We start from the raw sequence: 576,716 nt of genomic DNA, 5'->3' as shown, positions 1-576,716 counted from the left end.
GATTGGTCAGATGGAGAGATCAATACCAGATGTAATTTAGCCTTCAGAAATGCGAAGTGATTCAGTTTGGAAGAAGGAAAAAGACAAGGGAGCACTCAATGATTGGCAAGACACTAGGAATCTCAGAGGAACAGAGAGATTTTGGGGTGTTTGTCCAAGATCCCTGAACTTGGCAGGACAGGTTAATAGGGGAGTTGAGAAGACATACAGCACATTTGCCTTTATCAATTGAGGCATTGATCACTACAGCAGGAATGTTATGTTGGAGCTTTACAGAAATTTGGTTAAACTTCTCCTGGAGCACTGTGTGCAGTCTGGTCAGCACACTATGGAAAGGATGCACTGGAGGGGGTGCAGTGGAGCTTCACCAGGATGTTGCCTGCGGTAGTGCAATTTAGTTTTTTTTAAATAAAAGAAATATTCATTCACAGGATAATGGCATTGCTGGTGAGGCCAGTATTTAATGCCCATCCCTTATTGCCCAGAGGGCATTTAAGTGTCAGCCACATCGCTGTGGGTCTGGAGTCACATGTGGCCAGACCAGGTAAGGATGGCAGTTTCCTTCCCTAAAGGACATTAGTGAACCAGAGGGGTTTTTCCTTTGACAATTGACAACAGATCCATCTTCATCATTAAACTCTTAATTCCAGATTTTTAGCTGAATACAAATTCTACCATCTGCCATGGCAGGATTCAAACTCAAGTCCCCAGAACATTCCCTGGGTCTTTGGATTAACAGCCTGGTGATGATACCACTAGGCCATTGCCTCCCCATGAAGAGTGATTGGATAAGATCAGGTCATTTTTTTTGCAACAGAGAGGGTTGCAGGGAACCTGATAGAGGTATGTAAGATTATGAGGTGCACAGACAGGATAAATAAAAACTGTAATTCCCTTAGTTGAAGAGTCAATAGCAAGGGGCCATAAATTTAATATGAGAGTCAAGGGGTTGAGAGGAAATTGAGGCACAACATTTTCAGCCAGAGGATGGTGGGATCTGGAATGCACTACCTGGGAAGGTAGTTGAGCCAGGTAACCTCACAACCTTTAAAAAGCACTTAGATGAACACTTGAAATGACAGATAAGAAGTGAAAGAACTCCGACTTTCTCCCTATTTCTTTCAAAACCCCCTTCCCCTCTCCCATTTCTGCATAAGCGTCTAGACCCAAAACGCCAGCCTTCCTACTCCTCTGATGCCACTTGGCCTGCTGAGTTCATCCAGCTCTGCATCTGTTGTCTGCAGATGCTGTAAATCTGGAACAAAAACAAAGTTGCTGGAAAAGCTCAGCAGATATGGCAGCATCTATGAAGGAGAAAGCAGAATTAACGTTTTGGGTCCAGTGACCCTTACTCAGAACTGCTGACCTTTTCCAGCAACTTTGTCTTTGTACTTGAAATGACAGACCTGAAATGTCAGCTTTCCTGCTCCCCTGATGCTTCCTGGCCTGCTGTGTTCCTCCAGTTCCACACGGTGTTATCTCAGACTCCAGCATCGGCAGCTCGTACTATCTCTGAGAATAATATTCAAGGCTATGGATCTAGTGCAGGAAAGTGGATCTAGTGTAAATAGGAGGTTATTTTGGTGGTAAAGACTTGATAGGCTGAAGGGCGTCTTCTGTACTGTACAGTTCTATGATTATATGAATACATATTTGTGTTTTAACAACACATACTACAAAATGTACTGCTTCTCCTTGTAGTGTGTGATTTCTTTAAGTCCTTAAATTATTGTGTCATGTTGGAAAACTAATGTTAGGAAAAGTGCATGAATACCTGCTGCACTCATTGCTTTGGAGAGTAAATGCATTACATCTGTCACTTCAGACACACAGCCATTAGGATCTGACTTGTTTACACTGTATTTATGAACTTTGGCTTGGCGAATCATTGAGCCATTTGTCTTCTTAACAATAATGACAGTACTTCAAAGGTAAGGTATTAATTGTAAAGCACTTTGAACATCACCAAGATGTGTGATGTCAGTCTGTTTATTTTATTCTTCATGAAAGGTCACAGATCTGAAGTTAACTCTTCCTGTCTCTCCTGATGCTGCAAGAACTGTTGAATGTTTTCAGCATTTTCCAGCATCTGGAATATCTTAATGGTTTCTCAAGATATATTTGTGGGATGTGGGCATTTATTGACTATGTACAAGATACACTGCAGAAATTCACCTGGGCACCTTGGTCAGCACGTTCTGAACCCATGACTATCTAGGGTAGCAGATATGTGCCACCACCACTTACAATTTGTTTTAAGGCACAGAAGGAAACCATTCAGCCCATTGTGCCTGCACTCACTTGCAAAATGAACATCGTCATCTAGTGCCTTTCTCCTGTCTCTTCCCCATGGCCCTGCACGCCATTTCCATCTAAAAAAAAACAATTCTCTCTTCAATGCCTCAATTGAACTTGTGTCCAATGCATTCCATACCCAAATGACTGACTAAGTGAAAATGCTTTTTTCCTCACTTCAGCCTTCCTCCTTTTGCAGATCACTTTAAATCTAAGCCCTCTTGTCCTTGTTGCTTTCATGAGTAGGAATACGTCACTTTATCTGTTCTATGCAACTCTCTCATGATTTTGGAATCTTCTAACCCCTCTGTGGGTAGCACAGAGGCTCACAGCGCCAGGGACCTGGATTCATTTCCAGCCTCGGGCAACTGTCTGTGTGGTGTTTGCACATTCTCCCCGTGTCATAGAGCTGTGCAGCATGGAAACACACCCATCGGTCCAAGTTGTCTACATCAACCAGTTTTCCTAAATTAATCTAGTCCCTTTTGGCCCATATCCTCATTAATCCTTCCTATTCATATACCCATCCAGATGCCTTTTAAACGTTCTATGTTTACCAGCTTTCACAATTTCCTCTGGCAGCTCATTCCATACATGCACCACCTTCTGTGTGAGAAAATTGCCCCTCAGGTCCCTTTTAAATCTTTCCTCTCTCACCTTAAACCTGTGCCCTCTAGTTCCCCCATCCTGAGGAAAAGACCATGGCTGTTTACTCTATCCATGCCTCATGTGATTTTATAAACCTCTACAAGGTCATCCTCCAGCCCCAGCCTATTCAGCCTCTCCCCAGAGCTCAAACTCTCCAATCCTGGCAACATCCTTACATAAATCTTTTCTGAACCCATTCAAGTTTCACAACATCCTTCCTTTAGCAGGGAGACCAGAACTGAGCATAGTGTTCCAAAAGTGGCCTAACCAATGTCCTATTCAGTTGCAACATGACCTCCCAACTCTAATAGTCAATGTACTGATCAATAAAAACAAGCATACCAAAGCCCTTCTTCACTATCCTGTCTACCAGGGAGTCAACTTTCAATGAACTATGAACCTGTACTCCAAGGTCTGTTTGTTCAGCAACACTCCCCAGGATCTTATCATTAAATGTTTCAGTCCTGCACTGAATTGCCTTTTCAAAATACAACACCTCACATTTAGAACATAGAACATAGAACATAGAACAGTACAGCACAGAACAGGCCCTTCAGCCCACAATGTTGTGCCGACCATTGATCCTCATGTATGCACCCTCAAATTTCTGTGACCATATACATGTCCAGCAGTCTCTTAAATGACCCCAATGACCTTGCTTCCACAACTGCTGCTGGCAACGCATTCCATGCTCTCACAACTCTCTGCGTAAAGAACCTGCCTCTGACATCCCCTCTATACTTTCCACCAACCAGCTTAAAACTATGACCCCTCGTGCTAGCCATTTCTGCCCTGGGAAATAGTCTCTGGCTATCAACTCTATCTATGCCTCTCATTATCTTGTATACCTCAATTAGGTCCCCTCTCCTCCTCCTTTTCTCCAATGAAAAGAGACCGAGCTCAGTCAACCTCTCTTCATAAGATAAGCCCTCCAGTCCAGGCAGCATCCTGGTAAACCTCCTCTGAACCCTCTCCAAAGCATCCACATCTTTCCTATAATAGGGCGTCCAGAACTGGACGCAGTATTCCAAGTGCGGTCTAACCAAAGTTTTATAAAGCTGCAACAAGATCTCACGACTCTTAAACTCAATGGCCCTGTTAATGAAAGCCAAAACACCATATGCTTTCTTAACAACCCTGTCCACTTGGGTGGCCATTTTAAGGGATCTATGTATCTGCACACCAAGATCCCTCTGTTCCTCCACGCTGCCAAGAATCCTATCCTTAATCCTGTACTCAGCTTTCAAATTCGACCTTCCAAAATGCATCACCTCGCATTTATCCAGGTTGAACTCCATCTGCCACCTCTCAGCCCATCTCTGCATCCTGTCAATAAATTTACTCAACTAAACACCATCTGCCGCTCCTCGGCCCACCTGCCTGTCTGATTAAGGTCCTGTTGTACTCTGAAGTAACCATCCTCACTGGCCAATGCACTTGCAATTTTGCTGTCATCGGCAAACTTACTAATCATCCCTCCCATGTTCACATCCAAATCAGTGACATAAATGGCAAAAAGCTGTCGGGATCCTGTGGCACACATTGACAGTCACAGGCCTCCAGTTTGAAAAGTAACCCTCCACCACCATCCTCTGTCTCCTACCTACAAGCCAGTTCTGCTTGTTCTCCCTGTATTCTATGTGATCCAACCTTGCTAACCAGCCTACCATGTAGAACCTTGCCCAATGCCTTACCGAAGTCCACACAGATCACATCCACCGTTCTGCCTTCATCAATCCTCTATTACTTCTTCAAAAATTCAATCATGTTAGTGAGTCATGATTTCCCATGCACAAAGCCATGTTTACTGTCCTTAATCAGTCCTTGCCTTTCCAAATACATGTAAATCCTGTCCCTCAAGATCCCCTCCAACAACTTGGTAACGACCGATGTCAGGCTCACCAGTCTATAGTTCCCTGACTTTTCCTTACCACCTTTCTTTAATACTGGCACCTCATTAGCCAACTTCCAGTCTTCCAACACTGTACCTGTAGCTATCGATGATACAAATATCTCTGTAAGGGGCCTAGCAATCACTCCCCTAGCTTTCCACAGAGACCTAGGGTCTGGTGCCTGTGTGGGTTTCCTCCAAGCACACTGGTTTCCTCCAAAGATGTGCAGGTTAGGTGGTTTGGCCATGAGAAATGGAAAGGTTACAGAAGTGGGGACTGAGTAGAATGCTCTTTGGAGGGTAAGTGCAGATTCAGTGGGCTGAATAGCTTCTTTTCACACTGTAGGGATTCCATAATTCTACCAAATCTCCTCACAGCCTTCTCTTCAAAGAGATCAGTTCCAACTTCTTCAATCTATCCTCATCATTGGAGTTTTTTACTCTGGGAAAATTTCTTGAAAATCACTTCTGTATTGTCTCTCTAATATATTCATATCTCCCCCATAATGTGGCACCCACAACTGCACACAATATTCCAGCTGAGGTCTTATAATTTCAACATCACCCTCTTGTACTCTATGTCTCTATTAATAAAACTGAGAATACTGTTTGCAAATTATGTAGTTCCTTTAGTGTCGCTGGGTCAAGACCCTGGAATTTCTTCCCTAAAGCATGTAAGTGTCCCTACAGCAAGTAGACAGCAGTGGGCCAAGAAAAAAGCTCACAACCACCTTCTCCAGGACAATCAGCCATAGACAATAAATACTGGTTTAGCCAGCAGCACCCACTTCTCATTAAGAGAAAAGAAGTCTTCACATGACTAGAGTGTGGAAAGATGCCATGTTTCCAATTTTTGATAGATTGGTTCACTGGTATGATAGATTTGTGATCCTAAGGGTCTTGCAAAGAAGAATTAAAAGTATTGTTTTTCCAGTACTGCCAATTCTGTGGCAATACAGTGCAGCTTCATTCTTGGCTAGAAATTTGCAAGACAAGATCTGAACATGAGGTTCTAGATATTGTACCACTTCTTGGCTGAGGTAGAAACTTAGTTTCAGTGCTGGAACCGGAACAGAGGAACTTTTTTGGGAATCCACTTTCCTGCCCCTTCCCCATAACCCCTTGATTTCCTTGCTGATTAAAATTGTGTCTATCTCAAGCTTGAATATATTCAAAGACCCAACCTTGACAGCCCTCTGTGGGAAAGATTTACCACCCTTGAAGAGAAAAGGAGTCCTCCTCATTTATCTTAAATGTGTGATCCATTCTTCTCAGATGATATTCTCTGATCCCACACTCCCCCACAAGGAGAAACTCCCTTTCTGCACCTACCCTCTCAAGTCCTCTAAGTTCAGTAGGGGCTTTCCTTGCTTGACTGCACAGCACAAGGAAGGAAGAATAGACTCCTACCAAGACGCTCAGGACTGACGAGGCTCTGTCAGTGGTGAGGGGTTAGGGACATGGAGAATTTGAACAGGGATTGAATGGAAGACAGAAAGTGAGGCTGGGAGCATGGAGGAGTGAAGTGGGAAGGGGTTTGCAGTTTGGATATGTGCGGAGAGGTTATTGTGTGGACAATCCCTTAAGAAAATTTGGATTGAAAAGAGTGACATTGATAGTGTTCACATTACCCCTAAAGTGTGGAAACAGGCCCTTTGGCCCAAGAAGCCTGCACTGACACACAGAGCACCCCACCCAGACTACACATCCCAGAAAACTTTGGGCAATTTAGCATGGCTAGTCCACCTGGCCTGCACACCTTTGAACTGTGGGAGGGAACCAGAGTATCCAAAGGAAACCCATGCAGACACAGGGAGAATGTGCAAAGTCCACACAGACAGGCACCTGAGGGTGGAAATGAACCCAGGTCACTGGCGCTGTGAGGCAGCAGTGCTAACCGCTGAGCCATTGTGCCGCTCAGGGTGGTGGCTGACAGAGCCCTCACAGGGCTGTAAGTTCAACTACAATATTTCAATGATCCCCAATGTGTCTCTCAGGCAATGCCCTTTCCAACACAGAGAGTGGAGGGACAGCTGAGGTTGCAAGGAAAACCACATGGCAGATCAGGTTCAATACAGAAGTGTGTGAGGTGATGCACTTTGGAAGGACATTGAGAGACAACATAAAATAGGGGTACAATCCTAAAAGGAATGCAGGGACAGTGGGACCTCGGAATAAATGCACACAGATTATTAAAAGTGGCAGGACAGGTAGAGAGCAGCTAATAAACCATACAGCTTTATTCATTGGTGCGTGGAGTACAAGAGCAAGAAGGTGATGGTGAAATTGTTCAAGACACTTGTTAGACCTCAGCTGGAGTACTGTGTACAGTTGTGGGTGCCACATTATCAGAAAGAATTCGGTTGATTGGTGAGAATGTAGAAGCAATTCCTAAGAATGGGTCCAGGAATAAGAAACTTCAGTGATGAAGATAGATTGAAGAAGTCGGGGCTGTCTCCATGGAAAGAAGGGAGCTGAAAGGAGAATTGATAAAAGTTTCCAAAATCTTGAGCAGGCAGGATGTAGATAGGGAAATGCTGCTCCTGTTCATAAAATAAGCAAGAACAAGAGGGCATAGACTTTAGTGATGCATAAACAAAGCAAAGGTGAGATGAGAAAACAACTAGAAATCACTTTCTAGAAGTATTGTAGAGGCAGTTCAATTGAGGCGTTCAGGGGGGTTTTGCATGATTATTTGGATGGAAAGAGTGTGCAGGAATATGGGGCAAAGGCAGGAGATTGGCCTTAGGTCAGAGAGCAGAATGGAGCACAGTCCCAGCTTCAATGTGGGGAATGAGACACTCTTAATGAAGCCTTGGTTACGGTGACATTCTGCCAAATCGACTGCACTCCCTCCAACACTAACTCTGTAGGTTACCCTGGAGTTTACACAGTCACTACTGCTCCAAGGCCTGATTTAAGTTCTTCGCTAAAGGCACAATTTCAATTCCACTTTTCCACAAAATCATAAAATTGTTATTGGCTCAGAACGAGGCCATTTGGCCCATCTTGCCTACACCATCTCCTTGAAGAAGCATCGTTAGTGTGAACAAATCTCCTACATTTTCCCTATTTTGTTTCATCTCCAACAGAAAAATGTAAGACAGCATTTAGGAATATGATGCCCAGTGATTTGATTTGATTTATTTATTGACATGTGTATTTGTGACAAATACAGGGAAAAATATTGTTTAGTGTCGCCACACTCCAGTGCCATCTTAAAACAGAGGAAAATAAACCAAAACACAATGCCACTTCTACTGAGGCTTTAAAAATTTTCAGGAAAATAGAAAACAACTACAAAAGTGAAAAAGAGGAAAATAAAAGTGAAATGAAAAACGGATGAAAGTGTACCACTTCAGGTTCTGTATTCTGAATGCTTTTACTCCACCATCTTGAATGCCAGAGGGTGAGTGTAGGAAGGGCTAATAAATTCTGCTGTATTTGGTGAAACCCATTGATCAGTGAGTGAAAGCATGACTGCAATATCACATGCTACCATCCTTGCCAGTCAAATCTCCAGAAATTGAAGACAGTATTCATTCCAGAATGGTAAAGTGAAGTCACCATAATCCCACTCTCTCGTTTGAGAGAGATGACTGGTGGTGGTTTAACTTGAGTGCGGCCACACCTCAGGCAGGGTTGAGAAAGAAAGTCCTTCATGGCAACCTTGCCAGTACAGAAGATCGAACCCGTGCTGTTGGTTTCATTCTGCATCACAAGCCAAATACCCAGCCAACTGAGCAGATCAAACTGCACATGCAAAGGTAGAATTCCTTCCCCAAGGGCACTGTTGTTCAAAAAGGCAGCTCACCACCACCTTCTCAAGGGCAACTAGGGGCCAGGCAATGAAGCGACATCCATGTCACATGAAGGGATTTTAAAAAAGTACACTGAACACAATTTGAGTCTTTCCTGCCAATCGATGATATCATGGCTTGATTTGATTTGAGTGTTGATTCTAACTCCAGCCACCTGCGTTCATTCTGTGGCCTTTTCATGGACAAAAATGTTGAATATTTTCACGATGTGAAAATGGATAGTTATTAGATTTTCTCATCTTCAACTGCACAGTAAGTGAATCCTAATGGATGTTGAGATTGTTATGTTAATATTTCGGTGAAGGGATTTTGAGTACTTTTGCGTAAATTGTGAAAGTCAGTCTTGGTTTTTACTGTTCATTTTAATGCCACTTAACTCTACCTTTCTGATCTGAAGACTGAGCTCATCATGATTGTCAATGACTTGTTAATAATTTTACATTGAGTTATTGAGAGTCTGTTGCACAGAAACAGATTATTTAGCCCAACTGCTCAGTACTGGAGGTTATATGTTATATGTGTTTTCTCTCATCCCATTAGTATAACTTTTTTCATTCTTTCTTTATCCAGCTCCAACTGAAATATTTGAGGGAAAAGCCAGTAACACTTGGTAATGAATGTAGTGGAGCTCTGTTTTGAAGTTTATGAGATGGATAGTGCCAGTTTGTCTCAATTACTAGTTTTACTGGGTTTCCTTAAGCAACTCGATGGGAGCAATTTCCAATTTCTCACCGTTCCTCGGCCAAATACATTTCTCCTGAGCTCCCAAATCGATTATCCAATCATTTTCTTATATTTGGACTCTCTCTCAAGTGGAAACAACTTCTCTGTGCTCTCCTCTCAAATGTCTTTATATTTCATAAGAATTATTTTCTGTGGATTGCAACTTTGCTATGGTGGAGAGGCTGGAATGTTCTGTTGATCCCGACAGTGGTACCATCAGGAATTCTCAACTCTTGCCGGGATCACCCATGATGGTGAGATAAAAGCAAGAGGGACCAGACAAAGCACAATCCAAAAAAGCCCTCAGCGGAAAAGTCCAGGCGGAAGATCCATGAGAGATATCAATGTCTGTGAAAGTGGGTGAAGGCTGTAGCAGTAGGGAGGTTCCCAGGCTTCGAGATTTCCTTGCCACTGGAACAGGACCTAACTTCTGTCAAGCTCCATGTGTCTGCTGATGTGCAACAGCATTCCCATGTTAATGATGTCCTGGACAAGGCATTGACCTAAAGGAATTCAGGCCCCCACACACTGTATGGAAAAGGAACCAGAGAGAGAAATGCCAGCGATCTCAAGATCAAAGACCCAACCCACCTCCCGGACACACCTGCCAAATGGATTGGGGGAGATGTGGCTCTAGGATTGGGCTCATCACCCACACAAGGACCAGCAGAATTCATGGCCAGTGACGTGGAATTTCCTAAGTGGACAATCATATTCATTAGTGAGTGATTGCTGAAGATGATTTTTAAAAATCTCTTCAGGTCTTCACGTTCAGAGAGAAAAGAACTCCAGCCTGTTCAGCCTTATCCAAAAGTTATTATATTCTCAAGACAGTGATTAATTTCTTAAATCTTTTATTGCATCTTCTTCATTACCTTTGCATCTTTCTTATGATTGGAAACTATTATATTGGCTTGCCAGCTCACTGCACTGTATGAGCTGCTGTGATCGGGTTAGTGTTAGGGTTAGGGTTCCTGATGAAGATTGCAGCCATCATTCTCTTCATGTGAGGAGTCAGAACTTACACAACTCCACGTTATAATCCACTAGATTTTTACTTGAAATCACAAGTTTTCAAGGCACTGCTCCTTGATCAGGTGGAATCAACCCTTCATGAGACGAAGGAGCAGCGCTCTGAAAGCTTGTGATTTCAAATAAACCTGTTGGACTATAACCTGGTGTCATGTGATTTCTGACCTAGCCCACCCCAGTCCAACACCGGCACCTCCACATCATGTGAGGAGTGATCAGCCACGATCCTTTTGAATTACGGAGCAGTCTCAAGTGACTGAATGGTTTACCCCTATTCCAGTTTGTTATCAGGTTAAAGAAATGATAGGATCTGCTTGCTCTCATTTAGTCGAGGAAACCCATTTCCTGATCTAACTAAAAGAATCCTTGCCATAAACAAAATAATTAGCTCATTGCATGTTAGCAACAATTGATAATAGATATTGATACAGAGCCTATTGATCAATAGATATTGATATAGATATTGAGAACTACGAGATTTTAGCATTCAGTTTGAGGGTGAAAAACTTAGATTACAAACAATTGAGCTAAATATAAACCAAGTTAATAACATGGGGTGAGGCTGATTTGTCGGAGTGGACTGGGAATGGAGTTTAGCAGAAAAGATGGTTGAGCAACAAAGGCACACATTTAAGTAAATAGTTCATTACTCACAACAATAGTGAGGAAGAAGGATTTTAAGAAGGGGATAAACTGACCATGATTAGCCAGGGAGTTAGGGATAGAATCACATATAAAGGAAAATAACATACAATGTGGCAAAGATCAGTGGTAAAGCAGAAGATTGGGAAATTTTTGAAAAAAAAGACTGATGACCTAGCCAAAGGAGAAAAAGATGATGATGGCAAATTAACAAGTAATATAAAAATGGGCAATAAGATCTTCTTTAAATATATAAAATTGGAATGAGAGGCCAAAGTGAAAATAGGCCATTTAGAGAATGATGCTGGGGGAATACTGGAGAAATGGTAAATTGCAGAGGAGCTAAATAAATACTTTGCATCAGTCTTCACGGAAAAGACATTAGTAGCATTCCAAAATTAATGACTAATTGAGGGATGCAAGGAGTAGATAAATACAGAGAAATAACTGTTGGGAAATATAATGGCACTAAAGTCTGATAAATCCCCTGGACCTGATGGGATGTATTAAGAACAAAGAAAATTACAGCACAGGAATGGGCCCTTCGACAAAGAACAAAGAACAAAGAACAAAGAAACCTACAGCACAGGAACAGGCCCTTCGGCCCTCCAAGCCTGCGCCGATCAAGATCCACTGTCTAACCTGTCATCTATTTTCTAACGGTCTGTGTCCACTTGCTCCCTGCCCATCCATGTACCTGTCCAAATATATCTTAAAAGACGCTAAAGTGCCTGCGTCTACCACCTCCACTGGCAACGCATTCCAGGTGCCCATCACCTTCTGTGTAAAGAACTTTCCATGTATATCTTCCTTAAACTTTTCCCCTCATCTTGAACTGATGACCCCGAGTAATTGAGTCCCCACTCTGGGAAAAAGCTTCTTGCTATCCACCAGGTCTATACCCCTCATCATTTTGTAGACCTCAATCAGGTCCCCCCTCAATCTCCATCTTTCTAATGTAAATAATTCTAATCTACTCAGCCTTTCTTCATAGCTAGCACCCTCCATACCAGGCAACATCCTGGTGAACCTCCTCTGCACCCTCTCCAAAGCACCCACCTCCTTTTGGTAATGTGGCGACCAGAACTGTACTCTATCCATCCAGCTAGTACACCCTGGACCCCCTGTGACTTCGCTTTCTCCATCAGTCTACCATGGGGAACCTTATCAAATGCCTTACTGAACTGGAACTTTATCAAACACCTTTCTGAAGTGAAAAGTGAATACTAGCTGCAGAGATAATGGATGCACTGGTAATAATCATCTAGGAATCCTTAGATTCTGGAAAATCACAGAATATTGGAAAACTGTCACACCTTTATTTAGAAAAGAAAGAAGACAAAAAAGATAACTCTAGGTCAGTTAACTTAACATCTATCATTGGGCGAAGGCTAGCGTCTATTCTGCAAGATGTAATAGCAGAGCCTTTAGAAGTAATAACATATATGATCAAGCGTAGTTCGGATGGTTTAACGGAGGGGAAATCACGAAGCCTGAAGATGGATAATACCACTTGGCCATCACCTCCCCTCTAGCTTTCTGCTCAATGGTATATCTGACCTCATCATAGTTCTTTGAGGAAGTAACAAGCAGAATAGATAAAGAGGAACCTACAGGTTTCCACAAGGTGATTGATAAGATGCCACATAACTACCATTTAAAAAGGTAAGAGCCCATGATGTTCGAGGTAGTATATTAGCACAGATAGAGGATTGGTTATCTTGTAGTAGGTGGAGAGTTGACATAAGGAGGCAGTTTCATTATGGCAATCTTTCATTAGTGGAGTGCCACAGGGATCAGTGCTGGGGCCATATTATATACAGTACATCAATGATTTGGATGAGGAATATTAATGCACCATAGGCAAGTTTATGGATGACTGAAAAATAGGCGGTAAGGCAAGTGATTAGGATGACAAAAAGAGTTTACAGAGGGATTTGGATAGGTTGAGTGAGTGGACAAAATCTTGGCAGATGGAATATAATGTGGGAAAATGCAAAGTTGTGCATTTTGGCAGGAATAGAGGTGCTGGATGCAGAAAGCGACAGCACATACGAATTTGGGAGTCATTGTGCATAATTCACAAAAATAAATAGCATCTGAGTTCAGAGAATAATATTGAAGACAAATGGAAAGTTGCCCTTTATTTCAAAGGAAGTGAAGCAAAAAAATAGTGAGTTTTGTTAAAACTAAACAAGGCCCTCGTTAGACCACAGCTGGAATAACATGAACAGTTTTGGTGCCTGTAGTGGGAATTAAATAAGACTAAAATAAAAAGGGATTCCAACAGGAGTTAGACAAGCTAACAGCATAAGGCATATTTTTGCAGGCATGAACCTTGATCACCTTAAGGTTTTACTTCAGCAAAACTGACTGAAGAGGATCCTTGTGCACCCCAAGGCCTTGAGAGCAGACAAGAGATTATAAACAGATTCCAGTAGACAGGATAACAGAGACACATAAGATGGAATATTTCCATTTATTATAGAAGAATGAAATGTAAACAATGTATGTATATAAAAGTCAATGATTTTCTGTATGCGTTTGACATATGTGGGACAGAGCCAGGGCAAAATATCAAACAAAATCCTGTTTAGTCAGTCTAAGACTGAGGTTGTTGGAATAAACACAAAGTTAACCTACAAATCTGTGTCACCTTGAGGCTTGTGAAAAGAGAATTAACCATAATATCCCTTCTCGAAGGAAAGTTACTGGCATTAGAGGAGTTTTGAAAAGGTTGACTCAACTGATATTAGATATGGAGAAACTGTCTTATGAGGAGAGGTTGAGTATGTCAGGTAAAAACCAAAAGAACTGCTGATACTGTGAATCAGGAACAAACACAGAAGTTGCTGGAAACGTTCAGCAGGTCTGTCAGCATCTGTGAAGAGAAAATCAGAGTTAATGGTTTGGGTCCTACGTCTCTTCCTCAGAACATTCAGAGAAAGGGCCAATGGGCCTGAAATGTTGAGTATGTTGGGCCTGTACTCATTGAGGTTTTGAAAAATGAGAGGCGACCTTATTGAAACAAACTAGAATCCTGGGGGACATGACAGATTGGGTGCTGAAAGAAAAATAGGAATTACTGGAAAACCTCCTTCCACAGGTCTGGCAGCATGTGTGGGTAGAAATCAGAGATAACATTTCAGGTCCAGTGACGCTTTTGCAACATCTGCAGTTCTTTCGGTTTTTTGTTAAGATGCTAAATGTTGCTTCCCCTGTGGGAGTGTCTAGGACCCAGAGGACTTAATCTCAGAGTAAGGGGTTGCCTATTTAAGACAACGATAAGGAGGAATTTCTTCTCTCAAAGAATAGGGAATCTGTGGAATTCCTTACTGCAGAGGACTGTTAAATACATTGAAGACTGAGATAGACAGATTTTTAATCATTTGAGGAATCCAGACTAATGGGAAGTAGTCAGGAAAGTGAAGTTGAGGTTGATCAGATTAGTCATGATGTCATTGAGTGGTGGAGCAGATTCAATGGGCTGAATGGCCGAATTTGGCTCCTATATGTTATGGTTTCGCTCCTTCGACATTTTTAAAAATTCGTTCATGAGATGAGGGCAGCGCTGGCTGGGCCAGAGGGCACCAGCAAGATTCAAACCCAAGTCACGAGAACATCAATTCTGAGGACGGGTCACTGTACCTGAAACATTAACTGTTTCACAGATGCTGCCAGACCTGCTGAGCTTTACCAGCAACTGCTGCCTTTGTCTGCAGGACATTTTCTAGGTCTCTGGATAATACCACTAGGCTGTCACCTCCCCTTAAGCTGTTCTGCTCATAGTTCCATTTGATATCATCATAGTGCATGATGCTTATGGTTCGCCTTATTATTAATGCTATTGGGACCATTTACAACAGGAAGCAGAACTATTCACAACATTTTGATTTAATTATTTTGATCTGAGAGGCTATCATTAAGTTGGAGATTGCAGAGTACTTGCAAGTGCATGGTAAAATAGGGCAGATTCAGCATGGCTTTGTCATGCCTCACAAAATCTGTTAGAATTCTTTGAGAAAATAATGAGTGGGTTAGGCTAAGGAGAGCCAGTGGGAGTGATCTATCTGGATTTCTCGAAGGCCTTTGACAAGATATTACATAGCAGGCTGCTCAATAAGATGTGCCCATGAAGTTAGGGGCAAGGTGCTGGCATGGACAGAGGATTGGCTGACCAGCAGAAGGCAGAGAGTAGAGATAAACAGGCTAAGTTAATAAAGTGTGAAGCTGGATGAACACAGCAGGCCAAGCATCATCTCAGGAGCACAAAAGCTGACGTTTCGGGCCTAGACCCTTCATCAGAGCTATCATTTGTGCTCCTGAGATGCTGCTGGGCCTGCTGTGTTCATCCAGCTTCACACTTTATTATCTTGGATTCTCCAGCATCTGCAGTTCCCATTATCAGGGATAAAGAGGCTTTCAGGATGCAGCCAGTGACTAGGGACGTTCAGCAGGGTCCTGTGCTAGGACTACGACAGTTCATGTTATACATTAACGATCTGGACAAAGGAATTGAGATTCATGTTGCTAAGTTTGCACATGACACAAAGATAGGTGGAGGGCCAGGTAGTGTTGACGGGGAAGGGACGTTGCAGAGGTGTGCATATAGAATAAGTTGCCAGAGAAAGTGGTTGAGGCAGGTACAAAGCGACATTTAAGAAACATTTAAAAACATAAAAGAACTGTTCTGAGGAAGGGTCACTGGACCTGAAACATTAACTCTGATATTTTCTTCACAGATGCTGCTAGATCTGCTGAGCTTTTGCAGCAACTTCCAAAGAATGATGTGCTGGCCTTGGAAAGCTTCCAGAAGAGGTTTACAAAATGATCCCAGGGAGGAAGGGCTTGTCATAAGAGGAGAGGCTGAGGACTCTGGGTCTGGACTCGATCAAGTTTGGAAGGCTTGAGAAGGAATCTGATTAAAATTTACAGAATATTGAGAAGCCTGGAGAGTGTGGACATGGAAAAGATGTTTCCACTAGTAGGAGAGACTAGGACTTGGTGGGGCTGCGGGTGTATTGGTGTTGGGTGGTGGCAAAACCTCACAGCGAAGGGACAACCCTTTAGAATTAAACCCTTTAGAAATGACAAGGAATTTCTTCAGCTGACGGTGGTAAAGCTGTGCAACTCATTGCCTCAGAGAGCTGTGGAGGAGAAATCATTCAGCGCTTTTAAGTGGATCGAGGACTACAGGGAGAAGTCAGGGGAATGGGGTTGAAAAACAGTTCAGCCCTGTTTGAAAGGTGAAACAGACTCAATGGGTCTAATTGTCTAATTCTGCTCCTGAAACAAATAAAGTATTACAAATGTCCTTCAAATTCCTGCCTCTTAAAGATTTGCACAGAAGACCTGGGTAAGGGCCACTGGACCCGAAACGTTAACTGCTTTTTCTCCTCCACAGATGCTGCCAGACCTGCTGAACTTCTCCAGCAACTTTGTTTTTGTTCCTGACTCAGGTCCACAGTAGGTGGGAATGGAACCTATTTTCCTGGTCTAGAGGTTTAGCCACTACCACTGTACCACAATAGTCCCTTTGACCCTTTCTGTAACGTTAATAGAATTGAACATGGAAAGATTAGATGTTAAATAAGGAAGGGAGTGAGTTAAGGCTAAGAAGAATCCAAATTAAATAAGAAACTCAACTGCACAGCATGAAGTATGAAGAAGAAAGCCAGTCCAGGTCAGGTGGTGCAAACACTGAGGGATATTAAAGATTTACAGAGACAAACAAACTCAGGAACTGGTAGTAAGGTGAGAAAATTATATTAAGATACTCAAATTCCTAACTTTGATGAGGAATTTCCGTTGAAAGTGACAGGAAGGAAGAAAAAGGCTTTTCTTTTAGTCATGGCCTCAGAACGCACCCCAAAGTGAATGAAATATTGACATATTGTCACTGTGTAAGTCCAGAACAGGCATAACGAATCCTGGTTTTAAAGACTGTGAAAACTGAAAAGACTCATTGCTGGCAGCTGAATCCTCTGACAAGCTGAATGACAAAATCACGTGTTCTTCCCTACTATGTCCGGATGTGACAATGTTTAGACAGTAACAGAAATTCCATAGGATTTAGTGGAGAATTCCAGGGCCTCTGTGTCTAAACATTCATGTATTTTATATTTTATGGTTAATCCTTATACTTTTTATGTTTTACTTATGCTTTAAAGGTCATTGCATCAGATTCAAAAGATCCAAAGTACTGTGAAGAATTAGTTTTATGCTGTGCATTGTTGTGAACAGGAACATGGTTCCTGAAAGGGCACCAGAAACAGATTCACTAATAACTTCCAAAAAGAAATTAGAGAAATTCTGCAAAAGAAATTATTTGTAAAATTCTGAAAATTTCTGAAAAAAAAAGCAGAGGGTGCAGGATTAATTCACACAATGGTCTCCCTTTGTATTATTCTGTGATCACAGGTAATAATTAAATCATGGGACCACACTATTCAGAAGGAGACTGTTCAGCCCATCATGCCTATGCTAGCCTTTTAAAAGTGCTGTCCCATTAGAGCCATGGCCACACCCCGCTTTCTTGCCAGAATCCTACATGTCTTTCTCCTCTCATTCACCGTCTAATTAAAAACAAAACTTACCCAGAGAATGTAATGCTGCTGTAATCAGTGTTATTAAAACAATATACCCCACTCTTCCACATAGATTACAGCAGTTTACGAAGGCAACTTGCCACCAACTTCTCCAGGGCATTAAGGAACAGGCAATAAATGCTGGCGCAGCTAGCCCATGCCCCAAACAAATACGACAAAATCACATTTGAATGTTATATTACCTTTCAACATTACGTTGAATACAGGGGGCAACAAAAGTAAACCTTGTTTTGAAGCAATCTACATCTCTGTTCATTTTTTGATGTTAAGTCAGAAGACAATCCAAGGTTATAGTCCAACAGGTTTATTTGAAATGAAAAGCTTTTGGTACATTGCTCCTGCATCAGGTAGAGTGATTTCAAATAAACCTGTTGGACTATAACCTGGTAACATGTGACTTCTGACCTGGTCAACCCCAGTCCAACACCAGCACCTCCGCATCATTTATAATGTACTTCAGTTTCCTTAAGAAAGGTTATGCCACTGGTAAAATCAACAGGAACATCATTAATCTACTATTCTTTCTTTGAGATATAAACATTATTAAGTATTTTTTAAAAAGAATTGGGACATTGGAAGCAGAACATAACCTTAACTGAAAGGATTAAATCAATTTCTGCACTGAATCTTTTGCCAGGGATAATTTATAAGTCACTAGGTGGCAGTCTAAGCTGATGGCTCAAACAGTGAAGATGGTTTTCTCTATCTGAGTTTAGCTTATGCCTCCCTTGGTGATTTGTACTTTTGAATTCAATTTGTATGTTGATGGGATTTTTGTTGATTTTGCTCTCTTTCTCTGCTATCTGAAATATGCTTTGACAGAAAACACCTGAGCATTAAAGTAACATCAAAAAACCTGCTGTTGTTGGAAATCCAAAATAAAGCTAGAGGGTTTGGGAAGCATTCCCGAGGATCCCTCATCTGCACTGTTGCTAACTTCAGGTTCCACCATTCCAACTTTCCTCCTGGATGGACTCCCCATTTCACAGTCCTCCACATGTTTCATCTGGTCCAAAACTCTGCTGCTGTCGCTCATTAGCTCTCATCCATTCCCTGCTCCTGTGCTGTTGTGATCTGGAACATTCTGCCTGAAATGGCGCTGAAAGCATATTCATGAATAGCTTCCAAAAGGGAGCTTAAGAAATCCTGCAACAAATCATTCATATAATTCTGGAACAAGAGCAGAGTGGTGCAGGATTAATTCATACAAAGTCACCCTCTGCGCTGTATCATTTTGGGATCTCAGGAGATCTTTAAATCTGCTGGAACAAGGTTGATACTCTGAAATATTATGGAATTGCACTATCACAAGGTGCATAGACTTCCAGGTTGACTGAAATCCTCATACCCTTAATTCAAATCCCACCAGTTTCTGAGTTTCTCCAGCAATTTCTGTTTTCATTTCTGATCTCCAGCATCCACAGTTCTTGCTTTTATCTATTTTTCCTCATGTAGTTCAGTGTAAGATTTAAATTCACAATCACGCTTTGTGATGCTTTATCACTTAAAGACCATATAAGGTTAGCTTTATTCAGTCTTCGGGGGCTTGACAGGTTAAATGTTGAGGCGATAGTTCCCCTCATGGGAGAATCTAGGATCACAGGGAAGACTGAGATGAGGAGGAACTTCTTCTTTAGGTGTTAGGAGGAAGGTATAGAGGAGACATCAGAGGGAGGTTCTTCACCCAGAGAGTTGTGAGCGCATGGAATAGTCTACCAGTGGTAGTCGTGGAAGGGGTGTCATTAGTGACATTTAAGCGACTGCTGGACATGCACATGGACAGCAGTGAATTGAGGGGAATGTAGGTTAGGTTATTTTATTTTTGGATTAGGATTATTCCACGGCACAACATCGTGGGCCGAAGGGCCTGTGCTGTGCTGTACTTTTCTATGTTCTATGTTCTAAAGAGATAGCACAGATACAATGGGTTGAATGGCCTCTTTCAGAGCTGTATAGTTCTCTGGGCAAATTATTCCAACTGAATAAATTGAGAAACATGAAGAGAGGGTTACTCTCAAATGAGATTAGGGCTGATCTATGTGAGACTTTATGGAATGTATCTTTCTCCTATGAATAGTGAACAGGCTGTTGGCAGATTTACAGGACGATGATTTGATGAATTTCTCCAGGTGAGAGCTGGCCCTTGTCTTTTTCAGAGGCAGCAATCACTTCTTACAAAACACAGGAACTGTGCAGAATTACGAGCTCAGGCACTATCTCCCGAACAAAATTCAATCGACTGGGGGTAAGGAAATGTCCAGATTTTATATTTACTGCTTGCTCTGTTCTTTTCTATCTCTTTTTTAAGTCCGTAAGATCATAGTAAAAAAGGAACAGGAATAGACCATTTGGCCCACCAAGCCTGCACCACCATTCAATGGGATCGTGGCTGATCTGACATTCCTTATGTTCATTTTCCTGCATTTGACCTGCACCTTTGATTCCAAAACTGATCAAGAATGTATTTCAGTCTTAAATATACACAAGGACTCTGCCCCCACAAGTCTCTGTAGCAAGGAGTTCCAGAGATTCACAGCCACATGAGAGAACATAGAACATAGAACATAGAAAAGTACAGCACAGTACAGGCCCTTCGGCCCACGATGTTGTGCCGTGGAATAATCCTAATCCAAAAATAAAATAACCTAACCCACATTCCCCTCAATTCACTATGACCCCTCATGGCAGTCAATCCTGCCCTGGGGAAAAGTCTCTGGCTATCGACTCTATCCATGCCTCTCATTACCTTGTACACCTCGATCAGGTCATCTCTCTTCCTCCTACTCTCCAGAGAGAAAAGTCCGAGCTCAGTCAACCTCTCCTCGTAAGACAAGCCCTCCAGTCCAGGCAGCATCTTGGTAAACCTCCTTTGCACCCTCTCCAAAGCCTCCACATCTTTCCTATAATAGGGTGACCAGAACTGGACACAATATTCCAAGTGTGGTCTCACCAGGATTTTGTAGAGCTGCAGCATAACCTCACGGCTCTTAAACTCGATCCCCCTGTTAATGAAAGCCAAAACACCATATGCTTTCTTAACTACCTTATCCACCTGGGTGGCAACTCTGAGGGAGCTATGCACTTGAACACCAAGATCCCGCTGTTCTTCCACGCTGCCAAGAATCCTGCCTTTAATCCTATATTCAGCATTTAAGCTCGACCTTCCAAAATGCATCACTTCGCATTTATCCAGGTTGAACTCCATCTGCCATTTCTCAGCCCAGCTCTGCATTCTGTCAATGTCTCGCTGAAGCCTGCAATAGCCCTCGATACTATCAACGGCACCTCCAACCTTTGTGTCATCAGCGAACATACTAACCCACCCCTCAACCTCCTCATCCAAGTCATTTATAAAAACTACAAAGAGCAGAGGCCCAAGAACAGAGCCCTGTGGGACACCACTCAGCACTGACCTCCAGGCAGAATACTTACCATCTACAACCACTCTCTGCCTCCTGTCAGCCAACCAATTCTGAATCCAGGCAGCCAAATCACCCTGTATCCCATACCTCCTGACTTTATGAATGAGCCTGCCATGGGGAACCTTATCAAATGCCTTGCTGAAATCCGAGCCTTTGAAAGAGCTCTCCAATTAACTCTACAATCTCCATTTCCTTTCTCCATGGCCCCTGAAAAATTTTTTTCCATTCAAATATTTATCTAATTCCCTTGTGGAAATTATGTTTGAATCTGTTTCCACTGCCCACAACTCATTGTGTTAAAGAGTTTCTCTTCACCTCCACCCTATCTCTTTGCCTTATATCTGTGTCCTCTGGTGGCTAATCTTTCCGCTAGTAATTTGTCAATCACAAGCCCTCATATGTTTGAACACTGGGTGAAAACATTCTAGTTCCTTTCATTTGTTTTGATCAAATGCCCAAACCACGTGCCTCAGATTTTAGACTCTGCTTTCTAATCCAGTGTGAGTAATTAATTGTAAAGCTGAAAGGGCTGACTTCTTAAATAAAACCAGGACGAAGGAATCCTAAGAACATGATAAATTGCTGTGAGTTCTAAAATTGCAGCACTTCTTGCTGTTATGATATGTCAAGACAAAACCCCTTAATAATTTACATTAAACACACCTGCAACTTTGTGCTTTCTATTGAGGTTCATAGATACAGTATCATTCATTTGAGAGATTTATTTCTGTATGTGGAGGCAGGCTGAGTGAATGCAAATTGATAGATAGTCACCAGCCTGAGTAAACACAACTGATGTTGATGCAAGATAATAAAATGTGAGGCTGGATGAACACAGCAGGCCCAGCAGCATCTCAGGAGCACAAAAGCTGACGTTTCGGGCCTAGACCCTTCATCAGAGAGGGGGATGGGGGGAGGGAACTGGAATAAATAGGGAGAGAGGGGGAGGCGGACCGAAGATGGAGAGTAAAGAAGATAGGTGGAGAGAGTATAGGTGGGGAGGTAGGGAGGGGATAGGTCAGTCCAGGGAAGACGGACAGGTCAAGGAGGTGGGATGAGGTTAGTAGGTAGATGGGTCTGAATGTTCTGGGTGTAGAGGTGGTCACGGTTGGGGCCAAATTGGGAAGGCTGAAATGTGGACTGTCCACCTATCTTCTTTACTCTCCATCTTCGGTCCGCCTCCCCCTCTCTCCCTATTTATTCCAGTTCCCTCTCCCCATCCCCCTCTCTGATGAAGGGTCTAGGCCCGAAACGTCAGCTTTTGTGCTCCTGAGATGCTGCTGGGCCTGCTGTGTTCATCCAGCCTCACATTTTATTATCTTGGAATTCTCCAGCATCTGCAGTTCCCATTATCTCTGATGTTGATGCAGATGACAATGTAACATAGATTGGCCCCTGTGCTGGAAATTCAGTTAACTGCTTCATCTAAGATGCTAAGGCTTTCTTTGTAACTGTAAAAAGCAAGGGAATTGGATTCATGAAGTAATACTGTTCTTAACCAGGAGTCTTTTTTGTGTCGCATGGTGAAGTAACTGATTTCAGATGTGTTTGATCGACAGCTGAGAGTTCGTGTTAATGGAAGACACTTGACCTCTGAGATATTCTGTGTTAATATTTGATGGGTTGGATCTAGTATGAAAGACACATTCTGGAGATTTCCTCGTGTGACAAAAAGAAAAGGTTTTGTCAAAAGCATTCAAATAGGAAGATAATGAGTGAAATTACGAAACAGATGAAAGAGGAGATTTATTGAGGTTTCAGGCGTGAGTAGATTTTAAACGTAAGTCAGGAATGAGATTAAAGACACATTTGAGGGGAAAATGAAGGTTTGGCTGAACAGGCAGACCATAGGGTACAGAGATAATGGGAACTGCGGATGCTGGAGAATCGAAGATGATAAAATGTGAGGCTGGATGAACACAGCAGGCCCAGCAGCATCTCAGGAGCACAAAAGCTGACGTTTCGGGCCTAGACCCTTCATCAGAGAGGGGGATGGGGTGAGGTTTCTGGAATAAATAGGGAGAGAGGGGGAGGCGGACCGAAGATGGAGAGAAAAGAAGATAGGTGGAGAGAGTATAGGTGGGGAGGTAGGGAGGGGATAGGTCAGTCCAGGGAAGACGGACAGGTCAAGGAGGTGGGATGAGGTCAGTAGGTAGATGGCGGTGTGGCTTGGGGTAGGAGGAAGGGATGGGTGAGAGGAAGAACAGGTTAGGGAGGCAGAGACGGGTTGGACTGGTTTTGGGATGCAGTGGGTGGAGGGGAAGAGCTGGGCTGGTCGTGTGGTGCAGTGGGGGGAGGGGACGAACTGGGCTGGTTTAGGGATGCAGTTGGGGAAGGGGAGATTTTGAAACTGGTGAAGTCCACATTGATACCATTAGGCTGCAGGGTTCCCAGGCGGAATATGAGTTGCTGTTCCTGCAATCTACGGGTGGCATCATTGTGGCACTGCAGGAGGCCCATGATGGACATGTCATCTAAAGAATGGGAGGGGGAGTGGAAATGGTTTGCGACTGGGAGGTGCAGTTGTTTGTTGCGAACTGAGCGGAGGTGTTCTGCAAAGTGGTCTCCAAGCCTCCGCTTGGTTTCCCCAATGTAGAGGAAGCCACACCGGGTACAGTGGATGCAGTATACCACATTGGCAGATGTGCAGGTGAACTTCTGCTTAATGTGGAATGTCATCTTGGGGCCTGGGATAGGGGTGAGGGAGGAGGTGTGGGGGCAAGTGTAGCATTTCCTGCGGTTGCAGGGGAAGGTGCCGGGTGTGGTGGGGTTGGAGGGCAGTGTGGAGCGAACAAGGGAGTCACGGAGAGAGTGGTCTCTCCGGAAAGCAGACTGGGGTGGGGATGGAAAAATGTCTTGGGTGGTGGGGTCAGATTGTAGATGGCAGAAGTGTCGGAGGATGATGTGTTGTATCCGGAGGTTGGTGGGGTGGTGTGTGAGAACGAGGGGGATCCTCTTTGGGCGGTTGTGGCGGGGGTGGGGTGTGAGGGATGTGTTGCGGGAAATGCGGGAGACGCGGTCAAGGGCGTTCTCGGTCACTGTGGGTGGAAAGTTGCGGTCCTTGAAGAACTTGGACATCTGGGATGTGCAGGAGTGGAATGCCTCATCGTGGGAGCCTATGCGGTGGAGGCGGAGGAATTGGGAATAGGGGATGGAATTTTTGCAGGAGGGTGGGTGGGAGGAGGTGTATTCTAGGTAGCTGTGGGAGTCGGTGGGCTTGAAATGGACATCAGTTACAAGCTGGTTGCCTGAGATGGAGACTGAGAGATCCAGGAAGGTGAGGGATGTGCTGGAGATGGCCCAGGTGAACTGAAGGTTGGGGTGGAAGGTGTTGGTGAAGTGGATGAACTGTTCGAGCTCCTCTGCGGAGCAAGAGGCGGCGCCGATACAGTCATCAATGTACCGGAGGAAGTGGTGGGGTTTGGGGCCTGTGTAGGTGCGGAAGAGGGACTGTTCCACGTAACCTACAAAGAGGCAGGCATAGCTGGGGCCCATGCGGGTGCCCATGGCCACCCCCTTAGTCTGTAGAAAGTGGGAGGAGTCAAAAGAGAAGTTGTTGAGGGTGAGGACGAGTTCGGCTCGGCGGATGAGGGTCTCGGTGGAGGGGGACTGGTCGGGCCTGCGGGACAGGAAGAAGCAGAGGGCCTTGAGGCCATCTGCATGCGGAATGCAGGTGTATAGGGACTGGACGTCCATGGTGAAGATGAGGTGTTGGGGGCCAGGTAATTGGAAGTCCTGGAGGAGGTGGGGGGCGTGGGTGGTGTCACGGACGTAGGTGGGGATTTCCTGGACCAAAGGGGAGAAAATGGAGTCCAGATAGGTGGAGATGAGTTCGGTGGGGCAGGAGCAGGCTGAGACGATGGGTTGACCAGGGCGGGAAGGTTTGTGGATTTTGGGAAGGAGATAGAAACGGGCCGTGCGGGGTTGGGGAACAATGAGGTTGGAGGCTGTGGGTGGGAGGTCCCCTGAGGTGATGAGGTCATGAATGGTGTTGGAGATGATGGTTTGGTGCTCGGGGGTGGGGTCATGATCGAGGGGGCGGTAGGAGGTGGTGTCGGAGAGTTGGCGTCTGGCCTCGGCGATGTAGAGGTCAGTGCGCCATACTACCACTGTGCCACCCTTGTCTGCGGGTTTGATGGTGAGGTTGGGGTTGGAGCGGAGGGATGCCCGTTCTGCGGGGGAGAGGTTGGAGTGGGCGAGGGGTGCAGAGGTTGAGGCGGTTAATGTCTCGACGACAGTTGGAGATGAAGAGGTCGAGGGAGGGTAGGAGGCCTGGGGGTGGTGTCCAGGAGGAGGACTTGTGTTGGAAGCGGGCGAAGGGGTAAGTGGAGGGAGTGTTAGGTTCCCAGGCTCCAACCCCAACCTCACCATCAAACCCGCAGACAAGGGTGGCGCAGTGGTAGTATGGCACACTGACCTCTACATCGCCGAGGCCAGACGCCAACTCTCCGACACCACCTCCTACCGCCCCCTCGATCATGACCCCACCCCCGAGCACCAAACCATCATCTCCAACACCATTCATGAACTCATCACCTCAGGGGACCTCCCACCCACCGCCTCCAACCTCATTGTTCCCCAACCCCGCACAGCCCGTTTCTATCTCCTTCCCAAAATCCACAAACCTTCCCGCCCTGGTCAACCCATCGTCTCAGACTGCTCCTGCCCCACCGAACTCATCTCCACCTATCTGGACCCCATTTTCTCCCCTTTGGTCCAAGAAATCCCCACCTACGTCCGTGACACCACCCACGCCCTCCACCTCCTCTAGGACTTCCAATTCCCTGGCCCCCAACACCTTACTTCACCATGGACGTCCAGTCCCTATACACCTGCATTCCGCATGCAGATGGCCTCAAGGCCCTCCGCTTCTTCCTGTCCCGCAGGCCCGACCAGTCCTCCTCCACCGACACCCTCATCCGCCGAGCTGAACTCGTCCTCACCCTCAACAACTTCTCTTTTGACTCCTCCCACTTCCTACAGACTAAGGGGGTGGCCATGGGCACCCGCATGGGCCCCAGCTATGCCTGCCTCTTTGTAGGTTACGTGGAACAGTCCCTCTTCCGCACCTACACAGGCCCCAAACCCCACCTCTTCCTCCGGTACATTGATGACTGTATCGGCGCCGCCTCTTGCTCCCCAGAGGAGCTCGAACAGTTCATCCACTTCACCAACACCTTCCACCCCAACCTTCAGTTCACCTGGGCCATCTCCAGCACATCCCTCACCTTCCTGGATCTCTCAGTCTCCATCTCAGGCAACCAGCTTGTAACTGATGTCCATTTCAAGCCCACCGACTCCCACAGCTACCTAGAATACACCTCCTCCCACCCACCCTCCTGCAAAAATTCCATCCCCTATTCCCAATTCCTCCGCCTCCACCGCATCTGCTCCCACGATGAGGCATTCCACTCCCGCACATCCCAGATGTCCAAGTTCTTCAAGGACCGCAACTTTCCACCCACAGTGACCGAGAACGCCCTTGACCGTGTCTCCCGTATTTCCCGCAACACATCCCTCACACCCCGCCCCCGCCACAACCGCCCAAAGAGGATCCCCCTCGTTCTCACACACCACCCCACCAACCTCCGGATACAACACATCATCCTCCGACACTTCTGCCATCTACAATCCGACCCCACCACCCAAGACATTTTTCCATCCCCACCCCTGTCAGCTTCCCGGAGAGACCACTCTCTCCGTGACTCCCTTGTTCGCTCCACACTGCACTCCAACCCCACCACACCCGGCACCTTCCCCTGCAACCACAAGAAATGCTACACTTGCCCCCACACCTCCTCCCTCACCCCTATCCCAGGCCCCAAGATGACATTCCACATTAAGCAGAGGTTCACCTGCACATCTGCCAATGTGGTATACTGCATCCACTGTACCCGGTGTGGCTTCCTCTACATTGGGGAAACCAAGTGGAGGTTTGGAGACCGCTTTGCAGAACACCTCCGCTCAGTTCGCAACAAACAACTGCATCTCCCAGTCGCAAACCATTTCCACTCCCCCTCCCATTCTTTAGATGACATGTCCATTATGGGCCTCCTGCAGTGCCACAATGATGCCACCCGTAGGTTGCAGGAACAGCAACTAATATTCCGCCTGGGAACCCTGCAGCCTAATGGTATCAATGTGGACTTCACCAGTTTCAAAATCTCCCCTTCCCCCACCGCATCCCAAAACCAGCCCAGTTCATCCCCTCCCCCCACTGCACCACACAACCAGCCCAGCTCTTCCCCTCCACCCACTGCATCCCAAAACCAGTCCAACCCGTCTCTGCCTCCCTAACCTGTTCTTCCTCTCACCCACCCCTTCCTCCCACCCCAAGCCACACCCCCATCTACCTACTAACCTCATCCCACCTCCTTGATCTGTCCGTCTTCCCTGGACTGACCTATCCCCTCCCTACCTCCCCACCTATACTCTCTCCACCTATCTTCTTTTCTCTCCATCTTCGGTCCGCCTCCCCCTCTCTCCCTATTTATTCCAGAACCCTCACCCCATCCTTCTCTCTGATGAAGGGTCTAGGCCCGAAACGTCAGCTTTTGTGCTCCTGAGATGCTGCTTGGCCTGCCGTGTTCATCCAGCCTCACATTTTATGACCATAGAGTACAATTATTTAAGAAGGAAAAATGGACATCTATCGTGTTTTTAGCAATCAAAACATTTTAGATTCAAGTCAATATTCCAAAACATAGTCCCTGCTGTTGTGCAGCAAACATGTCAGCTAAGTTCCACACAGCAAGCTCCCACAAACAGGAATGTAATAATGACGAGATCATCTACTCATTGAAGGACAAGTGTTGGCTCACCACCGGAGAAAGGTCTCCTGCTCAATTTTGTAAATATTGTCGTGGGATTTTTGAATTCAGCCCAGAGCACTTCACTTTAACATTGGGCCCTTAACCTAGAAGGACAATGGCAATAACAAGGAGATGAGAACACCACCACCTCCAAGTCCCCTTGCAAGCCACTCACTATCCTGACTTGGAAATATACAACCATTTCTTCAGTGTCACTGCGTCAAAATCCTGGAATTCCCTCCGTAAGGGCATTGTGAGTCAACCTGTGTTGAATATAGAACATAGAACATTACAGCACAGTACAGGCCCTTCAGCCTTCGATGTTGTGCCGACCTGTCATACCGATCTCAAGCCCATCTAACCTACACTATTCCATGTACGTTCATATGCTTGTCCAATGAAGACTTAAATGTACCTAACGTTGGCAAATCTACTACCGTTGCAGGCAAAGCGTTCCATTCCCTTACCACTCTCTGATTAAAGAAACTACCTCTGACATCTGTGCAATAACTTTCACCCCTCAATTTAAAGCTATGACCCCTCGTGCTCGCCGTCACCATCCTAGGAAAACGGCTCTCCCTATCCACCCTATCTAACCCTCTGATTATTTTATGTTCCAATTAAGTCACCTCTCAACCTTCTTCTCTCTAATGAAAACAGCCTCAAGTCCCTTGGCCTTTCCTCATCAGACCTTCCCTCCATACAAGGTAACATCCCAGTAAATCTCCTCTGCACCCTTTCCAAAGCTTCCACATCCTTCTTATAATGCGGTGACCAGAACTGTACGCAATACTCCAAGTGCGGCTGCACCAGAGTTTTGTACAGCTTCACCATAACCTCTTGGTTCCAGAACTCGATCCCTCTATGAGAAAAGCTAAAACACTGTATGCCTTCTTAACAGCCCTGTCAACCTGGGTGGCAACTTTCAAGGAACTGCGTATATGGACACCGAGATCTCTCTGCTCATCTACACTACTAAGAATCTTACCATTAGCCCAGTACTTTGCCTTCTGGTTACTAATCTTACCATTAGCCCACAGTGCTGACTTACACAACGCAGACTCAAACCTGAAACTGGGAGCTGCCTTAGCGAAATATTTTACCTTTAACATGTTACCTACCAGACATATTGATCTCATTACCCGCCAACACAAGGACACAAGTTTCTGTTTGTCCATAAATAGGGTCACAGTTGGCATTGTAAAATCTTGTAACTGCAAAATTAGAACTGCAAAACAATTTAAAATATTTTCTTTAATGATTTTGACACTTTCAACAAATAAATTTTCTCAAACAATGCATTTGTAACTAATGCTCTTTAGGGAAAGAAATCTTCCGTCCTTAATTGATCTGATCTGCACGTGATGCGGTGCCGGTGTTATATCGGGTGGACAAATTCAGAAGTCACACAACACCATGTTAGAGTCCAACAGGTTTATTTGAAATCACAAGGTTTTGTAACATTGTTCCTTTTTCAGGTGATGAAGAAACAACACTCTGAAACCTTGTGATTTCAAATAAATGTGTTGGATTGTAACCTGGTGTTGTGTGACTTCTGACTTTGGTCTACATGTGACTCCAGACCCACAGCAATGTGGTTGACTCTTAACTACCCTCTAAAATGGCTGAGCAAGCTCCTCAGCTGAAGGGGCAGTTAGGGATGGACAAGATAGGCTGGCCAACCAGAAAAACACCCACATGCTGTGAGTGAAGTTTAAAAATCTACCATCAGCTGTTTCATATTAAGATGATTCATTTTGCTTTTGTCTCTTGAATTCTGATCCAGATGCACCTCACTCTTTACATCGTCCAGTTTTTTGGCTGGCTACAAGATGTCAACCTGTAATTTTATAATCAGTATCATCTTCAGTATCAGTCTTACAGACCAGTAGGTCTCACGTCTGTCGTCTGCAAGGTGTTAGAAAGGATTCTGAGGGATAGGATTTATGACCATCTGGAAGAGCATGGCTTGATCAAATGCAGTCAACACGGCTTTGTGAGGGGCAGGTCATGCCTCACAAACCTTATCGAGTTCTTTGAGGATGTGACTAGAAAAGTTGATGAGGGTCGAGCTGTGGATGTGGTGTATATGGACTTCAGTAAGGCATTTGATAAGGTTCCCCATGGTAGGCTCAATCAGAAGGTCAGGAGGAATGGGATACAGGGGAACTTAGCTGCCTGGATACAGAATTGGCTGGCCAACAGAAGACAGCGAGTGGTAGTAGAAGGAAAATATTCTGCCTGGAAGTCAGTGGTGAGTGGTGTTCCACAGGGCTCTGTCCTTGGGCCTCTCCTGTTTGTAATTTTTATTAATGACTTGGATGAGGGGATTGAAGGATGGGTCAGCAAGTTTGCAGACGACACAAAGGTTGGAGGTGTCGTTGACAGTATAGAGGGCTGTTGTAGGCTGCAGTGGGACATTGACAGGATGCAGAGATGGGCTGAGAGGTGGCAGATGGAGTTCAACCTGGATAAATGCGAGGTGATGCATTTTGGAAGGTCGAATTTGAAAGCTGAGTACAGGATTAAGGATAGGATTCTTGGCAGTGTGGAGGAACAGAGGGATCTTGGTGTGCAGATACATAGATCCCTTAAAATGGCCACCCAAGTGGACAGGGTTGTTAAGAAAGCATATGGTGTTTTGGCTTTCATTAACAGGGGGATTGAGTTTAAGAGTCGTGAGATCTTGTTGCAGCTCTATAAAACTTTGGTTAGACTGCACTTGGAATACTGCGTCCAGTTCTGGTCGCCCTATTATAGGAAAGATGTGGATGCTTTGGAGAGGGTTCAGAGGAGGTTTACCAGGATGCTGCCTGGACTGGAGGGCTTATCTTATGAAGAGAGGTTGACTGAGCTCGGACTTTTTTCATTGGAGAAAAGGAGGAGGAGAGGGAACCTAATTGAGGTATACAAGATAATGAGAGGCATGGATAGAGTTGATAGCCAGAGACTATTTCCCAGGGCAGAAATGGCTAGCACGAGGGGTCATAGTTTTAAGCTGGTTGGAGGAAAGTATAGAGGGGATGTCTGAGGCGGGTTCTTTACACAGAGAGTTGTGAGAGCATGGAATGCGTTGCCAGCAGCAGTTGTGGAAGCAAGGTCATTGGGGACATTTAAGAGACTGCTGGACATGCATATGGTCACAGAAATTTGAGGGTGCATACATGAGGATCAATGGTCGGCACAACATCGTGGGCTGAAGGGCCTGTTCTGTGCTGTACTGTTCTATGTTCTATGTTCTATGTTCAGTGAGTACACCCATGTCATGTAGCAAAGTTACTCCTTTTATTTATTTTTCTGTGGGTAATTATTGGAGAGAAAAGATCCGATTCAGATTATTTCAGGCACATTAAAATCAAGTATTACTAACCATGGTTCTCACTTGGTTTGTCCCACCCACTGACTAGCACACCCCCACCCCATTCTGAATCGAAGGCCTCCAGGTTTCTGATTCACAAGCCAAGAGGAAGCTCACTCTCAGCAACGATCAAGCCAAAGTCCCAGATGCTACCTGTTTCAGTGGGATCCCTTCACATTCTTCTAAGCTCCAAGGTCCAGTTTACATAATCTCTCTTCAAGGGAAAATCCACTCATTACAGGATTGAGTCTAGTGATCCTTCATTATTTGCCATTTCAGAAGAGCTTGTGTGTCTTTTGGGCAAAAGGCTGAAAATTTGACAATGTTTGGTGTTTCCTGCTCTGTCTTAGTGGCAGAAAGAGTGGCATTAATTGTTCAGAATCACAGTATTATAGCATTGTTATGGCGCTGATTCATCTCTCTATGCCTATGGAGCCTCATTAAATGAGCATCATTATCTAGTGCCAGTTTTCTGCTTTTCCCACATTTCCTTAAACATTATTTTTTATTCGGTAACCATCCAATTCCGTCTTAAATGCCTCACTTGAACCTGCCTCCACCATTTTTTCAGGCAGTGCATTCTCGACCCTAACTGAGCGAAGTGTTTTTTATTATCATATCCTTCTTGCTTAATTTGCTCATCACTTTAAACCAATGCTCTCTCATTCTTGTTCCTTTTACAAGTGGGGAAAGTTCTTCCTTACCTGATGCATCCAGGCTGTTCATGATTTTGAAAACCTTTATCAAATCTCATCTTGGCTTTCTTCTCTCCGAGGAGAACAGTCCCAATTAATTCAAACTATCATTACTGAAATAACACGGTGTAGAGCTGGACAAACACAGCAGGTCAAGCAGCATCAGAGGAGCAGGAAGGCTGACGTTTTGGGCCTAGACCCTTCTTCAGAAAATGGCCTTCAATACTATTATTGAAGTTCCTCATCCCTGGAACCATTCTTGTGAACTGTTTTTGCACAGTGTCCAATGTGTGTCGCATCCTGTGTACAATGTGGTGCCCATTACTGTAGACAATAATCCAGCTGAGATCTAACAAGTGACTTGTATAAATTCTATCAGAGACACAAGTCAGGTGGGTAGGATAATAAAATGTGAGGCTGGATGAACACAGCAGGCCAAGCAGCATCTCAGGAGCACAAAAGCTGACGTTTCGGGCCTAGACCCTTCATCAGAGAGGGGGATGGGGGGAGGGAACTGGAATAAATAGGGAGAGAGGGGGAGGCGGACCGAAGATGGAGAGTAAAGAAGATAGGTGGAGAGGGTGTAGGTGGGGAGGTAGGGAGGGGATAGGTCAGTCCAGGGAAGACGGACAGGTCAAGGAGGTGGGATGAGGTTAGTAGGTAGCTGGGGGTGCGGCTTGGGGTGGGAGGAAGGGATGGGTGAGAGGAAGAACCGGTTAGGGAGGCAGAGACAGGTTGGACTGGTTTTGGGATGCAGTGGGTGGGGGGGAAGAGCTGGGCTGGTTGTGTGGGTAGGATAACCTCATTCTAGACTGCACCATTTTACATTCTGGATCTTGCAATGCTTATGTTCAAATACGCATTTGTAAAGGCACAAACATCATATGGCATCTCATCCTCTGAATTTCATCGTTGAAAATATGAAGCAGATTTATGACACCAAACATTGAACAAGTAAATCACTGAACAATGACAGCTTATATTAAATTATGTCTTTAATGTGGGAAGAAAAGTTCCAGAGTTCTCTCTGTAATTGTGCATCAAAAATATATAATTTAATTTAATTATAGAATATAATGATGAATTATTACAAAGCATGGCTTTTACTTTAACAACTTGTGTAGACAAAATAATGAAATGATTGCAACTTTGAGAGTGAATCTAATTTTTCATAAATGACTTAAATACATAGTAAGGTGGAGTTTTGTCTTTCCAGCTGCGATAGGTTTAGGGTTAGGCCAATAATGTGGTGGAGGGAATTTCAGGAGCAAGATAATCCAGTAGATTCTACCACAGAGGGGTAATTTGTTCTGGCAGATTCCAGGTCAGATACTGAAAGTGAAAATCTGTTGTGAGTTTGAGCTTTATTCCTGAGATTTTCAGACAACTTGCTTTGAGACTTTTGCTTCCAGCTTGACTGATTCAAGTTGATTTCAGAAAGGACCAGAGATGACGAAGCCGCATAGATTTTAGGAGCAGGAGTAGGCCATTCGGCCCTTCAAGCCTGTTCTACCATTCAGTAAGATCGCGGCTGATCTGATTTTAACCTCAACTCTACATGCCTGCAGATCCCCAATAATCTTTCATTCCCTCACTCATCTAGAATCTATCCAAGTCGGCCCTAAAAATATTTAAAGATTCTACAATGTTCCTGAGATTTTCAGACAACTTGCTTTGAGGCTTTTGCTTCCAGCTTGACTGATTCAAGTTGATTTCAGAAAGGACCAGAGATGACGAAGCAGCATAGATTTTAGGAGCAGGAGTAGGCCATTCGGCCCTTCAAGCCTGTTCTACCATTCAGTAAGATCGCGGCTGATCTGATTTTAACCTCAACTCTACATTCCTGCAGATCCCCAATAATCTTTCATTCCCTTACTCATCTAGAATCTATCCAACTCGGCCTTTTGAGTAAGGAAACATCCTCTCCACATTCACTGGATCAGGCCCCCTCAGGATTTCATACCTCTGACTTTTCTAAGCTCCAGAGGATACAAGCCCAGCCTGTCTAACCTTTCTTCATAAGGCAATTTGCTCATTTCAGATATTAGTCTAGTAAACCTTCTCTGAATTGCTTTCAATGCGTTGACATTCTTCTGTAAGTATAGAGACCAGTACGATGCACAGTACTCTAGATACAGCCCCACCAATGCCCTTGTAGAATTGAAACACAACCTCCCTACTCTTGCATTCAATTCCCCTCACAATAAACCATAACATTTTATTAGCTTTCTTGATTATTTGTAGCTGCGTACTGACCTTCTATGATTCACGCACAAGAGCACTCAGATCTCTCTGCATCTTAGAGCTCTGAAACTTCTCCGCATTTGGATAATATGCTTCATTTACATTCCTTCTGTCAAAATAGATAATTTGCACTTTTCCACATTGTACTCCATTTGCCAGATCTTAACTTACACATTTAAGCTACCCCTTTGTAGCTTCTTCTTCCTCTTCACAATTCACATTCCTTTCTTTATGTCATCAGGAAATTTAGCTATTATATCTTTGATGCCTTTATCCAAACCATTTTCATAAATTGTGAAGAGTTGAGGCCCTCTATCCATTCAGTACCTCCTACACCATGAGCTTTTCTTTTCCATAATAACCCGTGCTGTGATACCTTATGAAATGCCTTATGGAAATCTAAGTATGCTACATCCACTGGTTCCTCTTCATCCTCAGCAGAAGTCACTTCTTCAGAAAACGCCAGTAAATTCATTGAACAGGATTTCCCTTTGACAAAACCATGTTGCATTTGCCTGTTATAACATCTTTAATTACAGATTCTAATATTTTACCTATGGCATATGTTAAGCAATCTGCCCTGTAGTTTCCTGCTTTCCCCATCACTCCCTGCATCCCCCACACTTTTTCAATAGAAGAGCTACATTGGCTATTTTCCAATCTCAAGGAATTTTTCCTGAATTTAATAAGTTTTGGGTAAAAAAAGAAAAGCAAGTGCATTTTAAGACCCTGAAATGAAATCCATCAGGACCCAGGAACTCGTTAACTTGAAGTTACAATAATTTACTCAATGCAACTTCCCTGACAATTGTAGTTTTCTTGAAATCCATGTTTGCTTCCAATTCCTGATTTACAGCAATTTCTAGGATACTGCTAATACCTTTTCTAGTGAAGACTGAGGCAAAATATCTGTTCAATTCATCTGCCATTTTTTTATCATCCATTACTAATTGTCCAGATTTGCAAAGGATGAACATTACTTTGTTAGCTCTTCTCTTTTTTTAAATATTTGAAGAAACATTTCCTGTGTTTTTAGATATTTTCAGCTAACTTTCTCTCATACTCCAATTTTTCCCTCCTTGTTAATATTTTTGCAATTCTTGGCTTTTTTGAACATTTTGACCAGTCTTCTGACCTGACACCAATCTTTTATCTCTTTTCTTTGAGTTTGATACTATCTTTGACTTTTTTAGTTAAACGCAGATGGCAGGTACATCCCCTTAAATACTTCTTATTTGTTGTAATGTATCTATTCTATCCCTCAAATATTTGCCATTGTATCTCCATTGACCTATCCGTTAACCTAAATTGTAAGCTCACTTTTGCTACCTATGCTTTCACATTCTTGCAATTGTCCTTGTTTAAGTTCAAGATATAAATCTTGGACTCTACTTTTCTCCCGTAAACTGTGTATAAAATTCAGTCATTTTATAGTTATTGGTATTCAGGGTGCTTTTACTCTGAAGTCAGAATTAACTTTCTCTCATTGGTCAACACTAGTCTGGTATAGCCTCCTCTCTAGTTCACCACCACAACATGCAGATCAAAGAAATTGTCCTGAAAACATTCAATGAATTCCCCATCTAAACTGATTTTTCCAGTCAAACTGTAGGTCAAAATCCCCAGTAATAATTGCTTTACCCTTTAGACAAACTCCCATTATTTCTTCCTTGATACTCTGTCCTACCATATGGTTACAGTGAGGGGGGCCTGAACACATTTCTGACAATGATCAAAGTGTGGAGCTGGATGAAAACAGCAGGCCAAGCAGCATCTTAGGAGCACCAAAGCTGACGTTTCGGGCCCTTCATCAGAAAAGAGGGATGGGGAGAGGATTCTGAAATAAATAGGGAGGGAGGGGGAGGTGGACCGAAGATGGATAGAGGAGGAGATTGGTGGAGAGGAGAGTATAGGTGGGGAGGTAGGGAGGCGATAGGTCAGTCCAGGGAGGACGGAGAGGTCAAGGGGGCGGGATGAGGTTAGTAGGTAGGACAAGAGGGTTGCAGTGGAAGAGAGATCCTCTGAGGTTGGTCCTGAGAGAGGAGGGTAACTTCTTCAGGTTAGGCATCCCTGGAAGAGGCTTCGCAGTGAGGTTAAAATAGTATCAGTGATAATGGGAACTGCAGATGCTGGAGAATCTGAGACAACAAAGTGTGGAGCTGGATGAATAGAACAGGCCAAGCAGCATCTTAGGAGCACAAAACTGATGTTTAGGGCCGAGACTCTTCTTCAGAAAAGGGGGATGGGGAGAGGGTTCTGAAATAAATAGGGAGAGAGGAGGAGGCAGATCAAAGATGGATAGAGGAGAAGACAGGTGGAGAGGAGAGTATGGGGGGGAGGTAGGGAGGGGATAGGTCAGTGTGGGGAGGACGGACAGGTCAAGGGGATGGGATGAGGTTAGTAGGTAGGACAAGAGAGTTGCAGTGGGAATGGGATCCCCTGAGGATGACCTGGAGGGAGGAGGGTAACTTCTTCAAGATTCTCCATCATCTGCAGTTCCCATTATCTCTGATCACAATTGTAACCTCCTTCATCTGTTAATTATTGTTTGAATAATATCAATTTTTGTTGATTTGATGCATTAAAAGTTTTATAATGTTTGATGTTGTCCAGCAGTTTTGTTCTCATTTGTATTGTGGAGATCTCTATTGTTGAAAAGTTAACTGTTTCTGTGGGCATTGTAACAGTGTTAGGAACGTTATTCAACAGTCAGAACCTCCAACGATGCAATGCTTAATGATGAGTCCTATTAGATTTTCAAGTTAATAGAGTGGAGTTATAACCAAGTCTTCAAGGCTGACAGATGGCACATATGACTTTTGAGCTTGTGGGAATTAGGGTTGGTAATCACAATTTGATCAATTCCTGGAGGTTTCAACACATGACCTGCCCCTTTTTCTGATCTGACAGATGTCCTTATGACGCATTGTCTCCCAGCCCATTGAAAAGCAAAAAATTCAATAGATAACGTTTGTTTTTATGTAAGAATCCATTGCCAGCCAAAAAAGCCTTTTCTCTCCAACATTATCAATATGTTTATATTTGCAAACTAAAAACCAAAATAACTGAGGATTCTGGAAATCAGAAATTTCTGGAGAAGTTCAGCAAGTCTGGCAGGATCTGTGGAGAGAAATCAGAGTTAACGTTTCAGGTCCAGTGACTCTGATTTCTCTCCACAGATGTTGCTAGACCTGCTGAACTTCTCCAGAAATTTCTGATTTTGTTTTTATTTTTACGAAAGAGTTAAAAAAAAGCCAGTAAAAGAGAACCTCTTTTCACGTCCTTGTGATGTTTTATTTTGCCAAAGTTGCATTCACTAAGATCAGTCTTCAATTTCTGGAGGCTCCAGGAGAACGGGACTTATAGTAATTATTTTCATGAATGGAGATTTGTTTAAAGGACAGAAAGTGGAGGATGGGAATGGACAAATCATCATTGGCAATGTAAACTGTGACAAATGGGGTGCTGTTTCAGAAATTGATTAGATTCCCTACAGTGTGGAAACAGGCCCTTCGGCCCAACAAGTCCACGCTACCCCTTGGAACATTCCACCCAGACCCATCCCCCTATAACCCACACATCCCTGAACACTACGGGCAATTTAGCATAGCCAACCCACCTAGCCTGCACATCTTTGGACTGTGGGAGGAAACCAGAGCACCAGGAGGAAACCCACGCAGTCACGGGGAGAATGTGCAAATTCCGCACAGACAGTCGCCCGAGGCTGGAATCGAACCTGGGTCCCTGGTGCTGTGAGGCTGCAGTGCTAATCACTGAACCACCGTGCCGCCCCACATAGCGGGAACTGCAGATGCTGGGGAATCTGATATAACAAGGTGTAGAGCTGGATGAACACAACAGGCCAAGCAGCATCAAAGGAGCTGGAAAGGTGAAGTTTCGGGCCTAGACCCTTCTTCAAAAATGGGGGAGGGGAAGGGGGCATGTCATATTTCACTTGGGAACCCTGTAGCCCAATGGTATCAATGAGGACTTCACAAGCTTCAAAATCTCTCCTCCCCCACCACATCTCAAAACCAGCCCAGCTCGTCCCCGCTTCCCTAACCAGTCCTTCCTCCCACCTATCCCCACCTCCTACCTCAGGACCCACCCCCATCTCCTATCCATTAGCCTCATCCCGCCCCCTTGACCTGTCTGTCCTTCCAGGACTGGTCTATATCCTCCCTAACTCCCCACCTACACTTACCTTTACTGGCTCCACCCCCGCCTCTTTGACCTGTCTGTCTCCTCTCCACCTATCTATCTATCCACTGCTACCCATCTTCTATCCGCCTCCCCCCTCTCCATATTTATTTCAGAGCCCCCTTTCTCTCCCCCATTTCTGAAGAAGGGTCTAAAGCCGAAACATCAGCCTTCCTGCTCCTCTGCTGCTGCTTGGCCTGCTGTGTTCATCCAGCTCCACACCTTGTTATCTCAAGTCGGGTGCTTCAATGTTTGAGCCTCAGCTTTTACTAATTTTTATTAATGACTTGGATGAAGACAAGGAGCATAACTAGCATCCTGAGCTAGTTAGACTGAATGAATAGATAGATAAATAGGTAGGTAGGTAGTTAAAGTGATAGTAGGTGGACAGGTTGGTAGGTGGGCAGGTTGATAGCTAGCTGAGTATGTTGGTAAGTACATGGACAGGTATACAGTTAGATAGGTGTACAGGTAGCTAGGTGACTGACACACACCTTCTCTAGCCATTAACTAAAGTATGCTCCTATTTAAATGTATGTTAATGACAGTTTTGTGAATCTCTGGCATTTGAGACATAATCTCTCATTCCTTTAGCATTTTAATTACACCCCAACAAAGTCATTGCCTTTTAATAATCTCACTGCACCAATTCTAGGGAGAGTCTCCACTATCCAAAACATTCATTTCTTTTAAAAGATTTTCACTTCAAACAGACACCACATTGTGGTTTCCACCCTTTAGCTTGCTGGAGGGAGATTTTCTAATTGATAACACAAGTTTGGGGCTAACAGAGGGAGGCTCCAGTAGTTACAATGGGGGAGGGACTACTCCATACTGGTTTTTGTTCTGTAAACATCTGACTGACAAGCAATAAGGAGGATGGTGTATCATCCTTCCTATTTCCTGCCTATACCTTTTATTGATTAGTTCTTGAGAAAAATGATTCCTCAACATGCTCTTCAATATTGCACATCTCAACTCCCACATCAAATTTGTTCCTAACTCCTTGTCAGAAGACAGATGCCCTCTACCTTTTTACAACCTGATTAATATACAACAACTAGAACTGCCCTGCAAAGTGAAATTACCCTACTGTGTGGTGCCGATGACAGTTTAACTATCTTTTATCTTATTCATTTATAGGACGGGGGCGTTGCTATCTGGTCTGTACCTAGTTGCCCTCGAGAAGGTGGTAGTTAGCTGCCTTGAACCTCTAGAGCCCATGTGCTGTAGGCAGACCCAAAATGTCCTTAGTGAGGGAGTTCAAGGATTTTGACCCAGTGACACTATAGGAATGGCAATATATTTCCAAGTCAGAATGGTGAGTGGCATGGTGGGAAACTTGTAGTTAGTTCTGCTCAGCAGCCCAGGTCCTTCTGGATGTTAGGGGTCATGGGTTTAGAAGGTGCGGTTGAAAGATTATTGACTTTCTTCAGTGCATCTTGTAGATGGCACACACTGCTGTTACTGAGCACGGGTGGTGGAAGGAGTCAATGCTTGTGGATGTGGTTCCAGTCAAGTGGCCTGCTTTGTTCTGGATGGTGTCAAGCTTCTTGAGTGTTGCAGAAGCCGTGCCCATCCAGGCAAGTGGGGAGTAATCCATCACAATCCTGACTTGTGCCTTGTAGATGATGGACAGGCTTTGGGGAGTCAGGAGGGGAGTTACTTGCCGCAGTATTCTTAACTTCAGGCCTGCTCTTGTAGCCATTGCATTTATGTGGTGAGCCCAGTTGAGTTTCTGGTCAATGATAACTCCCAGAATGTTGGTAGCCATGAATTCAATGATGATAATATAATTGAGTGTCAAGGGTTGATTGTTCAATTTCCTTTGTGGTGAGGTCATTGCCTGGTACTTGTGTGACCCACCAATATTACTTAATGTTTATTATCCAAAGACTGCATGTTATCCATCCAAAAAAAAGTCCCAAAAGAACTATGGATGCTGTCTGATGAAGGGTCTAGGCCCGAAACGTCAGCTTATGTGCTCCTGAGATGCTGCTTGGCCTGCTGTGTTCATCCAGCTTCACACTTTGTTATCTTGGATGCTGTAAGTCAGGAACAAAAACAAAGTTGCTGGAAAAGCTCAGCAGGTCTGGCAGCATCTGTGAAGGAGAAAACAGGGTTAACGTTTCGGGTCTGGTGTCCCTTCCTCAGAACTGATGGTGGCTGGGAAAATGTCAGTTTATATGCAGAAGATAGGGAGGTGGGTGGGGTATGGAGTAAACGGTAGGATAGAGCCCGAAGAGAGAGAAAGACAGCAGACAGACAGACATGGTAATAAAGTGTGAAGCTGGATGATGAAGTGTCTAGGCCCGAAACGTCAGCTTTTGTGCCCCTGAGATGCTGCTTGGCCTGCTGTGTTCATCCAGCTTTACACTTTATTATCTCTGATTCTCCAGCATCTGCAGTTCCCATTATTTCTAGACAGACAGACATCACTGGCAAGATCAGAATTGACAATCTCCAATGTTTCTTCATTAGCAACTCCTTTGTCTGTCCAACTGTCTTTCTCTCTCTTTGGGCTCTATCTTATCATTTACTCCCTACCCCACCACCTCCCTATTTTCTGCATATAAACTGACGTTTTCCCAGCCACCATCAGTTCTGAGGAAGGGTCACCGGACGTGAAGCGTTAACTCTGTTTTCTCCTCCACAGGTGCTGCCAGACCTGCTGAGCTTTTCCAGCAACTTTGTTTTTGTGCTTGTTATCCAGGTCCTGCTAACTATGCATGTGAACTGTTTCAGTATCTCAGGAGTAATGAATGGTGCTGAACATTGTGTAGTCATCAGTGAACATTCTCACTTCTGACCTTATGATGGAGAGAGGGTCAGTGATGAAGCAACTGAAGATATTTGGGCTGAGGACACTACTCTGAGGAACTCCTGCATTGATGTCCTGGAGCTGAAATGGCTGACTTCCAACAATGACAAACAAATTCTCCTGTGCTTGATATGACTTCAACAAAGGGAGGGATTTCCTCCTGATTCCCAATGGAAATGGACAAGATCAAGGCATGTGAGAATCACTAGCTTTTATGACAAATCCTTAACTTTCTATAGGACAGTTAAAAGTCAACCACTTCGCTGCTAGTCTGGAGTCACATGTAGGCCACACCAGGCAAGAATGACAGACAACCTTCCCTAAATGAGACTAATGAACCAGATAGGTTTCATGATTTTAAAAAACATGTTTCATGGCCACATTAGGTTCACCCTTAATTCCAGGTTTTTTGATTTGAGCTCAAATTTTATCATCTGCCCTGATGAGATTTGAACCCATGTCCCTCAGGACATTTCCCTGAGCTAGTTAATTGGCATTGCAGCTATGTCACCATTTCCCAATGTTTCTAGTGATGTAAATTTTGACATCCTCAACATCGTGCTCAAACTCCCCCATGACCTCACCCCTAGCTAACTTGCTGATATCTCCCTGAATCTCAACCACTTGTGATCACTTGACGTTTCTAACTCTGGTCTCTTCAGTGTACCCCAGTTCCCATCGTCCTCTATTTGTAGCCATACTTGGGCCTGAAGTTATGGAATTGTCTCCTTAAACTCTCTGTCTGCTCCCTCAGCTTTTGTATTTGTCCAAGCTTTTGTCACTTACGTAACTAAGTGCCAAATCTTTTTCCTGTGAAGCACTTGGATCTTAGTTTTATTTTTTAAGGTACTATGTAAATGCAAATTGTTGTTTGATATAAAATGTATTGGCACACCATCAGAGTTAGTAGGAACTGCAGATGCTGGAGAATCGAGACAACAAGGTGCAGAGCTGGATGAATACTGCAGGCCAAGCAGCAACTTAGGAGCAGCAAAGCTGATGTTTTGGGCCCTGACCCTGATGAAGGGTCGAGGCCCAAAACAGCAGTTTTCCTGCTCCTAAGATGCTGCTTGGCCTGCAGTGTTGATCCAGCTCCACTCCTTGTTATCTTGGCACACCATCAGAGCCTTCTCAATCCCATCCACAGACTCTCTTAAATTCGTGTCAGTTATCCACAGGACACAGAATAAACCAATTTATGGAAGATAACTGTAAATACGAGACACACTGTGCAATGACTGGAGATAGTTAATATGATGCCTAGATATTTATGACATCTTCACGTTAATCTACACACAGAGTTAAATAAAAATCTATGCAAGATCTCAATATTATCCAGATGGTGGGCTCTGTTTAACTGGTAGAAAATGATAGGCAGGAACATTCATACCAGAAAAAGCCATTCAAACCCTCAAGCTTGTTTGTTCTTTTATGAATACCATGACTGATCTGTATCCCAATTCCATCCACCTTCATTCCAGATCCTTTAATATCCTCGTCTCTCAAATAAGCTATCCCTCACAGGCAGAAAATGATGAATTGAGCTAAAATGAGGGCGGCCCTGTTTAATGTCCCTACCTTTGGGTCAGACAATCCATATGTATGATAACAAAGTGTGGAGCTGGATGAACACAGCAGGCCAAGCAGCAACTTAGGAGCACAAAAGCTGCCGTTTCGGGCCTGGACCCTTCATCAGAAAAGAAACACTCAGTAATAATCATGGTTGACTTTAAACTAAATATACACTGGAAAAATCAGATTAGCGGTTGTAGCCTGGACATGATAGTTTCTTAGAGCACCACATTGTGTAACTGTCCAGAATACAGTACCAGACTTGGTATCGTGAAATGTGACAGCATTCATTACTGACCTCAGAGTCAAGGCACCCCTCGGTTGCAGTGATCACAAAATGATTGATTTTTACATTCTGTTTGAAAGGGAGACAATTGGGTCTAAGACTAGTCATTTCCCAATCTAAATTAGTCCCACACACCTCCATTTGGCCCTTATGCCTCTAAACCGTAACTATACCTGCATCTACACACAGACACAGGGATAACATGCTGCTCCACCATTCTTCATGATCATGCTGATCATCCAACTCATTAGCCTAATCCTGCTTTCTCCCCACAACCATTCCATTTTTGGGTGAAAAAATGTCTCCTCATCTCCATCCTACATCATCTACCCTGAACCGTCATACTGCGTCCCTGGTTCTGGACACACCCACCCTACTTGGGAACATCCTCCCTCCATCTACCCTGTCCAGTCCTGTTAGAATTTTATAACACTCTATGAGAACGCTACATTCATTTGAACTCCAGTGAAAACAATCCCAACCTAGTCAACATAGTGCGAAGCTGGAGGAACACAGTAGGCCCGGCTGCATCGGAGGAGCAAGAAAGCTGATCCTCTTGTGCCTGACCCAAAACATCAACATTCCTGCTCCTGTGATACTGCCTGGCCTGCTGTGTTCCTCCAGCTCCACACAGTGTTATCTGTGACTCCATCAACTGCAGTTCTTGTTATCACTAATCTAGTCAAGCTCTCCTTATATGTCAGGCCCGCCATCCCCAGAATCAGCCTGGTAAACCCTCGCTGCACTCCCTCAAGAGCAAGAGCAGTTTTCCTCAGAAAAGGAGACCAAAATTGCACACAATATTCCAAGTGTGGTCTCACCAAAGGCCTATACAACTGTAACAATACATCCCTGCTCCTGTGCTCCAAATCTCTCACAATGAAGGCCAACATACCATTTGCCTTCTTTACTGTCTGCTGCACCTGCATGCTTACCTTGTCTCACATGCGATGTTAGTCCAGTCCATGGAGAAAGACTGTCAAGAGAAAATTCTGGCAGAGAGAGAACTCAGGTATTTTGCTGTAGTCAAGTGAGGCGCATGATAGGTTCAAAACCCCAACAACTACGGAAAGCTTGCCTAATGCTCTGGCTCTGTGGGAGCCTGACTCCACCCTTTCATGTTGCGTCTATTGTTCCAACTTTAAGAATAAAAGCCAAGGCTTCACAAGCTGTTTTCTTTATTAGCATGGAGGAGACAGCTCTTCACAAATAGCTCAAACAGTCTTCAGATAAAACCAGGACAAAATATGCCTTTTAAAGCCATAATATTGTCACAAGGTGTATAAAATTATGAGAGGTATGGATAGGCTGGATAGTTGGAGTCTTTTTGCTTAGGGTGGAAATATCAAATACTATACAGAAAAGAGTAAGTTTAAAGTGAGAGGAGAAAACTTATAGGAAGTGTATGAGGAAACATTTTTACACAGTGTGGTAGGTGCCAGGGGAGCTGGTCGGAGCAGTGTTACGATTGCAATACTTAAGAGACATTTAGACGGACACATAAATAGATGAGGACTAGAGGGATATGAAACATGTACAGGCAGGTGGGATTAGTTCAGGATGGCATCATGAATGGCACAGGCATAATGCGAAGGGTCTGTTCCTGTGCTGCCCTGTTCTATATTCTATAGCAAGTGCTTGGTCAGCTCTGTTGGCCTGGACAAAAATGTGGGTGAAGTTCAAATGTTCACATTCCCCTCTGCAAACAGAAGTGGGATGTCCAGCCACTGATGCTCCACCATTTTTCCCAGACATCTGACTCTAATCTGGGACAAACCAGGTCACAAAAACTTGCCCTGGGAATCCCAGTAATATTCTTGTGAATGTGCACTGTATTCTTGCCAAGGATACCCTTTCGGATGTCTGGTGACCAAAGCTGTACACAACATTCCAGTTGTGGTCTAACCAGGAATTTCTATTAATGACTAGTTAAAGCTCAACCTGAATATCAAGTTCAGTACTGGGACCCACAAATTGGGAAGGGTGTCAAGGACTTGAAGAGGGAATGGAGGAGATTTACTGGAATGGGAGCAGGGATGAGGGACATCAGTGAATATGGAGAGACTGAAGAAGTTGGAATTGTTCTCTTTGGAGCAGAAAGGTTGAAAGGGGATTTAATCCTGGTGCTCAAAATCATGGAGAGAGTTTGATTGAGTAAATTGGGAGAAAGTGTTTCCAGGAAGAGAAGGCTCAGTGACCACAGGGAGACAGATTGAAGGGAATCAGGAAAATCCCTAGAGGGAGAGGTGGATGGAATTGTTTTACCCAGTGAGTTGTTGGGATCTGGAATGTAGTGCTTGGAAGTGCAGAAGTAGAAGATTCAACAATGTCTTTTCAAAGGGAATTGGAGAAATATTTCAAGGTAGGATTTGCAAGACTATGGAGAAAGAGTGAGTTAGAGTGGGGGCATATTTGGATAGATCTTTAAAATATTTGATATGGGTGCAATGGGGCTAAATGGCCTCCTCATTTTCTGATTCTATGGTCTTTTACAATGTGTTATTCATGATTAATTTTTCTTTTATGCAAGGATTAAAGCTTCATTTGGCAACAAATTGAGCCACAATCATAACCCAATCTTGTACAATAGCCAAGTAAAACACTGAAAATATACAAACTTGCACTGAACAATAAAGCAAAACCTGCAAATAACATCACTCAAACGTTTTGGATTCTTTCCATAAAATCCACTCATCTGTGACATACTGTACCCTGTTTTGATTTTTTTGGGAAGACATTTTATAGAATTATGTTTGAAATAATATCATGTTCTTTCTGTCAAAACAGTAATTAAAACAGCCCAACCTGGCAGGCAGGATCACCACATGTGCTGCAGGAAAATACAAAGTCAGTGGGAGTGAGGTTTAAAGACCAAAACTAAAAATAAGTTCTTGTTGAAAAGATTCCTGCCCCATTATCTGCAAACATTTCAGCTGGCTTCTGCAGTCAGCTGTGAAACAATGGTGCTCATTTTAAGCCTGGTTCAGAGAAAGCTGATCACAAAGATTGAGCAATCTCTATGGTATATATGCCCCTTCCCCTGAAGCTAATTTCAATCTGGAACCCAAACCTGGGAGATTCTCCAGGCATAAAGCAACAGTGATGCCAGCAAGCTACAGAGCAGCCAATCATACTGATTTGATTTGACATATTTATTGTCGTATGTATTTTGTTAGAAAATATTGTGAAAAGTGTTGCATAGCACCACCATTCTCCAGCGCCATTATAAAACACAGAAAATTAAAGCAAAACTTAGAATATAAAGGCAGAAAAATAAAAAAGTCTTTCGACTTTACTTTCCTTCTTGTTCAGTGCTCAACCTTGGGCCTGGAATTGCTAGCTGTGAGTGTCCCCACTGCACAGCAGGAACAAAACTCACCTCCACCAATGCTACCACCACCACATAAGTCAAGAACAGTACAACACAGTGCAGGCCCTTCGGTCCACAATGTTGTGCTGATCTACTATTCTACTAAGACCAATCTACCCTACATTTTACTATCCTCCGTGTCCCTGTCCAAGAGTCGCTTAAAAGTCTCTAAAGTATCTGACTCCACTACCACTGCCGGCAGCACATTCCACACACCCACCACTCTCTGTGTGAAGAACCCATCTCTGACACCTCCCCTATAACTTCCTCCAATCACCATAAAATTACGCCCCCTCACTATAGCCATTTCTGTCTGGGAAAAAGTCTCTGGCTATACACTCTATCAATGCCTCTCATCATCTTGTAAACCTCCATCAAGTCACCTCTCATCCTTCTTCGCTCCAATGAAAAAAGCCCTAGCTCCCTCAAACTTTCCTGCCCTCCAGTCCAGGCAGCATCCTGGTAAATCTCCTCTGCACCTTCTCTAAAGCTTCCACATCCTCCCTGTAATGAGGTGACCAGCACTGAACACAATATTCCAAGTGTGAGTCCTCACTGGGCCTTGACAACATAGCCACCACCAATAACTCTGGGCCCCTGGCTGGCCCAAACTTGACTCTGACACCACCTTCAGGAGTATGCTCTGGTCCCAGCTCATCGATGCTGCTGGGTCTGGTACTGGGCCCAACCTCCCCTCCGATGTCTCCACCACGATGCCGCGCTGGACTCACCTTCCTCCCACTGATGTTGGCTCCGCAACCATGTTCTTCACAAGACGTAAGTGAAAAGAAGGAAAGAAAATGAGAGAAGAAAACAAAAAGAAATGAAAGAAGAGAAAAGCAGACAGACCAAATAAGCCTCGAGTTGAGGAGCCCTACTCCACCGCCATCTTGAAGTGTTCTAACAGAATTAAAGTATTCTCACAGATAGCAAAACACCAGGTAAAAGGTATGGAATCACTTTACTTTGATTTGCATTTTCAGATACTAAAATCAGAGAATTGCTACAACACTCAATGAACCCATTCAGCCCATCATGCCTGCACTGATTCTATCACCTAATGCTCAGGGTTTTTGAATCACTCCTGGGATGTGGACAATATTGGCTAGGCCAGCATTTATTGACTGTACCTTGTTTCCCTTCATAAAGTTGCGTTGAACTGCCTTCGTGAACGACTGCAGTCTGTGTGCTGTGGGTTGACCCACAATGCCCTAAGGGAGGAAATTCCAGGATTTGACTCCGTGATAGTGAAGGAATGGTGATATATTTTCAAGACAGGATAGTGAGTGGCTTGGAGGGGAACTTACAGGGGGTGGTGTTCCCATTTATCTGCTGTCCTTGTTCTTCTAGATAGAAGTGGTCGTGGGTTTGGAAGGTGCTGTCTGATGATCTTTGGTGAATTTCTGCAGTGCATCTTGTGGATAGAACACACTGCTAATGCAGAGCTTCGGTGGTGGAGGGAGTGGATGTGGCGTGAATCAAATGGGCTGCTTTGTCCTGAATGGTATCAAGCTTCTTGAGTGTTGTTGAAGCTGCACCCATCCAGAGAAGTGGGGAGTGTTCCACAAGCTTCAAAATCTCCCCTCCCCTGACCGCATCCCAAAACCAGCCTAGCTCATCCCCGTCTCCCTGACCTGTCCGTCCTTCCTCCCAGCTATCCATTTCTCCCACCTCAACCCCCGCTCCTCTCTCCTACCTATCCCGCCTCCTTGACCTGACCGTCTTCCCTTGACTGACCAACCCCGACCCTAACTCCCCACTTACACTCACCTTTACTGGGTCCATCTCCACCTCCTTGACCTGTCTGTCTCCTCTCCACCTATCTGCTCCTTTATCCACCTTTCATCCGCCTTCCCTTCTCTCTCTATCTATTTCAGAAACCCCTTCCCCTTCCCATTTTTGAAGAAGGCTCCAGACCAGAAACATCAGCTTTCCTGCCCCTATGATGCTGCTTGGCCTGTTGTGTTCATCCAGCTCTACACCTTGTTCTCTCAGTATTCCATCACACTCTTGACTTGTGTCTTGTAGGTGGTGGACAGGCTTTGGGGAGTCAGGAGGTGCGTTACTCGCTGCAGTATTCCCAGCTTCTGGCCTACTCTTGTAGCCACTCTGTTAATGTGCTAAATCCAGTTGAGTTTCTGGTCAATGGTAACCCCAAGGATATTGATAGTGGGGGATTCAGTGATGGTAACACCATTGAGCGTCAATAGACAAGACGATAAACCTAATTCTGGGTGTAATTCTAGATTTTCTATCGTTGGAGATGATCAGTACCTGGCATTTGTTTAATGCAAATGTTACTTGCCATTTGGCAGCACAACCCTGGATATTGCCCAGATTCTGTTGCAAATGGACATGAACTGCTTCAGTATCTGAGGTGTTACAAACGAATTGTATTGAATTGAATTAGCTTCATCGTCACATAGACTCAAATGAGTACAGTGAAAACTTCATGCATCCTCTCGTACTGTGCCATTTTAGGTACAAAGATACCTACATACAGCTTCTTCAGTTACAAGATCTTAGAAAATAGAAAAGTAAAAAAATCCAGAAATAAAAGTTCAGAACAATATTCTTCCAACCCAGACTACACCAGGCTCCAGTCTGCAGTAGGCCATAGCTCTAGACTGTGCCAGAGTTCACCTCGAAGGTCAGGCAGCTGGGAGATGGCTCTGGAATCACAGGGAGACCACGCTGAGGCCATGCCAAGCTGAGAGGCTTCTTTATTCTTTATTCATTCATGGGATGAGGGTGTTCTTGGCCAGGCAGCATTTTTTTCTATTTTTAATTACTCAGAGGGCAGTTAAGAGTCAACCATATTGCTCTAGTCTGAAGACAAATGTAGGCCAGACCAGCTAAGGAAGGCAGTTTCCTTCCCTAAAGAACATTAGTGAACCAGATAGGTTTTTCAACAACAGATTCATGGTCATCATTTGACTCTTAATTCCAGATATTTATTGAACTCACATTCCATTAACTGCCTTAGTGGGATTTGAACCCGGGTCCCCATAAGATTATCTGGGTCTCTGGATTAACAGTCCAGCAATAATCTCACTGGGCCATTGCCTCCCCCTCACCAGTACTGCCATGGGAGACCACTGTGCTAGATCCCCACATCATGTCTGCACCGAGGTCAGGAGTCATTAGAGACCAGGAGTCTTCGGAGGCCGGGGAAAAACAAGAAAAAAAATATGCACAGATGAAATAAAAACAGAAGAAAATGAAACAAATGGGCAAAGGGAATGAGCTCTGGCTGAAGCATCCTACTCTGCTACCATCTTGGATCGGAAATGGTGCTGAACATTGTCCAATCATTGACAAACATCTCTACTTCTGACCTTATGATGGAGGGAAGGTCATTACCCTAAGGAACTCCTGCAGAGATGTCCTGGAGCTGAGATGACTGACTTACAAAAACTGCAGTCATCTTTCTATGTGTGAGTGATAATGGGAACTGCAGATGCTGGAGAATCCAAGATAATGAAATGTGAGGCTGGATGAACACAGCAGGCCCAGCAGCATCTCAGGAGCTTTTGTGCTCCTGAGATGCTGCTGGGCCTGCTGTGTTGATCCAGCCTCACATTTCGTCATCTTTCTATGTGTCAGGAAGGACTCCAAGTACATGAGAGTCTGCCTCCAGTACTCATTGACTCCAGTTTTGCCAGGGCTCCTTGACACCACATTTGGTCAAATGCAATCTTTGATATCAAGCGCTGTCACTCTCACCTCACCTCTGGAATTCATCCCTTTTGTCCATGTTTGAATGAAGGCTGTAATGAGCTCAGGAGCTGAGTGGTCCTGGCAGAACCCAAACTGGACGTCACTGAGCAGGTTATTGCTGAGCAGGTGCTGCTTGGTAGCACTGTTACTGACACCTTCCATCACTTTACTGATGATTGAGAGGAGACTGATGGGGCGGTAATTGGCCGGGCTGGGTTTGTCCTGTATTTTATGCACAGGGCATACCACAGCAATTTTCCACATTTTTGGGTAGATACCAGTGTTTAACTGTACTGGAACAGCTTGGCTAGAGGAGCAGCATGTTCTGGAGCACAAGTCTTCAGTACTATTGCCGGAATGTTGTCAGGGCCCGCAACCATTTCTTGATATCACATGTGGTGCTGGGGGCCACTGAAGGAGGCCGAGATGGATCATCCACTTAGCATTTCTGGCTGAAGATTCCTGCAAAAGCTTTCGCTTTATCATTTAGCTCTGTCTGTCACTTGCTGCTTTCGCTGTTTGGTGTGCCAGCAGTCCTGTTTGGTGGCTTCACCAGGTTGACACCTCATCTTCAGGCATGCCTGGTGCTGCTCCTGGCATACCCTCCTGCACTCTCCATTGAACCACAGTTGATCCCCTGCCTTGATGGTAATGGTTGAGTGGGAAATAAAGTTACAGATTGTGCTGGAGTACAATTCTTATGCTGTTGGTGGCCCACAGAGCCTCATGGAGTTGAGATCTTTTCAAAGTCTGTCCCCTTTAGCACAGTGATAGTGCCACACAACAAGACTGAAGATACTCTCAATGTAAGGACAGGACTTTGTCTCCATGAGGACTGTGTGGTGGTCATTCTTATCAACACTGTCAAGGACAGATGTATCTGTTGCTGGCAGATTGATGAGGATGAGGTCAAGTCTGTTTGCCCCTCTTGTTGGTTCCCCTAACCCCTGCCGCTGACCTAGCAGAGCAGCTATGGCTTTTAAGACACGACCAGCTCAATCAGTAGTACTATCGCTGAGCCACTCTTTGTGGTGGATATTAAAATCCCCCACCCAGAATACATTTTGTGCCCTTACCACCCTCAGTGCTTCCTCCAAGCATTGTTCAGCACGGAGGCGTACTGATTCATCAGCTGAGGGAGGCCAGTACATGGTAATCAGCAGGAGGTTTCCTTGTCCATGTTTAACCTGAAGCCATGAGACTTCATGGAGTCTGGGCTCAATGTTGAGGACTCCCAGAGCAACACCCTCCCACCTACTGCCCACAGTGCCATCCCCTATACTGGGTCACTCCTGCGGGTGAGACAGGACATATCCAGGGATGGTGGTGGTGGCATTTTGGACAATGTCTGTAACGTATAATTCCGTGAGAATGAATATGTCAGGTTCTTGCTCAACTAGTCTGTGAGACAGCTGTCCCAGCTTTGGTACTAACCCCCAGACGTTAGTGAGGAGGGCTGGGCTGACAGGGCTGTTTCTGCCGTCCTCTTTTTCAGTGCCTAAATCGATGCCAGGTGATCTGTCTTTGAGACTTTGTAGCAATTGATACAACTTGCTGGGACATTCCAGAGAGTCAACCACATTACAGTAGGTCTGGAGTCACATGTAGGCAAGGTAAGGATGGCAGTTTAGTTTAGATTAGAGTCCCTACAGTGTGTAAACAGGCCCTTTGGCCAAACAAGTCCATACTGCTCCTTGATATATCCCACCCAGACCCATCCCCCTATAACCCACATACCTCTGAACACTACGGGCAATTAGCACAGCCAGTCCATGAACCTGCACATCTTTGGACTGTGGGAGGAAACCGGAGCACCCGGATGAAACCCACGCAGACTCGGGGAGAATGTGCAAACTCCGCACATACAGTTACCCAAGGCTAGAATTGAACCTGGGTCCCTGGTGCTGTGAGGCTGCAGTGCTAACCACCGAGCCACCGTTTCTTCCCTGAAGGACATTAGTGAACCAGATGAGTTTTCCAAGGCTCCCAAACCTATGACCTCTACAAGGAACAAGGGCAGATAAATGGGAACACCTCCAACTGCAAGTTCCCTTTGAAGCCACTCGCAATCCTGACCAAGGACGAGATGACCATTATTTCACTGTGATTTTATCACTGACTGGTTTATTCTCCTGTTAGCCTCACAACAGTGATGTCTTACATTGAACCAGCCTGTGAATTCCACAAAGTCACTTCATTTGCTCATTAATTAACCAATAAATGTGCTGAAGGGCGTTGGAGACTTTACTTAACAACTTAAGGAACTTCTAGAGATTTATCTTCCACAGATATCAGTAAATCTTTGCAGCCCAGAAATTGAGCAATTTATGAATATACAGAGAAGGAGTGTGATTAGGCCATTCAGCCCAATGAATATGTTCTGCCCTTCAATGAAACCATGGGTGATCTGATTGTAACCTCAAATCCACATTCCCACCAACTCTGATAACTATTCACCCTCTTGCAAACCAATAACCTATCCCCCATCTTAAAAATATTCAAATATACTCTACTTCCCCTGCCTTTTGAGGGAAAGAGTCATGAATAGTGCTAGATATTGAACAATCATATTGAACATCCCCGCTTCTGACCTTACGATGGAGGGAAGATCATTGATGAAGCAGGTCATTGTGACATTCTGATGGATAAGCAACCACTCTCCCCTCACTGCTCCCCCCTCCACCCCAAGGCACTTTTACTCCTCCATAGACTTTAGTTTGTCCAGAATTCTGCTCACCTCACCAACCTTTGCACCATCCTTTTCACCTAACACATCCTCACTGACCTGTATTGGCCCCCAAACTTCAGAATAAAAATCCTCATGCTTGTTTTCAATCCCCTCCCCAGTTTTGCACCTCTCCATCTGCGTAATCTGTTCCACTCACACACTCGTCCAATTATGGTCTTTTACACAGCTCCGATCTTCATCATTGGTAGCTGAGTCCGCAGCTGCTTGGACACTGAGCTCTGGAATTCTCTCCCTAACCTCACTACTTCTCTTCTTTGAAGATGCTCCTGGAAAATTAAATCTTCAAACAAGCTTTGGTCTCCTGCCCTAAGATCTCATTGGCCAGAATGCTATCATATTTTTTTTCTAACTCCTTTGCATACAGTGATGTTTTGCGCTATTTGATGTTACTAAAACGGATATTAAAATAAAGCAAAAGGACTTTGAAATGTATTTGCCAATTAAGTAGATGAAGGAAGTGATGGTGAGAAGCTGTAACACAGGGTGTTTTGAGGTTGGGAATCAATGCATGCTAATTTTATCATAATCATTGTTTGAAACTATCAGCTGCCCTTTCCCTTGAAACAATTCCGTAAGAATGGAAAAACCAAACTTAAATATTTACGTATAATCCATCTGGCTGTTGCTGCCTTTGAAGTTGTGCTTTGTTAAGCCTCTGCCCATTAAAGCTAAGGAAACCATTAATTAATACACAACGATCCTGAGAACTCCTTTCCAAGTAAGGGAGGTTCCAAAATGTTGGAAGAAAAATCTTAAATGTGGATGTTTGTGAATATTGGTTTGATCATATTCTTTATGTGATCATTAATATACCACAATGCATAGCATTGCTACAATAAACTGTTTCTTTTTAAACTGTTGTCCAAGTGAGAGACATCAGGATGCAAGTACATTATCCTTGAAAGTGGTGCCACAGGTAGTCAGAGTGGTGAAGAAGGCATTTGGCATGCTTGTCTTCTATGGTCAGAGCATTGACGGAGTTGGGACATCATTTTACTGCTGTGCAAGATGCTGGTAAGGCCACATTTGCATATAATTCTGGTCACGCCATGAGAGGAAGGATGTTATTAAACTGGAAAGGGTGCAAAAAAGATTTACAAGAATGTTACCAAGACTGGAATGTTTGAGTTATAAGAATAGGTTGGAATGTTTTCCTGGAGTGTAGAAGGTGGAGGAGCGACCTTACAGAGATTTATATAAAATCATGAGGGGCCTAGGTAAGATGAATAGCCAAGGTCTTTACCCCAGAGTAAGGGAGTCCAAAACTAGAGGGCATAGGTTTAAGATGAGAGTGGAAAAATTTAAAAGGGATCTAAGGGGTAACTTTTTCACAAAGTGTGGCGTATGTATGTATGTAATTAACTGCCAGAAGAAGTTGTCAAGGCAATTACAACATTTGAAAGACTGTTATACAGGTATATACATAGGATGTGGAAGCATTGGAAAAGGTGCAGAGGAGATTTACCAGGATGTTGCCTGGCCTGGAGCGCAGGCCGTATGAAGAAAGGCTGAGGGACTTGGTCCTGTTCTCATTGGAGAGAAGGAGGCTAAGAGGGGATTTAGTAGAGACGTACAAGATGATCTGAGGATTAGATAGGGTGGACGGTGAGAGTCTTTTTCCGAGGATGATGACTTCAGCTTGTACAAGGGGGCACAGCGACAAATTGAGGGGTGATAGATTTAAGACAGATGTCAGAGGCGGGTTCTTTACTCAGAGAGAGGTAAGTGCGTGGAACGCCCTGCCTGCCAATGTAGTTAACTCAGCCACATTAGGGGCATTTACACAGTCCTTGAATAAGCATATGGGTAATGATGGGATAGTATAGGGGAAGGGGCTTAGATTAGTTCACAGGTTGGTGCAACATTGAGGGCTGAAGGACCTGTTCTGCACTGTATTGTTCTATGTTCTATGTTCTATAAGATTTGCAGGGATATGGGCCAAAACAGACAAATGGGACAAATTTAGTTTCGGAAACCTGGTTGGCATGAATGAGTTGGGCTGAAGGGTCTATTTCTGTGCTGTATTACTCTATGATTCTAACTTCATGTTCACCTCAAACATTCCAAAGAATGAACTCAGCATCTTCAGGAAGTCACAGCTATTGTTTCTGCCAAGAATTTCTCGTGAAGTCGGTTCAGATTGATGATTGCAGAAACCAACCCGTATACAGAATTCTAAAATTGAGACATTGCCAAGCTAGAAGCAACACAGGCCACTGAGCACAAAACCATGAGAAAAACACATTTTACTTTGTGCGTTCAAAGAGAGTAAGAACTGCAGATGCTGGAGTCAGAGATAACACAGTCTGGAGCTGGAGGAACACAACAGGTCAGGCAGCATCAGAGGAGCAGGAAAGTTGATGTTTCAGGTTGGGACCCTTCCTTAGAAAATTTACTTAGTGTGTTGTTGTCATGATCTGGAATAACCAGTGCAAAAATGTGGAAATCAATTAAAACCATATTGGTTTTTTAAATGACATTAACTGGGATTGCAGATTGGAGAATCAAGTATTAGCTTCTTAGCTCAAATGTCCTTTCAGTAACTATATTCAAAAACAGTATCATCTCCCAGAATTATATAAAATGTACAACACTGGGACTAAGCATTTGGCCCAATTGCTCTATGGTATCCACGAAAGCTTCCTCTCACCTCTGTTCAGCTCACACCATCACCATGCCCTTCTACTGCCTTCTTACTAGCAGGGATATTCTATCAGAATTTGCTGCACATAGTTATCACCAATAAAGCTTATGTCTACTCACCTTCTCTCACTCAGATTACAACTTTCATAAATTATAACTGGGTGGCACGTTGGCTCAGTGGTTAGCACTGCAGCCTCACAGCGCCAGGGACCCGGGTTCGATTCCAGCCTCGGGCGACTGTCTGTGTGGAGTTTGCACATTCTCCCCGTGTCTGCGTGGGTTTCCTCCGGGTGCTCCGTTTCCCTCCCACAGTCCAAAGATGTGCAGGCTAGATGGATTGGCCATGCTAAATTGCCCGTAGTGTTCAGGGGTGCGTGGGTTATAGCAGGATAGGTCTGGGTGGGATGCTTCAAGTGATAGTGTGGACTTGTTGGGCTGAAGGGCCTGTTTCCACACTGTAGGGAATCTAATCTAATAACTTTCACATCCCCAGAGACTCCATTCTCAACCCCTGTACATGGTCTGGCATGAATGAAATGGCAGCAGTGAGGGGTATTGTTCAATCCATATTCCCTTGTTCTTCCTGTTATCAATGTTCCCTCCTTTCCAACTGCACAACACACAAAGTAACACAGTCTCTGTTCTATTCCATGAGACCCACTTCAAGAACAGAATTTGTTTTAAAGATTGCCAAACAGGAAACTGGAGGGGGCCTTGCCTGCGTTCTCCGAGAATGAATTCCCTAATTTCTCAGATGCCAAACACAAAGCTGAAGTCCAATTGTGTGTGATTGTCTGTTTATTCACCCATTACTTTTTATCTGTTCATCCTCAATGCCACCCCAAGTCATGTGGGCATTTTTTAGAACCTAACGATCTCATAAATAGGAAACCAGTTCTTCTTACTTTCAGTCCTATTCCGTTAGAAGTCTCTGAACTTCTTTGGTCAAGTCCCTTTAGGCAAGTCCCTTTGGGAAACATGGCATTAGGGTAAGATGCTGCTTGCCAGGTTATTTTCCTTTTAATTTAATTTTTTCCTTTCTTTTCTTTTTGCCCTCCCCTCTGTGTGACGAGTTGCGACCAGAGGCTGGTGGGAGCCGAGCGTGCAGGCTGTGTCCCACAGCGGCAGCAGCAGCATGAGCAGGGGCCAGAACAATGGTAGCAGATTGAGGATAGGCCAGGCTGAGTCCTGGAGCGACTGAGGGGTCACACCCTCAGAGCGACAGAGAAGCCGCGACCCTGTAATGAAGGAGAGGCAAAATTTCTGGAGCAGTGGTGGGGTCGATGTATGAATCCCGGTACAACGTGACTCACCTGGCTGCTGCTGAGTGCTGGTGAGGAGCGGATTGAAGGCTGGAGCGATACTGGACAATTGCTGGACTTGAGCCTGATGTTACATGCTAAGCTGCTCTTATCGGGCTGTAATTTAAATACTTTTTAAGACGTTATAACTATCTTTAATCCTCTTTGTGTAACAACACTTCCTTTTTTACTGTGTAATATTTGTACCTAGGTACTTGTATCTAAGACGGTGCCATTAAAAGGCTGCCAGAGTTAATGTTTCGGGTCCAGTGACCCTTCCTCAGAACTGATGGTGGCTGGGAAAACGTCAGTTTATATGCAGAAAGTAGCGAGGGTGGGATAGGGAGTAAACAATGCGATAGAGCCCAAAGAATGAGAAAGGCAGTTGGACAGACAGAGGAGTTGTTAATGAAGAAACATTGGAAGTTGTCAAATCTGATCTTTCTAGTGATGTCTGTCTGTCCAACTGTCTTTCTCTCTCTTTGGGCTCTATCCTACAGTTTACTCCCTACCCCACCCACCTCCCTATTTTCTGCATATAAACTGACGTTTTCCCAGCCATCATCAGTTCCGAGGAAGGGTCACCGGATCCAAAACGTTAACTCTGTTTTCTGCTCCACAGATGCTGCCAGACCTGCTGAGCTTTTCCGATAACTTCTGTTTTTGTTCTAAGACCTAGGACTTGTCTCCCCCTCTGCATCTGTGTTCTGCAGGTCAGGAAGTCAAGCAACCAATTAGTAAATGTAGGTAACAACATCTTCTTCACAACAGCCCTCCACACCGACACCCCACAAGGCTGCATACTCCGGCTCTTACTAAACTCCTTAAGCACTTACAACTGAGTGGCCACATTCAGCTCTAACTCCATTTGTTAATTTGCTGACGACACCACCATCATGGGTTGTATCTCAAACAACAATGAGACAGCGTAACAGGGAGGAGACCTACAGCTTAATGGCATGGTGCAAAGATAACAATCTCTCCCTCAATGTCAGCAAAACGAAGAAGCTGGTCATCAACTTTGGGAAGTGTAATGGAGGACACCTCCCTGTCTGTATTAGTGATGCTGAAATGGAAGAGGTCAGGAGTTTCAAGTTCCCAGGAGCAAATGTCACCAACAATGAACAACTTTGTCACCGAACATTAAATATTATCAGTGAAATAACTTAGCTCAAACTGAAAGTCAAATAATATAGTTAAAGCCCAAAATTGCAGAGTGGTGACACAAAATGAAAACGTTTTAACTAAATAAATACGAATTTGAAATACAAAACATAAAACCACTTCCCAAGAGATTATGCGCAAATTGATATGAGTTAATTCATAAGATGTGACAGCGTCCGATAACTTTCTGTGTGTGAAGTTTGTACATTCTCTCCGTGAATGCATGGATTTCCTCCTTGCGCTCTGGTTTCCTCCCATAGCTCAAACATGTGCAGGTTGGGTGGATTGGCCATGCTAAATTGCCCATAGCATTCAAGAGAAATACAGGGTTACAGGGATAAGGGACGGGGAGGTCAGTCTGTTTGGGATGTTCTTCAGAGAGTCGGTGTGGACTTGTTGGGCCAAATGGCCTGTTTCTGCACTGTGGGGGGTTCTACGACTCTGTGGCACATCACAGGCAAGATCAGAATTGACAATCTCCAATGTCTCTTGAGAAGTTGGCAATGAGCCAGCTTTTTTGAATATGACTGAATTTCTTGCTTGGCCATTTCTATTTAATCATTCATAGGAGGTGCAAGTCACTTTCATCCCTAGTTGCCCTTGAGAAGGTGGTGGTGAGCTGCCTTCTTGAACCACAGCAGTCAACGTGTTATTGGTTGACCTGCAATGTCAAACTGCTTACTTGATCATTATCGTATTCCTGTTCATGAGAGTTTGCTGCGCAAAAATTGGCCAAAAGTGCTTGGGACTTCCTGAGTATGTTAAAACGTCTTTGTAACTGCATGGTTCATTTTTTTCAAAGTTGGCACAATGATTATATACCTGTCTCTGAGTCAAGAGGTCTGGGTTCAAGTCCTACTTGTTCCAGAAGTGTGTAATAATGTCTCTGATCAGGTTAATTAAAAGAAAAGTCCAGATATTTTTGATCACAGTTGCCATTTGATTATCCAACTTTTGGTCAAAACCTCTTTCTCCTAATTTTGCGCATTTCACGGTTTATTTTTAGTATGTCTATTTTTCCTAGCCTAAGGGAGTGACCTCTTTGGGTCACAGTAGTATTTGTCAAGTTTATGGCTCTAACTTTAGTCAATTCTATTGAAGAGGATGTTTCTTAATTATGGCTTTCTCTATTAGAAGCCAGTTAATTGTGTGGGTGCATGAAACTGGCAATTTTAACAATCATTTGGAGTTTTGTGGTTTGTACTTTCAAACCTAGTTTTAAAATAGAGCTTTGCAATGTGTATTTTTTTTTAAAAAAATCAACACCAGAGATCAGCTAATTTAGTTTTGAAGCAATTTGCCAAAACATAAATCTTCCCAAAATTAAGAACTTCACATTAAATAGAAAATGGTTGAAAAGTATAAACATCTTGAAATTAGTACAATAAGTTTTCTTTTGGAAAAGAACCAAATGCTACATTTCTGCACTTCTGGATCATCCTACTGAATGGTGTAGCAGGCCTGAGGGCTGAATGGCCAACTCCCATTTGTATTTCTTCAGATCTTACATATTTATTAATGCTGGATAGAGCTCTAGTCATGATATACTTCCTTCATGTTCCTCATTGTCTACGTTTGCTGTTTTTCGATCAAGTGCCTGAGAGAAAACTAAAGTATTGATCCTATTTTTGGATAAAAAAATTTCCATCAAACATTAGCCCTCGGAATAAAGATAATCAGAAGATTGCTGATACCAGTTAGCTGTCGTTAAGCCTTCAGTTTACATAAAATGTCTTCTCTAGATTGTCAAAAAAACTAGTGGATAGTATAACAAATGAATAAGGCCTCTTATGACACAGTGGTCATGTCTGAGTCAGGACGCCCAGGTTCAAGTCTGATGAAGGGTCCAGGCCCGAAACGTCAGCTTTTGTGCTCCTGAGATGCTGCTTGGCCTGCCATGTTCACCCAGCCTCACATTTTATTATCTTGGATTCTCCAGCATCTGCAGTTCCCATGATCACAGGTTCAAGTCCTACCTGCTCTACACGTGTGCCATAATATTTCTGAACAGGTTGAAAGGAAAATGTCTGGAATAAATGAGTAACTGGTCATAATTTCTAAGTCATTAAATGCAACCCAGTGGGCAACTCAAATAGTTTCTACGAGACGATTAAAGGATAAACAAATGAGGATCATCTTCTACTAAGCTCTTGCCTGCACAAAGATAGCCATCTGGTCAAAATGAAAAATTAATAGCTTGAGATTATTAACTGTGTCTGTTGCAGGTTCATGGATAATACTGCAGACTGCCATTGTATCAGACTACCTATTGAATGTGGCTGAGCAGTCAATAACAAATACAGTGTTGTTGACCTTATTAATATGGATATAGAGTACAAGGTGATGTTGAACCTGCAGAAGACACTGTTATAACTCAGCTGGAGAATTGTGTGCAGTTGTGGCTGCCAAATTATAGGAAAGATATGAATGCATTGCAAAGAGGTGCAGAAGCAATTTACAAGAATTGTTCCAGGAATGAGAAATTTTGGTGACAAAGATAGATTGAAGAAGTTGGGGCTGTTCTCCCTGGAGAGGAGAAGGCTGAGAGGAGATTTAATAGAGGTTTTTAAAATCATGAGTTGGCTGGACAGAGTACATATGGTGTAACTGTTTCCTCTTGTAAAAGAAACAAGCCCGAGAGGGCATAGATTTAAAGTGATTTGCAACTGATGAAAGAGTGATGTGAAAAGAAACAATCTTTTTACACAGCAAGTAATTAGTGGAATAACTCACCTCAGACTGGTATCCCATCATGAGGTCACTCTTTATTCACACATGCATTGTATTTGACACTGGTCCAACTTCTTCAGAGCCAGCTTTCAGTGAGAATGGGACCTCTGATACTCCTGTTTATTTCTGTCAGCTAGGACTCCCTGATTGGGGCTGCTAATCTGATCCAATCAAGGCTCTCATACACTATGAGGTCCACCTGACTGACCTCAGTACAACCTCCACACCCCACCCCCCAAGTCCAGAGATGTAGGTCTGTTCTTTTTCTTGTAGACTCTCATGGGACGTTTTTTCCCTGGATCCAGTCCCTCCAATGCTGCCTTGGATATGGGCAGCCTCCTGCACCCAGAGCACCGTGGAATAAAGTCATCCTTTTCTTCAGGCAATAAAGGCATTGAGGCTGTGACAACGGCCATGTCCATCTCAGACTCCAAAGATTCTTCGATGCTAGACGGAGCGAGAGAACTCATGGGTTCTGACACCCTTTCCAGCAGTTCCAAGGGACCAGGTATGTTTTATTGCTGCCTCATTTATGAGTTTGCAGTTTTAACGTGGTCCACGGCTTGTTCAGGACTGCTTCACGAATCTGAACTGTGTACATCACGGGTCCTGACCTCATGCTGACCACACCTTTTACCCATGCAGGAATTCTCATGGTTTCAACACGAAACTTCGTCCCCTGAGGTAAACTGTCTCTCTTGTGTCTGGTTTCGGCGGACCTGATAATGCTCCACCTCCGTGCCTCCTCAGCCCAAATCCCCCTCACAATCCCCTGCTCCCAGTGCATCCCCATGCCCCAGGCTGATATGGAGTCTTCTCCCTATTAGCAACTCTGATGGAGCTATCCCTGAAGCTACATGAGGAGTATTACAACAATCAGACAGGAACCAGGACAGTTTGGTATCAAGTGAAGCTGTGGGCTGTTTCTTTAAGCCTGCCTTCAAACTTTGGGTAGCTCTTTCTGCCAGGCCATTGGATGATGGAATTGGCCTTATATGCCAAATAAAATTTGACTTTAGGAAATATTTGAATTCTCTGCTCATGAATTATGGCCCATTGTCTGTGACCAACACTTCCGGGACCCCACGCATTGCAAAAGGTGCTTGCAGGTTCCCACAAATATGGGGAAGTTACTGGCGATAATTTTTATCCTTGTTGACTCTAAGGCCAGCATTACCAACATTTTGTGAATAAATAAACAAAGTGTGTCTCGGCGTCATGCTTTGTCTGCTAAAGCTCCTGTGAAGCATGTAGGAATATTATACAACATTCTAGGCAACTCTACAAATGCAGGACATTGTTGTTGCATGGAAAGCCATTTTTCCAAATAGGAGTGAGCTCAGAGTTTTCAGGTCCACAATTTATTTTTTCCACTAATTTCAAAAATTTCTGAGTGGAAAAGAACAAAATTCATTACAAATAAAATTAAACCATCAAAATATGTTCTAATGGTCAGTTTTGGAGCATGACACGAGACCGCCATTTCTCTCTTATTGAAATAATGACCATTTTTAAACTCACATGTGGCAAAGGTTTAATCTTAAGGCAAATTGTTACAAACAGAGTTTTAAAAAATAGTAGATAATCTATTTGGCTTTCCACGTTTTAGGGGATTTATTCTGGACCCCTCAGTTTGAAGCTGTAAGTTTCTTCATTGGAGACTGATACTTCATTTATTTTTAGCCCACTCCAATATCGCTTTTACCTCCAGCTTCACTGCTAAATTATCATCTTTAGTGAAGACAGCTGCAAAGTGTTCATTTAGTATTGCAGTCATGTTCACTGCTTCCACAAGCAGATCTCATTTTTAGTCTTTAATTGACCCCACCTTTGCTTACACCACCCTTTTCCTATTTATATGCTCATAAAAGACTTCTGGATTCCCTTTCATGTTAGTTGCTAATCCATTCCCATGCATTCCCACTCACCATCTCACTTTTCCTACTAGATATCTGTATTTCATATATAGCTCTTTATGTGATAAAGCAGGAAACGGTCATTGTTGAAGTATTTTGACCTAGATGAAAGATTGAATCTGCTAAGCATGTGTCCCATTTGTAAGAACATTGAAACATGTGCTATATGAGTTTAGCTAGGCTAGTCAATCCATCAAACACAGGAACAAAAACAGAAGTCGCTGGAAAAGTTCAGCAGGTCTGGCAGCGTCTGTGAAGAGAAAATCAGAGTTAACATTTCTGAGGGAGGGTCAGCGGGCCCAAAACGTTATCTCTGATTTTCTCTTCACAGATGCTGCCGGACCTGCTGAACTTTTCCAGAAACTTCTGTTTTCACTCCTGATTTACAGCATCTACCGTTCTTTTGGTTTTATCCATTAAATCCACTCTGCTACCCAGTAAAACCAGAAAAAAATCTTCTACCACAGTGCTGCTCCTCCTAAACTCCACATCAGTGCAGTCCAAAGTTGATTCTGATCTTGTTAGTACTCAATGACTAAACAACTTTAGTTCCTGGTATTGAGATTAACAGTAACAGTCACTCCGGGTGTTGAGATTAACATCAACATTTGGTCCCGGTGTTAAGGCTAACAGCAATAGTCCCTTCCAGTGTCGCTCCAGGGGTTGAGTTTAAGTGTGATCGATTGTAACTTCATAAATATTCCTTCTGAGTTGGCTCTATGAACTTTTGCAAAGTAGAATGTTGGCTAGTTACAAATCATTTACAGAAGTCAACAGTGTTAGGAGAACTTCACTTGCAAAATTGAATCTGTACTCATTCAGGCATTTTTGTGAACACATTCTTTTGAATATTCCAGAGTGGTTGAGAGCGGTATTAGGTAATTGGCTAGTCTCGGTTCAGTAAGAATTTAAACATCAGTGACAGATTATTTTATTCCAGTCATATGTTGATGTTTATGTCTGTGTGAGATCAGTATCCTCAACAAAATGTATCAGCTGGAGCTGGAGCTGTAATTTGTTAGAATTGGTAAAATATACACATAATACTTTAACCATAGAGTTTCCCCTAAACACTGTGAACTGCCTCAGGGATTTAAAAAATATAATGTTCATAGTTACTTTACTTTAAATCTTTATCATATACCTAAATAACTTCGATGTTATAATTTATAACAAGGCACATTTCTTAGAATTTGTCAGCACAGAAAGAGGCCATTCAGCCAGTCGGCCCATGGCAGATCTTTGAAAGAACCAGTCACTAACCCACATATCCCTGCTCTTTCCAACAATTCGGAAAATTTCTCCTTTTCCACGTTTTTAATCAAAATCCCTTTTGAAAACTATTATTGAATCCCCTTTCAGTCAGCACATTCCTGATCACTGGCTTATTCATGAACTGATTTTCTGGGCTAGGGACAGTTTTGTCTCAGTTTAGTGAAAACCTTTATGGTTTTGAATTTCTTGCAAATGCAGTTCATTAATAACCTCAGGTATATTTTAAAATAACCATCCAAGGTCAGCAATAGAGAGCTTGGAAAGCAGGAGAAAGCCTTACAAAGATTAAAAAAAAGCATGCACTTAGGCAGCATCTTTCAGGAGATATCAAAGCACTTAACCACCATTGAATACTTTGTTGTGTGTTTACTGTTATAATACAGTGACTGATTTGTGCGCAGCAAAATCCCACAAACAGTGAGGAGACACATCTTACAAGCATTGTTAGAGATATGCTCGATCAATCACTGATGCCCTGCCATTTTGGCAGGAATTGCATAAATTTTCAGGAGCTGTCTCTCTGTTCTCTGCAGTAAAAACCACCTTAAACCTGAAGAAAACCAGTTGATCTTTCCTTCAGCAGTGTTGTAAATCACTTTTAATTGCACTTAAGAATGGCTACACCGAAAGAAACCATCTCAAACAGATCTTATGAACTAGGAACTGCAAATTCAATATTCTCAGATAGCAAGAATGTGTCTCCTTTTCTGAGGAAGGATGGTCTTGTTCTTGAGGGAGTACAGTGAAAGCTTACCAAGCTGATTCTAGGGATGGCGGGTCTGACATATGCGGAGAGATTGACTGGATTGAGGATAGCATGAACTGCAGATACTAGAGTCAGAGATTACACAGTGTGGAGCTGGAGGAGCGCAGCAGGCCAGGCAGCAATGGAGGGGCAACAAATTTAATATTTCAGGTCTAGACCCTTCTTCAGAAATGGGGAGGGGGACGGGAGCTCTGAAATCAATAAAGAGAGGAAGGGTGGGGCTGGGGAATGTGGGTGGGATAGTGATAGGTGAGTGCAGGTAGGGACTGGTGAGTATTGCTCAGTGAGATGGGAGGGACAGATAGGTGGGAGAGAAGATGGGCAGGTTGTGTCATGGGATGAGGCTGGGGATGGGGATATTGTAAAGCTGCTGAATTCCATGCTTAGGGCTTTGGGTTACAGGCTCCTGAGGAGGAATATGAGTTCCTGCTCCTCCAGTTTGTGGGTGGCATCATTATGACACTGGAGGAGGCCCAGGATAGACATGTCACCCAGGGAGTGGGAGTGGGAGGGGGACTTAAAATGGTTTGCAACTGGGAAGTGTTATGAACAGGGTGCAGATGGTCTACAAAATGGTCTCTGAGCCTTTGCTTGGTCTCACCAATGTAGAGGAGGCCACATTGGGAACAGGGGATGCAGTAGACCAGGTTGACAGATTTGCAGGTGAATCTCCCTCTAATGTGAAAGGTTGTTTGGTGCCTTGAATGGGGGGGAATGACGGAGAATTATAAGTTGGATGCAGAGGTTGGTGGTGTGATAAAGACAGGATTATCCTTGTCCTCACACATCTTCCCACCAACCTCTGCATCCAACATATCACTGTCTGCCACTTCCACCACCTACAATCCAATCCCACAACCAAAGATATATTTCCCTCTCCAACCTTTTCTGCCTTTTGTAGGGGCCACTCACCTCACGACTCCCTCGTCTGCTCCACACTCCCCACTAGCCCTACCATCCCCAGCACCTTCCCCTGCAACCGCAGGAAGTGCTACACCTGCCCCCACACCTCCCCCCTCACCTCCGTTCAAGACACAAAACAGACCTTCCACATCAGACAGAGGTTCACCTGCACCTCTGTCAATGTGGCCTACTGCATCCCCTGCTCCCGATGTGGCCTCCTCTACATTGGTGAGGCCAAGCGGAGGCTCAGAGGCCATTTTGTAGAGCATCTGCGCTCTGTTAATGACAAACAACAACACCTCTGGTTGCGAACCATTTAACCCCTCCTTCCACAGCCTAGACGTCATGTCCATCCTGGGCCACCTCCATGATGCCACCCACAAACTGGAGGAGCAACACCTCATATTCCACCTTGGGAGATGACAGCCCAATGGCCTAAACGTGGAATTCACCAGTTTTAATATCTCCCCACCCCGGCCTCATCCCATGACCAACCCGCCCTCTCATCCCCACCTCCTTGACTTGACACAACCTGCCCAACTTCTCTCCCACCTATCTGCTCATCCCACCTCGCTGACAAATCCCCACCACTCCCAACCTGCACTCAGCTATCACCATCCCTCCCACATTCCCCAGCCCAACCCTTCCTCTTTTTATTTATTTCTGAGCTCTCTTCCCCCTCCCCATTTCTGAAGAAGAGTCCCGACCCAAAACGTCAACTTTTCTGCTGCCTGGCCTGTTGTCTTCTTCCAGCTTCACACTTCATCCAGCATTCTCTCTGTCTATTTATTTTTACACTGCCTACCTCCTTCTGTCTCTGTGTGAAAGTGGGGTTGAGAAGTTGTTTAAAGTTTTAATTAGTAGCGTTTATGGACTGCAACATTCCCCTCTCAGTGGTTGAGAACGCCCTTGACTGTGTCTCCCGCATTTCCTGCAACTCATGCCTCACAACCCCTCCCCGCAATAACAACCAAAACAGAATCCCCCTGCTCCTCACATACCACCCTGCCAACCCCAGATCCAACGCATCATTGTCCGACACTTCCGCCATCTGCAATCCGACCCCACCACCCAAGCCATTTTTCCATGCCCATCCTTGTCTGCCTTCCGGAGAGACCACTCTCTCCATGACTCCCTTGTCTGCTCCACACTCCCCTCCAGACCCACCTCACCCGGCACTTTTTCCTGCAACTGCTAAAAGTGCAACACCTGCCCCTACACCTCCCCTCACCCCCATCGTAAGCCCCAAGAAGACTTACCATATGAAACAGATGTTCACCTGCACATCTGCTAATGCGCTATCCTGCATTCAATGTTCTCGATGAAGGCTCCTCTACATCAAGGAAACCAAGCGGAGGCTTGAGGGCTGCTTTGCAGAACACCTCCGCTCAGTTCGCAACAAACAACTGCACCTCCCAGTCCAACCTGTCTCTGCCTCCCTAACCTGTTCTTCCTCTCACCCATCCCTTCCTCCCACCCCAAGCCGCACCCCCATCTACCTACTAACCTCATCCCACCTCCTTGACCTGTCCGTCTTCCCTGGACTGACCTATCCCCTCCCTACCTCCCCACCTATACTCTCTCCACCTATCTTCTTTTCTCTCCATATTCGGTCCACCTCCCCCTCTCTCCCTATTTATTCCAGAACCCTCACCCCATCCCCCTCTCTGATGAAGGGTCTAGGCCCGAAACGTCAGCTTTTGTGCTCCTGGGATGCTGCTTGGCCTGCTGTGTTCATCCAGCCTCACATTTTGTTGTCTTGGATTCTCCAGCATCTGCAGTTCCCATTATCTCTTTGCAAAGACCTATGCTTGGTTCGCAACAAACAACTGCATCTCCCAGTTGCAAACCATTTCAACTCCCCCTCCCATTCCTTAGACGACATGTTCATCTTGGGCTTCCTGCAGTGCCATAACAATGCTGCCCGAAGGTTGCAGGAACAGCAACTCATATTCTGTTTGGGAACCCTGCAGCCCAATGGTTTCAATGTGAATTTCACAAGCTTCAAAATCTCTCCTCCCTTACCACATCTGAAAACCAGCTCAGCTCGTCCCCACCTTCTTAACCTGTCCTTCCTCCCACCTATCCCCTCCTGCCACCTCAAGCGCCCCCCCCCCCCCCCCCCCATCTCCTACATACTAGTCTCATCCTGCCCTCTTGACCTGTCCGTCCTCCCTGGACTGACGTATCCGCTCCCTAACTCCCCACCTACACACACCTTCACTGGCTCCAACCCCATCTCTTTGAACTGTCTGTCTCCTCTCCACCTATCTTCTCCTTTATCCATCTTCTATGAGCCTTCCCCTCTCTCCCTGTTTATTTCAGAATCCCCTTCCCCTCCCCATTTCTGGGCCCAAAACGTCAGCTTCCCTGCTCCTCTGATGCTGCTTGGCCTGCTGCGTTCATCCAGCTCCACACCTTGTTATCTCAGCTTCTCTAGCATCTGCAGTTCCTACTGTGCCTGTAACTATAGTCCAATTACCTACAATAAATAGTAATTCTAGTTAATACAGAAACATGGGTCTGAAAATCAGGTAAGCCCTGGGGAATCATTTTGCACTTTATAAAAATCTTTAACTATTGGGTAAATATTGGTTAAGATCCCAGGGAGAACTCCTCAGCCCTTCTTCAATGTAATGTACTAGGATTATTTCCCTTCACCTGAGAGAGCAGTGACCTTATTTTAACTTTACTAATGATAGAGAGTACCTCTAATACTTCCCTAAGTTTTAGCCAAGATATTGCCCTCAAATCTTTGGTAAGAATCTTGAACCCATAACCTTCAGACTCAGAAAGGAACACAGTAACCTTTTGAGTCACTGCTGAAAGCAAACTAAGCAAACAAACTACTTGCTTCTGTCTTTCCACGCAGATGATACAGAAATTGGTGGAGTTGTGGATGGTGTAGAAGGTTGTCAAAGGATATATTGGGATACAGATCAGTTGCAAATATTGCCAGAGAAATGGCAGATGGAGTTGAATCGAGGTAACTGTGAGGTGTTGCACTTTAGGAGATGAAATGTTAGGGAAAAATATATAGTTAATGGCAGGACCCTGAACATCATTGATGTATAGAAGGATCTTGGGGTTCAAGTCCGTAGCTCCCTGAAAGTAGCCATACAAGTAGATAGGGTGGTAAAGAAGGTGTATGGCATGTTTGACTTCACTGGTCAGGGAGTTGAGTACAAATGTCAAGATGTCTTGTTGCAGCTTTATAAGCCTTTGGATAGGCCACATTTAGAGATTGCATTCAGTTCTGCTTGCCACATTACAGGAAGGATGTGGAGGTTTACAGAAGAGGTTTACCAGGATGCTGCCTGGATTGAGGGTATGAACTATAAGGAAAGGCTGAAAAAGCTTGGGCTGTTTTCTCTGGAGTGGAGGAGGCTGAGGGGAGACTTGACAAAAGTCTATACATTTATGAGATGCGTATGTAGGGTTCTTGGTCAGAATCTTTTTCACGGAGTTGAAATGTCTCAAACTAGGGGGCATGCATTTAAGGTGAGAGGGGGTAAGTTCAAAAGCAATGTGAGGGGCACAGTTTTCACATGGAGAGAATGGTAGATGTGTGGAATGCGCTGCTGGGGTGGTTGTGGAGGCAGATACATTAAGGATGTTCAAGAGACTTCTAGATAAGCACACGAATATGTTAGGGATGGAGGGATGTGGACCAAGGGCAGGCAGAAGGGGTTAGTTTAATTTGGCGTCATGTTCACTACAACATTGTGGGGCAAAGGGCCCTTCCCTGGGCTGTACTGTTCTATGTTCTATGTTCTAACGTAAATGATGACAGCTTTGCTTATCTCTAGTATTAATAACTATTTTCCGATTTTGTTTGCAACAAGAGTGCATACACTGGGTTTGGTCTGAAGGGCAAACTAAATGGTGAACATAGCCAAAGGACACACCCAGGGCAATCTGCTTTGCTGCAGTGCTACATATTGAGAAGCATGTTCAATAGACTAGCCAAGCTTGCATTTGCATGTTGTGTGTCATCACTTGTAGGTTTGTTGATCAAGTTCTGGATGGCTTGTTTGCGCAAACATGATGGGCCTGTTCTATGATTCTTTTGTACAATTATCTTCAATACTGGCTGCTTTTGAATCCTTTGCCAACTCACACACTAAATGATTTTCTGCTTCTTTATCCAATTTAATGTTGCTGGTGAAATGATTGATCTTCACGTGTTAACATTGTAATTCCTCAATCTGAAATCAAAGCCACAAAACAAATGTGTTGCTACTGCCACGTTGCAACTGGTAAAGTTCTCAGCCTCATAATAATTCATAATCAAAAAATAAACTATTTCAGGACAATGTGGTCAATACTATATAATTTTAACTTCATTTTTCTTCAGCCTGGTTTACTTTAAATGCACTTCTGTGAGGATTAAAAAAATTAATTCTTGCTCAATTTGTGCATTGTAAAAATAGACACTTTTAAAAAAAAATCTTTCTTTCTTTTAAATTAATTTGGGAATTGCAGAGCTGGCAACATTTTTTGCTCATCCCTTAATGCCATGGAGAAGGTGAAGGTGGAAGTAGTGAACCACTTTCATAGAATCCCTGTAGTATGGAAGCAGACCATTCAGCCCATCGAATCCACACTGATCTTCTGAAGAGTGTTCCACCCAGAACCACCCCCTACTCTATCCCTGTAACCCTAATTCACCTATTCTGCACATTCCTGGACATTATGTGTAATTTAGCTTGGCCAAGCCACCGAACCTGCACTTGTTTGGGCTATGGGAGAAAACTGGAGCACCCATTGGAAACATGTGCAGAATGTGCAAACTCCACACAGTTAGCTGTCTAAGGCTAGAATTGGAATCCATGTCTCTGGTGCTGTGAAGCAGCTGTTCTAACTACAGAGCCATACAACTCAAGGACTTGCAAGGCCAATTCAATGGTGCTGTTAAGAGTCTACCACTTTGCTGAGGGTCTGGAGTCACATATGTCTAACCCTTTGTACAAACTTGCTGTGCAGAAATACACTGTGACTTGATTCCTACATTGTACAAACAACACAAACTACAAAACAAAATGTGGTTTTTCTGGTTATAAGGTACATGCCGGCCTTCTGAAAAGGCATTTAGAAATATAAATCATTCTTTTTCATAGTTGTTTGGCCACACAACTTTTGAATACTGCTGAAAAAAAAGACATTTTGTCAAAGCGTTTCATCTTGCTCTCATCAGGACCCCTCTCAAGAATACCAATTCAAGGTGAAAAGCCAAGATTCAAACTGCGTGAGAGAAAGGATTGGCATGTGGACTCTGAATGGTTGAGATATTGTCATAGAGAATGCACCTATTAATGCTGATTGACAGTTCATTGGACACATTTTATTAAATTTGAATCCAAGCACATGGACTCTGATTGGTCAGAGCAATAGTTTGTGAAATGAACTAGTGAATGACTGTCACCTCTTTTAATAAAGGCTGACAGTTAACTGTCAACCAACATTATTACAAGGAAATTGTAGAAAACAGAGTGAGACATTAGAACAAATGGCAGGAGACTGGGAGCTCTGAGAAGGGGATTTCGAAACAGCTTGCGGTAACTCTAGTCTATACATTAGGATGGTGTAGGTCCAACAAGAGCATGGGAATTTCCAAAGAATGAGCTCTGGAGGAACTTGAAGGACCGGGGTGGGACACTTGGTGCATCACAGGCGGATGTTGCAAGTCACTTCCACTGAAACGAGTTTGGAATCTTGCGGGATTGAATTCAAAGTCCCAAAATAGCTGATATTACTTGCAGAGTGGACAGTTTCTTTTAATTTGGGGGCAGGGTGAAAATTTTGGAACTTGAGCTGCAGTAGCCCTGAATTGGAAATATGTTGCCATTATTTCTGTCACTGGGTCGGAATCCTAGAATTCCCTCCCTAGCAACATTGTGGGTCTACCAAAGTACCATCGCATAACACCTTCTGGAATGAATCTCTGCAAGGAAGGTGTGGATTGAGAAGGAGTGGTTTCTGTTGGGGTTCATCTTGAGCAGCTCCATGATGGAGGCCCCTGTGCTCAATGGGCTATTCCTCAGGCAGAAACTGAGGCAAACATTGACACTCTCTGGAAGACCATCAACAATGAAAGCCTTTGTTTGGTCTGCCTGAATATTGTTTGTCTTCCAGTATAAAGGGTTGATCTCGACTTAGTGTTGCAGACTGGCACATTCCAAGGTCCAGGACTATGTGCTGAGAGATGCATTAAAGCTTGAGGCAGCCACAGCTAAGACAGGAGTGGGAAATGTCCACTCTGTAGGATCTTTCTGCCAAAGTAAAATGAGGGTCTGACAGATATTGCCTAAAAATGAATATTTATAATTTTCTGTGTAAGTAGAAAATACCTTTGTTTTTGGAACTGCAGAATAGTACTGAGAAATGTCAAAATTCCAATGTTTTATTTGCTTTATTCCCTGCAATGAGGTACAGAATTGAGCTAGAATCTTTGCACCACTTATAGCTCTTTTTATAAGTAATTTTTATTTTTGGAAGAAAAAGAAATATGGGCTGCAGTGGTTCAAGAAGGCCCCTCACCATCACCGTCTTAAGGGCAACTTGGGATGGGGCAGTAAATGCTGGAACAGCCAGCAATGCCCACATCCCAGGAGTGAATTAGAAGGTACATACCTCCACTAATTCAGCGATGACTCCCATTGACTTTAATGTGAACGTCATTAGCAGACAGTTTATTATCAATGAATACACATTAAAATGATAGCCTCAAAAAATCATGATCATTACATTATGCACACTAATTATCTCCCTGTCATATTGCCAAAGCAAATGGAATGAAAACAAAGTACTTGGAAGAAGCACCTGAACCTCCATTTCATGAACACATTTTATAGTTAACAACAGAAGGCAATCCTCTACGGCTACCATCTTCATTAGACTTCTTCCTGCATTGCTGAGTGCCTTGCTTCAACTGGGACACACCACTGACCTAGAGTCCAATCTGTGCCCAGACTGGCCATATCTGGTGGTGTAAGAGAAATAACAAAATATAGAGCTGGATGAACACAGCAGGCCAAGCAGCATCTTAGGAGCACAAAAGCTGAGGTTTCGGGCTGAGACCTAGGAAGGGTCTAGGGCCGAAACGTCAGCTTTTGTGCTCCTCTGATGCTGCTTGGCCTGCTGTATTCATCCAGCTCCACACTTTGTTATCTCGGATTCTCCAGTATCTGCAGTTCCTATTATATCTGGTGGTGTAATCTGCTATGGTGGTTGGCTGGTATGAGGATAGATCTCTTCACTGCCACTCCATCCATAACCAGCTTCAGATCCTTGTCCATGAAGCAGGGGAGGGAGGAGTTTCCTCTGGGCCAAGTCCTCCTGTTAATGGTCAAGCATCACAGAGGAAGATGTCATTCCTGGCTAGCAACATCTGAGGTGGTGAACAGCAGGTAGCAACAAGGTGAAAGCCAGAAGGTCCCAAAGGGTAAGGCAGGGTGAGGCAGTTCTCAGGTCACTCGATCCCTGGGAAAGGTACCTCATGGCCCAACTACATAAGCATTGAACTGAAGAGCAGAATATTGGAGGAAAATATGTGTGTCAGATGGCATTCCATAAATAACAAGGTGTGGAGCTGGATGAACACAGCAGGCCAAACAGCCTTCCTGCTCCTCTGATGCTGCTTGGCCTGCTGTGCTCATTCAGCTCCACAGCTTGTTATCTCGAATTCTCCAGCATCTGCAGTTCCTACTATCTCTGGCCTTCCATAACGCCCACTTGATAAAACACTTTAAGTGAAAACGAGAAAAATTCAGCCCCATTTGGATTTGACCTTATAGAGTTTTAAAAGACACTTAGTTGTTGGCCTATTTTAATCTTGTGATTTTAATTCAGATCACTAACTGTATGAGGAGTGGACATTGCTAATAAAACTACTTCTTCTTGATAAGTTGATGTTTCTGGTCAGAACTTGAAATGTCAACGTTCTTGCTCCTCTGATACTGCCTGTTCTGCTGTGTTCCTCCAGTCTCACACTGTGTTATCTCTGACACCAGCATCTGCAGCTCTTGCTGTCTCCAATTTCTCCTTGTTGATGAATTTTCAGCAATACTAATCTATAACATGGATAAAATCTACCTTGTAGGTAAAGAAAAATGCACAGCATGCATTTAACCCCCATCTCCACTATGCCTGAGAATGCTTCAGCAACATTCACAGCTCCTGAGAAACTTAAATAGTCCATGTTCAAATGCAACTAGACCTGGGCAGTATCCAGGCTTGGGCTGACAAGTGACAAGCAATATTTATGCCATGCAACTGCCAAGCAATGACTATCTTCAACAAAGAACAATCTAAACACCACCCCCTGACGTGCAATGGTGTTACCATTGAATGTTGTGAAATGGTCTAATATTGAGACCAGAAGGCTGCAATATACGCTGCAGAAATTCACCAAAGATCCTCAGACAGCACCTTCCAAACCCACGATCACACCCATCTGGAAAGATGAGGGTGACAGATACATGAGAACGCCATTCCCTGAAAATCTCCCTCCAAAACACTCCCCATCCTGACTTGGAAATATATTACCATTCCTTCAGTGTAACTGGTTCAAAATTCCAGAATTCCCTCCTTGAGGGCACTGCGGGTCAATCGACAGCACATGGACTGCAGTGGTTCAAGAAGGCAGCTCAAGGCAATGAGGGATGGGCAGTAAATGTGGCCAGACAGTGATGCCCACATCCCAGGAATGAATAAAAATAACTCCTGCTGTATGAATGAAAATGCACCACATTCGAGACATTGAGCAATGTGTTTTAATGCAAATGGAAGAAAAGGGGAACATTTTATTACTGAGAGCTTTACAGCTAGGGACACACAGTCTTCAGGACTGGATATTGAGCTTACAATTTTCAAAGCATTAACCTCTTTATCTGTTACCCCCCCCCCCCATTACCTCAGGCCCTGTCAAGAAAGGGATTGCTCAACCACTCATAATCTCTATTATCACTGATCCACCTATTCCTCGCTTCTGCCTTACTGTCAATAATCCCTTTGCCTTCCTACTATTTCTTCTTTATGTCTATGGGCTGCGTCTCTACCTATCCACTCGCTCTTCCCACTCCTATCATGGTCATAAATATCATCTTTTCCCTGCTGTCATCAGTTCTGAAGACTTCGCTGGACTTGGGAGTCTGTTTTCTGATCCATAAATGCAGTCGAACCTGTGGAGTTTAACCACCAATTTCTGTTCTTGTCAAATTTCACTAGTTCATGAAAGATTTTATGTTTGTGAAGATGTAAACAGCTATGAGTGGAAACTTGATTCAGGATTTGCTTTGGATTTGGAGCCTGGTTGCACTCTCAGCCGAGACCCTACCACTTTACATGTTACCTTGGAGGATATGGGTAAAACTCTATTTTCAACTCTACAGGTTTTTCAGATCTTTGTCAGGCAGGGAAATCAAAAGTAGATTGAAATATCTGGAATCCAGAATACAAACAGAATCACCATAACATGTCAGAGCAGAAGTAGGCTACTCAGCCCATCAAATGTGCTTCGTCATTCAATGTGATTATAATAATCCTTTGTTTCGCTGCCCTTTTCCCCAAAACCCTTGATTCCCAGACTGATTAAAAACTTGCCTGTTTCTGCCTTTAAAATAATAAATGACCCAACCTCAAAGGCTCAGTCGCCACATGCCATGAATTTAAAACAGTTAAGAGCAACATGAGAATTTTGTTTTCATAGTAAGTTGTGACCGGCAAGATGCTGCCTGAGAGGGCAACGGACGCAGATTCAACAATAATTTCTAAGGGAATTGGAGAAATAATTAACGTGAATAAAAGAAATTGAACGAATGTGAAGAAAGAGCTGGGTGATGTAGTATTTATTCATTCAAAGGATACATGTGTGAATGATAGTCCAGCATTTATTACCTATCCCTAACGGTGCTGGACAAGTTGGTGAGCTGCCCTCTGGAACCGCTGCAGTGTGTGGCATATAGGGACAATTTCAAGGCTTTAGGGAAGGGAGTTCCAGGATTTTGACTCAGTGGCACTGAAGGAATGTTGATATATTTCTCAGTCAAGACAGTGTGTGGCTTGGAGTGTGAACATGCAGTTTATGGTGTTCCCATGTATTTGCCACTCCTTGCCCTTCAATATTGCTGAGCAATGGGCTAACGTGAAAGAGGTGCTGGTTCAAGCAGAGTAGACATACATTCCTTCAAAAAGAAAAGATTGGGCCATCAAATTCAGCACTTTCTGAATGACAAAGCAAAGATAATAGAAATTAAAATAAAGAAAAATACAAGAGGGAGCAGTAAGGTTTGGTCAGTGAGGTGGAAGGGAGGGATAAACGGTCTATCTTCTCTCCCACCTCACTGAACAATCCCTACCACATCCCACCTGCACTCACCTATCACCATCTCACCTACCTTCCCCAGCCCAGCCCCACTCCTCCTCTCTGTATTTATTCCTGAGCTCCCTTCCCCCTCCCCATTTCTGAAGAAGGGTCCCAACCTGAAACATCAACTTTCTTGCTCCTCTGATGCTGCCTGGCCTGCTGTGTTCCTCCAGCTACGCACTGTATTATTTTGAGATCAGATGACACAGTTTCTAAAGTATTTGCAAAAGAAGGAAATGTGAGATTTGAAGAAATCTTTTCACACAGTGAATGGTTTGTGCCTGGAAGTGTGCTGGAGACAGTTTTCCATTGAGACATTCCAGTGGGCATTGGATTTATATTAAATAGAAATAAAGTACAATGTTGCAGGGTGAAATAAATGCACAGAAAACAGTATCTCATCACTCTTTATTTACACATGTACAGGACACTGGCTATCGCCAGCCAGTTCAGAGCCAGTCCTTGAACTAAGGTCATTCTGAATCCCCTACTTATATTGGTCAGCCAGGGTTTCTTGATAAGTTGAACTGGTCAACTCCAGCCAAGAACCTCTTGGCAGCGAGATCCACCTGGTTGCAATCACTATGTGGGGAAATGTCAGAGGTTTGGCACTAAACAAAATTGCTCAGTAAGCTGGTGCAGATATAATGGGCCAAATGGCCTCATCCTGCACCATAACAATGCTGGAATTTTATGAGATAATACAGTTCGCCAGTTTGGACAGTGCCGCCAATGAGCCTCAATGAGTTCCTGTAGTGAATTTTATAACTTTTTAAGAACCAGCATTAGCACGATGAGCCAAATGGATGCTCCCTGTGCTGTACCCTTTCTGTGTTTCTACAAATAACACAAGGTTAGGAATGGGAGTCAATACCAGACCAGACCAGAACAAACTGGCTGTATTTCCATCAACTGAAGGTGCATTTGGGCATTTCAGAGGTCAGTAGAGAGATTGGGATTTACGTTGACAGTGGTAGTTCAATGATACATGTTCTTTTCTGCATTCCAACGTACAATTATAATGATAACAGCTGACTGATGGGGAAAGCAGGCCTTTCTTTCCTTGGGGTGAAAGATTTCCTGTGATGGGAGGTTGTAGCTGGAAATATACACATCTGTTAGTAAGATCTGAGTCATTCAGCTTTCTGCTGAAATGCTCAAGTTTCCGAGCCATTTGTATCTGTGATGACAAGTTATTTACATCCGTTCTTCAATCACCTTTCCCTTCAGGGAATATTTATCATGGCATAATAAACTCCTCAAGAATAAAACCCCTCTACCTGAGTTTGAAGAGGTTTTCATTTTACTGCTGAGGGTCCTGTAGGCCTTAGGCAGTTTTTTGTTATCCTTATACAGGGTGTGGACGTTGCTGGCAAGACTTGAATTGCTGGCAAGACTTGAATTTGCTGCCCACACATCATTGCACATCAAGGCCATTTCAGGGGGCAGTTAAGAGTCAATCCCATTGCTGTGGGTCTGGAGTCACATGTAGGCCAGACCAGATAACGACGGCAGATTTCCCTTCCCAAAGGACATTAGTGAGTCAGATTTTTTTTTAATGAGAATGGTTACACAGTTGTAACTGAGCCAACTGACCCCTTCCATGGATCCTGAGTTGTTGTGGCAACATACACTTTCACAAACATTTTGTACCCCAGAGCTACAGATAATGGTGGAGGCTGTATCGTTCATACCATTTGAAGGTGTGTGTTCAAGAACTGACCGACCTAATGAAAGAATTAAGGTGCTAATTAAATCAATAAAAATAATTAAAAATAAAATGTTTCATTTCAAGCACTTGAATACATGCCAGGTAGCACTACACTGAAAACTTTTCAGGATTGTTGGGGGCCTTAGAGGGCAGGCAATTGCCTGTAACAGAAGCCAGATGTAAAACTGTGAGATCTGTAAAAATCCATAGAAAAAGACTAATATACTGTGGATGCTGGAAATCTGAAACAAACACAGAATGCTGGAGGCCCTCAACAGGTCTGGCAATGCCTGTGGAGAGAAAACAGAGTTAATGCTGTGGGTCCAGTGACCCTACTTCAGGAGTGATTGTAGTTGGGCAAACATGGTATGTAAGCTGAAGCCCAGGCGATGGGGAGGGAGGGGAAGGGGAAGGGAGTGGATGATCAGTGGAGATGGAACCCAGGGAGAAAGAAAAGCAATTGGGCACAGAAAGGAATGGATAATGGTGAATCAGGGAGGAAGAAATGGCATAACAAGGTGATAAGACTTGTTTTTGACAAACATAAACGTGAATAGTCTGTCATGAGATGAGCTACATGCCAACTTTGATAAAGCACAAATACACACAGGCAGAGCTGCAGCTATCTTAGGGCACAAAGATAGGTTTAGTTCTAAAAGACATTTTGTAAAATATTGAGACAAAGCAACATGAAGAAATTGTGCTTGACTGTGAGTACAATTTTCTGCCATCTAATTTGACTGAATATCCAGTTGTTTTGATGTGAGTTTGCTCGCTGAGTTGGAAGGTTAGTTTTCAGATGTTTCGTCACTGTTCTAGGTAACATCATCAGTGAGCCTCTGTTGAAGCGCTGGTGTTATGTCCCGCTTCAGCGTTTCGTCGGAGGCTCACTGATGATGTTACCTAGAATGGTGATGAAACGTCTGAAAACTAACCTCCCAGCTCAGCGAGCAAACTCACATCCAGAACCTCAACCTGAGCTACAAATCTTCTCAAAACTCGCTATCCAATTGTTTTGCTAAAGATTGTGCATAAGTTGAAAGTAGAATAGTTATGTTATAATGACATATGAGAATCTATAATCCAGTATCGTTCACCATAATATAATTTAGAATTGATTCTTGCAACACATATTCATTAACAATTCTAAAAATGTTGCCATCTCAAAATTAAATCTTCACAAACCTACATCTGGACAACAATATTCTCAATTTCATATATCTGGATTTATGTTCTGATATTGGTAAACTTTTATAAAACATTGTTTCTTTTATAATGCTCCTGTTGATGTATTCTGTAGTGAGATAATTTTGCTGGTTTGAAAGTCCCTGAGTGTGGGATATTATATTAGAGGACCTGATGAAGCTGATTAATACCCTTAAAAGATCTCAAATTTTTCATGGTTGAGGGTTTAATCTGACCAAAGCATCCACGTAAGTTTCTCTTGCCAGTGGATAAAGATCAATATTCTTGAATAGATTTGTAGCTCGGGTTGTGGATGTTGAGGTTGGTCAACTCATTGAGCTGGTTTGTTAGTTCCCAAATGTTTCAGTACTCTGCTGGGAAACATCATCAGTGCAGCCACCGATGGAGTGCTGTTGTGTTTCCCTACCTGGTATTTAAACCCTGGGTCCGTTGGAATTGATTACCTTATTTCAGGTTTTCCTTTGCAGTGCTCTATATCTAGGGTCTAATTCTACGTGTTTGTCAACAGCCTTCTTGGTGGAAAAACAGGTCTCTAGGAATTCCCGTGCTTGTCCCTGTTTGGCTTGCACTAGGATCCTGATGTTATCCCAATCAAACTGGTGGTCCTCCTTGTCTGTGTGTGTGGAGATGAGTAAGTATTGGTCATCTCTTTTTGTTGCTCATTGGAGTTCATGGTGTTGGAAAAGGTGATAAGGGATAGGATTATAATCATCTAGAAAAGAATAAATTGATTAGGGATAGTCAGCACGGTTTTGTGAAGGGAAGGTCGTGCCTCACAAACCTTATTGAGTTCTTTGAGAAGGTGACCAAACAGGTAGATGAGAGTAAACCGGTTGATGTGGTGTATATGGATTTCAGCAAGGTATTCGATAAGGTTCCCCACAGTAGGCTATTGTACAAAATGCAGAGGAATGTGATTGTGGGAGATATAGCAGTTTGGATCGGAAATTGGCTTGCTGAAAGAAGACAGGGGGTGGTAGTTGATGGGAAATGTTTATCCTGGAGACCAGTTACGAGTGGTGTACCGCAAGGGTCGGTGTTGGGTCCACTGCTGTTTGTCATTTTTACAAATGACCTGGAGGAGGGCGTAGAACATAGAACATAGAACATAACAGCACAGTACAGGCTCTTCGGCCCTCAATGTTGTGCCGACCTGTCATACCGATCTCAAGCCCATCTAACCTACACTATTCCATCTACGTCCATATGCTTATCCAATGGCGACTTAAATGTACCTAAAGTTGGCGAATCTACTACCATTGCAGGCAAAGCGTTCCATTCCCTTTCTACTCTCTGAGTAAAGAAACTACCTCTGACATCTGTCCTATATCTTTCACCCCTCAATTTAAAGGTATGCCCCCTCATGCTCGCCGTCACCATCCCAGGAAAAAGGCTTTCCCTATCCACCCTATCTAACCCCCTGATTATTTTATACGTTTCAGTTAAGTCACCTCTCAACCTTCTTCTCTCTAATGAAAACAGCCTCAAGTCCCTCAGCCTTTCCTTGTAAGACCTTCCCTCCATACCAGGCAACATCCTAGTAAATGTCCTCTGCACCCTTTCCAAAGCTTCTACATCCTTCTTATAATGCGGTGACCAGAACTGTACACAATACTCCAAGTGCAGCCGCACCAGAGTTTTGTACAGCTTCACCATAACCTCTTGGTTCCGGAACTCGATCCCTCTATTAATAAAAGCTAAAACACTGTATGGCTTCTTAACAACCCTGTCAACCTGGGTGGCAACTTTCAAGGATCTGTGTACATGGACACCGAGATCTCTCTGCTCATCTACACTACTAAGAATTTTACCATTAGCCCTGTACTTTGCCTTCCTGTTACTCTTACCAAAGTGCATCACCTCACACTTGTCTGCATTAAACTCCATTTGCCACGTCTCAGCCCAGCTCTGCAGCTTAGCTATGTCTCTCTGCAACCTACAGCATCCTTCGTCACTATCCACAACTCCACCGACCTTAGTGTCGTCTGCAAATTTACTAACCCATCCTTCTACGCCCTCATCCAGGCCATTTATAAAAATGACAAACAGCAGTGGACCCAACACCCACCCTTGCGGTACACCACTAATAACTGGTCTCCAGGATGAACATTGCCCATCAACTACCACCCCCTGTCTTCTTTCAGCAAGCCAATTTCCGATCCAAACTGCTATATCTCCCACAATTCCAATCCTCCACATTTTGCACAATAGCCTACTGTGGGGAACCTTATCGAATGCCTTGTTGAAATCCATATACACCACATCAACCGGTTTACTCACATCCACCTGTTTGGTCACCTTCTGAAAGAACTCAATAAGATTTGTGAGGCACGACCTTCCCTTCACAAAACCGTGCTGACTATCCCTAATCAATTTATTCTTTTCTAGATGATTATAAATCCTATCCCTTATAACCTTTTCCAACAGTTTACCAACACTAGAAGGATGGGTTAGTAAATTTGCAGATGACACTAAGGTCAGTAGAGTTGTGGATAGCGACAAAGGATGCTGTAGGTTGCAGAGAGACATAGATAAGCTGCAGAGCTGGACTGAGAGGTGGCAAATGGAGTTTAATGCAGACAAGTGTGAGGTGATGCACTTTGGTAGGAGTAATCAGAAGGCAAAGTACAGGGCTAATGGTAAGATTCTTAGTAGTGTAGATGAGCAGAGAGATCTCGGTGTCCATGTACACAGATCCTTGAAAGTTGCCACCCAGGTTGACAGGGCTGTTAAGAAGGCATACAGAGTTTTAGCTTTTATTAAGAGAGGAATCGAGTTCGGAACCAAGAGGTTATGGTGAAGCTGTACAAAACTCTGGTGCGGCCGCACTTGGAGTATTGTGTACAGTTCTGGTCACCGCATTATAGGAAGGATGTGGATGCTTTGGAAAGGGTGCAGAGGACATTTACTAGGATGTTGCCTGGTATGGAGGGAAGGTCTTACAAGGAAAGGCTGAGGGACTTGAGGCTGTTTTCATTAGAGAGAAGAAGGTTGAGAGGTGACTTAATTGAAACATATAAAATAATCAGAGGGTTAGATAGGGTGGATAGGGAGAGCCTTTTTTCTGGGATGTTGACGGCAAGCACGAGGGGGCGTAGCTTTAAATTGAGGGGTGAAAGATATAGGACAGATGACAGAGGTAGTTTCTTTACTCAGAGAATAGTAAGGGAATGGAACGTTTTGCCTGCAACGGTAGTAGATTCGTCAACTTTAGGTACATTTAAGTCGTCATTGGACAAGCATATGGACGTAGATGGAATAGTGTAGGTTAGATGGGCTTGAGATCTGTATGACAGGTCGGCACAACATCGAGGGCCAAAGAGCCTGTACTGTGCTGTAATGTTCTATGTTCTATATTCTTGTAGCCAGTTTTCTTCCTGTCTGCCTAATGTGATGTTTGTCACAGTCCTTGAATAGAACTCTGTATATTATGTTGGTTCTGCCCATGGTTGGTAAGGGGTCTTTGATTCTTGTGAGCAGTTGGCGTAGGATTGATGTAGGCTTGAGAGCCACTCTGATGCCCAGTAGGCATAGGAGTCCTGTTGTCAGTTCAGATATGTTCTTGATGTATGGTGACAGAACAAGTACGCCAGGGTGAATTGTATCTTCCTGTTGTTGATTGTGTGACAGGCATCGTTGGACTCAGCTGTTCAGGTATCTGATGTCTCTAAGTACGTGGTCGAGGTGTTCTTCTTCATTTTGGTGCAGTTCTGGGATGCTGTAGTGTGCTGTGGCTTATTGGAATAGTGTTTTCATGCAACTCCATTTGTGGGTGTTGGGGTGATTACTGTTGAAATTTAGATTAGATTCCCTACAGTGTGGAAACAGGCCCTTTGGCCCAACAAGTCCACACTGCCCCTTGAAGCATCCCACCCAGACTCATCCTCCTATAACCCACACACCCCTGAACACTACGGGCAATTTCCCACGGCCAATCCACCTAACCTGCACATCTTTGGATTTAATTTGTGTGTGTGGCCTTTCTGCATACTTTGGTCAGAAATTACCTGTTGGCCCAGCAATCTACCATCAATTTTAGACCAAAGTAAACAGAAAGGCCACACATATGGATCAAGAACAATGAGTAGGAGTAGGCAATTCAGCCCTTCGAGCATGACCTGCCATTTGATACAATCAGTGCTGATCTCATCTTGGCCTCAACTCCACTTTCCTGCTCCTCTCCATAACCCTTCATTCGATTACTGATTAAAAGCCTATATATCTCCTTAAATTTGCTCAATGTCCCAACACCCACTGCATTCAGGGTTGGTGAATTTCACAGATTCATGACTCTTTGAAAGAAGTATTTTCTCCTTATCTCTATTTTAAATCTGCTGCCCTGTATCCTAAAACTATGACCCCTCATTTTAGATTGCCCCACATTAGAAACATCCCTTCTACATCTACTTTCTCAATCCCCTTTATCACTTTACACACCTCGTTTCAATCTCCTCTCATTCTTCTAAACCCAGAAAGCAGAGCCTAAACTGCTCAATCCCTCTTCAGGAGGCAAGCCCTCTTATCCCTGGAATCAATTTAGCGATATTGAATGTTTGTCTTGGGAAAGAAGCCTGCTGTCCTTAGCCATGCTGAGCTGCATGTAACTCCAGTCACAACATGTTTGACCCTTAGCTGCTCCCTGAATCCTCCGAGCGAGACATCAAATTGCTACATGTGGTTCAGCAACATTCTCCACCACCCGTCTCCCAGGAATGATAATGAATGTTGGTCTTGCCAGCAAATGCCCACATCTTGTGAATGCAACAATCAAAAACGCCAGTTACAGAATACCAGGAGGAAGTAGAGAAATTGGATCAGACAAAAATAGATTGAGAGGACATGCTTCAAAGGTTGGCAGCACTCAGTACTGGAAAGTTACCCAATTCGACGAGATGCATCCCAAGGAAGTAAGGCCAGGAACTGTAGAGGTTCTGAACACAATCTTCTGATCCTCTTTAGATATGGAGATGCTGCAAATGTTACAGCCCCATTCAAAAATAAAACTGAGAGCAATAAACTACCAAATACAGGCCAAACAGATCTCAAACAATTGAGCATATATGTCGGAAAGCATTTGGTTGAAAGGAAACATTCTAACAGCTGACTCTATCCAGTCTATTTTCCCCTGTTTATTCTTTCATGGGATGTGGGCATTGCTGATAACATCAGTATGTATTGCCCATCCCTACTCACACTGGAGCTGAGCAGCATGTTCAGACTATTTCAAAGTCAGCCACATTGCTGTGGGCTGAGTCACATGTTGGCCCTGAAGGGAATTAGGGAAACAGCAATTGATAGATGTTGCCAAAGTGATAGCTTCGAACTAGTTAAGATTTCATCACCTGTCATGGTGAGATTTGAACCCATGTCCCAGAAGATTAATTCAGACCCCTGTATTATTAGTCCTCTGATATTATCACTATGCCACTAAGATTCACAAGTATTAGAAGGTTTAAGCTATAGCAAAAGGCTGAATAGGCTGGGGCTATTTTCACCAGAGCATCTGAGGCTGAAATTACAGAAGTTTATAAAATCATGAGGGGCATGGATTGGGTGAATAGCAAAAGTCTTTTTCTCAGGGTAAGAGAGTCCACAACCAGAGGGCATAGGTTTAAGGTGAGAGGGGAAAGATTTAAAAGAGACCTTTGGGGCACCTTTTGACTCAGAGGGTGGTGTGTGTATGGAATGAGCTGCCAGAGGAAGTGGTGGAGGCTGGTACAATGACAACACTTAAGTGGCATCTGGATAGGTTTATAAATAGAAAGGGTTTAGAGGGATATGGGCCAAATGCTGAAAAACAGAACTAGATTAAATTAGGATATCTTGTCAGCATAAATGAATTTGACTGAATGGTCTATTTCCATGCTGTACGTCTCTATGACTCTATAACATGCTGATGTCTAATAGTGCAATTGATCAATAATATCATCTTGCATTAAGAGGATGAAATTTTTTCCAGTCCTCAATGTCACATTTTCTGAGTGTTTCAATAATATACATTTATGCAGCATCTCTGACACAATAAAATATCCCAAGTGCTGCATAGGAGTGACTTTCAAACAAAGGCAGGCAATGGGCCCCATGAGGAAATATCTGGACAGAAGACCAAAGGCTATGTCAAATAGGGGCGGTGTCAGGAGTGTCGTGAAGGTGGAAACTGAAGCAGAGATGGAGAGAAGAGATAATGGGAACTGCAAATGCTGGAGAATCAGAGATAACAATGTGTACAGCTGGATGAACACATGCTGCTTGGCCTGCTGTGTTCATCCAGCTCTATACTTTGTTATCGCTTATTGTCAGAGATGGAGGGAAATTTAGGAAGGCAGTTCCAGAGTTTAGGCCCTAGGCAGCTGAAGGCATGACTGCCAACAGTGAAACAAATAAATTCAGGAACCAGGTTGGTGGAATGCAAAGTGGTGGAGGGTTATGAGTTATGAGGATGGAGAAGATTATAGGTTACAAAAGAGTTTGAAAACATAATGAGAAGTTTAAAATTGAGACTGTACCCATTTTGGAGCCAATGCAGATCCGTGAGCACAGGAGGGACTGGGTTTCCTGACTTGGACAATGTCCAATAAAAGTTTCATTTTCTGAAGTGTGCTTCTGTCTTGGTAAGTTAACTGACAGAATTAACAAAAGCATTGACAGCTGATAAGCAACTGAGCTAACTAATTTATGGTTCTGAAACAGAAATTGCTAGAGAAACTCAACAGGCCTGGCACCATTCATGGAGAGACAGTCACGTTAACAAAGAACAAAGAAACCTGCAGCACAGGAACAGGCCCTTCAGCCCTCCAAGCCTGTGCCGATCGAGATCCTCTGTCTAACCTGTCATCTATTTTCTAACGGTCTGTGTCCATTTGCTCACTGCCCATCCATGTACCTGTCCAAATATATCTTAAAAGACGCTAACGTGTCTGCGTCTACCACCTCTGCTGGCAACGCGTTCCAGGCACCCATCACCCTCTGCAGAAAGAACTTTCCATGCATATCTCCCTTAAACTTACCTCCTCACACTTTGAACTCATGACCCCTAGTAATTGAGTCCCCCACTCTGGGAAAACACTTCTTGCTATCCACCCTGTCTATACCCCTCACGATTTTGTAGACCTCAATCAGGTCCCCCCTCAATCTCCATCTCTCTAATGTAAATAATCCTAATCTATTCAACCTCTCTTCATAGCTAGCACCCTCCAGACCACGCAACATCCTGGTAAACCTTCTCTGCACCCTCTCCAAAGTATCCACATCCTTTTGGTAATGTGGTGACCAGAACTGCACACAGTACTCTAAATGTGGCCGAACCAAAGTCCTACACAACTGCAACATGACCTGCCAACTCTTGTACTCAATGCCCCACCCAATGAAGGAAAGCATGCCATATGCCTTCTTGACCACCCTATTGACCTGTGTTGTCACCTTCAGGGAATAATGGACCTGAACACCCAGATCTCTCTGTTCATCAATTTTCCCTAGGACTTTTCCATTCACTGTATAGTTCACCCTTGAATTTGATCTTCCAAAATGCATCACCTCGCATTTGCCTGAATTGAACTCCATCTGCCATTTATCTGCCCAACTCTCCAGTCTATCTACATTCTGCTGTAATCTCTGACAGTCCCCTTCACTTTCAGCTACTCCATCAATCTTAGTGTCATCAGCAAACTTGCTGATCAGACCACCTACACCTTCCTCCAAATCATTCACATATATCACAAACAACAGTGGTCCCAGCACAGATCCCTGTGGAACACCACTAGTCACAGGTCTCCAATTTGAGAAACTCCCTTCTACTACTACCCTCTGTCTCCTGTTGCCCAGCCAGTTTTTTTATCCATCTAGCTAGCACACTCTGGACCCCATGTGGCTTCACTTTCTCCATCAGCCTGCCATGGGGAACCTTATCAAACGCCTTACTGAAGTCCATGTATATGACATCTACCGCCTTTCCCTCATCAATCAACTTTGCCACGTCCTCAAAGAATTCTATTAAGTTGGTAAGACATGACCTTCACTGCACAAAACCATGTTGCCTATCACTGATAAGCCCATTTTTTTCCAAATGGGAATAGATCCTATCCCTCAGTATCTTCTCCAGTAGCTTCCCTACCACTGACGTCAGGCTCACCGGTCGATAATTACCTGGATTATCCTTGCTGCCCTTCTTAAACAAGGGGACAACATTAGCAAATCTCCAGTCCTCCGGGACCTCACCCGTGTCTAAGGACGCTGCAAAGATATCTGTTAGGGTCCCGGCTATTTCCTCTTGCTTCCCTCAGTAACCTGGGATAGATCCCATCCGGATCTGGGGACTTGTCCACCTTAATGTCTTTTAGGATACCTAACACTTCCTCCTTCCTTGTGTCAACTTGACCTAGACTAAGCAAACATCTATCCCCAACCTCAGCATCCATCATGTCCCTCTCCTTGGTGAATACCGATGCAAAGTACTCATTAAGAATGTCACCCATTTTCTCTGAATCAGCGCATAGGTCCAGTGACCATTCTTCAGAGTTGTAGTTCTGATGAACCTGAGTGCTGAGAAAGAGTCACTCAAGCTGAAATATTATCTTTGGTTCACCTTCATCAACTCAAGTTAACTGGAGCTCATCAGAACTAATATTCTGAAGAAGGGCCACTGGATTATGCTTTCTCTCCACAGATGCTGCCAGACCTGCTGAGCTTTTCCAGCAATTGCTTTTTTTGTTTGAGACCAGATCAAGACTTTTTTAGTGATGTTTGAGGGACAAATATTGACTAATTGGCTGTATGAGAGTAACTGTGATCGCCATACAGGGTGTCCTGGGAGCCACATATTAAAGTCATCTTCAAAGGATTAACTTCTGGCTGGCCATATTTTCCAGGTTTCAGAAAACTCGGTGGCTTATTGGAAGTAACGGCAGGTCTGTGGAGAGGAGAACTACCTTTGCAGCACTGCTTGTGGGTCAAGAGGAGCAGGAATGCTGCACCCAAGTTTCTGCAATATCCCTTCATGCTACCAGGTTCTTTACTATCAGATGGCTCCCATTGAAATCCTACCACCCACACCACCATCGGATCATTTCCCCAACTGATGAGGACCCCCTAGTACTGGAGTACTCATTCAGCCAAAAACCTTACTATTGAGCAGGCATCTCCACTAGATCCTCCATACCATTGGAGACTGCACTATTCGACCCTCCACTTCATTGGATAATCCCTTTCATCAAAGATTCTCAGCCAAAGTGAATAGTTCCCTGGCACATCAACGATGGAGACACAGGAGGAGACTATACCTGTGCCAGCTCTTTGGAAAAGCAATCCCAGTAGTTGTACTCACCTTACTCTTTCTTTCATAGCTACACATTGTTCCTCCTTCAATTAATTATCTAAATCTCTTTTGCACGTTATTCTAGCATCCTTTCCGGCAGTGTGTTCCAGATCACAACTCACTGCGTAAAAATATTTCTTCTGTCACTTTTCATTCCCTTCCCAAGCATTTTCAGTCTGTGTAGAGCTGTTCAGACATGGGACAAGAAGTAGGCCATTCAGTTCATCAAGGGGTGGCATGGTGGCTCAGTGGTTAGCACTGCTGCTTCACAGCACCAGGGACCCAGGTTCGATTCCACCCTCGGGCAACTGTCTGTGCACAGTTTGCACGTTTTTGGCATGGGTTTTCTCTGGGTGCTCTGGTTTCCTCCCAAAGCCCAAAGATGTGCGTGCCACATGGATTGGCCAAAGCGTTCAGGGATGTGTAGATTAGGTGGGTTATAGTGGAGTGGGATGCTTTGAGGTTCAGTGTGGACTGTTTGAGCCAAAGGGCCTGTTTCCTCACTGTAGGTATTCCATGAAGCCAATGGGATCATCACTGATCTGATAATCCTCAAATCCACTTTCCTGCCTTTTCCTCATATTCCTTCACTGATGTAAAATCTGTCTCTCAGTCTTGAATGTACTCAGCAAATGCGAGGTGATCCAGCCTGAACAGCCCTCTATGATAAAGAATTCCACAGATTCACCACCCTGTGAGAAAGGATTTTCCTCCCCATTTCTATCTTAAATGTGTGACCTCTCACTCTAAGATGATGCCCTCCAGTCCTAGGCTCTCCCATGAGGGGAAACAATTTTTCCACATGTCAAATCCGATAAGAATTGATATGTTTCAATAAGGTCACCTCTCATTCGTCTCTATTTCAACGAGTCCACACCTGATGCACTCACTCTCTCCTGATAAGACAGTCTGTCCATACCATCACCCTGGTGAACCTTCCCTGGACTGCCTCTGTTGCCAGAGTATCTTTTCTTAGATGAGGAACCCAAAGCTGTTCACAGCATTCCAGCTGCGACCTGACTCGGGCTTTGCATACTCTTATATACTCTGCTCCCTTTGAAATAAAAGCCAACATTCCAGTTTACCGTCCCTATTGCACAGTGATTTTGGATGCTAACATTTTATGATTCATGTGTGAAGGTTTCCAAATCCTCTGTTCTGTAGCTTTCTGCAGTCTTTCTCTATTCAATTAATATTCTGCTCCTCAATTCTTCCTGGCGGGTACATCAAAAATTTGCCAAAGTTCCTTAGATGGTTCCAACAGTGCTCGAAAAGCTTGACACCATCTAGGAGAAAGTAATCTACACATTTAGCTCCTCAGCCACCAACTTAAACATTCCTGCCTTCCACAACACACTCACAGTGGCTGTAGTGGGTACCCTCCTCACAATAACTTACCAAGGCTCTTCAACAGCACTTTTCAAAATCATTACCTCTACAATCCAGAAGGACAAGGGCAGCAGATCTATGCAAGCTCTCCCCCAGGCCACTCACCATCCTGACTTGGAAATATATAGTTGTTACTTCAGGGTAACTGGATTGTTTTTAAAATATTTATTTGGACGTGGCATCTCCCCCAATTTTGGCACTAGTCTCTCGATGTTGGTAAGGAAGATTGTGCAGGATTGACAGGGCAATGTTTACCAATGCCTTGGGCGATACCAGATGGCCTGTCTTTACCAGTCTGACCCTTTTTTCTTTATTCATTCATGGAATGAGGGTGTTGCTGGCTGGGCAGTATTTATTGTCCATCCCTTGTTACCCAACAGGGCAGTTCAGATTCAATCACATTGTGGTGGGTCTAGAGTCACATGTAGACCAGACCAGATAACAATGGCAATTTCCTTCCCTAAAGACATTAGTGAACCAGATGGGTTTTCCAACAATCAACAGTGGATTCATGGTTATCATTCGATTCTCAATTCCAGATATTTTTTATTGAATTCAACTTCCACCTTTTGCCATGGCAGGATTTGAATGTTATCTGGGTCTCTGGTTTAACAGTCCAGTGATAATACCACTAGGCCATCACCTTCCCGTAACACCAGAGCCACAAAGAGAACACCCAGTTCAAGTTCAGTAAGGGATGGGCAATAACGGTGGCACGGTGGCTCGGTGGTTGGCACTGTTGCCTCACAGTGCCACGGCCTGGGTTCAATTCCACCCTCAGGCGACTGTCTGTGTGGAGTTTGCACATTCTCCCCGTGTTTGTGTGGTTTTTCACCGGGTGTTCCAGTTTCCTCCCACAGTCCAAAGATGTGCAGGTTAGGTTGTTTGGCCATGCTAAATTTCCCGTGGCAGTCAGGGATGTGTAGTTCAGGCGCGTTAGTCATGGGAAATGTAGAATTACAGAGAAAGGGTAGCGGGGATGGGTCTGAGCAGCATGCTTTTCAATGTGTTGATGTGGACTTGTTGGGTGGAATGGCATGTTTCCACACTGTAGAGATTCTATTCTGTAAAATGCTGGCCTTGCCAGTCACATCCTCTGAGGTGTTAAAAACGCGTATTTCTAGCATTCCCGCTATTTTTGTTTTTCTGTGTGGACTTCTGAGATCCATGCACAGCAACAAGTCCGGAACCAGAAGTCAATGCAGCGAACCGTGTTGGCTCAGAGAGGACTTTGTTGTCAAATCTTGGTTAATCATCACATGGTGGCACTCAGCAGCCCCACCTGACCTGGCACAGAGGGAGACGTTGGGCTGAGACGGTACAGGGTGTACTGGCTTCTGTTTTCACTGGGCTCTCTTCTTGGCCAGCTAAGCTTCTTGTTCCTGTGTGCCTTGTCCAATGATCTTCCAAACAGTCAGTCTTCTGAGGTCACAGCTGTTAGTGACTGTCTCCTAAGTGTCAGTGTCCACCATCTACATATCTCACACCCAGGTGTCATTGTAGTGAGGGTAGACACACAGGACGTTATGACCCAGTGGCCAGTTTGTTATGCAGACGATCTTTGGATAAATGACCATTATTCACCCAATGATTGTGGCTGAGCCAGTGCAGTTTGTATCTCTTTGCCAGACAGAAATGTTTGCTCAGAAGTCCTGGATCCTGCTAATTCCACCAGGAATAAAATGGGAAAACTGGCCTGGCTATGACTAACAAGGGAAATTCGGGATGGTAATAAACCCTGAAGATTGTGGTCAATTTAGATTTCAACAAAGGAGGACACCCCTAGATTGATTTAGAGGAGGGGAAATAGAGTATGATGAACATGTAAACTACTTGTCAAATCTTCTTTAGGGATGTGAAGGGGAAAAGATTCATGAAGACCAATGTAGATCCCTTACAGACAGAAACATAGCATCTTTAATGAGGAACAAAGAAATGGCAAGTCAATTAAATACATTTTTAGGTTCCCTCTTTCTTAAACGAGGACAGAAATAATATCCCAAAAATGTTGGGGAACACTTTGTAGGGTGAGGGAGGAACTGAAGGAAATCGGCTTGAGTGGGGAAATGGTTCAGGAGATTGATGGGAATAAAGCCTGGCAAATCCCCAGGCCCTGATAATCTGCATCCTGGAATAGGTAAGGAAGTGGCCCTAAAAACAGTGGATGCAGTGGAGGGGATCTTTTAAGATTGTAGAGACTCTGAATTAGTTCCTATTAATTGGAGGGTAGCTAATGTAACTCCATTATTTAAAACAGGAGGTAGAGAGAAAACCGGGAATTTTAGGCTGGTCAGCCTGAAACCAGTAGCGGGGAAAATGCTAAAACCTATCATGAAAAATTAATGGTGGAGTGCTTACAGTGACAGGATTGGATAGAGTCAGCATAGATTTACAAAAGGGAACTCACAATTGACAAATCTACTGGAATTTCTGAGGTAGTAACTAGTAGGGTTGGTGAGGAGGTGCCAGTGGCTGTAGTTGGTTTGGACTATCAGAAGGCGTCTGTTAAAGTCTCCCATAAGAGATTAATGTGTAAAACTAAAGCACGTAGGATTGGGGATGATGTGTTGAGATGGATAGGAAATTGGTTAACAGACTGGAAACAAAGACTAGAAATAAGTAGGTCATTTCCCCCGGCTATGCTAATGATGTCATTAAGGGAACGAAATGTAATATCTCCAAGTCTGCAGATGGAACAAAGCTAGGTGAGAGCATGAATATGAGCTGTAAGGAGGATGCAGAGATGTTGCAGCATGATTTGGACAAGCTGAATGAGTGGACAAATGCATGGCAGATGCAGTATAATATGGATAAATGTGGGGTCATCCACTTTAGTAGCAAAAGTAAGTAGACAGGCAGGTTATCGGAATAATGATAATTTAGGAAAGGGGGAGGTGCACGAGATCTGGGTGTCCTTACACACTAATTACTGTAAGTAAGCACACAGGTACAGCAGCTGGTGAGGAAGATAATTGGTATTCTGGCCTTCAGAATGAAAGGATTTGAGTACAGGTATAGGGATGTCTTGCTGCAGCTGTACTAAGCCTTGGAGAGACTACACCTGGAATATTGTGCGCAGTTTTGGTCTCCTTATCTGAGAAAGGATGTTCTGGAGATGGAGGGAGCACAGCGAAGGTATACTGGACTGATTCCTGGGATGGCACGACTAATGTATGGAGTGAGGCTGGATTGATTAGAACTATATCCACTGGCGCTCAGAAGATTAAGGGGGATCTCGTTCAAGTCTATTATTTTCTAAAATAATGAGACCCTGTAAATGCAAGGAGGATGATGGTGTTGACTGGGGAGTCCAGAACCAGCAGACACAGGTTAAGGATAGGGGTAGGCCATTTAGGACGGAGATGAGGAGAAATGTCTTCACCCAGAGACTGGTGAACCTGTGGAATTCTCTGCTCCAGAAAGTGTTTGAGGTCAAAATATTGAATGTTTTCACAAAGGAGGAGTTAAAATTTGGTTCTTAGGGCCAAAGGGATCAAAGGGTATGGGGACAAAATGGGAGCAGGTTACTGAGGTGGATGAGCAGCCATGATTATTTTGAATGGCAAAGTAAGCTTGAAGGGCCAAATGGCCAACTTCTGCTTCTATTTTCTAGGTTTCTGTATTTTTGCCAGTTGAGACTGTTGGAGGTGTGCTGTTGACACCTTCACAGGCATTTCTCTTCCATTTCAAGATGTCTTGGGATGAGATTCACGTGATGCGGGAGTCATGTTACATATTTTCAGGGAGGCTTGAAGAAAACTTACAGCGTTTCCTATACTACCCCTCATCATCTCTTACTGTGGTGAGTTTCAGAATATCATTTTGTTAATGCTTCTTAGAACCTGGCTGATTTGGGAAATTCAATAGCAGTCTAGTTTTTTTTATGGGACTTACTTTTATTGGACCATCAGGAAAGCAATGTGAAAGGCACTATTAACTCACTGCATAATGAATTTGAACTTTCTCGTCTACTTTTAAGAGCAGAAGCTGAGAAATCCATCAAACAGATGTTAAGAGACAGGAGTGGGTTGCAAAGGAAATGATATGGAATATTCATTTTCTGTGTTTTTCTTTCAAGTCAAACATTGCTTCCTTGTTTGGAGCTGTGTGTTCTGATTCATATCTATTTAGTTTGAAACATTTCATCTTGCTGGTTTCAATGAAAATCTATGCCAAAGAGGCCCGAGCTAGTCACAGTCTCAATTCTGAGTTGCAAGTTGATCTTGTCATTGTCATATTACCGTTTATGGGATCTTGCAATGCATTCATTGACTGTTGTATAACCTACAGAATCTAAATCCAGATATACATTGCAGTGACACACTAAGATTACAACTAAGATTCTGTACTTAGGTACCTTTGTGCCTAAGATGGTGCCATAAGTGGTGACTTGTAAAATTTTCATTGTACACGTGAGTACATATGACAATTTCACTACTTCAATTCAATTCACTAAGCTACCTGAGATATCATCATTCAGATGGGACATTGTCCAGATCCACTCCCTGCTCTCTTGGGTGGTTTCAGAACATCCCCCAGCACAGTTTCAAAGAAAACTAGAGGCATTTTCCCCACTGTCCCAATACCAACACTACCAGGGCAGCTGATCTGTTATTATCATAGAACTGCTTGTGGGATCTTGCTGTGCACAAAGTGCCCATTTCACATCAACGACTGCACTTCAAAAGTGCTCTTTGACTGCAATACATTATGAGATGTTACTGAGTTCTTTAAAAAACTGTATAAATGACAGTCTATTCTTTCTATTGTATGCCAAAATATTGATGTCAAATTTTGTATTTAAATGTCTACTTTATGTCTCCTCAATGATTGGAAAGTGCACTTTCTTCATTTCCAATACTCACATTGAAAACTAAAATAAAAATGTTTGAATGATAAATTTATGCACCAAGGTATGCAGGGCTGGAAAGGGCAGAATGTTTTGGGTTTTGAAAATAACATAGAAACAAATAAAATAGCAACAGGAGTAGGCCATTCAGCCCTTCAAGCCTGCTCTGCTATTCAATATGAACATAACTGATCATCCAACTCGGTCCTCTGTTCCCACTGCCTCCCCCATATCCTTTGATCGCTTTAGCCCTCAGAACTACAACTAACTCCCTCCTGAAAACATTCAACAGGGAATGCTGCAGCCTCACCATTCTCTGGGTGAAGAAACTTCACCTCATCTTAGTCCTGAATGTATCCTTGAATTGTGACCCCTGGTTTGGGACTACCTAGTCATTGGAACATCCTTCCTGTATTTACTGTGTGTAGTCCTGTTTGAATTTCTTAGGTTTCTCTGAAACCCTCTCCCCGCCTCATTTGTCTATACTCCCTGTGAATAGGGCCCTAAGTGATCCAATATTCTTCAGACGTCAGTCTTCCTATCCCAGGATTCAGTCTGGTAAACCTTCAGTCCACTCCCTCCACAGCCAGAATACCCTTCCTCAGATAAGGAGAAGGAATACCACATAGAACGATATCTAACTCCTTCTTGGAAGTATTCGAACTTAGTTCTGAGTAGAAGTCACTGGATCCAAAACATTAACTCTGATTTCTCTCCACAGATGCTGCCAGACATGCTGAGCTTTTCCAACAACTTCTGCTTGTGTTTCTCCAGAAGGTTACTGATTTTCTGACATAGTTTTTTTGACAAAGAAACACATTTTTCCTATGTAAGAATTTACAAACCAGCTTCACTCACAGGATTGGAGAAAACATCTCTCAGTTTATGGCAAGACAGCAGTGTAACAGGTGGGTGTTTACTTCTTAGCAAAATGCCTTAGGAAAAAGAAAATGTTACTCCTTTCAAATTTAAGCTCCTTGCGGATTAGTTGAACTATATCTCTTCCTCTGTTAGCAGACAGCTACGTACCTCTGTTTGTTCCCAGTCATTTTGTGGGGATTAATTCTCAGACTGTCTTGCTCAAATTTCAGGGTCTGTCTGAAGTCTCTGGAGGGAGACAGCCTGACCACAGAACTTCCCAAAAAAAGACTGAATGCGTAGGAATGTCATGTGGCACAATGTTTAGTGCGATAACACTGTCTATTTGTTATTCTTTGCTTACTCAATGCGGTTGCACAGCTTAAAACATACTTTAAAATGTAGTGTATCCCTGTTACTGCTCACTTATTCTTTCAGTGTTTAATAAGCTTATTTAGCATTCAAACCTAAAGTCACAGCCTGGTGTCGTATCTTCTGAAGTCAGGACAAAAAAGGCATGTGCAATAATCAACTTTACGGAAGAAAATGCAGACGTGCAGCTGTTCTCAGTTTAAAAGGAAACATAAAGCTGTAGAAACAAAGAGAATTTACAATCCAGAAGGCTGTTTGGCCCTTCACTTCTGTGCTAGTCAGTAAGGAGCTATCCAGTCTCAGTAGCAACAGTGTGTACTATCTACAAGCTGCACTGCAGCAATTCACCAAAGATCCTTAGGCAGCACTTATGAAGTCCACACATCTTCCATCTAGAAGGAAAAGGGCAGCAGATACACCATCATCTGCAACCTGCCCTCCAACCCACTGTGTTCACCCTGAAATTTAGAATAAGTGGTCCCCCATTTTAGACAGAGGTGTGGAGGAATTTCTTCACTCAGTGGGTTGCGAATCTGAGGAATTCATTATCACAGAAGGCTGTTGAGGCTGAGTGATTAAGTGCATTCAAGTCTGAGAGAATGAAATGTGAGGCTGGATGAACACAGCAGGCCCAGCAGCATCTCAGGAGCACAAAAGCTGACGTTTCGGGCCTAGACCCTTCATCTTGTGCTCCTGAGATGCTGCTGGGCCTGCTGTGTTCATCCAGCCTCACATTTCATTATCTTGGATTCTCCAGCATCTGCAGTTCCCATTGTCAAGTCTGAGCGAGACTGATTTTTAATCAGTAAGGAAATCAAGGGTTATGGGGAAAAGGCAGGGTCAGAGAATGACTGAACCAAGACCATCATCAGAGTTGCACAGTAATACCACAAGCAGATTTTAAAGTCGCTGAAACTTTGTTTAAGAAGGAGGGTAGTTCAAAAGAGGGGCTTGGTATATTATTGCTAATTAAAACTCAGGAAGTAGTTCCAGAGTTAAGTAAGTTAGCACAAATAGCTCACACTGAAACTGAGGCTGAAGGGGTTTCTATTCAAAACAGAGTTCTAATGGGGAGATGGAAACATTCCTGTCGAGCTGCAACCAGAGAATGGACTATTGCTTATCATATCTTGGTAATTAGTAAAATTGGATCAAACGGGGTTCAGGATGACTTGCCAATTGGATATGACGGATGGTTGTTTCCTTGGAGCGGAGGCCTGTGACCAGTGGTGTTCCAAAGGGATCAGCACTGGGTCCACCTTTATTTATCATTTTTATAAATGATTTGGATGAGAATATAGGAGGGATGGTTAATGGGTTTATAGAATATAGAACATTACAGCACAGTACAGGCTCTTTGGCCCTCAATGTTGTGCCGACCTGTCATACCGATCTCAAGCCCATCTAACCTACACTATTCCATCTACGTCCATATGCTTGTCCAATGGCGACTTAAATGTACCTAAAGTTGGCGAATCTACTACTGTTGCAGGCAAAACATTCCATTCCCTTACTATTCTCTGAGTAAAGAAACTACCTCTGACATCTGTCCTATATCTTTCACCCCTCAATTTAAAGCTATGCCCCCTTGTGCTCGCCGTCACCATCCTAGGAAAAAGGCTCTCCTTATCCACCCTATCTAACCCTCTGATTATTTTATATGTTTCAATTAAGTCACCTCTCAACCTTCTTCTCTCTAATGAAAACAGCCTCAAGTCCCTCAGCCTTTCCTTGTAAGACCTTCCCTCCATACCAGGCAACATCCTAGTAAATCTCCTCTGCACCCTTTCCAAAGCTTCCACATCCTTCCTATAATGCGGTGACCAGAACTGTACACAATACTCCAAGTGCGGCCGCACCAGAGTTTTGTACAGCTTCACCATAACCTCTTGGTTCCGGAACTCGATTCCTCTCTTAATAAAAGCTAAAACACTGTATGCCTTCTTAACAGCCCTGTCAACCTGGGTGGCAACTTTCAAGGATCTGTGTACATGGACACCGAGATCTCGCTGCTCATCTACACTACTAAGAATCTTACCATTAGCCCAGTAATTTGCCTTCCAGTTACTTCTACCAAAGTGCATCACCTCACACTTGTCTGCATTAAACTCCATTTGCCACGTCTCAGCCCAGCTCTGCAGCTTATCTATGTCTCTCTGCAACCTACAGCATCCTTCGTCGCTATCCACAACTCCACCGACCTTAGTATCGTCTGCAAATTTACTAACCCATCCTTCTACGCCCTCATCCAGGCCATTTATAAAAATGACAAACAGCAGTGGACCCAACACCGACCCTTGCAGTACACCACTAGTAACTGGTCTCCAGGATGAACATTTCCCATCAACTACCACCCTCTGTCTTCTTTCAGCAAGCCAATTTCCGATCCAAACTGCTATATCTCCCACAATCCCATTCCTCCGCATTTTGTACAATTGTTTTTTTTTATTAGAGTGAGTCACGCACTCAGCCTATTAATCTGGGTGACCACCCCTCCCAAATTTTTATGTTTCATTCTGCCTTGCCCTCTCTATCAACCCCATCAATTTTTACCTTCCCCACATTCTGCCCAGCTCACTTATTTACCTGTTCATCTCACTTTGTCCCGAGCCCCAGGCTTAGTTATGCCAAATATAGTTAGGCACTGATGGTGATGACCATCACGGCTGCCATCCCCTGCAATATCCCCTGTTCTCAGGTTTGCTGATGACACCAGAATTGGTGGTACAGTGGACAGTGAAGAACGTTATCTAAGATCACATAGAGATCTTGGTCAGTTGGATCAATGGGCTAAGGTATAGTCGGTAGGGTTTATCTCGGATAAATGCAAGGCATTGCATTTTGGTAAAACAAACAGGGGCAGGCCTTATACAATTAATGGTAGAACCGTAGGTCAGTTGCAGAATACAGAGGCTGAGGGGCTCAGATACATAATTCTTTGAAATTTGCATTGCAGGTAGATAGGGTAGTTAAGCCAATTAGCATGCTTGCCTACATTGCTCAGACATTTGACAATAGGTTAAAGTTGATGAGAGAGATGTTCTCAAATAAGAAAGACAAATCCTCGCTGTTGGATTACCTGTCCATGTTTCCCTTCCATAAGGACATGCTCCATCACCTGGGCTGCAGTAGTTCAAGAAGAAAGCCCACCACTACTTCTTGAGTTTTAATTAGCAATAATATACCAAACTCCTCTTTTGAATGATCCTCCTTCTTAAACAAAGTTTCAGCGACTCTAAAATCTGCTTGTGGTATTACAGTGAATCTTCTCAATTGCAACTAGGGATGGGCAACAAATGCTAGCCAGCCAGCAATGCCACAGGTGAATAAAAAGTTTTGAAAAATATCAGAGCATTTCAAAGTCTCACAAGTGAAAAAATGAAAAATTAGGCAAATTAACATTCAGCAGGTAGAACATTTCAAATGGGAGACAATTTTTGGTATTGTTGCCTTTACATCATTAAGCTCTGAAAGCAAAATTCATGCAAGGACTAGCCAAGTTCATGTAAATCCATGCAAGGTAGCTCAGAGAGTTAGTAATAAATCTAATAAATTTATCTAATAAATAATCCTGGATGAAGAATCAGTTCTGTCACATCAGTGAGGCACCATGGCTCAGTGATGAGCACTGCTACCCCGCAATGCCAGGGACCTGCATTTAATACCACCCTTGGCTGACTGCCCATGTGGCATTTGCACATTCTCCCCACGTGTGTGTGGGTTTCCTCCAGGTGCTTTCCTCCCACAGTCCAAAAATGTGCAGGCTTGGTGGGTTGGCTATATTGAATTGCCCCTAGTGTCCAGGGATATACAGGCTTGGTGGATTAGCCATAGGAAATGCAGGGATTGGGTAGCGGGTGTGGGTCTGGATTGGGTGCTCTTTGGACGATCAGTGTGGGTTTGATGGGCCAAATGGCCCTCCACACTGTAGGGATTCTATAAACCTGCTGGAAAGGTATCATCACAGAGAATGGGATGAGAAGGAGCAAATATATCAGCTGGTAAGAGTAGTGGAAGATGATTGAGATAATGAGAGTGTGGTGGAAGGAGAGTTGGACAGTTCATAAAGTGAATCTCCTACAATTTGACTAACACAGAAATATTGGGACAGTTCAACACTGTGTTCTCATATTTAGAGAACGGATAGCAGGAGATTCTGAGGAAGTGTGGAATAATCTGTAGAGATAGACTTGGATGTACTACATAATGGAGAATCAGGGCCAAAAAATCTTTATCAGCTGGGCCCGGATAAACAAACTCAGGTAGAAACAGAGATTCAGGACACATTGGAAAACTATTCAACCTAGTCCACAGTGACCTTTCACCGAACTCTTTTAAAGAATCCACTCCAGGTATTAACACAAAACTTGAAATAACTCAATTTTTCAACAATTCTTGGAAACCTAAGCCCTCCATGAAATATTAAATATGTAGCATCTTCTGGACAATGCGCTGAACAATTCCACCTCAACTTTCTGACAAGTCTACTTGAGCTCTGTAACATATGTACTGTACTGCACTGCATGCCTGACATTGTGAAAACTAATCATGGGGTTTTCCCTTAATTATTGGAAGACAACTTCTTTCTGCCAATAGGACATTCAATCACACAAGTGGAAACAAATGCGCTGCATTCTGTTTGTGTTTTGCCAGAGGTCCTGAAGATTAGTTGCAAAGGTACATCAATCACAGTTTCAGACAATAACAACTGTCTCTTGGAAATGTAGACTCCCACATGAAAAATAATTACAGTCACATTCTGATAAACACAAAACAGTTTCCCAAGAGACAGTTTCATATTTTGAAATGTACTTTTGCAAATTTCATGTTAAGAATAACAATTTACAGCATTTAAATCTTTTACTCTTAACTTGCAATTTAAGTTAAAAACAATCCTGGTGAAGCAATGACTATACATAATGTTGACCAGATAATATTACAGTCTTCCCAAGTCCAGATTCCAGACTCTGGTGGATTGATTTCAGAGTGAACTCTTCATGAAAAGTATGTATAATTTGGTGGACTACAAGGGCCATTTCTTTTAGAGCTTAGAACAAAGAGAAAGATCTCATTCAGATGTATCAGGCTTTGAAGGAGCTTGAGACGGTAGACACAGCGAATGTTTCTGTTGATCAGAGAATATAAACTGGAGGTGTAGAGGGGAAGACCACAGTCTCAGGGTAAGGGGCAGATCTGTTAAAAGTAAACCAAGTAGAAATTATCTTATTCAAAGGTTTAGGAGTCTTTACAATTCTCTGTGCCAGAGGCTGGCACCAATATTAAATACATCGAAGCCTGCCATAGGCAGAGTTTGATCACTCAACAAATTGAGGGATATGGGGAGTGAGCATGAAAGTGAAGTTGAAACCCAAGATCAGCTGCATCATATTGAATAATGGAGCTAATCCAATGGGCTGAATGGCCTACTCCTATATCTTTTAAATGGAGATAGCAAAAAAAATGAGTCCTTTGCTGAGGACTGACCAATCCTAATGAAGGGAATTAACTTGAAATGTCAACTTTCCTGCTCGTCTGATGCTACCTGGCCTGCTGCATTCCTCCAGCTCCACACTGTATTGACTCCTATATCTTACAGTCTTGTCGTTCATAGTTCAGCTTACTCTGCCTGAATTGAGCAAAGATAAATCAAAGTTGAAAATTGAAAATTCAATAATTGAAATTAACTTGTGGATTTGCTGTAAGAAATAGCTGTCATCTTAAGAAACAAATAAAAATAATGGAAGTTTGTTTTGATTAGGTTCATGAAGAGTTATTTTGTGATGACAAGTTCCACAGACTGGATTACCTGCAGTTTAGACAATGAACAGAAATTGATTAAAAATAGTTGATCAATTAAATAATGACAAATTGTTTCCTCCTGTGGGAGAGATAAGAGCAAGGAGAAGAATCCTAAAATTACAGCAAGACTGATTGAGAGTATTAACATCAGCATTACATCACACAAGGGACAGTGAATTCCAGAATTCTCCAGTGGAGTATGAACGCCAACCTAGATCAGTTGGGCTGAATGGCCTTTTTTTGATTAACATTCTACACAGTTCTGTACATGATAACACAAAACAGGCCATTCAGCACAAAATTCCCATGAGGCCAAAACTCTCCGTGCAAACAAGCCTTAATCACCCACATTTCTGAGGAAGGGTCACTGGACCCGAAACATTAACTCCATCTTTTCCTTCACAGGTGCTGCCAGACCTGCTGAGTTTTTCCTGCAATTTCTTTTTTGTTCCTGATTCACAGCATCTGCAGTTCTTTTGGTTTTTCTTAATCACCCACGCTGTTCCCATTAACTTTTAAATCTTGAATTTAGTTTAATTTTGTGAAATGATGGAGATGATTTTCATTGCCTCAATACTCTTCTACATGTTTCATCAATAATCTCTTGTATTTGACCTCCCAGTTATGCTCAATCCTGTTTCTATCCCTCCTAGGAATGCTGAACAGAGGCTGTGATCCTTCACCTATTCGAAAACCTGGTTTAGGCAGACCCTGAGTCACTGTGAACATCTCTGGGCACAGTATGTCAGGAAGGATCTGAGGACATTGGCAGGAGAGCAGTACATATTTATTAGAAAGAAACCTGGACTCCATGGTTAAAGCACATGAAGAGACTACACGCACCAGTGTTGTATTCCCTTTTGAGCTAGGCTTCCCGAAGTAGAGTCATGACCCCACCTAGGTTCACGAGGTGAAGGTTTTGGGGTTTCCTGCTCTGAGGGAGCCATGATCAAAATAGCAAGCATTGCCCATCTGCACTCCCTCCCTCCCCGTGACCAGCTGTCACAGTTCCATCCCACCTTCACTTTCTCAGTTCTCACTGAGGCAATGCAACAATTTTCAAACTTCAAAATGGGGTCACAGTTAGAAATGTTTGGGAAGACCTGAATTAGAAGGTTAAGGGATAAGATAATTGAAGTGAACTTTTCAACAAAGTTATCTCCTACATGTTAGCAATGACTTCACTTCCAGTGCACTTCTTTAAGTGTAAAGTACTTTAAGAAATCTTACAGGAATTAAAGGTTTTACTCTGCTTCGTAAAGCCTTTGTCCTTGACCAAACCTTTGGTCTCACATACAAAATCTCCTCCTGTGGCTCAGTGTTAAAACCTGGTTCATCATATTCCTGTGAACTGTCTTTGGATGGTTCATAGTGGCTATATAAATGATGTAATTCTCATTATTGTTGTTGATTGAGGGCACATTTAACTGGCAAGTGTGGAAGAATGTTGGCAGATGTTTTCTGCAGGGATGTGTCTGGCAAGTGGCTCTTTGACTGGTATGGGTGTATCTATTCTCCTGATGCAAGCAATTGCCAGTCAGCAGGTCACATCCAACACCAGCAGCCCTTGGGGAAAGTATGACCTTCCGAGGCAGTAATGACCAGAAGGGGCTGAGTAATGAGACAGAAAACAGAAGGAAAGATGTTGCATTTTCATGGATTTTCATCCATTTCTGAGGAAGGGTCACCGGACCCGAAACGTTAACTCTGTTTTCTCCTTCACAGATGCTGCCAGACCTGCTGAGCTTTTCCAGCAACTTTGTTTTTGTTGCATTTTCATAACCATTTTCATCACCAGGGAAGGTCCCAAAGCCCTTCACAACCTATAAAGTCTTTATAGGAATAGAGGCGAAAGGGACATTCCATTTGCACACAGCAAGGTCAGCCAGAAACAACTTCTAGCAAAGGTAATAAAATGTGAGGCTGGATGAACACAGCAGGCCCAGCAGCATCTCAGGAGCACAAAAGCTGACGTTTCGGGCAAAGGTAATTCACTTTCTTCAAATAGTGTCCATTGGGTCTTTGACATCTGAAAGGATGTTGGACCTTTTTGGCTCCTAGATTCTGTTGAGCGGCTATGGCTGTGCATGCAGCACCTTGCCTCAAGGTTAGAAGGCTGTTGGTTCAGGCCCTACTTCAGGCTTAGCAGTTTACGAGGTAGTGTTCTGCATGGTTAAGCTGTTGCTAATATCCTACAGATCTTTCATTTTATTCAGTAATGGGATGAGGGCGTCATTTATTGTCCACCCCTAATTGCCCAGAGGGCAGCCAAGAGTCACTCACATTGCTGTGGGCCTGGAGTCACATGTAGGCCAGACCAGGTAAGGATGGCAGTTTCCTTCTCTAAAGGACATTAGTGAACCAGATGGGATTTTCAAACAATTGACAATGGATTTGTGGTCATTGTTAGGTTCTTAATTACAGATAGTTATTGAATTCAAATTCCACCATTTGCTGTGGCAGGATCCAAAACCAGAATTGTTATGTGGGTCTCTGGATCAACAGTCTAGCAATAATACCACTAGGCCATCACCTCCCTAACATGAAAGCCCAGCTTTGAGCTCCCAGATCTGTCCTGAAGCTATCCCATTTGCACGATGTTAGTGTCAGTCGATATGGCAGAAGGTTCTGAAAGGGTTAATGTCCATGTTACTTTAACTCCACCCATTCTGCTGATGCCACACACAGTCTTTGGGTGGAGATGGAGAGCCCTCCTTCAGCATTTGGATAGATCTGGACAAGCTCCATAAGGCCCTGGTCATTCTATCTGAGCAGTGTTCCTTTCTAACTGCTGTCATCCTCCACTAGTAATCATGAGATAGGTCCAAGATAAGGGAGGACTGGGGCAATGAGCTATCTCAAATACCCCTTATCCAGGTGGAGTAAGGGGGTGGAGGTGACAGAGATCAACATGGTGATCTGAAAAAATACCACAAAGCGTTCTTGTCTCAAGAGCTTTGCAGTGGTCACTCCTATGAGTACTGCCATGGACAGGGTGTCCAAGGTATGATTGGTGAGTATAAAGGTAAGTATTTTCCATTTTTTGGTTCCCTCCCCACCTGCTGCAGGCCCAGGCTATAGCAGCCAAGTCCTTTTTGTCCTGCCCCCCCACCCCAGCTGAATCAGTGTAACTGCTGCCAAGAGTCTCTTTGTGGTGGAGATTGAAATGCCTCATCAGAATTCTACCCTCAGTACTTCCTGTTCAACATGGGGGAGACTGATTCCTCAGCTGAGGCAGATCGGCAGGTGGTAACCAGTAGGGCACTCTTTTCTTGGGTTTGGCCTGATGCCATGAGATTTCATGGACTCCGGAGTCAATCCCAATACAACCCACTTGCACAAAGGGGCTTTGAATGTTTCATGAGGCAGATTGTGTGTTTTTTTGTTTCCTGCGCCTCGTACAGGGCCAGGTGGTCTGGACACTTTCAATCTTGTGCAACTTTTCCATGTGGCCCGATATGAAAGAACAACTCAGACACTAGAGAATCAATCACATCGTCGCAATTCCTATGTCAGCCAGACCAGGTAATAACATCAGTGAACCAGCTGGCCTTTTTTATGATAATGATTCTCACTACTAAGACTGGCCTTTTTTTAAAATTCCAGATGTGTGTATATATAAAGTGAATTTAAATTCCCCAGCTGTCAGGTGGGATTTGAATGAATATCTCTATAGTTTTCAATCATGTGCCTGGATTACCAGTCCAGGAACAATAGCATGGTGCTGTGTTCCATGGTAACAGTCCTGAGGTTAGTGCAAATCTAAAACAAATCAGTAACCCTTGAATCTGAGGAATGTTGTTGAACTAAACCTATTCCTCCATCCAAGTAGACCAACTAAGCATCCGTGGTAACTACTCTTTGCCTTGACTAGTTTGTGAGCCTAATCAAACTGGTGTTTGTACCTTTAATTTACATTCAGGAAGGAAGAATACTTACCAAAGAGGAGTGCAATAAAGGTTCTCTAATTAATCCTTGGGGTGAGGGGATTATGAGATGAGAGCAGATTGAATAGGTGATTGAGCAAACAGGGCTAAGTGAACTCACAATTGACAGATCAGGTCAAAATTCTTCAGTCCTTCTCTGTTGTGAGAATTTGGACTATTAAACAAATAACTCGAAGATGAGGGCCCACAAATATTCACACCTCATCAATAGGACACACCAACAGGTCAGTGCCATACCCTCAATCATCAGTAAAGTGATGGAAGGTATCAGTAACAGAGCTATCAAGCAGCATCTGCTCAGCAATAACCTGCTCAGTGACGCCCAGTTTGGGTTCTGCTCCAAATCCAGTTCAAACACAGACAAGGGAGCAGAATTCCAGAAGTGAGGTGAGAGTGACAGCCCTCGACATCAAGGCTGCGTTTGACTGAGTGGGGCATGAAGGAGGCTGAGAGAAGAACTGGAAGCAATGGGAATTGAGGGAACACTCTCTGCTGATTGGAGTCAGACCTGGCAATATTGGATGATGGCTGTGATTGTTGGAGGTCAGTAATATCAGCTCCAGGACATCTCTGCAGGAGCTCCTCAGGGAATATACCCGAGGCCCAACCATCATTGGCTGTTTCGTCAATGACCTCCCCTTTATCATAAGGTCAGATGTGGGCATGCTCACCAATCATTGCACAATGTTCAGCACCATTCGTGATACTGAAAAGGCCCATGTTCAAATTCAACAAAATCTGGATAATATCCAGGCTTGGCCTGACAAATAACATTCGCACTACAGAACTGATAAGGAATGTCATCTCCAACAAGAGAGAATCTAAACTTTCCCCTTTGACCATTCAATGGCATCACCATCATTGAATACCCCACATTTTGACATCTCACCTGAGAGCAGGAAGTTACATTGACCAGAAACTGAATTTTGACTCACCACATAAACACAGTGGCTACAAGGGCAGACCAAAGGTTAGGAATCCTGCTGTGAGTGACTCACTTCCCTACGCGCCCCCCCCCCCCCAAAGCCTTTTCACCATCTACAAGGCACAAGGCAGGATGTGAGAGATGCTCCACTTGTCTGGTAGGTGCAGCTCCATAAAACACTCACACAGACAATGGTGCATATATAGAATGAACTGCCGCCAGAGGTGATGGATGCAGGTACAGTCAGAGCACTTAAGAGATATTTGGACAAGTAACATGAATAGGAAAGGTTTAGAGGAATATGGGCGAAAGTTGGGCAAATGGGAATGGTTTAGTTTGGGAAACCTGGTAGGCCTAGATGGGTTGGACTAAAGGGCCTGTTTCCATGCTCTACAACTCTATGACTAACATCCAGGATAATGCAGCCCACTTGACTGGCACCACATCCATAAGCATTCACTCCCTCCACCACCAACGCTGCAGCATGTACTACCTACATGACCACTTCCATCTGGAAGGACAAGGGCAGTAGATACATGGGAACACCAACCCCTGCAAATTCCCCTCCAAGCCACTCACTATCCTGGATTGGAAATATATCGCTGTTCCCTCAGTGTTGTTGGATCAAAATCCAGGAACTCCCAGGGTAATCTTGCATAGAATTTCGAAGAATGAGAGGTCATCTAATTGAAATGTATAAAATCGTAAGAGAACTTAGAGTCTACAAAGAACAAAGAAGAATAAAGAAAATTACAGCACAGGAACAGGCCCTTTAGCCCTCCAAGCCTGCGCTGATCGAGATCCTCTGTCTATACCTATACCATCTATTTTCTAAGGGTCTGTATCCCTTTGCTCCCTGCCCATCCATGTACCCGTCCAGATACATCTTAAAAGTCACTATTATGTCTGCGTCTACCACTTCCGCTGGCAACGCGTTCCAGGTGCCCACCACTCTCTATGTAAAGAAACTTTGCAGCTTATATCTCCATAAATTTTCCTCCTCTCACTTTGAACTCATGGCCCCTAGTAATTGAGTCCCCCACTCTGGGAAAAAGCTTCTTGCTATCCAGCCTGTCTATACCCTTAATGATTTTGTAGACCTCAGTCAGGTTCCCCCCCTCAATCTCCGTCTTTCTAATGTAAATAATCCTAATCTACTCAACCTTTCTTCATAGCTAGCACCCTCCATACCAGGCAACATCCTGGTGAACCTCCTCTGCACCCTCTCCAAAGCATCCACATCCATTTGGTAATGTGGTGACCAGAACTGTACGCAGTACTCCAAATGTGGCCGAAACAAAGTCCTATACAGACCACTCTCTCCGTGACTCCCTTGTTCGCTCCACACTGCCCTCCAACCCCACCACACCCGGCACCTTCCCCTGCAACCGCAGGAAATGCTACACTTGTCCCCACACCTCCTCCCTCACCCCCATCCCAGGCCCCAAGATGACATTCCACATTAAGCAGAGGTTCACCTGCACATCTGCCAATGTGGTATACTGCATCCACTGTACCCGGTGCGGCTTTCTCTACATTGGGGAAACCAAGCGGAGGCTTGGGGACCGCTTTGCAGAACACCTCCGCTCAGTTCGCAACAAACAACTGCACCTCCCAGTCGCCAACCATTTCCACTCCCCCTCCCATTCTCTTGATGACATGTCCATCATGGGCCTCCTGCACTGCCACAATGATGCCACCCGAAGGTTGCAGGAACAGCAACTCATATTCCGCCTGGGAACCCTGCAGCCATATGGTATCAATGTGGACTTCACCAGTTTCAAAATCTCCCCTTCCCCCACTGCATCCCTCAACCAGCCCAGTTCATCCCCTCCCCCCACTGCACCACACAACCAGCCCAGCTCTTCCCCCCCACCCACTGCATCCCAAAACCAGTCCAACCTGTCTCTGCCTCCCTAACCGGTTCTTCCTCTCACCCATCCCTTCCTCCCACCCCAAGCCGCACCCCCAGCTACCTACTAACCTCATCCCACCTCCTTGACCTGTCCGTCTTCCCTGGACTGACCTATCCCCTCCCTACCTCCCCACCTACACCCTCTCCACCTATCTTCTTTACTCTCCATCTTCGGTCCGCCTCCCCCTCTCTCCCTATTTATTCCAGTTCCCTCCCCCCATCCCCCTCTCTGATGAAGGGTCTAGGCCCGAAACGTCAGCTTTTGTGCTCCTGAGATGCTGCTTGGCCTGCTGTGTTCATCCAGCCTCACATTTTATTATCTTGGAATCTCCAGCATCTGCAGTTCCCATTATCTCTCTCCTATACAACTGCAACATGACCTGCCAACTCTTGTACTCAATACCCCGTCCGATGAAGGAAAGCATGCCATATGCCTTCTTGACCACCCTATTGACCTGCGTTGCAATCATACAAAGTGGAAACAGAGCCTTTGGTCCAACTAGTCCATGCAAACCGTCATCCCAAACTAAATTAGTCCCACCTTCCTGCACTTGGCCCATATACCCCCAAACCTTTCCTATTTATGAATTTATTCAATTGACTTAATAGTGTGGATGCTGAGAGAGTGTTTCCCAGGAGAATTTAGTTTCAGATTGGGGGGGTCAAACTTTTCAGACTGATGTAAGGGCAAGGTTCTGTTCTCAGTGAAATGTGAACCATTAAAATGGTATGTCGCAGACAGTACAGATGCTCAGCCCCTGAGTGTATTCAATACTGAGGTTGACAGTCCTTTGAGCATGACGGGAATTGAGGGACATGGGGATGGTGTGAGAAGATGAAGTTACTGATGAATTTCAGTTATGGCCTTAGAGGAATTAAAACGAGAATGCTGGAGAAACTCATCAGGCCTGGCTGCATCTGTGGACAGAGAAATAATTAACATTTTGAGTCCAGTACAACTCTTCCTCAAAGCTGAGAACAGATGGAAAAGTCATTGCTTCTATGCTATTAAGAATGGAGGAGGGACAAGTGCAGCAGAAGTGGGTCAAGGAAAGGGTAAGGGAGATTGGAGATTAAAAGTGTCATAAGACAACAGGCAAAAGGAATGGCAATTGATAATAGAACAGGGCAGGACCTCATGACAAAGTTATAATAGTCTCTGAAAGCAACACCAAAACAAGATGCAGAAACTGGGGTTGACGGTGGGGGAATGGGCTTAGGAACAGGGAGAGGGTGGAGGGTGGGGACTGGGGCTGACGGATGTGGAGAGGATTGTGGTGAGGGAGATGGAGAGAGGGCTGAGGAATGGGAAGGGTTAGAGTGGAGGGTGGGGGATGGGGCTGAGGGATGGAGAGAGGGGTGGGGGCAGGAGAAAGGGGTGGGGGTGGGAGAGGGGGTTGAGGGAGGGGAGCAGAGTTGGGGAGAGGTGAGAAGATCAAGATGGAGGATAGTGCTCTTCGGGAGCTCCAGCTGGAATGAGGGTTTCTCGTTTTCCATTACAGCATTTTACAGCCTTAACATTGGATTCAGACGGTGAACTCTCTCTTTTATTTTGATGTTCTACCTCTTCGCCCTGCCCCCACTGTCTGTATCCTGTTTTTCATGGTTTGGTTTTCAGTCAGAACTCTTCTCTATTTGGGATTTATGCCTTGTGCCTTCTTTATGTCCATTGCCACTCCTTTTGCCTTTTGTCCTGCGTCGCCTTTGATCTCCAATCTCCCTTAACCTTTCTCTGACCTGCTTTTCAGTTCCACTTGCCCCTTCCTCCATTCCCAACAGTATAAAGCCCAGGACATTTCCATTGCACGCTCCCTAAGTTCCGAACAAGAAAATGTTTGACTTAAAACATTAACTTGGGGTGGAATATAATGGTCATGCTCCTGCCCAATGCAGGTCAAAACTACTTATTTTTATTCACTTGTAGGATACAGCAAAGTCAGTATTTATTGCCCAGAGGGCAATTAAGGGTCAACCACGTTTCTGTGGGCCTGGAGTCACATGTCGGCCAGACCAGGTAAGACTGGTAAAGACTAAAAGGCATTAGTGAACCACATGGGATTTTGCATTATTAACATGGTTGTCATAAGACTAGTCTCCTCATTGATAATGAATTTAACTTTCACCGCAGCCATGTTGGGATTTAAATCCATGTATTTAGAACCTTTAGGATGACTAGCTCAGTGATATAATCACCACACCACTGCCTTCCACATTGAGCAGGTCATTGTGCAGGAGAAATGCATGCAAGGACAAATGAATGAGGCATAAATCCTGGTCATAAGCAATATTGAGCACATCATTGATAAACATTTTAATTTGACTTTATTATCACATGTAGTCAAGTACAAACGTACAGGAGTACAGTGAAAAGGTGTGTAATGTTGCCACACAAGGCACCATCTAAGGTACAGTACCTAGGTACAGAATCTTAAGAGCACGGTAGAAAGGAAGAACAAAGTTTGAAGTTAAACATTGCAGTAATTATAGCATAGCGTAAAACATATGAAATAAGGTTAAAAGCTAAATATTGCAGGCCTTAGTTTTAAGTAGAAAATAAAGACACAATGCTGGAAGTTCAAACGTTACAGTCTTTCTTAAGTACTTAGCCATGGTGGGACCGCACTTCGAGGAATCACCTCAAGACAGGAATGTCTGTATAAAGCTGGAGTCATCACAGATAAAAATGACACCTTGGGACAACAATGCATGCAGCTAATGCAAGATTTCCTCTCAGTCTGAACTGTAAACATAATGCAAGACTCTTACAGAGTGTCATGGTAGCTTAGTAATTAGCACTGCTGCCTCACAGCATCAGGGGCCTGCGTTTGATTCCAACCTTGGGTGACCGCCTGTGTGGTGTTTGCATGTTCTCCCACAGTCCAATGATGTACAAGTTATGTGAATTGGCTATGCTAATTTGCCTAAAGTGTTCAGGGATGGATTTGGGTGGGATCCTCTTTGGAGGGTTGGTGTGGATGTGTTGGGCTGAATGGCCTGTTTCCACACTGTGGGATTCTATGCCTTTTATGGATGAGATAATGCAGGGAGAAGAATGCAGTATCTCTCACTCAATAGGGGAGCATGTTTAGCCATTATTTGCAAGGAATGCAGCTGTTGGACTATTTGTTGTTCAGAACCTGCCCTGTTTGTTAGGTTCACTGGCAGTGTGACTGATGGGCCTAGACATGGCAGGCTTACTTAAAATGAAATGGCAGGGAGATGGAGGGGACACAGTAGAAACCCCAGGGCCAGCAGCAAGCTGTTGTGTGGAAGAGAAAGCTATATAGCCTCCAACAGATGGACAGATCAGAGTTGAAGCGTCCCTCAGGATATGTCACAGATGGAGGAGAGCCAGAATTTATTGTACTCAGTGCCAGTTCCGCTGAATGAGAAAGGTGCAGTGACTGCTCAGACTGGGGATGTTGCAGAAACAGTCACCGAACGGTGCCAGAGATAGGAAGAACTGTCGATGCTGGAGTATGAGATAACATAATGTGAAACCAGAAGAACACAGCAGGCCAGACAGCATCAGAGGAGCAGGAAAGCTGATGTTTTGACCCAAAATGTCAATTTTCCTGCTCCTCTGATGCTGCCTGGCCTGCTGTGTTCCTCCAGCTCCACACTGTGTTGTCTCTGAACTGTGCCAACTGACCAAGTGGTTGCTAAAGGAGCACAAGGCTATTCTATCCCAGTAGCTAACTTGTACGGCTGTACAACAGCCTTTTAAAGTACCAGCAGTGCCAGGGATGATGGCGTACTCCAGGATATACTGCCAATGGTGAGTTCTTCTTGCTACAGTGGGTGGGAGAATCGAGCTACTATTGGTCAAAGAGGAAATTTTGGGTAGTTAATGAGGTGCGCTTGGGATGTCTGCACGAGTAAACTCACTGGATCTCGTGGAAAGAAACCCATGATAAATCTCAGCAAAAAATGATACTTAACCAAAATATCATAAGATTCAACACTTTATTTCTCTCTCCACAGATGCTGCCAGAAACACAAAATGTTTATCCAGCACACTCTGTTATTACTGCCAGCATCAGCAGATCTTTGCTTTTATTATGTCTTCCTGTTCCTATTTCTTGTATCCTTAAAACGAAAGCTCTTATTATTTTGGAATATGATAGCACATTCAAAATTGTGCATAGGATGGATTCAAAACTGTGAATGAGCTGGAAAGAGTAAAATGGAAGAAACTTTCCCACTTTGAAAGGGAACAAGAATGAGTGGGCAAAGATTCAAAGTGATGTACAAACGACACAAAGCTGGTGAGGAAAAGTTTTTTTTTACACAGCCAGTAGTCAGGGTGTGGAATGCAGTGCCTGGAAATGTGGTGGAGGCAGGTTGAACTGAGGCATTCAAAAGGGAATTGGAAGATTATTCAGATCGAAATTGTATGCAGGGATATGTGGAAAAGGCAGGAGATTGGTTCTGTGTAATGAAGCTCATTTGAACAGCTGGTGCAGGCATGATGGACAGAATGGCCTCTCTTTGTACCATAACGATTCTGTAATGATGAATTTCACAAAGCTGGTTCATGGGTCAAGGCATGTTTAATCAGGAACAGGTAGGCTAACTGAAGTGAACTTCCTTTTTCCTGTTAGTGATACACAATCAAAAACGTGAACAATTTTCAGTATGCCTCTCTGAAGGGGATACTTTCTCATTTCTCGGAACAGGCAGCTTCCACAGATCTTGTGATGTTGAATGTTAGTCAAGATGTACTGACATCAAATGCAAGTTAAAAGCAGCTATTTAGTAATGGCTAGTGCGGTATATGGGCAGTTATTCGTGGTTATCATTATAAATGTCATCATTATTAGTAACTGTGTATATTCCGTGTACTTACTGATAATCATAGTTATTACGTTTTGCTTAATTTCGATGTGTGCCAAAAAATGCAGCTGCATGCTATTGTCATGTGGAATAACTAAACATTTGGAAAATGCATTCACATTTCTTATTTAGTTCTTTTGCTAAGGGCAAGCCCTTGGCGATTATTCACAGAACCACAGCCAAATGTTGGTGTATTTAATTACAGATTGTGCTAGGTGTCAGGACCTAAGCCTGAAGAGCCACTGGACCCCAAACATTAACTCTGATTTCTCTCCACAGGTGCTGTCAGACCTGCTGAGATTTTCTTGCATTTTCTGTTTTACTCCTGAGTCCACGTCAGCTGTACCGCCACATACTCAACCTGTATGTCATTATACAACGAAACAACAAAAACTCAGAATGAAAGATCCACCTGTAACTTCACCAAAAGATCCTTGGACAGCACCTTCCGAACCTACAGCCACTTTCATCCAGAAGGATGAGGGCAACAGATGCACGGGGTTACCAACCCCAGCAAATTCCCTTCCAAGCCACTCACCACCCTGAATTGGAAATATTTTGCCATTCCTTCACTGCTGCTGGGTCAAAATCCTGGAATTCCCTCCATAGTAGCATTATGGGTCAATCCACAGCACATGAACTGTATCAGTTCAAGAAGGCAGCTCACCACCACCTTCTCAAGGGAAACTGGGGACAGGCAATAAATGTTAATTCAGGTGCACGGTTTCTTAAAAGTGGGGTTGCAGGTAGACAGCATGGTGAAGGTGTTTGATATGCTTGCCTTTATTGGTCATGACACTGAGAAGAGTAGTTGGGATGTAATGTTGCAGTTGTATAGGACATTGGTTAGGCTACATTTAGAATGTTGCATGCAATTCTGTCCTCCCTGCTATGGGAAAGATATTGTTATTTGTGAAAGGGTTCAGAAAAAAATTAGCAAGGATGTTACTGGGATCGGAGGGTTTGTGCTATAGGGAGAGACTGAATAACCTGGGGATTTTTATCCTGGAGCATCAGAAGCTCAGGGGTGACATTACAGAGGCTCGTAAAATCATGAGGGGCATGGATAGGGTGAATTGCCAGGGTCATTTTTGTAGGGTAGATGAGTCCAAAACTAGAGGATATAGGTCTAAGGTAAAAGAGGAAAGATTTAAAAGGGAACTGAAGGACATCTTTTTCACACGTAGGGTGGTGGATGAATGGAACAAGCTGTCAGAGGAGATGTTGGAGGTGGGTATAATTTCAACATTTAAAGAGCATCTGGATGAGTACATGAGTAGGAATGGTTTAGAGAGAGATGGGCCAAATGCTGGCAAATGAGACTAGATTAATTTAGGAGAACTGAATGAAGTGAACAAAAGGGACTGTTTCCTTGCTGTTTATGACCCTTACTGTAAGTTGGAGAAATAGGAATGTTTTAGAAATGCAAAATCTGCACCATTTTATTTTCTGTAGATTGTTCGCAGACTAAAATGGGAAAAAAGTGATTGTTTTAAAACCAAGTGGAAGGAATTGCTGCAGTTTTTAAACAAGTTACTGAACCTCATTTTGTGTGGTATTTACACCGCTGCTTTGTTCAAGCAGTGGGAAAAATGCTTGTCAGTGGTACTGCGCTGGGTATGCATACAGAGAGATCTGGCCAGCAATAAATAATTTATCGGTTTGTGAATGCCAGTTATGAATGCCAAAGGTCATTAACCTCATCACAACTCTTTGTCTCCAGGGCAGCCGAACAGCTTATGAGAGTGAACAATACAGGGAGATGCACTTGGACTATTGGAAAGACAGGTGGTCTCTCTCTGTCTCTTTACAGTTAAAATATCTGAAACCAGAAGAAAACTAGTAAATTCTCCCACCAGTTACATAAGCAATTGCCTTCAACCAATAACTAAGAATTTTTGTAGTTTGTGTATGCATCACTCTGCGCCTCCTATAGAGAAGTGAAAGAAACTGGAGAAAGAAGATTGAAGTACAGCAAGACCTGGCAAGCCAAAAGGAATATCTCAATGAGCCCAGTGGATTTGTGCAATTGAACTGTGTTTGTCTGTTTTTCTCTCCATCCATTGCACCATTTTTTTGTTTATCTGTGTCTGCCTATATTCTGGTTTCAGGTTTTAAAAGGGAGTTAGAGTTGTAACCAGTATAGCGATACGTTGATAGTTCATAGCTGTTTACTTGTGATTAGAATGTACTCATTTGTAATAAATAGTTGAGCATAAAAATTGGTCTTTTTCTGTTAACTTGATTCCAACATACAGGTAAATCATTAACTGATTAAATCATTAACTCTTGTGGTGAACCTGGGAGTAGCGAGGCCTGAGAATCTGAGCACTTTTGCAAGTGAGTCAAAACAGAAACCAGTTAGGTCCACCGGAAAGTTAAAATGTATTATTACCTGTACTCAAGTATAGGGATACAGGATTACAATGAAAAGCGTACATTGTCGCCATTCGCATAGCCATCTTAGGTACGAAGGTATCTAGGTACAAAGCCAGAGGTACAAAGTAGAAAAACAAGAAAATGTGGCTAGAAGTTTAACATTGAAGTCCTCTATATTGTATATATAAATATATATATACCCTTAAATAAGAAAATAAAATTAAAGTTTCAACAGTGCAGTCCTTCTTAAGTGTTTGGCTGTGCTGGGCTCTCACTCCCCACAAGGATTCAATCTCCTCTGTATTGGGCTTGATCTCCCTGCACTCAATGCTGTTGCAGACGTTGGGAAACCATAGGCTGTTCAGCACCCCCTGCTCACTCACTGTCCCCCCTAATGGCCTGATTTCCCTTCAGAAGGTAAGTAGATTAAAGTAAGAAAAAAAAATCTGAGAGGGAAGAAAGCAAAGTAAAAGCGGGCGGAACAGCTGAGCTCCAGGCAACAGGCTGCAAGCTGTGCTGTTACTCTGCTGTCATCAATGTGAGTTAACTAGCTGGGAATATAAATGTAAATGTACAAGAGCTTTTACAAGCATATTAAACAGAAGAGAGAAACTGAAGAAACATTATCGCTTGGAGATGGAGAAAAGGAGACACAGTTATATGGAATAAGGCAATAGTGAAGACATTGAGCAAATGCTTTATGTCTGTCTTCAGGGTGGAAGATTTAGAGGGTAACTTAAGGACTGATAGGAAGAAAATGAAGTTAGTTAATATCTGCTGAGACATAATACTGGACAAAGTCCAATGCCTAAATTTGAACAAATCCTTGGGTTTTAATGGCCATATATTTGAGCTCTGAAAGGGGTAACTATGCAGGAAGTAGTACACTAATCATGATTTTACGAAACTCTTTAGATTCTGGAATGGTCCCAAGAGATGGGAAATTAAAAAATGCAACACCAATATTTTAAAAAGCAGGAAGAAGGAAAACATGGAATTACAGGCAAGTTAACTAAATATCAGTCATTGGAAAGTGCTCGGATCTATTATTACGGATGACTTACCAAGTTACTTAGAAAAGCACAATATGATTAAAACTGGTGAAATCCTGTTTGACAAAGTTAACAGAGTAATTTTTTGAGGATGTAACTAGTTGGGTAGGTAAACAGGGACTAGTAGGTGCATGATGTTTGCATGTACAGAAGATTAACACCCAGATAAAGGTACGTGAATTTGGGGGTGATCTGTTAGTATGGATAAAAGAGTAAACTGCCGAAAGTCCTATCAGACAACAGGCTGCTCTCTCAGTAGAGAGAGAAAAGTGCTGGTGGTGGTTTAACTTCAGGGTCTTTACACCTCAGGAGAGGTTGAAAGTAGCGATAAATGGAGCATGTCAAGTTGACAGGCTGTGACAAGAGGAGTACTGTCTCTTTAGCTATTTGTCATCTATACTTAAGACCCAGCTGGTGAGACAGAGAGTAAAATATTAAACTCGATGGGACTATAAGCTGTAACGAGGATACAAAGAGGCTAAGAGCCACCAAGTGATATGGATAGAATGATTAAGTAGACAACAAGGTGGTATAATGATTATAATGTAGAGGAGAGTAAAGTTATTTATTCTGGCTATCAGAATAGAAAGGTAAAATACTTTTTTAGTTGTAATAATTGTACAGGGTTTTAGTGAGACCATGCCTGCAAGATTGTGTGCAGTTTGATCTCCAAATTTCAGGGAACTTGCATCAAGGTAGTAAGTGAACGTTCAGAGCTAGATCTCTGACACAAGAGTTCATCCTAGAAGAACATGAGAGCTAGGAGCAGGAGTAGGCCATTCAGCACCTTGAGCCTGGTCCGCCATTTAACATGATCATGGCTGAATTCATCTTGACCCCAACTCCACTTTCCCGCCTGCTCTCCATAATCCTTCAAACTGGTCTTCATGAAAAACAACTATCTCCTCCTTAAATGCATTCAGTGTCTAATCAGCGATGAACATTGAGTAACTCGTGTCTATTTCTTGTGGAGTTCAGAAGAATAAGAAATTATTTCACTGAAACATTCAAGACTATTGAGGAATTTGACATGGTATATACTAAAACAATGTTTCCCCTGTGGCTGAGGAATCTAGGCCACAGAAACACAGTCTCAGGATAAGGGACCAATCATGTGAGACTGGAATGACGATAGATTTCTTCAGTCAAAGGCTAATGAATCTTCCAAACTCTTCCTGACGAAGGGCTGTGGATTTGCCAACATATTCCAAGCTGAGAGAGATGGATTTTTGGTCTCAGGGAGTTTAGGAATGTGTAGTGACATGGGAGAGTAGAGTTGAGGCCTTAGATTATCCAGATTATACTGAATAGTGGAAAAGGCTCGAAGGGCTGAATGGTCTACTTTAACCTTACCAACGTCCTTACATTATGCCTATACTAAAAAACTTTCAATCCCAGTTTTAAAATTTACAATTAATCAAAAATCAGTTGCCATTTGCAGAATAGAGTTCCAGATATCTATTACTTTTTTATAAGAAGAGGTGTTTCCTAATTTCACTCTGAGAAATCTTGCACTAATGTTTTGATTATGTTCCTAAGTCCTTCAGTCGCTACTCAGCAGAAATGACTTGTCCCAAACTACCTTATGTGTTCCTTAATGTCTTGAAAGTTTCAATGAACACATCCTTTAGATCTTAGAAGCAAATATTGGAATTTACTAATTAATCTCTCCTCTCCTCCAGATTGGAGCTGAGGCAAATTATTACAACTCACTGTTAGTTTCTTTGCAATGCCAACAAAAAAAGGCATTCAATTTGAACAATTTACGCTTTATGAAATATTTTCTAAAATGGTGAGTAATAGGCATAGGAAGGAATGACATAATTATGTAAGTGTAGGTGAAATGGTTTGAAATTACTGGTTCAAGGACTTTTTTCATTTTCCCTCAGCTTCTAAAGGCATTACGAATGAAAATGGATACATATTTGTTAAATATACGTTTCAATATAATTTGCAGATTTTGCTTTGTTCTTAATTATTTCAACCTTAAAGACATGTTTTAATATAACAGCTGGAATTCTCTATTTAGTAGCCAAAATGTTACATCTGCTGTTAATACCAGTTATTCCTTTGTATTAAAAATTGCACATTTTGGCACCAACTACATAACATACATCTGTGCCTGTCTTCTAAATTATATGAAGTCCAATTCACCCATTACCTTTATGTTCACTGACCTCCTGGTCTTATCCATAGTGATTTATAAACAGTACCCAAAACGTAAACCATGCTATAAAACTAACTTTCAATTCACTGATTACACTGAGTACAAGTAATAGTTCTCTGGAACAAAAACAAAGTTGCTGGAAAAGCTCAGCAGGTCTGGCAGCATCTGTGGAGAAGAAAACAGAGTTAATGTTTCAGGTCCGGTGACCCTTCCTCAGTTCTAGGGCCACTGGACCCGAAGCGTTAACTCTGTTTTCTCCTCCACAGATGCTGCCAGACCTGCTGAGCTTTTCCAGCAACTTTGTTTTTGTTCCTGATTTACAGCATCCACAGCTCTTTTGGATTTTATTTAATAGTTCTCTGATGCTGTCATGCTGTCTATTACACAGTCCAGTCTGGCAGCATCATGATTTTCAACAAAATCAAAATCCTGCAGATGCTGGAAGTCTGAAATAAAAAAACAGAAAATGCTGGAGAAATTCAGCAGGTTCCAATGAGGAGTCAGATTTGACCCAGAACAGCAGCTCCCTGTCTCTCTCCATTGACTGCTGCTAGACCTGCTGAGTGATCCCAGTACTTACGACAACACTCAATTTGTTTCTGTTCAGACATGATGTAGTGATGTTTTCATTGGTCAAGCAATCAAGAATTCCAGGCCAAGGCTCTAGGGATGTGGTCTCAAGATGGTGAAATTTGAATTCAATACAATCTGCAATTAGAAATGCTAACCATCTAAAGCTGTGTAACTGTTCGGAATTGTTGGACAAATCCCATCTGCTTCACTAATGCCCTTTAGGGAAGGTATCTGCCCCCTTACCCAGTCTGTTCTCACTGTGACTCCAGATCCACAGCAAGGTAGGTGACTCTTAGCAACCCTCTGGGCAATTAGAGATAGGCAATAAATGTTGGATTGGCCAGGGATGCCTGCATTGCACGAGTAAATACAAAAGCAAGTTTTGGAGGCCTTGTGGCTATTCTTAATGTTGGTTGAGAAGTGACTTTGTTTCCTTAGTGATGTTTTTTATTCACTTGTGGGATGTGGGTGTCACCAACTGGGCCAACACTGATTGGGGTCTAGACTCTTCCGTCAGCTTTCCTGCTCCTCTGCTGCAGCCTGGCCTGCTGTGTTCTTCCAACTCTACACCTTGTTATCTCTTTATTTCCATGTCCTTGGTTTAAAAAAAATCATTCTAGATTTTCAATGTCAGCAGATATAATTTGTAAAATGTAAATAAAAATGTTGTCATACTGTATTTTGCTTTCTTGTTTGATGCTTTCACCGGGTTCTTCTATAAAGAGCAGGCTTTCTATTGTCTTCAGAGAATTTCCTTACCAATTCAGTTTGTGGAGCACCCCTTTCAGATCTCTTCTCTTCTGATCTTCTTCCCCTTTTATGCCTGTATATTCTTTAATTTCCAGGTAAAGGAGTGTTGCAATCAAACACACATCCATGTTGCCTTTTCCATGTTTAAATACAGGATTCCAATTATCCTTTGAAGTTTCAGTTTGTTTTCCAAAATTTAATACACCCTCATAGTCCTGAAATAACAGCATTCACTAGATTGAAATCATTTACAGTTTACTGCACTGTCTCTCTCATTTCCCTGTTAACCTGGAACTCTGCTGCTGTTTTCTGTTTTGACTTCATTAAGTTAGAATTTGCAGACAAGTTCAAAGCAGACGGACTCAGTTTGTTTGCTTTTGACGTTAACCTCTTGTCGTCAAAATGTTACTGTCTCTTTCATGTTAGAAGTTTGAACATTTGTGTCTCTGGACACATTCTTAGTTGAAATAATTATTCTACAGCATGTCATTCATTGTCAATTTCAGTAACTTTCCCTTCCATCTCAGGCCATGGCAACACAACATTTCATCATCCCATGTGAGGTAATTTTTTTAGCATGAAATTGACAGAAGTAATAGGCATTACAGGCAGTATTCTGAAGGTGCAGAATTTGGCTTTAAAGTGTTAGTTGGGACCAGCAGCTAGATTGCTGAAACATCACACACAACCACAACCTTACAAGAAGAGCTTGAATTGTGCAATGAGCTCAGCTACAACAGATATAAACTTACACATGGGCAGCCGTTCAAAGTAACCTGTTATATCCTATATTCTAAACAAATAGAAAAAGAGGATGTGGATAAGGTGGGGAGGGGGCAGGAGGGTTTAATCATAGGCAATTCAACAGCACAAACATTGACACAAGATAACCTTAGTAAGAAATGGAGAAAGCCATTGTCAGATGGCTCAAAACAACACCCATTCACCTCCTTAAACCTCTTATGCAAAATAAACACAGACCCTTTGAGACTTACAAATTTTTGCAATGCAATTACCAGAATGTATTGTACAATAACACAATTATCAGGCCATTGGAGGCTATTTTAGTGTGGTCTTGCTCCACCTGACGCTCTTAATTATCATCGGTAATGAAACAGACATAAACTTTGCTCATTTTAAAGCTTGATGGAAAAATATCCCTGGATTTCTCAGTACTGGCTCCTCATATGCACGTGGACTAAATCTACTTGAACATTACATCTGGACTCCCAGTGTCAGTTTTATATCTGAGTTTGCACTTGGACCTTTCAACTCCACTAATAATTGAACATTAACCGAAACACAGTTTAAATATAGCCTATATAATGGAATAGGAAGATAATTTCCAGTAATGCCCTGTATCAATCCTCCTTTATTCAGGAGATTTTCCAGAACCCTCACCCCATCCCCCTCTCTGATGAAGGGTCCAGGCCCGAAACGTCAGTTTTTGTGCTCCTGAGATGCTGCTGGGCCTGCTGTGTTCATTCAGCCTCACATTTTATTATCTTGGATTCTCTGGAGAGATGTCCATCTCTTTTGCTGACTTCAGGCTTTGAAACAATGCAGTGTCTCTAAGAATAACAATTCAAAGTTGCATAACAATAAGACAGGGTGGTAAAGGCAGCGTTTAGCATGCTGCCTTCATTGCTCAGATCTTTGAGAATAGGAGTTGGGACATCATGTTGAGGCTGTACAGTACATTAGAAACCAAAGGAACCATGGATGCTGAAAATCAGAAGCAAAAACAGAAGTTGCTGGAAAAGCTCGGCAGGTCTGGCAGCCCTGTGAAGAAAAAAAATCAAAGTTAACTTTTTGGATCCAGTGACCCTCCCACTTCTGAGAAAGGGTCACCGGACTCAAAATGTTAACTGTGACTTTTTCTTCACAGATGCTGCCAGACCTGCTGAACTTTTCCAGCAACTTCTGTTATTGTGCAGGACATTGGTGAGGCCACTTTTGGCATATGAGGTCAGTCCTGGTTGCCCTGTTTTTGGAAGGATATTATTAAATTGGAGAAGTCTCAGAAAAGATTTACCAGGATGTTGCCAGGACTGGAAGGTTTGAGTTTTAAGGAGAGGCTGGAAAGATGAGAACATTTTTCACTGAAGCGTACGAGGTGTGGGGTGACCTCATAAAGGTTTATAAAATCATGAGGGACTTAGATGAGGTGAATAGCAAAGGTTTTTCTTCCCTAGGGTAGGGGAGTTCAAAAATATGGGGCATATTTTTAAGGTGAGAGGAGGGAGATTTAAAAGGGCCCCAAGGGGCAACATTTTCACACAGAGGGTCATTTGTTTCTGGAATGTGCTTCAAAGGAATTAGTGCAGGCAGGTGCAGTTACAACATTTAAAAGACATTTGGACAGGTACATGAATACCAAAGGTTTAGAGGGATATGGGCTAAATGCAGACAGTGGGATGAATTTAGTTTGGGAAATTTGGTCAGCATAGGTGAGTTGGACCGAAGAGTCTGTCTCCATCCTGTATGACTCTATGGCTCTTTTTGGGTCCTTTATGAGATAAAAGTGATGTTGTTTCTCTCAAATGCAAAGCCCTCATAATATTTAATCTCTGTTCCACTCCAATGGTAAATAGATTAGTTGGAATGGGTTGGTCATCAGTTCCTCATACTGGTCCAACATTTTTCAGAGGAAGATGAGACACACTTTCAACAGTGACTGCTTTAAGTCTTAACATCCAGTAAATTGCCTTTAAATGGTCTGTTTCATAACAATAAAACAACGTTGGAGTCTTTGAATCACCTCTACTCCCCCGTTGAGTCTTTCACTATTGTGAATAGCAGCTGTCTTTTGCATATCTATCATCACCCTTATGGTCACTGGCATCCTGTTCACTGTTACTTTGCTTCTCTCTCTAGCTTGTAAGGGCTGTACCTTTCGACTTATGCACTTTAAACAAAAACTGATGACTCAAATAAGAAGCAGCTAGTTTAACAACAGTGTTTGAAAGGGAAGTTGCAGTTTTGAAAAAATGTGTAACCTGACACGCATAGGAATAATCATAAACAAATACTTAAACTAACAGTAATTGAAGTGTAAGTTGCAGACTGTTTGGAGCCAAGGCGGGTGTACAGATGCCACTTCTTGTGATGAGAAGTTCATTGGTCTAAGGACGAGTGACCAGTTATCAATGACAGATGTCTTTTTGCCTGCCAGTAAATGTTCAATTGGTTGTCAGGTAATTGATCAGCTCAGAGCTGGGAACAAGTGACAGAGGAAAAGAAAGAAAGAAGGACAGCTTCTGTTCTTCCCAGCTCAGGAGCAGTCTCTTTATTCTCTGCCATCAAAGCTCACTTGAAACTCAAGAAAATCAGATTACTCTTCCTAAAACAGTTGTTGCAAACAGTGACTCTTAACTAGTAAGTGATAACTGATAAGGGAACCAGCCAGTGCAATCATCTGGAGAAAGATGACGGCTGGTCAGCAGAAGAGTTGCAAATATCATCTCAACAAAAAAACCTGGGATCAAACATTAAAATATTTTTTAACCTCTCTCCACAACCTATTTTATCCTGTCTGTGTGCATGTGTGTTGAGAGGGGAATTAGAGATTAAATGATAGTGTTTTATAATTCTATTTTATAATTCATTTTTATAATTATTTACCTGTAGCTAGACTTTATTTACTTGCAATAAATAGTCATTCCAGTATAGAAACCCAGTCTGTACTTTCTGTCCAACCTGGTAAATCAAGTAAAATGGGAACTTATGTAGACTTTATATATCTTTAATTTTTGTGATGACTGGGTTTGATTTCCAGTGCACTACCCCATGAGATGTAACAAGGCCTTTTTTGAGTTCATAAATAATTGTTGCAAAATCCCCACCAAGTGATTAGAAATGATGTACTATCAGTTGGAACAACAGCTTCCCTTATTTTAGAAACTTTGCTGGAGTTAAATCTTACCTTTCACTAGACCAGCCTCTAACTTCCTGTTCATATAATTAAAACCTTTATTTTCTACTTTTCAAAACAGTCAGGTTTTCCTTTCTTTTTGTGATTCTCTTCCTTCCCTTTGAAATTTCAGTTTGAGTTTTCACATTTCCAATAGTCAAGATTTAATATCCTACAACTCTTAGTCAAGTGACTAAAATCATTAGTTTCTTGGGAAGGCAACTTCCAAATTGTAAAAATGAACAGCTCCGTTTCAGTTAACACACCTTCTATAGGATTGCAGTCCTAAAATGGGATTTAAACTCACAACGCTCAAAGTCAGAGGTCAGAGTGCTGTGCAGTGAACCACAGTCCATATTCCTTACAATCTCATCATTAACCCGACTCCCCACTTTTAATGATTTGTGCATTTTGTATGGTCTAATGCATTTGTTCCAGTGATCAAGCAAATTGGGACCTGTTTAAGTGTGTGGGTTATCACACCTGAATTGATTTATCACTTCACTTCTGTCAACTATCAGGATTTTCTTTTCTCCTGGCAATTTGTACTTGGAATTTAAACAAAATGCAGTCCTTCGCACCTGATAACAACTATGGTTAATCCAAGTGTAAAACCAAATGTTGAGGATTTCAACAGAACAAGTTCTAATCCTCCCAGTGAGGTAAATCTGGGTTTTATTGGGGAAACTGGTGATAGAGTTGGCTTGTTCTGCAGTGTAAAATCATTCCCACAGTCTGAGGCAGGGAATTGTTTGTGCAGGAATTCCAAAGGGCATTGCTTAGCTTTTTCTGCAAGTGGCTGTGTGTGACAGAGTTCCCTGAATGTCAGCTAAGCCTCCATTAGTCCTGGTAGGCAGTAGCCTCCAGGTATTATTGAGAGTCTAGATATGTGTCATAACTTGCCTGAACAGTTAATTTAAATAACTGGTGTATAACCAGAGAATGAGACAGTACTGGAAGAGGCCACTCAGCCTACCATACCTGTACTGGCTCCTTGACCAGCTATCCATTTTTGCCAGTGCTGTACATATTTTTGCTTATACATATTACATATTTTTTGCTTCTCTGTTGAAGGGACTAGGCCCAAAACGTCAGCTTTTGTGCTCCTGAGATGCTGCTGGGCCTGTTGTGTTCATCCAGCTCCACACTTTGTTATCTTGGATTCTCCAGCATCTGCAGTTCCCATTATTTCTGTATATATTTTTCACAAATTTATCCATTTACTGTAGAACCTGCTTCCACTACCCCTTTGGCAGCATATTCCAGATCACAATAACCTGCTGTGTTTAGAAAATAAAACAAAATCTCCTCATCTTCCCTTTACACTCCCCTTCAATCTGAATCCCTCTGGAGATGTGCTGGAGGCAGATTCAAGAGGGGCGGTAGATGGTTACTTACGTGGAAATGATGGGCCGGGATATGGGGAAAAGGCAGGAGATTGTCCTTGCAGCAATGGGCTGAATGGTCTCCTGCACACAGCAATTTGAAATTGACTGGCTTGTGGTGGAATCCCTAACCCTGGACCGGGAGGCCCGGGTTCCAGTCCTGCCTGCTTCAAAAGTGTGTACTACCATCTCTGAACAGGTTAATTAGAAAAGCAGGTTAAGAAGACAATAATTCTGTGCCACTGGAAACCCATTCTCCTGATTTACCCTCGCAAAAGAAATCCGAAAGAACTGAGGATGCTGGAAATCAGACACAAAAACCGAGATTGCTGGAAAAGCTCAGCAGGTCCGATAGCATCTTTCTCAGGAAAGGTCACTACACCCGAACCGATTATTCTGGTTTCTCTCCACAGATGCTATCGGACCTGCCGAGCTTTTCCAGCAATTTCTTGATTTAGTTCCTTCAGCAAAGTTCTTCCTGAATTTTTAAAATCCCGATTAAACCCTCTCTGCAGTTATTGTCCCCGGCCCGGTGGGAACTTCTTGTGTTAGTTCCTGTTGATAATCATTTTCTCCCATTGCTAGCCCAGGACCCTGGTTAGTGTGTGTGTGTTCATTGACTGCAAGCTCAATCTTCCGTTCTGCAGATAAGCGCTGGGGCTGTGATGTCAGTCGGTGGTTGATGAAATTTAACACCGTCCCCGCTGACATTCTTTCTTCCCCCCCCCCCACCGAAGTGCACTCCCTATTACAGAGGCGGCAGATGCCTTGAAGCAGGTTAATGCTGCGCTAGGGAGCAGAAACAGGCTCGGAGAGGGCTCCTGACACCCACCTCAGCAATGATCCAGCGACCCGGCTGTGGAGGAGACAACTCACGGCGGGTCTGACAGGACAGTGGGAGATTTGCCTGTGTCAGGGAGAGAGATTCCTGGCTGGGGGAATGCTCTCCCCCCGGGTGGACACTGTCAAAAGCAACATGCAGACGCTGTAGCAGGTCTGAGAGAACTCGGGGCTCGCTCCGGTCGACTTTGCAAACCTGCAGATGAATCAGCGCCGTAGTCGAGTTCTGTTTTCGCTTCGGATTACGCTGCCGGGACAAATGCATACAAATGCATTTAGGAGCCCAAAGGACAAGCCGTGGATCTATCTGTACCACCGTCAAACCGTGAGTAAAGTCTAAACAAACGGGAATAGCCAAGTGGGAACCGGAGAGGTATGAGTGAGACCTGGTACTGAAGCATATTCCTGCACAGTCTCTCCGCCAAAACTTTAGTTTGCTTTCCAGGTTTTCTTACTGGAGGATAGGTAGTAAGGTGCTTTAGGGCCGAATTCCAGCTACTGGAAGGGGAACTGAACCATGGCAAACTGCAGACGGGACGGTGTGGGGCTCAGCGTTTAGAACAGGCTCCTGGCGAGGGAGAGGGAGGAAGAACAGGAGACTGGCGTGAGCAGCTTATACAAGGCAGAGGGGATAGCCTGGCCGAACAGCTTGCCCTGTGAAAAACTGGGGCGGTGTGGGGGACAGACACTGTCTGGACATCGCCCGGGGGGTTTGAGTGAGTGGGACCTGGCAGTTTGAAAGTAGCTTGAGAGACTGGTCCCCGGGAGTCCCGGTTAACCCAGCGAGAGGCGGCTGTGGGACTTTAAACTTGTATCAAGCCCCGAGCAGCGAGGGCGAGTTTTCACAACATGGTCTTGTTTAGAATGCAGACCGGGGTTTTATGTAATGGTTGCACACATTAACAGCACAAGCCTGGTCTGTATACTCGGGCAGCGTCTGTACATATGACCCCCCCCCCCCCCAAGGGGTGTAGAAAAGGGCCAGCCCCGGATTGTGATTTTATTTTTACCAGCTTTCCCTATCCCCAGCGCCCGGCTTCGTTGCCGACCGCTGCCCCTGAAGGTGCAGCATGAGATCTGCCCCCCCCGGGAGCTGGCGTGCTTTTCGTGACTTGCCTTTCCTTTGAGAGGGGCTTGTTGTTGGTGAACATCGAAAGGCGGCCGGCGGGATCTTGCTGTTGTCGTCTCCGGGCAGATGTTCCAGCTGCTGAGCCACTGGCCCTGGTGATGTCGCCGCTTCCAGTGTGCTCAGACTGAGGAAGTGGGGGGGGGGGGTCAGTTCGTCTGCTGCGGGCAGTGTTCACTGAGAGACTAGGTCTACACACATGCAGTCAGAGATCTGTAAGAACATGGGAACAGCCGGTTCAACGCGTCCATGCCGGCCAGGTATTCTAAACTGATCTAGTCCCATTTGGCCCATATCCCTCCAGACCATCCACTCGGGCTTTAGATGGGCCGAATTGCCGCCTCCTACTCTAATATGATTCTGAGATAATGGGAACTGCAGATGCTGGAGATTCCAAGCTAATAAAATGTGAGGCTGGACGAACACAGCAGGCCAAGCAGCATCTCAGGAGCACAAATATGATTCTGACAGTTTGTGTACGTACCTTAGTGAATGTGTTTGTGTGAGACACTGATAGTGTGTAAGTCTGAGACTGTACGTCAGGATGAATCAGTGAGTGGGGGTCTGAGAGAGTGGTGTTCTGCGTGTGTGTGGCTTACAGAGAGTGTACGTGCGTGCAGTGTGTGAGAGATTTACAGTGAGTGTGTGTGCGTGAGAGAGAGATTAGAGTGTGGGAGTGTGTGTTTTGAATGTGTGTGTGTGTGTGTTTGAGGGGTGTTCCTGTGATTGTGAGTGGATTAGAGTGCGGGTGTGTGTGTGAATAAATGTGTGCGTGCACTTATTCGTGAAATCACACTGCACAGAAAGAGGCCACTCGGACCACTGTGTCTGTACTGGTATCTGAAAAAAGCCTCTCTTCTGCCCGTCACTAGGGCTGTGCAATTTTCCTTTTGGAGCATTTGGAAATGAAATGTGCTCCCACAGGCAATGCATTCCTCTTCACGCCTTTCAGTCACACCTTTGTGCGTGTGTTTATTAAATATTGAGATGCCTCTTATTGTTTATCGATTATGGATTGCAGTTGTCAGTCTGAAACCTGGAAGTTACACTCTCATCGGTAATTTTTTTTTAACTCTTTAAAGTCCTCCCACCTTCATCTTGCTGGTTTGAGATTTTATTCCCAAACTGCATGTCTCGTTGAATTGACACATGGTTAGAATCAGGACGATTTTCTGGACATGCTGCTGCAGTTCCTGAAGGTCTAAGGAACTAAGCTTCACTGCTGATATTCACCAGCAATGATTCCGAACATAAATCAAAATACACCGACAGTTCAGGGAACCTATGAATGAAAGTGAGACAGCCCTGACTCTCTCTCCTCTCTCTCTCTCTCTCTCTGACTCGCCTACTAATGCCATTGGAGTGAGGGGACAGGGGTCCTTCGATTCGCTATCCCGAGTCACCAATGGGGACAGATTCAGGGGCCCGATGGCCATTTCCAGTTAAAGAAAGGCTGTGCGTGTATGTGTGCGCGCAGGTAGGGGTTGGTGATGTGTAATTGGCGAAGAGTCGGGGTCTGCTGGTGTTCACAACGCTTGGGGTGAATTAGGCCCAAGCTCCAGATCTGTGTTTCTCTCTGGTTAAATAGGATCCTGAGGGTAACGCGGGTGCATTCTGCCTCCAAACTGACAACAATACAGTGTTAATGAAAGTTTAGAACTGCTGGTGTATTCTCTCCAGTGTAGCGTAAACGCCAGGCTGTGCACTCGGTCCTCATTACAGGATGTTGGGGTTTTCTTCCGCTATCTTAATCACCAGCTCTCTCCACTCTTACTGAAACTGGAATGTTCGCGCTCTCGTTGTTGGTAAATATAGTCATGTCATTACTACACAACCACGGAAAATCGGATTTTCCAATGTCAGAGTTTCGATATTGCCAATGTTAAAATCATGGTGATTTCATTGACTTGCTAATGTAACTATTTTCGGGGGATATCAATCAGCAGCAGTGCATTTGGAAGCCAGAAAAACCTAATCTCCTGCAACTGACAACATGCCAACAATGACTCTCTTTTGTAAAAACTGAAATTCTCAGATGTTTGGAAAACTGAATTAGATAGGGTGGACGGTGAGAGTCTTTATCGGAGGATGATGATGTCAGCTTGTACAAGGGGGCATTGCTACAAATTGAGGGGTGATAGATTTAAGACAGATGGCAGGGGCAGGTTCTTTACTCGGAGAGTGGTAAGGATGAGGAACGCCCTGCCTGTCAATGTAGTTTAACTCAGCCACATTAGGGGCATTTAACCAGTCCTTGGATAAGCATATGGATTAAGATGGGATAGTGTAGGGCGAGGGGCTTAGATTAGGTCACAGGTCAGCACAACATTGAGGGCCAAAGCGCCTGTTCTGCACTGTATTGTTCGATGTTAAATTTTAAAAAAAGAGCAAACTGGAGAAGCTCAGCAGGTCTGGCAGCATCTGTGGAGAGAAGTGGATGTTTTTCTGGTGATGCATTTGTCCCAAAGGAGTGGAAAACCACCAATATAATACCTTCACTTAAAGGCAAGGAGACAAAAATACCAGAAGCTGTAGGCCAGTCAGTTTTGCACCTGTTATTGGGAAATGTGAGGGTCTGTTATGAAGGATGTAATAGCAGAACATTTAGAAATACATAATAAGATAATATCCTGAAGGGGATATCAAGCTTAACAAATTTAGTGAAATTCTTTAAGATGTACCGCAAGCGTCGGTGTTGGGTCCACTGCTGTTTGTCATTTTTATAAATGACCTGGATGAGGGCGTAGAAGGATGGCTTAGTAAATTTGCAGACGACACTAAGGTCGGTGGAGTTGTGGATAGTGATGAAGGATGCTGTAGGTTGCAGAGAGACATAGATAAGCTGCAGAGCTGGGCTGAGAGGTGGCAAATGGAGTTTAATGCAGACAATTGTGAGGTGATGCACTTTGGTAGGAGTAACCAGAAGGCAAAGTACAGGGCTAATGGTAAGATTCTTAGTAGTGTAGATGAGCGGAGAGATCTCGGTGTCCATGTACACAGATCCTTGAAAGTTGCCACCCAGGTTGACAAGGCTGTTAAGAAGGCATACAGTGTTTTAGCTTTTATTAAGAGAGGAATCGAGTTCCGGAACCAAGAGGTTATGGTGAAGCTGTACAAAACTCTGGTGCGACCGCACTTGGAGAATTGTGTACAGTTCTGGTCATCGCATTATAAGAAAGATGTGGAAGCTTTGGAAAGGGTGCAGAGGAGTTTTACTAGGATGTTGCCTGGTATGGAGGGAAGGTCTTACGAGGAAAGGCTGAGGGACTTGAGGCTGTTTTCATCAGAGAGAAGAAGGTTGGGAGGTGACTTAATTGAAATATATAAAATAATCAGAGGGTTAGATAGGGTGGATAGGGAGAGCCTTTTTCCTAGGATGGTGACGGCGAGCATGAGGGGGCATAGCTTTAAATTGAGGGGTGAAAGATATAGGACAGATGTCAGAGGTAGTTTCTTTACTCAGAGTAATAAGCGAATGGAACGTTTTGCCTGCAACGGTAGTAGATTCGCCAACCTTAGGTACATTTAAGTTGTCATTGGATAAGCATATGAACGTAGATGGAATAGTGTAGGTTAGATGGGCTTGAGATCGGTATGACAGGTGGGCACAACATTGAGGGCCGAAGGGCCTGAACTGTGCTGTTATGTTCCATGTTCTAACAAGCAAGACAGATAAAGGGAAAGCAGCGGATGTAATATATTTAGATTTTCAGTAGCTACCACACGTAAGACTGCAGTAAGAACTTGTGTTGGGAGTAGTATATCAGCATGGACAGAGGTGTAGCTAATTAATAGAAAACAGAGTATATGGATAAAAGGGCACTTTCAGGACAGTAATCCGTAACTAGTGGAGTGCCGAAGGGACTGGGGCCACAATTATTTGCAATATTTACTGATGGCTCAGATGAGGAAAGTGAATATGCTATAATATGAGGAAATGTGAAGTTTTGCTCTTTGGTTGAGAGAATAGAGGAGCTGAATATTGTTGAAATAGAGGAAGACTGCAGAAAGCTGGAACACAGCAGGATTTGGGGTCCTTAAAACACAAGAAGCTGGACCCAAGTTTAGCAGGTAATGGAGAGGGCAAATGGTTTGAAGAAGGGTCACTGGACTTGAAACATTAACTCTGTTTCTCCACAGATGCTGCAAGACCTGTTGAATTTCTCAGGCAAAGATAAGAGTGTGGAGCTGGATGAACACAGCAGGCCAAGCAGCATCTTAGGTGCACAAAAGCTGACATTTCGGGCCTAGACCCTTCATCCAGCTCTACACTTTGTTATCTCGGATTCTCCAGCGTCTGCCAATCCCATTATCTCTGATAGAATTTCTCAGGCAATTTCAATTTTTGTAACTCTACATTTTCCATGGCTAATCCACATGGCTTGCACATCCCTGGATACTGGCATGTAAAACTAGGGAAGTCTTGCTAAAACTACACAAGGCACTAGTCAGGTCACAACTGGAATACTGGGAACAGTTTTGGATTTCTCATCTAAGAAGAAATACAACTGGCATTGGAGTTGGTCCACGGTAGGTTCACTTGTCTAATCTTGGGTACGGAGGGACTATTTTATGACGAGAGGTTGAGTAGATTAGACCTATGCTCATTGGAGTTTAGAAGAATAATTGACAACCTAATTGAAATATACAAGATTCTTAGGTGACTTGACAGGGTAGATGGGGAGATGTTGATTCCCCTGGTGTGAGGGTTTAGGACCATAGGGTATAATCACAGAATAAGGCGTCACACATTTAAGGCAGATAAGGAGGAATTTCTTATCTAAGGGTAATAAATCTATGGAATTCTTTACCACTGAAGGCTGCTGAGGCTGGCCATTAAGTATATTCAAGTCTGAGACAGATTTTTAATCAGTAAGTGAGTCAAGGGTTATGACAAAAAGGCAGGAAAGTGGAATTGAGGATTATCAGATCAGCTATAATCTCATTGAATGACAGCTGTCTCAATAGGCTGAATGGCCTGCTGCTGTTTTGTTTTATGAGAAACAGAATTATGGTTTCCTGTCTGATGTGATGCTTCTTCAGAATTCAATCCTTTTTATATTGTACCCTACTATTATTCCAGGTGGACTCTGAAATCAGGCAGCCTTACTGATCTCGAGCTTTGGTTGATCCTGTGAAGCATGTTTCAAACACAGAGTCATAGAGATGTAGGATTATCCAGCATGGGAACAGCCACTTGGCCCAACTCGCCCATTAAACCAGATATCCGAAATTAATCCAGTCCCATTTGCTAGTATTTGGTCCATATCCCGCCAAACTCTTGCTATTCATATACCCATCCAGACTGCCTGTTCGATGTTGTCATTGTACCAGCTTCACTCATTCCATAGATGCACCACCCTCCGCTTGAAGAAGTTGCTCCTTAGGTCCCTTTTTAAACCTTTCTCCTCTCACCTTAAACCTATGTTCTCTCGTTTTAGACTCCCCCACTCCAGGGAAAAGATCTTGTCTGTTTACCCAATCCATGCCCCTCATGATTTTATAAATGTCTAGTCTCCGACACTCCAGGGAAAATAGCCCAAGCCTATGTAACCTCTCCCTAAAGCTCAATCCCAGAATCTCAGCTAGACTTGCCATATAAATGCAGTGCCTGAAAGAGTACATCAGAGACTAGGAATACTGAGGTGAGTAACTCGCCTCCTGACTCCCTAAAGCCTGTCCACCACAAACAATGTTAGACAAAATCTGATAGACGTTCACAGCTCATAGCTTTAGTTCAGTTGCTAGTTCTTTCACCTTTGCCGAACATTCTGCATATAAACTCCCACTCCAAGAATTTGAACCTCCTAATCATGGGACTATAGAATTCCTACAGTGTGGCATTTGGCTCATCAAGTCACACCAACTTGCCAAAGAGCATCCCACCCAGAATCATGCCCCACCCTATCCCTGTAACCCATTTTCCATGGCTAATCCACCTAGCCTCACAGCCCTGGACACAGTGGACAATTTAGTACGGCCAATCCACCTAAACAGCACATCTTTGAACTGTGGGAGGAAACTGGAGCACCAGGAGGAAACCCCCACAGGCCCAGAGAGAACGTGCAAACTCCACACAGATGGTTGCCTGAAGGTGGAATCAATCCCGGGTCTCTGGCACAGGCTAACCACCTAGCCACCATGCAGGATGACAGTCCCAGTGCGGTTCTGACGAGGTTCCGCTGTGTTAGACTTCACAAGTTTTGGATGAGACATTGATGAAACGCCCCTTTTCCTTTCTCGGTCCCAAAGAATCTCTCTATTTGAGGAAGAACAAGATGAGTTTGTTTGGTTTGCCTGGTCGTTATTGTTGAATCACTAAGACACAGATGTGGAGATGCTGGTGTTGGACTGGGGAGTTGGAGGAGGGAACAAGATGAGAAGTCATGCAGCACTAGGCTGTAGTCCGACAGGTTTATTTGAAATCACAAGCTTTCAGAGTGCTGCTTCTTTAACAGTTGGACTATAACCTGGTGTCATGTGACTTTGACTAAAACACTGATTATTAACACTGTGCAGTTGCAAGGGTCTTGTGTATATCTGTTGTAGGCCACATTACCAAATCTACATTCTCTGTAATGTGTTTTGCAAAGTCCTGAGTTTGCAGAAAAAAAAACAACTTAAATGATATGTATACTTTTTAATTCAATTCTGGGACATGGATGTCACTGGATGGGCTAATGTTTATTGCCTATCCCTAGTTGCCCTTGAAGTTGCTGATGAGCTGCCTCCTTGAACCACTGCAGTCCTTTCGGTGTGGGTAGACCCACAGTGCCATTAGGGAGGGAATTCCAGGATTTTGACCCAGCAACATTGAAGGAACAGTCATATATTCTCAAGTGAGGATGGTGAGCAGCTCGGAGGAAAACTTGCAGGGGGTAGTATTCCCATGCATCTTGTCCCCCTAGATGGAAATGGTTGTGGGTTTGGTAGGTGCTGTCGAAGGAACCTTTGTGAATTTCTGCAGTGCACTTTGCAGATCATACACACTGCTACTGAGCGTCAGTGGTGGATCAATGCTTGTGGATGTGGTGCCAATCACGCGGGCTGCTTTGTCCTGTGTGGTGTCAAGCTTCTAGAGCTGCACCCATCCAGGCAAGTGGAGTACTCCATCACTCTCCAGGCTTGTACCCTGTGTGTGGTGGACAGGCTTTGGGGTGTCAGGAGTTGAGATTCTCACCACAGTATTCTTAGTCTTTGACCTGCTCTTTTAGCGGCAATATTTATACTGCAAGTCTAGTTCAGATTCTGGTCAAAGGTAGCCCCCAAGATGTTGATGTATGCAACTCAATGAAATTTTTTCTTCTACCAAACATTGTGTTCCTGTTTTTAACCAACACTTCCAACTCAACTGTTAGAGTACAGATTTATTTCTCCAAAGGGCCTCAGTCAGCAGAGGGTTTTTTCACAACAATTAATGGTATATTTATCGTCCTACATTTTAAAGATTTGAGACAAGATTTTAATTCCACTTTTAATGCCAAATGTAAATTCCACCATCCGTGCACGTTGTGACTGTACGAGTATTATGTTTGTTAATAGTCCATGACTGCACCACTCACACCATTATCATGAACATTTCAATTCAATTCTTATGCTAGTCCTTTTGTATTATTATCCAAAATAAGAGAGACTTCCACTGAGCTCCTTTAATGAACTAAATATAGTCCTCCTATTGTAAAACAATATTCTCTCCTAAAAAAAAAAGTGCCAAACATGTAAGTTACACTCTGAAATTATCTCTATTTCTCAAAAACAACCACACTCTCACATTACAAAAGATAATCAACTCTGCAGAGGTAATGTTTGAAAAGTGGTCAAATGTGTCAAATAAAAATACCCTTGTTCCCCAAAGAAGGGATAAGCATCGATGAATCCTCGTAGATAATTGGATTTCTAGTCAACAAAATCCGAATTGCCAACAGTCACAGACAGATGGAAGGTCTCCAGTTCAAATTGAAATCAAACTGGGTCTGAGTCTTTGGGAAATGGGCACAGATCAGGTTTTATAGGGTAGTATGAAATAATGACATTGGAAAACTTTATCAGGATTGCAATAACTTATACTCTGAGAAGGAGGGCAATATATAGCCCATAGGGTTTTCTTCCTTATGACTGCCGATTTAAAAGTAGGAATCAAGTCCAGAAAGAGTTGCTAAGCCGTCATTGGTATATACAGGCCTTCATAGTTTTTTTTTCAAGGCAAGGTTTTCCATCAACTAAGGGCCATAGATTGCATCTCATATTTCCCTAGAAGCTTTGATTTTTTTTACTCCAAATTCACTCAATTTTCTGTCACGAGCAAGACAACTATTCAACGCTATTGACTTGATTTCTAAGAAACCACATGGAAAAGCCCCTTTCCAATCCAGAAAGCTATCAAACACATACATGCCTTACACTTACCTCACATCGTCCATAAACACTAGTGGGATTTGATCCCTGTTCATGGGAGCATTAGCCTAGGTCTAGCCCAGCGACATTACTATGATGCCCTCCTCTTCCCTTCTCTTCCTCCCCCCCTCCCCCCACCACCAAAATGTTGATGTTTTTCATTTGGTTAATTTCAGATTCCCTTTAAAATTATGTTGTCAAGACAAGACACTCATGATAAACACCTTGTTCCATCTGTCTCATCCAGATTTTCGCTATAAATCACCCCAACTCCTGTTCATCTACTCTCGGTTTTGGTCAGACAATGTCTCAATTTTCAAATTCTTATCATGTTTACAAATCCCTCTCAAGTTCTGTAACCTCCTCCTGCACCACCCTGAGTTCACTACATTCCTCCAATTCTGGCCTCTTGCAAATTCTAATTGTTCCATAATTGGAGTTTGCCCCATTAGTTGCTTGATCTCCTAACTTCTGGAACTCCCTCCTAAATCCTCTCCTTCCCTCGACCTCTCTCTCCTCACTTAAGTGCAAGGTCTTGCACTTTTGAAAAAAGAATATAGTCATGGACTATTTTCTAAACAGTGAGAAAATTCATAAAGCAGAAGTACAAAGGGATCTGGGAGTGTTGGTCCAGGATTCTCTAAAGGTTAACTTGCAGGTAGAGTCTGTGATCAAGAAGGCGAATGTAAAGTTGTCATTTATCTCGAGGGTTGGAATATAAAAGCAGCGATGTGCTTCTGAGACTTTATAAAGCTCTAGTTAGGCTCCATTTAGAATACTGTGTCCAATTTTGGGCCCTACACCTCAGGAAGGACATACTGGCGCTGGACCGTGTCCAGTGGAGATTCACACGGATGATCCCTGGAATGCTACGTTTAACGTACAATGAATGGCTGAGGATCCTGGGATTGTACTCATTAGAATTTAGAAGGTTGAGGGGAGATTTAATAGAAACTTACAAGAAAATGTATGGTTTAGAAGGGGTGGTTGCTGGGAAGTTGTTTCCATTAGGCGAGGACCCATGGGCACAGCCTTAGAATTAGAGGGGGTAAATTTAAAACTGAAATGAGGCGACATTCCTTCAGCCAGAGAGTGGTGGGCTTGTGGAATTCATTGCCATGGAGTGCAGTGGAGGCCGGGACGTTGGATGCCTTCAAGGCAGAGATCGACTAATCCTTGATCTCACAAGGAATCAAGGGCTACGGGAGAGTGCAGGGAAGTGGAGTTGAAATGCCCATCAGCCATGATTAAATGGCGGAGTGGACGCGATGGCCTGAATGGTCTTACTTTCACTCCTTTGTCTTATGGTCCTCAAAACCTGCCACTTTGACCAAGCTTTCTCCTTCTGCTGCTCAATAATTCTCTCGGTGAAGTGCCGCTGGATGTTTTCCTAAAGGTGCAGCAGAGATGCATGTTGCCATTGTATGGTCAATAGTGAAAACAAAGAGAAAGAGACACAGATAAATGAACATAAGTGTTTGTGAATGATTCTAGATGAAGTGTTGGTTCAATATGAGTATAAGGAAAGCTTTGCATTTCTGGAATGTATTTTGCAACCATGGAATGTCCTAACTGTTTCACCCAATGAATATCATTGATAATGGGAACTGCAGATGCCCAGACCCTTCATCAGGAGGGTCTAGACCCGAAAGGTCCGCTTTTGTGCCCCTGAGATGCTGCTTGGCCTGATGTGTTCATCCAGCTCCACACTTTGTTATCATTAGTGTAAACATTACTCTGGATGTTGTCTCGCATGCCCTGAAGCATAACTGCCCTCCCTACTCTTCTGTTCAATTTAGTAATTCAGTTCGATCCCTCAATAAATGTTGAATTAGTTTGAAGCCAATATCGCTAACACAATTTCTCTCATTGCCAGATGCAGCAGAATGGTTCTAAAGTGTGAGGAAAAAGGTAACATTTCCTGTACCTGAAACTTGACCCACTAAGAATTGGACAAATAAGTGAGAGTGGGTTTCTGTTCATGTGGTTCACACTTGCCAGAGTCAATGTGTTGCACAAAAAATAAATTTATTTCATTGGTTGTGCTGACAACTTTTTGACGTTTGTGCTGCCTTAAAGCTGCACTGCGTTGGGCAAGTATCATTTCTTCAGCTGTAACTGCAGTCTGTGCAATGCAAGTGGGATCATTGAAACTTTCAGAATTCGTGGGTTTGAGATTACCATGAAGCTGTGATCAACTGCAACAGAAGCAAACCTACATTTCCCAATGTTACAATATCCCAAGGTGCATTTCACACAATTAACTTTAAAGATTGATGCTGTCAGAACATAAGGAAATGTAGTAGGCAGTAGAATGTAGCAAGTTCCCACGGCATTGTGATTATGATCAATTTTGGGTACTGTTGGTTGTGGAATAATATTGGCAAAGGCAGGACGCAAAAATAGTGCCATAGGGACCTGTAGTTACAATGGACGGGCAGACAGGGTTTGAAACAAAATCTCAGACAAATCTTTGACAATACAGCGCTCCCTCAGCGCTGACCCTCCGACAGTCTGGCGCTCCCTCAGCGCTGACCCTCCAACAGTGCGGTTTCTCACTGCTGTCTGTTGAATTCAGTAATAGTTATCTTGAACAAATGGTGCGTAGTTTGAAATTTCCTTCCAAGTGCCAATAATGTCTCCTCATTGTCTATTTGAAACTCCATAATTATAAAGATACAAATCATGTCACCCCTCAACATGTGCTTTCTTTTAAATAGAGACTCTAAACATCACTTCCCTCCAGCGTTGATGCTCAGTAGCAGAAGTGTGTTTTCAGTACAATGTGTTTCGCTTGGAGGTTGTCTACTTGGTCACAGCCTTTGTGCCCTCCCTGGGCAGCAGCAGGCACACATGGTGACCAGGATGCCCTGGGAGTTCATGATGTCATGCTCATTGTATTGGGCCAGGTGGGAAGCCTTACCTGCAATCACTGGTAAAGATCATTGACAAACAAGTTCATGGTGTTAATGGCAGTAGAGGAAATGCTGGTGTAAGACTGAACCTGCTTTGTCACTTTTGTAGATATGGGTGATATAAGTATTTTTCCTGGGCTTTCTCCTCCTCAGGTTGATCTTCACTGGTGCACTCTTCACAGCTTTTTTTTTAGCACCCTTGGCAACTTGTCCTTTCTTTTCTTCAACTATGGTGACAGCCAACTTCAGAAATGTGTACCATTTACAAGATGCACGACAAAAATTCACCGAAGATCCTTGGGTAACACCTTCTAAACCCATCATCCCTTCAATCTAGAAGGACAAGGGCAGCAGATACATGGGAGCATAATTCCTTGCAAGTTCCCCTCTAGCTGCTCACCATCCTGACTTGGAAATACACTGCCATTCTTTCACTGTCGCTGTGTCAAAATCCTGGAATTCCTTTCCTGAGGGCTTTGTGGATCTACTGGCTGCAGCGAATCAAGAAGGCAGCTCAGCACCACCTTCTCAAGGGTGACTAGATATGGGCAATGAATGCTGGCCCAGACAGCGTTAATTTTTAAACAAAGCTAGTTCATTTTGTTGCAGTTCACCCAATGTCTCAGTATCCTGTTTGTAATGGGGAGCCGTGAACAGCATGCAGTTCTCGAAGAATGGTCTTGCTGTAGTGTGCGATACAAAGTACAGTCAGACAGAAAAGGGATAATTGAGTGAGTATTCTTTAAAGATAAGTTAGTGGAGGAAAACATAGATAAGCTGCAGAGCTGGGCTGAGACGTGGCAAATGGAGTTTAATGCAGACAAGTGTGAGGTGATGCACTTTGGTAAGAGTAACCGGAAGGTAAAGTACTGGGCTAATGGTAAGATTCTTAGTAGTGTAGATGAGCTGAGAGATCTCGGTGTCCATGTACACAGATCCTTGAAAGTTGCCACCCAGGTTGACAGGGCTGTTAAGAAGGCATACAGTGTTTTAGCTTTTATTAAGAGAGGAATCGAGTTCCGGAACCAAGAGGTTATGGTGAAGCTGTACAAAACTCTGGTGCGGCTGCACTTGGAGTATTGTGTACAGTTCTGGTCACTGCATTATAAGAAGGATGTGGAAGCTTTGGAAAGGGTGCAGAGGAGTTTTACTAGGATGTTGCCTGGTATGGAGGGAAGGTCTTATGAGATAAGGCTGAGGGACTTGAGGCTGTTTTCATTAGAGAGAAGAAGGTTGAGAGGTGACTTAGAACATAGAACATAGAACAGTACAGCACAGAACAGGCCCTTCAGCCCACAATGTTGTGCCGACCATTGATCCTCATGGATGCACCCTCAAATTTCTGTGACCATATGCATGTCCAGCAGTCTCTTAAATGACCCCAATGACCTTGCTTCCACAACTGCTGCTGGCAACGCATTCCATGCTCTCACAACTCTCTGCGTAAAGAACCTGCCTCTGACATCCCCTCTATACTTTCCACCAACCAGCTTAAAACTATGACCCCTCGTGCTAGCCATTTCTGCCCTGGGAAATAGTCTCTGGCTATCGACTCTATCTATGCCTCTCATTATCTTGTATACCTCAATTAGGTCCCCTCTCCTCCTCCTTTTCTCCAATGAAAAGAGACCGAGCTCAGTCAACCTCTCTTCATAAGATAAGCCCTCCAGTCCAGGCAGCATCCTGGTAAACCTCCTCTGAACCCTCTCCAAAGCATCCACATCTTTCCTATAATAGGGCGCCCAGAACTGGACGCAGTATTCCAAGTGCGGTCTAACCAAAGTTTTATAGAGCTGCAACAAGATCTCACGACTCTTAAACTCAATCCCCCTGTTAATGAAAGCCAAAACACCATATGCTTTCTTAACAACCCTGTCCACTTGGGTGGCCATTTTAAGGGATCTATGTATCTGCACACCAAGATCCCTCTGTTCCTCCACGCTGCCAAGAATCCTATCCTTAATCCTGTACTCAGCTTTCAAATTCGACCTTCCAAAATGCATCACCTCGCATTTATCCAGGTTGAACTCCATCTGCCACCTCTCAGCCCATCTCTGCATCCTGTCAATGTCCCGCTGCAGCCTACAACAGCCCTCTACACTGTCAACGACACCTCCGACCTTTGTGTCGTCTGCAAACTTGCTGACCCATCCTTCAATTCCCTCGTCCAAGTCATTAATAAAAATTACAAACAGTAGAGGCCCAAGGACAGAGCCCTGTGGAACCCCACTCACCACTGACTTCCAGGCAGAATATTTTCCTTCTACTACCACTCGCTGTCTTCTGTTGGCCAGCCAATTCTGTATCCAGACCAGGGAAGGTCATTGTGGGCTGAAGGGCCTGTTCTGTGCTGTACTGTTCTATGTTCTATGTTCTAAGTCACCTCTCAACCTTCTTCTCTCTAATGAAAACAGCCTCAAGTCCCTCAGACTTAACTGAAACATATAAAATAATCAGAGGGTTAGATAGGGTGGATAGGGAGAGCCTTTTTCCTAGGATGGTGACGGCGAGCACGAGGGGGCATAGCTTTAAATTGAGGGGTGAAAGATATAGGACAGATGTCAGAGGTGGTTTCTTAACTCAGCGAGTAGTAAGGGAGTGGAACGCTTTGCCTGCAACGGTATTCGATTCGCCAACTTTAGGTACATTTAAGTCGTCATTGGACAAGCATATGGACGTAGATGGAATAGTGTAGGTTAGATGGGCTTGAGATCGGTATGACAGGTGGGCACAACATCAAGGGCCGAAGGGCCTGTACTGTGCTGTAATGTTCTATGTTCTGCGAAAAGGTTTCAGTTTTGTGACACTGACAGGTGCTGTAAATAAGGAATGCCTTATCGATTGCTGAACCAATGCTGAGTTGATCAATTTCACTTGCCCTGAGCAGGTGCAAAGATAATTGTGGAATTTGTTTTTTGTTTAAATGGAGATTTATCAGAACATGAATTTGATTGCCACAATAAATATTTAGAGCATAAATTATTGCACTTTTTGTTGAAAGCTGATGGAAGTCCTAATTTGGATAAGCTAAACATACACTTCGAGATTTTTTAAAAAAGTTAATTCTGGACAGTCAACATGGCTTTGTCAAGGGAAAGTCATGTCAGACAAATTTAATTGAGTTCTCTGATGTGTCACAGGCAGTGGATGAGGGTAGCACTGTAAATGTTGCATATTTGGACTTTTAGACAGTATTTGATACAATGCTACGTGGCAGGTTGATTAGCAAGTTAGAAATATTTACAATGATGGGTCCTTGGCAGCATGAATTAGAGGTGGCTAAGAGATAGGAAACAGAGGGTAGGTACAGATGGGGATTTCTCAGATTGGAGACAAGTTGAAAGCGATGTTTCCCAGGGATTGGTGTTGGGATCCTGGCTTTTTATAGTTTATATGGATGAATTGGAGATGAGTGTTGAGCGAAAAGTTTCCTATATTTATAGAGGGTTCTAAGCCAGGGAGAATAATGGATTGTGAGGATGAGGAGGCTTGGAGACCGCTTTGCAGAACAGTTCGCAACAAACAACTGCACCTCCCAGTCGCAAACCATTTCCACTCCCCCTCCCATTCTTTAGATGACATGTCCATCATGGGCCTCCTGCAGTGCCACAATGATGCCACCCGAGAGTTGCTGTTCCTGCAACCTATATTCCGCCTGGGAACCCTGCAGCCTAATGGTGTCAATGTGGACTTCACCAGTTTCAAAATCTCCCCTTCCCCAACCGCATCCCAAAACCAGCCCAGTTCGTCCCCTCCCCCCACTGCACCACACAACCAGCCCAGCCCTTCCCCTCCACCCACTGCATCCCAAAACCAGTCCAACCTGTCCCTGCCTCCCTAACCTGTTCTTCCACCCCCATCCACCTACTAACCTCATCCCACCTCCTTGACCTGTCCGTCTTCCCTGGACTGACCTATCCCCTCCCTACCTCCCCACCTATACTCTCTCCACCTATCTTCTTTTCTCTCCATCTTCGGTCTGCCTCCCCCTCTCTCCCTATTTATTCCAGAACCCTCACCCCATCCCCCTCTCTGATGAAGGGCCTAGGCCCGAAACGTCAGCTTTTGTGCTCCTGAGATGCTGCTTGGCCTGCTGTGTTCATCCAGCCTCACATTTTATTATCTTGTGAGGATGATGCTGAGTGATTTCAGAGGGACATTGACAAGTTGGACAATGGGCAGACACCTGGTAGATGAAATTCAGTGTAGAGAAATGTGAGGTCATGCATCTTGGTAGAAGAAACATTGACCCTATATTGTCTCTCCATGATACAACTTCAAAGGGAGTACAGGAGCAGAAGGACCTCAGGGTTCATGTACATAATTCTCTGAAGATGGCCAGGCAACTTGAAAAAGTTATTAAAGAAATCTTATAGGGTCCTTGGGTTGACAAATAGAGTCATGGAGTACAGATGCAAGGAATTGATGCAGCACCTCCACAAATCATCAACCGGGCCATATTGGAGTATTGTGTTCAGCTGTGGGCACCTTATTTAGGGAAGAACGTTCAATCCCTGGAGAGTGTGCAAAGGAGATTTACTGGAATGATTAGAGGGATTGGAGCAGAGAAGATTAAGAGGTGACCTTGTTGAGGTGTTCAAAACTATGATCAATTTTAAAGAAGGACGCTCTTCCAATAGTTGGTATGTCAGTAACTACGGTCACAATTTTAAGAGTGTCAAGAAGAGAGCTAAGAGTGAGATGAGGAGAAACTTCTTTACTCAGAGTTGTTAGGATTTGGAATACGCTGCCTGGGAGAGTGGAGGAGGTCGATTCCATGGGAGGTTTCAAAAGAGAGCTGGACGTATTTTGAAATTGATGAATTTAGAGGCCGACTGAGAATGGGACTAGCTGAGTCGCTCTTAGGGGAACTGGTACAGACACAATGGGTTGTATGGCCTCCTTTTGTCCCTAATTCTGGTCTTGCCCCGAGGGTCTTGGTCATGGCTGATTGGCAATAAATATCATTGGACCAGTAATTCAGCACCTCAGATTAATGTTATGGGGACATGGGTTGAAATCTCACCATAGCAAATGGTGGAAATGACACAATAGCTGAGTGGTTAGACCTGTTGCCTCTCAGCTCTTGGGACCCAGTTTGATTCCAGCCTGGAGTGACTGTCTGTGTGGAGTTTGCACATTCTCCCCAGGTCTGTGTGACTTTCCTTTGGGTGCTCTGCTTTCCTCCCAAAGTCCAAAGATGTGCAGGTTAGGTGGATTGGCCATGTTCAATTGCCCACAGTGTGCAGGGTAGGTGGGTTAACCATGGAAAAAGCAGGGTTACAGGGATAGGTGAGGGATGTTGATCTGCCCGAGATGCTCTTCAGAGGTTTGGTGTGGGCCCAGGGTGAATGCCTGCTTCCACACTGTAGGTATTCTATGGAAAATTGAATTCAACACAATCTAGAGTCAGAAGTTGGCAATCATGTAATTTACAGCTTTTGTCAGTAAAAACCCATTGGTTTCACTAATACCCTTTAGGGAAGGAAAGCCACCATCCTTACCTACCAGATGTCTGATCGACATGTGACTCCAGACCCATAGCAATGTGGTTTACCATTTACTGATCTCTGGATAATTATAGATGGGTAACAAATGCGGTTGTTTGCCAGCATCACCCACATTCTATGGATCAATAGGGGAAAAATGGATACACCTTCTTTGTGTCAACCCTGTCAAAACCCCTTTTACCATTTGTTTGCCACAGACAAGGTTCCCAGTTGGAGCAAGCGTTCCTGATCAGAATAACCTTTAATTGTTCTGCTTCTGTGCTGGTAAGCCTTGCCCAGTGCCTCGGTATCTTTCTTGCGATGAGGAGTTGAGAGCTGTGCGCATGACTGCAAATGTTCTCTTTAATCCCTCGTGATATGGGGGTTGCTGGTATGGTCAGAAATTTTACCCATCCCTAATTACCCTTGAACTGAGTGATTTCTTGGGCAATTAAGAAAACATAAGAACAGCTCCACTTACGTGCCTGTACACCATAACTACATTGCTGTGGTCACTGTAGGCTAGGCTAGTGGCAAATTTCTGTCATCTGGTTCAAAAATGCCAAATGAGTTTTAACAACAACTATTGATAGTTTCACAGTCACCATTATGAAGACTATTCATGATCATTAATTAAATTACAGGAGCCAATTTTTAAAATTATTCGTTCCATCATGGGATATGGGCATCATTGGCTAGTTCCAGTATTTATTGCCTGTCCTTATTTACCCCTTGAGAAGGTGGAATTGTGCAGCCTTCTTAAATAGCTGCAGTCCACGGACACAAAAGCCGACATTTCGGGCCTAGACCCTTCATCAGAGAGCTGAAGTGTCTAGGCCCGAAACGTCAGCTTTTGTGCTCCTGAGATGCTGCCTGACCTGCTGTGTTCATCCAGCTCCACACTTTGTTATCTTGGATTCTCCAGCATCTGCAGTTCCCATTATCTCCGCAGTCCACGTGCTGTAGGTTGACTGAGGGAAGGAATTCCAGGATTTTGACCCAGCAATACTGAAGGGACAGCAATAAACTTACAAGTCAGGATAGCGATTAGTTTGGAGGGACTTGCAGAGGGTGGTGTTCCCAGGTAACTGCTGCCCTTGTCCTTTTCTTCTCAAAATGGGATTTGAACCCAAGCCCTCCTTTATTTTAGTCTGTATTATTAGTGCAGTGACATCACTGCTACTCCAGCATCACCCCAACAATGTGGTGTGTGTGGTCCTGGTGTCATCCATTGAAGATTTGAAATGTGACTCCTCTTCCCTGCAGTTCAATCCCTCGATAATGAATGCTGTTTGCTTTGATCTTTTTAATGACAGTGTTATCCTGTGTTGCTGATTTTAGCCATTTGTGCAACAGTATCCCTTCATCCTGTGGTCCAGCCCCTTGTTAGGCACATTTTCCAAATTTGCCAACACACACTTATCATTTCTTAGATCTCCTTGAGCAAAGCACAATGGGTCACGTATTCTGTGGAGTTTAGAAAATTGAGAGGTCATTTAATCAAAATTAGATTTTGGAATTCTCTACCACAGAGAGCTGTTGATGTTTGGCCATTGAATATAATCCAGACAGAGATCGAAAGCACTTTTGATCTAAAGGTAATTAAAGGAATAAGGGAGTGTACATGGAGGTGAACCTGGGGCAAGTGAACAGCCATGATCTTGTTAAATATGGGGTGGGGGGGGTCAAATCAGTCTGGGTTGGTTAAATGGCCTGTGCTAGGTCTAATTTCCTCTATACTCATTAACAGCCTTCTTCTGCAATAGGGTTAGGGTTAAGGTCCTGTAAGATCCTGCACTGCTATCTGGGAAGAGTAGGATTAGGGTCCTGTAAGATCCTGCACTGCTATCTGGGTGGCAGAGATTTGGTTACAGTTAGGACCTTGTAAGGTCCTGGACTTCTATCCTGGAGGCAGAGAAGGTCTTGTGTCGGGAAATGCTGCAAAACAGGAAGACAGCCGCTCGAGAGTGTCCTTGATCCTCAACCTGCTCTGAAACTGCAGCTGCCAGTTCATAACATGGGGCCTGCACTGCAACAGGGCAATAAAACAAGTGATTTTCATTGTCTGGAGACAGAGATGACCAAACGAGTCCTGTCAGTGATAAAGAAGAAGAATTTTTCAGTCTGTCCTTTAACAGTCTGGACATATTGGAGCTGTCTTTAGGAAATGATGTGAGACAAGTCGATAATGTGAAGATCGTGGGAGCATCTGGAAAGTTCACTCCGAGAAGATCACAGTCGAGGCATTCAATACAGGAAAACCATTGTCATTGAGGTTAAAAAGGAAACCAGTAACCAATCAATTTAGAAGTAAAACTGACAAATATGTTGATGCACAATCAGGAAACCATTAACTTGTAGACGAGATATATTCCTTAAAGCAGAGCTGTTGGGTTGAATGGGGCAGAAGTGATGCAGCAGTCATGTCACTAGTTTCTAATTCAGTAACCCAGGCTTGTGCCTTTTGGGCCATGAGTTCAAATCCCAGCGCAGTCCATGATGGAATTTCAATCCAATTCATCAATCTGGAATTGGGGGTTGGTTTTGGTAATAAGTACTGGCTATTGTTGATTGTTGCAAAAACCTCTCTGGTTCACTAATTGCCCATTAAGGAGGGAGATCTGCAGCCCTTACTTGACCTGGCCTACATTGTGACTCCAATGCAGTTGACTCTAGACTGCCCTTTGAAATTGCTGAGCAAGCTACTCCAATGAATGGCAATCAGGAATGGCTAACAATTGCTGGCTTTGTCAATGATGCCCGCATCCCAATACAAGAAGAGGAAACAAAAACTCTAATGTATCATGATTTTGAAAGTTTAAGAAAAAAACTTACTAATCTAGGAACAATAATGCCAAAGAGAACCATGTAAGGGTGCAATCAAAGGACTCTACCCAGTGATTGAGTGTAAAAATTACAAAGGTTTATTTATGGCTTAAATTTATGCTCAAACTAGTTTTCACAATCTCCAATCTGCCATGAATCAACGTACAGGTGGGCAGCATAACTGAGTGAATTTGTTGCTTTCAAAATCAATTCAGAATTTTTTTTTTTAAAAGAGTTTCAAGAATAGAATTCCAGCGCAGTTTGATTAATACAGCCGATGCGGACTTACCACCAGGATACATGTTCACAACGATATGCCAAAATGGGGGCCACGGGTCACAAATAAATCCAACTGGGGATTCAGGAGAAACCTCTTCCAGCAGACAATGGGGAGAATGTAGAACTGACTCCCAAATGGAGTGGTTGAGATCGCTTCGCTTAGAGGGGAGCTGGAGAGACAGACAGAGGGAGTAGGGAATAGTAAGTTATGATGACCGGATGAGGTGTACAGGGAATTATAAGAGAAGTTCATAACTGACATGTGATCGGACTGGAATAATCTTTGGTAGATTTTCTGCCATAAACCCCTTCTCTCTCATACCCTATTAAGAGCTTACTGGTGGAGGATTAAATACAAGATAACAAAGTGTGGAGCTGGATGAACACAGCAGGCCAAGCAGCATCAGAGGACCACAAGAGCTGACGTTTTGGGCCTAGACCCTTCATCAGAAAAGCTTTTCTGAAGAAGGATCCAGGCTCGAAACGTCAGCTTTTGTGCTTCTGAGATGCTGCTTGGCCTGCTGTGTTCATCCAGCTCCACACCTTGTTATCTTGAAATCTCCAGCATCTGCAGTTCCCATTATCTCTGATCAAGGATTAAATACAATGAAGTTTTCAGTCGGTGAGGAATGTACCTGAGTAACAAAAGGTAGCTAATCACAGCAGGTTACACGAGCTTTTAGTACTTTGGGGTGCAAGATCGTAGTTGCTTGAAGGTGGAGTCATAGGTAGACAGGGCAGTGAAGAAGGTATTTGGTACACTGGTCTTTATTGGTCAGTGCCTGGAGTACTGAAGTTGGGAGGCCATGTTGTAGCTGTACAAGAGATTGGTTAGGGCACAGTTAGAATACTGTACTCGGTTCTGGTCTCCCTGCTTTAGGAAGGATGTTATGAAACTTGAAAGGGTACTGAAAAGATTTACAAGGATGTTACCAGCGTTGGTGGGTTTGAGCTATCGGCTGAGGCTGAATAGCCGGGGGCTATTTTCCCTAGAGTTTGGGAGGTTTATAAACCTTTATAGAGGTTTATAAAGTCATGAGGGCATGGGTAGGGTGAATAGCTAAGGTATTTTTTCCAGGGTAGAGGAGTCCAAAACTGGAGGGTCATAGGTTTAAGGTGAGAGGGGAAAGATTTAAAAGGAATCTGGGGGGCAACTTTTTCACGCAGAGAATGTACATGAATGAAACTAGCTGCCAGAGGAAGTGTGGAGGCAGGTACAATTACAACATGTAAAAGACATCTGAATGCATATGTGAATAAAAAGGGTTCAGAGAGATGTTGGCCAAATGCTGGTAAATGGGACTAAATTCATTTAGGATATCTGGTCAGCATGGGCATGTTGGACTGAAGGGCATCAGAGATAATGGGAACTGCAGATGCTGGAGAATTCCAAGATAACAAAGTGTGAGGCTGGATGAACACAGCAGGCCAAGCAGCATCTCAGGAGCACAAAAGCTTTTGTGCTCCTGAGATGCTGCTTGGCCGCTGTGTTCATCCAGCCTCACATTTTGTTATCTTGGACTGAAGGGTCTGCTTTTGTGCACACCAGATAAGACATTATTAACAACTAGGTCTCTGCAACATGACTGGAAACTGACTAATGACTAACAACAGACTAAACAACTATTTAAAACCAGAGATAGTAGAAACTGCAGATGCTGGAGAATCTGAGATAACAAGGAGTAGAGCTGGATGAACACAGGCCAAGCAGCACCAGAGGAGCAGGAACGCTGACCTTTCAGTTCTAGACTGTTTCTGAAGAAGGGTCTCAACCCGAAACATCAGCCTTCCTGCTCCTCTGATGCTGCTTGGCATGCTGTGTTCCTCCAGCAACACACTGTTATCTCAACTATTTAGAACCATCTAGCTCCTCCTGGAGGCAGCTGTTTATATTTCAGTGGGTGGAGCTTTCCCAAATGTCCACGATAACCCTTTCAAGCCACCTGGGTTATACTCCACTGGTGGCTGGAGATTAGTGTGCAGCAGAAGCCACAGCAAGTCTTTTTTCCGTCATTTTGGGTGGATGGTCGATTTTTGTCCTTTAAATTCAATGTAATGACACATATTAACGAATGGCATTAATGCATAACATGTCAGTTTGAGAATGTTGTTAATTTGACAGGTAGAATAAAGGATCAGTAACGGTGTAATTGTTTTGAGTATGTCAAAATGAATGATTTGAAGCAGGACTATAAGATTCAAGACCATAATTTGCAGATGTTAAGAACTAGGGAGCAGGATGAAATATGAAGTTGTCTCTAGCCAGTTGCAGGGATGCCTCTTGTTAGATATTATGTACAGTGTTATCTATGTTTGTGTACATTGTGTTCAGTTGTGTATTATGTACAGTTATGAATACCACATTATAGGAAAGATGAAAATACATTGGAGAGACTGCAAATGCAATTTACAAGAATGGTTCCAGGAATGAAAAACTTGAGTGATGAGGATAGATTGAAGAGGTTGAGTCTGCTCTGCTTGGAGGAAGCAAGGCTGAGAGAATATCTGACAGAGGGTTTCAAAACTTAAGTGAGCTAAATAGAGTAGGTAGGGTGAAGCTGTTCCCATTGATAAACGGAAAGAATGAATGAGAGGGCTTGGATATAAAGTGATGTACAAAAGAAGCAGAGGTGATGTGAGAAAAAACTTTCTCATGTAGCAATTTGTTAAGGTCTGGAACACATTGCCTGGAAATGTGTTAGAGAAACAGGTTCCTTTGAGATATTCAAGAGGGCATTGGATGTTTATTTGGATAGAAATGTGGGATATCAGGATAAAGCAGGAAATTGGCACTGGGTAATGAAGCTTGTTTGAAGACCTAGTGCTGGCATGATGAGCCAAATGGCCTCCTCCACACAGTAACAATTCTGTGATTCTGTTGCAAGCCTCCCTCTGACCTCTGGTACATTCCTGATTTGAACTGATGAAGCAAGTTAGCCCATAAGTTCTGTAATTCTCCCCCTAATTATCTTTGCCTTTGTTATTGTCAAAAATGCTTTTATAGCCATATGATTGTTTTCAACATGAACTTCAATTGTGTTGAAGTAAGAGATTAACAATCATACATTGTCATTAAATTAAACATCATTGGAGTTGATGATGATGAGTTTTCTTTTCTCTAAAGGTTATTCATAGCATGGTTTAGGTTGTAGGATGCGGTGTCTCATTGCATAGGTTTGGCATTCTAAGGATATGGAGATGGCACAGACAGAGCTCCATGCCTCTTTCCTGCGCTAAGATCTGATAGATCCGGCTCAATCACTCGATGAGCAGAACGGGCTGCTCTTGATGCTGAGTTCCTCTTGCTGTCATTGGTGAATAGGTGCGCTGCCCAGGTCGTGTTATGCTGATTTCTGTTGGCATTGTATTAGATGTTGCGAATGCTGCATCACTCGCTATGGCTGTGATCTCATTGGTTAGAGCATTGTTTGCCAATGCTATTAGTTGTTCCTCTGATCTGCTTCTTGTGCTTTTGTAGAAATGTTTACTTCAGAGTAGCAGCTTTCTCTCAGTTGTACTGTTTTATAAGATGATAAACCAAGTGGCTTAGTCTTGTTTTCTGTTTGAATGTTCGTAAATAATTCTGCCATGTTGTGTCTGTCAATCGATCAGCCATGTATGCGAACAATCAGCCCTGGATCCTCTCCCTGTCCCGTCTAGGAAGGCCCATACAGAAATTTATGGAACCATGAAGGCTCCAGGAGGTCTTATTGTAAACTGTAAATTATAAGGACCACAGAGAAACACGTGGCAGTTGCCTAAACTGTTCTAGATGCACTAGGTGCCTTATCTCTACTTTCCCGCCTAGTCTCCATAACCCTTCAATCTGTTACTAATTAAAAATCTGCCCATCTCCTCCTCAAATTTGCTCAATGTCCCAGCATTCACCATATTGTGAGGTGGTAAGCTCCACAGATTTGTGACTCTTTTGAGAGGAGTAATTTCTTCTCCTCTCTGTTTTAAATCTGCTATCCCTTATCCTAAAAATATGACCCCTCATTCTAGATTGCCCGCAATGCAGCACACACTTCTAACTGCACATTGTAGCTTGGAATTATTGACAGAAATCATGCTCACTGCCTGTCTTTGGCAAGAGTAGGAACGATTTGAAAATTGGGACTCAGCCTGTTTTGGCCACATTTTGAACACAACTACCTTGACCTTCAACACCTGAAGAGGGGCTCAAACCCAGTGTTTTTACACACGGAAGTATAGAGACTGTTCACTGGCCCATCTGACCTCCTACGACATGTTCAACATGAACCTATAAAAGGGAATGGGCTACATATTGGAAAAGGTAAAAATCCAGGTGAAATAGAAGGAGTGGAGGAGATGGGGAGACAGACTTGAAGCTTTGAATGGCCTTTTTCTGTTCTGAGTAAGACTTGTACAAGAATGATGGTCCGTCAATTGAAATACAAGATTATGTGATTGTGATTTTCTAGGTGTTATTCCATATAAGATAAACCACAAAGACCCAGATTAGCACTGAGTCAGATTTTTAGTTACATTATAGACTGGCTGCTTAACTGCTGCCTGAATAATTCAGAGGATAAAATGGAGAATTTTCATATTTAAGTCTTTCATGTCACGAAGTCCTTCACCAGCCTTAAAGGTGGTATAGTAAAAACTGAAAGAGCTGCAGGCATTGTTCACAAATGCACAGCATGAACTTCACAGATGCTGCCAGGCCTGCTGAGTTTTTGTTCCCTAAAGGTATCATGGCTTTCTGAAATCTGCACAGTATTACAACTCAAAGTGATGTATGAACAGGGAGCTATAGGGGTGGCACGGTGGCTCAGTGCTTTGCACCGCTGCCTCTCAGCGCCAGGGACCCGGGTTCAATTCCAGCCTCTGGAAACTGTCTGTGTAGAGTTTGCATATTCTCCCCATATCTGCGTGGGTTTCCTCTGGGTGTGCCAGTTTCCTCCCACAGTCCAAAGATGTGCAGGGCAGTTGGATTGCCCATAGTCCCCAGGTATGTTTGGATTAGGTGGATTTGACATGGGAAGTATAGAGGAACAGGTCTGGGTGGGATGCTCTCGGAGGGGCCGTGTAAACCTGTTGGGCCAAATGGCTTCCAGGTATTAAATTACTGTGAAATAAATCAGGTACAATTGTTCATTAGCTTCACAGTGGAAGGTGGAAATGTCTTTCAGAATTAAAACTTGGGATGTGGCCATCACTAGATAAGTTAGCATTTACTTTCCAGACACTTAGTGTATGCTTCCTGTAACTATTAATTATCATTCTTCCCAGTAAATGTGACACTCAGATTTCTCATTAAGATAGCCCTGAGAAATTATAAATTGCTTCCAAATGTTAAAAGCCCACTGCCATTGCTTCATAATAAATGCTAATTGCCTTGTGGACTGTTGAAATCCCAGAGGATTTCAGTCAAGCTGAAATATCTGGGAGGTTGTTGGTGAATGTTCTTTCACCGTCACTGGGTCAAACTCCAACTCCTCCTGAACAATGCCATGGGTGTCCCTGAACCCCACAGATTATATAGGAGGGTGGCTGGCCACCACCTTTCCCAGGGCAGTTTGGGATAAACAATGAATACTGGTGCAACCTGTAACACATACATTCCATGAAAGAATTTTCAAAAAAAAGCTGGTGTGTCTAAAATGTCTGATTAAACTTTATTTCTAATGTATATTTGAGTGTGTGTTGTCTGCGTTCAGGCCATTAAAACATTCAGAAAATTGTACTTACCCGTTGGTTATTGGTTTAATTAACTATGGGAACCTTGTATGGATCGAACTGATCAAAAATCAAGCCTGGTGGTATTTACATTGAAAGTAGCCTGAGCCACAAACACTGGCCAATATAAGGCATTTCAAATGAATCATGAGAAATCAGACACCGCAATCAGTAAAGGCAACAGTGCAAAGGTGACACTGAAGGAGTGCTGCCTCTTGGATGAGATGTTAAACTGGTTGCTGTTTGCTTGGGTTTTAATCATGGCTGAGCCTATATCAATGTCCGTCCCTCGTGGCCCTTGAGAAGGAAGGGAGGTGAGCTGCCCTTTTGCACCGCTGTAATCCATGTTCTGTGGGTTGATCCACAATGCCCTTAGAGAGGGAATTTCAGGATTGGGACCCAACACCATGGAATGAAGAGCAAAATATTTCCTAACAAGGATGGTGAGTAGCTCGGAGGGGAACTTGCAGGTGGGGGTATTCTGCCACAGGCTGGAATTCCTGTCTGAAACTTCACTTTGTTGCCGGTTTACACACACCCACAAAGCTCTGTATTCTGTATAAACACCTGATTTTACAAAATTTGAGAGTGCCTGAAGAAGGGCCTAGACCCAAAATGTCAGCTTTCCTGCTTGGCCTGCTGTGTTTATCCAGCTCTACACCTTGTTATCACACAACTGAAGGTATCTGGCCGATGATGTTCTATTTGGAGCAAAGCCAACATGCTTGCCTTAAACAACAACATTCTGCATTCATGTACTACCACCAAGACTGTAAATTGCCCAGAGCACTTCGCTGGAGTGTAAATGAGACAAAATTTGACATGGGACTGTACAAGAGGAAATTGGGTGACGTGAATAAAAGGTCTGGTTGAAGGATTAGATTTTAACAAGTGATGTAAAGTTGCAGAGAGGGGTTAGAGAGAGTAGAAATGTCTTAAGGAGGGTATATCAAGATGGTGTTGAATTTTGAGTGTTTCTGGGTTGCACCTATCTTAGCAAAAAGGTAGCATTCCCTCACAGTCCTGACATGGCCTTGTAGATGGTGGAAAGGCTTTGGGAGACAGGAAATGAGTTAATTGTCATAAGATTCTTGAAATCTGAAGTGTTTCTCTGTCAGATGCTGCCAGACCTACTGTGTTTCTCCCACATTTTCTGTTTCTGGTTCTATTTCACACAAAAGAATGTTGTTTTGATATTATTTGTAGGATCTCTTTGTGCAAAAATTAGTTTTATATTCTAAATCGGGAAAGGCTTTGAATATCTGAAGCTCAAAGGGACTTGGAGTTAACTTTGCATTCATTTTGAGCTAGAATAAAGAGGAGAGACATATAGCCTCAGCAGTACAAGGCTCTGGTCCCATATTTGCAATATTGTGAGAAATTTTGGACCCCCCATTAGGATAATGTGCTGGTGTTGGAGGGGGTGCAGAGAAAATTCACAAAAATAACCCTGGGGATGAAGGGCTTGTCACATGATCAGTTGAGAACTCTGGGTCTGCACTCATGGAGTTTAGAAGAATGAGAGGGGGAATCTGACTGAAACTTACAGAATACAGAGGGATCTGGATGGAGCAAATTTGGAGAAGATGTTTCCATGAGTAGGAGAGACCAGGACCCAAGGGCACCACCTCCAAATGAAGGGATGGCCCTTTAGAACTGAGATAAGGAGGAATTTCTTCAACCAGAGGGTGGTGAATCCGTGGAACTCACTGCTGCAGAGGGCTGTGGAGGCCAAATCATAGAGTGTCTTTAAGACAGAGATAGGTTCTTGATTAGTAAGGAGATCCGGGATTACAAGGAGAAGGCAGGAGAATGAGATTGAGAAACATATCAGCTAAGATTGAATGGTGGAGCATACTTGATGGGCCAAATGGTCTAATTCCGCTCCGATATATTCTGGGCTCAAAGTTCCCACTTCAGTGTCTCATTGTCTGACATCAGTGTGAGATGCCTTGTGTGTGCGAACTGTTGTGTTAGACACTTGGAAGATGATATATGCCATACGCAAAATGTGTTCCTTTCCTGTGTTAGGGAGTCTGTGCCAGAAGCAGTTTTTGAGAAGAGCTGACTGATAGTTAGTGGTGAGTGTACAGAGTTAAAAGATAATAATGTTGATTCCTGGAAAATTTAATAAAACAAACATGCAGTCCAAACAGGAAATCTAATTCTGCCATAACAGTCACGAGGAAGTTCACCCCACTTACTTTATTTAAACTTTTTGACTTCAAAAAGAACGTTATAAAGGGAAGAAGAATAACTTCATGGAGTGCTTTGAAAGATTATATTAAATGGGGAAGTAGCAAAATGGCCAATAAAAGCAAAACTGCAAATGACAATAATTGAAGCTGAATGCCTTTGGCTATCAATTTGCTGCTACAACATTAAATATTGTAACATTTTCAAACTAAGTAAGAAAGACAGACAGATTCAAGAGATGCAAGATTTTAGTGAGAGGGAAGAACTGAAGGAGATCAATATTAGTAGAGAATTGGTGCTAGGAAAATCGGTAGGAGTGAAAATGGATAAATCCCCTGGGCCTAATAATCAACATCCCAAATCACTTAAGAAAGTAGTTCTAGACATATGGATGCTTTGGTGGTCATACTCCAGGATTCTACAGACTCTGGAATAGCCCCTGCAGATTGGAGGGTGGCTAATGTCACTCCAGTATTCAAAAAGGGGAGATAAGGAGAAAACAATGAATTATACACCAGTGAGTCTAATAAACATTTGGATAAGTGCATGGATGGGAAGGGTTTAGAGGGATATAGACCAAAAGTGGTTAATTGGAAAAATCTGAGTGGGCAACCATGGTCTGCCTGGACCAGTTTGGGCCAAAGAGCTGGTTTCCCTGGATTATTATTCCCATGTTGTATTACTCTCTGACTGTAAATGTTGGTGTGGGGATAATTCTTGAATCTCCATTATCAAGGATTTTATTGCAGAACATTTAGGATGTGGTGGCAGTGTCAGACAGAGTCAGCATGGATTTATAGAACATAGAACATAGAACATAGAACAGTACAGCACAGAACAGGCCCTTCAGCCCACAATGTTGTGCCGACCATTGATCCTCATGTATGCACCCTCAAATTTCTGTGACCATATACATGCCCAGCAGTCTCTTAAATGACCCCAATGACCTTGCTTCCACAACTGCTGCTGGCAACGCATTCCATGCTCTCACAACTCTCTGCGTAAAGAACCTGCCTCTGACATCCCCTCTATACTTTCCACCAACCAGCTTAAAACTATGACCCCTCGTGCTAGCCATTTCTGCCCTGGGAAATAGTCTCTGGCTATCAACTCTATCTATGCCTCTCATTATCTTGTATACCTCAATTAGGTCCCCTCTCCTCCTCCTTTTCTCCAATGAAAAGAGACCGAGCTCAGTCAACCTCTCTTCATAAGATAAGCCCTCCAGTCCAGGCAGCATCCTGGTAAACCTCCTCTGAACCCTCTCCAAAGCATCCACATCTTTCCTATAATAGGGCGCCCAGAACTGGACGCAGTATTCCAAGTGCGGTCTAACCAAAGTTTTATAGAGCTGCAACAAGATCTCATGACTCTTAAACTCAATCCCCCTGTTAATGAAAGCCAAAACACCATATGCTTTCTTAACAACCCTGTCCACTTGGGTGGCCATTTTAAGGGATCTATGTATCTGCACACCAAGATCCCTCTGTTCCTCCACACTGTCAAGAATCCTATCCTTAATCCTGTACTCAGCTTTCAAATTCGACCTTCCAAAATGCATCACCTCGCATTTATCCAGGTTGAACTCCATCTGCCACCTCTCAGCCCATCTCTGCATCCTGACAATGTCCTACTGCAGCCTACAACAGCCCTCTACACTGTCAACGACACCTCCGACCTTTGTGTCGTCTGCAAACTTGCTGACCCATCCTTCAATCCCCTCATCCAAGTCATTAATAAAAATTACAAACAGTAGAGGCCCAAGGACAGAGCCCTGTGGAACCCCACTCACCACTGACTTCCAGGCAGAATATTTTCCTTCTACTACCACTCGCTGTCTTCTGTTGGCCAGCCAATTCTGTATCCAAGCAGCTAAGTTCCCCTGTATCCCATTCCTCCTGACCTTCTGAATGAGCCTACCATGGGGAACCTTATCAAATGCCTTACTGAAGTCCATATACACCACATCCACAGCTCGACCCTCATCAACTTTTCTAGTCACATCCTCAAAAAACTCGATAAGGTTTGTAAGGCATGACCTACCCCTCACAAAGCCGTGTTGACTGTATTTGATCAAGCCATGCTCTTCCAGATGGTCATAAATCTTATCCCTCAGAATCTTTTCTAACACCTTGCAGACTACAGACGTGAGACTTACCGGTCTATAATTGCCGGGGATTTCCCTATTTCCTTTCTTGAAGAGAGGAATTACATTTGCCTCTCTCCAGTCCTCAGGTACGACTCCAGTGGAGAGCGAGGATGCAAAGATCTTCGCAAGTGGCGAAGCAATTGCATTTCTCGCTTCCCAAAGCAGCCGAGGACAAATCTGGTCCGGGCCTGGCGACTTGTCAATCTTAATGTTTGACAAAATTTTCAGCACATCCGCTTCCTCTATCTCTATCCATTCCAGCATGCACACCTGCTCTTCAAAGGTTTCATTCACTACAAAGTTCGTTTCTTTCATAAAGACAGAAGCAAAAAACTCATTTAGGGCTTCCCCTACCTCCTCAGGCTCCACACACAAGTTCCCTATGCTATCCCTGATCGGCCCTACTCTTTCTTTGATCATTCTCTTATTCCTCACGTAAGTGTAAAATGCCTTTGTGTTTTCCCGGATTCCTTCTGCCAAGCCTTTCTCGTGCCCCCTCCTGGCTCTCCTCAGACCATTTTTGAGCTCCTTCCTTGCCTGCATGTAATCCTCTCTAACTGAATTTGCCCCTAGCTTCCTCCACCTTATGTAAGCTACCTTCTTCCTTTTCACTAGAAGCTCCACTGCTCTCATCATCCAAGGTTCCTTTATCTTACCCCTTCTTGCCTGTCTCAGAGGGACATATTTACTCATCACTCGCAACAACTGTTCCTTAAACAGTCTCCACATGTCTATAGTTCCCTTACCATGGAACAACTGCTCCCAGTCCATGCTTCCTAACTCATGCCTAATCGCATCATAGTTTCCTCTTCCCCAATTAAATATCCTCCCATTTTGCCTAATCCTCTCCTTCTCCATAGCTATGTAGAATGTGAGGCAGTTATGGTCACTATCACCAAAATGCTCTCCCACCACAAGATCTGATACCTGCCCCGGCTCGTTTCCGAGCACCAAGTCTAGAATGGCCTCTCCCCTCGTCGGCCTGTCAACGTACTGCGTTAGGAAACCCTCCTGAACACACCTTACAAAAACAGCTCCATTCAAATCTTCTGCTCGAAGGAGGTTCCAATCAATATTAGGAAAGTTAAAGTCACCCATTACAACAACCCTACTACGTCCGCACTTTTCCAAACTCTGCCGACCTATGCTTTCTTCAGTCTCCCCGCTGTTATTGGGGGGCCTGTAGTAAACCCCTAACGAGGTGACTACTCCCTTGCTGTTCCTAATTCCCACTCATACTGACTCAGTAGGCAGATCTTCCTCGACAATGGAAGCTTCTGTAGCTGTGATACTCTCTCTGATTAGTAGTGCTACACCCCCTCCTCTTTTTCCCAAAGAGTGGCAAGCCAGTGGAATTCATTACCTTAGGAAGTAGTTGGTGCCAAAACATTGAATCTATTCAAGAGGTGATGAGATGCAGCATTTGGGGTGATTGGGATCAGTGATTATGGGGAGAAAGCAGGATTATGGGGAGAAAGCGGGATTAGGCTGTCAGGTGGATGATGAACCATGATCATGATGAATGGTGGTGCAGGCTCGAAGCGCGGAATGGCAGTGTCCTGCTCCTATCTTCCATGTTTCTATGTTCTGTTTCTATGTTAGGCACGATATGTCAGATATAGACCATGTGTACAATATATAGACTGTATATGCACAATATATACATTAGATGATATATACCACACACAAACCATGTATACAATGCATATTTACCATATGTATACCACATGTTTCATTTGCTCTGAATGTAACACTGTGCCGTCCCTGTCCTGGGAATATTGGATGAGGGGATAGCATAGAGGGAGGTTTACTCTGTATCTAACCCCTTGTTGTTCCCGTCCTGGGTCAGTTTTGATGAAGGCTGGAACAATTGCGACATTTAAGAGGAATTTGGATATCTACATTGACAAGAAGGTGCTGGAGGAGCAGATGTGTAGAGGAATTTGCAGATACCTGTTGAAATAACAGTGTGGTATTGGTTGGAGATTTTAATTTCCCCTGAATTGACTGGGCCACCCAGAGTGTAAAAGACCCAGACAGTGTGGAACTTGTCAAATGTGTCCAAGAAAGTTTCCTAAATCAATATGTAGAGGGCCCTACTTGGGAGGGTCCAACACTGGATCACTTCTTGGGGAAACAAGGTCCATCTAGTGACTGAAGTGTCAGTCGGAGAGCATTTTGGGTCCAGTGACTGTATCTGTCTTAGTTTTAACATAGTTATGGAAAAGGTCCATAGGTTAAGGTGCTGAACTGGAACAGGGCCAATTTTGGGACCATTAGGCAGGATCTAGCAGAGTTCGATTGAAGGAAAGGGAATGCCTGGCAAATGGGAGGCTTTTAAAAGTGTGATATCAATTAAGGTGAAGGGCAAAGCTGGCAGGTTTAGGGATCTCTGGCTACGGGAAATGGAGACTCTGGTCAGGAAAAAGCAGGCATACATTGGGTTTAGACTATTGGGCTCACGTGAATCCCTAGATGACAATAAAAAGTGTCGGAGGGAAATCAAGAGTTAAAAGAGGGTATGAGATGAATCAGACAGATAAGGTTAAAGATAATCTCTAGTTCTATAGCTCTCTTACAAGTAAGGGGGTCTCGAGAGAGAATATGTCCCCTTAAAGAGCAGCATGGCCATCTATGTGTGGAACCACGAGAAATTAGGGAAATTTTTAATGACTATTTCTCCTCTGTTTACTGAGGAGAGAATCGTGGATGCTAAGGAAATTAGGGAAACAAGTGAGGATGTATTGGACTGCATACAAGTTACCATAGAGGAGGTGTTTGCAGCCTTGAAGGATATTAAGGTGGAAAAATTCCCTGGGCCTGATCAAGTTCATCCTCGCATGTTGTGGGAAGGCAAGGGAAGGAATTGCAGAGGCCCCTGCAGAGATTTTTGCTTCATCTTTAGCTACTGATGAAGCTCTGGAAGACTGGAGGGTAGTTAATGTCATTCCATTGTTTGAGAAAAGTAGCAAAGACAAGCCAGGGAACTACAGGCCAGTGAGCCTGACATCAGTGGTAGGCAAGTTATTGGAGAGGGTACTGAGGGTCAGGATTAACCATCATTTGGATAGTCAAGGCCTGAGCAGGAATAGTCAGCATGGATTTGTGCACGGGAAGTCATGTCTGACAAATCTTCAAAAAACTCAAAAAGATTGAACCAAAAGGATGGATGAAGGTAAGACGGTGGATGTTATCTAAGTGGACTTTAGTGAGGTCCTGCATGACAGGCTAGTCATGAATGTTAGGTCGCATGGGATCCAGGGAGAGCCAGCTAATTGGATTCAAACTTGGCTCAATGGTAGAAAGCAGAGGGTAATGGTTGAAGGTTGTTTCTTGGACTGGAGGCCTGTGACCATTGGTGTGCCACAAGGATTGGTGCTGGGACCTTTGTTATTTGTTATTTACAGAAATGACCTGGATGTGAATGTACAAGGCATGATTAGTAAGCTTGTGGATGATACGATATTAGAGGCATTTAAGGATTTGAAGCAGATTTGTAGCTGGGCAACATCATCAATGCAGCCCTGCAACGGAATAACAATGAACCAGCTCAGCGAGCTAACGCTTCTCAACATTGAAGGCATTGTTGATGGTGAGAAAAATTATCAAAATTGCAGCAGGACCTTGATCAGATGGGGAAGCGGGCTGAGGATTGGCAAATACTTTCAACAGAGATATGTGTGAAGTGTTGCACTTTAAAAAGTCAAACCAAGATAGGACTTATACAGTAAATAGGAAGGTTGGGGGGAGTGTTGTGGAATAGAGAGACGCAGGAGTTCAAGTACGTAATTCATTGAAAGCAACATCACAGATGGATAGAGTGGTGGTGAAGGCATTTAGCACGCTGGTCTCCATTGGTCAAGGCATTGAGGATAGGAGTCAGGAATGTAATGTTACAGTTGCATAAGTCATTGGTAAGGCCGCGATTGGAGCATTGTGTATGGTTTAGGTTGCCATATTATCGGAAAGACATAGTTAAACTGGAAGGTGTGCAAAAGTTATTTCTGAGGATGTTACCTGGATGAGTTGGCCTGAGTCATAGGGAGTGGCTGGCCAGGAAAAGGACTTTATTCCTTGGAACATAGGAGAATGAGGGGTGACCTTGTTGAGGTGTATAAAATCATGACGGGCACAGATGGGATGAATGCATATAGTCTTTTTTCCCCAGGGCCAGAGAATTGAAGACTAGAGGGCTTAGGTTTAAGGTGAAAGGGGAAAGATTTAAGAAGGACCTGAGGGGCCACTTCTTCACAGAGAGTGGTGTGTGTATGGAATGAGCTGCCAGAGAATGTGGTTGAGGCAGGTACAATAGCAATATCTTAATAAACATTTGGATAAGTGCATGGATGGGAAGGGTTTAGAGGGGTATAGACCAAAAGTGGTTAATTGGAAAAAGCTGAGAGGGCACCATGGTCTGCCTGGACCAGTTTGGGCCAAAGAGCTGGTTTCCCTGGATTATTATTCCCATGTTGTATTACTCTCTGACTGTAAATGTTTAGAGGGATATGGGCCAAATGCTGGCAAATGGGACTAGCTTAATTTCAGATATCTGGTGAGGAAGAACCAGTTGGACTGAAGGGTCTGTTTGTGTACTGTATGACTCTGTATACATACACTGCATATAACAGCAATCAATCAATAAACGCACAGCAACATCTCAAACAACAAGACAGGTTGTTTGATAAATGTAGGCTCTGTGACACTAGGTAGAACTTTTCAGTTTTCTTAAAAACTAGTGGCATGTGATGAACTACAGCCACCTGAAGAGAGTAGATGGAAGTATATTCAATGTTTTAATGCCAGATCTGCTGAGTTTCTTCTAGAAGGTGAGACTAGGACCTGAGGGCACAGCTTTGAAGCGGAAATGTCAGTGTTACCTCTGGCAGTGAGGTACACCCTCGGCGCTGACCCTCTGATACTTGGCTGTCTGTTGCAGTGTGTGTGCGGAGACTTTCGGTGTGCTGTGGGTCATGCACAACTATTGTGGTCAATTCACTGTCATCATGGAGGCAGCTATGGTTTGGAAGTTTTCCAACTGGATAGTATTTCTTTCAACGACAGTCGAATCTGGCATTTTCACCCCTGCTCCTCTGTCCTAAGGGGCATCGGCAAAACCGATAAGTCTGTATGACGATGATCACAACTATACCACCATTTTTTAATTTCCGGTTTTATGTTTAAATTGAAATGTCACCACGGTGGGATTCAAGCCTATGTCTTCAGATTGTTAGCCTGGGGTCTGGAATACTCATCACTGTGACACCATTTACTTGGCTACAGCCATCAGTCATCCAAATATCCCGGCCTTTTGCTGCTCACTTGACTACAATGTTGCTTTTATATTGGGTAGCATTTTTGAAATTGGATCAGAGCTAGCGCACAATGGCAGCATCATTTTGATAATTGTTTTGTCTTATTCCCTGTAGCTGTCTGTGTGACTGCACTAAACCTGCCCTGAAGGAGAGAGAACTGCTTTATACACTTCTAGTCACAGCCTTTGGTAATTAAATTCTACTTTTCTGAGGAATTTTCTGATAATTTAACCAGCCTCAAACCCTGCACCTGTGTTGAGCAGTAATTTAGTGACTCCCTCCCTTCCTTGTGTTTGAATGTAACATATAATTACATGGTGTTCATTGAGCCTGGCACAACGTTAGCAATTTAGCTGCATCTGTGCTGAAAATAGAACAGCACATTTGACGAAAATATCTTTCACCGTTGCTGGGTGGAGTCCCTGGTCACGATCTTCAAATTAAGTTTCACTTCATTTCAAATTGAGATGTTGGAGTTTTTTTTTAGCTGAGCCACAAGCTGATCAGGCAGTGCAGAGGTCACCTACAAGCCTTACCTTACCCAGGAATCAAGACCCTGGTGGCCAAGTCCTGCTTTTTTGAGAGTTGACAGCCAATCCGTGGATGCATCAAGCGTGATGCTAGGGGTGGGTGTCACAGACGGTGCGGGTGGCTGCAAAGGAGTCAGCAGCAAGGACAGCACTATAGCTCTCAGCTGGACCAGGCCCCATCCTTCCAGAAGTCCTGCGACTCCCAGAGGTGACTCCCAGCTGCTCCTTTGAAGGCAAGTGAGCAGCAAAAGGCCAGGATATGTGGATGACTGATGGCTGTAGCCAAGTAAATGGTGTCACAGTGATGAGTATTCCAAACCCCAGGCTAACAATCTGAAGACATAGGCTTGAATCCCACTGTGGTGATGTTTCAAGTCAAACATGAAGCCCTGAAATATAAAAAAACAGTAGTGGTCTAATTGTAACTCCTAGCAAAGGACTGACGTAGGTTGGATTAATCCCAGCAGCTACATGATCAGGCATCTGATTGGGCATTTATTGCTGTCAACATTTATTGGTGACAGGCAGCAAAATTCAATTATGCAAATGTGATAGAATTGTTACAATGCAGAGGAAGCCATTCAGCCCATCCATGCCTGCACCAGTTCCGTTACCGAGTGTCAATCTCCCGCACCTTCCCTAAATATCATCTGCTTGAATGTCTCCATTGAACCTGCCTCCACGACATTTCCAGTCAGTGCATTCTACACCCTAACTGCTTGCTGTGTGAAAGAGTTTTTCTCACATGACCTTTCCTTCATTTACCCATCACTTTAAATCTATGGCCTCTTGCTCTTGTTTCTTTCATGAGTGGAGGCAATTTCTCTCCGTGCACAATATTCAACCCTCTCATGCTTTTGAAAGCCTCTATCAAATCTCCTTTTGCCCTTCTTTCCAAGGAGAACAGTCCAAAAGTCTTCAACTTATCCCTGTGACTGATGTTTCTTATTCCTGGAACAATTCTTCCAAATCACTTCTACCTCTTTCCAATTCCCGTTTATCTTTTTTATAGTGTAGCATCCACTGGGTTGATCACAAAGTTAAGTTTGTAAATGAAAACAAATAATACTGGAGATCAGTGGGTCAGACAGTATCCATGGAGAGAGAACAAACTAATGTTTTGAGTCTGGACGACTCTTCCTCGGAGCTGCTGTCTGACCCGCTGTGATCCCCAACATTTCTGGTTTTCAGTACAGATTCTAGCATCTGCAGTAATTTGTTTCTGAATTAAGTGTGTAATTGTTTCAAAAAGTGGCTCTTATTTTTCTAAGCATGTATATTGGGGACAATGGTATTGTGGCAGGTGTGGAATGAGCTGTTAGACTGAGTAGTCAACAAACCCTTTCCAGAAAGAAAGGTGTCTTGGTGCCTGTCTCATCAACTGGACTGGATCTAGATTGGCAGGTCATTGGTTTCCTACCTTAAGTGTTACCTCTGAGGTAGACCATTTCTGAGTCTTCTCTAATCTGACAAACACGTTTCCTCTTGAATTATTCACAACTGTTCTTGTGACTAAGTCCTGTTCTAAAGCCCTCTGATATACTTTTATTACTTTGGTAAGGTGCATTGCAGAAATTGATCAAGGAGCCTTCAAAGGCACTATCCTAACCCACAACCATCTTGAAAGACAAAGGCAGCAGACACATGGAAATGGTACCGTCTCCAAGTTCCTGTCCAAGCCAATCGCCAGCCTGATCGGAAATATATTGCTGTTCCTTCAATGTCGCTGGGTCAAAATCTGAGAATTCTCTCCCTAAGGGAATTGTGGGTCCATCATAATGCTGGACTGACATGGATAAAGCTGATGAAAGCCGAGAGGAGAGAAAAAGTTTGAGAGGAGATTTCATAAAGTTTTTCGAAATCCTGATCAGTCTGGAAAGAATGGATAGTGTGTAGCTGTTCCTGCTCGTAAAAGGAAAAGCGAATGAGAGGGAGTAGATTTAGACGAATGTGCAAGTGAAGCAAGAACGATGTTAGAAAAAACTTTCTTCGTACATCAAGTGGTTAGGGTGTGGAATGCAGTGCCTGGAAATGTGGTGGAGGCAGATTCAATTGAGGCACTCTGGAGGGAATTGGATGATTTTTTTGGATAGAAATGGTGTGCAGGGATATGGGGAAAAGTCAGACAATTGACCCTGGGTTATAGAACCAATACAGGCATGATGGGCTGAATAGCCTTCTTCTGCACAATAATAGTTCTGTGTGATTCTGTGATAGTCCAGAACTGCAGTAGGTTAGGAAGATTATCAAACAAATGTCTGCACTGGGAGCCCTTCAGCATCTTGGCTATTGTCTCAGGCTGAAATCTGATTTTTATCAGTTCCCATTTTGAAAATATGGAAAACAAAGTTAGGGAGATGTCTTCAGAATTCTGTCTTAACTATATTAATCTCGGACCTGAAGTAATCAATTAACCCACAGTCTAACAACTTTTCGTTGGGAAGAGAGTTTCAGATTTCCACTCCTTTGTTTCTTGCCATACTTCTGAACAGCCACTCTGATTCAAATAGACAATAGGTGCTGGAGTAGGCCATTCAGCCCTTCGAGCCAGCACCACCATTCATTATGATCATGGCTGATCATCCACAATCAGTATCCTGTTCCTGCCTTATCACCATAACCCTTGATCCCACTATCTTTAAGAGCTCTGTCTATCTCTTGAAAGTATCCAGAGACTTGGCCTCTACTGCCTTCTGGGGCAGAGCATTCCATATATCCACCACTCTCTGGGTGAAGAAGTTTTTCCTCAACTCTGTTCTAAACGGCCTACGCCTTATTTTTAAATACTTTACCTTCATTCAGTGAATGAATAAAAACATCACTGGCCAGAGCAGTGTTTATTGCCTATCCCTAATTGCCCAGAGGGTGGTTAAGATTCAGCCACATTGCTGTGGTTCTGGGGTCACGTGTAGGCCAGACTAGGTAGGGATGGTAGTTTAGTTAAGGACATTAGTGAACTAGATGAGTTCTTCCAACAATTGACAATGGATTCACGGTCATCATTAGACTCTTAATTCCCAATATTTATTGAATTCAAATTCCACCACTTGATGTGCCAGGATTTGAACCCAGCTCCCCAGATTACTTGGGTCTCTGGATTAAGATTGTAGCAATAATACCACCTTTCTATTGCCTGCCCTAAAATACTCTGCTTTATTTTGACCTCCTTCACCAGGACAAATAGGGTCAGTACTGAGAAGCTATTAGCACCTTTGATCACTTTAAACCATTCTACTGTATCCCTCCTTAAGCTTCTAATGAATAGCTTACAAGTGATGGTACTCGTGGTACGGTGGTAGAGTTCCTGCATCCTCCAAAGGTGTGAGATAACATCTCTGATCAGGTTGGTTTGAAAGTATCTACAGTAACTCAGGAGGGGAGAACACAGCTCACCCCTTTATTTGACTAGTCGCTGGCATCTTGCCCGTTTCACTCCTAAAAGCAACAAGTTACAAATAGTATCCACCAGGTGCAAAGAACTCCAGAGATCTTTTTATTAAACTACCTTCAGGTAAAAGCCCAGCTCTTGGGACTGTTGTGGTGCAGTGTTTATGAAATATTTATAAAATCTCACTTTCAACCTGACTTGCAATAAGTTGACATTCTCACTGGAAAAACGTTTAAACAAACATTCAAAAAAACTTTTAACATGTAGCCCTATTATTTACTTTAATTATGGGGCAATGGAGCAAGAGCAGGGCAATGATTTAATTGGGTGACAATTTCAGTGAGTGGGCACCGGTATTTGGGGGGGGTAAATGGCTACTGATCTGTCATTGCAATTCGAGACAGAGAGCACAAGTTCCACTAACGGAACTGTGGCTGAATTACATGGTGTCTCGAAAGACAAGAGCTATTTAACGTGTACAGTCTGTCTAAAAAAGAGCATTTGGGTTCTGAGGAAGGCACTCTGTCTGGACCTGAAACATTAACTCTGACTTTTCTTAACAGATGCTGCCAGACCTGCTGAGTTTTTCCAGTGACTTCTGTTTTTTTGTTCGTGATTTACATCATATGCAGTTCTTTCGGTTTTTATTTAGTACAGCCCAACTAACCTGCTCAACAGTTACAGAATAGCAAAGCCCAATGACCTGTTTCTTAAAAAAAACTACTTAATTATTGTTTACGCACAGAATCCTAAAGTAAGACGAAACCCAGTACTTATGGAAGCTAGTAACTTGCACCCCCATTTTTAAAAAAAAATGCACGCTTAGTAATATAGTTTAACCATGTGTTCGACTGAAAATATTTTCATTAATTCATGGGACATGGGCATTGCTAGTTAGACCAATGGTTATTACCTGTCCCTAGTTGCCCTCGAGAAGGTGGTGTGGAGTTGCCCTCTTGAGCTACTGCAATCTGTGGGCTGTGGGTAGATTCACATTGCCCTTAGGGAGGGAATTCCAAGATTTTGACCCAGTGATGCTGAAGGAACGGTGACACATTTCCAAGTCAGGATGGTGACCGGCTTGGAGGGGAACTGGCAGCTAGTGGTATTCCCATGTATCTGCTGCCTGTGTTCTTCTAAATGGTAGAAGGGTGGATTTGGAAGGTGAATCAAGGATTTGGAAGGCTTGGAAGATAACAAGGCTTAGTGGAAGGGGTAGGGTTTAATCAAGGAAAAGACTTGTATTGATGTGTAGCATCTTTTACAACTGGTGGTGACCAAAAATGGTTCACAGCCTAAGTAATGGGTTTGAAGTGCAATCTTTGTAGCATTGCAAATGCAGCAACCAATTTTCACATAGCAATGTGATTATAACGCCTATTCTGTTTTTGTGATGTTGTTGGAGTGACAGAGACTGGCCTGGGCTGTAGGGAACTCATAAAGGGGCACCAATTTAAGACTGAGATGAGGAGGAATTTCTTCTCCGAGGGCTGTGAGTCCTTAGAACTCCTTGCCACAGAAGGCTGTGGGGGCAGAATCTTTGTGTATATTTAATGTTGAGATAGATTCTTGATCAGTTGGGGGAATCGAAGGTGTTATGGGGAAAGGGTAGAAAAATGTATAATCCTCTAGAATGGCAGAGCAGGCTCAAACCGCCTACGACTGTTCTTACTTATGGTCTTACGGTCTACACTGTCGTTTTCAAAATAGTCCTATGGAATCTGAGAACATGTATAGGATCTCACTTCAGAATGTCGGTTCATCTGACAATACAGGACTGCACTTGGCTGTTGGACAGTGTTCTGGAGGGGTCTCAAACTTACAATCCTGTCACTCTTAAGTGAGCACCCAGTGTGCTGAGAGAGAGAGAGATTGAGAAAAGGGAGTTCCAGAATTTATGGCCTTCATGACTGGAGGTGTGGCCTATAACAATGAGACTGAAGGTAGAAATTTAGAGGAGGCTAGGTTTGGAGGCTGCACGGATATTTCTGAGCAACATTGAGGGAATATGGACTTGATGTGCTGAATACCTGAACCAGACCTGCCAATTCTGGAAATGGTCTGTTTCTGCGCTTGTTACTGAGGTCTGATGAAAGGGCCTATTGTTACCCTGACTTGATTTATTGCCTGGCTTAAAAATAGGTAACTGTACACTTCTGGTTTGTAATTTGGTAAGCCCCTCCCTCATAAAGATAGACAACACTTTGCTCCGAAGGTTACTTAACGCCCCTGAAGTAAAGCGCAGCCATTTGTTACAAAAAAGGTGATTTAGATCCAAAGAAGAAAGAAAGATTAAAAGACAGCTGTAACAACTTTTTAAAAATCCAATATTTATTAAGATGTTGACTCTTGTGATGTAGTGGTAGCTTCCCTACCTCTGAGACAGGAGGCTTGGGTTCAAGTCCCACCTGGCCCAGGGGAGTGCCATGACATCTATAAACAGGTTGATGTGAAAAATATTCATTATCAAAGTACTCAATTATTATCTGAAAAGGAAGAATGTACAGCATGTTATGAGAAGGCGGGCTCTCCTTCAAAGAGCTAGCACATATATGATGGGCAGAATGTCTTCCTGCGCTGCAATAAATCTCAGATTCTGATTCTGTAGAGCAAGAGAGGTCATCAAAAAATTGAAATTCCTTAAACGATTGAAGCAAATGAACAGGGATTTCTCCCCATGATTAAAATATTTCCTTCATGGTCATTTTGCTGAGAGAGTTGGCTGCATGATGTCCACCATGGAACATTGGGTGACTAATTTGATACAGCCAGCCTCACTCCTGTGGGCATCCTGGACACACGCACAGGCTTAATTTCAGCACGTTCTTGAAATGGGCCAGTTTACCTTCGCAGGAAACCATATTGTATCTGCAGGTCAGCAAACTTAACCCCAGCTCAAAATTTTTGTGCCCACAATGTTGCACTAGAGTGCATGTTGGCAGAGGGGGGTAACGGGGAGGTGACAAGCAATCGAATTGAAGGAACATTTGCACTTGATAGCATTGATATTCCCTTACTCCAGTGGCTAATTTTCAGGGTCAGAGAGGTTTATTGGAAGTCATTGCTAATTGTTTTTTAGTGATTCCAACTTGAATCCATAGCAGCAATGTCACAAAATTGAATAGAAGTCAGTGGCAAGGCAAATGGTGAGGTGAAGTTTCTGCAAAGCTAACAACAGAGCACTGCAGTTTGGACCAATGCCGACACTATATTCAAATGTTGCAATGTGTGTATACTGTCCAATGCCTATAATTACTGACCATAGAAACAGCCTTAAGTCCCACTAAGAAAATCAGAATCAGAAGCAGGAGTAGGCCGTACGGCCTGTCGAGCTTGCTCCGCCATTCAACAGAATCATGGCTGATCCTTTTTGGACTGAGCTCCACTTATCCACCTGCACACCATTACCTTGAATTCCTTTACTGTTCAAAGATCTACCTTTACCTTAAAAACATTCAATGCTGTAGTCTCAATTGTTTCACTGGGCAGGGAATTCCACAGATTCACAATCCTTTGGGTGAAGAAGTTCCTCCTCAGCTCAGTCCTAAATTGGCTCCCCCCTATTTTGAGGCTATGACCCCCTAGTTTTAGTTTCACCCACTATTGGAAACACCTCCATGCTTCTATCTTATCTATTCCCTTCATCATTTTATATGACGCGCCTCACCACCACCCCCCCCCCCCAAACCCCCATTGTTCTAAATTCCAATGGGAATTGCCTCAGGATTCCTTTGACACATCTGGGCCACCAGGTTGAAGGCTTGTACAAATGAACAAGAAACAAAAGTAGGCTGTTTAACCCCTTGAGCCTATTCTGCCATTTGATAATATCATAGCTGATCTGATTGTAAACTCAAATCTACATTCTTGCCTAGCTCTGATAACCTTTCACTCCCTTAGCAAGAAACTATCGACATCTGCCTTAAAAAAATATTCAAAGACTCTGCTTGCACTGTCTTTTTAGGGAGAGTACCAAAGACTCATGACCCTCAGTGAGACAGTGTCTCCTCAGCTCTGTTTTTGAATGAGTGACCCCTGATTATTAAATGGTGATCTCTAGTTCTAGATTTCCTCATAAGAGGTAAGAATGGCCTTTATTCAATGCTTGCCCTCAGCGTTCTGCTCATTGGTTTCGTTTGACATTATCTTCTGACCAATCAGCCTGAGGTACACAGTTAAGATTGACAAGCCGCCAGGCCCGGACCAGATTTGTCCTCGGCTGCTTTGGGAAGCGAGAAATGAAATTGCTTCGCCACTTGCGAAGATCTTTGCATCCTCGCTCTCCACTGGAGTCGTACCTGAGGACTGGAGAGAGGCAAATGTAATTCCTCTCTTCAAGAAAGGAAATAGGGAAATCCCCGGCAATTACAGACCAGTAAGCCTCACGTCTGTCGTCTGCAAGGTGTTAGAAAGGATTCTGAGGGATAGGATTTATGGCCATATGGAAGAGCATGGCTTGATCAAATACAGTCAACACGGCTTTGTGAGGGGTAGGTCATGCCTCACAAACCTTATCGAGTTTTTTGAGGATGTGACTAGGAAAGTTGATGAGGGTCGAGCTGTGGATGTGGTGGATATAGACTTCAGTAAGGCATTTGATAAGGTTCCCCATGGTAGGCTCATTCAGAAGGTCAGGAGGAATGGGATACAGGGGAACTTAGCTGCCTGGATACAGAATTGGCTGGCCGACAGAAGGCAGCGAGTGGTAGTAGAAGGAAAATATTCTGCCTGGAAGTCAGTGGTGAGTGGGGTTCCACAGGGCTCTGTCCTTGGGCCTCTACTGTTTGTAATTTTTATTAATGACTTGGATGAGGGGATTGAAGGATGGGTCAGCAAGTTTGCAGACGACACAAAGGTCGGAGGTATTGTTGACAGTATAGAGGGCTGTTGTAGGCTGCAGCGGGACATTGACAGGATGCAGAGATGGGCTGAGAGGTGGCAGATGGAGTTCAACCTGGATAAATGCGAGGTGATGCATTTTGGAAAGTCGAATTTGAAAGCTGAGTACAGGATTAAGGATAGGATTCTTGGCAGTGTGGAGGAACAGAGGGATCTTGGTGTGCAGATACATAGATCCCTTAAAATGGCCACCCAAGTGGACAGGGTTGTTAAGAAAGCATATGGTGTTTTGGCTTTCATTAACAGGGGGATTGAGTTTAAGAGTCGTGAGATCTTGTTGCAGCTCTATAAAACTTTGGTTAGACCGCACTTGGAATACTGTGTCCAGTTCTGGTCGCCATATTATAGGAAAGATGTGGATGCTTTGGAGAGGGCTCAGAGGAGGTTTACCAGGATGCTGCCTGGACTGGAGGGCTTATCTTATGAAGAGAGGTTGACTGAGCTAGGTCTCTTTTCACTGGAGAAAAGGAGGAGGAGAGGGGACCTAATTGAGGTATACAAGATAATGAGAGGCATAGATAGAGTTGATAGCCAGAGACTGTTTCCCAGGGCAGAAATGGCTAGCACGAGGGGTCATAGTTTTAAGCTGGTTGGTGGAAAGCATAGAGGGGATGTCAGAGGCAGGTTCTTTACACCGAGAGTTGTGAGAGCATGGAATGCATTGCCAGCAGCAGTTGTGGAAGCAAGGTCATTTGGGGTCATTTAAGAGACTGCTGGACATGCATATGGTCACAGAAATTTGAGGGTGCATACATGAGGATCAATGGTCGGCACAACATTGTGGGCTGAAGGGCCTGTTCTGTGCTGTACTGTTCTATGTTCTATGTTAGACGTTGGAAGACATGGACATGGGCTACAAAGTGGTTAGGGTGTTTGAGAGCAATTGACAGGAAGAGGGTGAATTAGGAGGTGGTAGAATTTAGGTTTCAATCAGAAACTAGAAAAAGGAGGAGGAGGAAGAGTGGAGGGCAGCACCCTGGCTCAGTGGTTAGCACTGCAGCCTCACAGCGCCAGGGACTGGGGTTCAATCCCACCCTCGGATGACTGTCTGTGTGGAGATTGCACATTCGCCCCATGTCTGTGTGGGTTTCTCCCAGGTGCTCTGATTTCCTCCCACAGTCCAAAGATGTGCAGGCTCGGTGGATTGGCCATGCTAAATTGCCCAAAGTGTCTGGGGATGTGAGAATTAGGAACTGGGTGGCATGCTGTAAGGGTCGGTGTGGACTTGTTGGGCCGAAGGGCCTGTTTCCAAACTGTAGGGATCCTATGAAAAATTCTATGAAAGATGTCTGAACGTGGCGGAGGGATTGTGAAAGGGGAAAGATCTGATGGTGGAGAAGAGATGGCTGAAGATGGGGGAAGGATATCTGAAGATGGAGGAAGAATGACTTTAAATGGAGGGAAGATGGTTGAAGATTAAGAAGAGAAGGATAATGAAGGGGGGAGGATAGTAAATATGGAGGAGGGATAGTGAAGATGAAGACAACCTACAAGTAAAATAAGAAGGATAAGAATTTGGGAAACAACATCCCATTCCTTAACCTGAAAATCAAATTGAAGGCAAGATCCTGAGTCTGTCTAAACTTCTAGCCTTTAGTATTGTGACTTAAAGCAACTGTTTCATTGTAGACAGAGAATGAGACAGCCCTGATTAATCACAAGACCAGAAGCAGACCAGTGAAGAATTTGAGGGATTTTTTTAAACACTGACATAGGACCAAATATGGTTTCACCAAATTCAGATGGCGCAGCAACATTTAAAATGCCTTTCCTTTCCCCTGTATGCTAACAGCTGTCTCCAGCCCCTTCTTGCATGGAGGCCAGGAAAGCAGCTATTTTGGAGTGTGCTTAACTCCATCCCATAATCAATGTGACTCGTGTATATAATCTTGATGGATTATGGAGTAATTTGAGCGATTTTGGAAACATCTGATTTCGGGGGCCTCAGGGGAATGTAGTAAATGGACCATGAAAGTGGTGATCAGTTGCACAAAAGGCAGACAGTTGGCAATGTTAGAACAACATGTGATAACTTACCGTCCCCACCTTCAATGTATGTAAACTATATATTTAAAATAATTAGCAAAGCAAAAATTCAAGGGGAGGAGGAGATGGAGCTTCTATAATTGTGTCTTTTAACAACCTGGAATGTAGTGTCTAAGAGAGAAACCGATTCAATGGAAGTGCGTTACAGATGATCCCAGAGGTTGAATGTTTTTGTAATTCATGCACAGCATGTTGGCCATGTTGGCTAGGGTAGCATTTATTGTCAATCACAAGGGGACCGTTGCTGTGAGTCTGGGAGACACGCGTAGCTCGGTCTGTGAATGGGTAGCAATTACCTCCCCGAAGGGTATTAGTGAATCGTAGTGCTGCGGTGGCTACATACACTTCTACATGCACGCTACTGCCTGGAGTTAGCGATTGAAATGGTGGGAGGCTCCCATTTCGTTCGGTCACATGGCTAACCGGGAATGGCTAACTACCTCACTCCTGTTTCCCTCCAGCCTGGATGGAATTACGGGTTAAAATTGTATCAGAGATAACAGGAACTGCAGATGCTGGAGAATCCGAGATAACAAAGTGTGGAGCTGGATGAACACAGCAGGCCAGGCAGCATCCTAAAATGCTGCTTGGCCTATTGTGTTCATCCAGCTCCACACTTTGTTATCTTGGATTTACAGGTTGATACTCTGTTTCTGGCTAACAGGCTGGGACACTCACCCTGTACAATAAGACCTCCTGCAGCAGGCTGAATAGTGACATCCAAAAGGGAATTGAATAAACCCTTAAAAGGTAAGTGACAGGATTTTACACTGTAGGGATTCCATGATGCCAGAAGAGGACATGGGTTTCATTGGATAGCCTTCTCAATGGTTCAGCACAGACATTTTGGGATGAATGGCCTCTTCCTGAACTGCAGCAACAGTGACCTCGGGATTCAAGTCCCAGCCTGCCACACAGGTGTATTTAAACAGCTCGATTAAAACAATGATAAAGGAAGAGTTTGGGCCTGTGATGCTTGAGGAGGTACAAGCTTGTGCCTAACCCTAACCCTATTGCAGCTTGTGAATGGAAGTGGTTTGAATCAGATTGGAAAACTTTAGGAGGCACAAGCTTACTGACATGTCTGCTCTTTCTGGATATGATTTTAATGGATGTATATTCCAGCAAGTCGACTTAAGATGTACAGAATGAGCACCAATGTTAATGGTAGAGAATATCTCCCACAAAGCAGAATACTCACCTGAAATAGTTTGTGATTTTCCGTAGGACCATCTTGCAGTTAGTAATTTGCTAGCTTTTCATGTAAAGGGTTTGGAGATATATGCCAATTTAATTATATAGGGCTTTGATGAGACCACCGCTCAAGACCCTTACCTTTTTTCGGGCTCATTACCTAAGGAGGAACATACTTGTCCAAGGGGGAAGGTACTGGATCCTGGGATGAAAGGATTGTCCTATGAAGAGAAATTGAATAGACAAGGCCAATCTATATTCAGTGAGTTTTGGGAAATCAGTTATTGCAAGCAAAATGTAACATTCTAAAAGGACTTAACGGTGAGGACACTGTGAGGCTGTATCTCGAGATATCTAAAACCAGGAGTATAGTCTCCGAATATGGGGGCAGCTGTTTAGAATTGAACTGAAGGGAAATGCGTTGATTTGGAAGGTAGCAAATCTTTGGAAACTACACCCCCCCTGCCCCATCTCAGACAGCCATGGATGCTCAGCTGTTGTGTATATTCAAGGCAGTGATCAATAACCAATTGTGTACCAAAGAGAGTTCAGACATATGGGAATAGTGGGGAAAATGGCTCACAGAATCAGTCCTGATCTTATCGAATGGTGGAGAAAGCTTGAGGGGCCGAATGGCCGAAGAGGAAGAATATTTTTTCAGCCGGAGCGTGGTGAATCTGTCGAACCCGTTGCTGCAGAGAACTGTGGAGGTCAAATCATTGAGTGTCTTTAAGACAGACAGATAGGTTCTTGATTAGTAAAGGGATCAAAGGTTTTGGCGAGACACCAGAAGAATGGAGTTGTGAAACCTATTAATGATAATCGTATGTTGTAGCAGACAGAATGGGCCAAATTCTGTTTTTTTTTTAAATTCACTCACAACATGAGGACATCGCTGGCTGAGCCAGCATTTATTATTCATCCATAATTGCTCAGAACAGTTAAGGATCAACCACATCGCTCTGGGCCTGGAGTCACACATAGGCCAGATAGACAAGGATAGCAGTTTCCCTCCCTCATGGACATTATTGAAACAGATGTTGATTGCCAGAACAAAAATGTCATAGATTCTTAATTTCAGGAGATAGCAAAAACTGCAGATGCTGTAAGTCAGAGTCAATGCAGTGTGGAGCTGGAGGAGGCTCGACACTTCCCCCTCATCTCCATGCAAGCCCCAAACAATCATTCCACATCCAACAGGGATTCACCTGTATGTCTTCTAACCTGGTCTGTTGCTCTGATGTGCTGACCCCTACATTAGGGAGACCAAGTGCAGACTCGATGTCAGATTCATAGAGCATCTGCGCTCTTAGCTCCAATCACACCACTTTCCAGTTGCCAGGCATTTCAACTCCTCCCTCCCACTCCCTGGGCAACATGTCCATCCTGGGCTACCTGCAATGTCACAATGAGGCTGCATAAATGTTGCAGGAACAACACCTTACATTCCGCCTCAAGAGCTTACAGCCCAATCAGTTCAACATAGAATTTGCTAGTGTCAAAATCTCCCCACTCTTGGCCTCATCTCATGGCCAGCCCTCCCCTCTTCCCGCTTCCTTGACCTGACATAACCACCTCACCTATCCACCCCACCCTTCCCATTGACCAACTCCCAAGCTGCATCTACATACCTTTGCCCAACCCAACACCCCTCTCCAATTATTTCTGTGCTTCCTTTCCACTCCCCAGTCCTGATCACAGGTCCTGACCAGAAATATCGACTTTCCTGTTCCTCTGATGCTGTCTGACCTCCTGTGTTCCTCTCCCTCCACCCTATATTGACTCTTAATTCCAGATTTGGCTTTTAATGCCATCTGTCATGGCAGGATTCGAACCTGAGTGCCTGGAACGTTATCTAGGTCTCTGGATGAACAGTCTAACAATAATACCACTAGCCATTGCCTTCTTGATCCTCCATGCTCCGACATCTTATGGCCTTATGGACTCCTACCCTTGTGTTTTATGTTCTTCTGAATAATAATCACGTGCTCAGTTCTGGGTTTACAGGATTAATCAAAAACCTGGACTTTGGGTTAGGGATTAATGCTTGTTGTGCATTATATTTCTAGCAGATTTTTTGTGGACTTTTCAACTCCAATATGTAAGAACTGGAGAGCCATTTCAGCCACTACAAGGGGCCTGGGGAAAGATCATGTCTCCTCAAGCAATCAGATTTGAAGAACTCTGACTGAGACAGGCAGAGCATAAACTAGGAAGTATACATTTAAATATTTAATTCAATGAAAAACAGGTTTGAGAAAAAGGGAAAGATAGGACTACAGAAATGAAAGGTTAAAATCAGAACTTTTCAGTTCAGTTTTTCTATACCTTTGGTAAAAGCTTAAAACCTGAAGGAATGAATATCCACACATGTAAAAGTAAAATTTTCAGTGCCAGAAAAGTTGTTAGGCATCAAAGAAGACTTAGCTCACCTATAAAAATTTACTTGGCTTAATGTGCGAGCCCAAACTGCCTTTGCTGTTTATTCGATGAACAAGACTAAAATATTTCAATCATTATTTTATTAAGATTGTCTAAGATCAGACTTGTTAACCTAAAGCCAGTGAAAATATTTACAAATGAAGCCCTAAAGCAATTTTGTGTAAAAATTAATCATTTGGTTGAATGATCTTTTATTTTGAAATGCCGCTGGATGATAGTTTCTGGATTGATTTACTTATCTTTGACGTATCTCACGATGGCTCGAAATCAAATGGAAGTGAGTTTTGAAACCAGTATCATGTTGTGAGGTCCTGCAGCTAACAGCATTTCATACTTCGAGCCCGTTGAGGAATTGAAGTCGTGTGTTCTGGGAAATCCTAAACATACATTGGCAAGATTCAGTCATGACTCATGAATAGCAGATGATCTTGCTTTTGAAATCTTTCAGTGAATTTTCAAAGATAATTAAATGGAGTTGTGTGCACATCACAACATTGAGACAGACTGTGCTGCCCAGTTGCTCTGTGCTAGAGATCCTATACCACACAAGACTCCTCCCACTCCCTCTCCTTTTCAGCCTATCACTAAAGCCTTCTATTCCTTTCTGCTTCATGATTATCCAACTTCCCCTTAAAGGTACGGGTACAATTCATCTTGATCATTCCCTGGGTGAGGACTTCCACATTCTCTCACTCTGTGTAAAGAAAATTGAAACATCGAAAATAGGAATAGAATTAGAACATTTGGTTCTTTGAGCCTGCTCCTACCATTCAGCACGATCATTGTTAACCATTTAATTCAGTCCCTGTTCCCACTTTCTCCCCATACCCTTTGATTTCCTTAGTACTAAGAATTTATCAATAACTCAGTCCTGAAAACGTTCAATGTTTTAACCACAAACATTGTCACTTGCTCCCCTGCTTGTCTGTTGACACAACCACTATGCCACTGTCTCCCCTGGACTCAATCACCTTGCCTCCCCCACTGACTAACTTAATGTGGTTCAACTCCCATCCTCCCACAGCCCTTCAGAAAGCAAGCAGGCCCCTGGTTACCTGATTGGATGTTTCTAGACCATCACTCTATTCACCCCTTTCACATTTCTGATACTTTCATAGATAAGAACATTGTTCATCAATAATCAATGATTTGATTAATTCTTCAGTGATATAGTTTGAAAACAAACTGATATCATGTATGAAGCAGCACAGACATGTGAATCATGTAGGGTGACACGATGTCTCTAAAGAGATTCCATGTTTGATCAAGTTGCTCCCAAACTCATTGCAATGACTGTGTTTTACTGCATGCTGCCTCTTAATTTGTGATCAGCTAACTTATTTGTGTGTCTTATTGACACAAGTTAAGATAGAACATGGCTTTCAAACTCGTAATCAATCATGTATCATGTTCTGAGAAAGGTCATTCAATCCAAAACGCTCAGTCTGAATTCTCTCCACACATACTGCCTGACCTGAGGTTTTTCTAGCAATTTTTGTTTATTTAGCATGTTACTTTGCATTGAATATGACTCCAATTCAATGAAATATGATTAAACCACAAGCTCCAAAGAATGACGAGAATGTACAGATCGTTCCCACAGAGTGCTTACCAGCAGCTGAGATGAATGCAAATGTTTGGATGGATTGGAACATGGAGAAATGATTAAATTGCATTACTATTAGGAGCAAAACAATTAAATGACTGGGGAATGGCGAGGGAGACGCGTTAGGAGTATAAACCCATGCATGCAATTGATGGGCTGAGTGGTTGGTTTTTGTAAAATTCTCTGTCAAAAGCATTGTATGCTGTGGAAGGTTGCAGACTTCAAAGCACCTTTTTAAGGTTGACTAATCTGGAGTTTACTTCTCTTCAGGGAATCCCTCCTTTTCTTGTTGACGATATGTTTGACGGCTGGACTTGCACCAAGCCACATCCAAGGTAAGACTGTATTTCTGTTGACATCTCGCATGCTGCAGGGAAACATTTCTTGCCCCTCATCAGTAGCCTGTCACCTACATCTTGGAGATTTACTGCAATTATTCACATTGTCTGAAAAAAAAGTACTTGAAACAATTTTTCATCTTCGATACGCCAAAGCATCCAATCTATTAAGCCCTTGTCTTTGCAGGCTGCTTTCTGCATCTCTATCAGAAGGCTACAGCATGCTGCTACGCGTGTAGGCATCCTGAAATAAGTGGGCACAAAGCTAGCAAATACAATATAATGAAAATGTGAAGTTCAAAAACTTTTGGAATGTTCCATTTAACTCTGCTCTCCTTGCTATAGGAAAGATATTGTGAAACTTGAAAGGATTTGGAAAAGATTTTTCGAGGACATTGCCAGGATTGGAGAGTTGAGCAAAAGGGAGAGGCTGAATAGACTGGGGCTATTTTCCCTGAAGCATCAGAGGCTGAGGGGTGACCTGATAGAAATTTATAAAATCATGAGAGGTGTGGATAGGGTGAATGGCCAGGATCTTTTCCCCAGGATAGAGGAATCCAAAATGAGAGAGCGTGGGTTTAAGGTGAGAGGGCATAAAGGGACCTAAGGGGCAACTTTTTCACACAGAGGGTGGGTGCGTGTATGGAATGAGCTGCCAGAGGAAGTGGAGGAGTCTGCTTCAACTGCAACATTTATAAGGCATTTGGGTGAGTACATAAATAGGAAGGGTTTAGAGGGATATGGGACAAATGCTGGCAAATGGAGTTGCATTCATGTAGGATATCTGGTCAGCCTGGACAATTTGGACCAAAGGGTCCGTGACACTATAACTATAGAATCATTCAGTATAGACGAGGATCTTTGGCCCATCGATTTGATACTGTCAGTAATTGGAAAGGAAACAAAAGAACAGAGTATTATTTAAATATAGAAAAAAGTGCAGAAAGCTACAAAAATGGAGTTGTAGGGGAGCTTGTGCACAAAGTACCGGAAGCTAGCACATAGGTGCAGCAGGGAATCAGGAAGGCTAATGGAATGTTGGTCCTTATTTCAAGGGTGTTGGAGTATAAGAGTAGGGAAGGCTTATTGCAACTGATGAGACCACCCCTGGAGCACTGTGAGCAGTTTTGGCCCCTTATTTAAGGAAATATATCATTTCATTGGAGGTAGTTGAGCGACGGTTCATGGGATGATCCCTGGTATGGAGGGATTGTCTTGTGAACAAAGTTTAATCAGGTTGGGATTCTAATCACTGGTGTGTGGGGGAATGAGAGTTGATCTGGTTGAAATATATAAGCCTCTTAAGGGGCTTGATAGGTAAATGCTGACAGTATGTCATGGGGGAGTCTAGAAGAGGGCATAGTCTCAGAATAAAGGGGCACCAGTTTAAGATTGAGATCAGGAGGAATTTCTTGTCTTGGGGGGTCTTTGGAACTTCCTGTTTCAGAGACCTGTGGCGGCAGAGTCCTTGTGTATACTTAAGGCTGAGATAGATAGATTCTTGGATATTAGGCGAGTCAAGGTTTACAATGAAAGGACAGGAAAGTAGTCATGAGGAATGTCAGATCTGATATGTTTCAATTGAATGAGGGAACAGGCTTGAGGAGCCAAACAGCTGCCTCCTGTTCCTATTTCTAATGGAAATCCAAGCTGTGCTTCAGTATGAGCTAGATGAAAGATGTGGTAACAGGAAGGCTTGACAGAAAATTTCTTTGCACGTTGTTTGTCCCAGAACTTGCTGGAGCAGTGAACATTAGATATCAGCGAGTGGGACTTTCACCCACAGCACTCAGCTTCTTGTGCTGTGAATGTTGCTGGAGGCAGGAGGTGAGATTTACTGAGAGGAACCAGCAACATCCATGTCAGTGCATGATATAACTGATGGTCTATCTCCTTAGCTAGTGAAACTCGTGGATAAAAACAGACGTACAAGGGAGGAGAAAGTTTGAATTGGAGTCAAATTCATCCTAGAAAGATAAATAATGGCAAGAAAAGAAAGACTCTGAGGAGAAAAGTAAGAAAACAAGTCAAAATTTAGCAGTGTATTGTTGCTGCTGAATATGTTAAGCTCAAACCTGTTTCTTTTTTCATGTCATGCAGTAATAACTCTGCTCCTTTAACTCACTGTTGCATTCCCAGTCTGGAGACTGTTTAACTGGGAAACTAAATGCTTGTTTTCATCAGCACAGGACAGAACACAACAGGGTAATATGTACTAGTCGGAGATAGTAAGAACTGCCGATGCTGGAGTCATGTGCTCCTAAGATGCTGCTTGACCTGCTGTGTTCATCCAGCCCCACACTTTGTTATCTCTGATTCTCCAGCATCTGCAGTTCCCATTATCACTAACACAGCGTGGAGCTGGATGTACGCAGCAGGCCACACAGCGTCTGAAGAAGGATCCCGACTCAAAACATCAGCTTTCCAGCTCCTCTGATTCTGCCTGACATGCTATGTTCCTCCAGCTCTACACTGTGTTATGTCAGGGCAATGTGTACCTTTAGGGTTCCCTGTTAAAGCCACTAATAACAACATAAGAATCTGAGTGAAAACAAAAGTCCAGAATCAAGAGCCGGAAGTGTTTGTGGAGCGTGTTCTTCGGTTCACTTCAGGTTTATTGAAATAAATTTTTTGTACAGCGATGGGGAGGTGTACAAAATGTTCAGGGGTATAGATAGCGTGGGCAGCCAGAGACTTTTTCTGAGGGTTGAGGTTGCTATTACGAGGGGACATAGTTTTAAAGTGAGTGGAGGTAGATATAGGGGAGATGTCAGAGGTAGGTTCTTTACTCAAAGAGTGGTCGGAGCGTGGAATGCATTGCCAGAGAGGGTAGTGGAGTCGGCCTCATTAGGGGCATTTAAGCGACTATTAGATAGGCATATGGATGATAGTATAAGGTAGGGGTGGAGATTAGATAGACCTTAGGTTTAGGGTAAAAGTTCGGCACAACATTGTGGGTTGAAGAGCCTGTACTGTGCTTTACAGTTCTATGTTCTACGTTCTGCACAGTTTGAAAAGGGACAGCTGCTAATCTTGACCATAGGAACTTATGATAATGCAGTCATAGAATGAAAGAGCACAGAAAGATGCCATTCAGCCCATCGTGCCGATATTAACGTAGAAACATAAAAGAAAGGGGCAGGAAGAGGCCATTCAGCCATTCGAGCCTGGTCCACCATTCCTCATCTTTGTCATAAATGGTCCACTCCAATTCCTTACACTGTGACCCCTGGGTCTGGGCATGTCCACCATTGGAAACATCCTCCCTGCATCTATCCTGTCCAGTCATGTTAGAATTTTAAGCCTCTGAGATCCCACCTATCATTAATCTGAATTCCACCAAAAACAAACCCAGCCGAGTCAATTTCTCCTCACACGTTAGACCTGCCATCCCGGAATTAGCCTGGTAAGATCATCCTGCCTTCTGATCTGCAGGAAGGTATAGATGGTCTGATTAGCAAGTTTGCAGACAACACTAAGATTGCTGGAGTAGCAGATAATGAAGGGGACTGTTGGCGAATGCAGCAGAATATAGATAGATTGGTAGGTTGGGCAGAGAAATGGCAGATGGAGTTCAATCCAGGCAAATGCGAGGTAATGCATTTTGGAAGATCCAATTCAAGAATGAACTATACAGCAAATGGAAAAGCCCTGGGGAAAACTGATGCACAGAGAGAGCTGGGTGTTTGGGTCCATTGTAACCTGAAGATGGCAATGCACGTGGATAGTGTGGTCAAGAAGGCATACGGCATGCTTTTATTCATCGGACGGGGTATTGAGCACAAGAGTTGGCAGGTCATGTTAGAGTTATACAGGACTTCAGTTCAGCCACATTTGGAATACTGTGTACAGTTCTAGTCACCACATTATCGAAAGGATGTGGATGCTTTGGAGAGGGTGCAGAGGAGGCTCACCAGGATGTTGCCTGGTATGGAGGGTGCTAGTTATGAAGAGAGTTTGAGTAGATTAGGATTATTTACCTTAGAAAGACGGAGGATGAAGGGGGACCTGATTTGAGGTCTACAAAATCATGAGGGGTATAGTCAGGGTTGATAGCAAGAAGCTTTTTCCCAGAGTGGGGGACTCAATTACTAGGGGTCACGATTTCAGGGTGAGAGAGGAAAAAGTTTAAGGGAGATATGCGTGGAAAGTTCTTTATGCAGAGGGTGGTGGGTGCCTGGAATGTATTGCCAGTGGAGGTGGTAGAGGTGGGCATGATAGCATCATTTAAGATATATCCACTGATATATGAATGGGCACGGAGCAGAGGGATACAGATTCTTGGAAAATAGGTGACCGGTTTCGATAGAGGATCTGGATCAGCACAGGCTTGGAGGGCCGAAGGGCCTGTTCCTGTGCTGTAATTTTCTTTGCTCTTTGTTCCTCAGAAAAGGAGACTGAAGCTGCACACAATATTCTAGGTGTGGCCTCACCAAAGCCCTGTATAACTGCAACAGCATATCCCTGCTCCTGTACTCAACCTCTTGCAATGAAGGCCAACATACCATTTGCCTTCTTTACCACCTGCTGCACCTGCATCCTTACCTTCAGCACACTCCCCTCTCCCAATTTATCAGCTATTCAGATAGTAATCTGCCTTCTTGTTTTTGCTTCCAAAGTGAATAACCTTACGTTTATCCAAATTATACTGCATCTGCCATTGATTTGCCCCTCACCCAACCTGTCCAGCTCATGCTGAAGGACCTCTGCATCCTCGTCACAGTTTACCCTATCATCCAACTTGGTGTTATCTGCAAACTTGGAGATGTTACATTTTACCCCCTCATCCAAACCATTGTTATATACATTGAGTATTTGGGGCCCCATCACTGCTCCCTGTGGCACCCCACTAGTTGCTGCCTGCCAATTTTTAAGGGGCCCATTAATTCCTACTCTCTGTTTCCTCTCTGCCAAACAGTTTCCTATCCATCTCAATACACTTTCTCCAATCCCATGAGCTTTAGTTTTGTACATTAATTTCTTATGTGGGACTTTGTCAAACTCTTTCTGAAAGTCCAAATACATCACATCGACCCTTTTGTCAACTCAACTACTTACATCCTCGTAGAATCCCAACAGATTTGTCAAGTATGATTTCCCTTTCATAAATCCACGCTGACTCTGTCTCATGCTGTCACCACTTTCTAAATGCTTTGCTATAATAATCCTTGACAATAGATTCAAGCATTTTCTCCACAACTGATGTTAGGCTACCTGGTCTATAATCCCCTGTTCATTCTCTACCTCCCTTTTTGAATATTGGAGTGACATTAGCCACCCTCCAATCTGCAGGGACTGTTCTAGCATCTACAGAACCCTGGAAGATGACTACAAATGCATCCACTATTTCTCGAGATACTTCCTCATCAGGCCCAGGGGATTTAGCGGTCTTCAATCCCAGCAATGTTCCCACCACCATTTCTCGACTAATGTTGATCTCCCTTGGTTTTTCCTTCTAACTAAACCTTGCCTCCTCCAACAATTCTGGTATTTTATTTGTGTCCTCTTTTGGGAAGACAGAACCAAAGTATGTATTCAGCTCCTTAGCCACTAATGGCTCACTAATATCCTGTGGGAAAGACACCGGTCACCCTTACCTGTCCATGTGACTTCAGACTCTCTGCAATGTAGTTGATGCTTAACTGCTGTGTGGGCAATAGTGCTGGTGCAGTCAGTGACTCCCACATGCCATCATGAATAATAATTTGGCCTGCTTCAGTGATTTGAATTGTGGAGAAAAGCTATGTTCAGCATGCTTTCCTCACTGAGAAGCCTGTCATCCAATGGTCTATTGAAACAAGTGCACACAAGCACAAATACTGCTTGATTGGCAGCTTCCGCTCTCATGGCTCCAAGGTGGTGGTGGGGTACCAGGACCGCGTGCGGGCTCATCTGCTCTCATGTGCTTTCTTTTTACTTCCACCCTTTCTCTTTGTTGGTTTGTCTTTTTGTGGCTTATTCAGCGGTGTCGGCACGGCAGTGAAAGCAGGCCATGTGTGGAGTAGCAGGGACAGGAGGTCCAATAGCAATGCTGTCCTCATTCAGGGCCTGCATTAAAGTCAAAGTCACACTTTATTTTGTCAATAGGTCAAAGTTCATCTTCCATAGGTGAGGAAGTGCTTGTAGTTTCTGCTATTTACTATGCAACGGCCAGGTTAATTAACACCTCTATAGAAACCGCCGAATTTTTTTAAAAAAAGTTATGAATGGCTGGAGTTTTTAATCTGTTTTACCATTTGTACTATAACGTTCACTGGCTGTGTACAATGTGCATTGCATAAATGGACATGGAATTTATGAGTTAATGTGGAAGATATGAGGGGCTATTGAATGTAAATGGAGAGCATGGGTTGGTATGGGGTGTGACGAGCCATGGGAGTGGGTGGGGGAGCATGCCTTGACGTGCAGTAGTGGGGGAGTGCATGTGTTAGAATGGGAGGATGGAATAGACACAATCTTTTGAAGTTATCTGACACAGTGGATGTCTGATCCTAGTGACAGTTCTTGGTCCCGCTGAGGTGCCTTCAGCCCATGATGTTGTGCTGATCTATTATCCTACTAATATCATACTACCCAGCATACCCTACGTTTTACTATCATCCGTGTGCCAATCCGAGAGTTGCTTAAATGTCCCAAATATATCTGACATAGAGAAATTCCTGGAAAAGCTCAGCAGGTCTGGCAGCATCTGTGAAGAGAAATCAAAGTTAACATTTCCAGTCTGGTGACCCTTCCTTGGAGCAGTTCTGCACCCGCAGTTCTTTTGGTTTTTAGATCCCTGGGATGGGCAAACTGATGTGTGAAGATAGCCTGGATCGGTTAGGACTGTATTTACTACAGTAAGGCGGTGGTGATGGTGGGTGTGGGGGTGGGGGCTTGGGCGGGGTGGTGGTGGTGGTGTGGAGCTCATAGAAACCTAAAAAATTCTAAACAGAATAGTCTGGGTAAAGGCAGGAAGGATATTCCTAATGGAGGGGAAGCCCAGAACCAGGAGCCACAGTCTAAGGATTCAGGGTAGGCCATTTAGGACTGAGATGAGGAGAAATGTCTTCACCAATGGTGAGCCAGTAGAATACTTTGCCACAGAAAATGGTTGGAACCAAAACATTAAATGTTTTCCGGAAGGAAATAGATATAGGGCTCGTAAGGCTAAAGAGATCAAAGGGTATGGGGAGAAAGTGGGAACAGGGACTGAGTCAGAAGGTCAGCTGCGAACAGATAGAATGGTGGAGCAGGCTCAAAGGGCCAAATGACCTACTGCTGTTTCTGTCTTCTGTGTTTCTATGTAACACAGAACAGCTGTGGGTTTGAACCTGACCTGACTGCTGGAGAGCAAAAAGGTCAGTTGAGACACAGTCCACACCAATGTTACATAGAACATAGAACATTACAGCACAGTACAGGCTCGTTGGCCCTCGATGTTGTGCCGACCTGTTATACCAATCTGAAGCCCATCTAACCTACATTATTCCATGTACGTCCATATGCTTATCCAATGACGACTTAAATGTGCCTAAAGTTGGCGAATCTACTACCGTTGCAGGCAAAGCGTTCCATTTCCTTACTACTCTGTGAGTAAAGAAACTAACTCTGACATCTGTCCTATATCTTTCACCCGTCAATTTAAAGCTATGCCCCCTCATGCTCGCCGTCACCATCCTAGGAAAAAGGCTCTCCCTATCCACCCTATCTAACACTCTGATTATTTTATATGTTTCAATTAAGTCACCTCTCAACCTTCTTCTCTCTAATGAAAACAGCCTCAAGTCCCGCAGCCTTTCCTTGTAAGACCTTCCCTCCATACCAGGCAACATCCTAGTAAATCTCCTCTGCACCCTTTCCAAAGCTTCCACATCCTTCTTACAATGCGGTGACCAGAACTGTACGCAATACTCCAAGTGCAGCTGCACCAGAGTTTTGTACAGCTGCAGCATAACCTCTTGGTTCCGGACCTTGATCCCTCTATTAATAAAAGCTAAAACATTGTATGCCTTCTTAACAGCCCTGTCAACCTGGGTGGCAACCTTCAAGGATCTGTTCTCTGCTCTGTTACTGCTGTGTGGAGCTGTGAGCAGTAGGGACCTCTGCAAATGGGAATATTGGTACAGAATCTCTGGCCACACAGCCTAAAAGGAATGTTAGGAACATAGGAGCAGGAGTAGGCTATTCAGCCCCTCAAGCCTGTGGCTGATCTGTGGCCTAAGACCATATACCTGCCTTTGGCCCATATCCTAAGATAAATTTTTCTGAAGCAAAGTTATTAATCTCAGATTTAAAATTAATGATTGATCCAGCATCCAATTTCATTTGTGGAAAAGTGCTCCAAACCTCTACCAACTTTTGAAATTCCTAATATTTCTCCTGAATGGGTCTGGCCCTAATTCTCAGGCTATGCCCCTAGTTCTACTCTGTGTTTTCCAGTTCATAGCTTGAACTTCAAACAGATCACCCTTAACCCTGTACATTCTAAAGAAAACATTTGTGTAATCCCTCCTCCATAATCTAACCCCTGGAGTCCAGGTATCATTCTTGTAAATAAAAACTGGAAGAACTGCAGATTCTGTAAATTAGAAACAAAAACAGAAATTTCTGGAAAAACTCATTGGGTCTGACAGCGTTGCGGTGAGAAATCAAAGTTAATATTTTGGTTTCTGGTGACCCTTTCTCAAAACTCAGTTTCTGCTTTTGTATCATTCTTGTAACCTACAATGTACTCTCTCCAAGGCCATTATATCCTTGTCTACTTGCTCAAGGTGCTTCAAGTAGGGTCCAACCAGGGTTTAGCATGACTAGTCCGTGTTGGTCCACACCCAAATTGATTTGAGTGAACAGCAAGAATTATTTCAAATATTAAAGCACTTTTTCATTAACTTGAAATGGCATCTGAGTGCCAATACATTGGTGAGCTGGTCAGGATTCAGCAATATGCACATGAGGATTCAGAGTAGGGGGGGGGGGGGGGCGCGGGGCGGGGGGGACCGGGTGCGTGGTGGTTGAGGGGAAGGCAGGGCAGGTGGTGTTGTAATGTTGCTGGGCTAATTTTGAGAAGCCCAGGCTGACATTCCAGAGGCATGTCTTCATTGGAAGATAGTGAAATCTGAATTAAAAAACAATCCTGGGGCTGTAAATTGGGAGAGCTGAGTGTGCAGTGGGACCTGGGTGTCCTTGTGTATCAATCGCTGAAGGTAAGCATGCAGGTGTAGCAGGTGGTAAAGAAGGCAAATGGTTTGTTGGCCTTCATCGCGAGAGTTTTTGAGTACAGGAGCAGGGATGTGTTGTTGCAGTTATACACGGCCTTGGTGAGACCACACCTGGAATATTGTGTGCAGTTTTGGCCTCATTTTCTGAGGAAGGATGCTCTAGCTCTCGAAGTGCAGCCAAGGTCTACCAGGCGGATTCCTGGTCTGACATGTGAGGAGAGATTGATTAGGTTGGGATTGTTTTCGCTGGACAAATGAAGGGGGAATCTTTCAAAGTGTTCTAAAAATCTAACTGGACTGGGCAGGGTAGATGCAGGGACAATGTTTCCAATGGTGCGTCTTGAGGAAGAAAGTTTGAAAGACTTATGAAGATCAGTGACCAAAAAAAAAAGAAATTTTTGTAATGTCAGTTTTAACTGGGCAACATCTTGATGCTAAATAGTGACCCCTCATTCTAGATTCACCCACATCCACGTGGTCACATTTCCTTAGGATACTACATATTTCAATCAAATTACTTCTTACTCATCTCATGTCCAGTGGATATAAGCCTATTCTGTTCAGCCTTTCCTCATTCAAAAAGCCACTCATTCTAGCTATTAGCCTGATAAATTTTCTTTGAACAATTGCAAACACATGTATATCCCTCATTAAATGTTGGCAAATACTGTATGCAGTACTCCAGGTGTGGTCTTTCACCAGTGAAAACCTATATAACACACAATATCTTACATGTGTATTAATACAATTCCCCTCGCAATAACATTCTTTTAGCTTTCCCAATTACTTGCTGCATCTGTGTACTAACCCTTGGCGGTTCATGTTCTAAGTGACCCAGATCTCGGCGTACCTCTGAACTGTGTAATCTCTCACTAGTTAGATAACATGCTTTTTTATTGCTTTATCTGTCAAAATAGACAGTCACATCTTCCTCACTTTAGACCCCATTTGTCAGATCTTTTCCCATTCACGTAACCCATCTATATCCTTTTGCAGTTTCTTTATGTTGTCTTCACCTATCTGGAAACGATATGCACACACCTTTTGGGGAAGTTGGGGTTTGAAGCAGGATCTTCTGACCCAGTGACAACACTTCAGTGAACTGAGATTCAAATTTCCTGCCCAAGCAGATAGAAAATTTAATCCTGAGTTAGGAGGTTGTGGGTTCAACTCCCAAGACTGACCAGGAATATCAAAATGTTACTCCAGTGAGTGCAGTGCGGTCTGTCTCCAAGAAATATACAAAGCCAGCAGAACACGAGCTTGCGTCTGTTTTAATCACCAGATGCTGTTGTAACAGGTCACTAGCCTGAAGCTCGAGGATGTAGCTTCAGGGTAATCAACCCATTCGGCCACAGTATGAGCAAAATACCCCAGGCCATCAACTCCTAAAGTGCGATTTATAAGAAGGGTTTAAGGAATGAGAAACTTCAATGCTGAGGATAGATTAAGGAAGTTGTGACTGTTCTCTGTAGAGATGGTTAGGCCGAGAGTGAGATCTGATAGATGTTTTCAAAATCATGATGGGCTGGACAGAATAGATAGGGAGAAGCTGTTTCCACTCATAAAAGCAACTAGAATGAGGGGGCGTAGACTTAAAGCGCAAAAGAGGTAAGGATGTTCTGTGACACAGTAAGCAGTTAGAATCTGGAAGGCACTGCCTGGAAATGTGATGGAGGCCAATTCCAGAGGCACATTAGATGATGACTTGGATAGAAATGGTGTGCAGGGACATGGTGAAAAGACAGGGAGTTAGCACTAGGGAATAAAGCCAGTGCAGACATGATGAGTTGTGTGGTCTCTCTTTCTGTGCTGTAACATTTCAGCAATTTGGTGAAACATTGTAAGCTACAGGGTTTACAATGCCCCCGTAACCCAGAGCTTCAGGGTTATTGGACAGCTCTTCTTAGCTGACACTAATATGGCATTCCCTGCTGCTGTAAATGCATTCTGTGTGTCTGTGAGCTGGGCTTTCATTCATCATCTCAGAACCTCCCAAAATCCAAACACAGCAAATTGGTAATATCCTGGAGTGTTTTGACTTTGAGTTGCTGCTCTCGGGATTATTAATTGGGAATTGGCAGAGCCTCCCTTCCTGTGACTGGGTTAATTTCCCCACTTATAACAGTTTGTGCTGTAAACCATGCCATTATTTTCCCATTGTTCTAGATGGCTAGGATATGGCAGCTATAAACTTTGTTGTAAGTAGGCTGGGAAGCCTTTGAAAGTATTAACATAGTATTTCCAAACTGCTGAGCAGTAAAGCTGGAGAGAAACATGGTATGAATGAATCCTTGAGGCTTTACTGCTATCTGTTCCTATAGTTCAGCCAACATTTCAATTATATATAAGAGATAACAAAGTGTGGAGCTGGATGAACACAGCAGGCCAAGCAGCATCTTAGGAGCACAAAAGCTGACGTTTCGGGCCCAGACCCTTCTTCACAAAAGATGCTGCTTGGCCTGCTGTGTTCATCCAGCTCCGCACTTTGTTATCTCGGATTCTCCAGCATTTGCAGTTCTCATTATCTCTTTCAATTATATGATGAGATTTCATTTCTGGCCTCAAATTGTTTACACACATTTGCCGGAAATGCAGGTGTTACTGGTGAGTGAGACAAAAATCTGCTTGTGCTTTTGGCTTAGGGTGACATATGCCTTTCCAGACATCTGCCTTCTCGTCTTATGCTTTCAATTATAATAATGCAGTCATCAAACCGACACTTCTGCTTGAACTGTATGGAATGTGGTCAATATGATAAAAGGAAACAAATTTAATAACTAAAGACATGTACTCAAGTCAACCAAATATGGGTCTAGGTGTTATCAATTTACGTTATTTCTAAGATCGTGGGGCTATCACTATTTCCAACCCTGAAGAGTATATTTTTGCCCATTGTGCCAGTGTTAGCTGGAAAGCTACTTTCCCACTTTAGGCCAGAATAATTCCAAGTGGATGTTTCCATGGGATCTGACATACAGTGAAGGTCGAGGTGGTGCACTAGGGGAATCCCTGTACTGGTGAGGTGTGCCTTAGCACCATAGGATCATAGAATACTGCAGTATGGGGCGAGGCGATTTGACCCACTGGGTCATGGAATTTCAAAGGTGTTATGATGCAGAACAAAAATCAAAAGAACTGCGGATGCTGTAAATCAGGAACAAAAACAGAAATTGCTGGAAAAGCTCAGCAGGTCTGCTGGTATCTGTGGAAAGAATTCAGAGTTAACTTTTCAGGTCGAGCAACCCTTCCTCAGCCCAATTTCCAACTTCTGCTCCTGTGCCTTATGGCCTTATGCTCGGAGTACAAGAGTAAAATTGTCTTTGTGATTGTATAGCCCCTTGGCTGGACCTCATCTGGAATTTTGTGTTCAGTTCTGGTGATCTTACCTGAGGAAGGATATATTTGCCATGGAGAGAACGTGATCTCATAAGATCAATTCTTGGGATGGTGCCAGTATCCTGCATGAAGAGAATGAAAAAAACTGGACCTGTCATCTTTGGAGTTTAAAAGAATGAAGCTTGATCCTATTGGTAGTTAAAGGAGTCTGTAAAAGCCTTGCTATAGGAGGGGTGTGATTGCGCTGGAGAGGAGATTCACCATGATGATGCCTCAGCTGGAGTGATTATAGCTATGAAGTGTGACTAGATAGGCTGAATTGTTGTCCTTGGAGCAGAGAAAGCTGAGGTCGAATCTAATTGATGTGTACAAAGTACTCACCAATATAAGGGAGAAACTATCCACTTTGTGGACTGGGGGCAAAGATATAAGTTAAGGAGCAGAAGGTTAAGAAGGAATTTAATGAAAAAAATTTCACCAAGAGGGTAGTGAGTATCTGGAGCTCACTGCTGAGAGTGATAGAGGTGGGAACTCTCTCAACTTTTCAGAAGTATTTAGATGATCACTTGTAATAACATTCATGCAAGGCTATGGGCCAAGTGTTGGAAAATAGGAGGAGAGGAGATTGATCGAGTAGATAGATTGAAAATATTTTTGTATTTCAATGAAATCATCTCGCATTATTCTTAACTCTAGTGAGCAGACTCCCAACCTGATTACCTTTTGCTCGTAAAACAATTCCATCATCCAGTGTAACAAGGTGTAGAGCTGGATAAACACAGCAGGCCAAACAGCATACTGCTCCTCTGATGCTGCTTGGCCTGCTGTGTTCATCCAGTTCTACACCTTGTTATCTCGGATTCTCCAGCATCTGCAGTTCCTACTATCTCTGATACAATTTTAACCCCATCATCCAGGGGATCATCCTAATAATTTTGATTTTCTGAAGGAGGGTCCTGACCCAAAACGTCAGCTTTCCTGCTTCCCTGATGCTGCCTTGCCTGCTGTGTTCTTCCAGCTCCACGCTGTGTTATTGCTAATCTTTTATAGCTCCTTCCATAAAAAACATTTTGACTTTATACCTTGTTATACTCCATTTTCTAACTTTTTGCCGACTTACCTAACCTAACATTGTCTCTCTGTCAACTAATAGTGTCTTTCTCACAACTTTCCTTTCCACCTATTTTAGTGACATCTGCAAGTTTGGCTACAGTACATTGGCTTCCTCCCTCCAAGTCATGAATAGATATTGTAAACCATTGCAGTCCTGGTTCTGATCCCTGTGGAGCACCCATTGGTCACTGGTACCCATCTGAAAAAGAACACTTTATCCCCGCTGGCCGTTTCCTGTCCATAAGCCAATTCCCTAACCATGCACATGTACTACCTCGAACTCCATGGGCTCTTACTTAACCTTTTGTGAGGTATACTATGAGATACAGGCTATTAGACTAGGTGGGATTGAGGCTCACAAGGAAGAGGTATCAGAAACCCTTCAGAGGATGACCATAGATAAGTCCCCTGGGCCGGATGGGATTTATCCTCGGATCCTCTGGGAAGCCAGGGAGGAGATTGCCGAGCCTTTGGTATTGATCTTTAACTCGTCATTGTCTACAGGAACAGTGCCAGATGACTGGAGGATAGCAAATGTGGCTCCCGTGTTCAAGAAGGGGAGTAGAGACAACCCTGGTAATTATAGACCAGTGAGCCTTACCTCAGTTGTTGTAAAGTGTTGGAAAAGGTTATAAGGGATAGGATTTATAATCATCTAGAAAAGAATAAATTGATTAGGGATAGTCAGCACGCTTTTGTGAAGGGAAGGTCATGCCTCACAAACCTTATTGAGTTCTTTGAGAAGGTGACCAAACAGGTAGATGAGAGTAAACCAGTTGATGTGGTGTATATGGATTTCAGCAAGGCGTTCGATAAGGTTCCCCACAATAGGCTATTGTACAAAATGCGGAGGAATGGGATTGTGGGAGATATAGCAGTTTGGGTCGGAAATTGGCTTGCTGAAAGAAGACAGAGGGTGGTAGTTGATGGGAAATGTTCATCCTGGAGAGCAGTTACTAGTGGTGTACCGCAAGGGTCGGTGTTGGGTCTACTGCTGTTTGTCATTTTTATAAGTGACCTGGATGAGGGCGTAGAAGGATGGGTTAGTAAATTTGCAGACAACACTAAGGTCGGTGGAGTTGTGGATAGTGACGAAGGATGCTGTAGGTTGCAAAGAGACATAGATAAGCTGCAGAGCTGGGCTGAGAGGTGGCAAATGGAGTTAATGCAGACAAGTGTGAAGTGATACACTTTGGTAGGAGTAATCGGAAGGCAAAGTACAGGGCTAATGGTAAGATTCTTAGCAGTGTAAATGAGCAGAGAGATCTCGGTGTCCATGTACACAGATCCTTGAAAGTTGCCACTCAGGTTGACAGGGCTGTTAAGAAGCCATACAGTGTTTTAGCTTTTATTAATAGAGGGATCGAGTTCCGGAACCAAGAGGTTATGGTGAAGCTGTACAAAGCTCTGGTGCTTGGAGTATTGTGTACAGTTCTGGTCACTGCATTATAAGAAGGATGTGGAAGCTTTGGAAAGAGTGCAGAGGAGATTTACTAGGATGTTGCCGGGTATGGAGGGAAGTTCTTACAAGGAAAGGCTGAGGGACTTGAGGCTGTTTTCATTAGAGAGAAGAAGGTTGAGAGGTGACTTAATTGAAACATATAAAATAATCAGTGGGTTAGATAGGGTGGATAGGGAGAGCTTTTTCCTAGGATAGTGATGGTGAGCATGAGGGGGCATAGCTTTAAATTGAGGGGTGAAAGATATAGGACAGATGTCAGAGGTAGTTTCTTTACTCAGAGAGTAGTAAAGGAATGGAACGCTTTGCCTGTAACGGTAGTAGACTGGCCAACTTTAGGCACATTTAAGTCGTCATTGGATAAGCATGTAGACGTACAAGGAATAGTGTAGGTTAGATGGGCTTGAGATCAGTATGACAGGTCGGCACAACATCGAGGGCCGAAGGGCCTGTACTGTGCTGTAATGTTCTATGTTCTATGTATACTGTCAAGCACTCTCTAGAATTCCAAATACATCACATATATTGTTTCCCCTGTATCCACTCTGGATGAGACTTCTTTGAAAAACTCTAATGAATTAGTCAGGTACAATTTGCCTTTCATGAAGCCATGCTGACTTTGCTTGATTAAATTACGATTTTTCATATGTCCTGGTATTACTTAATAATTAATTCTAATGATGTTTCAACAATAGATGTTAGGCTAATCATGTTTGCCTCCCTCCCTTTTTTCTTTAAGGTGTCACATTAGCAGTTTTCCAATCCTCTGGTACTTCTCCAGAATCCAGTGGTGATTGGAAAAATTACAAGCAGTGCATCCACGATCTCTGCAGCTACTGTTAGGATCCTAGGATGCATGCTAAGCAGGAAGAATTGCATTACTCATCAGGGAGAATGTTACATCTGCACTCAGAAAGGATGTTCTGCAGGGCTCATACATTGAGGCAACATGGGTAGAACTCAAAAATAAGACGAGTGCAGTCACTGATTGGATTATACTATATACTCCCCAGCACTTACTGAGACATTCAGGAACAAATATGTAAGCAGATTGCAGAAAGATGCATTAAATACAGTGTTGTCGTAGTGAGTGACTTTAACTTCCCCAATATTGACTGGGCCTCCCTTAGACCGAGAGGTTTAGGTCAGAATTTAAATGCATCAAAAAGAGTTTCTTGAAGCATTATCTGAACAGTCCAATTGGGCCATACTGGACTTTGTACTAGTTAATATGCCTAGCCAGGTTACTGACCTTTCAGTAGAAGAGCATCTTGGAAACAGTGATGAAAACTCCTGAAGGTTTAAGAGACAACACAGTGTGGAGCTGGAGGAACACATCAGGCCAGGCAGTATCAGAGGAGCAGGAAAGTTGGTATTTCAGGTCTGAACCCTTCTTCAGAAATGGAGGAGGGGAAAGGTGACACTGGAGGATGCCCAGGATGGACATGTCGCCCAGGGAGTGGGAGGGAGAATTGAAGTGGTTCGCGACTGGAAGGTGTTGTTGGTTGTCGCAAACAGAGCACAGATGCTCTATAAAACAGTTCCCGAGCCTCTGCTTGGTCTCACCACTGTAGACGAGGGCACATTGGGAGCAGCGGATGCAGTGGACCATATTGACGGATGTGCAACTGAACCTCTGTCTGATGTGAAAGGCTTGTTTTGTGCCTTGAGCAGAGGTGAGGTGTAGGGGCAGGTGTAGCACTTCCTGCATTGCAGGAAAAGGTGCTGGCGGTCGTGGGGCAAGGAGCCTTACACTTTTCCCATAGCCCTGCAAGCTTCTCTCTTCCAAGTATCTCTGTACTTCCCCTTTCAAATTTCATGCTGAATCTGTTTCCAACACCCTTTTGGGCAGCATGCTTATAATCACAGCAACTCGCTGTGAAATTTCTTCCATCCTGTTCCCCCATCTTTGCTGCTTCTGTCAATCTCGCCTTAAATCTCAGTCCAAGGGTCACTGACCCTCCTGACAATGAAAACAGTTCCTCCTTATTCACTGTACCAAAACAAATGGGCTGCGGAGGTAAACCAGACCCATCTGCTGGAGAGCTGGAAGAACAGTCACAAATTGTTTGTCTTGTTCACAGTAGCCACTAATAATTGAGATAGAAACATTATAAGATTTGCAGCATAAAAGGAGTGTGTTCAGCCAATCACGCCTGTTATAACTGGACAGCCCATATGTATCGGCTCTGAATCTTATTCCTGGTTTGAGAAGGGACAGATAACTTCTAGGTAACCTCTCTTTTTGTCGACTAACACTGAAAGCAAGAATCATGTTAATGTAAACAGTGTCGTCAGAGAACATTAATATTGTAAGAGAAAAGGAAACGTATTGTGAAAGTTTATTTTTGTCTTGCACTTATCACAATGAGTGCAAAATTACCAAATTTTGAATATTCACAACAATTTTTACCGCCAGAGAGTAGGCAGCTGTTTGGTTATAATGTTGACTCTACTTGGTTGAGGTGCTGCTATGGAGAAAGCAATGGGGAACTATAGGCTTCTGCAAAACTCCTGGGTAATTCAGAAATGGCTAAAGGCCTGAGCAGATTCCTTCTGTTTGCAGAGATCAGGCCCCTGCACATGAATTTCTATCGCTACATGTAGATGAACCATGTCACTAGCTGACTGATTTTTTGCAAGCATGAACCGGTTGGGTCACTGCTACACTCTGACACCACTGACCTGCTGACCGTGCAGTGCTGTCTAGTTAGAGTTGGAAGCATCATCTCAAATTATTGTCTTTTGAAAAGCTGCATGTAAATACAAGTTCATTCCTTTGATCACTGCCACACAAATAGTTTGTGTTTAAGAACGTCTTGATTTGATTAAATGCCCATCATCTTCAAGAAATTTTGTCTTTGAACAGTCATCAGTCTAGTATGAATGTGCTAACAGGAGGAAGATCATTTAATGCAACAGGAAAAGAGGGGGTGAAGTATGCAGAGAATCTGATTCTGTGCAATGGAGAAATATATGACTGTTCTTTCATATTCCTTTATCAGTGTGAGAAAATGAATGATTTTGGAGGTTTGTGTTTTTCTGTAACTTAGCACTGCTGGTAGACTGGAGATTTTAAGGTACAGAATGTACTAAGAGTTGACACATTTGGACCCTGCCGAGGAAAAAGGGTGGGACCCTGTTGGGAGATATTAACAGGTCACACATCAGTTCAAGGGGGCAGAGAGAACAGGAACCTACACAGAGTAGATGAAGAGAAGCCAGCTCCCTGCAGCTGAAGCATTTCTATTGGCTCCGTGCTGCTGAGGGGGTTGTGGTTGACAGAAGCCCCAGGAGCCATTGGTAGATGTGTGCTGTTGAGAGCTGAGGTTCCAAGCTATACTGGCTCGGTATGGCATTGGCAGGTTGAAAAACTGAGAGACTGATCCTGCATAGCTGCTAACATTTAGCCCGACCAATAGAACGAGATGAAATCTCAGTCATCGGTCAGCTCATCTGGACCAAGGAAGCTAGATCCGGAGGAAGGCCTCAGTGGGAGTTTTAACGATGTGCATTTTAGACTCAGATTATAGCATGGAACTCAGGGAAGGAAACCTGCTGATCAGATGAACTGCCCAAAACTGCAGAGCTAAAAGATCTTGTGGGTAGGTTTAAAGAGCGAACACAGAATACTGGAGAAACTCAGCGGGTCTGGTTGTTTCTCAAACCACAGACACAGTTCAAGTTTCAAGTCTGGATTGAACTTCCACCTTCAGAACTGAAAGGAGCTGGAACATGATTTGTACACTTTGAATCTAGGCGGAGGAGGAGTGACAGGGACAGATGGGGTAGAGGCCAGGCACAAAAGACAAAGGGTTTGTTAATTGTGGTGGAAAAAAAAACATGAAATGAGTATAAATTAATGTTTGAAAGGGACAGAATGGGTCCTCTCTACAAAAGGCAAAGTAAACCAGACAAAACACAGCTGTGATAGCGAGTGGGGAGGGTGGCAAGAATGTAGGAAAAATGGACAACAGCTTTAGAGACTTTTTTGACACACAATAACTCATGTCAAGATAGGCTACTGAGAATAATTGGGAATCTGACTTCATGTGCCCGCTTTTCAATGTGCAGTTTTAGCATGTTTGACTGGTTTTTCCGTTAATTCATGTTTACATATGTTAACTCTACATATTATATGCTGAGGTAGATAGTGTTATGTTTTTGTTTGACTTTTGTATGGTGATGTTTCTTTGGCTTTCTTAAAACCATTGAATCTTATGCCTTGTATCTCTTAATGACATTTCAAATTCTGTCTACCTTAATAGTACAAAGCCAGGAGTCTCACAACACCAGATTATAGCCCAACAGATTTGTTTGAAAGCGTATGATTTCAAATAAACCTGTTGGGCTGTCACCCAGTGATAATGGGAACTGCAGATGCTGGAGAATCCAAGATAATAAAATGTGAGGCTGGATGAACACAGCAGGCCCAGCAGCATCTCAGGAGCACAAAAGCTGACATTTCGGGCCTAGACCCTTCACCCTCTGATGAAGGGTCTAGGCCCAAAACGTCAGCTTTTGTGCTCCTGAGATGCTGCTTGGCCTGCTGTGTTCATCCAGCCTCACATTTTATTATCTGGGCTATCGCCCAGTGTTGTGTGACTCCTGACTACGTCCACCCCAGTCCAACACCGGCACTTCCACAAACAAGGTACTGGTTCCTGACCAAACTATAACACACTGTGGGGTCTTGTCCTGATCATGTCAAACTCTGCACTTGTGGTTTGGGACTTTAACAACCGCAAAGCAGATAATCAGGCTCTTCTGATGGTACAAAAACAGAAGCTGCCGGAAAAGTTCAGCAGGTCTGGCAGCATCTGTGAAGAGAATTCAAAGTTAACATTTATGGCCCGGTGACCCTTCCTCAGATCCGCCGATGGTACCACCGCAGAAGATTTTTGGAGTAAGTTTAATTGCGCACTCAACATAAATGAGATTTTACAGCTAATGCAGAGGAACCCTGGTAAAAATGTATTTAAATGAATAAAGACATTTAATTGAGGCAGCAAAATTGCTTTTAACATTCGCAATGTGTCCTGTTTTCTGCCAGCCTTCCTCATTCTCTACAAAAGACTTACAGTATATAGCAATAGTAATTGTTTATTGAAAATAAATCATAGGATCATGGAATAGTTAGAGTAGATTAGGAAACCCTTCAGCCCATAACGTCAAAACCAACTTTCTGCTGGAACAGATCATCTGACCCCTGTGCCTGCTGTCCTGTCATTTTTCTCTCTTTCATAATCTCACTCTGTATGATTAAAGTTTTTCCTCATGGTGTCATTAGCCATTTTGCCATTCAGTTAAATTCTGTGTGCTCTGATTTTGAACCTTACCACCACTGGAAACAGTTTCCTCCTGTCTACTCTATCTCTACCATTCATAACTTTGAATTCCTCTACCATTCTTTGCTCTCTCATGACAACGTTCCCAACACCTCCAGTTAGACTGAAATCCCTCATACCTCGGATCATTCCTGTAAGCCTTTTGTCCACTTTCTCTAATGCCTTTGCATTTTTCCAAACAGGTTTCCAGAACTGGATAAGCGCATTTGAGCCTGAAGCAGTGTTTTATAAAGATTCTCCACCACCTCCCCAATAGGGTTAGAAAGCACCTATTTGCAAAATGGGATTCTGGGCTTTACATTTTTAATCACTTTCCCAACCTGCCATGCTACCGTTATTATTTTGTGTGTGGCACCTTGGTTGTGACACTCCCTTCAGAATGTTACGGCTTGGCAATCTCCTGCTTTATTTGTATCAAAATGAATTATTTAAGCTTTGTCTGCATTAAATTTCATCTGCCATGTGTCTGTCAAATCTACTGGTCTGTTCATGTTCTGAAGTCTATCTCCATCCTCCTCAAAGCTCACAATATTTCCAAGTTGGATGACATCATCCTAATTAGCTCAGCCTCCGTTTGGAGATACCATTCAAACAAATTTGTGGCAGATTTAGACTAAACAATTGACCAACCTCCTTGGCCAAATGTAAACAGTTAAGTACAGATTGAATTAGTTTAATACAATTGGGTCTAGAATGATTTATTGCAAAGTTGTTAATGGTGCTCAGATGTAAAGGGGAACAGCTTTGCTCTGTTTTGAATGAAAGAAAGGGAAAGAATTGTATGACTTCACGTCACCTCAAAGCACTTTACAGTCAATGAAACCCTCTGAAGTCTAGTCACAGTTGTTGTGTTACGTAGCAGCCAAGTTGCACACAGAAAGCTCCCACTGATAGCAATGAAATAAACAAACAAATCATCTGTGATAGCTGATACATTGTGGATGAATCTTTCTTGAAATACATCCAAGGATCTTTGACGTTGACTTGAAAGGGCAAATGGGGCATGAGTTTAGTCTCTCCCCTAAAATCTAGCACCAATGTTGCAACGACACCATGATACTGCAGAGGGGGTAGTGTTGGATTAGATTTTGTTTGTAAGGATTTGCACCCACTGAGATTTCTGCCTCAGGAGAAAAGAGTGATGCCACTGAGGCAAAGCTGGAACGAATCTGCACCGGCAACAAGAAACTTTACTGGGGGAGAAAGCCTGCATTTTCTTTTAGGGTCATGTCCCTTTGTGACCAAGGTAGGCTGGGATGCATTCTGCAAGAGAGGTAATTGTCTTCCTGGTTTGGAGAATATTTGGTGCCAAGAAAAGCCCAAGTAACCATTGGGAATTACAGCGAAGAAGCAAGAGATAAATAGAAAGTTAATAACATTGGGGTGAGAAAGAAATAGCCTGCTTTATTTCATAATCCATTTGGCAGTTCAGAATAGAACATAGAACATAGAACATAGAACATAGAATAGTTCAGAATACTGGGAGTTCTTTCAAGGAGGAAACAGGAACTGCTGTTCTGCTTGACAATCTTTGAACAGATCCTCTTAGAGTAGGTCTCTGAGAATAAAACAGAGCCTGTGTTTTTGTCTGTGTCAAGCAGAGAGGATAGGAGGTGGGAAAAGTGTGGAATAGGAGAAGCGTGGGTTCCCTCAGCCTCGGCTCTAAACTCTTTGCTTCTTCTGTTTCAGGTTAGAACATAGAACATAGAACATAGAACAGTACAGCACAGAACAGGCCCTTCAGCCCACAATGTTGTGCCGACCATTGATCCTCATGTATGCACCCTCAAATTTCTGTGACCATATACATGTCCAGCAGTCTCTTAAATGACCCCAATGACCTTGCTTCCACAACTGCTGCTGGCAACGCATTCCATGCTCTCACAACTCTCTGCGTAAAGAACCTGCCTCTGACATCCCCTCTATACTTTCCACCAACCAGCTTAAAACTATGACCCCTCGTGCTAGCCATTTCTGCCCTGGGAAATAGTCTCTGGCTATCAACTCTATCTATGCCTCTCATTATCTTGTATACCTCAATTAGGTCCCCTTTCCTCCTCCTTTTCTCCAATGAAAAGAGACCGAGCTCAGTCAACCTCTCTTCATAAGATAAGCCCTCCAGTCCAGGCAGCATCCTGGTAAACCTCCTCTGAACCCTCTCCAAAGCATCCACATCTTTCCTATAATAGGGCATCCAGAACTGGACGCAGTATTCCAAGTGCGGTCTAACCAAAGTTTTATAGAGCTGCAACAAGATCTCACGACTCTTAAACTCAATCCCCCTGTTAATGAAAGCCAAAACACCATATGCTTTCTTAACAACCCTGTCCACTTGGGTGGCCATTTTAAGGGATCTATGTATCTGCACACCAAGATCCCTCTGTTGCTCCACGCTGCCAAGAATCCTATCCTTAATCCTGTACTCAGCTTTCAAATTCGACCTTCCAAAATGCATCACCTCGCATTTATCCAGGTTGAACTCCATCTGCCACCTCTCAGCCCATCTCTGCATCCTGTCAATGTCCCGCTGCAGCCTACAACAGCCCTCTACACTGTCAACGACACCTCCGACCTTTGTGTCGTCTGCAAACTTGCTGACCCATCCTTCAATCCCCTCATCCAAGTCATTAATAAAAATTACAAACAGTAAAGGCCCAAGGACAGAGCCCTGTGGAACCCCACTCACCACTGACTTCCAGGCAGAATATTTTCCTTCTACTACCACTCGCTGTCTTCTGTTGGCCAGCCAATTCTGTATCCAAGCAGCTAAGTTCCCCTGTATCCCATTCCTCCTGACCTTCTGAATGAGCCTACCATGGGGAACCTTATCAAATGCCTTACTGAAGTCCATATACACCACATCCACAGCTCGACCCTCATCAACATTTCTAGTCAGGTTGGCTGATCCAATCTGAGGCTTATGACTCTCTTTGGGGTTAGGCGATGAGCATTGGGCTTGTGAGCTGTGAGGCAGCAATGGTGGCCACAGAGTGGAAACCCAGTCTGGGATCAGTTCCAACTTTCCAGAACATGTACTCTCTTGATTTTTCTTTTCCTTTATCAGCCAGGTCAGGTCAGCTTTGAAACTTGGCTGCTGCTTCCAACAGAGTCTGGAAAGAGGTGGTGTGCATGATTACTTTTTTTCCCTCTCTCTGTACCCCTGACATTTGAAATCCTTTCCTCGTTCAACAGGTTTCTACCCCATCCTCGTTCTATATCCCTTCGCTCTCTTCCCAGTAAAGCACAATCCCCCTCTACCCTCACTCAACTTGCCACCTTCTGTCCGCCTGATCTGCATAACAGTTTCCCTAGAAAGCCACAAATCTCCCCAACATCTATGTGTACCTTGCCTTTAGGAGAGTTCAGCTTGAAAGACTCCATTTACCATGTATAAACAATGTGGCTGCTCCTGCTGGAAGTTACATGAGTTACTTGAGTTTGGAAGTCACGTGTGCAGGAATCAGTTGGGTTGCCGTAATGTCTCCTTTGTAACTTGTAACGTGTTTTGCCGTTTTAATAAACTAACCCACACGATTAATCTATCCCTAACAAATTATTACACTATATCACAGGAGCGTAGAATGTGGGAACAGGAGGAGGCCATTCGGTCCTTCCAACCTACTCTGCCATTCATCACCGTCATGGCTGATTCTCCAACTCAATGGCCTAATCCTCATGGCTTTCCCCGGAATCAGCCTGGTAAACCCTCGCTGTGCTCCCTTGAGAGCAACAGCATCCTTCCTCAGAAAAGGAGACCAAAACAGCACACAGTATTCCAGGTGTGGTCTCACCAAGGCTCTGTATAATTGCAACAACACATCTCTGCTCTTGTACTCGAAACCTCTCGCAATGAAGGCCAACATACCATTTGCCTTCTTTACCACCTGCATGCTTACCTTCAGCAACTGGTGCACAAGGACACCCAGGTCCCACTGCACACTCCCTCTCCAAATTTACAGCCTTTCAGGTCGGAATCTGCCCTCTTATTCTTGCTTCTAAAGTGAATAACCTCATATTTATCCAAATTATACTGCATCTGCCATTGATTTGCCCCTCGCCCAACCTGCCGAAATCTGCTGAAGGACCTCTGCGTGCTTCTCACAGTTCACCCTCCCACCCAACCTGGTATTATCTGCAAGCTTGGAGATGTTACGTTTTGTTCCCTCATTCAAATTGTTAATATATGTATTGGAGCCCCGTCACTGCTCCCTGTGGCACTATACTAGTTAGTGCCTGCCAATTTGAAAAGGACCCATTAATTCCTACTCTGTTTTCTCCATGACAACCAGTTTTCATCCATCTCATTTCCCCCAATCCCATGTCCATTATGATGATATGGAAGAGATTATTATAACTTTAGGAATTTGGATTTTTAAAGTAATCGCGGGTAAATTTTGATTTCAGTCCTGTGAAGGTAACTGTTTTCTTAAAAGTGTGAATATCATTTGGAGCAGTAACCTAAATACATTGTTCTGAAGAAAATCAGATGTTCAACAGAATACCGTGGTATTAATTCATGGAATATTTATAGATAATAGTCATACAGCACAGAAGCAGACCCTTTGATTCAACCTGTTCATACCAACCAGGTTTCCCAAACTAAACTAGTCCCACTTGCCTGCATTTCATCCATATCCCTCTAAACCTTTCCTATTCATGTACCCGTCACAATGACTTTTGAATGCTGTAGTTTTACCTACATCCACCACTTCCGCTGCTAGTTCGTTCCACACACAAATCACCCTCTGTGTGAAAAAGCCAACCTCTGGTCCTTTTTTAAATCTTTCTCCTCTCACCCTAAAAATATATCCCCCAGTTTTGAAATTCCCCAACCTAGGAAAAAAAACCTTTGCCATTCACCTAATTTTATGCCCCTCATAATTTTATAAACTTCTATAAGGTCTCTCTGCGACCACCTTAGTTCCAGTGAAAGAAGTCCTAGCCCATCTTTATAACTTATAACCTCCAGTCCAGCAACATCGTGGTAAATCTTTTCTGAACCCTCTCCAACTTAATAATATCCATCCATCCGACCAGAACTGGACACAGAACTCCAAAAGTGGCCTCCCCAATGTCTTCTATAACCTCAACATGATGTCCCAACGCCTATACTCATAGGTCTGAGCAATAAAGGCAAGAGTGTCTTTTTAACCAACTTGTCTACCTGTGATGCAACTGTCAAAGTACTATGTATCTGAACCCCAAGGTCTCTGTTTGCCAACACTTCCTAGGGCCTTATCATTACTGTATAAATTCTGCCCTGTTTCTTTTACCAAAATACAATATCTTGCATTTAAACAAATTAAATTCCATTGCCACTCTTGGGCACATTAGCCCAATAGATCAAGTTCCCTTAGATAACTTGGAAACTATATCACGAATTTTGGTGTCATCCCGAAATAACAGACCTGGGCGGGGCAGTGTCATTTCCTGATTCTTCCGAACTGAACTGAAGCTTCAGCTCAGTTTGGAAGAATCAAGAAATTTGTGAAAACTCCAAGCTGTGAGACTTTGTAGAGAAACTTTCAAGTTTTCAGAACTGAAAGAAGGTTCAGACTAACAGAATTGGAAAGACGTTGTACAACTGTTTCAGCAGATCCTGTAGGAAAACTGTGGATAGATTAGTGAGGTGAGAAGTTAGAGTTGAGATAACTGCAATATTTCATTGGGATTGAACATTTGCAAGGGACGTTGTTGGGACTCAATGGAATGTCTTTGCTGCTCATGTTATTTCTGAGTATAGCTGCTTTTGTTTTGTATTTTTTGAAAAACGTTTTCAGTTTTACATGAAGATGTTTGTAACTAACCACCACAGTAATTACTGTTAAAAATTTGAACGTTTGATCCATGAAGCCAGATTTCAATCTGGGATCTGTCCTTCTTTATTCATGCATTTTTATTCATTCACAGAATGAGGGTGTCCCTAGCTGGGCAGCGTTTATTGCTCATCCCTAAATGCCCAGACAGCATTGAAGAGTCGACCACATTGCTGAACCTGAAACATTAACTCTGTTCTTTTGCTCCCAGAGCTGCTGAGTTTCTCCAGCAATTTCTGTTTTTATTCCAGCATCTGCAGTTCTCTAATTTATCTAAAACATTGGCGCCCTTCTTCCCAACCTTACCATTCACATTCAGCGCCCAACTGCACCACTGCTGCAGCTAATCTGTTGCTGAAACCTTCATCTCAACCACCGTTACCTGTGGACCTGACCAGTCTAAATCGTTTTCTAACCAATTTCCCAAATCTACACTACTCATCAAAATATCTGCTCTCTGCCCTATATTGAGCCCAGATTGCAACTTTTTTTCAATCGTTCACAGGATAAGGGCGTCTCTTGCTAGGTCTGCATTTATTACCATCCCTAATTGTTAAGAATTGAGAGGTATGCTATGAAATGTGGGTCTGGAGTCACGTGGAGGCCAGACCAGGTGAGGACTGCAGTTTCTTTCCCTAAAGGGACAAAAGTGAACAGATGGGCCTTTCCAACAATCAATAATGGTTGTAAGGTCATCATTAGACTCTTAAATCCAGGTTTTCATTGAATTCAAATTCCACCATCTGCCATGGCAGGACTTAAACCCACGTCCCCCCGAACATGACCATAATACCCGCGGACAAGGGAGGTGCAGTTGTAGTAAGACACACTGCCCTCTACATTGCTGGAGCCAGATGCCACCTCTCTGACACCGTCACCTACCGCCCCCTTGATCATGACCAAACCATCCACGACCTCATCACTTCAGGTGACTTCCCACCCACCATCTCCAGCCTCATCGTTCCCCAACCCCGCACCACCCCCTTCTGTTTCCTTCCCAAAATGCACAAACCTGACTGCCCTGGTCAACATGTCTCCATCTACTCCTGCCCCACCGAACACATCTCCACCTATCTGGACTCCATTTTCTCCCCCTTGGTCCAGGAACTCCCTACCAATGTCCGTGACACCACCCATGCCCTCCACTTCCTCCAGAACTTCCAATTCCCCGGTCCCCAACACCTCATTTTCACCATGGATGTCCAGTCCCTATGCACCTGCAATCCCCATGCAGATGGCCTTCAGGCCCTCCGCTTCCTCCTGTCCTGCAGACCTGACCAGTCCCCCTCCACCGACACCCTCATCCACATAGCCAAACTCATCCTCCCCCTCCCCAATGTCTTCTCCTTCAATTCCTCTCACTTCCTTCAGACAAAGGGGGTGGCCATGCGTACCCGCATGGGCCCAAGCTATGCCTGCCTCTTTGTAAGTTACATGGAACAAACCCTCTTCTGTACCTACACTGGCCCTAAACCCCACCTCTTCCTCCATTACATTGACTGTATCAGCGCCGTCTCATGCTCCCATGAGGAACTCAAACAGTTCATCCACTTTACCAACACCTTCCACCCTAACCTTAAGTTCACCTGGACCATCTCCAACACATCCCTCTCCTTCCTGGACCTCTCTGATACCATTTCTGGCAACCACCTAGAAACGGATGTCCATTTCAAGCCCACCAACTCCCACAGCTACCTAGAATACACCTCCTCCCACCCACCTTACTGCAAAAATGCCATCCCCAATTCCCAATTCCTTCACCTCCGCCGCATCTGCTCCCAGGATGAGGCATTCCACTCCTGTACTTGTCAGATGTTCTCGTTTTTCAAGGACCACAACATCCCCCCGCCCCGGCCCAACCTTAGTCTCCGAGAAAGCCCTCGACCATGTTTCCCGCAACTCATCCCTCGCACCCCGTCCCTGCAATAAAATAAAAACAAAACAGAATCCCCCTCATCCTCACATACCACCCCACCAACCTCCAGATCCAACGCGTCATCATCCGACACTTCTGCCATCTGCAATCTGACCTCACCACCATAGACAGTTTTCCCACCCCACCCTTGTCTGCCTTCCAGAGGGACCACCCTCTCCGTGACTCCCTTGTTCGCTCCACACTCCCTTCCAGCCCCACCACACCCAGCACCTTCCCCTGCAACTGCAGGAAGTGCTACACCTGCCCCGGCACCACCTCCCTCACCCCCCATCCCAGGCCCCAAGATGACTTTCCACATCAAGCAGATCTGCCAATGTGGTATACTGCATCCACTGTTCCCACTGTGGCCTCCTCTACATTGGGGAAACCAAGCAGAGGCTTGGGGACCGCTTTGCAGAACACTTACACTCGGTTCGCACTAAACAACTGCACTTCCCAGACGGAACCAATTTCGACTACCCCTCTTATTCCACAGACAACGTGTCCATTCTAGGCCTCCTGCAGTGCCACAATTATGCCACCCGAAGGTTGCCGGAACAGCAACTCATATTCCGCTTGGGAACCCTGCAGCCCAATGGAATCAATGTGGACTTCACAAGCTTCAAAATCTCCCCTCCCCTGACCATATCCCAAAACCACCCCAGCTCCTTTCTGCCTCCCTAACCTTTCCTTCCTCCCGCCTGTCAAGCCCCACCCCGATCTCCTTCCTACTAACCTCATCCCATCCCCTTGACCTGTCTGTCCTCCCTGGACTGACCTATCCCCTCCCCGCCTCCCCACCTACACTCCCCTTTACAGGCTCCATCTCCGCCTCTTTGACCAGTCTGTCTCCTCTCCACCTATCTTCTGCTCTATCAATCTTCTCTCCGCCTCTCCCTATTTATTTCAGAACCTCCTTCCTCTCCCCCATTTCTGAAGAAGGGTTTTGGCCTGAAACATCAGCCTTCCTGCTCCTCTGATGCTGCTTGGCCTGTTGTGTTCATCCAGCTCTACACCTTGTTATCCCCTAGAACATTACCTGGGTCTCTGAATCAACAAGTCAAGTAGTGATACCACTGGGTCATCACTTCCTATAGAAATTGTTCAGTTTTAGTCTTCTCATTCTTGTCCTCAAATTTCTTCATCATCTGTCGTCCCTCACCATCTTTTTAAACTCATCCAGCCTCATAACCCAGCATAGCATGACCTCTACACTCTTTCAGTTCTGGCATCTTGTGCATTCCTAATGGGGATGCTCCATCATTGACACTCATGCTTTCAACTTCCAAGGACACCAAACTGTGGAATTCCTTGCCTGCGGTGCTCTAACTCTTTACCACCCTCTCCTCCCTTTACAACATCCCTGACATCTTTGACCTTGCCTTAACCACCAGTCCTCATATATTTCTTTATGTGACCAGTGTCAGAGGTTGTGTGATAAGGCCCCTGAGAAGTGCGTTGGGGTCATCTTATTGTATTAAAGGTGCGGCCGAACTGCAGGTCGGTGTCGTCTTTGTGAATGTAGTTAGTTAACTTAGTCCTTTCCTTGGATTGCAGATGATTTGTTAAGCAGGGTGACGCTGTCCTTGGCGGCAGTCATACTGTTGTCTCAGTTGTAAATACCAGGCTAAGAAAAGCAGGAGGTGGGGGATTGCAGGAATTCTTGCATATTGCCCTGTGGTTAGTGTGAAATTCATGTGGTTAATGAGCAATACGTAGCAGTCTGCACAACACATGATAGCTTTGTAGTACTTGACCACCTCTCTGCTAGTTAGTCTGGGCAATGTCTCACACACATAAAGGAGACCATCAATAGTCTGACAATGTTCCAGACTACTCCATACATACTTCCTCTGACACTCTGTTTGTGATTATATGGCGAAGTGGCGAAGGCTGTTCTTCGTAAAGATTTATGCAATGCATCCTTTTCAAAAGCCCTCTCCCAGAAGCAAGTACTTGTGAAATGCATGGATTCTCTACATGAGTTTTGTCTCATATCTGGGACTGTAACATCAAGACATGAAGTACATTCTCAGCTTATGGCCGGCCAGGAACATATACTGAGTGTGCCAGGACACCACATGATATCACTCATTATTCACCCTTACTCACTGAGCCATCTAGTACAAACCATTTTTTGCTCACAAAATTACAGAAAGCATGGGCTGTTAATATTATAGTCAGGGTAACAGTACATCTGGGACCTGAGTGTCCAACACAATTAGCAGTGAATCTCCATCAGCAATCATCGTGAGATTGAACAGAACAAGGACTGAGAGGGCAAATTAGACTGAGCGAATGCAATGACAAATAGGGTGCAGATAGAAAAGGAAAGACAGGGGAGGAAGTATTGAATTATGAACTAGAAAGTAGAAAAGGTGTTTTAAAATAAATGTGATACGTTTACAGTTTTAAAAAGTCAAAACCTGAATACGCTGCCTGAATGTGTTGTGAAGGCCAGTTCATTACAGGGTTTCATGAAGGAATTGGATTATTACCTACAAAGCAATAATATGCAAAATTACCAGGAGAGGGTGGGGAGTGACACTGGGTGGCTTGCTCCTTCAGAAAGCCAGCATGGACATAAGCAAGTGAGCTTTCTTGTCGTGCGTACTGAAATAGGTTCAGTGAAAAGTTGGTGCGTCGCCACTTACAGCAGCAGCTTAGGTACAAAGGTACCTAGGTACAGCTTGGTTAAGCTCAGTATGACCACAGGTTGGAAAAACAAGAAGCAAAGTTAAAAAGACAAATATCAGAGCCTCTCTCCAAAGGCTGTCTGCAGCAGACTAATGCAGGGGGCCTGCAGGCACTGGGATGCTGCCTCCACTTTTGCGGGGCACCAATCACTGGCATCTCTGCTGCGGGCAGCCGGCCTTTGACCGTGCTTTGGTGTTTGAGGCTGAGAGTCCAAGAAAACCACAGAAGGGAGGAAAAGATGGAGGGGGGAGAAAAAGAAAAAGGGCAGATCGGACAAGCTGCACTGGAGTGCCCTCCTGCTCTGTGCTGTAACCGTTCTGAGAATTAATTGGTAATTGGCGATCACTGGCGAATGAGAACGGAAATTCCATGTCACTGCTGACGGGTTCTGTAGGTCCTTGTGTGGCTGATGAGTCTAATCCGAGGGCCGCATCTCCTACCACTCCTTTGGCGGGTGTGTCCAGGAGGTGGGATTGGTCCTTGCCCTCAAGGTCATTAGCATTCCTTTCTCCAGTTCCCTTTCAGCACTGCCTGTTGTCACTGGGCCTTCTTAAAGAATTGTGCCCATTCACACAGGAGCTTCCTCCAAGTCATTTTCTTCTGATTAAGGGTTCCCTTATGTTGATGCCTATGTCGGAGGGTCAGCGCTGAGGGAGCGCCACATTTATGGAGGTGCTGTCTTTCAGTTGAGATGTAACTGATCCTTTGGCATTGAGTTAGAGAAGAGCAGGGAAATTTGCTCCAGTGTCCTGGGCCATCTTTATCCCTAAATAAACATCTGAACAAATTGGTGAGTGTGGTTCTTTCTTTGCAACAGGATCAGCATTGACTGGGACCTCCTGTGCTGCTGAAAGACAAGTCTTTCCAATTTCTCCTGGAATGTGTGTTTGTGAAAAACGTAGAATTGCAACGGATTTTTATTTGGTTTGTCCTGAGTGACTCCGTGACACGCCACTTTCCGGACTGTTCCCAGGAATGCACAGAGATAAAAATCTACCATTACTGGAGGACATGCTTTCATCTTCCCATCTATTGAAGATGGAGTGTGGCAGACTGACACATCCCGAAACCCAGGGCTGGACCAGCTGCTGCAGATACTCAATATGTATAGGTCATTGCTATTGAATATTGAGGGACTGAAACTCCTTCATCACCCATCATCCCTTCCAGGCTGACCCCTGCAGAAAACATTTAATGTAATGTAAGTGAATCCTGCACAGTAAGCAGAGTAAGATGTGAGAATGTACCTGAGATAATAGGAACTGCAACGCTGGAGAATCGAGGTAACAAGGTGTAGAGCTGGATGAACACACCAGGCCAGACAGCATCTTGGGGAGCCTTCCTGCCTTAGGATGCTGCTTGGCCTGCTATGTTCATCCAGCTCTACACCTTATCTAAGATGTGAGAATGCATTGCCCTGTACTTAATTTAGTGGGTCTGTATTGGACCCTGACCTGTCAAATGGTGGTGTAACTTTGTAAGTTTAGGAACAATGCATATGTTTGGAGCATTAATTACCTGATCTGTCAAGAAGCAGGTGAGGTAACGCAGCTCCCCTAGCAACATAGGCTGTCAGCAGAGGATCTGTGATCAAATGTACAGCACAAAGCATTGGAAAATAAACCAAAAATAGACAAGCTGAGACTCAGTAAGGCTACTTAGCTAGGCCTCAGTTAATGGGAGTTTATTTCAGTTATAAATCTCCATTTCTCCTTATGTTTAAAAACCTGCAAAAGGGCTTTGGCTTTTCTGCACGACTTTCCGCCCAAAACCTGTTCTTGTCATGCATACTGACAGGTTTACCACTTTATCCTTTTTTTCTATGACCTGCACACCCCCAGTTCAAAATATCAAAGGATGCCTGATCTGCTCAGTCAATAGATTTATCATGGTGACTAAGGTATCAAATGGTACAGGAAGACAAGTTGAAGAGGTTTAAAAGTAGTTGTAAGGCAAGATTTGTTGTAGTCCAGAAATTGTTGGATTGTGGTGTATCTCACAAATAGCTGCAGCAGTTGAATTTATTCCCTCATCTCTAAGCTGCCTTTGTAATGCACGGTACTGTTCATGCCTCACTGAAGTTAACTGAGATCACAGGTCTGAGAATTTCTCTCTGCAAAGCCACACAAAGAACACGCAATTGACAGAAAAGGAGACCTGAGAAATTCAAGTCAAATCAGATACAGAAGGAGAAATAAAGACAGGGGACGAAAGGTTGGATTGAGAGCGAAGCATAATGGAAAATTAAGGCAAAACTAAGAATTGAAAAGTTATAATCTTAAGGAGAATTTATTGCCTGGAGGAATGAGAGCTGAGTAAGTTTTTAAGTATTAACATTGTTTTTTAAGGTCAGGGTCTGACAGGAAAAGGCCAGTGTGAGCACCTGTCTCATATTTCATGGCATGATCTGTTATTCTGACTATTTGTTCTGGGTCCCTTGAGGGGGCAGAGGAGCTTTTGTCCTGAATGTCTGGGCTAGCCTTTAGAAGACAAATCTTGTGAATTTGTGTGATTTGTGTGTGGCTGGAAGTAACTGTGTCAACTGGCAGAGAGGTGGGAATGTTAATGGGATTATGGACTTGACAGACTGCTGTAGCATCTTACCACATTGCTCCCCAAACACCTTGTCCCATGGTCAAATTGTCACAAGACAGTGTGTCTGCTGTTGGGGTGTTGCTGTACATAGCTCCTATATGTTTATATGAGAAATAGACACCTCCAGGCATTATCGAAAAGTGTGACCTATTCTTGCTGTGATATGCAAACACATCCCTCCCTGTGGCAGATTTTGAAAGAGTGACACTTTTGTTAAACTCAATTTTATTTTCAGAAAAAAATGTCCAAGTTCTTTGCATAAAAAGAAAGCATGAAGTAGGTTGACAGAATAGCCAATTACCAGCAAGGCAGTAAATTATCAGCTTCAGGAAAGTAGTAATCTCTTATATTCTTACAGTAGTAATACTGCTGGACTAGTAATCCATGGATCCAGGATGAAGTGCTGGGATAGGCGTTCAAACCCCCAACACAGCCAATGGTGAAATTTAAATTTGGTTAATAAATCTGTATTCAGTTGATCGGTGACCACAGAAACGTTACCAATTGTCACAAAAACCATCTGCTTCATTAAACCTCTTCAGACATCAAAAATATGCTGATAAAAGGAATATAATAAAGCTGTCTAATGGGAGGAATGAAATCAGATAGACAACCTGGCATTGACTAAGGCACAGGAAATGATCATATCAAGCACAGCCCTGTCAACTCTGCAAAGTCCTCTGAACAAACATCTGGTAGCTTGTGCTGTCCCACAGATTAGTCTTTGTGAACCTGAAGAAAAGCCTTCAAGTCAGCATGACCAGCAGCTGAATCATATTTAACCACAGGCTATACACTCCTGACCTCCTCGGGCTCTAGTGCTGCAGTCGCCGTGTCCCTTCCCCTGAACCAGGATACCTGGGTTTAAGACCCACCTGTTCTAGAGATATGACATTACAGTCTACACTGGTTAGGAAAATATCTGCCCTAAAGACCTCATGTTTCCCCAGTCTACCATTACCATCATCTCCAGACAAAATTCCAACAATTGTACTGAAAAACCTTTGGCTCAACTGTCCCTGAACAGTTACAACGCTGGTATCTACCCGACAGTGTGAAAACTTGCTCAAGTATGTCCTGTACACAAAAAGCAGGACAAATCCAACCCGGCCAATTACTACCCCATCAGTCTCCTCTTGATCGTCAGTAAAGTGATGGAAGGTGTCAGTAACAGTGCTATCAAGCAGCACCTGCTCAGTGACACCCAGCTTGGGTTCTGCCAGGGCCACTCAGTTCCTGACCTCGTTACAGCCTTCGTTCAAACATGGACAAAAGAGCTGAATTCCAGGCGTGAGGCGAGTGTGACAGCCCTTGATATCAAAGCTGCATTAGACTGAGTGTGGCATCAAGGAGCCCTGGCAAAACTGGAATCATTGGGTCTGGTAGCGTATGTGAAGAAAAAACAAGAGTTAACATTTCTGGTCCACATAACTCCCCACATAAACACAGTGGCTACAAGAGCAAGTCAGAACCCGGCAATTCTGTGGCAGGTAACCCACCTCCTGACCGCCCTGCGCACCCCCCCCCCCCAAAAAAAAGTAAAGCCTCAAGGCTCAAGTCAGGAATACTCCCCACTTGCCTGGTTGAGTGCAGCTCCTTAGGCAGCACCTTCCAAACTCACAACCATTTCCATCTAGAAAGACAAGGGCAACAGACTTGGGAATATATTGTAGTCCCTTCACTGGGTCAAAAATTCTAGAATTCTGCCCCTAACGACATTGTGCACTGAATGTGGACTGCAGCGGTGCAAGAAGGCAGCTCACTACCATCTTCGCAAGGGCAATGAGGGACAGGCTATAAATGCTGGCCAGCCAGTGCCCCCCATGACCCATAATGAATAAGACCAATTAACTTAAATGTGACAAGTATAAAAGAAAATACAGGGAGACGTGCTGATATTTGTGGGATGGATATATGAACTTAACTGATTGATCTGTAGTCTACAAAAACACAGTGAACATATTGCATGCAAAGGCACAGACATCATACCTGCTGAAAGAATTAAAAGCTGGTCAAACCAGTTATGTTGGGAGTCGCTTGTTAAACTCAGCAGGTATTTGAAGTTGTCCCAGCTCAGTCCTAACATGCTGTCAAGTTGCTGTCTGAGCCATGAATCATTCCAAGCAGCTGGTGGAATCACCTTGTCATTTCAGTGAGTTACACTGAAGCACCATGATGTCAGTCTGTACCATTTCATTTCATGCTGAGGGAGTGAGGGAAGTTTACCTTCCACGCCCATTCCGGCACTCTGTTTCCCAATTCACAGTGGTTTCTGATAAGACAAATTCACGGTCTAAAAATTCTCATCAAGTGTTTTTGAATCCAACCATGACCTTGCTCCCTCCCTGTCTCTGTAATCTTCCCCCGAGATCTAGAGCCCTCCGAGATATCTGCTCTGCTCCAATTCCAACTTCTCTTACACCCCCCACCATCCACCCCGATAGTAACAACACTGGCTTTGTGCGTATATGGAATGAGCTGCCAAAATAAATGGTAGACACAAGAACAATTACAACATTTTAAAAGGCATTCAGACAGGTACATGAATTTGAATAGTTTAGAGGGAAATGGGCCAAATGCAGGCAAAAGGGACCAGTTCAGTTTGGAACATCTGGTTGGCATGGATGCGTCTATCACTATCTGCCTGATCCTCATTTCTTCCTGAACCCTCTCCAAACTTCTACCTACTGTCCTCCTTCATGCTCCTTCTTATAACCTACCGCTTTGAACAAGCGTAACTTTTTTATCTTTTTTTTCCCCTGATGGTCTGAATGGTCTACTCCTATTCTTATGCCCCACAGCATGGTGTTAAATTTTGCTTCATAGTCACTTCTTTAAAACATTCTCGGGCTGCACGTTACCACATCGGAGGTGCTACAAAAATGTAATTTTTTTCTGCTTGGGCTAATCGGCCCCACTATGTGTTATTATACCATATACGCTGTGCTTGCCACTCCATCCTGACACCAACAGTAGCCCCATCCTCTCTTCTGCATCCAAAATACTAACTGGTTACGGGTGTCCCAGGCTGAGCAGCATTATTCTAATACCTAGAATCTGAACAAGCAGGGTCACTTAGGGCATCGCATCTTCAAGAAACTAAGTCAATGGAAATATAAATGGTGGCAAATGGGATGTCATCCATTTTGATCTAGGAGGTCACAGTATGAGAATAAGAGGTAAGCCATTCAGGTCTGAGATGAGGAAGCATTTCTTCACTCAGCGTTGTGAACCTGTGGAATTCTCTTTCATAGAGAGCTGCTGGGGCCAGTTTGTCAGATATATTCCGTGGACGTGGCTCTTGCAGCTAAAGGGATCATGGGGTATGGGTGGAAGAGGATGGCAGTGGGATACTGAGATTACACAATCAGCCATGATCATGTTGAATGATGGTACAAGCTGAAAGGGCCAAATGGCCTACTCGTGTATCTACTTCCTGTGTTTCAATGGTTATATACTTCTGAAAAGGAAAGAACACAGAATCTCTGAATTGTAAAAACAAAACAGATTTTCAAACAAGATAACAAAGTGTGGGGCAGGATGAACACAGCAGACGAAGCAGCATCTTAGGAGCACAAAAGCTGACATTTCGGAACTAGACCCTTCATCAGAAAAGGGGGATGGGGAGAGGATTCTGAAATAAATAGGGAGAGAGGGGGAGGCAGACTGAAGATCGATGGAGGAGAAAATAGGTGGAGAGGGGAGGTAGGGAGGGGATAGGTCAGTCCGGGGAGACGGTCAGGTCAAGGAGGCGGGATGAGGTTAGTCGGTAGGAAATGGAGGTGCGGCTTGAGGTGGGAGGAGGGGATAGGTGAGAGGAAGAACAGGTTAGGGAGGGGGGGACAGGCTGGGCTGGTTTTGGGATGCATTGGGGGGAGAGGAGATTTTGAAGCTGGTGAAATCCACATTGATACCATTGGGCTGCAGGGTTCCCAAGCGGAATGTGAGTTGCTGCTCCTGCAACCTACGGGTGGCACCATTGTGGCACTGCAGGAGGCCCAGGATGGACATGTCGTCTGAGGAATGGGAGGGGGAGTTGAAATGGTTCGTGACTGGGAGGTGCAGTTGTTTACTGCAAACCGAAAGTAGGTGTTCTGGAAAGCGGTCCCCAAGCTTCCGCTTGGTTTCCCCAATGTAGAGGAAGCCACACCGTGTACAGCAGGTTCATTGGAGAAACCAAGTGGTGGCTTGGGGACCGCTTTGCAGAACACCTGCGTTCGGTTCATCTGTGTTCATCCAGCCGCACACTTTGTTTTCTCGGATTCTCCAGCATCTGCAGTTCCCATTATCTCTGATCTCAGATTTTTAAACAAGCTTTTGTTTCAGAGTAATAGGTCATCAAACAGCCAGGTGCATAAGATAACTTAAAAGCCAACCAAGATGCTGGCCTTTATACCTAAAGAACTGGATTTGTGAGAAATAGGAACAGGGGAGGCCATTCAGTCCCTTGACCCTGTGTTCCATCTAATAAATTCATGGCTGGTCTGATTGTGATTTCAACTCCTTTCCTGTGTACTTCCCACAACAACCTTTCACTCTTTAATGCATCAAAAGTCTCAGTCTTAATGACCCCGCATCTTCTGTTCCCTGGAGAAGAGACTTCTAGGGATTAAAAACCCTGTCTGAGAGAAGAATTCACTTTCTTCTTTGATGAAAGACATCTTATTTTTAGAGTGCCCCTTAATTCTGGATTCCTCCATGAGGGAACACATCGTCTCAGCATCATTAAACTCTCAACATCTTTAGTCCAAGAAAGTTCCCTCTTAGATTTCTAACCTTAAAACTGCTTGACCTTTCATCATAATAGAAACACCTCCTCACAACGGTCAGCCCAATGAACCTTCTCCGAACCTTCAATGTAGCTATTTCTCTCCTTAAGTATGGAGACCAAAACTGAATCGTATTCCAGGTGCGCTCTCACCAATGCCCTGCACTGTTGTAGCAAAACCTTCCCACTTCTGCATTCCTTCCCTTTGCAATAAAGGCAAATTTACCTTGCTAATTACCTTCAGTAACTCCGTGTTAATGCTTTGTGATGCACATACAAAGACAGTCACTAATTAATCCTTTGGGTAACTCAGAAGAAAATTCCTTACTGGGAAAGTTGTGAGAACGTAGATCTTGCCACAAGGAGTGGTTGAGACAAAGAACTTAGATACTATTGAAGGGTGAGCGTGAAAGGAATAGAGGGACATGTGGATGGGGTGGCATGAAGAGGGATGGGAGATGGCTCGTGTGGGACGTAGCAGCTAGGTTGAATGGCCTAATACTGTGCTATAAAATTTTATGTTGTGTGATTTAGAGTGTGATGCAACATGTTTTCATTATGATTCTTTCTAATTTTAGGTGTAGACATTCTCCAGAAACTTGGTCTTACAGACAATGGAACACTGTCTTCATCAGGATCACCCTCCCAACAACCTTCGCTCTCGTTACCTTGGGGAACCACAGCAACAGCGACTGGTATTATCCTGTCAAGTGACGCACATATTGAAGCTCCAATTGCGAGCATAATGCCATTAAACACTAGCAACGAATTCACTATACTTGTTAGTCTCTGTTCTCATCGAGTCAACAATGCTTTTCTCTTTAGTATTAGAAATAAGAACAGACTTCAGTTTGGTGTACAGATTTTACCAAGAAAATTAGTTGTGTATGTTGCTGAGAAGCAATCTGTATATTTTGCATATAATGCTCATAATGGGCAATGGCATTCCTTTGCCATTTCGATTAAAGGCAAAACTGTTACTTTTTCTTCCGACTGTGGGGAGAAGCTGATCAGCAAGGAGCTGCTTGTCAAACCACAGAAACTTGTTTCTGGCAGCAAGTTAACCTTAGGAAGGATGAACTGGAATGCAGTTCCATTTGAAGGAGTTTTATGCCAGCTGGATATTTATCCAAATGCTCAAGCTTTGATGAATTATTGCAATTACGTGAAGAAGCAGTGTCGTCCAGCCGATACTTACCGATCCCTGTCACCCTTGCTTTCCACCACCTCTCCTGCAGTTACCAGCTCAAGCTCGGGTCACACAACATCTTCACTGAGTGAAGAGATGCATGCAAGTTCAGTGGCAACAGCAACTCGTACCACAAGTGCACATGGACAAAATATTACTGACGAAGATGAATATTTCAGCCACTCATTCGACAGAGTTGTTGAAACCAATACTCAAAGGAACTTGGGTGAATCAGAGATTTTGACCAAATTGCCTCAAACTTCAACCCCTAGTTTCAATGAAACAATAAGATCTCATCCATTGAACGACTCAAGGCTTGACCCTGGACTTGTCCATGTTCTTTTTGGCCAGCACTCTAAACCCAATTCCCGCAAATTCGAAGATTCACTTAACAGGAAGGGAAGTGAATTGGAAGCAGATCAATCTGAAAATGTTACAGAGAACAGAAACCAAGAGAATTGGAAGATTTACGATGAAAATTTCTCACCCTTGACTTCACTGCTCCAACAACACAAGATAAACGACAGCCTCAGAAATGTAAACCAACCAGAGATCGCAAAGGAAATTTCAGACCAGCTCCTCGAAAGGCAGATGATCAATGCAACACTGTACAGAGCATCAAAAGACACCTCTTCACTAAATCAGAACAGTTTATGGGATGAAAATGATTACTCAGCTGTGGAATTAGATCACTACACAGAAAATTCACAAGAAATTGATACTGAAAACTACGACTATGATTATGAAGACTTCCTTGATTATTTAGTTTATGAAGGCATACCTGGGCCGAAGGGAGATCCAGGACCACCTGTAAGTCTTTTCAATGAACCTAACCAGTAATCCATAATCGCTTATCAAAAGGGTCTCTAGCAGTGGTATTTACGATCATGAGAGTTCAAAATGGTAAAGGGACAGGAGGTGTTAATCGTGTATTAGAGGGTACAAAATGAGAAACTGCAAACCTAACAAAATCTCTCGTAAATCCAACAGAGAATTCAGGAGAAACAGCATTATCCAGAGTGCGGAGAATGTGAAACTTGCTCCTATTTGGAATGGTTGAAGAAAACAACTTAGATCCAGATACGCATATGTATCCATGTGAAATTGTCTTTATCTATAACTCTGTTCTTAAGTGAGTGCGTGTGTGTGTCAATACTGTGTGGAGCTGGAGGAACACAACAGGTCAGGCAGAAACTCATGTTTCGGATTTACACTCTTCATCAGAACTGGGGAGGGGGAAGGGATTTTGGAAATAAATAAAGGAAGGGGGTTGGGTAGGGGAAGGTAGATGGGATGGTGATAGGCGAGTGTAGGTAAGGGGTAGTGGAGATTGGTCAGTGGGAAGGGTGGGGCAGATAGTTGGGAGAGAAGATGGACAGGTTGTATCAGGTCAAGGAGGCGGGGATGAGAGGGAGGTTTGGACATGGGATGAGACTGGAATGGAGAGATTTAAAAACTGGTGAATTCTGTGTTGAGGCCATCGGGCTCTCGGCTCCCAAGGCGGAATATGAGGTGCTACTCCTCCGTTTTGCGTGTGGCATCATTATGACACTGGAGGAGGCCCAGGGTGGACATGTCATCAAGGGAATGGGAGGGGTATTTAAAAAGGTTGGGGACCAGAAGGTGGTGTTATTTATAACGTACAGCACGCAGGTTCTCCACGAATTGATCGCCAAGTCTGCGCTTGGTCTCTCCGATGTAGAGGAGACCACATCAGGAACAATGGATACCGTATTCCAGGTTAGAGGACATGCAGCTGACCCTGTCAGGTTTGGAAAGGTTGTCTGCGGCTTTGGATGGAGGTGAGAGATAATGTGTAAGGTCATGTTTAGCACTTCCTGTCATTGCAAGGAAAGGTACTGGATGTGGTGGGACTAGTGGGGAGTGTGAAGCGAACAAGGGAGTCGCAGAGAGAGCAGTCCCTATGAAAAGCAGTTAGGGGCGGGGAGGGAAATATATCTTTGGTGGTGGGGTTGGATTGTTGGTGCAGGAAGTAGCAGAGGATGTCGCTGACTCTAGTATCTCTAGTTCTTGCTGTCTCTGAGCGTGTGTATGTTGGGGCTGGGTGAGGGCGGTGCGGGAAAGGAGGTTTGCCGCTTGTGGTCTTGCAACTTGAGAAATTGAATAGTTTCATATCTTTTCAGCCACTTTATAAAATGCAAATAGTTGTGATGAGGCAAGAACAGGCAACAGTTGTGTAAAGTGTTACAAGCTTTTTTGTTAGAAAAGTAATGATTGTGCAGTCTGTGGTCTGGTTCAGGAAGTTAATTAGAAATTGCCAAAGGCTAAAAACTCTCTGAGGATTCTAACGCAAGTGTTAGTGATGTTGATAATAGAAATGAAAAGGTAGGCTTAATATCTTTTTAGTTATTCACTCATGCCTGTACCAGCAATGCTGTCTGTACCAGCATTGCATTGCCAGTCGCTGCTGTGGGGTGACCTGCAAAGTTCTTAGGGAGGGAATTCCAGGATTTTGACCCAGCAACGCTGAAGGAACGGTGATATATTTCCAAGTCAGAATGGTGAGTGGCTTGGATGGGAACTCGCAGGGCACAGTGTTCCTGTGTAACTATTACCCTTGTCCTTCTAGATGGAAGTGGTCGTGGGTTTGGAAGGTGCTGTCTGAGGATCTTTGGTGAATTTCTGCAGTGCATCTTGTAGATAGTACACACTGCTGCTACTGAGGGTCGGTGGTGGGGCAGGTAGTTATTTATTGATGTAATGCCAATTGAGCAGCTGCTTTGTCCTGGATGGTGTGAAGTTTCTGGAGTGTTGTTGGGGCTGCCCCCTTCCAGGCAAATGGGGAGTATTCCATCACACTCCTGACTTGTGCCTTGTAGACGGTGGGCAGGCTTTGGGGAGTCAGGAGGGGAGTTACTCACTGCAGGATCACTAGCCTCTAACCTGCTCTTGTAGCCACCGTGTTTATGTGGAGAGTCCAGTTGAGTTTCTGGTCAATGGTAACCCCCAGGATGTTGATAGTGGGGGATTCAGTGATGGTGACACCATTGAATGTCAAGGGGCGGTTAGATTGTCTCTTATTGGTGATGGTCATAGCCTGGCATTTGTGTGGTGCAAATGTTACGTGGCACTTTTTAGTGCAAGCCTGGATATTATCTAGATCTTACTGCATTCAAACATGGGCTGCTTCAGTTGTTTTGTTGACATATGGTTGTATAAACCAGTGCTGAGCTGTTTTCTTCAATTGCATCAGAAGCGTCTTCGTCTCACTGCCTGTACTTGGTGCCCTCAACAGTTTCAGTTTGTGATGATCATTGTAAAAATCTCACACCACAAGTAAACCAATGTGCATTTATATAATGCCTTTAACATATTTAAGTCAAGGTATGACAACATAAGGACAGGTGACAAAAGGTAGATCAAAGAGGGAGGTTTTAAAGACCACCTAAAGGAGGTGAGAGGGGTTTAATGAAGGAATTCCAGGCTATGGCACAGCAGTTCACCCTCCTGGCTGAGCAGGAGCTGCTGCATCACTACATGTGCACCATTCCCCCCCCACCCCGATACCTCCCAACTGCAGTATCCCAACAGGTCAGAGCTTACCCAGCACAGAGGGTACAGGAGACGGACTGACTCGACCAAGAGAACACTGCGTAATGATGACATTGGAGGCACGTTGCGGTAACTGTGTAGTGCCACATTGATCGGCCTAGATTGACAGAGATCAGCGTAGATATACCTGGAAACCCACATAAAAACATAGAAGGTAGGAGCAGAAGTAGGCCATTCAGCCCTTCGAGTCTGCTCCTCCATTCAATATGATCAAGGCCGATAATCAAGCTCAGTCCCATCCTGTGCATCATACCATTTAGATTTGGTGTTATTACGGAAAAGGACACAGATAAATCAGGAGTAAAGCTCTTTTAACTAGGCAAATTTTACAAAACTGAGGAGTGATTTGCCTGAGTTGGACTGCACAGGGCTGCTAATGGATAGATTAGTTGGTACAGTTACAACATTTAAAAGGCATCTGGATGGGTTTATGAATAGGAAGAGTGCTGGCAAATGGGATTGGATTTATATAGGATATCTGGTCAGCATGGACGTGTTGGACTGAAAAGCCTGTTTCCATGCTATACATCTCATGACTCTGTTAAGATCGTAGATCATAGAATCCCTGCAGTGTGAAAACAGGACTTTTGGCCCAACAAGTCCACACCAATCCTCAAAGCATCACCCAAAGCATCCCCATCCCCATCCCCCTACCCTATCCCTGTTTTCCTGTATTTCCCATGGCTAATGATCCGAACCTACACGTCACTGAACACAATGGGTAATTTAGCATGGCCAATCCACCTAGTTTGTATATCTTTGGACTGTGGGAAGAAACTGGAGCAACTGAAATCAACACAGACATGGGGAGAATGGGAACTCACTCAATGAGCCCCATTACAAAATTGATATTGATCAGTGTACATTGATATTGATCACTGTAGACTACTATGAATGACGTGCAATGATTTTAGGTCAGCGTTGATTGATATTGAATGCATCAGATTATTATAGATCAGTGCATATCAATATATATATGTAAATTTTGTGGATCACTGTATATTGATGTACCCTGGTTTTGATTGAAATAAATCAATGTAGTTTGGTATAGATAGTATTCTCTCAAAGACAAAAGACCCCAGACCCAGAATGAGTAGGACACATGTCGTATATAAAATACCAAGCAGCAACTGTGAGAAACACTACAGAGGACAGACAGGCAGGAAACTTACCACAAGGACACATGAACACCAACTTGCAACAAAACAGCATAACCAACTCTCCCTCATTTCAATACATTGACATTGGCTTCGCCACTTGTGAAGATCTTTGCTTCCTCCCTCTCCACTGGAGTCGTACCTGAGGACTGGAGAGAGGCAAATGTAATTCCTCTCTTCAAGAAAGGATATAGGGAAATCCCCGGCAATTACAGACCAGTAAGTCTCACGTCTGTCGTCTGCAAGGTGTTAGAAAGGATTCTGAGGGATAAGATTTATGACCATCTGGAGGAGCATGGCTTGATCAAATGCAGACAACACGGCTTTGTGAGGGGCAGGTCATGCCTCACAAACCTTATCGAGTTTTTTGAGGATGTGACTAGAAAAGTTGATGAGGGTCGAGCTGTGGATGTGGTGTATATGGACTTCAGTAAGGCATTTGATAAGGTTCCCCATGGTAGGCTCATTCAGAAGGTCAGGAGGAATGGGATACAGGGGAACTTAGCTGCTTGGATACAGAATTGGCTGGCCAACAGAAGACAGCGAGTGGTAGTAGAAGGAAAATATTCTGCCTGGAAGTCAGTGGTGAGTGGTGTTCCACAGGGCTCTGTCCTTGGGCCTCTACTGTTTGTAATTGTTTATTAATGACTTGGATGAGGGGATTGAAGGATGGGTCAGCAAGTTTGCAGACGACACAAAGGTCGGAGGTGTCGTTGACAGTATAGAGGGCTGTTGTAGAATGCAGCGGGACATTGACAGGATGCAGAGATGGGCTGAGAGGTGGCAGATGGAGTTCAACCTGGATAAATGCGAGGTATGCATTTTGGAAGGTCGAATTTGAAAGCTGAGTACAGGATTAAGGATAGGATTCTTGGCAGTGTGGAGGAACAGAGGGATCTTGGTGTGCAGATACATAGATCCCTTAAAATGGCCACCCAAGTGGACAGGGTTGTTAAGAAAGCATATGGTGTTTTGGCTTTCATTAACAGGGCCATTGAGTTTAAGAGTCGTGAGATCTTGTTGCAGCTCTATAAAGCTTTGGTTAGACCGCACTTGGAATACTGTGTCCAGTTCTGGTCGCCGTATTATAGGAAAGATGTGGATGCTTTGGAGAGGGTTCAGAGGAGGTTTACCAGGATGCTGCCTGGACTGGAGGGCTTATCTTATGAAGAGAGGTTGACTGAGCTTGGTCTCTTTTCATTGGAGAAAAGGAGGAGGAGAGGGGACCTAATTGAGGTATACAAGATAATGAGAGGCATAGATAGAGTTGATAGCCAGAGACTATTTCCCAGGGCAGAAATGGCTAGCACGAGGGGTCATAGTTTTAAGCTGGTTGGTGGAAAGTATAGAGGGGATGTCAGAGGCGGGTTCTTTACACAGAGAGTTGTGAGAGCATGGAATGCGGTGGAAGCAAGGTCATTGGGGTCATTTAAGAGACTGCTGGACATGCATATGGTCACAGAAATTTGAGGGTGAATACATGAGGATCAATGGTCGGCACAACATTGTGGGCTGAAGGGCCTGTTCTGTGCTGTACTGTTCTATGTTCTATGTTCTATGTTCTATGTTCTAACCAACTCTCCCTCATTTCAATACATTGACATAGAAAGACACCAATTTAACTGGGGAAAATGTTGCATTAAAACCAGTTTTGTACCTCTCCATAACTATTTTAAAGTTAACTGAACTGTGGCCACTAGTCCCAAAGAGCTCCCTCACTTTCACTCCATCACCTGTCCCATCCTGTTTCCAAAGAGTAGAATTGTTGGTTGGTGTGCCGAGCTGACTGTTTTTCAAGCAAACGTTTCATCTCCCTTCTAGGTGGCATCATCAGTGCTGTGTAACATCCATTGAAGCGCTGCCATTCTGTCCTACTCTGAATTTATATGGTCCAGTCTGTCATGATGGGCCTACATACAACTATGTAGATAGGGCTATATCAACATGTTTGTTAATTGCGTAGGTGGTTGCAGACCAGGTCTCCAGAAATTCTTGTGCTTGTCTTCACTTTGCTTGTTCTGGTAATGCAACATTTTCCCCAGTTAAATTGGTGTCTTTCTATGTCAATGTATTGAAATGAGGGAGAGTTGGTTATGCTGTTTTGTTGCAAGTTGGCATTCATGTGTCCTTGTGGTAAGTTTCCTGACTGTCTGTCCTCTGTAGTGTTTCTCGCAGTTGCTGCTTGGTATTTTATATACGACATGTGTCCTACTCATTGTGGGTCTGGGGTCCTTTGTCTGTCTTTGAGAGAATACTACAGGTCCACAGGTTCAAATTCTAAATTGGGGAAAAGTGAATTTCGTTGGAATTAGACAGGAGCTTGCAGGGGTTGATTTTGGAGTAGTTTGTTTGCAGGCAAAGGGACCTCTGGCAACCAAGAGGCTTTTAAATGTGTGATAGCTAGAGTTCAAGGTCTCTCTGTTCCTGTGAGGGTGAAGGGCAAGGTTGGCAGGAATAGGGAACCCTGGATGACAAGAGAAATTGAAGCTTTGACCAGAATAAAGGAGAAGGCATGGCTCAGCTACAGGCAGCTGGGATCAAGGGAATCCTTGGAGGACATAACGCATGCAGGAGTTTACTGAAGGAGGAAGTCAGGTGGATGAAATGGGGGCATGAGATAGAATTGGCTGAGAAGAATAACGTGAATCCAAGGAGATTCTTTAAGTACAGTAAAGGAGAAATAATAAATGGAGAGAGAATAGGAGCTCTCAAGGACGAAAGTGGACATGTATGTGTGGAATCACAGGAAATGGGCGAGGTCCTCAATGAATATTTCTCTCTGTATCTTTCTCCGTGGTAAACAAAAAGACTCCAACTTGGGGAAGTTAATGGTGATGTCTCGGAGAAGTCCATTTCACAGTAGAGGTGGTGTTGGAAGCATGGAATGTATGAAAGTGGACAAATCTTACCAGGAAAGGCTGAGGGACTTGAGGCTGTTTTCATTAGAGAGAAGAAGGTTGAGAGGTAACTTAATTGAAACATTTAAAATAATCAGAGGGTTAGATAGGGTGGAGAGGGACAGCCTTTTACCTAGAATGGTGACGGCAAGCACGAGGGGGCATATAGATATAGGACAGATGTCAGAGGTAGTTTCTTAACTCAGCGAGTAGTAAGGGAATGGAACGCTTTGCCTGCAACGGTAGTAGATTCGCCAACTTTAGGTACATTTAAGTCATCATTGGATAAGCATATGGACGTACATGGAATAGTGTAGGTTAGATGGGCTTGAGATCGGTATGACAGGTCGGCACAACCGAGGGCCAAAGGGCCTGTACTGTGCTGTAATGTTCTATGTTCTCTGTTCTACGTTCTATGTTCTATGTTAAATCTCCTGGTCCTGACCAGATATATCCACGAACACTGCAAGAGGCTAGGAATGAAATTGCAGGGAACCTGTCTGATATATTTGCATCATCATTAGCCACAGGTGAGATCTCAGAAGGCTGGAGGGTAGTAAATGTTGTACCTTATCTAAGAAGGGCTGCAAAGAAAAACCTGGGAATTATAGACCAGTAAACTTAACACCTACAGTAGGTAGGTTACTTGAGAAGATTCTGAGGGATAAGGTATACATGCATTTAGAAAGACATAGTTTGATTAGGATGGATCAGAATGGCTTTGTGTGCAGGTGATCATGCCTCACATAGAACATAGAACATTACAATGGTAGGGCCTGAAGGAGTGTAGTGGAACAGGGGGATCTTGGAGTTCAGGTGCAATGTTCCCTGAAAGTGGAGTCACAGGTAGACAGGGCAGTGAAGAATGGTTTGGATGCACTGGCCTCCATCAGTCAGGGTATTGAGTAGGGAAGTTGGGAAGTTATGTTGCAGTTGTACAGGATATTGGTGAGGCTGCATTTCAAGTATTGTGTTCAGTTTTGGCCACTTTGCTATAGGAAGGATGTTATTAAACTGTAAAGAGTGCAGAAGAAACTTACAGGAATGTTGCCAGGACTCGAGTGACTAAGTTAGAGGGAGAGGTTGGACAAGCCAGGACTTTTTCTTTAGAGTGTAGGAGACTGAGGGAGTCTCTTACAGAAGTGTATAAGATCATGAGAGACAGGGATAGGGTGAATGTACTCCATCTTTTTTCCCCAGGATTGGGGAATCGAGGACCAGAGGGCATCAGTTTAAGGTAAGAGGGGAAAGAATACATGGGAATCTGAGGGGAAACTTTTTTTTGCACAGAGGATGGTACGCATATGGAATGAGCTGCCATCGGAAGTGGTTGAGGTGGGTACATTAACAACATTTAAAAGGCATTTGGACAAATACACGAATAGGAAAGGTTTAGAAGGATATGGGCCAAGTACAGGGAAATGGGGTTAGTGTGGATGGACAGTTTGGTCGGCATGGACCAGTTTGGACGATAGAGCCTATCTCCGTGACTCTATACACTGATCTAATTCAACCCGCACTGCCCGATGTCAACCTACACCAAACTATATCATTCGAGAGTGATTGAAAGCAATCTGCACTGCTCCGTATCAATCTATACTGATCTACTTCAGTATACCATGATTTATATCAATCTGCAATGATCTGATTCAATGTCTCCAACAATCCATACTGACCTATATCAATCTCACTGATTTATATCTTGATCTGCAGTGTCCTATCAATTCAGGTTGATCTTTACTAGTTCATTGAAGTTTAATCTCTATCAGTGAGCTGTATAAATCCACATTGATCTCTATCAATCTACACTGATCTGTAGAAATCTACTAGACTCTGCAGCAATTTACAATGATCTGTGTCATTATATGGTGATTTTTATCAATCTACACTGATCCGCATCAATCTGAATTGTTCTATGCCCATCTGTAGAGATCTACATGAAACTACAGTGATCAAAATCAAACTACACTTGTCTACTTTTAATCAAGAGATAACAAAGTGTGGAGCTAGATGAACACAACAGGCCAAGAAGCATCTTAGGAGCACAAAATCTGACATTTCGGGCCAGGACCCTTCATCAGAAAACAACACTGGTTTACTTTAATCTGCACTGATCCATCTCAATCTACACTAATCTGTTTTAATAATTATCAACTTAGATGAATCTATATCAAAGTACATGGATATATTTCAGTCTACACTGATCTCTATGAATCTACACTGCCCTATGTCAATCTGCATTAGTTTGTCTCAATCTACGTTGATCTGTGTCAATCTAAACTGATTTCTGTTGATCTATGTTACTCTATAACAAGATCTGTCTCTACCTTTACCAATCTACATGAATCTGCGCTGGTTTACATCAATCTACATTGACCTATATCAATCTACTCCAATTTATATCAATCTATGTACCAATCTTAAAGCACCTGCAGAAACAACATTGATCTACAAAACTTGGCATCAATCTAAATCAATCTATGGGATTTATGTGAATCCACATTGATCTGTATTGATCTATATCAAACTACACTGATCTATATTAATCTTCTCTGATCTATATCAGTCTAAGCCATCTTCATCAATGTACCTTGATCTGTATTGGTCTATGTCAATCTACACTGATCTGTATCAATCTATACCATTCTGTATCAAGCCACAGTGATTTTTACCAATCTGCATGGATTGATATCAATTGACAGTGGTCCATGACAATCTGTGTCGATCTGCATCAATCTACATTGATCTATATCTACCACAGTCTGTATCAGTGTACACAGATCTACAATGATTGGTGTAGAATACTTTAGATTATTTGGGCCACGAAAGGTTCATTCATCACGTAGATAGATATAGATCAGCATCGACTGATTTGGATCAGTTTAGTTGGAATGTAACTTGAATTGTCTTAATTGTAATGGTAGTGTCCCTACCTCTGAGGCAAAGTCACAAGTTCAAGTCCCACCTATTCCAGAGGGTGTGTCACAACATCTTTGAACAGGTTGACCAAAAAGTGCCTGGGGTGAAAATATCAAATAAACTCTCTTCCAGTTACTTGAACAACAAAAACACTGTAATCTGTTAGAAGCTTTTCTGACTTTACCCCACCCCCTCAATGTGGTTGCTGAGTAACTTTCCAGTGATTACGCTGCAATTACTGACTGCAGAACTTTCTGGAAGTTATATATTGATACATGATGATACTTTCAGGAAACTTTGAAACATTTTGTGGAATCAATTTTCATCTTGGAGCACAAACTGTTCTTCATTCCCAAGCTAAGTTTTTTTTTTCTTTATGATATCTGGATTGAATATTCATTTATTGTCAGAAAATCAAGTCTATTCCTTGCCTTTATTTGTGTTAATAAAACCATTCTGAGGTGATGTGGAGATAGATGAGAGTCTGATTTATGAACAATGTTTTCCGATCTTTCACTTTTCAAACCACTTTTTCATATTATTGACTCCCGTGGTTTTCTGACATTTAAGGATTCCCTTGGGTTTTCTGTCAAACTGTATTGGCCACTTTGCCAAACTGTCTATGTATCTTGCTTCTCAATATCTAATGATGCAATAGCTAAAGTTAGGGGTGTACATCAGAGCCCTCTTGTGATCTAAACTCAATAGAATAGATTTCTACATGTTACATGATTGTACGTTTCTGGAGGTGTATATTTGCTTTAAAGGAAGTTACCTGCATTGCAGCTGCTTTCTCCTAAAATGCGTCTACTTTTCCAAAATGGCATCAAAGTAATTGTGAGATAACAAGGTGTAGAACTGGATGAACACAGCAGGCCAGAAAAATTTTGTTTTATCTGAAGAAGGGTCCAGACCTGAAGCATCAGCTTTCCTGCTCCTCTAATGCTGCTTGGCCTGTTGCGTTCATCCAGCTCTACACTTTGTTATCTCAGATGCTCCAGCATCTCCTAGTTCTAGCTCCCAGTTCCTACTATCTCTGTATCAAAGTAATTGTGTTACTCAATCCTACTCTAATGAATCTGTAATTCCAGGACACAGCTATCTGTGTTTTAGCTTCCAGATCCAGGCTGAGAGCTGAACTGCAAAACTCTTATTCACAACCCACATATCAATGTTACCATGATAATGGGAAATGCAGATGCTGGAGAATCCAAGATAACAAAGTGTGGGGCTGGATGAACACAGCAGGCCAAGCAGCATCTCAGGAGCACAAAAGCTGACGTTTTGGGCCTAGACCCTTCATCGGAGAGGGAACTGGAATAAATAGGGAGAGAGGGGGAGGCGGACCGAAGATGGAGAGAAAAGAAGATGGGTGGAGAGGAGAGTATAGGTGGGGAGGTAGGGAGGGGATAGGTCAGTCCAGGGAAGACGGACAGGTCAAGGAGGCGGGATGAGGTGGTAGGTAGGAAATGGAGGTGCGGCTTGAGGTGGGAGGAAGGGATGGGTGAGAGGAAGAACAGGTTAGGGAGGCAGAGACAGGCTGGGCTGGTTTTGGGATGCAGTGGGGGGAGGGGATGAGCTGGGCTGGTTTTGGGATACAGTGGGGGGAGGGGAGATTTTGAAGCTTGTGAAGTCCACATTGATACCATTGGGCTGCAGGGTTCCCAAGCGGAATGTGAGTTGCTGCTCCTGCAACCTACGGGTGGCATCATTCTGGCACTGCAGGAGGCCCATGATGGACATGTCGTCTGAGGAATGGGAGGATGAGTTAAAATGGTTCGTGACTGGGAGGTGCAGTTCATCCAGCTCCACACTTTGTTATCAATGTTACCTTCTTGCTTGATACCAGGAATCAAAGCAATAGGATCTTTGAAAGCTCAGTATAATGGATGCAGATTGTTGTAAATTGATCCAGATCACTGCTGATTGAGAGATATATCAAACTCCAGTAAGATATGTTTATATATTCCTATGGATTGATATATCACTGTAGATTGATACAGATCACTGTACATTCATATAGATTGGTATAGCTTGATTGTAGATCAATTAGATGCATACAGTTTGACTTAATTTAATATCTTGGTTTCAATGGATAGGTATAGATCAGTGTAGATTATAAAATTGATTGTATTTTGATATTGATTTACACTGGTATTAGTGAGATTTGAGAAGATTTTTAGCTCAGGTTGAGGTTCTGGATGTGAGTTTGCTCACTGAGCTGGAAGGTTAGTTTTCAGACGTTTCGTCACCATTCTAGGTAACGTCATCAGTGAGCCTCCGACGAAGCACTGGTGTTATGTCCTGCTTTCTATTTATCTGGTTAGGTTTCCTTGGGTTGGTGATGTCATTTCATGTTCTTTTTCTCAGAGGATGGTTGATGGGCTCCAAATCAATGTGTTTATTGATGGAGTTCCGGTTGGAATGCCATGCTTCTAGGAATTCTCATGTGTGTCTCTGTTTGGCTTGTCCTAGGATGGATGTGTTGTCCCAATCAAAGTTGCATGAACATCAACTAGCCACAAAACGACATGACCCACTATCACTCGTGTCGTTACATACAGATGAGGAAGGACACCACTTTGATTGGGACAACACATCCATCCTAGGACAAGCCAGACAGAGACACGCACGAGAATTCCTAGAAGCACTGCATTCCAACCGGAACTCCATCAACAAACACATTGATTTGGAGCCCATCTACCATCCTCTGAGAAAAAGAACAGGAAATGACATCACCAACCCAAGGAAACCTAACCAGATAAATAGAAAGCCGGACATAACACCAGAGCTTCGTCGGAGGTTCACTGACGATGTTACCTAGAATGGTGCCGAAACGTCTGAAAACTAACCTTCCAGCTCAGCGAGCAAACTCACATCCAGAACTGTTTGGTATATATTTTTCGGTCTGGTTTGATATAAATCTGTAGTTTAATATAAATGCATGTAAATTGATATCAATATCTGAAGACCATGCAAAAAGATTGAAATATGGGAGCCAAAATTATGACGTGGATTTGGAAAGGCTGAACTGTCAGGGGTGCAGGTCCCTTGAAGACAGAATGCTAATTACTGACCATCGATTGAGACCTTGAAAATAGTAAAGTGGACATTGAGTATGTATTTCCAACCCTAAGCAGACAGCAGAAATAGAGGCAAAACTTTCAGATGGCCCCTAACGGTTATGTTTTTCACTTTTTTTTGTTACATTTTGCTTTTCATCTCACATTATCATTCTTCAGTGAAATTAATGGCCAATATTTCATTCTCAGTTTGTGTTGTGAACTGGAAAATAAAGCTTCCAGCTGCAATTTACCAGTTGAGACAAACCAAATGTATGTTTATTCTGTTGAAAATTGCAACATAAAATTTCAATGATTCATTTTTATTGCTTCCAGAAACCTATAAAGAACAGTGATCAGTCATTTGATAGAAGAAACAGTAGTGTGTAACAAGTTATCATTTTACAATGTACTAGACAATGTCTGGGGGCAAAACGTGCCATGGCTGATGTTCATCAGTTTACACAGTAGTGCTGCTTTCAGAGACAGGAGTAATACACCAGCATTTATATAGCGCCTTCCACGACTTCAGGGGATCCAAAGGTGCTCAGTCTCCAATGAAGTGCTTTTTGACAGGCAGTTACGGTTGTAATGAAGGAATTTTTTTTCTTTATTCATTAATGGGGTGAGGGATTTATTGCACATCCCAAATTGCCCAGAGGGCAGTTAAGAGTCAACCACATTGCTGTGGCTGTGGAGTCACATGCAGGCCAGACCGTGTAAGGATGGCAGTTTCATTCCCTAAAATACTGGGCAGGTTCGTGAACAAGAAGCTCCCACAAAAAAACATAGTCGTAGTGTCCAGCTAAACAATTGATATGATGCTGCTTAGGGATGGATACACAGAGGGGAACCTGCTCTTACAGTGGACTGGATATTTTATCAACAACTGGGAGGGCAGGCATGACTTAGTTTAAAGGCATATCCAAAGGACAACGTTTCCAACAGTGTGACCTTCCTCACTACTGACCCTCTGACTGTACCTTCAGAAGTAGTTCACTCGGCCCCTCAATCTTGCTATCACGTTCAATAAGACTGTGGTTGATCCATTTGTACTTCAAATTCCACACACTCATCTACTCACATGCCCTCTGATCCCCTGCCTAACAAGAATCTTTCTGAGGAAGGGTCACCAGACCCGAAATGTTAACTCTGTTTTGTCCTCCACAGATGCTGCCAGACCTGATGAGTTATTCCAGCAACTTTGTTTTTGTTCCTGATTTACAGCATCCACAGTTCTTTTGGTTCTTAAGAATCTTTCCGTCCCTGTCATTAAAAAAAAATTCAGTGACTCCCCCCCCACCACCCAACCAAAGTCACGCAGCACTGAGAGAGAAAATATATTCTCTTCTCTTGGTCCTAAAAGAGTGATATAGGTGTTTTTAAAATTAATTGTTGGTTCTGGACTGACCCACAAAGAAGAAACCTCCTTCCCACATCCACCTTGTCAAGGCCATTCAGGATCTAATACACTTCAATCACATCACCCCTTACTCCCCCAAACTCCAGGGGAAACCAGCTCAGTCTGTTCAATCTTTCCTCATAAAACAACCCAGTTATTCCAGGGATCAATTCAGCAAACGTCCTGTGAACCAGCTCCGATGCACTTACGTTCTCCTTAAAGAAGGAGATCAAAACCACATACAGTATTTGCATTCTGGTCTCACCAATGGCCTGTCTAACTTGAATAAAACATCAGCACTTTTATGTTCAATTCCTCTTGCAATAAAGGATAGAACTTGGCCCATTGGAACTTTTCCATCGGCTTTCTTGAATATGTACTGTATTTACTTATTGACCTTTGGGGACTCGGACACCTGAACATCACAATGCCTTCGCATTTTGGCACTCTGCAGTCCTTCTCCATTACAGGAAAATTCTGTTCTTTGCTCCTGCCAAAATACTCTGCTTTTGCAATCTTTCTCTTATAACGCCAAGATGCTCTTGTCTGAAACAAGATGAAGTTTTACTGCACAATAGTCACTATATACAAGCTACATTAACAAGTTAGACTTTGCTCCTAAAACATTGGGGATCATTGATGACACATCTGTTCCCTTTGAGATTCCAAGCTAATCTCAGCATTTCCCCAGCCAGGACTGTATGACATCCCAAGGATGGATGGAGCTTAATACAGATTCCCACATTTGGAATACTTTGCTATACTAAAGCTGCTACGTAATTGAAAACTTTGTTGCTTTTCCTGCATCAATCAGCTGTTTTACTGAATCATTTGTACAGTGGAAAAGAGATCATTCAGCCCATCAAGTCTCTGCCACCAAAGCTAGAGCAAATCTACTCACTTTCCCACCCTAAGCCCACAGCTTTCAATGTTATGATATTTCAAATGCTCATCCAACTGCTTATCGAAGGCTTCCCAGCTGAACTACCCTCCCTGGCAGTGAATTCCAGACGCTGTCATCACTATCCTGGATAGTGGTTGATCACTATGGGTGAGAAACACTTTCCTCAAATCCGTTCTAAAACTCCTGCTTTTCGCATTAAAATTATACTCCCTGATTACCTACTTTCAGAATCATACAATCTTTACAGTGTGGAAGCAGGCCATTCTACCCAATGAGTCCACATCAATCCTCCAAAGCATCCTACCCATACCCACACCTTCTACCCTATTCCCACAATGCTATATTCCCCATGGCTAACCCACCTAAGCAGCACATCCTGGACACTATGAGCATTTTAGCATGGCCAAACCACCTAGCCTGCACATCTTTAGAATGTGGAGCGGAAACCAGAGCGTCCAGAGGAAACCCACACAGACATGGGGAGAATGTGCAATTCTCACACAGATGGTTGCCTGAGGATGGGATCAAACCCAGGTCCCTGGGGCTGTGAGGCAGTAGTGAGCCACTGCGCCACTCTAATAAACCTGTTCAGAAATGTTATTACACACCACTGGAGCAAATGAGACTTGAACCTAGGCCTCCTGGTCCAGGGGTTAGGGACACTACCACCATAGCCATAAGAGGGCCCTTTATGCCCCCTTATTATTGACCCTTTGACTAGGGGGAATGGCTACTTTCCACTCACTCTGACCACGTTCCTCAGGATCTCCTGATGGAAAATGACACTTTTCTGAACGATCGGGCTTTGCTTGCTGTTTCCTTCACTGTGCTGGTGGAGACAATGCATCTAGACGATTCCCGTAACTCCTTGCAGTGTGCGTGGAGTGAGAGAGAGAAGAGCAGAATTCTTTTAATCCCTTCTACTTAGAGAGAAGCATCACTGGAAAAGGCCACAAATTGCTGCTTTTATGGAGGTGGTCCTGGGCTATCATCTTAACTATACCTGACAGACTTGCTGGGATATTTCTGAGTTGGAGACACCCACTTTACTGTGGGTATGGAGCCATGTGTAAGCCAGACCAGGTATGGGTGGCAGATTTCCCTCCCAAGAGGACATTTGTGACCCAGATGTTTTTATTTAAAGACACGATCCTGTACTTTGACAGTAACCTTTCGCTGAGATTTGTGTTTGATTCCATATTTGTTTAATGGACTGAACTGAGATTTTCCAGCTGCCATTTGAACTCACCCTTGCCACACGATTAGTCTAGACTTCTCTTGTCTAGTGATATAACCACGGTATTACGAGCGTTTCATCTGTCTCTCACAGAAGCTGTTGAACCTGCTGAGTGTTTTCTGTTTCCATTTAATTTAGGATTTGCAGCATCTGCACTATTTTACTGCTGTTTTGGAACTTGTTGGAGTGAATCAGAGTGTGGGCAATTTGGATTCTTAGGGTCAAACTTGATGGGCTGATTGGCCCTCTGTTCTTGTGTTCATTTTGGATTGAAGAACGGCAACTTTGTTTGTTTTCTTATTTTCAAGACATTTTCAAAGCTCTTCAATGGATTTTGTCTGAACTGATGTGGTTTCAATTACAAAGAAACCTTTCTAGACGAAGACAACAGCTTAGAATTATATGTCCAAGGATTATGGCAGAAGCATTGTAAAATACACTGAGCCACATAAGGAAACATTGAGCTCGGTGACCAAAGGCTTGATTGAAGATGTATGTTTAAAGATCTGCTTTAAGAACAGAAAGTGAGGTAGCGTAGTTGGCAGGTTTAAGGAAGCGTTGCTACAGCCTGGGGACCAGGCAACTGAAGATGTAGCTTCCAATGTGGAGCTATCGATAGTGAGCAAACTCAACATGTCCAAATTAGCAAGGGGATGATATTTTGGGGGGCTTTTAGGAATGGAGGAGATTCTAGAGATCTGGAAGTGCCAGGCCGAGAGAGATCTGAAACAAGGATGAAAATTTTAAAGTCAAGTCACTGCCTGATTGGGAGTCAGCATAAGTCAGAAAGTACAAAAGGTGATAATGGAACAGAATTTACTGAAAGTTAAGAAACATCTAGCTGGGTTTTGGAAGAACTCGTGTTTACAAAATCACTTCATTCATACAGTAAGGGCATCACTGGCTAGGTCATCATCTATTAAAGTATCACAATGCCATTAAGGAGAGAGTTCCAGGATTTTGTTCTAGTGACAAATGGCTCAGTAGCTCCTTCGAAGAGCACCTTCCAGACAAATGACCACTTCCGTCTCGAAGGACAAGGGCAGCAGACACATGGGAACACCGTTCCCTGCAAGTTTCCCTCCAAGCCACTCACCATCCCATATATCACCGTCCCTTCAGTGTCACTGGATAAGAATCCTGGAATTATCTCCCTAGGGGCATTGTGGGTCGACCCACAGCACATGGACTGCAGCAGTTCAAGAAGGCAGCTCACCCCCACCTTCTTGAGGGGCAATTGGAGATCGGTAATAAATGCTGACCCAGCCAGCATTGCCTGCATCCCATGAATGAATAACAAAATAAGTTGAGTTGAATTTCTTGTATTGGTCTTATAAAATTTCTTTCTGGTGAATATTAATTTAGTTTTGTACATCGAATATGATGGCCTAAATGGCCTCCTCTGCACCATTATAATTCTGTGATTTATTAACCTATCTTTCTCATGGCAGGGTCCCCCAGGCCCACCTGGTGCAATGGGTCCTCCAGGGAAACGGGGAGCGAGGGTGAGTATGACAGATGAACACTGAGCTCGCAGCCCACTTAGTTCCTTTCTAGTTTGTCCCTGCGGTCCAATTTAATTCCAGAATGAGATTGTCATCATATATCCATTCCACCTCACAAGACTCCCAATCCCAAAGATGTACTGATGGGTGATCAGTACTGAGGGAGTGCCGCACTGTCGGAGGGTCAGCGCTGAGGGAGTGCCGCACTGTCACAGCATTATACAGACAGAGTACCACATTGTCATTGGGACATATTAAATTCTAAGAATGTTAGACATGAAGAATCTTTTTCCTCTGGTTCGACAGTCTCGAATATGAGCTGACAGCCTGAGGATAGAGCAACGCCATTTCATTGAAAGAGAATATTTTGACTCGTAAACCTCTTCTTTAGGGAACAGTGGACATTGAGTGTATTATTTCTTGAAATTCGGAGGTGCCCAGGGCTGAGGGACAGAGCAGAAAAGTGTTGTGTTTTTGTTACTTACTCACTTGTTGGAGGTGGGCATTGCTGACCACGCCAACATTTATTGCCCAGGGAGTACCTTGCTGGGTCTGGAGTCACACACAGGCCAGCTGTTTCCCATCCTAAAGAAAATCAGTGGCAGATAAAAGTTTTCCTCAATAGTTGTTTCATGGTCATCATTAGACTATTACTTTCAGATATTTTAAATAGAATTTATATTCAACCATCCAGCACGGCAGTATTTGAACACAGGTCCTCAGAACATTCCCAGTTCTATAGCCTAGCTATCATACCACTGGGCCATTGAGGTCAGCAGAAGAGGATTAATGTCATAAAATTAAACAATTTTACAGTACTGAAAGAGGCCATTCAATCCATCTTATCTGCACCAACTACTGAAAGACCTCCTCAGCTATTTCTATTCTCTGGTCTGATATCTGTAGGTCAGTAAATTCATCACTTTCAGATACAAATCCAGCTCTCTTTTGAAACCGCTTTTAGAATCTACCTCCATCACTTTCTCTGCAGTTCAATCCATACAAAACGCTACTTCCTGTGCGAAAATGTTGCCCTTCAAGTCCCTTTTAAATCTTTCCTCTCTCGCTTTAAACCTATGTCCATCTAGTTTTGGATTCCTCTACCCTGGAAAAAAGACCTTGGCTATGCACCCTTTCCACGCCCCTCATAATTTTATAAACTCCTACAAAGTCACCCCCTCAACCTCCTGTGCTCCAGGGAAAAAAGTCCCAGCCTCTCCTAATAACTCAAACCCTCCAGTATTGGCAACATGCTCATAAAGCTTCTCCACAACCTTTCAGTTTCAATGCCCTCAAATTTAATCAAATCTTGTACACACAGGTGAATTGCTGTTGACCTCGTGTCCACAAGGGAGGCTGAAATCTTTCCCCATAGCCTTTGGAACCCTATCCTTCACATAATCATCCTTTATACAAATGTTGGGAAAGACTCAGATTCTTTTTCTCACCAAAGGAGATTATTGTGGGGTAACCTGACAGGTGCCTTTGAAAACCTGACGGGGCCGACAGGGAGAAAGTACTTCAAGTATGGAGAGACCAGAACCTGGGGCCATTAATCTGAGACAGTTCCTCATCAATCCAGCTGAGAATTCAGGAGCAGCATTTTTTTTGCCAGAGAGTGAGAAGAATGTGGAACTTACTGTCACACAAAGTGGGTGGTATCAGGCAAATGTGTGTGATCCCACATTGGAGCGGTGAATGGAAAGAAATGTCGACATATATAAAGATCTAAAAGAACTGACTGTTTGTTGTAACTGTTAGTTCAAAACAAACATTGACACAAATCTGAGATGACAAGATGTAGAGCTGGATGAACACAACAGGCCAAGCAGCATCATAGGAGCAGGAAGGCTGCTATCTCAGAGACACAAATCCACTCGTTTGACTAGGGGCCAGTTAAGGTAGATCCAGCACTCAAAGTGTTAAGCTGCTGTCGCTAATGACTGAGGGGCTTTAAGTTAGTAAAAGTCATTCGGAGAACTCTTAAACTAGCCTTAAATGTCAGCTTGACAATGAATCTGATTGTCTCAGGAGCAAACAGCTAAAGTCCCAGCCCATACATTTAACATATTCAAAGGGCACTGCAGAGCTATCTGAATGGGTGGTAAGATTAGACAGTGCTGGGGTGTTCAATGGGACAGTATTCAAGCTGCCGAAAAATTAATGAGGGGACACCTCTTGAAAAGCCTTTGAATAATTTTCCACCCGTGTTCAGAAAGCATTAGTTTGTGTAATCATCCTGGCTGACCTCCTTACTTGTGAAGTGGTAGAATGTCAGCATTCATCAGTAAATTACCCATGACATTCACTGGCACAGTCACTCAGCAGGCACTGCCAGCTATACTGTGACTCACGTCACCAAAGTCAAACAGTGGGTCAACTCAGGGGCAAAGTGAGAAAGCTTTGGCCACAGTCTACAAACCTTGAAGAGCTGCAGAATCCTTCTGAATCTCACAAGAGCTCCTTGATCAGGTTGAACATCGAATGTTGAAACTGTGAAGAACACCTTGTTAGACCTCAGCTAGTTCCAGCAGACATGATCTGCCCACTTCATCAGAGGGAAGGTGGGATCACATTCAGGAGGGGACAGATAGGATTTATGTGGGTTTCCTTTTTTTTCACTCATGAGGTGTAGATGTCGCTGGCTGAGCCAGCATTTATTGCCCATCCCTAGTTGCCCTTGAGGAGGTGGTGCTGAGCTGCCTTCTTGTACTGCTGTAGTCCATGTGCTGTGGATAGACCCACAGTGCCCTCAGTGTGGGGAGTTCCAGGATTTTGACCCAGTAATATTTCCAAGTCAGGATGGTGAGTGACTTGGAGGGGAGATTGCAGGGGCTGGTGTTCCCATGTATCTGCTCCCTTTGTCCTTTTAGATGGAAGTGGCTGCAGGTTTGGAAGGTGCTGTCTGTGAATCCTTGGTGAATTTCTGCAGTGCATCTTGTATACAAGTACACACTGCTGCTACTGAGTGCTGATGGTGTGGATATTTGTGGATGTGGTGCCAATCAAGTGGGCTGCTTTGTCCTGGATGGTGTCAAGTTTCCTGAGCGTTGTTGGGGCTGCACCCATCCAAGCAAGTAGGGAGTATTCCATCACATTCCTGACTTGTGCATTGTAGATAGTGGACAGGCTTTGGGGGGGTCAGGAGGTGAGTTACTCACCGCAGTATTCCCAGCTTCTGACCTGATCTAGTAGCCAGTGTTTATGTGTGAATCCAGTTGAGTTTCTGGTCAATGGTAAACCCCAGGATGTTGATAGTGGGGGAATTCAGTGATGGTAACGCCGTTGAATGCCAAAAGGTGGGGATTAAATTATCTCTTATTGGCGATGGCCTGGCATTTGTGTGGTACAAGTGTTAATTCCCATTTGTTTGCCCAAGCTTGGATATTGTCCACATTTTGTTGCATTTGAACGTGGACTGCTTCAGTATCTGAGGAGCTGCAAATGCTTGATATACATCCTAATAACAAGACACCATAAGATATAGGAACAGAAGTAGGCCATTCAGCCCATCAAGTCTGCTCTGCCATTCAATGAGATCATGTTTAATCTGATAATCTTCAACGCCACTTTCCTATCTTTTCCCCATAACTTTTGATTCCCTAATTGAATAAAAATCTATCTCAGCCTTAAATGGCCCTCTCGAGTACGAATTGCACAGACTCACTACCCTCTGCGAGAAGAAATTTCTCCTCTTCTCTGTCTTAAATGTGTGACCCTTAATCTGAGATGATACCCTCTGGTCTGAGACTCCTGTGTAACAGGAAGAAACATCTCCATATCAACCCATTAAGTCCTAAGAACCTTGTACGTTTCAATAAGTTCCCCTGAAGAGAATGCAGTTTTTGAATGCACACCCTTATCCAAAGAGGAAACAGTTTAACTGAGCACTTTGCTCATAATCAGTCGCTCCCGATGAGATGTGCTGCCGAACTGGTGTTTTCAGAGGCTAGCTGATTGATTTGATTTAATGGCAGCTTCAGGAGTAGTTATTGCTTGTGTTCTCCAAAAGTGATTTGGAAATAGGAAGGGAAATTCGAATGTTTAAGGCTTGTTTTCATCTGATTGTGGCGCTGAGACACTTGGGCAGGTGTGGTCTTCCAGTCATTCCTGCCATAGAGCCACAGAGTGCTACAGCATGGAGACAGGCCCTTCAGCCCACTTTGACCAAAATGCCCATCCACGCTAGCCCCAATTCCCTGCACTTGGCCCATATCCTTCTAAACTTTTCCTATTTGTGTATTTGTCCAAATGCCTTTTAAATGTTGTTAATGTACCCACCTCAACCACTTCTGCTGGCAGCTCATTCCATATGCGTACCACCCTCTGCATGAAAAAGTTTCTCCTCAGGTTCCTATGTATTCGTTCCCCTCTTACCTTAAACTGATGCCCTCTGGTCCTCGATTCCCCAATCCTGGGGAAAAAAGATGGAGTACATTCACCCTATTCACGCCACCCATGACCTTATGCACTTCAATAAGGGGTAGGTGATGGCCTCATGGTATTATCGCTGAACTGTTAATCCAGAAACCCAGACAATGTTCCGGGTACCTGCGTTCGAAACCTACCACGCTAGATGGTGCAACTTAAATTCAATAAATATCTGGAATTAAGAGTCGGATGATGACCATGAAACCATTGTCAATTGTAGGAAAAACCCATCCCGTTCAGTAATATCCTTTAGGGAGGGATACTGCCATCCTTAGCCGGCCTGGACTACATGTGACTCCAGACCCACAGCAATCTGGTTGACTCTTAACTGCCCTCTGGGCAATTAGGGATGGGCAATGAATGCTGATCTAGCCAGCGATCCTCTTACCGCATGAATGAATAATAAAAGATACCCTCTCAGTCTTCTGTGGTCGAAAGAAAAACTTCATAGCTTGTCAAACCCCTCCCTATAACTCAGTCCCTTGAATCCTGACAACATCCTTGTAAATTTCGTTTGCACTCTTTCCAGTTTAATAACATCCTTCCTATCATAAGGTGACCAAAAGTGAACACAATACTCCAAGTGAGGTCTCACCAACAACCTGTACAACTGTAACATAACTTCCCAACTTCTGTACTCAATGCCCTGACTGATGAAGGCCAGTGTGCCAAAGGCCGCCTTGACTGCCCTGTCTACCTGTGACTCGATGTTTGAGCTACCATTGAGTCAGCCTTTAACATTGTAGAACTGCTGTCGGCTTCTTTCTCTTCTTTGCTTAAACCTTCCAACAAAAGTTAGGCTCCAGCCCTTTTACACAGAGAACACAAGAACATAGCAAAGAGGAGCAAGTGTCAGCCATTCAGCCCTTTGAGCCTGCTCCAATGTTCAATATGATTATGGCTGATCATCCAATTCAGTCCACTGTTCCTACTTTCACCCCAGACACTTTGATCCCTTTAGCCCTTCGGACTGTATCTAACTCCTTGAAAACAGTAAGTGTTTTCACCTCAACCGCTTTCTGTGGCAAAGAAATCTACAGCCTCCCTACACTGTGGGTGAAGGCATTCCTTCTTATCTCAATCCTAAATGGCCTACTCTGTATCTTTAGACTAAAATCCCTTGTTCTGTACTCCCCGGCCATCAGGAACATCCTTCCTGTATCTGACCTGTCAAGTCCTATGAGAATTTTTTTGGTTTCTATGAGATCCCCTCAATCTCCTAAACTTCAGTAAATATAGTCCTAACCAATCCAGTCTCGCTCCATTGGTCAGCCCTGCTATCCCAGGAATCAGTCTGGTAACCCTTCACTGCACTCCATCCATCAGTCCTCAGATAAGGAGATGAAAACCGCACTCAGTACTCCAGGTTGGCCTCAGTAAGGCCTAGTACAATTGCAGCAAGACATCCCTGTTCTTGTACTTGAATCCTTTTGCTATGAACGCCAACGTAGCATTTGCCTTTCTCTCTGCCTGCTGCACCTGCTCGCTCCTCTTCAGTGACTTAAGGTGTTCGAAGGTTCCCATTTATCTTCCTTTGATAGTTTCAGGGCCAAAATAAAGGGACACCTGTTTAAGCGGAGATGTGGGGGAATTTCTTCTCCCAGGACTGAGATACATACACTTTTAATCGGGAGGGCAATTGAAGGTTGCGCAAAAGGCAGGAAAGTGGAGGTTGCATGGGTTAGGCGGATTGACCATGGGAAGTGTAGGGTTATGGGGAGGGGTGCGGGATGGTGGGTCTGTGCGGAATGCTCTTTGAAGGGTTGATGTGGATTTGATGGGCTGAATGACCTGCTTCCACACTGTAGGGATTTGGTGATTCGATGGAGCCATGGGTGATTAGATCATCATTAATCTCATTAAATGGCAGAGCAGACTGGATGAGCTCAATGGCCTGCTCATGGTCTGAGATCCCTTAAGATCTTACACTTCTAGCATCATTCAGTACTTTGTTCATGCTGTCTCCATCCAGTTCTCCCTGAGGATGCTTCCTCAGGCCCAAACTGTTTTTTCTCCATCACCTTTCCCAATGGCCGAAGCTTCCCCTCTATGATTCATCACTGACCTCATACAACATTTTACAAACCAGATTCGTTTTCAAGATAGTAGGAACTGCAGATGCTGGAGAATCTGAGATAACAAGGTGTAGAGCTGGATGAACACAGCAGGCCAAGCAGCATCAGAGCAGTTTCTTTTTCTGAAGAAGGGTCTAGGCCTGAAACATCAGCCTTCCTGCTCCTCTGATGCTGCTCGGCCTGCTGTGTTCATCCAGCTCTACACCTTGTTATGTCCTTTTCAAGAGGTTGTTTTACTTGAATCAGAAGCGACTGAAAAGAGAGATGATTGAGGTGTATAAAATGATGAGGGGGTAGATAGGGTAGCTAGGAAGAAACTGTTCCCCTTGATGGAGGGATGAATGATCAGGGACATAGATTTAAGGTACAGGACCGCAGGTTTAGAGGAGATGTGAAGAAAGCCTTTTTCATCCAGAGGACAGTGGGAATGGGGAACTCACTGCCTGTAAGGCTGGGAGAAGCAGAGACCCTCAACATTGAAGTATTTAGATGTGGACTTGCGATGCTGAGGCTGTGGGCCAAGAGCTGGAAAGTGGGATCAGAATTTTTGGGATCAGAGATAATGGGAACTGCAGATGCTGGAGAACACCAAGATAGCAAAGTGTGGGGCTGGATGAACACAGCAGGCCAAGCAGCATCTCAGGAGCACAAAAGCTGACGTTTCAGGCCTAGACCCTTCATCAGAGAGCCTCTGATGCTCCACACTTTGTTATCTCAGAATTTTTGGGTGCTGTTTTTGATCAGCTTGGACTCAATGAGCCAAATAGCTTTTTCTGTGCTGGACATCTCTCTGATTGTCTGACTCAGGCTGACCATGCTTCATAGGGTATTTCATTTGGTCCAATCCTTTTTTGGCTTTTAGGATGACAGCTTTTGATCTGAGGATGTGACGTTGCTTCTGAGATAGTTACATTTACTGTCTTGTTCTGATTGTTTCCATTTATTGTGGCATTGCAAGCTGGAAGGTGCTCCCTCCGTCACTATCAGAGATAATGGGAACTGCAGATGCTGGAGAATCCAAGATAACAAAGTGTGAAGTTGGATGAACACAGCAGGTCAGGAAGCATCTCAGGAGCTGCTGGGATGCTGCTTGGCCTGCTGTGTTCATCCAGCTTCACACTTTGTGCACAACTGAGGGAAAAAGGTAACAAACTGGATTGATTTGTTCCTGAAAGTCTTTATTTGTTCCTCCGATTACAGTGTTAGTGGTAGAACAAGTGTTGTTGATGATTCTCATTCCTCAGGAAATTCTCCAATTCCTCTGGACTTTTGATCACTGGTGAAAGAATAAAGTCTAGTCTTGATATCCCTTGTACAATCGCCCAGATGTTCTATCAGGTTGCTGGTAACAAGAAGGAGGATCAACCTGCTTTCCTGTAGTAGGTTTTAGCAAATCAAGACGTCCCAAAGTAAGTTAAAAGCAATAAAAAGCCTTTCTGAAGTGTAAATTCTATTGTAGGAAACACAGTAACTAATCCGCCATGACACATTTCCACAAACAGCAAAGACGTGATGATCTGATTTTTTTTTCATGTTAGCCAGAACTCCGGGGACAACTCTCCTAATTTTCTACAAAACAATACCAAGAGATCTTTTACATTCACTTGCTAAGCCTCAGAAAGTTGGCATTTCTGACAGGTACGGCGCTCCCTCAGCGCTGACCCTCCGACAGTGCGGCACTCCCTCAGTACTGACCCTCTGACAGTGCGGCACTCCCTCGGTACTGACCCTCTGGCAGTGCGGCACTTCCTCAGCACTGACCCTCTGACAGTGCGGCGCTCCCTCAGTACTGACCCTCCGACAGTGTGGCACTTCCTCAGTACTGACCCTCTGACAGTGCGGCACTCCCTCAGGGCTGACCCTCTGACAGTGCGGCACTCCCTCAGTACTGACCCTCTGACAGTGCGGCACTCCCTCAGTACTGACCCTCCGACAGTGCGGCACTCCCTCAGCACTGGCCCTCTGACACTGCGGCACTCCCTCAGCGCTGACCCTCTGCCAGTGCGGCACTCCCTCAGCGCTGACCCTCTGCCAGTGCGGCACTCCCTCAGCGCTGACCCTCTGCCAGTGCGGCACTCCCTCAGCGCTGACCCTCTGCCAGTGCGGCACTCCCTCAGCGCTGACCCTCTGCCAGTGCGGCACTCCCTCAGCGCTGACCCTCTGACAGTGCGGCATTCCCTCAGCGCTGACCCTCTGACACGTATATGGACTGGAGCAGTTCAAGAAGGCAGTTCACCATCACATTCTCAAGGGCAACTAGGGACAGATAATAAATGTTGGCCCAGTTAGTGATGCCCACATCCCACAAATGAATAAATAAAAATTAGATAGCAGGTGCTGTACAACATGGCTAATGTCAAGTTATACACTTTGCTGTAATAGACAGAAAGGGAGGGTATTATTTAAATGATGAAATCATCGATCATAGAATCCTTACAGTGTGGAAACAGGGCCTTTGGCCCAACAAGTCCACACTGAACCTCAGAGCATCTCGCCCAGACCCATCCCCCCATAACCCACTCAATCTGCACATCTCTGAACACTATGGGCAATTTAGCATGGCCAATCCACCTAGCCTGCAAAAGTTAGGACTGTGTGAGGAAACCGGAGCACCCGGAGGAAACACACAGACACAGGGAGAACGTGCAGACTCCACACAGACAGTTGCCTGAGGGTGGATTTGAACCCAGGTCTCTGTGAGGCAGCAGTTCTAGGCACTGTGCCACCATGCCACCCTGATATGTTAGGAAGTGTGGATATACAGAGGGACCTGGGGTTCTTTGTACACCAGTCAATGAAAGTAGACAGACAGGTGCAGTAAGCATTTAGAAAGACAAATGGTATAGAAACATAGAAATGTGGAAAACTGGTGCAGGAGTAGGCCATTCGACCCTTCAAGTATGCACCACTATTCAGCCCAATCATGGCTGATCTTGCAATCTCGGTACCCCATTCCTGCTTTCTCCCCGTACCCCTTAATCCCTTTAGCTACAAGGGCCATGTCCATCTCCGTCTAATGAATTTGCCCCAACAGCTGTCTGTGGAAGAGAATTCCACAGGTTCACAACTCTGAGTGAAGAAATACTTCCTGATCTCAGTCCTGTATAGTTTACCTGTTATGCTTAGACCGTGACTCCTACTTCTGGACTTCTCCTGCACTGAGAAGATTCTTCCCACATCTAGCCTGTTCATCCTGTCAGGATTTTATGTTTCTGTGAGATTACCCCCTCATTCTTGTAAATTCCAGTGAGTACAAGCCCAGTTGATCCAGCCTTTCCTCATATGTCAGTGCTGCCATCCTGGGAATCAGCCTGGCGAACCTTCAGTGGACTCCCTCCATAGCAAGAATGGCATTTCTCAGGCTAGGCGACCAAACCTACACCCAGTTGGTCTTCTTTGCAATTGGATTGGAATTCAGAAGCAGGGATAGCCTACAACAGCCGTACAGGGTCTTGGTGAGACCACACCTGGAGAACTGTGTGCCGTTTTGGATATACTTGCTATAGAGTGGGTGCAGCAAAGGTTCACCAGGGCTGGCAGCACTGCCCATGAGAAGCGATTGGTTGGAATGGGCCTGTACTCATTGGGGTTTAGAAAGATAAGAGAGGATCTGATCGAAATGTATAAAATTCTAACAGGGCTTGACAGACCAGATGTTGGGAGGATGCTTCCCCTGATTGGCAAGTCTTAAGCTAGGGACACAGTGTCTCAGGATATGGGACATACCATTTAGGACAGAGATAAGAAATAGTGTCTTCACTCTGGAGGTTGTTAACCTGCAGAATTCTCTTCTACAGAAGGCAGCGGAGGCTGAACCTCTGAATATATTTCAAGAAAGCAAAGCAAACATTCCTAGAGTTTAAAGGCATCAAGGGCCATGGGGAGAAAGTGAGCACGTGGCATTGAGATAGGGAGACTGCCGTGATGCTCAAAGGGTTGAATGACCAACTCCTGCTCCTAGTTTCTGTGTTTCCAATCTGACACACTCCTGTTTGTGTTTTTGAATTCTTTCAACTAAAACAAGAACGCAAAATGGTTCACAGACTTTTTTAGGGTAAACTTGTTCAGTGGGAAGGCAGTAGCACAGTGTTATCCAAAACCCCAGACTGGGTTCAATACTATAAAATTTAAATTCAGTTCAAAACCTGGAGTAAAGAGCTCGTTCAATAATGACCATGTAACCATTAATAATTGTTGTAAAAACTCATCTGGCTCATTAACTCTGTTTAGGGAACTAAATCAGCCATCCTTACTCAGTCTGCTGTCCCTATTGGGGAGATGATGGCCGAGTGGCACTATCACTGGGCTGTTCATATGGAGACCCAGATAATGTTCTGGGGGCCTGGGCTCAAACCCCACCACAGTAGATGGCGGAATTTGAATTCAATAAAAATCTGGAATTAAGAATCTAATAATGACCAGAAACTATTGTTGGTTGTTGGAAAAACCCATCTGGTTCACTAATGACCTTTAGGGAAGGAAGCTGCCATCCTTACCTGGTCTGGCCTACATGTAACCCCAGACCCACAGCAATGTGGCTGAGTCTGAACTGTTCTCTGGGCAGTTAGGGTGGACAATAAATTCAGGTGCCCACAGTGACTCTCACAACTCATGACCAAATTCAATAAAACTTCCTAGCTATCTATTGCCCAATGTTTTTATCTTTGGTTCAAATCTTGCGTGCCAGTGGGTAGTGTCCCTCCCTCTAGGCCAGCAAAGTGCTCTGCCAGATTCAGGACGGTATAAAGTGGTGAAACGGATGGAAAAATCCTTCCAAAAGTCACTGACAGTGTGTAGGTTTTAAATGTTTTCATTTACTCGTGGGAGACGGTGTTATTGGCTGGGCCAGCATTTATTGCCCTCGTTGCCCTAGAGCATGTGGTGGTGAGCTGCCTTCTTGATTCACTGTGGTCCCTGTGCTGTTGTAAGAGTGGAAGAGATTCCTGATCAGCAAGTGATGGAATCAGGCCTGGAGCCCCCACCATCACTGTGTGAACAAAGAACACAGAAAATTACAGCACAGGAACAGGCCCTTTGGCCCTCCAAGCCTGCGCCGATCCAGATCCTCTGTCTAAACCTGTCGCCTATTTTCCAAGGATCTGTATCCCTCTGCTCCGTGCCCATCTGTGTATCTGTCTAGAGACATCTTAAATGATTCAATCATGCCCGCCTCTACCACCTCCATTGGCAACACATTCCTGGCACCCACGACCCTCTGCATAAAGAGCTTTCCACACACATCTCCCTTAAACTTTTCCCCTCTCACTTTGAAATCATGAACCCCAGTAATTGAATCCCCCACTCTGGAGGACAAAACTTCTTGCTATCCACCCTGTCTATACCTGTCGTGATTTTGTAGGCTTCAATCAGGTCCTCCCTCAACCTCCGTCTCTCTAATGTAAATAGTCCTAACCTACTCAACCTCTCTTCATAGGTAGCACCCTCCATACCAGGCAATATCCTGGTGAACTTCCTCTACACCCTCTCCAAAGCATCCACATCCTTTTGGTAATGTGACCAGAACTGCACACAGTACTCCAAATGTGGCCGAACCAAAATCCTATACAACTGCAACATGACCTGCCAACTCTTGTACTCGATCCCCTGTCCGATGAATAAAAGCATGCCATGTGCCTTCTTGACCACCCTGTCCACCTGCGTTGCCACCTTCAGGGTACAATGGGCCTGAACACCCAGATCTCTGGGTGTGGTTGCAACATGCTTGTAAAGGTGTGTATTGCCCACAGTAACTCTCACTCCATGCGAGGGACTGGTTAACTAAGTTGGCCAGATGGTACATCAGGCCGTTGCTAACATTTGGGTGTTTGATTCCCTTTTCTGAATGGGATCGATTTGGGAGCAGCCTTATTTGCTCTTCCTGGGCTCCCCCCGATGCGTCAGACCTGCCTTTGGGAAAAGAATTGAAGAGGAGTAATTTTCCCCATGGTAGTATGTTTGATCTCTGCAATGATCATCTGGTCTGATGTTATTAGATCTGTTCCTCTGAGCTGTCTTGTTTACAGCTGGAGTTTCGTGATTGCTACAGAGTTGGAAAAGCTGAGTCAAATTGCTGTGGGCGAACTGCAAATTATGGAGAACTGCATCAATTCCAAATGTGTTTTTTTTTCCTTTTACTAGTTAATATTCATATTGTGAAATGTTAACATGATGCTACCCCTGATGTAATAGTGTGCTTAATGTCACTAGGGGATACCAGGACAACATGGGAACCCAGGATTACCAGGACTACCAGGCTCGAAGGTATATGTGACTCTGAAGTAATTAATCTGTGTCACTAACTTACCGTTTTCCATATGTAAGAAGCCTTTGAAGTATCCCAGCTGCCTTAAACCATTAAATCATTATCTGCTATGATTGACTGGAGCCATATGTGAATCAAACTCGGGTCCTCTGTGAGGAGCGAGACTCCTTTTTCCCTGCCGTGAAATATAATTGTTTCTCTTGGGCTGACATCAAAGGACTCAAATGGCAAAGTTCAAAAAAAATGCAAAATTTGTATGTCATTTATTTGCAAATTTTGGGATAAGCTACTTACTTTGTTTCCTAGACTGAGGTGTGACTGTGGCTCAGTGGGTAAGATATGAAAACATGGTAATATGTTTGCACATCATATAGGTTCAAGTCCCATTCCAGAGACAACAGCCTGGAATTCTAGGGTGACCCTCACACTGAACGCTGCAGTGCCAGGGGTGCTGCTTTTGGTGGGATGATAAATTGAGGTCCCTCCTGCCCTCTCAGGGGGCGCAAAGGATAACGTGCCTCCATTTTACAGAAGCACAGGGGACGCCTCTGCAATGTGAATGTCACTGTGGTTTATCCATCCATCAACATCACTAATCTCATTCTAGTTATTACTGCATTCGGTTTGTGGCATCTTGCCTTGTGCAAATTGGTTGCCAAAATTCCCATATGACCGCATCAAATACACTTCAAAAAACGTACTTAATTGGCTATAAAGTACTTGGTGGTGATCTCAGATGGTGAAAGGTGATATATAAATGAAAATCCTTTGTTTGGTTCGAAAACAGCAAATTCCTTGGATAACTTGCATGTTACAATCACTTAGCTCAGGAATGGGGGAAGTTTTCAAACTCTACGATTTTCTTTTCTAGACTGTTTCCTTTGTTGAGTAGACTGGGTTTGTATTCCCTGGAGCAGAGGAGGCTAAGACAGGATCTGATCGAGATGTATACGATTATGAGACGCATAGACAGAGTAGATTGTGAGAATCTGTTTCCCATTGGCAGATGTGACTGAGACAAAACAAGCATCAGTTTAAGGTGAGGAGTAACAGGTTTAGAGGAGGTTTGAGAAAGGATTTTTTTTTTCACCTGACTGTGGTAGAAAGATGGAATGTGCTGCCTGAGAAGGTGTCGTGGCAGGTACTCTCAAAATACTTTAGAAACAACTGGGTGACCACTTAAAATACCAGGGTACAGTAGGCTACAGACCAAGTACATGTAAATGGCGTGGAGCTGTTGGTGTTGGATTAGGGTGGAAAAAGTCAGAAGTCGCACGACATCAGGTTATTGTCCCAACAGGTTCATTTGAAATCACAAACTTGTGGAGTGCTGCTCCTTCACCAGATTTCAAACAAACCTGTTGGACTATAACCTGGTGTCGTGTGGCAGGTAAATGGGATTAGTGTAGTTTCCTGTTTGTTGGTCAGCATAGGAATTGTGGGCCGAAGGGCCTGTTTTTATGCTGTATGACTCCATGACTTTGTTGCATTTGGGTTTGTTTAAACACTTCGTTAATGTCTAAACGTGAACATTCTGTTCACTGTCACCGCCTGAAAAGTCACTTCCAACCGATTTGTGATGTCTTGGTGAATTCCCACCTCCCAGAATGATAAGCTCTGCACTGTAATCTAATTTTCATCATCAGTTTATATTGTATCCAAGTCAGGAATCCCACAACAGTGATAGAGTTTATACCTTCCTTAGGAAGGGTTGCTTTAGTTTGTGCTGGCTGTATATACCAAACCAAACAGTTTGAATTCTAACAGTGCAAAGGGATTGATGCTTTCCCCAGAGCCAGGGACAGGTTCTTCCCAACAGTACAATGAAGCTGGCTGAGTTCATGAGGGAGGCTGTGAATCAAGTACCTTCAGATTCCATTTCACGCAAGATTCCTCCCACTGTCTCTTGATCTCACTCCTTTGTCTTATCCTTCTATTGAGTTTTCTCTCCAGCTTTGTTTCTCTAGCTTTCCCTTAACCGCATTGATAATATTTGCATTAAACAGCCCCTGTGGGAGAAGGTTTGAATAAGGACGTTTCCTCAGAAATGTGTATAACATTGTTTAAGCCCCAGCCTAAATTATTGTGTTCAGTTCTGTAATCCACTTTATAGCAGGGATGTGATAGCACTGGCGAGTGTGCAGAGGATATCTACCAGGATAATACATTGGGCTGGGGAATTTCAGTGATGGAGAGGTTGGACAGACTGAGATTGCTTTCCTTAGAGTAGAGGAGACTGACAGGGGACATGATCAAGATGGAGAAAATGATGAGGGTCATAGACAAGAGGAAGTCTTTGATTGAGATCTCAATGTCCCGGGGGCAGAGATTTAAAGATAAAGGCTAGGTGGTTTAGAAGAAAAACCTCTTCACCCAGAGGGTAGTCGGAATCTGGAACTCACTGTCTGTAAGGCTGAGAGAGCCAGAAGCCCTTGTAACATTGAGGAAGTATTTAGATGTGCACTTGCGATGCCAAGGGCATGGGCCAAGTTCTGGAAAATGGGGTTAGAATAGTTAGGTGGCAGTTTTTGACCAGCGTGGACTCAAAGGACTGAAGATGTGGCTTGTTTTCTGGGCTGTACATGTTATGACTGTATGAATTGCGTTTCGTGATACTGTCTTCTATCAATGGCCTCTACAGGAGAAAACAAAAACTGAAGCTTCTAGAAAAGCTCAGCAGGTCTGGCAGCATCTGTGAAGAGCGAACAACATTAATGTTTCGGGTCTGGTGACCCTTACACAGTTCTTCCGGCTCCATTAAAGGAAACATCTTTCAGTATCATTCAATCAAACCCTTCATTAGGTCACTACCTCGGCTCAGGCTGCATTAACCTGACACTACCCTTTAGAAACATACCTTATGTCAGAGGAAACAGACCGTCATTGTGGAGGGGCTTTTTTATTTAAACTGGATGTCTGTGACCACTGTGTTCTGTCAGGATCATTAGCTGGGATATCTGTTGTTTATAATATATATAAATGATTTGAATGAAAATGTACATGGTTTGATTAGTAAGTTTGCAGACAACATAAAAATTGGTGGTGTTGTGGATAGTGAGAGAAGTTATCAAAGGATGCAGTAGGATATAGCTCACAGAACATAGGACAGTACAGCACATACAGGCCCTTCGGCCCGTGATGTTGTCCCGAACTTTTACCCTAAAAAATACTTCAGTCAGGAATCAGCAGCTTTGATCAGTACTGGGAGCGAACCCATAACCATGGTGTTTATTTTTAACACTGTGTTCCAACCACTTGGAAAGTTGGACAGAGAAATGGAAGATGGCGTTTGGACAGGTGTGAGGGGATGTATTTTGGGAGGTCACTTGCCAAAGGAAAGTATTTCAGTAAGTGGCAGGACCCTGTGGAGCATTGATATACAGAGCGATCTTGCAGTGCAGGCCCATAACTTCATGAAAGTGGCAACATAAAATGAATAAGGTATAGAAAAGATGTTAGTTGGGCCACATTTTTTGAAGTATTGTTTGCAGTTCTGGTCACTACTGTATAGGCTTTGGAGAGGATGCCAAAGAGGTTTACCAGGATGTTGGCTGGTTTGAAGGGTATTAGCTATAAGGAAAAGTTGGACAAACTTGGATTGTTTTTGCACAGCGTCAGGGCTGCATGATGACCTGACAGAAATACGTAAGCTTGAGAGACATGGATAGGATGGATAGTGGGAGTCTTTTTCCTCGCAGGGAAATTTCAAATGTTAGGGACACAGGTTTCAGGTGAGAGGGGGAAAGTTTAAAGGACAGTGCGAGTTGAGGAAGAATTTCTTCACACAGAAAGTTATGAACCTGAAGAACTCTCCCCCAAAGAAAGCAGTTGGGGCCATGTCATTAGATATATTCAAGAGGGATCTGGACGTGGCCCTCGTGGTTAGAGGCATCAACGGGTATGAAAAGAAAGCAGGAATGGGATATTGAGATTGCATGGTCAGCCATGATCGTATGGAATGGTGATGTAGGCTTGAAGGACTGAATGGCCTACTCCTGCACCGGTTTTCTATGTTTCCATGAGACCATGCAGCCTACCATGTTTGTGCCAGCTATCCAAAGAACATTATGACTTAGTGCCAATCTCCTGCCTTTCCCCACATTCCCTGCACACCATTTCTATCCAATTTCCAGTCCAATGCCCCCTTGAATATTTCAATTGAACCTGCCTTCACCACACTCCCAGGCAGTGCATTCCAGACCCTAAACACTCACTGAGTGAAAAATGTTCTTTCATACATCAGCCTTTGAAATCACCTTAAATTTGTGCCTTCTCATTCTTTTTATGAACTTGGATAGTTCCTATTTATCTGTTTGAACCCACTCATGATTTTGAAAGCCTCTGTCAAATTTTCTTTCACTCTTCATAGAATCCCTGTAGTGTGGAAATAGGTCCTTCCGCCCAACAAGTCCACACTGACCCTCAGAGCGTCCCACCCAAACCCATCCCCCTGTAACCCACCTAATCTATGCATCCCTGAACATGAAGGGCAATTTAGCATGGCCAATCCACCTGGCCTGCACATCTTTGGACTGTGGGAGGAAACCAGAGCATCTGGAGGAAACCCACACAGACTCAGAGAGAATGTGTAAACTCCACACAGACAGTTACCCAAGGCTGGAATCAAACCTCGGTCTCTGGTGCTGTGAGGCTGCAGTGTTAACCACTGAGCCACTGTGCTGCCCCTTCTTCTCTCTAAGGAGAACAATCCCAACTTCTACAATCTACCCTCATCACAAAAGTATCTCATTCCTGCAAATCACTTCTGCACTCTGTCTCCAATGCATTCACATCTTTCCTATAATGTGGCACATACAGCTGTACATAGCACCCTAGCCAAGATTTAACAAGTGTCTTATACAGGTACAGTATCACCTCCCTGCCCTTGTACTCTATGTCCCTCTTTAATAATGCAGAGGACACTGCTGTCTCCACTTATCCTGTCACCTTCAATGATGTGTTCATATACACACCCAGGTCCATTTGGTCCTGCATCGTCCTTAGAATTGTACCCCTTATTTCATATTGGTTTTCAATTTTCTTTCAATCAAAGTGCGCAGTTCTGTGCACTGAACTTGACCTTTTTTTTCTAATTCATTCACGGGATGAGAGCATCGCTGGCTCAGCAGCATTTATTGCCCATCCCTAACTGCCCTCTGGGCAATTAAGAGTCAACCACATTGATGTGGGTCTGGAGTCACATGTAGGCCAAGCCAGGTAAAGATGACAGTTTCCTTCCCTAAAGGACATGAGAGAACCAGATGGGTTTTTTCCTGACAACCAACAATAGATTCATGGATATCAGTACCTTCTTAATCCTCGATATTTATTGAATTCAAATTCCACCTTCTGCTGTGGCAGGATTTGAACCCAAGTTCCCCAGGACTTTACCTCAGTCTCTGGATTAACAGTCCAGCAATAATACCACAAGGCTATCGCCTCCCCTCACTTGCCATCTATCTTCCTACTCCAACTATTTCTATGTCCTTTTGCAGTTCTATAGTGTCTTCATCACACTTTAGCCCCTTGATAGTGCAGAGGTAATGCCATCACGTGTTAATGCAGAGACAGGTGAATGTTCTGGGCACATCGATTCAAATCTCATCATGGCAGGTAACAGGAGTTGAATTTAATTCATAACGGCTGGAGTACCAGCTAGTTTCCAGCTAGTCACCGAATACCAGTGACCATGAACCTATCACCCATTGTTGGGAAAAACCCACCTCGTCCACTCATGTCCTTTGGGGAAGAAAGCTGCCATCCTCGCCTGGTCTGGCCTACATGTGACTCCAGTCCCACAGCAATTATAGTCAACTCTTAGCTAGCCTCTGAAAGTGCTGAGGCAGCCAATTAGCTCAAGGGTAATGAGGGATGGATAACAAATGCTGATCTTGCTCGTGGCACCCGCATTCTGTAACAGAATAAAAAAAAATGAGCGCTAGAGAGAATGCATGTGAATAAGATGCTTGTGATGCAGTGGTAATGCCTCTTAACTATGTGCCAGAAGGTGTATTCTACAACTTTCCTAGACATGCTATGACCAGACAGGTTGATTGAAAACGTTTTTTTGTCATATTACATGAATTTCTGGAAATAAAGGCTTGTCTTCAGCGTTTGATTGTTCGCTGCCTGAGTTCTGAGAGACGTCCCCCTGTGACAGGAGATAGAAGGATCCAAGCATTGATTGCTGGGGTGTGGTAGCTGCCAGAGACAACAGCGCAGGAGCTGGGGGAGAAACCAAAGCTGATGATATTCTGGCAATGATAGACAGGTGGGGAAAGGGAGGGGTGCAATGAGACCTGGGTGTCCTTCCACATTAAAACACAGCAAAAAACTGCGTGTGCTGGACGTCTGAAACAAATCACTAGAGAAGCTCAGTGGGCTGGGCAGCTGCTATGGTGAGAAAGCAGGGTCAATGTTTCAAGTCCAGTAACCCTACAAAGAGTTAATTCTGCTTTCTGTCCGCAGATGTTGCCAATCCAGTTAGGTTTCTCCGGCACTTTCTGATTGTGTGATCCTGCATGAGTTTTTACAAGTAAGGATGCAAGTGTAGTGGGCAGTGAAGAAGCCAAATGGTATGATGGGAATTCATGTACAGGGATGTCCTGCTGCAATTGTGCAGGGCCTTGGTGAGCCTATGGCCGGACTATTGTGTGCAGTTTTGTTCTCAATATCTGAGGAAGGACATACTGGTGATGGAGGGAGTGCAACAAATGTTCACCTGGAATGGCAGGACTGACTTATGAGGAGACACAGGATCGGTTAGAACTATATTCACTGGAGTTTAAAAGAATGGAGGGGAATCTCATAGAAACTATAAAATTCTAATAGGAACGTACAGGGTGAAGGCAGGAAGAATGTTTCTGATGATTGGAGCTCAAGGTCTAAGGATATGAGGAAGGCCATTCACAACTGAGATGAGTAGAAATGCCCCCACCCAGAGGGTGGGGAGTATGTGGAATTCACTTCCACAGGTAAACTGGTTGAGACTAAAACATTGTATGTTTTCGAGAAAGAGTTAGAAATAGTTTGTAGGGCTGAAGGGATTAAAGGGTATGGAGAGAAAGTGGGAACGGGACTGAGTTGGATGATCAGCTATGATTGTATTGAATTTTGAAACAGGCTTGAAGGGCCGAATGGACTACTCCTCATCCTATTTGCTGTTTCTATGGCACCAGGGTGAGAGCTGCCCCAGTTAGCAGGACAGATATAAAGAGGTGGATTAATCTATTATTTAAATGCTCAAGTTGTCAGAGATTTACTGGTTCACACAAAAGAAAATATTTCTTGACAATGTAGTACCTCACACAAACTCACTTCCCCTAATGTCAAACCAGAGAAAACATGCCTCCAGCAAAATACATTTTTCCTTCTTAAGATGAACTGCCATTTTGTTAATTGTAACATTCCTAAGTGAACAGGGCTCAGTGTAATTAATTCAACTTCCAAACACATTCTTTCACAAGCTAATAATTAAAAAGCTGTTGAATAATAGTAAAAAAAATCCACACTGTAAAGGATCACCAGGATTAAATACAGGGTCGAAACATGCCTGGTAATAGAGTGGTCACTGAAGAACTCAGTCTCACTCCATCAACAGCAAATTCTACAGGAGTGCCTTTTAACAGGTGCAAAACTCCTCATTTACGCATCTCGGGGATCGTATAAATAACAGCTCGAACAAATTTCTGCTGTCCCTAATTGTAGCTCACATCAAATCATCACCTTTGTGCTGACTGACCTCTGTTGGTTCCCATCTGCCATTGCTGTGTTTTTGAAGGTGTCACGTTTGTTGGAAGATCCCTCAGTAGCCCCCTCCCTCCCCATCTATGTAATTGCCTTTAGCACCCTTCAGCAGTTTGAATACAAAAATATGGAAATTAGACTTCACTTATACAGATGTAGTGTGTGTTGGGGGCACTTCAGAGAAGCTTTCCCAGACTAAGATCGGAAATGAGTGGCTGGTTTAATGAGGAAAGGCTGGATAGGATAGGCTTATGTCTGCTGGAGTTTAGAAAAGTAAAAAGCACTTTGACTAAAACCTGAGGGAAGGTGAAGATGTTGTGAAACTTGATAGGATTCAGAAAAGATTTACAAAGATGTTGCCAGGGTTGGAGCTATAGGGAGAGGCTGAGGGTATTTTCTCTGGAGCATCAGAGGCTGAGGGGTGACCCTACAGAAGTGTTTAAAATCATGAGAGGCATGGCTAGGATAAATAGTCAAGACCTTTTTTCCAGGGAAGAGGAGCCCAATATGAATGAAGGGTCTAGGCCCGAAATGTCAGCTTTTGTGCTCCTGAGATGCTGCTGGGCCTGCTGTGTTCATCCAGCCTCACATTTCATTATCTTGGATTCTCCAGCATCTGCAGTTCCCATTATCACCAAAACTACAGGGCATAGCTTTAAGGTGAGAGGGGAAAGATTTAAACGGGGCCTAAGGGGCAACTTTTTCATGCAGAGAGTGGTGCATGTATGGAGCAAACTGCCAGAGGAAGTGCTGGAGGCTGGTACAATTACAACATGTAAAAGATATTTGGATGGTTATTTGAAAAGGAAAGGTTTAGAAGGATATGGGCTAAATGCTAGCAACTTGAACGAGATAAATTTAGAATATCTGGTTGGTGTGGATAAGTTGTACCAAAGGGTCTGTTTCTGTGCTGTATGTCTCTATCAATCTCTGACAGTAAGTTGAAAGATGCTTCCTCTTGTGGTAAAATCTGAAACTAGGGATAGCTATTTCAAAATCAGCAATCGCTCATTCAGACAGATGAGAATGTTTTTTCTCTCCATTAGTGTTGAGTCTCCAGGACTCTTCCTCAATAGGTGGTGAGTGCAGAGCCCTGGAATATTTTTAAGGCAGAGGTAGATTGTTGATAAGTAAAAGGGTGAAAGGTTATCAGGGGATAGGTGTGATCATGATTTTCTCTCTCTCTCTCTCTCTCTCTCTCTGTCTCTCTCTGTCTCTCTCTCTCCCCCCCACCTCCCTCTTTCCCTCTTGTGACATTCTTAAAATACTACATCTTTGAGCAAACGTTTGACTCTAAGTCACATCTCATGAGATGACTTTGCATCAGGTTTTCTGTGATTATTGCTGCTTTAGAGCATCTTGGGATACTTTCCTTGGTTAAAGGTGCTATGGAAATGCAGGTTGTTGCCCGTGTAATTCACCAGGTTTACCAGTGGGATACTGCTGTTCAAATAGACCATCAGGTGTCCCACTGCTAAACTTTGTTTATGGGAGCTTTCTGTGCACCATTGTCTAAAGCACTTTGCCACACCCAGGGGAGATGAAGTGTGAAGTATCTGTAAGGCTGGGTGCTGCAACAAGGCACTCTCACTCGATCCTCCGCTGCATTGTCAGCCTAGATTCAGTGCTCAGGCCTTGGGCAGGGTTTGAACCCACAGCCTCTGACTCGTCACTAGCCAGTGTCAACAAACCTGATGAAGTTGCTTCAACCACAGAGAAGGGTGCTTTGCTTTGGAAGGACTCTCTTAGCTTCTGCCCACTGCTGAACAGTGCACAAAGACAAAACCCTGCTGATGAGTAATAGCAAAACATTCTGATGGCGAAGCTTGCTTTAATTGAGTTGAATTGAAGCCCTTTTCATGCCTATTAGAGCCTAATGGGTGGTGAGCATGTGGCATAGCTAACTTTCCACTTGTTGACTTAATTCAGAAGGAGAGAGCGGGGATGCAGGTGCAATTTGCCTCACATAGGTGCTAAATGTCTGAACAAGTTAACCTTTCATCTGTGGAATGCTGCAAACCAGTCATCGACAATAATGTTATATTTGCTGCAGTACGTGAGATTATTTACATCTACATATTGTCAGCGCAACATCGAGGGCCGAAGGGCCTGTTCTGCACTGTATTGTTCTATGTTCTATATTTATATAGCCGCAGTTATGTTCACTGTTGATTTGCATTGTCTGATGTTGTATCTGATAAGTCACGGTGAGTTGACTTGCCTTCTGTTTGTTTATTATGTTGGTGCATACATAATTCCGACATTAGGGTCCAAAAGGTGAACCAGGCTTATTTCCCATTAAAGCGCCACCCGGAGCACAGGTAAATTGGTCTGGGATCTCATCTGTGTCATGGGGAGTCTTATGTGTAACGGTGTCTGTGCTGTCCATTCTTGTCCATCACTGTTCATTGTCTGCATGGTGCACACTGAATTATCCTTCTCTTTGAAGGAGGCTTGGTTACCGAAGAAATGAGAATTGCAGAGCCTGGTCAATGTGCATGGTTTCAGTATGAGGACACGGGTTTTTTGCAAAGTGTTGATGTGTTCTGCATGTTTTGTTTCCGCAGTTGTCATCGGTGTACCATCTGTATGTGTTTTCTGTTTTATGTGGGTTTGGATTTGCACGGGTTCACAGGGTGTGGCCAGGGAGACCTGGAGAATCTCACTGTTGTCCATTAGCTTTTCATGTCCTTCTCGCATGTGGTGTTGGATCTGAATGATGGTTCCAATTTGCATGAGATTACTTGGGAGCAGTATCTCGACCTTTCGTCAGTCAGGGTAGAGTTAATCAAATTGGTCTCTTTAAAATGAACAGTGCCAGCATTTAGGAGGTGAGGAAGCTATTCAACCACTTAAACCTGTCCCACCATTCAATTAGATTATGTTTCATCTCAATTCTCTTTACTCACCTTCATCTTACATTCCATGATAACTTCACAAATCAATCTCAGTCCTAATTGTTCTGTTCAAGGGAGAGTGCATGAGTATTTCTGCAGAAATGCTGTTGGACTTCTCACCTGAATGGTGTGGTTCTAATTTTAATATGGTCCCATCACTGTTCTCAATTCGAATCTCACTCCCCGCCTCCTTCCCCCGCCGCCCTCCTCGCCTCCTTCTCCAACCACATTCCCCACCTCCTTCTCCCATTTCCCTCCCCACCTCCTCCTCCCACCTCCCTCCCCACCTCCTCCTCCCACCTCCTCCCTCCCCACCTCCTTCTCCTATCTCCCTCCCCATGACTCTACACATTTCCCTTCCTACCTTCCTCCATACCTCCCATAAATACATAAGGCATTATTTTGTTCATTGTTGCAAACTAAAGAGGTGGGAACACTGCTCTCAGGTAACTTCCTGCGGAACGATAGCCCTGTTAAGTGTGATTTTACATACTCCTTCAAACATAACTCATTCAGACTGTGATACGCAATCTTCTTTCACCTGATTTCTCAAGGCTCACTCATTGTTCTGTCAGCTCACATGTTGATGATTCTGGAAGCTCCTTGAACGCACGCAAAGCCGTGCCCACATAAATGAAGAGGAACTGGAGGCCATTCAGCCCCTCTGTACCTGTTGTGCCATTCAATGGCTGTGCTGATTCCTGCTTGTCCTTAGTAAATATGAGCCCATTCAAATAGGGTGGTGCTAGGACCTGGCGGTGGGTGGGGGGAGGGGTGGGGGAAAGGATTCTCTCAACGATTTCAAGGCACACTGCTGAGATGTTTACCTTGGAAGAGTTGCCTGTGATTTAAAGTTTACTCCTCTTCCCTCCCTTTCCCGTCATAAACGACTGATCTTCACAAACTTTGCAAACATATGGGTAACTGTTAGCATCTCTGGGGGCTGGGGAACGGATGGGTGGGGGGAACAGCCTCTCATCATCTCCCCTTTCAAACCCACTGGGGAATATGGATTTCAATGAGATCTACGTTCTCATTCTACACAGAACAGAGAGGGTAGGAGAGCACTAAAGATATTCAATTGAGCACAGAGTCATACAATGTCGAAGGAGGCTATTCAGCCCATTGTGCCAAAACCAGCTCTTTGGGTGAGTTATCCAATTTTCCCTCCTGCTCCAGCCTTATCCTTAAGTGCTCTGTAACTTTTTCCCTGATATGTTCTTTGAATTCAGTGTGCTACACACCTACCAGAAGTGATAGTAGAATTTCCTTTGTATCTGATCTTGTGATTTTATATTTCTCTTTCTCCACACACAGGGCGATCCAGGTCCCATCGGTCCAATTGGTCCTCTTGGTCCACCGGGTCAAAAGGTAAAAAGTTGCTGTTTGTTCATAAAAATTTTTTGTCGAGAGTATGCATTCAAAGAAGAAGAATCAAAATGTTGGAATGCCTTGAGCCCAGCCTTATTTTCTCCATCGTGTGAACTTCAACGTATTGTTTTCTTGTAGAATTGGGTTTTGCTTGCTTAAGGACAGAACCGTTTCAGGAAGAAGTGAGTTTGAACAAGCAATACTAACCTGCTTGGGGATTTTAAAATGTCAGTGAATGCCATATACAGCAATGATTTGAATCCTATCCTCGCAAAGTTTCTGAAATGAGCAAAGTTCCATAAATTCATGGCATTCCATTAATGGGACCTGGTCCTGACTGTGACTCTGACCATCTCCTGGTTGATGTTCCATTTTCTTTACTTTTGTAAATTCCAGAACACCACAGCCCTCTTCCTAAATCCCCTCCAGCGCCAGTCGCCCATCACTGTCCTGTTTTCACTGACCTACCTTGGGTCCCAAGCTGACAGCTTTGAAAATTCTAATCCTTGTTTTCAGATCCAACCTCTGTGCCCCTTCCATCTCTGTTTTCTCCACCAACCTCACCAGTAGTGGGTGTTCCCTGGTATCTGCTCCCCTTGTCCTCCTAGGTATATGTGGTTGTCAGTTTAGGAGATGCTGTCTAAGGAGCCTTGAGGAATTTATAGAATCCCTACGGCATGGAAACAGGCCCTTCGGCCCAACAAGTCCACATCGACCCTTGTAGTATCCCACCCAGACCCATCCCCCGATAACCCACACACTTCTGAACACTACAGTCAATTTAACATGGCCGATCCACCTAGCCTGCACATCTTTGTGCTGTGGAAGGAAACTGAAGGAAACTCACACAGACATTGGGAGAATGCACAAACTCCATGCAGACAGTCGCCCGAGGCTGGAGTCAAACCCAGGTCCCTGGTGCTGTGAGGCTGCAGTGCTAACCACTGAGCCATTGTGCAGCCCTTGAGGAATTTATGCAGGGCATCTGCTACTGAACGTTGGTGGTGGAGGGATTGGGTACTTGTGGGTGTGGTATCCATCTAGTGAGCTGCTTTGTCATGGATAGTATCAACTTCTTGAGTATTGTTGGATCTGCACCCATCTAGGCAATTGGGGAGTATTCCATCACACTCCTGACTTGTGCCGCGTAGATGATGGACAGGCTTTGGGGAGTCGAGAGATTAGTTACCCACTGTAGGATTCCTAACATCTGACCTGCTCTTGTAGCTGCGGTGTTTATGAAATTTAAACAATAGATAACTGTTTTCCAATTCTCTCTCCATGGCAATGCCTTGACTGCTGAGAGACCACTTGCCAACTAACCAGCAGCCTGTTTCTCAGAGAATAAATTGGTGTTCTTCCTTTAATGTCTTGGCATTCTTGTAAAGCTGTCCTGATGAGGGCAGGGCTGTAGATGTTGTCTACGTAGACTTTAGCAAGACCTTTTGACAAGGTCTTTCATGGCAGGCTGATACCAAAGGTGAAATCACATGAGATCTGCAATCAGCTGGTAGGATGGAAACAGAACTGGCTTAGTCATAGAAGACAGAGAGTAGCTGTGGAAGGGTGTCTTTCTGACTGGAGATCTGTGACCAGTGCTGTCCTTGTTGTTTGTAATACATATAAATGATTTGGAAGAGAATGTAGGTGGCCTGATCGTTAAGTTTGTGGATGACCCAAAGATTGGGAGCGCTGTGGATAGTGGGGAGGATTGCCAGAGGATACAGCAGGATATGGATTGCCTGGAGACTCGGGCAGAGAAATGGCAGATGGAGTTTAATCTGGATAAATACAAAGCGATGCAAATTGGAAGATCTAATGCAGGAGGGAAGTATGCAGGAAATGGTAGAACCCTTAAAAGCATCAACATACAGGGGGAGGAAATGGCCTAGTGGTGTTATCACTGGACTGTTAATCTGGAGACCCAGATAACATTCTGGGGACCTGGTTCAAATCCTGCCATGGCAGATGGTGGAATTTGAATTCCATACAAATATCTGGAATTGGGAATTTAATGATGACTGTGAATCTATTGCCAATTGTCGGAAAACCCCATCTGGTTCAGTAATGTCCTTTAGGGAAGGAAACTGCTATCTTTACCTGGTCTGCCCTGCATGTGACTCCAGAACCAGCAATGTGGCTGATTCTGAACTGGCCTCTGGGCAATTAGGGATGGGTAATAAATGCTGCCTGGCCAGCAACATCTTCACCCTGTTAATGAAAAAAAAATGGAGGGATCAGGTCTGAGTTCGCTAGAAGTGGCAACACGAGTGGATAAGATGGTCAAGAAGGTGCATGGCATGCTTGTTCTCACCAGTCAGGATCTAGAGTAGAAAAAAATGGCAAGTCATGTTGCAGCAGTGTAGAGCTTTAGTCAGGGCACATTTGTAATATTGTGTACAGTTCTAGTTGCTATACTACAAGAAGGATGAGGAGGTTTTGGAGCAGATACAGAAATGGTTTATCAGGATGTTGCTTGGTTTGGAAAATATTAGCTACGAGAAGAGATTGGACAAACTTGGCATGTTTTCAGTTAAACATCAAAGGATAAGGGATAACCTGGCAGACATTTACAAATTTTGAGAGGCGTGGATACAATAGACATTCAAAATCTTCTTCCCAGAGTAGAAATGCCAACTACCAGAGGGCATATGTTTAAGTAAATTTAAAGGAGATATGATTTTTACACAGGGTGGTGAGTGCTTGGAACACATTGCCAGAGGAGATGGTGGAGCCCAAAACATGTCACATTAAGACTGTACAACATTGAGGCGACATTTGGAGTACTGCGTACAATTCTAGTTGCCCTGCTATAGGAAGGATGTTATTAAACTGGGAAGGGTGCAAAAAGGTTTACAAGAATGTTACCAATACTGGAGGGTTTCAGTTACAAGGAGAGGCTAGATAGGCTGGCACTTGTTTTCCTGGGGCATAGGAGGCTGAGGGGTGACCTTTATCCCAGGTTAGGAGAGTCCAAAATTAGAAGGCATAGGTTTAAGGTGAGAGGGGTTAGATTTAAAAGGGACCTGAGGGGTGACTTTTTCACAGAGAGGGCGGTGTGTGTATGGAACGATCTGCTGGAGGAAGTGGGAGAGTGAGTACAAAGGCAACATTTAAAACACATTTGGACAGGTACACAGTTAGGAAATGTTTAGAGGGATATGGGACACACATGGGTAATTGGGACTGGTTCAGTTTGGGAAACTTTGTTGGCAGGTAGGAGTTGGACCAAAGGGTCTGTTTCCATGCTGTATGACTATGACTCTATAACAGTAAGGTTTAAGAGACACCTTGACAGGTATATGAATAGGCAGCAAGTAGAAGGATACAAAGCATTCAGAGGCAAAAGGTTTTTAGTTTAGAAAGACATCATGTGTTGGTGTAGTCTTGGTGGGCTGAAGGGCCTGTTCCAGTGCTGCGCTGTCCTATGAGTGCAAGATGAGAAGCTTTGAGGTTCTTTCACTAAAATTCAAATGACCTTCGAGCAAATAACCAAATGGTTCCCTTTTACTGCATATTTCTTCATTGTGCGTTACTCATTGCCATTTTTAAAAAACTAAGTAAGGTTTCTGTGGAATAATTGTCGAAGTGATAATCTTTGACATTTAATTTGCAATGAAGTTCACTGCTGCAAAATTTGCCCACATCTCATTTTGAATAAGGCACAAGGAGGCAGCCATTCTTTAGGTCTTGATGATGTGTTGATTAAATATACAGTGGAATAATTGTTGTTTGGGGATTGCTGGTCAGACATTGTCTTCTGTGCCACAAGCACCATTCCAATGTCACCAACTCCTTCCCATTTCCTGATTGCTGTATTCAAACGGCTCAGTGTCAAACTTATGCTTGAAGCTGTTCAGAGGAATGTTTCCTAGACTCATTTCTGGAACGAGTGGGTAATTTTATGAGGGAAGGTTGTACAGACTAGGCTTGTAAATGCTGGAATTTAGAAGAGTCAGAAGCGACTTTATGGAGAGAATGTTCCACAAGAGGAAAACAGTCTCGAGCTCGGGGTCACTGTGTAGGAATCAGGGGTTGTCTTTTCAAGGCAGAGATGAGAATTTCTTTCTGACAGAGGGTCATGAGTCTTTGGAACTCTGCTCCCACCAACCTTTGAGGAAAAGAGAATTTGACTATTTTTAAGGTGAAGGTGGACAGACTCTTGCTACGCATAGAGGCTGTCATAACTGAGGAAACCTGGCGAGGAAAGGAACTTCATGTATTGTTGAACATCAAAATAGACCTATTCCTCATGTTGTACATAGACTAGTCTTAACCCAGGATAAAAAATGCTGCAAACCCATCTCTGGGCCTGCTTTGTAAAGGGTTGAGACTCTGAGTTGAGTAAGCCATTCAGTCTATCAAGCCTGCTCTGCCACTCAATAAGATCATGGCTCATTTGATAATCCTCAACTCCACTCTCCTGTCTTTTCTCCATAACCCAGAATCTCTTACTGATGCTGTCATCTTTCAGTATACTTAATGATCCAGCCTCTACAGCCCTCTGTGGTAACTAATTCTACAGATTCACTTCCCTCTTATTGAAGAAACCCCATTTGTCTTCGCTGTTAACCAACAAACTTGAATATTAGTGACTATTGATTGATGTATGAAGACTTGTACACCCCTTTCAAATTTCCCTTCAACACTCTTCTCTGCAAAGACAACCAGTCTAGCCTTAACAACTTAACTCCATCGCTATAATCACTTCAGCTCTGGAGCCATTCTTGTAAACCTCCTTTGAACACTCACTTCCTCCACCACCGACACTCAGTGCACACTGCTGCTAATATGTACAAGATGCACTGCAGAAATTCACCAAAGATCCTCAGACAGCACCTTCCAAACACACAACCACTTCTAGCTAAAAGGACAAGGGCTGTAGATACGTGGGAACACCACCCCCTGCCAGTTTCCCTCCAAGCCACTCACCATCCTGATGTGGAAATATATCCCTGTTCCTTCAGCGTTGCTGGGTCAAAATCCTGGAATTCCCTCCCTAAGGGCATTGTGGGTCAACCCACAGCAGGAGTGGACTGCAGCGCTTCAAGAAGGCAGCTCACCACCACCATTCTCAAGGCCAGCTAGGGACAGGCAATAAATGATGGCCCGGCCAGAGACACCCACATCCCACAAAACGAATAAAAAAAGAAAAAAATATGGTGAGCAGAGCTGGATGCGATACTCTAGTTGTGCTTTCACTTGAGTTTTACCAAAGTTCAATATTAACTCAGCAGATCTGGTAACATCTGTAAAGAGAAGGCAAAGCTAATGTTTTGAGCCCAGTGACCCTTCTTCAGAACAGACAGACCCTCCCACAGATACTGCCGGATTTGAGTTTCTCTAGCAATGTTATTTTTGTTTCTGATTTCCAGTATCTGCAGTGCTTTGTTCACTGTTAACTTCCCTGCTTTTGTACAAAATGCCTTTACTTATCTGAAAGAACTGGTGCCTCAGGTAGAAGGTCAGCACTCGAGACCCCAAACAAATAAACCAATCAGCAGCCATTCAGCCGCTCAAGCGCATCCCACCCTCCAATAAGATCAGGGCAAATCTGATTATAACACACACCCACATTCCCACGTGCTCCTGATAACCCCGTCACACCTTTTGAGGAAGACAATTCCAAAGACTCACGCTCCTTTGAGAGAAAATAACATCTTCTCATCTCTGTCTTAAATGGATGATCCCTTATTTTTGCACAGTGACTCCATTTCTAAGTGAGTTTGTTAATTTGAAGGATTAACCGAAGACCAAATCATCTGGCAGGTTGGTTCATCGCTTTCTGGAGCAGTAAAAGAAAGTTTGGAATTCAGACAAAGTGCTGGAGATACGCAGTAGGTCAGGTAGTCACTGCAGAGAGAGACACCGAGTAAAAGCTTCAGCTCGGTGACTTTATCACAGAGTACCAGGTCGTAGAACCCGTACAGTGTGTAACAAGCCCTTCGGTCCAACAGATCCACACTGAACATCAAAGCATCCCACCCAGACCCATCCCCCTGTAACCCACCTAATCTACACATCCCTGGACACTATGGGCAATGGAGCATGGGTAATCCACACTAATCTGCACATCTTTGGACTGTGGGTGGAAACTGGAGCACCCAGAGGAAACCCACGCAGACACAGGGAGAATGTGCAAACTCCGCACAGGCAGACACCCGAGGCTGGAGTTGAACCCAGGTCCCTGGTGCTGTGAGGCTGCAGTGCTAACCACTGAGCCACCGTGCCGCCCGATGTGATGTGATTTGGATGATGTGATGTGATGTGATCAGATGTGATTTGTCAATGCACTAAACCAGAAAGTTAACTCCAAGGTGAGAGACTGGAGGTGCTTACTTTGCTCCTCTCTCCACACAGGTGGTCAAACCTGCCGTGTATTTCCAGTGTTTGGTTCAGTTTTACAGCGTCTGTAGGATTCTGCATTGATAGAGTCTTTGCTGAGGGTGTAATTTTAGCTGCAGTGTTGGCTTTTCCTGCTCTGTTGACCAGATAACTACATTTGGAAAATAATCTGCGAATGTGGATATTTTGAGTGGGAATGCCAAAATGGATTGAACTGTCTCCAGCATTGGGAAGAGTAATCTTTGTCTTTATTCCTGGTTACTGAAACTCTCTCTTTCCAGGATTCTCACTGTCATGCTGAGCATTTAATAACCAATGAAGAATTGGCATGAGCTGGGGAAAGAGTTCTGCACTAACTCTCACAATGATTTCACTGATGAGATTTTCACTTCTTATAGATTCCCTACCGTGTGGAAATAGGACCTTTGGCCCAACAAGTCCACACCAACCCTCAGAGCATCCCACCCAGACCCATTACCACGAACCCATCCAATCTACACATCCCTGGACATTATGGGCCATTTCCAGGGATCATCCACCTAACCCGCACATCTTAGGACTGTGGGAGGAAACCGGAGCACTCAAGGGAAATCCGCAGACATGGGGAGAATTTGCAAACTCCACACAGACACTCGCTTGAGGGTGGAATTGAACCTGGGCCCCTGGCGCTGTGAGGCAGCAGCACTAACCATGATGCCACTTGCGAGCAAACCAAAAAACCACCGGCCATAAATATAAAATGTTCAAGAATAAATCCAATCGGAAATTCAGAAGAAATCTCTTTCCTCTGAAAGTGAGGAGACTGTGGAGCTCACTTCCACAAGGAGTGGTGGAGATCATTATAAAGTGATCTGCACATGAAGCAAGCAGGATGTAGGGGGAAAGAAAGCTTTTTCACATGGCTGGTAGCCAGGGTGTGGAATGCACTGCCTGGAAATATGCTGGAGGCAGTGTCAACTCAGGCATTCGGGGGGGAATTGGAGCATTATTTGGATGGAAATAGAGCACAGAGATAGGGGGGAAAGGATGAGATTGGCACTACAGAACAGAAACGGCACAGAGACGAGTTGCCTCCTTCTGTGCTGTAACAATTTTATGATTCCGTGAACAGTTTTCATGCATTTAGGAAGAAACAAGTTAATGTTACACCTTGGTCGACAAACAGGAGGCTGGAAGAACACAGCAGGCCAGACAGCATTGGGAGGAAAAGGAATAGTCAACATTTTGTGTATTATCCTTCTGCAGGACTGGTTATGGGCTAGGGAGAGCTGCAGGTAAAGGGTGGGACAGAGGGGTGGAGGTGGTGATAAGTGAACACTGGTGGTAGGTATGATTCTGGTTGGTCGATGGGAGGGTGAATCCAGTTGATGGCTGGAAGGGAGGGTCGATAGGTGGAATGGAAGGGAGGAGGTGGGGCTGAAAAGGGAGCCAGGAATGAGTGGGAAGATTGTTTGAAATTGGAGAACTCAGTGTTGAATCCTCCGGGCTGTAGGGTGCCCTGGCGGAAGATAAGGCGTTATTCCTCAAATTTGATTTCCGAGTTGCTGTGACACTGGGGGAGGCTGACGACGGACATGTCAGACGGGGAGCGGGGTATTTGGGGGATGGGGGGTGGGGAAGTTGAAATGTGTGATAACTGGGAGGTTAGGTTGGCCGTTACAGGCTAGGCAAAGATGCTCAGCAAAAACGGTCACTTAGCCCACAGTTGGGGGGCACTGGATACAGTAGACTAGGTTGGAGGAGATGCAGGTGAAGATCTGACTCACCTGGAAGGGCTGTTTAGGGATCTGGATGGAGGTGGTGTGTGGGCAGGTATTACACCTAACTGGGATAGCATGCTGGAAATCAAGCCCCACTATTCTAGGGAACATCGGAAAAGTTAATATATTTCAAAAGTCCACAGAACTCTTTACTTTCCCTGACTTAGGTCGAGAGAAAGCACGAGCTTGGTTCCTGAAATTAACAGGAATTACTCTTTATTACAAGTAAATAAGTCTAGCTACTGTTAAATAATGATGAAACATCGGCTTTTAACTCAATAATTAAAGCTGTAACATTTTATAAGCTGCCTTTACAGATAGACAAGAAAAATGGATGACAGGAAAGACTGGAAAAGCAGTTCAATTGTTTCTGTTCTCAAGCAATGGCTGAGAAGGTTCTTGTGCTGGTTATAACGGTGCTTTCTGGTCTTACGTCTCCAGACGCTTTCACTGGTTTTGCAGGAAGTACGTAGTGTGGCTGGCTCACATTTATAAAAGGTTTCTGACGTGTTAATTTAAAGTCATAGTGGGGAAAAAAACGCTGCTATTCTTCAAGGTTAAAGTGGCTTTTGCTGCAGAGGGTGCACAGAGCTCCTGGTCGCCACATTATGAAAAGGATGTGGATGCTTTAGAGAAGGTGCAGAGGAGGTTCACCAGGATGTTGCCTGGTATGGAGGGCGCCAGCTATGAAGAGAGGTTGAGTAGATTAGGATTATTTTCATTAGGAAAGATGGAGGTTGAGGGGGACCTGACTGAGGTCTACAAAATCATGAGGGGTATAGACAGGGTGGATAGCAAGAAGCTTTTTCCCAGAGTGGGGACTCAATTACTAGGGGTCACGATATCAGGTTGAAAGGTGAAAAGTTTAAGGGATATGTGTGGGAAGTTCTTTATGCAGAGGGTGGTGGGTGCCTGGAATGAGTTGCCAGCGGAGGTGGTAGAGGTGGGCACAGTAACATCATTTAAGATGTACCTAGATGGATACATGATTGGGCAGGGAGCAGAGGGTACAGATCCTTGGAAAATGGGCAACAGGTTTAGATAGAGGATCTGGATCAGCGCAGGCCTGGAGGGCCGAAGGGTCTGTTCCTGTGCTGTAATTTTATTTGTTCTTCTTTGAACTGACAGAGGTCTGAAAGACTTCTCCCTGCCATGTTCACAGTGTCAAGATGACCAGTTACCTCAAAACCAATCATACAGCAATTGGCAGGCAGAAGGCTTTTGTAATTGATAACTGGTCACTAGTCCACAGCGAATCAGCTACATGTACTAACCACAACCGTATTTGCAAACAACCCCATGGCTCCAGCTCCTCTGCACGCTGCACTTCAACTGCAGCAGGAAGCAGCAGCTGTGTAAACAGTGCACACAATGGGGGTCAGGCTCTTTGCTTCCAAAACATGCAGCAATCCTTGGTTTTGAAACATTTTTTTTCTCATTGCAGTCCGCAATCAAAAAATACAGAGAAATAAAAAGACCTAGTGTTTTAAATAAAACAGGGGAGAGAGGGATAGATGGTTGCGTTGATTGAGTGAGATGAAGTGGGGATGTGAGAAGGCTCATGTGAAGCAGGAATGTCCATTGTTTGTGGTAATGTGGTACACATTGAATTACAACAGCATACATGTGACAGATGTGCACAAGAGCGCAAAGCAAGGAGGTTGGGTTAAATGTTTTCTCAAGAACTGGTCAGGCCTTCACATGGGAAGATTATCGGTCCCTGCATTTTGGGAAGGATGTCAAGACCTGGGAGAGGATGCAGAGGAGATTTACCAGAATGTTGCGAGAGATTTCAATTGCAGGGGAGACTGGAGAAACTGTGAATGTTCTCCTCAGAGCAGGGAAGGTGGAGAGGAGCTTGAATCGTGCTGGTCAGAATTATGACAAGTTTGGATTGGGTAAATCAGGTGAAAGTGTTTCCAGTGACAGGAGAGGGAGACAGATTGAAGGGAATCTAGAAAGGAATTAGAGAGGAAGATGAGAATTTCTTTTATCTGGAACATGCTGCCTTTAAAGGGCAGTGGAAGCAAAGTCATTCACAAATTTTGAAAGAGCATTTGATGAATGCTTGAAGGTGGAAACATTTACAGGGTGATGGGAAAAGGAGTAGGAAGAAAGAGTCTTACAGGATAGATCTGTTACAATCCCAGTAGGCTGAATGCCACTGTCCCGTGCTGTCATTTCTAAATTCTACAAATGTTTTGAACATTTGTGTTGTGACTTTGCAGTATTTGGCAAAATACAGAGGAAGTGTTTGCCTGAAATTGTGGGTAATTATTCTTTGAATAAATGTGCCCCTTTTTAAGAAAAGTTTTCTCAGGCAAATACTTTAATGACAATGGATATGTGATGTTGGCACAAGGGAGATGGGCATGGCATGTTATGATAACAGGTCAACGTAGCTATAAGCAGATATATTCTGGTTTCTAGTCTTGTAGTGATTGTAATAGGGTCAACCAGATGACCCTCATAGAATCTGAGTTCCCTGGCTAGAGCTTTTAATCTGGTCCAATCAGGGAGCCCTGGCTGACAGATATAAACAGGACTGCCAGAGGTTCCGTTCACTGAGAGCTGGTTGTAAGGGAGCTGGAGCAATGTCAAGAACTCTCCATGTGTAAATAAAGGGTGACTTGATGACAGGATACCAGCCTCTGTGGAGTTATTCCATGTCTGACTGATTATACAAGTGAATTAACTTTGCATCTGCAGTGTCTCTCTGGTATTAATTATACTGGGGAAAGGATTTGAGGTGTTGGCACATTGTTTTGTTATCTGGCCATGAAAATCACATCACTTTTTCTAATATTTCTATTTCAGGGTCCCAAAGGATACCAAGGTGCACCTGGACCCCCAGGGGAACGTGTATGTAGTAAACTTCTCTCCTTACTAACAGCTCCATCATCGTGTCACTTTGTTCATTGTTATTTCTGAGCTGGTGGATTTTTAAATTGCTGTTCTCCAAGCTGCTGCCAATTACCTCACTCACATTCAGCCCTGTCCTTCCATCACTCCTTTGATCGATGAGTTAAGGATTATGGGGAAAAGCAAGGTAGTGGAGTTGGGGATTATCAGATCACACAACCTCACTGAATGGTGGAACGGACTCAATGGGCTGAATGGCCTGTTTCTGCTCCTATTTCTCATGACCTTATGGGTCTGCATTGACTCCTGGTCCAGCAATGCTTCCATTTTAGATTCCATGGCTAGAGTGTCATGAACTGGTTGTTGCTGGCTGGTTCTTGGCAGAGGCTCCCCACAAGATTCCTCAGCTGTCCTCCCTGTCACTTCCAGCATCGAGCTCCCGTCCTTCCATCGCCCAACTGGAGGCCCCTGCATAGCCAATTAGGCTCAGGGCTAGGCTATTCTCCATCCTGGCCCCTGGTATAGAGGGGTTGTCTTCTGAGGAAAAGGCTACACCGTTTGGAGCTCTACTCACTGGAGTTTAGAAGAATGGGAGGTGATCTCATTGAAACACATCGGATTCTTAAGGGGCTGGTCAGGGTCAATGCTGAGAGTATGTTTCCCCTCATGGGAGAGTCAATGACCAGGGGGTATAGTCTCAGAACAAAGGGGCACCAATTTAAGTCAGAGATGAGGAGGAATTTCTTCTCTCAGATGGTTGAGCCTGTGAACCTCCATGCCACAGAGTGATCTGTGGAGGCAGAGTCCTTGTGTATATTTAAGGTGAAGATAGATAAATTCTTGATCATTCGGGTAATCAAGGGTTATGGCCAAAGGACAGGAAAGTGGATGTGGGATGTTAGGGTGACAGAGTGGCTAGCACTGCTGTCTCTCAGTGCCAGGGATCCAGGTTCAATTCCAGACTCGCGAGACTGTGTGAGTTAGCACATTTTCCCTTTCTTTGTGTGTGTTTCCTTTGGGTCCTCCAGTTTCCCCCCACAGTCCAAAGATGTGCAGGTGGATTGGCCGTGCTAAGTTACCCATAGTATGCAGGTTAGGTGGTTTAGCCATGGGAAATGCAGGGGTTACGGGGCTAGGTGGAGAGCCAGGGTCTGGGTGGAGTGGTCTTCATAGGGTTGATGAAAATCATTGGGCTGAATGGCCTGTTTACACGCTGTAGGGATTTAATGAATGTCAGATCAACAATGATTCTGTTAAATGGTCAAGGGGCCAAATGGCCTACACCTGGTCCATGATGTTGACCAGCAGTAAGAGGTCAGGGTGCTGGGAGGAAGCTCTGGCAGACCAGGCCCCTGATGGGAAGGTATAGTCCCCTTTCGTCAGGGAAGAGGAGGTGAGAGGATGCTGGTGTAAGTCTGTGTTGGAAAAAGACTGCTTCCAAAACATTTATCAAAGGTTATGGTTAAATCTACTGCAAAGAAATTAAGCATTCAGATCAACTGTTCAGCCCCTTTAGGCTTTATCCTACCACCATATCCTTCAATTCCTTTCTCCCTCATTGGTTACCCAGTGGTCCCTCCAGGCAGCAGACAAGGGTGTGGAGGGGAAAATGTCTTTGGTGGTGGGGTCGGATTGCAGATGGCGGAAGTGTTGGAGAATGATGCGTTGGATCCGGAGGTTGGTGGGGTGTACGTGAGGACGAGGGGGATTCTGTTTTGGTTGTTATTGAGGGAAGGGGGGGTGAGGGATAAGTTGTGGGAAATGCAGGAGACGTGGTTGAGGATGTTCTCGACCACTGAGGGGGGGTAGTTGTGGCCCTTGAAAAATGAGGACATCTGAGACGTACGGGAGATTTTTTTTGCTGGAAGGTTTTTCAAATTCTTGCTGTTTGGCAGTTCTTTGCTGTAATAACTGGTCTGCTATTGGTCAGTTCTTTGCTGTAATAACTGGTCTGCTATTGGTCAGGCTCAGATACATCCCTGGGCCGGGATATAAATCATGTTGGTGAACGACAAATGGCCTGTCATGACCTCAACCCACCCCAACAACCGTGCCCCCACACCCTTCACCCTGCCCCCAGCCCACCCCTTCATTTTGAGAGGGCTAGAATACAAGAGCAGAGATGTATGAGGTCCTGGTTGAACACATTTGGAATATGGTGAGCAGTTTGGGGCCCCGTATCTAAGAAAGAATGTGCTGCTGCTGGAGAGCCTCCAGAGGAAGTTTACAAGAGTGATTCTGAGGATGAAGGCCTTGTCATATAAGAAGCAGTTGAGGACTCTGGGTCTGTACTTGATGAAGTTTAGAGGAGTGGGGGCTATCTGATTAAAACTGTCAAAATACTGAGAGGCCCAGATAGAGTATATGTGGAAAAGATGTCTCCACTGGTAGGAGAGAGCAGGAACTGAGCGTACAGCCTCAGAGTGAAGGGACAACCCTTTAGAACTGAGATGAGGAGGAATCTTTTCAGCCAGAGGGTGGTGAATCTGTGGAAATCATTGCCAGAGGGCAACGTGGAGGCCAAGTCATTGAGTGTACTTAAGACAGAGATAGACAGGTCCATGATAACAAAGTGTGAAGCTGGATGAACACAGCAGGCCAAACAGCATTTCAGGAACACAAAAGCTGACGTTTCGGGTCTAGACCCTTCATCACACTCTGATGAAGGGTCTAGGCCTGAAACGTCAGCTTTTGTGCTCCTGAGATGCTGCTTGGCCTGCTGTGTTCATCCAGCTCCACACTTTGTTATCTTGGATTCTCCAGCATCTGTAGTTCCCATTATCACTGATAGACAGGTCCATGATTGGTAAGGGGATTGAGAGATACGGGGAGAAGACAGGAAAATGGAGTTGAGAAACTTATAAGCCTTGATCGAATGGCCTAATTCTGCCCTTATTTCTTACGGAGACGCTGAACAGACAAGGCTTGTAGCCATTGGACTTGAGGAGTGAGCAATGAAACAGAAAAAAATGCTGAGGGGTTTTGATGGGATGATTGTGAAAGGGATGTTTCCTCTTCTGGGAGAAGCAGAGCCCTGAAATATTTTTAAGCCAGATGTAGATTAATTCTTGTTAAGCAAGGAGTTTAAAGCTTTTGAGAAGATTTGTAGCTCAGGTTGAGGTTCTGGGTGTGAGTTTGCTCGCTGAGCTGGAAGGTTAGTTTTCAGATGTTTCGTCACCATTCTAGGTAACATCATCAGTGAGCCTCCGACGAAGGGCTGGTGTTATGTCCTGCTTTCTATTTATCTGGTTAGGTTTCCTTGGGTTCCAACCAGATAAATAGAAAGCGGGACATAACACCAGTGCTTCGTCGGAGGCTCACTGATGATGTTACCTAGAATGGTGACGAAACGTCTGAAAACTAACCTTCCAACTCAGCGAGTAAACTCACACCCAGTTTAAAGCTTATCAGGGACCCTCTGATGAAGGGTCTAGGCCCGAAACGTCAGCTTTTGTGCTCCTGAGATGCTGCTTGGCCTGCTGTGTTCATCCAGCCTCACATTTTATTATCCAGCAATGTTGGTTGAGATTACAGTCGGATTAATGAATGAAGGAGCAGGCTGAATGGCCTACTTCTGATCCTGGTTCATCTATCTATGTACCACATTATTGTTAGAAATCCTTCCATTCATTAATGCCCATCACGGAATAAAATCTGCTGTCCTTACCTATTTCAACCAACATGTGACTCCAGACCCACAGCAAAACTTTTGTTTTTATTCATTTACAGAATGAGAGTCTCACTGGCTAGTTCAGCATTTATTGCCAATCGCTAATTACCCAGACAGCAGTTATGAGTCAACTACATTGCTGTGGGTCTGGAGTCACGCAGAGCCAGACTCGTAGATTCTTTCCCTAAAGAGCATTTGTGAACCAGATGGCTTTTCCTGACAATTGGCAGCAGCCTCATGAGCATCATTAGATCTTAATTCCAAATTTCTCTTGAATTTAAATTTTACCATGGTACGGTTTGAACCCCCAGTTCCTGGAACATTGCCTGGTTCTCTGATTAAATTGCCTAGTGATGATATCAGTGAGCCATCGGCCCCGCAAAATGGCCTGGTCAGTGAGTGAGTTATGTTTGACTTTCTGATGGGTAATTAGGGAGAAACACAAACTGTTTGCTGCGACTTTCACGCGCTTCCTGTGAATAAAGATAAATTTGTGCCCCTCAGTCTGTTATTTCTGATGGTGGTCTGTATTTTATTGCCAGATGTTTTACTTTGCAGGGTCCCCCTGGGCCGGATGGGAACCCGGGAGTGAGTGGATACCCAGGCAGGCAGGTGCAGTAACTACACGTTCGATTTTACACATGCTGCTTCATTCTCAGTCCCACAATCAACCAATCTCAGCCTTTCTTTAAACCTTCAAATAGCATTGCTGCATTTTCTTACGTTAAGTTTTTGTTTGTTGCCTGGAACATGAGTCCTGATGAAAAGGGAGATTTGTTATTGCAGCTTTTCATCAGGACAAATGCACAAATGCTAAACCTCAATTATCTTTTTTCTATTCGTTTGTTGGATGTGGGCATCGCTGGCCGGCCAGCATTTCTTGTCCATCCCTAGTTGCTCTTGAGAAGGTGCTGGTGAACTTCCTTGTTAAACCACTGCAGCCCACAGTGCCATTAGGGAGAGAATTCCAGAATTTTCACCCATCGACAGTGAAAGAACGGCGATATATGTCCAAGTCAGGATGATGAGTGGCTTGGAGGGGAGTTTGCAGGGGGTGGTGTTCCTCTATGTGTGCTGCTATTGTCCTTCTAGATGGAAGTGGATGTGGGTTTGGAAGGTGCTGTCTGAGGATCTTTGGTGAATTTCTGCAGAACATCTTGTAGATAGTACACACTGCTGCCACTGAGCATCGGTGGTGGAGGGAGTGGATGCTTATGGATGTGGTGCCAAATAAGTGGGCTGCTTTGTCCTGGATGGTGTCAAGCTTCTTGAGTGTTTCTGGTCAATGGTAACCCCCAGGATGTTCATAGTGGGGGATTCAGTGATGGTAACGCTATTGGATGTCAAGGGGCAGTGGTTAGATTGTCTCTTATTGGTGATGGTCGTAGCCTGGCATTTGTGTGGCACAAATGTCACTTGCCACTTGTCAGGCTAATGCCAGACATTGCCCAAATCTTGTTGCATGTGAACACGGACTGCTTCAGTATCTGAGGAGTCACAAATAGTGCTGAACATTGTGTAATCATCGGCGAACATCCCAATTTCTGACCTTGAGGAAAAAGCCCAGAGTTAGGATACTAGCAACAATTTACTTCTATCTGGAATTCTTCAAAAGGATGAATCTTCTCCTTCAAAAATGAAAGACTACTTGGTCACTTTGGGATATGGGTGACTTCAGACCTAGGAGCCACCAGTAAAAGGCTGACGTCCCTCCAGGTTACATGCTGCAGTTATGAACAACCATTATTTTAGATGAGGCTTGAGGGGCCAAATGGCTCACTTCTGTTCCAATTTTTGATCATCTAAAGTAGACAGGAATTTAAACTATACCAGAGATTGATTTGGTTGTAATTTCACATTGCGATGATTGTTGAAGATGAGCCTGTTCTGACCAGGACTGTGACAGCATTGACTGGTGAAATTGGGCTTATGATAGGCCACAGCAGAGAGCCCATTGGTGGATTTTAGAGATGTACAAAAATTAACTGAATAAATCATTGAAGTCTAATTCTGATTGTTGTCAGCCAATTGTATAAAATATAAAGACAGAATAATGACTGAAGTTAAGACAGTGATCAGCCATTATAGTATTTAGGATAGAACAGATTCCCAAGGCTGAATGGCCCTCTCCTGCTCCAATTCTGTTTGACCCATGTTGCTGTGTGTAGCCAAAATGTAGCAGTGTGGAGTAAAGCAACAATGTAAGGTAAAATTTGAAATTTGAGAGTAAATTGTAAAAGCTATATTGGCACATGGTGCCTGCAGCCCTGATTAACTTAATGCTTGTGTGATTCCTGCTCATGGGTGGCGGGGAGGTTTTCGAAAGTTTCTCATAATGTTCACTTTGTTAAGAGCAAGTGTAATGTCGAGAGTAATAGGGGAAGGTCTGAGAAGGATTTTTTTTTTTCCGTGGGTATTAGCTCTCCACTCGCATGAACAAATGGGGGAAATCAGGCCCTACCATGTAAGAGACAGGCACCCAGCTGAGACTAGCTCCAGTTGGATAGTGAGGGGATGAACTCGGTCACCGGCACAAGGTTCTCACAGCTGGCGTCCTAACAAAGACTCTCTGCTACCGAGAAAGCAACAGGATGACTTCTCAAGTAAGTGAGAGGGATAGAGAAAGCATGGCTGTGCCAAAATGATGGTAACTCCACTACAAGTCTCTTAATCTGAAATTAAAACCTGGCCTCAGCAATTGGACCATCTTTGTGGAGGGGAATCTGTAATCTTAACTCCTAATATGTTTATTCCTTTTTTTATTGCAGGGTTTAGCTGGGCCCAAAGGAAATCCTGGCCCGAAAGGTAGACCGGTGAGTACATCTTTGGTGGATGCCTGAATGATAACATAAACAGTGTAATGTAAACCACAAGTTACAGCCCCAACTGGCCTTTTGGCCCCAAAAGCCTCTGCTCCCCCATTCAACGAGATTATAGCTGATCATCCACCGTTACCCCACCAACCCACTGCCTTCCCATGTCCCTTAATTCTTTTAATACCCAAAAATATGTACTTCAGACATAGAAACAGGAGTAGGCCTTTCAGCCCTGTTATGAATTAATCCAACGCAATAACATGTTCCCCCAAATCCTTTGATCCTATTAGCCCAAACTCTATATCCAACTCCTTTTTGAAACAGTACAATGTTTTGGCCTTGACTGCTTTCAGTGGTAGCAAATTCCATTGGCCGAACACTGCCTGGGTGAAAGAATTTCTCCTCTTTTTGTTTTTATTCATTCATGGGGTATGGGTGTAACTGGCCAGGCAGCATTTATTGCCCATCCCTAATTGCCCAGAGAGCTGTTGAGTCAACCACATTGGTGTGGGTCTGGTGTCACACATAGGCCAGACCCTGTAAGGGCAGCAGATTTCCTTCCCTCAAGAATATAGTGAACCAGATGGGCTTTTCCCAACAATTGGCAATAGATTCATGATAAGACTCTTAATTCCAGATTTCCTTTTTCAATGAATTCAAATTGCTCCGACTGCCACGGCAGGATTCGAACCTAGGTACCCAGAACATTACCTGGGTCACTGGACTAACAGTCCAGCAATAATACCACTAGGCTATTGCCTCCCCCTAAGTATCAGTCTCACTCTTTGTCTGGAATACACTCGACGGCTGAGCATCCAAGGTTTTCAGGGATACAGAATAGCAAAGATTAATAAATGAAACTGTAATTCTGTGAGTGAAGAAATGTTTCCTCATCTCAGTTCTATCGACCCCACATTCTAAATTCCCTTGCCAGGAGAACACTTTCCAATATCCAAAGATAAATGGACCCAGTACTGCTGGACAAGGCACATCCCAGAATGAGATAACACGGTGTGGAGCTAGAGGAACGCAGCAGGCCAGGCAGCATCAGAGGAGCAGGAAAGTTGACATTATGGATTGGGGCCATTCTTCAGAAATGAGGGAAGGAGAAGGGGGCCCTGAAATAAGTGTAGAAAGTGGGGGTCGGGCTGGGGAAAGTAAGTAGGATGGTGATACCGACCTTCCCCAGCCCGACCCCCTGCCTCTCTATTTATTTCAGAGGCCCCATTTCTGAAGAAGGGCCCCAACCTGAAACATCAGCTTTCCTGCTCCTCTGATGCTGCCTGGCCTGCTGTGTTCCTCCAGCTCCACACTGTGTTATCTCTGACTCCAACATCGGCATTTCTTGTTTTCTCTGAGATCCTAGAATGAGGCCTGATTTGATAGATCGAATGCAATTGTATTTTAGTTTAGTTAATTAGTGTGGCAGCTAGTCACTGAGACACATTTGCATCAGGTTGCAGATTGTGCAGACCTCTGGGGCTGTTAGGGATGAGCAATTGAGGCTGGCCTGCATAGTGATATCCCATGAATGAATTTTTCAAAAATGGTGTATTACATATATATAATGTTTAGAGTTTGGATTTCAAATTAGTGGTATATGGGTGTTTAGAATTATGGATTGCAGCAGCTCAAGAAGGGAGCTCACTATCACCTTCTTGAGGCAATGTATGCTGGCTGGGCAGTGATGCCACATTCGATGAGCAATTAGAGAACACATGAAGAGCCCTCAAGTACAAATATTGCTGTGGCTGTACCTTGTAGCACAGAAGGTGGCTATTTGGCCCATCATGTTTTGATGCTTTGAACAGTGATCCAGTTAGTCTCACTTTCCCTCTACCCCACCACCCCCAATTCCTTTTGAAATACTATAGAATTTAGATCCACTGCTCTATCAAGAGAGTGCATTCGAAATCCAAACTACTCTCTGGATTAAGGAAAGAATTTCTTCATGTCTCCTCTGATCATTAGTCAATCATAAGAAGTCATAGATTTATATATAGAGAGATAGTAGGAACCGCCGATGCTGGAGAATCTGAGATAACAAGGTATAGAGCTGGATGAACACTGCCTGCCCTGCTGTGTTCATCCAGCTCTACACCTTGCTATATCAGACATCTGTATATTTATTGGTTTTGAGCCTTTGGAAACTGATCTTGTTTATTTAAACCATCGATTTGGAATATGTCTGCCAAATTCTCTGCTAATTTTGCCCTCTTTAAGAACAGTCCTGGCTTCGGCCTCATCCATCTACCTGTAAACACTGAACCCTGGAGACACTCCCATAAATCTCCTCTCTATCCTCTCTATCGTCTCCAAAACCTTCACATTCTTCCCCTATGATTGTGCCCAGAGTTGAATAATGCAGCTGGAACAAAGTTTTATAAATATTTATGAAAACCTCTTGGATTCTGCTCTACATGCTTCTATTTATAAAGCCCAGGTCCCTCTTGCTTCATTAGCTTCACCATTAATTTGTTCTGCCATCTTCACAGAACACCACCCCCTCCCCGACTCCCCCAGGGCACCTTTGATCTCTACTTTCCCACCCCTTTAAAATTGCAAAGCTGCTTTGTCTATCAGTGCTAATTTGATCAGTCTCGGGGTAAATTGCTCAGAAGGTTTGGCCCTTACAGCGAGACCTGTGCGAGCATTTGTCCTGCTGATGCTTCCTTTCCTACAATTATAGATGTCAGAGTCGGTAAAATCTCCAATGAGAATTGAACTCACTGACCTAGGTGCAGTGCAGCTACAGATCTATATCATGAGTTGTGGAATTGCCCTGACATCTGTAATAGCTGTGCCTTGGTTTGCAAAATGTTGGAATCCCAGTTTGGAAAAAGAAATCAGGTCCTTAAGGGATTGTTGAAGAATAGAGCTTTTATATTCGATGTTGGATATTTTACGGTGTAAATTGAAGCAGTTCTCATTGTTATCCTCAGCATTTTCATTCCTGATCACAGGCTGTCTCTGTAACAGTGAGCATTTATTGTTATAATGATCTTACAACACTGAAACAGGCCATTCAGTCCGACTGTTCTGTACTGGTCTATGCTCGACATGAATATCACTCCCTCAACATCTCACCCTGTCAGTCTATCCTTCCAATTCTTTCTCCCTCATGGATTTATCCAACTTTCCCCTTAAGGTATTAATATTCACTTTGACCTCTCCCTTTGGGAATGAATCCACGTTCCCCTCACTCTCTGGATGAAAAATGTCTCCATAAAAGCCATGGAGCCTCTCGGACGTTTTTATGTGTTCATTCATGGGATGTGTGTGTCACCAGCTGGGCCAGCATCTTGTTCATCCCGAGTTACCCTGGAGGAGGCGGTGGTGAGCTGCTTTCTTGAACTGCTGCAGTCCTCCTGCTATGGGTGAAATAACTCCACAGAGGCTGGTATTCCATCACCAAGTCACCCTTAATTTACATGGGCATTGTCCTTGACACTGGCCCGGCTTCCGCAGAGCCAGCTCTCAGAGTGAGCAGAAGCTCTGACACTCCTGTTTATACTTGTCAGCCAGGGCCCCCTGGTTGGACCAGATGAACAGCCCCAATCAGGGAACTCATGTTCTATGAAGTGCACCTGACTGACCTTGTTTCAGTCACTACAGTAGGTAGACCCACAATACCACTGTGAACAGAATTCCAGTGATATACAATGTGTATACTTTACAGCATGCACCATCGACAAAATGCGCTCCAGAAAGTCACCCAACATCCTCTGACAGGACCTTCCAAATCCATGACTTTGAACTCAATCACCAGGAAGGACAAGGACAGCAGGTACATGGGAACACCACCCCCTGCAAATTCCCCTCTAAGCCACTCACCATCTTGACTTGGAAATATATCGCCGTTCCTTCAGTGTCGCTGGGTAAAACCCTGGAATTCCCTTTCTAACAACATTGTGGGTCAACCTACAGAACCTGGATTGCAATGGTTCAACAAGGCAGCTCATCAGCACCTTCTCAAGGGCAATTGGAGATTGATAATAAATGCTAGCCTAGCCATTGATGCCAACATCCTCCCAATGATAAATAAAATAAATGCTGCTTTCCCGGCTGGCTCAACTTTGCAGATCGTGCTGCGTATCTGGTGATGTAGCCTGTTACTCTGATTGGCCAAACTTCTCACCCACATCTGGCTCAACCTTGATTCATATCACATTCTTGGTTTACTGGAACTCCGTGCCTGAAAAGGGTGATCAAAGCAGGAATCCTCTCCAATGTTTCAGAAATATTTCAACGAGCACTTGAAATGCTATTGGCCAAGTGCTGGAAACTTGGATTGGAATGGGATGTTTGGCAACAAGCAGGAGCATGATGAGCCCAGGGGACTCGTATTGTGCGATGTGAAATGAACAAGTTAAATTTTTCCACTTGGTACTTCACCTGATAACCTCTGCCCACTCACTTCACTCACCTTTGCCCCTTTACAGACTCTTTATATTCTCCTGACTATGTCCCTATCTCTGTATCATTAATGGTTTTAGCTACCACACATTAGGTCCCTTCATTCAAGTGAGTAATATGAATTGGAAGTAGCTGAGATCCCAGCACCAATTCCTGTGGCACACCATTCATTACTTCCTGCCAACTGACAAACTACCCATAATACCTGTCTTCTACTTCCTGTTAGCAAACCAATCCTCAATCCGTGCTAACAAAGTGTGGAGCTGGATGAACACAGCAGGCCAAGCAGCATCTTAGGAGTACAAAAGCTGACATTTTCGGCTTAGGCCCTTCATCAGAAAAAGGGGATGGGGAGAGGATACTGAAATAAATAGGGAGAGAAGGGGCGGCGAATAGAGGAGAAGATAGGTGGAGAGGAGAGTATTGGTGGGGAGGTAGGGAGGGGATAGGTCAGTCTGGGGAGGACGGACAAGTCAAGGGGGTGGGATGAGGTTAGTAGGTAGAAGATGGGGGTGGGGCTTGAGGTGGGAGGAGGGTATAGGTGAGAGGAAGAACAGGTTAGGGAGGCGGGGATGAGCTGGGCTTGTTTTGGGGGAGGGGAGATTTTGAAGCTGGTGAAATCCACATTGATTCCATTGGGCTGCAGGGTTCCCAAGCGGAATATGAGTTGCTGTTCCTGAAACCTACAGGTGGCATCATTGTGGCACTACAGGAGTCCCAGGATGGACATGCCATCTGAGGAATGGGAGGGGGAGTTGAAATGGTTTGCGACTGGGAGGTGCAGTTGTTTTTTGTGAACTGAGCGTAGATGTTCTGCAAAGCGGTCCCAAGCCTCTGCTTGGTTTCCCCAATGTAGAGGAAGCCACACCGGGTACAATGGATACAGTATACCACATTGGCAGATGTGCAGGTGAACCTCTGCTTAATGTGGAATGTCATCTTGGGGCCTGGGATGGGGGTGAGGGAGGAGGTGTGGGGGCAAGTGTAGCCCTTCCTGTGATTGTAGGAGAAAGTGCTGGGTGTGGTGGGGTTGGAGGGGAGTGTGGAGCGGACAAGGGAGTCACGGAGAGAGTGGTCTCTCTGGAAGGCAGACAAGGGTGGGGATGGCAAAATGTCTTGGTGATGGGGTCAGATTGTAGATGGCGGAAGTGTCAGAGGATGATGCGTTGTAGGCGGAGATTGGTGGGGTGGTGTGTGAGGACTATCTGCAGTTCCCATTATCTCTGATCTCAATCCGTGCTAATCTGTTACCCCCAACAGCATGAAAGCAGCACTTTGAAAGCCTCTAGCCTGCCCCCACATAGTGTAACCATTGTATTTACTCTCCCACTTTGACTTTGTAGCTGAGATAGAGCTCACAAAGTGAGCCAGATCAGTAATCATTTTAAAAGACATTGCCTTTATATTAATTAACACCTACTTTTTGCTCTTCAGGGGTTTATAGGACCTCCTGGCATGGGTGGACCACGCGGGCCAGAAGGTACAAAGGTAAGTGTGTTCTCAGAATGCACTCCAGCAGGATCATTTGGTTCACAACATCTGAGTCTGAATGCAATAAACATTGCTGGTTAGCCCAGTATTCACTGCCTATCCCTAACTGCCCAGAGAGCAGTTAAGGATCAATCACAATGTTGTGGGTTTGGAGTCATTTGTAAGGCAGACCAGGTAAAGATAGCTGTTTCCTTTCCTAAAGGACTTTGGGGAAACAGGTGGGTTTTCCCCTGACAGTCAACAATGAATATACCATCATTAGACGCTGAATTCCAGATTTTTATTGAATTCAAGTTCCATCATCTGCCACAGTAGGATTTGAAGGAAAGTTCCCAGATTATCTTCTCAGTTCTCTGAGTTAATACCCTGGTAATAATACTACGTGGCCGTCTCCACCCCATTTCAAAGGATATCAAAGCCCATTATCATTAGCTTTTACCTGTGGTGTGTGGGCATCCTTGGCAAGGCCAACACTTACTGGCCATCCCTAATTGCCCTTGGGAAGGTGACGGAGAGCCAGCTGCCTGACTGACTTCCTGGGACGTTTCAGAGGGCAGTTAAGAAATGATCTCATTACTGGGTCTGGAGTCACACGTAGGGCAGACCAGTTCAGGAAAGCAGATTCCTGCCACTAAAGAATATTAGCAAACAACAATCTGATCACTAGATTTTCATTGATTGTTAAATAAAGTTAAATTCCACAGCTATCGTGGAATTTGAGTCACTGTGGCACAGTGGCTCAGTGATTAGTACTGCAGCCTCACAGCAACAGAGACCGAGGTTTGATTCCAACCTTGGGTAATTGCCTGTGTGGAGTTTGCACATTCTCCTTGTCTCTGTGTGGGTTTCCTCTGGGTGCTCCAGTTTCCTCCCAGAGTCCAAAGATGTGCAGGTTAGGTCGATTGGCCATGCTAAATTGTCTGTAGTGCCTGGGGTGGAAAATGCAGGGATGCTCTTCAGTGTGAACTTGATGGGCCAAATGGTCTGCTTCCACACTGTAAGGATTCCACGAAAGTTGATCAAATGTTCCTGGATCATTAGTGTAGACCTACAAGCTATTTCCCCAAAAACAATACCACCTCAGTACCACTGCGTAATCACAGAGAGATAAATTAACACACTGGTTTTGCTTCACATTTTGTTACTGGAAAGTTGTTGCTCATTTTAGACTCAGAATTGCCTGCCTTTTCATCTGTAGTTCATCTGTTTGAAAGTTTCACTGAATTATTTTGTTTTGAGGTGTTTTGTGTAATGTGTGTCATTTCGTTTTCAGGGTATTGCTGGACCCCACGGGAGAAAGGGCCCCAAAGGAAGACCGGTGAGTTCTTTCCCCTATTGAATGGTACCTTTCACATACAGAAATCTCACCCACACCCTGTGATTGGTCATGATCATTGATGCTGTGAAATGCTGATGCCTGAAATGACAGCATGTGATATAAATCTTAATCACATTCTGTTCCCTTCCTTGCTTAGAGGAGATGATTAACTCTGTATTGGTGTCACAAAAAGGAATTTTAGACAAACATGCAAAGTATTTATGTCTGTGTCACAACTTCAAAGTGTTTTCTGCCTTTGAAGGACCAGGAAGTTCTTTAATTTGATGGGCAGGGGTGATATTACAACCACTGAGCTTTCACAATCCATTTACTTTGTTAAAGTTTGTGCTTTTGTTATTATGTAGCGAAGATAAAGGCAGTGCAATTAATTTAGGATAAAGTCAAAGGACAGTGATTGCTGGTGATCTGAAACAAAAGCAAGCAATGGTGGAGAAACTCAGTAGGTCTGATAGCATCTGTAGAGACAGAAACAGAGTTAACATTTTGAACCCAGTGGCCTGAGATGACGAGATACTACTTCTCTGAGGGTTGGGAATCTGTGGAACTCACTGCCCCAGAGTACAGTGGAGGCAAAATCAATCACCAGATTCAAGAAAGAAATAAATATGTTTCTGATGAAAAGCAGGATTAAAGGGCAATGGGGACCAGTCGGGAGAGCGGAGTTGAGACCAGGATAAGATCAGCCATGAGATAATGGGAACTGCAGATGCTGGAGAATTCCAAGATAATAAAATGTGAGGCTGGATGAACACAGCAGGCCAAGCAGCATCTCAGGAGCACAAAAGCTGATGTTTCGGGCCTAGACCCTTCATCAGAGAGGGGGATGGGGAGAGGGAACTGGAATAAATAGGGAGAGAGGGGGAGGCGGACCAAAGATGTAGAGTAAAGAAGATAGGTGGAGAGAGTATAGGTAGGGAGGGGATAGGTCAGTCCAGGGAAGACGGACAGGTCAAGGAGGTGGGATGAGGTTAGTAGGTAGATGGGGGTGCGGCTTGGGGTGGGAGGAAGGGATGGGTGAGAGGAAGAACCGGTTAGGGAGGCAGAGACAGGTTGGACTGGTTTTGGGATGCAGTGGGTGGGGGGGAAGAGCTGGGCTGGTTATGTGGTGCAGTGGGGGGAGGGGACGAACTGGGCTGGTTTAGGGATGCAGTAGGGGAAGGGGAGATTTTGAAACTGGTGAAGTCCACATTGATACCATTAGGGTGCAGGGTTCCCAGGCGGAATATGAGTTGCTGTTCCTGCAATCTTCGGGTGGCATCATTGTGGCAGTGCAGGAGGCCCATGATGGACATGTCATCTAGAGAATGGGAGGGGGAGTGGAAATGGTTTGCGACTGGGAGGTGCAATTGTTTGTTGCGAACTGAGCGGAGGTGTTCTGCAAAGCGGAGGCTTGGGGACCGCTTTGCAGAACACCTCCGCTCAGTTCGCAACAAACAACTGCACCTCCCAGTCGCAAACCATTTCCACTCCCCCTCCCATTCTCTAGATGACATGTCCATCATGGGCCTCCTGCACTGCCACAATGATGCCACCCGAAGGTTGCAGGAACAGCAACTCATATTCCGCCTGGGAACCCTGCAGCCTAATGGTATCAATGTGGACTTCACCAGTTTCAAAATCTCCCCTTCCCCTACTGCATCCCTAAACCAGCCCAGTTCGTCCCCTCCCCCCACTGCACCACACAACCAGCCCAGCTCTTCCCCCCCCCAACCCACTGCATCCCAAAACCAGTCCAACCTGTCTCTGCCTCCCTAACCGGTTCTTCCTCTCACCCATCCCTTACTCCCACCCCCAAGCCGCACCCCCATCTACCTACTAACCTCATCCCACCTCCTTGACCTGTCCATCTTCCCTGGACTGACCTATCCCCTCCCTACCTCCCCACCTACACTCTCTCCACCTATCTTCTTTACTCTCCATCTTCGGTCCGCCTCCCCCTCTCTCCCTATTTATTCCAGTTCCCTCTCCCCATCCCCCTCTCTGATGAAGGGTCTAGGCCCGAAACGTCAGCTTTTGTGCTCCTGAGATGCTGCTTGGCCTGCTGTGTACATCCAGCCTCACATTTTATTATCTAAGATCAGCCATGATCATGTTAAATGATGAAGGAAGATCAAAGGGCTAAAGGCCTACTCTTGCTCCTAATTCCTAAGTTCCTCTGATGCTTCATCAAGTAGGTTCTGCATGAATAAAAATAATCAAAAATCTCTTTCTTCAGAACAGAGAGGTTGTGAAACTCACTCCCAAGGGGAGAGTGACGTTAATAAGGTTGATGCATTTAAAGGGAGCTGTCAGAACACACAAGGGAGAAAGCATTAGATGAACAGACTGATAGGGTGAAGATGAAGTCAGGTGAGAGGGAGCTTGGATGGCGTTTGAGCACTGGCATAGACATGTGGACTAGCTCTACTGCTTCTTCCTGCTGTACATTCTGCTCCCTGACTGTCAGGATCCACTCGATGTGAACCACAGCACATTCTGGATCAGCTCCCATACCCTGGGAATCTCTTTTCAGTGAGGACAGACAACAACTTGAAACTCAACATAACCTTCAGTGTGCTACTGTACCCTTTAGCTGTCTGAGAAACATGGTATTTGCTGATAAAGACCTCAAACCAGGCTAACGTTCTGGAGATATGGGTTCAAATCCTCTACTCAGGACATTCTAATCTCTTGGTTATACTGGTCACCCAGGGCTTTCTTGATTGGGGTTATTAACCTCAGCCAATCAAATACCTCGTAGTCAATGAGGTACACCTGGTTCCAATCACTATATCACTCCCACCCAAGGCGGGAAACGGAGACCTGGTCATTGGCTTTTAGCTTTTCCTGCAATGTTTTTGCCCCAAGTCCCATTCCTCTGATTCCGACTTTGACATGCCCCGGACCACAGCCCATTTCTTGCATTCAGAGTATCTCCGGAGAGTTTCCTTGCCTTCTTCCAACAGTAACGGTGTTGAGGTGCATCCATCTTGGACCCTGAAGTTTGCTTGTCACTGGATGGAGAGGCACAGCCAATGGTTTCCAACAGGCCTTCTGGATGTTTTGAGGGGGCAGGTATGTTTTGCTCCTGCCATATTTGTGACGTAATAGCTTTCAGGTGATCCACCTGTTTGTTCAGGACTGTCTCACCTACCTGAGCTTTGTAAGTAATGGGACCGTGCCTCCTCTCATACCCACACAGGGCCATTTCCATCGTTCCAGCACCAAACATCATCCCCTGAATTAAATTATCTCTCTCACTGAGAGTAGACATGTGGCCATCGTTGATGTTCCCGCTGCCATTTCACCTTGCTCACCCCCAGGGCTGGGAAAATCAGGTTTGACCTGGAACAGAGTCTTCTCCCCATCAGTAACACAGCTGGAACTATCGCTGTCGTTGTGTATGGGGTGGTTTTGTAATCGGACAGCAACTGGGATAGTTTGGTCTCAAGTGAGGCTGTAGGCTGCTTCCTTAAACCTGCCTTCAATGTTTGGTCTGCTCTTTCCACAAGACCATTGGACATTGGATTGTATGGAGCTGCCCTTTTGTGCCAAATACCATTTGACTTTAGGGAATATCGGAATTCCCTGCTGGTAAATGACGCCCCATTGTCCATGACCAATACCTCCGGGAGTCCGTGTGTTGTGAATGATATTCAATCATCATCCCTGAGTTTGCCAAATGAACTTTACACACGTCCAACCACTTTGAATGAGTTTCCGCAATGACCAGGAACATGGAGCCCCTGAAAGGACCAGCATAACTGACATGTAACTGAGTCCAGGGTTTTCCCGGCCATTCCCACAAATGTGTGGGCACTGCTGGTGGTACGCTTTGCCCTTGTTGGCACTTTGGGCACTTGCTGCCCCACCAAAGCGGCTAGGTTGGCATCCAACCTTGGCCTCCAGACCGAGCTACTTGCCAGCATCTTCATCCTGGAAACCCCTGGCTGACGCTGATGGAGTTCAGCCAGTACCTGGCAGTGACCCTTACTCAGGACAATTACCCTTTCTCCCCAATGTAATATGCCACCCTGCGTGGTGGCCTCGTCTCACTGGGGCCAAAAAGGTTTCAATCCAGATTGCAATGGCCCCTCTGTTTCCCCCATTCCCACCAGCTGTTTTGGTCTCAATGGGACCGGATCTTTCTGTGCCGACAATCGGATCCGGTCCTTGGTGACCAGACGGGTTTCCAGAAAGTTTAAAACCAGAATGGACTGTTCCAGAGAGGCGCCACCGATGGAGTATCTGCCAGTGGAAGGCAGCTTAACACATCTACATTGACCAAATGGCTTCCTGCACGGTTTTCTAACTTGTACACACTGAGAATAAAGGCCCAACACTGAATTCTACAGGAAGGTTTGGGAAGAACCTTGCCTTCCTTCAGTAACCCTGGCAGAGCTTTGTGATCTGTTACGATGGCAAATTCCCAACGGTAAAGGTGTGGGTAGAACTTCTTGCGTCAACGATGACCACCAAACCTTCCTCCTCCAACCGGGCATATTTGCATTCGGCATCAGCCGGAGTCTGGGAAGCTTCCACTTTCGGGCGTTCCTCTCCGTTGCGCAAACCCGTGAGACAACACTAACCCCCATACTGTGTGGGGTGGCATCACATTTCAACCCACCTCTCGTTTCGGATTGTAGTGAGCCAACACCTTTGATGACGATAGCTGCTTTTTCATTTCCCTAAAGGCTGCTTCTTGGCTACATGATCATTTCCAAGGCTGAGATAACAAAGTGTGAAGCTGGATGAACACAGCAGACCAAGCAGCAGCTTAGGAGCACAAAAGCTGACGTTTCGGGCCGAGACCCCTCATCAGTAAAGGGGGATGGGGAGAGGATTCTGAAATAAATAGGGAGAGAGGGGGAGGCGGACCAAAGATGGAGAGGAGAGGATAAGTAGGGAGGGGATAGGTCAGTCTGGGGAGGACCAACAGGACAAGGTGATGGGAGGAGGTTAGTAGGTAGGAAATGGAGGTGCGGCTTGAGGTGGGAGGAGGGGATAGGTGAGAGGAAGAACAGGTTACAGACACGAGGACGAGCTGGGCTGGTTTTGGGATGCAGTGGGGGGAGGGGAGATTTTGAAGCTGGTGAATTCCACATTGATACCATTGGGCTGCAGGGTTCCCAAGCGGAATATGAGTTGCTGGTCCTGCAACCTTCGGGTGGCATCACTGTGGCACTGCATGATGTCCAGGATGGTCATGTTGTCTAAGGAATGGGAGGGGGAGTTGAAATGGTTCACCACTGGGAGGTGCAGTTGTTTATAGTGAACCGAGCGGAGGTGTTCTGCAAAGCGGTCCCCAAGCCTCTGCTTGGTTTCCCCAATGTAGAGGGAGCCACCAACGGGAACAGCAGATGCAGTATGCCACATTGGCAGATGTGCAGGTGAACATCTGCTTGATGTAGAAAGTCATCTTGGGGCCTGGGATGGGGGTGAGGGAGGAAGTGTGGGGGCAAGCGTAGCACTTTCTGTGGTGCAGGGGAAGGTGCCGGGTGTGGTGGGGTTGGAGGGGAGTGTGGAGCAGACAAGGGAGTCACGGAGAGAGTGGTCTCCCGGAAGGTAGACAAGGGTGGGGATGGAAAAATGTCTTTAGTGGTGGGGTCGGATTGTAGATGGTGGAAGTGTCAGAGGATGATGCGTTGTATCTGGAGGTTGGTGGGGTGGTATGTGAGGATAAGGGACGTTCTCTTTGGGCGGTTATTAGGGCGTCGGGGTGTAAGGAATGAGTTGTGGGAAACGCGGGAGACACGGCCAAGGGAGTTCTCGACCACCGCAGTGGGGGGGAGATGTTGCAGTCCTTGAAGAACAAGGACATCTGGGAAGTATGGGAGTGGAATGCCTCATCCTGGGAGCGGATGCGGCATAGGCGAAGGAATTGGGAATAGGTGATGGAATTTTTGCAGGAAGATGGGTGGGAGGAGGTGAATTCTAGGTAGCTGTGGAAGTCAGTGGGCTTGAAATGGACATCGGTTTGTTGGTGGTTACCTGAGATGGAGACAGAGAGGTCCAGGAAGGTGAGGGATGTGTTGGAGATGGTACAGGTGAACTTGAGGTTGGGGTGGAAGGTGTTGGTGAAGTGGATGAACCGTTCGAACTCCTCAATGTAATGGAGGAAGAGGTGGGGTGTAGGGCCCGTGTAGGTGCGGAAGAGGGACTGTTCCACGTAACCTACAAAGAGGCAGGCATAGCTGGGGCCCATGAGGGTACCCATGGCCACCCCCTTTGTCTGTAGGAAGTGGGAGGAATCAAAAGAGAAGTTGTTGAGGGTGAGGATGAGTTCGGCTAGGCGGATGAGGGTGTCGGTATAGAGGGACTGGTCGGGTCTGCGGGACAGGAAGAAGCAGAGGGCCTTAAGGCCATCTGCATGAGGAATGCAGGTATATAGGGACTGGACGTCCATGGTGAAAATGAGGTGTTGGGGACCAGGGAGTTGGATGTTCTGGAGGAGGTGGAGGGCATGGGTGGTGTCATGGACAAATGTAGGGAGTTCCTGGACCAAGGGGGAGAAAATGGAGTCCAGTTAGGTGGAGATGAGTTCGCTGGGGCAGGAGCAAGTGGAGAGAATGGGTCGGCCAGGGCAGGCGGGCTTGTGGATTTTGGGAAGGAGATAGAAGCGGGTGGAGCGGGGTTGGGGAACGCTGTGGTTGGAGGCTGTGGGTGGGAGGTCACCTGAGGTGATGAGGTTGTGGATGGTTTGGGAAATGATGGTTTGGTGCTGGGGGCAGGGTCATGATCCAGGGGGCGGTAGGAGGGCCCTGTTTCAGCAGCTGGCGTAAGGGAACCAGGATGGAGGCTAGGTTACATGGGAACTTTCCCGGAATAGTTCACTAACCCAAGGCAAGACCTAAGCTCCAGTACAGACGTGGGAGCTGGGGCACCTTTGAGAGCCCTCACTTTCCTTCCAATGGGTGTGACCTGGTTGTGTTGACTCTGCAACCGAAGTAGGTCACTTGGGGCACCTGGAACATTTTTTTTCCCTTTTGAGGCATATTGCCTGCCTGGGAAAAATGTTTAAGCACTATGTCCAAGTTCTTCAAGTGCTCTTTATTGGCCTTCCACTATTACTATGTCATCCAGATAACCTGGGGTAGCCCTGGGAAAATGTTCTCCATCATCTGCTGAGAAAGAGCTAAGTTTGATGATGCCCCAAATGGCACTCTTGTATATTGATATATTGATTGTAATGTGCTTCTGGGACTCCACATCCAGCCATAATTGATGTAGGTGTGACTCATGTTCAGCTTCATAAAGGACAGCGTCTCCTCCCCCCCCCAGCCTACTTTGTGTACAAGTCCTCCATGTGAGGGATTGGGTGTTTATCCAGCTGTGAGAAGCAGTTTACCATTTACTTAAAATCCTCACAAAGGCGTATTGTCCCATTAGGCTTCACAATCGGTACGAGCAGAGCTTCCCATTCTGCAGACTGCTGTAGTTTGATGATTCCTTCACTCTCCAGCCTCCTGAATTCCACTTCTACTTTTACCCACAAGGCAAATGGCACTGGGCAGGCCTTGCAAAATCTTGGAACTGTGACCTGGTCAACATGCAAAATGGCTCTGGCCCCTTGGATAGACCCAAGTCCTTCCTGAAAAACTCCTGGGTATTTTGCTAGGAGGCAGCCATTTTCCAATCGAGAAATGTTGAGCCAACCCAGGTAAATCTTTCTCAACCAATTCCAGCCCAACTGCTTAGGCCCGAGCCTTTTACGGCCATTAGTGGTAACTGCACCAACTGCTTCTCACAGGAGACCAGAACCAAAGTCATACCCTTCGCCTGCAGCAGTCCCCCAGAGTAAGTTCTCAATCTGGCTGAGGGCTTGTGCAAACTTAAAGGGCTTTAGTGAGTGTGCACTTTTGCATGGTTTTGTAGTTAGTCCCACATACCAGCATCTCATTCAGGCTTAACCCAAAAATCACATGCCTCTTCCGGTCATCTCAACCTAGTCAAAAACCCCAATACGGATTTCCCCAGTTTTACAATAGTCAAATCAAACCAATAGCATCTCAGAATTGGAGGCAATTGGAAGACGTAATATTCCTTAAGCAACTCCATCAACTTATTTTTCCCTGTTCTTTTGTGGGATGTGGGCGTCACTGGCTGGGACAGCATTTCTTGCCCATCCCTTGAGAAGGTGGGGGTGAGCTGCCTTCTAGAACCGCTGCAGTCCTCCTGCTGTAGTTGACCCACAATACTATTAGGGAGGGAATTCCAGGATTTCGACCCAGTGACAGTGAAGGAACGGTGATCTATTTCCAAGTCAGGATGGTGAGTGGCTTGGAGGGGAACTCACAGGCAATGGTGCTCCCATATGTCCGATGCCCTTGTCCTTCTAGATAGAAGTGGTCATGGGTTTGGAAGGTGCTGTCTGAGGATCTTCAGTGAATTTCTGCAGTGCGTCGTGTAGATAGTACACACTGCTGCTACAGAGCGTCGGTGGTGGAGGGAGTGAATGTTTGTGGACGTGGTGCCAATCAAGTGGCTGCTTTGTCCTGGATGGTGTGAAGCTTCTTGAGTGTTGTTGAGGCTGCACCCATCCAGGCAAATGGGGAGTATTCCATCACACTCCTGACTTGTGCCTTGGATTGTGTCAAGCTTGATAGTGGGGGATTCAGTGATGGTAACACCATTGAATGTCAAGGGACAGTGGTTAGATTGTCTCTTATTGGTGATGGTCATTTGTGGCTTGCCAGGTGTCAACCCACTCTTGGAAGGTTTTAGCCTCTGGGAAAGTTAAGCCCTTATAACCCAGAATGCTGCAAGCCTGCAATCAGTCAGGAGAATTGCTTGTTGCTTTTGAACTGCCCCAGAAATAAACTATTGTATACTTTCCATGTACTGTGCCCAGTCGTTGACAGCAGGATCAAATGAGTCAAACTTCCCAGTTAAAGATATGATGCCAGAAATGTTTACCCTAATTTCAAGATGACACTAGCAAATACATGTTCTTCAGGCATATGCCATTTTCTCTCGTCAACACTGAAATAACTGCACACTGGCCAGTATCCCATCGCCAAGACACCCTTTATTTACTCAATATACAGGAGGTGACCAGCCAACTCAGAGTCAGTCACCTGAGCTGAGGAGATCTAATCCGGTTATATCAGCCAGGACTTTCCTGATTGGCCCTGGTTAACAACCCCAACCAACAACCTCATAGTCAATGACGTCAACATGGCTCCGATCACTACACTGTAATAATATTTTGGCCAGCAAAAAACCCTCGCATACCAACACAAAAGGTAAATCATTGGGGGCAAATTGGATCCATTGCTGTTCTATTGGTCCAAATCCCACCAGTCAGGGATGCAAAGCAAAATCAAAATCCTTCAGATGCTGGAAACCTGAAATTAAGATGAAAAATATTATAAATACTGGGTCAGGTGGCACATGCGGAGAGAAGCCATGTTAACCATTATGACTTTAATATCTCAGCTCAAAGCAGCAGTAACTCTAGTTTGATTTGGTTTATTATTGCCACGTACTGAGATACAATGAAGCATTCTGTTTTGTGTGCTAACCAGACAAGTCATACCTTACATAAGTATATCAGTGTAATAGATCAGAATGATGAGTGAGTGAATGAATGTTTTATTGCCATTTGTATTTTACGGTGAAAAATAAATTAAAATGCAGTGAAAACCTTTCATTGTCACTATGGAACCAGTGCCATTTTGCGTAGTTATATTTTAAAGAGAGACCAGAACCCTTATGCCACTACTTCACCATTGCCAGTGCTAGACCCAACCAATGCCGTAGATGCCAGTCCTCAGATGTCATCTTTTGCCATTGGTCCTCCCTCACAGTCACTACCTCCATCGATATAGCATCTAATACTGGGTTACTGTACTCACCCGCCCACCAGCTCCTCAACTCTTACCCTCTCTGAAATGGCCCAGCAAGCCACTCAGATCGAGGGCAGTTAGGGATGGGTAGCAAATGCCCACATCCCATGAAAGAAAAGAGAAAGAAACCATAATTATTTAGAAATGAAGAAACAATGATAATTACCACAGGAGGATCTTGCTACTTGCTAGAGTCACATATGTCTTCCATCAGTGGCTGGTTTGAATATGGGACTGATATTGACTCAATTCACCACAAGCCTCACAGATGTATGTAGTTCCTGTGGTGTAGGCTGTACAGTTTGATAAACTGCTGCAGGTGAAATGTATCTGTGCTATGTGTGTGGAGAATGAGTTATCGGTTGCGGTTTTGATACTTACCACCATCATTCGCAATCTTTCACTGCCTGGGAAACAGCAGTTCTCAAACACGAATCCCTTCTGCACAATATTTGGTGAATAGTTAGCAGGTGGTACCAGGTTTGGAGGGCGCTGTGCCCAGAACAGGGGGGAACAGTTTAAATTCCGCACCAGGCTGTTCAGGGATGCTGACAGGAAGCATTTCTGGGAATCTGGAGCTCTCCTACACCTTCCCTCCACAACCCCTTCCAACACCCCCATCCCCCCCCCTCCCCCACCCCCCAGTCTCCACTCCAAATAAAAGGCTGGAAGTCAGTTGAAAATGTCAAAACGTTGTACTGAATTTGGTAAGTGTCAGCGCAGCATGGGTTATAAACCTGGGCCATTCAGGGGCAGCTAAGGTATACATCAACCAAGAGCTGAATAAATGGTATAACAAAGAAGAGGGGCTGAGTGGTCTCTTCTATGTCATGGATTCACGGAGTGATACAGTGCACAAAAGGCCCTTCGGCCCATCGAGTCTGCACTAACATAACTACCACTCAAGATGCCATAATCCCAATGCCCTGCACTTATCCCATATCCTTAAATGTTACGATATTTAAAATATTTTTTAAAGGTTGTAAGGTTTCAAGCATCAACTGCCTTCCCAAAAAGTGCATTCCAGATTCCCAGAACCCGCTGAATGAAAAAGGTTTTTTCCAAATCCTCTCTGAACCTTCTGCTCCTTACCCTAAAACTATTCCCTCTTGTGATTGACCCCTCAGCCGAGGGGAACAGTTGGTCTTTATTCACCCTGTCCATACCCCTCATCATCCTGTGTACCTCAATCATGCTCCTCTCAGTCTTCTCTGCTCTAGAGAAATCAACCCAAGTCTACTTCTCCGGTGTCCTTTCTGACCATTAATACCATAATGGCGCACAGAAGACTATATGTCAACAAACGTAAGCTGTGGGTCTCACTGGGGAATCTTGTGTTCTGACAAAAACATTACCGCTTTGTACAGTGGGTGGCACGGTGGCTCAGTGGTTAACGCTGCTGCCTCACTGCACCAGGGAGTTGGGTTTGATTCTAGCCTCGGGTGACTGTCTGTGTGGAGTTTGCACATTCTCCCCTTGTCTGCGTGGGGTGCTCCGGTTTCCTCCCACAGTCCAAAGATGTGCAGGCTCGGTGAATTGTCCTGTATCCAGGGATGTGTAGATTAGGAAATGCAGGGTTGGGACAGGGTGGGCCTGGGTGTGATGTTCCTCAGAGGGTTGAGGTATTGATGGCTGAATGGCCTATTTCTGAACTGTTGCAATTCTATGAAAAACTACTTTCCTGTCGAAGTTTAGCTGGCACAACCTCAGGGCTTTCACTGTGCCTTCTGTAATTCCCAAAGTTAGCACAGGAATATACTTTTCTGTGGATGTGGGAACCTTGAAATGATTAAACTGCTCCTGTTTTGTCTCATGCTTCAATCTGCTTGCAACTCCGACAAGAAAAGCACAGTGCATTAAAAAAACAATCAATGTTGCTTGTTCCATTTAAAATTCCAGGTTTTTGGAAGCTCTCGTATGAACCAAATAGACTGGAATTCTATTACTTTCATAAACACAAGGTTCGTGTTTCAAAACACCTTATAACACCCTCTGGGGCTCCAAAAGTAATGAAATGCAGTCACTGTTGTAATGTAGGAAGCACAGCAGTCAATTTGTACAGAGCAGGATCCCACAAATTGTAATGCAATAACCACCCACGCCATTTGTATCAGGAAGGGTGGCCAAGAGATAAGTAGCAGGAACAAATTTTAACTGATAGGTGACATGACAGAGCCGTACAAGATTACGACAAGTTAGGTGTGGATTGACAGGGAGGAACTCTTCCCATTGGCAGATGGTACAAGATCATGTGGGAACAGATTTATGAATCTAGTGAAAGAGATGCAGGAGGAATGTGAGGAAGAGCCAATGGACCAGTGAGTAATAATGACCTGGAATTCACTGCCAAAGAGGCTGGTGGAAGGAGGAAATGTACTTGGAGGATTATGGGAAAAGTGCGGAGCATTGGGAAAAGAGTGGAGCTTTGGGACTGAAACAATTACACAAATCAGATAAGAAACTCAGCAGATCTGGTAGCCTCTGGTAGTGGGGCCACGTTGGCCTAGTGGTATTATCGCTGGACTATTAATCCAGAGACCCAGATAGTGTTCTGGGTTTAAACGACAGCCTTCCTGCTCCTATGATGCTGCTTGGCCTGCTACGTTCATCCAGCTCTACACCTTGATCTCTCGAGTTCGGGGGACCTGGTTTTAAATCCCACCATGGTAGATGATGGAATTTGAGTTCAATAAATGAAGTATCTGGAATTAAGAACCTAATAATGACTGTGAATCCATTGTTGGTTGTCGGAAAAACCCACCTGGTTCACTAATGTCCTTTAAGGAAGGAAATCTGCCATCCTACATGTGACTCCAGACCCACAGCAATGTAGTTGATTCTCAACTGCTCTCTGAGCAATTAGGAATGGACAGTAAATGCTGCCTGGCCAGTGACACCCTCATCCTGTGAATAAATAATGGAAAATAAAAAAATCCAGGGAGAGGGAAAGCAGAGCTAGCATTTGGGGTCCCGTGACCCTTGTTGAAACTCACTGGGATGTTTTACTTGGAGATCCAGCATGGATCTGTGCCTCAATCTGTGCTTCAAATTTCAGCATGATTCTCAGCTGGAAAACTGTGTCCAGTTCTGGGCACCACATGTTTGAAGGATGTCAGGGTGTGGAGGACTTTGACCAGCATGTTACTAGGAATGAGGAACTTCTGTTTTATGGAGAGTCTGGAGACACTGGGAATGTGTACAATTCTAACAGGACTAGACAGGGTAGATACAGGAAGAATCACTCTGATTCTTTTCTTCACAGATGCTGCCAGATCTGCTGAGCTTTTCCAGCAACTTCTGCATTCATTCCTGGTTAATAGCATCTGCAGTTCTTTAAGTTTTTAGATACAGTAAGGATAATCCCGATGACCATGGAGTCCAGAATCAGAGGGTCACAGTTTAGGGATAATGGGTTGGCCATTTAGGACTGAGATTAGATTAGAATAGATTCCTGACAGTGTGGAAACAGACCCTTCGGCCCAATAAGTCCACACCTCCCCTTGAAGCATCCCATCCAGACCCATCCCCCTATAACCCACACACCCCTGAACACTACGGGCAATTTAGCATGGCCAAACCACCTAGCCTGCACATCTTTGGACTGTGGGAGGAAACCGGAGCACCCGGAGGAAACCCACACAGACACGGGGAGAATGTGTAAACTCCGCACAGACAGTTACCTGAGGCGGGAATCGAACCCGGGTCACTGGCTCTGTGAGGCTGCAGTGCTAACCACTGAGCTACCATGCTGTCTGAATCAAATTAGCAGAAATGTCTTCACCCAGAGAGTGGCGAGTCTGTGGAACTCATTGAAAACGTCGAAGACTTCCACATGCTAATAAGAATAAAAATAGAAAGATGGGTCAGATGAATGTGCAGCTGAGGAGCTGGTGTAGGGGGGCAGGGTTTTCAGTTCTTGGATCTTTGGGATTTCATTTGAGGTAGAAGTGATTTGTACAAGAGGGATGGGTTGCACATGAACTGAATGGTGTCCAATATCCTTGCGGGGTAATTTGCTAGTGTTACCTGTGAGGGTTTAAACTAATTTGGCAGGGACATGAGACTCGGGGGCCATCGAGAAATCAAGGGAAAATCAAGAGCAAGTTTACTGTTCAGGATAGCCAGGGGTGCAGTAAAGGGAATGAAAAGACTTTTGGTGTAAAGTGCATTTATTTCATCGCACAAGTCCTGAATGTTAAGGCACATGACCTCAGCATGGATTGGCTCTGGGCACTGGGCTATTATATCCACAACTGAAACATGGCTGAGAGAAGGGCAGGACGAATGTTCCAGGATACAGAAGCTACAGGCATGACAGAAATACAAATAAGCGAGGAGGGAGAATTGCCCTTTTGATAAGGGGTGGTACATAAACAACAGTGCTGAAAGATGATATTGTGAAGGGATCATCAAATGAGGCCATGTGGTTAGAACTTAGGAATATGAACACGGATGGTCACTCTGTTAGGACTGTATTTTAGACCCTGAAATAGCCAGTGGGTACTAGAGGAGCGCATGTGGTGAAAGATATCAGGAATAATAGTCAGAGATAATGGGAACTGCAGATGCTGGAGAATTCCAAGGTAATAAAATGTGAGGCTGGATGAACACAGCAGGCCCAGCAGCATCTCAGGAGCACAAAAGCTAACGTTTCGGGCCCAGACCCTTCATCAGAGAGGGGGATGGGGTGAGGGTTCTGGAATAAATAGGGAGAGAGAGGGAGGCGGACCGAAGATGGAGAGAAAAGAAGATAGTTGGAGAGAGTATAGGTGGGGAGGTAGGGAGGGGATAGGTCAGCCCAGGGAAGACGGACAGGTCAAGGAGGTGGGATGAGGTTAGTAGGTAGATGGGGGTGCGGCTTGGAGTGGGAGGAAGGGATGGGTGAGAGGAAGAACCGGTTAGGGAGGCAGAGACAGGTTGGACTGGTTTTGGTATGCAGTGGGTGGGAGGGAAGAGCTGGGCTGGTTGTGTGGTGCGGTGGGGGGAGGGGACGAACTGGGCTGGTTTAGGGATGCAGTAGGGGAAGGGGAGATTTTGAAACTGGTGAAGTCCACATTGATACCATTAGGCCCACACCCGAGCACCAAACCATCATCTCCAACACCATTCACGACCTCATCACCTCAGGGGACCTCCCACCCACAGCCTCGAACCTCATTGTTCCCCAACCCCGCACGGCCCGTTTCTATCTCCTTCCCAAAATCCACAAACCTGCCTGCCCTGGTCGACCCATCGTCTCAGCCTGCTCCTGCCCCACCGAACTCATCTCCACCTATCTGGACTCCATTTTCTCCCCTTTGGTCCAGGAACTCCCCACCTACGTCCGTGATACCACCCACGCTCTCCACCTCCTCCAGGACTTCCAATTCCCTGGCCCCCAACACCTCATATTCACCATGGACGTCCAGTCCCTATACACCTGCATTCCGCATGCAGATGGCCTCAAGGCCCTCCGCTTCTTCCTGTCCCGCAGGCCCGACCAGTCCCCCTCCACCGACCAACTCATCCGCCTAGCTGAACTCGTCCTCACCCTCAACAGCTTCTCTTTTGACACCTCCCACTTCCTACAGACTAAGGGAGTGGCCATGGGCACCCGCATGGGCCCCAGCTATGCCTGCCTCTTTGTAGGTTATGTGGAACAGTCCCTCTTCCGCACCTACACAGGCCCCAAACCCCACCTCTTCCTCCGGTACATTGATGGCTGTATCGGCGCCGCCTCTTGCTCCCCAGAGGAGCTCGAACAGTTCATCCACTTCACCAACACCTTCCACCCCAACCTTCAGTTCACCTGGGCCATCTCCAGCACATCCCTCACCTTCCTGGATCTCTCAGTCTCCATCTCAGGCAACCAGCTTGTAACTGATGTCCATTTCAAGCCCACCGACTCCCACAGCTACCTAGAATACACCTCCTCCCACCCACCCTCCTGCAAAAATTCCATCCCCTATTCCCAATTCCTCCGCCTCCGCCGCATCTGCTCCCACGATGAGGCATTCCATTCCCGCACATCCCAGATGTCCAAGTTCTTTAAGGACCGCAACTTTCCCCCCACAGTGATCGAGAACGCCCTTGACCACGTCTCCCGTATTTCCCGCAACACATCCCTCACACCCCGCCCCCGCCACAACCGCCCTAAGAGGATCCCCCTCGTTCTCACACACCACCCTACCAACCTCCGGATACAACGCATCATCCTCCGACACTTTCGCCATTTACAATCCGCCCCCACCACTCAAGACATTTTTCCATCCCCACCCGGCCTGCTTTCCGGAGAGACCACTCTCTCCGTGACTCCCTTGTTCGCTCCACACTGCCCTCCAACCCCACCACACCCGGCACCTTCCCCTGCAACCGCAGGAAATGCTACACTTGCCCCCACACCTCCTCCCTCACCCCTATCCCAGGCACCAAGATGACATTCCACATTAAGCAGAGGTTCACCTGCACATCTGCCAATGTGGTATACTGCATCCACTGTACCCGGTGCGGCTTCCTCTACATTGGGGAAACCAAGCGGAGGCTTGGGGACCGCTTTGCAGAACACCTCCACTCAGTTTGCAACAAACAACTGCACCTCCCAGTCACAAACCATTTCCACTCCCCCTCCCATTCTCTAGATGACATGTCCATCTGGGCCTCCTGCATTGCCACAATGATGCCACCCGAAGGTTGCAGGAACAGCAACTCATATTCCGCCTGGGAACCCTGCAGCCATATGGTATCAATGTGGACTTCACCAGTTTCAAAATCTCCCCTTCCCCTACTGCATCCCTAAACCAGCCCAGTTCGTCCCCTCCCCCCACCGCACCACACAACCAGCCCAGCTCTTCCCCCCAACCCACTGCATCCCAAAACCAGTCCAACCTGTCTCTGCCTCCCTAACCGGTTCTTCCTCTCACCCATCCCTTCCTCCCACCCCAAGCCGCACCCCCATCTACCTACTAACCTCATCCCACCTCCTTGACCTGTCCGTCTTCCCTGGACTGACCTATCCCCTCCCTACCTCCCCACCTATACTCTCTCCACCTATCTTCTTTACTCCCCATCTTCGGTCCGCCTCCCCCTCTCTCCCTATTTATTCCAGTTCCCTCTCCCCATCCCCCTCTCTGATGAAGGGTCTAGGCCCGAAACGTCAGGAATAATAGTCACATTGGTTGGAGATTTTAATTTCCCTGTATTGACTGGGCCTCCCACAGTGTAAAAGGCCTGGACAGAGTGGAATTTGTCAAATGTGTCCAAATGTGTTTGGAAGTCGCAATACTGGACGTCCTCTCAGGAACTGAGGTTGGGCAAGTGGTTGAACCGTTAGTCGGAGAGCAATTTGGGTCCACTGACCGTAACTATCTTAGTTATGGTCATAGTTGTAGAAAAAGATAGGAAAGGTCCATAGGTTAAGGTGCTGAACTGGAACAGGGCTACTTCTGGGGGCATTAGGCAGGATCTCGCAGAGGTTGATTGGATGACTCTGAAGGAAAAGGAATGTCTGGCAGATGGGATTTTATGTGATATCAAGAACCTAAGGACATAACACGGTGTGAAACAGGATGAATTCAGCAGGCCAAGCAGCTTCAGAGGAGCAGGAAAGTTGATGTTTCGGGTCGGGCTGAAGTGAATCCCTTGATGACTATAAAAAGTGTAGGAGCACACTTAAGGGGAAATCAGAGGAGCAAAAACACCGTATAAGATGGATCTGGCAGATAAGATTAAAGATAATCTCAAGAGGTTCTGAAACTATGTTAAGAGTAAGAGGGTGGCTACGGAGAAAATATGTCCCCTTAATGATCAGTATAGCTGCCCACGTGGGAGTTTTTAAACGAAGTGTTTGCTGAGGAGAGAATCATGGACGCTAAGGAAATAAGGGAAACAATTGGGGATGTTTTGGACCGCATACACATTACCCGATGTTTGCACTCCTGAAGCACATTAGGGTGGATAAATCCCCTGGACCTGACCAAGTCCATCCTAGGACATTGTGGAAGGTTAGGGAAGGAATTGAAGAGGCCCTTCGTCGAGATTTTTGCTTCATCTTTAGCCACTGGTGAAGTTCCAGAAGACTGGAGGGTGGTTAATGTCATTCCATTGTTTAAGAAAGGTAGCAAAGACAAGCCAGGGAACTACAGGCCAGTGAGCCTGACATCAGTGGTAGGCAAGTTATTGGAGAGGATACTGAGGGACAGGATCAACCAATATTTGGACAGTCAAGGTCTGATTAGAGATAATCAGCATGGAGTTCTGCGTGGGAAGTTATGTCTGACAAATCTATTCGAGTTTTTCGAAGAGGTAACAAAGAGGATGGACTTTAGTTGGACCTTTGACAAGGTCCCACATGACAGGCTACTCATGAAGATTAGGTTGCATGGGATCCAGGAAGATCTAGCTAATGGACTTCAAACTTGGCTCAATGGTAGAAAGCAGAGAGTGATGGTTGAAGGTTGTTTCTCAGACTGGAGGCCTGTGACTAGTGGTGTGCTACAGGGTTCAGTGCTGGGACCTTTGTTAGTTGTTAGTTACACAAACGATCTGGGTGTGTCTGTACAAGGCCTGATTAGTAAGTTTGCGGATGACACAAAATTGGGTGGTATTGTTGATAGTGAAGAAGGTTATCAAAAATTACAGAGGGATCTTGACCAGATTGGGAAGTGGGCTGAGCATTGGCAAGTGCAATTCAAAGCAGGTAAGTGTGAGGTGCATTGCGTTGAAAAGTCAAACTAAGGTAGGACTTGTACAGTAAATGGTAAGGTCCTGAGGGCTGTTGTGGAACAGAGCGACCTCGGAATACAAGTACGTTATTTGTTGAAAGCGGTGTCACAGGTAGATAGGGTGGTGAAGAAGACATTTAGCCTGCAGACCTTGATCGGTCAAGACATTGAGTATAGAAGTTGGGACGTTATGTTACAGTTATATAAGTTGTTGATGAGGCCGCTGTATGAGTATTGTGTACAGGGTGACCTTGTTGAGGTGTATAAAATCGTGATGGGCATAGATAGGAGGAATGTATATCAATTTTGCCCAGGGATGGGGAATTGAAAACTAGAGGGCATAGCTTTAAGGTGAGAGGGGATTGGTTTAAGAAGGAGCTGAGGGGCAACTTCTTCACGCAGGGAGTGGTGTGTGTATGGAATGGGCTGCCAGAGAATGTGGTTGAGGCAGGTACAACAGCAACATTTAAAAAAAACATTTAGATAGGTACTTGGATGGGGAGGATTTAGAGGGATATAGACCAAATGCGGGCAATTTGAACGAGCTCAGTGGGCACCAAGGCTAGCGTGGACTAGTTTGGGCCAAAGGACCTGTTTCCATGCTGTATTAGCCTGTGACTCTAATAAAGATTAGATTCCCTACAGTGTGAAAACAGGCCCTTCGGCCCAACAAGTCCACACCACCCCTTGGAGCATCCCAACCACACCCATCCCCCTATAACCCACACATCCCTGAACACTATGGGCAATTTAGCATGGCTGATCCACCTGGCCTGCACATCTTTGGACTGTGGGAGGAAACTGGAGCACCCGGAGGAAACCCACGCAGACACAGGGAGAATGTGCAAAGTCCCTACAGACAATAACCCCCCGAGGCCGGAATTGAACCTGGGTCCCTGGTGCTGTGAGGCTGCAGTGCTAATCACTGAACCACCGTGCTGCACATGATTTAGACATAGTTGTTAGGATTGTAGAGATCAAAGGGTATGGCAAGAAAGCATGAACAAGGGACTGAGTTAGATGATTAGCTTTGATTGTATCGAACAGTGGAAAGGCTTGAGGGACCAAATGGCCGCCTCCTGTTCCTTTAGTTATGTGTTTCTGTTGTTTGGGATTGCCACTAAAATGAGTTTAAAGTATTCACAACGATGAGAACTTTGGAGATAATGTTGTGCACTCACAACATCAGCAAAATGTGAGGTTGAGGTAAAGTTCAATAAATATGGAATAGTCTCGGAGAAGACATCAGAAATAATAAAAATTGCAGATTAAACCGAATGTCCCATGTTAATCCCTCAACCACTCTTGCAAACTGGTGATATGGTTGAGAGTTTTCTTTGTACAAATTGGCTGTTATCATTTGTACATGACCACAGCCACTTGCATGTCATTGTGCTTGCGATGTAGAGAAACATTTCAAAGTGCACCACAGATGCCATCCCATTTGGAATACACCGAGCCACACGTGGAGTATCAGCATAAATAAGGACAGATGGAAAGGACTAGGCACGGAATTCCAGAGCTTAGAGCCCAAGCTGATGAAGGAGTGGTGTATCAATATGGATTGAGTAAAGTCACAACATTTAATTGATGATAACGTGCTTTGGGGCACCTTCAGGTCCACAGACGTTGCTATATATGTGCAAGTCCTTCTTCTGGCACATTGGCCGTTCTGTCTTACCCTGCTCTGTGGTAAACATGACCTGAAATGAGAAACAGTTTCAGTTGTACAGCATTGATGGCACTTGGTTTGACAAATTGACAAACTGAAGAAAAATGAAAAGCACTTCAATAATTTGGTGACACCTCGATGAGGGAGGGTACAAACTGGGATCTGCTGTCCAGATTGCAGTCTCGTTGCTCCGGGATTAAGCTGCTCGTGTCCAATGAGCCACAAGGAGGCGTCAGATCCTTCCTTATTTGCTTACACTATTCTGATACAGTCAGGATTCCAACTGGAAATCATTCGGTTACAGGGTTACATTTGAAAACTGGATTGTCCCAATCAGAAAGATGCATTTTTAGGTTATATTGATAAATCTGATGTTAATAGTCAGGTGGTGTGATGTTTGATTCCATTAACGTGCCTGATGTCATGACGAATCTGAGCAGATGAGATTGGGAGATCTATTCCCAATTGGTGAAAAGATCAAGAACAAGGACATAGTGTAGACATGATGGGCTGAATAGACACCTAACATGTAGCAACCATTAGGTGATTGTTATTTATGTTCTGGTGGGATCAAGTATCACTCAAGGGAAGCAAAAGCAGAAATTTCTGGAAAAGCTCAGCAGGCCTGACAGCATCCGTGGGGAGAAATCAGAGTTAACGCTTAGGGTCCAGGGACCCTTCCTCAGAATTGAGCCACGAGAGCAATTTGAGCATTGAATAAAGTTAGACAGGGAGCTGTGCTGTGAGAGGGTAAGACTGCATAGGATCAGAAAGGATTCCCACAGTGTCGAAACACGCCATTCAGCCCGTGGTGTTCACACCGACCCTCCAAAACATATCCCACCCAGACCTATCCTGTAACCCTGCCTTTTCCATGGCTAAGCCACCTAGCCTGCACATCCCCAGAAGCTATGGACGATTTAGCATGGTGAATCTGTGTAACCTGCACGTCTTAGGACTGAGGAAGGAAACCCATGCAGTCACAGGGAGAATGTTTTAGTGAAATTTGCACAATCACCTGATTGTGGAATTGAACCTGGCTCCCTGGCACTTAGGCAGCAGTGCTACCCACTGAGGTCACCATGCCAACTCACGGAGAGGGTCAGTGCTGAGGGAGTGCCGCACTGTCGGGGGGTCAGTGCTGAGGGAGTGCCGCACTGTCGGGGGGTCAGTGCTGAGGGAGTGCCGCACTGTCAGAGGGTCAGTGCTGAGGGAGTGCCACACTGTCAGAGGGTCAGTGCTGAGGGAGTGCCACACTGTCAGAGGGTCAGTGCTGAGGGAGAGCTGCACTGTCAGAGGGTCAGTGCTGAGGGAGTGTTGCACTGTCAGAGGGTCAGTGCTGAGGGAGTGTTGCACTGTCGGAGGGTCAGTGCTGAGGGAGTGTTGTACTGTCGGAGGTTCAGTGCTGCATGATTGTTGCATTGTTTCGTGCATCAACAGTAACTGTCATTGTTGTGAGTGTCTGTGTGACATTTATACATTTTTATTACACTTTACCTGGTTTTTGGGCCATTCATTTACACAGAATTAGAGTCATTGAGATGTACTGCACAGAAACAGACCTTTTGGCCCAAATCATGCTGAGCATGATGTCCTAAGTAAATCTAGCCCCATTTGCCAGCAGTTGGCCTGTCTCCTTGTAAACCCTTCCTATTCATGTACCCATCTAGATGCCTTTTAAATGTTGTAATTGTACCCGCCTCCTTCGCTTCCCCTGGCAACTCATTCCATTCATGCACCACCCTCTGTGTGAAAAAGTTGCCCTTAGGTCCCCTCTTAAATCCTTCCCCTCTCACCTTTACCCTGTGACCCTCTAGTTTTGGACTCCCTCACTCTGGGGGAAAGACCTTGCCTATTTACTCAATCCATGCCCCTCATGATTTTGTAAAACAAGATAAGGTCACCCCTTAGCCGCTGATGTTCCAGGGAAAATAGCCCCAGTCTATTCAGCCTCACCCTGTATCTCAATGCCTCTAATCCTGGCAACATCCTTGTAAATCCTTTCTGAATCTTTTCAAGTGTCACAACATCTTTCCTATAGCAGGAGACCAGGATTGAATGCAACATTCAAAAAATGGCTGAGCCACTATCCTGTATGACCACAACATTACCTCCCAGTGCTTGTGCGCGATGCACTAACGAATTAGGGAAGCATACCAAACACCACCTTCACTATCCTATCTACCTGTGACTCCATATTCAAGGAGCTATGAAGCTGTACTCCCAGAACTGTTTGTTCAGCAACGCTCCCCAAAACCTTACCATTAAGTGTATAAATCCTGCTTTGATCTGCCTTTCTAAAATAGAGCACCTCACATTTATCTGAATTAAACTCCATCTGCCAATTCTCGGCCAAATGGCCCATCTGATCAAGGTCCCATTGTACTCTGAGGTAACCTTCTTTGCTGCCCACTACACCGTCAATTTTGGTGTCATCTGCAAACTTAGTAACCATCTATGCAGCCCTCCCTTTGTACTGACCCTCCGACAGTGCGGCACTCCCTCAGTACTGACCCTCTGACAGTGCAGCTCTCCCTCAGTACTGACCCTCTGACAGTGCAGCTCTCCCTCAGTACTGACCCTCCGACAGTGCGGCACTCCCTCTGCGCTGACCCTCCGACAGTGCGGCACTCCCTCTGCGCTGACCCTCCGACAGTGCGGCACTCCCTCTGCGCTGACCCTCCGACAGTGCGGCACTCCCTCTGCGCTGACCCTCCGACAGTGCGGCACTCCCTCTGCGCTGACCCTCCGACAGTGCGGCACTCCCTCTGCGCTGACCCTCCGACAGTGCGGCACTCCCTCTGCGCTGACCCTCCGACAGTGCGGCTCTCTCTCAGCTCTGACAGTGTGGCTGTCCCTCTGTGCCTACCCTCTGACAGTTTGGCGCTCCCTCAGCACTGACCCTCTGACAGTTTGGCGCTCCCTCAGCACTGACCCTCTGAGAGCGCGGTGCTCCCTCAGCACTGACCCTCTGACAGTTTGGCGCTCCCTCAGCACTGACCCTCTGAGAGCGCGGCGCTCCCTCAGCACTGACCCTCTGACAGTTTGGCGCTCCCTCAGCACTGACCCTCTGAGAGCGCGGCGCTCCCTCAGCACTGACCCTCTGACAGTTTGGCGCTCCCTCAGCACTGACCCTCTGAGAGCGTGGCACTCCCTCAGCACTGACCCTCTGAGAACGTGGCACTCCGTCAGAGTTCTGTGTTCAAATCCAAATCATTTATAGAAATAACGAAAAGCAGTGGATCCAACACTGATGCTTGTGACACACCACTGGCCACAGGCCTCCAGTCTGAAAATCAACATCCACCTCAACTTCTGTCTTCTACCTTCAAGCCAGATCTGTATCCAAATAGCTGATTCTCCCTATATTCCGTGTGATCTAAAGTTGCTAACCAGTGTACCATGAGGAACCTTTTTGAATGCCTTATTGAAGCCCCTACACACCAGTTGATCCATCTGCTGTCTGCTGCCTTTGTGCAGCCTGTCCATACCTATCTTCAGTTATCCCTGTCAACATATTCCTCATCTTTTCCTTGTGTGTTTATTCAGCTTCTCTTAATTGTATCAATAATATTCACCTTGAACAATCCCTGTGGGAGCCTGTTCTCTGTCCTCATTACTCTCTGGATGATGAAGCCCATCCTTGTTCTCCTCTCTAGGTTAAATTACAACAGACAATTGTATTGGCCCCTTTTCATGGATCCCCTCAGCCTGGCCTTACAGGAGGAAACACTTCCTCTATTTCAATATTATTGAATCTTTTCGTAATAACAGGATTTCAGATAGGTCATTCTCTTTTCTTACAATGGAATTCTGGTCTGGCCCATCTTTCCCGCTGGTTAAAGGTTTTATTTCTGGGACTGTGAGTCAAAGGCCACATGGAGTTAGGTCACTGATCAGCCAAGGATTCATTGAATGGTGGAACAAGGGGCTAAATGGCCTGCTCCTGTTCCAATGGAATGTGGGAACATAGGACTTAGGATCTGGAGCAGGGCCCTTGAGCCTGCCCCACCATTTGATAAGATCAAAGTCGATCTGGTTGAGGCCTTGATGCTAAATTTCTCTCTGCACCCATAACCCTTGACTCTCCCATCAGTCAAAAGTGCATCTAAACCAGCCTTCATTAGTGTCGGGAGGTCAGTGCTGACTCAATGGGCTCACGGCCATCCTCTGTATGATTCTATGAAAGAATTCAGCGACCTTGCTTCCTCTATTTTTCTGGGAATAAAAGTATTCGGAACATTATAGATCCTCTGATAGAAAAAAATTTTATCTTTAAGAAGGAGACCTCCCACTGATGAACCAGGTCCCTTTATTCTGAGATTGTTCCTTGTGAATCTTTGCTATATTTACTGCAAGGTTTCATAATTTGGAGAATACGTTATTCACAGCCAGTGTTTGAAATGTGATTCAGAATGGCCAAGTAGTTAAGCTGTTGGGTTTAAGATCCAATGAGTAAGTGCCTGTGGGGGCTCAAGCCCCATTCCTGCTAGATGGATGTGTTTTTGTTTTGGGCAGCTCATTGGCTAGCACTGCAGCCTCGCAGCATCAGGGACCCAGGTTCAATCCCACCCTTGGGTGACTGTCTGTGTGGAATAAAGAGAAAGAACAAAAAAGAAACAAAAAGAAAAGCTGATGGAGAGGATAAACCTGTGCTCAGAAGCCCTACTCCTTCATTTTGTAGTGTCCAGGGATGTGCCGGTGGCTTAGCCATGAGAAATGCAGGGTTTAAGGGATAGGGTGGATCTAGATGGGATGCTTTCCAGAGGGCTGGTGCAGATTTGATGGGCCGAATGCCTGCTTACTGCATTGTCAGGATTCTATGATTCTAATTTGAATTTGACAGAACTGCCCTGCTCTCCTCTAGAGACAATTCCCCATCCTGGCCTTGCTGATGTTGAGTTTATTCTTTGTTTTCACAGGGATATCCAGGAGCGATTGGAGCAAGAGGCCCTCCTGGTTCTGATGGCAGCCCAGTGAGTTATATCCACCGATCGTTCTAGTTCATTACACTTACTGCCTCAAAGGCAACCCGTTTTGACAGCTGCGAAAAGATTAGAAGCATCCATTGAAGAACAGTTCATGGTGATCACATGCCCGCAGGCAGTCACACTCACAGCAAAGGCAAATACCCTAAAGATTGAAGGGAAGATTAATACGTTACCCCACAATTTCCTCTTCGGCCAAAACCTGCCTCAGAAAGTCTTTCAGCTGTTTACAATGACTCTAACCCAGCAATGTGTGAATTTTCTTGTTATGCTGCTTGGTGTAAAACTGGGATAGAATTTGCATTGAACGTAAAATCAGTTGCTTCATTCTCATTACTTTTTTTTTGAAGGATGCTTTGGATAAATCTTCCCTCTCTAGAAGCTATACTGTTTATATGAGGGCATTTTGTTTTTTAAAAACCTCGCCATAAAAGTTCAAGGAGAAATGTTCAATGAAAGCTTAACTGTCTATCTGTTACTTGTAGCCATTCCTAGCAAGAGATCAGTTTTCTTGGCATATCATGCACTGCTTGGTATGGTGGCTCGGTGGTTAGCACAGCTGCCTCACGGCACTCCCTGTGTCTGCATGGGTTTCCTCGCACAGTCCAAAGATGTGCAGTATAGGTGGATTGGCAATGCTATAGTGCCCAGGGATGTTTGGGTTAGACATGGAAGGTCAGGGGAATGGATCTGGGTGGGATGCTCTTTGGAGAGGCAGTGTGGACTTGTTGCGCCCCATGGCCTCTTTCCACACTGTAGGAATTATGATATATCAATGAATTTTAATTCTAGAAAGAACACTGTGGTATTCTCTATAGACAAAGCACAGAGATGGCTTGAAACATTTTTTGTCTTAAAGATAGAATGTGAAGTGTCAGATCGTCACCTCGTCAGGTCCCGAATATTTATATTCACCTCCCCTTGTTTACAGCTAGTTCTTTTTGGAGAAATCCAGAGGTAAATAAACAAAATGATCATCACTCCAGAAATATTGATCTGTTTGCTGTATATGGCCTCCCAAATTACTGTAAAACCTGGAAGATTATCCACTCAGTGCTTCCGAGGGTGGTGATGTGGAGGGGCCGGCGTTGGGCTGGGGTGGACAAGGTCAGAAATCACCCGACACTAGCTTGTAGTACAACAGGTTTATTGGAAATCACTAGATTTTGGAGCAGTGCTCCTTCATCGGGTGGGAAAGGCAGCACCCCAGAGGCTTGTGATTTCACATAAACCTGTTGGACTATTTCCTGATGCTGTGTGCCTTGTGACTTTGCCTGAGAGTGACAGCCCTTGCATGAACCAGACCATTGTTTCCCAGACTGCCGTTTAATGTTTAGAGATGAAATGTGTGATGGGGAGAGTGAATGACGTGTGTCAAATGGATCAATGGAAAGAAAAGGAAGATTATTTCTTGAAGACCCTGAAGATCAATGTCCACTCGCTCACCCACCTATTTAGTCACAGAATCATACAGCAGAGAAATGGACCCTTTGGTCCAACCAGCCTACGCCAGCCATAATCCCAAAATCAACTGGCCCCACCTGTCTGTGCTTCACCCACTTCCCTCCAAACCTTTCCTACTCGTGCCTTTCCAAATGTTTTTTAAACATTGTAACTGTGCCCGCACCCATCACTTTTTCCGGAAGTTTATTCCACACAAGAATGCTCTTAGATGTTGCACTGTCAACACAGAATCAGGTTTAACTTCATTGCTGACACAGCAACTCCCTGGAAGACAAGACGCTCAGCAGAAAAAGATTTCTGAGCTTTCCTGGGTCTGACTCTACATGATGTAGGAGGAGAATTGGGCCATTTGGCCCCTTAAGTCTGCTCTGCTGTTCTGCTCCAAAACGTTTTGCTCAAAGACTGTCAGTGCAGGATGCCAGACTATTACAGGATGTGAACAAATAGAAAAATGAAGACATTTGACATGTATTTGCTGCAGCACTGTGCATTAATATGGGTTGTTTTCACATGGAGTACGTTTGTAAGCAAACCGAGCTATACAGGGGCCTCCTCAATTGTTTCAAAGCTCCCCTGTTTATAGACAGCTCCTATGTGTTTGAACTTGACTCGTATTCATCCAATGAGAGTAACCAGTTGTCAGTGTTTGAAATTAACATGGAACTCAATATTTGCAGGGATTGGTCGGAGGAATTGGTCAACCTGGATTTCCTGGCCTCAGGGTAAGTGCTTAGGGAAATAAAGTTTCTCATCTTACACAGTATCCCTTTAGGTGTTATTTTCTTGCTCATCCTTTAACTGTTCAATGTGGAGGATGAAGGGATTATCAAATTGAAAGTGTTTGGGATGATGAAGCATTTGATCGAGTCAAGAGAAAGAGCCTGTCTCTTCTGTGAGTGGCAAGGTTGATGTGGGAGTCTGGGGCTAGGGACAGAATATTCCGATCTGACTCAGGCCATTCAGGGGGTAATGTCAGGAGGCATATTCTCACAACAGCCATAATGGAAATCCCAAATACCTCTCCTCGAATAGGCACTGAGGCTGGCTATCAGGAGTAGGGGGTTGGGAGGTGGGGGTGCTGTGTATGTTAATAATTTCAAAACTGGATTTTCTTTTTACTCATTCATGGGATGTGGCTGTTGCTGCCTCGTCCAGCATTTATTGCCCATCCCTAATTGCCCAGAGGGCATTTAAGAGCCAACAACATTGCTGTGGGTCTGTTGTCACATGTAGGCCAGACCAGGTAAGGATGGCAGTTTCCTTCCCAGAAGGACATTAATGAAACAGATGGGTTTCTCCCCTCAACAATTTGACGATGGCTTCATGATTATTATTATTACTTAATTCCAGATACTTATTGAATTCAAAATATTTTTATTCATTTATGAGATGTGTGCATCACTGCCTGGGCCAGCATTTATTGTCCATCCCTAGTTGCCCCTTGAGAAGGTCGGTGGTTAGCTGCTTTCTGAACTGCTGTGGTCCATGTGCTGTGAGCCATTAGGGAGAGAATTCCAAGATTTTGACCCAGAAAAGAACATAAACAAGGAATTAGAAGGGCAAAAAGGGGTCATGAAAATCTTTTAGCAAACAGGATTAAGGAGAACCCTAAGGCTTTTTTTACATGTATGAAAAGGAAGAAGGTAACCAGGGAAAGGTTTGACCCACTCAGGGACAAAGGATGGAATCCCTGTGTGGGGCTAGAAGATGTAGATGAGATCCTAAACAAATACTTTGTGTCAGTATTCACCAAAGAGAAGGAATTGGTGGAGGATGATCTCAGAGGGAGTGTCGAGTTTCTAAGACAAGTCGCTATTAAAAAGCTACAAATGTTGTACATCTAAAAAAGTATTAAGGGAGATAAGTCCCTGAGTCCTGATGGGACAAATCCCAGAATATTGACGGAGGCAAGGGAACAAATTGCTGGAGCATTGACAGACATCTTTGGAACCTCTTTGGCCACAGGTCAGGTCCCAGAGGACTAGAGAATAGCCAATGTAGCCCCTTTTGTTCAAAAAGGATTAGAGGGATAATACTCAAAATTACAGACCTGTGAGCCTCACATTGGTTGTAGCAAAATTATTGGAAAAGATTCTCAGGGGCAAGATCTGTATGCATTTAGAGACAAATGGACTTATTAGTGATAGATAGTATGGCTTTGTGCAGGGGAGGTCACGTCTTACTAACTTGATTGAGTTTTTTGAAGACGTGACGAAGATTATTAATGAAGGAAAAGTGGTTGATGTTGTCTACATAGACTTCAATGAAGCCTTTAACAAGGTCCCATGTGACTGGTACAAAAGGTGAAGTCACATGGTATCAGGATGAGCTGGCAAGATGGATTCAGAGCTAGTTTAGCCATAGAAGAAAAAGGATAGCCAAGGGAAGATGCTTTTCCAAGTGGAGGGTTACGACCAGTTCCGTTCTGCAGGGATCAGTGCTGGGACCACTGCTGTTCATGATCTACACAAATAATTTGGAGGAAAATGTAAATGGTCTAATTATTAAGTTTGCGGATGATACAGAGATTGGTGGAGTCGCGGACAGTGAGGAGGATTTTTTGAGGACACGGCAGGATATAGATCAGTTGGAAGCACGGGCAGCAAAATGGTAAATGGAGTTTAATCCAGATAAAGGTGAGGTGATGCATATTGAAAGGTGAAGTACAGGTGGAAATTATACAGTCAATGGCAGAACCCATTAGGAGTACTGACATGCAGAGGGTTCTGGGTGTGTCGGTCCACAGATCACCGAAGGTGGCAGCGCAGTGGAAATAAGGTAGTAAAAAAGGCATATAGCATGCTTGCCTTCATTGGAAGGGGCATTGAGCATAATGTCAAGCAAGTTATGTTGTGGCTTTATAGTTTAACTTTAGTTAGGCCACACTTGGAATATTGCAGACAGTTCTGGTCACCACACTATTAGAAGGATGTGGGTGCTTTGGAGAGCGTACAGTAAAGGTTTACCAGAATATTGCCTGGTATGGGGGATTTTAGCTATGAGAAATGGTTGGATAGGCTCTATACCACTAGAGGTTGAGGGGTGGCCTAATAGAAGTTCATAAGATTGTGAATGGCATGGATAGAGTGGAAAGTGAGACTATTCTCAGGACAGAGGGGTCAATTACAAGAGGACCCAGGTTCAAAGTGTGATGGGGGGGGCGTTTAAAAGAGATGTGCACGGCAAGTTTCTCACACAAACGGTGGTGAGTGCCTGGAACGCGCTGTCAGAGGAGGAGGTGGAAGCAGACAAAACAGCAGTGTTCAAGAAGCACCCGGATAAATACATGAACAGGAAGGGAATAGAGGGATATGGATCCTGTAAGTGAAGACAGTTTTAGTATGGAAAGGCAAAATGTGTCGGCGCAGGCTTGGAGGGCTGAAGGGCCCATTCCTGTGCTGTATTATTCTCTGTTCTACGAGAGTGAAGTAATAGCAATATATTTCCAAGTCAGGATGGGGAGTGACTTGGAAAGGGACTTGCAGGGGGTGGTGTTCCCGTGTATCTGCTGCCCTTGTCCTTCTCAATGGAAGTGGTCGTGGGTTTGGAAGGTGCTGTCTGAAGATCTTCCGTGAGTTTCTGCAGTGCATTGTGTAGACAGTACACACTGCTGCTACTGAGTGTCGGTGCCGGAAGGAGTAGATGTTTGTGGATGTGGTGCCAATCAAGTGAGCTGTTTTGTCCTGGATGGTGTGAAGCTTCTTGAGTGTTGTTGGGGCTGCACCCATCCAGGCAAGTGGGGAGTATTCCATCACACTCCTGACTTGTGCCTTGTAGATGGTGGACAGGCTTTGGGAGTCAGGACGTGAGTTACTCACCACAGTATTCGGAGCTTCTGGCCTGCTCTTGTAGCCTCTGTGTTGATGTGGTGAGTCCAGTTGAGTTTCTGGCCAATGGTAACCCCCAGGATGTTGATTGCGGGAGATTCACTATATATCAAGGGGTAGTGGTTAGATTGGTAATTTTTGAGGAGTGAGTGTGACTTGCCACTTGTCAGCTTGAGCCTGGATATTATCTAAATCCTGTTGCATTTGAACACGGACTGTTTCAGTATCTGAGGAGTCACGAATGGTGCTGAACATTGTGCAATCATCGGCGAACATCGTCACTTCTGACCTGATGATGGTGGGATGGTCATTGATGAAGCAGCTGAAGATGGTTGGGCCTAGGGCATCTGCCATCTGCCATGGTAGTTTCTGAATCTCAGTCCCCAAGACCTTAGCCAGGACTCTGGGATTGCTGACTTGCAAAAACATGGCTAAATCTTTTCCTTTCCTTACCATTTTGGTACAGTTTAGTTGAAAGAAGGTACTAAGGGACCAACATGACTAAATGAGTGAAAGTGTAGATTAGCTTGGATATCATGTAATAGCAGAACATTATGTTATGTGCATGCAATAACAAAAGCTGCTGGAAAAGTTCAACAGGTCTGTGGAGAGAAAATCAGAGTTAACGTTTTGCGTCCAGTGACCCTTCGTTAGAACCCATTGTTTATTTAATATTTAAGTGCAGGGTTTGTTTTTATAATTGTCATGTTCACACAGCCTGCAGTTTTGGCAAGCACTGCTTAAAGCTATCCTGCAAGGAAATATCTTGGTAAGCAACTGCCGTTTCCAATTATCACTTTCAAGTTTGTGAGCATTTTGTAAAGCACTTGTCAGGATCCTCTTGTAAGTCCTTGGCTGTCAGTGAATCCGCGGGTGTTTTCCAGATCTTGGAATCTAACAGCTGTTCTGAAGACAAGTTAATCTCTATGTTTTAAATGGGAATCATGCCAGTCTGTAAATGGATCATAAATTACTGCTGTTAATGTAAGAACGTTAAGGGAAATGAAGCCACGTGGAAAATAATTTAGATTGATATCAACCAAAGGAGTTCATTCGGCCCATTGTGCCCACACTAGCTCTTTGAAAGTACTGTTCTCCATGCTCCCGTTTTTCTCCCTGGGCCCATCCTTTCAAGTCTTAAAAACAAATTCTTGTCATTAATCCCTCTCGTTCTTCTCCCAGTTAAAACCGTCCACTCTGTCTATTAACCCTCCTGTCAGTGGAAAGAGTGTTTCTCTTCAATCCTTCATAGTTTTTAACAAATCTCCTTTTAATGCTGCCCGTTCTAAGTGGACGATTTAAGCAAATGAGAAGATAATGAGGCATTATTTTAGTAAAGAGTGAATTAGTGAAAATCTAACCATACCTTTCAAAGTTGAGTCCATTCTCCAATCCAGTTCCTCCAATCCTGCAAATCTGTTGTCCATGACAACATGAAACATTAATCTTAAATAGCACATTTTCTTCAATCATTTTTCTTTTGATTGGAATGTTAGAAAAGCACTTTGCAGACATTGGAAGCTCCCTAGTGTAGGAAAGGAAAATATCCTTTGGTGAGTTGGGTAATCACTAGTTGACCATCAAAGTGCATTCCAAAGATGTTTGAAACGATCTGTTTGTTATGCCAAAATGTATAATTCTCCTTGAGATCTGGATGTCAGGGAGATATCTGAGATTTGGCAAAAATTGAATCATGTTGCAGGAAACGGCAGCATGTTTTTGGGAATCTGGGTATTTTTAGGACAAAGCTACAGCTGTTTTAATAAGGGTCCATTCTAAAGCAAGGGACAGGGTGGCTAACTCCGCAATGCCAATTCACCAGCGTACTGCCTGGGCTGAAGAGGTTCAGCTGTACAGAAAGCACTGGATAGCCTGGAGTTGTCTTCTTTCAAGTAGAGAAGGCTGAAGGGAGACCTGATTGAGGCGTACAGAGTCCTGAGGGTTATTGCCTCTGCAGAGACAAGCACGAGAAATCCTGGAAGCATGGCTTTCCATGAAGCAGGCTATTAATAAACACATTGAACTCAATCCCATATACATTCCACTATGGAGGAAACCCGGAAGTGAGGCAATCCATCTCAACAGACCCCAGAGTTTAAAAACCAGGCAAGAAAACACACCGACACTTCATCAGAGGCTGCACTGGGGATGTTACCCAGCACAGTAACGAAAGGTCTGCGAAACAATAAACCAGCTCAGCGAGATAACCAACCTCAACACCTGTTTTTGTTCCTGATTTACAGCATCCGCAGTAGTTTTGGTTTTTATGCTGCAGATGCTGTAAATCAGAAACAAAAACAGAATTTGCTGGAAAAGCTCAGTGGATCTGGCAGCATCTGTGGAGAAAAAAATCAGAGTTAATATTTCAGGACCGGACCCAAAACATTTAACTCTGACTTTTAATTCACAGATGCTGCTCGGCCTACTGAGCTTTTCATGCACCATCTTCATGTTCACATTGATTCCACCCTTTATCATAGAGCCATAGAGATTTTACAGCCTGGAAACAAGGCGTTTCTGCCCACACTGTCCCTGCCAGTCATCAAGCATCTATTAACTCCAATCCCAGCAACTGACCCATAGCGTTGCATATTCTGTCATTTTAATTCGTCATCTAAACAGTTCTTAAATTTCCTGAGGGCTTCTGTCTCTACCACTGTTTTAGGCAGTGACTTACAGATACCCATTACCCTCGAACGATTTTTCCTCAAATCTCCTCCAAACCTCCTGTTCCTTTACTCAAATCTGCACACTTGGTCATTGACCTCTCTGCTAAATGGAAAAGTTACTCCTTAAGGTTTTGGAGTAGATCTGTAGCTCGGTTTGTGGGTGTTGAGGTTGGTTATCTCGCTGAGCTGGTTTATTGTTCTGCAGACCTTTCGTTACTGTGCTGGGTAACATCCTCAGTGCAGCCTCTGATGAAGCGTCGGTGTGTTTTCCCGCCTGGCTTTTAAACTCTAGGGTCCGTTGTGATGGATTGCCTCACTTCCGGGTTTCCTCCGTAGTGGAATGTATATGGGATTGAGTTCAATGTACTTATTAATAGCCTGCTTCGTGGAGAGCCATGCTTCCAGGAATTCTCGTGCTTGTCTCTGCAGAGGCAATAACCCTCAGGACTCTGTAAGCCTCAATCAGGTCTCCCTTCAGCCTTCTCTACTTGAAAGAAGACAACTCCAGGCTATCCACGGGCAGAGGCCATTCAGCTCTTCGGGCCTGCTCTGCCATTCATCGTCCAGCTCAGTAGCCTAACCCTGTTTTCTCCCCATAATCTTTGATCCCATTCGGCCTATGTGATATATCTAGTCGCCTCTTGAATATGTTAGTGAACCAGTTGAGTTTTTCTGAACAATCAGCAGTGGTCATCATGACACTCTTAATTCTGCATTTTTTTTAAAAAATTGAATTCAAAATCCACCATCTGCTATGGCAGGATTCAAACTGAGTCCCCAGAATGTTACTTGGGCATCTGGATGAAAAGTCCAGTGATAAGATGACCAGTCCATCGCCTTCCTGATGAGACGCAGATTGTGAAGGGTGAGAGATGGGATTCCAGAGGCCCTGGAGGCGTGGTGAGATCTACCGGGAAACAGGAGCAACCGTGAGGTCAACATATTTGACGATACATGGGGATCTACACTGGGCATCTCCCTCCCATACATGGGCATGAGTCCTTGCTGCATGACCAAACAATAAAGTTTCTGAAAAGTTGGGCTACCCTTCAAAGCTCCTCGAATAAGAATAGAAAGCACTGGAGAACCTCAGCAGCATCTGTAGAGAGAGAAACAGAATCAGTGTTTCAGATCTGGTGACCCTTCTTCAGAAATACTGGACCCAAAGCATTAATTCTACTTCCTCTCTGCAGATACTGCCATCTCCTGCTGAGTTCCTCCCGGACTCTCTGTTTTTGTTTCACATCTCCAAGATCTGCAACTCTTTATTTTTGCCTTCATTACCGTTACACAGCTATCTGAGATGACAGGCGCTATATAAAACATAGAAATAAGAAACAAAGTAGGCCATTGGACTTGCTCCACCGTTCAATCTGATTTTATAGCTGACCATCCAACTCAGTCCCTGTCCCCATTTTCTTCCCATACACTTTGACCCCTTCAGCCCTAAGAACTATGTCTAACACCTTCTCGAGTTTTAGCTTCAGCAGTTTCCTGTGGTGGAGCATTCCACCAGCTCATCACCGTGGGTGAAGACATTTCTCCTCAGCTCAGTCCTAAGTGGCTGACCCTGAAACCGTGACAGTGACCTTTGGTTCTAGTTGTGACTGCAGACCTTCCTTTCTCTTTGACACCTGCCAGTCCCCCAGCAGCTTCTGGCTCAGTGAGCACCAAGGAGAGATTTTGCTTCCCTCCTGTCCATGCTGCTGGTGTTGACGTTATCCCCAGTGCATTGCCAGTTCTAACCATCGCTTCTGCAGGGCCTGATGGTGCAGTGGTAGCATCCTTACCTCTAGACTAGAAAGTAACTTCCGGCCACACGCACCAATCAATGTGTTCACGCACTGGCGTCCACTTCCAGAAATCACTGCCACGCATAGACCTCAGAGGTTTCACTCTGAAACAATGGAGGGAAAATTGCTGAAAAATCCAGGCTGGAGTCTCACCAGCTGTGGAGGGGCAGCATAATATGCCCAAACAGTTTGATTAAATTAAAAACTCATTGGGTGGACTGTATTTGTAGAGGAATAAGGAAACACCATTCAGCCCCTCAGCCCTGACTGCACATAACACAGTTGGTTGAATTCTCTTCTCTCAGAAGGTCATTGGTTCGGTCCTAGTTCAGTCTCTCATGCACACATTTTTTGGCCAATACCAGCTGCTCACTGAGGGAATGCTGCACACTCTGATCTACATCTTTAATATAACATTAAACCAACACAGTGTGTGCTCCCTTGGCCACATCGAATGTTCCTCCAGCACTATTTCTGGAACAGGCAGGAACTCAGTATATCACTGAATCAACATCACAAAGTGAAGCATCAGCTTACTCTTTATGGGAGCTTGCTGTGTGTAAATTGGTTACATTTTTCCTACAGTACAATAGTGTCTGCCCTTCAAAAATATTTTGTTCACTGCATGGCACTTACAGTTGTCCTGCAGTTTTGAAAGGTGATATATAAATGCCCACTTGATTGGCACCACATCTACAAGCATCCACTCCCTTCACCACTGACGCTCAGTAGCAGCAGTGTGTACTATCTACAAGATGCCCTGCAGAAATTCACCACAGATCCTCAGACAAGATCCAAACCCATGACCAGTTCCATCTTGAAGGACAAGGGCAGCAAACACATGGCTACACCGTCCTCTGCAAGTTCCCCTCCAAGTCACTCACCTTCCTGACTTGGAAACATATCGTTGTTCCTTCACAGTCACCAGGTCAAAAAATTCTGGAATTCCCATCTTAAGGGCATTGTGGGTCAATGGACAGCAGTGGTTCAGGAAGGCAGCTCATCACCAGCTTCACAAGGGCAACTAGGGATGGGCAAAAAAAAACTGGCCAGCCAGCGACATCCACTTCCCATGAGAGAACAAAGAAAAATATTTTTTCTTTTATTCATTCTGTGTGATCATCAGTAATCTGTGTTATAACCTGCCTTAGGTCCAGTCCAGCAAAAATTATGTACCTCCCCAGCCAAAATCATTAGTTGTCAGATTACTGTTGCAATTTTGTTATTCTGTTGTTGAATACATCATTGGAACTTAGGAAAGATGAATTAAATCAATTGTAGGTTGGCTGCAATGGCAACAGAGCTAAAAATATATTGTCATAATGGGAGATTTTAAAAAAATGTTCCCATATATTTATGACAGTAGGAAAGGTTTAGGTGAACATAAATCACCTGAATTATTGAGGGTTGAAGGGAAAAGGCAGGAAGGAAGGAATTGAGGATTATTAAATAGGCCATGGTCTCATTGAATGATGGAGCAAACTTAATGGGCTGAATGGCCTGTTTCTGCTCCTATGTTTTATGGGCTTTTGGTGTTAAATGTGAGCATGAAAATAAGGAAGGAAAGGGAGGCATAAGTTGTGTATCGGAATAATAATTGTCATAGGAATCATGAAAAGTATCTCAAATGCAGGAGAGAGACTAAGGCTGGAATAAGGAAGGCTAAGGTGAAGCATGTGGAAAGGATGGCACAACAAGTAGTAAAATGTTTTCAAACCTATTAACAGCAGAAGATTGGTGAAGGGTAGAGTGGGGCCCATTAGGAACAAGCAGGGTAAGCTTCTCCTTGAAGCAAAGGATATGGCAGAGTTACTGAATAAATATTTTGCTTCTGTCTTTACCAAGTTAGAAGATGGTAAAAATGACCTAGTTGAAAACATGGGTGTTGAGCTACTGAACATTGTAGTGATAGATAAAGAAGACGTGATTAAAAGGCTGGCAGCACTGCAGGTAGAGGAGAAAACATTCCCAGGAGGGATGCATCCAGGTTGATGAGAGGGTTAAAGGAGCAATTGCAGAGCCATTGACAGAAATTTTCCAGGTCTGTCTGAACTCAGAACTGGTTCCGAGACTGAAGGATTTCAAATGTGACACCATTGTTTAAGAAAGGGATAAAGGATAACCCAGGAAACTACACGTTTGTCAGCTTGACATCAATCGTGGAGAAACTGATGGAGGCCATAATACAGGGCAAGGTAAATATACAATTAGAGGAAAAATAAGTTAACATTAGACAGCCAACATAGCTTTGTCAAGGGCAGGACAAATTTAAATGAGTTATTTGATGATGTCACACAAGCAGTGGATGGGTGTGATGCTGTAAATGTTGCACGTTTGGATTTGTGGAATGCATTTGATATGGTACCACATGCAGGCTGGTTAGCAGATTAGAAATGTTAGCATTGATAGGTCCTTGGCCGCATGGCTTAGAGTTGGCTAAGAGATAGGAAACAGAGAATAAGTATAGATGGGCATTTCTCAGATTGGAGATGTGTTGAAAGTGGTGTTCCCCAAGAATCGGTATTGGGACCCTTGCTTTTTCTGATTTATATAAATGATTTGGAGATGGGTGTTGAGGGCACAAATCTTAAATTGTCAGATGATACTAAGCCAGGGAGAAAATAGTGAATTGTGAGGATGATGCTGATTGACTTCAGAGGGACATCGACAAGTTGGCCAAATGGGCAGAAACCTGGTAGCAATTTCAATGCAGAACAGTGTGAGGTAACATGTGGTAGAAGAAACATGGACAGACCATAAGACCGTAAGATACAGGAGTGGAAGTAAGGCCATTCGACCCATCGAGTCCACTTCGCTATTTAATCATGGCTGATGGGCATTTCAACTCCACTTCCCTGCACTCTCCCCATAGCCCTTAATACAGACAATACAGGCTCCACAGTACAACTTCAAAGGGATTAAAGGAGCAACGGGACCTCGGGACTCATGTACATAATTCTCTCAAGGTGGCCAGCCAAGTTGAAACAGTTGTTACGAAGGTTTATAGGATCATTGGGTTTATTAATAGAGGATAAAAGTAAGGAAATGATGTTACATAGAATCCCTACAGTGTGGAAACAGGCCCTTCAGCTCAACAAATCCACACCAAGTCTCAGAATATCCTACCCAGACTCAGCCCCCTAAACTACACATCCCTTTGGGTAATCCACCTGGCTTGCATGTTGTTGGACTGTGGGAGGAAACCCATACAGACAGAGGGAGAATGTGCAAACTCTACACAGACAGTTGCCCGAGCCTGGAATCGAACCCGGATCCCCGGTGGAGGGAGGCAGCAGAGCTCACCACTGAGCCACCGTGCCACCTGTGGGGGAGGTGATAGCTTACTGGTATTATAACTGGACTGTTAATCCAGACACCCAGATAATTCTCTGGGGATCCAGGTTCGAATCCCACCATGGCAGATGGTGGAATTTGAATCCAATAAATATCAGGAATTAAGAATCTAATGATGACCGTGAATCCATTGTCGATGTCGAAAAAAATCACCTGGTTAACTGATGCTGCTTAGGGGAGGAAACTGCAATGCTTACCTAGTCTGGCCGACGTGTGATTCCAGACCCACAGCAATGTGGTTGACTCTTAACTGCTCTCTGGCCAATTAGAGATGGGCAATAAATGCTGCTTGGCCAGTGATGCTCTCACCCTGTGAATGAATGAAGAAAAACCTCTACAAATTATTGTTCAGACCACACTTGGAGTGCTGTGTTCAACTTTGGGCACCTTATTTAAGGAAGGATGTTCAAGGCCTGGAGAAAGTTCAAAGGATGCTTACTATAATGATACCAGAAATGAGGGATTTTAGATATATGGAAAGATTAGAGAGATTGGGCTTATTCTCCTTGGAGTAGAAAGTGTTAACAAGTGACCTTAATGAGGTGTTCCAAATTATGAACAATTTTCACAGGGTAAAGTAGGTTATTCTGTTTCCACTAGTTAGTATGTCAGAAACTAGGAGTCACAATTTCAAGATTGTCAACAAGAGAGCTCGCAGTGAGATGAGGAGAAACTTCTTTACTCAGAGAGTTGTTAGGATTTGGAATGTTATCTTTGAGCATTCCGAAGGAATGGACATTTAAGGTGATGGGGTGAGATGAAGACAGGTGGGATTGTCAGATTGGCCATGATCACATTTAAATGACAAAAGGGCTGAGTGGCCTGTTTCTAGTCCTATATCTAATGGCCTTAAATGGCAGGAGACTTGTATGTAGCAAGAAACCAACATGCTGCAGTTGGGCCGAATAGCCTGTTTTGTTTACAAAAATGCAGTGTATCTTTGTAATAATAAGTAGCTGTAATCACTTCTGAGTGAAAGTTCCAGAGTGAAAAGGAAGACAATAATGTATTGGTGAAGTAGTTATCTAGAAGCCCAGGCTTATGATCTTGGGCACAAGTTCAAATCTCATGACAGCATTGGGTAGAATTTCAATTCATTCAGTTATGATGGCACTGTTACTGTTATAGGAAGGTTCGCTAATGTCCTTTTGAGGAAGAAATCTGCCGCCCTTACCCAGTCTGGCCTATATGTGACTCCAGACCCACAGCAATGTGGGTTAACACTTAATTGCCCTCTGAAAAGAGAAAATTATTCAGCCTCCTTCCTTGGAGGAGGCTTATGTAGTTTACACAAACCCCTGGCTGGCCTGGTCATGTCCAACAGTGTAACACTCTGCAATGTCATTATACAGGTGCCTTTCTCTCTGTGTCTCTGTAAAAGAGCCAGAAACTAGAAGCAGATTAAATTGAATAATACATGATGAGTTTACAGCAGAGAGAAAGTTCCACTGATATTAACCACAGTGTTTGTTCTTCTTAAAGGGTGATGTAGGTCCTTCAGGATTAATTGGTCTCCCAGGAATTCCAGGGCCTCAGGTATGTTTCCTCATTTCCTCAATTGGAATTTCTTGATTCTCAAAAGGATTGTCTGTGAGGTGAGGCTGACATCTTTCAGATGGTTCAAGACTATCTCATTTTCTCTTTCTTCAATGCTTTGCAGGGTCTGGTAGGAAGTGTTGGACAGCCTGGATTGAAAGGTGATAAGGTGATCTACATAGTTCCCTCTTTGTTTTTTTTTCTGGATACTTTAATCTGTAAGGAATCAGTTAATCCAAGCAGAACATTTTTCCAGGGATTTGCTGAATGTTGACTTATCGAAGCAGCCTTTTTAAAGACAAAAGTTCTCTGCTTTGTCAGTAAGTTGATGTGGCAGCTCGCAACACCAGACTGCACTCTCAGATTTTTTGGGGGGGCTCTTGTTCAGCTGTTTGCTGTGGCGGGGTTTCTAAACAACACAGAGTATTTCACCAGGCTTCTAGCACCTGTGTTACTGGGCAAGCAACAATTATCATTTTTGTCAGCCCACTTGAAAAGCAACTTAATAAGCACCACGGAATCTGAAGATAATAAAGTGTGGAGCTGGATGAACACAGCAGGCCCAGCAGCATCTCAGGAGCACAGAAGCTGACGTTTCGGGCCTAGACCCTTCATTGTGCTCCTGAGATGCTGCTAGGCCTGCTGTGTTCATCCAGCCTCACATTTTATTATCTTGGATTCTCCAGCATCTGCAGTTCCCATTATCTCTGTTACCACGGAATCTGAAACAGGAAAAGTCTATTATCGTAGTGAATGTCAGAAAAATGCTGGAAAATGAGTAAAGAGAGGCAAAGTAACATTCGAGAGAGAGAGAGAGAGAGAGAGAGAGGAAAAGGGCACAGGAAGATAAAGTAAAGAAGATAAACTTCTAATGGATTTGAAGAAAAATTTCCCTAAATAATTTAAAGCCTAAGGAATGGCACTTTGTACTTGTAATATTAATTTCCAATTCCAAAGACAAAAACAGAAATTGCTGGAAAAGCTCAGCAGGTCTGGAAGCATCTGTGGAGAGAAATCAGAGTTAACGTTCAGGTCCAGTGACCCTTCCTCAGAACTCTTCAGTTCCAGAGACATTGTTTACAAATATTTAAGACTGAAAACATTGCTCAAAAGGTACTTGGACTGGAGCAGAAAGATTAGAACAGTCCTAACTTTCAGTGAGGAGTTAATCTATCTTAATGTTGCTGGTACAGGAACCTCTAACTGTGCAATGTACATGAATGGGGAATCTGACAGTGAGAGGCAATTCTCACTCTGCTGCTGGAGAGCAGCATATCTTAGATGGAAACTTCTGGATAGTCATGTCCTAACGGCACATGGTTGTTAATGGATGTTGCTGTGAATCGGTGAACAGTGAATGTGCGCTCCAACAATCTCCCAGTAATTTTCAGCAGGATCTGGGTTGATATGTGAATAATGCGGCTGGGGAGAGATGGGGAGAAATCACATGTGGAGAGGCTTTTTTTTAAATTGACTGTTGTGCTTATAAAATGACACAGGAACAAAAGTATATTTAATTCATAGATTCCAGGCTTTTCTTGCCTGACGTCATGTGATTTACACCATTCATGAGTTTAAACTACTGGCTGGCTCCAAAACCAATTGAAACCATATTGTACTTGAAGAAGTGACAGAGATTTCAGAATAATGGAAGGGCTTTGCATTTGCTGCTGTGCATGATCTTGAGGCAAACATTTTTATTAAATTGTTTTCAGATCTATAAAGTACTTGTTATTTTGCCAGAATGTGGACCCACAGCTCCCCAACTTCTAACACTGTAATTTTGTTGGATTTAATGCTTAATCCGACTCGTACATCATTTGTGAAGGTACAATGTGCTAGTTGCTTTGTGACTGATATTGAGTAACCCTCCACAAACATTGCGCTGAAATTATTTCAGGGCTCTGCTTGTATTTGGAGCACTCCCCTGGAGATTACCTCATGCATTGTGAGGTTATGAATTTCATCCAGTTACTGAACTAAGTATTTTCAATGTGTCTGCCTACCACCTGCTATTAAAGATGGCTATTCAGGACTGGGCAGGTCTAAATTCATCCTTGTAGAACTTTAAATGTGATCCCCAATCATTTCTGAAGAGGCATAAATCTCACCTTACCGGCTGTTGGAACTATTACCCATGTACAGGTAAGTCTCTGGTTATTGGTCAATGTAGAACTCCTCCTTATGGCAACACCTTAGGAATATAGACAGCTACAGTCCTCAAGGGCAATTAGGGATGGACAACAGGGCCACAATTGGATTGAAGAAAGGATCAGAGTTCAGATGGAAAGCCATAAAGACAAGGACAATGCTCATTGTCCATCCCTAGTTGCCCTTGTGCAATCGCATGTGAGCGTCCTTCCCCAAGCTTATCACTCAGTTCAGTGGCAACTAGGGATGGGTAGCAAATGCTGACTCTGTCAGTGATTCTCCCATCCAAAAATAAGGAGTCAGTGTCAGGAACCATTCTGTTCGAGAATATCCATCAATCCCAATTCATAATGTCAACAAGAAATAAAACATTGGGACATCTTTTCCCTGGAAAACAGAAAGTAGAAGAAGTGACCCAATTGAAGTGCTAAAATTAAGAAAGAGGCTGAGAAGCTAAATGTAAAATGGTCTTTCCTGCTTGAAGGAGAGGCCAGAACAAAATGTCATAAATGTACGATAATCACTAATAAATCCAATTAGGATTTTAGGAGAAATCTCTTCCCCCAGAGAATGGGAAGAATTGGAACTGACTCCCACAGGGAATGGTCGAGGTGGATGGTATCAGTGTATGTAAGGGGATGCTGGATAAGGACATGACTAGGTTTGAAGGGCTGAGTGGCCTGATCTTATTCCTTGTTCAAACGAGACAGAAAGCAATCAAAGGATAGGTTGTGATAAGGAGGAGATGGGAGGAGGTTCTTATGGAGAGGAAACATCTCAATGAATATGTTGGACTGAATGATCTGTTTCAGTTCTGGGTAAAGTTTTCTCAAAGTGACAACCCTCCACCAGATTCCCTTTCTGAATTGTAACTGGCTCTTAGTTAACATGCACCCCTCATTTCCACCTCTCCACCTTTCACAACCTTGATCAAAAACCAAAGTATTTCCAGATGCAAATAAATAGCAAAGTGGAACCTTATCTTTTTCCAATTGATTGTTCCTTGATTTTTCTTCCTCTCTCTGTCAGAAGAGCTGGGGGTTTTTGGGATTGTTGTCTGTCCTCACTGTAATATAAAACAAAACCTTGGCTCCATCAGTGATTGTTCATCAATTGTAATGTAGCAACAGTGTCTGTGATAGATTACTTCTGCAGAGTATACAAGTTATTTAAAATACCAGCTGTATGTAAGGTACTCTTCGGAATTATTTCAGTTTTTCAGATTAAAATGCTCCTCAAAACCACTTCCTATAAATTATAGAAGTTCATAATTTAGAGAAAAAAATCTTCAGTCATTAATACGGGGTGTTCAAATCATTCACAAAGTTTTATAATGATTTGTGACACATTGCTAATTTTGTCTGCACCTCATGAATTACAGCACAAAGCATTGACCAATGTATAGCCTCAGGCTATGTGGAGAAATCCTAGTGAGGCTCACTCCAATTGGAAAGATATTACATGATTCTTAAAAGCATGGGACATAGTTTTGCCATTTTTGTTTTGCCTGAGGGTAAGATTGAAAAAAAGACTCATCATTTCTGTCAACTGTTTGAAGCAGCTGTTTTCGAAGAGGTAGCGAGCGGTTTGACAATGTCTGTTTTGTGAAGTGGGGGCTCTCAGAGGCCATTGTATCAATCTCTATTTCTCTCTCTCTCTCTCTCTCTCCCCCCCCCGCCCTCGCTCTCTCTGTCTGCGACTGAACAATATCTAGGGGGATCATGGTGTGCTGGGTGCACCGGGGGAGCGAGGATACCCTGGAGACCAGGTATGTTTTCAAACTTTGGTTCGATGCACATCTCCCCCATGTCCAAATAGTTAAAAAGTTTAGTGTGGGGTTACTGACTATCAGAATAATGTGCCTGTGAAAGGAATGGACTGGCATCCTGGTTTTTACAGCTTTTTTGATGCAAACAGCTTCTGAAACCGGAATTCATTTCACAAGATTCAGTCTCATAAGAGTTACAGATTTTTACTGGGATGTCTACTTTTTTGTTTAAAAGGCACATATGGGTCATTGTTTCTTGAAAGAAATGTTTTGAAGAATGACGCTGATGTTGACATTGCTGTGAATGTTGTTTTATTTTGCACGGAGTGGGAAATGTAGTCGCGAGTCACCTCCAGCTCGGCTGAGCTGAGACAATCACCTTTGACGTGCAGAGCCCAATCAGACCAAACACATCATTGGGCTACACAACAGAGCAAAGGCAGACTTACAGATGTATAGTTGCACATATGCAGTGACTTACATTTACGTAGTGCCTTTGATATTACAACTGAGGTGTTATTGGGGCAGATGACTTGGAGCTGCGAGACAAAGATGTCATAGAGCATAGAACATAACAGCACAATACAGGCCTTTTGGCCCTCGATGTTGTGCCGACCTGTCATACCGATCTCAAGCCAATCTAACCCACACTATTCCATGTACATCCATATGCTTGTCCAATGACGACTTAACTGTACCTAATGTTGGCGAATCTACTACCGTTGCAGGCAAAGCGTTCCATTCCCTTACTACTCACTGAGGAAAGAAACTACCTCTGACATCTGTCCTACATCTTTCACCCCTCAATTTAAAGCTATGCCCCCTTGTGCTCACCGTCACCATCCTAGGAAAAAGGCTCTCCCTATCCACCCTATCTAACCCTCTGATTATTTGATGTCAGTTTGATTTGTTTTATGAGGTGGGGCCTAGCAGCAGAGGCTGATCACTGGCTCTTGGGAAGGTGTTCTTCGAGGGGTCAGTGGTGTCTCGATGGGCCGAGTGGCCTGCTTCTACGCTGTAGGGATTCTATTCGAAGTCCCATCTGCTCTGGAGGTGAGTCATATCAGATGGATTAGAAGGATGAATTCATGTGGGACAGGTAAGATTCTGATGGAGGAGTGACAGGATGGAGGCTGAAATGATGTTTCCCAGTATGGAAATATCGAGAATTAAAGGGAACGCCTGGCACATGTTCACAAATAAGGAGCTTGCCTTTGAGAAGAAAATGAGCAGGAGTATTTATTGCAGAGAGTCACCAGGAACCAAATGCCCAGTGAGCAGTGAAAACAGGATTATTCAGTATCTTCATGAATGAGGGAGACGGAATATTATTGACAAGAAGGTCAAAGGTTATGGAGTGCAGGAGTGCAGGAATACAGCACTAAAGGCCGAATTGGCTCAACAATGATCCTATTGACAGGCTCAGAAGGCTCAGGGGATGAGTGGACAACTGTTGCTTCCATATCTGAGTGCTGAGGGAGTTCTGCACTGAAATTGGGTCTGTACTGAGTGAGAGCCACACAGTCAGAGGGTCAGTGCTGAGTGAGAGCCACACAGTCAGAGGGTCAGTGCTGAGTGAGAGCCACACAGTCAGAGGGTCAGTGCTGAGGGAGTGCCGCACTGTCGGAGGGTCAGTGCTGAGGGAGCGCCGCACTGTCGGAGGGTCAGTGCTGAGGGAGCGCCGCGCTGTCGGAGGGTCAGTGCTGAGGGAGCGCCGCGCTGTCGGAGGGTCAGTGCTGAGGGAGCGCTGCACTGTCGGAGGGTCAGTGCTGAGGGAGCGCCACACTGTCAGAGGTGCCGTCTTCCTTATGAGGTGGTAAATCATGAGCTCCTCTGCCCTGTTAGGTGCACAACATTCAAATCAAGAAACGGTTGCAGGCACTTTATACGGCAAAGGCTATGGGCCCTGACAACATTCCAGCATGAATACTGAAGGCTGTCCTCACCAAGCTATTCCAGTCCAATTGCAATGCGAGCATTTACCCGACAAGGTGGACAAAATGCTCAGATATATCCTGTCCACAATAAACAGGAATCATAGAATTCCCACAGTTTGGGAACAGACTATTCCATCTGACGAGTCCACACTGGCTCTCCAAAGATCATCATGCCCAGACCTATCCCCCTATTCCAGCCTTGACCATGGCTAACCCACCAAGGGGCAGGTGATGGTCTCATGGTATTATTGCTGGACTGTTAATCCAGAGACCCAGATAGTGCTCTGGGGACCTGGGTCAAATCCTGCCACAGCATTTCATGGAATTAAGAATCTAATGATGACCATGAATATGTTGTCAATTGTTGGAAAAACCCACCTGGCTCACTCATATCCTTCAGGGAAGGAAACAGCGTCCTTACCTGGTCTGGCCTACATGTGACTCCAGACCCACAGCAATGTGGTTGACTCTTGACTGCCCTCTGGGCAATTTGGAATGGACAATAAATGCTGCCTGGCCAGCAACCCCCTCGTCCTGTTAATGAATAAAAAAAAACACCCTACACACTGTGGGCAGTTTAACATGGTCAATCTCCCTCGCCTACACACCTTTGCACTGTGGGAGGAAACCGGAGGTAACCCACGCAGACACGGGGAGAATGTACAAACTCCACACAGACAGTCACAGCTGGAATTGAACCCAGGCCTCTAGTGTTAGGAGGCAGCTGTGCTAACCACTGAGCCACCATTGTGGTAGTTTCATGGTATTATTGCTCGATGGTTAATCCAGGCACCCATGTAATGTTCAGGGTCCTGGATTCAAATTCCACCATGACAAATAGAATTTGAATTCAATAGAAATTTTGAATTAAGAATCTAATGATGACCGTGAATCCATTGTTGATTGTCGGAAAAACCCATCCGGTTCACCGTTTAGGGAGGAAACTTTATCTGGTCTGGACTACATGTGACTCTAGACCCACAGTAATGTGTTTGACTGTTAATAACACTGGGTAGAGCGGGATGAATTCAGCAGTCCAAGCAGCATAGGGGAGCAGAAGACTGCCGAGACCCTTCTTCAGAAATGGGGGAGGGGAAGGGAGTTCCAAAATAAAAAGGGAGAGATGGGGAGATCGATAGAAGATGGATAGAGGAGAAGATAGGTGGAGAGGAGACAGACAGGTCAAAGAGGTAGGGATGGAGCCAGTAAAGGTGAGTATAGGTGGGAGGTAGGGAGGGGATAGGTCAGTCCAGGGAGGATGGACAGGTGATTGGCAGATGTGCAGGTGAATGTCTGCTTGATGTGGAAAGTCTTCTTGGGGCCTGGGATAGGAGTGAGGGAGGAGGTGTGGGGGCAAGTGTAGCACTTCCTGCAGTTGCAGGGAAAAGTGCCAGGGGTGGTGGGGCTGGAGGGGAATGTGGAGCGGACAAGGAAGTCCCGGAGAGAGTGCTCCTTCTGGAAAGCAGATAAGGGTGGGGATGGAAAAATGTCTTTGGTGGTGGGGTCAGAGCATGATGCGTTGGATCCGGAGGTTGGTGGGGTGGTATGTGAGGACGAGGGGGATTCTGTTTTGGTTGTTACTGCGGGTGCAGGGTGTGAGGAGTGATTTGCGGGAAATGTGGGAGACACAGTCAAGAGCGTTCTCTACCACTGCAGGGGGGAGTTGCAGTCCTTGAAAAACAAGGACATCTGAGATGTTCCAGAGTGGAATACCTCATCCTGGGAGCAGATGTGGCGGAGGCGAAGGAATTGGGAATTGGGGATGGCATTTCTGCAGGACGGTGGGTGGGAGGAGGTGTATTCTCGGTAGCTGTGGGAGTCGGTGGACTTGAAATGCATGTCGGTTACCAGGTGGTTACCTGAGATGGAGACAGAGGGGTCCAGGAAGGTGAGGGATGTGTTAGAGATGGTCCAGGTGAACTTGAGGTTGAGGTGGAAGGTGTTGGTGAAGTGGATGAACTGTTCGAGCTCCTCTTGGGAGCACGAGGCGGCGCCGATACAGTCATCAATGTAACGGGGGAAGAGGTGGGGCTTGAGGCCAGTGTAGTTGTGAAAGAGGGACTGTTCCACATGACCTCAAAGAGGCAGGCATAGCTTGGGCCCATGTGGGTATCCATGGCCACCCCCTTAGCCTGTAGGAATTGGGAGGAATTGAAAGAGAAGTTGAGGGTGAGAACGAGTTCAGCTAGGTGGATGAGGGTGTCGGTGGAGGGGGACTGGTTGGGCCTGTGGAACTGGAAGAAGCGGAGGGCCTTTAGGCCATCTGCATGAGGAATGCAGATGTATAGGGACTGGACGTCCATGGTGAAAATGAGGTATTGGGGACCGGGGAATTGGAAGTTCTGGAGGAGGTGGAGGGTGTGGGTGGTGTCACAGACGTAGGTAGGGAGTTCCTGGACCAAGGGGTAGAAAATGGATTCCAGATGGGTGGAGATGAGTTCAGTGAGGCAGGAGCAGGCAGAGACAATGGGTCGACCAGGGCAGGCGGGTTTGTGGATTTTGGGAAAGAGATAGAAGTGGGCGGAGCGGGGTTGGGGAACAATGAGGTTGGAGGCTGTGGGTGGGAGGTCACCTGAGGTGATGAGTTTGTGGATGGTTTGGAAGATGATTTTTTTGGTGGTTGGGTGTGGGGTCACTATCTAGGGGGCAGTAGGAGGAGGTTTCGGAGATCTGGCATCTGCCCTCGGGGATGTAGAGGCCAGTGCGCTGTATCACAACTGCGCCTCCCTTGTTCACGGGTTTTATAGTGAGGTTGGGATTGGAACAGAGGGAACTGTGTTAGACTGTTAACTGCCCTCTGGGCAATAAATACTGGCCTGTCCAGTGACACTCACTCCCTTTGGAATAGGGGGATAAATCCAACCCGGCTAATTACCACCCCTTCACTGTAAATCATCAGTAAAGTGATGGAAGGTGTCAGTAACAGAGCTATCAAGCAGCACCTGCTCAGCAATAACCTGCTCAGTGACGCCCAGTTTGGGTTCCGCCAGGACCACTCAGCTCCTGACCTCGTTACAGCCTTGGTTCAAACATGGACAAAAGAGCTGAATCCCAGAGGGTGAGGTGCGAGTGACAGCCCTTGATATCAAGGCTGCATTCAACCGAGTGTGGCATCAAGGAGCCCTGGCAAAACTGGAATCACTGGGTATCAGGGGAAACATTCCCCATGTTTGGAGTCATACCTGACACATGGGAAGGTGTCCATGGCTATTGGGGGTCAGCTCCAGGTTTGGTCTGAAAAGTAGAAATAAATGCCACCGTCTCCAGGAAGAGATAATCTAACTATGGCTCTTGACATTCAATGGTGTTACCCCACTGTCACCATCCTGGGGTCTACCATTGACCAGAAACTAAACTGGACTCACCACATCAACACAACTACAAGAGCAGGCCAGAAGCTGGGAATACTGCGGTGAGTAATCACCTCCTGACTCCCCAAAGCCTGTCCACCATCTACAAGGCACAAGCCAGGAATGTGATAGAATACTAGATAACAAAGTCCCCTCCAACCCCACCACACCCGGCACTTTCCCCTGCAACCGCAGGAAGTGCTACACCTGCCCCAAACCACCTCCCTCACCCCAATCCCAAGCCCCAAGATGACTTTCCACATCAAACAGACGTTCACCTGCACATCCGCCAATGTGGTATACTGCATCCACTGTACACAGTGTGCCTCCCTCTACATTGGGGAAACCAAGCGGAGCCTTGGGGACCGCTTTGCAGAACACCTCCGCTCGGTTCGCAGTAAACAACTGCACCTCCCAGTCACGAACCATTTCCACTCCCCCTCCCAGTCTTTAGATGACATGTCCATCCTGGGCCTCCTGCAGTGCCACAATGATGCCACCCATAGGTTGCAGGAGCAGCAACTCATATTCCGCTTGGGAACCCTGCAGCCCAATGGTATCAATGTGGATTTCACAAGCTTCAAAATCTCCCCTCCCCCCAATGCATCCCAAAACCAGCCCAGCTCCCTAACTTGTTCTTCCTCTCATCTATCCCCTCCTCCCACCTCAAGCCGCACCTCCATTTCCCACCTACCAATCTCATCCCGCCCCCTTGACCTGTCCGTCCTCCCCAGACTGACCTATCCCCTCCCTTCGTCCCCACCCATACTCTCCTCTGCAGCTATCTTCTCCTCTATCCATCTTCAGTCCACCTCCCCCTCTCTCCCTATTTATTTCAGTATCCTCTCCTGATTCCCCTTTTCTGATGAAGGGTCTAGGCCCAAAACGTCAGCTTTTGTGCTCCTAAGATGCTGCTTGGCCTGCTGCGTTCATCCAGCCCCACACTTTGTTATCTTGGATTCTCCAGCATCCGCAGTTCCCATTATTTCTGTGATAGAATACTCCCCCTTGCCTGGATGGGTGAGCCCTAACAACACTCAAGAAACTTGTCACCATTCAAGATAAAGCCGCCCGCTTGATTGGCACCACATCCATAAACATCCCCTTCCTCCACCACCAACACTCAGTCGCAGCAGTGTGTACTGTCTACATGATACACTGCAGAAACTTACAAAGATTCCTTAGACTGCCCTGCTATTGCCATGACACTGCTAGGATAGAGACAGAAGATACATGAACCCCACTTGCAAGTTCCCCTCCAAGCCACTCACCATCCTGAGCTGGAAATATATCACTGCTGCTTCAGTGTTGCTGAGTAAAAATGCAGGAATTCCCTCCGTAAAGAGTCTACCTGTGACATCTCCCCATACCTTCCTCAAATTGTCTTAAAATTATGCCCCCTCATAATAGTCATTTCCACCCTTGGAAAAAGTCTCTGGCTATCCACTCTATCTATGCCTCTTATCAACTTGAAAACCTCTATCAAGTCACCTCTCATTTGTTTTCACTCCAATGAGAAAAGCCCTAGCTCCCTCAACCTTTCCTCATAAGATCTGCCCTTCAGTCCAGGCAGCATCCTGGTAAATCTCCTCTGCACCCTCTCTAAAGCTTCCACATCCTTCCTATAATGAGGTGACCAGAACTGAACACAATATTTCAAGTGTGTCTAACCAGGGTTTTATAGAGGTGCAACATAACCTCACAGCTCTTAAACTCAATTCCCCTCCCAATGAAAGCCAACACACCATACACCTTCTTTACAATCCTATCAACTTTGATAGCAACTTTGAGGGCTCTATCTGTGTGGATCCCAAGATCCCTCTGTTCCTCCACACTGCTGAGAATCCTGCCATTAACCCTGTAGGGAGTTCAAATACTCACAATTGAAGGGAGGATTCCCATTTTTGAACTTCTCTCATCTCTGAGTTCCTGCTGCTATCCTGGGTTAACCTCACACCATTGCCCCCACTTCCCCACCCTTGTGAAGAATTCCAAAAGATCAGGACAAGGAAATAAATGTTAGCCTGAGAGGCCCTGTACAGTCAGGCACAATCTTCCTCAATCAGTCTAAGTGTGACAATGTCTTCAACTGAGGGAACAGGACAGCCTTTCTGGAACCTTAACAAACCTTAATATTGGAGAAAATCAGGAATGAAACAAAGCTGAAAGCTCCACCAAGCAATCTTCCCAGCACACCCTTGTAGGCCGAGATCACTCTTTGGCTCCTGAAAGGATTTTGTTCTCCTCTCTCCACTCCTGACTAACAAACCCTCTGTCCATCCTGTGTCAGAGACATCTGTCTATCACCTCAGGTAGGGGTGGAGGCTAGATAGACCTTAGGTTTAGGGTAAAAGTTCAGCACAACATTGTGACATGAAGGGCCTGTATTGTGCTCTTCTGTTCTATGTTCTATCACTCTTCACAGTTGTGACATCCACCACCCTTCCATCATAACCACAGTCTCCCTCCCAGTGGTGGCCCCTTTCTCTCCCTCAGTTCCTCAAATCACCCAGGGTTTGCTGTGCTGTCACTGGAGTCCATTGTGCCTGGCTCCCAATGAGCAGGAGCACTGCTGGACTTGCAGGTCACCAAACTTTGGGTTCTTTGACTGTTTTCAGACTTTGTTGCTAACGAATTGCTCTGGTGAAAATGCTGACAGAAAATAACTGTTATTGTTGATCTGCCGCTCAACTATCATTGTGACCTTTCTTTAAGGGAGCGACTGGTTTGCTGGGACCACCAGGAATGAGAGGAAAACCAGGACCACAGGTATCTGAACACTGTATTCGGTTTGCTACAATGTTACTCAGAGGGATTGGGTTAACTCTTAGCTTCATGTGTAAACAATTGGCAGTGAAATTAACAAACTTTGTGTTAAATTGAGAAACGATCCATAAATGCGACTGTAAAACTCATGCAAGGGAACCGAAGAAGGTGTCGGTTCTCCTGCCCTCATTTCTCAGCATTGGGCCATGGGTTCCCATTGGGTTGCTCGATGCTTACATGTAAAGTTCTCCAGTGGTTTTCCCTTGCCTCTGGAGGAAGGCTCCCACTGCCTACCATCAGGTGTTTGGAAGGATTTACTGACAGCCAACATCACAAACACGCTTTCCATTGCCAACAAACTCAAACCCAGAGCCTCTGGCCCAGAAGTAGGGACACCACCCACTGCCCGACAAAGAAGGGATAGCCAGATTTTTAATTAGTAGTGGGTTGAAGGGTTATGGAGACCCGGCAGGAAAATGGATTTGAGACTGAGCTGAGGTCATCCATGATCGTATTGAAAGGCGAAGCAGGTTTGAGGGGCTGAATGGCCTACTTCTGCTGCTTCTATGTTCTTATGATCATCCAACTTAATGCCCTGTTCCTGCTTTCTCCCTGCATCCTATGATCCCTTTAACCATCAGATATGTATCTAATGCCTTAAAAATAGCCAATGTTTTGGTTTAAAGATAATAAAATGTGAGGCTGGATGAACACAGCAGGCCAAGCAGCATCTCAGGAGCACAAAAGCTGACGTTTCGGGCCTAGACCCTTCACCCATTATCTCCAATGTTTTGGTTTCATCTGTTTTCTGCGGTATTGAATTCCGTAGGCTCACCACACTCTGGTTTTCAAATGAACCTGTTGAACTATAACCTGGTGTCATGTGATTTCTGACCTCTGAGCAAAGCCATTCCTCCTCATCTCAGTCCTACCATGTATCCTTACTCTGCAACCTTTACATTGTGGAAGTGTTGCAACTGCCTCTATCTTAAGACGTGGAAACGGTGATTGATGGAAAATGCTCAGCAGATCTGGCAGCATCTGTGGAGAGAAATCAGGGTTAACGTTTCGGGTCTTACTCAGAACATTTCATGACATTTCTGGGCAGCCCTGATATCTTGCAGGCACTGAGCATGTGGTGACCCCCTTAAGTCAGTACAGAGCTCGATGGGCTTTGAGACAGAGACAATGAACAATAGGAGCAGCATTAAATGTACAGCCGCATGGTATTTCCTACAATAATTAAAGATAACAGATGACACAATTTCCACAGAGTTAGAACTAAACGATTTATTTTCATGAGTCTGATGAAGCTGGGGCAGTAGATGTTGTCTACATGAACTTTACTAAAGCATTTGACAAGGCCCCTTATAGAATCCCTAGAGTGTGGAAGCACGACCCTCCAAAAAACAAACCATCTAGAGGCACCACCGCCCCCCACCATCCCTTCATTTCCCACGGCTAACTCACCTTGCCTGCATATCCCTGGACACTATGGGCAATTTAGCCTGGCCAATCCACCCTAACCTGCACACCTTTGGACTGTGGGAGGAAACCCACATGGACATGAGGAGAATGTGCCAACTCCACACAGACAGTCACCCGAGGCTAGAATCAAACCTAGGGCCCTGGCACTGTGAGGCAGCAGTGCTAACCACTGTGTTACCATGGTAACTTGGTAGACTGACCCAGAAGACCCACTGGGAGTCGGTAAGTTGGATACAAATTGGCACAGTCATAGAAGACAGAAGGTGGTTGTGGAGGTGTGCTTTTTCTGACTGGAGGTTGTGACCATTGGTGTTCTGCAAATATCTGTTGCTTGTAATTTATGTAAATAGTTTGAATGAACATGTTGATAGATTCATTAATAAGTTTGCAGATGACCAAAAAACTGGTGGAGTTGTAGATAGTGAGGAAGGTTTTCAAAGGATACACAGCATGATATAGATCAGCTGGAAAGTTAGGCAGTGGAATGGCAGATGGAGTTTAATCCAGACGATTGGGAGGTCAAATGCAAGAGGAAAGTATACAGTGAATGGCAAGACCCTGAGGAGCATTGCTATACAGAGGGATCTTGGAGTGCAAGTCAACAGCTCCCTGAAAATGACAACACAAGTGAATAAGGTGTTAAAGAACAGATAGTAGGAACTGTCAATGCTGGAGAATCTGAGATAACAAAGTGTAGAGCTGGATGGACACAGCAGGCCAAGCAGCATCAGAGGAGCAGGAAGGCTGATGTTTCAGGTTTGGACCCTTCTTCAGCTTTCCTGCTCCTCTGCTGCTTGGCCTGCTGTGTTCGTCCAGCTCTATGCCTTGTTATTTAAGGTTTAAAGAAGGTGAGAGATATGCTTGTCTCATTGATTAGAACACTGAGTATAAAAGTTGTTAAGTCATGTTGCAGCTGTGTAAGACTTTAATTAGACCACATTTAGAGTATTGTGCGCAGTTCTGGTCACAACACTATAGGAAGGATGTGGAGGCTTCGGAGAGGGTGCAGAAGAGGTTTACCAGGATGTTACCTGGATTGGAGAGTATTAGCTATAAAGAGAGGTTGGACAAACTTGAAACGTTTTCACTAGAGTATCGGAGGCTGAGGGGTGACCTGACAGAAGTATATCAAATAATGAGAGGCATGGGTAGAGTAGTCAGAGCCTCCTTCCCAGGGTGCAAATCACTAAAGAGTATTGGTGAGAGGGAATAGTTTAAAGGAAATGTGCAAGGCAGGGTTTTTACACAGAGGGTGGTAGATACTTGCAATACACTGCCGGGGAGGTGGCAGAAGCAGATATCATGGCAATGTTTCAGAGACGTTTGGACAGGCACATGAACAGGCAGGGAATAGAAGGATATGGACCATGTGCAGGCAGCAGATGGAATTAGTTCAGAATAACATCATGATCAGCACAGACATGGTGGGCTGAAAGGCCTGTTCCTGCTCTATACTGTTCTGTGTTCTATATACAAAGGATTGAAGCACTCGCTTGAAGAAGAACTGTTTTGTCCTTCTATGTTTCTGATATTCAGAAAGACCTGGCTGACGTGTTTTTTTTCCTTACTTTTCGTCTCAGGGTAAAGTTGGAGACCCCGGACCACAAGGATTACCAGGTCCTCGAGGACCAGAGGTTAGAGCTTCAAAGTAATGAATTGTTGTTGCGATTTCTCATTTCATAAGCAAACAATTTGATGTCCCCACACCAGTTTGCAGTTACTTTGTGCCACTAGCTCAGTTACACCCCCCAAGATGTGGAAGTTAAGGATATAGGAAATACAGGCAGGAGTGGGCCAGAAGACCTCTTACGTCTGCTGCCAGTTTTCAGCAAGACTTCAATCTTCTGCTCAATGTACTCACCAGGTCCTTCTAACTCGTCATTTACTTTGGACCTAAAGAGTTGTTGACTCCAGCCTTGAATATGCTCAATGGGCCAAGGAGTGATTGTCAAACAAAATTAACAAAAATGTCACCATGGAGATTGATCGATTTTTGTTATGGATGGAGGCTCAGGAACAAAGGAAAATCAATGGATTTCAGGTGGAGATTGGCTATGAGCAAACTAAACAGCCAAACACACGAACGTATGACTCAGGAACACACACAGCCCATTCAACACTGTTCTGCTGTTCCCAAGATCATTAAAATTGGGCTTCAATTCCACTTTCCCATCCAATCCCCACACTCCCTTGATTTTCTGAGAGGTGAAACATTGGTCTAGTCTAGCCTTAAATATATTCAGTAATGGTGCACTCAGTGGAGAGGGAAATTTCTCTCAGCGAAGTGAATTTTCCACATTTCTGTCTGAAATGATCGACTCCTCCTCCCAAGACTGTGCCCCTGTATTTTAGATTTCCTGGCCAGAGGAAGGAATTTGTCAGCGTTTACCCACTCAATCCTCTTCAGAATCTTCTGCTTTTCAGTGAGATCACCTCTCATTCTCATGAAACCCAGACAGAATAGGCCTACGCTACTGACAAGTACTCTCTTCGTATCTTCCCGTTTCAAATAATATTTCTTACATTGTTGAAGTGTTCTGACAAACTCATCAGCGATCTCCCAGACCCTTTGTATAAAAGGCAGAGTGTTTTGTGTGAGTGCACAACTGAATATTGTGAAGCACATAAATTGTAAAGTCCCACCTAAGGGATGCTGGAACTTTAAACCTAAGTGAACCCAAAGAAAGAGCTCGAACAGGTTGAGGGAGCAAATGGCCTACTCCTGTTTTGTGAACTTGCAGAAGCATAAGAATTAGCCCCCATTCCTCTGCAGTTCAGCAGCTGAATAGCAAACTCATATTTGGAATAACTCCACCCAGAGTGAACCAACGAACTTAATGTTAATTAAAAATAAAAAATGGGATTCTATATAATTTTTGTTATTGCTCATAGAATTTTAAAGAAATGACAAGCCTGTGGATAATGCCACAAACAGGTTATTTCCGCCTCTGTTGCGACAGACTGCTTTCATCAAATTGTCCGATCCCATCACCACGATAAAATTACCACAGCATCAAGTTTCAGCAGAAAATGAATCATTCGGAATTAGTAACCTTACAGAGGATAACATATACCCACCTCTTTAGCTGTCACACCCAGAGTTTATGGCAGTGCTTCTGCTGGAGACTGGGGAGATAAATCTCTAGCTTTGCTGAGAAATTTTCCTTTAAAAGAATATTCCAGAAACAAGGACTTCCTGCCGATATACAGCCAGAAACTGAAGCTCAGGCACCTCCAACAACTTATTTTGGGGACTTAGTTTAGCGAAGAAAGATCTGGATTAAATTTTCCATCTCTCTGTATTTATGTTAACAGCTTCTGTTACAGTTGCTGTTTGCAACACAGCTTTAATGGCAGGAGGCTGATATGAGTTGATGTGAGAATGATGTTGTGATCTCGTGTTAAATGGTTTACTTGGAATAGTAGAGAGAAAAGTTTGATATGAAGATACAAAGCGGAGCTTAAAAAAATTAATGTTTATCTCATCATCACCCAACTTGTGACTCTACAAGGCACAAGGCAGGAGTGTGATGGAGTGCTCCCCAATTGCCTGGATGGGGGCAGCCCCAACAACACTCAAGAAGCTTGACACCATCCAGGACAAAGCAGCCGCTTGATTGGCACCACATCCACAAGCATCACACTCCCTCCACCACCGACACTCAGTAGCAGCAGTGTGTACTATCTACAAGATGCACTGCAAAAGTTCACCAAGGCCCCTCCGTCAGCACTTTTCAAACTTACGACCACTTCCATCTAGAAGGACAAGGGCAGCAGATACATGGTAACACCACCCCCTGAAAGTTCCCCTCCAAGCTATTGACATGCTTGGAAATTGTTATTACCCCTACAAGACCCATGGGGAATCACTAATTAATCTCCTCGTGGACCTTGTTGAGTATGAGCTCCATGGTAACAGGCTCTCCTGCCCTACTGAGCCACTTACAAAGCAGACCCAGGGCAGTGGCTCTATGTTGGAATCCAACAATAAATGAGGATCCTTTCTGGTTGGTCTTTCCTGGGTTATGACAGAACCATAGCACCATTCCTTCTTTGTCGCTGGATAATGCTGAGCATCCCAGTTGCTGGCTGGACAGCTAGTGGTGAGAGATCCTTGCTGCCTTTTTCAAAGGAGGCCCTTTGATCCTATTCCCAATCAGGCACTGGCAAGCCCACCCAACTGCCCCAGGCTGGAATTAAGACCCTGGGGACAGAAGTGCTGCCAGCCAATCGGAGGTTAGCATCTCCATGCGGAGGGCTGAGGCTGCTGCTGAAAGGGACCACCCCCCATCCCCCTCGGCTCCCTGGTCCCAGGATTGCTGAGGACCCAGGTCAAAGGTAAGATGTTGAAGGCAGTGTTTCTGGGTGGAAGTTTCTGGAAGAGAGGGTCAAGGATGCCGGAAGAGCAAGGGGTCTCGCTAGGCACTCCCCTGACTGATGTTTACTCCTTCGCTTGAGCTGCCCTCCCAGTTGACCACTGATGTAATCTCAGCTGTCTGAGGCCCTGTAATGGTAATGATTAGGGCTCAGGGCCACGAAAGGACTGAAAGGTCAACATGGACCTTACCTTTCCAGCCCTGAACTTGATTCCAGAGAAGGCATAATGGCGGTGGATTTTGGATGTCAGTTTTCCCACATGTGTTCCTAGGGGGATGGTGGGACTATCCTACGAAGAGGGATTGGGCGAACTGGGCTTGCATTCTCCAGAATTTTGAACAATGAGAGATGACCTCATTAAAACCAACAAAAGTTGGAGTGTTAGACAGGGTAGCTGCAGGTAAGATGTTGCCCCTGGTTCAGGGGTATCTGGAACCAGGGGCCACCTTTGAATCATAAAGAGCATGTGGTTAATGTCCAAGATCAGGATTGGTTTTTTTCCTGACAAGGATGACCTTTGGAATTCTCTGCCCTCAGAGGTCTGAGGAAGTTCAGTCTTTGAGTATATTTAAAGTAGAGGTTGATAAATATTTATGGTATAAACAGTAATGGGGATAGTATGGGAGGAGGAGTTGGAGCATTCAGTCAGCCAGAAAAAAATGTTTCATCAGGTACATGAATAGGAAAGATTTAGCAGGCTATGGGCCAAATACAGGCTAGTGGGACTAGTACAGTTTGGGAAACCTGGTTAGAATGGACCAATTGGATCGAGGGCTCTATTTCCATGCTGTATGACTCTCTGGTGGTATTAAACGGCAGAGCAGGTGTAATGGGTTGAATGGCCTCTGTTTTTCCAATGTTCCACTCAGTTGAATTAACTAGCTTCCCACCTCCAATCTTCCCACTTCTAGGAGCAGAAGTTAAGAACTCACAAACATACAAATTAACAGCAGAATTAGACCATTCAGCCTATTACCATTCAGTAAGAATGTGACTGTTCAAATTCTACATTTCCAGCCACTTTGGATCTTATTAAAGTTGAGGAAGGCAGATTTTGTTACTAAATGGACTCAGTGACCCACCTCCATCGCCTTCTGAAGCAATGGGTTCCCAATTCACACAACCCTCTGAGACAAAATGTTTCTTCTCATCTCTGTCCTACAAGGCAACCCCCTCATGTTAAACAGGATCTCCCCAGATCTGAGATAATAAAGTGTGAAGCTGGATAAACACAGCAGGCCAAGCAGCATCTCAGGAGCACAAAAGCTGACGTTTCGGGCCTAGACCCTTCATCAGAGAGGGGGATGGGGTGAGGGTTCTGGAATAAATAGGGAGCGAGGGGGAGGCGGACTTGCTTGGCCTGCTGTGTTCATCCAGCTTCACACTTTATTATCTTGGATTCTCCAGCATCTGCAGTTCCCGTTATCTCTCCCCAGATCTGACTTGGTACACAAGAGAACAATTCCCACAACCACTTTTCAGGATCTGATACACTCTCTGATCAAGTCACCTCTCACTTGTCTAAACTCCAATGGAAATAATCCCGGATTGTTTAACCCTTCCTCATCCATTCCAGTTTGCAATCCAGTCAACCTTTTCTGAACTGCCTTCTGCATGGTCTCCCCCTTCTCTCCCCCCCCCCCCCCCCCCCCAGTCCTCTCACAGCACTGTGTAGCTATCCATTCCACATGGACGATGATAATAGATGCAGCTGTATCAATATCAAACAAATTAATAAAGAGGCCATTTGTGTGCAATAGATACTAATCATGAATCAACAAATGCAGACAGTCATACAATGAAAAGTAGACAGAGACTGTGTTGTGGTGATGTCACTAGTAATCAGGACCCCAGGCTGATGCCTGGTCCACTGTGTTCCGCAGAACAACATCAGAAGAGCAGGAAAGTTGATGTATCGGGGTGTCCCGCCTCACCCCAGCTCCACACGGTGTTAACTCTGACTGCAGCATCTGCAGTTTTTACTGTCTCTGAAGTTCTGAGGATATGGGTTTTGTGGCAGAGGTGAAATGTGAATTGAGTAAAAAGCTGGAAGATAAAGCCAGCATAATGGTGACCATGTAACCCCTGTCGATTGTTGTAAAAACCCAACTAATTTATGAATGTTGTTTAGGGACGGAAATCTGCTATTCTTACCTACACCAATTTGCATATGACTCAACAATGTGGTGGCCTCTTAAATGTCCTCTGGGCAATGAAAGCTGGCCTTACCAGTGATGCCCACATGAATTTAATTTAAAAAATGGTTGACCTGTTGCTTAGATTCGTAGAGCTGTACAACATGTCCATGCCAACCAGTCATCCTAAATTAATCCAGACTCATTTGCCATCATTTGACCCATATCCCTCTAAACCCTTCCTGTTCATGCACCCATCCAGATGCCTTTTAAATGTAATTGTACCAAACCCCTCCACATTTCTGGCCACTTGTTCCATACACGTACCACCCTCTGTGTGGGAAAAGTTGCCCCTTAGGTCCCTTTTAAATCTTGCCCCTCTCACCTTAAACCTATGCCCCCTAGTTTTGTCCCCCCTACCCTAGGAAAGACATTGACTCACCCTATCCATGCCCCTCAAGATTTTATAAACCTCTGTACCTCTCAGCCTTCAATTCTCCAGGGAAAATAGCCCCAGCCTATTCAGATTCTCCCTATAGCTCAAACCCTCCAACCCTGGCAACATGCTTGTAAATGTTTTCGAACTCTTTCAAGCTGAACATCTTTCCTGTAGGAGAGAGACAGAATTGAATGTAACATTCCAACAGTGGCCTCACCAATGTTCTGTACAGCCGCAACGTGACTTCCCAGCTCCTGTACTCAATGCACTGACCAATCAAAACAAGCATACGTAACGCCGCCTTCACTGTCCTGTCTACCTGGGACTCCACTTTCAACGAACTATGAACTTGCACTTAAGGGCCTCTTTGTTCAGCAACTCACCCCAGGACCTTACTATTAAGTGTATAAGTCCTACAACCCCTCACATTTATCTAGATTGAACTCCACCTGCCACTCCCCAGCCCACTGGCCCATCTGATCAAGGTCCAGTTGTACTCTGCGATCACCTTCTTCAGTGTCCACTACAGCTCCAATTTTGATGTTACCTGCAAACGTATTAACCATATCTACTACGTTCACATCCATATCATTTTTATATAAATGACATTAAGCAGTCAACCCAGTACCAATCCTTGCTGTTCACTTCTGGAGTCAAGAAGTCATACACTGCAAAAGAAACATGGTACATCTCACTGTGCTGTTCTTCATCAACCCTGTGCACATATGGAACTCTGTTCATGACTTTTATAAACTCCCAGAAAATTGCACTGAATGGGCAATTTATAGGCTAATGCCTGGAACTGGTAATCGTGCTATTTTTACAAAATAGGTTGCAGATGTACACCAAAGCCTGACATCTCCTGACGTATTTGTAAAACTCCACATTTATTCATGCCAAACCCACCTTGTTAAAATTAACAGAATGCATGCCAAGGGTGCAATGTCTTAATTGTTTATTAATAACAGTCTGAGTTTATTCATATGGAAATCTTGTCTTTTCCTGGAACAAGGTTTAAGGGAGACAGAGGATGAGCTCCCAGGAAAGTCTGAGCTTCTGTGAAGCTCAAACAAATGAACTTAATCTTGGCTCTTAAGTTTAATGGACTTCATGATATGCAGGAGTGGATAATAGCCACATGGTGGCAGGTAATGAATATAGTATGAAGCATTTTCAACATAAGTACATGACCACTTTGAGGGTATGGTATGGAAACAGTGCAGTTATGTTACTGAACTAATCATATAATGTTACAGTATGGAAGGAGGCCATTCAGCTCATCGTGTCTGTACTAGCTTCTGAAAGAGCTACCCAGCTAGTCCCACTCTTCAGCCCTATCTCCAAAGCCCTCTAATGCAATCACTTCCAAATTTACATCCAGCTCGCAGTCTAAACCTCCTATGGAATCTACCTCTGTCACTCTCCCAGGCAATGCATTCCAAATCCTAACAACCTAACAATGCTCCAATCCTAACATCTTTCCCTCAGCACACTCCTAGCTGCCTCACTGATAATCCTGAAATTATCATCCCTATCTACTGACTCATGGAAACAGAATATCCTTCTTCACTCTGTCAAAATTGTTCATAATTTTAAACACCTCAATAATGTCCCCCTTTATTCTTCTCTGCTCCAAGGAGAGGAAGCCGAATCTCTCTTGTCTTTCCTTGTGTCCGAAATCCCTCATTCCTTGCATCATTTTACTAAATCTCCTTTGAACTCTCTCCAGGGTTTTAACATGGGACGCGAATCATTACTGGCCACCACATGGCTGTTCTGAAGAGGGGTCACTGATTCAAAACATTAACTCTGTTTGCTGCCAGAATTGCTGAGTTTCTCCAGCAATTTCTGCCCTTGCTTCAGCAAGCCACTCAGTTGTATTCAAGAAAGTGACTCACTATCAACTTCTCCAAGGCAGTTCGGGCTGAGCAGCAAATGCTGGTCTTGCCAGTGATGCCTATGTCTGGTGAATGAATAAAAGTTTTGGACAGAAAGTTTTGGAGCCTGGGCCCCAGGCAGCTGCAGAGATCGACAGCACAATAAAATCAGAGCTAGTAGGAACTGCAGATGCTGGAGATTCTGAGATAATAAGGCGTGGAGCTGGCTGAACACAGCAGGCCAAGCTGCATCAGAGGAGCAGGAATGCAGGCCAGACCAGGTGAAGATGGCAGTTTCCTTCCCTGAAGGACATTAGTGAACCAGATGGGCTTTTCCAACAATGGTTTCATGGTCAACATTAGACTCTTAATTCTAGATTATTATTGAATTCAAATTTTAATATCTGTCATGGCAGGATTGAACCCAGGTCCCCAGAACATTACCTGGGTCTCTGGATTAACAGTCCAACGGTAACACTGGTAGGCCATCACCTTCTCTAGTTATAATTATCTTATTAAGTGGTGGAGCTGGCTCGAGAGTGTGAGCAGCCTGTTCATGCGGTTCATTCAGATATCCTGTAGCCCCCATGCCCAAAGCACAAAGTTCAGTTCAGTTTAGTCATGTTGGCAATCATTGCACAGTTAGTCAGGCAATTGATAAATAAACACATATCTGGAACACACTGCCTTCAAAGGCATTTGAAGCAAATTGTATGATAACTATTGATATGGAATTGGACCAATATTTTAAACGGTGTTAGATTTTGGGATTCAGGGCCTGAAGCAGCTACAGCAGGCAGTTGATGGTTTGGAAGTAATTTTTGGTTAGTTTATTAGAATTAGGATTAGGTTTGTTGTCACGTTAATCCAGAGACCCAGGTAATGTTCTGGGGATAATGGGAACTGCAGATGCTGGAGATTCCAAGATAATAAAATGTGAGGCTGGATGAACACAGCAGGCCAAGCAGCATTCCTGCTCCTCTGATGCTGCTTGGCCTGCTGTGTTCATCCAGCCTCACATTTTATTATAATGTTCTGGGGACCTGGGTTCAATCCTGCTATGACAGATATTAGAATTTGAATTCAATAATAATCCAGAATTAAGAGTCTAATGTTGTCAACGTGTACTGAAGTATAGGATTACAGGAGTATAGAATGAAACATGAGGATAATTAGATAGAAACAGGGTATGAACTGTGACAGGGTGAGGGGCCTGGGTTCTCACATTCCAGAACAGGTGCAGTTGGCTCACTGTCTCTTGACCTCAGTAGGCTGTTGAGGAACTATCCAATTCTCTTGCTGAAGTGTTAGGAACCTCTTCCCTGGGTCTTCGCCATCCACCTGAGAGTGGCAGCTGCCTGTCCTAACCCTAAGCACTTGCTAACATCCTCTATATCTAAGGCCTGGTAGTTTACACAACATCAGTGACCCGTTCAAATCCCTCAATCAAATGGTAGGCATACCAATCACAGGATAGCGCTCCTCCTTCATTGAGCTTGAGGTCAGTTTACATAGTAATACCATAAGATATAGGAGCAGAATTAGGCCATTTGATCTATTGAGTCTGCTCCACCATTTACTCATGGTTGATGTGTTTCTCAACCCCATTCTCCTGCTGTTTCCCTGTAAACCTCGATCCCCTTGTCAATCAAGAACCTATATGATTCAATGATTTGGCCTCCACAGCCCTCTGTGACAATGAGTTCCACAGACTCACCATGCTTTGGCAGATGAAATTCCTCCATATTTCGGTTCTGAAGGCTCATCCCTTCACTCTGAGGCTGTGCCCTCAGGTCCTAGTCCCTCCTACTAGTGGAAACATCATCTCCACATTCACTCTATCCAGGTCTCTCACCATTCTGTAAGTTTCAGTGAGATTCCCCTCCTCAACCTTCTACCCTCCATCAAGTACAGACCTAGTGTCCTCAACTGCTCTTCGTATGACAAGGCTTCATCCCTAGGATCATTCTTATAAATGGTTTTTTGTAAGCAGGAGTGGCAACACTGGTTAGCTCAGTGGTTTGTGATGCATAGGTTCAGTTCCCACCCTGGCTGAGGTTAGAATGGAGGTTATACCTTCTCAACCTCTCCCCTTGCCTGAGGTGTGGTGGCCAAAAGTTTAAACAACCAACAGTTGTCTCTCTGTAATGAGACAGCAGCCTATGAGACTATGGTACCTTTATGCGTTTCACTTGTTCTCCACAATGTGGAAAATGCTGGCTTATATATGGCTCAATTTCTTACAACAAACGGCCTCTGTGGGAGAAAACTGGAGAAAGTGGGACTCGTCACAGAGCTAGCACTGACACGATGGGCCCAATGGCCTATCCCAGTCTCTATACTCCTATGCCCTGAATCACTGCCTAGATTCACATCACACAGATGGGGTGTTTAAACCTATTATCCATAAGGTTAAATGGAAGGAAAACATTTGTGGATGATACTGGGAAATATTTGCTTTGTATATTTCTCACACATGTGTGCCATTGGTGTTTATGTTACATTATTTTTAAAAAAGCGCTTGAAATTTAAATACTTCCAGATCCTTCTCAAGTAGTTCCAGAACTTTTGATAATTTGAACAGCATCGTCCCAAGTTCCTCAGACACTGGGGGAGCTGGATAAATGTTGGATTTGAATTTTAGCCGGGAAGATTGTGTCCTTCTGTCTGAAATTTCTTTCTGATTTACATCTGATCACCAGAGTTGAATCAAATCAGAGGTGGGGCATGCAGAGGGGACCTGGCAGTGTGCATTCACAGCCCTGATTCAGGCTGACTGCAGTTTAAGCAGAACAGAACCACACACTCAGCAATTCTTTTGATCAAGTTGTGCAGTTCAACTCATTTTGTTTCAAAAATTACTTTGCTGAAAACGTACAAGCAAGGGGAGGCCATTCAACCCCTCCAGCCTGGTCTGCCATTCAAAAAGAATTTGTAACCTAATCTGGAATTTATCTCTTATCTATTGACCCTTCTACAAAAATCTTTCAATCTTGGTCAATAACAGAAATTGCTGGCGAAACTCAACAGGTCTGGGAACCCCATGTGGAAAGAAAGTAGGAAGGAACTATTTTGAATCTGGTGACTTAACTTCGGAACTGTTAGGAAGACGTTGTATTTATGCTGAAGACAAAGTTGGGGGGTAGGGATGGGGTAGGGGAGAGATAAGCAGAGAATTACATGAAAGGGGTAGGCAAACAAAGAGATTACAGATAGCAGGTCAGGACTGAAGAAGCGCTAAATGAATGATAATAAGAGCTAAGAGTAGGGGGAGGGTGGGTAGCCAGCTAAAAGCAACCATTGGGCTACAGTCTTCATTCGTGAGATTTTCCATTCACTTCCAGATGAAACATTTTTTGATAAAACAAAGGCAGAAGTTGCTGGAAAAGCTCAGCACACCTGGCAGCATCTGTGGAGAGAAATCAGAGTTATTGTTTAGGGTCACGTGACCCTTCCTCAATTCTGATTTCTCTGAAAACTGATAACTCTACTTTCTTTCCACAGATGCTGCCACACCTGCTGAGCTCTTCCAGCAGTTTCTGTTTTTTATTCTGACTTAACAGCATTTACAGTTCTTTCCGTTTTTACTTTATTTTCCTTTTATTCATTCATGGGGTGTGGGCGTCACTGGCCAGACAGCATTTATTGCCCATCCCTAATTGCCCAGAGGGCACCTCAGAGTCAACCACATTGCTGTGGGTCTGGAGTCACATATAGGCCTGACCAGGTCAGGATGGCAGAGATAATGGGAACTGCAGATGCAGGAGAATCCAAGATAACAAAGTGTGGAGCTGGATAAAAGCAGCAGGCCAAGCAGCACCTTAGGAGCACAAAAGCTGAAGGGTCCAGACCTGAAATATCAGGTTTTACCCTCCTAAGATGCTGCTTGGCCTGCTGCGTTCATCCAGCCCCACACTTTGTTATACAGATAAGGACGGCAGTTTCCTTCCCTAAAGGGCATTAGTGAATCAGATGGGTTTTTTTCCTGACAATCAGCAACGGATTCACAGTCATCATTAGATTCTTAATTCCAGATATTTACTGAATTCAAATTCCACCATCTGCCATGATAATAAAATGTGAGGCTGGATGAACACAGCAGGCGCAGCAGCATCTCAGGAGCACAAAAGCTGATGTTTCGGGCCTAGACCCTTCATCAGAGCTTAACCTCCACCATCTGCCGTGGCAGGTTTCGAACCCAGGTCCCCAGAACGTTATCTGGGTCTCTGGATTAACAGTCCAGTGATAACACCACTGGGCCATTGCCTCCCCCTTTTTGACAGAGACGGTGACATGTCCCCATGCCCGTGTAGCAAAGTATTTCCTGCCTTCCCCCGAATGGCCTGTCTTAGATCTAGAGGCTCTGGACTTTCCCCCCACTCCCCAGAGAAAATAGACTCTCTCTGTCAAACCTTTGGGGTTTTAATCAGCTTAAGCAACGTTGTTATATCACAGCGTAACTCTCTAAGCTCAAGGGAAAGCAAAACTAGGCTGTACAACCCGTCCTCTTAAATTAACTGCGATTTATCATTCTGGTGAGACTTCCAATGACGATGTGAAAATGAATGATGATATTGATTGATTTTAACATTATATCATGGTCACTATTTTTCTTTCTTTTCAAGGGGTTCCCAGGAGACATTGGTTTACCAGGTCCGAATGGGCCACAAGGCACAAAGGTACGTTGACAGATGAAATGCCTGACCACACATTGCAGGGAAACTGAGAATGCTGAAGACCCTGAAAAAGGTCAGGCTGTTCTGTAGGGGGAGAGAGAGAGAAAGGAAGGTCTGGATTGTACACTCTGCCATCAGCAGTGTTAAAGGTGGGAGAGCAGGAAGAACACCACCATTGATGGAGCCACCGTGATCTCTCACCAGTGGTGGGATGGTCGTAATAGGGATGGTGTGATACTGAGGCCAACAGATTTCTTTTAAATCCGAGATAATAAAGTGTGGAGCTGGATGAACACAGCAGGCCCAGCAGCGTCTCAGGAGCACAGAAGCTGACGTTTTAGGCCTAGTCCCTTCATCAGAGAGGGGGATGGGGAGAGGGAACTGGAATAAATAGGGAGAGACGGGAAGGCGGACCGAAGATGGAGAGAAAAGAAGATAGGTGGAGAGGAGAGTATAGGTAGGGAGGGGATAGGTCAGTCCAGGGAGGACGGACAGGTCAAGGAGGTGGGATGAGGTGGTAGATAGGAAATGGAGGTGCGGCTTGGGGTGGGAGGAAGGGATGGGTGAGAGGAAGAACAGGTTAGGGAGGCGGAGGCAGAGACAGGCTGGGCTGGTTTTGGGATGCGGTGGGGGAAGGGGAGATTTTGAAGCTGGTGAAGTCCACATTGATACCATTGGGCTGCAGGGTTCCCAAGCGGAATATGAGTTGCTGTTCCTGCAACCTTCGGGTGGTATCATTGTGGCACTGCAGGAGGCCCATGATGGACATGTCATCTAAAGAATGGGAGGGGGAGTGGAAATGGTTCGCGACTGGGAGGTGCAGTTGTTTATTGCGAACTGAGTGGAGGTGTTCTGCAAAGTGGTCCCCAAGCGTCCGCTTGGTTTCCCCAATGTAGAGGAAGCCACACCGAGTACAGTGGATGCAGTATACCACATTGGCAGATGTGGAGGTGAACCTCTGCTTAATATGGAAAGTCATCTTGGGACCTAGGATAGGGGTGAGGGAGGAGGTGTGGGGGCAAGTGTAGCACTTCCTGCGGTTCCTGGGGAAGGTGCCGGGTGTGGTGGGGTTGGAGGAGAGTGTGGAGCAAACCAGGGAGTCACGGAGAGAGTGATCTCTCCGGAAAGCAGACAAGGGTGGGGATGGAAAAATGTCTTGGGTGGTGGGGTCGGATTGTAGATGGCGGAAGTGTCGGAGGATGATGCGTTGTATCCGGAGGTTGGTGGGGTGGTGTGTGAGAATGAGGGGGATCCTCTTTGGGTGGTTGTGGCAGGGGCGGGGTGTGAGGGATGTGTTGCGGGAAATGCGGGAGACGCGGTCAAGGGCGTTCTCGACCACGGTGGGGGGAAAGTTGCGGTCCTTGAAGAAATCGGACATCTGGGATGTACGGGAGTCGAATGCCTCATCGTGGGAGCAGATGCGGCGGAAGCGAAGGAATTGGGAATTGGGGATGGAATTTTTGCAGGAGGGTGGGTGGGAGGAGGTGTATTCTTGGTAGCTGTGGGAGTCGGTGGGCGAAATGGACATCAGTTCCAAGCTGGTTGCCTGAGATGGAGACTGAGAGGTCCAGGAAGGTGAGGGATGTGCTGGAGATGGCCCAGGTGAACTGAAGGTTGGGGTGGAAGGTGTTGGTGAAGTGGACGAACTGTTCGAGCTCCTCTGGGGAGCAAGAGGCAGCGTCGATACAGTCATCAATGTAACGGAGGAAGAGGTGGGGTTTGGGGCCTGTGTAGGTGCGGAAGAGGGACTGTTCCACGTAACCTACAAAGAGGCAGGCATAGCTGGGGCCCATGCGAGTGCCCATGGCCACCCCCTTTGTCTGTAGGAAGTGGGAGGAAATTTTTAAATTCATTCTTTGGGCCAGGGTGTCATTGACTAGGCCAATGCAGGAGTGATCTTTCAGAGGCAATAAATTTCGGGAGACAGTAGAGTTCAGGCACATGGTAGTTTATCCAAGCAATTTACTGGTATAAAGCAGGGAGACGCCAAAGACCATCCAGAATCTGGCCTCGACGTGAGGGCTCAATTGATCCCTTCACCTTTGGCTCAGATCAGAAGAAAGTCAATGACCCTCTAACTCAAATACAAACCAGTTGTCTTTTACATATGTCCATGTTGCTTTAACTTGGTTCCACATAACTCCGCCCCCCGGTATACTATTGGTTAATTCATCTGGGTTATCCAATTACGATTGGGATTTTAGTACATCACTCTGAACTGGTAATTACTTGTTGCTGTGATCTAATTGGACCGTTTTAGGACGTGAGAAGTTGAACTCTGCAAAGTGATCACCGTGACCCTTATCTCTCTTCTACTACATTTGTATCTGTGTATTCTTCTAGCTGCTGTCCTTGACAAGAGATAAGAGAGGCTGTCTTCCATTACATAGAGTTAGCTTTTACTTTCTTACTAATTTTTAGGTTATTTTTATATATGTGTGTGTTAAATCTATAATTTATTTGGAAACTATACCTATGACCTTGAAGAACCTTAATTAAAGCCTACTCATAATATTCTAACAGATTGGTTAGAAAACAACTAATTGGTGTGAAATGTCCTTATCTTAGGATGGAGTTCCATGTTACACATCCAATCTCCCAGACAGACAGCTGTTGTTTTCCTGTGCTGAGAACACAAGTTTTTCCGACTCTCTCTAGTTTCTGCTGAACGTGTCCTGCAAATCTTGGTAGGGTTTTTGTTGACCATCTTACATTGTCCTTTCATGGGCAGCCCTTACGCTCCCCAGTATCGTTCCATGGCCTAATAATGACCGTAGGAACACTACCTAAACTACGGAGATATTCCAGTATTTACTGCCGTCTTTCTCACTTCTCTGCTGTGAGTTTCAAGTCAGGCACGGTCTATATTTGATGTCTCTTCCTTCATATTCCCTATCAATCCCTTCAGGCTGCAGGACTGTCAGCACAAAATAATAATTCATTCAAAATTAGAATATATGTAAAGAGTGTCTCTTTTCTAAAACAGTTGTTTTTTTTTAAACAATGCTCTCAGGGTTAACATTCCTTGGTGCGATGATTTCTTGTCCTTCTTTGGTCGGTTTGATCCCGTCTCCTCCTGTAATAACGGTGGGGTTGGCTTGTTCTTTGTGCTTGGATTCTAGTATATATAGGACTGTGCAAGCAGCAGTCGAACTGCTGTTTCTAGTTTCAACAGCTGTTGCCTGCAATGTTTGAACAATTTAAATGTGGCACAAAAGACAAAAGTGATACTAACAATGATCACGAATCCTGCAGTGGGATACCAGCCACCCCATGGCCCAACTCCATAGATTTGAGACTGGCGCTAGTTTAAGCTTGATTATTCCATTGTGAATGTGATCAGCCAAATTGGTAATTTCCTCAGAGTTGTCTGGGATATTTGTACAACATTCGAGGAAAGTTTTTCTTTACACCGAGGGTGGTGGGTGCCTGGAACTTGCTGGGGAAGGTAGTGGAAGAAGATTCTACAGCGAATTTTAAAGAGCATCTTGATAAATACATGAATAGGATGGGAATAGAGGAATATGGTCCCTGGAAGGGTAGAGGGGGTTTTAGTTGTGATGGGCAACATGTTGGTGCAGGCTTAGAGGGTCACAGGGCCTGTTCCTGTGCTGTAATTTTCCTTGTTCTTTTTTTTGTTCTCTACCTACTGGGGTGGCACGTTGGCTCAGTGGTTAGCACTGCAGCCTCACAGCATCAGGGACCCAGGTTTGATTCCAGCCTCGGGTGTCTGTCTGTGCGGAGTTTGCACATTCTCCCCATGTCTGCGTGAGTTTCCTCTGAGTGCTCAAGTTTCCTCCCACAGTCCAAAGATGTGCAGGCTAGGTGGATCGGCCATGCTAAATTGCCCGTAGTGCCCAGGGGTATGTGGGTTATAGTGGGGTGTGTTTGGGTGGGATGCTGCAAGGGTTTGGTGTGGACTTGTTGGGCCGAAGGGCCTGTTTCCACACTGTAGGGAATCTAATCTAATCTCATGCACATGTACTCCCTTTATCTGCTGGTAGCCAGTCAAGTGCCATCCTGTTCCATAATGCAGTGGTTTAGATGACGATTAATCTTACCAAGGGCCTGAGCGATGTCACTTGCTACCTGTTCTAGAATAGCTGCCGTATTGATAGATACTCTAGCTAGCTTGGCTACATCATACCACGGTAACATGGCAACAAAGAATCTTTCTGTTTCTATGATGGCATGTTTGTACTGTCTCAGTGATCCCTCCAGGAAGGATGATGTATACAAATGGCACCACGTAACCAAGGGTAACGTGACTCTATCTAAGATGACGTTAGCCATGCTGATGCTTTGTGAGCGCACACAAAGTAAGTGCCATTGTACACATAATCAGAAAACCAGAAGGGATTAAAAGCCCCTGCTGACATCAGGTTGGTAAAATTAAGTTTAGATGTAGGCAAAGTGACATTAAAATATTGAATACAACTGCACCTGCAGATCAACCCTCGGCTCAGATCTAATCAAAGCAATCAGTCTTCCTACCCATGATGGGTTGGTAATGGGTAACAAGTGGTGGTGGATAGGAGGTATTGAATTGGGGTTTGTACCAGCCTTCCTCATTCCCACTTGCCTCAGGCACCACTAATGTCCACCAAATATAACCCAGTCTCTGCAGAAGATTTGTCAGCCATTAGGGATGCATTCTGGCAAGTAATCCATTCTAGCAAGTAATCCGCTCTGCTACTTCAGATCCATTAAAAGCAATGGATCTCCAAAGGATACCGCCCTTTAAATGCATGGGAATGTGTGAACAAATCAAACAACTGGAGACATTAATACATATATAAAAATCTGTTCACATAAAGTGCCCTTTTACCACATGCCCATCTGTTCCCAGTGGGATCAAAATCGGGAGGAGCCCGTAAAAGAGTAGTGTTTTTATGGTTACACTAATATAAGTGTCATTCTTAATTATAATTGCGACTGCACGACTAGATCATGCACATTTACATGCAACCTTCGTCTGTTTTCAAGGCCCTGGCTCCTGGGCAATTATTGGTGATGCAGATGGTGATGATGTCATTAGAGGGCCCCTTTAATCTGTGTTAGAGAGAGATAGTGCATACCAGACCAGCCGGCTGTTAGTGAATTTCTGCTCCTCTAGTAATTAGGTCCTGGGAAAGTGTCATTTCTCTTCCCATCACGAGCTCCAAGGATGTTTGTGCAGTGTTCCTTGAGACTGTTGCTCTCTGGGCCATCAGAATGGCTGGTAAAGATACAGCCCATTTAACTCTTCGTACTATTGCCTTAGTCAGAGCATTTTTCAGCTCTTTATTCATTCTGTCTACTATACCTGAGCTTGGTGGGTGGTAGGGGATATGATACTTCTGTGTTATTCCCAGGCATTTACAATCTTCCTTCAGGTATCTTCCTGTAAAGTGGATCCCTCAGTCTGGGTCTACTTGTAGGGGAACTTCCCACCTGGGCCCTAGTTCAGCTGCTAATATTTTTGCCACCGAGGTTGCAGTCCAGTTTTTAGTGGGGAAGGCATCCACCCATCTGGTAAACTGGTCAACCGGAAATTTTTAGGTTGACTTTGTGGTAGTGGTTATATAAAGTCCATTTGGATGTGTTCCCATGGTCCCCATGGGACGGGGCTGATGGCTCATTTTGATTTTAACTGCCTGCCCTGGTTCTGTCTGGGCACATGCAGTACATCTCCAACAACATTTCGCTATGTCTCCACCAGCAGTTAGATACTAGCTGTGTCATTTTGTTCCCTCCTTACATGTGCTAATCTATGGTAAAGATCCATAGGCTCTGTTGACAGAATGTGGGAGCTATCACCTACCTCCCTTTCCTCTAAATATCACCTGCTCCTAACACTGCCTCATCTTTAATGTATTTGGTTTTTTCCTCCTAAACAAGTTGCTGCTTGTAGACTTAAAATGTTCCATTCGTTATTTTTAGCTTCTTGTTTTTTTCCACAGTTGCTACTGTTATCACTTCATGTTCTAACATTGCTTTTCCTGTATTGTCTGTGTATTTGTTCCCTCTCTGTTCTAGATCCTCTGGATTCTTCTGTAAGGTTTAGTTTTAATTATTGCTGTGTCTTGTGGTTCAATTGCTGTTGCCACCAGGTCCCTGACAAGGGTCTCATGCTGATTTACACTACCACTTGCAGTAATATAACCTCACCTTGTCTGCACCATGATGTCTTCAGAGACCACACCAAAGGCATACCTGCTGTCTGTGTAGATGTTAACTCTATGTCCTTTTCCCAGCAGGGAGGACAGCAGTAAGTGCTTTTAGTTCTGCTACTTGGGATGAATGTTGCCCAGGAATCTGCTGTCTGGCCATCAAGCTTCCCTTCCATTTCTACTGCTGCCCAAGCAATGCAGGACACACCTCATACTTTTTGTTGTAGCAACAACTCCAACACTGTCTCCTTCTGCTGGTTCCTCAACATTCCCGCCACTCTCTCTATCTTCAACCCCTCTCACAGGCTCATGCACATTCCCTTCCTTCACCAACAGTCCAGGCCACATTTATTACTTTATCCCTAATCACCTGGCCATGTTTATCCGCTGCGAGTAACACAGACTCCCCTTCGGCTCTGCGGCTGTCTGATATTGCTTGTAGTTCTTCCCTTGTCCAGTAAGGCCACCAGACTGTGATGATCAGAATATCATCTATACTTTCTTTTCCTCTTTCAGTTAATCTATTTACATAACTTGATCTAAAATTTAGTTTATTTCGGATTCAGGTTCCTTAATTTGTGTGTGGTTTTTTTTATCCTCCAGTTTTCTATCCACAGATTACCTCACCCAGTAACTGTAAAATAACTTCATGCATGTACTCAAAGCTTCTCTAGCTCTCTTCATCTGGGCCCATCTTGAGGATACTTCTTCAATGTTGCCTTAATTTGCCAATTTTGTGAATGATTGTATCAGTTAGTGGGACTACTTCCACATACAAGTAACCCACTTCGAGCTGTAACATGCCATGAAACTGCAGTTAACAAATTACAGCATATTCATCAGGATTTATCTTCAACTTATGCTTCCCCCCCCACTTTTTTTGGGGCATGGGCTGTCATTATTATGGACTCCTACGCTATCTGAGCCTCAGCTCAGCCCTCTTTCACAAACGCTAACTGTCCTAACACATTACAATTTCACCTGTGGGTTTAAACACTGGAGTAAATGCATCATACGACAAGTCAAGATGGGATATTTGTATATCATCCAATGGGCCCTTTCACTTCTGTAGCATTTTTATTTAACAGCCAATCACACCTTCATCTTGATATTTTTAACCCCCTTTCCCTACGTTCATTGTTTTAAAGTCAGTTTCTCAATGGATAACGCATCAATGTCTTATTGTTTAAACAATGTTCTTGTGCTTTTCCAAGCCACTAATGTTTTGTCAAGTAGGTGTATATGTTTGAGACCTGGTGCAAGCTTGACCCTCACATAATCTTATCAAAAGACCGATGCCGTTTGATTTATCTCTCCCCATAGGGTCCCAATGCCTCAGGCAGTGATAAGCATCAAATTCAATTTTTTTTAAAAAGTAAGACAAAGGTCACAAACATCACCCAGAAAAAGTTATCAATTTGGTGCTCTCACCAAAACTTCCATTTAGTGTCATAGAGTAATACCACATGGAAACAGACCCATTGTGTGAAGAAGTTGCCCCTCAGCATTGGCCCCTGCGGCACACCACTAGTCACAGACCTCCAGTCCAAGAAACAACCTTCAACCATCACCCTCTGCTTCCTACCGTTTGAGCCAGTTTAGAATCCAATTAGCTAGCTCTCCCTGGATCCCATATGATCCTAATGTTCAAGTCTAGGCTGCTGTCTGGGACCTTGACAGAGGCCTTATTGAAGCCCATGTAGACAACACCCACTGCCCTACCCTCATCTATCTTCTTGGTTACCTGTTTGAAAAACTCTAAAACATTTGTCAGAAATGACTTCATGTGCACAACTCCATGCTGATTATTCTGAATCAGATCCTGACTGTCCAAATGTTGTCCCTCAGTACCCTCTCCAATAACTTCCCTACCACTGATGTCAGGCGCACTGGCCTGTAGTTCCCTGGCATGTCTTTGCTACCTTTCTCAAACAATGGAACAACATCAGCCACTCTCCAGGCTTCTGGAACTTCACCAGTAGCTAAAAATGAAGCAAAATTCTCTGCAGGGGCCTCTGCAATTTCTTCCCTCGCCTCCCACAACATCTGAGGATGGACTTGATCAAGCCCAGGGAATTTATCCACCTTAATGTGCTTTAAGGCTGCAAACACCTTCTCTCTGGTAATATGTATGCGATCCAAAACATTCCCACTTGTTTCCCTTATTTCCTTCGCATCCATGATTGTCTCCTCAGTAAACACTGAAGAGAAATATTCATTAAATATCTCCGCCATCTCTAGTGGCTGCGCATATAGGTGGCCATGCTGATCTTTAAGGGACATATTCTCTCTGTAGACACCCTCTTACCCGTAATATAGCTGTAGAACCTGGTGGGATTATCTTTAACCTTATCTGCCAGATCCATCTCTCAAACTTCTGATTCCCCAACACCTCTTCTTTACCATGAACATCCAGTCCCTATACACTTGCGTTCCCCTTACAGATAGCCTAAAGGCCCTCTGCTTCCTGTCCTGCAGGCCCGACCAGTCCCCCTCCACTACCACCCTCATCCACTTAGTTGAACTCATCCTCACTCTCAAAAGCTTCTCTTTCAATCCTACATGGGGGAAATCAAGCGGAGTCTTGGGGACCGCTTTGTAGAACACCTCCGCTCGGTTCACAATAAACAGCTGCACCTCCCAGTGGCGAACCATTTCAAATCCCCCTCCCATTCCTCAGACGACATGTCCATCCTGGGCCTCCTGCAGTGCCATAACGATGCCACCCGAAGGTTGCAGGAACAGCAACTCATATTCCGCTTGGGAACCCTACAGCCCAATGGTATCAATGTGGATTTCACCAGCTTCAAAATCTCCCCTCCCCACTACTGCATCCCAAAACCAGCCCAGCTCATCCCTGCCTCCCTAACCTGTTCTTCCTCTCACCTATCCCCTCCTCCCACCTCAAGTCGCACCCCCATTCCTACCTACTAACCTCATCCTGTCCCCTTGACCTGTCCATCCTCCCTGGACTGACCTATCCCCTCCCTACCTCCCCACCTACACTCGCCTTTACTGGCTCCATCCCCACCCCTTTAACTTGATTGTCTCCTCTCCACCTATCTTCTCCTCTATCCATCTTCGATCCGCGCCCCCCTCCCTATTTATTTCAGAACCCTCTTCCCCTCCCCCATTTCTAAAGAAGGGTCTAGGCCCGAAACATCAGCTTTCCTGCTCCTCTGATGCTGCTTGACCTGCTGTGTTTGTCCAGCTCTACACCTTGTTATCTCGGATTCTGCAGCATCTGCAGTTCCCATTATCTCTGGCCTATAGTTACCTGCTTTTTTGTCTACTTTCTTTTTTAAACAGTGGCATCACATTGGCTTTTTTCCAACCCGAGAATCCAGTGAATTTTGGTAAATAATTACGAGCGCATTTGCTATTTCCCCCATCACCTCTTTCACTACCGTGGGATATATTTCATCAGGGCCAGGACACTTGTCTACCTTTTGCCCCATGAGGTTGCCAAGCATTGCCTCCTTAGTGATACTGATAGTTTCTAGGGCCTCACCTGCTATAACCTTCTTGCCATTAGCTTTCGGCAAGTTATTTGCGTCTTCCACTGTGAGGACCAACACGAAATAACTGTTTAATGTCTCGGCTATTTCCTCATACCCAGTTATTAAATTGGCCTTCTCATCCTCTAAAGGACCAATGTTTACCTTCGCCGCACTTCTACGATTTACATTTTTATAGAAACCTTTGCTGCCTGTTTTTATATTCTGAGCTAGTTTACTCTCATAATCTATCTTACTTTTCTGTACAACTTTTTTTGTGGCTATCTGTTGGCCTTTAAAGATTTCCCAGTCTACCAGTTTCCCACTATTCTTTGCTTTTTGTATGTTTTTTTTTCAATCTGATACTTTCCTTTATTTCCTTAGACATCCATAGCTGGCTCTCTTTTCCTACAGTTCTTCCTTATCACTGGAATATACTTCTGCTGAGCAGAGTGAAAAATCGTTTTGAAAGTTCTCCACTGTTCCTCAATTGATCCACCATAACATTTTTGCTCCCTTTCTACCTTGGCTAACTCCTTCCTCATCCTATCATAGTAACCTTTGTTTAAGCACGGGACATAGGGACTGGATTTAACCTTCTCACGCTCCATCTGTATTTTAAATCCGACCACACTGTGATTGCTCCCTCCGAGAGGATCCCTAACTGTGAGATCATTAATTATTCCTGTCTCATTACACAGGACTAGATCTAGGATAGCTTGTCCCTCGTAGGTTCCATTACATATTGTTCAAGGAAATTATCATGGATGCATTCTATGAACCCCTCCTCACGGCTGCCATGACCGACCTGGTTTGACCAATCGATATGTAGATTAAAATCCCCCATGATAACTGCTGTACCATTTTTACATGCATTAGCTATTTCTATCTTTATTGCCCGTCCCACCACGATGTCATTATTTGGTGGCCTATAGACCATACCTATCAGAGACTTCTTCTCCCTGCTATTCCTAATTTCTGCCCAAATGGATTCAACCTTTTGTTCAGTAGAACATATATTATCTCTCACAACCGCCTTGATATCATCCTTAAAAATCAGAGCGACACCACCTCTCTTACCTTCCTGTCTGTCTTTCTGAACAGTTTGATACCGCTGGATATTTAACTCGCAGTCATGACCATCCTGCCACCATGTCTGTGTAATGGCCACTAAATCATACCCATTTGCCATGATTTGCAGTGTCAACTCATCCACCTTGTTCTAAATGCTCCAAGCATTCAGATGAAGTGCCCTTATGCCAGTTTTTACACCTTTTTGGGTCCTATCACCTCCATTACTAACAGCTCTTGAGTTCTCCTTCCCTTTAGCTTTTTTCCTAATTTTCAATGGAGTTGAAGCTTCCTTGTCACCTGCTAACCTGCTGCTTTGTCTTACATTAAGTGTTATTCTCCCTGTACGCACACTCCTCCCTTCACCCCTACTTACCAGTTTAAAGTCCTATTCACCACCCTATTTACACTTTTTGCCAGAACACTGGACCTGGCCCTGTTCAGGTGGAGTCCATCCCAGCGGTATAGATCCCTCTTGCCCCAGAACTGATGCCAGTGCCCCATGGAAAGGAAACCCTCTTTCCCACAACACTCTTTTAGCCACGTGTTTACTTCCCTGATCCTCGCCTCCCTTTGACAATTTGCACGTGGCTAGGGCAGCAATCCAGAGATTATGACCCTTGAAGACCCGTTTTTTAAGTTTTGTTCCTAGCTTTTCATAATGCCAAAACAGGCCTTTTTTCCTAGTCCTGCCTATGTTGTTGGTACCTACATGGAGCACAACATCTGAATCCTCCCCCTCCCTCTCAGGTATCCTCTCATGCCGGTCAGAGATGTCTTGTACCGGCCAGGCAACACACCATGCGGGATTCCCTATCCTGCTTGCAAAGGATACTGTCTATTCCCCTGATGATGGAATCCCCTGCAAGTACAATCTGTCTTTTAGCTCTCCGCTCTTGAATGGCCTCCTGGACTATGGTGCCATGGTCAGTTGACTCATCCTTCCTGCAGCCCTGTTCCTCATCCATGCAGGGAGCAAGTGCTTCATACCTAAGGGACAATGTCAAGGGCGACGGCTCCTATGTTTCCTGTCTGCAGGGTCCCTCTACCTGCCTCACACAGTCACACACTGCTGACCCTGCCCGCCGTTCGAATTAACATGAGTTAATCTACTAGATGTGACTGCCTTCTGGAACACAGCATCCAGGTATCTCTCCCCCTCTCGGATGTGCTGCAGTTTTTGGAGTTCGGATTCCAGCTCATCAATTTTGAGCCGGAGCTCCTCAAGCAGCCAACACCTGCTGCAGATGTAGTCACTGCCGTTCTCATTGGGATCAGCCAGCTCCCACATCATACAGCCACAACACATCACTTGACCGGCCATCTCTAATTAGTTAATTATATAAAATAAATTAGTTTTTTTTTAGTTTTGCAGTGTTCTCTTTTTAAGTGTTCTCTGCACCAGTAAGTTTAGAACATAGAACATGACACCACAGTACAGGCCCTTCGGCCCTCGGTGTTGTCCTGACCTGTCATACCGATCTGAAGCCCATCTAACCTACACTATTCCATGTACGTCCATATGCTTATCCAATGACGACTTCAATGTACCTAAAGTTGGCGAATCTACTACCGTTGCAGGCAAAGCGTTCCATTCCCTTACTACTCTGAGTAAAGAAACTACCTCTGACATCTGTCCTATATCTTTCACCCCTCAATTTAAAGCTGTGCCCCCTTGTGCTCGCCGTCACCATCCTAGGAAAAAGGCTCTCCCTATCCACCCTATCTGACCCTCTGATTATTTTATATGCCTCAATTAAGTCTGGCCTGTGACCTGTCCTATGCTTGCCTATTAGCACAGGTCTTTGTTTAGAAGCAGCCTATTGCCTTTGTTACCACAGCTTCAACTCTGCCTGCTGCCTACTTACTGCAGTTAACAAGTTCACTTGTGCCATGGCTCAGAGACAGGCTTACATACTGAGTGCCACAGCACCGAGAGAGTGGTAAATCAAAGTATAATACAGGGAGAGGCCAAAGAACCTGATCTTGACATGAGGGCTCAATCGCCCCCTTAGCCTTTGGTTCAGATCGGAAGAAAGTCAATGACCCTCTGACTCTAATACAAGCAAATTGCCTTTTATATATGTTCATGTTGCTTTAACTTGGTTCCACATAACCCCTCCCCCCGGTATACTATTGGTTCATTCATGCTGGGTTATCCAATTATAGAACATAGAACATAGAAAAGTACAGCACAGTACAGGCCCTTCGGCCCACGATGTTGTGCTGTGAAATAATCCTAATCCAAAAATAAAATAACCTAACCTACATTCCCCTCAATTCACTGCTGTCCATGTGCATGTCCAGCAGTCACTTAAATGTCACTAATGACTCCGCTTCCACGACTACCACTGGTAAACTATTCCATGCGCTCACAACTCTCTGGGTGAAGAACCTCCCTCTGACGTCTCCTCTATACCTTCCTCCTAACACCTTAAAACTATGACACCTTGTGGCAGTCGGTCCTGCCCTGTGGAAAAGTCTCTGGCTATCGACTGTATCCATGCCTCTCATTACATTGTACACCTCGATCAGGTCACCTCTCTTCCTCCTTTTCTCCATTGAGAAAAGTCCAAGCTCAGTCAACCTCTCCTCGTAAGACAAGCCCTCCAGTCCAGGCAGCATCCTGATAAACCTCCTTTGCACCGTCTCCAAAGCCTCCACATCTTTCCCATAATAGGGCGACCAGAACTGGACACAATATTCCAAGTGTGATCTCACCAGGGTTTTGTAGAGCTGCAGCATAACCTCGCGGCTCAAACTCGATCCCCCTGTTAATGAAAGCCGAAACACCATATGCTTTCTTAACATCTTATCCACTTGGGTGGCAACTTTGAGGGAGCTATGCACTTGAACACCAAGATCCCGCTGTTCCTCCACACTGCCGAGAATCCTGCCTTTAATCCTATATTCAGCATTTACGTTCAGCCTTCCAAAATGCATCGCCTCACATTTATCCAGGTTGAACTCCATCTGCCATTTCTCAGACCAGCTCTGCATTCTGTCAACGTCTTGCTGAAGCCTGCAATAGCCCTCGATACTATCAACAGCACCTCCAACCTTTGTGTCTTCAGCGAACATACTAACCCACCCCTCAACCTCCTCATCCAAGTCATTTGTAAAAACTACAAAGAGCAGAAGCCCAAGAACAGAGCCCTGTGGGACACCACTCAGCACTGACCTCCAGGCAGAAAACTTACCATCTACAACCACTCTCTGCCTCCTGTCAGCCAACCAATTCTGAATCCAGACAGCCAAATCACCCTGCATCCCATACCTCCTGACTTTATAAATGAGCCTGCTCTGGGGAACCTTATCAAATGCCTTGCTGAAGTCCATGTACACCACATCCACTGCTTAGCCCTCGTCAACCTGTCTCATGACCTCCTCAAAGAACTCGATAAGATTTGTAAGGCATGACCTGCCCCTCTCAAAGCCATGCTGACTCCCTTTAATCACGCTATGCTTTTCCAAATAGTCATAAATCCTATCCCTCAGAATTCCTTCCAAAACCTTGCTGACCACAGAAGTAAGACTGACTGATCTGTAATTTCCAGGGATTTCCCTATTCCCTTTCTTGAAAAGAGGAACATTTGCCTCCCTCCAATCTTCCAATACAACTATTATTATGCTATTATTCTGGTACGATTACGATTGGGATTTTAGTACATCACTCTGTACTAGTAATTACTTGTTGCTGTGATCTAATTGGACCGTTTTAGGATGTGAGAAGTTGAACTCTGCAAAGTGACCAGTGACCCTTATCTCTCTACTACGACATTTGTATCTGTGTATTCTTCTAGCTGCTGTCCTTGACAAGAGATAAGAGAGACCACCCTTCCAATAGTTGGAATTAGTTTTTAAACCTTTCTTACTAATTTTTTAATTGATTTCTATATTTGTGTGTGTTAAATCTATAATTTATTTGGAAACAGTACCTATGATCTTGAAGAACCTTAACTAAAACCTACTCATCTTTACTCAGCGAGTAGTAAGGGAATGGAGCGCTTTGCCTGCAACGGTAGTAGATTCGCCAACTTTAGGTACATTTAAGTCGTCATTGGACAAGCATATGGACGTAGATGGAATAGTGCAGGTTAGATGGGCTTGAGATCGGTATGACAGGTCGGCACAACATCGAGGGCCGAAGAGCCTGTACTGTGCTGTAATGTTCTATATATAATGTTCTAACGAATTGGTTAGAAAACACTTAAGAGAAACAACTAAGTGGTGTGAAACCTCCTTATCTTAGGATGGAGCTCCATGTTACACATCCAATCTCCCAGACAGACAGCTGTTGTTTTCCTGTGCTGAGAACACAAGTTTTTCCGACTCTCTCTAGTTTCTGCTGAACGTGTCCTGCAAATCTTGGTGGGGTTTTTGTCGGCCATTTTTTGTCATGGGCAGCCCTCACAGTCAGCATTTATTTCTCCGCCCCAATTGCCCATTGGGTAACATAGAATCACATGTAGGCCAGACTGAGTCAGGATGGCAGATTTCCTTCTCTGAGGGACATTGGCGAACTGGGTGGGTTTAGCCTGATGAATCATTAATCAATTCCACATTTCTCTTTAACTGAATTCTAACTTCACCATCTGGCATGGCCGGATTTGAAACCGAGTCCCAGAGCAGTACCCGTGCCTTCTGGATTATTAGTCCTGTGACCGTAGCATTCGGCCGGCCCCCCTCCCTCACATTCTCTGACATGGGTCAACATTTATCCAGCGGCTGAAGAGGCTCTCAATACAGCAGGCATCATCACACAGGTCCCTAACTGGGTGTCTGAGTCGATGAGAAACACCATTCACTCCACTGCACTCACTCAAAGGTGTAAGGTGAAAGGTTGGGGGTAAGGCATGTGGAGGTAAGGTGGCCATCTGATGAGTCATTAAGTGGCACAGTAGGTACAAAAGATTGAATAGCCTCCTCTTGGTCTTACTTTCTATGTTTATCAAGGCTCTAGAATATTCAATGAGACAAAACACAAATAAAAAATGTTTAATTCCTTATGTTTCCCTTATGTAACTGACAGTCTGAAGTAATAATAATTTTATCCAAGTCTGAAGGTCTTTATTATAATGCTTTGTTTTTGTGTGTGTGTGTGTTTAACTGTTTAGGGAGCTCCAGGTGACAGAGGACCATTAGGACCCCAGGGCACAAAGGGTCAAGAGGTAAGACCTGGAGGAGTTTTCTGTGGGTTGTCAGGGAAGGGGAGCACCACTCAAACTGCAGGAGCAACATCAGACTCTTACTGAAAGTCACACTTGATAAATAGATTGAATATGAAAGGCCCATATCTAGACATTTTTTGGCAAGTCACCTTTAAAGTTATTGCAAGGAAAGTTTGCATTTGTATAGCTCCTGACCCAGCATCAGGATTTTCCAAAATAAAAAGAGTATTGAAGTTTAGTTGACATAACAAGGTGTCGAGCTGGATGAACACAGCAGGCCAAGCAGCATCAGAAGAGCAGGAAAGCTGACGTTTCAGGTCGGAACCCTTCTTCAGAAACGTCAGCTTTCGTGCTCTTCTGATGCTGCTTGGCCTGCTGTGTTCATCCAGCTCTACACCTTGTTATCTCAGATTCTCCAGCATCTGCAGTTCCTACTATCATTGAAGTTATGTCACTGATATGTAAATACAGTGACCAATAGGGGGCACAGCAAACGCAAACAACTTAGCAACGTGATTATCCACAGATCTTTTGTTTGAGAATATTGGCAGGCATAAATAGAAAATTCCCCTGGTCTTCTTCAAAATGGGAGGATCTCTCACACCCAGTACTGACTCTGTGACAGTGCGGCACTCCCTCAGTACTGACCCTCTGACAGTGCAGCACTCCCTCAGTACTGACCCTCTGACAGTGCAGCACTCCCTCAGTACTGACCCTCTGACAGTGTGACACTCCCTCAGTACTGACCCTCTGACAGTGTGACACTCCCTCAGTACTGACCCTCTGACAGTGCGACACTCCCTCAGTACTGACCCTCTGACAGTGCGACACTCCCTCAGTACTGACCCTCTGACAGTGCGGCGCTCCCTCAGTACTGACCCTCCGACAGTGCGACACTCCCTCAGTACTGACCCTCTGACAGTGCGGCACTCCCTCAGTACTGACCCTCTGACAGTGCGACACTCCCTCAGTACTGACCCTCTGACAGTGCGGCGCTCCCTCAGTACTGACCCTCCGACAGTGCGGCGCTCCCTCAGTACTGACCCTCCGACAGTGTGACACTCCCTCAGTACTGACCCTCCGACAGTGTGACACTCCCTCAGTACTGACCCTCCGACAGTGCGGCGCTCCCTCAGTACTGACCCTCCGACAGTGTGACACTCCCTCAGTACTGACTCTGTGACAGTGCGGCACTCCCTCAGTACTGACCCTCTGACAGTGCAGCACTCCCTCAGTACTGACCCTCTGACAGTGCGGCGCTCCCTCAGCACTGACCCTCCGACAGTGCGGCACTCCGTCAGTACTGACCCTCTGACAGTGCAACACTCCCTCAGTACTGACCCTCCGACAGTGCGGCACTCCGTCAGTACTGACCCTCTGACAGTGCGGCACTCCCTCAGCACTGACCCTCTGACAGTACGGCACTCCCTCAGCACTGACCCTCCGACTGTGCGGCGCTCCCTAAATCAACAATTTTCTATCTGTCAAAATGAGACACTAAGGGTAATACTGTTCCCATTTTGATAGAGAAGCTAATTGATATTATATTCAGAGATAGCAGGAACTGCAGATGCTGGAGAATCCGAGATAACAAAGTGTGGAGCTGATGAACACAGCAGGCCAAGCAGCATCTCAGGAGCACAAAAGCTGACGTTTCGGACCGAGACCCTCACTGTTTATTGTCCAGAGTTGAAAGCGCGTTTGTTTACAATCAGCAACATGAACTTTCTGCAGTTTGAGTTTTAAATAATTCGTGTGTAAATCACGCAAGTATTTAAAGTTAGCAAGTAGTCTAAGAGCAACAGGCTGTACACATAACACTAGTGATTTAAATGGCCAGCTTGGCCCTCTTATGGTGTGTTGATAGTGTCCCAACCCCTGGACAAAGTGGCTGGGTTCAAGTCCCACCTGCTCCAGAGATGTGTAATAACATCCCCGAACAGGTTGATTCAGGAAAAAACAGGTTAAGCAAAAAAAGAGGACTAGCAAACTCTGGAATTTAGAACGTGAATCTTCTCTCTTATCCCAATTATGTTAATTATATTGTTGAGATAGGGCAAGCTCATTGTTGAATTAAGTGCCTGGAACATTTCCAAAGAGATGCTGCTGGAACAAGCAGTAATAGGTGAATGACACATAATCCCGCATTCTGTAAATGTGCCGATTATCAGGAAACAGACTTCATAGATCACCATGTGACTTGGGAGCAAATTAACATCCACATTCAGGGGAACATTTGTGTATTATCAATTGCAAAGTTGCCATTCCATCAGGGTTTGTTTGCTAGTCCATTCTATTGTAAAGTCTGCTGTCTATATTTGTGATTGCAGACTTTATAATCTCTAACATATTTGAAAACTTATCCTTATTCTACAGGGAGATGAAGGCCCAATGGGTCCTCCAGGAAGTCATGGACCACTGGTAAGATTCAAACCATACAATCGCAATATTTCTCCAAAACAGTAAGCTAATGCCCCACAGTATCACGTTGTGATTGTCGCTAAGACCTAGCTAAGCATCCTGTGTTATAAATCCCCTGATTAAAACCTCTCTCAGGAAACATACATCACATTGCGCACTGATTTTTGTTTTGCATTGGATTCATGTGCAATCAATCACATGTGAAAAGGCCCACTTCCTCTTTGGATTTTTCTTCTTACATTTAGCAGGAAAGCCACTTAACGAATTAGAGACGTACAGAACTTTCATTGAAGTTTGCAGCTTCCTGAAACGTGTCAGGAGATTTTAGCTGCAATGAATTTGCAGAAGCTGTTACAAAGGTCATGGAGAAGGGTTCAATGTGCTCTTACTTGGCGAATGCCCTGGCCCCTGGTTGACATTATCGGTGAGATTCCTTTGCTGTACGTAACCTACACGTACGGGCACATATGCCAGGATGCTGACAGGACTGGCATGCAGTAAATGGCGCCAAGCGAATCCGCTGACTTCATACTGAGTGCACGATATCAACAGTGAGGTTCGCAGTGAAGCGTGGTGTTCTGCTTCATTGGGAATAAAAATTAAGATGTCAGTTTTAATTGCGATCCAACTGGATAACAAAGATTGCACATCCTTACTTTATTTTTAACCTCTTGTTAGGACTTCTTGTGGCACAGAGATAATGTCCCTACCTCCTGGACCAGGGTGACCTAGGTTCAAGCCTTACCTGCTCCAGTGGTGTATAATAACATCTCTGAACAGCTTAGTCAGGAGAATAGATCAAATTTTAAAAAAAACTCTTGCTGGGGGCTCTTGTAGTATAGTGATGGTACACTACCCTTCAACCAAGAGATCTGGGTTCAAGTCCCACCCGCTCCAGATGGTACACACCTCTGAGCAGGTAGGTTTGGAAAATAGGTTAAGTGAAATTTTTGTGTTAAATTTTAACATCTCATTCAGGAAATAACCTCTAATTCATGTGGGCCCTTTAAAATACAATATCCTATTCATCAGGGAGGGACCCTCTGGGGCAGTAATATTGTCCTATCCTCTAAGCTAGGAGTCCCAGCTTCTAGGATGTGAAGAAATACAGAAACCAGGGGCTGGAATAGGCCATTCAGCCCATTGAGTTTGCTCTGCTATTTATGCCCCACCTCCTCCACACAGCTGTAGTAACACCTCTGAGCAGTTTGGTGAGAAAATATAGAACATGTCATTCATTTTCAGGATGCTAAAGCTGTAGAATTTGGACTGGAGGAGGAGATGGCCCAGTGGTGTTGTCTCCAAAAGATTAAATCCAGAAACTCAGCTCCGATTCTGGGGATCTGGATATGAACCAGGCCATGGCAGGTGGTGGAATTTGATTTCAATAAAAAAAACTCCAAAATTAAGAATCTTACTGATATCCATGAAACCATTGCAATTGTTGGGAAAAACCCACCTGGCTCACTAATGTCCTTCAAGGAAGGAAATCTGCCATCCTTACCTGGTCTGGCCTACACATGACTCCAGACCCACAGCAATGTGGTCGACACTCTACTGCCCCATTCAGTGCCCTGGCAAGCTGTTTGGTTCAAATGCAGTTTGGGACAGGCAACAAACACTGGCCAGTGATGCACATGTCCCATGAGTGATTCATACAATCCTTACAGTGTGGAAGCTGGCCATTTGACCCATTTGAGCCCACACTGACCCTGCGAAGAACATCCTGCCCAGAGCCACCCCTCTACAGTATCCCTGCAACCCTAAACCTCCCATGGCTAACCCACCTAGCCTGCTCAGCCCCTAGACACAAGGGGCAATTTAGTTGCCTTGCTGAACTGCTGCAGTTGACAGGTTAATAATTGAAAGTGAAGAGTGTTTGAATTTTGATAATATCAGAGACTAAGGGATACTCAGCCAGGGTAGATGGATAGAATTCAAACGTATTGAATGGCAGTAAATATTTGAGGGCTGAATGGCCTCTGTTGCTATACTGTAAATTAGATGTAATTGTTTTTGGCTGTTGGAAGTCTTGTTTATTTCTGGTGTACAATAAATCAATTTGTTCTAGGGAAGACCGGGTCGGAAAGGATACCCTGGAGTGCTTGGATTAGACGGCGTTAAGGTAATTGTTATGTTCTTTCAATGCAAGAATCCTTTTAACACTGGACACCCATTGCTATGGTTCACTGGTGGTCATAAAACCACTGCTGTTCTATCGACAGCTGCAAAGAATTATTCCTTTCAAAGCATGCTCAATGTATTTCCTTCACTAATAATAAATATTTTGCACCCTTCCTCGGATCATATAGGGAGAACAAGGAGATGTGGGAAACATTGGGAAGATTGGATTACAGGTATGTCTGGTTCCTGCCTGCATTCATTTTGATTTTAAACTCCAAACATGAGATGTGTTCTTAGATCTGGTATCAGATTGACTTTTGGAATATGTTCTATATCAGAAGCAATGATAGTCCTTTCGGAACCAGTCTTTCTGTAGGTTCCGTTCAAATGATGACATTGAGCGTGAAGAGAGTTGTCTTGAAAAATGTTGCTGTGTCCATGTGCAGGTGAGGGTACATAAGTGTCCGGTCGTCAATTGCAATATTAATGTTAGAACCTTTGCTGTCTAAGTTTCTGTCTTGCATTCATCAGGACAAGTGCAAGAATGCCAAGATGCAAACAGTCAGAACAATTGATACTGCAGGAGGAAGAAAGACTAATTGGTTGAACTGCAACCGCAGGAAATGCTACACTTGTCCCCACACCTCCTCCCTCACCCCCATCCCAGGCCCCAAGATGACATTCCACATTAAGCAGAGGTTCACCTGCACATCTGCCAATGTGGTATACTGCATCCACTGTACCCGGTGCGGCTTTCTCTACATTGGGGAAACCAAGCGGAGGCTTGGGGACCGCTTTGCAGAACACCTCCGCTCAGTTCGCAACAAACAACTGCACCTCCCAGTCGCAAACCATTTCCACTCCCCCTCCCATTCTCTTGATGACATGTCCATCATGGGCCTCCTGCACTGCCACAATGATGCCACCCGAAGGTTGCAGGAACAGCAACTCATATTCCGCCTGGGAACCCTGCAGCCATATGGTATCAATGTGGACTTCACCAGTTTCAAAATCTCCCCTTCCCCCACTGCATCCCTAAACCAGCCCAGTTCATCCCCTCCCCCCACCGCACCACACCACCAGCCCAGCTCTTCCCCCCCACCCACTGCATCCCAAAACCAGTCCAACCTGTCTCTGCCTCCCTAACCGGTTCTTCCTCTCACCCATCCCTTCCTCCCACCCCAAGCCGCACCCCCAGCTACCTACTAACCTCATCCCACCTCCTTGACCTGTCCGTCTTCCCTGGACTGACCTATCCCCTCCCTACCTCCCCACCCACACCTTCTCCACCTATCTTCTTTACTCTCCATCTTCGGTCCGCCTCCCCCTCTCTCCCTATTTATTCCAGTTCCCTCCCCCCATCCCCCTCTCTGATGAAGGGTCTAGGCCCGAAACGTCAGCTTTTGTGCTCCTGAGATGCTGCTTGGCCTGCTGTGTTCATCCAGCCTCACATTTTATTATCTTGGAATCTCCAGCATCTGCAGTTCCCATTATCTCTAATTGGTTGACATGTTGATTTTAATGGGTCAAGGTGTTGTCATTGAGAAGGCCACAAGGGACTATAAGCTCCCCCTTGCCAGCTCCTGGTTCTTTCAAACAAAAAGCCTGATGCCTGAACATATTCTTTTTGTTTTAGAAGAATGGGTACCATGTACGAATGTATTGTCACTTCTATTAAGTGCAAATGAGCCACGTTTCAGGCTCAAGTAATTATATTTCTTTGTTGGTAATGTCGCTACAAGCATTCTTGGGTTGTTCAGTAACAGCTCTGTGTTTTCAGCAAATACTCAGGTCCTGCTGCTGACATTATTAATGTTTTTAAAAAAAGGCAAAGGGATAGTCAAACATTTCCTACCAGTAAATTAAGAGATGATATGTATGAATATCACATGACAAAAGAGTTGAAGTGAGTTTGCATTGCCATTCTACGATCATCTCCCAACTCCACTTTCCTACCTTTTCCCCATAACCCTTAATTCCCTCACTGATTAAAAACCTGTCTCTCTCAGCCTTGAATATAGCTAACAACCCAGGCTTTACAGCCGTCTGTGGTAAATAATTCCAAAAATTCACTACCGTCCGAGAGAAGAAATTACTCCTCATCGTTGTCTGAAATGTGTGACCCCTTACTCTGAGATGATGCTGTCTGGCCCTAGACTCTCCCCCAAGGAGAAACAGCATCTCACATCTACCTTGTCAAGCCCCCTAAAATCTTTTATGTTTTGTAAGGTCACCTCTCATTCTGTGAAACTCTAGTGAGTATGTGCCCAATTTACTCACCCTCTCCTCATAAGACAGTGAAATCTTTCTGGATTGCCTCCAATGTCTGTATATCTGCCTTTAGATAAGGGTTGCCAAAACTGTTCATTGTTTTCCAGCTGTGGTCTGACCAGTGCCTTGTTTAGTTTTAACAAAATCTCCCAACTTTTATTCTGCATTCCCTTTGAACTAAAGCCAACACTGCATTTGTCTTCCCTATTACTGGCTGAATTTGGATGCTAACTTGTTATGATTCCTGCAAACACGTGGATGATTTGTACCACATGGTCTATTTCTGTAACACCTGTTACATCACAACAAAACAGGCCATTTGGCCCAGCTGGTCCAGGCCAGTGTTTGTGGTACACATGAGTGTCATGTTATCTCACCTGAACACCATATGCTTTGATTCTTTTCTCCCTCATACTGTTACCTAAATTCCCGTGATGTATATATCTCTGCGAGTCCCCTTAATTATTCGTTTGGTAGTGAGGGCTGTACTCTGATCATTCTCAGTCGGAAAGAGGTTTTCCCTGAATTCCCTTCTGGGTTTATCACCGGCTCTGTTACTCTCATGGCTCCTGGTCGCTCTCATCTGTGCATTTTAAAATGTTTCCCAGACTCAGTTGTTTCGCACATCCACTTTGAAGTGGTTAATGTCATCACGGACGTTTTCTCTGGGAGCAGCTTTCCTGTTGCATGTCCGAATTTTATACTCGTTTGGATTGGTCATTTTGGTCCCGCCTGATATTGTAGTTTGAACATGTGGTGCTTTGTAAAACAGAGAAAGAAAGACCACAGCAAAATACCCATTGGTTACAACAGAATGATAATACATTGTTCTTTCCCAAGCAGCTCTTATGGATTTGATGCTAGGCTGGAGGACAATCCTCAGCCCGAGAGAATACTCCAACATATTTGAATAAAGATAATGCACAAAGTTTAGGGGATAAAGCAGGTGATTGACATTAGGTAACAACGATCGTTCAGAGAGCTAGAGCAGGCACAGTAACCCAAATAGCTTGTTCTGTGCTCTAACAAATCTAATTCTGTGACCAGCAAACACTGATCAAGTCCATGGGTATATCTGTGCTGTAACCTTTGTGATTTTAGCAGAACACATGAGCCAAAACTGTGCCAGTAACGTATTAACACTAGGCTATAAGCTTTTTGAGGGAAGGCAAAGGCCTCATGGTATTTTTGCTGGACTTTTAATCCAGAGACCCAGGTAATGTCCTGGGCAACCTGGGTTCAAATCCCTCCACGGCAGGTGGTGGAATTTGAAATCAATAAATATCTGGAATTAAGAATCTAATGATGGCCATGAATCTATCCCCAATTGTTGGGGGAGAGACCCATCTGGTTCACTCATGTCGTTGAGGGAGGGAGTCTGCCATCCTTACCCGGTCTGGCCTACATGTGATTCCAGGCCCACAGCGATGTGGTTGACTGTTACCTGGCCTCTGGGCAATAAATGCTGCCTGGTTAGTGATGCCCTCATCCTGTGAAAGGGTTAAAGATTATTAACCCAAGGACCTTGATAATGTTCTGGGGACCTGAGTTCATCATCGCTGGTGAAATTTGAATTTAATGAAAGAATTAAACCTGATGAAAGAGCAGCGCTCTGAAAGTTTGTGATTTCAGATGAACCTGTTGGGCTAAAACCTAGTGTCGTGTGACTTCTAACTTTGTCCACCCCGGTCCAGCACCAGCACCTCCACGTTATGAATAATACATGGCACTAGTGAGGCTACACTGGAATACTGTGTGCAGTTTTGGTCTCTTTATCGGAGGAAGGATGTTCTTGCTGCAGAGAGAGTGCAGTGAAGGTTTATCTAATTGATTCCTTGGGCAGTAGGGCTGATGTATGAGGAGAGATTGAGTTGGTTAGGATTGTGTTCACTGGAGTTTAGAAGAATGAAGAGGGATCTCACAGAAATCTATATAATTCGAACAGGACTAGACGGGATAGATACAGAAAAGATGTTCCTGATGGTGGGGGAGTCCAGAACCAGAGATCTTCATTTAAGGATAAGAGGTAAACTTTTAGGACTAAAATGAGGAGAAATATCTTCACTCAGAGTGGTGAGCCTGTGGAACTCTCAGCCACAGAAAGTGGTTGAGACCACGATATTGCGTTTTCAAGGAGGAGGCGGATATAGCACTTGTGACTAAAGGGAATCAAAGGATATGTTGGGCAGGATCAGGGATTAGGGATTATGTGGGATTAAGGTACTGATCTCAATGATCAGTCATGATCATGTTGAATGGTGGAGCAGTCTCAAGGGGCCGAACAGCCTATTCCTGATCCAATCCTGCATGTTTTTATGTTTCTATGCAATCTGGAATTGAGAATCTAATACAGACACTGGAACCATTGTCAATTTTTGGGGGGAAATCCCATCTGGTTCACTAATGTCCTTTAGGGAGTGAAACTCCTACCTGGTCTGGCTTACACGTGACTCCAGACCCACAGTAATGTGGGAGACCCTTAACTGCCTTCAAACAATCAGGGATGGACCAGAAATGCTGTCCCAGGCATGTCCTATGAATGAATGAAATAAGTTTGCTTCACTGATTGGTTTAGTTCTGGAGTCAAAGGGTTAAAACCACAATAATAGTTTTTGCTTTTATTGGAGCTATCTTTAGGAAGCCAAAGAATTTGGTTTCTTATGATATGCAGGTGTAAAAACCCTACGTTATGTACAGACCTTTCTCATTATCTCGTACAGAGATGTATCATACTTGATGTCATCCAGAAAGGCTAGCACACTCTTAAAGAGATTCATTGAAATCTTTTGTGGATTTAAACTATAACAAAAAGCTTATGCAGACAATGTGGTTTTCGTTTTCCTTCGGTTTGGCAAGCCATGAGTAATGTTTTCTAAAAATGTATCTCATTCGGGTTAAAGCACTAGCCCCTTGCCAGTTTATCTTGATTTGATTTGTACTCAGAACAATCTGACCAGAATGTGTTTTCTGATGATTAAGTTGCTCATTTCTGGATTTTGTTTCACTGAGGATGCATCCACACCACAGAAATGGCCAGAATTTGCTCTTCATGTTTCTGGAGGTCAAGGGAGAGTTGATGCTGCAAGTTTAAATATCAGACTGCTGCAGGGAAAAGCTCCGATAACATGATGTAGAGCCGGATGAACACAGCAGGCCCAGCAGCATCTCAGGAGCACAAAAGCTGACGTTTCAGGCCTAGACCCTTCATCAGAACGTGCTGCTGAGCTGCTGAGTTTTTGGTCCAATAAATCTAACTGGAGACCCATGTGTAGCCTGTAGAAACAGGAGAGGGGCCAGTGACCAGTTTTCATTGGACAAGGAGATTCAGGGAAATGGAAACAAGGCTAGTGTGGTTGAAAACCATGATCTTGGTGAACAGCAGAGCAGGTTAAAGGGGATGAATAGCCTCCTCTTGTCCCTAGCTAATAATTTTGAAAATGTTAGCGAACGCTGTCTTCAAAGTAATGTTGTCCTATTTTTGTCTCTTTCCAGGGTCCTGTTGGCTTGCCTGGTCCGAGAGGCCCCACAGGAATACTTGGTGAAAAGGTAAGTCTTAACGTGACATTTCCCTTCAACTGAAACCATTCCGATTCCACTGTGAAAAGAAGTTTTTTTTTGTTTCCAGTGTCTGAGAATGTTTCCAGCAGTTTCCTGATATCCCAGGGATGAGGTTTGTGACAGAGCTTTGGGCTAGACATTACTGTAGCAGGTCAGCTCGCTGGATAACTGGTTTGCCATGCAGAATGATACCAGCACCATGAGTTTGGTTCTCACTCTGGCTACTATGATGGAGAGTGGTGACCCTCCGGTGAAACTACCATCTCTCTCCCCTTCTCTTTCTAGTGACAGAGCAGCTGTATGATCTGGGAAGACTATAGAGAATTTAACTTTATTGTATCAAGTCTGGCACTAAGTAGACATCTTGGCCTCATCTCACTCTAAACAAGATCAGGGTCAGGGAGAGAAATCATGTGATTTTTCTGTTCCAATGACACCTACTCTCCCCAACCCATTATTAAACCTTCCCATTTACAACCTTTGGGGTCCTCCAAGCTGGGAACCAGTCCCAGTGGTGTCAAGATAATGAAATGTGAGGCTGGATGAACACAGCAGGCCCAGCAGCATCTCAGAAGCGCAAAAGCTGACGCTTCGGGCCTAGACCCTCCATCAGAGAGGGGGATAGGGTGAGGGTTCTGGAATAAATAGGGAGAGAGGGGGAGGCGGACCGAAGATGGAGAGAAAAGAAGATAGATGGAGAGGAGAGACACCTATACTCTCCTCTCCACCTATCTTCTTTTCTCTCCATCTTCGGTCCGCCTCTCCCCCTCTCCCTATTTATTCCAGAACCCTCACCCTATCCCCCTCTCTGATGAAGGGTCTAGGCCCGAAACGTCAGCTTTTGTGCTCCTGAGATGCTGCTGGGCCTGCTGTGTTCATCCAGCTTCACACTTTGTTATCTTGGATTCTCCAGCATCTGCAGTTCCCATTATCCCAGTGGTGTCAAATTGCTTTATACAGATTTAGGAAAATTACTTGCTATTTGCACCTTTATCCATTATTTGTAAAACCATCACCCAAAACACTGTCCACAGTATAGACGCGGACACATTTGAAAGATTTTGACCAGGTAGTTACTGCTTTTCTTTTAACTGCACCTCACATCTCAATTCCAAACTTAAATTTAACAATTGTCATCATTCATTATAATGATATTCATTTCATGTTCCCCAGAAAGTGTGCAGCCTTAAGCTGGAGATTCCACATTCATTTGCAAAAAATTGATTGCCGTCATAATTTAACAGATTCCTTTTACTTCTGTTGACACTCTTCCTTCTTTGAAGCACCTCTCTCAGTTCCCCAATCCCTGAAACTTCTCTGTTTCTCCCATAAACTTGCACCATCACCCCCCTCAACAACTTTGCATCCTCTCTCTGCCTCTCCCCCAGCCCCATTGCATCCTCCCTACTTCGCTCTCCTCAATTGCAAACTCCCCCTCTCTGTTTTCCACTCTCTTGCCATTTCCTTCACTCTCCCAACTCCCTTGAAGCCTGCCCTCAGCACCCTTGCCACTTCGTACCTGTCCCATTGAAACCTCCCCATTTCTCTCCACCAATCTTGCAATCTCTTTCTCCTTCCTACGAACCCTGCAACACATCCCTCCAGTAAAAGCTGGCCTCTGATGCTAATGCTGCAGGTTGTTTCCGTATAAAATACTAAAAAGTTTATATCTGCTTTCTCGGGTCATTTCTGAGAGACAAACAGTGAGACATGGTGCAGTTAGTTATCTATTTCAATAGCAATAGAACAATGACTGATATTTGTATAAAAACAAAACGCTGGAAATCAGAAATAAACAAAAACTGCTGGAGAAACTCAGCAGGTCTGGGAGTATGTGTGGAGAGACTAAATTAACACTTTGGGTTTGATATAAATCTGCTTAGAACAAAATTCTGATGAAAACTAATATTTATGTAGCCATTAACACAATAAAATATCCAAAGGCACGAAACATAAATGACTAACAAGCAAAATCTGGCACCGACCCTAGATATTGAGGCAGCTGGCCAAAGACTTGACCAAAGAGAGAGAGAAGGGTAAAGATTCAAAGAGGTTTCCGGAGCGAGTTCCAGACTGAAGGTGTGATCTTCAATGGTGATGAAATGTGAGGAATCACAAGAGGCCAGGACTAGGGGAATGCAGAAGTCTTGTGGGTCCGTGGGGTTGAAGAAAGTTGCAGAGATAGGGAAGCAGCAAAGTGATGAGACCAATGGTGGGATTTGAAATCAGGAGGAGAATTTTAAATTCCAGCAGTGCAGCACTCGATGCAGGTAGATCAGGGAGCTCCCGACTGATGGATAAACTGGATTTGGTGCAAGTTAAGGCAAACACAACCAAGTTTAATTCTCACAGTCATGAGGTAGCACAAAGATTTATTCTGGAATTGGAAATATGCCTTGGGCAGACATGTTTGAAATTCTTAACCATTGATGTAACTTGGCCAGGTGTTTAATGCTTGACCTTTCTGAAGGAGAAAGGTTACCGCACTGCAGTGACCTGTCATTAATATCAATAGACAAGGTCTACAGGAAACACATTGTGTGCACAGTGTCATGATGGTGATCATAGGAAGAACACAGGCCAAGAGTAAATAAATATTAAGAACATGTTAACAAAAATAGCCTGCATTTAAACAGCGCCTTTCTCAGCTTCAGGATGTCCCAAAGTGCTATAAAGCCAATGAAATCTTTCTTTGAAGTTTTGTCACTATTGCAATATAGGATTTATGAAGAGTTTATCTTTCAATCTGATCCAAATTGGAAAATATGTTTTAAGAATAAAGAAGTCTTATTGCACCTGGCCTGACAGGGTATTGCTGAGGCCACACCTATAGGACTATATACAGTTTTTTGTGTCGTGACGAAGGTTAATGGAAAGCCAATAATGTCACCCTTTATCACAGGAGGAATTGAGTACTGGAGTAGTGAAGCCTTGCTTCAGTTGTATAGGAACTGAAAGAACGTGGGATGCTGCAAATCAGGAATACAAACAAAGTTGCTGGTAAAGCCTGGCAGGCCTGGCAGCATCTGTGAAGGAGAAAAACAGTTAACGTTTTGGGTCCGGTGACCCTTCCTCGGAACGCTGTTTTTTCCTTCACAGATTCTGCCAGACCTGCTGAGCTTTTCCAGCAACTTTGTTTGTGTTCAGTTGTATAGGAGTTTGGCTATACCAGAGCTGGTGTACTGTACGCAGGTTTGCCCAACGGAGAGAGATTGGAAAATCTCTGCCCATGTTCTCTCGAGACACAAAGAATGAGAAGTGACATCATTGAAACTAACAAAATAGTGAAAGACAAAATAGATGCAGGTAAGATGTCTCCTGTAGATGGGCTGTCTAAACCCAGGGGGCTCAGTTTAAAAAATAGGAGATGCTGCTTGGCCCAAGATGAGAATTTTTTTTATGCAGGGGATTGTGATCTTGAGCATCCTGTACTCCAGGGGGCTCTGGAAGCTCAAGGTTCAAGGATGTTTTAGGTAGATTTCAAATTACTCCTGGTGTACAGGGCTATGGAGTCAGAGTGAGTAAAAGTCATTGCAATGGCCCATCAGCTATCATTTCATTAAATGGTAGGGCAGGCTCAATGGGCTGAATGGCATACTTGATTGTCAGAAGGGCTCAGTTCACTCAGCTTTGCTTTTGCAATGTAGAGAAACGCTGACATTGTGGATTCAGTTCTCTCACGGACTGAGGTTACTGTGAAAATCCTGTGTTGTCGGCCGCAAACTCAGCCCTTGCCTGAGACGTGGTGACCCTCAGGTTAAACTCACCCCCAATCATCTCCCTCTGCAATGATTCCCTCTGGCGCAATGGCAGCTTTTGAATGGGTAAATATGCTTGATGGGCCAAATGGCCTAACCCTGCTCCTGTTCCTCATGATCTTCCGTTTCATGTCAGTTTGGTGAAAGTTTGGAAAGACTTGATCTTTGTCTGTTGAGCATTGCTTGACTCTGTGGTTTGTGTTTTTTGTTTAACTCAGGGTGATCGTGGTGATCTGGGTCCTCTGGGATCTCCTGGAGAGAAAGGATCCACGGTAAGCACTAAGTGAGATCGACAAGTTTCTCAATAGTCAACGCAAGTCCTTTCCGAATGCAATCTTAATTTTTCCTTTCGATTTCTACATGCTTTGCTGGGGCAGGGTGGTAAATATAAAAGACCTGAGACAAGTAAGAATTATAAACTGGTTCATCTCCGTTCTAAAGTGTTGCACCTTCACTTTGAGGATGTGTCTCTCTAATCAGTGGAAACACCTTCTCCACATCCACTCTGTCCAGATCTCTCAGAATCCTGTAACCTTCAGTCAGATCCCCCTCTATCCTTCTAACTCCATCAAATACAGACCCAGCTTCCACAGCATCTCGTCAAATTATAAACCCTTCATCCCTGGAATCATTCTTGTAAACCTCCTCTGGATCCCTTCCAAAGCCAGCATATCCATCCCTAAATATTGGGCCCAAATCTGTTCCAAAGCTGGGCTCAATAATATTCCAAATGTGGTCTGACCAGAACATTATACATCTCTGCTGTTGCATTCTAGCCCTCTTGAAGTGAATACTAACATTGCATTTGCCTTCCTAATTGCCAATTGAAACTGCATGTTAACCCAAAGAGAATCTTGAACTGATACTCCCAAGTCCCTTATGCTTCAGATTTACAAAGTCTTTCCAAATTTAGACACCCTGAAAGCAACAGCCAATTATATTTCTGAGATAGTAGGAACTGCAGATGCTGGAGAATCTGAGATAACAAGGTATAGAGCTGGATGAACACAGCAGGCCGAGAAGCATCAGAGAAGCAAAGGAGCATCTGAAGAAGGGTCTAGGCCCGTAACGTCAGCCTTCCTGCTCCTGTGATGCTACTTGGCCTGCTGTGTTCTTCCAGCTCTACACCTTGTTATCTCAGCTAATTATATTTATTCATGATATTTTGGTGATAGAGAGTTTAGATCTAGCAGAAAGTATTGAGGAGGTTAGACCCGTGTTTTCCAAATAAGAGAAAGCTGAGGAGAGAATTGATCAAAGCTTTTAAAATAATAAAGGAGTTTGATAGGTTAGATGTGGAGGAATTTTTGTGTGAGTTCAAAAACAGGTGCTACTAAATATGAGACTCACTTTTTTAATTTCACACATGGGATGTGGTGTCACTGGCTGGGCCAGTGTTTATTGTCCATCCCTAGTTGTCCCTTGAGAAGGTGGTGGTGAGCTGCCTTCTTGAACCACTGCAGTCCGTGTGAGTCGTAGGTTGAGCCAAAATGCCCCTTAGGGACAGAACGGCGACATATTTCCAAGTCAGGATGGCGAGTGGCTCGGACGAGAATGTGCCGGGTGTGGTGCCACTGTCATGAATAAATCCAGTCATGGATTCAGGAAGATCGTCTTTCCCAGAGAGTTGGGAAAACGTGGAACTCACTCCCAAAGGGATTCACTAAGTTGAATCACGTTTCCATAGCAGCTAGAAAAAGGCAGTGGGGTTTGAAGGGGGAACAGACATGAAGGCAATGCTGATGAAGTTCAGTGAAAGGGGCTGCGAGGAGGGCCCATGCACTTAAACACTGATTAGGACCAAGATAATAAAGTGTGGGGCTGGATGAACACAGCAGGCCAAGCAGCATCTCAGGAGCAGAAAAGCTGACGTTTCGGGCCTAGACCCTTCAAACCCTTTGTGACCCTTTGTGCTCCTAAGATGCTGCTTGGCCTGCTGTGTTCATCCAGCTCCACACTTTATTATCTTGGATTCTCCAGCATCTGCAGTTCCCATTATCACTGATTAGGACCAGTTTGATTGAATGGCCTGTTTCTGTTCTGGAGATTCGAAACAAAAACAGAAATTGCTGGAAAGTCTCAGCAAGTCTGGCACCCTCCGTGGAGAGAAAGCAGAGTCAGCATTTCAAGACCGGTGACTCTGCTGCAGTTCCATTTCTGTTTTGGATTTCCATTATCCGCAATTCTTTAGTTTCTCTGCTCTGGAGACTCGATGTTAACATTAAAAAGATATCATGTGTAGCTACTGGAACACTGTGACTTGGAAGCTTGGCTTGAGACGAAAGAATGTGTCAAAGATTGTTATTCATTGAGGTTTTGCAATCTGCGCTATTGGCGGGGAAACAAATGAAACACGTTGAGTGATCTGAATAAGAAATAATACATTTCCTAGAACCGCCTCAGGCTCACTCTAATCTTCCTCATGTTCTAATCCACTGTCAATTAAAGGAGAATGTTACTTTAAATTGAGGCAAAGATGCTTAATGCAGGGAGTTTATCCAGAGTAAAGCAAAATATTACAATCGAACTCCAGATACTTTGTGAATAAATGCAAATGTTGGTTCAAAAAGCCTAAAGATGAAGTTGCCTGATGGGAGCTCACAGGGTTATGGTTTAAAAAAAAGGGGTTGAGGGCACAGAACAATGAACGAGGTGAGCTGACAACTCTTGAACCGTTCCTGGTGGCCTGTGTGAGTTGCTAAGTGTGGATCATTTATCCTCAGCTTCTGAACCAGGGGCTCTAAGTGCATAGGCATGGTCCTTTGAGCATTCTTATCCTTTTACCGACAGCACTCTGATTGCATGGGTTTGAATTCACTTTGTAGAGCAGGAAGATGCAGTTTAGCTCAATATCTTTCATTATGGAGCAGAGAGGTCCAAATATTGGCAACACTTTGAATAATTTGCATTCATTGTCCCAAAATGATATACTGTGCCATTGTTCTGCCCCATGGATTGCAAACGTCCAACCAGGAGGCATACTGGGGAATTCTCTCAGCTTCTTTCTTCAGAGAATTTTGCACATTCAGTGAGATCTGGTCTTGTTCATTGAAACATCAGATAACAGGTAAGACCATAGGGCAAAGGAGGAGTGTAGGTTATTCAGCCCATCGACTGTGCTCTCCCATTCAATGAAATCATGTCTGATCTGATAGAGCACCATACACTACAGCACAGGGACAGACTCTTCGGCCCACTCTGCCTGTGCTAACCATGATGCCATTCTAATGTGATCCCATCTGCCTGCACATGGTGTGTATCTCTATTCCCTGCCTGTTTGTGTCTGTCTAACTGTCTCTGAAACGTTGCCATTCTATCTGCTGCGACTACTTCCTTTGGCAGCAGGTGTAAGTATCTACCACCTTCTGTGTAAAGAACCTCACATGTCTCCTTTAAACTTCCCCCCTCACACCTATACTCTTTAGTATTTGACATTTCCATCCTGGGAGAGAGAGTCCAACTATCCACCATGCCCATGCCTCTCATTATTTTATATACTTCTACCAGGTCACCCCTCAGCTTCTGACACTCTTGCAAAAACATTTCAAGTTTGTCCAACCTCTCTTTATGGCTAATACTCTCCAGTCCAGGCAACATCCTGGTAAACCTCTTCTGCACCCTCTCTGAAGCCTCCACATCCTTCCTATCGTGTGGCAACCAGAACTGTGCACAATACTCTAAATGTGGTCTAATTAAAGTCTTACACAGCTGCAACATAACTGACCAACTGTTATGCTCAGTGTCCCTTTTGATGAAGGCAAACATGGCATATGCCTTCCTTCCCCCTTATCTACTTGTGTTGTCATTTTCAGGGAGTTATGGACTTGCACCCCAAGATCCCTCTGCATGTCAATGCTCGTCAGGGTCATGCCATTCACTGTATAGTTTTCTCTTGCATTTGATCTCCCAAAATGCATCAGCTCACACTTGTCCAGATTAAACTCCATCTGCCGCCTCTCTGTCCAAATTTGCAGATTTCTATATCCTGCAGTATCCTTTGATAACCTTCCTCATGATCCACAATTCCAGCATGTTTTCGTTGTCTGCAAGCATACTAATCAGCCAACCTACATTTTCATCCGAACCATTTGAATCCATTACAAACAGCAGAGGTGCCAGCACTGATTCTTGTGGAACACCACTGATCACAACCTCCAGTCAGAAAAACCCCCCTCCACAACTAACCCTCTGGCTTCTGTGAAAAAGCAGCTATCATCATAGAAGGTGTTAGCTCACTACAATCCGAAACGAGAGGTGGGTTGAAATGTGATGCCACCCCACACAGTATGGGGGTTAGTGTTGTCTCACGGGTTTGCGCAACGGAGAGGAACGCCCGAAAGTGGAAGCTTCCCAGACTCCGGCTAACGCCGAATGCAAATATGCCCGGGTGGAGGAGGAAGGTTTGGTGGTCATCGTTGACGCAAGAAGTTCTACCCACACCTTTACCATTGGGAATTTGCCATCGTAACAGATCACAAAGCTCTGCCAGGGTTACTGAAGTAAGGCAAGGTGTTGCCCAAAGCTTCCTGTAGAATTCAGTGTTGGGCCTTTATTCTCAGTGTGTACAAGTTAGAAAACAGTGCAGGAAGCCATTTGGTCAATGTAGATGTGTTAAGCTGCCTCCCACTGGCAGATACTGCATCGGTGGCGCCTCTCTGGAACAGTCCATTCTGGTTTTAAACTTTCTGGAAACCCGTCTGGTCACCAAGGACCGGATCCGATTGTTGGCACAGAAAGATCCGGTCCCAGTGAGACCAAAACAGCTGGTGGGAATGGGGGAAACAGAGGGGCCATTGCAATCTGGATTGAAACCTTTTTGGCCCCAGTGAGACGAGGCCACCACGCAGGGTGGCATGTTACATTGGGGAGAAAGGGTAATTGTCCTGAGTAAGGGTCACTGCCAGGTACTGGCTGAACTCCATCAGCGTCAGCCAGGGGTTTCCAGGATGAAGATGCTGGCAAGTAGCTCAGTCTGGAGGCCAAGTTTGGATGCCAACCTAGCTGCTTTGGTGGGGCAGGCAGTGCCCAAAGTGCCAACAAGGGCAAAACGTACCACCAGCAGTGCCCACACATTTGTGGGAATGGCCGGGAAAACCCTGGACTCAGTTACCTGTCAGTTATGCTGGTCCTTTCAGGGGCTCCATGTTCCTGGTCATTGCGGAAACCCAAGCAAAGTGGTTGGACGTGTGAAAAGTTCATTCGGCAAACTCGGGGATGATGATTGAGTATCATTCACAACACACGGACTCCCGGAGGTATTGGTCATGGACAATGGGGCGTCATTTACCAGCAGGGAATTCCGATATTCCCTAAAGTCAAATGGTATTTGGCACAAAAGGGCAGCTCCATACAATCCAATGTCCAATGGTCTTGTGGAAAGAGCAGACCAAACATTGAAGGCAGGTTTAAGGAAGCAGCCTACAGCCTCACTTGAGACCAAACTATCCCAGTTGCTGTCCGATTACAGAACCACCCCATACGCAACGACAGCGATAGTTCCAGCTGTGTTACTGATGGGGAGAAGACTCTGTTCCAGGTCAAACCTGATTTTCCCAGCCCTGGGGGTGAAATGGCAGCAGGAACATCAATGATGGCTACATGCCTACTCTCAGCGAGAGAGATAATTTAATTCAGAGGATTTGGTTTGGTGCCAGAACCTTGGAAATGGCCCTGTGTGGGTATGAGAGGAGGTTGACACAAGAAAATAACAAAGTTCGGGTGGGTGAGGCAGCCCTGAACAAACAGGTGGACCACCTGAAAACTGTTACCTCACAAACGGGGCAGGAGCAAAACATACCTGCCCCCTCAGAACATCCAGAAGTTTAGTGTTTTAGTGGAGATCTATAGCTTGGGTTGTGACTGGTATTGTTGGTTGGCTCACCGAGCTGACTAGTTTTTGTGTCAGCATTATCGTCTCCCTTCTAGGTGACACCTTCAGTGCTGTATAGCCTCCATTGAAGCGCTGTTGAAGGCCCGAAGGCCCAGCAAAAAATGTAGGTTCTCCCCCTCCGTCTAGTGACAAGGAAACCTTGGAGCCTGAAATGGACACAGCCTTGATACTTGCCAGCGGAGGTGGAGGAAACTCAGCTGAGATGCTCCGATAGCAAGAGACAGGACTCGGCTCGGTACACACTGCCTGTGGCTGAGTCCAAGTCACAGGAATGGACCTGGGGCATAAGCATCAGAAGAGAAGCTACAAGTGAAAGACCGGGCCTACTTCCCTGAACTTGGGGGGTGTAGTGGTTGCGACCAGGTGGACCTCATTGACTGTGATGTTCTTGATTGAGGTTGTTAACCTGGGCCAGTCATGAAAGCCTTGGCTGACCGATATAAACAGGAGGTCCACCTCGGATCTATTGCTCCTGGGCCTAGTCCTACTGCTGCTGCCTGGGCCCACTCTGGATCTCCTGCTGCCTGAGCCTGGAAAAAAATACATAACCCAAAGATTAGAATCTACTCAGTAGAGGACTGAGTCTGAGCTGGCTGGCTACAGCAGTAAATAAAGCGTGACTTGGTGACCGGGCCCGGCCCTCTGCAGTTATTTCAGTACCAATATGGACCAATGTGTCAATTGTCACTCCACTCTCCCGCATTTCCCCCTCACCCATGAATTCCCATACTGATTATAAAACTGCCTATGATAACCATTTGAAACTCCTGACCATTTAGAAGAGGTTGTGAAAGTTTTGGGGAATTCCGTTTGTTTTTATTATGACATTTTCTTTGTGCATTTGATGTTGAGGTGGTGGGAAAGCAGCAGCCTCAGTGTTTGACCACGAGCACTGTTCACATGACAAATCCACTGCATGTGAGTCCTCTCGTTGCTTGGTTTAAGGAGAACATTGAAGGAAATGCAGAGCAGATGTTGTGGTTTGTATTAGAGAGCGCAGTTTATTAGTATTGTTTTTGAAAAATGTGGATTACAGAGATCATCACAAACAAACATCAAATAAATTATTTGTAATTAAGTGTACAGAGCAATAGAAGCACCTACAGCATTAACATTTTACTGCAGAGCAAAGTCTTAATTGGGCAAGGATCTAATTTAATAAGAACACTCTGCGATTCCTGTCTTTATATGTTATCCAAGAAAAGATGTGTTTTTTAAAAATTGGTGATTAGCATCTTCTGTGATTTCTATGGTATTTACCACAGGGATTCCAAGCGTTTAGTCAATGACTCTAAGTGATAGGATCTCTTACAGCATCAGCACCAAGATGATGGGCCAAATGGCTTCTTCATTCTCTGACTTCTCTTAATATTAATAGTTAAGGTGCTGTTTATTAATTACATTCATTGCCCATCCCTCTTTGCACTTGAGAAGGTGGTGGTGAGCTGTTTTCTCGAACCGCTGCAGTCCATATGCCGTAGGACCAGAGTGCATCATCTCAGAGTAAAGAGTCACCTATATAAAATAGAGATGGATGGGAATTTATTTTCTCTCAGAGGGGACCAAATCAGTGGAATTCTTTACTGCAAAGAGCTGTTGAGGCTGGATCATGAAGTATTTTCAAGGCTGAAATTGACAGATATTGAACCAGTAAGGGAATCGAGAGTTATGGGAAAAGAGCAGGAAAGTGGAGTTGGGATTATCAGATCAGCCATGATCTCATGGAATCGCAGAGCAGACTTGATGGGCTGAATGGCCTGTTTTTGCTCCTACATCCTATTGCCTTATGGGTTTTTTTCTAAAGCCCCTTGAATCCAAAATGGTGGAGTTCGGATCCAAAATTAGTTCAAAGTCAGGAAAGGCTGTTTCCCTTTGTCAGGGAGTCAATGGTGGTGTCACACCAAGGTCACTGGTCTAGGGGCATGTGTTCGAAAATCCCCATGCCAAAGGGTGGAACTTAAATTTGATTTGTAAGTCAGATGATCATGACAGCTATAATCAACCATCATGAAAAATCCAATCATTTGGTTTGCTAATGTCCTTTAAGGAGGGAAATCTGCTGTTCTTACCTGGTCTGGCCGACTTGTAACTCCCAGCAATACTGCTGACACCAAACTTTTGTAGGTGAGCTGGTAAGAAATGCAAGACAATGAAGGAAATGAAATTGCACCCTCCCTCTGCAGCATCATTTTGAGGAAATATATTTGGTCAGAACAATAACTGTTGGCTGGAGCAAGCTGGCCAGCATTCACATGCACCAAAAAGGAACACCTCACCAGGCAACTCATTTCTGCCAGGATGGCTCCTCAGGGCCCTACATTAATTCCTATGTTGTTGCTGTTTTCTTTCACAGGGTTACATGGGTTCTCCAGGCCTGCCAGGTCCTGTTGGTGAACAGGGGCAACCAGTGAGTACATCTCCTTTATTACCCCAACATTACAGAAATTCTTAGCTTAGACATGTGGAGCAAGCTCATTTCATTTTGACTCCACTCTCCCTCAGCGAGTGGCACCAATCATGCGGTAAAATGAAGTGGGTGACGAGGGCTGTCTGTTCCTGCTCCTGATTTTCAAGTTGCCACGTTGTGTGCCTGAAATTTCATTGAAAGGGATGAATGCTAAGATGAGTCAATGATGGTAATTGATATGATAGGGGTTCAGTTTTCATACTATATCTCGGACATGCAAACGCAGGAACAGGAATAGGCCGTTCAGCCCCTCAATCCTGTTCCACTATTCAATGAAATCTTGGCCGACCGACAGGCCACCTCCATATACTTATCTTTGAACCATTTTCCTTAATAACTTTGGTTAATAAATAGTTATCTCAATTTAAAATTAACACCTGATCCAGCATCCATTGCCATTTGTGAAAGAGAGTTCCAAGCCTCTACCTCTCTTTCTGTGTTGAAGTTCTTCCTAACATCTCTCCTGAGTGGTCTGGCCCTAATTCTCGGACTATGCCGCCAGTACTTATTGTACAAAATGCAGAGGAATGAGATTATGGGAGATATAGCAGTTTGGATCGGAAATTGGCTTGCTGAAAGAAGACAGAGCGTGGTGGTTGATGGGAAATGTTCATCCTGGAGACCAGTTACCAATGGTGTACTGCAAGGGTCAGTGTTGGGTCCACTGCTGTTTGTCATTTTCATAAATGACCTGGATGAGGACGTAGAAGGATGGGTTAGTAAATTTGCAGACGACACTAAGGTCGGTGGAGTTGTGGATAGTGACGAAGGATGCTATAGGTTGCAGGGAGACATAGATAAGCTGCAGAGCTGGGCTGAGAGGTGGCAAATGGAGTTTAATGCAGACAAGTGTGAGGTGATGCACTTTGGTAGGAGTAACCGGAAGGCAAAGTACAGGGCTAATGGTAAGATTCTTGGTAGTGTAGATGAGCAGAGAGATCTCGGTGTCCATGTACACAGATCCTTGAAAGTTGCCACCCAGGTTGACGGGGTTGTTAAGAAGGCATACAGTGTTTTAGCTTTTATTAGTAGAGGGATCGAGTTCCGGAAACAAGAGGTTATGCTGCAGCTGTACAGAACTCTGGTGCGGCCGCACTTGGAGTATTGCGTACAGTTCTGGTCACCGCATTATAAGAAGGATGTGGAAGCTTTGGAAAGGGTGCAGAGGAGATTTACTAGGATGTTGCCTGGTATGGAGGGAAGGTCTTATGAGGAAAGGCTGAGGGACTTGAGGCTGTTTTCATTAGAGAGAAGAAGGTTGGGAGGTGACTTAATTTGAGACATATAAAATAATCAGAGGGTTAGATAGAGTGGATAGAGAGAAATGTTAATGTTAATGTTAACTCTGCTTTCTCTCCACAGATGCTGGCCAGACCTGCTGAGCTTTTCCAGTAACTTCTGTTTTTGTTCTCTTCTTCTGAGATTCTGTCTGCAGCCTTGAGTCAGGCATGCAACCATTCAGAAAGATTGGCTGGCTGACTGCATTCTCATATCACCGATTCACAGAATGCAGGAGAAGGCCGTTCAGTCCATGGTGCCTGTACTAGCCCTCTGAGCATTTTAACACAGTGCCAATCTCCTACTTTTCTCCATAACTCTGCCACTGTTTCCAATTAAATCACCATATTGAACATTCCAGGCCCAAACTACTTACTGCATGAAAAGATTATTTCTCACCATGTGTTTGCTTCATTTGTAAAGCACTTCAAAACAAGCCGGTGGGTTTGATTACGGACGTTTTGTCACCTGCCCGGTAACACCATCAGTGTGCCTTCGGTGAAGTGTTCGGTGATCTGTCCCATTTGTTATTTCTATGTGTCGGTTTTCTGGGATGGGTGGCATCACTTCCATTCTGTTTCTCAGTGGTTGTATCTCAAGCCCAGTTCAATGTGTTTTGTTGATGGCGTTCCGGTCGGGATGCCTGGTTTCCAGGAATTCTTTGGCATGCCTCTGTTTGGCTTGTGCATTTATGGATGTGTTGTCCTAGTTCATTCTTGATCAGTTTACGAGTGAGAACAATTTCTCCCAATAAAGTCTGTCCCAATCCGTCAAGATTTTGTAAAACTCTATCAAATCTCCTCTTTGTCTTCTCCTCTCCAAGGACAACAGTCCCAACTTCTCCAATCTATCCTCATCGCTGAACTATCTTTCCTGGAGTCACAGGTAAAGTTTCGTTAAGGAAAGGTACTATGGAATATGGGCCAATGGCAGGTGAATGGAATTGGGCCACAGATCAGCCATGATCCTATTGAATGGTGGAATAGGCTCGTGGGGTTGAATGGCCTGTTCATCTTTCTATGTTCTTCCTCCCAGTTTGTGATCCCCCCCATGTTTTGTATTATCTGCACAATTTGAAATGTTAATAGCCGAGCAATAATACCACTAGTTTATCATCTCTCCTTATTCACTGTACACCTTCCTCATGTATTTGTCCTGCCACAATGCATCACCTCACACTTACCTGGATTGACCTCAATCTGCCATTTCTTTGCCCAACTTTCCAGCCACTCTGTATCCTGCTGTATCCCTTGACAGTCTTCCTCAATACTTACAACTCCGTCAACTTCAGTGCTGTCTGTAAACTTACCAGCCAGACCGCCTGTAGTTCTACCCAAACCATTTGTATATGATGCAAACAAGAGTGGTCCCAGCATTGATCCTTGAGGAACACCTCTGGTAATAGATCTCCAGTCAGAAAAACAACCCTCCCCAACGACCCTCAGTTGACTTTGACCAAGCTAATTTGTATCCAACTGACCAACTCCCATGGATCCTATGTAATTTGATCTTCTGGACCAGCCTACCATGACAGGCCTTGTCAAATGCTTTAGTAAAGCCCATGTTGACAACATCCATCAATCTCATTGTAACTTCCTCAAAAAAAACTCAATCAAGCCCTCCCTGTGCAAAGCCTCACTGGCTATCCCAAATAAGTCTATTCTTCTCCAAGTATGAATCACTTATCATTTGTTGTTGTCTAGGGTCTGCCAGGGCAGAGAGGAACACCGGGCTTACCAGGTACCAAAGGGAGAAGAGTAAGTAGCATTTACAATTGAGAAACAGTTCATTTGTAACTCAGCCATTGTCTAATCTCTCTGCCCCATTTCTGGAGAGTTTACAAGGTGGAGGATGCTCTGAAGGCTCTGAGCCTGTTTGTGCTACTCAAGTGGTTTGTTCTGGTTTGTGAGGCATCAGAATCTTCCTACAGCTTCCTCTGGTTTGACAGCACAATGTATCCTTCCGTCTGGCTCTTTGTGGGGATGGAGTTGAGTGTTGTGCTGGGTTACTTTTGAAATATATATGGACACTGTGCTGCCCAAATGTCAGGGGCCACCTCTTGGGTTGTGTTCAATGGAAATGCAAAACACTGGTTCAGATTGGCTGCAGGAGTTGCTGGAGAGATTATACATTCACACAGCAGTCCAGCATACGGTCACATTTCAGATTTGTTTTCAGGGTTTACTACCTGCATCGCTAAATCCCCCACTTTCAACATCCCAGAGGACACCATTGACCAGAAACCCAACTGAACTCAGCACATAAACAGAGTGGCTGCCAGTGTAGGTCAGAGGCTGGGAATACTGCAGCGAGTAACTCACCTCCTGACTCCCTGATGCCTGTCCACCATCTACAAGGCACAGGTCAGGACTGTGATGGATTACTCCCCACTTGCCTGGATGAGTGCAGCCCCAACAACACTCAAGAGGCTTGACACCATCCAGCACAATGCAGCCCACACCTCCACCAATCAGCATTGTTCCCTCCTACAGAATAAGTATTGGCATTCTTGTAAGTAATCCTGACAAGGCCAGGGTGAGAAACTTTGACAAAATGTGTCTCTTTTCAATATCATTCACTGGTTACAGAAACATCTTAGTAAACTTTAAAGATTAAAGTTTGAAACATTTCTAATTTTGGCCCTACCCTCTAAAACCCTTCATGACTCCTCAAATACTTGCGAATGAGAGAAATTGTCAGAATCTCGCCATGATGTTCATCTATCCCAGGAACCCTGCTGGTTTTGTGTGAATCTGGATGCGAGAGTAATGCAGGTGAGAAAGATTGTGAAAATGGTATTGAACACAAAATATGCTATAAAAGCCAACTCCAACGGTGATGGTAATGTGCTCCAAATCGAGACAGCAAATCCGAGCAGAATATCCAACCTCAAAACCTTCTGCATTCTCGAGTATCAGTGATGAGAATCATTTGATCAGTTGTCAAGAGTGGTTCCTCAGTTTACAGTGTGGGTCCTGGAAGAGACTGAGCAGTTTTTAACAGGATTCATTCTCATTGTTCTTAGGGACCAAGAGGCCCTGAAGGTTCCCCAGGAGAACAAGGGCCCAAAGGTAACAAGGTAATTATTCACTTTCACTGAATACAATTTGAGTATCAGTTCGAGGTACTGAGCGAGCGCTTTGCTGAACTGCTCTGTGAATGAACTGAGTGGAAAACTGCTTGTTGATCAAGCACATATATTTCTGACAAAAATTATTTTAATCATAGGATCCCTACAGTGTGGAAGTAGGCCCGTTCATCCCAGTGAATCCAGACTGACCCTCTGAAGAGCAGCGCAGCAAGATGAACCTTATCCCTGTATCTCTGCCTTTCCCATGGCTAAGCCAACTAACCTACGCATCCCTGGACATTACGGGCAATTTAGCACGGCTGATCCACCCTAACCTGCACTTTTTTGGACAATGGGAGGCACCCGGAGGAAAGCCTCGCAGACACTGGGACAATGTGCAAATTTCACACAGATATTGACCTGAGGGTGGAATCAAACCCGGGTCCCTGGCACTGTGAGGCAGCAGTGCTAACCACTGAGCCACCATATTCCACATGTACCTCCCACCAACCCCCCACCCCCCACCTCCAGATGGCTGAATTCTAGTGTTTCAGCGCTGGCTCTTGCTGTGTGGCTGATATCTGAGTGTTCTCATTCTGTGTTAATATCAACAGCCAAAGGCTGAAAGCTCATTTTGCCATTGCTCTGTAGCCGGCGTATTGCCAAAATAACCAAGGGCCTGGGCACTCAATAATCACAGAGGCTGAGAGTCTCTCTGTTGCTCGACACAGCACCAGAAGTATTTTTCCCTCATGGCATACCATAATGATATGTTTGTTTTACAGGGAGAAAGAGGTGACGTGGGTAGAAAAGGTGAAACTGGACTTATTGTAAGTGTGAAAGACTGATATGATTGTGCAAAGAAACCCCATTCCAGACTCCTGTGCTTGTCTGAAAATTCAACACCCGTTTTTTGAATTGCAGGGAAAAGCTGGGAATCCTGGAGAGCAGGGAGCGCAGGGTGCCCCTGTGAGTATAATTCACTGATAAAACCTACAGTCTTTACACATTCTGTACAGCAAAGCAACAGAGGTTTGCATTGCTCTAGCACCTTCAATTACTTCAGGAGACCTCAAAGTGTTTCATAGCCAGTGAAGGATTTTTGAATTACAGTCACTGTTGTCGCAAATGGAGTGCACACAGCAAGATCCCACAATCAGCAATGTCATCATGACCAGGTAATTTGTTTCAGTCAGGCTGCTAGAGGGATCGCTATTGACCAGGACACAAGGGAGAGCTGCCCTGTTCATGTTCCACTTGTAGTTTAAATTGTTTACCTTCATCAGAGAGAATAATCAGGCATCAACTTAATGCCAGATTTCAAAAATGGCCCACTGACAGTGCGGCGTTCCCTCCGCACTGACCCTCCCAACAGTGCGGCGCTCCCTCAGCACTGACCCTCCGACAGTGCAGCACTCCCTCAGCACTGACCCTCCGACAGTGCCCACTCCCTCAGCACTGACCCTCCGACAGTGCCCACTCCCTCAGCACTGACCCTCCCGACAGTGCGGCACTCCCTCAGCGCTGACCCTCCGACAGTGCAGCACTCCCTCAGCACTGACCCTCCGACAGTGCCCACTCCCTCAGCACTGACCCTCCCGACAGTGCGGCACTCCCTCAGTACTGACCCTCTGACAGTGCGGCACTCCCTCAGCACTGACCCTCCGACAGTGCCCACTCCCTCAGCACTGACCCTCCGACAGTGCCCACTCCCTCAGCACTGACCCCCCGACAGCGCGGCGCTCCCTCAGCACTGACCCCCCGACAGCGCGGCGCTCCCTCAGCACTGACCCCCCGACAGCGCGGCGCTCCCTCAGCACTGACCCTCCGACAGCGCGGCGCTCCCTCAGCACTGACCCCCCGACAGCGCGGCGCTCCCTCAGCACTGACCCTCCGACAGCGCGGCGCTCCCTCAGCACTGACGCTCCGACAGCGCGGCGCTCCCTCAGCACTGACCCCCCGACAGCGCGGCGCTCCCTCAGCACTGACCCCCCGACAGCGGGGCGCTCCCTCAGCACTGACCCTCCGACAGCGGGGCGCTCCCTCAGCACTGACCCTCCGACAGCGGGGCGCTCCCTCAGCACTGACCCTCCGACAGCGGGGCGCTCCCTCAGCACTGACCCTCCGACAGCGCGGCGCTCCCTCAGCACTGACCCTCCGACAGCGCGGCGCTCCCTCAGCACTGACCCTCCGACAGCGGGGCGCTCCCTCAGCACTGACCCTCCGACAGCGCGGCGCTCCCTCAGCACTGACCCTCCGACAGCGCGGCGCTCCCTCAGCACTGACCCTCTGCAGGGTGAAAGGGATGACCAGGATTTTCTGCTACAGTCATAAACATCGTGTACTGTAGCTCTTAAGGCTGTGGTGCTGTCCTGAGGTTTTGAATGGTGCCATAATAAATACAAGTTATTTTATTCATGGCATAGGATATCACATATTGTGAGAATATTTCCTGCATTGTCTGTTACTTTGTGGTACACCTTGTGTATTCTTTTACATGTGTGTTGGAACGGTTTTCCAAAAATCCAAGACCACATATTAGTTTTCACCATTTGGATTCTCGTTTCAGGGATTGACAGGACCTCCTGGGAGCACTGGAGAGATGGGACCTCCTGGAAAACCAGTTGAGTTAACTTCAGTTTCAGAAGCACGGGAGTAAAAGTTTTCCTCAAGTACATTATGTGTATCAGTGTGTCTCTGAGCAACATGTGGAACAGGATTTTGGTGTATGGCTTAGCTGAGAGGGCAGGCAGTCAGGGTTAAGGTTAGGGCTTTGAGGCAGATAGTCAGGCAGAGAGGGCTTATGGATCAGACCAGATCCCCAAAGTATAGTAAAGAAGTAGCCTAGATCCTAACTTTTATATTATTTAAAGGCAAGTATAAAGTGCTGTGTTCCAGATGTAATTTGATTAGTCCAATAATAGGCTTTAAGCAAAACACACTTTATTCTTACAACATAGTTAAAATACAAACAAAAAGATGAACTGGCATAGTCTTAACTTAGGAGCCACGCTCTGAAAGCTTATGGTTTCAAATAAACCTGATGGACTTGTAACATGGTGTTGTGAGATTTCTGGCCCTGTACACTCCAGTCCGACGCCAACATCTCCACACCATGAAAGTAAAACTGAAAGCCTTGCTGGGTGTGTGTGAGCCCTGACCCCATTCACTTCTGCTTCTTTTGTCTCATTTAAAACAGACACCTAAGGCAAGGTTGAAAGCTGTTTAGCAGCTGCCCATCTGAAGCAGACATTCCAGTACCAACATCCCACAGAGCAGTACAGGGTTCAAAGGTTGGGAGTGGGGACACCAGGGGGTCAGCAAAAGAGGCAGTGAGTGGCCAAGCTGGGTGGCAGCGAGGAGTTGGAAAGTGGGGCAACAATTGACTGAGAACACAAGCGTTGCTGACTACATGGACAGGGAACGCATTCCCTGCCTTTACAATGACTGCAAACCCAGCCTTGTTTCAAATGAAGATGGGAACTGCTTAAAGTGACTGATCGATCCCCAGAGAAATTTAGATCAGAGAAAAAATCACGGTGTTTCTGCTACAGATGTAATCAGCTGATTAAATTGCACAGTCACTATAAGATTTGTTCATAAACATCCAGGTAAACATATCCACAACGTTCACAAAAAGATGTGGCACTCTAAGGTGTCCCAGAATGTGTTGAATATCCTTGGATAATGGCTTCAGAGAATGTTCAGAACGTTTTGTCCAATTCTTGGCACCAGACTTCAGGAAGGGAGTGAGGGCAATTGTCCCCCTGCAGAGGAGATGGATGGGGGGAGAGATACAGGGCTGAGAGATTCTGGTCATTTTACTGAAGGGAAGGTTTCGGGGAAATTTGATTAAGGTGCTCAAAACCTCGGCGTGTCTGGACAGAGTCGATGTTGAGGAATTGTTCGTATTGGTGGAAGGACCAAGAAAGACAGGAGATTGATTTTAATGGAGAAAGGACAGGAAAAATACAGGATGGGCTGTAAAGCCTCCTCCTGGCCAGCAGTCGTTCTACAATTAATTCTCAGCATCCTTAGAGCATAGAATCACAACAAGATACCAGCAAAAATTCGATTGAGGGTGATTACAAGAATAGATAATGAGAGCAAATGCAACAATTTAATTTTAGAATATCACCTCTCAGTAATTTACTGATATAATCATATTGCACAGAATAATGTCTTCACCGTGTAAATATTTCTCAATATTCCTGTGTGGTTGAATTCTGTCCTTTTTAAGCAAATTGGTTCATGGTTTCAAACAGAACATTGTTTGTGTTATAGGGGCCTCGAGGACAACCTGGAGAGATTGGTACTGCTGGAGGAATGGGTCCAGAGGTAATATTTTCAATACTTTATTTATTTCTTTGCTCATCTCAAACTTCACACTGTTAAAGTGTTAAATCCTATACACAGCTGGAAAGTAAAATGCTGAGGATGCTGAATGTCCGAAACAAACAAAAGCAGCAATGGCTGGAGAAACTCAGCAGGTCTGGCAGTGTCTGTGGAGAGAGAAAGAGTTAATGTTTTGAGTCCAGCTCTGAAACAGACAGATGCAGCCAGACTTGCTGAGTTCCTCCAGCTCCTGCTGGAACCTTGTTTCCTGTGGGGCCACATAGTGGACCACAATGATGGCCCAGGCTGATATTTATCACTTCATCAATATCTGAAAAGAATTACCTCCCCAATACCTCAGAGTTGTTTGTGGAACAGAAAAAGGCCTTTCAGTCCATCAGATTTGTGCTGACTCCCTGTGGAGCAATAAAAATAGAATATGCTAGAGAAGCTCATTGGGTCTGCCATCATTTCTTTTATTCATTCGTGGGATGTGGCTGGACAGCATTTATTGCCCATCCCTAGTTGCCCCTTGAGAAGGTGGGAGTGAGCTGCCTTCTTGAACCGCTGCAGTCCATGTTCTGTGGGTTGACCCAAAATGCCCTTAGGCAGGGAATTCCAGGATTTCTACCCTGCAACAGTGAAGGAACAGTGATATATTTACAAGTCAGGATTGTGGGTGGCTTGGAGAGGAACTTGCACGGGGGTGGTGTTCCTATGCACCTGGTGACCTTGTCCTTTTAGGTAGAAGTGGTCGTGGGTTTGGAAGGTGCGATCTGAGGATCTTTGGTGAATTTCTGCAGATAGCACACTCTGCTACTACTGAGCGTCAGTGGTGGAGGGAGTGGATGCTTGTGGATTGAGCAAGCAGGCTGCTTTGTCCTGAATGGTGTTGAGCTTCTTGCGTGTTGTTGGAGCTGCCCCCACCCAGGGCAAGTGGGGAATATTCCATCACACTCCTGATAAAATTCTGAGAGAGTTAAAAAGGAGAAGCAACTTGCAGTGGCCTCAGAGTTTGTATTTATCAAACTAGCACACAACTTGAGGGGTGTTGAGGACAGTTTTTGATGCAGTGATCTGGAATGGATGTGTTTTCAAAGGAATAATAATTGACAAAAATGTCTTGGATAAATTCTTGGGGCAAAAATATTTATGGTGAATGGGTAATGAGCTAGATGAGAGTGAAAGATCCTTCAGAGAGCCAGCACAGACAAAATAAGCTGCATGGGCTCTTTTAGTTTGTGTCATTCTACGAATCTATCAGAAATGCTTCACGTTATATAGAGTATTTTTACTTTTAATGACACAGGGACCATCAGGACCAATGGGAGATCCCGGACACCCAGGGGAAGCTGGTTTTAAGGTAGGTGCAAACAAAACAGCCTACTAACCGAGGGCTCCCTCCCCTCTACAATTACACAGAGGCTGGAGGATATGGTGCAGTTTCCCAGCAGTGTTAACATTGAAAGACATTTAGCTTTTAGCCTGGAGAACATTTTAGTCTGCTTGCGGTCGGGAAATTTGAACTCCTTACTTAAGGAAGGACTCTAAACACAAGCACATTTCGGACTGAGATAAGGTAAACTATCTCCACCCAGAGAGTGGTGAGCCTGTAGAACTCTTTACCACACAAAAAAAAAGAGTTGAGGCCAAAACTTTGAATGTCTCCAAGTGGCAGTTCTTTGGAGCTAAAGGGATCAAAGGGTGTAGGCAGAAACCAGGAACAGGGAGCTCAATTGGATGATCAACCCTTGACCATATGGGATGGTGGAGCAGGCTTGAAGGTCGAATGGCCTCCTCCTGTCCCTGGTTTCTATGTTTCTGTGCTCTAAAGGTTCACTCACCTGGACTGTGGGTTGAGAGGGCTGTCCTGTGGGAAGCGACGGAGAAGATTAGCATGTTATTCCCTGGAGTTTTGAAGAATAAGAGCCCTTGTAACTGGGACGTAGAGATTTCTCAAAGAGTTGGAGAAAGTTGATGCTTCATGGCTGTTTCCCCTGGCTAGCAATTTGGGAATACAGAACCATAGGGCTGGGTTTCCCTGACCGAAATAGGTGACTCAAGTTGGGAAATTTCCTGACCCGGAAAAGCTGGTTTGACACAGTACTCCCCAAAGGGAAAGCCAGAAATTGCTGGAAAAACTCAGCATCTGCAGAAAGAGCAGAGTGACCCCTTTTCCAAATTTCAGAACCTTTTGGCCCCAGAGGTTAATTGCAGGAGAGGGTGGAGGCCCTGATGCAGGACAGGTTCTGACCCACCCCATCTGGAAGGTAGATCAGAGGTAACTGCAGGGGTGTCTGAATACCCAGGCAACCTACAATGATAGGCTCTTCCCTTTAGCTATAGCTACCTCCAGCAGCCACTTTGGAAGCTCGGTAGAGCCTCAAAGTTGAGGAAAATCTGGCCAGTCGTCTCACTTAGGGATAGCAGGAAGTCCCTCCACTCAATAATGTTAATTCTTTGGAATTTTCCACCCCAGAGGTCACTGACTGCTTAGTTACTGAGGAGAATCACCACAGAGAGTGAAGGAGGATGGTGTTCATTTTGGAGATCTTTCATTAATTGGTGAAGGATGGTGCAGGTTTGAAGGGCCAGGTACAGTACTCCTGCCCCTATTTTTCCTACTAATTAACCTGTGAACCTCACTGTGCTGTTACAAAGTGGGTGCCTTAAGACAGCAAACATTTCTTTCTCCACTTCTATGAACAGCAACATCTGAATTATTCTGAAGCTACTTTCGATGGGACCTCCAGGGCGGGTGGCAACAGTGAGAGAGGACACCAAGCAGGGCAACTGGAGCAGTTAAACGGACCCTCCCTGGAGGAAGGAGGCTAGATAGGGAGAAATATCAGACAGGTGAAGGATCTCCTAAACCAGATGTACGTCTCGGGCTTCACTCCATTTAAATACTTCCTTGTTTAACTGTAACTTCACTTCATGTTTATAATTATCTGATATCAGTGGAGTAAAGGATCCTTGCGTCATTATCTTTGGGCTGCCTGTAGGTTCAAATCTCAATTTACATATCCAAAGCCCTTGATTATGTTCCTTTTGTCTGGATGATATAGACCATTCACTTTTTTTTTATTTATGATTTTTTTCTTCATCCCGGTATTTACATGTTTAGCCTGAGGTCACTTTCAACAGAAACAGCCTTTTTCTCTGTGACATTTCTGGTCACCAATCTGCTCAGCCTGCTGTGTTCATCCAGCTCTACACCTTGTTGTCCCAAAGTTTGTCAGACCATTTCCAGAAACATTTCACTCAGGAGTGATTCCTTGGCACCTAGCGTTGGTGATGTGAGAATGGGCACACAGCTTCCAATGACAGAGAGGTGACCCATGACATGCCAGCCAACAAAAAAAGTGCTGGTTCACTCTGTTTTAGAGTCACCTCCCTTAACCTCCACTAGAACATCAGCAACATCAGAAAAACTTCAGAATCCAGTGAGGCTGTGGGATGGATGTAAATACAGAGGCAGTAAACCTAAAGTCAAGGTGTTGATTCCATAGGTGTGCAAGCACAGGGCAGGATGGGTGACTGGAATATGGTGAGGGCTCGGAGACCAGCAGCAGATTGTTGGTTGTGTGAAAGTTTACAGAAGCTGGGAGACTGGCCGGTGAAAATGTGGACACAGTTAATTTCGGAGGCAACAAATCGATTGTTTCAAATCCTTACCCTGTCCTAGTTCTTACACTCCCATAATTGTCCCAATTCTCCCCACAATTCTAATTCTGGCCTCCCTCCCACTCTTACCCAGCCACTTCAGAGGGCAGTTAAACCACTCACTTCAAGGGCAGCGAGGGTTAAGGGACAAACAAAGTCATGTTAGAAAACCAAATAAAGCTAAAGATAGCATGTTCAGATGTAGCTTCTGAGAACATTTTGCATGATGTCCCTGTGTGATGACTGCAGAAAATAAATAGTTCAGCCAATTGAGCTAATTTTTTTTTGTTCATTTGGGGAATGTGGGCATTGTTAGCAAGGCCAGCATTTATTGCGCACCCATTAATCTTAAGTCAACCACATTGGTGAGAATCTGGACTCGCATGTAACCCAGACTGGGTAAGAATGGCAGATTTCCTTCTCCAAAGGGCATTAGTGAACCCAGTGGGTTTTTTTACAACAATTGTCAGGGTCACTATTAGACCAACTTTTAATTCCAGATTTTGTCCTATTAAATTCTCGGCTGTGATGGTGAAACATGTCCCCTGATCATTTGCCTGGGCTTCTGGATTAATAATCCCCTGACATCACCACAATATCACCACTGCTCCTCTCGAGCGATGAATGGTAATTTATTTCTATTTATTTCTCAGAATGTAATGTTAATGTAACTTGTTTCTGCTTTAAAACAGGGTGAGCTAGGACTAGCTGGAAGTATAGGAGAACCAGGACAAATCGGTTTGAGGGTGAGTTCACATAAAACCGCAGTTTGAGTCCTGCCCGAACAGCCCAATAATGGCCAAGTTTGTTTTTTTTCTGAATGGCATCATATGCTTCCAAGATCTTCCAATGCGTGATACAACAAGTCGGTGATATTTGTTGAGATTTTGTTCAATTCGAAGTGGTGTCTGCCACAAAAGTAAAACACAATGGCTGGGAGGAATCCAAATTGAAAACAATAAGTAATGAAAAGAGTCTGCAATGGCAGCATTAGCTGCCTTATTTTAGAAACTAATCCCAGTCAAAAGCCAATTAAGTTCATCAGAGACTGATTAGTGCACACCATGAAACTACTAAATGGTTCAGTATATTTTTTTAATCATTTCAGAATGTCATTTTCAGAATTCAGCTGACTGAATCACAGCCCAAGACTGGGCATGTTTATTGATGATTCCAGGTTTTTTAAGCAGATTTTTTTTAACTCAGTTCCAGCTGCACTAACAAAATAGCATCAGTTTCTCACTCTTAAACCTACTGAGCACAGCTTGACTATGGAAAGAACAATCTGGTGCTGCTGAAATACATAGAACAGTACAGCACCGTACAGAACTGAGGAAGTGTCCCTCGACCCGAAAGGTTAACTCTGATTTCTCTCCAGGGATACTGCCAAACGTACATGGAATAGTGTAGGTTGGATGGGCTTGAGATCGGTATGACAGGTCGGCACAACATCGAGGGCCGAAGGGCCTGTACTGTTCTATGTTCTATGTTCAGGCCTGCTGAGCATGAGCAACAATTATTGTTTTTGCTTCTGATTTACGTTGTGCCCTTTGTTTTCTCTCAAACAGTGTCTAGCTCCTGCTTCGATAGCTGGTAACATATCAGTCCTGCAAGCAATGTTATTGCTGCAGTGCTCTGAAGCTAAATGTTAGCTGTAGTTTAGAGGCTAACACTCTCATCTCCAAATCAGAAAGTATCAGTTTGTGCACTTGAATCCTGGAATGGGGAAAAAGTATGAAATATGCTGAGGGACTGACGAGGTGCTGCACTATCAATGGGATCTCTTCCAAATCAGTCGTTAGATTGAAACTCTGCTCCATAAGGTTAATGTTCTAATTCCACACACTTTTTCATGAATTCTCGCTGGTGCTCTAGCTAATGTTGATCTCTCAAGCAGCCTCGCACAAACAGATAAATAAAACCAGGAACTGCAGGTACTAAAGAGCTCAAATGTAAACAGAAAACTCAACAGGTCTGACAGCCTCTGTGGAGAGAGAAAGCAGAGTTGATGTTTCAAGTCCAGTGACCCTTCTTCAAAACGTTGACTCTGCTTTCTCTAAATCTGACACTTCCCTAAATCTGCTCCTGTCGTTGTTTATTTTTATGGATCATACACACAATACAGTTCACGAAGAAGTTGGCTTCTTAACTTTCACCATTAATCAGCGAGCAAGAAGGACCGTGGACAGCTATGATCTACAAACATTTTTACATCCATGTTTAATAAACCGTACCAATGCTATAATGGTGTAAATAAAACACTGAATAGACTTCAGAATAGCTTGGTCACCAACATGAAAGGCAATAAATTATCCATAGAGTAATTTTCCACAATTCAGGTTTCAGTTAGCTGTAGCACACAATCATTGTCATGAATCTTTACAGCAGGAGAGTTTTCTAAAGAAAGAATTTGAAATTCGTTAATTATCTGTAATTCTTTTCATTGTCGAGAGTACGCAGAAACTGGCCATTTGATTCATCTGCTCCATGCTGGTCTTTATGTTTTGTATCCACTTCCTCCCAGGCCCGCGGTGTCTCACACTATCAGCCTCTTCTCAATCCCTTTCTTCCTCCGTGTCTTCACTCAGCTTCTCCTTCTATGTAGTCTTAATTAATTGATTCATAGGTCATCCTTTCACTTGCTACTCAGCTGTTGACATTTCGCTCACATTGTTTGACACTTTTAATCACTGCAAGCATGCTGTTCAGCCTGTCAACACTCTACTCACACCATTTGTATTTATCTGTTGATACTGTCAATTACCTGGAATTATCTTGCTATTATCTCTCTGCCTATGTATCCTGTGTCTGTATGGCCCCCTCCACTTTGACTGACAAAGGAGCAGCGCTCAGAAAGCTTGTGTTTTCAAATAAACCTGTTGGACGATAACCTGGTGTCGTGTGATTTTTGACCTTGTCCAACCCAGTCCAACACCAGCGCCTCCACTTCAATGTACCTCAAGAGGAATTGAGTACAGGCACAGTGAAGTCTTGCTTCAGCTTACAGTAAAGTTAGGATAATAGATCGGCACAACATTGTGGGCTGAAGGGCCTGTGCTGTGCTGTGCCATTCTCTGTTCTGTGTTTTCAGACCACATCTGGTGTACTATGTGAAGGTTTGGTCTCTTTATCTCAGGAAAAGGTAATACTGCTTACAGAGGGAGTGCAATAAAGGTTCACCTCACTTGTTCCCAGAATGGTGGGATTGTCCCACGAAGAGGAGTTGGACAAACTGAGCCTGTATTCTCGAGAGCTTCAAGGAATGAGAGGTGATCTCATTGAAACCAAAAAAATACTTCGAGGAATCGACCAGATAGATGGAACTAAGATGATTCCCCTGGATGAGGAATGTAGAACCAACGGCACAATTTAAAAATAATGTATAATAATCGTGAAGTTAGTGGTGAAGCTTTAGAATTCTCTACTCCACAGGGCTGTGGAAGCTCAGGTTTTATGTATGTTTAAAGTGGAGATTAATAATTTTTTTGATGTGGAGATGCTGGTGTTGGCCTGGGATGGACAAAGCCATAAATCTCACAACACCAGGTTATGACCCAGGGATAATAGGAACTGCAGATGCTGGAGAATCCGAGATAACAAGGTGTAGAGCTGGATCAGAGGAACAGGAAAGCTGATGTTTTGGGCCGAGACCCTTCATCGGAAATGGGGAAGGGGGCAGAGGGTTCTGAAATAAATAGGGAGAGAGGGGAAGGCGGATACAAGAGGGTTCAGTGGGAAAGAGAGCCCCTGAGGTTTGTCTGGAGGGAGGAGGGTAACTTCTTCAGGTTAGGCGTCCCTGGAAGAGGCTTCGCAGTGAGGTTAAAATTGTAGCAGAGATAATGGGAACTGCAGATGCTGGAGAATCCAAGATAACAAAGTGTGGAGCTGGATGAACACAACAGGCCCAGCAGCATCTCAGGAGCACAAAAGCTGACGTTTCGGGCATAGACCCAGGTTATGGCCCAAGAGGTTTATTTGAAATGACAAGCTTTTGGAGCGCTGCTCCTTTATCAGATGGAGTAAATGCTTCACCTGAAGAAGGGGTAAGACTCGGAAAGCTTGTGTTTTCAAATAAACTTATTGGTCTATAATCTGGTGTCATGTGACTTGTGACAATAATTTTTTTGGTTATTAATGGCTTATTGGGATAGAATGTGTAAAATCCATTGATGTGTCCGGTCAGCCATGATGTTATTAAATGGTAGAGGAGATAGATTGGCTGAATAACATTCTCCTGTTCCTATGATGCTGTTCATCTCACTCATTCCCAGTGGGAGCGAGTCCCACATTCCTCCCCCCCCCCCTCTCTCTCTCTCTGGGCATAGAGGTTTCTCCTGAATTCCCAGTTGATGTTATCAGTGAATGTCTTATATTAATGACCCTGAGATTGAGTCTTCCTCACCCGTCCCCCACCACAACTGGTAAAACCTTGTGCATATCCATATCGATCCATATAGCGAGAGTATTGTGCGCAATCTACGTTATAAGAGACAATAGACAATAGGTGCTGGAGTAGGCCATTTGGCCCTTCGAGCCAGCACCACAAATGTGATAGCGCAGGGGAGGGGGGAAGAGGAGATTTACCAGGGTGTTGCCAGGGCTGGAGAAGGATTGGACAGTTTGGGATTGGTTTCCTTAGAGGATCGAGATGGAGAAAATGATGAGGGGCATAGACAGGAGGAAGCCGTTTCCCTGGATGGACTGATTCGCTGAGCAGGGGCATGGGTTTAAGGGAAGGGGCAGGAGGTTTAGAGGGAATATGAGGAAAAATGTTTTCACCCAGAGGATGGTGGGAGTCTGGAACTCAGCCTGTAAGGGTGGGAGAGGCAAAAACCCTCATCACATTGAAGAAGTGTTTAAATGTGCACTTGCGATGCCAAGGCATACAAGGCAATGGGCCAAGTGCTGGGAAATGGGATTAGAATAGTTAGGTATCGTTTTGACCACTGTAGAAATGATGGGCCAAAGAGCCTTTTTCTGTGCTATAGATCTCTATGACTCTATCAAACCCGTTTGCCTACATTTCATAACTTTTCCATTCATTTTAGTAAGACAAATGATGGGTACATGGTAAACCTTCAAACTGGTCTGGACTTGATGGGCTCAATGGCCTCTCTCTATGGTCATAATGACTCTACAATCTTTACATTTCTTTCCCCACAATAGAAGTAATGGCCGCTCTTTCCTTCTCACCTAGGGAGAACCAGGTCCAGTTGGAGAAGATGGGATTCAAGGAAAAGATGGGATCCAGGTAAGGATTCCAAGACCTGGATTATTTTCAGGGGCCCAGTGTTACTAACTTAGTAAGGGAAGTTGTTTTCACCAAATGCAGTTAACAGTTCGATAGGTGGTTGAGGGGAGAGTGCAGGGAAGTGGAGCTGAAATGCCCATCAGCCATGATTTAAATGGCAGAGTGGACTTGATGGGCCGAATGGCCTTACTTCCACTCCTATGTCTTATGGGTTGGGGAGGGAGGGAGGGGGGGTGTGGTTACGAAAGAGCAGGCCAATTGTGCAGTCACTTTGACTAAAGTTAGATACCCCATTTCTATCCCTCTACCGCCCTCTGCCTCCCCCATCCCAACATTCAATCAGTCGATTAAACAAAAGCAGCTTGCATTTACATAGCAAAACATCCTGAGGCACTTCAAACTCCAAACTACATTGAGCTATTAAAGCTTAACAGAAGCTTGAACCAAGAGGTGGCTTTTAGGGAATCTGTGTAAAGAAGGAGTATATGGAGGTGAATTCCACAGCCTGGAGCCTAACAGCTAAAGGTCCAGTCGCCAACAATGCACCAATTAAAACAGCGATGCCGGGAGGTCAGAATAGGTGCAGAGGTCTTTTTCGGGTTACAGGGGCTCGAGGAGGTTACAGAGATTGGGAAGCCCTAGGGGCTGGGGGACATTATGGAGCTAAAGAGAGCCTACTGCTGCAAGTAAAAGTAAGAACTTTAAAATCCTGACATTGATGGACTAGAATCCCACAGTGTGTAAGCAGGCCATCAAATCCACACCAACCCGCCAAAGATCATCGCTTTCAGACCCACCCCATCCTATCCCTGTAAGACTGCATTTCCCAGGCTAGCCCACTTAGTCTGGACCATCCCTGGGCACTGTGGACAGTTTACTATAGCCAATCCACCCCAAGCCACACATTTTTGTGTGGAAGGAAACCCAGGCAGACATGTGTAGAATGTGCAAACTTCATTCAGACAATTAGCTGAGGGTAGGAATTGAACCCAAGTCTCCGGTGGTGTGAAGCACTGCCTCCTGTGTAGATCTGGAATCACCAGAATGGTAGAAATGGACTGTTTCCAATGAGCATGTTCACAAGGACATGTTTAGTCAAAAGCAGCATTGTGGAGTTAGATGCCGACCTTTCCAGCTTGTTCACTAATCCCTCCGTAAAAATGATATTTCTATTTAACAAGTTTCAGCAAATCTTCCAATGTTGTTTGTTTTGTGTTAAGCTTGGTAGAAATCCAATACAAATTCAAGGTTTTCTGTTACATCAGCTGTATCTGAGACAATGTAATCTTCTCATCGTGAGAATTCTAATTTCAATGCTTGCCTGCTTGACTTACTTTGTCAGGATAACATCAACTCAAATACTTCACAAATGTTGGATTTTACGCTGATACAAATTTGAATCCTACCTCTATTGTTGTGTTCTGCTTTAGCTGGAAAAGGATGCCAGGAATTCTGCCCCGTTGTTCCACAGGGCATCCCAAAATGTGTAAAATCCCAATGTGAAAATTTGCCTGACTGACTGCTAGTTAAGACAAAAGCAATTCACACCAGGTTTCATCATTAACAGAGCAATAACTATTTGTTATGTTGAGTTTAACAAGCGATGGAGAAATGGAATGATTTTTAGTCTAATACTGCACACTTAAACTATAGTAATTCAAACATCTATACACACATACATTTATTCACAATTCAGAAAACATGGGAAAGGCAATGGCCCAGTGGTATTCAGTGAACTGCAATCCAGAGACACGGCTAATGTTCTGGTGGCCTGGGTTCAACTCCCACCAGAGTAGATAGTGGATTTTTTTTAAAAGTCATTAATTAAGAGTCTAATGATGATGAATGAATCTATGGCCAATTGTTGTAAAAACCCATCTGGTTCACTAATGTCCTTTCACGAAGGAAACTGCCATCCTAACCTGGTCTGGTCTACATGCGACTCCAGGCCCACAGCAATGTGGTTGATTCCTAGCTGTCCTCTGGGCAATTAGGGATGGGCAATAAATGGCCAGTGTTATCCACATCTCGTGAAAGAATACAGGGGGAGAAAAAGGACAGTTTTCACAGATACTATGGGTGACTAAGAATGTAGTCAGGCAACACAAAATCCCATAGATCAAAAACCTGGGTTTTCAGGATAAATTATTGTACACAATCTGACTTTTCACACTGGTGACAAACTTTCTTTGTTGGGTGAACAGTCAATCATGTGGAGCGAGGTCTTATTAGATTTCTTTCTTTTCAGTTTCCTTGGTTTTTTGTCTACATTTCATGCAGAGACAGAGAGAGGGAGAGATGGATGTTTTCTGTCTGCAGGCTTTGGAGGCTTCTCTCTCTGCTACCTGACACTTCGACCCTTTAATACTGTGCATTTCAACCAATGCAAGGGCTGTTGTTGGGTGGAATTTCCTTATTTCAAAGACTCTTAGTGCCACTCAGTCTCCAATTCTCTCAATCAGAACTTGAATTCCACAGCTGAAAAAGTATACAGCCCTTAGTTTTCAAGTTACAAAGCTATCCTGACATTTCAGTCATGGCGTTCCCTGAATTCCATTTCTGTTTACAGTCCCAGAAATGGAAAAATAAGTAATCTCTTCTAAATGCCTGTAACTAACAGTCACTGGGGGAGGAATTTAATCGTGACACCCAGAGCAGGAAATGCAATGAAGAAGGAGCGTTATTTAGGTGGGAGCTAACATTTTGAATTTTTTTTCCTTTATTCATTCATGGGATGAGGGTGTTGCTGCCCAGGCGGCATTTATTGTCCATCCCTAATTGCCCAGAGGCCAGTTAAAAGTCAGCCACGTTGCTGTGGGTCTGGAGTCACATGTAGGCCAGACCCTGTAAGGATGGCAGTTTCCTTCTGTAAAGGACATTAGTGAACCAGATGGGTTTTTTCCGACAATCAACAATGGATCCACAGTCATCATTAGATTCTTAATTGCAGATGTTAATCGAATTCAAATTCCACCATTTTCTGTGGTGGGATTCGAACCCAGGCCCCCAAAGCATTAGCTAGGCCTCTGGATTAACATTCCAGTGATAATAAAACTAGGCAATTATGGAGTTATTTTGAAGATAAAGTCAGTAACCTGCTTGCATTGAGTTGGATCTGACACTGCCATATGATGGCAAGGTATGGGGTGGCATCCTACTTCTCATGCATTTGCATCCAATGAATATTCGGAGAATCCCAGAACGGTTACAGCAAAGAAGACAATCGCTCCGTCATGTCCGTTCAGGTGCTCCGAATGAACAATTTTCCTGGTGCCTCTCCTCTGTCTTCTCCCGATACTCTTCATTTTCTCCTCTTTTTGATCATGGTCTAATTCCCTACCAAATTTTTTGATTGGCCATGCCTGCATCATACTTTTTCAGGCAGTGAATTCCGGATCCCGAATACGTACTCCTGTAAAAATATTCCTCTTCATGCTGCCGTTGCGTCTTTTGCCAATTGCTTTAAACTTGTGCCCTCTCATGTTGTTGATCCTTTTACAAATGGGAAAGCTTTCTTTCTTGTTTATTCTGAATTGATCAAATCTCCTCTCAATTTCCTTTTCTCCAAGAAGGACATTGTCCTGAGCTGTCTGCGTAACTGAAGTTCCTCAACAAGGGACCATTCCCCTGAATATTTTCTGCGCCCTGCCCAATGCCTTTACATCTATCCTAAAGTGCAGCTCTCAGAAGTAAGATTCCAGCTAAGACCCAAACCAGGGTTTAATACAAGGTCACTGTAGCCTCCCTGCTCTTGTACTCTATGCCTCATTGAAAATGTTTGAGATATTATCTGCTTTTTGAACTTGGTTGTCTATCTGTTGTGTCACCATCAATGATGTATGCACACACAGGTCCTAAACTCCCATTTCTCCCATATAATAATGGAATGTTATATCTTAGTGCAAACAGAATGAATGCAAGAGTACAGAGGGGCTTATGCTTCATTTATTTATGGGCTGGTGAGGCCACATGTGGAGTCCTGAGCACAGGGCTGGCCCCCTTATTTAAGGAAGAGTGTAACATGTATTGGATACAGATCACAGAAGGTTCAATATCTTGGAGTTAGTGAGGAACTGTTGGCCAGGATCGGCTTGTATCTGTTGGAGTTTAGAAGAGTCAGAGACAGTTCCTTTCCATTAAAGGAGCTCCTTGGGGTCTTGACTGGGAGGGCCTGTTACCTTTTGTAGAAAAATCTAGAACCAGTGAGTCACTGTTTAAAAATAAGGGTTTGTATATTTTTATCCTTGATGAGCATGGGGGTCACTGATGTCATGGTAGCATCACTGAGCTCGTAAACAAGGTCCCAGGCTAATAATCTAGGCGTATAGATTTCAATCCCACCACGGTAGATGGTGACATTTAAACTCAATGACAAACTAGTCTAACATCAACAGTATTGTTGGCTGTTGTAAAAACGCGACTGGTTCACAAATGTCCTTTGAGGAGAGAATTCTGATCTATTTGTGACTCCAGATCCACAGAGATGTGGTAAAATCTTAACTGGCCTCTGGGCAGTTTGGGATGGGCAATAAGTGCTAGCCCAGATAGTGCCACTCATGTCCCACACACTCACAGACACACACACACTCTGACACAGGCACAAAGACATTTGCTCTCATGCATGCGCACACTCCCCACAAACACATCCACGCAGTCTCACACAGATGCAGACATAGACAGCCCCACACAGACACAGTAACATATCGTCTTTCAAGCTCTCTTCCGCAAAGGGCCATGGAACAGGATCCTTGTTGTGTTTTAAGACAGAGGTATGGAGATTCTTGATAAGAAAGGTTTTTGGGAGCAGATGGGAATGTGGAGTAATCTGTCAGCTATGATCTTATTGAAAGGTGAAGCAAGTTCAAGGGGCCAATGGTCTACTCCTTTCCCTATTTCACAGGTTTGTAAATAAGCCTTGGAATTATTGAATAATCACACTGCCCAAACGATAGCATGAATCATCCCATTCATAAAGAGAGTTATTTTAAATTTAGGAGAATTAAAATTCTTTCGCTGAATAAATCGAGATAAGAAAAAACATTACTGGCAGTCACAATGAAACGATTAACTTATTATAAAATCCATTGTTTCTGTCATTTAAAGGAGGAAATCTGCTGTTCTTTACTGTGTCTGGCCCACATGGCTTCTGTTTGCAGATGTGTGGTTGTCCTCTTAGCGGCTTAGGCAAGGCACTTTGTTACAAACAGAAGGCAGTAGTTTAATAAGCTTACCAGCAATAAAGGTTGTTCTTGCCAGGGACTTCCACATCCCACATCCATATAATATTACTCGGATCAAAATAAAGCAGTTTAATCCAAAAATGATAGGATCAGACACTTCAGAACGAAGAGATTTAGCCCATTGTGGCTCTGCTCACTTTGGTGAGCTTATCCTATAAGTCTGATTTGTTGTTTCTGCAAAATCAGTCAAAATGGTTTTCGTTTGCAAATATTTATTGAATGCTCATAGTCATTCACTCATTCTCTCTCTCTCTCTCTTTCTTTTCTCTCTCTCTCTTTTCTCTCTCTCTCCACACATGCTTATACTCACTTTCTCTCACACTCATACTTTCGCACATACACAGACAGTCAGACACACACACACACACACACACACACACACACACACACACACACACACACACACACACACACACACACACACACACACACACACACAGTCTCGCACAGATGCAGACGTAGACAGCCACACAGACACACACAAACACCCGTACAGACATGAACAGTCTCACATAGGAACATGGAGACACACTCACAACAAAACTAGGAGTACCTTACCTGTTTCCATAACCTAATAAAAAACAACGGATATCGAGCACTGGACTGAGTGATTTCTAGGCTGCCAAACAGTTGTTGTGATGTGGGGCTTTGTCTAAAACTGTAAACTGAAGGTGTGTGTAGCAAGAGGAATGCAATAATCATGACTGGCTTCAATCTGTATGTAATCTGGATAAAATTAATGAGCATTAAAGCTGTGAGGAAGAATTTCCAGAATCTGCAATAAGATGGTTTTCTAGAATAGTGTGAAGAGACTAATTCATAAACTTGTTCAAGAAAAAACCTTTAGGAAAAGGTAACCATTTTGTTTGGAAATGATCTCGTTCAATCCAAGGCCAGGATGTTGCCTGGGCTGGAGTGTTGCAGCTGGAAAGAGAGACCTGATAGGCTGGATAACAAAGTGTGAAGCTGGATGGACACAGCAGACCAAGCAGCATCTCAGGAGCACAAGAGCTGACGTTTTGGGCCTAGACTTTTTATCAGAGTGCTCCTCTGATGCTGCTTGGCCTGCTGTGTTCATCCAGCTCCACACTTTGTTATCTTGGATTCTCCAGCATCTGCAGTTCCCATTATCCCTGATAGGCTAGTACTGTTTTCTTCAGAAGAGAAAAGGCTGAGGGAGCTTTGATTGATGTTTACATGGTCTTGCGGGGCAGAGTTGAGATAGATAGGGAGAACCTTTACCCCTTTGTAATGGGGTCAGTAACCACAGGCATAGATTTTAGGCAAGGGGCAGTGGTTTAGAGAAGTTTGAGAAAGTTGCTTTTCACCCAGAAGGTGGTGCCTATCTGAAACTCACTGCCTGAAAGGACAGGAGAAGCAGAAATTATCAAAACATTTAAGAAGTATTTAGATGACCTGAAGCACCATAACATGCATGGCTCCAGGTCAAGTGCTAGAAAATGGACTAGGGCTGATTAACGACTAACATAGAGACAATGGCCAAATTGTTTCCTTCTGTGCTGCAATTCTCCGTGTCTGCAGTGTTTCCGGAAGCAGTAGGTTAAGTAGACGGACCTAGACGAAGGGATAGTAGGAACTGCAGATGCTGGAGAATCTGAGATAACAAGGTGTAGAGCTGGATGAACACAGCAGGCCAGGCAGCATCTCAGGAGCAGGAAGGCTGATGTTTCGGGCCTAGATGCTTTTTCAGAAAGGCTTTTGAAGAAGGGTCTAGGACCTAGACTAACATGACTGCCCAAAACACCAAGTAACAAAAAGCAATTTATTTTATACAGCAAGTTGTGAAGAGCAGTGGAAGCAGTTCTAATAAGAACCGAGGAAGGGTCACTGATTTCTCTCCATGATGCTGCTAGACCTGCTGAGATTTTCCAGCAATTTCTTTTTATTGTCTCTAATAATAATTTTCAAAAGGGAGTTAGATCAATGGTTAAAAAGAAGACATCTATAGAGATAGTCTCCTGCTCTGTCCCCTATCAACTGATCGAACTGCTGTTTCAGTGATAATGGAATGAATAGCCTCCTGGGGTGCTACAAGATTCTCTGTTCTCTTTCTGTCTCCTTCATGCAAGAACCTGCCCAAGGGCTCTCACTACCTGACACACTAAAACTCCTGTTCAATAGTAACAATGACTTAAGTTAAGTTAGAAATGGTTATGATTAATATTAGTAATGATTAATCAAAATAATGGCAATGATTACTAATGATAATGATTAATCTAACCGAGAGTAATGATTACTAACAGTAATGATTGATGTAACAGATGGTAACGACAAAAATTGATCTAACAGAGAGTAATGATTACTAATGGTAATGATTGATCTAACAGAGAGCAATGATTACTAGCAGTAATGAAGACTTGAGTTTGTTGGTGTTAATAGGGAATTTGTTGTCATTGCAGGGTGAACAGGGTGATCCAGGTCCGAAGGGGGAAATTGGGGAGAAAGGTGACACTGGAGCTCGGGGAGTTGCTGGTGCCGTTGGACCACCTGGGATTAATGGAATGCCGGTACGTCCATAGCCAGGAAAATACCTCTCGCTGAAATCGCCAAAGCATTTCACCTTGGTTGGCACGATTACTGTTTTTGAACAAGGTCTTGATGTAGAGAAACCAATGGGAAACTAAACACTTTGTTATTTGTTGTTTACAAAAATGACCTGGATGTGAATGTACAAGGCATGATTAATAAGTTTGTGGATGATACAAAACTAGGAGGTATCGTTAATAGTGAGGAAGGTTATCAAAAATTACAGAGGGATCTCGATCAGTTGAGGAAGTGGGAAGAGGATTGACAAATGCAATTCAATACTGATAACTGTGATGTGTTGCACTTTGGAAAGTCAAACCAAGATAGAACTTATACAGTAAATGGTAAGGCCCTGAGGAGTGTTGTGGAACAGAGGGACCTAGGAGTATAAGTACACAGTTTGTTGAAAGCGGCGTCACAGGTGGACAGGGTGGTGAAGAAGGCATTTCGCATGTTGGCCTTCATCGGTCGAAGCATTGAGTATAGGAGTTGGGATGTTACGTTACAGTTGTATAGGTCATTGGTGAGGCTGCACTCGGTGTATTGTGTACAGTTTTGGTCACCCCGGTTATAGGAAAGACATGGTTAAACTGGAAAGTGTGCAAAGAAGATTTATGAGGACGTTGCGAGAACTAGTTACAGGGACTTGAGTTATAGGGAGAGGTTGGCCAGCGTAGGACTTTATTCCTTGGAAAGTAGGAGAATGGTGGAAGACCTTATTAGATTAGATTAGATTCCCTACAGTGTGGAAACAAGACCTACGGCCCAACAAGTCCACACCGCCCCTTGGAGCATCCCACCCAGACCATCCCCCATAACCCACATACCCCTGAACACTACAGGCAATTTAGCATGGCCGATCCACCTAGCCTGCACGTCTTTGGACTGTGCGAGGAAACCGGAGCACTGGGAAGAAATCCATGCAGACACGGGGGGAATGTGCAAACTCCGCACAGACAGTCACCCGAGGCTGGAATTGAACCTGGGTCCCTGGCACTGTGAGGCTGCAGTGCTAACCACTGAGCCACTGTGCTGCCCATAATTATTGAGGTGTATAAAATCATGAGAGGCATAGATAGGATGAATACATATTGTCTTTTTTTCCCAGTGATGGACAGTAGAAAAGTAGAGGGTATAGATTTAAGGTGAGAAGGGAAAGATTTTAGAAGGACCTAAGGATCCTTCACACAGAGAGCGATGCACATATGGAATGGGCTGCCAGAGAAAGTGGTTGAGGCAGGTACAATAGCAATATTTAAAAACTGTTTGCGTAAATACATGGATGAGAAGGGTTTAGGGGGATATGTGGCCAGTTGGAACCAGCTGAGTGGGCACCATGGTCAACCTGGACCATTTTGTGCCAAAGGGCCTGTTTCCATGCTGAATTACTCTATCACCCTATGACTCTAAAGGCTCCTCAATCTCCTCAATAATTCCAGAAAGGCTTGACCATATCCCTATTGTTTGCAGAGTTGAATGTATGCTATTTCTAGTGAGCATAAATGAACCTAAAGCTCCCATTGTTTTCTCTAAGGCAACACCTTGGCAATCAGTGTCACATTGAGTCACACCATCCTGACCTGGAGCATTATTGCCATTCTGTCAGTGTCACTGGGTCATAATCCGAAAATCCTTCCCTAACACCACTCTGTGTGTGTACCTACCTTCACGACGGTAACTCACTACCACCTCCTCAAGGGCAACTAGGAATGGGCAATAAATGTTCGACCCAGCAACACCAACATTCCTTGAACAAAGTTTAGAGATTAGTGCCTTTTCTCCCCTGCAGTATAAATGGTTGTGCTCCTTTGAAATTTGGCTTTCTTGCATTTGTCTTCACGAGTGCAAGATAAACAGTTTCAGCAAAGTCTGGATATCAATTGCATAATTCACAAATTGGTGTCAAACAAAGGAATCGAGTAAATTTCTGTTGTTAACCATTGTGCTGTAGATCATTTGCATCAACCAATGGCTAATATTTGCCTGCTCTTGTTATGTTGGTTTGTGATCATTCGCAGTAACAGGAGGGTCATTCAGCCCCTTGTACCTATTCCATCTCTTACCAAATTCCTCACGCCTGTCTCTATCCCATTATCCCTTAATGCCTTTTGATAACAAAAATCCATCAATTGCAGATGTAAAACGAAGAGTGGTCTGTGAAAAGTTACAGCACACAAAGAGGCCATTTAGCCCATCATATCCATGCTAGCCATCTATTCTACTGCTACCTCCCAACACCCAGCCTGCATCAGTTGCCTGTTTCAGGAATATTCTCCAAAGTTTTGTCATACTTTGGATGTTTAACTTCACTCCTGAAAAACCTGGCTGTGGGTTTGAGGTTTTACTTCCAAGTTCTTGGTTAGATATTCAAAATCCCTGCCTTTGAAAGTCTATCTTGCTGCTTGTCAGTAGCTTTTTACTGTAGGCCTCAGGCCAGAGGTCAACTCTTCTTCAAGTGATACGCATGGGCGCACGGAAAGCTGCTCCCTCTGGTGTGGAGGTGGGATAGTCCAGAAGAAGGTGTTTGGGGAAGGTTGAGTTAAGATTTAAATCAGCCATTGTTTAGTTGCATGGGGTATCTGCCTGGAGGGTCTGACTTGCTTCCTCCTGTCTTAGTATTCATATTTGTAAATTACCCCGGCATTTTCCAATTTGCTGAGCCTTTCCTCATGACACATGAGTGGGGAACAGCAGAGGGAACTTTTCATATGTTCCATGGCTGCGAGGGTTAGCTATCCACTTGAGAAGAAGTAATGGGATAGTAACACAGAAGCTAAGAACAAGAGGAAGCCATTCCACCCTTCGAGCCTGTACTGCCATTCACTATGGTCATGGCTAACCATTCAACTCAGCCCCCAGTCCCCATTTTCTCCCCTGACCCTTTGACCCCTTTAGCTTTAAGAACTATATCTAACTCTTCCTTGAAAACATTCAATGTTTTGCCTCAACTGCTTTCTTTGGCAGAGAATTCCACAGGCTCTCAGTCCAACCCTGTATCCTTACACTGTGGCTCCTGGCCTGGGCTCCCTGTTCATCGGGAACATCCTTCCTGTGTTTATTTTGTCTCGCCCTGTTAGACTTGAACATGTCTCAATGAGACTCAACTCCCCTATTTCTTCCAGACTCCAATGAATACAGCCCTAACTGATCTAATCTCTCTCTGTACATTAGTGCTGCCATTCCCAGGAAACTATCTGGTAAATTTTTGTTGCACCCCATCCGTCCACAGAACATCTTTGCCCAGATAAAGAGATGAAAACTGTCCACTGTACTCCAGCTGTGGTCTCACCAAAGCCTAGGACATTTGTAGCAAGACATGCCTGCTGCTGTACTCGAATCCTCTCACCTCAAAGGCCAACACCCCAACCATGTTCCTCGCCACCAGCTGTACCTGTATGTTTACTGTCAGCAGTTGCTGAACCAGGACACCCAGGTCTTGTTACAGCTCCCCCTTTCCCAAACCATAGCCATTCAGATACTAACCCGCCTTCCTGTTTTCACAAGCAACATGGATAGCCTCACATTTATTCACACTACACTTCATCTGCCATGCATTTGCCCACTCACTCAACTTGTGAAAATCACACTGAATCATCTCGGTGTTCGCCTCACAGTTCACCCTCACACACATGGCATCCACAGACTTGAAGATATTACCTTTAGCTCAGTTATCGAAGTCGTCATGTTACATTGTGAACATTGGGGTCCGAGCTCTGGTGCCTGAGGTACACAAATGGTCACTGGCTGTGACTTGGAAAAAGAGCCATCTCCTCCTGTCCCATGTTCCCTGCCTGCCAGCCACTTCCCTGTCCATGTCAAAACCCTACTGCCAGGCCCTTGTGCTATTGTGTCACAAGTCAGTCTGCCCCCTGTGGTCTCATAGCATTAATAAAGGCCATAAGCACACGGACCCTTAAATGGCTACAGATGAAGAAACCATATGCATCAAGCATCCTCTTAGTTACTGGGAGATAAGTAATAATGGAGGTGAAATTAATGGGCCGTGAATTGCTACGAGGCAGGGATTTTTACACGCCTCGCACCTTCTCAATCTAAACTAAATAAAGTGTTTTGATTCTCTCTCCACAGGGACCCGAAGGGAAACGGGGCACGCCAGGACAACGAGGTCGTTCAGGGAAAAAGGTTTCCTCTCGCTTTTATGTCGAGGGAACTGTCAAAGCAGTCAGGTCATTTAGTTTAAATAAAAGCTGAAAGAACTGCAGATGTTGTCAATCAGGAACAGAAACAAAGTTGCTGGAAAAGCTCAGCAGCACCTGTGAAGGAAAGAAGAGTTAATGTTTCCGGTGCGGTGACTCTTCCTTAGAACAAAGTCTGAAAACAATGACCTGAATCAGCTGGTAGACAGGAGGCTGGAAGAACACAGCAGGCCAGGCAGGGCCTGGAGGAAAGGGGCAGTCAATGTTTCAGGTATTACCCTTTGTCAGCCAGTCTGAAATAAGGATAATACCCAAAAGGTCAGGCAGCCTTTGGAGGAGGAGGAGTCAGCATTTTGGGTATTATCCTTCTTTCAGACTGGCTGACAAAGGGTAATACCTGAAACATTGACTGCCCCTTTCCTCCAGGCCCTGCCTGGCCTGCTGTGTTCTTCCAGCCTCCTGTTTGTCTACACTGGATTCCACATCTGCAGTTTTTTTTTGCCTTTAACCTGAATCAGCAGCCTGGTCGGCTTGGAGGATGGGAGCAGAGAGGATATAATCGGGTGGTTTGATTCCTCCCTGTGACATTCCCACTATCAGGAATGTTCCAAGCAGGGTCAGAAATCCAATTGCTTGCCTGGTGAGGCAGACCAGAAAGTAGGCTCAATAATGCCCCAGATAACAAGGTGTAGAGCTGGATGAACACAGCAGGCCAAGCAGCATCTCAGGAACAGGAAAGCTGATGCTTTGGGCTTAGACCCTTCTTCAGAAAGAAGAAGATTTTCTGTTGAAGGATCCAGGCCCGAAAAGTCACCTTTCCTGCTCCTAAGATGCTGCTTGGCCTGCTATGTTCATCCAACTCTACACCTTGTTATCTCGGATTCTCAAGCATCTGCAGTCCCCATTATCTCTCAATAATGCCCCAGTCTGGAGTAGAACAAAGAAAATTACAGCACAGGAACAGGCCCTTCGGCCCTCCGGCCCTCCAAGCCTGTGCTGATCCAGATCCTGTATCTAAACCTGTCACCTATTTTCTAAGGATTTGTATCCCTCTGTTCCTTGCCCATTCATGCATCTGTCTAGATACATCTTAAATGACGCTATCTCAGCCCGCCTCTACCACCTCCACTGGCAACACATTCCTGGCACCCACCACCCTCTGCGTAAAGAACTTTCCATGCATATCTCCCTTAAACTTTCCTCCTCTCACTTTGAACTCATGACCCCTTGTAATTGAGACCCCCACTCTGGGGAAAAAGCTTCTTGCTATCCACCCTGTCTATACCTCTCATGATTTTGTAGGCCTCAATCAGGTCCCCCCTCAACCTCTGTCTTTCTAATATAAATAATCCTAACCTACTCAACCTCTCTTCATAGCTAGCACTCTCCATACCAGGCAACATCCTGGTGAACCTCCTCTGCACCCTCTCCAAAGCATCCACATCCTTTTGGTAATGTGGCGACCAGAACAGTATGCAGTATTCTAAATGTGGTTGAATCAAAGTCTTATACAACTGTAACATGACCTGCCAACTCTTGTACTCAATACCCCGTCCGATGAACGAAAGCATGCCATATGCCTTCTTGACCACTTTATCCACCTGCATTTCCACCTTCAGGTAAAATGGACCTGAACACTCAGATCTCTCAGTGCATCAATTTTCCCCAGGGCTTTTCCATTTACTGTACAGTTCGCTCTTAAATTGGATCTTCCAAAATGCATCACCTCGCATTTGCCTGGATTGAACTCCATCTGCCATTTCTATGCCCAACTCTCCAATCTATCTGTATTCTGCTGCATTCTTCAACAGTCCTCTTCACTATCTGCTACTCCATCAATCTTAGTGTCATCTGCAAACTTCCTAATCAGGCCATCTATACCTTCCTCCGGATCATTTATGTATATCATAAACAACAGTGGTCCCAACACGGATCCCTGCGGGACACCACTGGTCACAGTTCTCCATTTTGAGAAACTCCCTTTCACTACAGCTCTCTGTCTCCTGTTGTCCAGCCAGTTCTCTATCCATCTAGCTATTACACCCTGGACCCCGTGTGACTTCACTTTCTCCATCAGCCTTTCATGGGGAACCTTATCAAACACCTTAATGAAGCCCATGTATATGACATTCCCTCATCTATCAACTTTATCACTTCCTCAAAGAATTCTATCAAGTTTGTAAGACAGGACCTTCCCTGCACAAAACCAAGCTGCCTATCACTAATAAGCCCATTTTCTTCCAAATGGGAATAGATCATATCCCTCAGTATCTTCTCTAGCAGCTTCCCCACCACTGACATCAGGCTCACCGGTCTATAATTACCTGGATTATCCTTGCTGCCCTTCTGAAACAAGGGGACAACATTAGTAATTCTCCAGTCCTCCGGGACCTCACCCGTGCTGAAGGATGCTGCAAAGATATCTGTTAAGGCCCTCGCTATTTCCTCTCTCTCTTCCCTCACAACCTGAGATAGATCCCATTCGGACCTGGGGACTTGTCCACCCTAATGCCTTTTAGAATACCCAACACTTACCCACCCACCTTTATGCTGACTTGACCTAGAGTAATCAAACATTTATCCTTAACCACAACCTCCGTCATGTCCCTCTCCTCAGTGAATACTGACACAAAGTACTCATTCAGAATCCCACTCATTTTCTCTGACTCCTCGCACAGCTTCCCTCCTTTTACTCTTTGCTAATCTCACAATTTTACATGTCATTCCTGGTTCCCTAAACCTGCCCTTTCTATCCCTCATTTTCACAAGGACATATCTGTCCTGCACTCTAATCAACCTCTCTTTAAAAGCCTCCCACATATCAAATGTGGATTTACCCTCAAACAACTGCTCCCAATCCACATTTCCCAGCTCCTGCCGAATTTTGCTATAGTTGGCCTTACCCCAATTTAGCACTCTTCCTTTAGGACCACTCTTATCTTTATCCATCAGTATTCTAAAACTCACAGAATTATGATCATTGTTCCCAAAGTAATCTCCAGAAACTTCAACCACCTGGCCGGGCTCATTCCCCAACACCAGGTCCAGTATGGCCCCTTCCCTAGTGGGACTATTTACATACTGCTCTAGAAAACCCTCCTGGATGCTCCTTACAAATTCTGCTTCATCTAAACCCCTAACACTAAGTGAATCCCGGTCAATGTTGGGAAAATTAAAATCTCCCACCACAGCCACCCTGTTGCTCCTGCACCTTTTCATAACCTGTCCACATATTTGTACTTCTATCTCATCGGGAGGCCTGTAGTACAGCCCCAACATTGTTACCGCACCCTTCCTATTTCTGAGCTCTGTCCATATTGCCTCACTGCTCAGGCCCTCCATAGTGCCCTCCTTCAGCACAGCTGTGATATCCTGTTTGACCAGTAATGCAACTCCTCCAACCCTTTTACCTCCCTCTCTATCCCGCCTGAAGCATTTATATCCTGGCATATTAGTTGCCAATCTTGCCCTTCCCTCAACCAAGTCTCAGTGATAGCAATAACATCATACTCCCAGGTACTAATCCAAGCCCTAAGTTCATCTGCCTTATCTACTACACTTCTTGCATTAAAACAAAGGTACCTCAGACCACCTGTCCCTTTGCGTTCATCATCTGCTCTCTACCTACCCTTCCCCATAGTCACACTGACTTCATTATCTAGTTCCTTACAGGCTTTAGTGACTACCTCCTTACTGTCCACTAACCTCCTTCTCATTTGGTTCCCATCCACCTGCCACATTAGTTTAAACCCTCCTCAATAGCGTTAGCAAAAGCAGCCCCGAGGACATTAGTTCCAGTCCTGCCCAGGTATATACCGTCTGATTCGTAATAGTCCCACCTCCCCCAGAACCGGCCCCATTGTCCCAAAAATCTGAACCCCTCCCTCCTGCACCATCTCACAAGCCACTCATTTATCCTGCCTATTCTTTCATACTGTGATTTGCAGCTTCAGGAGGAACATCCTGGTGAACCTCCTCTGCACCCCCTCCAGTACAATCACATCCTTCCTGTGGTGTGTGGACCAGGACTGCACACAGTACTCCAGCTGTGGCCAAACCAAAGTCCTGTACAGTTCCAGCATCAGCTCCCAGATCCTATAATCTATGCCCTGGCTGATAAAGGCAAGTGCCCTTAACCACCGTATTAACCTGTCCTTCCACCTTCAGGGATCTGCGAACAAGGAGCCCAAGATCTCTCTTTTCCAATGATTTTCCTTCTGTCCTGCCATTCACTGAGTACCCCTGTGTCCTGTTCCTGCCAAAGTGCATCCCCCCACTTTTATCAGGGCAAAATTCCACCTGCAACTGATCTGCCCATCCAACCAACTCATCTCTCTCCTCCTGTCACCTAACACCTTTGTCCTCACTGCCATGCCATTGCAAACCTCCTTATCAGCCCTTGCCAATTTCCTTCTTTAGTGTCTATGTCTATTGTGGATATGAAGTGGTTGGGAAACAGAATGTGTCACTCTGCACTTTGTTTTGAAGGGTGAGAAGGGGCACCGGGCAGCACCTGGGGAACAAGGTGATCGAGGTGAACCAGGACAACAAGGAGACCCAGGGCCCAAAGGAGTGAGGGGCTCCCGAGGATCAAGGGTAATGTTCGAGACAATGTGGAGGTGCCGGTGTTGGACTGGGGTGGACAAGGTCAGAAGTTAGGCCACACCAGGCTATTGTCCAGCAGGTTTATTTGACATCACAAGCTTTCAGAGTGCTGCTCCTTTGTCAGTTGTCAGCACTTCACCTGGCAAAAGGGCAGGGCTCCGAAAGCTTGTGCTTTCAAATAAACATGTTGGACTATAACCTGGTGTCATGTGACTTCTGAATTTTAATATTTATTGCATGCCACAGCAAGATTCCACAGATATCTTTGATTTGCAATACAAGATCATAGTTGGAACCAACTGTTGGAGGGGTCAGTGCTTCCCAGAGCACATGGGAAATCCTGAGGGGTCAGTGTTGGCCAGGGGACAGGGGAGTTCCCGTGGTGTCAGTGTTGGCCAGGGGACAGGGGAGATCCTGAGGGGTCAGTGTTGGGCAGGGGACAGGGGAGATCCTGTCGGGTCAGTGTTGGGCAGAGAAGAGGGGAGATCCTGCAGGGACAGCGTTGACCAGGGCACAGGGGAGATACTGTGGGGACACTGTTGGCCAGGGCATAGGGGAGATCCTGTGGGGTCACTGTTGGCCAGGGGATAGGGGAGATCCTGCTTTGTCAGTGTTGGCCTGGGCACAAGGGAGATCCTGTGGGGTCAGGGTTGGCCTGGGCACAAGGGAGATCCTGTGGGGTCAGGGTTGGCCTGGGCACAAGGGAGATCCTGTGGGGTCAGAGTTGGCCAGGGCACAAGGGAGATCCTGTGGGGTCAGGGTTGGCCAGGGCACAGGGGAGATCCTGTGGGGTCAGTGTTGGTTAGGGCACAAGGGAGATCCTGTGGGGTCAGTGTTGGCCGGAGCATATGGGAGATCCTGTGGGGTCTGTGTTGGCCAGGGGACAGGGGAGATCCTGTGGGGTCAGTGTTGGCCAGGGCACAGAGGAGATCCTGGGCTGTCAGTTTTGGCCAGGGCACAGGGGAGATCCTCTGGGGTCAGTTTTGGCCAGGGCACAGGGGAGATCCTCTGGGGTCAGTGTTGGCCAGAGAAGAGGGTAGATCCTGTTGGGTCAGTGTTGACCAGAGAAGAGGGGAGATCCTGTTGGGTCAGTGTTGACCAGAGAAGAGGGGAGATCCTGCCGGTTCAGTGTTGGCCAGGGCACATGGGAGATCCTGTGGGGTCGGTGTTGGCCAGGGGATGGGGGAGATCCTGTGGGGTCAGTGTTGGCCAGAGAAGAGGGGAGATCCTGCAGGGTCAGTGTTGGCCAGGGCACAGGGGAGATCCTGTGGGGTCAGTGTTGGCCAGAGAAGAGGGGAGATCCTGCAGGGTCAGTGTTGGCCTGGGCACAAGGGAGATCCTGTGGGGTCAGGGTTGGCCTGGGCACAAGGGAGATCCTGTGGGGTCAGAGTTGGCCAGGGCACAAGGGAGATCCTGTGGGGTCAGGGTTGGCCAGGGCACAGGGGAGATCCTGTGGGGTCAGTGTTGGTTAGGGCACAAGGGAGATCCTGTGGGGTCAGTGTTGGCCGGAGCATATGGGAGATCCTGTGGGGTCTGTGTTGGCCAGGGGACAGGGGAGATCCTGTGGGGTCAGTGTTGGCCAGGGCACAGAGGAGATCCTGGGCTGTCAGTTTTGGCCAGGGCACAGGGGAGATCCTCTGGGGTCAGTTTTGGCCAGGGCACAGGGGAGATCCTCTGGGGTCAGTGTTGGCCAGAGAAGAGGGTAGATCCTGTTGGGTCAGTGTTGACCAGAGAAGAGGGGAGATCCTGTTGGGTCAGTGTTGACCAGAGAAGAGGGGAGATCCTGCCGGTTCAGTGTTGGCCAGGGCACATGGGAGATCCTGTGGGGTCGGTGTTGGCCAGGGGATGGGGGAGATCCTGTGGGGTCAGTGTTGGCCAGAGAAGAGGGGAGATCCTGCAGGGTCAGTGTTGGCCAGGGCACAGGGGAGATCCTGTGGGGTCAGTGTTGGCCAGAGAAGAGGGGAGATCCTGCAGGGTCAGTGTTGGCCAGGGCACAGGGGAGATCCTGTGGGATCAGTGTTGGCCAGAGAAGAGGGGAGATCCTGCAGGGTCAGTGTTGGCCAGGGCACAGGGGAGATCCTGCGGGATCAGTGTTGGCCAGAGAAGAGGGGAGATCCTGTGATTGAACACCGCTAGACCGAATGACATTGAAAAGTATTGACTTGGAGCAATTATTTGTATTGTGTATTGATCCAAATCTTTATTCCTGCAGAGTAATTATTTCTATCTGTATAGGGTCCTCCTGGTTTAATGGGACCACTGGGAGAGCCAGGACTTGTGGGATATCCGGTAAGTGAATATCAATCCAGGCGAAAAACATCCATCATTGATCACCAGCAAACACCAAGCAGTATTTTCTCCATTTGGAAAGTTTACCCGTGTAGAGAGTGAAGTACCAATACCTCAGTGTCATTGGGACACTAAAGGTTAACTTCTCAGCAGAGAATTGCCTCAACTAGGCTTGGATTCCCTGTAATTTAGGAGGACAAAAGATGATTGCTGCCAGGTTTATAGGAACTTGAAAAGAATCGAAAAGTTGGACAGAGAATGTTTCTTGCTCAGATGATGAGGGCGGAGGGCTTTAAGGAACAGGGGACATGTGTTAAAATTAGAACCAGGCCACTCGGAAGAGAAATTAGAAGCACCACCCTCTACAAACTCCCGTCCAAGCCACTCACCACCCTGACTTGGTAATATATCACGGTTCCTTCACTGCCATTGGGTCAAAATCCTGGAATTCCCTACATTAAGTCATTGTGGGTCAACCCCACAGAACTTGGGCTGCAGGGGGCTCAAGAAGGCAGTCTCACCATCACCTTCTCAAGGGGTAGCTAGGGATGGGTAAGAAATGGCATTGACACCCATCTCCCAGAAGTAAATAAATAAAATCCTTGTGACCTAAATGAAGGGTGTGCAGGTTAGAGTAGGATAATAGATTGGCATAACATTGTGGGCTGAATGGTCTGTACTGTTCTATGTTCTAAAGGGGGGGGGGTGGGGAGAAGTATAAAATTACTTTCTATGATGTTTCTTGCGGGTTGGTCGTTTTCAATCTGAAGCCAATTTTCTTCTGTTGCTAGGACTAAGGTACTAATACAGAACAGAGTGAAAGGAATGGGGCTTGAGATATAGATCACCCATCATTTCACTGACAGACTTGGGAGACTGACTGGCCATGCCCCGCATAATTTGGTTGTTTGGAGCGGTCTTCTTTTTGAATGACAGAACCCCAGGCCTGTATCCTGCTTTACCAAATTATCCAAACCCATCGCAAGTTGACAGAATACAGGCGACTGAGAGATAAACCCTGGGAGCTAGATAATCAATGCCTGACTTCCGGAATCTGAACTAAAAATCCAAATTCACAAACTGCAATAAGTACAGGAATATCTCCCATGCACTTTTGGAGAACTATATCCATGAATTTAAACAAATGATGTATTTTACTCATTAAAATTTGATTATGATCAGTGAAGGTTAACATGGTGCATTCCAGACTTGATAACCAGTTGTTACCAGGGACTTCCTGTTTGTTCCAGTTCAAGTTTGATTAATTTCTGATTCCATTCCTTAGACTTACATAACCCTACTGTTGGGTTTTGACAGTAAAGGTGGGGATATTCATGTCAGGTCAAAAATGCACATTTCTGACACACACAGGGCTTTAATATTTGGTCTTTTAAATCTAAGTGCAGCAGTGTTAGTTCACATAAAAGCATAGAAAATAACACGAGGAATAGACCATTTAGCACTTCGAGCCTGCTCTGCTGTTCAATATGTTCATGGCTGATCACCCAACTCAATCCCTAATCCTACTTTCACCCCATACCCTTTGATCCCATTAGGCCTAAGAACTACATCTAACTCCTTCCTGAAAACATTCAGTGCTTTAACTTTGATCACTTTCAGTAGCAGAGATTTCCAGAGGCTTTATGAATAGTTCGGACATCAGAACAGCAAAGGCTAAGAGGAGACTTGGGAGAATTGTTCCAAAGCATGAAGACAGATTTAAGACTTAAAAAAGCAAGGGTTCCATGAGGAAAACGATTGTATAATGAGCAGTTGGTATTTGGATGTCTGGTTAGAATTTAGTTAGTGATTGGTCCTCTCTGAGGGTCTGATGGATATTTGAGGATTCCCTTCACAAAGGAATTGGACAGACGCTGGAAGGTAAATTTGAAAGGAGATGGGGAAAGATCTGAGGGAATGGAACCAGCTCGTTTTCTGTCCGAAAAAGATAACACAGCCTTGATGGGCCACGTGGCCTTCTCCCCTGAGATAAGGTTCTCTGATATGATGGTTTTTCGGCAGTTTTTACATTATTGTCCAAAAACAATAAAAACATAAGGATGGTTTCAAAGGGATTGGGATATTCTGGCACATTGGTGACAAAGTGGTAGTATGCAGTAACAACTTGTAATTCAGAAGGCGAATGAGATGGCACCCTTTATTATGAGAGAAATTGAGTGTAAAAGTGAGGATGGTTATACTTCAATGAGACAGAGCTTTGGTGAATCCATGACTTGAACACTGAGCAGTTTTGGTCTCCTTATTTATGGAAAGATTTACAGAATGGACAGTCAGAGTATTTTTCCCAGGGTAGAAATGTCAATGCCTATGGGACATAGGTTTAAGGCAAAAGTGGGTAAGTTTGAAGGAGACATACGGGTCGGGTTTTTTACACAGAGAGTGGTAAATGCTGCCAGAGGAGGAGATGGAGGCAGATACAACAGCAGCCTTTAAGAGGTATCTTTGCAGATGTAAACAGGCTGGGAATAGGAGAACGGACCAAGTAGAGGCAAAGGATTTTTAGTTTAGAAAGGAGTCATGTGTTAGTTAGCACAGGCTTGTTGGGCTGAAGGTCCTGGCCTGTCTAACCTTTCCTCTTAAAGCAATTGGCTTATTCCAGGGATTAGCCCGGTAAACCTTCTGTGAACTGTTTCCAATGTGTTAATGCTGATCTCTTACGTTGGACCTTACCAAAAGCCGACTGAAAACCCAGTAAACCACATCAACTTGACTAGTTATATCCTCGCCAAACCCACAAAGACAGCAATCTGACACACCCTGCGTATGCCTCGAATGGTCAATGCTGCAGAAACTAGAGACATACTGAGTATCCATCAATGGCTTTAACCTCCAACTTCACAGTCCTGCAGTTTGCAATGCTCTCCACACCGAATCCTCGATGGTCAAGGGACAATCCTTTTTTACAACTGCTTAAAGACTAATCAATTTTTACCTTCAACCTTAACTATACCATTCATGTGATTTTATTAATCCCTAGCAACATCCTGATAAAGCTTTATACACTCTCCAATGTGATGCTTTTTTAAAAACTCATTCATGGGATGCGGGCGTCACTGGCTAGTCAGCATTTACTGCCCATTCCTAATTGCCCAGAGGGCAGTTAAAAGTCAACTACAGTGTTGTGGGTCTGGAGTCGCATGTAGACCAGACCAGGTAAGGATGGCAGGTTCCTTCCCTAAAGGGCATGTGTGAACCCGATGGGTTTTTGAGTTTCTTAATTCTGGATCTGTCTCGATTTTAAATTCCATTGTCAGCAATGGCAGGAATTTCCCCTTCCCTTCTACCCCATTCCCTCTCACAAACTAGAGTGGTTAAAATGAGACTGGGAGATTGCTGCAAGTTTGACAGCTCCTTCAGGTACGCAGGTGGTGAATTCCTCCACAGAATCCATACAGTGTGGAAACAGACTATCCAGCCCATTGAGTCCACATCAACTCTCCAAACAGCATCTCACCCACACTCACCCTCCTACCAACTCCCTGTAACCCTGCATTTCCTATACCTAATCCACTGAGCCATACATATCCTTGAACACTATGGGCAATGGAGCATGGCCAATCCACCTAACCTGCCCATCTTTGGACTGTGGGAGGAAACCCCCACAGACAGAGGGAGAATGTGCAAACTCCACACCGACAGGCGCCCGAGGTTGGAAGTGAACCTGAGTCCCTGGCACTGTGAGGCAGCAGAGCTCACCACTGAGCCACTGTGCCGCCCCTTCCTCCTCGAGGTGGTGAACTCCTCCCTTCCTCCTGTAGGTGGCAGTCTCCGCACCAACTTCAATCATTACTAGTTCTTGCTGGACGCAATTAGTCCTTACCATTCAAGGTCATTCTTCATCTGAGGGAGTCTCAATCCAGGATTGTTGTGGACATTGGGTTAGCCTTTATTTAGCCTGGTCACAGAAATCTTCCAGACAGACAGTGTGTTTTTCTTCCAGGGTCATCAAGGGCCATCGGGACCTCAAGGACCCCCAGGACCAAAGGGGGAGAAGGTAACTCTTTAGCATTGTGTTTGCAGTCAGCATTGCCAAGATGGTGTCCCACCTGCTGAACATTTGTACTCTGAAAGGATTTCTAGCAGAAAATTAAATATTTTGCTCAGCTGTTTGAATTTTTGAGCTTAACTTCCTAATTTTCATTAATCTCCGACAAGGATGGTAAAGGATTGTGATAAATTTTTACTTGGAAACAAGTTGTGCTGTTGAGGAAGAAAATGAATTTTATTTTTGGTTATATTAAGGTCTGGCATGTTTTTCTTTAACCAAGGTCAGAAAGTAATGTTGAACAGTGAGTTCTAAAAAGAGCATTTTCAAGAAATCCTGTGAGTTTCAATAAGTGAAAACAAGCAACCTGGGGAGGTCAAGTTCGCCAATTTCAGTTTTAAAACCCAGAGGGAGAGGAGCAGAGTTCACTCCGAATGAAAAGGTCTGGTGCAACAGAGGCGCTGTAGCTCAGCAGTGTCCGCAGCAGTCAGGGCGGAAAGAAAGAAGTCCTAACTTACTTAGAGGGTAACTTTGGAAGCAGAATGCTGTAGCGGTGTCAGAGAGGAAAGACATCCTATAATATGGTTGAAGATGTGAGTTTAAGGAACGTATTAATAATAAATAATAATTAATAAAAACAGCCTCAATAAACACATACAACTCGATCCCATATACGTTCCACTATGGAGGAAACCTGGAAGTGAAGCAATCCATCGCAACGACCCCAAAGTTTAAACACCAGGCGGGAAAACACACCAACGCTTCATCAGAGGCTACGCTGATGATGTTAAACAGCACGGTAACGAAACGTCTGCAGAACAACAAATCAGCTCAGCAAGACAACCAACCTCAACACACAACCCGAGCTACAAACCTACTCCAAAACCTTAAACTCATGCTGAGCAGTAATAATAAGCTGAGTTGGCAGCTTGGTTAAAGGTCTCAGAGAGATGTTGATTAAAGAACATAGTTTTATTTTCTTCATTCATTCACGGGGTGAGGACATCGCTGGCCAGGCAGCATTTATTGCCCATCCCTAATTGCCCAGAGGGCAGTTAAGAGTCAACCAGAGTGGTGTGGGTCTGGAGTCACATGTAGGCCCGACCAGGTAAGGATGGCAGTTTCCTTCCCTAAAGGACATTAGTGAACCAGGTGAATGTTAAAAATTTCCAAAAAGTAATTACATCTGTGTCAGTTGGACCAAGAAGTGTGGCGAGAGGGTGTAGGAATTCCCAAGGCATCCAAACTCATTCTGGGGCTAAAATGCTTGATTCTTTCTTTCTGATATTCATCATGAGTTTATTCCAATAGCTGTTGTGATGTCTGATGTAATGTAGCTCATGGCTTTTATGACAGAAAAACATTGCTATTCTTCTGTTGAAAGTACATTGGCAGCCTCCTGTGCATTTGTCACGTAACTGACCCCCCCCTCCCCCATGGTGAACAACAGAGAAAAGTAAAACTTCTCTGCTATTGAGCCAGGTTTCAATCTGGAATCTGGCTCTTTTCCCGTTATTGTGAACAGCTGGGATCATAACACAACTCGCCTTTGTAGATTGCCTTTAATGTAGTGGAACATCATAAATCACCTCTCAGGAATGAAAATGAAATGAAATTTGACACTGGATCATGTAAGGAGATGTAACAGTGACTGGACAAAACAGGCTCAAATAGATTGGCTTCAAGAAGCATCCTAAAGGATGAATGAGAGGTTTCAAGAGCCTGGAGGACCATAAGGCCATACGAAACACGCCTCTTATACACACCCTGCCATTCAATAGGATCATGGCTGATCCCACCCTCCTCACGTCCACTCTCCTGCATTTTCCCCGTAATCCTTGACACCCTGACTGATCAAGAACGTTTTCAGCCTTAAAGGACTCTGCCCCCACAGCTCTCTGTGGCAAGGCATTCCAAAAACTCCTAACCCTGTGGGAGAAGATGGAGAATCAGAAATTCTCGGAAGTTTTGAGCTTACAGCCCAAACAGTGGAGAGCACAGCTGCTGTTAATACAGCAGAGGTACCTGGGACTGCCCAGAGATCTGCTGAAACTCTTAGCTGAGCCAGCTGATGGTCTGATTTCAGCAGCAAACTGACTATAATAGGATGATGGGGAAACATCAGTGAGATTTCCTGACAGCAATCTTTCATCTTGGTATTGGCCTAGGACTGGTATCATGAGGCGAAGGATGCCCACACAAAATCTTTGGCTGAAGATTGGCTCAGTAAATGCAGACTATATTGTAATTCAAAGCTAGGTACATGACATTGGGAAAGATATATGATAGTCTCCAACAGACTCCACTTAAGAGCACCAAGTTCCCCTCCGAACCACTCACCATCCTGACTTGGAAGTATATCACCGTACCCTCACTGTCACTGGGTCAAAATCCTGGAATTCCCTCCCTAAGGGCTTTGCGGGTCAATCCACAGCAGTTCAAGAAGGCAGCTCACCCACACCTTCTCAAGGGCAACTAGGGATGGGCAGTAAATACGGGCCCAGCCAGTGATGCCCACGTCCTGCAAATGAATTGAAAAAAGTACACATTACCATGAGAACAACACATGAGAACTGGTGAGCCCTTACAAGGAACAGTCCTTTCTCATTCTGAAGGGACTGATCATATCTCTTAATGTCAGTTAAGTCTTTCAGGCACTAAGTGCCTTATACTACAGTCTACACTGCAGCATTATGCACTGACTGGGGCTGTTCCCAATTTGGCCTGATGTTCTCAGTCAAAATCACAATAACATTTAATAGAAAGTCAAAGGTGGCTTTTGTCGCCACAGCACAGACCCTTCCTGTTTGCTGTGAGTTATCACTGACCTCAGTCTGTGCCCCTTTTTCTCTCATTTGTAGGGCTATCCAGGAGATGACAGCACTGAGATTGGACTCCCTGGGCCTCTAGGTGAACCAGTAGGTGATGCTTTTCATAGCAAATCATGTTAATACTGTAAAACTATGGTTCAATGTTGTCTTACTGTCTGTTCCTTCTCTGTACGTGAATTTTGTTGGAGAGATTTAACAGATTTGCCGATGTGGACACATGTCAGGTTCCCAACAGTAGTAAGGTGTGAGTTACGACTGAGTCTGTCAAATTCTTGGCCAGGCTTGCCACTTGGGAAGGAGAGTTTCCCACAGAGCAGAGTGTGGTGGAGAGCGGAATTCAATCGAAGATGGACTCTCCCAATCGTTCACAGTAAAACCCTCATATACTCCTAGATTAGACAATGTTGGGTGGTCTTGTACAGGGAAGAGAGATATTGTCAATGGTTATGGACCAACAGAATGATACAGCACAGACAGAAGCCACTCAGTCTCAATGCTTGTGTCAGCTGTTTGAAAGAGCTCTCCTATTAATCCCTCAGCCCTATAATTCCATCCATTTCGCATTTCTATCCAATTCCATTCTGAAGGTTATTACTGAATCTGTTCCTACCACTCTTTTAGGCAAAGTCTTCCAAATCTATACAACATTCCCTTCATCTGCCTGCTCGCAAACCTGTGCATCACATTGACCTTACATCCCAGTGAAGGCAGAGGGAGTTTATTTAAACTGGGTTTTGTTTTGCAATTTTTGTGATATGTGTGAGCAAATAAATACAGGCAAAGGAGGAAAAAAAACAAAATTGACAAAAAAGCAACTTTCTGAATCAGCGTGTGCTCAGTGAGGTCAGAAAGTGCTGGAAAAGCTCAGCAGATCAGGTAGTCTTTGTAGAGAGTGAGGAAAAGAGATCACATTTTAGGCTGCTTCTGTTCTGAGAGAATGACTTTGGTAACAATTACTTCTCAACTGAAAGTAATTCAAAGGAACATTACAGTCAGGGCTCAGTTGGAAATGATTGAGGTGTTCTCAATAATTGGCACCAATTTACTACAAAACTCTTTCAATAACCATCTTCTCAAGTAGAAATTTTCTAATGAACTCATCCAGAGATGTTATTGCACAGCTCTGGAACAAATGGGATTTGAACCTCGGTCTTGTGGCTCAAAGGTAGGGATACTGTCACAAGGGCCCTTCACCTTATCAATGTAACACTGACTTTTTAAATCTTTTTGCAAATTTCCTTTTAAGAGATTATAGAAGTGAACTTGGAGGCTATATATCAAGTTCACTTCATATAGACTTATTTCCTCAAAACAAATCTATTAAAATGTTTTGCTTGTGAGATAACCCTATCAATTCACACCATTCCAACTTTTCTTCCTTTGTGAATGGATCATCTACTTTCATCAAAACTAGTGTTAATGAAAACCAGGGCTGAAGTAACGCTGAGATCTCAGCACTTATTTAGATGGGCTGCTTATTTCTTTTTTCCTCTTGGATGGGGTGTAGGCATCCCTGGAAAGGCTAGGAGTTGCTGTTTATCCCTAATTGCCCATGAACTGAGGGGTTGCCTCTGCCATCTCAGAGGGCAGTTAAGAGTCAACCGCATTACTGTGGGTCTAGAGTCAGACCAGGTACAGATGGCAGATTTCCTTCCTTAAAGGACATGAGTGAATCAGATGAGCCTGTTTTGACAATCAATGATCACTGAGACTTGCTTTCAATTCCAGAATTTCAGTTGAACTTAAACTCCACCATCTGCTGTGGTCGGATTTGAACCCATGCCCCAGCACATTCACCTGAATCTCTGGGTTACTAATCTCAGCACATTACCGTTAACCCACCATGTCCCCTTTCACTAAACCTTTAACAGTGTGACTTGAGAACTTGCAGACTCATGGCAGGTATGTTTGAGTGACTGTCTCTGATGATGACCAATCAGATTGTTCAGCTTGACTACCCAAATGCCCCCAGATTTTGGGCAAATTTGGATCTTTGCTGAGTTAGTCATGAAATTGAAACAAAGGATTTTGCACAGACAATGGAACAGTACTTCCTTTCATACTAACTTATACTGATAGGGTGAGATGAAGAGAAGTAGCTCAAGTGGAGTGCAATGACCAACATTGCTTGGTTAAACAGGCTGTTTTGTGCTGGAAACACTATACAATTTGGTACAGAGGGTCCCTGATTCAGAAACATCTAACTTACAAATGCAGTCGCAATTAAAGATTTAATTTTAACGATCCACCCTACAAATATTTCCAGTACTTATTATCAGCCCCTGTGTAAATCCTGAATTGAGTTCTGATTTGCATACAAATCAACTTGTGAACAGACTCCAGAATGAAATGTGCTGATAACCCAGGACTGCCTGTATATTTGCTTGCTGGATCCAGAAAACACTGGCTGATTTGGTACAGAACTTATTCAACCATTCAAATGAAATGTGATCAGAATGATTCCACTCTTCAACAGAAGAGTCAGTCAATAGCCTGAAGGGAGTGACTTCCCACCTTTCTCCTAATTTGTTGGTTTTCTGATCTCGAGCCAGTACTTCCCCATGAATGTTCTGTCAGTCAGCAACGTGGATTAGCAGGCATCAGGAATGGTGGTTTGAGACCATTTGTGACTCTGTCTCACTGAATACCAGAACCTAGTGCCTCAGTGAGATTGTGTGAATCACCATGAAAAGCAGATCAAACTGATTTTCTGTACACAACAATTGACCTGAAGTCAAGTTTCAAATTGTTGATAAAATCCTAGATATTCTGAAAGAAAGCCAGAAATGTAGGTAAAACATGAGAGCAGAAACAGAAGGTAAATGTTTTTGGACCAGGTGAGTGTTCTTTACATCAACACACAGGGTACAACAAACAAATTCATTACCTTTGCTAAATCCTCCACTACCACGTCCTGGAAGTTACCATTGGCTGAAATGGACGAGCAACATAAACACAGTGGCTAGAAGAGCAGGTCAGAGGCTAGGAATTTTGCAGCGAGTAACTCAACTCCTGGTTCCTCAAAGCCTGTCCACCACCTACAAGGCACAAGGCAGGAGTGTGATGGAATACTCCCCACTTGCCTGGATGAGTGCAGCCCCAACAACACTCAGGAAGCTTCACACCATCCAGGACAAAGCAGCCCACACTTGATTGGCACCACATCCACAAATATTGACTCCCCCCATCACTGACGCTCAGCAGCAGCAGTGTGTACTATCTACAAGATGCTCTGCAGAAATTCACCAAAGATCCTCAAACAGCACCTTTCAAACCTATGACCATTTCCATCTGGAAGGACAAGGGCAGCAGATACATGGGAACACCACCCCCTGCAAGTTCCCCTCCAAGCCACTTACATCCTGACTTGGAAATATATGACTATTCCTTCACTGTTGCTGGGTCAGAATCCTGGAATTCCCTCCCTAAGGGCATTGTGGGTCAACCCACAGCCGGTGGACTGCAGTGCTTCAAGGCAGCAGCTCATCACTGCCTTCTCAAGGGGCAAACTAGGGACAGGCCATAAATGTTCATGATGCCTACGTGCCTGAGTGAATAAAAAAAAGTATTAAAAATAATTGGCTCCAGCACTGATCCCTGTGCCAAATCCACTACTTACAGTTTGTCATCCTGAACCTGCTCCCCTTCTATCCCAACTCTCTGGCTTCTATTATTTAGCTGATCCTCAGTTCACGCTAATACCGTGGACTCTTGTCATATTTAAACAACCCAAGGTGTGATACCAAACACCTCCTGAAAATTCTAACCACTGCCTCCCCTTTATCTATCCTACTTATTACCTCCTCAAAGAATTCTAATGAATGTGTCAGCCATGATTTCCCCTTTACGAAGCCACATTGACTCTGTGTGATCCTCGTCTGTATTTCTAAATGCCCTGCTATTTCATTCTTGACAGTGGACTCTGACATTTTCCCAACAACAGCCATTAGGCTAACTGCCCTATAATTAGCTATTTTTGTCTCCTTCCCATTTTTAATAATGGTGTTACAATGGCAGTTTTCTAATCCTCTCTGATTATTCCAGAATGTAAGAATTCCTGGAATGTTGCAGTCAGTGTATACACTATCTCTGTAACTACATCCTTTGATATCCTCAATTGTATCCCAACAGGTTCAAGAAATTTATCAGGTTTTAGTCCTAATGGTTTTGCTGGCACTGTTCCTGTTGTGATAGTTATTTTGTTTATTTCCTCTTAGTTTGCCCCTGTGATATTTATCTGTGTATCCTCCATTCCCACCATACTCATTGCATTTGTTTTTGGCTCTAAGCCCCTTTATAATCTACTTCCAGTTGCTCTTCTTTCCCTCCTTAATTGACACATAAAACATATCATTTTCCAGCTCCTTTCAGTTCTGATGAAGAACCATACTGGGCTCGAAAAATTAACTCTGTTTCTGTCTCCACAGATGCTTCCAGACCTGCTGAGTTTCTCCAGATTTATTTCATATTCCCAGCATCCACAGGATTTTACTTCTTTCTTTTCCTACCATTTTTATCATCGATTTCCTTTTGACTTTAGTTTTGCTCAGTCTCCTTGATATCAAGAGCTGTCACTGTCTCACCTCACCTCTGGAATTCAGCTCTTTTGTCCATGTTTGAATGAAGGCTGTAATGAGATCAGGAGCTGAGTGGCCCTGGCAGAACCCAAACTGGGCGTCACTGAGCAGGTTATTACTGAGCAGGTGCTGCTTGGTAGCTCTGTTACTGACACCTTCCATCACTTTGCTGACGATCGAGAGGAGACTGATGGAGCGGTAATTGGCCGGGTTGGATTTGTCCTGCTTTTTGTGTACAGGACATACTTGGGCAAATTTCCACAATATTAACTGAAAGAACTGTGGATGCTATAAATCCTACAGCCCTCCGGACTCAATATCGAGTTCAATAATTTTAAGGCCTGAACTCTCCCACATCCCAGCCCCCCACCCCACACACCAGGCCTTGTTACCACATAGCCTGCCATTACACACCCCCCGTTGTTAGTCACTAACAGTCTCCATTAACAACTACTCACCCTCCCAGCTGGAGTATTATCAACTCTTTTGTCTGTCCAACTGTTGTTCTCTCTAAGGAAGGGTCACCAGACCAAAATGATTTACTCTGATATTTTCCTTCATAGATGCTGCCAGATCTGCCGAACTTTTGCAGCAACTTCTGTTTTTCTTTCCAATTTTGTCAGTATTGTAATTGTATTGGGACAGCTTGGCCAAGGGAGTAGCAAGTTCTGGAGCACAAGTCTTCAGTATTACTGTGATATGGAAGTGATTTCATCCCAAGTGATTAGGTGAAACTTTGGTCTTTATGGAATATAACACAGACTGCTCTCCGTTTCAGGGTCCTGTAGGTCCTCGTGGAGATAGTGGTGAGCCAGGAGATGAAGGATTCAAGGTAATTTCTTTATATTGTTCTAAATTCTAGGACCTAAGATCAGACTGAGACAAATGGGATGCTGGTTGGAGCAAATTGTCCTTTGGAGCTGGAATGTAGTTTGTGGGTAAAATCTACTCAGTGGCTAGCATTGGTCATTCAGAGGAAGATTACAACGAAATGCAAAAAGACATTGCCCCAGATCTTTTGGACTTTGAACAGTAAGACTTGTTTCCAAAGCTGCACATCACGACCTCGCGATGGTCGTGAGCTGCTGATCACATGGGAATTATTCAGGAAACCTGACCTTCTGACAGGAAATTCCCCTGCTCCGAGAACGTCACTGACTCTGAGTTGAATCTGGAGGTTTTGGACAGTTCCAAGGGACTTTGTAAAACAGGAAATGTTAGACAGGAAACCCTCAGCCTAATTCCTGAGTAACCATACAACTGACGCCCCCCCCTCCCTGACAGTCGCTCACACAGCACTCCTCACCTCTACCCACCGATACCCCCAGGATCCAACACAACTACCATCCCCACAGCCTACCCAACCACCCATTGACCTGGCAGGACTAGCCTCCCTAAACCGATGACCCTTCCCTGGCAGGCTCTCGCCATCTAATGACTTTTGCCCCCTTGGAATGACCTGACTAACACCACACCCTTCCCCAATCTGACCACCCCTACTGATCCACTTGCCACTGTTACAAAATGGAAGTTGACCCTCCCCCCACCTCAAGAACTAACATTGAAACACCCAAAGAGGAGCAACTTGCCCTATAATTTGTAAAAAGAGTGTGAAAATGTGATGTAACCTGCCTTTCAGCAACTTCTAGCGGTTAAATAAAATAAGTACCTGATACTCACTTTACAATCAATAAATAACATAGAACATAGAACAGTACAGCACAGTACAGGTCCTTTGGCCCATGATGTGATGCCGAACTTTTACCCCAAACCTAAGGTCTATCTAACCTCCACTGCTGCCTTATACTGTCATCCATTTGCCTGTCTAATAGCCGCTTAAATGCCCCTAATGAGGCCGACTCCACTACCCTCTCCGGCAATGCATTCCATGCCCCTACCACTCTCTGAGTAAAGAACCTAGCTCTGATGACTCCCCTATATCTACCTCCTTTCACTTTAAAACTATGTCCCCTCATAATAGCTACCTCCATCCCTGGAAAAAGTCTCTATCTGTCCACTCTATCTATACCTCTGATAATTTTGTACACCTCTATCAAGTCACTTCTCATCCTTTGTCATTCTAAAGAGAAAAGCCCTAGCTCTCTCAACCTTTCCTCATAACACTTTCCCTCCATTCCAGGCAACATCCTCGTAAATCTCCTCTGCACCTTTTCCAACACTTCCACATCTTTCCTCTAATGAGGCAACCAGAACTGGACATAATACTCCAGATGTGACTGAACCAGGGTTTTGTACAGCTGGAACATAACTTCATGGCTCCTGAATTCAATTCCTCTATCAATGAAAGCTCTCAGAGAACTGTGGACATGAACCCCAAGATCCCTGTGCTCCTCCACACTGCCAAGAATCTTTCTGTTAACCTGTATTTTGCTTTTAAGCTTGTCCTCCCAAAATGACAATTTATTTATCCAACTCTAACAGTGAGCAAATTAATTAAACTATTAATAAACTAAATAACTCTCTTCTAACTGCGAACTGTTCCCAAATAAAGCAAGGTTCTAATGGTATGCTGTTCCAATAAATACAAGTCCACTTGTATTTTTAAAAAATTGTCTCTCGAAATTACACCCAGGCTACATGTCTTCCAGAATGTTCTATGCCTTTTCCAACAAATTTTCTGCCAGGAATGCCTTCCCCATTGATTCTTCTGTCAAAAATATTAACTCATCATGCTGTTGGTACCATTGGCATTAGGATGGTGCTTTTCCAAGATGTAGAGGAGGCTGTAATAGCCAGGGGTTCTCTATTGAGATCTGAGGGCTATTAGCTCTGGCAGATGGCAGTTAGTTCTCTGGGGTCTTGCCCAACTGCCCCCTTCTTTTTTATGCCCTTGATGGCATATCAATATTTCTTACAATAGGATTGGTCCTATGTTGTCAAAACTGTCAGACTTAAATTTAATATGTTTTTGGTATCAAAATGCCTGGTTCAAATTGATTGGATAAATTCAAAATCTTGTTGTCTTAGGACTGCTGCTTGGCCAACTAACTGTATGGCATTTTGATATGAATGTTTCAATTCAGGAGCTCTCTGTGCCCTTGCAAACTTTCAAGCTGCTGTTCACAGTCATCCACTTTAAATCTCTAAGCACACCATCTTTTAAAGGGACCATACAATGCCTCGTTCCCCCCACCCACCACCCCCCAAGAATTTTACAAACACCAAATTCTAACTTCGTGCCTCCCGAGCCACAAGCACTCTCTACCCAACTTTGCAACACCGCTCCACCCATCCTTCAGCTGTTGGTATCAGAGAAGTTGCATAGAAGAACTGTAAGGTGACAATGACCGAGAAGGGTTTGGAAAGGCACAACCTCTGTTCCCAGAGGGGAAAAAAGGCTGAATTGAGGTATTTAAAATAAGGAAAGGGTTTGTTGGGTTAAATGGAGAGAAGTTGGTTCTACCTGTGGAAGGAACAAGAAAAAAAACTAACAAAGGAAATGATCATCGCTCACAAAGTGGTGAAAATGTGGAGCTGGTGAGCACAAGGAACGAGCCTAGGATGAGTCACAGATTCACTGAGGGGGAGGCTAGAGGTACATCTGAGGGACACTGATATAAAAACCGAAAGAACTGCGGATGCTATTAATCAGGAGCAAAAACAGAAGTTGGTGGAAAAGCTCAGCATATCTGGCAGCATCTGTGAAGAAAAATCAGAGTTAACATTTCGGGTCCAGTGACCGGGTTCTAAGGAAGGGTCACTGGACCTGAGAAGTTAACTCCGTTTTCTCTTTCACAGATGCTGCCAGACCTGCTGAGCTTTTCCAGCAACTTTGTTTTTGACATGCTGATACAGTTGAATGAAAGGAAGGTTCCCTCTAATTCTGTGTAATCACTGACCAATTTCTGTCGCCATGGCAACAACATCGAAAATGTGTTAGGGAGTAATCTTAGACAGGGAATCAATGAAACGCTGCAGCTCCTGCAGTGGTCTCCTAGATTGTAGCTACACTTGAGGAGTCTTCATTTGACAAGTTCTCTGAAAAGATGAGAAGAATGCTTTTTTAATTGGAATTGTTTAAATACGGATTCTGGACTTGACTGCACTATCACACATCGCACAGAGCAGCTTCTAACAGTTTGAACCCTCTGCCTGATTTCTGCAGGGTTATGCAGGATTGCCAGGACTGAGGGGAGCTGCGGGACAGCAAGGACTGCCGGTACAACATTATACACTACTTTCTGTTTGATGGGAACAACGATATATAACATGAGTCTCCCCATTGTCCCAGCTGAACATCATGTGAATTAGGAACTGAAGTGGGCCACTCGGCCTGTTCTACAATTCAATGTGATCGTGCTCAATTTGTTTGTGTTTCAAGTGCAGCCTCCTATCTGCCCCCTATTTTCGATCAAAATCTATACAGGTATCGATGACATTTTATTCTCCAGTCTTCATGATCTCCTGATGATGGGAATTCCACAGATCTGTGAAGAGAAAAAAATTCCCCTTGCCTTCATGAGAAAAGGGAGACCTCTCATTCTTAAACTATATCTATTGCCGTTGTCACCATGACAAGGAAAATCATTGCCCTGGCCCTGACCCTAACCCTATCAAAGTTCCTACTCACCCCTCAGCCAACATCACTGAGACTGAATGCTACTTGTGGGATCTTGCTGTGCGTATATTAGCTATTGTGTTTTCATGCAGAGGAATGGCATTTTAACTTCAAAGAGGTTAAGCGATATGGGCCAAAGGCAGGCAAATGGCGTTAGATCACAGGTAAACCATGATCTCATTGTACAGTGGGAGAGGTTTGAGGGGCTGAATGGCCTACTCCTGATCCTGTGTTCCCATGGAGTACTTCCTGACTGTGAAAATCTTTTTCTGGAATCTGGTATGTAAATTCCTGCTCCTCTCTCTCGCTGTCAATAATGTTATGAATATCGCCCATGTTGTGACATAATGTGGAGCTGGAGGAACACAGCAGGCCAGGCAGCATCAGCGGAGCAGGAAAGTTGATGTTTCGGGTCGGGAACCTTCTTCAGAAATGGGATCCAAAACATCAGCTTCCCTGCTCCCCTGATGCTGCCTGGCCTGCTGTGTTCCTCCAGCTCCACACTGTGTTATCTCTGACTCCAGCATTGGCAGTTCTTACTGTCTGTGAATTTAGTCCATGTAATGTTTCCCTTTCCTCCATTCAGGGAAATCCAGGTGAACCAGGAGAGCAAGGGCCTAAAGGAGAGAAAGGAAAGGAGGTACGACACACAGACAAAGTTAATGACTTCTGCTCAGCTCATGTGCAGTATTAGCTATGGTTGATGGGTAAATCTCCTGCCATTCAGTCAGTAGGATGAGGACATAATACATGTCAAACGCATTACTTGGGGTTCCTCAGGTATAATGAGACTCACAATGAGAATGTGGCGCAGTTCAGTGAGGAGTTCTATTCCTGTGATATATGTTGCAAGCTACTTCTGTGCCAATAACCTTTTTTTGAAAAACAAAAGATATTAAAACTTGCAACAACAATCATCTCCACTCCAACAGTCACGAGGTTTGGCCAGCAGCTGCAGAAACCTTGACATGCTTCAACCTGCAGTTAAATAGCACCTTTATTGACACGAAAACCACCAAGACACTTCACAGGCATGGTATCAAAGATCAGGGATTAACGAGAATGTGGAACTCAGTGCTACAATGGATGATTGAAATGATTCGAGTAAGTGCAGTTAAATATCATGTGAGGGAGAGAGGGGCAGAAGGACTCTGAACATAGAACATTACAGCACAGTACAAGCCCTTCGGCCCTCAATGTTGTGCCGACCTGTCATACCGATCTCAAGCCCATCTAACCTTCACTATTCCATCTACGTCCATATGCTTATCCAACGACGACTTAAATGTGCCTAAAGTTGGCGAATCTACTACCGTTGCAGGCAAAGCGTTCCATTCCCTTACTACTCTCTGAGTTAAGAAACTACCTCTGACATCTGTCCTATGTCTTTCACCCCTCAATTTAAAGCTATGTCCCCTCGTGCTTGCCGTCACCATCCTAGGAAAAAGGGTCTCCCTATCCACCCTATCTAACCCTCTGATTATTTTATATGTTTCAGTTAAGTCACCTCTCAACCTTCTTCTCTGTGATGAAAACAGCCTCAAGTCTCTCAGCCTTTCCTTGTAAGACCTTCCCTCCATACCAGGCAACATCCTAGTAAATCTCCTCTGCACCCTTTCCAAAGCTTCCACATCCTTCTTATAATGCGGTGACCAGAACTGTACACAATACTCCAAGTGCGGCCGCACCAGAGTTTTGTACAGCTTCACCATAACCTCTTGGTTCCGGAACTCGATCCCTCTATTAATAAAAGCTAGATCAGATGAGAAGAGGAGGTGTGAGGGGATACTCATTTGGAGTATAAACCCTAGCATGGCCCATTCAGGCCGAATGGCCTGTCGCTATGCTGTACATTCTATGGGGCTGTATGACACCAAGCTACACAATTTTGGGACAAATGGTTACAAACTTGAGCAACGAGTAAGGCTTGAACAAGCAGAAATCGGCTTCAGGAGGGGATTCCCGAACGTGTGTTTGAGCGGGTTTACACTCACTGCTCCGTTTGGATCACAAGCCCCTCTGTGCAGACCCATGCCCCACCCCCCACAGTTGGGGGTTGGCATGGTGCCAAGCTGCCATCAGCAGCTGAACTGTGTAGTAGTTTCAAAAGACCCTGATATACAACACAGAAGGCAGTTAGTGTCAGCATCAGGCAGAAGCCCTCTCCATTGAAACACCCCTGACTCCTGACCCAAGACATGGCTATGGGGCTGGAATGGGACTGGGTGTTGGGGTAGGCGAGGTGCCAATAGCAGTCCCAAAATCAGCCGCTAAAAAGAAACACTTCTGCTCAGAAAACCGGGTATGCGAGGGGACAATCTCCCCTGCTTATTTTCTGCAGAATTCCTTTCTTCACTTATCACGAGTGAGCGATGTATGGGCAGCAGCAATAAATCCCATTTCAGCGTGATGCAGTTTGGACTTCTCTGCCATGGGGAGTAGGTGGGACAGAGGTGTCCCAGACACTGAGAACTTTATCCCAAACATCTGAATACTTGGCTGCAAGGAAGTTTGTGCTCTCTTATCCTTTCATACATAATCCCTTTTAAAATAGTGTGCTCTGTCTTATCACACTGAAGGTATTTTGTTTTTCTCTTTATTAGCTACATTTTCATGTTTCATAAATCCCAGAAGCAGGGCAGCTGCAATACTCCACAAATTTATTAAGAATTGACCTGACTAATAGGTGTTAAGGTAGTTGGTATGTGTTATGGACCAGACCAGACTTCGTCAAAATATTTTAATGTAGCCTTGACCCTAACATTTTCTTATTTTAAAGACAAATGTGAAGTGTCTGTTCCAGATGCACTGTAACTGCTTAAACTACTCGAATTTCAGCAAACTAATTTATTTAAACATCGTCATTAAAATGCAACAAAAGAAAATGAAGTTTAGAATAACAACTCCGTGGCGAAAACTTAACAGAATAATAGATTCAGTACCTATTACTAATTGACTGTTCCAATATAGTAACATCCATAAACAAATCCCTTGGCAAAAGGCGAATTCAGAAATCTGATTGTCTCACATGCAACAATCAGAGAGAAAAAATGTTGAGCAAAAACTCAGAGAAAGGAGACATTTACTGCAGCTTCCAACACCATTGAGAATCCAGCAGCACCTGCTATTGAACCTTGAAGCTAAAAAATTCAAAATCCTAGTCTGTAAGAGTTGGCTACACCCAGCCAGACTGCTTCTATTGTTCCAGCTTTCTAAAAAAGCCTCACAAGCCATTACTTTACAATATAAGCTCTGTTTGTCCAGGAGATTCAGAGTCAAGTCTTCACAGAATCAGAGAATTGATTGTTTGTCACATGTACCAAAGTACTGTGAAAAGGTTAGTTTATGAGCAGATCATAGTAAGCAGGGGATGTACAGATCAAAAAGACATATACAGAAGCATTGCACAGGGCATGCGCGAGATGAGATCAACATTAGCAAGATTGGTGTTATTTGAGGTTAGCCAGCCCATTCATTAGTCTGATAACAGCTAGGAAGAAGCTGCTGGTGCATATGTTCAGGCTTCTGTATCTTCTGCCTGATGGAAGAGGCTGTAGGAGATCATTACTGGGGTGCGATGGACCTTTGATGATGTTGGCTGCCTTACTGTAGCAGTGAGTCATGTAAATGGAGTCCATGGACGGACAAGGGAGGCGCAGTTGCAGCATGGTGCACCGATGTCTACAACAGACGCCAACTCTCTACAACCTCATTGTTCCCCAACCCTGCACCGCCTGCTTCTATCTCCTTCCCAAAATCCACAAACCTGCCTGCACTGGTCAACCCATTGTCTCCGCCTGCACCTGCCCCACCAAACTCATCTCCACCTATCTGGACTCCATTTTCATCCCTTGATCCAGGAACTCCCCACCTACATCCGTGAAACCACCCACGCCCTCCACCTCCTCCAGAATGTCCAATTCCCTGGTCCCCAACACCTCATTTTCACCATGGACATCCAGTCTCTATACACCTGCACTCCTCATGCAGATGGCCTAGAGGCCCTCCACTTCTTCGTGTCCCACAGGCCGGACCAGTCCCCCTCCACTGACACCCTCATCCGCCTAGCCGAACTTGTCCTCGCCCTCAACAATTTCTCTTTCGATTCCTCCCACTTCCTACAGACTAAAGGGGTGGCCATGGGTACCCACATAGGCCCAAGCTATGCCTGCCTCTTTGTAGGTTACGTGGAACAGTCCCTCTTTCGCATCTACACGGGCCCTGCACCCCACCTCTTCCTCCATTACATTGATGACTGTATTGGCGCCGCCTCGTGCTCCCGCACGGAACTCAAACAGTTCATCCACTTCACCAACACCTTCTACGCCAACCTCAGGTTCACCTGGACCATCTCCAACACATCCCTCACCTTTCTGGACCTCTCTGTCTCCATCTCAGGCAACCATCTACAAACCAATGTCCAACTCAAGCCCACCAACTTCCACAGCTACCATGGATACGCCTCCTCCCACTCACCTTCCTGCAAAAATTCCATCCCCTATTCCCAATTCCTTCACCTCCGCCACACCTGCCCCCAGGATGAGGCATTCCACTCCCGTACATCCCAGATGTCCTTGTGTTTCAAGGACTGCAACATCCCCCCCAACAGTGATTTAGAACGCCTTCGACCGTGTCTCCCGCATTTCCAGCAACACATCCCTCGCACCCCGCCCCTGCAGTAACCGCCAAAAGAGGATCCCCCTCGTCCTCACATACCACCCCACCGACCTCCGGATACAACGCATCATCATCCGACACTTCCACCATCTGCAATTCGACCCCACCACCCATGCCATTTTTCCATCTCCACCCTTGTCTGCCTTCCGGGACTCTCTCCGTGACTCCCTTGTCCGCTCCACACTCCCCTTCAACCCCTCCACACCCGGCACCTTCCCCTGCAACCACAGGAAGTGCTACACTTGCCCCACACCTCCTCCCTCACCCCCATCCCAGGCCCCAAGATGACTTTCCATATTAAGCAGAGGTTCACCTGCACATCTGCCAATGTGGTATACTGCATCCACTGTACCCGGTGCGGCTTCCTCTACATTGCGGAAACCAAGTGGAGGCTTGGGGACCGCTGTGCAGAACACCTCCACTCAGTTCGCAGTAAACAACTGCACCTCCCAGTCACAAACCATTTTAACTCCCCCTCCCATTCCTTAGATGACATGTCCATCGTGGGCTTCCTGCACTGCCACAATGATGCCACCCAAAGGTTGCAGGAACAGCAACTCATATTCTGCCTGGGAACCCTGCAGCCCAATGGTATCAATGTGGATTTCACCAGCTTCAAAATCTCCCCTTCCCCAACTGCATCCCTAAACCAGCCCAGCTCGTCCCCGCCTGTCTAACCTGTTCTTCCTCTCACCTATCCCCCCCTCCCACCTCAAGCCGCACCTCCATTTCCTACCTACTAACCTCATCCCACCCCCTGGACTGACCTATCCCCTCCCTACCTCCCCACCTACATTCACCTCAACTGGCTCCATCCCCGCTCCTTTAACTTGTCTGTCTCCTCTACTATCTTCTCCTCTATCCATCTTCTATCTGCCTCCCCCTCTCTCCCTATTTATCTCAGAACCCTCTCCCCCTCCCCCTTTTCTGATGAAGGGTCTAGGCCCGAAACATCAGCTTTTGTGCTCCTGAGATGCTGCTTGACCTGCTGTGTTCATCCAGCTCCACACTTTGTTATCCGTGGATGGAAAGTTGGCTTCTGTGATGGTCTGGGATGTGCACACCACCCTCTGCAGTTTCTTACTGTCCTGGGCAGAGCCGTTCCCATACCAGGCTGTTATGCACCCGGACAGGATGCACTCTACGGTGCATCTGTAGAAGTTGGTGAGGGGCCTTATAGACATGGCAAATTTCCTGAGCTACCTGAGGAAGAAGAGTGTTGTTGTGCCTTCTTGACTGTCACATCTACTTGGGAAATCCAGGACAGGTCATCGGTTATCATCACTCTGAGGAGCTTGTTGCACTTCACCCTCTCAACCTCAGCTCTGTTGATATAGATGAGGGTGTGTCCTCCTTTCTTTCTGAAGTTGATGATCAGTTCTTTAGTTTTGACGACATTGAGAGACAGATTGTTTTCATTGAACCACGTCGGCAAGCCCTCTATCTCCCTTCTGTATTATGACTTGTCATTAGATATCCATCCCACTATGGTGGTGTCATCAGCGAAGATGGTGCTCATTTGGAATTTGGTAACATAGTCGTAGGTGTACAGGGAGTACACTGGGGGCAGAGGATGTATCCTAGGGGGCCTTCAGTGTTGCGGGTTGTTGTAGAGGGGGTGCAGGTACCTGTTCTCACTGATCGCGGTGTGGGGGTCAGGAAGCTGAGGATCAGTTGCAGAGGGCGGAGCTGAGACCAAGGTCACGGAATTTTGAGATCAGATGGAGGGGATAAAGGTGTTGAAGGTGGAGCTGCAGTCAACGAGCAGGATTCTGACATATGTGTCTTTTTTCAGATGTTTCAGGGATGAGTGCAAGGCTCGGGATATGGCATTGTCTGTGGATCTGTTATGTCGGTAGGCAAACTGTAGGGGATTGAGGCGGGCTGGGAGACTGGAGTGATGTGGGTCATGACCAGCCTCTCAAAGCACTTCATGGTTATTGAGGTCAGAGCCACTGGGCAGTAGCCATTAGGGCATGTTGCATGTGCTTTCTTAAGTACAGGGATGATGGTGGTCTTCCAGAAGCAGGTGAGGACTTCAGTTGAGGGAGGGAGAGGTTGAAGATGTCGGTGAATACCTTCACCAGTAGGTTCACACAGGATCTGAGTGTTCGGCCGGAGCTAGCATCCGGATTGACTCCCAGAAAAGCCGGTCTGACTTCAATGTGTCTGGGTCTGTTGGAGCAGGTATGACCGTGCCGGTGATAACAGTGCATCAGGAGCGAAATGTGTCATGGAGTGCATCAGGTGGGAATGTGTCATTGTCTGCGATCTCGCTCTGCTTCATTTTGTATCCTGTAATGTAGTTTAGGCCTTACCTTAGGCAGCGAGAGTCTGCTTGGTAGGTCTGGGTCTCCAACGTGGCCCAGTATTGTGGCCTCCCTGAAAGCTTTACGGAGTTTAGAGCTGGATTTTCTGTTCTGGGCCAGGTCACCCGACTTGAATGCTGCCCATCTGGTCTTCAGTAGGGAGTGGGTTTCCCGGGTCATCCAAGATTTCCAGTTGTGGAATACTCAGACTGATTTCCTTGGTACACATCCCTCCAGGTGCATTTGCTAACGAAGTCGGTGACGGTGGTGAACACTTTCCGCTGAACACTTGAACACGGTCCAGTCCACCGAGTCCGATCAGTCCCAGAGATGGGATTCCGCTGCCTTGAACCAGCACTTCACGTCATGAGGGACCCTCCCATTTCAGCTTCTGCTTGTGAGCTGGGAGGAGGGACACAGCGCTGTGGTTGGATTTTCCAGAGTGTGGGTGGGGGATTGAGCGGTAGGTGTCTTTGAGTGTTGTGCCAGTGCCCTGGTGGGACAGGACATGTGTTGGTCGTGCCTTGGCATCACTCTTGTGGGGTTGGCTTGGTTGAAGCCACCAGCCATGATGAGTAGAGCTTCGGGGAATTCCATCCCCAGAGTGTTTGTGGTGGTGTAAATCACATCTATCCGCATGGCATGGTGTATAGACTACTGTCAGGGTAGCAGTGGTGAACTCCCGCAGTAGGTCGTAGGGACAGCACTTTACAGGCAGGCACTGTAGGCTTGGGGATCAGTCGCTACGTCTGAGCACCAGCAATGAGATAGCACTGAGAAAGGCCATTCTGGCTGTTTAGCCTGTGCTGGCACTTTGAAAGATCTGTCACATCTCCCTCTGCCTTTTCCCCACAACCCTGTGAAACATTCCCCTTTGAGTATTTACCCAATTCCTTTTTGCAAGTTATAGAACATAGAACATAGAACATTACAGCACAGTACAGGCCCTTCGGCCCTCGATGTTGTGCCGACCTGTCATACCAATCTCAAGCCCATCTAACCTACACTATTCCATGTACATCCATATGCTTGCCCAATGACGACTTAAATGTACTTAAAGTTGGCAAATCTACTACCGTTGCAGGCAAAGCGTTCCATACCCTTACTACTCTGAGTAAAGAAATTACCTCTGACATCGATCCTATATCTTTCACCCCTCAATTTAAAGCTATGCCCCCTCGTGCTCGCCGTCACCATCCTAGGAAAAAGGCTCTCCCTATCCACCCTATCTAACCCTCTGATTATCTTATATGCCTCAATTAAGTCACCTCTCAACATTCTCTCTAACGAAAACAGCCTCAAGTCCCTCAGCCTTTCCTCATAAGACCTTCCCTCCATACCAGGCAACATCCTAGTAAATTTCCTCTGCACCCTTTCCAAAACTTCCACATGCTTCTTATAATGCGGTGACCAGAACTATACGCAATACTCCAAGTGCGGCCACACCAGAGTTCTGTACAGCTGCAGCATAACCTCTTGGTTCCAGAACTCAATCCCTCTATTAATAAAAGCTAAAACGCTGTATGCCTACTTAACAGCCCTGTCAACCTGGGTGGCAACTTTCAAGGATCTGTGTACATGGACACCGAGATCTCTCTGCTCATCTACACTACCAACAATCTTACCATTAGCCCAGTACTTTGCATTCTGGTTACTCCTACTGAAGTGCATCACCTCACACGTGTCCGCATTAAACTCCATTTGCCACCTCTCAGCCTAGCTCTGCAGCTTATCTATGTCTCTCTTTGACCTTCCTCTTTTGTCACTATCCACAACTCCACTGACCTTAGTGTCGTCTGCAAATTTACTAACCCATCCTTCTACGCCCTCATCCAGATCATTTATAAAAATGACAAACAGCAGTAGACCCAACATCAACCCTTGCGGTACACCACTAGTAACTGGTCTCCAGGATGAACATTTCCCATCAACTACCACCCTCTGTCTTCTTTCAGCAAGCCAATTTCTGATCCAAACTGCTATATTTCCCACAATCCCATTCCTCCGCATTTTGTACAATTGCCTACTGTGGGGAACCTTATCGAACGCCTTGCTGAAATCCATATACACCACATCAACCGGTTTACTCTCATCTACCTGTTTGGTCACCTTCTCAAAGAACTCAATAAGGTTTGTGCAAACATCCCCACTTCTGACCTTATGATGGGGGGAAGGTCATTGATGAAGCAGCTGAAGATGTTGGTCCTCGGACACTACCCTAAGGAACTCTTGCAAAGCTGTCCTGGAGCTGAGATTACTGACCTCCAACAAACACGACCATCTTCCTATGTGTCAAGTATGACTCTAACCACCGAAGAGCTTTCCTCCTGATACCCATTGATTCAGTTTTGCTAGGACTCCATGATGTCACACTCGGTCAAATGCAGCCTTAATGTAAAGGGCTGTCAATCTCCCCTCACCTCTGGAATTTTTTTTGAATGGGGATTTCAAGACTACGGGACATATTTTTAAGGTGAGAGGAGAGAGACTTTAAAAAGGCATGGCGGCAATTTTCTGTTTTACACAGAGTGCGGTTCGCACGTGGAATGAACTGCCAGGGGAAGTTGCGGATGCGGGTACTGTTACAATGTTTAAAAGACATTTAAGTAGTTACATGAATAGGAAATGCTTGGAGGAAATGGGCCAAATGCAGGCAGGTGGGATTAGTTTAGTTTGAGATTATAGTGGCATGGACTGGTTGGACTTCTCGACCACCACTACCGCACTCCACCCTACCCTCACAATGTACTGGGTCATGGGTCATGATCTTGTCTTGTCTCATCACGTCACACTCATCATAGTCTCTGCATCTTATTTGTATCCAGTCATTGTTCCTGTCTTCTTGGTGTTGCCCAATTGTCTGCACTATTTTCCAAGTTTTGTCTCAAATGTCTTGATTTTTCCTTTTAATTCAGATGGTATTTTTCTAGGACACAACATTCATCTGCATTTCTTTCAATTATTCTAGCCAGAGCTTATCTATTGATCAATTTCCATTCTCATACTTCCACTGTCTGATGCCACTGACTCCAGGTGCTCAAAGCTACTTAATTTCTCCGCGATCCCATTTTATTATTGGATTTGCTTCCATTGTGCTGTCAATGTGTATCAGATCACATTAGCTCACTGCCTTAGAAACAATTCTCCCCATCTCTGCCCCCCCCAGCAGTTCCTTTGCCAATTAGCTTAATCTTTGTGCCCTTGACCCTTGAGACAATAAGTTTCTCCTTATTCACCCTATTGCAAATCTTCCCGATTTTAAACTTCCATTAAATCTCCCATTAGCCTTCTCTGCTGGGAGAAGAATAACACCAGCATCTGTGTCTGCAGACTCTCTGATGCTAACCATACGCTGACAGTTAGCTGTTGCACTCATCTTCACATTTGCTGTGCCAAAGAACACAAAGTACCATGTTATTGTATATAATCCACAGTGTTTCTAACTTGTTTTAACAAAAGATAATCAGACTTAAATAGTATTTCTTGGCCGTTGTTGAATTATCAGAAATTGGTTCTAAATTTGTCAAACAAAATGACCTTTCAGTTGTATATTGTTTTTGCTGGAAAAGACACATTTTCATGTCCCTATTCAGTTTGCACTCGTTAGGACATTTCACAAACAATACCAATTCATGGGGAAAAAAATCATTATCTATGCGCTGTGAAATGAAAATGGTAGACTCTGATTGGTCGAGGCATTGGTGCAGAAAATGCATCCATTAAGGTGGATTGACAGTTAACAGCCAGGGTTTATAAGCTGATAATAATTCTCAGCACACTGCTGTCATTCAGCATTAGATATTAGTTTTCCCCTTGAACGGGTCATCTTGAGCAATGTCCTGATGAGGGCAAGATGAAAAGTTTCAACACAATGCTTGATGGAGGTGTACAAAATGATCAGAGGTATAGGTAGTAATAATGGGAACTGCAGATGCTGGAGAATCCAAGATAATAAAATGTGAGGCTGGATGAACACAGCAGGCCCAGCAGCATCTCAGGAGCACAAAAGCTGACGTTTCGGGCCTAGACCCTTCATCAGAGAGGGGGATGGGGTGAGGGTTCTCTCTGATGAAGGGTCTAGGCCCGAAACGTCAGCTTTTGTGCTCCTGAGATGCTGCTGGGCCTGCTGTGTTCATCCAGCCTCACATTTTATTATCAGAGGTACAGGTAGAGTGGTCAGCCAGAAACTATTTCCTAGGGCGGAGGTAACTATTATGAGGGGACATAGTTTTAAAGTGAGTAGAGGTAGATATAGGGGAGATGTCAGAGGTAGGTTCTTTACTCGGAGAGTGGTCGGGGCGTGGAATGAATTGCCAGAGAGGGTAGTGGAGTTGGCCTCATTAGGGACATTTAAGCGGCTATTAGATAGGCATATGGATGATAGTATAAGGTAGGGGTGGAGATTAGATAGACCTTAGGATTGGGGTAAAAGTTCGGCACAACATTGTGGGCCGAAGGGCCTGAATTGTGCTGTACAGTTCTATGTTCTAGTGTCCTGATGAGGACAAGATGAAAAGTTTCAACACAATGCATCTGTATTCAACACAGGTAAGCAGATAAAGTTTCCAGTGATAAAACAGTTCAACTCCAGTCATTGACGTGAGTGGCACAGGAGCCAGAGAGGGAGCTGAGTGATTTGTTGTGTGATCTGAGAGACACAGCATGACAGGGTGATGAAATTAATGATGAAAATACTGGAAATCTGAGATTGAAAAGACCAGAAAAAGCTGATAGACATTGTGGTGGGAGAAACCAGTTTGAGGGTTTTCACCAGATCCATGCCCACAGGCAGCTTGTGAATGGAGGAAGTTTGCACCAGGCTTCAGGGAGAGAATCTTACCTTAAGCAAGGTGGCATTTATCGTAACACAGAAATCTGGCACAAGTCACATTTATTCATCAGATAGTGTTTGTGAGACCATATGAGGAAACGATGATATCGGGTTGCATCCAGCAAGGTCTGATACAGCCCCACTTCAATCAGTACAGCATCATCAAATTGGGTGGAGCTTCATGCAGTCGACAGCCTTAACCCTTTCAGAACCATCACCTTACGCAACAATTTGGATAAATCATTGAAGGGGGACCAGTTGACGGGGTTCTAGGGAAAGAACAGTGATACAGTAGAAAAAAAACAGAAATTGCTGGAAAAGCTCAGCAGGTCTGGCAGCATCTATAGAGACAAATCAGAGTTAACGTTTTGGGTTGAGTGACTCTTCCTCAGAACTGATGGTAGCTGAGAAAATGTCAGTTTATACACAATGGAATTAATCTAATATCCCTTTCACTGAGCCAGTGCAGGGGCAGTGGGCTGAATGGCCTCCTTCCGGCCATCGCGATTCTCTGATTATGTTGGTAACTGGGGCAGGGGTAATAGTGATGACAATACAGTGAAACGGCACTAATGCTGAGCTGTCTGCAATGCTTCCAGGGTGTAAAAGGGGCAAAAGGATCTCGTGGTGATCCCGGGAAACCAGGCTTATCGGTGAGTATCCCTTTAACAGCCAAAAATATTACTCCCTTTCATTGTTCAAGGTCAGATTGGAGAATTTAATTTAATTTCTCAGATATCTCAGCTACTTATGGCCAAAATTTATACCCAGTGGCCCACTTCCAGCCTAACTGTTCGACGTTCATTTGTGGGACATGGGTGCTGTTGGCTGGGCCAGTGTTTATTGCCAGTCCCTAGTTGCCCCTTGAGAAGGTGGTGGTGAGCTGCCTTCTTGAACTGCTGCAGTCCATGTGCTATAGATAACCCCACAATGCCTTTAGGGAGGGGATTTAAACTATCAATGTTCTCCAGGTTGTAGTGTGTAAAAATGCAGAGCTCAGCAACACTTCCAGCCCTCACATCACTGAATGATTCACCTCATCACGTTGGCGGCCACAGTGAAAGATGTCTTCAAGTTTGTCACCATTACTAAACCAGCAATCTCATTCAAAGATCCATGGAGGACAGAGGGTGTTTTACCTAAAAGCTCATTCACAGATGTAGGCATCAGGGAAGTGGCCAGAAGCTGTTGCCTTGACTCCCTTGTCAAGGTGGTGCAGATGCTCCTTCTCAACAAGGGAGTGGGAGTGTCGTTATCATTGATCATAGGATCCCTACAGTGTGGAAACAGGCCCTTCAGCCCAACAAGTCGACACTGACCCTCAGTGTATCCCACCCAGACCCCTCCCCCACCCAATCTACACATCCTTGGACATTATGTGCAATTTAGCATGGCCGATCCACCTAGCCTGCACATCTTTGGACTGTCGGAGGAAACCAGAGCACCCGGAGGAAACCCACGCAGACACAGACAGTCACTCGAGGAGGGAGTCGAACCTGGGTCGCTGACGCTGTGAGGCTGCAGTGCTAATCACTGAGCCATCTTGCTGACCCGCATTACTGAACTTGATTCCAGAGGCCCAGGCTAATGGCCGGGGACCACTAGTTCAAATGCCAACAATGCAGCTAAGGAATTTAAATCCAACTAATTAAATGAGAATGAAGTAAAGAAGTGTGGGTCAGATTTTACACTCCCCCTTTTGATAGGTTTGAAGACAGCAGTGCCAGTAAAACCCCAGAGGTGGTCCCTCCGCTTCCTGAACTCTTACAATTTGGGGAGAGACATAAAAACTAGGAGCAGGGGTAGGCCATTCCACCCTTCGAGCCTGCTCCATCTGTTCGAATCTGACAATCTAATTCAGTCCCCTGTTCCCACTTTCTCCCCAGATCCTTTGAGCCCATTGACCCTAAGAACTATACCTAACTCCTCCTTGAAAACATTCAATGTTTTGGCTTCAACCTCTTTCACTGCCTCCCCACTCCAGGTGAAAACGTTTCTCCTCAGCTCATTCTGAAATGGACTAGGAGAGGCATCAGACGACCCTTCCCACCTTGGCCCTATTGAAGCCATTAGCACTAGGATATACCCAGTGATGGGGCTGGAGATGGGGTTGGAGGTGGAATTAGGTAACATGGTCCACACCATGTGAGAAGCTCTGGAAGATTAGGAATGGGCAGTAGAGTCTTGGAGTTTCAGTCTAAACTGGTCCAGGCTGACCATGGTGCCCATTCAGGTGGTTCCAAATGCCCGCATTTGGTCTATATCCCTCCGAAACCCTCCCCATCCATGTACCTATCCAAATGTTTTTTTAAATGTTGCTTTTGTACCTGCCTCAACCACATTCTCTGGCAGCCCATTCCATACACACACCACTCTCTGCGTGAAGAAATTGCCCCTCAGGTCCTGCTTAAACCAATCCCCTTTCACCTTAAAGCTATGCCCTCTAGTTTTCAATTCCCCATCCCTGGGAAAAAAAGACTATATTGCATTCATCTTATCTATGCCTCTCATGATTTTATACACCTCAATATGGTCATCCTTCGTTCTCCTACATTCCAAGGAATAAAGTCCTATCCTGGCCAACCTCTCTCTCAGTAACTCAGTCCTACTAGTCCTGGCCACATTCTTGTAAGTCTTCTTTGCACACTTTCCAGTTTAACTGTGTATTTCCTATAACGGGTTGACCAAAACTGTACACAATATTCCAAATGCAGCCTCACCAATGACTTATACAAACTGTAACATAATGTCCCAAATCCTATAGTCAATGCCTCGACTGATGAAGGCCAGCATGCTAAATGCCTTCTTCACCACCCTGTCCACCTGTGATCTGCTTTCAACAAACTATGTACTTGTACACTCTCTGTTCCACAACACTCCTCCAGACCCTAACAGTGACTGTAGAAGTAAATGCTGGCCATTTATGCATCCACAAATGAAAGAAAAAAGGGCAGCAGAAACTTAGGAACACCATGCTCCCATGCAAGCCACTCTCCATCCTGACTTGGAAATATACCGCCGTTCCTTCACTGTCACTGGGTCAAACTCCTGGAATTCCCTCCCTAAGGGCATTGTAGGCCTACTATGCCAGAAATGTGAAATCATCAGATCTTATTGAATGGTGCAGCAGGCTCAAGGGACCAAGTGGCCTATTGGTCTTCTTAATTTAATTAACCCTTCTGGACTGGGACGGTTCAGGAAGGCAGCTCAGTGCTATCTCTCTGGATGGGTGAAACACGGTGACCCCACCACTTGCAAAGCTATTTGCTGATCAGTGACACTTTGACACGAGGAATCGGAAGATGAAATGTGGGATGCAAAGGAACATCTTAAAGGAAGTAAAATGATGATGAAGAAGTGGTAAGGTCAATAGATCCACTCCCAGCTCCAGAACGTTAGCCCACACTGATTTGTTTGAACTTTCAGCTAGTTACCCTGCAGTGGCAATTTGTCGGTCAGTCTGCCGTTGATTGTGTGACAGGAAAGAGGTGGCATTGTAAACTATACCTGCAGATACTCAGAGAGAAATTGCAGCCGTCTGTTCTTGAGAGAATTTGAGGTGGAAGACCGATAGCTGCATCTTCTCCAGCCTCCCGTCTAACGGCAGAGCAGATTGTTTAAAAACATCCCTGTTTCTTTCTCTCATTTTCCAGGGGATCACAGGACCACCTGGGAAAAGAGGAGTGGCAGGACAGCCAGGATTGAGGGGAAAGCCTGGGAATGTCGGAAAGCCAGGAATTCCTGGAAGTCCTGGGCGACCTGTAAGTATGCCTCCCGTTTCATATCCCTGTGAATCATTAACACATTTTGTTTGGGAATGCCGTGCTGGACAAGACAAGGGATCTTTCAAGGGAGAAATGAGCACTTCCCATTCCAGGAAATCCATTACAACACCAGGTACTCCCAGGACACGTACATAGAACACAGTATTGCACAGGATCAGGCCCTTCGCTCCGCCATGTCTATAATGACCGTGATGCCATTTTGAACTAATCCATCTGCCTGCACATTGTCCATATCCCTCTATTTTCTTCCTGTTCATCTGTCTGTCGAAACAGCTCTTAAACATTGCTATACTACCTGCTTCTCTCTGGCAGCACTTGCCAGGCACCTAACATCCTCTGTGTATAAAAAAACTTGCCTCACACATCTCCCTTAAACTCCCCCGCTTGCCTTAAACCTATGCCCCTAGTATTAGACGTTGCTACCTTGAGAAAATGTCTCCAATTATGTACCGTATCCATGCCTCTCTTAATTTTATATACCTGGGTTCATCCTGCAAAAAGCAACACTTTTCATTGTAATGACTAACTCACAGTGTACAGTTCCCTCAACAACTTTTCTTTTAACTTCTCTCATTTTCTTCAGGTAAGAGGGATTGCCATGGGTACCGCATGGGCCCGAGTTATGCCTGTCTCTTCATGGAGTGCATAGAACATTCCTTGTTCCAGTCCCATTCCCCATCCACAACTCTTTCTCTGATACATCAATGACATCATTGGTGCTGCTTCCCTCTCTCATCGAGACTTGGAAAGCTTCATCAATTTCGCCTCCAATTTCCACCCCGCCCTCACTTTCAATTGGCCTATCTCTGACTCCTCCCTTCCCTTCCTTGACATTTCTGTTTCCATTTCTGGGGATAGACGGGCCACTAATATCCATTACAAACCCACCGACTCCCACAGCTACCTGGACTATACATCCTCACACTCCACTTCCCGTAAAGACTCCATACCATTCTCTCAGTTCCTCCGTCTCCGTCGCATATGTTCAGATAAGGCCAACTTCGACAAGGGAGCCTCCAAAATGTTAACCTTCTTCCTCAACTGAGGATTCCCCAGCTCCGTTGTTGACAATCAGGCCCTCAATCAGGTCCGACCCATCTCCCGCACCTCCACCCTCACCCCTTCTCTTCCCTCCCGCAACAGTGATAGGGTCCCCCTTATCCTCATCTACCATCCCACCAGCATCCACATCCCGAAGATTGTCAGACACCATTTCCGCCACCTCCAGCAAGATGCCACCACCAGACCCATATTCCCCTCCCCTCCATTGTCCACTTTCAGCAGGGACCGTTCCCTCCGGACCACGCTGGTCCATACCTCCTTCACCCCTAACACCTCCCCACAGCCCTAAGGCACCTTCCCCTGTAACCGGCGAAGGTGCAACACCTGCCCATTTACCTCCTCCATCCCCAACATCCAAGGGCCCAAACATACCTTCCAGGTGAAGCAACACTTCATCTGCACTGCCAAGAATCTAGCCTTCTGCATTTGCTGCTCACAATGCGGTCTCCTCTACATTGGGGAAACGAAGTGTAGATTTGGCAATCTCTTCGCAGAACATCTATGTTCTACTCGCAAAAAAGACCCTGAACTACCAGTTGCCTGCCACTTCAATGCACCACCCTGTTCCCTGCCAATATCTCTGTTTCCGGCTTGCTACAGTGTTCCAGTGCAAGCTGGAGGAACAACACCTCATTTTCCGCTTGGGGACCCTACAGCCCTCGGGACTCAATATTGAGTTCAATAATTTTGGGGCCTAAACTCCCCCATGTCCCACCCCTCCACCCCACACACCAGGCCTTGTTACCACACAGTCTGCCACTATACACCCTCTGTTGTTAGCCACTAACAGTCCCCATTAACTACTCTTCCCCCTCCCAGCCTGATCGTTAGCAACTCCTTTGTCTGTCCAACTGCCTTTCTCTCTCTTTGGGCTCTATCCTATCATTTACTCCATACCCCACCCACCTCCCTATTTTCTGCATTTCAACTGACATTTTCCCAGCCACCATCAGTTCTGAGGAAGGGACACCAGACCTGAAACGTTAACTCTGTCTTCTGCTCTACAGATGCTGCCAGACCTGCTGAGCTTTTCCAACAACTTATTTCTGTACACAGTGACAAAAACTATGGGCAGCATAGTGGCTCAGTGATTAGCACTGCTGCCTCACAGAGTTAGGGACCCTTGGGCAGCTGTCTATGTGGAGTTTGTATGTTCTCCCTGCGTCTGCGTGGGTTTCCTCTGGGTGCTCCGGTTTCCTCCCACAGATGTACAGGTTAGGTGGATTGGCTGTGTTAAATTGCCCGCAGTGACCAGGGATGTGCAGGGTAGCTGGGTGAGCCATGAGAAATGCAGGTTTACATGTTGAGGTTCTGGATGTGAGTTTGCTCGCTGAGCTGGAAGGTTCGTTTTCAGACGTTTCGTCACCATTCTAGGTAACATCATCAGTGAGCCTCCGACGAAGCGCTGGTGTTATGTCCCGCTTTCTATTTATTATAGATATTATTATAGATTTATAATAAATTGAAAGCGGGACATAACACCAGCGCTTCGTCGGAGGCTCACTGATGATGTTACCTAGAATGGTGACGAAACGTCTGAAAACTAACCTTCCAGCTCAGCGAGCAAACTCACATCCAGCAGGTTTACATGGACAGGATAGGTAGTTGGAACTTAGACTGGGTGGGATGTTTATCAGAGGGCTGGTGCCGACTCGATGGACCAAATAGCCTGTCTCTCTGCACTGTAGAGATTCTACACCTATCAAGTTGTCCCTCAGCCTCTGACGCCAGTGTAAACAAGCCAGGTTTATCTACTTTCCCCTGATAGCTAATAAACAGCAATCTACACAACATCCTTGTAAACCATTTTTCCACCATCCCCAAAGCCTCTATGTCCTTCTATAGTGTGGCCGTGTTTAGGCAAGAACAATTAAAACCTGGTAGAATGAGCCTCCACACTTTTAAAAGTTTATTTTTAGTATTCAGAGAGGGCAACTGGGAAATTAATACTGGGAGGAGATGGCCTAGTGGTATTAGTGCTGGACTGTTAATCCAGAGACCCAGATAATGCTCTGGGGAAAAGAATCTGGTTCGAATCCCACCGTGGTGGATGGTGGCATTTAAATTCAATAAAATATCCGGAATTAAGAATCTAATGGTGACCATGAATCCATTGTTGGGGAAGGTGGCGGGGAAGGCAGGGAAACCCATCTGGTTCACTAATGTCCTTTAGGGAAGGAAACTGCCATCCTTACCTGGCCTGGCCTACATGTGACTCCAGACCCACAGCAATGTGATTGACTCTTACCTACCCTCTGGGCAATTAGGGATGGGCAATAAATGCTGACCTGGCCAGCAATGCCCCTCATCCCATGAATATATAAAAAAGAATGTGTGGAGCTGTTGAAGACTCTGGGTCTGTACTTGGCAGATTCTAGACGGGAGGGGGGATCTGATTGAAACAGAAAACTGAGTGGCCTGGATAGTGTGAACGTGGAGAAGATGTTTCCACCTGTAGGACAGAGTAGGACCTGAGGGTACAGCCTCAGAGTGAAGGGACAATGCTTTGGAACGGGGATGAGGAGGAATTTCTTCAGCCAGAGGGTGATGAATCTGCGGAGTACCTTGCTTCAGAGGGCTGTGGCAGCCTGTGGAGGCCAGATCATTGAGTGTAATTAAGACTGAGATGGGCAGTTCTTGATCTGTAACAGGGGAGTCAAGGGTTATGGGGAGCAAACAGAAGGAACATATCAGCCATGATTGAATGGTAAGCAGAGTCAATGGGCTGAATGGCCGAATTATGCTCCTATAGAATCCCTACAGAGTGGAAACAGGCCCTTCAGCCCAACCAGTCCACACTGAACCTCAAAGCATCCCACCCAGACCCACCCCCCATAACCCATCTAATCTACACATCCCTGAACACTGCGGCCAATTTAGCCTGGCCAATCCACCTAACCTGCACATCTTTGGACTGTGGGATGAAACTCACACAGACACGGAGAGAATGTGCAAACTCCGCACAGACTGTTGCCTGAGGATGGAATTAAACCCGGGTCCCTGGCGCTGTGAGGCAGCAGTCCTAACCGCTGAGCCACCGTGCCGCCCCATATATCTTATGATCTTATTTTTGTGGAACTAATGAGGGGGCATTGTCATGGGGGGAATAGCTGCTGGTTAGTTGAGTTTAAGTAGGTGTGGGCCCCTCTCCTGAAGTTGCTGCCCAATTTGCGAATAAATTTCAGAAAATGCAATGAGCCTCAGCATTGCTTTGCCAAACATGCTGTGACATTTCAAAACTAAACCACAACAACAAACAATTCTGCAGAAATTTGATTCTTTCCTCATGCAGCTACGTCCCTTGGTGCTTAAAAATAAAATGCATTCTTCTAAATCGGCAAGGGCTGAATTTGTTATTCTCTGGGAAAGAAACTGCCAAATCTCCACATTCTGTACACTCTGCATTGGATTGCACAGCCTTGCAAGTTTCATGACCTCTGCTGGTTTAAAAATGCATTGCATTGTTTCCCAAATAGAAAGCAGAATAACTGCGATTCAACTTTCATTTAAGTTTTTTTGACGTGAATGTGACTTTGCAAAAATGCTCGCAGAGTATTTATAGCATCCAAGTGGCCCATTTTGCTGTAAGGGGCATGGATAGGGTGAATAGTCAAGGCCTTTTCCTCAGGGTAGGGAAGTCCAAAATTAGATGGGCATGGGTTCAAGGTGAGAGGGGAAAGATTTAAAAGGGACCTTAGGCTCAACTTTTTCACACAGGGTCGTGCATGTATGGAATGGGCTACCAGAGGAAATGGACAGGCTTGGTACAGTTACAACATTTAAAAGGCATCTGGTTCGGCACATGAATTGGAAGGGTTGCGAGTTACATAGGCCAAGAGCTGGCAAATTGGACTAGATTAATTGAGTATATTTCATCAGCTTGGGTGAGTTCGATCAAAGGGTCTTTTTCCGTGTTGTACATTTCTATGATTCTCTGACTTTGCCAACTGCTCCATACTGAACAATTCACCCAGTCATTGCATCTTTCTATTTCTGTTTGCTTCTTGTGTTTCCACGTGTTGCACACAATTCAGCTCAACCATTCTCACCATGCTCTCACTGTTCTTGTTTCAGATCCACAAACAAAGTTAGCACACAGCTGCAGAAAGTGATCAAGAGGGCTAATGGGGGTGTTAACCCCTATTACATAGAAAAGAACAGCACAGTACAGGCCCTTCGGCCCACGATGTTGTGCCAAACAGGCCATTACAAAAGGCATTGAACGTGAAAATAAGAATGCTTTTCTCCAGTTAGACAAGACACTGGTGAGACCACATAGAGTCATAACTTAAACTGATGCCCTCTTGTCCTTGATTCCCCAACCCTGGGCAAAAGACTGAGTGCATTCACCCTATCCCTGCCTCTCATGATCTTATACATTTCTGTAAGAATCCCCCCTCAGTCTCCTACACTCTAAAGAAAAAGTCCTGGCTTGTCCAACCTTGCCCTATAAATCAGTCTCTTGAGTCCCGGCAGCATCCTTTATAAATTTCTTCTGCAGTCTTTCCAGTTTAATAACGATAGCACAGTGACCAAAAGTGAACACAATACTCCAAGTGAGGTCTCACTAACATCCTGTATAACTGCAACATAACTCCCCAACTTCTGTACTCAATGCCCTGACTGATGAAGGCCAGTGCGCCAAAAGCATTCTTCACTGCCCTGTCTGCCTGTGACTCCACTTTCAGAGCCCTCCTAATTCCCTGTTTGAGTTCTTTGCAGTTATCTTTGTATTCTTCAAGGGCACTGTCTAACTTCAGTTTCTAAACATTATGTATGCCTCCTTTTTCTTTTGGCCTAAGCTCTCAATTACTCTCGTCATCTCAGGTTCCCAAATCTTGCCCTCCTGATTCGTCATTTTCACTGGAAGATGTTGGTCCTGAACTCGAATCAACTGGCCTTTAAAGATTCCCACATGCCAGATGTGTATCTACCCTCAAATGGCCACCTCCCAGTCTACATTCCCTAGTCAAAAACCAAAAGAACTGTGGATGCTGTAAATCAGGAACAAAAACAGAAGTTGCTGGAAAAGTTCAGCAGGTCTGGCGCATCTGTGAAGAGAAAATCAGAGTTAATGTTTTGGGTCTGGTGACCCTTCCTCAGAACCCTGTGTTGTATATTTTGATAAGATTCCCCTCAGCCTCCTATGCTATAAAGAAAAAAGCCCTATCTTGTCCAACCTCTCTCTATAACTCAAGATTCTTAGGATGGGTCACCAGACCCAAAACGTTAACTCCTCACAGATGCTGCCAGACCTGCTGAGCTTTTCCAGCAACTTCTGTTTACATTCTCCAGTTCCTGCCTAATATTGTGGTAATTAACCTTCGCCCAATTTAATAATTTCACCTGAGAATTGCTCTGGTCCTTATCCGTCAGTAAGTTAAAATGTACAGAATGACGGTCACTATTCCTGAAATGCTCCCCAGCTGAAACTTTGATCGCTTGGCTGTGGCCAATCCCCATTATCAGGTTTTTTTATGGCCCCTTCCCTGGCTGGATGGTTTACATATTGTTTCAAAGACCCATCCATTGTTGGAAAAACCCATGCGATTCACTAATGCCCTTTAGGGAAGGAAACTGCCATCCTTACCTGGTCTGGCCCACATGCAACTCCAGACCCACAGCAATGTGGTTGACTCTCAGCAAAATTAAGGACAGACGATAAATATTTGTCCAGCCAGCAATGCCCACATCTCTTGAGTAAATGATTTTAAAAAAATTCAATCTTTTAAAAATTATCTGGAATTAAGAGTCTAATTGTAAGAAAAAACCCATCTGGTTGACCAATATTCTTGATGGGAATGTGGTTGACTCCTAACTGTCCTCTGGAACGACCAAGTTGTAAGAACTGATAAAAAGGAATTAAAATGGACAGACTGCCTGGCATCAACATGGGCACAGAAACTGGGAACCTGGTGCAGGGCAGGAGGAGTGCAGGCTGGGTGTTACAGTGAGGATAGTGATTCTCACAGTTATTGTGGGGCAAGTTGGATATTAACTGCTGGCATCTGTGCAAGAGCAGAAATCTGGAATGTCTTCATTTACCTTGTCAGCCCACAATCTGTGCAGTGCCAGCACTTTGCTGATACAGAGTAAAATACATGTAACAACATGAAGTGCAATAGAACATAGAACAGTGCAGCCCCGCACAGGCCCTTCGGCCCGCGATGTTGTGCCAAACTTTTACCCGAAACCTAAGGTCAGTCTAACCTCCACATATTCACATAATTGTTCACAAATTCCCCTCAAAAATAGGAGATCAGGTTACAGCTGGCGCATTGAAAAATAAATGTTTTTTTTTACTGGATTGTTAAGTGAGGATTAATGGCAAACATGTTTACTGACTCAGAAAATTTGATTTTACAAGCATAAAGTTTAATTTCTTTGGAACTTAACTCATTTTGGAGAGTTCTTTATTTGTTTAACCTGACTCTTACCTCGTTGTCTTAAAACCAACTGCCCTTGCTTAATGACTGACCGTGGATTGAGGGACAAAGGGGTGGGGTATGGGATGTAGGGAATAGTCAATTTGTTGAATAACACTACGCCAGCTAAGTATCTCCCTTTGTTTAAACAGAAAATGGCAACAATTGGGGGTAAATTCAAACTGTTTATCACTCGTCAATTACATCGACAATTAATTGTGGCCAGTTAGCTCAAATGGCTGGATGGCTGGTTTATGATACCGACAGCATAGTTTCAATTCCCGCACCAGCTGAGCTGACCATGAAGGACTCCCATCTCAAACCTCCCCCTCACTTGAGGTGTGGGACCCCCAGGTCAAACTACCATCCATCATCTCTCTCTAATGTGAGACAAGGCCCAAAGCCTGGTAGGGCTATGATGACTTTTATGTTCAGATTATCGAGGGCAGGGGGAGGGTAGACTGGGGTGACATCAGCTGAAAAGTGCAGTGTCCTCGACCCAACCACCTTCAGCTGCTTCATCAATGACCTTCCCTCCATCATAAGGTCAGAAGTGGGGATGTTCACCGTTGATTGCACAATGTTCAGCACCATTCATTACTCCTCAGTTACTGAAGCAGTCCGTGTTCAAATACAAGATCTGGACATTATCCAGGCTTGGGCTGACAAGAGGCAAGGAACATACACACCACAAAAATACCAGGCTACAGTCTTCACCATCAAGAGACAATATAATAACTGTCCCTTAACATTCGATGCTATTACCATCACTGAATTCCCCAGGATCGATATCCTGGGGGTTACCATGATCAGAAACTTAACTGGACTCACCATATAAACATGGTGGCTGCAAGAGCAAATAAAAGGCTACGAATCTTGTGACGAGTACCTCACCTCCTGAATCCTCAAAGCCTGTCCACCATCTACAAGGCACAAGGCAGGAGTGTGATGGAATACTCCCCACTTGCCTGGATGGGTGCAGCCCCAACAACACTCAAGAAGCTTCACACCATCCAGGACAAAGCAGCCACTTGATTGGCACCACATCCACAAACATCCCACTCCCTCCGTCACCGACACTAAGTAGCAGCCGTGTGTACTATCTACAAGACGCACTGCAGAAACTCACGGAAGATCTTCAGACCTTCCAAACCCATGACCACTTCCATTGAGAAGGACAAGGGCAGTAGATACATGGGAACACCACCCCCTGCAAGTCCCTCTCCAAGTCAGTCACCATCCTGACTTGGAAATATATCGCCGTTCCTTCACTGTTGCTGGGAGGAATTCCCTCACTAAGGGCATTGTGGGTCAACCCACACCACATGGACTGCAGCAGTTCAGTAAGGCAGCTCCACACCAGTGTCTTAAGGGTTACTAGGAGTGGGCAATAAATGTTGGCCCAGAGATGCCAATCTCCAAAATACAAATAATAAAAAGCAATCTCATCTCCTGACCAGGATGTATTTGACGTTCACAAACATGTGCTCCCAATGGTTAACTCTGATGTTCTGGATAATGGGTGTTTCCCTCATTTGAATGGATGTTTGATAAGTTAATGCTCTTTGTGTAGGGTGATCTGGGCAATACTGGGCTTGTCGGACTGGCTGGTGCACCGGGACCAAGGGGCGCTCCTGGACGGCCAGGTGTGGTGGGTGACAGAGGGCGACAAGGACCAAAGGTAATCTCCCTAACCTTATCATTGGCCAACTGACCACGTACACAGACTTGTAGCCTGGGTATTCCAGAAGTAATTTATTTTGAGCAATTCTTTCAAACATTATCTTAAAAAGTAAATGACACTTCTTTCATACTTACTAATTCATTTTATTTTGCAAGTTATTTCAGATAAAAATACAAAGCACAATGCATTTACAGTTAAGTATTTCAGACGGTACCATGTTTTTTTTTCCCCAGTAAAAATTATCCATGGGAAACTAACTCTGGCTTCAACATTGATTCCTATGGGAAACCATGCTTCACTTAAAGTCATTGCAATTAAAGTTGTGATTTCAGGCATGAAGCAGCAACTTTAAATGAGGACTAGTTTTATTAATTTTATAACATAGACACCAGGATTGCACTTCCATCTATGATCTGTGTTCTACATCTCCAGTCTCCTTTGCACCGTCCCATCTCATGTTATTCATCTCTTGGCAGGGTGAGAAAGGTTTGCCAGGTCAACCTGGATTGCAAGGCAACCTAAGGGGTCGCGCTGGAGTGCAAGGTGATCAAGGAACCTTTGGGGAACCTGGTCCGAAAGGACAGAAGGTAAGTGTTCACCCAAGAGTTCCTGATGTTTGACAAATGAAATTGTGTCTGACCATGTGCCGCTAAACCACACACAACATGTTAGTTATAGTTCATAAGGCTAAAGGAATCAAAGACTGGGGCGAAAGCTACTAAATTGGATGGCAGAGCAGGCTCGAAGGGCTGAATAGCCTACTCCTCCTATCTTCATTCAAAGTTGCATGTTTCTAAGCCCATCTCGAGCGAACTGAAGCACCAGAATGAGTTACTATTAGCTTCCAAATCCCTTTCCATCTTCAGCACTCAGTGAGAGATTCTGTTTCAGGCCAGTTACAAGAATGGAGACTTGCATTTATGTAGCACCTTTCATGACCATGAGCATGTGCTGAAGAACTTCACAGCCAGTGAGGTGGTGGCATTGGTAAACATAGGAGCAAGTGTATACACAATAAAATTAAACGAATCATGCGTTTCTGATTGAATTAGGTGAAGAAAGAACTTATTTCTCAAAAATGCATTTTATTTCTCAGATTTTTAACAGCAAAGAGCAAACCAGCTTGAGTTTGACATCAGATAAAGTGAAATACGGAACAGGTTCTTCAATACAAGGATCAAGCTGCCTCACTCCATCTCTCTGACTGACTGTGTTGACTGTGCCCATTTATATTTCATTCCCAGCGTCCTATGTTGTATGTGGTCCGAGAGGATAGCGGGAAACAGTGTATGGGTTTAACATGGGCTTGCATGTATACCTGAACAGGAAGGCCTTGGACTGTGGGCATTCCCACAGTCACCTCAGCGCATAGCTCCTGTCAGTTTGCAGCACTCGGTGGCCAACAGCTTTTCAAACTGGAAAGACAAGGACAGATTAAAGAACATCTTCGCCCAAACCAATGACTCTCCAGCAGCAATTGATGCTTCTTTCTTAGGCAAAGCTAGGAGAGGACAGAGTTTAAGGCAGAGGTAGATAGATAGCAGGTGAAAGATTATTGGGAGTATGCAGAAGGAACGCAGAGTGAGGTTAAAATCAGAGCAGCCATTATCTAATTGAATGATGGAGCAGGCTTCAATGCGAAGTGGCCTACTGTTATTTCTTGTTAGTATAATTCTGAAGGATAAATTAAGAAGGCTGTCATCTCCCTTAGAGTCACCCTATATTACAGAGACAAGACCTAGAATGGGACATGAACATTCTGATTCAGAGGTACCGGTGCATGTTAACTAACACAAAATCAATTTGACAGTGTGGTCTAAAGTCAGCAACTCAGAGTTGAATTTCGTGCTGGAGGGTTATTCCTGACCATCCAACTCACTATTGGCCAGATGCCACCTCTATCGGTGACCCTCCTTCCCATTGTGATAGTTCTGTGAATAAGGAAAATGAAAATGTACACCTGATTGGATAAATAGTGACTCTCAGTCAAACGGGCCCCAGTCCCCAGTCCTCTCGGATCCTTAGAATCAAGAAGAAATTTGCTCAAAGGAAATGAACTAAAAACAGCAGTGCTTGCGTTGGATGTCCAGAAGATGTTTGTCTCAGGTGTTTAAGCTGGCCACTATTAAATTGTCTCCACATACAAAATCCTTCATATGGTCAGCACAGAGGAGGTCATTCAGCCCATCAATTCTGGGCTGAATCCTTCAAACAGAAATCTAGTTGTCCCCACTGGCCTACTCTTTCGACCTACCTTTGCAATTGTTTCTCTTTCCAATTCCCACGGGATTACCATTGAGTCCATCACTCCATCCGGCAGCTCGTTCTAGATCCACTGCCTCTCGTTACGCAAAGCTGATTTTCCTCAGACTATTTCAGTGTGTTTCTGTCAGTTATCACTGACACTGTGTCCTTTGGGTATCAGGCACTCACTGAGCAGTAAATGCTTTGAGCAAAGCATGCTTTGTCTATCGATGTGCCATTGTTGAAATTGTCGCTGTGAAATGCTAAAATTTCTGGTTTGAAATAAGTACCGTGTGTGTTTGTTTTCAGGGGGATGATGGTGATCGAGGCTTGATGGGGTTTCCTGGTTTTCAAGGTCCAAAAGTATGTTTTTGAAATCTTTTTCTTCCAGAAATGTACTTGTAAAATTTGTAAAGCCACATTTTTCAAATACTGTGATTTGAATATTCCAGCAAGTACAATAAAATTCAATTAGACTCCATGCCACATTCTCCTTACTAAGGAGCTTCACTGCAGTTGGAACAGTCTAACATTCACGTTATATGGCCCATGTCAGATATACAGCCTGATGGCAAATCATTTCAAAACTATACATATATGTAGGACAATTCAGGAAGATCTTACCATAAACAACAATACAGTATTTTTCCCCAGCGATATACTTTACAGACACTCAACCCCAGTGAAGCATCTCTCCCATCTTCACTTCAAGGTTTCTTGCTGAATTGATGAGGTCACAAGTGTTTCCTGTCATTGACTTTCTCATATTCACCAGATGTGAATATCTCCAAAACTGACACTCACTGTGATACAATCTAATCATTGATGTTTTTTACTGTACTCTAGTAAATAAACTGAAGGCTTTGATGAAGTTTAAGTTGTTGGAAAGCACATCTGATTGGATCTTTTCTTCTACAGTGTAACCCACTTCTGGTCTCTGGTTTCTCCTCCTGTATGTCACAAATATTCAAGTCAATAGTAAGCAGCAATTGTCTCATCAGAGATAATGGGAACTGCAGATGCTGGAGAATCCGAGATAACAAAGTGTGGGGCTAGATGAACACAGCAGGCCAAGCAGCATCTTAGGAGCACAAAAGCTGACGTTTCGGGCCTAGACCCTTCATCAGAAAAAGGGCTTTTCCTCATGAAAAGTCAAGGCCAGAACCGTCATCGTTTGTGCTCCTAAGATGCTGCTTGGCCTGCTGTGTATTGTCTCATCAGGTAGCTAACTGAGTCATTTAAATCACATGACTTCTTGGAAAGGCTCTCTTTCGCTCACTGTTCCAAACAGCTTTCTGATCTTTTCTTTAAAAAGATCAGACCCTTGGAGTACTGAAAATCAAAAACCCATCTGTATCAAGTTTAGAATGCAAATTCCCAAATAATAATATCTTAAAGGTATACTTTGTCACACACTCTGTGTAGCAACTCAAGATCCAATTAGTGTTTTTGGAAAGTAGGTTCTGTTGTCCTATTCATTTTCTTATTGTTTAAGGTATGCTGGGGTTGGGGGGGTGTGGTTGGGGTTAGGGGCAGGTGGTTTAAGTTGTGCAAGTGACATCATATAAAGGAATACAACACCTGTTGTTTTATTGGTTAGCTTGAATCCGGTGACCTCGACTCTCAATCTGGCAGCATCAGCCCAACTCCCACCACGGGGGAAATCAGAGAATTAAATAACTCTGATCCTGAGTCATGGTGCTGATGTAGTTTACTGGACTGTTGTAAAAAAAATGTAAGTTCACTTTCAGGAAAGCAGCTGCTGCATTCCTTACCTGGTCTGACTTCCATGTGACTCCAAACCCATGTCAATGTGATTGACTCTTGGTTGCCTTCTGTAATGATGCAGCAAGCCTCTGATTTAGATTGCAGAAGGAAGCTCTCCAGCACCTTCTCAAGGGCAATTCGGGATGGGCAATAAGTACCTGCCATTGGCCCCCAACATCTTGTGAGTGAGTAACAGAAATTGGAAATGAAAGGAAGTACACACCACAATCGTATCTGATTGCTATTTTCAGCAGCAGGAAATGTTCTCCCTTTCTGTATCTTGCAGCAAGTGGTTGGTTCTCTTGACCCCAGAACCTTCCAATGTATTAATGCAGGGAACCAAACAGAAGCTGAACTCCAGAAAGTCACCATCAATGATCAGCCTGTTCTCCCCTTACCATCTCTTGACATTGGCCTCCTGTTAGGTACCATCCTCCAATGGTTTGTGGTGGTGACCACTCCAGAGGAAAGGCCCGAGGGTCTTGCTGTTGGATTAGGGAGATTCCTTTGAACCTCACCAACACGCCATAATCCCCCAGAGATCATTGTTGGCCAATTTCACCACAAGCTCCATTCCCTTCCTGTCCTGCAACTCCCGCACCCAATACGACAGTGAGTGAGATATGGGAGCTGCACAGATTTATGCATTGCAATTATGTTCCATTAGAGGGTAACGTGCAAGAATTTGGTACTGGCTAGTGGTGCTAGTTTGAAAGGTTATGCAGGCACAATTGAAGGGGATGAATGGCTTCCTGTAACAGTTTTGAAATTTAATCCTCCTCTCCACTGTGGGGTACAAAACTTGGTTCAGGCTCTCTCTCAGTGCCATGATTTTGGGCAGATGACAGAAAACCTCCTTTCCAAATTTTTTCATTCAGGGGATGAGGGCGTCGCTGGCTATTCCAGCATTTATTGTCCATCCCTAATTGCCCAGAGGGCAGTTAAGAATCTATTGTGTTGCATTGTGTCTGGAGTCACATGTTGGCCAGACCAGGTAAGGATGGCAGATAAAAACCAAAAGAACTGTGGATGCTGTAAATCAGGAACAAAAACAAAGTTGCTGGAAAAGCTCAGCAGGTCTGGCAGCATCTGTGAAGGAGAAAACAGAGTTAACATTTCAGGTCTGGTGACCCTTCCTGGGGCTGGGTCACCAGACCCGATAATGTTAACTCTGTTTTTCCCTTCTCAGCTGCTGCCAGACCCAAGGAGGGCAGATTCCTTCCCCAATGGACATTAGTGAACCATTGGGGCATTCCCAATAACCAATGATGGTTTTGTGGTTTTCATTAGAACCTTAATTCCAAATTTTTATTGAATTCAAATTCCACAAACTGCCTAATGGGATTTGAACCCAGCTCTTTATCTGGGTCTCTGGACTAACAGGCCCACAATAATACCACTAGGCCATCACCTCTAGCCTGTGTTAGAGAGTCGAGCAGATTAGAACGGTCAAGCTGATGGAGCGGGGTTGTGGGGGAAGGTGAGCAGGGGTCAGTGAAGACTGAGCTCGGTGACGTCCTGACTCTGGGAGAAATCGATAGTGACTCTGGGCATCAGGGTGAGGAAAAATATCCCTCAATCTCAACAACCAATGCCTGTACTCACTGAAGTTTAGAAGAATGTGAGATCAAATTGAGGGATATGAGATGCTGGAATGAGACGTCATTGTTTTCGGAGAAGGGCTGGCAGATTTAAAACAGAGATGGAGAGAAAATACTTCACTCAAAGGGTCATGAATCTATGGGATTCACCAGCCCAGAGAGTGGTGGATGTTGGGGGACACAGTAAATTTAACGAGGAGATAAGCAGATTTTTAATAATTAATGGATTGATTGGTTGTGCAAAGTGGACAGGAAAGTGGAGTTGAGGCTGAGATGAGATCAGCCATTGTATGGCAGAGCAGGCTCAAGGGGCTGAATGGCCTCTTTCTGCTCCTAGAACTTACATTCTTCCTTAACCAAGACAAGGCATGTTTAAGGTAAAGAGAAAACGAGAAATAATAAACCATTGAGTTCAAGTTGCTGTAAATGTTTTTAGCAATGCTTGATTTTTGAGTAACATAGAATATAGAACATTACAGCACAGTACAGGCCCTTCGGCCCTCGATGTTGTGCCGACCCGTCATACCGATCTCAAGCCCATCTAACCTACACTATTCCATGTACGTCCGTATGCTTGTCCAATGACGACTTAAATGTACTTAAAGTTGGCGAATCTACTACCATTGCAGGCAAAGTGTTCCATTCCCTTACTACTCTCTGAGTAAAGAAACTACCTCTGACATCTGTCCTATATCTTTCACCCCTCAATTTAAAGCTATGCCCCCTCGTGCTCGCCGCCACCATCCTAGGAAAAAGGCTCTCCCTGTCCACCCTATCTAACCCTCTGATTATCTTTTTTGACTCAATATTTAACATTAACAATTTAACTGTAACATTTTACAATACAGCCATGAATAGTGTGTTCAGTTTTGAATGAAGAATAAGGTGTGTAGCCAATGAAAGTCAATGTTTGTTTTATATTGGCAGGGCCCTGTTGGCGATATTGGTTATAAAGGAATTCGAGGTCCAAAAGGCCCAATGGGGTCATTTGTAAGTAAAGTGTTTTGTTTTGTTTGTTGAATGAGGAGTTTTCTTTCTGAAAGGACAAGCCTGCACTGGAGCAGATCATAGTGACTGCTCTCATCAGTGTGAAAATGCTGGGAATCCCACCAGAAACAGCACACACCACAAACACTGACTTGAAGGACAATCAATATCCAACTTCCCAGAAAACTCAGATGAGTGTATCCGAAATGCAGATGGTCGTTTCAATCCCAAGTCAGTTGGTGAGATGTGTAACCTTCTTCCACAGGCTCACTCACAGAGTTCAGCACCACAGATCCATCATCACAGAAGCCTCTCTTAAGAACTGCTCTAAGTACTTAAAGTGCACTTTCCATAACAATTGAATTAACCCATCATTGAATATCTGGAAGTAAGAATTTAATGATGACCGTGAGCCCATTGTTGATTATAGGAAAAACCCAACTGCTTCACTCATATCCTTTAGGGAAGGAAACTCCATCCTTACCTGGTCTGATCGACATGTGACTCCAGACCCACAGCAATGCAGTTGACTCTTAACTACCCTCTGGGCAATTAAGGATGGGCCTTAAATGCTGGCCCAGTCAGTGATGTCCACATCCCATGATTGAATAAAGAGCAGATATTGGGGATGATTTTAAGATCTACCCCAGTTCAGAAGGAGTAGGGATTTAAAATGGAAACAACAGCAAAAGGATCCCAGCGGGTGGGTGTAGTGGAATTGCATTGAGATTGCGGCCTAATGTGGGCAGAGCAATCTGCCCTCATGAGCCAGAGAGGCCACTGGACTCTGTCACTTTGCTACGCACCTCTCATTTGGAATGCCCGCTAACCAGGTTTTCTGAGGCTTGAAAAACCCAACAGGTCAGAGAGAGAAAATCGAAATGGGATCCACCAATACCCCTCTGCAGTCAGGGGCTTCTGGACAATGTGAAAGCACCAGCCCTCTCAGCACCCACCTCAGCAATGAGACTGTTTCACTTTCTGCTGAGACTGAGCCTCTACAGCTTCAAAGAATGAGAGGCAATCTAACTGATATGTGAAATCTATTTTTAAAAAAACTAGGCAGGGAAGGTGCTAAGATGCTGTTTTCCCCTGATTGGGGTTGTAAAACGAAGGACTACTGTCTCTGGCTAAGAGGTCCCTCCAGTGTTGAAGCAAGCCATTTGGCTGATCAAGTCCACCCAGACCCATAATTCTGTATTTCCCATTGCTAATCCAGCTAGCCTGCACATCCAGGGACACTATGGGTAATTTAACATGGCCAGTCTAACCAACCGCTACGTCCTTCGACTATGGGAGGACACCCTTACAGACTAAGGGAGGTTGTTTGAACACTACTCAGACAGTTGCCCATAGGTGGAATAAACCCCACATCCCTGGCATCATGGGGCAGCAGTGCTAACCACTGAGCCGCAGTGCCACTCCATGGGTCAGCCATTGAAGATTGACATGAGGAGACATTCGTTCATTCAAAAGTTTGTGATTGCAATGGAATTCTCTGCCCCAGAGAGTTATGGATTTTTCGCCATTGAATCGATTTAATTTTGAATTAATAGCATGATTTATAACGGTTATTGAGTATACAGGCTTCTATGTACTTTGGAAATTGTGTGTATGGAACTGAAGGGAGGTGAATGGAACAGCAGGTACAAGGCAGTGAATGGTGATCGTATTTTATGTAAATCCATTGCCATTCCTTCAAACTCCCTCCTGTAGATTGACTTAAGAGCCACCGTCGGAAGTGTTTTGGAATCAATGGCAGGGTCTGTTTCATCTTCGTGTATCCTTGATGGAAAACTAGACAAGAAAGAGGAGCTTCCTCCTGACTGCACCCTTTCAACCTGTTCGAGACAAATTCTACATAATTGAACACAGCAGGCGATGCAGCATCAGACGAGCAGGAAAGCTGGCATTTCGGGCCTGGACCTGAAACATCAGCTTTCCTGCTGCTTGGCCTGCTGTGTTCATCCAGCTCTACACCTTGTTATCTCAGATTCTCCAGCATCTGCAGTTCCTACTATCTCTGCATAATTGAATCATTGTTAGATATTGTGTCAAAAACATCCCCAAATTCAAGGGCAGGCCATAGCCTGACAGTCGCTAAATAATTCTGTTAGAGATTGTAAGGTAGAAGCACCCTGGTGTGTCCACTCAACTTCCCAATTTTTTTTTCCTATGCAAAGGGAAATAGCGGACCATTTGGACCCACTGGAATTATCGGTCCTGCTGGTAAACCGGTAAGTGTCTGGGTCTGTCGTACGACATCTGTAACAGCCAGTGTCCCAGAGTGATCTTCCCTTTGATCTTGTCAGCCTCATCAGGGGAGGCGATGGATTAATGGTATCATCACCAATCTATTAACCCAGGTACCCGGGTAATGTTCCAGGGACCGGGGTTTAAATCCCACATTGGTAGAAGGTGGAATTTGAATTCAATAATGAAATAAAATCTGAAGTGCTGGGGGAGAAACCCATCCAATTCACTCGTGTCCTTTAGAGAAGGAAACTGCTGTCCTTACCCAGTTTGGTCTACACGTGACTCTAGACCGATAGCAAAAGGCCAGACTCCTAACTGCCCAGACGGCAAGTAGAATTGGACAATATGTGCCCATGTTCTGTGAATGAATTATTAAAGAAAGTCTAAAAGAGAAGGCCTCAAGTTATTGACTCTCTGAGCAAGACCATTCAGTTTGTTCTCTTTAAGTGAGCCTGGGGAGGCAGTGGTGTAGTGGTCATATTACTAACCTAGCAACCCAGAACTCCAGGGTAATCTTCTGAGAGCACAGGTTCAAATCTCACTATGGCAACTGGTGAAATTTGAGTTCAGTGGAAATTTTGGAATTGAAAGCAAGCCCATTGGCAATCGTGTAACCTTTATCAACGGTTATAAATCCCATCTGGTTCACTAATTTCCTAAAGGAAACTGCTGTCTTTACCAGGTCTGGCGTACATGTGACTCCAGACCCACAGCAATGTGTTGACTCTGGTCAATTAGGGATGGATAATAAATACTATCCAGATGCCATGAAAAGAACAAAATAAATTCGTAAATTATCCAATTATTCCTTCAGTAATTCCAGCCTCCAGTGAAGTGATCCATCTGGGATTTTTATTTTAATTCCAATTGATCTTTGTGTGAAGAACCCATTGATGCTGGTTTGAAATTTTTCGTTTCTTTATTTCAAACTGTGCTTCTTTTATCTAATCTCACTTTAAAGCAAACATCAGGGATAATTGGAAAAATAACCCAGAGCACAGACAGTCTTCCTGGTGTGGATTTGCTGATGAGATTGTTCTCCGTGGAATGGAGAGAAGGAAGGAGATTTGATTGAGGTGATCTGAGAAAGAGTTTCGACAGAGTAACGAAGGAGAAACAGTTCCTCAGGGCAGGAGGGTTGATATCCAGCTGGACACGGATGGAAGGGAATCCAGAGGGGGGAAGATGAAGGGAATTTCTTTCACACAGCGAGTAATTGTGATCTGGAACACGCTGCCCGGAATACAGTGGAGGTAGATTCAATAATGACTTTCTAAAGGGAATGGGGAATTAAAGAAAGGAGAATAGAATGACCAGGTTCCGGGGACAAGTGGGGACTGGGATTAATTAGGATTGCATTTTCAAGGAGCTGCCTCCACACCCCCCAGGCTGAATGGTCTCCTGTGTATTGCTCAATGATGTCAGAGCCACTGAAAACTCCCATAGGTCAAGCATCTGAAATACCTTAAGAAAATTATTTAATTAATTATTTAAACATTAATTAATTATGTACTCATTTAATCATTGGCTCAGGAGTAGGCCATTCAGCCCATAGAGCCTGTTCCACTATTTAGTGAGATCATAGTTGATCTGTGACCTTGGTCCATATCCCTAATAGGTTTGCTTAACAAACATATGTCCGTCTCTGATTTGAAATTAACAACTGATCCAGCAAGTTATTAATTATTATGTTGTTATTTTTCAATGAATGTGTTCTTTTTCTTTTCCATCATAGGGTCCAAAGGGAGTGAAAGGGGCCAGAGGGGAAATGGTAAGGCTGTATCAGAAATTATCTGTTGTGAAACCACCTCACTCTCTCCGTAACGTGTTTGTAGAATGTCACTAAGTTTCATGTTGCTGAATTTCCGATTTGATAAATCTCAATATTTCAATAAGCCTACATGTTTAGTATAATTCGGGTAGGTTGGTGTGAAGGCCACGCAGAGTTTAAACACCAGATGGGCTGAATGGCCTGTTTCTGTGCTGTATATTTGATGTAATTTTATGTAACCAACACACTGATAAAGTGAAAGGTAAGATGGGTGGACAGACCTTTGTATAGAACAGAACATTCTTACTATCTCTGAAAACATACCAGCAGTTGGGCCAAAACATCAAATAGGCCTCCTGTATCTTTGTGCTTTGTAGAAAAACAAATAAATAGAGTTTGCACAGCAAGGTCTCAGAAACGATTCAGGATGTGAAAGTAGTTTTTATTACTTATCTTTAATTGCCCTACTGAAAATGCTGGTGAGCAACCTTGAATAAAACTATATAGCTTACTTGGCCATTTCAGAGGGCAGCTTTGATATGTGCCTGGAGTGGCAAGTAGGCTTAACCAGGTAAGATGATAGATTCCTGCCACAGTAGTAGACTCGCCAACTTTAAGGGGCATTTAAATGGTCATTGGATAAACATATGGATGATAATGGAATAGCGTAGGTTAGATGGGCTTCAGATTGATTTCACAGGTCGGCGCAACATCGAGGGGCAAAGGGCTGGACTATGCTGTAGTGTTCTATGTTCCCTGGAACATAGATGGGTTTTTACAATAATCCAGTCATTACTGTATGACCATCCTCTTCCTGCTTTTTGTCTCACTGTATCAGTAAGTCCCCCAGTTCCATTCTCACGTGCTGAAGTTTTGCTAAACTTATACACTAGTCAGACCACAGCTGCAATACTGTGTACAGCTCTGGACGCCTTATTTAAAGAAAGATATTCTGGTATCGAAAGCAGTCCAGAGTAGGTTCGTTAGGTTGATACCAGGTATGGAGGGACTGTATTATGAGGAGAGTTTGACTCAATTGGAGTATAGAAGAATGAGAGGTGACCTTATTGAAACATAAAGGATTATTAGGGGGCTTCACAGGGTAGATGTGGAAAGCGGATGAGGTATGTTAACGTTCTCTTTTATAGGGGAGTATAGGATCAAAAAGAATAATCCCAGAATATGGGGTTGCCCATTTAAGACAGAAATGAGAAGGAATTTAGTCTCTCTGAGGGCTGTTGGGGCTGCGTTAGGTATCTTTAAAACTGAACGATAGAGAATTTTAATCTGTGAGAGGGCTTGAGGGTTGTGGGGAAAAAGCAGAAAAGCGGAGTTGAATATGATCAGATCAGTCATGATCTCGCTGAATGAACATTGTACGTAGAACAGTACAGCACAGTACAGGCCCTTCAGCCCACGATGTTGTGCCGAACCTTTACCCGAAACCTAAGGTCTTTCTAACCTCCTCCTGTACCTTATACTATCATCCATGTGCCTATCTAATAGCCACTTAAATGCCCCTAATGAGGCTGACTCCACTATCCTCTCCGGCAATGCATTCCACGCCCCGACCACTCTCTGAGTAAAGAACCTACCTCTGACGTCTCCCCTATATCTACCTCCACTCGCTTTAAGACTATGCCCCCTCGTAATAGCTACCTCCACCCTAGGAAAAAGTCTCTGGCTGTCTACTCTAACTATACCTGTGATCATTTTGTACACCAATGGCTTGAGCAGACTTGCTGGGCTGAATGGCCTACTTCTGCTCCTACATCTTCAGGGTCTATAAGTATTTATTAGGAAAAGAGGAGGCCATTCAATCCCTTGAGGCTGCTCTGCAGAATGTGTCTACACAGAACACCTTACCATTTCTACAAGGTAGTGAGTTCAATTTTAAGACAATGCGGAGAGTATTCTGCTGCTGTAGAGATTTCCTGCTGAGGATGTTAGAAACGGTACAGGACAGGACCAGCAGCAGTCGGAGACTTCAAACAGTTACAAAGAAAGCCAGCGCTTACAGGATGAAAGATTTTGGCCTTTTTATATAATACTGATGGCTTCTATGTGAATCACTCAGGCATGAACAAACTTCTCCTTAACCTAAAATAATTTATGCCAATCTTTTTAGTTTAGTGGGAGTAAGTAATTTTTGGTCTAGTGGGAGTAAGTCTTACTCACAGTGTTCCAGCTCTTTGAAGAGCTTGGGCAGATCTGGGAAGGGGACAGATTCCATTACACCCTGTGGGCAGTTCACTATTAAACTGTCCTGAACGTGGAATGAAGTGAGAATCAATGGAGATTGGTGTTTCTTGCAGGTTCTGAACTGCAAATGTATCAGACTTGAAACGTTAACTCTGTCTCTCTCTCGCACACCCTGCTGAGCTTCACCTGCAGTTTTGTTTTCATGTCAGATTTCCAGCATCCACAGCCATTTGTTTTAGTGCGAAAAGGTTATTTTCAAACAGACATATCTCAGGAAGGGGGTGGAATTTAAACTCTGGTCCAAGTGTGGAAATGTGTTTCGAAGCACCCTGTTCAGGGATGTTATTACAAACCTCTGAACCTGGGGCTCCTGGCTCAGAGGGAGGGACAACATCACTGCACCACAAGACTATTTGTGTTAATTGTATATCAGTAGGCTATTCAACTGTGCTCAAGTGACTGGAGTGGTGGTCACTGACATTCCTAAATGAGGGGACCTGTTAGCTCAGTTGGCTGGATGGCAGGTCTGCAATGTCGAGTGATGCCAGCAGCGTGGGCTCAATTCCCACACCAGCTGAGGTTATCTTCAAGGCCCCAACTTCTAAACCTCCCCCCTCACCTGAGATGTGGTGACATTCAGCTCAAACCACCAGCAGTCCTCTCTATCTCTCTCTGCCTAATGGGAGATTGGGACAATGGTGGCATTACTAAGCTCGGGAGAATAGAGAATCATAAGGATGACACTGAGGCAGAGGTGGGTAGATTCTTGGTGAGCAGTGGGGATGAGATCAGTGGTGAGTGGGGAATTTAGTGTAATCAGATCAGCTGCGATCTTATTGAATGGGGGAAAGGGTCGAGAGGTCGAGTGGCCTGCTCTTGCTCCTGCTCCTAACTCATATTTCTGAAGAAGAATTGAAATATTAGCTCTGTTTCTCTCTCCACAGATAATGGGCTTCTCCAGCAGTTAAGGTATATATTTCAGGTTTCTCATGTTCCTGGGCATGGTGAGACAGGATCTGGGGTAGGACTGACTCCACTGACAAATTTTAGCCAAACCTTCCAGGCCTTTGCCAAGATGTTCAGATTCTGTGCCTAAAGAGAAGCGGGGCTTCTTCTCTCTGATCCACTTGGAGGCTTCTCCATCCTACTGTCCAGAGGACTTTTGCAGTCACACTCCAACTTCAGTTCCTCATTTTTATTTCCAAATCCCTCCATGCCTGGCCCCCTTCATCTCTTCTGGCCCTTCACAATCTCAGCATGCTTTAAATCCTCGTATGTTTCCCGTTTTGGGGTTGTAGACTTGTTCACTGAACTGGTGTGTTTCATTGCAGACGTTTCATTACCCTGCTAGGTAACACCGTCAGTGCGCCTCCAGTGAAGTGTCGGTGTTCTGTCCCACTGGTTATTTATATCCCTCGGTTCATTGGGATGGTTGGCATGATTTCCAGTTTCCCATTTTAACTATGTCTAACTGAGGGGATTCCTAGGCTTTGGGATTCCCTCTGTAAAATTCTCTGCCTCTTATTTAACAAACCTTTTTGGCCAAGTTTTTGTTTTGATCTAATATGTAAGTACAAAGTAGAAGCATACAGTGACAGGCATGACGCACTAGCAGAGATAGAAGACTGGCTGGCTGGCAGAAAACAGAGATTGTGTATAAATAGGTCTTTTTCTGATGGTACAGGCAATGACTGGGTTCTCTTAGGGAACTGTATTAATCCCTCAAACTTTTAAAATTTACATCGTTGATTTACATGAGGGGAGCAAAGGTATGGCAGCTAAATTTGCAAACATTGAAAAGGAAATAGTGGATGTGGGTCTAATTACAATGTTTAAAATTTGGGTAAGTACATGAATAAGAAAGGAATTGGAGGGATATGGGCCAGGAGCAAGCAGGTAGAACTAGTTTAGTTTGAGATTATGGTCGGCACAGACTGGCTGGACCGAAGGGTCTGTTTCCATGCTGTATGACTCTCTGACTGACAGGTCAGAGTGTATGTTGTGAAGAGAAAAAAATGATGTCGCAGAATGATATGTACAGGTTGAGTGATGGGTAAAAATCTGGTAGTTGGAGCATAATATAAGAAAATGTGAAGTTATCTCACTTTGTCAGGTATAATGAAAAAACAGTATTACTTAAGTGGAGAATGACTGCAGAATTTCTTGGTGCAGAAGGTTCTAGGTGCATGAGTCATGGTTTATTCATGTGCAGCTGTAGCATGTAATTAAGAAGACTAATGGAAAGCTATCTTTAAACGTGATGGTAAGTTGTTAGGGAACATGAATAATAATGAAAAGAAATACATTTTACCAATGCTTTTTCAACTTATACTTATCAGGACCATTCACAAGAATACCAATTCAAGGGGGAATCCAACAGCATACTGCATCCGTTAAAGTAACAATGGTGCACATCAGTTTGCAGGTCATGAGTGAGACCACCTCTGAGACATTGTGCACAATATTCACCTTCTTACTGAAGAAAGAAATGTGTTGTAGGCACTTGAGAGAATATATACCTACAATAGGTGGGTTGTTTTATGAGGAGAGGTTGGACAGACTGGGCTTGTTTCCAATGGAGTTTAGATGAGTGAGGAAAGACTTGTTTGAAGTGTCTAAAATTCTGAACGGTCTTGACAAGATGGATGTGGAAAGAATGTTTCCTTGAGTCCAGAGCTAGGTGCCAATAAAGATTTCTCTTTTGGGTCAGAGACAAGGAGAAGCATTTTCTCAAAGGGCTATATGACTTTGGGATTCTGCTTCAGAAGGCAGCATAGGTGGGGTTAAGCCGTCGGATCAAGAGTTATCAGCAGTAAATGTGCAATTCGAAACACGAACAGAACAACAGTCATCTCATAGAATAGAGGAAAAGATTTGAGGGACTGAATGGCCTATTCCTGCTCCTGATTTATATGTTTATATCTCTTTACATGGCTCTGTGCTAACGTCAAATTAATATACAAGACGCTGCGAAACATATTAGATGTTATTTTACAGTGAAAAGGTGCTACATAGTTGCATATTGCTGTTGTGAATATTTTCAGTCTATTTGAGATGTGACCAGATGCTGCATGCACACATTTTATTTTCTTGTAAACAGAAAATTGGATTTCATCTCAGACCCTAGAGATTCTGTGCCAGAAACAACAAATCTTGCATGTTGAAATCCTTTATTGAATTATGTTTTCTTAATCTTTAATATGCAAATAATCTACTGCACCATTTCAAATGTTCCTGTCAGGGCAAGGTTTCAGCAAATGTCATTGTTGATCTACAATGTCAACATCTTTGTTTGATGAAAACAGCTAAATGCAAAGTTCTTCAAGGATTGCTGAATAAAATATGTATTCATTAAAGAGAGGCCATTATTGGGCCTCTTGTGGTATGGTGGCAATGCCCCTGCCTCTGATACAGGAGGCCCAGGTTCAAGTATCCCCTGCTCTGGAGCATGTGTCATAACATCGCTGAATTGATCAATTTGGGAAAATATCTAGAGCTCGTCACTACAAAGTTGTCACCGGTAAATGCAATTGGGAATTTGGGGAGAGGGTAGAGGTGAATATTGTGGCCACATTAAGGAGAAGATGAATAAAAACATGAGTGACAATGAAAGGGAGGATATGGTGATGGAGTGAGATGAAGAAGATTGGGAGTGGGCCAATGTGGAGGATGAATGCCAGCAGACAAGCTGGGCTGAATGGCCTCTTTCTGTACTGTAAATCCCCCACGTTTCTTGGGGAAGGCATAAGGAATGAGAAAGAAAGTCATCGAGTCATAGAGCAGTACAGCACAGAAACAGAGCCTTCGGCCCAACTTGGCCATGCCGAACCAGATACCTTAAATTAATCTGGTCCTATTTGCCAGCATCTGGCCCATATCCCTCTGAACCCTTCCTATTCATATACCCATCCAGATACCTTTTAAATGTTGTATTTATTGTTTAATTATGCAATGATTAGTGAAGTCTTTGTTCTTTGTCAGGGACCTGAAGGGCCACGCGGGCAGCCAGGACCACCTGTGAGTAGACCGTTCTATCATGTTTTTCCATCAGGTTTGTTTTTAGTCTCATTTATGCTGAAATGAACAGCTGCAATAAAGTGAGCTCTTCCATTGCAGGGTCCTCCTGGGACTCCTGGTCCATTGGTAAGTAATATCCAATATCCACTCCACCTCTTCCGGTCAAAATCTCCACGTTCTCTCATTTCATACGTACATCTGGGAAATCTCTGTTTACTCTTTGAGGGGAAAAGCAAACAACTGTTTCCCTGAATTTGAAGACCATACAAGACACCATTTTACGTATGATTGTGGATTTGAACATAGACAACCATGAACAATTATAGACCTTCAGAAAAATGGCCAATAGATTTCCCAGTCACCATTCCACCCACATTCCTGGAGTGTTGACTGGAATCTGACGAGAACACAGACTTAGAGGAATCACAGATGCAGTTTTCAATGTGAATTAACCTGCTGACTCTTAGTATTTTCAAGGGTGTTGTATACATTCAGATTTCTCATGGTTTTGAATAAAACTCCCATGTTTGAAATGCTGTGAGAAAGTTTCCCTCCAGCTTGGGAGTCCAGAAGGTGGGGTCCACAGCCCCTGGTGTTTGTCCTGGGGTTGGGTACCCAGGGGCAGGGGATATCACCGCTCTGCAAACCAGACCTTTAAAATTGTGCCCGAAACAAAAAAACAAAAGGACTGCAGATGCTAGAAATCAGAAACAAAATCAGGAATTGCTGGAGAAACTCAACAGGTCTGGCAGCATCTGTGGAGAGAGAAACAGAGTTAATGTGTCATGTCCAGTGACTGAAGAAGGGCTCTATTCAAGAGGGACCTGAAACATTAACGCTGTTTCTCTCTCTGCAGATGCTGCCAGACCTGCTGAAATTCCCTTGTATTTTCTGATTTTTGTCTTTAAAAATTGACCCTCTGCATTTACAGTTTCCTGTCAGGTTGCAGTGAGTGAGTGGGTGAATCTGTAGAACTCATTGCTGCACAGGGCTATAGTCTAACGGACTAATTTCTGACCCTGTCCACCCTAGTCCAACATTGGCATCTCTACCTCATGTCTTTAAGATAGAGATAGATAGGCTGTTGATTAGTAAGAGGATCAAGGGTTACAGAGAGAGGACAGGAGAATGGGATTGAGAAATATATCAGCTGTGGTCGAATTGCAGACTGATAGCCAAATACTGGATTGGGAGTGGAGCCAGGTGACGAGAGAAGCTGGCTGCTACTTACAGAAGAGGTCTGAGTGGAAAGTTTGTCTCCAGCACTGTAAAACAATGAAAATTGAAACGTAAAATATTGATCTTGCTCCCATCCTTTCATCCTCACACACTCCTGAGCCAAATCCAGGATAACCCCTTACCATCCTCACAGCCCCTCACACCTCTGTGCCAACCTATGTCCATTTACTGATCCACCTGGCCCATTATAGCCTGCTTGCCACTCTACGCCCCTCTACACATTCTCCCCCCCTCCCCGACTATAGCCTGTCACTCCTCTTGTGCCGCACTGTGCTTCAAATCATCCCAATTGCCCAGTGCAGCCACATTCCAAATTATGCCCCCTTGTCACCACTCTTTGCCCTTCCCTCTCCAACTCATCAAATATCCACCATAGACAAGCTTCATGTGCCATGTTGATGGTGTCTATTGTTGATGTCACTCATGGAATAAAATTTCTTAACTAGTTCCTAATCCCTTATGTCAAGAAACATTTCTCTTTAAGAAGCAGCTGGAGTTGATTACCAAAATGGCCACTTGACAGGCACCCCCTTGTGACAATGATAGATTGTGAAATCAGTCATACAGCACAATCCTACATGCTTTTACACGAACAGACGTTCTGTGATACTTACCTACTTTGCTCCAGACAAGTTTATTTGGACAGTTCCTTGACACCTTTGCCAATTCCAGTGTGATTTTTGCACTTTCTATGTACAATCGTCTCCACAGTTTGTCGTCTTTAAGGCACCTGACCTCCTATGCCGAAAGGATACCTAATGCTCCTGTCCCCCAACATAAGGGCCCTGACACCCACCCGTGCGATCTGTTGGGATAATATCTGCAGGTGTACAAAGGGATACCCTGATTATCCAATTGAAATGCATTGAGAAATAACTACGCTTACCTGGTCCACAGTTGAAATATCCAGCTGTACAAGTGATTCTTCCCAAGTGAAAGTGTGAAGATTCTGGGTGAAAACTTAAGGAGAATGAGTAGTTTCATGTACTAGGGTTAGTGATGGCAGAGGCTGAAAGCTGTGGGAATGTTCATTAGGCAATGGATTCACTCTGGTTGGAGTATTTGTTCTTGTGTTATAGAAGTGTCAATGAAACTGAAAGGAAGAATTGACAGAAGAGGTATGAGTTTGGCCTGGTTACATGGAAGATGTCAGGTTTTTATATTCACTATTCCATGTTTTTACTTGGGATTTCACAGAATTGGAATTGGACAGAGCGTACACTATGACTAGTCTGTCTAAGTGATTCTGCTCAGACAAGCCTAGGATGGTGACGGCGAGCACGAGGGGGCATAGCTTTAAGTTGAGGGGTGAAAGATATAGGACAGATGTCAGAGGTAGTTTCTTTACTCAGAGAGTAGTAAGGGAATGGAACGCTTTGCCTGCAACGGTAGTAGATTCGCCAACTTTAGGTACATTTAAGTCGTCATTGGACAAGCATATGGACGTACATGGAATAGTGTAGGTTAGATGGGCTTCAGATCGGTATGACAGGTCGGCACAATATCGAGGGCCGAAGGGCCTGGCCTGTGCTGTAATGTTCTATGTTCTAAGCCTCCTCCCATTTATCTGTTATCTCACCCTATTAGCCTATCCTCTACCATTCTCTCTCAGGTGATCATCCAGCTTAAATGTATCAACAGAATTCACCTCAACCTGTGGTCGTGAGTCTCACATTCTACCCACTCCATGGATAAAGGGGGATGTTTTTATTACTGACCATCTTACATTGAGGCTAAGTCCCCGAATGGAGTCAGTTGATATCTAACTGTGACCCTGGACTGAAACGGTGTGATGTTGGTTCTGAAGGTTTGAGGTGGTCCACTCCACCGCACTAGCGCCCATGAATCTTGCTGAGCAGAAAGTGCATCAACAGGGCAGCTCTGACTGATGGTTTCTATTTCTCTCTATTTCCTTCACTGCCTGTAATATAGAGACATGCGGATATCAATGCAGCAATTCAAGCCTTGATTGCATCCAATGAAGCCGTTCATTTTGAGGTGAGCTCCTTGTTCGATCCTTGACTCAACTAAACTATTTCCTTCATCATCAACAGCCTGGAGGGGGCAATGGTGGTGTACTGGTGATGTCACTGACCTCATTCAGCAGCAATTGTAGGTTCAAATCTCAGTTTGGCAGCTGATCAGTTTTCAACCTGGATAATCAACTCTGGAAATTTGGTGTCTGTTAACATTAAAAGTACGTTGCTGCCTCTGAAATAGCAAAAAGCCGCTCTGTTCCAGGACAGTTAAGGATGAGTAACAAATGCCAATGATGTCACGTGAAGAAAAATGCATTAACTGTTTCATATTTCAACATCTCATTGTGTGTATCACCGCACCTGGAAATGCATCTTTAAATAATATCTCATTTGACCACTTTGCAGAACAGCTCCATTCTTTCCCAGGAAATGACCCTGAGCTTCCAGTTGCTGCCACTTCAACAGACTACCGTGTTCCCTGGCCAACATCTCTGTTTCGGCCTCACAACAGTGCTCGCGCAAAGCCTGGCACAATCTGAAAGAACAACGTCTCATTTTCTGCTTGGGAACCCTGCAGCACTTTGGACTCGAGCTCAATAATTCCAGGCCCTGAACACCACCTCCCATGTCCTTACCCCAACCCCAACACACCAGGGCTTGTCATCCCATGGACTGCCATCATAAACAATCCACTGTCCGTCACTAATGGTCCCAGTTCACTGTTAGTCATTCTCCCAGTCTGACTTTTGTTTGCGCAACTGTTCTTCTCTCTCTCTGGGCTCCATCTCTCTGTTTAGTTAACTTCCGCTGTTTCCCCTTGACCCCATCTTTCGCATATATACCAACCTTTTCCCAGCTACAACCTGTTCTGAAGAAAGGTCAGTGGACCCTAAACATTAACTCTGCTTCCTCTCCACAGATGCTGCCAGACCTGCTGAGCTTCTCCTCCAGCAATTTTTGTTTTTCTTTCCAATGTGTATTACTTTGTACCTGAATAGTTTCACTTTGCTCCTGACTCCCCAATTTGTCCCTGTTATCTCACATTGTGATTCACATGTTCTTCAGAATTACCAGAACACTGAAGTCCCACTCGTACAGCAAGGAATGGAGATTTTCAAAACTTTACACTATCTCAGCAGCTTGATGCAAAATATCAAGAACCCCCTGGGAACCAAGCAACATCCTGTTCGGATTTGCCGGGACTTGCTGAACTGTGAAAGTAAATTATCTAATGGTGAGAGGAGCTCAGTATGTTTAAACAGTCACCTGAAAGCAGTAATTGCTCAAGTTCAGATTTCTGATACAAGTCCTTTCTCATCCCTGCAGACAAATACTGGATTGACCCCAACTTGGGCTGCTCTTCGGATACTATCGAAGTATTCTGCAATTTTAACACTGGTGGCCAAACATGTTTACACCCTGTCACTGCGTCCAAGGTAACGCAAGGCTTTCAGTGAACGTGCAGAGACAGGAGGAGCTGGGATTGTTATCATTAGAGAGAGAAGGTTCACAAGTGATTTCACAGAGGTGTTCAAAATCATTAGGTGTATTCAGAGAGTCAATAAAGAGAAATCACTGCCACCCACAGAAGGACCCAAATGTCAAACTAGGTGGTAAAAGAAAATAGGCTCCTCTCCACCTATCTTCTTTTCTCTCCATCTTCGGTCCGCCTCCCCCTCTCTCCCTATTTATTCCAGTTCCCTCTCCCCATCCCCCTCTCTGATGAAGGGTCTAGGCCCAAAACGTCAGCTTCTGTGCTCCTGAGATGCTGCTTGGCCTGCTGTGTTCATCCAGCCTCACACTTTGTTATCTCGGATTCTCCAGCATCTGCAGTTCCCATTATCCCTGATCACAATGTGAAGGTTGTCACTTGTTGGGGTCTGAAACTTCTTACCCTCAGGACAGTTTAAATAAAATCAACAGCATATTTAGAAACTATTCTTTTTTAGCCTAATTCAAAACTGAAAGAACTGTGGATGCTGTAAATCAGAAATAAAAACTAAGGAAGAGTTATTCAACTCAAAACATTAACTGATTTCTCTCTGCAAATGCTGCCAAGTCTTGCTGAGCTTTTCTAGCAATTTCTCCTTTTGTTTTTCTTTTATACTTTCTCATGGAATGTGAATATCATTGTCACAAACCGCATTTGTTGCCCATCACTTATGGAGAAGGTGGTGCTGAGCTGCCTTTGTAAACTATTGCAGTCCATGTGGTAACAGTGGGACTTGCTGGGTTGTATCAGAGGGCAGCTGACAGCTGTGGATCTGGATGAGATCAGGCTTGCCCCCCTCTTTAAAGGATCACAGTTGTCATATTCACCAAGACTAGCTTTCAATTCCATTTTTTTTAGCAAATTAATTAGAATTAAATACCACCAGTTGCTAATGGTGGGATTTGAACCCATCACCCCGGAGCATGGGCCTGTGTCTGTAGATTGGTCATGCAAGGACATTATCAGTGCGCCAGCAACACACAGTAAAACATGGAAAGGGGAATTAAAGAGGTGCAAGGCTATGGAAGGGGGAGTCATAGAATCCCTACAGTGTGGAAATAGGCTCTTCGGCCCAACAAGTCCACACTGACCCTCACAGCATCCCATCCAGACTCATCCCTCTATGACCTACCTCATCTACACATCCCTGAACACTACGGGCAATTTAGCATGGCCATCCGCCTAACCTGCACATCTTTCGACTGTGGGAGGAAACCGGAGCACTCGGAGGAAACTCCCACAGGCACGGGGTGAACATGCAAACTCCACACAGACGGTCGCCTGAGGCTGGAATTGAGCCGGTGTCCCTGGTGCTATGAGGCAGCAGTGCTAACCACTGAGCCACCATGCCACCAAAAATATTGGAATATTGGATGGCAAAGAAGTCAGCTCAGACACAATGGGCCAAGAGACATACATTTGTGTTATTCCCAGCAAAAACCCCTGAAAGCTGATAATCTCAATGGATTTGGAAGTTGGTTGCAACAAGGATCAAAATAAAATGGAGCATTTGTGGTTGACTAATGAGAGAAGAGGGAGTGGGAGGATGTGTTGATGGCGTAAGATGAAGGAGAATGGCGGTTATTGGTCTACAGTATTAACACTGGCACATACCAGGCACGTGGCGTGGCCAGTTTGTACCCAGGAACACCTTGGACTTTACTATAGCCAATAAAGGGTGGCGCTGTGGTTCAGCGGTTAGCACTGCAGCCTCACAGCGCCAGGGACCCGGGTTCGATTCCATCCTCGGGTAACTGTCTGTGTGGAGTTTGCACATTCTCCACGTGTCTGCGTGGGTTTCCTCCGGGTGCTCCGGTTTCCTCCCACAGTCCAAAGATGTGCAGGCTGGGTGGATCGGCCATGCTAAATTGCCCGTAGTGTTCAGGGGTGTGTGGGTTATAGGGGGATGGCTCTGGGTAGGATGCTTCAAGGGGCTGTGGTGGACTTATTGGGCCAAAGGACTTGTTTCCATGCTGTAGGTAAAATAATCTAATCTAATCTAATCATACCACGTGGAGCTGGAGGAGCACAGTGGGCCAGGCAGCATCAGAGGAGCGTGAAAGTTGACATTTCAGGTTTACACCCTTTGAGTCCTGATGAAGGGTGTAAACCCGAAGCCTTGACTTTCCTGCTCCATACTGTGTTATCTCTGACTCCAGCATCCGCAGTTCTTGTTATGTCCTCGGACCTCACCTTCATCAGATGGTAATCCCTTAATCTGCATGTTTGCTCAGGTAGCCCAGGCAGGGGAGAGGAGATAAAGCCACCTGGGGTTCCATGGGGATAGAACGGGTTTCAACCTCAAAACCTTCCTCTGTCAAGTTAACATTTTCCTTTCACATAAATTATCAAGGTACAGAAGGGAGCATCGTCCAATTTTTTTCAAAAGCAATTCAATTAGTCCTGCTCACTCACCCTTTTCTCTCACAATGTCTCTCCTCCCAGTATTTCCCTGACTCCTATTGAAAGTCACTACTGAATCTGCTTCCATTGCCCTTACAGGCAGCACAACCCAGATCACAGCAAATCTCTGGGTGAAAAGTGGTTTTCTCATCTACTTCTTTTATCAGTCATGGTAACTCCACTGGTAACTAATCCAGTCTAGTGGGGAGACTTTCTTCTTACTTCTTCCAAAAATCCCATCATGAATTTTGGAGCCTTGATTAAATCTCCTCTTAACCTTCGCTATTCTAAAGAGAAAAAACCCCAGCTTCTCCAGTCTATTTATGTTACCGATATTCAGAGCGTTTTATTTTCCTTTACATTAAAAGTCTCTCGTGGTTCACTGTTTGAATTTCATGAATTTTTCATTGATCTTGGGTTTTAACCAGTCATTTTTCTTTGCAGCTGGATTTTGGAATTGGAAAAGTACAGATGAATTTTTTACATTTGCTAAGTTCAGAAGCCATACAGACAATTACAATTCATTGTCTCAATTTCCCAGTTTGGAAGAACAGTAGCAACAAGGATCCTTTCGCTAATTCCATACACTTCAGAGGATGGAATGGTCAGATATTTAAGGCAAATACAGTATTTCAACCCAAGGTTATAAGAGATGGGTGCAAGGTAATTTTCTGTGAATTTTGTAACTGACAATTCAGGTCAATTTCTGAAATTACAATGGTAAATTTTGGAAAATAGATCCGAAGAGGAGTCATGCTGGACTCAAATCATTAACTCTGTTTCTCTCTCCACACATCCAACCAGATCTGCTGAGTTTCTCCAGCAACTTTCTGTTTTTATTCCAGTTTTCCGGCATCTGAGCATTTTGCTTTTATTTCGATTTAATTTCTTTGTGGAAAATTCAGCTTGGGCAGCATGGTGGCTCAGCACTTAGCACTGCTGCCTCACAGTGCCTGGGGTCAATTCCTGCCTTGAGTGACTATGTGGAGTTTGCACATTCTCCCTGTGTCTGCGTGGGTATCCATCCCTTACTGCCCTTTAACTATCTCTTAGAAAATCAAAGCCCAGTCTCCTGTTTTCTGAAATAAAGGATGTGTTCAGATCGCAGACTGGGGGAAGGTGATGGCCTGGTATTATCGCTAGACTATTAACCTAGAAACACAGCATATGTTCTGGGGTCTCGGCTTTAATTCCTGCCAATGGTTTTGAATTTGAATTCAATAAATTTCTGGAATTAAGAGTTTAATAATGACCCTGAATCCATTGTCAATAGTCGGAAAATTCCATCTGGTTCAATACTGTCTTTCAGGGAAACAAACTGCCACCCTTACCTGGTCTGGCCTACATGTGACTCCGGACCCACGGCAATATAGAACTAGAAAAGTACGGCACACTACAGGCCCTTCAGCCCACAATGTTGTGCTGTGGAATAATCCTGATCCAAAAATAAAATAACCTAACCTACATTCCCCTCAATTCACTGCTGTCCATGTGCATGTCCAGCAGTCGCTTAAGTGTCACTAATGACTCCGCTTCCACGACTACCACTGGTAAACTATTCCATGCGCTCACAACTCTCTGGGTGAAGAACCTCCCTCTGACGTCTCCTCTATACCTTCCTCCTAACACCTTAAAACTGTGACCCCTCGTGGCAGTCAATCCTGCCCTGTGGAAAAGTCTCCGGCTATCGACTCTATCCATGCCTCTCATTACCTTGTACACCTCGATCAGGTCACCTCTCTTCCTCCTTCTCTCCAGAGAGAAAAGTCTGAGCTCAGTCAACCTCGCCTCGTAAGACAAGCCCTCCAGTCCAGGCAGCATCCTGGTAAACCTCCTTTGCACCCTCTCCAAAGCCTCCACATCTTTCCTATAATAGGGCGACCAGAACTGGACACAATATTCCAAGTGTGGTCTCACCATGGTTTGTAGAGCTGCAGCAAAACCCCGTGGCTCTTAAACTCGATCCCCCTGTTAATGAAAGCCAAAACACCATATGATTTCTTAACTACCTTATCCACCTGGGGGGCAACTTTGAGGGAGCTATGCACGTGAACACCAAGATCCCGCTGTTCCTCCACACTCCCAAGAATCCTGCCTTTAATCCTATATTCAGCATTTAAGTTCAACCTTCCAAAATGCATCACTTCACATTTATCCAGGTTGAACTCCATCTGCCATTTCTCAGCCCAGCTCTGCATTCTGTCAATGTCTCGCTGAAAGCTGCAATAGCCCTCGATACTATCAACGGCACCTCCAACCTTTGTGTCATCAGCAAACATACTAACTCACCCCTCAACCTCCTCATCCAAGTCATTTGTAAAAACTACAAAGAGCAGAGGCCCAAGAACAGAGCCCTGCGGGACACCACTCAGCACTGACCTCCAGGCAGAATACTTACCATCTACAACCACTCTCTGCCTCCTGTCAGCCAACCAATTCTGGATCCAGACAGCCAAATCACCCTGTATCCCATACCTCCTGACTTTATAAATGAGCCTGCTCTGGGGAACCTTATCAAATGCCTTGCTGAAGTACATGTACACCACATCCACTGCTCGACCCTCGTCAACCTGTCTCGTGACTTTCTCAAAGAACTCAAAAAGATTTGTAAGGCATGACCTGCCCCTCTCAAAGCCATGCTGACTCCCTTTAATCACGCTATGCTTTTCCAAATAGTCATAAATCCTATCCCTCAGAATTCTTTCCAAAACCTTGCTGACCACAGAAGTAAGACTGACTGATCTGTAATTTCCAGGGATTTCCCTATTCCCTTTCTTGAAAAGAGGAACAACATTTGCCTCCCTCCAATCTTCCGCTACGACTCCCATGGAGAATGAGGAAGCAAAGATCTTCGCCAGCTGCTTAGCAACCTCCTTTCTCGCTTCCCGGAGCAACCTAGGATAAATCTGGTCTGGCCCTGGGGACTTATCAATCTTAATGTTTGCCAAAATTTTCAGCACATCAACTTCCTCAATCTAGTTCTGTTCAAGCCTGCTTCCTTGCTCCTTAAAGTTCTCATTCACAACAAGGTCCCTTTCCTTAGTGAAAACCGAAGCAAAAAACTCATTTAGGGCTTCCCCTATCTGCTCAGACTCCACACACAAGTTCCCTATGCTATCCCTGATCAGCCTTACCTTCTTCCTGATCATTCTCTTATTCCTCACGTATGAGTAAAATGCTTTCGGGTTCTCCCTAATCCTTCCTGCCAAGTTTTTCTCGTGCCCCCTCCTGGACCACCTCAGTCCACTTTTGAGCTCCTTCCGAGCAAGCCTGTAATCCTCTAAAGCTGTGCTAGACCCTTGCTTCCTCCACCTTACACATTTGTTGACACTTTGTTGACACTTAACTGCCCTCTTGGCAATTAGGGATGGGCAGTAATGCTGTCTGGCTAGTGACACCCACATCTCATCAAGAAATCTTGAAAAAAAGATTTTCCTGAAGGGAAATCATTTCTGGCGTCATTCTTGTAAATCTCTTTTTGTGCTTGCCCAGTGCCTGATCGATCTTGATTCTATAATGTTGAGGGCAGAGATGTCTGCATAACTCAAGGTTCTAGACAGATGTAACATCATCTCTCTGCTTCTCACTGTATCCCCTACTTCCCAGAAAGTCAACTAGCAAATGATGGAACTGGAACCAAGCTTTGTGCAGTTTTGTGTATATGTGCAGATATATATTACATTAATCCCATGCAGCCACAGGATTTAATCTATGTCTATCTCTCGGAATTTAAGTGAATGACCAGTTCATACCCACAACCTGTGATCAATTCAAGTAAAATTCACTTATGATTCCTCTAGCAATAAGCTCAACTGCTTGGCTTGCACACCTCTTTATTCATTCACAGGCTGATGGCTTGCTGGCACAGCCAGCATATATTGCCCATCTTGAATGACCTTTGAGATCACAGAGTCCCTTGCTGCCCACCTTTCAAGGGGTAATTGAGAGCGAGCCATGTTGCTGTGGATCCGAGGTCACAGAGTGGATAGAGATCAGCAGCTTTCCTTTGTGAAGTAGACTGGTGACCACAACAATTTAGAAGCTGCTACTGATTACTGAAACCAAACGCTGACTGGGTGACCCCTTTGTGGAACACCTCCGGTCTGTGCACAAGCTCGCACAGCCATGTCTGTCCTCGACAAGCTGCAGTGTTCCAGTGAATCTCAGCGCAAGCTGGAGCAACAACATCTCATCTTCAGAATAGGCACTTTACAGCGTTTTGGACTTAATATCGAATTCAACACCATTAAATTGTGAACCAGCTCGCATTTCTTCCCTTTCTTTTCGTTGCATTCTCTGTCACCCTCCCCCTCCCCCCTCACCCAGGTCTGGCAATGTGCTGCCATTCTCACATTCTGATCGCTTAATCTGAACAATCAACATCCTTTCAGAGATAGTAGGAACTGTAGATGCTGGAGAATCTGAGATAACAAGGTGTGGAGCTGGATGAACACAGCAGGCCAAGCAGCATCAGAGGGGCATGAAGGCTGACGTTTCGGGCCTAGACCCTGCTTCAGCTTTCCTGCTCCTCTGATGCTGTTTGGCTTGTGGCGTCCATCCAGCTCTATGCCTTGTTATCTGTGATGATGAATCATCTAGACTCGCAATGTTAGCTTGCTGTCTCTCAGGATCTGTCTGACCCGCTGTGATCTCTAGTATTTGTTGTTTTCAGCACGGATTCCAGCATCTGCAGTATTTTGCTCCGACTGATTTTCTTTTGGAACAAAGAGCTGAATTTAACTTCCACGGCTGCAGCATCAGGATTTGAACGTGTCTCCTCCACCTCATTAACCATTAACTCCACAATGTTTGCCCTAAATCCCTTTGCTGCTCAATCCTGTTTGACTCTGATTTGTTTGTTAATTACAGATTCAAGATGGGACATGGCAACAGACACAGTTCGTTTTCAATACTCAGGTTGTTAGTCAACTTCCGATCGTGGAAATTCACAAGCTCCCTCACATCACATCAGCGAAACAGTACCTAATAGAAATTGGCCCAGTCTGCTTTCTGTAGAAAGATAACCCAGCTAAGTTGCCCTCATTAAGTCTGTCGGGAAGTTAGACACCCTGGAGCTGTCAGTTTTTGGAGGGATTTTCTCTGCTCGCTGTGGAGAGCTCAGGAACAATTTTTATTCAAACTGACTCCTCATGAAGAGTGAATTGATGCCTCTCAGTCACTGCAGTTAGCTGGAAATGAAGGCATCTGATGGATCAGGCATAATATTCTGCGCTCCAAGTCGCAGAAACTTTCAGTAACATATCAATTGAGACTTCAGCTCCACTCACTCAGCCAAGACTGAGAAAGAAAGACCCTGAAGAGCACTGAAGGCTATTTATTGCAGAATGTCCAATGTCTTCCAATGAGAGGTGGAAGACAGCTCTAAACAAGTGTGCAGTTTTATCTAGTCTTATCTATGTCTAGAAGTGTCCTCTACCTCTGATACCCTACCTGTCTTCCATCTGGACTTTTGAAACTTCTGGATGTTCCTCATGTTCAACAGTCTACAGGCCAGTCTGTCTTGCCCACTTTGTGGTGGCACGGTGGCTCAGTGGTTAGCACTGCAGCCTCACAGCGCCAGGGACCCGGGTTCAACTCCCGCCTCAGGCGACTGTCTGTGCGGATTTTGCACATTCTCCCTGTGACTGCGTGAGTTTCCTCCCACAGTCCAAAGATGTGCAGGCCAGGTGAATTGGCCATGCTAAATTGCCCGCAGTGTTCAGGGGTGTGTGGGTTATGGGGGCATGGGTCTGGGTGGGATGCTTCAAAGGGCGGTGTGGACTTGTTGGGCCGAAGGGCCTGTTTCCACACTGTAGGGAATCTCATCATATCCATGTATCTAAGGTTAGCAAGAGTCAGGGTGATTCCCAATTAAATGCAAGCCATAGTTGGTTTTCAATGATAGAAGCAGCCAATTAGCTCAGAAGTAACCTTCCTGCAGTCTGCGCAGCTAAATCCAAAGGGCCAAAGGGCCTGCACTGTGCAGTAATGTTCTAATCCGTCCCAGGCCTTAGAGAATTGCTTTGTGCTGTTATTGGCACCTGACTGAGAAGGGTCTAATTTATCAAGAGCTAGGTTGAGTTCCTCCAGCACCACTTGATAATAAAATGCTTTTCTCTGGTGCATTTTGGACCAATGCCCTTGTTCAGACATTGGGTGACTGAGCTGCCGTTGAGGACTCACTCTCCACTGATAGGCATGCCTCCTCAGAGTCATCTCGACCCAAAAGACCCTTCCAATTCCATCCCTGTCCACTCACTCCCATCAGCTCCATACCCCCCACACAACCCCAATTCCCAACCCCAACTTGCATCCAAAACACCATTGCCAATGCTCAGCAGAAGGCATTCTGTAGTGTAGCACCAAGCACAGACACAGACCCGTCCACCTACATATACCCATCGGGTAGTGGTCATACAGGTGAGGCTCTTTAGCTGAACGTCGACCAAGGTGGGGACTGAACCCCGGTTCTTGCCTTACACATTGGCATTCACGGGTGATGCCCCTTCCCCTGTCATTCCTGAACCTCAGAGTTTTCTCATGTGATGGACATCTCCCTTCAGCAGATACAGATACAAATACAAAGAACTGCATACTAGTGCTTCTGACACATCAGCCTCCTGGATGTCCAAGGTGCTAGTCAATAAGGTGCTACGGTTTTGATATGATATTGTCTTTTTGAAATGTATGTACTGGTTACATTCAGTATTTTTCTGTTTTAAAAGTACTTATTTGGTCATTTATTTCTATAAGAAATATTATTTATATGAACTGTGTAATTATACCAATTGTGTCTTACATTGTATGGATGTGCTGTACAGATTGGCACAGTGTGTGTGGTCACTGTAGATAGACAAAAGTTCTTCGCTAGTTAGAGGAATGTTGTAGAACAGCTACATGCTTTCTGTTCAGCTTTAAGATTGTACCTTGCTATTATATATTAAATCTTGCTCACTCAGTCTATGACATGCAACTTTATTTGTGCATATTTTGTATAGTTGGTTTTGGGGCTGAGACAAACAATTTATAATCAGTTCATCAATTGAAAGTTTTATTTATCTTGTTATTACTGGAATTGTAAAGACAATGAACGTCTATTCCATGATAATAAAATGTGAGGCTGAATGAACACAGCAGGCCCAGCAGCATCCCAGGAGCACAAAAGCTGATGTTTCGGGCCTAGACCCTTCAGTTCATTCCATTCTCAGTTACTGAGTTCTCATTCCATGGAAGTCACCTTTGTCTTACTGGACCATAGGGCCGCTGTCTCATTAGAGAGGGTGAGAAATGACTGGTAATGGTTTAATGTGAGGATCACAACATCTCAGACAAGGGCACAGGTTGAAAAGGAGAGGCGTTCATGGCACCCTGAGCAAATATGGGCCTGGAACCCAGCCATCTAACCAAGTGAACTAACCAATACAACACTCAGCCATTATGCCTAACTTGTCACTAAGATATTGTGCTGATTACGATTCTGATCATAGTGCATTTCCTCCAGAACTGTACGCAGGTTATTGCTCAGTAGAACATGCTATTTCCAAAGTAATACCATAGCTCCAGATTCTTTTAATTCATTAATGCAACAAATCTCTTTGAACTGCTGCTATTAAATTCTACTTTGAAACTTGCTCATTCCATCATCAAGGTGATTTTATAAGTCCTGGTACAATAGAAGGGTCCTTCTCTGAACCGCTAATTTACAATGTTTTAGTTGTATTTTCCTTTCACCAGAAAAAAAAAATCAGTTAGTCATTATACTTCATAGTTTAGTGACTTTGAGAAACAAGGTCTTTAATTTATATTAGCATACTTATTGTCTTGGTGAAATCTCCTTGTCTCCTGTTTTAACCAGAATTAAGCCATCTAGAATTTTCTCTAGAAGGTTAAGGGGTGATCTGATCGAAGTCTTCAAGATATCAACCGGTGAAGGCAGGGTGGGTAAAGATAAAATGTTCCCACTGGTTGGGGATTCTAGAACGAGGGGCACAGTCTGAGAATTAGGGCCAGATTGTTCAGGAGAGATGTCAGGGAGCACTTTGACACTGGGGCTGGGATTGTCTTCCACAAACAGCAGTGGATGCTGGATCAGTTGCTAGTTTTAAATCTATGAGAGATACAGTTGTTCCTTGACCCACATGCACCTAGGTTCCTACCTGCAATTCAAAAGGATTATTCAATGGATAAGAAATCCAAATGCAGAACACTAGAATTTAAAGCACAGAAAAAAGAAACTTTGCATCAGTACTGGATCATTCGGGAGGCAGAGGGGTTATTGAGAGGAGTTACAGGGAGGTAGTCACTCCTCAGGTACAGGAAAAAGGCAGATGGGTTAAGGTCAGGGGCCGGAAAGGGACCCGGCAGGCAGTGCAGGGATCCCCTGTGGCCATTCCCCTCAACAATAAGTATACCGTTTTGGATACTGTTGGGAGGACGATTTACCAGTGGGGCACAGGTCTCTGGCACAGAGTCTGTCCCTGCTGCTCAGAAGGGAAGGGGGAAGAGGAGCAGAGCATTAGTCATTGGGGACTCCATAGTTAGGGGGACAGATAGGAGGTTCTGTGGGGACGAGAGAGACTCATGGTTGGTGTGTTGCCTCCCAGGTGCCAGGATGCGTGATGTCTCTGATCGTGTTTTTGGGATCCTTAAGGGGGAGGGGGAGCAGCCCCAAGTCGACAACGACATAGGTAGGGAAGAGAGATGGGGATTTAAGGCAGAAATTCAAGGAGCTAGGATGGAAGCTGAGAGCTAGGACGAACAGAGTTGTTGTCTCTGGTTTGTTGCCCGTGCCACGTGCCAGTGAGGCGAGGAATAGGGAGAGAGAGGAGTTGAACACGTGGCTACAGGGATGGCGCAGGAGGCAGGGTTTTGGATTCTTGGACAATTGGGGCTCCTACTGGGGTAGGTGGGACCTCTACAAGCAAGATGGTCTTCACTTGAACCAGAGGGGTACCGATATCCTGGGGGGGAAATTTGCTAAGGCTGTTCGGGTGGGTTTAAACTAATTCAGCAGGGGAATGGGAACCAAAATTGTAGTTCGACTATAGAAAAGGTTGAAAGTAGGGTGGCCCGAAATAAAGTTTCAGGGATGCAAGATGGCACCGGCAAGCAAGAAGTTGGTTTGAAGTGTGTCTACTTCAATGGCAGGAGCGTCCGGAATAAGGTGGCTGAACTTGCAGTATGGGTTAGTACCTGGGACTTCAATGTTGTGGCCATTTCGGAGACATGGATAGAGCAGGGACAGGAATGGTTGTTGCAGGTTCCGGGATTTAGTTGTTTCAGTAAGAACAGAGAAGATGGCAAAAGGGGTGGAGGTGTGGCATTGTTGGTCAAGGACCGTATTACAGTTGCAGAAAGGATGTCTGGGGACTCGTCAACTGAGGTAGTATGGGCTGAGGTGAGAAACAGGAAAGGAGAGGTCACCCTGTTGGGAGTTTTCTATGACTGGGAACACTATAGTTCGAGTACTATAGATGGGTCAGTTTTTGTCCAGAGTGTGCAGGAGGGCTTCCTGACACAGTATGTAGATAGGCCAACAAGGGGCGAAGCCACATTAGATTTGGTACTGGGTAATGAGCCCGGCCAGGTGTTAGATTTGGAAGTAGGTGAGCACTTTGGTGATAGCGATCGAAATTCTGTTATGTTTACTTTAGTGATGGAAAGGGATAGGTGTATACCACTGGGCAAGAGTTATAGCTGGGGGAAAGGCAATTACGATGAGATTAGGCAAGATTTAGGGAGCATAGATTGGGGAAGGAAACTGCAGGGGATGGGCACATTAGAAATGTGGAGCTTATTCAAGGAAAAGCTCCAGTGCGTCCTAGATAAGTATGTACCTGTCAGGCAGGGAGGAAGCTGTCGAGTGCGGGAGCCGTGGTTTATGAAGGAGGTGGAATCTCTGGTCAAGAGGAAGAAGGAGGCTTAGGATGAGATGTGAAGGCTCAGTTAGGGCACTTGAGGGCTACGAGGTAGTCAGGAAAGACCTAAAGAGAGAGCTCAGAAGAGCCAGGAGGAGACATGAGAAGTTGTTGGCGGATAGTATCAGGGTAAACCCTAAGGCTTTCTGTAGATATTTAAGGAATAAAAGAATGACGAAAGTAAGATTAGGCCCAATCAAGGATAGTAGTGGTAAGTTGTGTATGGAGTCAGATGAGATAGGGGAAGCGCTAAATGAATATTTTTCAACAGTATTCACTCTAGAAAACGACAATGTTGTCGAGGAGAATACTGAGATACAGGCTACTAGACATGGTGGGATTGAGGTTCAGAAGGAAGAGGTATTAGAAATCCTTCAGAGGGTGAAGATAGATAAGTCCCCTGGGCCGGATGGGATTTATCCTCGGATCCTCTGGGAAGCCAGGGAGGAGATTGCCGCGCCTTTGGCATTGATCTTTAACTCGTCATTGTCTACAGGAATAGTGCCAGATGACTGGAGGATAGCAAATGTGATTCCCCTGTTTAAGAAGGGGAGTAGAGACAACCCTGGTAATTATAGACCAGTGAGCCTTACCTCAGTTGTTGGTAAAGTGTTGGAAAAGGTTATAAGGGATAGGATTTATAATCATCTAGAACATAGAACAGTACAGCACAGAACAGGCCCTTCAGCCCACAATGTTGTGCCGACCATTGATCCTCATGGATGCACCCTCAAATTTCTGTGACCATATGCATGTCCAGCAGTCTCTTAAATGATCCCAATGACCTTGCTTCCACAACTGCTGCTGGCAACGCATTCCATGCTCTCACAACTCTCTGCGTAAAGAACCTGCCTCTGACATCCCCTCTATACTTTCCACCAACCAGCTTAAAACTATTTTCCACCAACCAGCTTAAAACTAGAAAAGAATAAATTGATTAGGGATAGTCAGCCTGGTTTTGTGAAGGTAAGGTCGTGCCTCACAAACCTTATTGAGTTCTTTGAGAAGGTGACCAAACAGGTAGATGAGAGTAAACCGGTTGATGTGGTGTATATGGATTTCAGCAAGGCGTTAGATAAGGTTCCCCACAGTAGGCTATTGTACAAAATGCGGAGGAATGGAATTGTGGGAGATATAGCAGTTTGGGTCGGAAATTGGCTTGCTGAAAGAAGACAGAGGGTGGTAGTTGATGGGAAATGCTCATCCTGGAGAGCAGTTACTAGTGGTGTACCGCAAGGGTCGGTGTTGGGTCCACTGCTGTTTGTCATTTTTATAAGTGACCTGGATGAGGGCGTAGAAGGATGGGTTAGTAAATTTGCAGACGACACTAAGGTCGATGGAGTTGTGGATAGTGATGAAGGATGCTGTAGGTTGCAGAGGGACATAGATAAGCTGCAGAGCTGGGCTGAGAGGTGGCGAATGGAGTTTAATGCAGACAAGTGTGAGGTGATGCACTTTGGTAGGAGTAACCAGAAGGCAAAGTACAGGGCTAATGGTAAGATTCTTAGCAGTGTAGCTGAGTAGAGAGATCTTGGTGTCCATGTACACAGATCTTTGAAAGTTGACACCCAGGTTGACAGGGTTGTTAAGAAGCCATACAGTGTTTTAGCTTTTATTAATAGAGGGATCGATTTCCGGAACCAAGAAGTTATGCTGCAGCTGTACAGAACTGTGGTGCGGCCGCACTTGGAGTATTGTGTACAGTTCTGGTCACCGCATTATAAGAAGGATGTGGAAGCTTTGGAAAGGGTGCAGAGGAGATTTACTAGGATGTTGCCTGGTATGGAGGGAAGGTCTTACGAGGAAAGGCTGAGGGACTTGAGGCTGTTTTCGTTAGAGAGAAGAAGGTTGAGAGGTGACTTAATTGAAACATATAAAATAATCGGAGGGTTAGATAGGGTGGATAGGGAGAGCCTTTTTTCTGGGATGGTGACGGCGAGCACGAAGGGGCATAGCTTTAAACTGAGGGGTGAAAGATATAGGACAGATGTCAGAGGTAGTTTCTTTACTCAGAGAGTAGTAAGGGAATGGAACGCTTTGCCTGCAACGGTAGTAGATTCGCCACCTTTAGGTACATTTAAGTCGTCATTGGATGAGCATATGGACGTAGATGGAATAGTGTAGGTTAGATGGGCTTGAGATCGGTATGACAGGTCGGCACAACATCAAGGGCCGAAGGGCCTGTCCTGTGCTGGAATGTTCTATGTTCTGTGGATACAGTTCTTGAACAAAAACCATCTAATCCCATTGCCTGATGTTTGTTTTGTCTTCTTTCACAGTTTTCCTTTCAAAATTATCAACCTCCTTCGAAACATGAAATTCTGGTCAATTGTAGACTGTAGCCATAGGTCACTGCCAGGGCAAGTCCAGAATGTTAAAACAATAGAACTACATAATATTTCCAGCCATGAACAGCCCATTCTGTACTCTGGTCTAGAGATAATGGGAACTGCAGATGCTGGAGAATCCAAGATAATAAAATGTGAGGCTGGATGAACACAGCAGGCCAAGCAGCATCTCAGGAGCACAAAAGCTGACGTTTTGGGCCTAGACCCTTCATCAGAGAGGGGGATGGGGAGAGGGAACTGGAATAAATAGGGAGAGAGGGGGAGGCGGACCGAAGATGGAGAGAAAACAAGATAGGTGGAGAGAGTATAGGTGGGGAGGTAGGGAGGGGATAGGTCAGTCCAGGGAAGATGGACAGGTCAAGGAGGTGGGATGAGGTTAGTAGGTAGATGGGGGTGCGGCTTGGGGTGGGAGGAGGGGATGGGTGAGAAGAAGAAGAAGTTAGGGAGGCGGGGACGAGCTGGGCTGGGTTTGGGATGCAGTGGGGGAAGGGGAGATTTTGAGGAATGATGGGGGGAAGGGGGGGAGTTGAAATGGTTCGCGACTGGGCAGAACACCTATGTTCGGTTCGCAATAAACAACTGCACCTCCTGAACCATTTCAAATCTCCCCCTCCCATTCCTTAGATGACATGTCCATCCTGGGCCTCCTGCAGTACCACAATGATGCCACCCGAAGGTTGCAGGAACAGCAACTCATATTCCGCCTGGGAACCCTGCAGCCCAATGGTATCAATATGGACTTCACCAGCTTCAAAATCTCCCCTCCCCCCACTGCATCCCAAAACCAGCCCAGCTCATCCCTGCCTCCCTAACCTGTTTTTCCTCCCACCTATCCCCTCCTCCCTCCTCAAGCTGCATCTCCATTTCCTACCTACTATCCTCATCCCACCCCCTTGACCTGTCCGCCTTCCCTGGACTGACCTATCCCCTCCCTACGTCCCCACCTATACTCTCCTCTCCACCTATCTTCTCTTCTATCCATCTTCAGTCCGCCTCCCCCTCTCTCCCTATTTATTCCAGAACCCTCTCCCCCTCCCCCTTTTCTGATGAAGGGCCTAGACCTGAAACGTCAGCTTTTGTGCTCCTGAGATGCTGTTTGTCCTGTTGTGTTCATCCAGCTCCACACTTTGTTATCATGTACTCTGGTCTACATAGGTATTTCTTCTACCTATCTTCATCCCACCCTCTCTTTACCCATATTCATCTGTTCCTTTCACCATCATGTAGGGGTGGAGCAGGTTGTTGCTGGGGCATTGGAGGCGGAGAAAGGGGACTGAGAGAGCTAGTGGTGTAAGAGAGAGAGTCATAGAGCTCTACACCATGGAAACTGACCCTTCGGTCCAACTCACCAGTGCTGACCAGATATCCTAAACTGGTCTAGTCCAGTTTGTCAGCATTTAGCCCATATCCTTCGAACACCTTCCTATCCATGTCCCCATCCAGGTGCCTTTTAAATGCTGTAACTGTACCAGCCTCCACCACTTCCTCTGGCAGCTCATTCCATACACGCACCACCCTCTGCATGGAAAAAGTTGCCCCTTAGATTCCCTTTAAATCTTTCCCCTCTCACCTTAAACCTATGCCCTCTAATTTTGGACTCCCCCATCCCTAGGAAAAAGCCTTGGCTATTCACCCTATCCATACCCCACATGATTTTATAAACCTCGAGAAGGTCACCCCTCAGCCCCAGCCCACTCAACCTCTCCCTGTAGCTCAAACCCTCCAACCCTGGCAACATCCTTGGAATTTTTTTCTAAACCCTTTCAAGCTTCACATCTTTCCGTTAGCAGGAGACCAGAATTGAACACAGTATTCTGAAAACGACCTAAACAATATCCTGTACAGCCTCAACATGACCTGCCAACTCCTAAACTCAACATACTGACCAATAAAGGCAAGCATACCAATTGCCTTCTTTACTATCCTGTTTATCTGCAACTCCACTTTCGAGGAACTGTGAACCTGCACTCCGAGGTCTCTTTGTTCAGCAATACTCCCCAGGACCTCACCATTATGTGTATAAGTCCTGCCCTAATTTGTCGTTCCAAAAGGTAGCACCCCCACATTTATCTAAATTAAATTTCATCTGCCACTTCTTGGTCCATTGGTCCATCTGATGATGGCCCTGTTGTACTCTGAGGTAACCTTCTTCACTGCCCAATACACCACCTATCCTTCAAGTGTGGTTTCACCAGGATTTCAACATGGCATCTGAACTTTTTAATTTTACACTTCTAAAACTGAACCAAGTTTCTTCTTTGCTTCTTAATGGCCTTACGGACTTGCGTTGCTGATTTCAGCTATTTACCTGTACCCTGATCCCGATGCTCCCTTACCTTTTTAACGTTAACTTTAAAATCTTCACATTATTAAAGTTAAAGATAGAATTGTCAATGAGACTTTATTTAAATGTAACTGTTGCTTCAATCCGCAAAATCAAATTGGCATTTTGTTCATATTCAAGGATTTTGGAATGATTATTGTCGACGAAACTGCCCCGTGAATTATCAGTGCTCCACTGAAAGCAGGTGCAAATCCCGGAATCTGCCCATGTGCAGAATAATGTAAAAACCTGGAAGCCACTGTGTGTGTGTGTGTGTGTGTGTGTGTGTGTGTGTGAGAGAGAGAGTGAGAGAGAGGGAAAGAGAGTGTGAGTGAGAGAGCGAGAGTGTGTGAGTGTGAGTGAGTCTCTGCTGCACCAGAGCTGTGAAGGCCACCAACCTCTACACCATAACCAATGAGAAACTTAAGGCTTCATGAAAACTTCCCACGCATAATCTCAAAGTAAAGATCCTTGAAATAGTTACACCTCACAGAATGGCAGGTAACCAGATTCTAATGGAGTATTACACAATTACTGTTAGATTACTATCTCTCAATGATCAATTTTATATTTGAAGGAAGCAAAATTTCTCAAAGATATTAAAAATAACATAATTAGTAAAGGTTTGCTGACATTGACATTTTAACTTCTACCTAAATCCAATCCATCATTTATTTTTCAATCTGATAAACCATACATAGAAACATAGAAGATAGGAGCTGGGGTAGGCCATTCGGCCCTTCAAGCCTCCTCCGTCATTCAATATGATTGTTGCTGATCGAGTTCAACACCCTAATCCCACCCTTCTCCCATGTCCCTGATCTCTCTAGCCACTAGAGCTTTATCTATTTCCTTGAAAACACAAAATGTTTTGGCCTCAACCACTTCCTGTGGTAGTGAATTCCACAGGCTCCCCACTCTCTGGGTGAAGACATTTCTCCCTATTTCAGTCCTAAAAGGTTAACCCTTTAAAGGTGATAGTGATAATGGGAACTGCAGATGCTGGAGAATCAAAGATAATAAAATGTGAGGCTGGATGAACACAGCAGGCCCAGCAGCATCTCAGAAGCACAAAAGCTGACGTTTTGGACCTAGACCCTTCATCAGACTAGTTTAAATTGTGAAAACTGGGTGGCATGGGTAAGTTGGGAAGAAGGGCCTGTTTTCATTGCTGTGGACCTCTTTGACCCTGGCACCTTATCCTTAAACTAAGACCCTTTGTTCTGGGCTCCCCGACATCGGGAACATCTTTCCTGCATCTAACCTGTCTAGTCCTGTGAGATATAATTTCTATGAGATCCCCCGTCATTCTTCTAAATTCCAGAGAATACAATCCTAAATGACTGAACCTACCCTCATATATCAGTCTCACCATCCCCGGAGTCAGCCTGGTAAACTTTTGCTGCACTCCCTTGAGACCAAGAACATCCTTCCTCAGAAAAGGAGACCAAAACTGCCCACAATATTCCGGGTGTGGTCTCACTGAGGCCCTGTACAACTGCAACAACACATCCCTGCTGCTGTACTCAAAAACTCTCGCGATGAAGGCCAACATAACATTTACCTTCTTTACTGCCCACAACTGGTGCACAAGGACACCCAGGTCTTTTTGAACATTCCCCACTCTCAGCTTATAGCCATTCAAATCATAATCCTTCTTTGCTGCCATGGTGAGGTTTCAGGTTGATGTGACGTTTTAAAGGGAACTGATGAAATTTTGAAATATTCAGTTTGGTTGAGCATGCCTGATTGAAAGTCTTGAATTAATCCCTTTAAGCTATCAACTTCCAATACTTTGGCACAAGAGCCTGGGTTTTCAGAGATGCAAGCCAATGTTTCAAACCCCAGATTGTACACAGGAAACCATTTCATTTTCACACCAACAAAAACCCACTGAATCCCAGAGAGAAGTCCCTGGCTAACTGGCCTGTCCTCTCATTTCCACATTTACAGATGAGCCCATTTCAGTTGTTAGAAAATTAACACTTTTGGATTGTTGTGAACTCCACCTGATGCAGCACCATCAAACCTGTGCTCAGTATACTTGAAATACTTAAAAACATGGTGCTCAGAACCCTTATTTCGTAGACCCATGGAGTTACATCTCATTCACAAGCATCAAAATGACATAATAATGGCTAGTGACATTCATTTGCTTTTTTATTCATTCACAGCATGTGGCTTTCGCTGGCTCGAACAGCATTTATTGCCCATCTCGAATTGCCCAGAGGACAGTTAAGAATTACTCACATTGCTGTGAGACTGGAGTCATATGTAGATCAGACCAGCTGAGGATGACAGATTTTCACCCTAAAGGACATTAGTGAACCAGATGGGTTTTACCAACAATCAACATGGTCATTGTTAGGCTCTTGATTTGAGTTTCTTTATTGAATTCAAATTCCACCATCTGCTCTCAGTTCCTCAAAACATTAGCTGACCTTCTGGATTAATAGCCTAGTGATGATACCACTAGGACATTGCCTCCCCAAAGAGCTGAATGAATTGTTTATTTCAATTCCAAATTCTTTGGCTTTTCAAAAGAATCCTGTGAAGTGTTGTTACACTCTGCACCATCTGATTTGTTACTGAGTTGAACAGAACTGGTGAAAAGTTAACTCCTTCAGGGAAGCAATTTTAATTTACAATAAAGTCTTGCTTGTTGCAATTGCAAAATCAGGTTACTAAGAAGAATTAATTGATATTGTTTCAACCTTTAAAAAGTAAAGTGCATTCAGCCACTCAAATGTTTAATTTGATTTGTTTTGTTGTTGTCGTATGCACCTAAATGCAGTGAAAAGTTTTGTTTTGCAAGCAGTACAGGCAGATCATAACATACAAGACCATACAGATCACAGGGTGCTTAGACAGAGTGAGGCATGGAAAGTTACGGCTGCACAGGAGGTGCGCAAGGAGTGGCAGTCACTCCATTTAAACTGTAGAAAACATTTGGTTATTGCCAAGATGTATGACACAAAGGTTGGAGGTGCCGTTGATAGTATCGAGGGCTATTACAGGCTTCAGCGAGACATTGACAGAATGCAGAGCTGGGCTGAGAAATGGCAGATGGAGTTCAACCTGGATAAATGCGAAGTGATGCATTTTGGAAGGTCGAACTTAAATGCTGAATATAGGATTAAAGGCAGGATTCTTGGGAATGTGGAGGAACAGCGGGATCTTGGTGTTCAAGTGCATAGCTCCCTCAAAGTTACCCCCCAAGTGGATAAGTTTGTTAAGAAATCATATGGTGTTTTGGCTTTCATTAACAGGGGGATCGAGTTTAAGAGCCGCGAGGTTATGCTGCAGCTCTACAAAACCCTGGTGAGACAACACTTGGAATATTGTGTCCAGTTCTGGTCGCCCTATTATGGGAAAGATGTGGAGGCTTTGGAGACGGTGCAAAGGAGGTTTACCAGGATGCTGCCTGGACTGGAGGGCTTGTCTTACGAGGAGAGGTTGACTGAGCTCAGACTTTTCTCTCTGGACAGAAGGAGGAAAAGAGGTGACCTGATCGAGGTGTACAAGGTGATGAGAGGCATGGATACAGTCGATAGCCAGAGACTTTTCCACAGGGCAGGACTGACTGCCACAAGGTGTCATAGTTTTAAGGTGTTAGGAGGAAGGTATAGAGGAGACGTCAGAGGGAGGTTCTTCACCCAGAGAGTTGTGAGCGCATGGAATAGTTTACCAGTGGTAGTCGTGGAAGGGGTGTCATTAGTGACATTTAAGCGACTGCTGGACATGCACATGGACAGCAGTGAATTGAGGGGAATGTAGATTAGGTTATTTTATTTTTGGATTAGGATTATTCCACGGCACAACATCGTGGGCCGAAGGGCCTATAGTGTGCCGTACTTTTCTATGTTCTATGTATGTAAAGGAGACATTGTTGACCAATGATAAACAAAAATATATAAAAACATGTATTTAAGCAATATTTACGGAACTTTATCAAAACCTTGTTTTGTGCTATGCCCACTTTCTGACCAAATAAAACTCAATAATAGGAGTAGATTTGTGTATGACCCCATTCCTTAAAGAGAGTTATCCCCTCACATTAGAATATTGAACCCAGGTAAGTATATAGTCATTCAAAGAATAATGTACCGGCCTTAGCTCTTTGGCATTTTTCTATCTGAGTCAATCACACATTCCTCAGGTGAAGTGAGTATGTTTATCCTTGACGTTATGGCAGTCTTTGTCACAACTCACAATTCAGCCCCTCTGTTCCTGGAATCATGGGAAATGATAGGATTTACTGAATCTACTGGAAATCCCAATTCTGCTCTGACTCACTGCTACCCTGGATGAAGGTAGAGGTGCCGGTGTTAGACTGGGGTGGACAAGGTCAGAAATCACCTAACGAAGGGGCTACACTCCAAAAACTTGTGTTTTCAAATAAACCTATTGGACTATAGCCTGGTGTCGTGTGATTTCTAACCTTGTCCACCCGGGAAAGCAGGGAACCACACCAGGGTTCTTTCATCAGCAATAAAAATGTAACATTATTTATGCAACACACTGAAATTAACACGAACAGTAAACATATTTGATTTCTAACATATGTAACTTACACTTTACCAGTTTGAAATTCCCACACAAAGTCATACACACACTCATTCACTCGCAGACGCTTTCTCTCTCTCTCTCTCTCACTCACTCACTCACGCACACATGGACAAAGGGGTATGAGTACAGGAGTTGAAGAAGAATCTCAGTCCAAATTCTCAAAATTAGATACCTTGGTTCTCCAATCCTTTTCCTTTCTTGACTGATGCCTGGACGGTAGCTGCACAGCAATGGGCAGTCTTTAGTTTGTTGGTTGCCTTTGTTTTTCTCCATTTCTGAACATGTTTCCCCCCACTCTTTCAATAGAAAATTGGAATTGAATCCTGTGCCAGTGGCCGTTCCATCATAAGCGCTGCATGTCCTTCAACTAAATGGCCGTGTTTCGAAGGAGGATATTCCTGAGTCAGGTAAAAGGAGAGGTCATCAGGGGCTCGCAGCACAGTCAAGTATGGGTATTGTCCTTTGTCAGGCCAGAGCCCTGGACACAGGCAGTTAACGTTTAAGGTCGGGAGAATACCTTACTGTCCATGGAATGGACAATAATCACCCCTACAGGACCAGATTTCTGAAGAAGGGTCTAGGCCCAAAACATGAGCCTTCTTGCTCCTCTGATGCTGCTTGGCCTGCTGTGTTCATCCAGCTCCACACCTTGTTCTCTCAAATTCTCCAGCATCTGCAGTTACCCCACTACAACCCATCTGGGATTTGTGATGCTTCAGTTTCGGAGCTGCTCACGCGTCAGTCAGGAGCCCTGGTCATTTATCCATCGAAGCTGTCTGCCCAGGTCAGTCCGGGGTAGTCAGATCAATGAAAGTCAAGGTGGGTTATGAGGAGGTACTCCCATAGTAGGGAGGGTGGGGTAGTCACTGCTGAAGATTGTAGTCAGTGTGCTGGAATGGAGAGGTGTCAATAATGGTGAAGCAGGGGGTCGCTAATCCAACTTTTAACAGGGATGGGAGAGATGATAGAGCATTGGAGGATACGGATTACTTTGGAAGGAAGGGGTGTTCAACAATAGAGATCACACAGCAGCTCAAGGGACTAGAGAAAAGAAGGGAATGTGTGACCACCAGACAGCCCAGAAATAACAGACAGGTAGTGCAGGAATCCCCTTGGCTCCCACTCACTAACAGGTGTTCCATTCTGGAAGCTGATGAGGGTGCTGGTACCTCGGAAGAGTGCATTCAGAGCCAAGCTTCTGGCACCACAAGCGGCTTGACTATACAGGACAGGGAGGGAGGAGAAAGGAAGACCAACAGTGATAGGAGAATCTTTAGCCAGGGGAGTACACAGGTGTTTCTGAGGATAAAAACATGACACCAGTATGGTGTGTTGCCTCCCTGGTACCAGGGTCAGGGTTATCCATGAACAACAGCAGGGCATCCTGAAAGGGGAGGGTGATGGGTTAGAGATCATGGTACATGTTGGTACCAACCATATGGGCAAAGTGAGGAATGAGTTGTCCATCAAGAATTCAGGGAGCTGTGCAGTGGTTTAAAAGCAGGATCTCAATGGTCACAATCACTGGATTACTCACAGTGCCATGTGCTAGCAAGTTTAGAAATAGGAAAATGGGACAGATGAACGCATTGCTCAAGATTTGGTGCAAGAGGAGAAGGTTTTAGAATCCTGGATCACCGGGGCCGTTTTTGGGGAAGGTAGGAAATGTATATACGGGACAGTCTGCACCTGAGCCACATTGGGACCAATATCCCTGCAGGTAGCTGTGCTAGTGCTGTTGCGTGGAGTTTATACTAGTCTGGCAGGAGGAGGGGACACAGAGAGGGTGATTGACAAAGTTAAAGCGCATGGAATTAAGGGAAACTTGGTGAGATGGACCAGAAACTGGCTTAGTATTAGGACACAAAGGGTAGTGGGAGAAGATTATTTGAGTGACTGGAGACTGGTGTCCAGTGATGTACCACAAAGATCAATACTGGGACCTTTATTGTTTATTATAGGCATAAATGATATGGATGAAAATGTGGGAGGAATGTTAAGCAAGTTTTCAGGCGACGCCAAGATTGGTTGAGTGGCCAGTAACAAAGGAGATGGTTGTAGGCTACAGAAATACACAGATGGGTTAGTCATATGGGCAGATTAGTGGCAGATAGTATTTAACTCCGATCAGTACGAGATGAAGCACTTTTTTTTAAATGGAATAAGAAACAAGACGAGGGTGTATTTAATGAATGGCAGGACATCGGGTAACTTATGCACAGATCCCTGAAGTCAGCAAAGCACATGGTTAGGATAGTTAAGAACGCATATGGAACATTTGCTTTCATCAGTCATTGCGCAGAGTATAACAGCAAGGAGGTAATGTTGGAGTCGTACAGAGCATTGGTTTGGCCACAGCTGGACTACTGTGTGCAGTTCTGGTCACCACACCTTAGGAAGGATGTGATAGCATTTGAGGGGGTACAGAGGAAGATGTTGCCTGGGATGTTGAGATTGAGCTGTAAGGAGACAGCAAAGAGCCTTGCATGGTTTTTTTTTCAGAGCAGAGAATGCTGAGGAGGGGACCTGATTGAGATTATGAGTATGGACAGGGTGAATAGAGAACAATTGTTTCTCTTGGCTGGGAGGTCAATCACAAGGGGGGCACAGTTTCCGGTTGAGGGTCAGGAGATTCAGAGGGGATTTACGATAAAGCTTTTTCACTCAGCGGATGATGGGAATCTGGAATGCACTGCTTGGGAAAGTGGTGGGGCCTGGAAACTTTACCTCTGAAAAAATATTTGGATGTGCACTTCACAATATTCAAGGATATGGGACAAGTTCAGGAAATTGGGATGAGCACACCCTTAGTGGGAGCTATTGTGGTGTAGACTCAATGGGCTAAAAGGGCTTTTTCTGTGCTGTTTGAGTCTATCACAATGATCACGACAGGGGCAGAATGCAGCATGGTGTTGGCCTGGCTAAGTGGCAAAATACACTGGGCATGGGGGAGTGCGGGTGGTGAGTAACTGTTTGAATGTGTGCAATATTTTATATAGCTGGTTTCAGTGCCAGTGAAAGAATGGTGATGTATAAGCTGGTAGGGGAACCTGCAGGGGTTGGTGTTCCCATCTATCTGCTACGGTCCAGATGGAAGCCATCGTAGGATTGGGAGATCACAATTTTAAACCATACATGACTCATTTGCATCAGCAAGTCAAGAGGGCAGACAATAGAAAGGCTGACTTGCAGCTGGAATATGTAAACCAAATACATATTCATCCACTATGTGTACATCTGAATGAGTAATGTATACTGTTCACTGTGTAGCTGAGTGGAATCTGCATACATGGTGACAGAGTATTTTGGAGGGATTATATTCTTGCCACAGCCAAACAAAGGAGCAACTGAAACAATTCAGTCATTTAGCCTTCAATTCAGATATTACAAACAAGCCGATTATGGAAATTCAAAATAGAAAATGTCACAGCTCAGTCTGACGTATTTAAACACAGGATCATTTATTAGCGAGAACAAGCGAACACCATGCCGGCAAAATAACTACTTCTGTAATTCTGTTCACCATATCCATTCCAATGGTTACCATGGAAACAGCAAATAAACAAGCCAGAGTGTGTTCTGGTGGGGAGATGAGATCACTGGGGGTAAGGAGGGAGGGTGGTTTGGCAGGAGAGGTACTGCTGAGAGCCAGGGGTCAGCGGTGAGCTGCCTTCCTGAACCATGTGCTGTAGATAGACCCACGGTGCCCTTGGGGAGGGAAATCCACTTCCAGGATTATGACCAGGTGACACCGAAGGAAGGTCAAGGTAGAGCTCAAACACACCTTCCAGGTGAAGCAGTGATTTACCTGTATCTCACTCAATGTAGTCTCCTCTACATTGGAGAAACGAAGCGCAGACTGGGCGACCACTTCGCAGAACATCTACGTTCTGTCCACAAAAAGGACTCTGAGCTTCCAGTTGCCTGCCACCTCAACACACCACCCTGCTCCCCGGGCAACATCTCCGTCACAGGCTTGCTGCAGGACTCCAGTGAAGCTCCGCACCAGCTGTAAGAGCAGCACCTCACTTTCCACTTGGGAACTCTATAGCCCTGTGGACTCAATATCGAGTTCATTAACTTTAGAGCTGAGGCACCTTCTCTCATGTCCTTACCCCAAACCCCACACGCCAGGCCTTGTTATCACATAAAACCCAAAAGAACTGCGGATGCTGTAAATCAGGAAAAATAAACAAAGTTATTGGAAAAGCTCAGCAGGTCTGGCAGCATCTATGAAGGAGAAAACAGAGTTCACGTTTCGGGTCTGGTGACCCTTTCTCAGAACAGTTTTCTGAGGAAGGGTCACCAGACCCGAACCGTTAACTCTGTTTTCTCCTTTACAAATGCTGCCAGACCTGCTGAGCTTTTCCAGGAATTTTGGTTTTGTTCCTTGTTACCAGCTGGAGTTTATTACACACTACCCATTGTCAACCATTAATAGTCCCCATTAACAGCCACTCGTTCTAAACTGCCGTGTACCCCCTCCCTTTGTACAACTGTTCTTCTCTCTCTTCAAGCTCTATCTCCACCTCTTGTTTACTCATTACCCCCTCTCCGCATCCTGTTCTCTGCATAAAACCAACAATTTCCTAGCTATCATCAATTCTGAAGAAGGGTCACTGGACTTAAAACATTAACTCTGCTTCCCTAGCACAGACGCTGCCAGACCTGCTGAACTTTTCCAGCAACTTCTGTTTTTGTTTCTATAACTTACATCAGTGGAAAAAATGAAATGGGTACGTTGGCATGGGTTTCATCTTCACTAAGGATAAAAGTGAGGTATGGGCATCTCGCTGATGCTACTGAGTAGAAACAAGATCAGCATAAAGTGTTCTCAGAAGTAAAGCCTCAACAACTGGAGACTGAGGAAGTCCAATATTCTTGAGTAGATGTGTAGCTCGGGTTACGGATGTTGAGGTTGGTTCGCTCGCTGAGCCGGTTTGTTAGTTCGCAGATGTTTCATTACTCTGCTGGGTAACAGCATCAGTGCAGCGTCTGATGAAGTGCTCTTGTGGTTTTCCTGCCTGGTTTTTAAACTCTGGGGTCCGTTGAGATGGATCGCCTCATTTCCAGGTTTCCTTCACAGTGAAATGTATATGGGGTCGAGTTCAATGTGTTTATTCATAGCATGTTTCGTAGAGTGCCATGCTTCCAGGAATTCTCATGCTTGTCTCTGCCTAGCCTGTCTCAGGATTTTGGCATTGTCCCAGTCGAAGTGGTGGTTCTCCTTATCCGTGTGGATTGAGATGAGTGAGTATTGGCCGTGTGTTTTTGTAGCCAGTTGGTGTTCATGTGCCCTTGTTGTTAGTTTCCTTCCTGTTTGTCTGATGTAGTGTTTCTCACAGTCTCTGCAGGGGATCCTGTTGATGACATTGGTCCTGTCCATGGCAGGGAGTGGGTCTTCAGTTCGGGTGAGCACTTGTATTAGGATTGATATGGGCTTGTGTGCCACTCTGATGGCCCAGCGGTCGTAGAAGTCTTGCAGTGATTTCTGACACGTTCCTGATGTAGGGTAGTGTGATGAGTGTGTCGGGGTGTGTAGAATCCTTCTGATGCTGTTCCTGTAGGCATCTTCTGACCCAATTCTTTGGATATCCGTTATCCTTGAAAGCCTGGAAGAGGTATTCTTCTTCTTCTTGGTGAAGTTCCGTGTTGCTGCAGTGTATTGTTGCCCTTTTAAATAGTGTTCGCATGCAGCTTCGTTTGTGTGTGCTGGGATGGTTACTGTTGAAGTTCAGTATCTGGTCTGTGTGTGTGGCTTTTCAGGGCACTTTTGTTTGCAGTTCCCCATTTGTCTTGGACTCTATCATGACGTCTAAGAATGGGAGCTGTTTGTTCTTCTTCTCCTCTCTGGTGAATTTTATTCCATTGAGGGTGTTGTTTATAAGTTTGTGTGTCTCCTCTAATTTGGTCCATTTAATGATGACAAAGATGTCGTCTACATAGCATATCCACAGTTTTGGTTGGATTTGCGGAATGGCCGTCCCTTCCACTCTTTGCATCACTGCCTCTGCTATGAGCCCGGTGATAGGCAATCCCAAGGGTGTCCCATTGATTCGCTCGTATGTGCGGCCGTGGAAGGTGAAGTGGGTGGTCAGGCATAGGTCCAGGAGTTTAAACATTGTGTCCTTGGAGATGGTTTCAGTGGGGGGTCATGTTCTTGTTCAAGTCGTGTTGTCACTGTTTCCCTTGCTAGTGGTATGTCTATTGACGTGAACAGGGCGGTGACATCAAACAATATCATGGAACAAGCCATTCAAATCAGCCAACAGACCACAAGGGCCAAGAAAAGACAGATCCTGCAAGAGAAGCTAACCACACTTACCCACAAAAGCAACAACAACAGAGCTGACAGATGGGATAAGGAACCTCTCCGACAGGAAACTGACAGACGCAGAACAAGCCGTTCTCACCCGGGGACTGAACAACAACTAGATAACACTGCTTGAACAAGAACACAACCCCCCAGTGAAACTATCTCTAAGGACAATGTGCTTAAACTACTGGACCTATGCCTGACCACCCACATCACCTTCAACAGCCAAACATACTCACAAATCAATGATCCCAACCCATGGGATCACCTATCTCAAGGCTCATAGCAGAAGTAGTGATGCAAAGAGTGGAAAGGACTGCCATTCCACAAATCCCACCAAAACTGTGGATATGCTATGTAGACGACATCTTTGTCATCATTAAATGGACCAAACTAGAGGAGACACACAAACTTATAAACAACACCCTCAATGGAATAAAATTCACCAGAGAGGAGAAGAAGAACAAACAGCTCCCATTCTTAGACGTCATGATAGGATCCAAGACAAATGGGGAACTGCAAACAAAAGTGCACTGAAAAGCCACACACACAGACCAGATACTGAACTTCAACAGTAACCATCCCAGCACACACAAACGAAGCTGCATGCGAACACTATTTAAAAGGGCAACAACACACTGCAGCAACACGGAACTTCACCAAGAAGAAGAAGAATACCTCTTCCAGGCTTTCAAGGATAACGGATATCCAAAGAATTGGGTCAGAAGATGCCTACACGAACAGCCCTGACACACTCAGCACACTACCCAAATCAGAAACATGTCGGAACTCACCACTAGATTTCCTAGACCGCTGAGCATCAGAGTGGCACACAAGCCCATATCAATCCTACGACAAGTGCTCACCCGAACTGAAGACCCACTCCCCGCCCATGGACAGGACCAATGTCATCAACAAGATCCCCTGCAGAGACTGTGAGAAACACTACATCAGACAAACAGGAAGGAAACTAACAAAAAGTACATGAACACCAACTGGCTACAAAAACACACGGCCAATACTCACTCATCTCAATCCACACGGATAAGGAGAACCACCACTTCGACTGGGACAGCACCAAGATCCTGAGACAGGCTAGGCAGAGACAAGCACGAGAATTCCTGGAAGCATGGCACTTCACAAAGCAGGCTATTAATAAACACATTAAACTCGACCCCATATACATTCCACTACGGAGGAAACCCGGAAGTGAGGCAATCCATCGCAATGGACCCTAGAGTTTAAAAGCCAGGCGGGAAAACACACCAATGCTTCATTGGAGGCTGCACTGAGGATGTTACCAAGCATGGTAACGAAACATCTGTGAAACAAGAAATCAGCTCGGCAAGCCAACCAACATCAAGAAGCTTTTCCCAACAGGGGGTACACAATAATTAGGGGTCACAATTTCAAGGTGAGAGGGGAAAGATTTAAAGAAGATATGTGTGGAAAGTTCTTTACTCAGAGGCTGGTGGGTGCCTGGAACGCGTTGCCAGCTGAGGTGGTAGAGGCGGGCACGATAGCATCATTTAAGGTGTATCTAGACAGATGGATGAATGGGCAGGGAGCAAAGGGATATAGATCCTTGGAAAATAGGTGGCAGGTTTAGATAGAGGATCGGAATCGGCGCAGGCTTGGAGGGCCGAAGGACCTGTTCCTGCGCTGTAATTTTCTTTGTTCTTTCTTCAAACCCATGAACACTTCCACCTGGAGCGGCAAGGGCAGCAGATACATGGGAAAATCATCTCCTCCTGCAAGTTCCCGTCCATGCCACTCACCAACCTGACCTGGAACTATACCGCCGTTCCTTCACTAGCACCGAGTCAAAGTCCTGGAATTCCCTCCCTCGTCGCATTGTGGGCCAACCCACAGTAGGAAGACTGCAGCGGTTCAAGAAGGCAGCTCACCACCACCTTCTCAAGGGCAACTAGGGACAGGAAATAAATGCTTGGCCCAGCCAGCGAAACCCACATCCCAAAGTGATTTTTCCTTAAAATTACAAACTGCTTTCCAGTGTCACAGTCCCAATGCCTTAACAATTGGGCCCCTTTTTAAAGTGAAAAACTTACTAATAGACCATAAGAACATAAGACATAGGAGTGGAAGTAAGGCCATTTGGCCCATCAAGTCCACTCCGCCATTTAAATCATGGCCGATGGGCATTTCGACTCCACTTCCCTGCACTCTCCCCGTAGCCCTTGATTCCTTCTGAGATCAAGAATTTATCGATCTCTGCTTTGAAGGCATCCAACGTCCCGGCCTCCACTGCACTCTGCGGCAATGAATTCCACAAGCCCACCACTCTCTGGCTGAAGAAATGTCATCTCATTTCAGTTTTAAATTTATCCCCTCTAATTTTAAGGCTGTGCCCACAGGTCCTAGTCTCCTCGCCTAATGGAAACAACTTCCTAGCGTCCACCCCTTCTAAGCCATACATTATCTTGTAAGTTTCTATTAGGTCTCCCCTCAACCTTCTAAAGTCTAATGAGTACAATCCCAGGATCCTCAGCCATTCATGGTACGTTAAACCTACCATTCCAGGGATCATCCGTGTGAATCTCCGCTGGACATGCTCCAGGGCTAGTATGTCCTTCCTGAGGTGTGGGGCCCAAAATTGGACACAGGCCGTGGGCATTTACTGCTGTTTATCCCTAACTGTCCAGAGGACAGCTACAATTGACCATTCTGTGGGTTGAGAGTCACATGCAAGGACATTACTGGGCCAGATGGGTTTTCAAATGGTCACTGTTAGGTTGTGCTGTTTTTTGCTGGGTTTTATTTTCAATCAGATTTCACCATCTGACACAGCAGCATTCGAATGGATCTCCGGTGGTCTTGCATCCAGGAATTCTCTCCTTGAGCCTTCGGGCAAGGTGAGAGGACAGGTGCAGCAGACAGAGGGGGTACTATTGCAGGTGGCAATATGATTTGGTCGGGGGGGGGGGTGTTGAAGAGGAAGCCATCCCTGCATCTCCGAGGGGTGAGGGGGAGCAGTGGGGGTGTATACAGAAGGACCTCTCCCTGTGTCCTCCTCTCTGGGGGTGTAGAGGATACCCTCCCCGCGTCTCCCTGGGGAAGGGGTGGTGTGTGTGTAGAGGTAGCCCTCTCTGGGGAAGGAGGGGGGAGTGGGTGTGTAGAGGGAGCCCTCCCTGCGGAATGGAGGGTTGGGTGTGTTGAGAGAGCCCACCCTGGAGTGTGGGGGGGTGGGTGTGTAGAGGGAGTCCTCGCTGGGGAAGGGGGTTGGGTGTGTAGAGAGAGCCCTCCCTGGAGAGTGTGGAGGGGGTGTGTGTAGAGGCAGCCCTCCCTGGAGAGTGTGGAGGGGGGGTGGGTGTGTAGAGGAAGCCCTCCCTGGAGAATGTGGAGGGGGTGTAGAGGAAGCCCTCCCTGGAGAATGTGGAGGGGGGATGTGTAGAGGGTGCCTTCCCTGGAGAGTGTGGAAGGGGGGGGTGTAGAGAGAGCCCTCCCTGGAGAGTGTGGAGGTGGGGTGTAAAGGAAGCCCTCCCTGGAGAGTGTGGAAGGTGGGTGTGTAGAGGCAGCCCTCCCTGGAGAGTGTGGAAGGGGGGTGTGTAGAGAGAGCCCTCCCTGGAGAGTGTGGAGGTGGGGTGTAAAGGAAGCCCTCCCTGGAGAGTGTGGAAGGTGGGTGTGTAGAGGCAGCCCTCCCTGGAGAGTGTGGAAGGGGGGTGTGTAGAGGAAGTGTGTAGAGAGAGCCCTCCCCGGAGAGTGGGGGGAAACAGACAGCTTTCCCTTTGAGCTGCAGCTGATGAGGGGGCGGGGCCGGGGCCGGGACCGGAAGCGGAAGTGAAGCAGTCGGTGTCAGACGCGCGGAGTTTCGCATGGAGCCGGCACCGGGGGAGGGTCACGGACACGGACACGGCCTGGGGGTGGGGGTGAGCGGGGAGGAGGAGGGGCCCACTCCCGGGATCGGGAGCAGTAATCCCTCGGCCAGCACGGCCCCGGGACCCGGGGAGAAGAGCGTGGGGGACAGCGCAGACCGTGATGTGGAGGAGGAGCAGCATCGGGCCCCAGTGAAACGGAAAATCTCCCTGACAGGGTGAGGGGGCGGGGCGGGCGTGGGGCGGGCGTGGGGCGGGGGCGGGGCGGGCGTGGGGCGGGCGTGGGGCGGGGGCGGGGCGGGGGCGGGGCGGGGCGGGCGTGGGGCGGGGGCGGGGCGGGCGCGGGGCGGGGGCGGGGCGGGCGCGGGGCGGGGGCGGGGGCGGGGGCGGGGCGGGCGCGGGGCGGGGGCGGGGGCGGGCGCGGGGCGGGGGCGGGGGCGGGCGCGGGGCGGGGGCGGGGGCGGGCGCGGGGCGGGGGCGGGCGCAGGGCGGGGGCGGGCGCAGGGCGGGGGCGGGCGGGGGCGGGCGGGGGCGGGGGCGGGGTGGGCGTGGGGCGGGGGGGGGGCTGGGGGGGGGGGGCGGGGGGGGGGCTGGGGGGGGGGGGCGGGCGTGGGGCGGGGGGGGCGGGGGCGGGCGTGGGGCGGGGGGGGCGGGGGCGGGCGTGGGGCGGGGGGGGCGGGGGCTGGCGTGGGGGGGGGGCGGGGGCGGGCGTGGGGCGGGGGGGCGGGGGCGGGCGTGGGGGGGGGCGGGGCGGGGGGCGCGGGCGTGGGGGGGGGCGGGGGGCGGGCGTCGGGGGGGGCGGGGCGGGGGGGGCGGGGCGCGGGCGTGGGGGGGGCGGGGGGGGGCGTGGGGGGCGGGGGGGCGGGGCGGGCGGGGGGGCGGGGCGGTGGGGGGGGCGGGGCGTGGGGGGGGGCGGGGCTGGGGGGGGGGGCGGGGGCGGGCGTGGGGCGGGGGGGGCGGGGGCGGGCGTGGGGCGGGGGGGGCGGGGGCTGGCGTGGGGGGGGGGGCGGGGGCGGGCGTGGGGCGGGGGGGGCGGGGGCGGGCGTGGGGGGGGGCGGGGCGGGGGGCGCGGGCGTGGGGGGGGGCGGGGGCGGGCGTCGGGGGGGCGGGGCGGGGGGGGCGGGGCGTGGGGGGGGCGGGGGGGGCGTGGGGGGCGGGGCGGGGGGGCGGGGCGGGTGGGGGGGGCGGGCGTGGGGGGGCGGGGGCGGGGCGGGCGGGGGGGCGGGGCGGTGGGGGGGGCGGGCGTGGGGGGGGGGCGGGGCGCGGGCGTGGGGGCGCGGGGGGGCGGCGGGGGCGCGGGGCGTGGGGGGCGGGGGGGCGGGGCGGGGGCGGGCGTGGGGGGGTGGCGGGCGTGGGGCGGGGGGGCGTGGGGCGGGGGGCGGGCGTGGGGGGGCGGGGGGCGGGGCGGGCGTGGGGCGGGGGCGGGGCGGGCGGGTGTCGGGGGGGTGATGGCGGTGTGGGGGTCGGGGGGGTGATGGGGGTGTGGGGGTCGGGGGGGTGATGGGGGTGTGGGGGTCGGGGGGGTGATGGGGGTCGGGGGGGGTGATGGGGGTGTGGGGGTCGGGGGGGTGATGGGGGTGGGGGGGTGATGGGGGTGTGGGGGTCGGGGGGTGATGGGGGTCGGGGGTGTGGTGGGGGTGTGGGGGTCGGGGGTGTGGTGGGGGTCGGGGGTGTGGTGGGGGTCGGGGGTGTGGTGGGGGTGTGGTGGGGTCGGGGGGGGTGATGGGGGTCGGGGGTGTGGTGGGGGTCGGGGGTGTGGTGGGGGTCGGGGGTGTGGTGGGGGTCGGGGGTGTGGTGGGGGTCGGGGGGGGGTGTTGGGGGTGTGGGGGTCGGGGGGGTGATGGGGGTGTGGGGGTCGGGGGTGTGATGGGGGTCGGGGGTTTGGTGGGGGTGTGGGGGTCGGGGGTGTGGTGGGGGTGTGGGGGTCGGGGGTGTGGTGGGGGTGTGGGGGTCGGGGGGGTGATGGGGGTCGGGGGTGTGGTGGGGGTGTGGGGGTCGGGGGTGTGGTGGGGGTGTGGGGGTCGGGGGTGTGGTGGGGTGTGGGGGTCCGGGGTGTGGTGGGGGTGTGGGGGTCGGGGGCGTGGTGGGGGGGTGGTGGGGGTGTGGGGGTCGGGGGGGTGGTGGGGGTGGTGGGGGTCGGGGGGGTGATGGGGGTCGGGGGGGTGATGGGGGTGTGGGGGTCGGGGGGGTGATGGGGGTGTGGGGGTCGGGGGGGTGATGGGGGTCGGGGGGGTGATGGGGGTGTGGGGGTCAGGGGGGTGATGGGGGTCGGGGGGGTGATGGGGGTGTGGGTGTGGGGGGGTGATGGGGGTGTGGGGGTCGGGGGGTGATGGGGGTCGGGGGTGTGGTGGGCGGTGTGGGGGTCGGGGGTGTGGTGGGGGTCGGGGGTGTGGTGGGGGTGTGGGGGTCGGGGGTGTGGTGGGGGTGTGGGGGTCGGGGGGTGATGGGGGTCGGGGGTGTGGTGGGGGTCGGGGGAGTGATGGGGGTCGGGGGTGTGGTGGGGGTCGGGGGGGGTGATGGGGGTGTGGGGGTCGGGGGGGGTGATGGGGGTGTGGGGGTCGGGGGTGTGGTGGGGGTGTGGGGGTCGGGGGTGTGGTGGGGGTGTGGGGGTCGGGGGTGTGGTGGGGGTGTGGGGGTCGGGGGGGTGATGGGGGTCGGGGGTGTGGTGGGGGTGTGGGGGTCGGGGGTGTGGTGGGGGTGTGGGGGTCGGGGGTGTGGTGGGGGTGTGGGGGTCCGGGGTGTGGTGGGGGTGTGGGGGTCGGGGGTGTGGTGGGGGGGTGGTGGGGGTGTGGGGGTCGGGGGGGTGGTGGGGGTGGTGGGGGTCGGGGGGGTGGTGGGGGTCGGGGGGGTGGTGGGGGTGTGGGGGTCGGGGGGGTGGTGGGGGTGTGGGGGTCGGGGGGGGTGGTGGGGGTGTGGGGGTCGGGGGGGTGATGGGGGTCGGGGGTGTGGTGGGGGTGTGGGGGTCGGGGGGGTGGTGGGGGTGTGGGGGTCGGGGGGGTGATGGGGGTGTGGGGGTCGGGGGGGTGATGGGGGTCGGGGGGTGTGGTGGGGGTCGGGGGGGTGATGGGGGTCGGGGGGTGTGGTGGGGGTCGGGGGTGTGGTGGGGGTCGGGGGTGTGGTGGGGGTCGGGGGGGTGATGGGGGTGTGGTGGGGGTCGGGGGGGTGGTGGGGGCCGGGGGGGTGATGGGGGTCGGGGGGGTGTGGTGGGGGTCGGGGGGGTGTGGGGGTCGGGGGGGTGATGTGGGGGTCGGGGGGGTGATGGGGGTGTGGGGGTCGGGGGGGTGATGGGGGTGTGGGGGTGGTGGGGGTCGGGGGGGTGATGGGGGTGTGGGGGTGGTGGGGGTCGGGGGGGTGATGGGGGTGTGGGGGTGGTGGGGGTCGGGGGGGGTGATGGGGGTGTGGGGGTCGGGGGGGTGATGGGGGTGTGGGGGTCGGGGGGGTGATGGGGGTGTGGGGGTCGGGGGGGTGATGGGGGTGTGGGGGTGGTGGGGGTCGGGGGTGTGATGGGGGTGTGGGGGTTGGGGGGGTGATGGGGGTGGTGGGGGTCGGGGTTGTGATGGGGGTGTGGGGGTCGGGGGAGTGATGGGGTTGTGGGGGTCGGGGGGTGATGGGGGTGTGGGGGTCGGGGGGGGATGGGGGTGTGGGGGTCGGGGGCGTGTGGGGGTGATGGGGGTGGGGGTCGGGGGGGTGTGGGGGTGATGGGGGTGATGGGGGTGTGGGGGTCGGGGGAGGTGATGGGGGTGTGGGTGTCGGGGGGGGTGATGGGGGTCGGGGGGGGTGATGGGGGTGTGGGGGTCGGGGGGGTGATGGGGTGATGGGGGTGTGGGGGTCGGGGGGGTGATGGGGGTCGGGGGGGTGATGGGGGTCGGGGGGTGATGGGGGTCGGGGGGTGTGGGGGTCGGGGGGGTGATGGGGGTGTGGGGGTCGGGGGGTGGTGGGGGTTGGGGGGTGATGGGGGTGTGGGGGTCGGGGGGGTGATGCGGGTGTGGGGGTCGGGGGGGTGTGGGGGTGATGGGGTTCGGGGGTGTGGTGGGGGTGTGGGGGTCGGGGGTGTGGTGGGGGTGTGGGGGTCCGGGGTGTGGTGGGGGTGTGGGGGTCGGGGGTGTGGTGGGGGGGTGGTGGGGGTGTGGGGGTCGGGGGGGTGGTGGGGGTGGTGGGGGTCGGGGGGGGTGGTGGGGGTCGGGGGGGTGGTGGGGGTGTGGGGGTCGGGGGGGTGGTGGGGGTGTGGGGGTCGGGGGGGTGGTGGGGGTCGGGGGGGTGGTGGGGGTGTGGGGGTCGGGGGGGTGATGGGGGTCGGGGGTGTGGTGGGGGTGTGGGGGTCGGGGGGGTGGTGGGGGTGTGGGGGTCGGGGGGGTGATGGGGGTGTGGGGGTCGGGGGGGTGATGGGGGTCGGGGGGTGTGGTGGGGGTCGGGGGGGTGATGGGGGTCGGGGGGTGTGGTGGGGGTCGGGGGTGTGGTGGGGGTCGGGGGTGTGGTGGGGGTCGGGGGGGTGATGGGGGTGTGGTGGGGGTCGGGGGGGTGGTGGGGGCCGGGGGGGTGATGGGGGTCGGGGGGGTGTGGTGGGGGTCGGGGGGGTGATGGGGGTGTGGGGGTCGGGGGGGTGATGTGGGGGTCGGGGGGGTGATGTGGGGGTCGGGGGGGTGATGGGGGTGTGGGCATCGGGGGGGTGATGGGGGTGTGGGGGTGGTGGGGGTCGGGGGGGTGATGGGGGTGTGGGGGTGGTGGGGGTCGGGGGGGTGATGGGGGTGTGGGGGTGGTGGGGGTCGGGGGGGGTGATGGGGGTGTGGGGGTCGGGGGGGTGATGGGGGTGTGGGGGTCGGGGGGGTGATGGGGGTGTGGGGGTCGGGGGGGTGATGGGGGTGTGGGGGTGGTGGGGGTCGGGGGTGTGATGGGGGTGTGGGGGTTGGGGGGGTGATGGGGGTGGTGGGGGTCGGGGTTGTGATGGGGGTGTGGGGGTCGGGGGAGTGATGGGGTTGTGGGGGTCGGGGGGTGATGGGGGTGTGGGGGTCGGGGGGGGATGGGGGTGTGGGGGTCGGGGGCGTGTGGGGGTGATGGGGGTGGGGGTCGGGGGGGTGTGGGGGTGATGGGGGTGATGGGGGTGTGGGGGTCGGGGGAGGTGATGGGGGTGTGGGTGTCGGGGGGGGTGATGGGGGTCGGGGGGGGTGATGGGGGTGTGGGGGTCGGGGGGGTGATGGGGTGATGGGGGTGTGGGGGTCGGGGGGGTGATGGGGGTCGGGGGGGTGATGGGGGTCGGGGGGTGATGGGGGTCGGGGGGTGTGGGGGTCGGGGGGGTGATGGGGGTGTGGGGGTCGGGGGGTGGTGGGGGTTGGGGGGTGATGGGGGTGTGGGGGTCGGGGGGGTGATGCGGGTGTGGGGGTCGGGGGGGTGTGGGGGTGATGGGGTTCGGGGGGTGATGGGGGTGTGGGGGTCGGGGGGTGATGGGGGTGTGGGGGTCAGGGGGGCGATGGGGGTCGGGGGGTGATGGGGGTGTGGGGGTCAGGGGGGTGGTGGGGGTGATGGGGGTCGGGGGGGTGATGGGGGTGTGGGGGTCCGGGGGGTGTGGGGGTGTTGGGGTTGTGGGGGTCAGGGGGGTGATGGGGGTGTGGGGGTCGGTGGGGTGATGGGGGTGTGGGGGTCGGGGGGGTGATGGGGGTGTGGGGGTCGGGGGGGGTGATGGGGGTCGGGGGGGTGATGGGGGTGTGGGGGTCGGGGGGGTGGTGGGGGTGTGGGGGTCGGGGGGGTGGTGGGGGGATGGGGGTGTGGGGGTCGGGGGGTGATGGAGGTGTGGTGGGGGGGTGGGGGTCGGGGGGTGATGGGGGTGTGGGGGTCGGGGGGGTGTGGGGGTCGGGGGGGGTGATGGGGGTGTGGGGGTCGGGGGGGGTGATGGGGGTGTGGGGGTCGGTGGGGGGTGATGGGGGTGTGGGGGTCGGGGGGGGGTGATGGGGGTCGGGTGGGGTTTGGGGGTCGGGGGGGGTGATGGGGGTCGGGTGTGGGTGTGGTGGTCGGGTGGGGGTCGGGTGGGGGTGTGGGGGTCGGGTGGGGGTGTGGGGGTCGGGGGGGTGGTGGGGGTGTGGGGGTCGGGGGGGGTGGTGGGGGGATGGGGGTGTGGGGGTCGGGAGGGTGGTGGGGGCGTGGGGGTCGGGGGGGTGGTGGGGGTCGGGGGTGTGGGGGTCGGGGGGGTGGTGGGGGGATGGGGGTGTGGGGGTCGGGGGGGGGTGATGGGGGTCGGGGGGGGGTGATGGGGGTCGGGTGGGGTTTGGGGGTCGGGGGGGTGATGGGGGTCGGGTGTGGGTGTGGTGGTCGGGTGGGGGTGTGGGGGTCGGGGGGGTGGTGGGGGTGTGGGGGTCGGGGGGGTGGTGGGGGGATGGGGGTGTGGGGGTCGGGAGGGTGTTGGGGGCGTGGGGGTCGGGGGGGTGGTGGGGGGATGGGGGTGTGGGGGTCGGGGGTGTGGGGGTCGGGGGGGTGGTGGGGGGATGGGGGTGTGGGGGTCGGGGGGGTGGTGGGGGGATGGGGGTGTGGGGGTCGGGGGGGTGGTGGGGGGATGGGGGTGTGGGGGTCGGGGGGGTGGGGGTCGGGGGGGTGGTGGGGGGATGGGGGTGTGGGGGTCGGGGGTGTGGGGGTCGGGGGGTGATGGGGGTGTGGGGGTCTGGGGGGGTGATGGGGGTCGGGGGGGGTGGTGGGGGGATGGGGGTGTGGGGGTCGGGGGTGTGGGGGGTGATGGGGGTGTGGGGGTCGGGGGGGGTGATGGGGGTCAGGGGGTGGTGGGGGTGTGGGGGTCGGGGGGTGTGGGGGTCGGGGGGGGTGGGGGTCGGGGGGGTGGTGGGGGTGTGGGGGTCGGGGGTGCGTTGGGGGGGTCGGGGGGGTGGTGGGGGGGTGGGTGGGGGTGTGGGGGTCGGGGGGGTGGTGGGGGTGTGGGGGTGTGGGGGCCGGGGGGGTGGTGGGGGTCGGGGGGGTGGTGGGTGTGATGGGGGTGTGGGGACGGGGGGGGTGGTGGGGGTCGGGGGGGTGATGGGGGTGTGGGGGTGATGGGGCTGTGGGGGTCGGGGGGGTGTGGGGGTGATGGGGCTGTGGGGGTCGGGGGGGTGATGGGGGTGTGGGGGTGATGGGGGTCGGAGGTGTGGGGGTCGGGGGGTGATGGGGGTGTGGGGGGTGATGGGGGTCGGGGGGGTAGTGGGGGTGTGGGGGTCGGGGGGGTGTGGGGGTCGTGGGGGTGGTGGGGGTCGGGGGTGTGGTGGGGGGGGTCGGGGGGGGTGGGGGTGGTGGGGGGGTGGGGGGCTGGGGGTGGGGGTGGTGGGGTGGTCGGGGGGTGGTGGGGGTGGTGGGGGGGTGTGAGGGTCGGGGGGGTTGTGGGGGTGTGGGGGTCGGGGGGGTGGTGGGTGTGATGGGGGTGTGGGGGTCGGGGGGGTGATGGGGGTGTGGGGGTGATGGGGCTGTGGGGGTCGGGGGGTGATGGGGGTGTGGGGGTGATGGGGGTCGGAGGTGTGGGGGTCGGGGGTGTGGGGGTCGGGGGGGTGATGGGGGTGATGGGGGTCGGGGGTGTGGGGGTCGGGGGGGTGATGGGGGTGTGGGGGTCGGGAGGGTGATGGGGGTCGGGGGGTCGGGGGGGTGATGGGGGTGTGGGGGTCGGGGGGGTGATGTGGGTGTTGGGGTCGGGGGTGTGGGGGTCGGGGGGGTGATGGGGGTGTGGGGGTCGGGGGGGTGATGGGGGTGTGGGGGTGTGGGGGTCGGGGGGGGTGTGGGGGTCGGGGGGGTGGGGGGGTCGGGGGGGTGTGGGGGTCGGGGGGGTGTGGGGGTCGGGGGGGTGGGGGGGGGTGTGGGGGTCGGGGGTGTGTGGGGGTCGGGGGGGTGATGGGGGTGTGGGGGTCGTGGGGGTGTGGGGGTCGGGGGGGTGATGGGGGTCGGGGGGGTGTGGGGGTCGGGGGTGTGATGGGGGTGTGGGGGTCGGGGGGGTGTGGGGGTCGGGGGGGGTGATGGGGGTGTGGGGGTCGGGGGGGTGTGGGGGTCGGGGGGGTGATGGGGGTGTGGGGGTCGGGGGGGGTGATGGGGGTGTGGGGGTCGGGGGTGTGTCGGGGTCGGGGGTGTGTGGGGGTCAGGGGTGTGTGGGGGTCGGGGGGGTGTGGGGGTCGGGGGGGTGGTGGGGGTCGGGGGTGTGGGGGTCGGGGGGTGATGGGGGTGTGGGGGTCGGGTGGGTGGTGGGGGTCGGGGGTGTGGGGGTCGGGGGGTGTGGGGGTCGGGGGGTGATGGGGGTCGGGGGGGTGATGTGGGGGTCGGGGGGGTGATGGGGGGGTGGGGGTCGGGTGGGTGATGGGGGGGTTGGGGGTCGGGGGGGGTGATGTGGGGGTCGGGGGTGTGAGATGGGTTGTGATGGGGGTTTTGGGGGTGTGATGGGAGGGTCAGGGGGGTGTGATGGGGGGTCAGAGGGGTGTGATGGGGGGTCAGGGGGGTGAGATGGGGGTTCGTGGGTGAGATGGGGGTGATGGGGGGGTCGGATGGTGAGATGGGGGGGTCGGGGGTGAGATGGGGGCTGATGGGGGGGTTGGGGGGCTGATGGGGGGGTCGGGCGTGGGGTGGGAGCCGGGGGGGTGATGGGGGTGGGGGTCGGGGGGGTGATGGGGGTGTGTGGTGTGGGGTCGGAGGGGTGATGGGGGTGGGGGTCGGGGGTGTGGTGGGGGGTCGGAGGGGTGATGGGGGTGGTGATCGGGGGGGTGAGATGGGGTGTGATGGGGGTTTCGGGGTTGTGATGGGGGTTTCGGGGTTGTGATGGGGGGGTCAGGGGGGTGTGATGGGGGGGTCAGGGGGGTGTGATGGGGGGTCAGGGGGGTGTGATGGGGGGGTCGGGGGTGTGATGGGGGGTGATAGGGGGGTGGGGGTCGGGGGTTGATGGGTGATGGGGGTGGGGGACAGGGGTGTGGTGGGGGTCGGAGTGTGATGGGTGTTGGGGTTCGGGGGTGTGAATGGGGTGGGGGTCGGGGTTGTAATGTGGGGTGGGTGGGGGTCGGCGGGGTGAGTGAGGGTGTGGGGTTGGGGGGGCACTGTCTCAGTCCCAAAGATCAGAAACAAAGTTGCTGGAAAAGCTCAGCAGGTTGGCAACATCTGTGAAGTGGAAAACAGAGTTAACGTTCGGGCCCATTGACCCTTCCTCAGAACTGATGGTGGCTGGGAAAATGTCGGTTTATCTGCAGAAAATAGGGAGGTGGGTGGGGTATGGAGTAAATGATAGGATAGAGCCCAAAGAGAGAGAAGGGCAGTTGGACAGACAGAGGAGTTGCTAACGATCAGGCTGGGAGGGGGAAGAGTTGTTAATGGGAACGGTTAGTGACTAACAACAGGGGATGTGTAGTGGCAGACTGTGTGGTAACAAGGCCTGGTGTGTCGGGTGGGGGGCTGGGACATGAGAGAGTTTAGGCCCTAAAATTATTGAACTTGATATTGAGTCCGGAGGGCTTTGGGTCCCCGAGTGGAAAATGAGGTGTTGCTCTTCCAGCTTGCACTGAGCTTCACTGGAAGACTGCAGCAAGCCAGAGATAGAGATGTTGGCCAGGGAGCAAGATGATGCATTGAAGTGACGGGCAACAGGTCATTCAGGGTCTTTTTTGTGAGTAGAACTTAGATGTCCTGTGAAACTGTCATCCAGTCTACACTTCGTTTCTTTGATGTAAAGACCACATTGTGAGCAGCGAATGCAGTAGATTAGATTCTGGGAAGTGCAGTTGAAGTGTTGCTTCTCCTGGAAGGTATCTTTGGGCCCTTGGCTATTGGGGAGGGAGGAGGTAAATGGGGGAGTATTGCTCCTTTGCCAGTTACAGGGGAAGGTGCCGTAGGGCTGTGGGGAGGTGTTGGGCACGAAGGAAGTGTGGGCCAGGGTGTCCTGAAGGGAATAGTTTCTGCGGGAAGTGGACAAGGGAAGGGAGGGGAATGTGTGTCTGGTGGTGTCACCTTGCTGGAGATGGCGGAAATGGTGTCTGATGATCTTCTGGATGTGGATGCTGATGGGTTGGTGGGTGAGGATAAGGGAAACCCTATCACTGTTGCGGGAGGGAAGAGAAGGGGTGAGGGCAGAAGTGCGGGAGAAGGGTCGGACCTCGTTGAGGGCCCTGTTGATCACGGAGCTGGGGAATCCTCATTTGAGGAAGAAGATGGACATTTCGGAGGCTCCCTTATTGAAGTTGGCACCATCTGATCAAGAGATGGAGACGGCGGAACTGGGAGAATGGTATGGAGTCTTTACGGGAAGTGGAGTGTGAGGATGTATAGTCCAGGTAGCTGTGGGTGTCGGTGGGTTTGTAATGGATATTAATGGCCAGTCTATCCCCAGAAATGGACACAGAAATGTCAAGGAAGGGAAGGAAGGAGTCAGAGATAGACCAGGTGAAAGTGAGGGCAGGGTGGAAATTGGAGGCGAAATTGAAGTTTTCCAATTCCAGACGAGAGAGGGAAGCAGCACCAATGACGCCATCGATGAATCTGAGAAAGAGTTGTGGGTGGGGGCCAGAATAGGACTGGAACAAGGAACGTTCTACGTACCCCCCGAAGAGACAGGCATAACTGGGGCCCGCACGGGTCCCCATGGCCACCCCTCTGGCCTGAAGAAAATGAAAGGAGTTAAAAGTGAAGTTGTTGAGGGTGAGGATGAGCTTGGCCAAGCAGAGGAGGGTGGTGGTGGGTGGAGATGGTTCAGGTCTTTACTCCAGGAAGAAGCGGAGAGCCCTAAGACCTTTCCGGTGGGGAATGGACTTGTAAAGGGATTGCGCATCCCTGGTAAAGAGGAGGTGGCTGGAGCCGGTAAACTGGAAGTTTTGAAACTGGCGTAAGGTGTCAGATGAATCATGGATGTATTAGACCAGCGGGAGAAGACTGAGTCAAGTTAGGATGAGATGAGTTCCGTGGGCCAGGAGCAGGCCGAAACAATGGGTCTGCCTGGACAGCCCTGTTAGTGAATTTTTGGCAGGAGGTAGAAACAAGCCATGCAGGGTGGTGGAAGTATTAGCTTGGAAGCGGAGCGGGAGAGATCACGGGTGAAATGAGATCAGTAACTGCAATGGATACAATAGCCTGATGTGCCATGATCAGGTCAGTACCAAGGATACAGGAAGACGCACTGCCAGTCCATACAGCTTCTCCATGCAGAGTTTGGGCTCTCAAAATCAAGTACACAAGAGGTCATTCAGCCCCTCACTTGTCTCTAAGGCGAATGGATCCTTCCTAACGTGTGAACACAAGTTCCATTTGTGGCTTATAGAATAGAATATCCTTTATGTTCTGGTTTTACACAGTCAGCAAAAGATGCCTGCTTTTGTCCTCAAAGTGCCCACTTGTGAAGTCCAGGATCCCATTATCTTTACTAAACACTCTGCCAAGACCTGTTGCCACCCTCAAAGCTGGATACACACGAGCCCCCAGATCCCTCTTGTGGGCCAGATTGGGCTCTGTACCTAAGGAAGGACATGCTGGTGCTGTAGGGGGTCCAGAAGAGGTTCACAAAAATGATCCAGGAGATGAAAGACTTGCCACATGAGGAGCAGGTGAGGACTCTGTGTTTGTCCTCAGTGGAGTTTAGAAGAATGGAAGAGGGGTATCTGATTGAACATTGTAGAATATTGTGAGCCCTGGATAAGGTGGATGTGGAGAAGATGTTTCCACTGGTAGTGAAGGCAGGAGAATGGCGTTAAGAAGCATATCAACCATGATCCAATGGCAGAGCAGACTCAATGGGCTGATTGGCCTAATTTGCTTCTATACGTTATAGTCTCTTTCCCTGCAGTCTTTTTCATGCTGCGTCTTTAGCACTTCCCATCCTCCTGCCAAACTCGATCACCTCACAGTTCTGTCCATTTGTTCTTTGCCCATTTTGCTTTCCTCCTGTAGTGGGATGTGAGACATCGTTGGCTAGGCCCTTACTAATTGCCCTGGAGAAGATGGTTGCTGAGCCGTTTTCTTCATCCGCTACAGTCCTGGGGTTGTAGGGGCACCCAGGCTGCCATTAGGGAGGGAGGTCCAGGAAGTTGACCCAGTAGCAATGATGGTACGGCTATACATTCCCAAGTGAGGGCTGAGGGCTCAGAGGGGAACTTGCAGCCTATTGAAGTGTGATTTAGAAACATACAGACAGGAGTACGCCATGCAGCCCTTGAGGCTGCTCCACCATTCAGTTTGATGGTAGCTGATGCCCTGCTCCTCCTTTCTCCCATGTAACCTGAGACCGTGACTCCTGGTTCTGGGCTCCCTGCTACACCGCTGACGAAGAATTTCAGTTTCCTTACTGTTTGACTGTCCTCATAGTTTGGTACCATTGGGAAATGTTGTAATTTTGTGTCTCGATAGCCAAGTTATTATTAAATGTGATTCAAAAACAGTATTGTAATTAACTGTCAGTCCTCATTAACTGGTGCATTTGCCATAGCAACACCTGTACCAAATAGCATCCGTTTGCAAGACAATCATACCGTTACCTCGCATACCGTATGAATGTTTTTTGGCCATTACTTCGGTATTCCTTACAAATTGTTCTGATGGTTATGAGATAAAAAGCAACAACAAAACATGCCTTTATTTCAGCAGTATGTAATTTTCTATACAATCAATAATTAAAATCATTGATCTGACATTCGTGAATGCCACTATCCACTAGCCTCCAGTCTAGGGGCATGGAAAAGTCTCAAATGCACCCAAAAATATCATGATTATTTTGGTGTTATATTAGTTTGGCTGAGGAATACTCCCTCTCTGTGTGAGTATTAATACAGTCCACAGCCTTGCCCCTCGGTATCATGGTAATTTCCCACAGCTTCGCTATTCTGCGCATTTTCTTCCCCTCATGAAGTCTAGTCTGTCTCTCTCTCTCATCCCTGTTTCTACTGCTCCACCAATGGTGGCTTGCCTTCAGCTGTCCGGATCCCAAGCTCCAGGTTTCTTTTCTTAAATCTCTCCACCTGCCTTTCTCTCTCTCTGTCTGTTTCTCTCTCTCTGCCGGTCTCTATCTCTCTCGCTCTCTCTCTTTAGACCACGCTTAAGATCCACTTTTTTGGTCAAATGTTTGGTTGTTTGTCCTGAAATAAAAACAAAGTGGTGAAAAATTCAGCAGGTCTTGCAGTGTCTACAGAGAGACAGAGTTAACATTTTGACTTGGGTGAGGTAATAAGTTGTGGAGCTGGATGAACACGGCGGGCCAAGCAGCATCAGAGGAGCAGGAAGGCTGACATTTCGGGTCTGGACAGTGAGTCATCTTCAGAATATCTCTTTGTGTAGAAACAGACCCCTGGCCCTCTGAGGCACTCCCTGCTTAACACAATCAGGTGACTGACCAGCTCCCAATGGCTACACTTTGCCACAGTCTCCTACAAACCTTTCATCCCTTCAGTTTACAAACATCTGTTGATCACCATCTTGAATGTATTCAATGATTGAGTATTCACAATCCTTCACTTTGACTGAAGAAATTATTCTTCATCTCAGTGCAAAATAACTGACCAGGGTCAAAAATGTTCTTGCACAAACCCTTAATGTATGTTTCAGTGGTGTGGGATCAGAGTAGGCGGATGCTGCATCTGCTATTTGTGGAAGAGAGTTCTGAGCTTTTCCCACCCTTTGTGTGTAGAAGTGCTTCCTAACATTCTCTCCTGAACAATCTGACGCTAATTCTCAGACTATGCCACTCGTTCTGAAATCCCTGACCAGTGGAAATAGTTAATCTTTATTGACCCTGTCTTTTCCAGTTAATATCATGAAGACTTTGATCAGATTCCCCCTTTTAACTTTCTATATTCTAGAGAAAACAGGCTTTCGATATATGAATCATTGGGATGTCGTCTGGGGAAGGTGGGACCTGTACAAGAAGGGCGGGTTGCACCTGAGCTGGAGGGGCCCCAGTATCCTGGGATGCTAGAGCTCTTCAGGAGGGTTTAAACTAGTGTGGCTTTGGAGAGAGTGCAGAGAAGGTTCACTAGGATGTTGCTCAGTCTCGAAGCCAGTGCTTATGAAGAAAGGTTAAAATGACTAGGATTGTCTTCACTGGAAAGACCGGCTGAGAGGAGTCCCAATAGATGTCTACAAAATTATGAGAGGTATAGATGGGGTGGATAGTCAGAGGCGTTTTTGCAGGTTTCAATTACAAGGGGGCAAGGTCAAGGTGAGAGGGGGGAAAAGTTTCTCACTCAGAGTGGTAGGAGCCTGGAATGTACTGCTCGAGGAGGTGGTGGAAACGGACACATTGGCGACATTGAAGAAGCACCTGACTGGTTACATGAATAGGGAGGGAATAGAGGGATATGGACCAAATAAGAGCAGAAGGTTTTGAGATAACAAGGTGTAGAGCTGGATGAACAATTACCATCTTAGGAGCAGGAAAACTGACGTTGCAGGCCTAGACCATTCATCAGCAGAAGGTTTATTATTTATAGTTTAGTTAGGGCACGATGATCAGCACAGGTTTGGAGGGCCGAAGGGCCTGTTCCTGTGTTGTACCTTTTTGTTTGTTCTTCGGTGTAATCTCTTCTGATAACTTAACCCTTGAAATCCAGATATCATTCTTGTAAACCTATATTTTAGTCCCTCCAAGGCCGGTATATCCTTCCTAAGGTGTGGCGCGCACATCTGTTTACAGTCGTCTGAGTAGGGTGTACCCAGTGTTTTGTATAATTGCAGCATAACTTCTACATTCTTGAACTCTAGTCCTGTAGATATAAAGGTGAACACTATATTAGCTTTCTTGATTTATATCTGCACTTATTCCTGGCATTTTAAATAAAAACTGAAAGAACTGCACATGCTGCAAATCAGGAACAAAAACAGAAGTTGCTGGAAAAGCTCAGTAGGTCTGGCAGCATCTGTGAAGAAAAATCAGAGTTAATGTTTCGGGTCCAGTGATCCTTCCTCAGAACTCCTGTGAGGCGTTTGGATAAGTACATGAATAGGGAACGTTTGGAGGGATATGGGCCAAGCGCAGGCAGGTGGGACTAGTTTAGTTTGAGATTATAGTCAGCATGGACTGGTTGGACCAAAGGGTCTGTTTCTGCGTTGTATGACTCTAGTCTCTTGTGCTAGTGGAAACATCTTCCCCATGTCCACTCTATCCAGGTGTCTCAGTATTCTGTAATTTGTAATCGGAAACCTCCCCCCGCCACCCCATCACATCTAAACACCCTACAGACCCAGAGTCCTCAACCACCACTGCTATGACAAGCCCTTCATCCCCAAGGTAATTTTTGTAAACCTCTGTTGGAGCCCTCCAAGGCCAGCACATCGTTCCTTAGGAACGGGGCCCAAAACTGCTCACCCTATTCCAAATGTGGTCTGACAAGAGCCTTTTACAAACATAGCAGCACACCTCTGCACTTGTATTCTAGTCCTCTTGAAATGAATGCCAACATTGCATTTGCCTTCCTAACTGCCAACTGAACCCATGTGTTTACTTTAAGAGAATCCTGAACTAGGATACCTTTGTGTTTCAGATTTCTGAAGCCTTTCCCCATTTAGAAACTAGCCTACACCTCTTCTTCCTGCCAAAGTGCATGATCTCACACGTTTCCCACACTCTATTCTGTCTTCCACTTATTTGCCTGTCCACCTAGCCTTTCCAAGTCCTTCTGCAGCCTCAACACTACCTGCCCCTCCACCTGTCTTTGTGTCATCTACACAGAGGTAGATAAGGGGATAGGTGGGGGGAGAGAGAGAAGGGGGGGAGAGTCTAAGAGGTTGAGGGAATGAATTCCAGGACATTGGGCACAGACAGCTGCAGATCCAGCCCCCACTGAGGAAGTGATTAAGATCGCTGTGGAAGGTGAGTTGATTGTTAGAGTCCCTCTGGCCATCTGTGATGGGGAGAGACCATTTACACAATGGGCAGGTAAGTTGCTGGCAGGTACCCCTGTCCGTTCTGGGGTTGGGACCTGTCCAGTTGTCTACACAGCCACAAACCTGGCCCCGGTGATTATATTTTGTGGGTGTGGGAGTGCGCTGAAGTTTGTGTAGAATTCTGGAATTCCCAATTTAAAGCTCTTGCCTTTGTCTCCAAGCAGGTGTGAAACATGTGGTGGTGCAGAAGCAAAATACAAATGTCCTCGCTGTCTGATCTATTCTTGCAGGTACAGGACAAAGTTATGGTGAATTTAATGAAACATAGATTTCACAATACTCCGGCTGTAGTTAAGGGGAGCCAATGGTATATTCACCAGTCTATTAATCCAGAGACCCACCTTATTGTCTGGGGCCCTGGGTTTGAATCCTGCCATGACAGACAATGGAATTTGAATTCATTGAAAAAAAGTCTGGAATTAAGCCAAACAAACTATAAAATGGTTGTCAATTGTCTGAAAAGCCCATCTGCTTCACTAATGGGAAGGAAACTGCCAACGTTACCCAATGTGTGACTCCAAACTCGTAGCAATGTGGATTCCTCTTAAATTACCCTCTGAGCAATTAAGGATGGGCACTAAATGGTACCTAGATAGTGATGCCCACATCCTGAGAATGATTGAAACAAAAGTGTTTAGAAAGCTACAGTAAAATCACCGCATAAATAAGTCCCCTCACGCCTGATCTGTCACCCAATATGATCCTCGCTGGTCTGATTTAACAATTGAGGCCTGTATTCTCTGGACCTTAGAAGCACAAGGGGTGATCTGATCAAAATCTTCAAGATATTAACAGGAAAAGACACGGTAGATAAAGATAAACTGTTCCCACTGGTTGGGGATTCTAGAACGAGGGGCTCAGTCTGAGAATTAGGGCCAGATTGCTCGGGAGAGATGTTAGGAAGCACTTCGACATACAAAGGGTGGGAGATACTTGTTGGTGGTGAGCGGCTTGTCTACAGTTGGGCCCCTTGCCCCCCAGGTGGGTAGTTCCTGGGCAGTGTGTGATCGGCAAGGGGTCAGAAAAGATGCCAGACTTTCCATACTCGGAATCATTTTTGTGTTGTTTCATTTTTCAGCTTACCCTGTGTGAAGAAGCACAAAGCTGTGGATGGGTGTAACGGAGTCCGGGATAAAACAGCCTTTACGCCCCTCAGTCATTTTAATGAGATGCACCTCCTCAGCGGTAAGAGCCTCTCCATCAGGTGGTTGGGTTGGTTTTTACAAAGCCCTGTGGTGGTGCCTGCTGCAAGCTGATGTGGTCTTGCTGATTTAGATTATAGGTTTCTGGAGGACGTTGGAAGGTTGGCAGACATCGCAAATCGTGACCACACTGTTCACCGGCCAACAACCAGCAAATCTGTACGTTCCAATCTTGGTAAATCAGGGGCTTTTCTTTGGCGTTTTACTTCATTCAGAGTGGCTGCTACCTCCACCATGTGGTTCAAGCAGATTGTATCCCATTCCATTCTGAGGAAGAGTCAGTTAACTCTGTTTCTCTCTCACCGCAGAAGCTGCCAGTCCTGCTGAGTTTCTCCAGCATTCCCTGTTTCAGACTTCCAACTTCAGCAGTATTTTGTGTTTATTATCTTCTGATTTCCTTATGAAAAGGGGGCATCATTTTTTGAATTAAGGTCACATTTTTTTCAGTTGATATGATCATTATAATCACTGTTAGTGGCTTTGTTGATGTTCCACACTGAAAACCCTGTAAGACAATAATAGAAGCAGGTGCAGGCCATTCAGCCCTCGAGCCTGCTCTTTCATTCAGTAGGATCATGGCTGATCCAACACTCCTCACTCCACTTCTATGCATTATCCCTGAAACCCTTGATTCCCTGACTGATCAAGAATCTGTCTGTCTCAGCAATAAATACACACTGGTCCTAGACTCTGCCATGAGGGAAACATCCTCTCAGCATTTACCCTGTCAAGCCCCTTCAGAATCTGATATGTTTCAATGAGATCACCTCCCATTCTTCTAAACTCCAGTGACTAGAGCCCCAGACTGTTTAGCCTTTGCTCATGAGACACTCCCTCCATACCAGGGATCATCCAAATGAGCCTTTTTTCAGCAGTCTCTGCTGAAAGGCTATCTTTCCTTAAATAAGGATACCAAAACTGCTCACAGTACTCCAGATGTTATCTCCTCGGCACCTTGCACAATTACAGTAAGGCCGTGGCTCCACTGTCTTTTCAAGGGGAGCGCCCCAAAGGCTCGCCAACTTGCGAAAGAGAAGATTTGTCTCATCTCGGTCTTAAAGGGTGACGCCACATGTTTAACCAGTGACAGGAGATGGGCAGAGACGGGGTGACAGAGCTCAGTGGCAGCCAATACAAGTGTTAAAACTCGTAACACCGCGAGCAACCCGCACCTGGGATCCTGACCCGCACATGGCCGTTCTGAGCTATACACCTCTCGGTTCACAGTGCTCTCCACTTTCATCATGTGTAAAAACTGAAATTGGGGACGTGCATAGTTATCAGAGTATTTTGGGTCTGTCCACGTATTAGGGCCCAGTGTATGTGGTAGAAGCTGAAGGATTTTGAAAGCGAGCTTAAGAGCCTCAGAAGCCAGTGCATTAATCTTCACCTCGAGCTTTACTGTGACTGATTCTCTCGAATATTCTCCCATGTTTTACTGATGATGTCTTTATCTCTGCAGCTAAATGTTATGAAAAACAGAGCTCGGAAACATAACATCGACCTGAAAATTTTGCCCATTGGGTTTACAAAAAGAAGAGAGAATTCAACGTATTTCAATAAGAAGTAAGTTTTCACAGTGACGTACAGGAAATCTGTATAATTCCACTCTTGTCCTTGAGTACAAAGAGGTTGTACCCTTTCAAAGCTGACACTTTTGGGTAAGATAGTGGAAGACAGAAATTCATCTGCATGGGGTGGCACAATGCCTCTGGTTAGCACTGCTGTCTCACAGCGCTGAGGACCTGGGTTCAGATCCACCCTCTGGTGACTGTCTGTGTGGGGTTTGAACATTCTCCCTGTGTCTGCGTGGGTTTCCTCTGTGCAGGCGAGGTGGATTGGCCATGCTAAATTGCCTATGGTGTTCAGGGATGTACTGACTGCATGGATTAGCCTGGGAAATGCAGTGTTATGGGGATAGGATGGGGGCTGGCTCTGGGTGAGATTCTCTACAAAGGGTTGGTGTGGACTTAGTAGCTGAATGACCTGCTTTCACACTGTAGGGATTCTGTGGATAAAATGTAGCCATGTTTCTGTAGCACAGCGTTTTAAGCACAACATATATCATAGAATCCCTACAGTGTGGAAACAGGCCAAACGGCACAATGAGTCTCACCGAACCTCTGAAGAGCATCCCAGCCAGACGCACCTCTTAACCTCTCCCTGTAACCCTGTATTTCCCAAGGCTAATCCACGTAACCTGCACATTCCTGAACACCACGGGAAATTTAGCGTGGCCAGCCCACCTAGCCTGCGTATCTTTGGACTGTGGGAGGAAATTCAGGCAGCCACAGGGAGAATGTGCAAACTCCGCACAGACAGTCGCCCGAGGGTGGAATCGAACCCAGGTCCCTGGCGCTGTGAGGCTGCAGTGCTAACCACTGAGCCACTGTGCCAGCCAAACTTGTTGGTGATCTAGTAGAAATGTTACTGAACTAGTGCTCCATGAAGCCCTTATTAATGCTGTGCAATTGTGAGTTTGAATCCCACACAACAGCTGATGGAACTTAAATTCAGTTCATAAATCCAATGAGAGTGATTTAGAAAGCTGCTGTCAGTGGTTGTGAGCATGAAATTATCTTCCATTGTCATAAAAAGTTATCTCATCACTGGGAAGACAGGAGCAGGAGTATGTCATTTGGCCCTTTGAGCTTATTCCACTGTGCAGTGAGATCACGGCTGATCTGTGGCCTGACTCCATATACTTCCCCTTAGCCGATATCCCTGAATACCGTTCCTTAACAAAAAAAGTCAACAACTGATCCAGCATCCATTGCTGTTTATGGAAGACAGTTTAAACCTCTCCCACCCTTTGTGTGCCAAAATGCTCCCTGACATCGCTCCTCAAAGATCTGCCGCTCATTCTCAGACTATGCCTCTAGTTCTAGAATCCCAACAAATGGAAATAGTTTACCCTTATTGACACTGTCCTTTTTGTTAGAATAGTGTCATATAGCCCTGAAACAGACCCTTCAGTCCAACCAGTCCATGCTGACCAAGTTTCACAAACTAAGCTAGTCCCACCTACCTTGATTTCACCCCAACCTCAAGTTCACCTGGACCATCTCCAGCACATCCCTCACCTTCCTGGACCTCTCAGTCTCCATCTCGGGCAACCACCTAGAAACCGATGTCCATTGCAAGCCCACTGACTTCCACAGCTACCTGGAATACACCTCCTTCCACCCAACTTCCTGCAAAAATTCCATCCCCCATCCCCCATTCCCAATTCCTTCACCTCCGCCACATCTGATCCCAGGATGAGGCATTCCACTCCCGTACATCTCAGATGTCCTCGTTCTTCAAGGACCGCAATTTCCCCCCGCAGTGGTCAAAAACGCCCTCGACCGTGTCTCCCGTATTACCTGCAACTCATCCCTCACACTTCGCCCCCGCCACAACCACCCTAAGAGGATCCCCCTCATTCTCACATACCACCCCACCAACCTCCGGATACAACGCATCATCCTCCAACACTCCCGCCATCTACAATCCAACCCCACCACTAAAGACATCTTTCCATCCTCACCCTTGTCTGCCTTCCAGAGAGACCACTCTCTCTGTGACTCCCTTGTCCGCTCCACACTGCCCTCCAACCCCACCACACCCGGCACCTTCCCCTGCAACCGCAAGAAGTGCTACATCTGCCCCTACACCACCTCCCTCACCCCTATCCCAGGCCCCAAGATGACTTTCCATATTAAGCAGATGTTCACCTGCACATCTGCCAATGTGGTATACTGCATCCACTGTACCCGGTGTGGCTTCCTCTACATTGGGGAAACCAAGTGGAGGCTTGGGGACCGTTTTACAGAACATCTATGCTCAGTTTGCAACAAACAACTTCTCCTCCCAGTCGCAAACCATTTCCACTCCCCCTCCCATTCTCTAGATGACATGCCCATCCTGGGCCTCCTGCACTGCCACAATGATGCCACCCGAAGGTTGCAGGAACAGCAACTCATATTCCGCCTGGGAACCCTGCAGCCATATGGTATCAATGTGGACTTCACCAGTTTCAAAATCTCCCCTTCCCCCACTGCATCCCAAAACCAGCCCAGTTCGTCCCCTCCCTCCACTGCAACACACAACCAGCCCAGCTCTTCCCCCCCACCCACTGCATCCCAAAACCAGTCCAACCTGTCTCTGCCTCCCTAACCTGTTCTTCCTCTCACCCATCCCTTCCTCCCACCTCAAGCCGCACCTCCACTTCCTACCTACTAACCTCATCCCGCCTCCTTGACCTGTCCGTCCTCCCTGGACAATCTATCCCCTCCCCACCTCTCCACCCATACTGTCCTCTCCGCCCATACTCTCCTCTCCACCTATCTTCTTTTCTCTCCATCTTCGGTCCGCCTCCCCGTCTCTCCCTATTTATTCCAGTTCCCTCCCCCCATCCCCCTCTCTGATGAAGGGTCTAGGCCCGAAACGTCAGCTTTTGTGCCCCTGAGATGCTGCTGTGTTCATCCAGCTTCACACTTTGTTGCTATCTACCTGCACTGCACCCGTATTCCTGCAAACATTTCTTACTCATGTACTTATTCAAATGCCTTGTAAAAGTTCTAACTGTACCCCTATCCACCACTTCGTCTTGAAGCTCATTCCACACACGAACCACTCTGTGGGGGGGGGTGTTGCCCCCTCATCCTTTTTAAATCTTTCTCCTTTCATCTTAAACATATGTCCCCTGGCCATGAAATCCCCTAACCTGGGGAAATGACGCCTGCCGTTCATCTTACCCGTGCCACATGATTTTAGAAACTTCTGTAAGGACACTCCTTAACCTCCTGTGCTCCAGTGGGAAAAGTCCCAGCCTATCCAGCATCTCCTTGTAACTCAAACCCTCCATTCCTGGTCACACCCTTGTTAAATTTTTTCTGAGCCTCCACAAGTTTAATAATAATCTTTCAATAGCAGAGCGACCACAATTGGACACAGTATTCCAGAAGAGGTCTCGTCAATATCCTGTACAACCTCAACATGACTTCCTTGAAAACTTTGATCAGATCCCCACTACCCTTCTAAATTCGAGAGAAAACAGGCCTAATTAGTGTAATCTCACCTAATAACATAACCCCTGAAGTCCAGATATTATTTTTGTAAACCTACATTGTGATCCCTCCCAGATTATTCTGTCCTTCCTGGTGCCCAGAGCTGTGATCAGCCCTCCATGTGGAGCCCCCCCAGGGTTTTGTGTAAATGCAGTATAACGTCTGCATCTTTGTACACCAGTGTTTGTGACATTATAAACACTTGTGCCCCTCAACCCCCAAGTCTCTTTGGACATCCACTGTATTTAACTTCATACCATCTAGAAAGTGCCCTTATCTATCCTTTTTTGGTCCAAAACGGATAAACTCACACTTACTGATGTTGATCTCCATCTGCCACAGTTTTGCCCATTCACCCAGTCTATCAGTGCATCGTCGCCCACTAGTCTGAACTCCAGGGAATATCGGTCTGGTCTCCCCAACCTCACCACAGGACAATCCCTTCACTCCAGAAACCACCAGGTGAAAGTTGCTGCACTTATTCTCAAAACCTCAACATGACTTCCTTGAAAACTTTGATCAGATCAGATAGGGCAGCACAGTAGCTCGGTGGTTAGCACTGCAGCCTCACAGCGCCACAGGCCTAGGATGGATTTTTAAGGCGATCAACGATTGTGGGGGGGAAAGGGTAGGGCAGTGGGTTATCAGGTCAGCTGTGTTGTCTGCATGGTTGGCTTGTGAAGCAGCATGATGCCAATGGACCTAGCTTCGTTTCCAGCCTTGGGTAACTGTCTGTGTGGAGTTTTCACATTCTCCCTGTGTCTGCGTGGGTTTCCTCCGGGTGCTCTGGTTTCCTCCCACAGTCCAAAAATGTGCAGGCTAGGTGAATCGGCCATGCTAAATTGCTCAGGGATCAGTGATCAGGGATGTGTGGGTTGTAGGGGAAAATGGGGATAGGTGGGATGCCCCAGGGGGCTGTGTGGACTTGTCGGGCCGAAGAGCCTGTTTCCACACTGTAGGGAATCTAATCTACGTTGTGCTCTCTCCCAGGCCAACATATCCTGTGATGCCCAGATGCTTGTTCAGTACTCTGAGTGGGATCTAACCTCCTTTAGGGATGGAAATCTGCCAAGCTCGCCTGGTCTGGCTTGCGCATGACTCCAGATCCTCAACTATGACGTTTTCTCATATCTGCACGCTAGCATGGTCCAGGAAAGCCACGGGATTAGATATAGATATGGCGGCAAGGTGGCTCAGTGGTTAACATGACTGCCTCACAGCGCCAGGGACCTGAGTTTGATTCCACCCTTGGGCAGCTGTCTGTGATGTGTTTCCACATTCTCCCTGTGTCTGTGTGGATTTCCTCTGGGCACTCTGATTTCCTCCCACAGTCCAAAGATGTGCAGGCTAAGTGGATTAGCCATGTTAAATCAGCCAAAGTGTCTAGGTGGGAAATACAGGGATAGGATAAAGTAGGGAAGAGTCTGGGTGGGATACTGTTCAGAGGGAGTCAATGTGGGCTCGATGGGCCAAATGGTCTGCTTCTTCACTGTAGGACTTCTATGAGTCTATGATACCATGGGGACAGCAGTGTTTCAAGGCGGCAGCCTCTCTCTTGGGGCAGAGATAGTAAGAACTGTCGATGCTCGAGTCTGAGATAACATGGTGTGGAGCTGCAGGAATTCAGCCGGCCAGGCAGCATCAGGGGAGCAGGGAAGCTGACATTTCAGGTCGGGACCATTCCAAAACGTCAACTTTCCTGCTCCTCTGATGCCTGGCCTGCTGTGTTCCTCCAGTTCCACGCAGTGCTATCTCTTGGGTCATTAGAGATGGGCAGTAAATGCTGGCTTGACCAATGGAACCCATTTCCCGTGAATGAATGTAAAAATGTGTTTGTTCTGTCTGCACTGAGGTTGTCAGAATGAAGTGAGACCACAGTTGTTTGCTTGCTCATGTTATCCTGACAAATGAGACAAAGTTTGCCTGTTTGACATAGCGGGACTAGTTTTAGATTTCCTTCCCCAAAGTGGTGTTGGATCACTCGTTTCAATTTGGGCATCATGCCAGCTGATTTTCAGAAACCTCCTTCCCCGCACACCGCCCCCCCCCCCCCGCCCCCCCCCCCCCCGGCCCTGTTCACAGACAATGTGCAGTGTCTCTTTAGAACTCCCCATCTTGGAGACACAGGTGTTTCTGTACTACCATTGTGCTTCAGTCTCTCACGCCCTCAGAAAAGAAGCGCTTACCCTTGCATGTGTGTCATGGACCTCTGCGCTGTACAGTGCTGATGTTGTACATGCGCATCAAGCTGTTCTGCAGGGAGAGAGAGAGGTTCCAGATATTCAACACTATCAAGCCTCTCCTGGGTGGTGAGGGGGTTATGACCAGTGTGGGATTTTCCATTTTCCATTTCTCATTGCCGTCCATCCTAAGGCCTGTTGCGGTGGAGACTTCCAGGTTTTGCAATTCGTTTCTGTACTGCCTCTGATATGAAAGTTTAGACCAGCAGGCTAGCCCAAGGTATCCATTCCTCAAGACTGTGATGGATTTGTTTAGATTCTGTGGGGCTTCAGTATTCCTGAAGCCGTGATATGACTTTGAAATTTGGTCTGCTGAAGGAAAATCAGCCTGGAGCCCCAGCGATAGCTGTTGGGAACAGCTTTGAGTTTTGATGGCAAAAAGCGAGGATTCTTTCAATTCTGGAAAGGAATGTTGTAAATTTCTTTAAAGAGTCAAAGGATTTTGTTTTTAAAAAAATAAACCTTACTGGAAGAGAATTAGCCAGTGCGTGGTCAAATGGGACTGAGAGGATGCTTTGTCTTGTGGAACATTCTGGAACTCGGGGACGCTGTTCAAAAATGAGGGGTCTCACAGTTAACACAGAAATGAGGAGGATTCTCGCCCCTCAGATGGGCATTAGTCTGGGAACTCTACTTCCCGTGGAGCAGTGGAGACTGGCTCACTGAATATATTCATGGCTAAGTTAGGGAGATTTTTGATTGACAGGAGAGTCTATTTAAAACCGAGGTGAGGAATGTTTTCTCTCAGAGGGTGGTGAGCCTATGGAATTCTTTGCCACAGAGGGCTGTCAAAGCTGGGTCTTTGAGTATATTCAAGGCTGAGATAGACAGATGGATTTTTAAGGCGATCAAGGATTGTCGGGGGGAAAAGGTAGGGCAGTGGGTTATCAGGTCAGCTGCATTGTCTGCATGGTTGGCTTGTGAAGCAGCATGATGTCAAAAGTGTGGGTGTAATTCCCTTCACTGGCTGATGTAACCGTGAAGGACGCCCCTTCTTAACCGCTCGTCCCTCACGTGAGGCATGGTGGCCCTCAGGTTAAACCACTGCCAGCCGTCTGTCTCTAATGAGAGAGCAGCTCTATGATCTGCTAAGATTATGATAATCTGAATTGACTGGCAGAGCAGACTCAATGGGCTGAATGGCCTACTTCTACGCTAATGATCTTGTAGTTGCTGTATCCCACACTGGTCATAACCCCCTCACCACCCAGGAGAGGCTTGATAGTGTTGAATATTTGGAACCTCTCTCTCTCTCCCTGCAGAGCAGCTTGGTGTGCACGTACAACATCAGCACTGTACAGCGCAGAGGTCCATGACACATTGCTTTGGGAGCATGAAGACTATCTGTCAGAGAGTGTTTTTGCAACAGGTGGTTGCATTGGGATGTTTGGAACATTTCCATCTCTCTGGTGCGTTCCAAAGCCCCGGACAGATGGAAGAGTTCACGCCCGGTGAGGTGTTTCTGGAGTATAGTTGTTGCTGCTGAAATGGAGGGAAATTTGCAGTGGGCTCATGCAGAATAAGCTGCCAAAAACAGCTGTGAGAAAATGTTCAGTTCATCCATTTAAGAACAGGACTAGGACATTTGTCCCTTCTATGGCTACTGATCTATCCTATAGGATTGTGGCTAATATTCCAGGCTAAATCCACCTCTCCCAGTACTGTTTGTTCATGACAGTGATATGGAAAATAATGACATTGATTACCTATCTCGAATTGCCCTGAAGAAGATGGTGGAGAACCATCTTGATTCACCATAGTCTTTGGGACATCCACTGCTGTAGAGAGGGCGCTCCACAGCTTTGACTGGATTGACCAGAATTCTTGGTCTCCAAAGATTCATTTGCTCCAGAATCTGAGTACCCATAATCCTCAGAGATGGAGCATTATAAACATTTGGAATCTTCCAATTGAAGAAATATCTCCTTAGCTCTGTTCAAAATGGCTGACTCATGAATCTGGGACGGTGAGCCAACATTTAGCTGTTTTTGCAAGGCTCTCTGCATCAAATCTACCAAAACGTTTTGGAACGTTACTCAGTTCAGTCAGAGCACCTCTTAGTTTTCCAATTTCTGGAAAATACAGACTCATTCTGCTCCCTGGGAAACTGCCCCCTCAGCCCAGTAACCAGCCTAGCGATCCCTTGGCAAAGTCTGCCATTGGTAATTATGATCTTCAGTTGTTGGAGAGGTGAAAACGTAATCTTTTAATGTTGCAGTTTGAGGGTCAAAGGTTGAAAGTGATGACGTTGGACGGCAGTGAGATAGGGCTGGAGAACTGGACTCGCTGGGTTGCTCTTGAGGAAATGTTGTGGTCTTCCTGTGAATATCGTTGCATCGGATGTTCTGAGAAGCAATAGTTTAACATTTTACCTGAAAGGGCCAGCTGTGCATTTAGATTGCCGTGTGAGAGTCTAAACAATAAATTGGCTGATTTAAAATGTTGGTCGTTTTTCACCTTGCGTTCTGGGAATTGGATCTGCTGGAACGCAGTTTTTTCAAACAAACCCCATGTAGAGATTCTGACTGACAGGCACTGTGTGTCTGGCAAGAACCATCCGTGCTGTTTCCCATTTCCAAGTCGTAACTTGGTAGGGCAGGTTAGATTAAAAAATACACTGAAGTATTCTAGTTTCCAGTCAGTAATTGAGGTAATTGCTAAAGGAATTGAAGATGAGATAAGGAGAATGTTTCTTTAACTTTCTCAGTTGTCCAGATCAGGAATATTCACCTGAAAGTACGCTCGGGAACTACTTTCAAAAGGGAATTTGGAAACATACTTGGGAAGGAAAAGTAAATGTCCAGTGGCTGTGCGAAGTAAGCTATAGGGGCATGACCTTCTCAAAAATGAAATGTAGGGAGAACCGGCACGTGTTGCAAATCTGTTCCTCTAGTCAGCTGTTCATGAAATAACATTTGCTGCTTGTGGATTGCAAAAAGGCATTTAGTTGTGAGCAAATCTGAAATTGACACAAGGTCGACTGATGAGAAAATTGAAGTGAAATATGCATATGATTAGCAACTGAAAGGAAGACTGTACCAAGGTGGAATTAGCTTAGCTCCTGGGGAAATGACAATTTGTGATGAATACAAAGAGGGTGGAAATAACAGACTCAATTTCGAGGAACTGGGGAATACAGCAGCTGCTGCTTTTCAAAACAGAAACCAAAAGAATGTTGGAAGTTGCCATCAGAGTATTGTTGCTGAGGTATTTATGGTGATCCCGGCCAATTGACTGACCAGCAAGAATTGATTTGTCTCATGGTTAAAAAATGTTCCCATTTAAGAGGATGCAAAGCAAAGTGTCTGATTCACCTCAGTTAGTTAGCCAAATGGAGCAAAAATAATAGTCGTCAATCCTGTGTTGCTGATGTGCATTTCACGGACTCAATAAATCACAATGCAATTTTGAGCCAGTGAAACGCACTTTTTAAATTTTTTTTTTCCTTTCTTTATTCCTCCACACTACCACTGCACTGAAAGGGAGCCCAAACAGCAGTGCCTGTATTTTCCCCAAGCCACCCTTGCCTGCGTGAGATTGATTTCGTCTTTTTGATTTTGATTTTATTTCCACCTGTACCAAAATAGTGAAAGCTTTGTTTGTGAGCGGTGCAGGCAGGTCACAGCAAGCAAAGGGTGTGCAGAGCAAAAAGACGTAGAGGCATACAGATTACATTATATGAGGCGACAGTTCAATCAGCAGTCTGATAACAGCCAGAAAGAAATTGTTACATCCCTGATAAGGATGTACCTGTCAAGCAGGGAGGAAGTGGTCGAGCGAGGGAACCGTGGTTTACTAAAGAAGTTGAATCTCTTGTCAAGAGGAAGAAGGAGGTTTATGGAAAGATGAGGCGTGAAGGCTCAGTTAGGGCACTCGAGAGCTACAAGTTAGCCAGGAAGGACCTAAAGAGAGACCTAAGAAGAGCCAGGAGGGGACATCAGAAATCTTTGGTGGGTAGGATAGGTATGCTTTCCATAGGTATGCCAGGAATAAATAATGACGAGAGTAAGATTAGGGCCAGTCAAGGACAGTACTGGGAAGTTGCGTGTGGAATCCCAAGAGATAGGAGAGGCGCTAAATGAATATTTTTCGTCAGTATTCACACAGGAAAAAGACAGTGTTGTCGAGGAGAATACCGAGATACAGGCTATTAGACTAGATGGGATTGAGGTTCATAAGGAGCAGGTGTTAGCAATTCTGGGAAGTGTGAATATAGATAAGCCCCCTGGGCCGGATTGGATTTATCCTAGGATTCTCTGAGAAGCTACGGAGGAGATTGCAGAGCCTTTGACTTGGATCTTTATGTCATCGTTGTGTACAGAGTAGTGCCAGAATACTGGAGAATAGCAAATGTTGTCCACTTGTTCAAGAAGGGGAGTAGAGACAATCCTGGTAATTATAGACCAGTGAGCCTTACTTCAGTTCTGTGCAAAATGTTGGAAAGGATTGTAAGAGAGAGGATTTATAATCATCCAGAAAGGAATAATTTGATTAGGGATAGTCAACACAGTTTTGTGAAGGGTAAGTCATGCCTCACAAACCTTATTGAGTTCTTTGAGAAGGTAACCAAACAGGTCAATGAGGGTAAAGCAGTTGATGTGGTGTATATGGATTTCAGTAAAACATTTGATAAGGTTCCCCATGGTAGGCTATTGCAGAAAATACAGAGGCATGGGACTGAGGGTGATTTGGCGGTTTGGATCAGATATTGACTAGCTGTAAGAAGACAGAGGGTGGTAGTTGGTGGGAAATGTTCATCCCGGAGTTCAGCTACTAGTGGTGTACCGCAAGGATCTGTTTTGGGGCCACTGCTGTTTGTCATTTTTATAAATGACCTGGATGAGGGCGTAGAAGGATGGGTTAGTAAATTTGCAGGCGACACTAAGGTTGGTGGCGTTGTGGATAGTGCGGAAGGATGTTGCAGGTTACAGAGGGACATAGATAAGTTGCAGAGCTGAGCTGGGAAGTGGCAAATGGAGTTTAATGCAGACAAGTGTGCGGTGATGTACTTTGGTAGGAGTAACTGGAATGCAAAGTACTGGGCTAATGTTAAGATTCTTGGGAGTGTGTACGAGCAGAGAGATCTCGGTGTCCATGTACATCGACCCCGGAAAGTTGCCACCCAGGTTGATAGCGTCCTTAAGAAGGCATACAGTGTTTTAGAGATAACAAAGTGTGGGGCTGAATGAACACAGCAGGCCAAGCAGCATCTCAGGAGCACAAAAGCTGACGTTTTGGGCCTAGACCCTTCATCAGAGATACAGTGTGTTAGGTTTTATTGTTAGAGGGATTGAGTATCGGAGCCATGAGGTCATGTTGCAGCTGTACAAAACTCTGGTGCGGCCGCACTTGGAGTATTGCGTACAGTTCTGGTCACCGCATTATAGGAAGGATGTGGAAGCTTTGGAAAGGGTGCAGAGGAGATTTACTAGGATGTTGCCTGGTATGGAGGGAAGGTCTTACGAGGAAAGGCTGAGGGACTTGAGGCTGTTTTCATTAGAGAGAAGAAGGTTGAGGGGACTTAATAGAGACATACAAGATGATCAGAAGATTATGTAGGGTGGACAGTGAGAGCCTTTTTCCTCAGATGGTGATGGCGAGCACGAGGGGACATAGCTTTAAATTGAAGGGAGATAGATATAGGACAGAAGATAGGTTCTTTACTCAGAGAGTAGTAAGGGCGTGGAATGCCCTGCCTGCAACAGTAGTAAACTCACCAACTTTAAGGTCATTTAAATGGTTACTGGATAAACAAATAGATGATAATGGAATAGTGTAGGTTAGATGGGCTTCAGTTTGGTTTCACAGATCAGTGCAACATCAAGGGGTGAAGGGCCTGCACTGCGCTGTAATGTTCTATGTTCTGTGCTTGAGTGTGTTCAGGCTTCTGTATAGAAGGGTACCATTGTGCAAAAACTTTATTTTACATCTTCCGCTACCAGGAAAACACCCATGGGGCTAGTGAAACATGAACAAGTAAAACCCGATAAGGGAAATGCCTATGCGAAAAAAGTGACAGCAGGGGCAGGAGAGAAGGAAGTGTTTCCGTTAAAATTGGACATTCTCTTTTTAAAGTGTAATCACCGCTGTAGGAAGCTCCACAAATCAATTTGCACACAGCTGTGAGCCAGTGACCAGAAAGGCTCATTTTTTGATGTTGATTACTCAACTCAGTGGGGAAAGCTCCTGCACGTCTGCAAGACAGCCCTGAAGGATCTTCATATCAGACAGAGCAGGCAAAACATACATTTACCATCATTTCAAAAGGCAACACCTCTGAAAATGCTGCGCTCCCTTGGCGCTGACCCTCCGGCGTAGCGCTCCCTCGGCGCTGACCCTCCAGCGCAGACCGTCCGACGTAGTGCTCCCTCGGCACTGACCCTCTGACGCGGCTTTTCCTTGGCGCTGATCCTCCAACAGCACAGCAATCAAGAATATCTCCTGATTGTGATGAGTGACCCCTGACAGGATTGAAGGTATTGCAGAGAAATTTGCCGATGACAGATAAGTATGTAGGAAGATAAGTGGTGACGAGAACATTGGAAGCCATAAGTGGGAATTGATCACTTCAGTGAATGAAGAGATGTGGCAAGTGGAGTACAGGGTGGGAAAACATGAAATCTTACCTTTTGGCAGGACAAATGAAAAGGCAACTTATTTTGAGAAGTTGCACTGGCTGCTTGTTGTCCAACTGCATGAATTGCAAAAGGTTAGCATGCTGATTATATTATGTAGCTGTGAAAGTTATCATTTATCTCAAGAGAAATTGAATACAAAAGAACAGTGGTTTGCTTCAATCACTGGTGAGACCATACCTGGAGTAGTACGTACTGTGCTGGCCACCTTATTTAAGGAAAAGTGTCAGTGCATTAGAGGCAGCTCAGAGTAGGTTCACTGGGCTTATGCCTGGTATAGGAGAGTTGTCTGTCAGGAGGAAATGTTAGACAGGTTTGGAGCTTAAAAGAGTCATTGATGACTTGAATGGGTGGGTGTGGAAAGGATCTTTAACTTGGGGCCACTTTTACAATCATAGTGCCACCAATTTAAAACTGAGATGAGACAGTTATTTTTCTGAGGGTCACGAGTCTTTGAAGATGATGGGGGAAAGAGTCCTTGTGTATTTTAAAGGCAGATGTGTGTAGATTCTTCTTGAGAGAGGAGGTGAAAAGTTATCACAAATAAGTGGGAGTGTGGAATTGAAGTTACAATCAGGTCAGCCATGATGTTATTAAATGGCAGAGCAGGCTCGAGGGGTCGAATGGCCTGTTCCTCCTCGTTTCTATTTTCATATTTCAAACATTAAAACAGTGATTGTCACAGGCAGGCAAGTGTTTTGGTAAAGCTGTGGTAAAGTTGTAAAGTGGAAAGACACTTTATTGATCTGTGTTGATGCTAATAATGTGGAAGTTGATGAAAGCTTCCCTGGTTCTAAACAGGATTTCGGTTTCAGTGATAGCTGTTTAGTAGTCACTACTCCAAATCTCCAAAATGTTTATAAAATGGTGAATGACATGAATAGAGTGGAAAGTGAGGCCTTTCCCAGGATGGAGGAGTCAATTACTAGGGGACACAGGTTCAAGGTATGAGAGGGGAAGTTTCAAAGAGATGTGAGAGGCAGGATTTTCACACAAAGAGTGGAGAGCGCCTGGAACTTGCAGCCAGAGGAGGTGGTGGAAGCAGAGACAATTACAGTATTCAGGAAGTACCTGGATGAGCTCCTGAATAGGAAGGGAACAGAGGGTAAGGATCCTGTAACTGATAACAGTTGTAGTATGAATCACAGAATCCCGACAGTGTGGAAACAGGCCCTTCAACCCAACAAGTCCACCCTGAACCTCAGAGCATCCCACCCAGACCCATCCCCCTATAACCCACCTCATCTACGCATCCCTGAATACTACAATTTAGCATGGCCAATCCATGGAAGGGCAGAAATGTGTCAGCACAGGCTTGGAGGGCCGAAGGACGTGTTTCTGTGCTGTTCTTTGCTCTCTTGTTCTATAAAGAGCGGCCTTGATGGGTTTCAATGAAAGTTGACTTGTCATTTGTACAGTCTTAACTTGGAAATACTTAACTGATTTTAACCCTCTGCTTTTTCTTCTGTATTTAGAGAGCAGATGTTTTATTGGCATGTGAAGCTGCTTTTTCCTCAGAGTCGCACGGAATACACAGAGAGAAGGTAACTGTTTATCAGTAAAGATTGAAGGGACTGGATGTGAATTGGTGAGTTTTGTTTTGGCTGGTTAACTTTGCTACCAGGTGCAGCATTTCTGTTTTACTTGGAATTGTGGATGGACAATTGACCATTTTTATGTCAGTCCAGTTTGATATCACTCAGTGGTGCTGCAAGTAGTCTTTTGGCGAGTGTAAAACTGCTGAAGAAAGACTGTTTTGAGGCTTTTTGTTTTGCACTTGTCGGGACAACCAGCAAGAATACCAAGGAAACGGGAGATATTGTCCTCATTTCCTGTGATCATCTTGTGAATTGCCCTGATGAAGTCAAAATTTAAAGTTTCAACAAAATGTGTCTTTTCTTCAGTGATGCTGAAATGTGCAAAGTAACTGGTGTGTTGTAGTGGAAGGGATTAAGGTACATTGTGGCAGAGGTCATAGAGTTGTAAAGATGCACTTACAGAAACGGACCCTTTGGTCCAACTCACCCATGCTGACCAAATATCCTACATTAATCTAGTCCCATTTGCCAGCATTTGGCCCATATCCTTCTAAACCCTTCCTATTAGATTCGCCAACTTTAGGTACATTTAAGTCATCATTGGATAAGCATATGGACGTACATGGAATAGTGTAGGTTAGATGGGCTTGAGATCGGTATGACAGGTCGGCACAACATCGAGGGCCGAAGGGCCTGTATTGTGCTGTAATGTTCTATGTTCTATCCATGTACCCATCCAGATGCCTTTTAAATGTTGTAATTGTACCAACCTCCACCACCTCCACCTCTGGCAGCTCATTCCATACACACACCAATTTTTGCATGAAACTGTTAGCCCACGGGTCCCTTTTAAATCTTTCCCCCCTCACCTTAAACCTATGCCCTCTAGTTTTGGACTCCCCTATCCCCAGGAAAAAGCCTTGGCTTTTCACCCTATCCCTGCCGCTCATGATTTTATAAACCTCTATAAGGTCACCCCTCAGCCTCCGAAGCTCCAGGAAGAATTACCCTTCCGGCCCCTTCAGCCTCTCTATATAACTCAAACCTTTCAACCGGACAATGTCCTTGTAAATATTTTCTGGATAAAGCAGGAATTCAGGGATTGTGGATTTGCAGCAGGCAATTAGAAAGGCTAATGGAATGTTCGCCTCTATCACAAGGATTTGAATACAGGAGTAGCTAACCCTTACTTCATTTGTGTAAAAATTTAGTCAGACTGCATCACGTCTACTGTGTGCAGGTTTGATCTGCTCGTGGCAGCCATTGAGGGAATGCAGCAAAGGTTCGCCAGAGTTCTTGGAATGGTGGGACTGTCCTGTGAAGAGGGATTGGAAAAAGCGGGACTAAAAACCGGTGTACAGAATGATTGGAGGCATAGATAGCGTGGACAGCCAGAGACTTTTTTTTCTAGGGTGGAGGTAGCTATTACGAGGGGACATAGTTTTAAAGCGAGTTGGGGTAGATATAGGGGAGACATCAGAGGTAGGTTCTTTACTTGGAGAGTGGTCGGGGCGTGGAATGCATTGCCAGAGAGGGTAGTGGAGTCGGCCTCATTAGGGGCATTTAAGCAGCTGTTAGATAGGCATATGGATGATAGTATAAGGTAGGGGTGGAGGTTAGATAGACCTTAGGTTTAGGTTAAAAGTTCGGCACAACATTGTGGGCTGAAGGGTCTGTACTCTGCTGTACAGTTCTATGTTCTATGTTCTATATTCTCGAGTTTGAGAGAGTGAGAGATGATCTCATTGGAACTTACAAAATAACTGAAAAAAGGATAGACAGGGTAGATGCAGGTGAGATGTTTCCCCTGGGTGGGGAATCCATAACCAGGGGAAAACATTTTAAAATAAGGGGAATACTATTTAGGTCTGAGATGAACATATTTCTTTGTTTGTTTTTTAAACACAGGGTTATTTTTGGAATTCCCCACACCAGATGGAAGCACAAGTTTAGTCTTTGAGTATGTTTAAATTAAAGATGGACAAATATTTAAATGTTAATAGCATAATGGGTAATGGGAATATTCTAGGAAAAAGGGCTTTTGATTCGGTGATTGGCCATGATTGAGCTTGCTCTCCCACACAAAACAATGGGCTGAATGGCCTGCTGCTGTTCCTATGCAGGAAGGTGCGGCAGTGGTTGAGGTTAATGACTGTCACTGTTGTATTGCACATTGGGACTTTAGATGAGAAGTAGATTTCAGTTAGATTCCTTACACCCAGATGCTCCTAGCCAGGCTGCTCACTGCACCGTGAGAGAACTGTTTGTCCCTTCACAACTCTTGGATATGATGATGCTGATGTTTGAAACATCAAATTTTCCCGGTTTTCTTGGTCTGGTGAGAATTTAATAAGGAACATCATAATCTGAAGCAGAATTCTGCCTGTATGGCAACGGGAGGGTAATTCTGCTTGTATTGTAACAGCAACGTGGTGGGACTGAATGAGAGGTCATTGAGACTGTCATTGAGGGTGAAAACTTAAGAACAGGAGAAATGTGGGTTATAGAGTTTTTTTTTTCTTATTCATTTGTGGGATGTGGGCGTCACTGGCTGGCCAGCATTTCTTGCCCATCCCTAGTTGACCTTGAGAAGGTGGTGGTGAGCTGCCTTCTTGAACTGCTGCATCTTCCTGCTGTGGGTTGACCCACAATCCTTCAGGGGAGGGAATTCCAGGATTTTAATCCAGCAACAGTGAAGGAACAGCAATATATTTCCAAGTCAGGATGGGGAGTGACTTGGAGGGGAACTCTGAGGGGTGATGTTCCTATGTATCTGCTGCCCTTGTCCTTCTAGATGGAAGTGGCCGTGGGTTTGGAAGGTGCTGTCTGAGGTGAATTTCTGCAGTGAATCTTGTGGATAGTACACACTGCTACTAATGGGCGTCAGTGGTGGAGGGAGTGCAAGCTTGTAGATGTAGTGCCAATCAAGCAGCTGCTTTGTCCTGGATGGTGTCAAGCCTCTTGAGTGTTGTTGGGGCTGCACCCATCCAGGCAAGTGGGGAGTATTCCATCACACTCCTGACTTGTGCCTCGTCGATGGTGGACAGGCTTTGGGGAATCAGGAGGGGAGTACTCACTGCCGTATTCCCAGCTTCTGGCCTGCTCTTGTAGTCAGTGTTTATGTGATGAGTCCAGATGTTTATAGTGGGGGATTCAGTCATTGTAACACCATTGAATGTCAAGGGACGGTGGTTAGATTGTCTCTTGTTGGTGATGGTCATAGCCTGGCATTTGTGTGGCACAAATGTTACTTGTCAGCCCAAGGCTGGATATTGTCCAGATGTTGTTGCTTGTGAGCATGGACTGCTTCAGTATCTGAGGAAACACAAATGGTGCTGAACATTGTGCAGTTATCGGCGAACATCCTCACTTCTGATGTTATGATGGAGGGATGGTCATTGATGAAGTAGCTGAAGATGGTTGGGTCGAGGACACTGCCCTGAGGAACTCCTGCAGAGATGTCCTGGAGCTGAGATGACTGACCTGTAACAACCACAATGGTCTTCCTATGTGTCAGGTATGACTCCACCCACCGGAGAGTTTGCCCCCTGATATCCACTGATTCCAGTTTTGCCAGGGCTCCTTGATATCAAGGGCTGCCACTCTCACCTCATCTCTGGAATTCAGCTCTTTTGTCCATGTTTGAGCCAAGGCTGTAATGAGGTCAGGAGCTGAGTGACCCTGGCGGAACCCAAACTGGGCGTCACTGAGCAGGTTATTGCTGAGCAGGTGCTGCTTGGTAGCTCTGTTACTGACACCTTCCATCACTTTACTGATGGTCGAGAGGAGACTGATGGGGCGGTAATTGGCTGGGTTGGATTTGTCCTGTTTTTGTGTACAGGACATACTTGAGCAATTTTCCACATTGTCGGGTAGATACCTGCGTTGTAGCTGTTCTGGAACAGCTTTGTTAGGGGAACGCATGTTCTGGAGCACAAGTCTTTAGTACTATTGCCGGAATGTTGTCAGGCCCTGTAGCCTTTGCAGTATCCAGTGTCTCCAACTGTTTCTTCATATCACGTGGAGTGAATCGAATTGGCTGAAGGCTGGTATCTGTGACGCTGGGGACCAGTGGAGGAGGCCGAGATGGATCATCCACTCGGCACTTCTGGCTGAAGATTGCGGCAACTGCTTCAGCCTTATCTTTTGCACTGATGTGCTGGGCTCTTCCACCATTGAGGGTGGGGATATTTGTGGACCCTCCTCCTCCAGTGAGTTGTTTAATTGTCCACCACCATTTACAACTGGATGTGGCAGGACTGCAGAGCTTAGATCTGATCTGTTGGTTGTGGATTACACAGAGGTTTACAGCATGAAAACAGGCCCTTTGGCCCAACTTGTCCTTGCCACCTAGTTTTCATAATTAAACCAGTCCCATTTGTCTGTGTTTGATTCATATCCTTCCATACCTATCCATCCATGTCCCTGCCCAAATGATACAATTGTACTAGCTTCCACCACTACCTCTGGCAGCCTGGTCCAGACTCTCTCCACCCTCTGTGTGAAAGAATTGTTCCTCTGGATCCATTTGTATCTCTCCCCTCTCACTTTAAACCTATCCCCTCTCGTTTTAGACTCCCCTACCATGGGAAAAAGCTGTTATCTACGCCTCGTGATTTTACAGACATCTACAAGGTCACCCCTCAGTCTTCTACGCTCCAGGGAAGAAGGATCCCATTGATCATGTGACTGTTCAATAAGACCAGAAGTCACATGACACCAGGTTACAGTGCAGGGGGTTTGTTTGAAATCAAAAGCTTTCGGAGCAGCATTTTGAAAGTTTGTGCTTTCATCTAAACCTGTCTGACTAACTTGGTGTTGTGTGATTTCTGACTGTGACCACCCCAGTCCAACAGTGGCACCTCCACATCTTCAATAAGATCATAACAGATCATCTGTCCCTTCTCCAGATTACCACCCATTACCCTTGTATTGTTGGGAGATCAGAGCTCCAAAATCCCAGCCTTGAACATAGCTGGGTCTCAGAAATGCTGACCAGACAGGTGCTGTTATGAAGAGTTTTTTGTTTGTTTGAGATGTGACCAGGTGCTGTATACACTCGATACCTTTTCTTGCAAAGACTGAGTTGGGTTTCATTTCAGATCCTGGAGATCCTGTGCCAGAAACAGCAAATCTCGCATGTCATAATCTTTTTATGGAATATGTTTCCTTCAACTTCAATATGCAAATAATCCACTGCACCATTTCAAATGTTCCTGTCAGGGCAAGGTTTCAGCAAATGTCATTGTTGGAAGGTTTGGTCTACAATTTCAACATTCTTGTTTAATGAAATGGGACGGCTCAGTGGTTAGCACCGCAGCCTCACTGCACCAGGGACCTGAGTTTAGTTCCATCCTCGAGCAACTGTCTGTGTGGAGTTTGTACATTATCCCCGTGTCTGTCTGGGTTTCCTCCAGGTGCTCCAGTTTCCTCCCACAGTCCAAAAATGTGCAGGCTAGGTGGATTGGCCGTGCTAAGTTGCCCAAAGTGTTAAGGGGCGTGTAGATTAGGTGGGGTATAGAGGGATGGGGATGGGTCTGGGTGGGATGCTCTGTGGGTAAGTGTGGACTTGTTGGGCCGAAGGTCCTGTTTCCACACTGTCGGGATTCTATCTACGATCAATGAAAACAGCTAATTACAGACTCCTTAACGGACAGCTGAATAAAATATTTATTCATTAAAGAGGTCATCATTGTTAGGTCATCAATAAATTCAACTGGAAATTCAGAAGAAGTCTCTTTACCAGAGAAGGGAGACAATATTGAACACACTCCTGCAGGAGGGAGTGTTTGAGGTGAATTATGTCAGTATGCCAGTGGAAGCTGGATCAGCACATGAGGGAGAAAGGGGTTCAAGGATCTGGTGATTAGGTGAGATGCGGAAAGCTTGGTGAAGGTCCTGTATGACACAGTTATATGTGGCATGTTTTTGTTCTGAAATATTCTGTGTAAGAGCAAGGCAAATGCTTCGGAAACCCAAGATTCATTTATTTTTCTTTCTCAGGGTGCCAAGCAGCAAGACTTTGCAAGAGTTACTGAAAAAATATGTTGACCCAGTGGAGGCTGACCCAGTTATTCGACAGAAGTGAGTACATTGCTTTGTTAAATTTTATTCTTGAAGATGAGAAATTGCAGCTTTTCCCGTTCCGATCCAGAATAGTTTGGTGCTGTGTTGTTACGTTTCAGGAGATTCTTGTTCAATTCTGTGTTGCTAGTGGGCTTAGGAGATGTATGAGATATTAATTCTGCCTTGTTTGTGTTCAAATATGTGCAAGTAGAGGGCATTCTTTACAGTTTCCCATCAGTGTGACATGTAGAACATGTAACTCAGGGTTGGAACTTTAAACTTCTTAATCTGGGTCAGGGACCATGGAAATACAGGAATAGGAGTAGGCCATTCAGCCCCTCAAACCATTTAATGAGACCATGGCTAATCTGTGGCCTAACTGCCTTTTTGCTTAACGAAAAAATCTATCTTGGATTTAAAATTAACAAAACACTGATGGGAAACTGTGAAGAATGCCCTCCACTTGCAAATATTTGAACATAAATAAGAAAAAATTAGTACCTCATACCGGTCCCAAAGCCGACCAGCAGCACACGGAATTGAACAAGAATCTCCAGAAATGTAACAACGCAGCACCGAACCATTTGGGATCAGAACAGGAAAAGCATCCACTGCAATTTGTGGGGAGGAGAGTTCCAAACCTCTCCCACCCTTCGTGTGTTGAAGTGCTCCCTGACATCTCTCTTGAACAATCTGGCCCTCATTCTCAGACTGTGCCCCTCGTTCTAGAACCCCCAACCAGTGTAAATAGATTGTCTTTATCCACTCTGTAATTTTTCTGTTAATAGCTTGAAGACTTTGATCAGATCATCTCTTAATCTTCTAGGGAAAATAGGCTTCATTTTTTTAAAATGCCAAAGAACTACAGATGAAGGAAATCAGAAATTAAAACAGAAATTGCAGTGAAAACTCAGGTCAGGCACTGTCCGTGGAGAGGAAGCAAAGTTAATGATTCAGGCCCAGTGATCTTTCTTCAAAACTCTGCTTTCTCTACACAGATGCAGCCAGACCTGTTGAGTTTTCCCAGCAATTTCTGTTTTTGTTCCCCGTTCATTATATATCTCCTAATAATATAGACCCTGAAGTCAAGGTATCATTTCTTATAAACTTGCATTTTCTCCCACCAAGGCCAATGTATCCTTCCTAAGATCTCCTGTAACTCAGGCACCATTTTAAGACCTTAAGATCATAAGACATAGGAATGGAAGTGAGGCCATTCGGCCCATCAAGTCCACTCCGCCATTTAAATCATGGCTGATGGGCATTTCAACTCCACTTCCCGGCACTCTCCCCGTAGCCCTTGATTCCTTGTGAGATCAAGAATTTGTCAATCTCTGCCTTGAAGGCATCCAACGTCCCGGCCTCCACTGCACTCCGTGGAAATGAATTCCACAAGCCCACCACTCTCTGGCCAGTCTTGAAGCCACTAACAGCGGCCAAAGGCTATGCATGTTAGGGCATGGAATCCATCAGGATCTAGCCTTGCTTCTTCAAATTCTGCTGGCTACACTTCCCACTATTCCTAATTTGGATCTTTGGTCCAGGGGTGCAATTATCGCTTAGTGATAAGCAGGGATTGAGAGTGCGTACAAGGATCTTGTGGCACAGCGATAGTGACCTAGTTCTAGGCCGTAATGTCTGGGTTCAAACCCTAAGTGCCTGGGACGTGTGCCATAATGTGTCCAAATGGGTTGATTAAAAATGATCTTTATGGGAAGGCACCTATTGGAGCAGAGGTGTGATTGAGTTAAGAGGTGTATGCCTGCAATGCTTCTCTCTGTAAATAAGTACCAAGCTGAATTAAGATTGACTCCACTAAACCACTTCCTGCACCATTTAGAGAATTGAACAAATCTGGAGCAGTACAGAGATCTGAGATTTCTATACTGAAGGAGGTCATGGAGCTAGGAAGGGGGTGAGAGACCATGTTTAGCTTTATCTTTTTGTCACGTACCTAGTTACAGTGAAAAGTTTTGTTTTGCGTGCAGTACAGGCAGATCATACCATAGAAAGTGCGTTAGGGTAATAGAACAGAGCAAGGAATACAATGTTACAGCTGCAGAGAAGGCGCACAGAGAGCGAGATCGACATTAAATTTCAAATTGGAGAGGTACATTCAGAAGTCTAATAACAGCGGGAACGAAGCTTTTATTGAATCTATTGGTTTGTGTGTTTAAGATTTTGTATCTTCTGTGCAACAGAGTGGATATGAAGGAAAAATAAGAATTGAAGTACGCTTTTGAAATTTATGGCTCTCAGAGTATATTGAAAATATACATATGTATATATTTAAAATTCAGCCATGTAAAATTATTAATGTTTTAATTTCATAACAAGCAATTGTTTTGAGCATTGACAGTTTTTCAGGATTTGAAAGTTAGAAAATAGAGGACAGCAGCTGCTCAATGCTAGTCACTGAGATTTGTTGACTCGAGCTGTGTCTGTGCAGAGAGAGAGAGAGAGAGACAGAGTTATGTCCTGTTTCACGTTGACCAGTCCAACTGTGATGTAACCTGAGATGTAACCTCTCTGATGAAGGGTCTAGGCCTGAAACGTCAGCTTTTGTGCTCTTGAGATGCTGCTTGGCCTGCTGTGTTCATCCAGCTCCACATTTTATTATCTGTGATGTAACCTGAGCTCTGTCTCTCTCCACACAGGCTGCTCTTTTAGCTCCTTGGTATTTCTGTGTGTTTTTTCCAGTAGTCAGTGCCTGATACTGTGTTCCTGCTCTCTGTTTTATTTTACAGGCTGAAGATTTATACAGTGGTTTCTCTCAGTGAATTAAGAATCTTCATGAAGGTCGAAAATCAGAAACACAACTCGATCAGGTAAATGGAGAACAGATCAATGACTGGCTGGATTTTACTGATATTCAGTCACGGAGTGAATCACAGAATGTTTATGTCTCGATGAAGGCCATTCAGTATGTCATTCCATACTAGCTCTCTACACAGGCAACTCAGCTGGCCCCACTCCTCTGCTTTTTCCTATCACCCTGCAATTGTTTCTTTTCAAATCAGTGGAACCTGTGTCTGAATGAACCTCCAGCACACTTCAGTGAGCCCACCCTCAGTGCAGTCGGTGTTCACTATGAGCAAGATTTGACTCATTAATCTTAGTCATTTATGACACTGAAGGAGGCCATTTGGCCCACTGAGTCTATGCCAGTCCCTTATTTGATTCGAAAGCCCTGCAATTTTATTTCCTTTAAGCACCCCATCCCTTGTTCTACTGAAACCATGAACCTGTCAACACTTGGGACCAGGAGCATAGCCAGGCTAATGCCTCGCTCTGTCCACACGCTGTGATGCTGCCTGTATCCAGATTGAGCTGGCCTCCTAGAAAAGTCATGTGCTGAAGCTGGGCTAAAACATTAGGGGGGGTTTATTTGAGGTGTTCAAAATCACAATCGAGTAAATCAGGAGAAAGTGTTTCCAGGGGCAGGAGGCTCAGTGGAGACTGATTGAAGGGAATTGGGAAAAGTCCCAGAGGGGAAGACTGGGTGTGTGTGGGGGGGTGGGGGAGGGGAGGGGTTGGGGGGGGGGGCGTTGTTTTACACAGACTTGTTGGGATCTGGAATGTGGCGGTGGGAGCAGATTCAATCATTACTTGCAAAAGGAAATCGGAGACGTAATGGGATAGGAAGTGTTCACAGTGCAATTAGGAAAAATGTTTGGAGGCTAGATAGGTCTTTCACTGAGCTAGCAAAGGCACAACAGAATGAAACACGTCAGTAAGATTATATAAAAGTGACATTGAGCTCACAGAGACCTTGAGAATAATGTGTGTAACTCAGTTGGGATGTTGAACTTGTGGGTCAGGGCCAAATGTGTAGATTTTACTGAGAGCAACTTACACATGAGCCAAAGAGTCAACCCAGAAGCTGTCTCTGGGGGTGTCGGTGGGAGGTGGCCTTTGCCATGACACTAACTGTTTCAATATGTGTTTTGGCTTTTGTGATGCCAGGAATTTGTTAGAAAGCTCATGAGGTAATGGCGGGAGATGGGCCAGAGGCCTCACCTCATTCACAATGTCGTGTTCCAGCAGAACAGACTTCCAAACACATTCTCACTCAATGACCTTCAGCATCTTAATCCACATGGGACATAGGAGTATGCACCAGGAGATGGTACTGTGCTGAGTGGCCGGGCTCTGAGCTCCAATCAGAGGGAGCGCCGCGCTGCCGGAGGGTCAGCGCTGAGGGAGCGCCGCGCTGCCGGAGGGTCAGCGCTGAGGGAGCGCCGCACTGCCGGAGGGTCAGCGCTGAGGGAGCGCCGCGCTGCCGGAGGGTCAGCGCTGAGGGAGCGCCGCGCTGCCGGAGGGTCAGTACCCATTTTCTTGTCAAAGTCTGTTTTGTGGTTTGCCGTATCTTGCAAAATTTGAGGTGATACGTTCCAGCATATCTACAGACTGGTTTTCCTCGAGCCACTTGTTACCCTTTTGTTTTGCCCATTACCTTAACAGTTGTTTTCTTTCTGTAAAGACCCAGAGCCTCCCTCAGTGCTAGCCATCGGCTATTTTGGGCTTGGAGACTGTGGGTCAAACTGCATCACCGGTTGGATTTATTCTTGCTGGTTGTAACTGCACCCTTGACACCAACAGAGGTCTCCACTGAGCCACAAAACAAAATGCCTTTGCCCAGCTTTGCTCTCTTAACGACCAAAAGCCTCTATTTTCCTTAATCGGTTTGTCAAAAGGGGTGAGCGAGTTAGCTATCTTAATTGACCATTTGAAGCAAGCACTTTTCACGTTCTGTTTGGGACTGAACTGGAAGTGGAGCTGAGTTTGCACACCTCCTTGTATTACCCTGGATGTTCCCAGAATTATTGTTCCAGACAGCAGATTCAATCCAAGGACTCGGATTTAAAACTGTCAGGAAAAGCTAGAGGAGAGGAGGGAAGGCGATGGCCACGTGGTATTATCGTTGGACTGTTAATGCAGAGACCCAGAGAATGTTCTGAGGGCCCAGATTTGAATCCCGTCATGGCAGATGGTGGAATTTGAATTCAATAATTATCTAAAATTAAGAGTCTAATGATGATCATGAAACCATTAGCAATTTTTGGAAAAACCCACCTGGTTCACTAACATCCGTTAGGGGAGGAAACTGCCATCCTTACCTGGTCTCGCCTACATGTGACTCCAGACTCTCAGCAATGTGGTTGACTCTTAACTGCCCTCTGGGCAATTAGGGATAGGCATTAAATGCTGCCTGGTCAGTGACACCCGCATCCCGTGAATGAATAAAGAATTTAAAAAATGTTGTTCCGGAATAGTAACAGAAAGTGAGGGTTGGAGGGCGGGTGTGCGAATATGAGTAGGACCACTGTTTCACTGAGATATCAACATAGTGTGGTGAATGGCCTCTTACCGTGTGATTCCCTGAAAATCTGGAAGGGAAAGAATTGGTGTGTTCGAAGTGTTTGTTTGATTCTTGGCGCTGCTATAATTTAGTTGACCAAAAGAGCTAAATGGTCTACATCTGCCCCTAAGTGGTGTCACTGAGAGGGGGGGACAGTCACATTTGTGGTAATGTCAATAGGCGGGGAACCCAGAGACCTTGGATAAAGTGCAGGGGACATGTGCTTAAATCCTACTGTTGAAGCTGAATTAATTTGAATAAATGTGCAATTGTGGTTCCATGACTGTAAAACCCATCTGGTTCATTCATGCCCTTCAGGGAGGGAAATCTGCCAACCTTACCTGGTCTGGTTTATACGTGACTCCAGACCCACAGCAATGTGGTGGTCTCTGAACTGGCCAAGCAAGCTGCTCTGTTAAAAGGCTGTTTGGAATGGGGGGTGGTGCTCTGTAGTGCAGGCCTTATTCCCTGATCAGTGGATCAGACATGCCCAGTTCCAGGCCCTCCTGTGCCAGAGGTGTGTCATAACTCCACGTCCCCCGAAAGAATAAAGGACTTAAAGTTGTTTTCTAGTGGCACACAGCAAGATGCCACGTGCAGTGATATGCTAATCAGCGCCTGGTTTTTTACTGTTGGCTCCTGAGATTAGGAATTGGTCCAGAGCTTTGGAAACCAAGAGAAATGGGTGATATAGATGTTTGAGGGAAGAGGGGAGATGGTGGTGAGGGGGAATATAAGCAGTTTCCATAAAGTGAGAAAGAACTTGCTGGGGGATAGCAACAGCTCGGTCAGCCCATGTGAAGGGAGGACTGCAGGCTGGGCCCGGCCCTGTTTACAGGGTCCTGTCTTCACTGCAGAGTGATCTAAACTCGACATGAGCTTGCTGTCTCTCCATAGACGCTGCCTGACTCGCTGTGATGGCCAGCACTTTTGTTTCCAGTCCTGTCAATTTCTCCCTGATTTCTGTGGACCTTTGTTCATTCACTGTCCCAGCCACCAGGGGCTACCAGTATGCTGTGAGCTGTGCCCACGTGCCTGTTCTCGACATGCTGCAGTGTTCCAGTGAATCACAGCTCAAACTGGAGGAAAAACATCTCATCTTGAGACTAGGCACTTTATAGCCTTCTGCACTTAATATCGATTTCAACACCTTTAATTGGTGAGCCATTTCTTCCCTTTTAGATTTTTATCATGTCCTCTGCTCCCAACATCCCAGTTACTGCCCTTTCAAGTCTGGCTGGAGACACACCATAGTTCTGCCATTCTCAGATTCCAATCACTTAATCTGAACAATCCACATCTTTTCTCCACCAGCACCCTACATGTACAACCCCTGTGGTGCCCTCCCCCCGCTCCCCAAAACTAATAGCATAAACGCTGTCCCCTTCTCACTTCACATCAGCTCTGAAGCCATATAGATGTGAAACGTTAGCTTGCTCTCTCTGTGGATGCTGCCTGACTCCCTGTGATCCCCAACATTTATTGTTTTCAGTACAGATTCCAGCAACTACAGTAAATTGCTTCTACGCTGTGAGCCAAGATTCTGCAGGAATTTCAAGGGCAGGACATTGGTTTGGTGTCACAATGCCCAGTGAGATTTCTCCATGACGTTTATTATCCTCAATGACCCTGAGATCATAGCTCTCACAGCAATTGGATTTATTATTTCAGCCTTGTCATCAAAGTAAGAGTTTTTTTTAATTGAAACTTGTGCCCAAATTGAGAGGCACAGAACTTTGAGAATAACTCATGGACTTTAGGAAATTTTTGACTGCATTTCTGAGATTACAGCAGGGACACTTAAGTAACGTTTAAATACTGGACTTCAGTGTTATCAAACATCAGAAACTTTAGACACTTTTAAGCAACTCTTGGATAGGCACATGGAGGATAGTAAAATGTAGAGTATGTAGGGTAGATTGATTTTAGTAGGATAATTGGTCAGCACAGCATCGTGGGCCGAAGGGCCTGTACTGTACTGTTCTATGTTCTATCGCTGCAGAGGAGTGTTTGTCATAAGCTTGATTGTAGGCATTGGTTTTAAGGATCATCTTAAAGTTTGGAGTAAGTTGGACTTTAGGGAGGAGATTCAGGAGTTTAGGGCCCAGGCGGAACAACCGCTAATGGCAGTCAAAATCAGGGATGCGCAAGACAGAAAGAATTGAGGGAGCAAGGAAATGTTGGTAACACTGGGGGACCTGGAGGAGATTCCAGAGATAGGGAGCGGTGAAATGTAAACATTCACCAAGGGCTTCTACCTGAACGGGACGAGACAGAGTAACCACAGGAAGGATGTTCCCGATGCTCCCGTGTCCATAACCAGGGGGATACAGTGTAAGGATACAGGTGGGCCATTTAGCACTGAAATGAGGAGAAATGGCTTCACCTAGAGGGTGGTGAGCCTGTGAAGTTCACTGCTACAGAAAGCAGATGAGGCCAAAGCACAAATGTTTCAATGAAGGAGATAGATTATTAGGGCATGGGGTGAAAGCGGAAACAGGACTGAGTTAGATATCGGCCATAGGCCCTGTTGAATGGTGGATCAGGCTTGAAGAGCTGAATGGCCTAATCTCTCATTTTCTGTATGAAATATATTAAAACCATAGTAAATCAGCACAGAAAGGTTAAAGCTGGAATGTGCATATGTACAAATGAATATCACAGAGTCGAGAAGAGCAGTTTCTGTTTAATAATTACAAACATATGCGTTAGGAGGAGTAGGCTATTCAACCCTCTGTGCCAGCCCCATCTCCGAAACGACCCTGGGCTGATTGGATTGTAGCCTCAACCCCATTTTTCCAGTTTGTGCCCTGCCAATTGGAAGTCTTCAGTGAGTCAGCCTTGAGTACATTGGGTGACCCACCATCGCTCTCCGGAAAAGAGAATTTCCCAGGCTTAGTCCACTGAGGCTTTTCTTCATCTCTCCTCCTTCCAGTCCTCCCTCCAGATAGCTGAGATCCTGGATTGTGGGTCTACCACAGGGGAAGTGATGACCTAGTGGCATTATCGCTGCACTGTTAATCCAGAGACCCACATAATGCTCTGGGGACTCCGGCTCGAATCTCACCATGGCAGATTGTGGAATTTGAATTCAATAAATATTTGGAAATAAGAGACTAATGGTGGCCATGAAACCATTATTGATTGGTAGAAAAACCCATCTGGTTCACTAATGTCCTTTAGGGAAGGAAACTGCCATCCTTACCTGGTCTGGCCTACGTGTGACTGCAGACCCACAGCAATGTGGTTGACTATGAGCTGCCCAATGGGTAATTACTGATGGGCAATAAATGCTGCCGAGCCAGCAATGCCCTCATCCTGTTAATTAATTTTTAAAAAAGAAACCTGCAACACATGGACTGCAGTGTTTCAGGAAGGCAGCTCATCACCCTCTTCTCAAAGGGCAACTAGGGTTGAGTAATCAATGCTGGCCCAACCGGCAATGCCCATGTCCAATGAACAAATGTTTAAAACACCTTGTGCTCTCCTGAGTGTGGCACGGAAACCAGGGCCAAAAAGTAAAGGGAATATTCTGGAGAATCTCTTCTTAAATCTTGTTAAGGATTCTACGTTTAATCCAGCAAGACCTGCCTGCCCCCTCACTGAGACGCTCTGTCCCCCTTGGATTCCTTATTGAGACAGGATTGACGAAATCTGCAGGCGGCACATTCCAAAGGCTGTATTTCATTTGTTAACGTTTGAATGATTTGTGAGTGCTGGTCTGCCTGATCCTTGGTTCCTGTTACCATATCCATTTCACAGACTTTGAGTATATATTTGGTTTCCTTCCGTCGTTTTTCTTTTAACAGAAGAAATGTCAGTCTGTGCATTTTTGTTTCATGAGTAAAGCGTGTCTTCAGCTGAGCATGGTCAGTGTTGGTGACCTCATGCGTATTATAGTGTTAGTCATCACTTTCCGAGGGTGGTATTTATCTCGATCACAGCTTCCAGTTATCAGCGCAGTACTATTTGGAGCAGTTGTTTGGATGAGCAGCAGAATTCAAAAACCAATCAGTGGAAACTGTACAAGAGACACCTTGTAAAACTCCCAAATTGGGATAAGCTGACTGTCCTTTCCATTCCTTTTGGAGTATGGTTTGTCAGCTTCCACGACTAGACTTTATCTTGCACAGAAGTTGCTTCAAAAGCTCAACAGGTCTGGCACCATCTGTGAAGAAAAATCAAGAGTTAGTAGAGTAAATAAGACATAGGAGCAGAAATTAGCCCATTCGGCCCTTCGAGTCTGCTCCGCCATTCAATCATGGCTAATAAGTTCTTCACCCCCATTCTCCTGCTTTCTCCCCACAACCCTTGATCCCTTTGATAATTAAGAACCTATCTAATTCTGTATTAAATGTACTCCATGACCTGGCCTCCACAGTGAATTCCATAGATTCACCACTCTCTGGCTGAAGTTCGAAAAGGTCTTCCTTTTACTCTAATGTTTCAGATCCGGAGAGTTCTGAGGAAGGGTCACCAGACCCGAAACATTAACTCTGATTTTCTCTTTGCAGGTGCTGCCAGATCTGCTGAGCTTTTCCAGCAACTTCTGTTTTTGTTCCTGATTTACAGCATCCGCAGTTCTTTGGGTTTTCAGACTTTATCATGTGTTTGTTTATACTGAGAAAAAAAAGACCAGGGAACATTTCCTGCCTCATTTCCAACTTACCAATTGTCTGGTGTTCTGTATCATCGTTGAAGGAAATTTTTTTGTGCATTTGGGTAACCCCCAAATCTCAATATTGAGTGTATTTTAATTTGGAAGTTAAATATTAGGGGAGGATATGACCTAGACTGTTTTTCTAGAAACCGGGATAATGTTTTCGGGACCCAGGTTCAAATCCCGCCACTGTAGATAGTGGAATTTGAATTTAATAAAATTTTGGAATTCAGCAACCAATGATGACCATGAAACCATTGTCAATTGTTAGGATAGTCGATCACTAATGCCCCTTTAAGGGAAGGAAACGCGCATCTGGTCCATGTGACTCCAAACTCTCAACAATGTGGTTGACTCTTAACTGTCCTCTGGACTCTCTCCCTAAGGGTATTGTGGGCCTGCCTACAGCACATGGCTTGCAGTGGTTCAAGAAGGCAGCTCACCCCCACCTCAAGGGGACAACTAGGAATGGACACAACAGCATGAATTTTGTTTTACATTCAGAAAATTGGAGCAAAATTTTGGGAAGAAGTACAAATTTTTTTAAGGTAGGCCTGTCCTGTCAGATGTGCTATCTGTAAAAGTCGCTGTTACTGAGGAGATCATAGCATAATGGCTGTGTTATTGCACAAGTAGTCATAAGACCATAAGACACATGAGTAGAAATAGGCCCATCAAGTCTCCTCCACCATTCAATGAGATCATCACTGATCTGATAATCCTCAGCTCCACTTTCCTGCCTTTAAAGGTGTGGACCAGTATTCCAGGAATCGTGACTTTAAATCCCACCAGGTCACTTCAAGAATTTCATTCGGTTTTTCTTAAACATGTGGAACAAAAATAGCTGGCATTTGTATACGTGACCATAAAGCTGTTTATTTATAAAATAATCCCATCCTGTGAATAAATAATACAAAAAGCTGTTGTAAATAATGCCTTAATCTGCAAAATGGGATTCTCTTTCAGAAATTGCAATATACTTTTGCAGTTTTTAAGTAATTGTAAACTTTATTTTTCAGGTATTACGAGCTGTATTCAGCTCAAAGTCTCACAGAAAACCTGAGCCACAAAACGATTATTGAATACCCTGTATTACACATAGTTTTGAAAATGAACTCTCCAGATTATAAGTTACTCAGTGATGGTAAGTTGTCTCAATTTAAAAACTCCCCACAAACATGATATTGCATTATGGCAGAGCGAGCTGTGCAACCTAAAACAAGTGCTTCAGTTTTAAACAGAGTGCTAGAGGGGACAGTTCTAAAGAAGTCAGACATTGGACTCAAAGCATTAACTATTATTCTGTCTCTCCACATGCTGCCAAACTTGCTGAGTTTCTGCAGCTGTAAATATTTTTATTTCAGGGAGTGAGAGACCTGGAGTTTTTAATGCAGATTTCCATGGGGGAGGATGGGGGAAGTGGGAGTGTGAGGGCCTTTCATAAAGCCTCATGGGCCCCAGCTCAAGGATTGAGTCCAATCCTTGACCCTGCTCTATGCGAAGGATTTCAGGGTCTTGGAGAGGGTGTGGAAGAGATTTACTGGAATGGCAGCAGGAATGAGGGACCTGAGTGAATGTAGAGAGACTGAAGAAACTGGGATTGTTCTCCCTGGAGCAGAGAAGCTCAGAGAGATTTAATCAAGATACTTAAAATCTTGAAATAATTTGGAAGAGTGAAAAAGATGTTCCGAGCAGCAGGAGGGTCAGTAATCAGAGGGAGGTAAATTGAAGGTGATTGATAAAACAATGAGAGGAGAGCTGATTATTTGTGGAGAATCAGCATGATCGGGAATGTGCTGTCTGAAAGAGCAGTTTCAATAATAACCTTTCAAAGGGGAATTGGAAATTGGAAAAAAAATGTTGCAGGACTGTGGCAAAAGTAGGTTAAGATCGATGAGGTGGCTTTTCAAATAGTTTCTTTTCTGCTTTTATCGCTGTAAGCTCATATGAAATTTCAGGGTGTGGAGGCGCCAGTGTTGGACTGGGATGGACAGGGTCAGAAATCTCATGACACCAGGTTATAGTCCAACAGGTTTATTTGAAATCACAAGTTTTTGGAGCGCATGCGCTTTCGTGATTTCACATAACCTGTTGGACTATAACCTGATGTGAGACTTCTGACTCTATGAAATGTGTTTATAATTTAGTACAGTGATAATGGGAACTGCAGATGCTGGAGAATCCAAGATAATAAAATGTGAGGCTGGATGAACACAGCAGGCCCAGCAGCATCTCAGGAGCACAAAAGCTGACGTTTCGGGCCTAGACCCTTCATCAGAGAGAGGGATGGGGTGAACCCTCACCCCATCCCCCTCTCTGATGAAGGGTCTAGGCCCAAAACGTCAGCTTTTGTGCTCCTGAGATGCTGCTGGGCCCGCTGTGTTCATCCAGCCTCACATTTTATTATACTTTAGTACAGTCTGGTCTATGTTTATTTTGTTCAATTCATTCGGCTGTGTGTGTGGGCATTGCCTGCTGGACCAGAGTTTATTGCCATCCCTAGTCGCTGTTTCTCCAGATTTTCTCAAACTGACATACTCCCAAGTGTCCAGGAGTACACTAGTAGGCACACTCACCATTTCACATGTCAAAAGTTTGCCCAAAGTAAAACAAAAAATTGGAACATTATCTGGGTGATCTGCTTCTCTGGTGGCTGTTTAAAGACTGTAGAAGCCTCCACTCCTGCCACACACATGTCTACGTTCACCAGAAGACATGGGCAGTATGCCTGGGATATATCTGGGGGAGATGGTGGCACAGTGGGAATGTCACTGGGCTAGTAATTGATAGACTGATCTGAATGGCTTGAGTCACAGACTCCAGTCCCTCAGTGGGAACTGGGAACATTTAACTTTAAATCATAAAAGCTGAGATAGGAGCTCCTCTCCATGACTATATCAAAGAAACACAGAAAATAAGTGCAGGAGTAGGCCATTCGACCCTTGAACTTGCACGACCATTCAGTATGATCATGGCTGATCATGCAATCTCAGTATGCCATTCCTGCCCTCTTCCCCATACCCCCAATCCCTTGAGCCACAAGAACCACATCCAGCGCCCTCTAGAATATTTCTAATTAACTGGCCCTGACAGCTTCCTGTGGGAGAGAATTCCACTGGTTCACAACTCTGAGTGAAGAAATTCCTCCTCCTCTGAGTCCTGGACAGCTTACCCCTTATTCTTAGACTGTGACCCTAATTCTAGACTTGCCCAATATCCCCTCCTTTTAAAGAGTAGAGTTACATTAGCTATCCTCCAGTCCATTGGAACTCTTCCAGAGTCTACAGAATATTGGAAAATAATCACCAATGCATCCTCTCTTTCCAGGGTCACTTCCTCAAGTACTCCGGGATGCAGAGCATCAGGCCTGGGGACTTACCAGGTTTTAATCCCATCAATTTCCCCAGTATCATTTCCTAACTAATAAGGATTTCCTTCAGTTCCTCCTTCCTGCTGGACCCTCTGTCCCGAGTATTTCCTGAAGATTATTTGCGTTTTCCACAGTGAAGACAGATCTAAATTATTGTTCAACTGGTCTGCCATCTGTTTGTTGTCTATTATGAATTCACCTGATTCTAACTGCAAGGGACCTACATTTGGCTTTACCAGTCTTTTTCCTTTCATATATCTATAGAAGCTTTTGCAGTAAGTTTTTATTTTATCCACACGCTTACTTTCCTATTTTATTTTCCCTTTCTGAATTATACCTTTTATCCTCCCCTGCTGAATTTAAAATTTCTCAGTTCTTCCAGTGCTGTTTTCTCTGGCCAATGTATATGCCTTGTCTTTGGCTTTAACACTGTCCCTGATTTCCCTTGTTAGCCATGGTTGAGCCACCTTCCCTGTTTTCCTCTTATGCCAGACAGGGATGTATAATTGTTGAAGTTCGTCCATATGTTCTTTAAATGTCTGTTGCCTATCCACCGTAAAGACCTCAAGCATCCTTGACCAGCTTAGCCCAGCCAATGCACGCTTCATACCATTGACATTAACTTTCTTTCAGCTCAGGACCCGAGTTTCAGATTTACTTGTGTCACTCTCTATCTTGATGAAGAATTCTACCATATTATGGTCACTCTTCCCCAAAGGATCTTACATCACAATGCTGCTAATTAATCTTCTCCCATTGCTCAATACCCAGTCTAGGATGGCATACACTCTAGTTGGTTCCTTGACATAGTGGTTGAGGAAACCATTCCTCATATATTCCAGGAAATCCTCCTTCTGGTTAGTCCATTCAATAGGTAGATTGAAACCACCTATAATAACTGCTGTACCCTTACTGCGTGCATCTCTAACCTTCTATTTGATACAGCACCCAACATCACAATTACTGTTTAGTGGTCTGTACACAACTCCCACTGTTGTCTTTTTCCCTTTGGCATTCTGCAGCTCCACCCATACCAATTCTATAAGTCCAGGCTGATATCCTCCTTTTAATATTGTGTTAAGCCTCTCCTTAACTAGTTTATTCAATCCCACCTCCCTTTCCTTTGTCTTTCCTGAAAACTGAATAACCCTGGATATTGAGATGCCATCCTTGGTTATCCTGGAGCCGGGGCTCTCTGATCCCAATTACCTCATATCCATATCAATTTCTGCAAAACCTCCTCTGGTTAACTGATGTACTTTAGGGAAGGAAATCTGCTGTCCTTATCTGGACTGGCCAACATGTGATTCCTGACCCACAGCAACATAGTTTTCAACTTCTACCTGCCCTCTGACATGGCCTGGAGAGCCACTCAGTTTAAGGGCAATTAGGGATGGTCAACATTCACCAGCCTTACCTGTGGTACCACATCCCTCAGAAGGGAATTTATCTGAACCTTCAATAATGTGTCACTCCCTCAGTATCTCCTGCATTTATGTAGTGCCTTTGACCTAATAAAGTGCTGCAAGGTGCTTCACGGGAACAAGTTATCGAACAATGCGATTCCTAACAAGCTACACGTACAGAGATTGTGTTTGATTCTAAATATTAGCTGTTATCTGCCTTGTTCAGCGTCAGCTGTCTGTTTGTGTATTATCTGTTACTTTGCAGTTTTTCTCATTATTTAATGTGCATTTTTCGAATCCCCATATCCCATACAAAAGAAAACTCAAATGAAGATGCTCAGACCAGTACAGACTCCTCCTCAGAGAGTTCACTGGAGGAAGGAGAGATCAAAGACAGTTCCGAAACCCGTCTCACCGTGTATCCACATTGCCAATAGCAAAGACCTCCCTGTTTAATTAAGACTGTTGGGGTGGGATCAGTCTCTGTATTCGTTGGATGTTACGCATTGATGCCAGGGTTGTATTTTAATTAATTTCTTACATTAAATTTGTTAACCAAGAATCTTGTATTTTTTTTTACCTTAGCACCCTTGAAGTGTATATTTTTGCACTGATATCAGGCTTACATTAGATTTTACTGTCACGTGTCCTCGGGTAGAAAAGTACAGGAGTACAATGAAAAGTGTAATGTCACTGCACAAGGGCCATCTTGGGCACAAGTACTGAGGTACAGAATCTTAAGAACAGTTAAAAGTTACACATGGAGATCTTGTTCGTTTTTAAGTGGAAAATAAAGAAATGAAGCTGAAAGTTCAAACATTAGTGTTTTTTAATTACTTCCTTTAGCTGCAGAATCTTGGGAAGGCGAGAATCCAAAAAACAAAGAAAATTACAGCGCAGGAACTGGCCCTTCGGCCCTCCAAGCCTACGCTGATCCAGATCCTCTGTCTAAACCTGTTGCCTATTTTCCAAGGGTCTATATCCATTTGCTCCCTGCCCATCCGTGTACCTGTCCATATATACCTTAAAAGACGCTAACGTGTCTGTGTCTACCGCCTCCGCTGGCAACGCGTTCCAGGCACCCACCACCCTCTGTGTAAAGAACTTTCCACGCATATCTCCCTTAAACTTTCCTC

The 576,716-nt window shown here is 45.2% G+C and overlaps 2 protein-coding genes across 5 annotated transcripts; both read left to right on the top strand.

The window, feature by feature from the left end:
- Nucleotides 1–125,932: 125,932 nt before the first annotated feature.
- On the top strand, nt 125,933–499,853 carry LOC125456638 (collagen alpha-1(XXIV) chain). 4 transcript variants are annotated; one of them, XM_059648174.1, is made up of 60 exons: nt 125,934–126,474; nt 178,917–178,981; nt 217,813–219,233; nt 237,026–237,079; nt 249,793–249,846; nt 259,861–259,914; nt 261,808–261,861; nt 272,784–272,828; nt 277,057–277,110; nt 279,267–279,311; nt 285,165–285,218; nt 286,495–286,539; nt 311,681–311,734; nt 313,888–313,932; nt 326,336–326,389; nt 326,514–326,558; nt 330,255–330,308; nt 338,311–338,364; nt 341,430–341,483; nt 353,303–353,356; nt 369,191–369,244; nt 371,621–371,665; nt 373,737–373,790; nt 373,978–374,022; nt 379,553–379,606; nt 383,595–383,648; nt 391,620–391,673; nt 394,715–394,768; nt 396,037–396,090; nt 396,867–396,911; nt 397,006–397,050; nt 398,651–398,704; nt 400,366–400,419; nt 401,726–401,779; nt 404,775–404,828; nt 409,280–409,333; nt 416,994–417,101; nt 421,210–421,263; nt 425,766–425,873; nt 428,118–428,171; nt 432,133–432,186; nt 435,039–435,095; nt 440,364–440,417; nt 443,712–443,765; nt 444,751–444,804; nt 456,581–456,634; nt 459,635–459,742; nt 468,827–468,934; nt 469,414–469,524; nt 471,491–471,544; nt 475,477–475,539; nt 477,720–477,773; nt 479,528–479,563; nt 485,747–485,782; nt 485,882–485,908; nt 488,954–489,019; nt 490,066–490,234; nt 490,327–490,436; nt 493,340–493,558; nt 497,765–499,853. In XM_059648174.1, the coding sequence occupies exons 1-60, from the start codon at nt 126,419–126,421 to the stop codon at nt 497,909–497,911; spliced, it is 5,202 nt and encodes a 1,733-aa protein (XP_059504157.1). In that variant the 5' UTR covers nt 125,934–126,418; the 3' UTR covers nt 497,912–499,853. The 4 variants fall into 4 exon arrangements, with proteins under 4 accessions (XP_059504159.1, XP_059504157.1, XP_059504158.1 ...); XM_059648175.1 differs by lacking the exon at nt 259,861–259,914; XM_048539953.2 differs by lacking the exon at nt 326,514–326,558.
- Nucleotides 499,854–522,201: 22,348 nt separating this feature from the next.
- Nucleotides 522,202–576,142, top strand: znhit6 (zinc finger HIT-type containing 6). The gene is made up of 10 exons (XM_048539422.2): nt 522,202–522,419; nt 538,215–538,280; nt 539,129–539,235; nt 539,326–539,411; nt 540,715–540,818; nt 554,654–554,722; nt 560,720–560,800; nt 563,530–563,610; nt 571,824–571,948; nt 575,899–576,142. Exons 1-10 carry the CDS (start codon nt 522,202–522,204, stop codon nt 576,015–576,017), a joined length of 1,056 nt encoding a protein of 351 aa, XP_048395379.2. The 3' UTR covers nt 576,018–576,142.
- The last annotated feature ends 574 nt before the right edge of the window (nt 576,143–576,716 follow it).

This window comes from Stegostoma tigrinum, chromosome 8, assembly GCF_030684315.1.
Source record: "Stegostoma tigrinum isolate sSteTig4 chromosome 8, sSteTig4.hap1, whole genome shotgun sequence".
NCBI classification, from domain to species: domain Eukaryota; kingdom Metazoa; phylum Chordata; class Chondrichthyes; order Orectolobiformes; family Stegostomatidae; genus Stegostoma; species Stegostoma tigrinum.
The sequence above is the reverse complement of the archived record's forward strand: the minus strand, read 5'-3'. Positions and strand labels throughout refer to the sequence as shown.

What these genes read in the sequence shown, in the direction of transcription:
- LOC125456638 (XM_059648174.1), top strand. Translation starts at nt 126,419, where the DNA reads ATGCATTTAGGAGCCCAAAGGACAAGCCGTGGATCTATCTGTACCACC. An exon ending in CAGGAAGTCATGGACCACTG is followed by an intron (nt 371,666 to 373,736) that starts GTAAGATTCAAA and finishes AATTTGTTCTAG; the next exon opens with GGAAGACCGGGTCGGAAAGG. An exon ending in AAGGAAAAGATGGGATCCAG is followed by an intron (nt 409,334 to 416,993) that starts GTAAGGATTCCA and finishes TTGTCATTGCAG; the next exon opens with GGTGAACAGGGTGATCCAGG.
- znhit6 (XM_048539422.2), top strand. Translation starts at nt 522,202, where the DNA reads ATGGAGCCGGCACCGGGGGAGGGTCACGGACACGGACACGGCCTGGGG. An exon ending in GGCCAACAACCAGCAAATCT is followed by an intron (nt 539,412 to 540,714) that starts GTACGTTCCAAT and finishes TTATCTCTGCAG; the next exon opens with CTAAATGTTATGAAAAACAG. An exon ending in GACCCAGTTATTCGACAGAA is followed by an intron (nt 560,801 to 563,529) that starts GTGAGTACATTG and finishes TTTATTTTACAG; the next exon opens with GCTGAAGATTTATACAGTGG.